At 35.2% G+C, this 576,716-nt stretch overlaps 1 non-coding gene and 1 pseudogene across 1 annotated transcript; one reads left to right on the forward strand and one right to left on the reverse strand.

Annotated features, from left to right (window-relative positions):
* Positions 1-66,595: 66,595 nt before the first annotated feature.
* On the reverse strand, positions 66,596-66,706 carry LOC137766844 (U6 spliceosomal RNA). Its single transcript, XR_011074380.1, has one exon. It is a non-coding gene; the product is annotated as a U6 spliceosomal RNA (small nuclear RNA).
* A 359,559-nt stretch (positions 66,707-426,265) lies between these two features.
* On the forward strand, positions 426,266-427,687 carry LOC137766021 (ribosomal protein S6 kinase beta-1-like; annotated as a pseudogene).
* The last annotated feature ends 149,029 nt before the right edge of the window (positions 427,688-576,716 follow it).

A 576,716-nucleotide genomic window follows, 5' to 3' on the forward strand; every position in this document is an offset into this window, starting at 1 on the left:
AAGTCTGTTCCTGTCTGAATCTCGATTGTGCACTGAGATCAGTCTTTCAACCATAATACACTTTAGCCATATGCAAATTAAGGAATATAGCTAGATGTCTTAACATCTTGAAGCATACTAAAGAGTTAATACACATTTATTTATAATATTTCATGACACCTAGGGAGTCATGAAATATCTTCATAGAATACACAGAGAACCTTAGAGGGGGCTATATTCTCTATCAAATACCAAAATTAAAACTTGTAAAAAGGCCTAGTAAAAAGGAAAGAACCTGTGTTAATAGGAAATTCATTATATATATATATATATATATATATATATATATATATATATATATATATATATATATATATATATATATATATATGGAACAAAAGGCAAAGGGAACGTGAAGAGGAAATTCAAAAAGTATAAGGAAGGTGTTAAAAGCCAATATTTTCTCTCTTTCTCTCTCTCCACCCACGTACCCACACACCCACGTACCCACCCACACACACACACATACACACACACATCTTTATCAGTATTTCCCCTTAGTGAGTTTGTGTTTGTGTGCATGTATTCTGCAGATAAACTTTCTTCTCCTCTTCCATGTACATGTTCAGTTTACAACTCATATGTTCAAAATCTTCTATTAAAGGGACCACCCAGGGCAAGGCTAGCATTTGTCATTATAAATTCCAAATTCCCAGGAGAAAGGATCTGACTGTGCTTGACTCGTGATCAACACAGACTGACTTTTGTAAACAGTGAGCACAGCTTCATAACTTATAAATATAGCTACTAGGGACTCAATTTTATGAATTAGAGCTTGATGATATTAAAAAAAAAGAGAGGTGGTATCATGACTTATAAAAATACTCTAAATATCTTTTTCGCAGTTAGGAAACATCTCAGATAAACCCCTAATATTAGTCCCCTGGCCCTTCCCCCATCCAATTAATATGATCTTGGTAATGTAGAGTTATTGATGGGTGAAGTATTTTAAATAAATCTGTATTTGCTTTAGGGACAGTAGAGAAACATGTTTGTCACAAGGATTTGAAGCCAGGCCCATCTCAACATAATTATTTGTTGTTTTATGTAATTGCTCCATGACGATGATGAAATTATTTGTTGTTCATTTAAGTTTCCTAAATAGCAAGAATATAGTTAATAACATTTGTTACATCATAGATTTCTGAGTGGATAGCAAAGAAGATAAAAAATACAACTTGCTTTGCACGATGCTTGCACATAGAGAATGCCTGACATATATTGATTTTTTGGTGGTATTGGCAGATGTAGAAGGGCTGGTAGAAAAGCAGCTATAGAAATATTAATCCATTGGGCAAATGAAAGGCACTGGCAGCTTTAAATAAGCAATTAGCACATGATTTAAACATTCAACTCATAGCAGAATGCGTGTTAACTATGTTGAGTGAGATACATAACACAAGGAGTAGAAAGAAGAATTAGGACAGTAGGAATATCAGAAAATAGGTGATGAATTAGTTTTCTATTGCTACCGTAATAAATTACCGTTAACTTAGTGGCTTAAAAACACAAATTTATCTTCTTACAATATGGAAGTTATAAGTCTGAAATGGGCTAAAATCAAGCAGGGCTCTAGGGAAGAATCTGTTTCCTGCCATTTCATAGCTTCTAGGCTCTGCACATTCTTTGGCTCATGGAATGTCTTTCCAGACTTTCCTGACTTCCTCTTTCACTTTTAAGGACTTCTGTGATTATGTTGGTCGCACCTGGATAATCCAGCCTAATCTCTCCATCTCAAGGTCAACTGATTAGCAACCTTAATGCACCCTTACCATGTAACATAAGATATTCACAGGTTTCAGCAATAAGGATGTGAACGTCCTTAGGTAGCCATTACTCTGCCTACCACAGGTAAGTAAAAGAGTTTGAAAGTATTTAAAAGTTAGAATATACAGGCTTTGTGCTTAGGTCAAGACAGGGTACAAAAATATATATGAATAAGTAAATTACTCTGCTAGGCAAAATAACTGATTGGCTTTTCTTCTCAAGATATAAATTTATGACAGGCACATTCCTACCCATTAATAAGAAATTAACCATCTGCAACAGAATCCTTTCAAACACTTGTGTCATTTATAATCATGTATAATAATCGGGATATTGGACCATACTAAAAGACAGATTGAATGGATAACTAGATGGACTAGATGACTATAACAGAAGCAAGGTTAAACATTACTTTAAATTTTTAAATGATTAAGAACAAATGTGTGTCTGAAAGTTGTGAAGACTTCAAATAAATATTTTTATCTAGAAAAGTAACTATCCCATTAAATATCTCACTATGAATTTTCAATAACAAGCTTGCCTTTTTTGTTTCTGAAAATGTAAAAGCTATTTAATTTTGCCATCTGTTCTCAGAACCATTAAGTATAAATTAATTGTGAACAATAATTTTTAGAATGCATTGAATGCCAAGATATTCTAAATGTTGATGATGATGTTTCTGGAATTTTATCTAAATCTCTGATAATGTTAATATGTTTTTGTTTAAATAGAAGCTCACTTACAACTCTTGCCTACTCCCAAATTTGCCACCTTTTAGGAATACTTGTTAACATTGAAATGGAAAATCCTAGCTCTTCTAAAACTAGGCAGAAAAGAGAAAAATAGTGTTGCAATATTAAAATAGAAGGCAAATCATTCAGGTTTGCAGGTGGGTATTTTTAAAGAAATGTAAATAGCTGAAGGAGACAACTGAATTACTTCAAATGAAGAAACAAACCAAAAGTGAACAATAACAAAAAATTCAACTAAAATGTAAGCAATTTATTACATGCTAGGAATTCTTCTGTGATTAAACAGAACAAATGAGGTTCTAGTTCCAATAAACATAAATTCCAGTATGTGGAAATAGGCAATAAAAATAAAAAATAATATGATATTGATAGATGATATATAAAGAATTTTAATGCAATATATTTTAGTAGGTCAGGGAGTTCACTTTAGATTGGATGGTTTAGTGTCAAGAACCAAACTTGGGTCTGGTCATCTGAGCCCAGTACAGCCAATCTACTGACACCGGATTGTGGTGAAGGAAAGTACAGCATTTATTGTGCCCAATGTGGGGCCAAGCAAGGAGAATGGACATTTCATGCTCAAAAGACCCAAACTCCCTAACGGCTTTCAGGGAGGGGTTTTCAAAGACAGGGTGAGAGAGAGGGTCGCAGGGTACATGATCATCTCATCTACATCCTTCTGATTGGTTGGTAGTGAGGTAATCAGCAGTCAACATCATCCACCTTCTGGTTCCAGCCAGTCTGGGGTCTAGTGGTTGTGGTCAGCACTCAGTTAACTTCTTCCACCTGGTGAGGGTTTTGGTATCTGCAAAACAACTCAAGGATATGGCTCAGAATATTATCTATAGCCCTTGAGGTGGAACTAAAGGCCCTCGACTTTGATTTATGGCTAAATTGTTATTATTTTGTCTTGCTTGACTGTTTTCCTTTGTTTCTGCATTTTCTCACTTCTCTGATTAAATTTGCTCTTTGGGCTTCAGGGAAGGCCTAGGAGGCTAAAGCTTTTCTACAAATAAGAGGAGAGGGTTATGTGGGTCTGTTCCCAGGAAGACCCTGCTGGGTCCTGCTTGGTTTCAATAGTAAAGTTGCTCTAGAGAGCTGATAAATCAGCTGATCTCTAAATGACAAGGAATCAAACAAAAAGATCCTGAAAAACTGGTAGTATCCTTCACACTACATAATCTTTACTCTCTTATAAGATTTCCCACTCTTTTATTTTCTTTTTTGTTTTTTTTTTGTAAAACTCATGAATTAATATCTTCTTTCCTTAATTCACCCCTAATGCTGATCTTTTTGTTAACACAGCATTGGACATCTAATTACCTTAATTTAAAAATTTATTATGAATGTTTAATAGTTTAATTTTTAAATTATTCATCTTTTTGAAATTTTCTCATAAATATTATCTTCTAGTTCTTTGCTGAGTTTTAAAAATGCTCTTTTTCTTTCTAAATATCACAAACTCTTACTTATTCTTTTTGGGTTTTTTTCATATTATCTGGTTCTTTTCTCAGTTTTACACCATCTTAAATTTTGGAAGATATATACAATTTCTTTGAAGTATTATTTTGTTCAATACTATAATTCATATACACTCCTGTATGTATATATGTATATGTATATGTGTGTGTATAGATGGCTGTGTTTTCACTTCTATATTTTGAATTGGAGTCGTTCCTCAAATTTATTATGATCATTGTATGAATACTAGTGAGAAACTGAAAATCTGTTTTAAAGATTTCTATTCAGTGGAAATAAATATTGGTCCTGGTGGGCATCACTGCAGAATAATTAATTGGGCTTTTTAGTAGGGTTCCTCTAATGGTCTTTTCTATGAGTGAAGTCAAGTTCTAAAGTTCTTTATGATCCTCTTATGTTCTATTTGAACAGTACGGATCTGACTTTAGGTGTCGTGGAACTGGGCCAGAAAAGGAGGCTATGGATTTCAGTTTTCTCTGTTTAGACTTTCATAGGATCCCCCTGTTTTCAATACAGTCATGTGAACCACCCAGCCTTTCCTTGACTATTATTTCTGAGACCAGAACCCCTGGAATTCAATTTCTGAAAATAAATGAACTGTTGCCCTACGGAAGCTTTATGGAAGCGAGATGCCACATTGCAAGGTTTTGAATGGGGTCTTAGGGAATGTGGAGGACCAGCTGTTTATACCCATTATTGAACTTTCACCTGTATTGAGCATCCCACCTTCTGCAGCATCATGTGCATGCCTTTGCAGGGAACACACTCTCTTCTTGGTTCTTTCATGCTTCTCACACTCTTCCCTATATCTGCCCATCCCCAGTGTCCACACCTCTTTTAGCAGATAATTTATTTCAACTTCCGATGATAAATTATAAGTTACAGAACAAGAACTATCTAAATTTGCTAACATCAGATCTCCAAGTTTGCCCACATCTGCACTTGTTCTTTACTTTTTACTCTATTGTAATGAAGCATTGTCCCTTCTCCTACCTGAGACCAATTCTTGCACTTGGGCCCCTTCCACCTTCTTAGAACCTCCCACCTTCATATTGTCTCTCCTTTTATTTTCAGAATTGTCCAACCTACTCTCTATTTCACATCACAACACCTCAGTGTCACCATATTTTAAAATTTAAAAATCCCTTGGTCCTACAGCTGCTTCTAGGTATCATCTCATGTCCTTCATAAAAGTTTTTTTTTTTTTCTCCTAAAGTGTAATCTATATTTTGTCTTTGATTTTTTACCTCTCAGACTTTCATTGACCACAGAACTTCTCAACATGGGTGTAGTCTTCACCATTCTTCATCAGAGTCTTCTCGCAGCAGACATCTTTGGAGTACCTTCCTTTCTCATCTTCAAAAACTTGATGCAATTGAATATGTCCTTATCAGGAGCTCAGCTCAGCTGGAGAGGGCTGAGCTGCCAGATGCTAGAGTAGCTCATTAAGACAACAAGACAACAAGCCAAATCAAAAAATAGTCAATCCTCTCGTCACTTACTACAGTAGTTTTAGCAAGAGTCTCAATATCACTGGCTCCTCTCTTTCATTTTAACCCCAAGGAAAGTCATGTTGAGGGTCAAGTGGATCCGGACAGACATGAGTGTCATCTCACTGCCAAGGCTTGCAAGTTCTTGAACCCAGGGATGGGGCGAGGTCAATGGGGAGGGCTAGGAATAGAGAAGTACTAGATACTGAGTCAGAGTGGGGGACAGTGTCTTTAAGATCCTTCCTTCCCTCTGGTAAGAAGATTTCAGTAGAGGCACCTGAGGAAGGCCTTGACTGAAGGCCCCCACTAAAAAGACCTTTGAATGAAGGCACCTGGGCTGGGAATGTGGCTATGCGTAAAAACATGGCGGGTCAAGTGGGCTGAGTGCCTGACTGCAACTCCTTTCAGAAACTGCAGTGCCCTGCTGGGCACCAAGTCTGGTATGCAGAGGGCAACTTTCCCTGTGAGGGTTCCCAGATAATGCCCTTGTAATTTTCTGTGACCAGAACTGAAAAATCACATATGGTTTTTTAACCAGGAGCCAGACTCCTCAGACTTATTTGTGAAACATTAGCTTCCTATGGTTTTCATTCTTACAATAGTTTTGAGAGATTTTGCTGTGTATTCTAATAATTAAGAGCAAGAACTGTGATGTGTAACCTCTTGGGTACAAAGACCAGCTCCACCTTTCATTAGATTTTGACTCTGGGAAAATTGTATATTTCTCTGTACCTTGGTTTTGTCGTCTGTAACTTGGGAAAAAATAGTGGAGTAAGAATTAATTTAATGTAAAGCCTTTTAGATGTATTGTTTAACTTATTATGTTCATCTTAACACTCTATTCACATTTTCAAACTCCTAAGCTTATACTTTCAATGTTAATAGAGTATAAAAGGAATGGTTAAGGGCCTTTTCAGGCATTCCTTATTTGGTTTTTTAAACATTTGCTCTGTTATTTAAGGAATAATTTAGTTGGCATCATAAAAATTAGCTGAGAAATTAATTGGAGCCTACAGCTATGTTATTTCTTTATTTAATATTTCATCATGAATTTTAATAATTTTCATTTTGAAATTTAATTAAGGGATAATCTTCATGACTGTGAGTTTGTAAGAGAGAGATTTTGAGAGATACGGGTGAGTAATGAAAGGTGAGTTAGTAAATAGGATATTCTGGTTTAAATGGTAAATTTAGGCTTTCATTAGTTTTTCTCCATGAAGAATGTCCAGACATCTCTTTTAATGCTAATACTGTGGGATTGGGGGAGCATTAAGAAGCAAATGATATCTTAAACTATTTCCCCATTTGTAGTTTTTCTATCCTTACCTCTCTGTGTATGTCATTCCCTCACTTCTGAAACAGTAAGGAGAACAAATAGAAAAATAATGGTGAAAGAAAGACAGCTGACCAACCTATATGGAGTGAATGTGGATTCTTTGGTTTGATTTATATACTTACATGTTGTAACATTAATTTCTTACATTTTAGTAGACCTTAACTCCTAAAAGAACTTTTACATAAAATATCTGATTGCTATATCCATGCTTCCTCATATCCATGGCTCTACGAACTTCTTAGAACAAGTAAAATTATTTGTGCAATATTGTTGGAAGACAGAGGAGGAAGTGAAATACTCCTAATGCCTTTTAAATAGGCAGTAGTGTATTCTTACAGAAGGTTTTCATATTAATTATGTTATTTGATCATGTAAAAAAATTACTAAATTATATAGGTGTATAAAAATTCTGATAAAGAATTTTTGTGACTAGCCATGATAGCAGCCTAGTTGGAAGTGTTATATTAAGAACTCTTGTCGAGTTAAATGTGAATGGATCCCTAACTTGCAGGACTATAAACTCTTCTTTCAAATAATAGCCTTAAAATGAGTTTGTTCTCACCAAATTTATTCTACATAAGCATCAGAATACTGGAGAGAGGATAAGTTCTTAACAGCTTAGACTCAGTATTTAAGAGATTGAAAGAATTTGAATAAAATGATGTGAGTTAATGTGATTGGGGAAAAAAAAACAACAAAAAAACCTCTGTGTTGAAAACTAGTTCAATTGTTTTTCATCTGTATTGTACCCTGATTAGAAAAACTTGCATAGGCAGCTGAGTAAAGAGACTAGGGGTTTACTTGGAGACAATATTATTCTCGAAATATGTTTGAACAAAACCTATAGGAAGGAAAAAACGTAAAGGATATAAAAAATGTATTGCTATAAAATGTAATTTTAGATTTTTATTTGTTCTTCCCTTTTGAAGAAAGTTTATTTTGTTAATGCAAAATATGGATTTTTTAAATAACTTAATTTGACAAATTTATCAGCTTGTCATTTGTAGCAGATGTTCTTTTAAAACGGACATTTTCAGTAAGTATTTTAATATAATTACAGGCAGACATACAGGCAGAAGCACACACACACACACACACCAAATCTACAATCTTTTAACACATTATGACAGTTTCCATTCCGTATTGATTAATATAAATGAATTTTGACTGAGCAGATCTCTTAGGCATATAACCTTTACTGACTTTCATTTGAGTTCTGTACACATGAAATGTGCATGGTAATGTTAATAAAATATTTTTTTTGCATAGCAACTTTGAGCTTAAAGGATACCAAATGCTTTCATAAGCACAGTTTCATTTGTTCTAATGTAGAGAGCAAATATTATCACAAAGGGGGAAACTGAGGGAAGATCAGGTGAGCTGCTCAAGTTTATTTCAAGATTTATTTCAAGGATTTCTGAATATTCTTGCTTAATTTATGTCATTAATTGCTCTAATGAAAATAGAATTAGAGTATGTTTTAGAATCTAAGTACATTGTCACAGAATAAAATGGAATAAAATTTTATAAAACATATTGGACTTAAATTGCTGAACTCTGTTGGAAGTGAAGTTACTGAAGAAAAATATAAGGTATTTAAATAGAGTATTTTCTTCATGAAACATTGCATGGCATGCTTCAAAATGAGAATAAAATGTGAAATGAATTTTCTGTGTTTAGTTTTATTGTCTAAGGAAATTTAATTGTTTAGGCAGATTAATATCGACAATTGAGGATATTTAAGAACATCTCAAATATTTTTATGACATTTATATACCTAGATTAAAAAACAGTGAAATAGTAGTCTGTCACTTAAACTTTCTTTTTAAACCCTAAAACCACCAGGAAGTAAGGATGAAAAACTAAAATTTTAAAGCCAGTTGATAATATGTTACTAGATATCAAATGTTAACCTTGTTCTTTATTCCATTTGTTTGGCTACACTGTCAATCTAAGATACATATAAGGTTGTGATGATGTCACTTTCAATAACATGCTTGACAGGAACAATTTTTATACATTGACATGGCATCCAGTTTAAGTACTGTCTGATTTTCCAGACTATCACTAGAAGAATTTCCCATTTCATGTATTACAGCATTTACCATAGTAATGCTCTAGTTAAAAAGTTACCTTCTATATACTGTTTATTGCATAATTTTGTAAGTGCTAATGTTTTGTCACCTGTGTTTCTGTGCACACAGGATTTCATAAGGCTACATATAAAAAATTGGTGACCACACAGTAGAGAAGTAGAACAGTAACAGTTAAAATGAAGTGTCAATAATAGAGTTCTTGTATTCCTGGTAAAGAAATTAATGTAAATTGGTGAGAAAAGATGAGGAGCTGAATCAACTAAAACTATGATATTGCTAGACAATCCATTATTATATAAAATAGTGTATTATCATTCATAACTGAAAATTGTTCCTCTTTTTGATTTCTTGCTTTTATTTTCTCAGTTACAATTTACCTTTCTGGGTCTCTTTACACTTTGAGTATTCTCTTTTTTTTCACTTGATTTTTTTTTTTTTTTTTGTTCTGTACAGAACTATAGACTTTTCCTGTTGAAATGTGCTATATGAATTCTGGAGATAAAAATTAGTGTTAGGTTTTCAAGGTGATTTTGTTGCAACATATTTCACATACTGGGAAATATCCAAACTTGCATATTTAATTGTGACTTAAATTATTTTGTATACTACTTAATGAAATTACATTTCAATATGCATTAAAATGGAAAATAGAGAACCTGCAACGTCCTCTATTACGAGTCATGTAGAATATTCAAAAATCAATTACATGATTGAATATAGAAAGTTTATTTTGCTTTGCATGAAATACATCATATCTGTAAAAACAAGCAAGGTCTAAAATTGAACCATTTGACTTAATATCATGATACAATAACCTGGCAAGGTCTAATGACATTTATAATGTGTGAATGTATTCAACAGTTATCACTTTTGAAAATGGAAGTGTAATGTCGATTTATCTTTTTCCCCTTCGATTATCCTTTTTTTCCCTGTTACTTTATAGTACAATGACCTAAATTAAATATCAATATCTATTTCCACATTGCTTCCTTCTCAACTATATTAAGCATCAGTCATTTAGACTAAGCATGGTAATAACTATGGGTGGTGTCTATTGCCTACTTACCTACATCTTCTTACTTGAAAAGTTCACAGGTTTGGTGAAGATTTACATAGACAGAAAGGCGTGAAGTTGTGGGGTATTCCCCCCTATATTAAACATTTATACATTCCAAAGCAATTTGTCCTGTCTTTATATATTTGGACATTTTTTTTAAACAGTGAATTCCTGAAGAGGACTTCTTTTTTTTTTAAATTTTTTAATTTATTTTTTAAAATTAATTAATTAATTTATGGGTGTGTTGGGTCTTCGTTTCTGTGCGAGGGCTTTCTCTAGTTGCGGCAAGCAGGGGCCACTCTTCATTGCGGTGCGCGGGCCTCTCACTATTGCGGCCTCTCTTGTTGCGGAGCACAGGCTCCAGACGCTCAGGCTCAGTAATTGTGGCTCACGGGCCCAGTTGCTCTGCGGCATGTGGGATCTTCCCAGACCAGGGCTCGAACCCGTGTCCCCTGCATTGGCAGGCAGATTCTCAACCACTGCGCCACCAGGGAAGCCCGAGGACTTCTGATTTATACTGTAGGTTAGTAGTCTGAGTTAAAATATCTTCTGTTTTCAAAGAAGATATTCTTTTTTTTTTTTTTTTTTCCAAGAAGAAAATACAAGATTTTATTAATTTTATAGTTTGGTTAGTTATGTGTGCTGCTAATTTTTTTCAGACATAGTCATAAAAGAGAGTGCATAACTAAACAGAAAATAATCACAAAGTAGGATCATAGATATAAACCTATATTGTATTAAATATAAAAGACAATCCAGGTAAAAGACAATCATATTCATGCCAGAATAAAAAAGCAAATGCTATTTATAAAGGATCCACATAAAGCATAAGATACAAAAAGGTTGAGATTCAAATTCTACATGTCAGACAAAATAGATTGTATAGAATAAAATACGCTGATGATTGAGATAATTACTTTATCATGATGAGTTTCAAATGACCAAGAAGATATAAGCATTTAATATGTATGCCTTTAAAAACACAACCTCAATTTATAGAACAAATTTACTGACTTAAAAACAATAAACAAATTTGAAAAAGTTAAAACTAAAAAAATTTTAAATATCATTCAAGTGTGGCAGAATTTTTCTGTGATTGACTGAATGAGAAATTGAAATGTGTCACCTATATTTCAAATCAAAACATGTGACCCAGAGATTGAACTTATTATCAAAGCCTAATGAATTCCCTCTAAACTCATTTTTGACTAATCAAAAAAAAAAAAAAAAAGAAGATAGTAATTACATCACAACTTAGCAATATGTTGCCTTTGTCATTAAAAATCATCTGTAAAACAGAAAAGAAAAATGCATAGCCTTCGATGACTTGAAATTTTCTTCATCCTTGATTATGAATTTCATGTATATTGATAATCTAAATCTAGGTGTGCTGCTTTACATTAATAAATGGACTCAGTTTTAGTTACAACATTGACTGCTGGGGAAAAGCTGAAGGCTGCTGATTCTGGGTATCTATGCTTCTTCAACATTTAGAGTCAGTATAACAAATAAACATGGACAATCCTACTCTTTATCATGACCAAAGTACCTGCTGAACCAGCTAGCCCAACGGGCCTGATGATTAAGCAGAGATGGTCAATGATGGCATGGCAGACTTTTCACTTAGAATCATGTACTTTTTCAAAGTGTTCCTTTCATTATCTGTCCTAAAGCTCATCTATTTTTAACTGCTCAGATTTATTATAAATGGAGTAGCAAAGCTTATAAGGTCATGCAACCCTTGATTACAACTGCAGAAAATCAACCCAGATTCATTTTAATGAGATACGTAATTTCTTTTTTTTTTTTTTTTTTAAACATCTTTATTGAAGTATAATTGCCTTACAATAGTGTGTTAGCTTCTGCTTTATAACAAAGTGAATCAGTTATACATATACAATATGTTCCCATTTCTCTTCCCTCTTGCATCTCCCTCCCTCCGACCCCCCCCATCCCACCCCTCTAGGTGGTCACAAAGCACCGAGCTGATCTCCCTGTGCTATGCGGCTGCTTCCCACTAGTTATCTATTTTACATTTGGTAGTGTATATATGTCCATGACACTCTCTTACCCTGTCACATCTCACCCCACCCCCTCCCCATATCCTCAAGTCCATTCTCTAGTAGGTCTGTGTCTTTATTACCGTCTTGCCACTAGGTTCTTCATGGCCTTTTTTTTTTTTTCCTTAGATTCCGTATATATGTGTTAGCATACTGTATTTGTTTTTCTCTTTCTGACTTACTTCACTCTGTATGACAGACTCTAACTCCATCCACCTCATTACAAATACCTCCATTTCATTTCTTTTTATGGCTGAGTAATATTCCATTGTATATATGTGCCACATCTTCTTTATCCATTCATCTGTCGATGGACATTTAGGTTGCTTCCATGTCCTGGCTATTGTAAATAGAGCTGCAATGAACATTTTGGTACATGACTCTTTTTGACCTATGGTTTTCTCAGGGTATATGCCCAGTAGTGGGATTGCTGGGTCGTATGGTAGTTCTATTTGTAGTTTTTTCAGGAACCTCCATACTGTTCTCCATAGTGGCTGTATCAATTTACATTCCCACCAACAGTGCAAGAGTGTTCCCTTTCCTCCACACCCTCTCCAGCATTTATTGTTTCTAGATTTTTTGATGATGGCCATTCTGACCGGTGTGAGATGATATCTCATTGTAGTTTTGATTTGCATTTCTCTAATGATTAATGATGTTGAGCATTCTTTCATGTGTCTGTAGGCCATCTGTATATCTTCTTTGGAGAAATGTCTATTTAGGTCTTCTGCCCATTTTTGGATTGGGTTGTTGGTTTTTTTGTTATTGAGCTGCATGAGCTGCTTGTAAATCTTGGAGATTAATCCTTTGTCAGTTGCTTCATTTGCAAATATTTTCTCCCATTCTGAGGGTTGTCTTTTGGTCTTGTTTATGGTTTCCTTTGCTGTGCAAAAGCTTTTAAGTTTCATTAGGTCCCATTTGTTTATTTGTGTTCTTATTTCCATTTCTCTGGGAGCTGGGTCAAAAAGAATCTTGCTGTGATGTATGTCATAGAGTGTTCTGCCTATGTTTTCTTCTAAGAGTTTGATAGTGTCTGCCCTTACACTTAGGTCTTTAATCCATTTTGAGTTTATTTTTGTGCATGGTGTAAGGGAGTGTTCTAATTTCATACTTTTACATGTACCTGTCCAATTTTCCCAGCACCACTTATTGAAGAGGCTGTCTTTTCTCCACTGTATATTCTTGCCTCCTTTATCAAAGATAAGGTGACCATATGTGTGTGGGTTTATCTCTGGGCTTTCTATCCTGTTCCATTGATCTATATTTCTGTTTTTGTGCCAGTACCAAACTGTCTTGATTACTGAAGCTTTGTAATATAGTCTGAAGTCAGGAAGCCCGATTCCCCCAGCTCCATTTTTCGTTCTCAAGATTGCTTTGGCTATTCGGGGTCTTTTGTGTTTCCATACAAATTGTGAAATTTTTTGTTCTAGTTCTGTGAAAAATGCCAGTGGTAGTTTGATAGGGATTGCATTGAATCTGTAGATTGCTTTGGGTAGTAGAGTCATTTTCACAATGTTGATTCTTCCAATCCAGGAACATGGTATATCTCTCCATCTATTTGTATCATCTTTAATTTCTTTCATCAGTGTCTTATAATTTTCTGCATACAGGTCTTTTGTCTCCTTAGGTAGGTTTATTCCTAGATATTTTATTCTTTTTGTTGCAATGGTAAATGGGAGTGTTTTCTTAATTTCACTTTCAGATTTTTCGTAAAGAAGATATTCTTGAAATATCTTTCTGTAATATCTTTCTGTTCTCATTTCGAGTGGCTATTAAACAATTTAGAATGTAGCATGAGGTCACAGTCAAAACAATATCTGTACCATACATTTCCAAATTGTCAAGCAGAGCTTTCAAAGTGAGCTACTAGATGTGCAAGAACCTTGCGCAATACCAAGTGTAATTTGTGCTAAACATATGATGTTGTTTTTTTTTTTTTCTTTTGCTCTTCCTGTATGTTTTTTTGTATCCCAAATGATTAGATAATAATTTAAAATTGTTAAATTATAGAATCCCTTTCTTAGTCTAAAAGTTCTAGTAATCTGATAATTTTACTGGGGCAGGTGACAAAAAGAGAGGTAGATTAAATGTTTCCTTTGCTTCAGGTTACTTTTAAAATATTTTTGTATGTATAATTTGGTTTTGATGGCTGGTTCCTTTCTGTTAAGAGAGCCTTAACGACATTAAACAAATTCCCCTTGTTCCCTTTAATTTTTTTTTTTTTTTTCCTGATCTTCTTTGAGACTTTCCCCACTACTTATTTTCCAAGTGTCCTGATTTGGTCATCATCCACTTCTCTGAATAATTATTCAATTTAGATGTGTGTCTCCTATATGAACTTTGTAGAAAGAAATGTCAGAGATAACATTTATTTCTGGCTTAATAGTCTTATAACTCAATGATCTGAAAAGTGAGAGAAAAACTCAGAAAGCTATTATTGAAAGCTATGTAATATTTCATTGTTAACATGTCACTCCTCTTAAGCCCTTTCTAGAAGGGATGTGCTGGAATAAGCAAGTCATGTCTTGAAATGTTCAGGAAAGAGACAGAGCTACTGGATGTGCCAGTCTGAGTAAGGAAATTGGTGAGGTTAAATTGGGGCAGCCTTTGTTTGTATTTACACTGATTCTGTATTTGCATTCTTTTTAGGTTTGGTTCATCTTAAAAATCATAAGTGATTTTATATATTTTTTCTATTGTGGAAATAAAGACCAACAAATGAGAACAGGTGAAGACTATTTTTCAGAGCTTGCTCTTGCAAGGGAGTCATCATTATCACTTGTGCTTTGGCAGAAACTCAGATGCAGGCAGTAGAACGGGAAAGCTTTCTAGTGGAAAACAGGAGGAACTTCAGGAATGTTCTAACTGGAGGCTCTTAGCACAGGGAAGCTGCAAGCAGGCTAAGCAGAATCAGGGCATCCAGTGTGATTGGTTAGATATTTATATTTGGCTTTCTCTGGTTGGTTCTATGTTGGAAGCAGGGACAAAAATCAGGGAAGCTGAGAATTATTATCCAGGTTCTGGCCATCTTAGGCTGCTTGTTACAGGAGTTGCTGTTTGGCTTCCTGGAATGTTTGCTAGAGATAGTGAGTGGTCTGACTTTCTACGTGTTTGTCTTGTGGATAATAGGTTGGATTCCTGAGCTGGTTACTCTAAATCATGCGTTGGTCTTCTGGGCTGCCTGCTGCAGATTCTGAGTCAGAGTTCTGTCTTTATATATGGTCTGGTCATTGCCCATTTGTATATTCGGTCTCTCACTTTTAAGAGACAAACTTCAGATGTTATTGTTTAAAAGGTTATATTTAGATATAGTTTTATTTAGATTGATGAGCGAAAGAGTAGTTTCAAAAACTAGAACTTTAAGAAAATATTACCTAAAATACATTTGATAAATATTTACATTATGTATTATATCATATATTATGTGAATATTTGTTACCACTTGAATATCTTTCTTCACATTCCCCTATTATCCAGGATAAGCTTTCTTAAGAATAGAACTAACTCATTTTTATTGGATTTGTAAGAAGTATTGACCTTAAATGGGAAAATTTCTAGTCACATCAGCTGATTATTTATAAAAGGAAGGTAGTATTCATTGATGAATAACCATATATATTTATTTTAGGTTGATAGTCATCTCTTATTTCTGAGGGAGACTTTAAAACTGCTCCAAATTCTGAAGAGAGTAAAATGAGCCTGTAAGAATAATTTCTGCCATTTATTGAATTTATTCTGTACATTAGACAGTTTGCTCCCCTTTACATATGTTTTTTAAGTGACACTCTCTGAGGAGTAGTATAGTTACATTTATTTATTCACATGAGGAAAGTGAGACCCAGGGAATGTTTAAATTCTAATAGGCTGTGGAAAGAGAATTCAGAGTCTAATTCCATTATGTTCACAGCCCCTCAAATGATGTAGCGTTGTCTTGTCTACAAATTGTTTATCTACAAACTGTATGTCTCCTAAAGTGAAACTATAAATTAAACACAACATCCAATGTGAGAGCAACAGAAATTACACTGATCTGGAATTAAGCCTGATCCTGATCCTTTCTTTTTTTTTTTTTTTAATTTTATTTATTTATTTATTTATGACGGTGTTGGGTCTTCGTTTCTGGGCGAGGGCTTTCTCTAGTTGTGGCAAGCTGGGGCCACTCTTCATCGCGGTGCACGGGCCTCTCACTATCGTGGCCTCTCTTGTTGCAGAGCACAGGCTCCAGACGCTCAGGCTCAGTAGTTGTGGCTCACGGGCCCAGTTGCTCCGCGGCATGTGGGATCTTCCCAGACCAGGGCTCGAACCCATGTCCCCTGGATTAGCAGGCAGATTCTCAACCACTGCGCCACGAGGGAAGCCCCTGATCCTTTCTTTTATCACTGAACCACTTATGCACAACTGCGAGGTAATGTAGAATAATTCAGCAGATTTACTTGGACTTCTAAATAGTATAGAAAAATATAATTAAAGAAACAAAAAGGGAAGCGGAAAATATGGGAGCATTTCTAATTTTTGCAAACCCATTGTAGTAATTTAATATAATTTAAACACATTTTTAGTAACAGAGAAATATCAGAAATATCCTAAATATGCAGTAGGAGAATAGTTAGATAAAAAGTTATACATCTATACATTGAGCAATTATGTATTAATTGAACATAGTCCATTAAGTCTAGTGACGATGTCCACTAAGGGTTTTGTTAAATAAGATCTATCAGTATTTTTGATAAACAAGGGGAGTAATTTCTAATTTCATTCGTGTATTTAAATATTGACTATATGTGCGTATTACCTAAAATGTTGTGACAATATTTTAACATGATTTTCAGTGGCAAATATAAATAATTTCAGATTTTTTCCACAAAATATTCTAAATTAAATGAATCTTTTTTTTTCAGCATTGTAGTGATTCAGAATTTTTAATTGTTTAGATTTAATTGAATCATTGTTTTTAGGCAGTAAGCCACTGTCAGTGGTCCAAGAAACAAGTAGAGCCTGTTAGGCTCTTTGTGGCTTTCATCACTCTTGTGCAGCAGATGAGTGCTCAACAAAAACTCAGCCTGTTAGCCTGACAAATGGCATCCACTTCTATATAGAAACATTTTATTTCATCACCATCATTTTATAGAAAATGTACATAGTAACATTGCCATTTAAAATGTCTTCAAGTTTAACATAATAGTATGTTCATGTGTGTTCTTTTTTGTTTTCTTTTGAGCTCAAAATACATATGGTTCTTTTTTCTTGGTTACTCTCATACAGGGCATTATAAATAACATTGTAAATTTTAACAGAATCCTTCAGATTTTGTGTCAAGGTGCATTTCAACATTCACCTTCTGTCTCTGGACCCTACTAATAAAAATATTTTAGTTCCATGTATGATATTCCTCTATTATAATCCACAATTAAAACATTTAAAGTTTATTATACAACCTTTTAGACAAAAAAAAAAAAATACAGTTGTTCAGAACTTTTAATGTTATGTTACTAATCCAGAGTACTGATTTATAGGGTTTGACCAACAGAATCCCCAAATCCTCCAGATTGGAGTCAAGTTGGTCAAAACCACAACATATCAATCGTTGAGTTAGTGCTTATTTGGTTTCTGCTTTCTTTTAAAGTGGGTTTACTAGAGGGCAGGAGAGAGAAGACGGCAAAGACGTATGATTATCTGTTCAAGCTGCTGATGATCGGCGACTCGGGGGTGGGCAAGACCTGCCTCCTATTCACTTTTCCTAAGACGCCTTCAACACCACCTTCATCTCCACCATCATGGTCGTTGGAGCAGGGCTGGGGGCCTCCTAGAGGCAGGCCACCAGCATCCGAGAGGAAAAAGTGGCAGCGTGACACCGTGGCAGTGACATTCATTATGTGACTTCGGGCAAATCAGTAGCAAGCCTCCCAGGGTTCCATTTTTCTTCATAAGCAAACAGGGAATGTTGTACTAGATACACTCTAAAGTCCCTTCCAAGGACTTCCCTGGTGGTGCAGTGCTTAAGAAACTGCCTGCCAGTGCAGGGCACACGGGTTCGATCCCTGGTCCAGGAAGATCCCACATGCCGCGGGACAACTAAGCCTGTGTGCCACAACTACTGAGCCCACGCGCCACAGCTACTGAAGCCCATGGGCTCTAGGGCCCGTGTGCCGCAACTACTGAGCCTGCATGCTGCAACTAATGAACACTGTGCACCTAGAGCCCGTGCTCTGCAACAAGAGAAGCCACCGCAATGAGAAGCCTGTGCACCGCAATGAAGAGTAGCCCCCGCTTGCTGCAACTAGAGAAAGCCCGCACGTAGCAATGAAGACCCAACACAGCCAAAAAAAATTTAAAAAGTCCCTTCCAAAACTCCAAAAAAATAAAGTGGATTTACTACTTTAGATTATAATCTACATTTGAAGAAAATACAATGACTACATTACCACACATAAACAAGGGAAAGATTCCCAAGAGTATTTTGTGTTTTACTTTATTTTCATGCGAAGAAGAAGCCTGGTTGAGCTCTCCTGTCACCTTGTACTCTACAGTTTAGATGTTTGAAGGACACTCAATTTCGTGTATTCTCTTTAGAAAATGAGTTCAGAAAAGATGATTACTAAAATTGTGACATGTAACAAATACTGTCTTGTAATTTAGCTGTTTATGCCTTATCACCCATTAGAATAAGTGTCTCGAAGACAGTGTCCATGTCCTATGCATCTTTTTTATTCACTCTGTATTAAGGACTGGCACAGAGACCTATAAGGACTAAATAGGTTTTTATTGAATATCTAGATATAACTAGATATCTGATCTCCTGATCTAATTGTGTTGTAGGATAACATTCCATTATGCCACAGTCACTTGGTCTTTCTCCTACTTTGAGGCCTGCTTTGTCTCAGCATTCTTACAGTACCTCTTTGCCTATTACAATTCTAAATGTTGATGCCTCCCAGGGTTCTGTCCTCAATGGTCTCTGTATTTGATGGCTCTGCCCCCCAGAAAGAGCTGCCCCTGGGATGGGCAGGCAGGAAAGTGCCTTTCCTCAGAGGCTGCAATGTTTGCTGGGGGCATAGGCGTGCTGCACCCAGGGCCGGAGCCTGGGCTTCTCCTGCCTGCCTGTCCCCCTTCCCCCTCCCCACCCATCGGAATTGGGTGAGCCTGGTGGTCGTACTTGTGAGGGCTTAGGATGCAGCTACCTCACTGCATGTACCCCTCGTATATTTTCAGTCCCAGTGTACCCATAATAATCTCCTGGTAATTATATATTTATCCACACATACGTATAGATATGAACACATATTGATGTGCATGTGTATATATATATATATATACACACAAGCATATATTCATATATATGTGTGTATACATATATAATACAAATATATAATACACAAGTACATATTCTCTCCTTTGGGTTTTTATAGGCATCTCATTGATTCAGTCATCCTTTTATTCACACATAGTGATTGAGCACCTGCCTCGAGACAGCATGACAATCATCGCTATGTTATTGTGGCCAGAACAAAACAAAGTCTTTGATTTTCCCCACCTACAACAAATCTTCTCCATCCAAGTAAATTATTTCATGATTCATACCTTGAACACATAATTTTTGAGATACGCTTAGGCCCTAATCCCTCTAGTTTTAGTAGTTCTTATTCTCTCTGGTGCTATAATCCCATTCTAAGCTATGATCACTTCTTCTCGAGAAAACTCCAACTTTGCCTCCAAACTGATCTCTCTACTTCTACTCTTGTTCACCTCCAGTCTGCTTTCCATAGTAAAGTTTTTAAAACATGAGTGCCAAATTCCCCATAATGGCTTACAAATTTGGCTCCTGTATCTCTTCTGGCTATGCATGTCTGTACTTTCTCCCGGAGAGACAGTGCCTAGTCATAATGGCTTGCTTTCTGTCCCTGAAAAATACAAAGTAGTTTTCTCTTCCAGGGCATTTTCAGTTTATTTGTAATTTAGGGGTTTTGTCTGTTCTGCAGTTTGCAAGTCTTCTCTCAAATGTCCACATGCTTGACACTTTCTCTTCCTTTACGTGCCATTTCAAATGTCATGTCTTCAGGATGATCCTAGGCAAAGGATTCACCCAGTCACTTTCTTCTTTTGCATGACCATGTTACATCCTCTTCCTTGATTTTATCACTATATGGGGTTATCCTATTTGTTTCTTTTTTATATTAGATTAGAGATAGCAGATTACTTTATGGCAAATTTAAGTCGTGAAATACACCCCACCACCTCAAGTCTCCTGTGTCACAAAGCCAAGCAGGAAAATAAGAGTTCCCTCACCTCCTACTAATTACCCCTGATCCCACCCTAGGGGACTAGGGATTTTATAGTGACTTCAGAATTCAGATGTGAAGAGCAAAGGTTGTGTAAGCTTGTTATCCTGGGATGATAATGGAACCCACATCATAGATATTAAAACAGATAGTTATTAACCACCAAAGGCTCTCTGGGATTCCACATGACTATAGAATTCGGGGTGAATAAACGCCAGCAAGTGTGAGCCTAGAAAAGTGGGTCACCATGATGTAAAAGGGAAAGATACAGAGGTGGCATCCTGAATTGACTGAGTTACCAAACGGGGGAAAATCTATAAGTGACTGAGATATATTTGATGTATTTGAATTGATAGTACAGGAAGTCCCCTACATACAAATGAGTTCTATTCTGAGAGCACATTCATAAATCCAATTTGTTCATAAGTCCAACAATGTTAGCCTACGTACCCAACTAACACAATGGGCTATATAGTACTGTATTGTAATAGGTTTATAATACTTCTCACACAAATAATCCATAAATAACAAACGCAAAAAATAAAACATTTTTAATCTTACAGTACAGTACCTTGAAAAGTACAGTACCTTGAAAAGTACAGTAGTACACTACAACAGCTGTCATACAGGGGCTGGCATTGAGTGAACAGGCAAGAAGAGTTACTGACTAGAGGAGGGGAGAGAAGGTGGGAGATGGTAGAGCTGAAGGATTGTCAGCAATAGGAGACTGAGGGCAACATGCAATTTCACTCATGCCTGACATTGGTGGCACAGGTTCTGGTTCCTTGCTGGGTTCAATTCTATCTACCCTCTTAAAAAAAGATCCAGTGATGTCTGGGTAGTAGATCTTTTTTTCTCACCATAGATGACACAGTAGCACTGGATTGCATTCTGAATGGCTGCTGCAACCTTTGCGTACCGTTCTACGTTCCTGTCCTGTGCCTCAAAAACTAACGGTGCCTCCTCAAATAAAATCCCCTTGCCATTTCCTGCGTCGTGAATTTCTTCGGTTCTTCAGTTACTTCTTCTTCTTGTTGCTCCACTCTCTCAATCATTTTCACTTTTGTTTCCGTCGTTATCACTTGGTGCTTCTTAGCAGTACCAGCTACATCACCGCTGCTTTTACACTTGCTTCTGGCCATTCTGGGCTTGAAATAAAGACACTGTACTACTGTACTCTATACAGTACTGTACAGTAGAGTACACAAAAGCACAACCACTTGTAGAGGATGCACACACGTGACAATGTATGCCAGACACTTGAACTTACTTACATAATTCGACTGCAAATGCATGTTTGCATCTTTGAAAGTTCGCAACTTGAAGGTTCTATGTAGGAAACTTACTGTATAAATATATCCAATATAGAAAAAAACTTGAGGTTCCAGAACTAAGTTTAAATTCATTGTAGGCAAATAAACAGTAAAATAATGAAAATACATGCCTTCTACAACTAAGAACACATGTACTTCTGAAAACAACAGAGACTATCGGATCTTGCTCTAGGTGATGTTAAAGCACAGTCATCACACAGGAGCAACTTCTAATAGAACAAGACTAAATGCAAATACTTTTTAATAAGCACAAGATTCATAAACAATCAACTTGAATTGTTCATCCTACTAGGGTTTGTTTTATCCATAGGAGATAGTTACAAATCAGGACATATCAGGGACTACTAATGAAAAAAGTCTTCTCTTACATTAAAACATAAGCGAAAACCTTTTCCAAACAAATGGTACACTAAGATATTTTGTATTAAATATTTTCTTTGCTCTTTAGAATTTAATTCATATGGAAGGGTTATTTCCAATATGCAATTGGTAATAGAAAAATATGCAGGAATTATATCAAATGGTATAAGTTTCAATCCTATACATAGTACTAAAGTGCTATGGAATAATGTGAGTACTTATGAGTAAAGATAGGATATATATAAGGAAGGTTTAAATAACATTAGCGGAAGGGAAGAAAAACTGAAACTATTTTGAAGGAGAGATAAGTTCTTGGCCTTTAGTCTTTCTCTTTTTTCCTTGCTTTCTGAGGACATTGCAGACAAATGGGAGGCTTAGAATGTAGATAAACATGTTGATGTTTGTCTCAGCTGAAGCAGAGTTAAGGTAGATCGAGAGGAGGAGTTAACGAGGGGGGTATCCCAATATGAGCCTTGCCATTAACTTAAATGAATAGTCCACAACCTTTATCACACTCATGATTCACTTTCGTATGGGATATATTTAGTTGTCTCTCCTGGAGAAATGCTGTTGCACCATACAAGATTAATATAGCTTGGGCTCTGGTGGCCATTATGTTGCCACAGGTTTATGGTTTTACTACAGCATTTTGATTTATGATACCCTTCCTTTTAATAGAGGTTCATTATTTGTACACTAAGGTTGTAACTTACTCCATCATATGGGGACTTCTATTAATCAGGGCGCCTCTATAGTTCAGTCTGACAGTCTGACTGTCCTTTTTGATAGGCTTGCTCAAGCAGAACAATTTGTTAAATGCGCGAGCTCTCGGTGGCTGAAGATTCATTTCAGCAGCAAGAAGAACATTTTCATTTTGATGCAAAATGACGCTTATGTGTCATTTCATATGTCATTTAATCTAGGTGATTGGCTCTTCAAATTAAGTAACTCAGTACTATTTGCTTTGATTTGCTTTTATAGGGCTTTGCTTTAAAAAAAAAAAAAAGTACAAAACTACACTCTCTCCTAGTCTTACCATGTCTCTTGATAGACTAGTGAGGATACAAAAACTGAACACTCTGTAGGCTTCTGCCTTTGGTTAATAATGCTGATATCTTTTTCACAGATGTATGGGGTGGAGGGAGAGAGAGAGAGAGATTATTTTTATCTGAGATAAAGAGACAGGATTAAGACCAGATTCAATATTTATGAGCATTTTAAATTCTGAAATTCCGCAGAATTCTAATCCACTGCAGGTTTGTGAAAACTACATTTCTCTGTGACTTTACATTTTGCTCCAGAACGCCACACTTCAAAAGGAAATGATCAATTCTAATGAGGTTTATTTGCTAAGGAATATTAATAATGAAACGTTGGAGAAATAATACCACCGAGCAAACCCTTCTTAGTGGTTTGAGATTTAGGGAGACTTTGAATTTTGAATTTACATAGTCAATTCAGGGAGTAAAATGCTTCATGTCAACATATGAAGAATAAAATGATAATAAGATGGCTATTAACAATACATAAATATATAAACCTAAGTCCTCATGAGATTAGGTATGTAGAAGTTTCCAGAGGTCATACAGGTAAATACAGGTTAAAGCCAGAGCATTCAGAGCAACCCAAGGTATAGGGAAATTGGAAAGTTGACTTTTCTTATGCCTTGTTAAGTTTACAGGTTCCTCATTAAAGTACCATTTACTTAAAAATTGAGCACACGTATGCCATTCAAAAGTCTTGGTTTTATTACTTTATTCATATTTGAAAAATGGAATTTATATGAGTTGGATACCTTTATTTGAAGATGAAGAATGATTCTAGTTGGAGTCATTTTGTTACCACACAATTACGTGTTTATTATCTACCAATGTATTATTTTTTATCGTTATTATATTTCTGCTTCCCTTTGCACATTAACTAGATTTAGATAAAACATATATTTTCATGTTTTGATTTTTTTCATAACAAGAAAAGTTTTCAGTAACTACCACATACCAAGATGGAGGGGAGGAGGGAGGGAGACAGAGAGACAGACGGAGAGAGAGAGAGAGAGAGAGACAGTGAGAGAGAGACACACACACAGACACAGAGAAAGAGATGCTCACACACAGGGACACACACACACAGAGAGACACAAAGACAGACACAGAGACAGAGAATGAGAGAGAAGACAATGATTAGTAGTTAAAAAAAAAAAAAGGATAAAGGGGCTTTCCTACGAATAAGTGATAAAAGAGATACATTGTAACAGAGATACTGTGTTCTTAGAATCATGTTGATGGTACAGCTGGACTGAGATGTGCACCGTTGCCAGTTTACTTAAGGGTTGTAAAGGCAGTTGTTAATACTGTGTGAGAAACTTCCTCAAACTTAGTGGCTTAAAGACACACACACACACATATTTATATATCACCATTTCTGTAGGTCAAAATTCCAGCTACAGCTTAAGTAGGCTCTGTGTTCAGGGTCTCCCTTGTCTGCAGTCCTGTTGGTTGGGACTGCAGCCTCATCAGCGGCTGGACTGGGGAAAGATACACTCCCATGCCTCTGCAGGATGTTGGCAGTATTCATTTCCTTGCCGCTGTAGGGCTAAGGCTTCATTTTCTTGCCACCCATGGTGCTTGGCTTCCCCAACATGACTACTTACTTCAAAGCCAGCAACATAGAATTTCTAACTTAAGGAAGGGCTTAGTTCCTTTGATTAATTCAAGCCCACTGAGGATAATTGCTCTTTTAATTAACACAAAATCAATCGATTTGGTCCTTAATTACATCTGCAAATAGCTTTCATTTTATGAAGAGGGATATTTCATAATTATAAGATGGTTATTTCATCATGAAGATATGTTTCCTAATTGTGTATGTGTTTAATAATAGACCTTTAAATGTGCAAATCCAAATCTTATAGACATTAAAGGAGGAGTGGTGAGGTTTAGTGTTCTGAAATCTCTAACTATAGCAAAAGCAGATGGTTACAAAGTAACTGCACCCTTACACATTGCTGAGGGGAATGCAAGATAATACACCCACTTTGAAAAGCAATATAGTTGTTTCCTATAAAGGTAAACACTTAGCATTTCACTAAGCAATTTCCCCACTAGGTATCAACCCAATAAAAAATGACAATCTATGCCCACACAAATGTTTTTATATGAAATGTTCAAAACATCATTATTCATGATAACCCCAAAGGTAATTACGAAAAGACCTTTAATTGGAAAATGGCTAAACAAATCATGACAATACTATACAATGGAATACTACTAAACAAATTACTCATATGTACCAACACAGATGAATTAAAAACCCTTATACTAAGTTAAAGAAGCTGGACACAAACCAAACCAAAACAAAACCCTGCATCTATATGGTTCTCTTTGTATGACATTCTGTAAAAGTCAAAATTATAAAGATAGGAGTCATAGTAGTTGCCACTGGCTACAGGTGTCAGGAGGGGTGTGGACTGATTTCAAAGGGCACAAGAGAATGCTTCGGGCTGAGAGTCTATATTTCAGTTGTGGTTATGGTTACCTGACTATGTTCATGTATCAGCATTCATTGGAATGTCTCCTCGGAAAAAGTTCATTTTACTCTATGTAAATTATATCTCAATAAATCTGGTATAAAAATTAAATAAACAAAATACTCTTAGAAGACTAATTATTTTTTCATCACTGTGATTTTTGACATGTACTTATAGTAGTCCTTGCTTTAAGCACACCCTATAAGTTAAAATGTGAAATATAAGAAAAATTAGAGGATAATCCTTTGTCTTTATAGATATCACTATGTAATTCATAAGTATCAAACTTCATGCATTCAATACTTTTAAATATGTTTCTTACTATTGAATTATAGTTTTTTCTATCTTTTGTTTAACATGAGGCCTTTCTGTTTATTTAAATGTTATATTAAATGTGGAGTGCTTAAAAAAAGAGAAATAGTATTCTAACATTTGCTATGAATATATTAACATTTTGACAAACTAATCAAAATGTATTTCTTGCTATTGGGTTATACTATGTAAAATCAATCATCTGATTCGCCTTTTTATGTTTTATAGTTGAGGAAATTCAGAAAGGGACATTGTCATTTGCACTAGAGCTTGGTGTGAGTCTTGGAGACTGAAAAATATGTATCAATACCCAGCTCACATGTTTTCATGATATGGGCTTTCTCTCCAAATTGCAGTTCTTGTAATGCCTCTGTGCCTTAGTTTCTTCATCTATGTTCTAGCACTTTGATCATATTTCATCCCTACTCAAAATCTTCCATTGCTATCATATAAAGACTAAACCCCATAGCTCACAATTTTGAGCAGTGTACAGTTAGACCTCAACTCTCATTCCAAACCTGTCAATTCCTCCAACCCCTACCTTAGCCAATCTCCTATTTACTATACCCACAAACACACTGTGTGATTTTCTTCATTATTTCTGCCATCCCCTTTTCTATTTTCCAACCAGTTATTTTCGTCAAATCTGACTCATGCTTTAAGAAACATTGAAATTCTATCTTCTTTGAGAACCATTGGTCTGTGTTGTTGTGCTTCTGTTCAAAAGATTGGCATAATAACCAGAGGTAAATTTACCATGAGTTGGAACTCAGTGATAAGTAGCAATCATTTGCATTAGGGTTAGGAAATGTGTCACAGTAGTGGATTTGTTTGCGATAGTCCTGAAGGAGGCATAAGACTGTAATGGTCATAGAACTTGGAATGGGTGGACCCAATAAAAGAAACAGCCAAATTTCATTAAGTCATGTGGTATTTTTCTGAAGTGTTACAGCACACTGACTGTAGATCAGAGGATAAAACCTTGAGGGTTAATAGGGATGAAGAAGCAGAGATGAGTGGCAACTTTGAGGATAAGGGGTTAGTCAAAGAAAATGGACAGAAAGTGATTACAAATTTGGCCAACAAAGTCAGTTATTAAGTGGTGGGCCATTTTTAAGGGCTCTTACAAAATGTATGAAGGCAAGCATGAAGAAGAAAAACAGTTGTCAACATTGGTCCACATTGTTATGGACTGAATTGTGCTCCCCTTAAAATTCGTAAGTTAAAGCCCTGACCCCCATTGTTACCATATTTGGAAATAGGGCCTATGAAAAGGTAATTACAGTTAAATATGGTCCTAAGGGTAGGGCCCTAATCCAATAAGATTAGTGTCATCATAGGAAGAGGAAGAAACACCAAGAGCACATGCACACAGAGGAAAGACCATGTGAGGACACAGCAAGAAGGTGGCCATCTGCAAGGCAAGGAGAGAGACCTCTCCCAAAACTAGCCCTGCCAACACCTTGATCTTTGACTTTCGGCCTCTGGAACTGGGAGAAAATTAACTTCTATTGTTTAAGCCGCTCAGTCTATGGTATTCTGTTACAGCACTAGCTGACCAATACACACACATATTGTGACCATGATTTTTTTCTTTCTCTGTACATTCTATAATTCTGTTTTATGTTTTTAAGATACACCAATCTACTGCAAGCTACAATATGGCTTTTACAATTCTATACATTTCATTGGCATCCTAGGTAGGAATAGGGCAGGAGGAAGGAGAATAAAGAATGGCAAGGGAAAAATTCCAGCTGAGCCTTTTCTTATTTTAATGAAGAGAAAATACATCTCTTGGAATCCACCCCACCCCCCCACCGCCCATTTAACTAACCCCGTCTTACTAAGCAGTATTCCATTCAGACAATACAAGCTAAAAGAGAGCCTAAAGAGGTCACATGAGTTCCATGAAGGCAGGGCCTTTGATTTGTTTACTACAGTGTCCTGATGCCCAGGACACTGTCTGGCGGTAGTAGGCATGCAATAAATCTATGTAGATGAATGAACAAATGAGATATCTCACCTCCTGGACAAAACAAATGGGCTCCTAATAGGCAAGAACAAGGAAGAATGAAATTTGTGTGTCATTAGCAGTATGCCACATGTATTTCTGTACCTCCCTTTCATTTTAAACAGTGCTATTTCTATGTTTCTGACCATCATGTATGCCTAGGTATTTGTGGTGGAAGGTAACGAGAAGACTGCTTATTGCCAATCTCTCACTCATTTGATGGAAGATAAGGTCCACAGAAATGATTTGTTCACAGAAACACAACTAGCTAATGGCAGCCCTGGGAGAGGACTCACACTGGAGTGTGCAGACCCCATATCATTCTGTAAAGAATAGGAAAAATGTGTATGTCACTCTAATTCAAATAGCAGTATGCCTCTCATTTCTTCTCGTCTACTTAACTGGAAAATTGAATTTTCCTATCTTTAGCTTGCCAAGTGTCCTTGATTCCCTCCCTAGGTTCCCAGTGCATTGCTGTGTTGTAGTCAGGTGAGAATGATGCTTCACATTTGCAACCTTCTTGAGCTACATGATATATATCTTTTTTGTATACAGCCCTTGTTTTTTCAGTTTTGAGCTGTCAGCAATGTTAAGGAAACCTCAGAGATATCATTGGTAATTACTTGCTGATGTTGACGTGTTCCCTTCAGCCCTAGTATTTTTTAAAATATCTGAATAGAATTGTGATTTCTATATTATCCCACAGGAAATGTCACTAACTAGATTTATGATACTGTTCATTTCCTCTGTTATTACTTATGTCAAGCCTGGTGTAAAGACCTGTTGGGTGACTTTTGGCAGGCAATTTCTAATTACAATTTGGATTGTAGCAAAAGCATCAGTTACACTTAGAAAACAGATGTTTTAAAAAATGTTGAACAACCAAATAAAATTTCCTATACTTAAGGTGATTAGCAAATATAGTGTGAATTTGCAGTCATTTTATTCCAAAATTATAAATTTACCAGTAGTATTGATAGGGATTTTTTTTTAATAGCAGTTTTTTTTAAAAAAAATTAATTAATTAATTTATTTATTTATTTTTATGGCTGTGTTGGGTCTTTGTTTCTGTGCGAGGGCTTTCTCTAGTTGTGGCAAGTGGGGGCCACTCTTCATCGCGGTGCGCGGGCCTCTCATTATCGCGGCCTCTCTTGCTGCAGAGCACAGGCTCCAGACGCGCAGGCTCAGTAATTGTGGCTCACGGGCCCAGCTGCTCCGCGGCATGTGGGATCCTCCCAGACCAGGGCTCGAACCCGTGTGCTCTGCATTGGCAGGCAGATTCTCAACCACTGCGCCACCAGGGAAGCCCCGATAGGGATTTTTAGACTTCCCTCCAAAGAGAAATTATCTTTACGTAAGACTTTTGAGATATTCAGGAGCCTCTTTAGTGAAGGCAGGAAAAACAGGTAAATTTTCTAACCTACTTTTCTCCTTTGCTCTGCCATTGGTGGATACAAATTTGAGCAAACAAGTTTCATCTGATGCATTGTCCCAACCTCACTCCCACACGCCATCATGTACAATATCACAAATAAATTCAGTGTTTAATGGATAAAAAAAGGATGCCAAGGAGGTTATGGTATTAAAAAGCCTTTCAGTATTATTCCAAAAAGATACATGATCCTACAAGTTGACACACTGTAGGCCAGCAAAGATAGGGCTCATGTCACCTTTCTAATCAAATCAGGGAGTACCAAACCCCAGAGTAAAATGGCTTTCTCCCTGTAAATAATGTTCATTAAGGTAAGTGAATAGCTTTCAGAGCATTTCTCATAGAACTATATTCATATGTAGACATCATAGAGAAGAAACCACCACATATGTTGCACCCTATACCAAGTAGCATGGGAAAGAAAAGGGGAAAAAAGTGGAAAAGCATAGCAAAGGTTAAAAAAATGCCTCTGGATTTTATGGAAAGTAATGCTGTGCCTTGGTTCAGCAAATAGAGCACCTGGAAGTAGTGTAGGAAGACTTAAACTTCAGTTAGGTGGGAATGAATAAGTAATATTATGCCAGGAATTAGGAACTGGACTCTTGATTTACTAAGGGAATTTAGTATTTTCAAAGATAGGAAGTGAACATAGAGGAGGAGATATGCACCCTCCCTTTGGGAAACAGAAAGTCATGTTCCTTATATATTTCAGAGAGAAATTCAAGGAAAATATCAGTACAGGGGTAAATGAGTTTAATATTCTTTTTCACAGATCATAATTTTAGTAGAACACACAATTCTTCTGTGTCTGATCCTAATTCCAGAAGCCTAATGCCAATAAGTATTTACCCCAGGGATTGTTTACTTTACTTCTCAGGTACAACCTCTCATCTCCTCATGACCAATCTTCTCAAGTACTGTGACCCTAGAAATTGATGCTGGAGAAGTCTTGAGATTATGATGTTTGTATGTCTAAGTAATATAAGTTTTAAATTCATATCTTCGATGCTTTGAGCTACAAGCCTCGAAATGCTGTGTGTGCAAAGTGTGTGTGTGTGTGTGTGTGTGTGTATGTGTAGTGCCCATAAGCAGTCGAGTGAGCATAGATGTTAAAGTCACACAATGCTGAAACTAGAAGTAGAAAGATCAGTTGAAAGCTCCAAAATAAATCATACAACAGAAAGCTGGTTGAAAGCATTAAAAAATTATGATCTGAAATCTATGTAAATATACATCACTGAGAAAAAACTAAGCTTTTGTTTGGGCTCTAATATCAAATCATTTTCATTATTAAAATCTGTGCATTATTTTCTATACATACTTGCTCATAAACAATAAACAAAATAGAATATAACAGGGTTTGATTTACCAGTCTTTATTTTATTTTTTTAAAAATATTTATTTATTTGCCTGAGCCGGGTCTTCATTGCGGCACGTGAGATCTTCGTTGCCGCCTGAGGGATCTTTAGTTGCGGCATGCAGGATCTTTTAGCTGTGACATTCAGGCTCTTAGGTGCAGCATGCACATCTAGCTCCCCAACCAGGGATGGAACCCTGGGCCCCCTGCATTGGGAGCACAGAGTCTTATCCTCTGGACAACCAGGGAAGTCCCTGATTTACCAGTCTTTAAAAAAGCAATAGTATTTCTACATGTTTATTAGAAAATAGTCCTAAATTGTGAGACTTTACACAGTATTTAAAATGTAGTAATCAGGGAGAAACATTATTGTTTTAAGGTATGAAAAATTTAGTAGATGATATTTTTAAACGATGGCTTTCAGCAGAAATAATTTGTTTTAAAACTGTATCAGAAATCTCAATATATTTTTTCTTATATGTTAAAAAGACTTGAAAATAAATTTCTATTAAAATTTCTTTTGATTGTGCTTCAGCATGGAAGTAAAAAATAATAAAAATAAATCACATATTTTAGAAGTTAGTGATACATAGACTTCCAGAGTCAAAGAGACCAGTGAAACAGATTTTATTATCATTTTCACTGCTTCTATCGGCTCTATTTCCAAACTATGGTAGAAATATTAAAAACTGTAATATGATATAGACCTCTAGGATAGACAGTCTTCTAATACTTTGGGTCATGTGTTCATGATATCTAAGGGAAAAGAAGTAATAGGCACTGAATGGGATAGGGTGGCTGCTTATTTTCCTAGGGCTACCATAACAAAGGACTACAGACTGGGTGTCATAAATTTCTATTGTTTATCTTCTCACAATTCTGGAGGCTTAAAGACCAAGATCAAGATGTTGGCAGTGCTGGTTTCTTCTGAGGCATCTTTATTTGGCTTGTAGATGACCATTTTCTCTCTGTGTCTTCACATCATCTTCTCTCTGCATGTATCTGTCCTAGTTTCCTCTTATAAGGATACCAGTCAACACCACTCATATTGAATTAGGATCCACCCAATAATCTCATTTAACCTTAATTACCTCTTTTAAGATCCTTTCTCCAAATGAAGTCACATTCTGAAGTTCTGGAAGTTAGACTTCAATACATAATTTTGCAGGGGACACAATTTAGCCCATTTGAGGAGTGACTGTCAGGTACAATTTGACCAAGAAACCTATGAGAACAGAAAGACTTATGTGGATTTATCAGTGTGCTATGGTTGTGAACAATCCTTTTGCCCTCAAACATTTTAGTAAAGCCCATAAAAATCAGAAATGCTTGGTGGGATTGGATTTTTTATTTGTGATTCATGCCATTTTATATTCAGGTTGAATATATGCCACTTAAAATGACCAGCTCCTGAGTTTGCAGGAATAACTAACATACTAGTTAACACAAAATTTGGTAAATAAATTCTGAGTTTCGTGATTTATTGACGTAATGTTAGGAAGTCTACCATTACACTTATTTATCTTTCCTCTTTTGGCTACATTTTCACTGTAATAATTTCATCCCTAAAAAAAGGCTCGCACTCTGTACACATTTTCCCTCAATATTAAAATAAAAAACTTAATATTTTAATCCTCAAAAAATAAATATATTAAAGTATTAAAATATTGTACAATATTTTTATCAAGGTAATATGCATGCATTTAAGTATCATATATTAGGTCATTTTATGTAGTAGATAATATTCAGAGATAGAAAAGTCATATTTCCCATATACACATTACTGTATATCAAATAGATAACTAATAACGACCTACTGTATAGCATGGGGAACTCTACTCAATACTCTGTAATGGCCTATATGGGAAAAGAATCTAAAAAAAGAGTGGATATATGTATATGTATAACGGATTCACTTTGCTGTGCACATGAAACTAACACAACATTGTAAATCAACTGTAGTCCAATAAAAATTAAAAAAAGAAAGAAAAGTCATATTTCCTAAACACATATACCTGTAAGCAAGGACTACAACAAATTTATTTGCTACCAATATTTTTATTATTAATAAATACTACCTAATCTAACCACACATAATAGTTTTATAGAATAACTGGATTAATAAAGATATATAAAAGGAAATATCAAATTAATTTATGTAGGGGATAAAAAGAGTGGCTGGCCTTAGTTAAATAACACTATGGTCTTGTTGATGCCCTCTCCTGATAACTTGCATTCATTGAATCATGGCTCACTATTCTTTTAATCTTCAATTCATATAGCAATTATAATTTTAATGACTTGAGGAGAAGCACACATATTTTAGTATATAATATGTAATTTTAAATGAGAATATTAGTGTTTATTAAGATTGCCATGAAGTCTTGGGACTTTTTAAAACAATTATGCCATAGGAGATTTTGACTTCTATATAAACAACTGTTCTCTGCACCATGAGGTGATGATGAAATGTTTGAGAGGATGAAAATGATAAGAGAATGTTTTTCTATTCATTAAACTGCATGTTGTAATAATAAAGGCCATATATGACAAACCCACAGCCAACATTGTCCTCAATGGTGAAAAACTGAAACCATTTCCACTAAGATCAGGAACAAGACAAGGTTGCCCACTCTCACCACTATTATTCAACATAGTTTTGGAAGTGTTAGCCACAGCAATCAGAGAAGACAAAGAAATAAAAGGAATCCAAATCGGAAAAGAAGAAGTAAAGCTGTCACTATTTGCAGATGACATGATACTATACATAGAGAATCCTAAAGATGCTACCAGAAAACTCCTAGAGCTAATCAATGAATTTGGTAAAGTAGCAGGATACAAAATAAATGCACAGAAATCTCTTGCATTTCTATACACTAATGACGAAAAATCTGAAAGTGAAATTAAGAAAACACTCCCATTTACCATTGCAACAAAAAGAATAAAATATCTAGGAATAAACCTACCTAAGGAGACAAAAGACCTGTATGCAGAAAATTATAAGACACTCATGAAAGAAATTAAAGATGATACAAATAGATGGAGAGATATACCATGTTCCTGGATTGGAAGAATCAACATAGTGAAAATGACTCTACTACCCAAAGCAATCTACAGATTCAATGCAATCCCTATCAAACTACCACTGGCATTTTTCACAGAACTAGAACAAAAAATTTCACAATTTGTATGGAAACACAAAAGACCCCGAATAGCCAAAGCGATCTTGAGAACGAAAAATGGAGCTGGGGGAATCAGGCTCCCTGACTTCAGACTCTATTACAAAGCTTCAGTAATCAAGACAGTTTGGTACTGGCACAAAAACAGAAATATAGATCAATGGAACAGGATAGAAAGCCCGGAGATAAACCCACACACATATGGTCATCTTATCTTTGATAAAGGTGGCAAGAATATACAGTGGAGAAAAGACAGCCTCTTCAATAAGTGGTGCTGGGAAAATTGGACAGGTACATGTAAAAGTATGAAATTAGAACACTCCCTTACACCATGCACAAAAATAAACTCAAAATGGATTAAAGACCTAAGTGTAAGGGCAGACACTATCAAACTCTTAGAGGAAAACATAGGCAGAACACTCTATGACATACATCACAGCAAGATTCTTTTTGACCCAGCTCCCAGAGAAATGGAAATAAGAACACAAATAAACAAATGGGACCTAATGAAACTTAAAAGCTTTTGCACAGCAAAGGAAACCATAAACAAGACCAAAAGACAACCATCAGAATGGGAGAAAATATTTGCAAATGAAGCAACTGACAAAGGATTAATCTCCAAGATTTACAAGCAGCTCATGCAGCTCAATAACAAAAAAACCAACAACCCAATCCAAAAATGGGCAGAAGACCTAAATAGACATTTCTCCAAAGAAGATATACAGATGGCCTACAGACACATGAAAGAATGCTCAACATCATTAATCATTAGAGAAATGCAAATCAAAACTACAATGAGATATCATCTCACACCGGTCAGAATGGCCATCATCAAAAAATCTACAAACAATAAATGCTGGAGAGGGTGTGGAGGAAAGGGAACACTCTTGCACTGCTGGTGGGAATGCAAATTGATACAGCCACTATGGAGAACAGTATGGAGGTTCCTGAAAAAACTACAAATAGAACTACCATACGACCCAGCAATCCCACTACTGGGCATATACCCTGAGAAAACCATAGGTCAAAAAGAGTCATGTACCAAAATGTTCATTGCAGCTCTATTTACAATAGCCAGGACATGGAAGCAACCTAAATGTCCATCGACAGATGAATGGATAAAGAAGATGTGGCACATATATACAATGGAATATTACTCAGCCATAAAAAGAAATGAAATGGAGGTATTTGTAATGAGGTGGATGGAGTTAGAGTCTGTCATACAGAGTGAAGTAAGTCAGAAAGAGAAAAACAAATACAGTATGCTAACACATATATACGGAATCTAAGGGAAAAAAAAAAAAAAAAGGCCATGAAGAACCTAGTGGCAAGACGGGAATAAAGACACAGACATACTAGAGAATGGACTTGAGGATATGGGGAGGGGGTGGGGTGAGATGTGACAGGGTAAGAGAGTGTCATGGACATATATACACTACCAAATGTAAAATAGATAACTAGTGGGAAGCAGCCGCATAGCACAGGGAGATCAGCTCGGTGCTTTGTGACCACCTAGAGGGGTGGGATGAGGAGGGTGGGAGGGAGGGAGATGCAAGAGGGAAGAGAAATGGGAACATATTGTATATGTATAACTGATTCACTTTGTTATAAAGCAGAATTTAACACACCATTGTAAGGCAATTATACTTCAATAAAGATGTTTAAAAAAAAAAAAAAAAACTGCATGTTGTAAAACTGTTTTCCATGAACCTTTTACATTAACTGCTGAAGGATAAAAGAATATTAAATTTTCTCAGATGAATTATAAATTTTGCACTTGTTCATTTTAAGTGGACATCAGAATATAAGATATTTTACCCTGTATAGCCTAAAAATGCTAACTTTACTTCATCCTTGGCAATGAAATGTAGAAGAAAAGTGAGTGCAATCAAGGGTAAATTCATCCTAAGGGTTGCGATTAAAACTGGAATGGCTGAAATTTAATAGAGTAGCAATGAGACTGTCTTGTGGATGTATGTAAAATAACAAACCATGCCATATTTAAATATTGGATTCTAGCTTCTTTTTCAAAAGATTTTGGATAAAACAAACACAATAATCCAAAAATCTCTAAGTAGAATGGCACGAGATTTATGGCTATATTCACAGCAATCCAACTTTGGTTCTTAGTCCATAGATTGTGAAATTAATATTATGATTGAAAACTTGGCTGAGGTGCATTTAATTTAATTTCACTGTCACACTAATTTATATTATTAGTATTATACATCATGGGAGAAAATATGGACTTTTTAAAAGCAGTTTATACCCAAGATAATTTGAAGTTTTAGAAATTGTTTATTGGGATTACCCCTAGCCCCAGGAGTTGAAGAACAATTATGTATAGAAATATTGTTAGGCTAGGGTGAATTTCAAAAAATTATATCTGGACTGGTTTACCCTTCTGACTTGAACAACTAGGAGGCCAGACAACATATCAATACTTGAGACAAAGGCTTTTCAATGGTGGATAACAAGCAGTTCAGGTCAGTAATCCTTGAGAAAAGAGGATAAAACAGGGCAAGCCCAATGAATATCCCAGTTTACTTCCTGGAAAGAATATCCAGGTCTCAGCAAAGGGAGAGGGAACATAGAGGCCAGAATTCTTACTGAGTTGAGAAGCCAAGCATCACAGATCTAGAGCCTCTAGACCAGAGACTAGAAACTTCAGGGCAAAACAAATGAGAGAAGGTAGCTGAATCAAGAGGAAGCTGAATAGAGAGGAGATCCAGAGATCTGCAGAAAGATTCCTCATCAATCTAATTAGCAGACAAGAGTGTTAAACCAGTGGCTGTAAATATCACCCAAATGTTTCTGTAGGTAGAAAAAAAAAAAAGCACAAACTGGCATATAAAAAAAGCAATGGAAAACATGAAACAAAAATCCAAATCATATTCCTAGAAAAGAAAATATCATGAAATAAAAATATGCTAAATAAGAATAACAGCAAATTAAATACTGTGGCAAAATGAGTTCAGTGAATTGGAAGACAGCTATAGTAATTATGGTTAAAACACTGTAAAATATGGAAGAAGAAGAAAAAAATCACAGAACCTCAGTGACTTCTGGGAAATCTTATTCTGCTTAACATATGTGTAATTGGCATGTTAGGAAGAGAAGAGAAAGAGGAAAAAAATAGAAAAAAAAAATTAAAGTCATAATGGCTAAAAATTTTCCAAATAATGAAGAAAAATATAAACCCATGTAGACAAGATCAATTAACCCCAAGTAGAATAGTATGGAAAAAACCACACAACTTCCTTCAGGATGTAATTGTACAAAACAAATACTTTTAAAAAATGTTAAATACAGCCAGAAAAAAAATTAAAACCCACATAGTATTAATGGCACAACAATGATTTTACAGCACACTTCTTATCAGAATCCATACCAGCCAGAATACGATGGAGTAAAATAAAGTGAGGGAGACACCATAAAAGTACTGAAAGAAAAACAAAAAACTTTCAGATCACCAAAATATATTTCAAAAATGAAGAGACATAAAGTCTTTTTCAGAGAAAAAAATACCTGAGACAATTTATCACTAGTATACTTGCACTATAAGAAATGTTGAAAAACAGGATGTTCTTTAGTATAAGGAACATGGTTTGAAATAAAAGTATCTATGGAGAAATAGGAATTAAAATCATCAGAAATGGCAAATATGTGGTTAAGTATAAAATATTTTTTCTCATTAAATTATTAAAAAGATAATTTATAATTTAAAGCAAAATTAACAGTGTATTATGGAGATTATATGTAGAATTAAATCATAGGATAGCAATACAACAGGACAAGGGAGATTTTGAGGAATGTTATAAATTTTAAAATATACATGAAATGGTATAATAATATTTGAAAGTAGATTGTGAGAACTTAAAGATGTATACAGTAAACCTTAGAGTGTTCTCTAAAACGGATACTTAAGAGATATTGCTAAATTGCCAACAAAAGAGTTAAATTGAAATCATGAAGAGTACTACAATTAATCTAAAAATCAGCAGGAATAGGGGAAAGAAGGAAAAACAAAGAGCTGGGCAATTAGAAATCGAACAGAAAGTTGATAGATGATTCCAAATTACATTGAAGAGAAATGATCTAAACCTGTGTTGTTCAGTTTATTGCTAGTAGACATTTGTGACTATTGAGCACTTGAATATTGCCTCACCCAAATAGAGATGTGCTGCAAGTGTAAAATATACACTGAATTTTGAAGATTTCATATTAAAAGCAGAATGAGAATTATTCATAAATTAATATTGATTGCATGTTGAGATGATTATATTTGAATGTATTGGATTAAATAAAATATATTATTAAAATTAATTTCATGTATTTGTTTTTACTTTTTTAATGAGGCCACTAGTACATTTTTTTTGCTTTTATTTATTCATTTAATTTATATTGAATTATATTTCATTTATAATATTAGTTTCAGGTGTACAACTTAGTGATTCAAAAATTTTACAGATTATACTCCATTTAAAGTTATAACATACTGGCTATATTCCCTGTGCTGTATAATATATCCTCATAGCTTCTTTATTTTATACATAGTGGTTTGTAACTCTTAATCTCCAACCCCTATCTTTCCCTTCCTGCCTTCCCTTTCACCATTGGTAACCACTAGTTCTCTACATCTGTGAGTCTGTTTCTGTTTTTTTATATTCATTTGTTTGTTTTGATTTTTTTGATTCCACATATAACTGATAACAAAGAGTATTTATCTTTCTCTATCTGACTTATTTCACTAGCATAATACCCTCAAGGTCAATCCATGTTGTTGCAAATGGCCAAATTTCATTCCTTTTTATGGCTAGGTAGTATTCCATTGTGTGTTTGTGTGTGAGTGTGTCTACATATATATCTATATCTATATATCTATATATAAATCAATTACATCTTCTTTATTCATCCCTCTGTTGATGGACACTTAGCACTTAGGTTGCTTCCATATCTTTGCAATTGTAAATAATGCTGCTATGAACACTGGGGTGCATACATCATTTTGAATTAGTGTTTTTATTTTCCTTGGGTATATACCCTGCAGTGGGATTGCTGGATCATACGGTAGTTCTATTTTTAGTCTTTTGAGGAACCTCCATACTGTTTTCCATAGTGGCTGCAGCAATTTAACATTCCCACCAACTGTGTGCAAGTGTTCCCTTTTCTCCACATCTCAGTCAACATTTGTTATTTGTGGTCTTCTTGAATATAGCCATTCTGACAAGTGTGAGGCGATATCTCATTGTGGATTTGATTTGCATTTCCCTGATTATGAGCAACGCTGAGCATCTTTTCATGTGCCTATTAGCCATCTGCCTGTCCTCTTTGGAAAAATGTCTGTTGAAATCTTCTGCCCATTTATTTAATCAGTTTTTTTTTTTTTTTTTGGATAGCGTTGTATGTACCATTTATATTTTTCAGATACTCACCCCTTAGCAGACCTATCATTTGCAAATATTTTCTTCCATTTTGTAGCTTGTGTTTTTGTTTTGTCGATAGTTTCCTTTGCTGTGCAAAAGCTTTTAAGTCTAATTAGGTTCCATATGTTTATTTTTTCTTTTGTTTCCTTTGCCTCAGGAGACAGATCCAAAAAAATATTGCTACGATTTATGTCAAAGTGTGTTGTGCCTATATTTTCTTCTAGGAATTTTATGGTTTCCAGTCTTACATTTAAGTCTTTAATCCATTTTGAGTTTATTTTTATATATGGTATGAAAAAATGTTCCAATTTTATTCTTTTGCATGTAGATGTCCAATTTTCCCAGTACCAACTATTGAAGAGACTATTTTTTCCCTATTGTATATTCTTGCCTTCTTTGTCATAGACTAATTTAGCATAACTGCATGGGTTTACTTCTGGGCTCTCTGTTCTGTTCCATTGATCTATGTGTCTATTTTTATGCCAGTACCATACTGTTTTGATTACCGTAGCTTTGTAGTATAGTCTGAGGTCAGGGAGCATGATACTTCCAGCTCTGTTTTCTTAAGATTGTTTTGGCTATTCAGGATCTTTTGTGTTTCTGTATAAGTTTCAGAATTATTTGTTCTAGTTCTGTGAAAAATGCCTCTGGTATTTTGATAGGGATTGCATTGAATCTGTAGATTGCCTTGTGTATTGTTTATTTTACTTTTTTTAATGTGACTGCTAGTACATTTTAAAATTATATAAGGAGCTCATATTCAATTCCTATTAGACCCAGCTAGTTTAATAGTTTAAACACCCCAATCAAAAGGCATCATATGTTCAAGACCTGTACACTGAAGACTAAAAACATTGTTGAAAGAAATTAGTAGAGTTGTTATATACAGAGCAATATGCTGTGATAATGGGTCAGAGGACTCAATACAGTTAAGATCTCAAATCTCTCCAAGTTTATCCACAGATGTATGGCCATCCCTGTGAATATCCTAGCAGAGCTTTCTGTAGAATTTGACAAACTCATTCTACAGTATGTATAAGAATGCAAAAGACCAAAACAGTTTTGAAAAACAATGTCTCTTGACACGGACTAGATTAAAATCTTTAATTATATTGTCACAGAACTCTAGACTTACTATCACTGGTCTTATCACATATTAAATTATATATTCATTTGTGTGGCTATTTGATTTCTGGTATTCTCCAGAAATCAGTTATGACAGAAAGTTAAATCAGAAATGACAGTTCTCCAAGCCAAATGAAAGCAAAGCTATTGTTATATGTTTATTTTTTCTACCAAGTTCATAGGACACTCCTATAACACTGCCTGAGACACAGTAGGCACTTAGAAATTTTTCTACAGTGAATGAATTAAGGCTTTCTTTTTTTTTAATCAAATCACATTTAAAATAGTAAGAAATATTATGTTTCCAATTTTTCTTTAATTACCAGAGGTATTTTATTAAAGGGCAACTTAAGACCAAGTTGTACTAATACTTTACAAACAGACCTCATTTTATTAAGCGTACTGTGAGGAAAAAACAAGTTTCACTTTTCACTGCATATAATAGTGTCCCTTGAATTGCAATTTGAAGCTCTTCCATCAAGGATCACAGTCTGTTTCCTCATTCTTTGAGTATGGACTTACATTGGGTTTTCCTACGACCAATAGACTAACATGGAAGTGATGGCATGCCATTTGTAAGCCTTGGCCTTAAGCATGTAGGTCCCTACATGCTTCCTTTCACTCCACCAGAACCCTGAAACCAGCCAATGGATAAGCTGAGCTAGCTTGCTGCAAGACGTGACCATGTGGAACAGCCATGAGTCTTCCCAGCTGTGGCTATCCTAGACATCTTCCCCTGGTTGATCTAACAGCTGACCACTGACCCACAAACCCAGTCAAAGTCAGTCCTACTCATTGATCAGCACGATTGTCTAGTCCTACCCTAGGCTTGTCAGAATTAATAAAGGTTTATTGATTTATGTCACTGTGTTTTGGGGATTTACAAAACAAATAGTACTAAGAAAGATAAGATACCAAGAGTGATAATTATAAAGAAATATATCTTGAATAAATACAAGTAAACCTAAAGATAATTAATTCCAATTATATTCTGGTTTCAAAGCAGTATTTCATTTGATGACAACCAATTTAAATTTGAAAATAATTAAAAGCAAGAAAATGTTTAATGTATGTTTTGTAAGCAATGTAAAAGGGAGTGTAGTACATTGTTAGTGTTTAGTAAAGCATTTTAAAAATCATGGGAACTAGTACAAATGTATCATCTTGATGCTGTTCACTTCCTTTCCCTTTCCCGCACATTTTGCTTCTCATCTAACCACAACCTGTTTCCCAAAGTCTGTCAAAACTGCCTAAAAACTTTGCCTGACCAATAAATATATACAGTTGGCAATAAGCTACCCGTGAATAGAAAATAACTCCATTTCTTTGGTTTTATGTCCTCAAGAAATCTTCACAAAAGTAATAGCATGCCTTTTTAAATATGTATTTTTTTAAAAAAAAATCCTTCCTTTTATAAAAATACAAGGCACAGGAACATGGGTTATATATTGAGATGACTGGTGAGTTTCAGTCTTGCTAGTGATACTAAAGATTGCTTTAGATTTAAAAAGAAACCTGCAAAATCTTACAAAACAATGAGAATTTTCTCATTCTTTGCCAACATAATTTCCTGGGGCTTTTTTTTTCTAACAAACACAAGTATATTTTTGAACAGTTCTATTTAAGATGTATTACTTATATGACCATAACTGCACACAATTGTGGAATATGTCAGATTGACCTTAACTGACACTGGGGAGTTGTTATTAACTTTTCCATTGACTAAAACATTTAACCTAATATATTCTTAATGCTCAGTGCAAAGGTCTTGACAGAATGACCAGAGTACATACACACACAAATCAGCTTCGGTTCATCAGCTAGGTAAGGAATACAATCTATTCAATTGTACAGGTTGTCTTGGTTCATAAACACCGAGATGCAGTTATGAATCATTTCCAAAAAGTATTCATTCAATTTTATGAACTACCATGCTTATGAACAGTTCATGAACTTTAGGAGTACACTTTTATGTTTAAAAGCATGTCTTTCTGCAAAGCATGTTGATAAACGATGCACTAAAAAAGGAGAGATCAGAATGCTGGAAAGGACCAGTACCAGAGCCGTATAAGACCAGTTAGACTGTTTCTGAGAAAAATCATGCACCTGAGGCAATAAGAAATATTTCTAACATATTTGTCCTGTTGAAAATGCCCTGTCAACATGATAGGCTCATGCCCTTCACGATTTCAATGACATATGTTTTCATTGTCACAACAGCAAGAGGAAAACAATAAACTTATCTAAATATTTGTGACTGTTATGCTTAAAATGTCAGTAATTTCATTAATAATTTCAGGTACGTATTTCTGAAATAGCTTTAATGCTAGGGTCCCATTTCTTTACCTAATATATAATGTAGACATAATTGAAGAAACAAGAATGGCAACAGATGTTAGGTAAAAAAAAGTATTTTTAGATTTATAAAAATTTATAAACAATACTTCTACAAAGATAAAGTTCTGCTTCTTTGCTTAAATTCTGGACCTCTTATTGGGGTAGCATTAAAGCACAAGATTCTAAGCTGATAAAATAACCTCTAATGATATAAAAAATAACCAAAATAGAATCAATAATAGCTAAAATACTGTGGCTTACTGCATGCCTTTCACTTAGGTTAAATGTTTTAATCTTCATAATAATAGGGATAATTCAGTACCTACCTATTTTCAGAAAAGAAAGTGTAGGGACAGCTAGGAGTCCAGAAACAAACAAAAACCCCACTATTAAAAATTATAACCTTACCCTTAAATGAGTACTTTTATTTCAAGTTTAGAAAATTGATTTGACCCTTTAACATTTGTGATCCTCTATTTATCAGGTGTAAAATGGAAATAGGAAAACAATCCACCACTTGGACATATTATAAAGATTAAACAAAATTTAAAGTGATCAGCATGATATCTTGGCATTCCATAAAGTAGAACTTTTTAATATTAGTAGCATTGTATCATTTTTGATGTAGGACTTTTTGATCATGAAACTTTAAAAGATTAAGTAGTCAAATTTCCTGGGTTTTCTTAATTTTCAGGAAGCTCAAAGGGACAATATATTTCAATTTCAGTTGCGTTTTTTTATATTAAGGGTTTCTTGTATAAATAACTGCAACCATCACTGCTATTTTGTTATTGTTGTTTATTATTTATTTTTACTTTTATGATGTCGTGCTTTTATTATTTCTGTGTCTCATCATAGGGTAGCTTCATATTGCTTATGGAAATAAGCTTATATATCAGTAAGAATTTTGTTCTGGCTGCTAAAATTAAAGACCCATTTGTAGTGGGTTAAAAACAAAACAACATACAAACCAACCCCAGGAATTTGTTCTCTCTTTCTTAACCAAAATGACTATCTAGGGCTATCATATCATGAGGACACAGGCTCCTTCATCCTGTCTGTCTCATCATTGTTAGCCTGTGACTTCTATCCGGAAGGTTAAATAGTATATAATGGAGTAGCTGACTTCTATCCTGAAGGTCAAGTGGTTGTGAATGGAGCAGGGAGATAGAGAGGATCAAGGGGAAAGGGGGCATTATCTATGTGCTGAGTCAGCCCCCTTTCCAGAGGTTTCCTGGGAATTACCTCAAAGCACCTTTCTCCTATTTTTTTCAATGGTCATATATAGTTGAAAAGTTTGAAAAATGAAATACTTTTGCTGAATACACTGACACCTCATATAAATTCATGGTTATGTTACTAAGAAAAAAAGCAAAAGTGAATAGCAGTTAGGCCACTAGATGTTCTATGAAAGTATAGAAGAAGCGACAGAGGGAGGATCTTTGCATAGAAGCAAAACGTGTGCAATACAGACAGCTTTTCTATAAAAAGGCTCATGAAACTGTTCTGTTCAGGAGAATTCCATAAAAATTGGAAGAGAGATGCTTCTCACACCAAGCCTGCTTTAATTTATTCCTTTGGTGATTTTCACAACCCGTGGCAGGCAGAAATTTAAGAAGTGACATTGTGCATCTATGCATCTCTGAGTAATGGTGACCATTTAGGTAGTGGTGCTATTTTGAGTTTAAGCAATCAGCTAGAAATTTCTTTTTGTGTGTGTTTTGGATATATATCTTCAGTTTTACTCTATGAGTTCTGGATTTGTTCAACTATGTAAGACTTTTGCATTTTAAATGGAGCCATATTGCAGGATGTGTGCTGGTAGCTCAGGTGCTCTGTGACCCTTCGTCCATACATTCTGATTAACTGCTGCTCATATAGATACCCTACATTAGGTTGTGATGGAAGAATGTTCTAGCACTTTTAGAATTCATTTTATTTTGTTTTGTCCATCAATGACTTGCTATTCTTAACAGGTTTGAAATATGGAAAATTCTAAACAGTCTCCTTATCAAGAAAATTTGTACTTTTGTAAATTTCAATTAAACTCTGTCTCAGAAGTATTCTCACATAACTTTCTCAGCAAACATTCTTTGCAGTCTTCAAACCCATGCCAATTGATCTATTCATTGATCTATCAGCAGACAATAATTTTTCATTTGTTGTTATAGTGAATATGACAGTAATGACTGACCTATTATTTAAGAGCTATTATAGTTGTTACTGGAAAAATGAAATTACTCTTTACTTCCTGCCTTCCTAAAAAGAGGAGTATGAGAATGGCTATACTATAGGCTAAGCATTTTCTCTATCTGCTGCTCATTCATTCACTCAGTCATCATTTAATGACTCTAACGTGCCAGGTGATCTTCTATATTGTGAGGATATGGCAGCGAATAAGAGAAACAAGTTCCCTGCTCTCTGAGGCTTATATTCTAGCTGTGGGAAGAGTACAGTGTAAGTAAGCAAATATTTGGGCAAGACTGTTTGGATGAATGACAAGTGCCATGAGAAAATAACACAAAATTGACATGGAATTCTTTAGGAGTTCAGGAAAGACCTCATAAGAGTTTTACATTTGAGATGACATCTAATGAAAAAAACAGAAGCTAAACTTGTAACGGTTAGAAAGAGGAGTGCTCCAGGCAGAGGAAATAGGAATGCAAAGGCCCTAAAGGCTGGAAGGAATTTGACAGTTTCAGTGTGTAAAAACAAGGCCAGGACAGCTACAGGTTCAAGAGTAAGCTGGAGAAAAATCCAAGGTTAAAACAGAACAATGGCTTGTTAAGGCATCCAAGTGAAAATGGAAGTTATTGAAAAATGTTAGCAAGAGGTCAGTATGAACTGATTTATAGTTTGGCCACTTATGATTAGTAAATTTAAACATTAGGCGCCCCTTTAAGTAATGAACAGAGCAGATGCACAGCTCAGCCAATGGCTAGATTGAGGGCTCAAGGTCATGGATGAACTCTAGAGGGAGGAGCTTATAGCCTGAGCTAAATAAGATCATCCTTCTGGACAGGAAGTAGATTTTCCGAAGTTGAATAGAGACATAACTGTTTTTAAATAGAGGAAAGGGTGTCACAGAGAGCATGGCTCTGGAAAAAGGGGAGTGGCATTAGGAATTGGGAATAGCTTTGAGAAGAACCTCAACACCCACAAAGGTTTACCTTTCTGAGTATTTTCCTTTGTACTTTTTATATATATACATATAAAAATGATTTCACATGATTTAACAATATTTCCTTAGAGTGATTTTAATTTAATCACAAATTTACCAAAGCTTGATATGTCTTTTTCATAATAGTAAGAGATAGAAGAAAAGCTATAAAAAAGAAGTATGGCTCTCCTTAGGTTTCTTAACCACCCTTGGGAAAAGAATAGCATCCCATTATATAATGTATCCATAAGTTAAAGTGAGCGACAATGAGGGTAGTCAGAAGTGTCACATGAAAGTCCTGGACAGGAACAAGAGGAACACTTGAGTTTGAGGCAAATTCTGGATGGAATCTCAAGGAGGACATTGATAAAAAAAAAACAAAAAACTCTTGTTTCCCTAGACTGGTTTTAAAAGAATGGAGCCAGTACGAGCACATGGAATTATTCTAGTGTACAGTAGTAGTGTCATTTAGTCAGTGCTTATCATTCCATTCAACATCCATTCAAATAATAGAACTTGAGGGTTTATTTTATTCCAGGCAGTGGGATAGATACTGGGGTAGAGAGATGCACAGGATTAAGATTCTGAACTAATAGGGCTCATGTGCTCCTGGGAAACTAAACTAAAAAGTTAACTTTTGGGCTTCCCTGGTGGTGCAGTGGTTAAGAATCCGCCTGCCACTGCAGGAGACACAGGTTCGAGCCCTGGTCCAGGAAGATCCCACATGCCGTGGAGCAACTAAGCCCATGCGCCACAACTACTGAGCCCACATACCACAACTACTGAAGCCAACGCACCTAGAGCCCATGCTCTGCAACAAGAGAAGCCACCACAATGAGAAGCCCACGCACCACAATGAAAAATAGCCTCCACTCGCCGCAACTAGAGAAAGCCTGTGCATAGCAACAAAGACCCAACGCAGTCAAAAATAAATAAATAAAATAAAATAAAATAAATTTTTTAAAAAATTAACTTTTACAGCCATGTGTGATACACATACTAATTTCATTAGATGAAATTCTCTAGTGAGAGCCTAGAGGAAAACATTTACCTTGGCTGAGTTAGAACAAAGAAAACTTCATGAGATGTGTTTTGATGATTGAGTAGAGAATTACCAGATAAAGGATGGCAGGAAAGACATTACAGCTATAGGGAACAGCATGTGCAAAGGGACTGGCCACCATAGCACACACAATGTGTGAAGAAGCTAAGAAAAATTGCCATGACCAGGATATAGGGTGATTTTCAGGGAGTGTTAATATGTGATGATGAAAAGGTTAGTGAAGAATAACTAATGAATCATCTGGAATTCTAGAGTAAAGAGTCAGATTTTAGTCCAAATATTCTTGACAAAGGGGAAATATTTTAGCAGAGAGCCAATATCTGAAAGATCACTTTCAGAGAAATGTGCTAAGCATTAGAGCCTTAAGTCTGAAAAAACATGGGTCATTCTCCATTAAAACTCATTCAGTGGAATAAGCATTCAAGGTCATATGATCTTGTCCAGTTGTTGTTTCTTCTCTTTTACCTTCCATGTCCTCACTGTCTTTCCTGGCAATTGTGAAGGAAAAATTAAATAAAACCAGTGCATATCACATAAGTGACCAATAAGTGTTTGTAGACGTGTTCTACTCTAAATTTCCTTACCTCCTCTGTAAGATATTTTTTTTGGGCAGTCATCCATGTCTCTCTCTCTAAATATATATATATATATACATATATATATACATATATATATATATATATATATATATATATATATACATGCTTATTTTTTAGCTCCCTCAAGTCATTGTCTGGTAATTAGGTTTTCCCCATATTTTTACTTATTTCACCAATAAAATAAACTTAAATTTTTTTTTTCTGAAGGTACAGATCTTTACCTTACTATCCCTTCAATTTTTCCGTCCTACAAGACTTGAAAACAAAGCATAAAAAACAAAACTTGTTCCTTAATTCTCTTTAAATCTACTTTCTGGAAACATAGTTGTTGTGTTGCTTAACTCCCACCCCCACCCCTACCCCCATTCTGCTTTTGAATTCTCAGCTCTATCAGTTCCTGGTAAGTTTTGTGCGGATTACAACATGCAGTTCTCCTGGGTGCATAAGAGTCAAATAAAGAAGCTCAGCCATGTCAATTCCTCTGCTTTTTACAACAGAGCATCTTTCCTGGTTAGCAGATGTCAGGTTGATTCAACTCCCTTGTCACTGCCAAGCTCTGTACCTTGGCTACCAAAAAGCTATTCTTAGATGGGTGTCTGATTACTTCCTTTCACTATTTCTATATTATAAATAATAGTTTCCTTTAATCTGATCAATTTCCTCCATTGACATCTAATTATTTATATTTCATTACATTTTTGTCCTGAGAGATGATGTATAGCAAATCTGTTTTTAGTTTATGCGTTTTTGAATATATACTTTGTAAGGGTAACTAGGTAATATTTTTAAAGGAAAATGTTTTGTCTTTTCCTGACTTCTCCACCTCCTCCATATAGTAATCACATATTCATTGTTTTTCTGCTTAGTGTGAGATAGCCATTGCACTGGAAGTGCATTTTATGTCAGGAAGGCTCTGTTATGAGCAGAGAGGCTCTTCACCAATCCAAAATTCAGACTTTGGAACAGGTCACTGTTCAGGGTGATTTGGTACCAAGATTTTTGTTCATGATGGATTAAGAGAGTAAATAAGCATGGTCAGGCAGCCAGCTTTTCTGGTTTGTACCCTTCAGTTTCTTTATGGTGTGTGTTAAGCTGAAAATTTATGGACCTGACTTGTAATTCTGTGTGTCTGAGCTGTTGTTTCTGGGGAGAGGACCTTCTAGACCAAGAGCTGAAGTGGGGAGATTGCCTTGTGATAACATGATTTATAATAAGAAATATAGATTTGGTCTTTGTTCCCATTTCTGGACACAGGTCCCCAAACCCTTGCAATTTCCTAAGAGATGAGAGCAATAAACTTAACCTAAGGATGCGGGTTGGTTGCCAGGGGAGCTAACCATGTGATTAGAGGATTGGAACATTTAGTCCCACCCCCCTGAACTTGGGGAAGGGGAAATGGGCTGAAGGTTGAACCAATGGCTAATGATTCTCATGAATCATGCCTATGTAACGATGCCTCCTTAAAAGCCCCAAAGTGCATGGTTTTTTTTTCTTTGTTTTTTTTAAATGTGGCTAGAGGCAGATTTTTTTTTTAATTAATTAATTTATTTATTTATTTTTGGCTGTGTTGGGTCTTCGTTTCTGTGCGAGGGCTTTCTCTAGTTGCGGCAAGCGGGGGCCACTCTTCATCGCGGTGTGCGGGCCTCTCACTATCGTGGTCTCTCTTGTTGCGGAGCACAGGCTCCAGACGCGCAGGCTCAGTAGTTGTGGCTCACGGGCCCAGTTGCTCCGCGACATGTGGGATCTTCCCAGACCAGGGCTCGAACCCGCGTCTCCTGCATTGGCAGGCAGATTCTCAACCACTGCGCCACCAGGGAAGCCCCCAAAGTGCAGGTTTAAGAGAGCTTCTGGGTTGGTGAAGAGGTGGAGATTTGGGGAGAGTAACAAGCTTGGAGAGTGCAGGAAAGCTCCATGCCCTTTCTCCATACCTTGTCCTATGCACCTCTCCCATCTGGCTGTTCCTGAGTTAAATCCTTTTCTAATAAACTGGTGATCCAGTATCTCTGAGTTCCGTGAGCTGCTCTAGCAAATGAATCATACCCAAGAAGCGGGCTGTTGGAACCTCCAATTTATAGCAGGTGAGTCAGAAGCACAGGTGACAACCTGGGCTTGCAACTGGCATTGGAAGTGGGGAGGCAGTCCTGTGGGACTGAGCCCTTACCCTGTGGAATGTGACGTTATCTCCAGGTAGATAGTGCCAGAATTGAGTTGAATTATAGGACACCCAACTGATGTCAGAGAACTGGGTGGGAAAATCCTTTTACCCCTACGCTGGAAATGGTGCTAGAGTTATGACTCTCACCATTGGTGGGTGTCTGTGCCAATGAGAGGCAATAAGAAACTGAGCCATCTGACAGCAGCCTGTCAGCCCTGACTGAGCTAAGAAGGTGGAGACTGCGAGTTCACCAGCCAAGGGTATTTGCAGCACTTGCCAGCAAAGTTCCACTCGGTTGACAATGTTGAACTTTACCAGAATCCTTTGATTCTCCCCCAAAGAGCAACAGTCAGGAAATTACCCCAGCTTTTCTGTGCTCCCCAAAATGACTGACTGCAAAAATCCACCCTTCCCTGTATAGTTAGGCAAGACCCAGGAGTATCCCCCATTTTACTAAGACAAGGCCTGGCCAATGCTCTCTAAATTCCCATTCTTTGACTCTTAAATGGTGAGCTGAACTGTTTATCCCCACTGAGCAATCTGGATGAAATGCTTGCTAACTTGAACAGACTTTAATCAGACACCTCTCCTTCCCCAGGCCCCTAAGCCTTCACCCATTTTTGACCATCCCAACGCTGTACAACTCCTCTTTTGCAGCCACTCCTCAGAATGTTAGCTGACCTCAGGGGAAAATATTCCCCCATCAGCTGTCCTACACACCATCACTCATCCCATTTTCCCATATCCATTTTTTTCTAGTCTTGTTTACTCCTCCCTGAAAAAGAAAAGTCCATTTCTCATGCCATTTGATACACTTGCAGATCTCCTGGCATATTTTCCACATCATATTATTTCAATAACCCCCCTGCCCCTATTGCAAGAGCGCCCCTGCCCCATCACAACAGTCTTCCTCCCCTTATTGCAATGATCTTTTTGAATCAGTTCCTCCTTGCTGAAGTTCAGATTTGTTTTTATTTGACAGTATCCATCCAAGAACTAGCCAAGGGAATAAGGTGAGAGGTTTTTCTTCCTCCTAATGCCTCAAAGTCATAGAAGTCCTTTCCTCACATCTCTAATGCCACCTGTGACAGGAGTGAGGGGAAAAATGGAGAAACTTTAAGAATGAATTACCTCAAAGACACTGACTTCAACCTCAAGATCCAGTTTAAATTAATGGATTGGACCAAGTTTTTAACTGATTTTTGCTAAAATTAGTTTCCTTTATTCCTTCTATACCCAGAAGATTATGAGAAGGATGTAAATAAAAGAGAAATTTTAGAGAATAAAATAAAATACATATTCTGAATGTATATCTAAATAATATATGAAAAAATTTTTGAACGGCTACTGAAGGGGAACAGAATATGCCATCCAAAAATGTGCCACTTTGGCATGTGGATTATTTTGAGTGGAAGGCAATCAAGACCCTCCAGACTCAGGAAAAGCTTTTACCTCTTCCGTAACTGCCTGAAAGGATTTAGATTGGGGGTCTGGCCCAGAAAGAGAACTATTACCAGAGATAACTCTTTATCTGAACCACAGAGCTGCATGGCAGGGCAAACATCTGCTCTTCTTATTGTCCCATGAATTACCCTCTTCCTCTTTGAAGCCCCCATCCCAGTCCTCAGCTCAGGATAGCATAGAAACTTCAATTGCTTGACGGCCTTTTGGGTCTCATATCTTTGGGGCTCCTGTACATATGATATCAATTTTTTTTCTTGTTAATCTGTCTTATGTCAATTTAATTACTAGACCAGCCAAAGAACCTAGAAGGGTAGAAGGGAAATTTGTTTTCTGCCCCTACAGTGTACATAAAAATCTTTGAACTTGAAAATTACTTTTTTTTTTTTTTTTCCCCTGAGCCTATTTCTTATTTTACAAATCTTTTCCTGGATCCTTCAATGTAACATTTTATATATTTTATTTATTATACTGATTTGTTTTCAAAAAAAATTCTGTAGGTTTAAATGCCATCTGCTGCTGAAACAACTGCCCAAGAAAAATGGGAAACATTTTGGAAAAAATGTTTTGGAAAAATGGGAAAAATGATGTCCCCTGTGAAAATAATTTTATTCATTTAAGGAAAAAGAGATAATGGAGCCTGGTCCATGTTGCTCCACTTCCAGCATCTCTCTCTTAAGATCTTATGTCCCACTTTTAATATAATCTGGCCACATTACTTTTGTAGATAGCGATTTAATTTTGTGTATCTGGTTTTTTGTTTTTGTTTTTTTTTTTTGCTTATTTTCTTTTAGCAATGAGGCTGCTATATACTTCCTAGTAATGAAATTATTTCTAACTCTAAGTATTTTTACACAAACAAGAATCAGGGCAATTTTTTAGTTCACTGATTGGAAGATTTTTAGAACTGTATATGACATTTCCTAGAATTTCTTAGAATTGCTAGAATTCAATTTTCCAAAAAAATAAAAGTGCATAAGCTGACTGTTTAATATATTCAAAACACTATTTACTCACCTAAGTTCTTTCTAAACCCTATAGAGTGTCCTTGGTCTACAGAAGTGCTCTTCATGCTTATTTTTGAATAATATGTATAAAGTAAGATGCAATGGCAGTGCTAAGCAACCTATTTACAGTAGGTTAAACTCTACTGAGAATATATATTTAAAAGTCCAATCCTGACAGGCATATATTATAGAGGTACAAATGTCAGGCATGAGATAATTCATGCTGGTAATTATATTAAAAGAGCAGGAAATAGAACATTGTTGTTACAGAGATTGTCAGGGGAAGCTTGATTTTTAACAGATTACATAGAAATACGAAACGACTTAGAATATTTAAAAATCTTCACAGGCAAAGGAAACAAAGTGGGTGGTGAAAAAGAAGACTGGTTCTGATCGTAGAGGCTGGGAGTCATCACGTTGAGACAAGGTGCAGTGTAGACCAATCCTTCTTCAGAAGCACTTGAAAATGTGCCTGCGAGGGTATAGAAATGACTCAATGAAAAGTAAAAGAGGACGATAGTAGAAGAGGAAGATATGTCCTTACCAGCAAAATGAAAGCATCTGGGGAATATTTGCACAAAGTAGAAGACATACTGTGTGTATCACACTAAATTGCAAATTTCACTGTCAGACATGGTTATGTTTGTCAATTGATTTTATGCAATGGATAGTTTGAAGAAAAAAAAAAAACTTTTTCATGCATGGCCCACTATTACTGAGGGGATATATAAAACCATGAAGCCCAAACAGCACAGCTCAAACTCTGATCTTTTCTGAAGATGATTTTTCCTCTACCTATTAATCTTTCTTAGAAATATCCACCTGGAGAGGAAAAATGCTTTTTCTTCTATCACAAAAGAGGCCAGCCTTTGAAATCCCATCTTTGTTCTACACAATGTGGGCTTGTGTAATGTACAAAGAGTTCTCTCTGAAGTTCATAAACAAAAGAATGCCTTGCAGTACACAAGTTATCTGTTTAACTAAGAGAGATTTCTTCACCTCCTCTGTCCTGATTTAGAGTGTTTCAACATGCCACAAAACTAAGATCTAATCACTGCAACAATTGACTGAGGATTCCTGCAGAGAGTTTAGGAAAGGAAATGAGAATCACACAATTTTATATTAATGGGCCCCCAAAGCACATTGGAAATTGTTTAAAGATTACTTGTTTATTTTTTCTCTTTAAAAATACCAAAAATAAATTAGATTTTCAGTGAATGATATGCACCATTGTCAGAGATAATCTGTTTATGAGTTATTTGTTGCTATAAATATTTTTAAATGATGTAGAAAATGCATATTCCTCCAGGTAGTTGTACTACATAAACTAAAAACACTGATCAAAAGTAATTCTCTATATCAAAGGTATACATTTTTTTTCTCTAACTATGGACAGAAATTTTAACTTCTGAGAAAGATATACTTTTACCATTATCCTAAAGTAAAAATATTGCATCTCTCCAGTTTAAAGCATTTTGTCCTCTGTAAACATTACCCTTTCCTGAGTTTTTTTTTTTTAACTTGACCTTTGTCCTTTGGGAGATATCCTTCATTATTTATGAACATTCACTTCTTCCCTTGACTGCAGTACTTATTCAGAATTGCGGATGTCCTAGGAAAGTCTTCCCCCACCCCCCTCCTCTTTAAAGAAAGTTAAGGAAAAATAATCTCCCAGAAGTATATGGGATCTTCAGAAAATGTGAGCAAAAATAAAGTGTCCAACATAGAAAGGACCCGCTCTGAAGTGTTATCTCTATTTCAGAATACTGCATCTGGCACAGCAGCTATATGTATAGGGAAATAAATGAGTAAGGTGCTAGGTTGCTTCTGGTGACTTGAGTTCAGTTACCATCACCTTCTGCTATTTTTTGGGGGGAAGCTGCATGCAGAGTGAAGTATGCATTGGGGAGGGGTTTGAGACACCCAAGTTTCAGATATTCATTAAAAGCCACATGACCTTGATTTTTCTCTCTAGAACATAGTTTTTAATATTTATAAAACAAAGCAGTTGAATCAGATGATACTACTGTTTTTGTCTTTTTAAAAAATTTCTATGACTCTGTCATTCAACAAGAAAATTAGATACCCCTGAAAAGAGGAATGAGGACAGAGTAACACAAAAAGCCCCACAATTGGTCTGGGCCCCAAATAAATGTATAGATACTTAACGTACAGAAGGAATTTTCTGCAAATGTGTTACATAATAGTCACATAAAGGTAGTCATTACATACTTGGTTGCTGCTGTTGTTGTTGTTTTAATCTCTGCCATTTCGATGGTTACTACTGGCCTAAAAAGTATTTTTTCAAAAATTGTAATGTGACCTACTGTCGCACCTTTACAAATTTTTGACTTTTCACAGTGATTGCAGGAGAAAATATTTCAACATCTTTTCTCAGTAGAGTTGGATAATTATATCCGTCACTAAGGCAAAAATAAAAAAAGGGATATGAAATATTAAGTTATTTCAAAAGAGTCCTCATGAAAATATAAAGCTCTGTTGTTGCAGGAAAATGGGGTGCGAGAGGATGGTCATGTCCCAGGTCTCAGGTGAGTCCCTGGGACAGGTTGCCAAGTGAGGGTCTGTAGCTTCAGAAAGAAAAGAATTCAAAAGTGAGCCATAGTAAATTGAAAACAGGTTTATTCAGAGAGATACAAATTCTATAGGCAGAATGGGGTCCCTCTCAATAGGCGAGAGCAGCCCCAGGGAATGGGGTCATCTTGGAAAGTGAGATCAGCGCTGGGAGAAACACACTCCACAGACAGAATGTAGGCCATCTGGGAAAGTGATAGACGCCCTGAATTATGGGGTGGTTAGTTATTCTGGGCCAGGTAATTTCACAGGCTAATAAATGAGAGGATTGTTCCAACTATTTTGGGGACGGGGTGGGAATTTCCAGGAGTTGGGCCACCACTCACTTTTTGGCCTTTTATGGTTGACCTTGGAACTGTCATGGCACCTGTGGGTGTGTCATTTAGCTTGCTAATGTATCACAATAAGTGTATAACAAGGCTCAAGGTCTACTGGAAGTCGAATCTTCCACCATCTTGGGTCTAATCGGTTGCAACCAGTTTTTATCGTATCCTCAAAGGCTATGTCATTCTTTTAAAGGTTGTGCCCTGCCCCATTTGTTCCTGTCTCACTATGAAATGTATATCCAAAGATTAACTTATAAATGGTGTTTAACATATAGTTTACTTAATTTATGTCAGGCAAATTCTTAAATGTATTTAATAATATGCCACCAAAATTTTCTTTGTTGGTTTAAAGTTTAAGTCAGTTCAACATACAATTTAAATGAACAATAAATTTCAGTATGCTTTAAAATGTTTTAGCAATATGAAATTTTTTTTTAAACATCTTTATTGGAGTATAATTCCTTTACAATGTTGTGTTAGTTTCTGCTGTATAACAAAGTGAATCAGGTATATGTATACATATATCCCCATATCCCCTCCCTATTGCTTCTCCCTCCCACCCTCCCTATCCCACCTCTCTAGGTGGTCACAGAGCACCGAGATGATCTCCCTGTGCTATGCAACTGCTTCCCACTAGCTATCTATTTTACATTTGGTAGTGTATATATGTCAATGCCACTCTCTCACTTCGTCCCAGCTTGACCTTCCCCCTCCCTGTGCCCTCAAGTCCATTCTCTACATCTGTGTCTTTATTCCTGTCCTGCCCCTAGGTTCTTCAGAACCATTTTTTTTTAGATTCCATATATATGTGTTAGCATACGGTATTTGTTTTTCTCTTTCTGACTTACTTCACTCTGTATGACAGACTCTAGGTCCATCCACCTCACTACAAAGAACTCAATTTTGTTTCTTTTTATGGCTGAGTAATATTCCATTGTATATGTGTGCCACATCTTCTTTATCTATTCATCTGTCGATGGACACTTAGGTTGCTTCCATGTCCTGGATATTGTAAATAGAGCTGCAATGAACACTGTGGTACATGACCCTTTTTGAATTATGGTTTTCTCAGGGTATATGCCCCATAGTGGGATTGCTGGGTCATATGGTAGTTCTATTTTTAGTTTTTTAAGGAACCTCCATACTGTTCTCCATAGTGGCTGTACCTATTTACATTCCCACCAACAGTGCAAGAGGGTTCCCTTTTCTTCATATCCTCTCCAGCGTTTATTGTTTGTAGATTTTTGGATGATGGCCATTCTGACCAGTTTGAGGTGATACCCCACTGTAGTTTTGATTTGCATTTCTCTAATGATTAGTGATGTTGAGCATCCTTTCATGTGTTTGTTAGCAATCTGTATATCTTCTTTGGAGAAATGTCTATTTAGGTCTTCTGCCCATTTTTGGATTGGGTTGTTTGTTTTTTTGAAATTGAGCTCCATGAGCTGCTTGTAAATTTTGGAGATTAATCCTTTGTCAGTTGCTTCATTTGCAAATATTTTCACCCATTCTGAGAGTTGTCTTTTCATCTTGTTTATGCTTTCTTTTGTTGCGCAAAAGCTTTTAAGTTTCATTAGATCCCATCTGTTTATTTTCATTTTTATTTCCATTTCTCTAGGAGGTGGGTCAAAAAGGATCTTGCTGTGATTTATGTCATAGAGTGTTCTGCCTATGTTTTCCTCTAAGAGTTTTATAGTGTCTGGCCTTACATTTAGGTCTTTAATCCATTTTGAGTTTATTTTTGTGTATGGTGTTAGGGAGTATTCTAATTTCATTCTTCTACATGTAGCTGTCCAGTTTTCCCAGCACCACTTATTGAAGAGGCTGTCTTTTCTTCATTGTATATTCTTGCCTCCTTTATCAAAAATAAGGTGACCATATGTGTGTGGGTTTATCTCTGGGAGCAATATGAAATTAATGCGATGAATTATGATTAAGGAAGTAGTAGTTTTGGAATGGAAGAGTGAGTAATGCAGTGAACCTTACTCCCAACAAAACAACCTTTTAACTGGAGAAAATTATAAAACAAAACAAAACAATAATTTAAAGTCTCTGGAAATTGTTTTAAGGCCATAAAGCAAAGGGAACAACACTTGTTCAAGAAAGTCTAAATCTCAACAATAGCAGGAGACTATGGCATTTATGCCATGACCTATTCCTTTTTCCCCCTCCCAGCTCCATGTATAGAAACTCTACCCCTGTCCTCTACCCCAGGAGGGTACAGACATTAAGATGGGAACTCCTTCCTTCAGTTTCATTTGAGAGCTATGGTTTCACCTCAGAAGAGGTAGGTAGTAGGAATTTCTCATCTCAAGTCCTGTTTTGCTGAAGCTCTATTCAAAACAGGCATAACTCAGAAGATTGAGGCCCCCTGTCCCTACTCAGGCCCTAATTGTAGCATGCAAGCTCCACTCTAGATATGATAAACTAAAAAAACTGGGCACAGTTTTCTCAGCTCCAGCTTGCTTATAGGGCAGAGTTTCCATGCAGGGAAGGGCAAGCCAAGAAGGTCAGGTGTTACTAACTGCCTGCAGTATCAGCTGTTCGAGCTGGGATGTCGCTCTAGAAGTGGGCCATTGGCTCACCTCCAACTCCTGTGCAGACCTGCAAAGATTCTGAGCAAGGGAAGAGGAAGGCCATAATAATTTAGAGATCCACAGCTCTGCCTGAAGGGGCTGACTTTATTTTTAACAGAGCTCAGAGAATTCCATTACTAAGGTTGTTGTCAAAAACCATGAAGACCTTAGAGGGAAGCAATTAAGATAGGACCCTGATACTAGTAGCAACAAGTGACATGGAAGAGGAACCAGAAATTTAAAAGAACCCAGGGACAATATTGTCTTTACCAGACTTCTTTGGAGTAACAGTTAACCATGGGGGTTGGGAGTGTTGTGTGCATGTGCTAGGCTGCACCAGATCATCAGAAGCAATCAGAACTGGACATGGGGTAGATTTGAAAAGCACTTCCCAAGCCACACAAAGATCCATCAACAAAAGGCAGAAGCCTCATTGGCACAAGAGACGTCAGTGCAATTCTGACAAAACACTGGCTGAATAATAAGCTACTCTGACTCATGGACATATCTTAGGAAACCAGGGTTAAAAATAAAATCACACACATTCCTGGCAGAGTGAAAGTCTATGTGCATGCCTTAGGCTGTGTCCTCTTAGGAATGATCAGAGAGGAAAAATCTAAATGATTAGTTACTAGATGAACATGGGACAAGATCATAAACTCCTTAAATTGTGATAGCATCCTCTATGCCAGACACATATCTAACAGTAAAAACTGTAAAGGATAAAAATCTAACTGGCTAAGGATGTTTAAACATGATCTTTGACCAAACAAGTGGCTTAACTGACTTAGATGTGACCACTAGGTATCTAAAAGACCACTAGACTAAAAGATAAAAACAAGAAAAAAAAAATTACATGAGCCATCAGATGCTGTATATTATGGGGAAAATAGACGCTACAGAGATAGTTTAGTCAAGTTACTAAACAAACACATGACCAAGGAAGCAACAGCAACACCATATCAAACCACCCAAGGAGGGGGATGGTCAATGAAAAATTGAGACATATAAAGAACAGCAAACAGGAAAGTGTGAATCATACACAAAAAGAAAGAAGAAAAATATAGGCAATAGAAACTCTTTGAAGAAGCCCAGATGTTGGACTTATCAGATAAAGTTTTTAAAAGCAGCCACTATAAATATGTTCAAAGAATTAAAGATAAGAATGCCCCATCAAATAAAAAATATCAGTAAAGAGATAGAAATTATAAGTAAGAACCGAGTTGAAAGCCTGGAGTTGAAAATTATAGTAATTAGAATTAAAAAATTACTAGAGGGGCTCAACAGTAAATTTGAGCTGGCAGAAAAAAGAATCAGGCACACCAAAGATAGATTAATAAAGATTATGCAATATGGTGAAGAGAAAAAAGAAAGAACGAAAGTAAACAGAGCCTGAGAGAAGTGTTTAAAATCATTAAGCACATCAACGTATGTATAATGGGAGTACCAGCATTGGAGAGAAAGAAAGGGACATGAAAAATATTTATGACATAATATTCAAAGACATAATCGCTGAAAAATTTTCCCAAATCTGATGAAAAATGTCAATCTACAAATCCAAAAATCTCAACACACTGCAAGTGTTGATGTAAAAAGATTCACATTCAGACACATCATAGTTAAATTGTTGAAAATCAGGAACAAAGAAAAAAATCTTGAAACCAGGAAGAGAAAATGGCTTGTAACAAGAAAACCCCAATATGAGTAACAGCTGACTTCTCATAAAAAACAAAGAACCCCACAAGGCAGTAGAATGACATATTCAAAGTGCTACAGAAGAAAAAGAAACTGAAAAAATAATTAAATAGCCCTCTATATTAATATAAAATGAGCATATACACATCATAATATTAATATTTTTCATAAATAAATAGAATAGGCCACAAGGGAGATATGCACCAGAAGATGATAGAAGCAAAGTGAGAAATAGTAATGATGAAGTAGATGAGAACAGAAAACATAATCCCTCCTACACTCTGCCACACATGTGGCACCACCAAATACAGCTGTTGATTCCTCTCCCACATGAGAAGAGAAAGAGAAGTTACTTATGAGTGGTTGCATAGAGTCCACCTTAAAAATCACAATGGCTTTGAGCATGACAGAAGCCCTTCAATGACATGATCCCTGATTTATACATCTGTACATCTGTAAAGAGGATAAGTGGTAGGTAAAGAGTTTACTACCCTAGGAGAAAGCACATATTCTCACACACACACAAACACACACACACATTTTTACTTTGTTTTTTGCTTTGTTTTGCATAGCTTTAAGGATATCACAGAGTTCCCCCAAACCAATTATTAAACCCAGGGAGATCCATGTAACCCACCTTTAGAATCCCTGCTTTGCATACTGGAGAGGTAGGAAAACCTAACGATCCACAGGCATAGAAGGGTTGTGTTTCCATGTTTTCAGTTGGCAAGTTTAAGTGGCTTTGGGGGGTAATATTATCTATAAGGAAGTGGCAATATGAAGTAAAGAACTAGGTGGGCATTGTAGATGAACACACTGGAAAGTGGACCATGGGCTGGGAGCTGCAGCCTAGTAGAGTAGAAAGAACAGAGTCGATCTAGATTAGATCCTGTTGACCATTTATTACTTAGTAGTTGTTAATCACAGTTAATTTAACTTCTCCAGAAAACGTGAGAAAATATTATCTACGCCATATTTTTGCTATGAGTGGTAAATGAAATTATATATGTATAGCAGGTACTACAGTGTCTGGTGCTAGTCTGTCTACAGTTTATGATTGTTTTGTGGGAAAAAAAGAAATTATATGTAAGAGTAGAAGCGTAAATACAAGAGCTTGAGGTCCAGCCGTAGAATTACAAACGACAATTAGAGGCTATTTCTGAGATTACATAAAGGGAGAAAACACAGCCATTTCTTGATGAAAAATTAACCAGTCGATCTAAGAAAGAAATGGAAAATTTTATTCAAGCCAAATTTGAGGATTATAACCCAGGGAAAGCATCTCAGAAAGCTCTGAGAACTGTTCCACCCATTAGAAGTCAAGGCACAGTTATATAAGTTTATTTTGAGACAAAGAGCTGTACATCAAATGATGTATTATTGACAGTTTACATAATCCAGATATAAAAGCACTATGTGACCCCTTAAGAGATCAAGAAGGAATGTTATCTTTAAGGACTTGTCTTACTGATGCTAGGAGAATGTTGTTTTTTATGGTTGAGCAGGTATTTCTACCATTGGGGAGGTTTGGTCGGTGCAAAATGCAGATACACAAAGCACAGTGCGGGGAGAGAGGAGGCCAAAAGGCAGAGAAAATTTTTTGTTTAAATTTTTCTTGTCTTGCCATAAAATAATTTTATTTCACACATCCAAAGAGAAGTTGGAGTAATAGGTCTTAGGGTACTAATAGCAAGATTGTCTTTATTAGGACTGATCTGAGACATTGACTCCTTTCATGTGTCATGGAAGGGTGAGGGCTTGGATTTACCTGAAGCTGAAGCTGAGTTCATTGGTGAGGGTACTTTTCACCCCACACCTACCAAGAGCTGGGCTGCACAGAATTGAAACCATGTAATTTCTGATCATCACTGATGGACAGGCTGTGGTTTCCTAAATCGAGGATAAGAATGAATCTATTACCTGGAACTTGTGGCTCAGATGACAGCAGATTTGTTTCTTTATGCTTTATTTACCTTAATATCGATACATACAGGGATTTGGAAAGAGTTTTGAAGAGAGCAGAAGTGATTAATGGAATCAACCCACTGAATTACAAAAAAAAAAAAAAAATTGCAGGAACGGAAAATGTACTGTTTAGTTAAGCATCAGTTGTCTAGAGGTATAGTAGTCTCAAGTACTTGAAAGGTGAAAATAATATGCCGTCCTTTATATGCAAATCTGCAACTACTGGCCCATCACTAGTAGAACTACTGGCCCATCACTAGTAGAACTTAAAATTCTTTTTCTCAGCAGTGAGAATAGCTTTTAACAATTTTAAACACTCTCCTTTATTCAATCCCTCTTATGATCAATAGGACTCACGTAATGGGCCAGGATTAGTGATGTGCTTATAGATAGAAAAAAAGCTAAACTGTCCAACTTTAATAGAAACTTAAGACTTGATTTTATACTATTGAAGGGTTTTTTTTCCCCCATACCAACCACTTCTCTGATTCTCTGACACACCAACAGGGTGTCCAACAATTCAATTCAAATCTGACACAATCTACCTGGATTTAGCATCAGATCCCACAGGTTAAAGGGGTTCAAGTCCCACACTTCAGACACCAGTAACAAGCCCTGGGCCATCCTTACTTCTGACTTAATGGCTATAAATCAGGAGGTTCCCACAACCCCCTCCTTAGATGAGGGGAAGTACTTGCTAGACTAATACTGCTGCCTACACTCTAGACCAGCACAGTGGCCAACCCTAATACCCTTCCAAAGATGTAAATGTTTGGGCATAAATGGAAAAAGGAAAGAAGAGTAGCCAAGGATAAGGGAATGAGATGGTTCTGTCGCTGACTCCGGGCTCTTTCTTCAGTCTTGAGGCTGGGCAGGTACAGGGCTTGCAGGCCTGCCAGGGGCAACCCATCATTTAGTAAAAACTGAAACACTGTGGCAAGCAGCAAGCAATGCAGCCCACTGAACTGATGTTTTACCTTTTTCAGTCAAAGTGATGGCCTTCTAAACAGGATGCTGTCCGTTCACTTTTGGGCTACCATCCATAAACCAGGCACCTCTTTGTTGGTCAGTTGATTGCTGTTTATAGGACGCTGTCCAAGTGACAATAGAATCCAGCAGCTCTTCACGCAGTTACAAATTCAGTCCTGGGGAAAGAGCTCCCTACTCACGGAGGATGGGTTCCAGGACACCCACAGATATCAAAATCTGAGGATGCTCAAGTCTCATATAAAATGGTGTAGTATTTACGTATAACTTATGCATATCCTTCTGTATACTTTAAGTCATCTCTAGATTACTTGTAATACCTAATACAACGTAAATGCTTTGTATATAGTTGCCATATGGCAAATTCAAATTTTGCTTTTTAGAACATTCTGGATTCTTTTTCTAATATTTTCCATCCATGCTTGGTTGAATCTGTGGATGTGGAATCTAAAGCTATGGAGGGCCAACTGTAAATCATTTCCATTTCATTATGAAACTCTTCTGGACACTGTCCTCCCCATTAGAACATTTATCCAACATTACCCAAGACATGGGTGTTTCAGGTTTCAAGATTATTTTATGTCCTTCAATCATAGGGACAGTTATAACTAATTTCTGATACCAACTGGTAACTGCCCCTCAAATGAACATTTCTGACGTCCCAGTAGTCATTGCAGGGAGGCACTCACAGGTTTTGCTATAAGCCCTAGTATACACTCAATACAGGGGTATCTCAGAGAATTTGTCCATACCAGCAATCCAGTTTCTATTCTGTGCTTTTTGGGCTCAGCCAATCTTACTGGTTCCCATTTAGCATGTCCAATTAATATTGCTTGAAGGGTTGATTTACATGGCTTGTGTTTTACAATACTAGATAAGGGAAATATTCCCAGTCAGATATGATGTCTGTCCTAATAATGCATTCGTGTGAAAGAGCTGCAACCATTTCAAATAAAGCCTATTCAAATTTACCAACTCTTCTCCCAAATTTCACCTTAATCCCATTAACCCTTACATTTGTAACTGTAGCCTTCGTCAGGCCTTCATTAACAGTTTTTGGTTTTATAATACTAGGTAAATGAGGCATTCCGCAGTCAGACATAATATCCATAGACATCCATTCTCATAAAACATTCAGGTAAAGGAGATACAACCTCTTCACACAGAAACTGTTTAAACATTCTAATTTTCTTCCAGACCTCCACCTTAATCCTACTAGCTCTTATATTTCTATATTTGCTAAATCTAATTGAAGTCCATGTTAGTGTTTCACCAGTGGGTTTTGGTACCACAGTGCAAATGGTTCCTATGTCAAGAAATCCCAGAAACTTCTTCCTACCCCTTGACCATTATAACCACGTAAGTACAAAAGGATTTGTTGTCTCCAGCAGGGTTTCTAGCTGAGGGACCAGAGTCCTTTTGTCAATCATTATCTTGATTAATCGGCCCAATTATGGCATCAAGTATTTCCAGGGCCAGTTTCTCATTGAAATATTTGCCTTCTCATTTTTTTAATTCCTCCAAACGAGGGCACATAGAGTAGACTTATTTGGGGCCTTTTAATGTTGGGAGATCAGAAGGGACTTTCTTTGGTCCACTTAACTTTCAATAGTGGTGTATTAAGACCTTTGTTTCAATAACATCAATGTTCATTTTATTCATCCCATTTTTAAATAACCATCTAAATATTCCCACCCTTCTGCAAGAGGCTTCTTGACGCTCTCCTTTCTCTTCCTCACCGTCAATGTTTCCTTTATTCACTCCATTTCTTAGTAACCCTTTAAAAATTTCCACCCTGCTAGGACAAGTCCCTTGACTCTCACCAAGAGAAATCTGTGCTTGGTCTAGCATCAAGGTCCAACTTAGCATTTTCATTCATTTTAGCTATTACAGATAATAATAACCAACAATGGATTATATGTTTGGCATGCTTCTTATTATTTTACATTTCCTTAGTTATCCAGTGACTGAAGTCCTCGGAAGTCAGGTCTGCAACCATTTCTAAATACCACCAGTAACTTTTACCTTTAGTAAGTGATCGCAATGCAGCTGAAGTTTCATACCTTGGGTGAGTAAGTAGCCATCCAGGGATTAAAGATTCCTCATCCTCTACTCTTTTGTTCTTTCTCTTCACAAACCACATGTTTCTCTGAGCCAGGGCTGTTCTAGAAAATTCCATTTTTTTCTAACACCAAAAGAGTGTTTCTTGTTCTTGACACCAAATACATGGTATCTTTTCCAACACCACTTATTTAATTTTCCAGACACTGACTGTGTGTTCAACAATTGAGATCAATTCTGACACTATCTACCTGGAGTTGGCATCAGATCTCACAAGCTAAGGAGCTCAGTCCCACAAGACAGCTCCAGTTCCAGATGCCAGTCACAAGTCTCAGGCCATTCATACTTCTGACCCACCAACTGTAAATCAGGTTCAACCTCTTCAGGTTCACAGAACTCAGGAAAACACTTTACTTACATTTTCCAGTCTGTTATTAAGGCTAAACCTCAGAAATGGCCAAAGTGACAGGGATGCAGAGGGCAAAGTAGGGGAAGAGGGATCATGGAGCTTCTGTGCCCTCTCCAGGTGTGCCGTCCTCTCAGCCCCTCCATGTGTTCATGAACCTGGAAGATTTCCAACCCCATCATTTAGATATTTTTACGGAGATTTCGTTGGCTATCGGTGATTGACTCAATCTTTAGTTTCTTCTCCCCAAGCTTCCAATCAAGGCATGATCTTTCTGGCAACCAGCCCCCATCCTGAAGCTATCTAGGGTCCCATTCACCAAGAGTTGCCTCCTTTTAACAAAAGGCCTTTATCATCCTTATCACTTAGGAAATTCCAAGCTTTTTAGGAGCTTGGTTTTAGGAGACAGGAAGGGGACAAACATCAAATATCTTTATCTAATACCACAGCTACATACCAAACCATCAAAATAGCTTATCACAAACAAAGTGAAACACTGAGCCACCAATAAATGTACTTACACACACACACACACACACACACACACACACACACACACACATAATATACTGTTATAGCTCCTGACCAAGTATTCAAAATTGTGTATTTCTTCTCCTCTGCTTTGTCTTGACCAAACTTTATTCAGGCTTCTCTTTCCCCACAGTTCCCTGAACTTTAGCTTGTCCCCATCCCTGAGTCAAAGGCTAAGATGCAGAATATGTACTCCCCCCCAATCCCCAAATCAGCAGGCCCAGCAGACACATTTCCTGTCAGACCTTTCAACCAAAAAAATTGCACAACCTGGCCCTAGATAGTTAAGGTGCATATCAAAAGGATGATTTCAATGAGCCCAGTCAGACGCTTGGATCTTCCCATACGTAGAAGAGCACTAAATTTATTAACTTGAGATGTCTGGTTTTCTTTAACAGTAATCTTCTGATTAAAAAGATTAAAAGAAACTACCTGTTTTTGTTTTGTTTTGTTTTTTGTTTTCTTTGAGTGTGCAAAAACTCCTACATATTCTGGCTCTTCCCTTACCTCTTTGGAACAGTCCCTCAGAGCTATCTGAGAAGCTGTATCCCAGGCTTAAGTCCTCAGTATGTCCACCAAATAAAACATAATTCTCAGTTTTTAGTTTGTGCATTTTTTTCAGTCAACAGATTACATCTATTATGCTATTTACACACTCCTTGTTTGTCCAACTTCCTCCTAAAAGTTTCTTTTAAGCTCTGCTTACCTCTCTCTGTGAAAGAAAAGCCTTTTTATGTTTGATTTTGAGGCACTTGCAGATTTCTGAGCTCCAAGGTTTCCCCCTATTGTATTAGTCTTTTTGAATAAGGTCTCTCCTTATCTACGCCTGGATTTGTTTTTATTTGAAGCAAAGTGTTAATAATACTACAATTACATCAGTTGTCAATATCCGCATCAAGTTTACCTAGACAAAAAGAAAAGAAGAAGTAAACAATTCTGTCATGAACTTGGGCAATGCAAAGCAGGTAATCTGGATAATTTTATGAATTTATAAAAGTGCTTTTTTAAAGCTGCTTTTTATAAACTAAGTTATAAAGGGAAAGAAAGGTAAAAACACATCATTTAAAAATTAACATTTGGCTGCATACCATGGAAAGTTTTCTTAAAATTATGTTACTTCATTTTTGTGAGCTCTTAAGTAAAATTATATTATTTTTATTTCATTTGTGTCTCATTTGTTTAAACCTAACTAAGCATCATACAGCTCAATCTTTAAAAATGAAAAAACAAAACTCAGCTACTTTAATTTTCATTAGAGAATAAAGATAGGAACGCTTCACAAATTTGTCTGTCATCTTTGATCAGGGTCCATGTTAGTCTCCTCTAGTGTTTTCATTCCAATTTTACAATATGTACTCCCAAAACAAGCATCTGATCTTTTTTTTTTAATAGGAGGCTGTCTGGAATCAATATACCCCATGTTTCAAGGGCTATGTATATGAGAGGGCTATAGACTAAGGAGGGCTAGAGATTCTCCTCTTAAAAATAATAATGCTAAGCATTACCCCCATACAGCCATCATATTACAAAAAAAAAGCATTACTTATTTCATAAAAGATGAGATTTTGCCACTGAAGGTTTGTGTGATGAAACAATATGGTGGAAGAGGATACTGACATTTTAGATGGATTTTAGTTGTGTAAATAGATTTAGCTACTTCATATGAGGTAATAGTTCTTTGCTAACTAAATTAATATTAGTAAGTTGATTATTTAAAAATTAAATATGTCAACTAAACAAGTATATTTTCTGATAATAAGTGTTTATTGAAGGACAACAGGAAATTTTAGACAAAATTTAAAGGACAAAGGCAATAAAAAGCTGTTACTTTTTTTCTATTGTTTTGCTTTTATTAGTTTTTTCTTTAAAATAATTTTGTCCAAGCAAAAATGTTCCACTAGATGAGAACTCTATATTGTCACTTTCTGACTTAGTAAAACCATTGTGTATTATTTGTATCAAACCAATGATTTCATAACACCAGAAAAACTTGAATGCTCATTGCTGATGAACAAATAATTATAAAAACATTATATTCATTCATGTGTCTTTGATTCCATTGCATAGCTAAATAGGAAGCATAAACAATGAACAGAAAAGAAAGTTATATAAACTTTACAAATGATCAGTTAATAAATTCAAGCATAAAACAAATACACCAAAAATCAACCTAATTACATAAATATTTCTCATATGACAAGGCCAGTAATTTTCTCACTTTTTCTAAATGGACTTTATGTCATGTGGAACTTTTCCAGCTCATTTACATTCATGACCTCACCACTGCCAGTAATTCACATATTATTGCTAAATCAAATATTTATTTTATTTTAAAATTATAACCAGAAATAATTTAAGGAATAATATTTGTCTTGTGTTTTCCTTTCTTGTTTTTCAAAACAACACTAGACATGTGAAAAACCACTGAAGCTTCTTAAATGAAAGTTAAATATGAAGTTAAGCTCTCCAAAAATGTATTAGTGAGTCTGTGAAACGTTTATAGAAATCACACACCTTGGTTTGACCTTCATTCTAAATTTCTAACTTCGTTTAACAATAGGATCGACTCTTCTGCATGTGAAGTTATACTGTTATAAACCACCTGTATTTCTATAAATTGTAAAATATGTAAAGATATATGCACACATTATCGTTGCAGCATTATTTACAATAGCCAAGATATGAAAGCAAACCAAGTGTCTGTTGATGTGCTTTTATGTATTTCTAGTTGTCTGCAGTGAACATGTATTCCTTGTAAAATTAGAAAGAAAACGATAAATGTCATTGAAAATGAAAAAAATATATATATAAAGAAGTTGGGAGCCTATGAAAAGCCCCAAGAGAGACCCCTGGTGAATGAGGCAGGAAGTCTCCCAACTTCACTGCACATTCTCTGACAGTGAGAAGGATACTGACTATTTTTAAGAGCTGGAGGAGGTAACTTTAATAATTCTACTAATTACACCCACCAGTACAATTTATAAGCACCTTCTGTATACCAGATGAGTACTCATATTGACTCTAATTCACTAAATGAACCTGCGAATTAGGTGATCTTCTTCTTCTTTTTCTTCTTCTTCTTATTACTGAATGTTATAGATAAGAAAAATACAAACAGACTCAAATTGATCTTTTTACATATTTAACTTTGATTGGAGAAAAAATACAGATAGTTAAGTAATAATGGAAAAAACAAAGGCTTTCAAACAGACAAACATGGGGTCAAATTCTATAACTATACAGCTTTCAGTATTCATTCCAAAATATTTATATGAGATAAGATGCAAATTGAAATGTGCTAGGATAACTAAGTATTTCCAGATTTGGTGATATGTCTCTAAAGCTTAGTCTGAAGTAGTATTCATGTAAATGAATCTTCAAAAAATATGTAAAGTGAAGGAATTTGCTTGTAGATATAGATATATTACACTGTCACTTTTAAACTAAATTAAATGGTGCCTGTTTTGTTCAGTTAATTCACTGGGTTATGTGGATCAATCAGTTATCCCCAGTTAATTCAAGGAGTCCTACAGAAAGGTACCGTCTGCCCTTCACTTTGCAGAGAAAACTTGAGCTTAAGCTGGCCCTCTGATTAGGAGATAGTAAAAGTGTATAAATAAAAGATAAACGTTTTTTCATTTAACCTTAATTCTGGACTCAACAGTGTTCTCTCATAATGCCATAATGTCAGGATTAGCAATGAACTTGGTTTAACTAGGAATTGTTTTCAAGTGTAAGTTAGACCCATAGTACTCAAAAAATAGTCCCTCAAGAACATCAGCAACAGCTGGAACAGAATTAAAACCTCAAAATTTCACATTAAAACTTATTAAAATTCCTCCTCCCAAAATTACAGACTTGGAATTCACATTTTAACAAGATCCTCATGTCATTCACATACACACTGAAGTTTGAGAAGCACCAGATTATGTGACCCTCATACGTATGCTTTTAATGGGATCCTCTCATCAAATATGTAATTTGAAAAGAAAGTGCTTTAAAGTCTTTCCCAGTCCTAGACTCAATAGGATTCTCTGAAACGGTAAAGGAAACAAGTCTTAAAGTTCCACCTCTCTTATTTGAGGGAAAAAATTGTGTAACTCACTTGTTTTTCTTTATTGGCATTTTGTCTAAAAAAATCAAATTAAAACGTATAAAAGGAATTCTTCATTTTCTGTCATCTCCAAAGTGTAAATCAAATCTTGGGGACAGGCAACAAAAACCACTTAAATAACAGACAATCAGTTTAGTCAGATACACTTTGCCTTTAATATCAAAAATATAAATCAACCAACTTCTCTACCATGCAGTGAATTTCAAAATCAATGAATTTTTGTCAACATTGGCTCACAGTGAACACTCTCATACCCCTTCCTGTTTCTCCATTCCCTATGCTATTATCCTGCTTCAAACCACAATCATTTATCACCTGAATTTCCACAATACTGTACTTCATAACTAGTTGCTGAATTTTCACATTTGTTCCCTGGGATCCGTTGTGGATATTGTAGCCATCGTAAAATTTCTGAAGTAGAGAACAGATTGTTATCACTTTGCTTAAAACCTTTCCAGTGTTTTCATTTTTAGGAAGAAGTTCAAACTTTTTAATAGTCTACAGTGACTATCCCTAGTGATCAAAACCCTGTTCTACTTTCTCCTCCTTTCTGCATCCATCTCCTCGTGTTCCACACGCCACCCTCCAAGCATATTGAATTCTTGTCACTTTCCCAAGTATCTTCTCAGCTTTGGTTTTGAGTATTTAACACTTTCCTTTCCTCAGTCTGTATATAGCACATAGTTTCATTTCTTCTCATCCTAAGTGCCACTTCAACTGGGGAGCCAGCCCATCCTAATATCACCAAAATACCTCTCCTGTGGATTCCCATAGTGCCCTGTACTTCTCTAACTTTGCACATATTATATTAAATAACTCAATTACTTATAGCAGTTTTTAAAGTATCATTTTAAACTTCTTACAGCAAATTACCTCTAAGAAATAAAACTGACATTTTTTGCTAAAAACTCATTTGATATAGGTGATTATATAAGGCAAAAAAAAAAAGAAATCAGCTAAACTACATTGATAGGAAATGAACAGGAATTTGGAGGCTGGATTAAACACCAAAAGAGGGCAAAATATAAAAATGAAAATAGCCTAAGAATCATTGTCTGGAGCTAGACTTTGTGTGGATATTTTCAGGGTGATCAAAATAATTGATATAGAACAATTCTTAATAAAGAGTAAAGTTCTTGCTAAGTAATAATAAAAAGCTTTAAATATTCACTTGTAAGTTTTGTGGAGCAAAAGGCTTTTTTTGTTTCAAAACTTCTAATGTATGCTACATCCACTGATGAGAACTGTATTTTACAGTTGCATTTGTGAGAGGCTAAGAGGAAACAGTTGTAAAAGTGAGATGTATAACTCAGCAGAAGGAACTTGGAAGCAGAAATGGGAACAAGAATTTAAGAAAGAGACAACTCATACAGTACCTGGAAAAGAAGAACAGAGTGTTAAGACATATCTTAGGAAACACATACAAATTTCATTAAATCTCAGGAAAACAGTATAATCTCAGCTGATAATCTGATTCAATCATAGCTGTATTCCCTAATAGGTTTGTTTTCAGACGTAATTTTAGTTGACATTTAGTACCTTTTTTTTTTTTGGATTCTGAAAACTGTACAACAAATACTGTAAAATAAATAGATGAGTAGCTTCACATTTAAAGAGAATTTGATTTTTAAGAGAATGATTTATCCACAAACCCTATCATTCCTAAGATTAGTGACATCAAAATTTCCTTCCAGCTCAAAAAAAAAAAAAAACCTCAAAATTTTGCCCATGAAAAATGAAAATGTTTATCGTATTTAGAAAAGAAAAGGTATCTAAGTTATTAATGGGCTTTGTTCTTGTAGTTCTGATATTATATGTGTCAGAGTTACCTAAAAGGTATAAATGACCACTAGAATTTAAGCTCCCACAGGGAAAAGATTTTGTAGCTTCCTCACTGCTATATCCTCTGCTAGGTGAATGCTAGGCGAAGTATAGTGATTTAATAAAAATTATTAAATGAATGTGTAAAGAATTAACCTTCCTAGCCCAACAAGTTGTAGGGTTTTCATTAGATGATCACTAGGAGAAGTGGGAAAAAAATTTGAGAAAACCTTCTAAAAGAACTGGGAAGGTTTCAGATAGAAGAAAAATAAAAATATAAAAATACAATGGAGAATATCCCTCACTTTCCCTTTCTTTACATATGGATTATACCACAGTAGCTGACTTTGAGGTCTTTGAGGAAGCATAGGCACAAAGGAGATACTTGGAACGTGAGTCCTGGCACTGCTATGGGTAAAATTTTCAGTCAAAAACCAAATACATTGTGAAACCTAGATTTTTGGTGAGGATACCTTGCCTTTGGGACCTAGAGCAGCTAAATTTAAAAAATCCATTAAATGTATGTAATGTTAATGAACATTTGCAAGGCTGTGATTTTCTAGAATTCTCAATATCTATGTGTAATAAATAGAATTAATTGGGTTTTGATGTATTTAATTTTAATTAATGTTGAAAGAGTAAGGAGGAGAGTGCCAGCTATCTATATTTCGATAGGTGGGAACTAGACCAACTACATAATTTGTCGGACCAAGTACAAGATGTAAGTGCAGGCTTCTTGTTCAAAAATTATTAGGTATTTCAACATATCAACAGCAGAGCATGAAACCAAGTATGGGGCCCTTCTACATGCAGCCTGTGACACTGGTCCTTGTTGGGAGTAATGCTGAGTGCAATGGGATATGCTAAAGTAGTGATCTATGCTTTTGTAAGTATCTTTGACACAAAGGCTATTTACACAAGAATCTAGCTGAATAGTAGTTTAATATTATAATATTTTTTCTTCACATTAACTTCCTTTAATACTGAATCAACTGCATCTTTTCTCTTTGGAAATGAGAAAAATAGAGATACTTTAAACAGTATTAGATGACTTAACCTCTGATTGAAGTTTCCTTGAAGACCAAAACAATGAAGCAAAGATAATTAACATTTACTAACCAATGCTGCAGCTACATAGACAAATTAATCCTAAAGTGAAATCTTCATTATCGTCATAAATTCATGTGTAATTAATGAAATAATTAACAAAATGAAGTAACTTGTCAAAGGATCCAATAATCAGTAGGTGACTAATTAAGAATCAACACTCAAGATTTGTTTAATATGAGGAAAGAGAAGCTTCTCTGATTCTTCCTATAACAGATTACTCTAGCCTTCTCTCTCTTAAAACTTAATCCTTATCCACGAAGAGTTTGAAGTCAGGTATAGGAAGGAGAAAGCAAACCCCCAATTAAAAGTAAATTTGAGGGCTTCCCTGGTGGCGCAGTGGTTGAGAGTCTGCCTGACAATGCAGAAGACACGGGTTCGAGCCCTGGTCTGGGAAGATCCCACGTGCCGCGGAGCAGCTGGGCCCGTGAGCCACAATTACTGAGCCTGCGCGTCTGGAGCCTGTGCTCCGCAACGAGAGAGGCCGTGATAGTGAGAAGGCCCACGCACCGCGATGAAGAGTGGCCCCTGCTCGCTGCAACTAGAGAAAGCCCTCGCACAGAAACGAAGACCCAACACAACCATAAATAAATAAATTAAAAAAAAAAAAAAAAAGTAAATTTGAAAACGTATGCAATTGAGGAATACACAAATTGCCGTGGAATCACAGAGATTTCTGTAAAGGTGGGTTTCCTGAGCTAACGTTGTTTTTACCTTCCTCAACTTTAAAAATCCAATATATTAACCTGTTTTGTCCATTTTTCCTATGTCCTGAATCCTCTGGACTTTATTTCATTGTCTTACCTTCCTTGAGGATGTGGATTGTGTAGTATTTAAGAGCATGAGCTCGGGAGCCAGATTGCCAGACCTCAAATCATACCTCGATCACTCAACAGATATTTTATTTTGGGAAGGTCATTTGAATTCTCTGATTTGAATTTCCTCATTACTAAAATATGGCTAAAAAGAATACCTACTCCAAAAGTTAAGTGTAAAGAAAGTGCATCATTTAAGCATCCACCAAAATAACTGGCATATAGTAAGAGTTCAATTAGTATTAATTATTTTCTATTATTGCTGCAGCTTTTTATTTCTTGTTTCATACTCTCATATCCCACCCCTATTTATCTTTTACTCATCAAGTGGACTTGTTTTGATAAAATATAAATATGTTCATTTTATTTATCTACTTCAGTTCTTCAGGAACTCCCATTTGCTTTCAAGATGAAATCCTAATGTTTTTGGAGAGCATACTAGGCCTTTCATCGTGAGGACCTAGTTTATATCTCTATTTTCATAATTTTCCACTAATGTACCATTTTCCAGTCATTGCCTTTTCTCTCTACCTTTCAGATCCACTCGTGGTATTCCAGATTCTGGGCAGAATGAACTAACTTACATTCAGTTCTTTACATTTGCTGTCATTCTTTAAATTACCAGTGCTGTCTCTCTCTATTCTGAGCCTCATACTTGCTGAATTCACACCGCTGCTTCCATTCTGTCTCCACTCAACTCCCTCCTTTCCCCTGGCAAACTCAATGTTATCTCCTCCAGTCAGCTGTCCCAATCCAACCCCTCAACTGCGCCATTTCCTTCTCTGTGTGCCTCTTGTGTGAAGCCCGGACTGCCCCAAGTCATAGCATAAAACCACAGTCTATTAGTATTTCCAGTTCCCTTGTCTGATGCCTCAATTCACCATGTGTTATTTAAAGTCAGAGCTAGAGTCATTTCATTATTATGTGGTAGACTGAATATATCTATTAAGTCCTTAAAATTAATTTAGTTTATGTTTAATGTGGTGAAGTTGTGTTTTCCTTGAGTCCTGAAAAAACATACTCCTGGTAAAAACATAAAACAAAACAAAACTCAGGAGAGCCAATCAGTCAGAAGTTTAAGCCTGTGAAAATACATGGGTCACCCCCCCCCCCAACAAAAATAGTGTTTCATATTCAGAAACCACAGTAGATAGGCACACATTACTATTCTTCTATGTGCTCATTTTGCAAAATCAAGCCCTACAATTGAATTTTGGTAAGATATGTATTAAAATTATATGACTGTGTGGAGGGGGAACATGGCATATTGGGAAAATTAAGTTTGCACTGCAAATGTGATGTACTTGTTTGGAGTTCTTGACATACAATGGACTGCCTACATAACCTTGAGCTACTTGGTTTATCTGATTACTGGTTTTCTCAGTTGCACTTTGAGAGAAGTGGCATTGTAAACTCCCAGCTCTCATAATGCCCAAATTACTGTCTTTTATGGGCTGAATTGCCTCTCCCCAAAATTCACATGTTGAAGCCCTAATCCTCAATACCTCAGAATGTGACTGTATTTGGAGGTAGGTCTTCAAAGAGGTGATTAAGTTAGAATGAGGACTTTAGGGTGGACCCTAATCTAACTTGAGTAGTGTCCTTCTAAGGAACAGAAATTTGGTCACACAAAGAGATACCAGGGCTGCATGTACACAGAGAAAAGACCATGTAAAGACACAGCAAGAAGGTGACCATCTGCTAGCCAAGTAGAGAGGCCTCAGAAGAAATCAAATCTGCTGACACCTGTATTTTGGACTTGTAGCCTATAGAACTGTGAGGAAAATACATTTTGGTTGTTTAAGCCACTAGTCTGTGGTATTTTGTTATGTCAGCCTTACCAAACAAATGCACTGGGTAAAGTAATCAATGTCAAGAGTCATGGCAGGCAGCATAAGGACCCCCTGCAATAGATGTCCATACTCTACCCTTGGAACCTAATGAATATGTTGCCTCACATGGCAAAAGAGACTTCGTAGGTGTGATTAAGGGGAAGGTCCTGGTTGGCCCAATCTTACTTCAGGAATCTTTAAAATTAGAGGACCTTTCCTGGCTTTGTCAGAGATGAGAGGAAAGAAGGGGAGATTTGATTCATGAGAGGGACTCAGCATGTTGTTACTGGCTTTGAAGATGGAAGAAGACAGCCATGAGTCAAGGATCAAAGGCAGCCTCTTGAAGCTGAGAGGCGACAGCTGACAGCCAGCCAGGAAAAGCTGATGTCAGGGAGGAAGAAAACTTTCCTCTACCTTTCTTGGTTCTTCTGGCTGGTCTACGAATTATATTGTCGTGAGACAGATTAACAGGAGAAAATCAAATTTAAATTCATACTTACAGGAATCCCACATACATAAGAGGGTCAAAGACAGAAAAATTAAAATGGAATATACATGCCATCCAGAGATAAGGAATGGGATAGGGACCTGGGGCTTTCAAGGACAGGAAGGTCATTCACAGGACAATAAGAGGAAGAACAGATGTTTGGTAATTAGATGTTTGCCCTGCCATACATATGGGGCCACCTAGATAAAATGTATCTCTGGGAATAACTTTTTTCTGGGAAAAAGCCCCAATTTAAATTCTTCTAGTTAATTAAGGAAGTAGCAGTTTCTCTTGAGCTTGCATGGTCTTCATTGCCTTTAGCTCAAAATAACCCACATGCCACAAGTGGCACATCCTGGGGAAACCTGTTCTGAACCCCTACACTGATCTCAGACCTACAACCACAAGAAACTGAATCCAAATAAGGAGAAAGTGAACTCTCCCCTAGAGCCTCCAGAAAGGACCTCAGCCCTGACCACATCTTGATTTTAGTCCAGTGAGACCTATGTCAGACTTCTGACCTTCAGAACTGTAGGATAGTAAATGTATCTTATATTAAGCTACTATTTATGGTAAATTTGTCACAGAGGCAATAGAAAACCAATAAATTGTTCTATTTCATCCAAAATCTTCGAAACAGGACTTCAGTGTATTTATTTAATGGACATGTCCTGAAAGCTATGCACTTCCTTGAGTTTTTCCTTTTCAAATAACAACTTTAACTGGCATTTTTTACAGACTACTCCATGTGCTTGTCACACAGCCTTTCATCCACAAATAGGCTATATAATTCACCATTATCTTGTTGACAAGGCTATGATTCCTTTCACACATCATTGTTCATTAAAATAATATGTACCTGTACCTTGGTCCCATCCCACTTCAGAGTCCAACTGCTAACAAATTTATGGTCAATTAATTTCAGTGGATGAAGAGCTGTTGAAAACTATACACGCTTTTCACCTTTGTAATTCTTTTATTTTGTGAAATTTAGCAACTATAGACCAAGTACAATACACTATTTTAAAGCTCTATTTTCTAAAATTTACTTACAACAAAATTTAGACTTATGTGAAGACAGAAAGGCATTATTTTTAAAGATGAGAATTGTTTTTCAATTTACATATTTCAAATCTATAATTCATTCTTTTTACTTTAGTATTTCATTTTAAATACAAAGCACTTATATTACATGTTGACCTAATTTCTCCCTATTTTCAGTAATTTTCCAAACATATTTTCTGTTTTTAAGAGGAAAAATTTTCTGAAAGTCATATAAAAAATATTGGTGTTATCTATAAAATTACTGTGCTGCTTATCTACTATTATCCAGAAATATTGGTTATAATTTTATTTGATAAAGGAAGACATCATATTTATATGATTTTGATCAGAGTTTACTGACACTCTTTCTATTTAAGTTAAAGCAGAACAAAAGCAATATTGATCCCTGTTAAGAGGTGGAGCCACTATGCACACAGCACAGGTTTCAGTGCTATAAAATTTTGAACTTGAAATGCAACACTCAATAACACTGTTTAACAGTGTTCTCCAGGGGAATTTTAACTACCTCGACAGCTGGTGGGTGACAAATATTGCTTAAAATAGACCAAAAAGGTTTCCTGGTTTCTGAGAGGTCAATTACATTGTCTAAACTAGAGATTTCAACAAGAAGAAATTATTCTAAATGTATGTTTCACAACCATGCAAGAATTGCTTGAAAGCGGGAAAGAATCAAAGAAATGAGATCATAGGTAAAAAAGATTTTAAATTCCATGGGTTTATGAAGTATAAAGCCATGTATTACATTTCAAGGAAATGCCTTTGGGGGAATAAAAAAAAGATAGGCAAAAGAAGACTAGGGAGGAAGTATTCACTGTAGTTTGAATAAAAGGCGAGATATCATAGGATATCAGCATATCAAAAGAGTAGGAAGAATTTTTATTTAAAAGTAAAAACAAAGTTTAAAACCATACTTGAAATGAAGAGCAGAAATTTGCAACTAAAAAGGAAAGTGCTTCAGAATGAACTATTAAATCCTAGCAGGTGTCCATCTGTCCTTAGGAAGTTTCAATTTATGAAGTAGTCAGAAGTTTTTGAAGAAAAATAGTTTTTTACTTAGAATTTCCCCCTACTCCTAATTCCTTAAAATATAAAATGTCTAATAAAGAGAAGCTTTTTATTTTTTAGCTTACAATCTTGGTTTTTCTCTTTTTGGAATAAGCACAGTACTGATCTTTAGAGATCTCAGTAGCTTTATGGATATAAAATATTTCCTAAAAATCTGTAAATGTGAAAGATATAATATGTTTATGGACATATGCATATCATGTCATATTAAATCAATGTCAAAAGTTTAGAAATTACAGAGGTAAAACCAATGAATCACTGTGGTAGTAATTAGTAAAAGTTTGTCATGAACACACACACAGAAAAACAGTTTGCAAGCCAGGAGCACTCAAACCGAAACATGAATGGAGCTCAGTGGTATATTGTTTTATAGCAGCTTATATAGTGGGAAGGCAATGACTAAGTTACTCTTTGTAATGATTGGTTATAATATTAGGATTTTCTTAAATGATAGGGAATTGGTTACTGGTTACCTCATTTCAATTTTGGAAAACAGTTTTGAAACAGGAGGGAAGGGGGCAGGTCACAACCTTTAAAAGAATGACATAGCTGGAGAACATGACATAAACTGATTAGAACCAAGTAGGTCCAAGATGGCAGACAAGCTGAATTCCACTAGACCCTGAGCCTCAGTATATGCTCATTGCAACACATCAGCAAGCTAAACGACACACCCACAGATGCCATGACAGTTCCAAGGCCGATCATAAAGGTCAAAAAGTGGGTGGGGCTTCCCTGGTGGCACAGTGGTTGAGAGTCTGCCTGCCAATGCGGGGGACGCGGGTTCGAGCCTTGGTCTGGGAGGATCCCACATGCCGCGGAGCAACTAGGCCCGTGAGCCACAATTACTGAGCCTGCGCGTCTGGAGCCTGTGCTCCGCAACAGGAGAGGCCGCGCTAGTGAGAGGCCCGCGCACCGCGATGAGGAGTGGCCCCCGCTTGCCACAACTAGAGAAAGCCCTTGCACAGAAACGAAGACCCAACTCAGCCAAAAATAAATAAATAAATAATAAAAAGAAAGGAATTCCTTTAAAAAAAAAAAAAAAAGTGGGTGGTGACTCAGTTCCTAGAAATCCCCACCCTTTCCCCCAAAAGAGCTGGAATACTCCTCCCACTCATTAGCCTACGAAATTACCCACCCCTATAAAAACTGACAACCCTATACCTTGGTTCCACTTTCACCTTCTGAAATGGCCCACACTCTGTCTGTGGTGTGTGTTTCTCTCTAAATGAATCCACTTCTTATTTATCACTTCATCTCTCACTGAATTCTTTCTGCGATGAGACATCAAGAACCTGAGCTTCATTAAGTCCTGAGACCAGGTGTGTGATCTCAGTTAAAAGAACGTGTGTTCAAGTCCCAATCTGGGTTTTGGCTGTGTTTGAGTCCTGGTGCATGGGTTCAAGTCCCAGTCTGAGTTGCGCGGTTTCCGTTTGAGTTTTGCTTATGATTTCCAGAGACATAAGCAAGAAACCACCCAGGTCAAATTAGTTTTTCAAAATAAGCTAAATTAAACTTTGTTTGTGTGACTAACCTGATTTTGTCTGCTCAGAGAATTTTCAAGGCCAGTCTCCGCTTTTTTGTTTTAACTTTAACACTAACAATAGAACAATAGACGTGTATGTATACTTATATTTGTATGTGTGTATGTATATTATTGTAAAACAAACAATGTTCCTCACCAACCAATTCTACAAGGATTAAGTCATTGGTCACTGCAGTTGCTGGCCAACAGTGTACCCTGAGGGGAATTCAATATGGAAAACAGATGAGCCACTTGTGCTTTGGAAAAACAGGTCCCACAGATTGTTTGATGTATATCTAAGGAAGAATTTTAATGAACCCAGATTCTTACATCTTCCCATATACATAAAAAAACACTAAAATCATTAATTGAGATAACTGTCTCTTGTGACCAGCAGTAACCATTTACCAACATGTACTCTTGTTACTGAAAGCAAGTTTGTGTGCCTGATGCACAGTGAGGCCAAACAAACCAAAACATCAGAGTTTGGAGCAGAGAAAGGTTTATAGCAGGACCAAGCAAGGAGAGTGGGTGGCTCGTGCTCAAAAAATCCAAACTCCTGGATGGTTTTGGGGGAGAAGTTTTTAACAGGCAAAATTTGGGGTGAGGGCTGCAGGGTGTGGGATTTTCTTCTGATTGGTTGGTAGTGAGGTAACAGGGCAGTGCTCCAGGAATCTGGTGCTCAGCCTGAAGTTACCATCCCCAAGCTGGGTGAGGGCCTTAGTTCCTGCAGAAGAACTCAAAGATGTTGTTATGTATATCCCTTGAGGAGGAACCAGGACCCTGCCCCAAGGCTGCATTATTGTTTCTTCATTGCTCCTCCCTTGTTTGTTCATTCCCTCCCTTACCTGATTAGCAACTGTTTGAATCTGCCCTTTAGAACTCAGGAAAGATCTAGGAGGCTGAATGAAGCCTATTTCCTACAAACCAGAAACAGGCAATAAGGAAGGGATTTGTACCAGCCAGGGCCCCACAGGGTCCTGCTTCATTTCATGCTTGACTACATGTATTCCCTAGCCAAAATCATATGCAGACTGGCTTCTCCCCTACCTTCTCAGAGCAGTTCTCTCAGAGCTACTGAGAGACTGTTTCCTGGGCTACAGTCTTCAGTAAGACCCTGAATAAAACTTAACCTCACAGTTTTTATGTTGTGTGTTTTTCTTTAAGTTGACATTATGGTGTTAGAACAAATTCTGCAGTGACCATCCATGTCACCTGATGTAATTACTGTTAAATACACAGTTACTGTGACCTAAAACATTTGGTGTAAAGCTGTTTGAACGAGGGCTTATTTTGACTCTGAGGAGCATGCATTAAATTCCTTCTTCCTACAATTTTTCTACAAATCATCAGCCAGACTTCAACATTTTTGACTAAAATATTAATTAATTTCATAAAAGAATATATCTTATTCTACTTTACTTTTTCATTTAAATCATACCTTTTAGTTTGTAGAAATACTGTACTTTTCTCCAGAGCCCTACTGCCTGGAGTAGAGTACCAGTTGCACCACTGAGATAAGAGGGAAGGGGGCAGGGCACAACCCTTAAAGAATGACACAACCTTTGAGAAAAACTGGATGGGACAAAACTGGTTAGAACCAATTAGGTCCAAGATGGCAGAAGATTCAATTTCCTTATTATACGCTCATTGTAATACATTAGAATGCTAAGTGACACACCCACAGGTGGCATGACAGATCTGAGGATGACTATAAAAGGCCAAAAAGTGGGTGATGCCCCAATTCCTGGAAATTTCCTCCCCTTCCCCAAAATAGTTGGAATAATTCTCCCGCTCATTAGGCTATGAAATTACTCAGCCCATAAAAACTAACCACCCCATATTTTGGGGCCACTTGTGGGGGAGAAAAATTGTTTTCCTTCTACCTTTCTAGGTTCTTGGCTGAGACACCCCCTTTAATACACTAACAGGAGAAAAACAGAAAGTTTAATAATATGTATATCTCCTGTATATGTGGGAGAGACCCAGGAAAACAGAATAACTCCCTAAAATGGCCCAAGGTACCACGTTAAATAACATCTCCAGGTAAAGACAAAAAGAAGATATTGTGAGGGGTGGGAAAGGCAGTTATCGTAAGTTACCAGGAAAAGCACAGGCTACAAGGGTAATTTTATTACCGAAATTTAGGTCATTGCCTTCTTTATTGATAAGACTTTCTAGAGATTTAAATTCATCCTTCTCTTCCTAGTACAGAGAGGGAGACCCCCTTACAAATGGGGAGTTCTCTTATAAATGTAAATGTTTCTTACAAAATAGAAACTTCTACTCAGTTTTCAGATTTCCCCCGACCCCCGTGTCTTCAGTTTCTTTAAAATAAACAGCATAATTTAATCCTCATGACAAAAAGACACATTTGGGGGGTGGCATATTTTGCTTTTCCTACAATGTAAATCCTTTCCCATCACCCTCAGCTCTTGGCAACCACTGATCTTCTGTCACTCTAGTTTTGCCTTTTCAAGACTTTAATATATATTCTTTCTTGTCAGTGGAAAAAGAAAATTAACCCCTCTATTTTATTTTTTTAAGTTATGCGAATCATACTAAGGCTTATCTTTAATGAAAATTTTATCTACAGTCTGCAGATATCAGTATATTCACTAACAATTGTTGTTTTGAGAAATTAAAAATTTTTATGAAAGTTACATTATAAAAGGGAAAATAGTTTTTTTTTTAATGTGATTTATTACTAATTTTTAAAAGGTATTGTGACTGTCAAAGAACAAAATTATTCTTAAGTGTTACATGTTTCTTATTAAAATGAGACAGAATAAAATCTCAGATAGCTGAATTTTTGTTACATTGCACTTGAACTACCTAAACATCTTTGTGGACTCGAAGAAAAAAATGCACAACCTTAGATCTGTGAGTTGAGTTTATTCAGTGTCTGGAACACAGCCTGTCAGCTTGGAGGAACTGTTCCAAAGAGCTGGGGGGCAGGCAGTATATGTGTGCTTTTGGGTAAAGCGGTACGTGTAATCAAGCATACTTCTCTGTAGAAGGTCACTTCTAGTCATGAGGAACAGATATCTCAGTTAATGATTTTAGTGCTTTTCTAAGTATGGGAAGATGCAAGAATTCCAGTTCATAAAAATTTCCTCTGAAGATGTCTATCTGCCTGTTTTCCCAGAGCACAGAGTGCCTCATTCCTGACCTTCCCCCTTGAATTCCTTTCAGGGTGGCTGTAGGTCTGAAACTGCACTGGCTAATGATTCAATCCCTGTAGAACTGGATGAGGAGAACATTCTTTACTTTGTACCTTTTACTATGCTGAAAGCAGAACGTCTGATAAATTCTTGATTTAATACAATGGCATTTTATCTCTCAGAATTTTGTGGAAATATACAGGGAAGTGCTTCTCAAGTCTTCATTGTGACTCTTAGGGAAATGACTGATAAAATGGCAAGGACAGAAATATTAGAGTGAAAGCATGGAGTAATGAGCAAAGGTCAATTCTAAATATTTTTTTATGGTGAAGTAGGGGAACTTCACCCTAGAATCATAAGAGTGTATTTTTTTTTAAAAGTCAGATATAAGGTTGGTTTTGAAAGAAATAAACAGCATTTCCAAAATTGAGTCTTAAAAACTAAATTTTTATTCTGCATTAGATGGACAATTTTAATGAAAGAGGATTTATGTAAAAATAATGTGTTTAATAGAATGCTCACAGATACTGGGAATAATATATCAAAATTAAACATAATAAATACATGTAATATGTATTGAATTTTTACCCTGTTTCAGATAATTTTTAAAGCACTTTCCAGATATTAATATATATGAACATCACACAAAAAAATGCTAAGCGGTAGATATCAGTAACAGCCCCAATTTGCATAAGGTGATAATGAGGTACAAATAGTTTAAACAAGTCGTCCATGATCAGATTAGTAAATTGGACATCCAGTGTTCGAAACCAGAGCCCTCACTCTTAACAACTGAGAAACAATATGAGAAGTCTTCATTGCATACTGTATTATCAAGGAAAATAAAAGATTATTTATACCAGAAGTAGAGGACAAGTCCTCTTTTGAGGACTTATTTTCTGTGTATTATTTATTGCGATAAAGAGGCCAGTTGCTTTTTATTAATATTCCCTTACCCTTTTCCGTCTCAGAATGAATTACACCTGTAAGATGCATATCGTCTCTGAAGAAGCATAGGCTCATATGAAAAATACTTTGTAATCATTTACTTTTTGATAGATGTTTGGAAAATAGCTTCAGAAATCTCCTTGCGGGCATAATGCTGAAACTTTAGTTATAAGTAGATTTGTACTTCTTAGAAAATGTCAATAAATATTTCTGATTTATGCATAGATGATTTACCGGCCTGAAATGTTTGCTATGTCTAGGGAAATAATTTGTTCAGCATTAAAATGGCAATTCACACGTTTCTCAAGTTATCCCACTAAAGTAAATCTAAAATGAGAAGAGAGTGAAGCTATCCTTCTGAATGGCTGTGAACGTCCTCTAATGGGCTTACTATAATGTGGTAATTCCTTACAAATATCTTCCTTTCATAAGAATTCTTATTAATAAGTATAGGATATCTGTGTGCCTGCAATACAGTTTAAAATAAGTTTGAGATTAGCAATTAATTATTTTAAATTACCATTTTGAAATGTCAATTTTGTTCAACTGTCTGGGCCCTCTGCACTCTTTACCACACCCCATACTACTTCTATTCTAGGATATGACTGTATTTACATTTGAGAAGTGTGGACTTAGAGTAAAATGTTGAAGGCATGGCTTTCTGGTTTATTAAATAATTTTTTTAAATTAAGAGGTAACAAATTACTTGCATGCAAAATCTGCACTCAGATTATTGAATATCCATGCAGGAGCTCCAAATCAGCAATATTAAATTTGATATATCACTTTAAATAACTTTTTGTGATACAGTCTACCTATAGTGAACTGCATCCATTTAAAATGTACAAGTAAATAAATTTTAAATGATGTACACATTTGTGCAGTCTCAATCACATTTAAGATGTAAAACATTTCAATCATTTCTATGTTTCCTCATTCATGGCCTCATTTCCTAATTCCTCCTTTCTCCATCATTCCAATGTGTCCTCTTTTGTGTCTGGCTTCTTTTCCTTAACGTAATGATTTTGAGATTAATCCATTATGATGTTTGTATCATTAGTGTATTCCTTTTTATTGCTGAGTAGTATTCCATTGGGTGGATATGGCATATTTGCTTACCCTTTCATCTTCTGAACGTGTGGGCTGTTGCCAAGTTTTAACCAATATGAATAGAAGTATATGAGATTTTATGTGGATATGTGTTGTCATTTGCCTTCAGTAAATTTCCAGGATTGAAATGGCTGGGTCATATGGTAAGTGTATATTCATTTTAAGGAAATTTCCAAACTATTTTTCAAAATAATTATACCATTTTAGATTCCCACCAGGAAGTATGAGAGTTTCAGTTGCTCTACATTCTCACCAACACTTGCTATGGACAGTATTTTTTTGTTTTTTAGTATTATCTAGTGTTTATAATTGTTATTTTTGTTGGGATTCTGTGTATGATTCCTCAAGTGTTAGTAGAAATAGTCCTTCATTTATAACATTTGAATATATGTTCAAATAATAAGTTATATAATGTGAAAACAAGTAGATGTGGTTTGAGATGAGTACAGCTGGAAAGACTTCAAAAACTTTTGTTATTCTAGGCCCTGTAAGACACAGTAGAAAAATAAGGACCTATTAATAGAACAATAATTTAACAGGAAGTAAGATATTTCCATTCTAGCTGTTGGTACAATTTTGTTCAGTTTTCAGTATTATAATATGATGTTATTTAACTCACAAATGTTAGGAAGAGGCATATTTTAATTAAAAAATGTAGAATGTTCATAATGCAATTGGTTTTCTCGAGTAAATAATCCTGAAAATAAACAGAAAGGTGAGTCTGAATGAATCATTTGTTAATAATGTTATAAAAGAATTTAAGGGGAGAAGGATATGGGTGGAGATAGATGAGATGAAAAGATCTCCGATGTCCTTTCCATGTCTTTTATTTAATCTGTGTTTTGAAATCTATTTTAGATTCTGTTAGGAATAATTCACACACTCACACACATACACACACACGCATAGATTTTTAAGAAAGCAACTTAAGTACTTATGATGGATTTTAACATAATTATCTTATACATTGTAGAAATAATAAAGTTGTTTTATAAAGTAAATTCAGTTCCACATTAACAATTAGTGAAAGGAATTGGGGAGTATGCAAAGGCAGATGTGGCACAGGGGGGAAACTTGGAGACAGCAGCATAATAGATGAAACAGGAAAACAGTGTCATACATGTAGAAAAAGGTAGAGTTGTATAAAGAGGCAGAGAGATGAGTATATAAAGAAAAAAAAATCAGAAAATGAATTATATTACAGTATAATATGCTTAGTATAGTCAAGTGAACACAGCATTGGTTTCAAAGGCTGAGAAATTTGGGATTGAATCAGTTTTGCCATTTACTAAATGTGTATATATTTCAAATCTCTGGACTTAGTTAAATCATTTGTCAAATTATGCTTACCTAATATATATATATTTTTTCTGGGTATTAAAGCTAAAATATAAGTAATGCAGTTAGTAGAAAGGGCACTCTGATTTAACGTGCAATGCTAATTTAACATATTTCTTTGGAAAAAATTTCCAGTATGTACTCAAAATGTGACACAATGTGTGGACAACTTTATATAAATAAAGTTTGAAATATACATTAAAGGCAATTTATTTTCAATCAATAATTTAGATTTTCTAAATCTTGATCTGGAACCTCTACAAAATGTTAATTAAACAACAACAGCAAATCCAATTGCAGAAAAGAAAATTAATACAGTCTTCACTCTTAAACTTCTAATAAAAATATGCAAAGGACTTTTTTCTTTTTCCTCCCTTCCTTCTTTCCTACCTTCCTCAACACTGACTTAAATAGAAATGTTCAGTAATTAAAGATTTATTGCAATGTTTTATAAGTTAAAATTTTTGCTTAATATAAACTTATTTTAACCATGTGTTTGCCTTAAAAATACAATATAAAATTGAATCAGCATAATTTGGAAGAACGTACAGAAATTTTTGGTATCATAAATTGTTTCATCTATGATGAACACATGCTAAAATGGCATAGTTTATTTTGAGATGTGAGAAAATATCTTGAAACTCAGAAAAATCTCCAGGAAATAAGTCATACTGAAACCTGAAATGTGGACAAATGTGTACTTTTTCAAGGATATAGTGACTCGTATACAGTTTTCTCCTCTGTATCATAGACTTTCTAATATTTGCTTTATGAATAATATGACTTTTTACTTTCCAACATAAATATTTTAAATGCTCTTGACAAATGACCAAGTAAAAACTTGATAAAAAAGTTTAAAAATGATCATCATCTACCTCTAGTTGTTATGATGATGGATGACTCCTTGTTCAAAATCATAGCCTTATAAAACTAATCTTGACTTAAGCTATACTAGTTATATATTTAATATCTTTTTAGATACTAGTCTAGATATTAAAAGACTAGATATTAGTTTTTATAAAATAATAAGTTGATCATTAGTATATAGAATGATTAGAATCCATTTTTAAATAGATATTTATGATGATCTAAATTTTGGGCAAAATAATTTATATTAAATAAATGTTATCATATAAAACAAATAAGAACAATGCTATCATTAAAATTAAAAATCAAAATTAGTTGTCTAATTTATGCATTTTTCTCATAGTTTATTATGTTTACATATATGCACACATTATATTTCCTATATATGAGTGTGTGTGTGTATATATATAAACATAATCTACATACCCCCATGTATACATGTATTATAAATCACATTTTAATAGGTAAATATATAAATATATAAACACTACATAGGGTTTATATATGTGCTGTAAACACTACATATATACTATTATACAGAATTCAAAGTTTTGGATATTGCAGTACAATATTAAAGCACTCATGTTAAAGGAGAAACTGTCTGTTTTTAGGTGAAAATCTTATTTGCAGCTTACCAAATTACAGTGAAACATTACAAAATATGGCTAAATAGTTGGATGAATAATTATGTCAAATATTCAAGTTTTTTTAACTTATATAAATTCAAGTAACTAGATGCCTATAAATATCCTGAGCATTCACAGTAATTTTTAGTGTTAACATCAACGATGCAAAATTTCCTGCAATAGTTCCTTATTTTGAATCTATCAAAAGGAGAGTGTGGTTATTATAACAGGCCCTAGCTTCACGGTGCCCCACTTCTGCCAGTCATTTGCATATAACCTTGGGTGCACTTATTAATTTTTCTAATACTCAGTCTCTTCAATTGTAAGACGAGGATGAGTACCTACATCCCACAGTTCTGGATGAAGCAGAAATGTGCAAATGTGCATGAAGCACTTTGAGCAGTGCCCGGTACAGGGTAAGCTGGCAGGAAATGACAGTTTCTACTAGATATTAACTGTATATCTGTGTTCTCGGGAATGTTTCCATAGCCTGCTTCCAACCTTGACACTGTTAGGAACAAGAGAAAAGACAATAAGGTATACGGGTAATTAAACTATTCCTAAAATTTACCAAAGGAAAATCATAGAACAAAAAAATAATAATAGTGATTTAGGCAAACTTTTTTCCAAGTATCAAATTTTTATGTGTTTTTTCCTTGCTTTTTGTTCATAAGGTATTTTAGGAAGTTGTCAAGTGTTTGAGCAAAATTGTATATGCAAGATACCTTTCTGAAGGAAAAAAAAAAAGTAGTCCCTTAGCATCTGTATCATTGGCTCATTATAGAAATGCGCTGACTGATGCACAGAGGGAGGCCCCACCCACTCCCTTTGGCCTCCAGAAATGCTGACATTCTTTTCAATCTTTCCTTTTCTTCTTTTTGTTAAAGTAAGCATGCTCTCTCTCCCTATTGCCATGAGCAACATACCAAATATTATGAAGACAATGCTAAATATGATTAAAAGTAGAGGTAGGGGCAAGTGCCAGCAAAAGAGAATGGGTAACTTTAAAGCACAATATGTCATTAACTCATCATATGGGCCTGTAGATTAGCTCCTCCCAAAGAATGAATTGATTTGCAATTACAGTGGACTCTTGAACAGCACAGATGTGAACTGCCCAGGTCTACTGCAGATTTTTTTCACTAAATAGTACTTTGAAACTACAGGATCCTTGGTTGATTGAATCCTCAGATGTGGAACCATGTATATGGAGGGCTGACTGTAAAGTTATTTCCAGATTTTCAACTGTGCAGTCAGCGCCCATAACCCTGGTGTTGTTCAAGAGTCAACTGTAAATCATATTTGGGGATTAAAGACAAAAATGTAAAAGCCAATTAATCACCATTAGCATTATATTTTACTACGTTGGAAGTTATTCAATTTAAAAAAATCACAAATGAGTGAATACCAAGAGGAAATATTACATAACAGTTGTTATATAAAATACAGAAATGAAAGATCACATCTTTCTGCTTGGAATACCCACTACCACTTTAAAATTCTGCTAACTTAATCTTAGAAAACAATGAGGTTTAGTTCAGTTTTCTGGTGGCATAGGGTTTAGTTGATATTTGGTTTTGACTTCATAGTGACAATAAGTGACAAGGTATCATTATTTTTTTAGAAGAATCTGCCAGAACAGAGGTTCCTACTATCTTGGTAGAATTTTTCTTACTCCCAGGAAGTGCCCTAGGTTTCATCTTTTCACCAGATTCCTTCCTGGAGTCTTAAGAATGATGAAAGAAAATCTAAACCTGCCTTAAAAAAACCCCAAAACCAAAGACTTAACACGTCTTCAATGGCGTCTCAAGTATTGTTTGTCTCTAAGTGTATCTGTATGTATTTATTGTTTCAGGATATTATATTGACATTTACAAATGCCAAATATATTCAGACACATTTCAGTCAGAACTGTGTTCCTAGTGATAGGGAGATTAGGGAAAGGGGAAATGGGAATTGATGATCATCTCTTTTCTTCACCAGCAGCTCAGAAAAACAGCTGAGACCCTGTTTAAAGGGCAAGCGTTCCACCTGCCTATCCCATAATGAGCTAATTGCCTACCTGTCAATTCATCCTTCTGTTTCCCTTCACTCATAAATGGCTTTAAAAAATGTGAAAATCTTCATATCTCTGAATGCAAGGAGGAGGGCAGTATTTGAAGAAACCACTGGCCTTAGAGTGCTATTTACAGTTTCATCTTTTTAAAATACAGAATGCCACCAAAGCAGGCATCACCTCGTTCTGCATGTTGTTTAAAGAGAGGCACTTATGGTAAGATTTTAGATACCAATATTGCTGTATTTGAAATTCATGAACAGGATTAACTTGGCTAAGCACACTTACTTAAACTCAGATAATTTTATGGATTTTTGATAACTCTCTCAGTATGTAGAATCTCTAAAATATAGGCCCAACATTTTAAACACTAACGATTGGTATAATTAAGAGTTCAGGTTTTTTTTGGGGGGGGCCTATTTCTTATTAGAATGTAACTTTATATCTAAATAGATTACACAAGAGATCCTCAGTAAAAGTGAGATAGTTTAAAATCCAGGTTAAGAGAAAAAATTTTCCTGTATATATGGAAAGCCCCAAATTTCATCATATTAACTCATCATTGCCAGCTGGCCAATCAGGGATAAATCTTCACTGTGCGTCTTTAATCTTCTTCTTAGGATCCAAGGAATCTGGAGGTATATGCAGCCCTGTAGTAACCTTTGCCATCTGCCGTTCTGGCTTCTCCAGCAATACAGAGGACTCTGTAATGGTGTATATCTGGTGTGTCTGTGGGAGGAGGTGAGCTCAGGGTCTTTCTATGCTACCATCTTCTAAAGTTCTCAAGGAAATCTTATTTCTAATTGTTCTGAATATTGCTTCACAATCTTGGGAGCTTCCCAGGTATAATCTAAAACTGGTCCCCTTATGTGGAGGGCAGGGAGAGTGAAGAAAGAAGCAGACCACTCCAGATTGGTAGGTGACAGGTTTAATAAGTAAGGAAACTTACTCACAAGGCTTGTCTTGGGTGGCTCAAAACAAGTACGTCTCTGCACCCATCACCAGAATTTTAAAGTTTATATAGAGGCCTTTACTGGGATGAGCCATGTACACCCTTCAGATGATCTCAGCATCACATTACAGTCTCAAGGTTATGACTTTGGGGCAGCTACTTGCATGGGGAAGGCAAGTGGAATACACATCCAAGGTCAGGGAAAGAGGTGAGGAATCTCTGATACCTCATGTCCAGCTTGAGGGTCAACTAGCTGTCACATCCTCTCCATGACCTCCTCCTTCACTGAGGCATATGAAGACAAATCAACTCAATAATCCCTCATAAAGTTTACAGTCCAAAGGGGAGATATACCTGTAAGAAGCAGACTTGTCTTTAATGTCTACGTCCTCCTTACTTGTTGTTGTTTGAAAAATTATCTGAAGAGAAAAATGCATGAATAAATGTAATAAGGAAAGTGATATAATTCTATACAAATATGTGTTCTAAAATACTGTGATAGTTTGTTAGTAATGATTGTTGGAAGAGGTCCTGGGCAGAAATAACTCCAGGAGCACCAATTATCCTGAGACAATGAAGCTCTTTCATGACAGGCATGACAAAAATGGTGCTCCCTGGGTAGTGTGGGCATTGAGAGAAAAGGTAGACATTTGTTTCCTACCTAAACATGTTGAAAATATCCAGTGAGAAGTACTGTCATGTATCTAGATGAGTATTCTCCTTAGAAATATTTTAAATAGTTTTGCATGTATAGAACGTAATATAACTCATGAAAGTGTTTCAAAATACTTATTAGATATTTTGAAAAACAGTTTCTTCACAAGTGTTTGGAAAGGCAAGATTTTCTCCATTGTCATTCACTGTCATGTAATAGAAAATTAATCCGAGTCCAACTTGTAGGCACTACTTTTGTTTCTTCAGCAATTATGAAGTTACCAAAGGAGAGTTCAGAATGGAATGAATAAGCAAATTTTGAGAAAGCATTTGAAGCAGAAAAGTATCCCAGCAGGAAAAAGAAAATGAAGATTATTACATGTCACATATAAAATGAAGAATGTTGTAGAATGCAACATGTTTAGGGCAAGGCAACAGAAGAATATAAAAAATTTTATGGAGATGAAGGAGGATTTTTCCACTTAAAAGAGAAGTAATTATCTGGTGAAAATGATATTTAAAGTAAAGAGAAGGTGACTTTTTCAAATATTTCAAAGCTCTGGAAACATTAATAAATTGATTCTTATGTGAGAAGTCAGTGAATCTTTCATCAAGAGGTTTAAAATCAAGAGACCATTCAGAACTAAGCTGTGTCTTAAATGGCAAATGTCTTTGAGAGAAAGAGGAGGAAATGATTACAGTAATTGACCCAGCATTGTTCTTCAAGTTGTTCTTGGCAGTTCCTGGAATGACTCAACAGATAAAAGATAAGTTATAAAATGTTACCTAGCTCTGTGTTGAGAATGGTACTCATGTATTAGGAAAAAGAAAAACTGGCAAAAAATGATAAGCGATAAAAGTACTCACATTCATAGGAAAATTAACCTGTTTGGCATTTCGCCCATATGGTGAATTAGCAGCAGTGGAGCCACAGTAAATCAGATGTGGGTGACGAGGAAAGATTATAGATCAACCATTCATTGAAGTTACCCACAATATTCAAATACATGACATATACTCTTTACGCTTAAACGACCTTGAAAGTTTATAATTAAATAAAAAATCAATTATTCTTAAGTAATGGATTCATAGAACAGTGGGGGTGGCAGAGTGCTTTGAATACAAGCAGTAGCTTCAGATGATCTTGCCAATTTCCACTGCTCTTTATTTCCTAGCACAGGTCTGTGTTCATTCAGTATTGCACTGCATTGCCACATTCTACCAGGACCATCATTCATAGGAACTTCTAACTTTAAAGAAATACAGGACTTTAAAGATCATAAAATCAGTGAGAAAGTAGGAAGGTATAGATTTGAGGAAAATTATATAAATTTAAATATGGCAATACCTTAATTAACATCCCCTGCTGGAAAACAAAAGAGCTTTGGAAAAAGATTTAGAATGTGTTAATACTTTCTAAATGGGGCAGCAGTGATTTCATAACCACCAAATCTTATTTTCTTCCTCCTTACACTCATTGCACTGTACAATATTATTGTCAACTTCTTTCTTCTTGAAAGTCTATTTTTACAGGCAATACACATTTTTGTTTTCCATCTATCACTCATCCTTTTTATTCTATTATTCACCAGTTTTCACTATTCACTCTCTCCTAAAATATGGTTCCTAAGTGGACTCATTCCTCTCATTCCACACTAGTTCCTTTCTTAACATCCTCTACTGATGTACTTTCAAAAAATCACTTCTATATTGACAACCCTCAAATTGTCCTTTCCAGTTCAGATACACTCCTCTTCTTCTAGATACTTATTTTCAGATGTCAGCTTGTAACTCCATCTTAGTACAATGCTTGCGCTTGGCAGCCTGTCAAGCAAAAAATTATTCATCTTCCCCTCTTTGATAACATCACCAACTTCTGAATCTGTCCTGTGTTCTACTAAAAATCTTAGCACATTTTTTTTTGTCCCTTCTCTTTTATCCCTCATCAAATATTGTCACACAAAAATATCTCCTTACTTTAATCATTCTGGCACTGGCCCATTTCAGGAATATACACTCAAATTTTTGTGATGCGTTCCTAAACCTTCTCTCTGTCTCAGATTTTGTGATACGTTCCTAAATGTTCTCTCTGTCTCATGTTCAATCTATTCTTTAACTGATACTAGATTTTTTTTTTTTCTCCAATCCAAAGATTTAGCCATCATACACCATGTAAATGCCTTTGTCTCCAGCCTCATGGCCTGTGGAAGACGTGCCTAACTTTTATTTTATAGTATTTGAGACATTCCACATTATATCTCCAACTTTCCTTTCCAGACTTAATATCCTTAATCCTAATTCAAACCAAGCAGAATGCTTTGATGTTTTCTGAGAGCATCCTTCCCATGTTCAAACTGTTCCTTGATCCTGAAACAGAGTCACACAACCAAATTGGTCTACAACTTAAAACCACTCTCATAGGTCCTTTGACTAATGTAATCATTTCCTCTCCAGTGCACCAACTGCAGAATATTTAAACTCATCTAACAGCATTTATCAACTTCTGTTTTGCATTAAGGCGATCCATGTGGCAAGGCCTAAATCCATGTGGTCAGAAAACCATGGGGACAAACCTGTAATCTAAGTCAGAGCTATTGACTTGATGTGGCAAGTGTAACATTCCAGAGGAGGACCTTTTGTAAAGTTTGGCATCCTATGGAATGATTTTGAGAAGGGTCTAAGGAAAGTAGGGGTTAGTTTTGGATGTCACTTTTCCTAAGGCAAGATAGGAGAAGTGGGGATTAATTAGGCATTGGAGATTCTCAATAAAGTGAAGTTAGCTTAGTAATTGTGTATCTCTAGTTATAAATGAAGATAGCAAAGAAAGTGATTGGTAAGAAAGCAGTAGTCACTCAAAAAGGAGATCATTATGGCATTTTGTAGCTGCTCTATGACATTGGGAGATACAATAATTCCTGTTAACTTAGTAGCTGTCATTTTCTGTGTCTACCCAGCCCCTCTCCCTGGCCTAATTAATGAGAGAGATTTTTTGTTCGTTTCAGTCTAGGCTGACTTTTATTTTCATTTACAGATAGTCTTTAACATTGTCCCATAGGTATATAATATTGTCTCTGCTACTTGAGGAGAGAGACAGTATTTGTTCATCCTTTTCCGGGGAAATTATATAACTGATGAGTCAAGAAGCAGTTCTGGAATTGCCTGGTTCCAGTCCTATTTCCCCTACTTTGTAGCTTTTTTATAATTTCATCTGCTTGGGCTGTTTCACCAGAAATAAAATGGGAATAATAGTATAATATCTCATAATCTTGTAATGAATAATGAAGTAATAATTCTTTTAAATTGTGTTACATAGTGATTGGCCTTTATGACTCCTCAAAAAGCATTACATTATATTCTATAATTTCTCTACAGTTCCTAGTACAAATATCTATATATAACAAACTTTTATAATCACAGAAAAATAAAATTAAGAGAAAAATACATCCCATTATGAAAACTCAAAGACCACAACTCTTTTATTGTGATATAGTAACTTCTTGTTTCCAGTTTTCTGCTTTGTAAAATCCAGTTATAAGTATTTATACTTAAAATGTGTTTTTATATTTTTTTCATATTTAGGGTCATTTCTTTAGGAGAGATTTTATAAAGTAGAATGGTTGTTCTGGAATCATGTGTCTATATGTTTAAGTCACATAAAAATGTATTATTGAGGATTATATTTCTTTTTTATGAGCATAGTCAAAATTTATGAGAGAAGTGAACACACTAGGAGAAATATACAATGGAAAATATCAGCTTTAATGTCATTACATAAATAATCATTACCTTTAGAATAGCCCCAAGTAGGTATGAGTGTGTTTCTTACACTTGAACTCTGCCAGGAATATGAATTGGTACACAGTAGGTGCTCAATATTATTGAGTTAAGTAATTGAAGAAAATTTTACCACCCCATTCTTTCAAAACACAGTGAAATGTAACAGACTCTCAAGAGCTGGTAAGTAGTGGACTCTGTACCAAGGGCTGGAGAACAGAGATAAAAATCATTCAGCGTATCTTCAAGAAGTTCATAATCTGGTTGATAAACCAAAGTATAAGATATAGTTTTATCACCTCTGATTGCTTTAAAACCTTTCAAATGACTCAAATTAAATCTTCTCCCTGCTCCCCACAAAAGGAAAAGCAAAGAGAGACAGCCAGACAGACAGAGACAGAGAAAGAGCGACAGAGGAGGGAGAGAGAGTTATTGGAAGGATGAGGAAAGAAAGGGAAAAGAAAAAATACATTATCATTTTGGCAGCAACTAAGTGGAGGGCTACGTATTTTTGACTGAGATTCTTTTTCAAACATATCTTACTCGTAAACCATTTATTTTGTCTGATTTGTTAATTACATTAAAGCAAGACATATCCCAGGAGACAAGATTTAGTCCTCTCTTGTATTCATGTATCACAAAGAAATATAAAATAAGTTGCAATGATCTTCCCGTCTATTACTATTTGTTTGGATATTTCAGAAAAGTTGTTTATTTATGCTGAAAGATTAAAAGTCATTTACTTATTAAATCAAAATTTCAGGAGATATGGGGAACTGAAAATAAACAGAATCAATCAACTTGGAAAACATACAAAACTGCCCTTTCTAGATACTGTTTTGTGTTATGTTGAAATTGTTTTATTATTTAAGTGAAGTAATGCTTCAGATTAAGAGTTTTGGAGCAGGGCTGCCTGGATTTGAATACTTACCACCATGTTTACTTATTTTATCAAAAATAGGACATCTTTTTTTAGCGTATCATTACTTTATACATCATCTCCTAGACACACACAGGCAACCTCTACAAATAACTTGTAGGATACCAATTATTTCAAGATGCATCTTGATTTCAAAGATGTTACAATATGAAAAGAATGTTCATCTTAGAGTTGATGAAATATGGCAGTAGCAGAGTGAACATGTACAAATTACGTCATCTAAATAAAACTAAGATGCTTTATTCTAAGAAGGGTAATAATAAAAGTACCCACCTATTTAAACTGTTTTGATGATTAAATTATATAAAGTTCATATAAAGTTCTTAGAAGATTGCATGACATGTATTAAACTTATTAGCTGGAAGAAAAGGCTAACTTTATTACATTTTTTAAAAGCAATATTATAATGTAAAAAAAAAAAAAAGAAACAAAGAAGCATATTTCTTTCACATGGCAGTTTTCCTGGAAGGCAGGAGCAAACAGCCTGTGATAATCTGCACTTTGCACAGTGGTTCTGTGAGTCTGGTTCCATCAAGCAGGGAAAGAGGAAAAGAATATATGGGAAAGACCACAGTCTTACAGACTCAGGCCCCAAACTGGCACAATGCTGTTCACTGCCTGGGGAACATTTAATTTCATAGACTCTGTCCATATATAAGCTGAGGAATGAATTCTCAGGCCTAGGAACAATGCTCTTCTTAGGTAAGAGCAGGAGAATGGATTCATTGGAGAGCTAAAAAACTCCTGCCACCAGTACATGCATGTACAATAAACATCAACTATTATTTTATTATTAGCCAATACTAAAAAGGTTTATGAAAAAGGAAAATGCTGCATGAGCTTAATACAATCATAACACAGGAAGGATTGCTTCTTCCTAAAACATAGAAAACTCAAAGGTTTATTTATTTGTGGTGTTTTAAGTGTAATGTGTTCTCAGTATTTTCTCACCACATCCTTATTTTAATAAAGGCACAAGTGCAGCTGGATCTTATTTTTCACTACTTGGTGATAAGATCAAGGTATTTTTCCTTGCATTTATTGGTCATTTTCATAGCCATCTAGAAATGGGAAGCTATGCCTCTTAAATTTTCCATAAAATTACTTGAAAATAAATAAGAAAAATTATAATGATGTTTTGTTGTGGTTAAAAGCATACTATTGTGTACAAATAGTATGGTCACAGTAATACAGTAATAATGGAATTGTGTCATGCCATTATTAAGTCAACTAATGTTATCTTAGCAAAAATTCTCACTGCTGCAAGTAGAAGGTGGTTTCTTTCTTTCAGACATCCCTGAAAATATGAAGCAGCTGCTTCACCATGTTTTTGTAAAATAATCTTTGATATGGGTAAAGAACTCCTTCCTTGGAATGCATGACATTATCAGGAAAGCCTTTTCGTAATCCTCTGTGTTTCCCTGCATTTGGTTTACATTTTTATTAATATGTGGTACCTATCACTTAATTGGCCTGCTTCTTACCATTTGCTAAGCTTTGGTCTCACTGTCAATTCTAAGTAATTACTTTTCTAAATATCATCAGTTGCAAGTCTCAAGCAGGCTCTGCTGGTAAATTTTGTCAGCCACAATAAATTATCTTGAATAAAACAAGTTGTATAAAAACAGATACACAAAAAGTAAAACACTATTTGTGATAAAAAGCATGTTAAATGTATCATATTTATCAAAGAAGAGAAAAACCACTGCTCTCTTGAAAATTCCCACTCTTTTAATCACTCTTTCTTAAAAATACAAGACATGTTAGTTAAACATATTCTGAATTTCCTAACACTGTACCAGACCACAACTCTCTAATGATAGAATCAAGCCTACTAAAACATTCTCTACACTCAGCAGGGTTTAAAACATAGCTTGTTTCTCATAGCTCATTACCTCACTGAATGAATTTGTCCAAATCGTGAAGGCAAATGGGTTTAACCTTCTAGGGTGCATTTTTTCTTCTTCTCATGTAATTTACACCTTCATCACTAGCTCTCAGATCAGAGTCTTTTCACTAAGGACAGTATTTTGAAGCATTGCTACAGTAAGATATAATGGGAACATACAGTGAGAGTCAGTTAAAGAAATACAGGCGCAGAATAAGAAATTGCATGCTGAGAAAAAGAGTTACACAAGCACTTAACCCAGGAGCTCTCTCTGGGCTTCGTGGTTTTGCTATCTTATTTGTGAAAAAGGATGTGAAGAGATAAAGAATCATACCAGTGTCTAAGTTTGTCTTTTAGTGAAGGAACATCCACATATTTCTATGGTTTAGAATCATAAAATTATTTTTGTATGGTTTTGTTAGACTGCTGTGCATAGAATCAATTTACAGCAGGAACCAAAGATCAGGGAGTTTAAATAATTCTTTAAGAATGATTCCTAGAACATGGAGCTTGGGGAGGTGGCTACTAATGATAAAAAAAAAAAAAAAAAAAAATGGAGAGCACTAACAGAACAAATATACAAAGATATAGGTTTTTCTAAATAGACTCCTTAAAGCTAAAAGTTATATGAACCTGGCTATTTCCCTCTTTCAAAATTTGTATGTATGTATGAAAGTATGATTATGTAGTAACTTATTCCAATTTGTATACACATGGAATGAATTCTGTATAATTTCATTTATATATGCATATAAATTATATAGCTACTTACAGGAGAAGTGTGTTATGGCTAAAAATATAAAAATAGAATTTACTTGAGGTCAAATCAACATATTGGTCAAGCTGTAATGCGAGTAGTTGAAATGGAGGAGTTATTTAAAATAAAACGTTTAGTAGATAAAAAATCCAAGCAATTTACAGCAAGCTCCAAATTATATCAAAATATATAGAAAAATTTGAATTCTAAATAAAGGACTGTTGACTATGATTCTTATAAATGATGAGTCAATTCTTGAGGGATATGACAGGCCTAATTTTGAACATCAATATGAAGGGTGATTGTATATACAGTTAAGCCACAGCTAGAGAATGAACAAATAATGAACCACAAAATTGCCCCAAAGTATAGGTCAGAAAATTGATTTAATTTCTGTTGTACAAAACAGCATTTTTCATATAATAAATCTGAAGGAAATGAGACAGATACTATACTTTTTTCTAAATGGGATTGAAAAACTGCCTTGGTAGAAAGACTCCACATTCAACTATTTATCACGATATTTATGTTTATCTATGGGAAGATGTGCACTCATACTCTGCTGGTTCTCTGATTTACTTCAAACCAGTTGGGTTGCTAATCACTATTTTCTCATAAAAATTTGTTTCATGAGGCCTTTCGTAATCAATCATTAAGTATTATTTTTGCTTAAGTGAATGATTTACTAGATTAAACTCATACAACTAAATCAAACACTACATTTTTAAAGGGAACAAAAGGTACATATTAAATATCAGTATTTTTCTGATTTTTGAGTAGAATCTGTTTGACTTTACGGTTGCTGGAATACTGTGCTTATTGTGGGAATACTACTTTGCATAATCTTTCATCAAGGAATTTTTTATTTCTCCAGATTTTTAAATCAAGTCTCCATCTATTTCCATAAAATTTAGAAGTCAGTTTTCTGAATAAACTAGAGGGATTTTAAAATTGAGCTTACTCTGCAACTGGCAATTAAACTCAGAATCTGAGACGGGATTAAGGTCAATATGAATCTTTTAGTTTCCTTGCTACTTAATTTCCTGTTTGTGTTTACAGTTTTATTTCCTTTGCTTAAATTAATAATATTCATGTATGATTGAACAGTTGTGCTCTGTGGCACTAATTAATTTTGAATTTTAAAGTAAGAGTAAATGAGCACCTTTTAGTACACTATAATTATATTTTTATTAAAAAAATCCACTTGATCTTTACTAGTAGAATTTAGACCACTATGTTTTTGATCAATGCAGAAGAATTAGATTGCCAGTCAAGCTAGAAGTCAACTGTTTTAAAATAAACTCAAATATTTGAAAGAAATTTGGAAACTTTGTTTTTTGCAGCGTGTACATCTATATCCTATGGGATACTGTACATGTTTTATTGGCTTACAAGTACAAAAATTTCTCTGTTGCCAAGAAAAGAGTAAATGAATGAATGAATGATGTCTGATATAGACATAATCTGGTTTTGAATATATGATAACTTCTGAAATATTTGAAGAACTGTAATGGTTCCAAGGAAAGTGTAATCGTTGATCGTATACTCTCCTTACACTGCTATTTATAATTTTTTTTTTACTTCAAGTTAAATAAAGAACATACAGGGACTTTTAATAGTGAAAAAAATACACCAAAGATTATTTTATTTTATCAGACAAGCACTGTTTTGATTTGAATGTTTTAACATTGTTCTTTCATGTCTCAATCTTTATGTGATATCCATTGTGATTTACCCTATAAATTCTTCTAAACTAAAGGATCATTATCATGAGAAGCAATATATATATAAAATTATATGAAACAAATGATCTACAATTTTTTGAACTTTTGTTGGAAATATTTTCATGAAAATCTGTAGTAAAAGTTACTCAAGTACAAGAAACTGGCTTTTTACAATTTATGTTAACATTTTTAAACTTTAGTACAAAATTTACTTTATCATGGATAACCTTAAGTAAACTTTCTTATGATCTTCAGAAAACTCAGAATACCATTTCCTAAATTATTTTAAAAGACTTGAAGTTTTTTTTGTTTGTTTGTTTGTTTTTATTTTAAACATACTTAGAAGAGTCCTTCCCAGAAAAACAGTTCAATCTATTCAGTTTTATCTTAGCATCCCAAATGTTACATATTCCAAATTGAGGAAACGTGGGATGGGGAATGTAAAACTTGATTTTAATGTTCTAATTCTCATTTGGTTATTCTCTTTTTGACCAAGGAGAGCTATACAACATAAAGTAAAGTGACAGTAAAGGGAAGACAACTGGGTCATTTAACTCAAAGGAAACACAAATATATTATATCTCACTGTTGGGAACATGGAAGGTTCTAGTCCCTAAGGACAGGCTACAAAGCAGTCATGTATAAGACAGCACTATACTACGTTGATTTTAAATGATGATAGAATTAACATTCATTTAATATATTCCATACAAAAATGTTCATCTTCACTCTCATCTTTGGACAGGTACATTCTATCTACCCCACTCTCAGCAACATTTATGATGCTGAAGGAATGTATAATATGTGTAAGGACGGGTACTAGCAACAGAGGCAGGCAGGACCTCACTATGGCTGAGATTGGACAGAATGTGCTCCCAGCTACATCTCTTTGCTATGTTACAAGTATACCAATGAGCACACTAAAATTCTTAGATATATCACCTGACCTATAACATAATTAATAGATTACACAGCAAATTGTGGTATTTTCTTATTCATCCATATTTTCATTCAGTCATTCATCCATTTAACAAATATTAAGCACTTTCTCTTTGTCTGGCATTGTACCCCAGAGGTACAAGGTTGAACAAAAAAGAAATCATACCGACCATCATAGAGCTTACAACTTAGGGAGGAGAAAAGATAAGTTCAAAAATGGCAAAAATAAATATGTAACTCTAAAATGGAAAAGGAAAGATATTCAATACTAAGAAATGATGGAAGAGGGGTGCTTGGCCTACTCTGAGGAAGAAAGGAAAGTTTTCTCCAATAATATCTGAAGAATGATTATAAAGAATGAATAGATTAACTAGGGACAAAGTGGAAGGACATTTAGGTAAAGGCAACCCCATATGCTAGAGATAGGAAAGAGTGCAGCGTGGTTATGGAAATGAAAGCAGGCCAGTGTGGATGAAACACAGAGAATGACGAGAGAGTGGAGGGAGAGAAGGATGGAGAGGTTAGCTGAGCACAGATCATCATGAACCATTCTAACGGCATGGAGTTTAGTACCATTTATTCATTTGCAGTTTCCATTAAAGGAATTTATATTACGCTTTCTTAATGACATCACAATTCTTTGTCCAGATTTATTGCCTAGTCTTCACTCAGCAACTACCTACTGAGTGATTATTTGGGAATCAACTTTTTCAGCAAACCTGAATTTTGTCACCCCACGAAAGCAGATGATTTAGACTAGAGGAACTAGAGTTGCTTTTCTGCCGAGGGTATTGAATATCTCATAGTATTTATAATGCATCCAAAAGGCAATGATTCGTAAAATATCAATAATAATTGAGGAATATGCCAAAGTGAAGATTTATTCCATCTTAATTTCAAGTATTTGAAGGGACTGAGAGATCATTTATAGTGCTTCTCTGTGGTGACATTATTTTAATGATGTCATTTAAATCCATTTTCAGTGCAATACAGTAATTCATAAATGATAAATTACATTATTTAATATTTCAATTGAGAAATTGGTTAGATTTAGGGGTCCAGTTGTTTTAATGAAGAGTTTAAAGCTTTGCTTGCATCTTAAAAGAATCCTGCATTTAATTAATAATTTTAAACTGACTGTTTCTTTCGATGTGTCAGAAACATCATATATTGATTGTGAAACAAGTGTTATATGTTGTTTTTTAGATTCACTTAACTTTCTATTTTGAACAACCCTACAAAGAATGCACTGCATGAAAAGAAAAGGTGAAAAATGATGAGTTCACTTACATAGCTGTACTCTTAGTCCCAAACCAATAAGTCTTTTGCCCTTTTTCTCATTTATCATATATTTGTAAGAGAGACTTACCTTAGGGGGGGAAATGTTAAATAGGGAAGTTAATATTTGAAAAACTTACTTCATCTTTCTCTTGCCACTTTTCTTTTTACAAACAAAATAAAATGGTAGCTGGAAGTAAATCATTTTGAGCAAACAGAACATAAGTACACACTAAATGTCTTGACCTTTTATTTATATTATGTGTGTTATTGTTCCTCTGAGTGCGTTGTGATCCAAGTGAAAGATGGACAAAGAACATTCTTGTTCAAGTACCATATGTTAAAGGACTCCGAACTGTCATTAGTTGGAGCTCTGTTTAAGGAACCAGAGTTGGGGACACAGTGATTTCTGTGTGTATCCAGATTAATGTGTTCTGGATCTCATGTGAAAAAGGACAGATGGTCAAGCAGAAACATCATGTTTGCTGGAACAGCATTTATTGTTAACGCTTGCAGAGATGAAAATCAATGACAAGCATGCAGTCCCCATGGCCCTGTTGCATTCTGGGACAACTGATTGATATCTGAAGTGAGCTCACAGGACCTGAAGCGAGACTTAGGGAAATAGACTGCAGCCCTCGGGTTGTGGGGCTTTTGGAAAGAACCAGAGAGCTTCTCCTTTGGTGATAGCAGGGGTCACATACAAAATAACATGGTGGTTCAGAACCGTGAATCCAGGGAGCCCTATTGCCAGCTCAGTGTAGGTGGGAACTGAGGTTTGGAGGGGAAAACTCCCTTTCCTGGGAGGATATGTTTGAGGTTTGGGGCACAAGACATGCAACTGCAGTTGTATTATGTGGCAAACTCCTTGTGACATTGTTGTTCTTGGGTGAATTGGGACTGGGGTCCAAGCTTTGAGGTTGACCTTAATTTTTTGCATTAAGCAGTGGATTTGGGGGTGACTAACACCCTCTTAGGAGTCTCTCTTGCAGGGGTGTAGCATTGGACAAGTTAACCCTTACTTCTTACTTGCATGCATCAGGAGTAATTTTACACAATTTGAAGACTCAGAAGGACAGGTATTAAAGACCAATAATTATCGCTATAGTCAATCACCCCCTTTAGATTCTGTTTGTGTGTCTGTGTGGCAACTCGTTCACATTCCCCAGGAAGATGCTCACTTCTATCTCTTAAGAATCATTTCCATTTTGAAACATTGCCATACAGGTGTAGTGGGAGTCATGAACTGGGATAGAATGGAGTAGTTTTTAAGTAGTGACATGAGCACATATGTCTTGATCTTGTAGAGTAATTAATACAATGAACTTTTCATTCTTTTTTGTAGGTAAACACTTTTTTTTGCTCAAAAGCATGTTAAACCTATTTTATTAGTTTCAATTTTTTTTTTCTGTTTCATGTAAGGACAACAAATTGTGTCAACTAATACATGTATAAATATATATATATACATATATGATTATGTGAATTAATATGTACACACAAATATTTTTATAAACAACATTAAGCCACAGTCAATTGCTTTGGTTGTAAGTGAGAATTTTTATAAAGGTTTCTAGTATACAGGATTATTTTCCCTTGCATTCAGCTGCTATCTGAACATTTTACAATAGCAAAAATATAAAAGCTGCTCTTTTTAACACACTGTTTTCACCTTAAGACATTTTTGTCATTTTCATAATTGGTTTACTATATTCGCATTGTCAACAGAACTTTGTGCTTTTCAACATTTAACACCTGTGAAGAGCTATGACTTTACTGCAAGCCATAGACATAGTTGGTTGCAAAAGAACTTTAACTCACTAGCAAATATGTAGAACTTACAACAAAAGTTTTTTGGTTCAGAGAACTCAGAATTTCTTTTACAGTTTTATTTACAGGGGTTTTTGTTGTTGTTGTCCCAAATTTCTATTTTAATATATTTACTTTCAAATTCCTGGTGATCTCTGGTGACCTTTGTATACAATTTATTTAGCTGTCCACAGTATTCTCTATAATTTTATTTCCCTGTATATTGTTTTCTATAAAATTATAGAGAATATAGAGTGTGTTTCTTTCCTCAGTCAGTAAAGATATTGTATGTTTATTCAGTCCTCAGTCTTTCTTTGAAAACAGAATCTCACACTTCTTGTGTAAGTGTGCATATCTTTATTGTATAAGAAAACACAACAGCATATAAAACAATAACAAATGTTAATGAGTGTTTAGTAGCCAAATTTAGTGCTCTTAACATAAAAATGACCCAGGATTATGAAAATCTTGGCGAGGGTGGGAAGGTGGGTAGGAGTGTAGGTCAAGTTTAAGTTGGTGAGGGAGATTGGGGACTGACTCACAGGGGTCAGGCCAGCATGCGGGCACTGTGGCCCTCCAGAGGAGTGGGAGGTGAGTGCATACACAAAAGTAAATGAAATTTGTGGGTTAGCCTAGGAAAAGAGCTGGAATTTATTTTCTTTCCTTTCCTTTTTTTTTTTTGTCCCTTGAACCACATAACTTTTTCTTTTCTTTTACAGTCCTACAGATTGTCAATGCAAATAATCAATAAACAATCTATAATAAGAATAGAAGAGAGTTTTATTACAGCCAAACTGAGGACTATAGCCCTGGAAACAGCCTCGCAGTAGCTCTGAGGGCACTGTTTCTAAGAGGTAGGGGAGGAACCAGCTTATATATGAATATTTTGGCTGGGAAATACGTGTAGTCAAGTATCAGTACATCTTGGTAAGAGATTATTGCTAATCACGAAGAACAGACACCACAAATTAATGACTTTAGTGACTTTCTATTTGGGAAGATACAAGAATCTGGGTCATTAAAATTCTTCCTGAGGTGTGCATCTTAACTGTCTATGGGCTGTGTATTCAAGTCACAGAATGCCTTATCCTGTTTTATTTATTTTTTTCCCCTCAATTCCCCTCAGGGCACATGGTCAGTGGGTGACTGCAGTGGGTTGCAACTTAACCCTCTGTATAATTGGATGGTGGGCAACACCAGTTTTACTTTAGTGGTTAAACAGATATACAATTTATGTTGACAGGCCACAAGGCAGGCTGTTTAGTTAGCATGAAGTTCAAACCAAATTAGGTATAAGCCAGAATGACTTCCTCATCCTTCACTATGTGAAAACGTCTTCCATTAGGAGTGAGTAGGAAAAGACTAGTAGTGGTGTAACATCATATACTGGCATGCTGTAGATTAAATGAGCAGCTGTAGATTGGCAGGTGACCAGATTATGTTCTAAAGTTCTGTAATAGCTTGCATTCCAAAATCAAGTATTTCCCCATAGATGTAAGTTTTCTATTAAAATTATTTTTAGTACCAAACTGATTTGAAAATAAACTTTTGATTCATAAATTATCCCTTACCCAAGTTACTGTGTAAAAATTAAGGCATTTGAAGGCAGTCATATCCAACCACAGTCTTCATCACTGCCATCCTCTTTCACCACATTTCTCTTTTTTTTAAAAAATAATTTTTATTGGGGTATAGTTGATTTACAATGTGGTGTTAGTTTCAGGTGTACAGCAAAGTGAATCTTTTATACATATACATATATCTACTCTTTTTTAGATTCTTTTCCCATGTAGACCATTACAGAGTATTGAGTAGAGCTCCCTGTGCTATACAGTAGGTTCTTACTAATAATCTGTTTTATATATAGTAGTGTGTATATGTCAATCCCAATCTTCCAATTTTTCCCTCCCCCCCTTACCCCCCCAATAACCATAAGTTTATTTTCTACATCTGTAACTCTATTTCTGTTTTGAGATAATTTCACCACATCTCTTTATTTTTCTCTCCTCCCATCTACACATATATTTCCCACCTACTGCTTTCTTTGCCCTTGCACAAGTGGTCCTCAGTCAAGCCTGAAGGCTGAGCCTACCAAAGAATGTTCCCTGATGAATCAAGTTTCCCCTCACCCAATTCAGAGTAGACAATTCAGAAAGTTTGGGAGATTATTCTTTCTTTTTATTTATTTATTTATTTATTTTTGCAATACTTAAGGGCTTCCAAGGAACCAGATGTTATTTGGTTGCTGTGTCCAAGTGGGTGTGTGTATATGTGTCTGTGTGTCCTGTATGTTTTTGGCTAGGGTTAGGCAGCAGAGGATAAAAATCACTTGTGAGGATGGCAGAAAGAGATTTTTATGCTGGGCAAAATCTTTACTACCTGAAGGTGATATGACCCAAATTTTTAAAAATTCATGGGAAATTTTGGGGATCTGCAAAACCATATCACCATCTGGAAACACAGAGTGTTATCTCCTAAGGTACATAAACATCCCTCAAAAGGCTCATTTATTATGTTTCTAATGAAAATATTCTGTATGGCTGTTGGTATTCTTTCATCAGTCATATCATTGTCTCTTTGTGAAATCACGTATTTCTGGAGTCTCCAAATACTCACTCACCTTCCAATCTTTTATATTGTGATATTCTGGAATTTATTATGTGAGCCATTCTTTGCAATTCCTCTGTGAAATCCTTGCCCTCACTTACTTGCAGCAAACATCTTCTTCTACAAGTTGTAGTAGCCAAGGAGGAGCTTTGCTCCAAGAAAGGACTAGCATTCATCTGAAGGAGGCAGTGTCTTCATGATTTCCCTCAGTAGTTGAACCAAGGCCACACTCTTCCAGGGCAGCCTTCCATCAGTGACCAAGCGTGGTGGGTATACTACAGCCTGGTCATGTTTGCTCAAATATGGACTACTCTGACGTGGCTCTAGAGCTTCCTGTTGTGTTGGCTGAGACACTGAAAGGTATGTGATGTGTTTTGAGGCTCTCTGTCCAGTCCTGCTTCCTGCCCCATTTATCTTTTACAGGCATTATCCCCCAAGAAATCACTTCCACTCCTAACTCTGTCTCAGTGTTTGCTTCCTACCGACATATTGCATCACCAAGAAAAGCAAGGCCTGCAGGCATGTTTTCCTACTCTCTATCCATAGACCATCGTGCATTTCCATCAGTTTCCATCACCATTTCTCCATTGTTAGGTGTCAAGTTGATTCTTTCTCTAGAGCAAAGAAAAAATCCTCTACCTTGACCTTGACCTCGTCTCATTTCTTCTCCTCATGATGTCCTCTTTCTCTCTCACTTCTACATCAACCTTTCCTTCTCTACTGCTTCAAAGCATCCCTTGGCTACCAGTTCATATTTAAGAATCACAAGAACACATTCTGCTCTGGGAGTATGGGATGCGTAGTGTGTTGAATTGTGGGTCCCAGAAATAAATGTTCACATCATAACCTCTAGAACCCGTGAATGCAATCTTATTTGGAAAAAGGCTTTTTGCACATGTAATTAAGGATCTCAAGGTGAGATCATTCCTGAATTAGGGTGGGCCCTAAATTCAATGACATGTGTCTTTATAAGAGAAGAAAAGGAAAGAAGACAGACAAACAAGGAAGAAGGTCATGTAAAGATGGGGCAGAGATTTCTATGCTGGAGGAATGCCTGGAGCTACAAGAAGCTGGAAGAGGCAAGAAAGGATTCTCCTCAAAAGCTTTCAAGGGAATGTGGCCCTGTCAACTCCTGGATTACAGACTTCTCCCCCCTGACCGTGCCCTGAATTTTGAGAGAGTACATTTCTGTTGTTTTAACCCACCAGATTTGTAGTAACTTGTTACAGCATCCCCAGGAAATTAATATCGGGTGAGAAGGGGAATGGGCAGGGTGGATTCTAGCTGATCAATTTACTCTAAAGTTATTAAAAAATGAATAGGCTTTTCTGATGGGCAAATACTTCCTCTGTGGCTTACTAGTTTTTCCAGGAATTAATTCCCAGCTCCAGTGGTGGGACAGGGTTTGTATACATGTCAGAGAGCATACGAGAAACACCCCAGGAATATTCTGGAAAGACATAGGGGGTCATAAGATACAGAGTGAAGACTTTTACTTATGCTCCTCTTTTCTATCCATTTCCCCACCTTACCCACACCTGTGCCAGATATCCTGGAGTCTGGAGCATTATGGTTCAATATTTTTAGAGAATAAACTTCTGATTCTTTTAGGGTCCTGAGGGAGGTAAAGATATAGCTGTTCATCCAGTCCTTCTAATTTCAGCCCCTAGCCCTCCATCTGCCCCTCATAGTCCCTAAAATCCTTGAATACTTAAAATATTCAAGCAAATTGGACTAGTTTTATCCCTGTTATTATCCCTCTTCTCACTTAGAGTCCATCTTTCTCTGCTCTGCTAAAATGTTCATCCCTTCCCCTTAAATTTTGCAGTGACATTGTTTCTTCAATTTTTTTTTTTTCTCTCTCCATTGTTTGGTTCTTATGGACCTATATGCCTCTTGCCATTTTAGTGGTGTTTTGAAATGCAACAAAGATAAACTTGTTCAGTCTGAAAGTTATAAGGTAATTCTCCTCTTCCTTTTTATTTTATCTTGTGTGCTGACAACACTGTTCATAAATTTACCAGGGCTACAAAACTGAAAGTAAATTCAGATTTGTTTCCTTTCTCTCATCTCCCCTACAGCTCTGTCACAAAGGCAGGAATATTTGCTTCATAATTTTTTTATGGTAAATACACTCACTAATCACTATCCCTAATAATACTGCCTTAATTAGGCTTCTCATCATCTCTCAATTAAGTACTGTGACCTGGTCTCCCTGCCTTTAATAGTGCATCCTCAAATCCACCATCCGTACACCTACGGAGTGATCTGTCTCACATGCATAGCTGGCTGTGTCCTTTTCTTTTTAAACCCTTCAACAACTGCTCTTATGGCACTGGGTCAAAGTGTAACTCTTTAGCATGGAACACAGGGCCTTCCTGGTATGACCTCTTGACATCATCTCATCCATACATTTTCACTGCACCCAGACTACACTCCTAGAATCACCTACCTCTCTGTAGCTTTGTTATTTTCTCTAAGTAAATTGACTTTCTCATTTCGTCTTTTCTTTTCAATCTCCTACTGATCTTCTTAAATAAATCAGGCATTTTTTTTCTTCTCTACTGTGAAGACTTCCTTGCCCGCTCCCTCCCTCAATGCCGCCCCTGCATTCTGCTCTACCAGGCTGGTTTAGTTACTGATTTTTTTTTTTTTTTTTTAGTTACTGACTATTTTCTTTGCTCTTGGACACTACCTCTGTTATTATCTTTATCACATTTATGATAATTATCTTTAATGCTTTCTTTTCCTCCTCTGAGATGTGGGTGTTTTGAAGTAGGCATAATCTCTTCCTTATAGAATAGTAATGGGCACACAATTGAGCTTATTCAAGATATGAATAAATTGATGAATATTTGTCCTTAATAAGAAGGGCAGACAGAGAGGGAAAAAGTGTTACTCTGACTCCCAAGTCAGCAGTTATGTGTCTTCTAAGTGATTTTTTTCTTTGTTTCTAGTCAGAATAAACTTCCATGGCTCAATGCTTTTATTTATGTTTGTCTTTCTGCCTGGAATGGCCTTTTATACATTCTCCTGACTGAATATCCCAGCCCAGATCAGACACCATGATTTTTTTTTAAGCTCTCCATATAGGAAAGTCTTATTTTGATATGAACCATCAGAAATAATGGCATTCAGAACTTATTTCTCCTCTGTACTCTACAGGTCAATTTCCCTACATCTATTAGAGCATCCCTCACTCTAAGCAGTAAAGCAAGATAACTCTAAGAACTTAAGAATGGAATTATGGTAAAATCAATTTGCAGTAGTTGACCTAGCCTTGGGTAAAGTATAATACTTCCAAGCAATAATGCACAAATGGGTGATTGAACAGTTTCCTCCAATAAAGAGGTCAGGATCTTGCTACAGAAAAAGACTACCTATATTGGCAGGTTCAAGTCTGTAGCAGAATCAATGTCTAAGATGAAGAATGTTTCAATCAGGGACGAATGTTGAGAAAAACACATGAGATTGAGACTAGGGTGAATCTGTAAGCTTTCAACATTGATTTTCCAAAGAAATAAATGGACTGAGGATATAGTCTTCCCATCAAACTTTGGAATATTGCCCCCGCTTTCTCTCTCTCTCAGATATGTAGGCATCACTGATGAATTTGGGTTCTGTTTTCATAGCTCCTTTTCTCACTAGCCTGAGAAGATAGGCTTAATCCTTCCATCTAGATATTCAAACACATATTACATGCTCAAGAGTTTTATTGAGTGAGTGCATGTACAATATTTTTGACACAAACATATGTTGGTAGATTGATTATAAATCTCAGCTGCACAGATTTATTCAATAGACTATTAGATCAGTTCAGTTCTCAAGTTGTGATTTTATAAGACTTATGAGAAAATCTGTTGATAGTGAGATTGCTTGCCATTTTCTTTTATATTTTGCTCCTTTCTCACTTTCACTGTGATTGTGCAGTCCAAGGTAACCCTTAAGTAGAAGCAGAGCCTGGAATAATGACATTAGTAGTCTTCTCTTTTTCCAAGTTGAAGTGCACTGAACCAATCCCTCATATTTCAAACAAAAAGAAATAAGTCCTCTGGAGCTTTGGGGGCACCTTGTTATTCTTACCTCCTTTGTTTTGTTTGATTTTTGGTGTGTAATAATCCTTGACATGTTATATTTTATTATTTTAACACATGATGCATCAAACATGTCATGTCCCAGGAGGTCATGATTTAACGTAGAGCAGAGTAATGTTCTCAGAAAATGAAATGAAAACCATATCTAGCAATTGCTAGGGAATTGAAGGTGTCCACACAATTACCCAGTGTAACAAAAATAAACTGTGTATATATTTTTCCTACCTTTTTTCTCTTCACTGTGTGGAGGGGAGTTTCATTTTCTTTGGGGGTTATCATTTTCATGAGCATGTTATGTGCCAAGTGTGAATATATCTAGTAGATGCAGTAGAAGATGATGACATTCTGAATATATTCCCTGCTCAGCCTAAGAATTCAATCCTATAGCACTATATTCCATTATATTTGCACTGTTGTAAGTAGAGAAAAAATGAAATGGCCAGGATCAAAAGTATAAATTGTTGAAACTACCCCCCAAAAAATGTGTTCAAAGATGATAAGAATATTTCCTTTGGGTTTCAGTGACAAATGTTGAATGGTATTTCTTATAGTTTATTCCAGTAAAAGAATAAAAGAGACACAGAAATACTGATATTTAGTTATTTAAAATTGGAAATTTATAGACCTATATCATTGTAAAAAGAATTATAAGCAATACTCTTTGCAACTTATGAATTAGCACTGAGAAAGAGCCATTTCACATCACTGGACAAGTGCCATTCAAGGAGGACAAAAGAACAAACCCAGTAACAGAGATCATAACTAAAAGTAAACAAACAAAACAAAATCTTGCACTGCTTCTTAAACTTTTATTTACAAAAATTCCTTCACTTACCTTCGATATGCCCTGGCCTCCTGTTTTCCCATCCTGTTTATCTTTATTCTTCTTGTACATTCTTCAAGTTCATTTTTCTCTGTTCCTTTCTACACAGTTTTTAATTCTATTTATGAATTGCAAGGGATAGGATTACTAAAATTAAAAATATATATATATACACACACACACATATATATATATATATATGAAAAGATAGAGATATTCGGGATAAGATGAAAAATAGGCTTGAATATGGGAAGACTTTTCCCATTAGAGAAAATAAAATAAATTAAAAAAAAAAACAAAAACTTCAATTCCAGATCACACTCCAGTCATCTTTCTCTTCTCTTGCATAGTTAAACCTCTTGGAAGCCTTGTCTGACATTCATGATTCCAAATCTTTACCACACATGTTGGTTAAGCTATTGCAGCCTGGCTTTTGCCACCACCAATAAATTTTGTTCTTGTCCAGGGCATCAGTGCTAATGTTTTTGTGAAAGGTACATTTTTACGCCTTAGGTGTCTTGACTTTTCAGTATTACGTGTATTCATTGAGACTCATTTTTCTTAAATGGCTTTCTTCCTTCCCCAGTGTTCACTTTCACTTTGCTGGAATCTAACCCTTTGCCGACCCACTGAATTTGTTGTTTTATCAGGATTCTGTCCGAGACTTTCTTCTCTTTTTACTTGAACACTTGTACTAAATGATCTTTATTCTCATGACTTCAGGTACCAGCTCTAGTGTCGATATCTCCCAAATATATCACAAGCCCAGATCACCTTAATTAACTCCAAGTCCATATATCTACCAGGCTTCTGAAGATTCCAGAACACCATAAAATTCAACTAAGTTCTTTATATGTTTCTTCTAATTTGCTTTTACTGGTATATTCTTGTCTTAGCTAAGGTTCCCTGAAAACAGACTCTGGCATGAAAATTTGCCTGCAATAAATTTCTAGGGAAGTATCTGGAGAATATCTCCTGTAGTAGAGTAAAGAAATGGGGTTGGCAGAGAGAGGAGTTGAACTGTAACACAACTGTAATATAGGTTTTAGCCAGTAACACAGTGAGCTCTGGACTAGAATGGCCCTTCAGTGTCGTCCTAAATTGAGGCAAGGGAATTGAACCTTTGTACTGTGGCATTCACCAGTAACTAGACGTGGGCTCACACTTGAAGAAGAGTTAGTAACTTCAGGAGATGAGTCTCCTTTGGTCAAGAGCAATTCCTTACGAAAGGCTTAGTTGTGAGCCAGCAACTGACAACATTCCTGGTAGCTGGATGAATGACAGCCTCATTTCTGAAGGGTGATCTGGGCAACTCAAGAAAAAATCCATTACTGACCATAAATTTGCAACACATGATCCAACTCCAGCTAGGTATAGTTTCCCTAAGATTCTAATTGGCCTTTTTTTCTGGAGTAATTTAGAAGAGGAAGGTAAAAGGGAACAAATGAAGTTCCCACTGGTGCTATAATTCTCATGGCAACACTTAACATTTCTGCCATAATTCTCATGGCAACACTTAACATTTCTGTCTCCTACTACCCAGTCTAGATTCCCCACACTGTTTTAGTATCTCTGTTAGCCTAAGGAGATTGTAGAATGGGGTGATTCAGAAATTCATCCCCAAAGTATCTGGGCTGGTCTATTTTCAACATGGCCCGCTCAGACCTTGGCTGCTGCATTTGTCCACTTGCAATCAAAATTGGACAGGAGAGTAGCAAGAGAGACCCCAAATGATTGCCAAGTGAATCCTTCCTTGTCCCCACTATGTAACATCAACTTTACCTCCTTCCCTGCTAGTATGATGACACTATTCTGTGACATAAAGAGATACCATCACCAGGTGGCAGCCATAAATTAAAGTTCACTGGTACTCTTACTCTTTTCCCAGGTGGAAGTGTTCTTCTCAAGCAACCAGGGACTCTAGACCCACAGAGCCTAATGCTGTGAAGACAAGAAACATGAATTCCCCATTTGGTGAATGACAGTAAGTGGAACACTTCTTCTCTTTTCATTCTTTGACTCCTGTATCAACATTTTTTACCTACTGGGGACCCAGCACCATAAAACGATAATTTAGGATGTTCGCTGCATCCTGGAGTATGGAAGCATGAAACCCCATCACTTCAGAGTATCATTTTCAAAATGGCATCTCACCTTCAGAATCTGTTTTTTTTTTTGCTCATCAGGATAGCAGCTTCTGGGTGGTCTGGTGTGCAGTATAACCCATAGATCCCATGGTCATGAGCTCACTGGCATACTTCTTTGCTAGAAAGGGGGCTGGGCTCCATGGTCTGAAGCAATCTTATGTGGGATTACATGTCTGCAAGTCTCTAAATTATCTGCTGTCCAAAGCCCTAGAGGCAGGAAAGACAAACCCTTAGCTGAAATGCATATCACTGTCCTTTCAGGTTGGAAGTAGTCCTACATAATAAATGTGACAACAGGTTCTGGGGGTTCAGCACTGTTTTACTGGATATTTGCACATCAGGCTTGGGGAGTAGGAACCCATGCTGTTGTGGCCATGCATAGCCATGATCTCTGCCACCCTGGCCACTCTGTTATGAATCACTGTGCCTACAATCAATGATAGAAGTTTTCTGATGTCAAATGACTATGCTATTCTGTTTACTGGGTGGGCTAAAGCCTCTTCTATAGAGTATGCTCTCCAGTGGCTAATTTGCATTTCAAAGATCTTCATACGTTGTGCCCACTGCCATAGTTCCATCCACATTCTATTTCTTGAAACTTCTTAATCCTTGATCTTTTTCCCCCACTCTTTTTGAAAATTTATCTCCAGGTCCCTGAACCAAAAAAAAAAAAAAAAAAAAAAAAAAAAGCCAATCATTATCACTGCTGATGTCAGAGAACTAGAGAATTAAATGTTTGTGTCACATAAATAATAGCTAATTCTGATCCTTACTCCTGCCAGGGATAGAAAAGAATGTATTAACATTGTGTTTAAACATAGCCATCTGACCTCTATTATTTTGAGATTCTATCATCCCTATTGTTCCCTATTGCTATTAAGGAGATTGATTCTGTAACAGTATACCACGTAGTTACTCATGTTCTAGAGAAGACGGCCACCATTGAGCTTCTCAACAAGATTGTTGTTACCTTCACTAATAATAGAATACCTCACACGCTCTCCTGTAAGGCATAGTCAGCTGCTGAGTTTTCTGGCCTTACATCTGATGTTCACTCTACCATGGCTATTTTCTAACAACGTATCTCCCTCCCTTGACACAGAGCTCTCAGCATCCAGTGCCTACATACTCTGCTGGCTGCTCCCAGTATATGTTGACTTCATCCTTTTGGTCTTTGTTATAGTCTGGTGGTTAGGATGAGAAGACTGGATGGATCCTTAGGAAGGGGTGAGTTGCATTGTCAAGGAGGAGGTCCCTACATCATTCTACAGGCAAGGCTAAGCATCAGAGTTATATTAAAGGATTGAGCCAATTCTCCAGGCCCAGGGAGCTCTGGAAGATTTGGGTTTCATGGCTCTCAAGCACATTGACTCAGAGGTCCCTACTCCAACTCCTACAGAGTTCCTTGCTTTTCCATCTGACCCCAGAAGAGCAGAATTGCCAACCTCTCCTGGAATTACTCTACATTTATAACTGAGTCCTGGGTCTGAATATTAAGTTTCTCTCCTTTGACTACAGAAAATAAATGTCTTTTTAAAAGTGGCCTTCTGACTTTCACAGCTACTTAAATTGGTGATTAACAATCTCAGCCTTTCCTTGTTTTTCTTTGACTTACTGGTAGCACTTAGTTTTAGCCAGCTGATTCCACAGTCCTTATGGTCATCAATTCCCACCACGGCTTGCAAATCTCTGAGCTACTGTGCTATTCAGTTCATTTCTTTCCATTAGTATCCCATCAGTAGTCACACTGTACCAATACTGTATCCAGGGGCTATCAATGTTATTACACATACCACTAATATGCTGGTCCTCGTTGCCAATTAGCCATGAAGTGAATGATCCTGGTCCAAAAATCTTATTTTAAAACCTGCTCCCTAGGATAACTTCTGACTTAACTATATTAAGCCAATTGGAAATGTAAAATAGAGAAACATGTACAGGGGGGAGGTTTACTAAACAGTGTCTAAGGAACAACACCTACACAAGAGTGAGGGAAGCAGAATTGGGTAATGGGAGCAGTTGAATTTAAGAATGATAGAGTTGGAATATAAGCCATAGCGGATACTCTGGGGTCTCTGAAGCTTCCCTAGCCTTTCAGCATTTCCTTCTTTGAGGGGAAGCAGCCTAAGTTTGATACCACTGCAGTAACCAGTCACTGGATATGGGCTACTCCCTAGCAAAAAGGATGCCTTTGAGAAAGGATGCTCCTTCAGCTGAAGGCAGTTCCTGGAAGCAACATCAGCTATCAATCCTCCCAGGATCTAAGGTAATAAGTGCCTCCATCCTGAAAGGGAGGTTAGTTGCACATGTCAGCATTTTACAGTCCTCTACTCAGTGAATGGCATCTCCATCAAACCAGTGTTCCACCTCTTGGTAGTGAGTGGCATCCTTGGCTCTTTCCACAATATTCACACACAGTCAATGAAATCCTCACAATTCTCCCTCTCACATATCCCTTGAGGCACTTCACTTCCTTTGCCATCCTCACTCTATTCTAATTAAGACTATCCTCATTTCTTACCTGGAAACCTGCACATCGTCCTCCTACATATCATTCCAAATTCAGTCATGTCTCCTGCCAATTCATTAAGGATTGCAGGTACGGTGACATTTAAAAATCATTACTCCACTGATGAAAGCAATGCAAAGCTTTTACAAATACTTCACAGTAAAGCCCAGAGTCTGTGAAATAGCTTCAAAATTCCTTACGGTATGCCTAACATATTTTTAACCTTGTTGCAATATGCTAGAGCTGCTGTAACAAAGGGCCACAGACTATGTGTTTAATTTCTTTAAACAACAGAAATTTACTTTCTCACAGTTCTGGAGGCTGGAAGTCCAAGACCAAGGTGTTAGCACAGTTGATGTCTCCTAGGACCTCTCTTCTTGGTTTTTAAATGGCCTCCTTCCACCTGTGTTTTCACATGGTCTTTTCTCTTGTAGTGTCTATGTCCCGATCTCCTTTTCTTATAAGGACACTGGCTGTATAAGATTAGGACCCACCCCAATGAACTCATTAAACCTTAATTATCTCTGCAAACACACTTTCTCCACATTCAATCACATTCTGAGTTACTGGGGGTTAGGACTTCAGGATACAGATTTGGAGGGGACACAGTTCAGTCCAGAACACATGCCACCTTTAAAATCTCGTGAAACACATTACTTCTCCAAATGTGCCTTGCTTTTACTTAATTTAAGCTTGTCTCCATATTATTTCCTGGTTTTCACTCTTTCATCCTTCTCTATTTCTTCAGGTTTGGGATCGAATGTCATTCTCACTTAGGACCCTTTCCTTGTATCCACACAGTTGAATTAAGTGGCTTTTCCTTGAATTCCCATTGTACTCTTTTCATTAACACCATAACACTTATCAGATGTTATTTTAATTGTGTACTTACTCCTTTATTTCTCCCCATTAGACTATAAACTCCAAAAAGAAAGAAATACTGTCTTATTCACTGTCATGCCCCCAGGCCCTAGCGTAATACCTAACATGGATTAGAATCACAATAAATAATTTTAATCTTATCTCTTTCCTTGCATTATTAATTACTTGAAGGCAGAGTGTGTTTTACTCAACGTTGTTCTATGGCAACATCCAGAAAACTAGTTTACCTGATAGTAAGTGTATAATAATTGCTGACTCAAATATATTTAAACATTTAAAAAATACTTTATCAATTTTTGAAATGCCTATAGAAATATAATTGCTTTAGAAATTACATAATGTATAGACATTAACTCATGTTCCTGTATACGTTTGATATATTATGACTATGACTAACATCTCAGTAATATTGCTTTCAGAAGTGGATCCTAAATGGAGGTCAGTGAAATATCTGGATTTCATATAAAATTTTTTAGTGTCAATCTTTTAATAACAATTATTTTCTCCAACATGTGCAATGAATACCTGCAGTCTGGGCTGTTTTTTTCCATTAAATTTAAATGAAATTAAAAGACACATTTAAGAATTTTATGGAAAAAGAGTGGCATAGTTCAACTGAAGAGTTATTTATAATGAGATAAAATGAGATGTCTAGGAAGCCTGCAAGAAAGGAAGTACCTAGAAATATGGAAGCAAATATCTTTGGACATTATTCTGAGAAATGAACCACAGAAATTAAGAGGTTGAAAGGAATTTAGAGGAACATCTAAACTAATGTATTAATTTCAGAGATGAAGATTTGACATAGAAAGATTTAAATGTCCTCTAACCACAGTTTAGTAACAGCAGCAAAATAAGATCCTCACACATTTTATATAATACTGTGTTTTCAAACAAAATAAATCTTGCACTAAATACGTACACTCCACATCTGCACTTATGAGATGATGCAAATCCATATTACTTTTTAAAAAATGGTTTGTTCACTGCCTTGTATTGAATACTTTTTTTTTTTGATGTGTGTGGATTCTATAAAAATGAGATTTAAACCTAAGTGCAGTCGAGATTTAACAGAAACATAAATTGCATGGCTCAAAGAAAAAGTGTTAGTAAAGAGTTTCCAATGCTCATTACCTCACAGAAATCATATCTTTATATTTTGACATAGAGTAAAAGCATCTGAATAAAAAGAAGTGAAAGCCAAACCAAAAAGCATAGCAAATGGTTGTTTGAGTTAGTTAACAAAGAGAGGAGATGCGTGGAATGTCAGTTATTCATAACAAAAAGCATACTGGTTTACGTTTGTACAAACCTTTACCAATTTTAAGACACTTCTGACATGTTTTCTTCTATATGAGCCACAGGCAAATAAGGTACATGGGTCACTTAATTTTTCCGTTATACATCCAGACACAGAAGTGCAGAGATTTTGTGATTTGTCCAAGTTTACCTAAATAGAATACCTCTGGTCAAAATCACCAAAGACCTCCACATTGCTAAAGCCATTGGTCAGTTCACAGTCTTCATTTCACTTGACCCAGCAGCCATATTGACCACAGCTCATGCTTTACTCCCATGTCTTTGAAACACTGCCTTTATTTGGCTTTTGGCCTTTTTTTTTTTCTTTTGGCCTTTTTTTTCTTCTTCACTTGCTGCAACCCCTTTTCATTCCATTTGTTGCTTCTTCCTTCCTCTTCTTTTTTCTTTTTCTTTTTTTCTTTTTTTTTTTATGCCACGCTGTGCATCATGCGGGATCTTAGTTCCCCAACCAGGGATTGAACCTGCGCCCCATGCATTGGAAGCGCAGAGTCTTAGCCACTGGGCCACCAAGGAGGTCCCCCACCTTCTTCCTCTTCTTTCTGACTTCTTAACATCAAATGTCCCCTTTGATTCTTTAGATACACTCACTCCCTTATTGATCTCATTTTACCTCTTTGCTAACAGTACCAGCAATATCTCTTCAAAGTTTATTTCTCTAGCTTGAATTTCCTCCTATACTGTGGATTCATATATTTGACTATCTGTACAATATATCCATCTAGGTGGCCTGTAGGTATCTCAGGTTAGACATGGAAACTGAATTCCTGGTTGCCTTCCTCCAACCTTTTGTATCCATGGACTTCTCCACTACTGTGTATGGATAATCTACCTTTAATCAGGGAGCATATCCTGTGAGATGGAAAACGAGATTTGACCATTGTCTTTACAATGTTCATGTCATTGCTGAATTTGAAGAGGCAGTTTACTTATGTAAATGTGTATGAGTTACAAAATCACCGAGTTTTCGTAAGTGGATGTATAAAGATATGTTAAAGTGCTGCTAAACCTCACTACCTGTACTCCTCACACCGTGGTCAAAACCACAATCATCTCTCACCTGGATTATTGCAATAAACTCTCTCTTTTTAATTTAATAGTATTGCTTCCACTTTGTCCCCCCCCCCCCACCACCAGACTACCTGCAACACAGCAGCTCTTGTAATCTTGCGTTAGATAATCTCACTCTTCTTGGCAAAACCCTCCAGGTGTCTGATCTTACTCAGACTAAAGGGAAAAGGCCTTACTATGGTCTAGAAATGATCCAGGATCCCACACCACCTTGTAACTCTGTGCTGTCATCTCCTGCAGCTCTTCCTTGCTCACTTTCTTGCAGTCACACTGACCTCTTTGCTATCCTAGAAACACATCAGGCAACACCCATCTCAGGACATTTACACTGACTACTTCTCTCTCCAGAAACCTCATCTCTGGTTATCATTTTATGATAACTCCCTCTCCTCTTTTGTTTAAATAGTACCATTATCAATGAACTCTGCTTTGAAATTCTCATCTACATTTCCTTTTTGATTTTTTGATCATTGATCAAAAAATGATCTTTTTTTTTTTGATCATTGTCTAACAAACTGGAGTATTTATTTATTTATTTTTCAGGATAATATATCCTGACTCTTATGGGAAACTTGGCAGGGATTTAGCCCACCTCTATCAAGGTCGATAAAATGGTTTAAAGAAAGCAACGTTCCTATTAAAAGAATGTGAAGCAGAAGAGGAGTTTGGAACTTAGGCACATGTTGTTTTATCTCCAGATATATTCATTTATCTCTCCATTTTAAGTCTATAATATAAAAAGTATGTACTAGGTTTCAAATATAAAAGTGGACTAAGAAGAACTGAAATGGATGTCTCTAAGTTATTTCTGTTTTTCAGAAGCCATCCTAGATAATTTCCTTAACCTTAACATTAATATCCCTAGAGTAGTGGGTTGAATAACGTACCTCAAAAATTCATGCTCCAGGAATCTCAGAATGTGAGATTGGAAATTATTTGGAAATGGGATCTTTGCAGATATAATTTGTTAAGATGAGGTCATATGGAATTGAGACAGGTCCTAAATCCAATGACTGGTGTCCTTATAAGAAGAGAACACATACACGCGGGAAAAAATGACATATGAAGACAGCAGAGATGGAATTATGTTGCTACAATCAAAGAACAAGGAATATCAAGAGCCATCAGAAGCTGGCAGAGGCAAGAACGGATTTTCCCCTAGAGCCTTCAGAGGAACGATAGCCTTGATTTCAGACGCCAGACCTCTACAATTGTGAGAGAATTAAATTCTGTTGTTTAAAGCCATCCAGTTTCTGGGAATTTGTTATAGCAGCCTTAGGAAACTAATATACACATTATAAATAAAATGAAGATATACAATAAGTAGAATCTACCATCTGTAACAATTATTTCACCAAAGGAATAATTCGTAAATAGATCATTGAAGATATTAAGAAACACCATTTTCTAATTGATGTGATCTAGAAGCATAACGTAATAAATAAGTTCATACCCAAGCAATTACATTGTCCTCTGTCTGAAGAAAGAACAATATAAAAGAAGGGGATATTCAATAGCATTTAGCAAGACAGGGATCAAAGAGCAAATTTTTGTCAGGAAATTCTCTGTAGCTTCAACGATAGAAGATATACTGACTAGCTAATTTAAACATATATTTAACATGTAATTGAGAAGCTGTCAGAAACATGCCATACTAGAGAGTTATATTTTCATGGTAAACAAATTAAAACCTACTTAAACACAAATGCATTGTAAATATGATTAATGTAAAATTGTAATAGTTTCTGCATACATTTAACAACTTCAAACTAGAAAGTGAGGAGTGGAACAAGGACACAGTGACTGTGTCATGATATATCCCATTAACTTAGTTAGTTATTCAGGCATTCAAGTATTTATGAAGCAGCTTTTTTATTAAGCAATGAAATAAGTATTTTAGCAATATTTCTCTGCTTTCCCTAATCATCTTCCCAGAAATTATCTCCATTATTACTCTGTCAAATTGCAACAAACACAGTCATTATAATTACATCCAGTTCTTCTTTCCTCCTCCTTTATTTTATTCTCCTGTATCAGTTCATATCCAATCAGGAGACAGAAACTACAATTTAATTTGAACAGGAGAAGTTTAATATAAATAATTGTTAACAATAAGCAAAGGCATGATCAAAATATAAACAGAATTTTAAAGTACATGAGGAAGAAAGGACAAATTTGGACAAGTGTGCCCCCGCCCCAAGGCTAAGCTCCAAGTCTCCTTGGCAGAAGTTGTGGATGCAGCCCATTGGATAGCGGAAAAGCTCACTGGGCTGCCCCAGCCAGAGAGGATGGAAAGACTCCATCCACTGTGCAGGTGGGTCGAGAGGAAGGCGTGCAGAGTTGTTTGGGACATCAGAAGCCTAGGGTGCTCTTGGTAGGGTTGCATAAACTACCCTCTTATCCTCGAGGGTGCAGGCCGAGAGAGGCTAGTATCAACTGAAAAAAAATGCACAACCTAAAAGTTGAGAGTTATGTTTTATTTGGCAGACAAAACTGAGGACTTAACCCCGGGACACAGCATCTCAGATAGCTCTGTGAGACTGCTCTGAAGAGACAAGGTGGGGAGCCAGGAGATATAGGAGTTTTTGCAACAAAGACCAGGTGGTCGGAATATCAAAAGATTACTGTTAATTAAAGAAAACCAGGACTTTCCCGGTGGTGCAATGGTTAACAATCCGCCTGCCAATGCAGGGGACACGGGTTCGAGCCCTGGTCCGGGAAGATCCCACATGCCGCAGAGAAACTAGGCCCGTGAGCCACAACTACTGAGCCTGCACTCTAGAGCCCATGTGCCACAACAACTGAGCCTGCTCCCTAGAGCCCGCAAGCCACAGCTACTGAGGCCACGCGCCTAGAGCCCGTGCTCTGCAACAAGAGAAGTCACCACAATGAGAAGCCTGTGCACCACAATGAAGAGTAGCCCCTGCTCGCCACAACTAGAGAAAGCCCACGTGCAGCAAAGAAGACCCAACGCAGTCAAGAATTAATTAATTAATTTAAAAAATAATAAAAATAAAATAATGTTCTGAAAATAAATAAATAAATATCACCCTTTAAAAATAAATAAATGAAGAAATAAAGAAAACCAGATATCTCAAGTTAAAGAATTTAGCGCTTTTCTATGTATGGGAAGATGCAACGTCTGGGCTCATTGAAATCATTCCTTTGCTATACACCTCAGCCATCTGGGGCCAGTATCCTGTGCTTCTCATCCTGAGTCTACTCTGGGTGCACAGTCGGGGGTGCCTGCAGCAGCTGACTGCTAGTTGGGGGGGGCGGGCCACCCTGCCTCCCTCCTGAGTTCCCTCAGGGCTCACCATAAAGTGATGGCTTGATGGCTGCAGCATCCTTTGTTTACTGATAGGGCAAGCAATATTTTACATTCACACTAGCAAGCAAGGGTAGAAAGGGAGTCGCAGGTTTGTGAACCTGTTCTGCCAGGGCAGCTTGAAGTCTTGAGTGTCTGTTTCAGAAGGGCAGCAGAAAGGTGGTCACCAGACCTGGGCAGGGACTGCAAGCTTGCTGAGAAACTACATGCTCTGGGCTCAAGCAGAATCCTTGTACAGCTGCACAGTCGCAGCAATAAGAAAGAAAAATGGCAACAAAATAGACCTGGGAAGAGAAGCTCCTTACTACTGTAATGCCCCTCCAGTGCTCGCTACTGACAAAGCTTACTATTGTGCTTGCCAGAAATCTCCTTTATTGCAGAGCAGGTAAACTGCATTTGGAGCCAAGAGCAATCCATTGACAACCAGAGCATTCTTCTCTGGTTGTCTAATTCAAATATTTCTACAACCACCATCTCACATATCCACGGGGCTAAACTTTGTCTCATTTTCCATTGCCACTGATATTTTGATGTAGCCCTTATTCTGCGAACGAAGGTGTCTTCAGAGCCACCATTTGGCCCAGCTGTAGGGGGTATAACTTATATTGGAGCCTATGTGAATGACACACACCACTTTGGGCTGTGGAGTGAACATGCACAGAGATCTTAAATATCTGTATATCTTATATTTTAGGTCATATAATTTAATTCCTTAAGAATAAAGTTCAAACTCCTTAATATTTTATGTCAGGTTCTCTCTGATCAATATTCCAGTGATATTTCAAGCTTCTACTTTCACTACCTACTTTATGTGACAGATATTCTAAATTCTTGTGCCATTTGGCCTTTGGGCTTTGATATACTCTCCCCAAACTAGATTGTTCTTAATATTTTGTGTTTCTGCTTATGGATATTCTTCTATATAGTCTCATGATTAGGCTCAAGTGGCATCTCCTTCATCGATCTTCTGAAATAGAAACATTCACTCCTGATGAGAACCACAGCCATGTGCATTTACTGTACCTTCCTTTGACATACTTTTGAGTAACTGTGTGATATTAACATTAAGACATCTGTGTCCACATTTATTCTTCAAGATCAGGGACTGTGTGCCTCAGTTACACAGTATTTTGGACAAAAAGGATGTCAATTTATTTATTTTAATTTGATAATAAATTAATTTTTAATAAACCTGAAAAGCAAATTTTAAAAATATCACAGTTTTTCATTTCTTTTTTAATGAAAAAGAAAGTGAGAAAATATATTATGCATTTAAGCAAAAATCCTCAAATTTTAGATAGCTAGATAGAGATAAAGATACTATGTGACTATTTATTGACATAATCCACCCATTTAGTGTTGGGTTGGCAGAATGCCCCTCCCCTCCAAAAAAAAAAAAAAAGCTTCTCAGCCACTTTTACTATAAAAAATAATTTCTGAGAAGACATCTCTTTTTAAAGTGTAGGCTCAGGATCAGCCTACAAGCATTTCAATTCTGACTGTAGATCTTTCTAGCTATGTGACCTTGAAAACTTAATGTCATACTGGGCCTTGTTTTCTTTATGCATCAAATGTGGATGATAAGATTGCATCAGTCTGAATATGTGTATCAAATTACAAATGCACATATGCAAACAATATTCTTTGTTTATCTATAACTGGGATATAATTAAATTTCTCATTCTGCTGGCTGACAAATAAAGTCTCACTTAAATCATGTTCCTTTCATCATTTCTTGAGCCAGCACTTAAATTCTAAATCAGAGTAGTTGGAAAAATCAGACCCTCTCATGGCTACTGTGTGTGTTTATGTGCAGGGGGCACGTTACCTCGGGTCCAGTTGTCACCCACACATGTTGCCATCTGCTGAGGGCACCTTCCACATTTCAGGCTGAGACTCTGACTTTGGGGCCAAGCAGTTCACTGCCATGACATTCTCTTCAGGCTTACTCTCCCTCAGTCCAAGCTTCCTGTGGCCCTTGACACAAGAGAAAATCTATTGCATACTGAGTTCTCTTTGGCCTGTGGATTTAAGTACCTCAGTTAACTTGAGACTCTTGAGCCCTGGTAGACTGAGGAGAACTCTGGAATCTGAACACTTGGATATCAGGGGTAGATGTTTCCTCCGCAGTTTGGACCCCGTCTCTATCAGGATCCTCTCCCTCACTGATGGCCACCCAGGACAGTGTGGGCTGCAACACTGGGTACCTTCTCAAAGGTTCCTCCATGTAGAAGTTTTATTTTTGTTTTTATTTCCCTCTTCATCATGCTATCATTCTCAAAATCAAATGAATCAAGTGTGTGTGTGTGTGTGTGTGTGTGTGTGTAGTGTAGGGAGGTATGAGGAAATGAGGGGGAGTGATAGAAAAACCTTTCTTTGATAAATAGCATCTTCCAAATTTAGTGATTACACCCTACTCTTAAGCTTTTAGCACAAAAGGTAAAAGACTGTGATTCTTCTTTGGTTAGCACTTTGCTGAGTCAATGAATGGAGAAAGTCTAACTCCTCAAAATGAGGGTAAGAGAGGGATAAGAAATGTTGAAGTGGTTGGAAGTAGAGAGCGATGGTTAATTTATGAACATGTTTCCAACTCAATAAAAAATAAAATAGAAAATATGTATAAAGCACTAAAAACAGTGTCCAAAGCATTGAAGTTGCTTAATAAGTATTAATTATTAGAATTGTGATCTAAGCCTCATAGAGCAAGGAACGGGCTTCAAATTGTAACAGAACAGGCTAGAAAAATAGACCTTTTTCCACACTGTTTTATCTTCATTTTTTAGAATCAAATTTCAAAATGTCAGAAACACCTATATGCCCCAGCTTATCTAAGAGTTACATATTGCATAATTAAAATTCATTGTGGTAAAATTGAAACATCAAATAACATGCTATGAAACAATAGAATAATACAGAAAAATATAGATGTAGTTTAAAAAGAAACTTAAAAGAAATGTATTTGCTAAAAAATTATTCAAAAAATGAGAATTTAATACATTGGATGAGATGTAAGGACCTAAACCATAAGATAAAAAAGCACAAATTAAAACTGAAATTAAAAAACAGATAAAAATAAAGCCCATAGTAGGAATTGGGAAATTTTTTTGATTAGAGAGTTTCTCTGTTTATAAAATTAGAGGAGTAGAAAAAGAATCAGATTTATCAGATATTAAAATTGCAAAAAATTCATAGTGTACTATTTCAGTATTTAGTTGGATATAGTTACCTGCTTTTTACTTTGCTAATAATAGATTTCACACATTATGTAACTTTATTTATTATAGCTATTGCAGATCGAAGCATTTTTGTTCATTTTCAGTAAAATAAGAGACAGAGTGTTTTTAACTGGAAGCAGTTAACTTTAATGTTTTTCTATCAGTTAACAATCCCTGTTTTTCTTCCATTTTCTATTTTTGTCAATTAAATATTTCCCAGAACAATGAAAAAACCTTTTTGCATGTGCACGGGTGTGTGTGAATTTGAACACAGGAGACTCAAACTCCTCAAGCTAAGCATTCATGCTTTTAAAAGGATTTAATTATATTATTACTTATCCTGCATTCTGCCTGATAGGACTACATTTTATCAGATTGAAAGAGTTCAGAAATTTATCTTATAGCTTAATCCAAATATTAAATAATATGTAAAATATTAGATACCAGTTAAATAGGTCAATTGTATAAAAATTGAGGTATAATAGATGATTTTAGCAAGCAAATTATTTGCAGGTTTTACAAATGGAAAATAATAGCCAATCAAAATATCCAAATACTCCTGGAAAGATTTTAAAGGCATTCATAAACTGGCAGATGTCCTAGTTATCGTTATAATGTCTCTTTCTTGTCAGTATAGGCAAGAACATTCACTTCTTCTGTTTTTACAATCCTAAAATGATGTTAACTGGCATTAACCAGTGAAAGAAACTCTAGAGGTGGGAGAATATATTCCCATCTCTTACAGAGGCAATGGATAGAAGGCTTTATCATTGCCCCACCTTTTTTTTTTCTGATTTCCTTTTTCTTTTCTTCTTTTCTTAGTAAATTTTATTTTTTAGAGCTGTTTTAGGTTCACAACAAAATTGAGTGGAATGTACATGGAATTCTCATATACCCCTGCCTCCACACATGTATAGCATCTACCATTACTAACATCTCCCCAGTGGTACATTTGTTACAATTGATAAACCTACATTGACACATCATCATCTAATATACTATTACTTTCCTTTGGTTATATATTTTTCAGTGTAGTTAGGATCATGGTGGTCATGTTATCATGCAGCATTTCAATTTTTTCTTTCTCCTTAATATAGAATGACCATTCTCTCATATCACTAAGTGTGCTTTGTCAAATAATAGGGTCTCTGTTTTGTCCTACTGGCCTCTGCATGTATTATTATGTCTCTGCTTCAGGATTTTAATTATTACATATTTAAAATGAGCCTTAATATATGGTTGGACAGGGTCAAATTGTTCATCTTCCAACTAATTCAGGTGGTCTTTAAATTACTTCAGTAAAGCTTTATAATATTTTTTATTGAGTTTTTGAACATCCTTTTTAGATTTATTCGAAGATACACTATATATTGTTGCTATTGCAGATGGTATCTACTAATTATGATTTCTTAATATTTGCCACTGAGAAAGAAGAATTCAGTTGATTTTTAAAAATATTACATATATCAACATGGTTGCACACATTAGTTCTAAAAATTTTCTGTAGATACTATGTACGTAATGATATTTTTTGCTTAACCTCTTCTAATCCTTACACATGTTTTTTAGAATTTACTTTCCTTACCTGGCTTTTTAACTTTATTTTGAATGTTGAAATCATTAACTAATAGAGGCTTTCTTTTTTCCTAATAATGTTTTTTACAATAACATAAATTTTGTCTGATATATATCATTGCTGGATTTCATTTACCAGTTCTATTTTTTGTCAGCATCATACCTTTTCTTCTCTTTTATGCGTGTCCTTGGTAAATATCACTAGTTTTTTAATATAATCTGATAATTTCTGTATTCTAACAAAAAATTTAATCCATTTAAAATTACTGTGATTAACAAAACACTTGTATATGTATGTGTATATATACACACACATATATACACACATAAATTTAATCAATTTAATACATTTTTCATATCTAGATATCTAGATATATCTCCATTCTCAAATTGTGTGCTCTATTTTTCCTGCCTTTTATTTATTCCTCTTTTTATTTATTCTTCTCCTTTTGTATTGATTGCTTTTATTAAGCATATATTTCCTCTCTACTACTTGGAAAGATAGACAGTGAATTTCAATATTTTAATTCTAACACTGAAAATTTAACATCCATGCTTAAATTAATACAGTCTTATTTTTAGTTGTATATATGTCTTTATTGCCCAGTATAGGTCTGATTCTCATATTTTTGGCTGCTGCTTAATCTCCTTCCTGGCAGTGGTCTTCCCCTCATGACTTGAGAGATTATGTATACATATATATATATATCTATATCTATATCTAAAGATATAGATATATATCTTATTTTCCCTCAGGTTTTTAACAATTTTATGATTTCTACCAAAAATCCTGTTCATATGTCTCTAGTATTACTACTCTAAATTTTGTTGTATCCTACATATTCTGAAATTAATGGCTTCCATTGCAACTTTTTCTTGGCCAAAGGCAATGTATTTTCAGCCCTCAGGAGAAGCCTCAGTATTTCTGATACATCAAAATACCATTTCTATTTTCTGAGCCTAGCCCTACAGTCCTTTAGCATATCATGTAGTTTCTTGCATGTCTTGCCTGGCATTGAATGTTGGATAGAGAGAGACTGCTTTTGCTTCCTTTTTGCTCTAATCTGTCTTTTGGGCTCCTCCAAACAATATGCTTTTTCATATATTAACTAGGTTGTTCATGTTATTCAATCCAATGGAAGCTTCTCTGGCTGTGATGGACACGTTTTCTCATTTCCTAAGCATTTTTTTCTTTCCTAAGCATGTTTCTCTTTTGGTGCCAGTGATAGAAAGTTTTGATAGTTTGTTTTCACCTCCTGTTAAGATGCTGCCATTTCTGAGGGCCAGCAATTCATTTGCCATGCGAGTTCTGAGCCATTCCCTCTGGCCATTTCAACAGCGTGGGTTGACCAGTGAAATCACGGAATTTCTGCCTTCTTGCTCACCTGATACATTTAGATGAAACACCATAGCACAAGCAGGGGGATCTGGGATCCCAGAAGGGATGCCCAGTCACTAGGTAGTGCATTTTAGAGTGGATGTGAGGTATTTCCCTGTGGGATCAACTCTGATCAATAGGAAACAGTAGGTAAAAAAGAAATTGGCACATAATTCCTTTCCTACTTTTCTTTGATTGACCACTCTGAGACCTGAGTTTACCTTGCAGCCTGTCCAGAGATGTTCTTCCTGTAGGCCAAGCAGCACAGTACTGATGCCGTATAGTCTACCTGGTACTATACTTGTGGAGCCACCTGCCAAAGGTATGCATCAGTAAACATTTGTTTGCATCTTTCTTTACCTCACTTTGTATTGTTTCTCACCATGATGCCCTAGATCCTCACTCTCTAAGTATGTCATCAGCATTTGATTTGCTACAGTCTCTGTTTTCTAAAGGATGAGGGGTAAGAGCCTGTCTTTTTGTAGATCATAGTATAGCAAGATTCTAGATATGGTGTCTGACACATAACAAATACTGTATTAACTTTTGTTCAATGACTGAATATGTATTTAGGGGTCAGAGGCATAGTTTAAAAGGTAAAAAAGAGCATCTATCATGCCCAAGGAATGTTTCTATGTACCGGCCCCTAGCACGTTAAAATATTGTTTTACTTAATCTTCATAACAACACTATAGATGTGATTTTTTTTTAATCTCCATTTTACAGATGAAAGTTTGGTAGCTTCGAGAGGTTAACATGACCTATATAAGGTTACGCAACTCATGATTGATAGAGTTGGGAATTGTGCATAAGAAATTTCATGTTCTTCTGCAATTCAGCGCTATTTTAGAGGCTTATCTTTGTTCCTTATGACTCTGGGTTGAAAATACATGGCTGAATATTTTTCAAAGAGAGTGACACAAAATACTCCCACGGCTTAGAAAAAGTGATTTCTGCCCCTCTGCTGTTCTATAATAGTTAATGTGATATATGAAGAGTCTTTGGAGAAATGGAGATATTGTTTGCCATTTACTTACTGTGTGACCTTGGGCAAGTAACCGAGACATCCTGGGCTACTGTTTTCTTAAATCTAACAAGAAACGTGTAAAAACTACCTCAGGAATTGGTTGCCAAAATTTTAATAACTATTATAAATCTTCAGTAAATGCTTCTACCCTGCTCCTTTATAATGCATTTCTTGGCTCTTCTGAAATAAACTAAAATGTATTTTCTTCTCAATGTGAAATAGAGTTGGAGCAAGTTAGAGTGTAACTTAGAGCAGTGAATCTTGCAAAAGCTGTCTATAAATGGCTTTGGGATTCACCACATGATATTTTAGCCCCAAAATGTATCTTCCTAGTGAGGTTTTAATTATTTAAAATGTCTTTGATTCCCCTAAATGCATGCATTCATTAGCTACTCAAATTAGGAAATTTAAAAACCACAGTGCTAAGAACTGATGGTTCTAAGTTGAATAATGTAATCCTTACTTTTTGAAAAGCTCAGAGACATGTGCTAAGTAGCTCTGCTGTAAAGTGAAGTGTATCAGATCAGATGTAAGTGGGAAGAGCTGGGGGAGCACAAAATGAATTTTAAATTAAGTGGTGACTCTAACCCTCTCAGGAACACCTTCCTACCTTTCTGTACCTTGCCTTATTCTATCTTTCTGTACTGGCTTAAAATCCACTGACTCTGAAATGTCCCTGCCACTTGAGGCACAATATGCAATGCTTTTTACTCCCATGGATCTTCTGGAGTAATAATTATGTATTATTTCTCCCTCTGTCCTGTCTTATTTTGGATATATTTTTAATGTGTTGCCTTGCTCCTTCATTGTTAAGAATTGATGTCTTTTGTGATGTGTGCACCAAAAAAGATTGTAATTTAATTGTGCTTACAAAATATGTATCCCATTCTTTATATTATCTATATTTTAATCCACTTACATGTGGTCAAAAATGTATCTGATGAAGAAATGATTGAATGCACAATTTTCTAGTTGCATTATTTGTGTGTACATTTTTTTCTTTTCTTCTTACATTGAAATGATACTGAAATAATACTGAAAAAATATTTGGCGATGTGTAGAACACACTGGGGTCGGGGGTGGGGTCTTTCCAACAAAAATTGGGCACTGATAACCCTAAATACCTTGTTGACTTTTTGTGTAAGTGTTGCGGTAGACTTTGTAATGCATTAGGATTTGGGATTAGGGTCTGACTGCTATCCAAGAGCATACACATAGTTCTTATCATGAAGTCTGGAAACTGTGGCCTTTATAGCTGATACGGGTTGCTTCTGTGATGCTATGCACATTTACTCCCATTCTCTGGTCCACCTGATCCAAATTTTTTTCAGTTCTGTATGACCTGATATTTATCAGTTTGACTTGAATTATAGTGTTACCACCAAGTGTGGTCTCTCTTGTCCTCTTCTCCTTCTTTCCAATCTTACAAATCATTTAAAGGCCAGTCCTAATCTATCCTCCACTATGAGGAGTCTTAAATTTTTAATGATTGTGCTGTCTCAAAAAAACTCTGTTTCTGCTGTACTCACGCTCTATTTATACCACTTCTGACACCAAATGTATGGGTTTTTTCCCCCCATTAAGCAGTTCTCTTCTATACCAGCTGGGTGTCCTACAACTCAATTCAATTCTGACATTAGCACAGACCCCACAGGTTAAGAGCTTAGCCCCGCAAGACTGACCCCACCCCTCAGAAGCCAGTTGAAAGTCTAGGTTGCCACCTGTGCTTTTGACCAAGTAGTTGTAAGTCAGAAGTTCCCATGCCTCTCCTGCTTGGGTTCTATCATTTTTAAGAACAGCTCACAGTCAGGGAAACACTTACTTATTCTTACTACTTTCTTATAGAATAAAATATATGATAAAAGATATAAACAACCAGCCAGATGAAGAGATACATAGTGCAAGTTCTGGAAGGGTCCCAAGCACAGAAGCTTCTGACCCCTTGGAGTTAGGGTTTGTCACCCTCCTGGCACGTGAATGTGTTCATCAACCCAAAAGCTCTCTGAACCCTATACTTTTAGAATTTTTATGGAGTCTTCATCCTGTAGGCATGATCAATCATTAACTCCATTTCTAGCCCTTCTCCCCTTCCCATAGAGTGAGGGGGTGGGGCTGAAAGTTCCAAGCTTCTAATAATGGCTTGGTCTTTCTACTGACCAGCCCCCCTTAAGGAGCCCACCAAGAGTCACCTCACTGGAACAAAAGATGCTGTTATTACCCAAGAAATTCCAAGGGGTTTTAGGACCTCTGTCTGAGAAACCCGGATCAAAGACCAGATATTAGAAAAAGATGCTCCTAGAATTCTTATAACTTAGAAAGTTACAACGGTTTTAGGAGCTCTGTGCTTGGAACCAAGGGCAGAGACCAATATATATCAATATATTTTCTGTTATTTCACATATCAATTTTAAATTTTTTCCCATAAATCCATTTATCCAATCATATACAATGCATTTACTATATTCTAAATGCTGTGCATGGCCCTGGAGATACAGCAGTCAACAAACCAGTCAAAAATATTTGCCCTGAAGGACATTACGTTCTAGTGAGACAAAATAAGTTGTAAAATATATAGTAGGTAAAATGGTAGTTTGTGCTATGAGCAAAAATACAGTCAGAAAGGGTCAATAGGGAGTTCCAAGTTTGGGGAGATATAATTTTAGATAGGATCAGGGAAAGCTTCATAAAATCCATATTGTTTTCTTTCTGTACAATTCACTATTGTGCTTAATTTTTTTAATATATTTTCTCTAGCTATTGCATGAGTTAACTTTAAACAAATTTCGTTAATCTGGCAGACATGTATTTTCAAAAGTTAACCATAAGCAGGTGACTTGGAAATGTAATCCTTTTTTTTGGGGGGGGGTGTTGGTGATTTTTATTTTTAATAAATAGACTTTATTTCTTAGAGTGCATTTAGATTTATTGAAATATTAAACAGAAAGTACAAAGAGTTCCAAAATACTGCTTCCTTCCCTGTCTTCGGTTTTCCCTATTATTAACATCTTTCATTCTTGAGATACATTTGTTACAACTGATGAACCAATACTGATATATCATTATTAACTAAATTCCATGGTTTACGTAGGTTTCACTTTTTCTGTTGTGCAGTACTATGCATAATGTCATGTGTCCACCATCATAATGTCATACAGAATAGATTCACTGCCCTAAGAATCACCTGTGCTGCACCTATTCATCCCTTCCCCCTCATCCCCAACTCCTGGGAACTGCTGATCATTTTACTTTCTCTATAGTTGGGTCTTTTGCAAAATGTCATATAGTTAGAATCAAACAGATTTTCAGACTGGTTTGCTTCACTTAGCAGTATACATTTAAGGTCCCCCCATGTCTTTTCGTGGCTGGATAGCTCACTTTGTTTTATCACTGAATAATATTCTATTGTATGGATGTAACACAGTGTTTATCCATTCACCTACGGGAAAACATCTTACTTCCAGTTTTTGGCAATTATGATAAAAATTGATTGTAAACATTTGTTTGCATATTTTTGCATGGACTTAAGTTTTCAACTCCTTTGAGCAAATACCTAGGAGTGGATTATATGCTAAAACTATATTTAGCTTTGTAAGAAACTGTCTTCCAAAGTAGCCGTACCATTTATGCATTGCTCCTAGCAAAGAATGAGAGTTGCTGTTGGTCAACACCCTCAGTAGAATTTATTGTCAGTGTGTTTGAATTTAGCCATCCTAGGGTGATAAGTGAGTAGTGGTATCTCATTGTTTTAATTTGCAGTTCCCTAATGAGGTATAATGTTGAACATCTTTTCATAGGCTTGTTTGCCATTGATATACCTTCTTTGGTTAGGTGTCTGTTCAGATTGTTGCCCACTTTTCAATCAGGTTGTTTGTGTTCTTACTATTGAGTTTTAATAGGTTTTTAAAAATATGTATTTCAGATACAAACTCTTTATCGTATATATGCTTTTCAAATACAGTCTCCCAATCTGTGGCTTCTGTTTTGATTCTCTTAATTTGTCTTTTTTACAGAGCAGAAGTGTCTATTTTAATGGAGTCTAACTTATCAATTCATTCTCTCATGGGTCATGCTTTTGATCTTTTGGTGTTTTTATTGACAAACTCATTGCTAAACCCAGGGTCACCTAAATTTTCTCCTATGTTATCTTCCAGAAGTTTTATAGTTTTATGTTTTATGTATAGGTCTGTGAGTTAATTTTCGAGTTAATTTTTGTAAGACATGTAAGGTCATCTCTAGATTTTTTTTTTCTTCTTTTGCATATAGCTTTCTAATTGTCCTAGTGTCATTTGTTACAATTTCTCCAATCAATGGCCTTTGCTCCTTTGTCAGTTATCAGTTGACTCTATTTGTGTGGGTCTATTTCTGGGCTCTCTATTCTATTCTATTGATCTATTTTACTACTCTTTCACTAATATTACACTGCCCTGATGGTTGCTTTCTAGTGAGACTTGAAGTTGGGTCATGTCAGGTCTCCAACTCTGTCCTTCAATATCATATTGACTATTTTGGCTTCTTTTCTTTCCTTTGAAGCTTTAGAATCAGTTTGTTTATATCACAAAGTAACTTGTTGGGCCTTTGTTTGGGATTACATTGAATTTATAGATAAAATTGAGAAGAACTGATACGTTAACAATATCAATTCTTCCTACCCATGAACATGGAATATACCTACATTTGTTTAGATATTATTTGATTTCTTTCACAATTTTATAGTTTTTCTCATGTATATCTTGCACATATTTTGTTATATTTATACCTAGGTATTTCACAATATTTTGGTGCTAATATAAAAGGCATTGTGCTTTTAATTTCAACTTCCAATTGTTTATTGCTTAAACAATTGACTTTTGAATATTAACCTCATATTCTACAGCCTTGCTATAATCACTAGTTAGTTCCAGGAGATTTTTGTTTGATTCTTTGTGATTTTCTGCATTTTGATTCATGTCATTTTTAAATGAAGAGATATTTATTTTTTCCTTTCAATCTGCATACCTTTTAAATTCCTTTTCATTTCTTATTGCATTAGCTAGAACTTCCAGTATAATGTTGAATGGTATTGGTGGGAGGGAAAATGTTTGCCTATTCCTGATCTTAGCAGGAAGCTTCTCATTTCTCATCACTAAATATGATGTTGGCTATAGGATTTTGGTAGATGTTCTTTATCACGCTGAGGAAGTTCCCCTCTATTTGTAGTTTTCTAACAGTTTTTATCCTGTATGAGAGTTGGATTGTGTCAAATGCCCTTTCTGCATCTGTCTATATGATAATATAATCTTTTTTCTTTAGCTGTTGTTGATGTTATAGATTACATTAATTGATGTTTGAATGTAGAGCCAATCTTTCATTCTTGGAATAAGTTCAAGTTGGTCATGGTAATAATAGTTTTCATACACATTTTGATTTGATTGTTCAATATTTTCTTAAGGATTTTTCAGCCATTTTCATGAGAGGTATTGGTCTGTAGTTTTCCTTTCTTGTAATATCTTTGTCTGGTTTTGGTATTTGTGTATCACTGGCCTCATACAATGAGTTTAGAAAGTGTTCCCTCTGCTTCCATTTTCTCAAAGAGATTGCTGAGAATTGAAATGATTTGCTCGTCTGTTGTTTGGTAGAATTCACCAGTGAAACCATCTGGGCCTGGTGCTCTCTATTTTTGATGTTATTTCATATATGCATGTATGTGTGTGTGTGTGTGTGTGTGTGTGTGCGTGTGCATATAATTATTTGTTTCTCCATATTTAATTAGTTTCGGTAGATTGGGGCTTTCAAGAAATTGGTCCATTTCATCTAAGTTATCAGATTTGTGGGCATAGAATTGTTTATGACATTTCTTTATTTTCCTTATAACATCCATGGGATTGATAGTGAGTGCCCTCCTTCATTTCTTTTGTTTTTTAATTTTTATTGAAGTATAGTTGATTTACAATGTTGTGCTAGTTTCAAGAGTACAGCAAGGTGAATCAGTTATACATATATATATATCCATTCTTTTTTTGATTCTTTTCCTATATAGGTCATTACAGAGTACTGAGTAGAGTTCCCTGTGCTATACAGCCTCCATTATTTCTTATACTAGTATTTGTGTGTTTTTATTTTTTATCAGTTAGACTGGTTGTGAGTTTATCAATTTTGTCTGCCTTTTCAAAGAACCACCTTTTGGTTTCTTTGTTTTTCTCTGTTGTTTTCCTGTTGTCAATTTCTTTGATACATGCTCCGATTTTTATTACTTCTTTTCTCCTGCTTAATTTGGATTTAATTCCTTTTCTAATATCTTAAGGCTGATGCTGAAATTATTAATTTTAGATCTTTCTTCTTTTCTAGCACATGTATTCTGTGCTAATTTTCTTCTAAACACTGCTTTTGCCGCATCCTACAAATGTTGGTAGCTTATATTTTTATTTCCATTTAGTTCAAAATATTTTAAAATATCTCTTGAGGACGGAGACCTTCAAGATGGCAGAGGAGTACGTGGAGATCACCTTCCTCCCCACAAATACACCAAAAATGCATCTACATGTGGAACAACTCCTACAGAACACCTACTGAATGCCGGCAAAAGACCTCAGACTTCCCAAAAGGCAAGAAAATCCCCACATACCTGGATAGGGCACAATAAAAAAGATAAAACAGAGACAAAAGAATAGGAACATGACCTGCACCTCTGGGAGGGAGCTGTGAACGAGGAAAAGTTTCCACACACTAGGAAGCCCCTTCACTGGTGGAGACGAGGAGTGGCTGGGGGGGAAGCTTCAGAGCCATGGAGGAGAGCACAGCAACAGGGGTGCAAGGACAAAGTGGAGAGATTCCTGCACAGAGGATTGGTGTCGACCAACACTCACCAGCCTGAGAAGCTTGTCTGCTCACCCGCCAGGGCAAGTCGGGGCTGGGTGCTGAGGCTTGGGCTTTGGAGATCAGATCCCAGGGAGAGGACTGGGGTTGGTGGCATGAACACAGCCTGAAGGGGGCCAATGCACCACAGCTAACCTGGAGGGCATCCAGGAAAATAACTGGACCTGCCTAAGAGGTAAGTGACCATTGTTTCAGGGTGCACAAGGAGAGGGGATTCAGAGCACCACCTAAACGAGCTCCAGAGATGGACGTGAGCCACAGCTATCAGCACAGACACCAGAGATGGGCATGAAACGCTAAGGCTGCTGCTGCAGCCACCAAGAAGCCTGTGTGTAAGCACAGGTCACTATCCACACCTCTCTCCTGGGAGCTTGTGCAGCCCACCACTGCCAGGGTCCAGTGATCCAGGGACAACTTTCCCAGAGAACACACGGCATGCCTCAGGCTGGTGCAATGTCACACTGTCCTCTGCCGCCGCAGGCTCGCCCGATTCTGTACCCTTCCCTCCTCCTGGCCTGAGTGAGCCAGGGCCCCCTAATCAGCCACTAATTTAATCCCCTCGTCTGGGCAAATAACAGATGTCAGAGGGCAACCTACATGCAGAGGCAGGGCCAAATCCAAAGGTGAACCATAGGAGATGTGTGAAGAAAGAAGAGAAAGGGAGATTTCTCCATGGAGCCTCTGGAGCAGCAGATTAACTCTCCACAATCAACTTGATGTACCCTAAATCTGTGGAATACCTGAAGAGACAATGAATCATCCCAAAATTGAGGCAGTGGACTTTGGGAGGAATGTAGACTTGGGGTTTGCTTTCTGCATCTAATTTGTTTCTGGTTTTATGTTTATCTTAGTTTAGTATTTAGAGCTTATTATCATTGGTAGATTTGTTTATTGATTTGGTTGCTCTCTTCCTTTTTTTCATATATATATATTTTCTTTTTTCCTTTTTCTCTTTTTGTGAGTGTGTATGTATGTGTATTCTTCTTTGTGTGATTTTTGTCTGTATACATTTGCTTTTACCATTTGTCCTAGGGTTCTGTCTGTCCAGTTTTCTTTCTTTTTCTTTTTCTTTTTTAGTATAGTTTTTAGCACTTGTTATCATTGGTGGATTTGTTTATTGGTTTGGTTGCTCTCTTCTTTCTTTTTTTTTTTTTTTGGTATTCCTTTTTAAGTTTTTTCATTTTAATAACAGTTTTGATTTTTTATTTTAATAACTGTATTTATTTTATTTCATTTTAGTTTCTTCATTCTTTCTTTTTATCTTTTTCTCCCTTTTCTTCTAAGCCCTGTGGCTGACAGGGTCTTGGTGCTCCGGCCAGGTGTCAGGCCTGAGCCTCTGAGGAGGGAGAGCCGAGTTCAGGACACTGGTCCACCAGAGACCTCCTGGCCCCACGTAATATCAATCAGCAAAAGATCTCCCAGAGATCTCCATCTCAACGCTAAGACCCAGCTCCATTCAACGACCAGCAAGCTCGAGTGCTGGGCACCCCATGCCAAACAACTAGCAAGACAGGAACACAACTCCACCTATTAGCAAAGAGGCTGCCTAAAATCATAATAAGTTCACAGACACCCCAGAACATACCACCAGACACGGTCCTGTGCACCAGAAAGACAAGACCCACCCTCATCCACCAGACCACAAGCCACAGTCCCCTCCAACAGGAAGCCTACAAAACCCACTGAACCAACCTCAGCCACTGGGGGCAGGCACCAAAAACAATGGGAACTATGAACCTGCAGCCTGTGAAAAGGAGACCCCAAACACAGTAAGTTAAGCAAAATGAGAAGACAGAGAAATACACAGCAGATGATGGAGCAAGGAAAAACCCACCAGGCCAAACAAATGAAGAGGAAATAGGCAGTCTACCTGAAAAAGAATTCAGAGTAATGATAGTAAAGATGATCCAAAATCTTAAAAATAGAATGGAGAAAATACAAGAAAGGTTTAATAAGGACCTAGAAGAACAAAAGAGCCAAGAAACAATGATGAACAGCACAATAAATGAAATTAAAAATTCGCTAGAAGGAATCAATAGCAGAATAACTGAGGTAGAAGAACGTATAAGTGACCTGGAAGATAAAATAGTGGAAATAACTACCACAGAGCAGAATAAAGAAAAAATAATGAAAACAATTGAGGACAGTCTCAGAGACCTCTGGGACAACATTAAATGCACCAACATTTAAATTATAGGGGTCCCAGAAGAAGAAGAGAAAAAGAAAAGGACTGGGAAAATATTTGAAGAGATCATAGTTGACAACTTCCCTAACATGGGAAAGGAAATAGTCAATTAAGTCCAGGAAGCACAGAGAGTCCCATACAGGATAAATCCAAGGAGAAACACTTATTAATCAAATTATTACTACATACATATTAATCAAACTTTCAAAAATTAAATACAAAGAAAAAATATTAAAAGCACCAAGGGAAAAGCAACAAATAACATACAAGGGAATCCCCATAAGGTTAACAGCTGATTTTTCAGCAGAAACTCTGCAAGCCAGAAGGGGGTGGCAGGACATATTTAAAGTAATGAAAGGGTAAAACCTACAACCACGATTGCTCTACCCACCAAGGATCTCATTCAGATTCGATGGAGAGATTAAAACCTTTACAGACAAGCAAAAGCTAAGAGAACTCAGCACCACCAAACCAGCTTTACAACAAATGCTAAAGGAACTTCTCTAGGCAGGAAACACAAGAGAAGGAAAAGACCTACAATAACAAACCCAAAACAATTAAGAAAATACTAATAGGAACAAACATATCAATAATTACCTTAAATGTAAATGGATTAAATGCTCCAACCAAAAGACATAGACTGGCAGAATGGATACAAAAACAAGACACGTATATATGCTGTCTACAAGAGACCAACTTCAGACCTAGGGCCACATACAGACTGACAGTGAGAGGAAGGAAAAAAGATATTCCATGTAGATGGAAATCAAAGGAAGCTGGAGTAGCAATTCTCATATCAGACAAAATAGACTTTAAAATAAAGACTATTACAAGAGCCAAAGACGGACACTACATAATGATCAAGGGATCAATCCAAGAAGAAGATTTAACAATTGTAATATTTATTCAACCAACATAGGAGCACTGCAATACATAAGGCAAATGCTAACAGCCATAAAAGGGGAAATCTATAGTAACACAATAATAGTAGGGGACGTTAACACCCCACTTTCACCAATGGACTGATCATCCAAAATGAAAATAAATAAGGAAACACAAGCTTTAAGTGATACATTATACAAGATGGACTTAATTGATATTTATAGGACATTCCATCCAAAACCAACAGAATACACTTTCTTCTCAAGTGCTCGTGAAACATTCTTCAGGATAGACCATATCTTGGGTCACAAATCAAGTCTTGGTAAATTTAAGAAAATTGAAATCGTATCAAGTATCTTTTCTGACCACAATGCTATGAAACTAGATATCAATTACAGGGAAAAAAACTGTAAAAAAAGAAACAAACACATGGAGGCTAAACAATACACTACTAAATAACCAAGAGATCACTGAAGAAATCAAAGAGGAAATCAAAAAATATCTAGAAAAAAATGACAATGAAAACACGAAGACCCAAAACCTATGGGATGCAGCAAAAGCAGTTCTAAGAAGGAAGTTTATAGCAATACAATCCTACCTCAAGAAACAAGAAAAATCTCAAATAAAAAACCTAACCTTACACCTAAAGCAATTAGAGAAAGAATAACAAAACCCCCCACAAAGTTAGCAGAAGGAACGAAATCATAAAGATAAGATCAGAAATAAATGAAAAAGAAATGAAGGAAGCGATAGCAAAGATCAATAAAATTTAAAGCTTGTTCTTTGAGAAGATAAACAAAATTGATAAACCATTAGCCAGACTCTTCCAGAAAGAAAAGAAGACTCAAGTCAACAGAATTAGAAATGAAAAAGGAGAAGTAACAACTGACACTGCAGAAATGCAAAGGATCATAGAGATTACTACAAGCAACTATATGCCAATAAAATGGACAACCTGGAAAAACTGACAAATTCCTAGAATAACACAACCTTCCAAGACTGAACCAGGAAGAAATAGAAAATATAAACAGCCCAATCACAAGCACTGAAATGGAAACTGTGATTAAAAATCTTCCAACAAACAAAAGCCCAGGACCAGATGGCTTCACAGGCGAATTCTATCAAATATTTAGAGAAGAGCTAACACCTTTCCTTCTCTAATTCTTCCAAAATATAGCTAAGGGTGGAACACTCCCAAACTCATTCTCCGAGGCCACCATCACCCTGATACCAAAACCAGGCAAAGATGTCACAAGGATAGAAAATTACAGACCAACAGATTATGATGAACATACATGCAAAAATCCTCAACAAAATACTAGCAAACAGAATCCAACAGCACATTAAAAGGATCATACACCATGATCCAGTGGGGTTTATGCCAGGAATGCAAGGATTCTTCAATATATGCAAATCAATCAATGTGATACACCATATTAACAAATTGAAAGATAAAAACCATATGACAATCTCAGTAGATGCAGAAAAAGCTTTTGACAAAATTTAATAACCATTTATGGTAAAAAACTCTCCAGAAAGTAGGCCTGGAGGTCACCTACCTCAACATAATTAAGGCCATCCATATATGACAAATCCACAGCCAACATTGTTCTCAATGGTGAAAAGCTGAAACCATTTCCTCTAAGATCAGGAACAAGACAAGGTTGCCCACTCTCACCACTATTATTCAACATAGTTTTGGAAGTTTTAGCCACAACAATCAGAGAAGAAAAAGACATAAGAGGAATCCAAATCAGGAGAGACGAAGTAAAACTGTCACTGTTTGCAGATGATATGATACTATATGTAGAGAATCCTAAAGATGCCACCAGAAAACTACTAGGACTAATCAATGAATTTGGTAAAATAGCATGATACAAAATTAATGCACAGAAATCTCTTGCATTCCTATACATTAATGATGGAAAGTCTGAAAGAGAAGTTAAGGAAACACGCCCTTTTACAATTGCAATGAAAAGAATAAAATACCTAGGAATAAACCTACCTAAGGATACAAAAGACCTGTATGCAGAAAACTATAAGACACTGATGAAAGAAATTAAAGATGATACAAACAGTGGAGAGATATACCATGTTTCTGGATTGGAAGAATCAACATTGTGAAAATGACTACACAACCCAAAGCAATCTACAGATTTAGTGTAATCCCTATCAAACTACCAATGACATTTTTCACAGAACTAGAACAAAAAATTACACAATTTGTACGGAAACACAAAATACCCCAAATAGCCAAAGCAATCTTGAGAAAGAACAACAGAGCTGGAGGAATCAGGCTCCCAGTCTTCTGACTATACTACAAAGCTACAGTAATCAAGACGGTATGGTACTGGAACAAAAACAGAAAAATAGATCAATGGAACAGGATAGAAAGCCCAGAGATAAACCCACGCACATATGGTCACCTTATCTTTGATAAAGGAGGCAAGAATATACAATGGGGAAAAGACAGCATCTTCAATAAGTGATGCTGGGAAAACTGGACAGATACATATGAAAGAATGAAATTAGAACACTCCCTAACACCGTACACAAAAATAAACTCAAAATAGATTAAAGACCTAAATGTGAGGGAAGACACTATAAAACTCTTAGAGGAAAACATAGGCAGAACACTCCATGACATAAATCACAGCAAGATCCTTTTGACCCACCTCCTAGAGAAATGGAAATAAAAATAAAAATAAACAAATGGGACCTAATGAAACTTAAAATATTTTGCATAGCAAAGGAAACCATAGACAAAACAAAAAGACAACCCTCAGAATGGGAGAAAATATTTGCAAATGAAGCAATTGACAACGATTAATCTCCAAAATGTACACACAGCTCATGCAGCTCAATATCAGAAAAACAAACAACCGAATCCAAAAATGGGCAGAAGACCTAAATAGACATTTCTCCAAAGAAGATATAGTAATTGCCAACAAACTCATGAAAAGCTGCTCAACATCACTAATCATTAGAGAAATGCAAATCAAAATGCTGGAGAGGGTGTGGAGAAAAGGGAACCCTCTTGCACTGTTGGTGGGAATGTAAATTGATAGAGCTGCTATGGAGAACAGTATGGAGGTTCCTTAAATAACTAAAAATAGAACTAGCATATGACCCAGCAATCCCACTACTGGGCATATACCCTGTGAAAAGCGTAATTCAAAATAGTCATGTACCACAATGTTCATTGCAGCTCTATTTACAATAGCCAGGACATGGAAGCAACCTAAGTGTCTATTGACAGATGAATGGATAAAGAAGATGTGGCACATATATACAATGGAATATTACTTAGCCATAAAAGGAAACAAAATTGAGTTATTTGTAGTGAGGTGGATGGACCTAAAGACTGTCCTACAGAGTGAAGTAAGTCAGAAAGAGAAAAACAAATACCATATGCTAACACATATATATGGAATCTAAAAAAAAAAAAAAAAAAGGTTCTGCACCTAGGGGCAGGACAGGAATAAAGACGCAGATGTAGAGAATGGACTTGAGGTGACAGGGAGGGGGAAGAGTAACCTGGGAAGAAGTTAGAGAGTGACATGGACATATATACACCACCAAATGTAAAATAGATAGCTAGTGGGAAGCAGGGGCATAGCACAGGGAGATCAGATTGGTGCTTTGTGTCAACCCAGAGAGGTGGGATAGGGATGGGAGGGAGACACAGGTGGAGGGGATATGGGGATATATGTATATGTATAGTTGATTCAGTTTGTTATACAGCAGAAACTAACACACCATTGTAAAGCAATTATACTCCAATAAAGGTGTTAAAAAATAATAACTAATAAGGACCTACACAGGGAATTCTACTCAGTACACCGTAACGACCTATATGGGAAAAGAATCTAAAAAAGAGTGGTTGTATGTATATGTATCACTGATTCACTTTGCTGTACAGCAGAAACTATCACAACATTGTAAATCAATTATATCCCAATAAAAATTTTAAAAAAATCTCTTGCAATTTCCTTATTTAGGAGTGTATTGTTTAATCTCCAAATTTGGGGGGATTTTTCACCTATCTTTCTGTCATTGATCTCTGGTTTAATTCCATAGTAGTAGTGAAAGCATACTTTCTATGATGTCTATTATTTAAAATTTGTTAAGGAGAATGTGGCTCAAATGTTGCCTATTTTCATGAATTTTCTAATGTGAATGTAATTATTTTGAGCACTGTAAAACATGTAGAGTGTCTAAGAAGGTCTTAAAACCCATCGTTGTAAGTGGCACACCACTGAGTTCCTAGTAGTGCCGATAAACCTTGTTGAATTAAAATGAATTAATTCAAAACTAATAGGTTTGTGAACCTGGTGAATTAGTCTATATAAAATAATTAACATATTATGTAGAGAAATAACTTACTGTATTCATGTGTTTCCTGTGGCTACCCATCACAGCTCAGGCTTATGTATAGTGGTGAAGAACAAGGTCCTCAATCCCACAGAAAAATGATGGAAACAATGCAAAAGACACACCTCAAAATTATCCTGTTTATCCTGTGGTAAATATAGCTAGAATATGTTTATATGAAATATGAAAAGTCATTGTTTCAGGGCTGCTCACAGCATTCATTCCTTGGCACTTCAGGCTGGCAGTTAATCTTTCAGCAGTTCCTTCAGGCATTTGGAAGTTGCACACTGAGACATCTATGAGTTACATATGGGACAAGGATAGCATCTACCATCTGCCACGGAGTGAATCATCAACATGGTTGTTTGTGCTAAAGTGAGGCAGCTACCCAAACTCTAGTTAACTAACATACCAAATAGGAACTGGAATGATGAAGTGGTTTACAAGCTACATGAGGTTGTGACTACAATTTTTTTTTAACTAAAATATATGTAGGCTCCCCCTTGACCTACATAACGACACACTTTCTTTCATAATGGTCCATTTCCTTTCCAGTTCTATTGTTTTATGTTTTCCTCTATATATTCCCTTCTACACTTCAAACTTATGTTTAACAATGTTGATTTAATACTGGATAATTAAAACAAGAATGAATGAAACTCCTTCAAAAAATAAATGAATCTCAGTATCACATTTTGTTTTACTTAAGTTTATTGCATCTCATTTTTGAGAATCATAGTTATATTTTAGTATGAAAAAGGAAAAATAAATGTTTTAATTTTTATATTATAATTTTAATATAAAAGGCTCTACAATAAAATTATATATTTGCAAAAAATTTTTGAAATTCTCTTAAAATTATATTGAAGCAATTTAAATTATTTAATTTTTTGAAACCAATGTTGTATGTGGTGTTTAAACAAATATTTGGTAAAACAGTTATTAAATATGATATCTTGTAAAGAAATATTTTCAATTGCTGCTTAAATAATGAAAACTATTATGATTATCCCCCTATCGTCACTATTTTAAAATATTTTTATTATTCTATAAGTGAATATTGCTATAAAATATTAAATACAGCTATTTTCATTTCAGAGTTTATTTCATACTTTTATACAATGATATGTTTATAATTTTAGATGAATTATTAAGATTTCTATAAAGCTCTGTAAGATTAGAGCATGTAAAATTTTATTTAGCAAATATCTCACCAAGCAATTTATTTTGAAAGATGTTTTAAATGCATTATATATTTTTATCAGATATAGTTTAAGCTTTTGTAATATTCTCACGCAATAAAATGTGTGAATCTTTAACCTTTTATTTATCAATTAAAAAGTCAGCATTAGAATACTTTGAAATAAGCAGTTATGCTGATTCAGTTCCTTTTGATTGCAAATTTTTGGAAATTCTGTTATGACATTGCATTAAAAATATCTATTACATATATGTTTTCCACCCGGTTAAAACGAACTTTGGCCAATTAGATTGTTTTGCTAAATAACAAAATATTCTCAACATAATTATTATTACGATGTTCTTTCCAGAAGCTCTTCAAAATCTTAGGCAAAGCATATTTATGATGGTGAACTTTTAAGATGTCAGTGTTTTTTATTTAACTAAAACTGTTCAATTATCAACACAGCCTGGACACACAGTTTTACTAAAGAAATTTACTTTGATCTTTCAAATGGCTTATAGTAACTGATTTAATCCAAATATTCCTTTGGTCATAAACATTTTTATTTTTTAAAATTAATTAATTAATTAATTAATTAATTTTGGTTGCATTAGCTCTTCGTTGCTGCATGTGGGCTTTCTCTAGCTGCGGCGAGCGGGGGCCACTCTTCCTTGCAGTGCACAGGCTTCTCTTGTTGTGAAGCATGGGCTCTAGGCACGCGAGCTTCAGTAGTTGTGGCACGCGGACTCAGTAGTTGTGGGCTTGCAGGCTCTAGAGCGCAAGCTCAATAGCTGTGGCACATGGGCTTAGTTGCTCCACAGCATGTGGGATCTTCCCGGACCAGGGCTCGAACCCGTGTCCCCTGCATTGACAGGAAGATTCTTAACCACTGTGTCACCAGGGAAGTCCAACATTCTTATTAAAATACAGACAGCTAGAGGATTCACAAAAAGTGCTGTGGAAAACAGAAAACGAATTCTTAGAAAAGAAGGGTTCCTTAATTTAAATATACTATACACTTGTAGTAAAAACTCTGTCTCTGTGAGTCACTGTGAAAAATCAACCATAAAAATGAATTTTCCTTTTTGCTTAAGACATGTTTATACAAAGTATTCTTTCAGTGGGGAAAAATGAATATTTTTGTAGCTTTACTGATATACTCTGAAATATCATAAAATGCAAAAGAAAAAGCTAAGACTTTTAATCACAACTGTAAAATGAAAAATGCTTTAATAAAGCAAACTGAATTATTATTTACCAATGAATTTTGTCAGGTAAATTCATCAACCTCTCCACCCACATATGACAGAAAGACTGCCTTTTAAAAACTGACAAAACTATTTTGAATAGTCTGACAGCATCTGGGTTAGTTCAACAAAGAAAGATTAAATAATGTATTACCAGAGCTCCTATTGAGGATAATTAGTATTTTCATTAAAAAGCAGAAGTAACAAAAAAAGTGAATTTCCAAGATTTTTTCTATTACGTTCCCGCAGGGAAATAAAAGTTTTTTCAGCTGGTGATTTTGCTTATACATATATGTATGCCATTGCTTTGTGTCCATCAACTATGAAAAAATGAAATGAAGGATTTTCTAGTGATATTTTACAGCAAATATCCAGAACAGTCCTCCCTTCCTCGAAGTGGAGATAATTTCACCAACAACCTACAATTGAAAATAATAAGAAATGAATTATTTTTCTCACCAATTTCTTTCCTAAAAACAGAAAACTAGTGACTAGTGTTTCTTGTTTTTCTCCTAGCCAAACTGGAACTGAATGTTGATGATCTAAAATATTCTCCTTCGAAATATGTACAGACTCATTGCTATTACTTGCAAGACAGCTACTCTTTTCTTCCCTAATTTTCAAAATAATTAAAGAACATTTAGATTATTATCACTTTTCAAGAATTTTAACATTAAGTCCAACCTACGTACTGTTTCAAGTTGTGCACTGCACAAAGGCACTCTTTGAGTGGCACATAGGAGCTGAAATTTAGTTTGTGGTCCTCACCAAATCAGGAGAATAAGAACGGGGATATTTGCACCCAGAGGAAGAGAAATATTTTTAAATTTACACAAGTTTGTATATGGGTTAATCATATCCCTGTACAATATCATATATGTTTTTAAAACTGAGGATGCAAGTCATATTAAAATATCTTTTTTTATACTTTATGTTGAAGTTTAAGAAATAGTACTACTTGAAATGTTTGTATCTTCATTTTGACTTTTGATCATAAGTTTCAATTTCTAGTTCGTTCACTTGTAGAAAATATTTAAAATAAGGTGAACATTCAGCTGATACTATACCAGCTTTAAAAGTGTGAAATACTCTGTGTGCCTTGGGAAAGAGCCACTGCCCTGAGCTTCTCAATTATCTTCCCTACTGATCTGGGCACCTGGCCTCTCTCTAAGACATCATGGACTTTTTAAGTAGTCTGAATATTAAAGGGTTAATTCATGGCTCAGTCGGGAGCCTGGAGGATCTTACTCTAGAGCTAAGGCTGGTGTCCATTCTGATTATGTTATTCTGAATGACATCCTGGTTAAGAGATTGAAAAAAATACAGAGAAACATGGATAAAATGATAAATGTTTTTAAAAATTTCCTCACCTTTATTTACCGTACACCATCCACACCAGCATTCTGCTTTGATCATGCTCAGTTTTCTCAGGTCTCATGGGCTAAGTTCTAACTTTTCCTTCATCCTAGAATTAAACCAGCTCTCTCCTCACCCATCATCCAGCTCTGTCCAAAGGTAGCTTTCTGTAAGAAAGTCTCTACTTTTGGATGTTTGACTTCTGCCAGGTGCCTCACCCTTTCTCTTTCCTCTTTGGCTCCATATCTGGACAAGCTGATAAGAAAGCCCAGGAAAGCTCTTTGACACCTATAGGAGTTTCAAACTACTACAAGCCCCTTTCTGTGCTCTGGGACACTTACTATGGCCCCACTCATTACCCCATGCAAGTCTCCTTTCCTTACTTTCTCAAGCCATTTTTTGGATCAACTTAAGAGACCTGCTGTGCTCTCAGGGAGCCTCATTGTGTTAGTGATAAAACATTTCATACCCTTTCAGTGTGTGTAGCCTCATCGGTCTTGACATCTGAACCAAATTTTGAGTAAGAGTCCATCCTATTCCTAAAGAGTGGATACAGCACCTCTCCGTTTTCTAGTCTCAGCCAAAATATCTTCTCTTCTGAAAAGTATTTTGTGAACAACCTATGGGGTATCTCCCACTATCAGACTACACAGTTCTAAAACTTATTCTCTATAAAATATCCTCCTTTTTTTCCCTTCAAAACTCGTATACAAATTTGTAATTGCCTTGTTTATTTATGTCCTTATAGCCTGTCAAAAAATCTGAAGGAAGATAGATATGGACTATATTTCTGTTATTTACCATTGTGTACTCATAGCCAAAAATAATCCCTGCCATACAGTATTGAATCAATATTTGTTTATTGAATAGAATATTTAGTAAATGAAATTGCACCTCAAGGCAATTTATAAAAATGATAATGCTTTGAACAAATAAAGATAGATTTACAATTTTCTCAAAACAATAGAGTTTATGTAAGGCTATAGTTATGAACATTCACCACCCATGGGGAAGATGTCTAATGGAGTGATTAACTCATTGAATGAGACCACACTTTGTGGAGTAATTCATGCTTCATGGAGTAAGTCTCTCTCATCTCCTCCTCCTCCTCTTCCACTTCCTTCTCCTCCTTTTCCTCCTCCTTCCTCTTCTTCTTTCTCTCTCTCTTTTTCTCTCTTCCTTCTTATGTATATTCAGGAACTCAGTATTTCACTGCCTTCAATTCTGCTTCATAAATGTTCTTCAAATGGGGGTATCTTCTATACCCTCTTAAAGTAAGATCTAGATTACTTCCCTTCTGGATTACTTACATAGTTACCTAATTGATCTAACTTACTACAGTCACAGCTCTCTGACCAACCGTTCATAGCCTTGCTAAACTTCCTATTATAAATCCTATCATGTCTTCTATCTAAAATTCTTTAATGACTCATCATATTTATACTTCATTCTACTTCACTTGCTCCATCTTTGACTATATCTTACTCTTATGTTATGACCAGCCAAGTGAAAGTACTTGTACCTCTCATAATAAAACACAAGATTACATTTTTCCTCAATAATGTCAAATTATCATGGAAAATGCCTTTTAGTGTTATTTCTTCTTAAAAGGCTCCCATTTTTCCCAAGCTGATTTAGATGGCTTCCCACTTTTTCCCCAGTAATTAACTCTATCAAAATCCAAATCTTATCTAATGAAAATGTTGTTTTGCTATCCTTATTCTGAACTTTTAGACAACACAGTATTTTATTTTATACACTTTTATAAGTAACATATAACAATAATAAATAAAACATTATTAAATAATCTGAAAACAATAAAACAATATATAACAAAACATAGTCACTGTCATATAGCGGATAAATAATTGTGGAATGCATAAATAAGTGGGACTATGCCAATATTGATAGGTCAGAGCCAGTCAAAATACTTATCAAGAAATAGGGTGACACATAGGAGAAGAAAGAATAGCCAATATAGATAATGTAATAAGACAAGTAGTGTGTTTGATAAGTAATGTGCAAGGACCAGAGAGTTAAAACACAATGCTATTAGGTCAAAAAGACATAAAGAAAGAAAGAAAAAAATAACTCCAGAAAAATTCAAGTATTCTGATGATGAATGAAGGTACAACATTTGTCTAATGTGGCCTGTTGTCTTCTGTAGCTTATTTGGTCCAGCTCTATTGCTTTCTGCTGGTGAGATATCTAGTAGAGCTGAACAAGTTCATTTTATTGCTTTAAGGTAACACTTTCATTATCTGAAAAGGCAGAAATAAGGAATTGGTGTTTGCTATTTATATTAGGTAATATGATGTTTCCTAAGTGCCAAATTGGCTCTACCTTAACTTAACTTTGATTCTGAGATTTCCTAAGCAATATTTACTTCTGAAAGATGGGAGAAATTAAAATGTGTCATCTAAAAGCTTATAAAATAAAATAAATATATTTTCTTCGGAAAAAGTTTAGATAAGTTGTTGAGAAAAAAAGAGAGTTAAGAACATGTGTATAAAATGTTAGAAATGAAAAGCAATAAGGTTTGCATCAAATAGAGAACAAGTATTATGGCAGTGCTAAAGCAACAACAACAAAAAATGTAAGGGTAAATGGAATTCTGAATTCTATAAAATATGAGTCTATAAAGTATGTTTCTGTGCATAACTTTATCACAGACACATGAAAAAACGTCAAATTCACTTGGCCGCACCTCTTATTACAATCATTGCTGTGTCTACCAGTTCTGGCAGACTTGACAATCTGAGAGCACTTTGCTTCTGGTTCACTCAGTGTGCATTTCGCTTCCTGTTCCTGGGATTCTTTGATGCTTTGGGATGATATGTACACTAGAAAGGAACTAACAATCTTTCTAAAGCTAGAGAGAGTTAAAACAAGTTCAATGTGGCTGCGTTGTAAGAGGTAGAGGGATGTGATGTAACACAGAAAACAAAAAGGTAAAAGCCAGGTTATGGAAGACATGGACACTGCTGTTAAAATATTTAATTAAAACTTCTTTTAAGGATTTTAGGAAGTCACTGGAAAGTTTAAGAAAGCATGGTATGCTGAACTTTGCATTTATGAAAATCATTGTAGCTGCAGGACGATCCTACTAGAGATAGAAGGGTCATTAGAAAGCTATTAACATAGCTCAGATGGGTGAAGATAATGAAGTGGAGAATAGTGATAGCAGTAGAGATGAAATTATGTAGACAAGTTTAAAAGATATTTAGGAAAATCAAGGAATAGTGACTAGAGAATAATGGAAGCAAAATGACTTTCTAAAATTGGGGCTGAAAGGGATGTGTGAACTTTTTCAGCATTATTGAAACATTCCCTAATGATTTGGGCAGGAATATGGGGTAAAACCTGTGGTTCCAGTAATCATGTGGGATAAAAGATTTGATGATTGTTATTCAAGCATTAAAAATTGTTTTTTTAAGAATTAGAAATTGCAGGACATCTTTGATACTCCCTCAAACATGGACACATGAAATGTTTATTTTTACCCAAAGAAGCAAACAAACAAAACCAAGTAGCTTTTTAGTATGCATTCTTTTCAGTGTTTTTTCTTTTTCATCTTTACACTTAGCAACATGACAAGAACAACTTTTTATATGAATAAGTGTATATCTTTAGCCTTATATGGTAATTAATGACTGGGTGGTGTTCCACTGGACAATTAGATTGTTGCTTATGCTAAATGTCTAATTATTTCCTAAGGATAAATTTCTAGGAGTAGCATTTTTAAGTAAAAATCCATATCTACATTGAAACTTTTAATATGTATTTTTAAATTCACATTGACATTACATTCAACTCAAAAAAAAATAAACTTATTTTGGCTAGCATAGTTTTTTTTTTTTTTTTTTTTAGAAAAAAAGGAAATTAAAAGATAAATGAAAACCTAGGTGAGAATTCTACCTCTCATTTATTAGATGTATGCCTTGGCATTTCTAAGAAAAACCTTTTAGAACTTTGTGTTTCTCATTTGGTTGTTATAAAGATTAAATGAGACAGGCATGAATTGTGCAAATCAGACACCATAATGTTCCTAATGGATTTTCTGTAAACATTAATGTTATTGTGGACAGTATAAGTTTCCTACCTCCCCTGACCAAAATAATAATAATAATAATAATAATAATAATAATAATAATAATAATAATAATAATAAATATTTACCTTCAAAATCTGGCTGTGAAATCAGCAACCCTTACCAGATAAGATTAAAAGAAATTTCCAACAGTCCAATTTTTTCCTCATTGTTACCATGGTATTTCAACTGAATTGTATATTAACAACAACTGATAAAAATAGCAGATACAGTAGTAGCAGTAGGTTGTTACTACAGTCTTTGCTATATATACCATAGGAATTTACGTACCCAGTGTCCTGCTTTCACATGAAACTCTTAAGATGATATATGTGAATATTAATTTATATTCTCCACAGACTAACCTTACTTTTTTTAAGCCTAAACTTTACTGTATTATTATTCTATTCTAATCTTTCTAGTGTCATCCCACATAGCTTGCCATAGAATGCACTCTATGATCTTTTCCATGGCCTTCAGGGCTTTAAATAATCAGGACCCTGAAAATTTTGATATATGAGGAATTGGATATCACTCTCCCAAGCAGATGCTGAAAACATTGAAAATATAACAAGGTTCTTCCAAATTATGTAATTAGAGGTTGAGAATAAATGAAGAGAATTTTGGTTTTGATTCTATTATAATTTGTTGTAAATTTCACAGACTTCTGAAAAATGTATATAATATATAGGGGGCAGAGTCAAGATGGCATACTAGAAGGACACGGAATTAGTGTCTCCTCACAACTAGGGCACCTAACAGACACCAGTGGGGGACCACGGACACCTAAGGGGACAGGAGGAGCCCCCAGCGACTGGGTAGGACATGGGGGGAGTGAAGGGGGAGGAGAAGTGGAGGTGGGACAGGACTGGCACTGAGGGACAGCTGGGGGAGGGGAAGGGTTCCCACACCCAAAGGGGGAAATTGGGGAACCATTGGGAAGGCAGAGGATTAAAAGGGAGTGTGGCCAGGTTTCCTCTGCCCACTTGGGCCCTCAGAAACCTGCTGAGATCCTGGGCCTGATCCTCTGCCTACCAAGGCCCCCTCCAGCCGTGTGGGTCCTGAGGGAGTGGGAGGGAGGGAGGGGCGAGCAAAAGTAAAGGCCAGACCACTGGGACCTGCACCCCTGATGGGTGACTGGGGGAGGGGAGGAGTTCCTACACCCAGCGGGACCCACCCACAGTTAGGGGTCCAGCAGTGACAGGGGAGACCCTGGGGGAGATGATTGGGGAAAGGTACAAAGGAACAGAAGGGACCAGAGCCAGCACTTTCCCTGTACTTTTAGGCACCAGGGAGCCTGTTGGGCTCCCAGGCCTAATCCTCTGCCCTCAGAGCCTCCCTCCTGCTGTGCAGAGCCCAAGCCCCGCCCCTACACCCCCACCCAGGGCCCTATCTCTATACTCAGAGACCCCCTCCAATGCACTGGGCCTAAACCCCACCCCCACACACCCTCACTCAGGGCCCTACCTCCAAACTCCGGATCTCCACACTCCAGAGACCCTCCCTTCCAAGTGCTGCCTCTCCCCTTCCATGCAGGTCCTAAGCAGAGCCTCGCCACAAGCTTGAACACCGCCCTGCCTGGGGCCCACCCCCAGGGCCTTTTCTGGCTAAATGGGTCCTGCGCCTAGGCCCCGCTCCACCTTTAACCTCGCCCCTACCTAAGTTCCACCCTTGCCTAAATTCCACCCCCATAGCCAAGGTTTTTTTTTTTTTTCTTTTTTCTTTTTTACTCTTTTAGATTGGGGTTCTGTTTTGCCTTGTTGGTTCCTTGTTGTTGATTCTTTTATAGTTTTATTTTTCCTAAAAAATCTTTTATTTTTCTAATTTTATTTTATTCTTTACACTTTGTTATTGTGTACCTTTGTTGTTCTCTCCTTTTGGCTTGTTCCCCCCCGCCCTTTTTTTTTTTTTTCTTTTTTCTGTTCTGGTTTTATTTTGCCTTATTGCAGTTGTTTCAATTATAGTTTCACTTTTCCTAATATATTTTTTACCTTTCTAATTTTATTTTGCTTTTTATTCTTTGATATTGTACTGTCCCTGTTTTTTGTTCTTTATTTTTTTCTCTTTTTTTTTTAACCACACCATGAAGCTTGCGAGATCTTGGTTCCCAGGCCAGAGGTCAGGCCAGAGCTCCTGTGGTGGGAGCTCCTAGTCCAAACTGCTGGACTAACAGAGAACCTCAGATACCAGGGAATATTAACTGGAGTGAGGCCTCCCAGAGGTCCTCATCTCAGCACCAAGACCCGGCTCTATCCAATGGCCTGCAAACTCCAGTGCTGGATGTCTCAGGCCAAACAACCAGTAAGACAGGAATACAGTACCACACATCAAAAAAAAAAAAAAAAAAAGTAAAACAAAAAAATGTTACAGACAAAGAAGCAAGGTAAAAACCTAAAAAACCAAATAAATGAAGATGAAATAGGCAACCTACCTGTAAAAGAATTCAGAATAATGATAGTAAAGATGATCCAAAATCTTGGAAACAGAATGGAAAAATACAAGAAACATTTAACAAGGATCTAGAAGAACTAAAGAGCAAACAAACAATGATGAACAGCACAATTACTGAAATTAAAAATACTCTAGAAGGAATCAATAGCAGAATAACTGAGGCAGAAGAACAGAGAAGTGAGCTGGAATATAAAATGGTGGAAATAACTGCCAGGGAGCATAATAAAGAAAAAAGAACAAAAAGAATTGAGGACAGTCTCAGAGACCTCTGGGACAACATTAAATGCACCAACATTCGAATTATCAGAGTCCCAGAAGAAGAAGAGAAAAAAAAAGGGTCTGAGAAAATATTTGAAGAGATTATAGTCGAAAACTTCCCTAACATGGGAAAGGAAATCGTCAATCAAGTCCATGAAGTGCAGAGAGTACCATATCTCTTTTGGATAAACCCAAAGAGAAACATGCCAAGACACATACTAATCAAACAAACAAAAATTAAGTACAAAGAAAAAATATTAAAAGCAGCAAGGGAAAAGCAACAAATAACATACAAGGGAATCCCCATAAGGTTAACAGCTGATTTTTCAGCAGAAATCCTGCAAGCCAGAAGGGAGTGGCAGGACATATTTAAAATGATGAAAGGGAAAAACCTACAACCAAGATTGCTCTACCCAGCAAGGATCTCATTCAGATTTGATGGAGAAATTAAAACCTTTACAGATAAGCAAAAGTTAAGAGAATTCAGCAGCACCAAACCAGCTTTACACCAAATGCTGAAGGAACTTCTCTAGGCAGGAAACACAAGAGAAGGAAAAGGCCTACAAAAACAAACCCAAAACAATTAAGAAAATGGTAATAGGAACATACATATCGATAATTACCTTGAATGTAAATGGTTTAAATGCTCCAACCAAAAGACATAGACTGGCTGAATCGATACAAAAACAAGACCCATACATATGTTGTCTACAAGAGACCCACATCAGATCTAGGGACACATGCAGACTGAAAGTGAGGGGACAGAAAAAGATACTCCATGCAAATGGAAATCAAAAGAAAGCTGGAGTAGCAATTTTCATATCAGACAAAATAGACTTTAAAATAAAGACTATTACAAGAGACAAAGAAGGACACTACATAATGATCAAGGGATCAATCCAAGAAGAAGATTTAACAATTGTAAATATTTATGCATCCAACATAGGGGCACCTCAATACATAAGGCAAATGCTAACGGCCATAAAAGGGGAAATCTATAGTAACACAGTAATAGTATGGGACTTTAACACCCCACTTTCATCAATGGACTGATCATCCAAAATGAAAATAAATAAGGAAACACAAGCTTTAAATGATACATTATACAAGATGGACTTAACTGATATTTATAGGACATTCCATCCAAAAACAACAGAATAAACTTTCTTCTCAAGTGCTCATGAAATATTCTTCAGGATAGACCATATCTTGGGTCACTAATCAAGCCTTGGTAAATTTAAGAAAATTGAAATTGTATCAAGTATCTTTTCTGACCACAATGCTATGAGACTAGATATCAATTACAGGGAAAAAAACTGTAAAAAAAAAACAAACGCATGGAGGCTAAACAATACACTACTAAATAACCAAGAGATCACTGAAGAAATCAAAGGGAAAATCAAAAAATACCTAGAAACAAATGACAATGAAAACATGATGACCCAAAACCTATGGGATGCAGCAAAAGCAGTTCTAAAAGGGAAGTTTATAGCAATAAAATCCTACCTCAAGAAACAAGAATAATCTCAAATAAAAAACCTAACCTTACACCTATAGCAATTAGAGAAAGAAGAACAAAAAACCCCACAAAGTTAGCAGGAGGAAAGAAATCATAAAGATCAGATCAGAAATAAATGAAAAAGAAATGAAGGAAACAATAGCAAAGATCAATAAAATTAAAAGCTGGTTCTTTGAGGAGATAAAAAAAAATTGATAAACCATTAGTCAGACTCATCAACAAAAAAAAGGGAGAAGACTCAAATCAACAGGAGAAGAAATGAAAAAGGGGAGGTAACAACTGACCCTGCAGAAATACAAAGGATCATGAGAGATTACTACAAGCAACTATATGCCAGTAAAATGGACAACCTGGAAGAAATGGACAAATTCTTAGAAAAGCACAACATTCCGAGACTGAACCAGGAAGAAATAGAAAATATAAACAGAACAATCAGAAGCACTGAAATTGAAACTGTGATTAAAAACCTTCCAACAAACAAAAGCCAAGGACCAGATGGCTTTACAGGTGAATTCTGTCAAACATTTAGAGAAGGGCTAACACCCTTCCTTCTCAAACTCTTCCAAAATATAGCAAAGGGAGGAAAACTCCCAAACTCATTCTACAAGGCCACCATCACCCTGATACCAAAACCAGACAAAGATGTCACAAAGGTAGAAAACTACAGGCAAATATCTCTGATGAACATAGATGCAAAAATCCTCAACAAAATACTAGCAAACAGATCCAACAGCACATTAAAAGGATCATACACCATGATCAAGTGGGGTTTATCCCAGGATTGCAAGAATTCTTCAATATGCACAAATCAATCAGTGTGATATACCATATTAAAAAATTTAGGGATAAAAACCATATGATAATCTCAATAGATGCAGAAAAAGTGTTTGACAAAATTCAACACCCATTTATGATAAAAACTCTCCAGAAAGTAGGCATAGAGGGCACCTACTTCAACATATTTAAGGCCATCCATATATGACAAACCCACAGTCAACATCATTCTCAATGGTGAAAAACTGAAACCATTTCCTCTAAGATCAGGAACAAGACTAGGTTGCCCACTCTCACCACTATTATTCAACATAGTTTTGGAAGTTTTAGCCACAGCAATCAGAGAAGGAAAAGAAATAAAAGGAATGCAAATCAGAAAAGAAGAATTAAAACTGTCATTGTTTGCAGATGACGTGATACTATACATAGAGAATCCTAAAGGTGCTACCAGAAAACTACTAGAGCTAATCAGTGAATTTGGTAGAGTAGCAGGATACAAAATTAATGCTCAGAATTCTCTTGCATTCCTATACACTAATGGTGAAAAATCTAAAAGAGAAATTAAGGAAACACTCCCATTTACCATTGCAATGAAAAGAATAAAATACCTAAGAATAAACCTACCTAAGCAGACAAAAGACCATTATACAGAAAACTGTAAGATGCTGATGAAAGAAATTAAAGATGATACAAACAGATGGAGAGATATACCATGTTCTTGGATTGGAAGAATCGACATTGTGAAAATGACAATACTACCCAAAGCAATCTACAGATTCAGTGCAATCCCTATGAAACTACCAATGGCATTTTTCACAGAACCAGAATAAAAAATTTCATGGAAACACAAAAGTCCCTAAGCAATCTTGAGAAAGAACAACGGAGCTGGAGGAATCAGGCTCCCTGACTTCAGACTGTTCTACAAAGCTGCAGTAATCAAGACAGTATGGTACTGAAACAAAAACAGAAAAATACATCAATGGAACAGGATAGAAAGACCAGAGATAAACCCATACAAATATGGTCACCTTAGTTTGATAAAGGAGGCAAGAATATATAATGGTGAAAAGACAGCCTCTTCAATAAGTAGTGCTGGGAAACCTGGACAGCTACATATAAAAGAATGAAATTAGAACACTTCCTAACACCATACACAAAAATAAACTCAAAATAGATTAAACACCTAAATGTAAGGCCAGACACTATAAAACTCTTAGAGGAAACCATAGGCAGAACACTATATTACATAAATCACATTAAGATCCATTTTGACCCACCTCCTAGAGAAATGGAAATAAAAACAAAAATAAACAAATGGGACCAAATGAGACTTAAAAGCTTTTGCACAGCAAGGGAAACCATAAACAAGACAAAAAAACAACCCTCAGAATGTGAGAAAATATTTGCAAACGAAGCAACGGACAAAGGATTAATCTCCAAAATATACAAGCAGCTCATGCAGCTCAATATCAAAAAAACAAACAACCCAATCCAAAAATGGGCAGAAGACCTAAATAGACATTTCTCCGAAGAAGATACACAGATTGCCAACAAACACATGAAAACATGCTCAACATCACTAATCATTAGAGAAATGCAAATCAAAACTACAATGAGGTATCACCTCACACCACTCAGATGGCCATCATCAAAAAATCTACAAACAATAAATGCTGGAGAGGGTGTGGAGAAAAGGGAACCCTCTTGCACTGCTGGTGGGAATGTAAATTGACACAGCCACTATGGAGAACAGTATGGAGGTTCCTTTAAAAATTAAAAATGGAACTACTGTATGACCCAGCAATCCCACTACTGGGCATCTACCCTGAGAAAACCATAATTCAAAAAGAGTCATGTACCAAAATGTTCATTGCAGCTCTATTTACAATAGCCAGGACATGGAGGCAACCTAAGTGTCCATCAACAGATGAATGGATAAAGAAGATGTGACACATAAATACAATGGAATATTACTCAGCCATAAAAAGAAACGAAATTGAGTTATTTGTAGTGAGGTGGATAGAACTAGAGACTGTCATTCAGAGTGAAGTAAGTCAGAAAGAGAAAAACAAATACCATATGCTAACACATATATATGGAATCTTAAAAAAAAAGTTTCCGATGAACCTAGGGGCAGGACAGGAATAAAGACACAGATGTAGAGAGTGGACCTGGGGACACGGGAAGTGGGTGGGGTGGGCTGGGTTAAAGTGAGAGAGTAACACTGACATATATACACTACAAAATGTAAGGTGGATGGCTGGTGGGAAGCAGCTGCATAGCACAGGGAGATCAGCTTGGTGCTTTGCGACCACCTAGAGGTGTGGGATAAGGAGGGTGGGAGGGAGGCGCAACAGGGGGGGGATATGGGGATGTACTTATGACTATGGCTGATTCACTTTGTTATACAGCAGAAACTAACACAACATTGCAAAGCAATTATGCTCCAATAAATTTGTTAAAATATATAATGTATAATATATATTTTAAGTATTTCTTTCAGTAAGAAAAATAGTCTACATTTGGAATTATGAGACTAGTGTGCCAATTCTTAGGTCAAAGCCACTAAATCATGGTCCTGTTCATAATGTAGGAAGCCCAAAGATTAGGTAACAAAGTATCCCCAAGGGATACATGACTATGAATTTCTGCGTTAGAAAAGAGAGTATTGTGATATTCTTGTTAATAGTTAGTTTTACCTTTAATTTATTATTATTATTGCCATCATATCACATAACTAAGAAAAGTTAAATGGAATAAAAGTTTCTCTGCTTTCTTGATGTTAGTTTAAAAACCATTAGACTTCGTTTTCTAATCAAATTTACAAATGTGTACAAGCATCTTCATTAATATCCTTTCATTTATGATACATGACCTTCAATTTATTGATGTGATAAATGGTGATAAAAATATTTAGGGTACCATTTTGGCTGCTGAAAAACTGTCTCACTAAAAAGTGTCTTAAATAGCTTGGAAGTTTATTTCTCTATTAGTTAACATTCCAAGCATTTATAACTAAGATCTAGAATAATACCTCTATGGCATTAAGGATCCAGGGTCCTTCTTTTGCTTTTTGCTTATCTTTGGTATCCATCCATAGATTTTATCTTTTTTTTTCATTATCCAAAAAGGCTCATCACCATATGTGTATTTCTGCTGGCAGGAACGGGATAAGAAGAGAAAAAAAAATGATTTTTTTCTTTTAAGGGTAGAACAATATAATTGCCTACACTATCTCCACTTCATCCCACTGGCCAGATCCTAGCCACATGATCTAGTTGCAAGACAATCTTAACTTGGATATTCTTGTGCCCAGCCCCAGCTAACATTTCTATTGCCATAGAAGAATAGGCAAAGAAATGTCATAGAATAACTTGCCATCTCTGCTAAGGTGACAAACACAATTCAAAAATCTAGGGTTGCTCTGAGTCTATCACTATCTGTTAGTGTTGACAATTTTACTAGTCTCAGTAAAAATGGAATGTATGTATGTGTTTTTATAAATCCAAAATTGTTTCATGCTTATGAGTTGAAGCAAAGATGAATTTTACAGTAAATTTCCTTTACTTAAGATGTTTTAACTCAAATAAATACATGTATATATATGTGTTTATGTATGGCATGTGATGTATTAAACACACAGATGTATATGAAAGATGCATCTATGGCATGCATAATAAATGGACTAAATTTAAACAAATTGCACATGAGGTTGCCTAGTATCAGAAAAAGTAATACAAAATAAGCAGAATACTTAGAAAAATAAAACTGCTCAATCAGTATTCTCTATCACCAAATATTGTATCATGTTAAGTGATAGTAAAAACTAGCTCTTCTTGTATTGGTTTTCGGCCATTCCACAATTCTAATAGATTATATATTTTTAAAGTTTACTTTTTGTACTATTTCCTGACATTCCAATGCCTCTTTTCCAAAAGATGTATTGTTCTTATAATCAAACGTGTTGCTTTAGGAAGGATGCTCAAAAAAATATAAGGGAGCAAAAGGACCTCCCAGGGAGAACTGCTAAAATCTGTCAGGTAACCTTTGGATTAATGCATAGCTGTTAGATTCTCTAGTATCCCATAGACATGGGTTCAGTAACAAACAAATGATGAAGCATGTCAAGTAGGAGAAAGAAATGATACTAGGAGAATAATAAGTGATAAACTCTAGCTGTATTTTCACAGATCCTAATATTTACAAATGAAACTATATAAGAAGACATTACTAAGAATTAAAATAGTGTACACTGAGGTAACTAGAATAAGTACAGATGTTTCATTGCATTTCATTCTTCTTAATTTTGCTTCTGACTGATTTGCATCAAATGCTAAGTGATTAGCTACATGTTTAGATGGTTGGAAAAAGCTATCCTTTAAAAGCGTTCTTCACAAGAATGCTGATCATTTTAAATGGAGAAAATAGTAGCAAATGTAACACATATACTCATTCAATGGGTTTTCTTGTATGTTCATAGAGTCTATGAGAGCAGGAGCACATACTAAAGAAACAGAGAAGATGTTGCCAGACTTTCCACTTATATTACTCTCATCTATGCTTTTATATAAATCAGGAAGCTTGGCTATAAAGAAACAAAATACCTCTCAGGCCGTCTTAAGTATAGGCAATTTTTTTGAGGATACTAATGAATCTCGGGAATCTTAATTGCTCAAATTATAGCTGGGCTACTTAACAAATGAAACATCAGACAGCTGTTCTCTTTTTCTCTTTACTTTGGGGCCCCGTGGTCTTTTTCCTTTTTGCTCTCTTTTCACTCTTATCTCCGTATACCACATTCCTCTGCAAAATTCTTACTTTCTGCACTGGTTACTGTGTTGGCATGTGCCTTAGAGAAGTGACCTCATTGCCTTAAATGTCCCCTACTATCTCCCTATGTTTCTTAACTCCAAATGTCCATATTGTTTGGTTAGATACTATGAATTGGCTCATTCAGAATAAAGTATCAATTCTTTTCTCAATTTCCTTTCTCTACTATAAAGACTGAAAAGTCAAGAACATAATTTCTCATTTCCTTTTTTATTAACATGTATATACTGCAATTTTATTTCAATTGCACAAACGAAGTTAGCGTGTAGGAAATTTAAATGAAACGGTACAGTAAAACTAGCAGAGAACCAAAAATTCTAAAAAGGAAGTATACCTAAAGGATGAGAATTCAACATTCATTGGTGTTTCATCCTCAGTTTTGACTGACACTTGATGCTTGCAAATTTTGAAGCAAACTTTGAGATTATGATGACTATTCTGAGAGATTTCAGCACCAGCACTAAGATTTGTACATTCAGTTGGTTTTTTTTTTTTTTTTTTCATTCAGTTGGTTTTAAGTGTCATCACGTAACATATTTCTGCCCAATGAAACACAAATTAAAGTTTAATAGGAATTTATTGAAAAAAACTTTGCTTTTGGAAAGGCATCAGTACTTCCTCTTCTTGACTGAAATGCAGACATAATGCTAGAGGGAGGGTGGCTGCAGACATTTCTAAGGGATATTTCCTCTCAGTTTGAAACAAGAGTTTATCCATAACTCAGTTATTTATGGCTGGAGAATTGGGCTCACATACTACATAGGGTTTCTTAATTCAGTCTCTGGGCAGAAAAGAAATGGACATGAGTAGAAAACAAATGATAGCTATGACTAATAAAGTGCAAAGCCCATGATCATTTTTCCTTGATCCCTGCAGGTATTTTGATTGCTTACTGGTTTGTGAATAACAGAAAATGATATTCTACCAACCATGAGAGATTGCAAATATTATTTTATTAGAAAAAAGATGTTTTTAAAGAGAAAGTTTGACAAAATACAAATAAGAAAGAGATTGTTAGTGACAAAATTAAATATTTTGGTTTTTTTATATTTCAGTGTAAACCTTGATTATTACAAAGCATTGATCCCATAGGTGCAAAAAGAAAGTCACCACAATGATTAATATATTGGAAATTTTCTTGGAAAAATATAATTTATTAGATTCTAAAAAAACATAATTCATTCATATATTTAATACTGAGAACTGACAATAATCCATTCACTATGCATTTAACTTGGTCCCTGTCTTAAAATAGTTCAATTTATTAAAGGAAACAAAACTATATTACTACTAATAATATAAATATTATACTAATAATATGTTTGATCGCTATAAAGTCATTCTATCTGCATCTCAAAATAATTTCTGCAGAAATGATATGTTTCAATTGATTTCCTAAGATGTTGAGAATCATGGGATAAAGTGCTGGGGTCAGGGGGAGGGCCAGGAAAAACATTCTATGCAAAAGCCATAACATAAACAAGGTTTAGTGACCTGAAGTTACTCTATGTGATAAATAACTCGTATTTCATTTATTTACCTCTACGTTAGACTGAAAGATAAGGTGTGGCAGAAGACCAGCCTGGACAATTAGACTGAGGCTAGACTGCAAAAGTACTTGATGGTCTTGCTGAGTAGGGTTATTTAACTCCTTTACTGTAAGCAGTGGGGAGCATTCAATACTTTAAAAAATTGCAAGAGACATAGATAGATCCAAGCTTTTAGAAGACTGTGTTAGTGATTTGCTCTCAGTTCCATTTACTGCTCTGCCCCTCCTCCTTGGCATAACAGTCAGGGGCTCTACGCTTTTCCCAGGATCCTTTGCTTACTGACTTCAGGCTAGGTTCAGTCAATGGGAGACACTAGAAAGAGATTTGGGGAAGGAAGGAAATTCAAAGAGCAGGTGTTTCTCACACATTTTTTTCCTTGGACAGCATCTCTGGCAGAAGCATCTCTTCTCTAGGTCTTCAGCTCCCACCACACTATGCTTCCAGGGTCCTCACTCCTAACAAGCACATCTGCTTTGATCTCATCATTGACTAGGAGCTCTAACTCCTTGAAGCTGGTACCACCACCACCTCCTTGTCTTTCTTCAGTCCTAAGAGTGGTAGGAACCTCCTGTAGTTAAGAGGGAGATGTCTTCATTCTCCCCTAGTTGCCCTTTTCCTCTTATAAAATGTTGGAATTAAGTTTTCATGTTAAATTCCTTCTGTTAAATTACCTGGTGTGAGTTTGTTTACCTGGATGTTCCCTGATAAATAAAAAATTCAGATAGCTCTGAAAAGAAATAGATTTAAAATTATTTGCCATCCCTTTAAAATACTTTCAAATTAGTAGTATAATAAGCAACTTCTTACTTGAAATTGCCATCATGGGAATAACCCCAAAGTCAAATTGGGGCATTTAATCATTGGAAGTTAAAACAATGATTTATTTACCTTCTTGCCAATTCCTCCATTAAAATCTCTAAGCCTAACTTATTATTTTAAGTTACTCAGAAAATGTCAATACAAACAACAAAATAAATTATCTTATTTTCCTGTTTTCTTCTTTGTATGTATTTCTTTTCCAAGTCAATCCACTTTTTACAGGGATCCAAAATAAGCTTGAGAAAGTTGTTTATAATTTAAAACCTTAAAGTCATTAAAAATTTAATGGTTCAGTGGTTGAAACAGACAAGTGCTTCAAGCTCAACTGGCTTTATTTTCAAGACAAAAACGTTTGTCCCAGTTTCAATGCAGGTGTAATATAAACACATCAGTAGTGACAACATATTTTATTCTTATCTTTGAAGTCATTGTTGTCACAACTGTATTTACAAAGTGGATTTAGAAACTTTCCTACAGAGAAGGCAGGTGAAGTTGATAGACAATAGGAAGAAAGTAATTTGTGCAAAGTTAGGTAACACAGTCTATTTTAAAATAGAATTTGTATTAATCATTTTATTTATATTAACGTTTACTAATTTGATTATGTACAAGCTCATTTATAAACATTTCAGGTATATAGAAGCATTTATATTAATCCTCATTTTTGAAAAAAATATATTTGACTTTTCTGAAATTCAGTTCTTTTTTCTTAAAAATACCTGTAAATTCTTTAGAAAATGATATGGCTCCCCTCTGATAATAACACATCTTTCTTAATATTATGTAAATAAAGTGGTTTAAATGTGAGATCAACATAGAGTTTGAATGGAGTGATAAATAATTTCTTTTCATAAAATTTTATGTAATTGTTTATTGTGAAATATTTTAATTTTTAAAATTTTATTGAAGTATAGTTGATTTATAATGTGTTAATTTCTGCTCTACAGCAAAGTGACTCAGTTATACATATATAGATATTCTTTTTCATATTCTTTTCCATTCTGGTTTATCACAGGATATTGAGTATAGCTCCCTGTGCTATACAGTAGGACCTTGTTGTTTATCTATCCTATATTTACTAGTTTGTATCTGCTAATTGCAAGCTCCCAATCTTTCCCTCCCCCACCTCCCCTCCCCACTGGCAACCACAAGTCTGTACTCTATGTCTGTGAGTCTGTTTCTGTTTCACAGATAAGTCCATTTGTGTCGTATTTTAGATTCCACATATAAGTGATATCGTATGGTATCTGTTTTTCTCTTTCTGACTTACTTCACTTAGTATGATAATCTCTAGGTCCATCCATGTTGCTGCAAATGACATTATTTCATTCTTTTTTATAGCTGAGTAAGATTCCATTGTGTGTGTATATATATATATATACACACACACACCACATCTTCTTTCTCCATTCATCTGATGATGGACGTTTAGGTTTTTTCCATGTCTTGGCTATTGTAAATAGTGCTGCTATGAACGAACATAGGGGTGCATGTATCTTTTCAAATTATAGTTTTGTCTGGATATATGCCCAGGAGTGGGATTGCTGGATCATATGGCAACTATATTTTTAGTTTTTTAAGGAACCTCCATACTGTTCTCCATAGTGGTTGTACCAGTTTACATTCCGACCAACAGTGCAGGAGGGTTCCCTTTTCTCCACACCCTCTCCAACACTGAAATAAAATTTTAAAAGTATCCCAGTGATTAATTTCATTTCCTAAAATAATATTAATCCCAGAACACACAATAGAATATTATAAGTTTTTATCAGATGTCCTTTAGATTTCTGGGTCTGTCAGTTAAGCTTCAAGGCTGCCTTTTAAAAAAATGCTTAAATGTTCCAAATATTTCCAAACATTTCCTTGATACCCACCAAAAATGACTGTGATGCTTGGTTGAAAAATGTCTCAAACATACAATTTCTCATTTGGACTCTGACATTTGTTTGTGATGATGATAGTATTGACAACCCTGAGAGTATTTTCATTTTTAATTTTACGTTTTCAAAATCAATAATGAAATAATGGCGATTTTTCACATATAATAATCATATTCCAAGTTTTATGGCTTAGCAAAATATGTGAACAGAGAAAGAGGTAAAGTTTTGGGTAAAGTTTTGGTCAGAGCTTGATTATAAAGTCAGATGGGTATTCCTGCCTTCAGGGAGTAATTCTGGTGAATTGTACACCAATAAAAAGAGAAAAGCTTAACTGACATACTACACATCCTGAAAATATGCTCTATAAGCATAAAAACTCATCTTAAATTGTTATACAAACTCATATATCTGTATCTGTTTTGTGTGTGTGCTGGGGGAGTGTGTGTGTATGTGTATGTGTACAATTTATGGTCTCTTCAGCTTTTCTTTCCATATCACTCTTTAAATTTTAAATCCAAAGTATATGCAGTAAGTCCTTTAACCTTACATGCAGATTTTAAAGACACGGTACACGCCTTTTATGCTGTCTATAACAGTCAATCCTACTTAGAACTAAGACGTATCAGTATTAATTCAGTAATTAATATTTCACTAACAGTGATGTTAACAGACTATTTCAATGATAGAAGACAGCTGCCTTGGAATTTCCTTTTCTCAACTGATTTAAAAATGACAGCCATGGTTTTTAAATCACAAAATATTTCAAGCCAGTGGATATTTCTGTTTAAATATAATGATTTTTTAAATAGTCATTAGAGGAATCTTAGCAGATCCATGCAGGTATGTACAAAAGCCATCAGCTGTTTGAACACTGTAATTGATGAGGCACCTTAAGTTGTTACTCCCCAAAGACAGCAGACCATGGTTATCTTCTTCACTGCTACATACTTGCAATTAACATATAATTGCCTAATATAACATAGATGCTTAATCCCTGTTTTTTGAATTGATGGGTAACATACCTCCTCCAATTTGTGTCCCATAGGAGAACTTATGACTGACATGAGTCAACATAGGAGGGATCATGGAGCCATAACTCTGCTCCATTTGCACACGCACAGAACAGTGAAAACTCCGAGTGGCCTGACGCTCACATTCCCAGCTCAGGTCAAGCAAGGTGATTCTCTGCCTTCTTGTTTCAGTTCTGACACTGTAAATATGTCCTTTCTGCGTTATAAGTAGTGCCACATTTTTCTGTCTTTTGTTGTTGGTGGCGGTAGTGATTCTAGCTGTTTAAATGGCTCTTAAGCATAGTGCTGTAGTGCTGTGTAGTTTCCCTAAGTGCAGGAAGGCTATGATGTACCTTACAGAGAAAACAAGTGTGTTCAGGTAAGCTTTGTTCTGGCATAACTTAACAGGTTGGTTGTGAGGTCAATGTTAATGAATCAGCAATATATATTACATAAGGTGTCTTTGAAAAGAAACACACATAAACAAGGTTATGTATTGATGAGTTGATAAAGTGTTTTGACTAGAGGTTTCCAGGAACCCAACGCTGTATTTCCCCTAAGAATAATGACTCAGTATTCACTAATTCAGCATTCACGGTGACTTTATAGAACATAACTACTGCAAATAATGAGAATCAGTTGTATATTTCTTTCTTCATCTTGTGACAAATAGCTTTGAGCTCTTGACTCACTTGCATAAACTCACGCAGAAACATAAATGCATACACATACATTTACTCTAAGAACACAAGTTTATTCTGTATTTTTACTACAACTGTAAGATTAATAGTTACATCTGGGTAATTATAGCTCATTGCCTCTGCTAAGGTTGTTACCTGTCATAGTTATACTTCAGCATTTTATGGGCCACATCTAGTCGATTCCAAATGATTAAAGTTAGGAATGAATTACTGCATTCTTATGTATTGAAGAGAACTATTGATGCTTCCAATAAACTAAGCTACAGGAGATCTTAGAACAAGCCTAACAAGAGGGGAAAAAAAGAGGAAATTCCCAACCACGAAAGCAATTGTATAGTTATCCAGTGAATCTGGACTTTGCTTTCAATTAATCACCATAGTTCATCAAGCATAATAATACCCCAAATATAGAATCTATTTTATCCAAATGAGCTGCTTTATAGATCTGCCTCATTCTGTTGTGCACTTAGTCAACTGCCTAATTTCATATTTGCACAACCATATTCTTTAAACCAAACTGATGAAAACAGCAAATTTAGTAACAGATCTTTGATAGAAATTCCATGACTCATATGTATATAATTATTTTGAATTTTTTTACTTGACATAAATTAATATATAGAATAGTGTCCTGTAAACATAGCCTTTGAAAGAGTTCTAAGGCCACTTTAGATTTAATTCATATGCACACATTAACAGTCTCAAATTCCATATTCTGTTACTAATCACTACTTAGCATTTTGCGTTCAGTACCTTTGGATTTAAGCTCATAAACCCTTTTGAATCTCTCCTGAAACTCATTGTTTTGATGTATTGATGTCAGCCCATTACCTAGTTCATCAAACTGACATTACATTTTAATAGAGTACCAAAGTATTAATGCCTTTTTTCATGTAGAGATAAAAATCCAGATAGCATTCTAGTTAAGAAAAAAAAAATTACAGCTTGAAGCTTCCTGTGTAACGTTTCCATGCCTGTCAGTCTGTTATTTTCTAAAAGCACTTCATAGTAAATGAAATTCAATAAGGGCAGACAAAAATGTTATCAAAGCTATGCGACTCCATTGTACACAATTAAATATAGCCAACAAAGGTATACAAATACTGATGAACCGTTTAGCCATTGCACTTGCCTTTTGCTTGAGAGGGTTTTTTTAAACAGTTTTTTTTTGGCCACACCGCAACACAGGGATCTTAGTTCCCCTACCAGGGATCAAACCCGTGCCCCCTGCAGTGGAAGCATGAAGTCTTAACCGCTGGACCACCAGGGAAGTCCCTGTTTGAGAGTTTTTAAAATCATATGCAAAATGATCTCCTCACTTATGAAATTTATTATTCAATTTTCAATATAGGAAGATTACCAAATATACCTAATTCTTACATCTGTACCGAAACATTTCTGAAAAGCATCAGTAGTTGGTAAATATTTCCTTCTGCTTCTTAATAATAGAGCTCTTGTCTGAAGAATATTTGAGGAAATGAAATTGCAAATTCCACTGTGAACCTGCTTTCCATATAAAATTTATGATCAACAACTGCTCTCTACCTGCACGGTGAGTACCCTGGCTATAGCCATCTCCATCTCCTGCCTGGAAAATTGCAGAATTCTCTTGTTATCCAAGATTCCACTGTAGTTCACCATCAACTAGATGACAGAGACAAAAATGATCCATATAATATAAACCAAAGTGAATAACATCCTTGCTTAACATTCTAATGGTTTCTCGTTGCCTTTAAATAAAACTCCAACCTCTTTATGAGATGGTACTGCTTGAGTTGTCTCTTGGTACAGCTCAAGTCTTGGTTTGTAGCACCTTCTCTTTCCATTCTTACCTTATTAGGATCTGGACACACTGACCTTTTTGTTAACTTAACAGCCAAGCACATCCAAGCCCTAGGTGTTTTTCCACCCTCATTTATTATTATTTTTTTTGGCATGCAGTTCTCTCCACACTACTCATCTTTGATCACCACCTCTCCACACATGCGTTGCTGCAACAACCTCAGTATACAACTATTCCATCCTCAGTCACTCACTTCACTCTGCTTATTGATGCTTAGATTCCTAAGAAATAAGGTATGTTTATTTATTTGCTTAATTCTTTTTTTTGCCTCTCTCCTCCTATTAAAATAGAGGCTTCATGAAGTCAGGAGTCCTGCATTTATTTTTTTAACCCCTTGAAATATTTCAAGAAGACCACTTATAATGAATGTACCTTTTCAATGAATGCACATATTCACTGTGTTAGGAAAGACAAAACTAGCTGCTCTAAAAAACAACCCCCTAAATTTCGATGGCTTAAAAATTTATTATTCCTGTGACTGTCTTATTTCACTTAGCATAATGTTCTCAAGGTTCTTCCATGTTGTTGCATTTGGCAGGAGTACCTTCTTTTTGTAAAGCTGAATAATATCCCATTGTATTTATGACCACAAGTTCTTTATTCATACTGCACTAAACACTGAAAAAGTTAAGAGGGTAGGTCATGTTAAGTGTTCTCACCATCGTTATGAAAAAAAAAGTTTTTTCCTCACTCACCTAATCATCCAGTGCTTGAATCAATAAATGGATTTCTTTCCACCTTCCATTTCTTCTACTGAAAGGACCTGTTGTTCTTTCATCTTGTAGCTTAGCCAATAAGTAACTATGCTGCCCAATGGAAGCAAGAATTCAGTAGACAACATACAGTTTCTAATGTAAACTCTCACACCTCATTTAGATTTCCTGTTTACATTAGCCATAATAAGAATTTTATTTTTAAAGCAGTAATGTTTTACAAATCTTTGTCTAGCAAGAGACTTCAGCTTTTGCCTCTCAGACCTCCCTTCAATAACAGGATCAGATTTAATGTTCCTATGATCTCACGGAGATTAATGGAAAGTTAATTCACTCTAATGTGTTGCCATGTGTCTGTCTCTTCTTCAGTGCTTTCAGCCAACAAATAAAACCCTATTTTAGAGATCCATTATGTTCTAAAACCAACATAGGTCAATAATCAGAGGAAAATAAATACAATTTTGTAAAAAGTAAAGGCAAATATATTTCTATTTTTTCAGGTTCTGCTTTTCAGAGAGCCTACATAATCTCAGTATATATGTGTCAAATACAGATATAATGCCAAAGATTGTTCTAATGATTGGAAGAGTATCCCGTACAGAGTAGGTGTTTAATCCTTTTGAGGTCCTATGCAAAGAGCATGAGGTCCTCTTGAATAGCCACCCCTAACTTTACATTAGACAAGGTATGTGAAACAGGCATTAGTAATTTTCACTGAGACTTGCTCAACTACTAGAGTAAAAACAGAAATTAAAAGAGAAACAAACAATTGTAAACAAAGAAAGTATGCTTCTCCTATATATTCCTCCTGTGAAGGTGATATATCAGACATTTTAAGCGTGCGAGTAACTTCATTTGCTGTTTTTGTGCTAACTGAACTTGTGGTTTTAGTTCAGTTTTCTGTACTTCTCCCTGGAAGTGAGAACAGTCATTTATTAGTGACCCTGAATAACCTCCAGTCCTCATAGCTATTGAAGTTCTCATTGTGGAAATACGTACTTCTGAATTATTAAATATACATTGTTGTTTTAGGTTTATTTATTTACTTATTTATTTATCTATTTTGGTGTGTGTGTGTGTAAGACAGCACTCCAGGAATGCTCATCTCAGGAACAGTGGAAAGATTGAGGTTCTGAATGCACAAAAGAGAAGGTTAGATTCTGTTGATTTCCCCTTCTCCTTTTTTCCTTTACCAGCCATCACCTGTCTTCTTCAGGAAGCACAAGACCCTGCTCTTTGCTATTTTTTAAACCTTTAGATTAAGGAAATGATAACACTCTTGTTTTTACAGGAAGGAAAAAAAGACTACAATTTAATACCAGGCTTTTAAGATATATTTGATCACATGGCTTCTTTTGTGTGATGGGTAGGGCAAGATGATCTGCCCAAAGAGGGTATGGATTCAAAGATTTATGGAGAACAGTCAGTTTGAATACTTTCTGTGAAGAATGAGGAATAATTGCCAGCAAGTAGAGCCAAACAAGAGAAAACTAGGGAGTTTGGCAGCAGGTTTTAGCAACCATTGAATTTGCTAACCATGAGAGCACAGTAGCTCATTTATGTATTCATTTTTTTTTTCTTTCTTCTTATAACACACTTCAATCTTGAGAAAAGCCCAGTAATGGCTGGTTGTTAGATACAGTTAGATTGAGGTTGTTTTGCAGAAGAGCATCTATGGGTGATGAAGTATGGCGTTGAAAATACCAACAAGAAAGAGAAACACAGTGAAAGGGAAACATAAGAAAGTAAAGTATATAATACTTTCACCTTTTTATTACCATCATCTCACACAGAATGTGATATATTTTAAGTACCTAATTAATGAACACTTAACCTATAAAAAATCTTTGACCCAATATTTTCATGTTAGAATTTTATAATATAGAAGTTCTTACACAAATATATAAACATATAACTACATAGGTATATATAAAAGCATTATTTGTAATAGTAAAAAACCAAAAAAATAATTAAATGTGTAACACTATTTAGATTATTATGCAGCCATTAAATGAACATGCATCTACAAGTTACAGAAAATTATAGTTTTATGATCCCAATTTTAAAAAAATCATATTTTTATAACATGCTTAGTATCTAAGAAAGAATATACAACCAATTGTTAATAGTAATTTTCTCAGGGTGGATTACAGAGAATTTCCACTTTTTATTTTAAATAAGTCATCATATATAAATTTGTTTATTAAAACATATATGTTGCTTTTCTAAAAGAAGCAGCAAGAATTTAAAGGAATCTGGGACTTTGGATCATTTACTCCAATTAACCAACTCTCTTTAGACACTGGGCATGCCTAGACAGATGTACCTAAAGGTGGCCAGAGGAAAGGTCATGTATTTCTCAGCATCCATTACAATTTTAGAGTTTTTCGAAGAGAATTTCATATCAAACTATGCTTTGTATCATATGGACTTAGATGTTCAGACAATAATTTATACCTGAGACCCAGGAGTCCTCGCGCTTAAAGAGTAGACCACGAAACAGTAAGATGCTCTGCCCATAAGGAACACTTTAAACTGTATGGTGACTGGCTGGCTGGTTCAACCAGATCTCTCCTTTTGACAGTCTGGACATGGAACATTTGGAAAGTTAGTAGAGAGTAGAGTGGTCAAAATTGGAGAGGCATAGAAAACTGAGTGAGTAAGCAGAAGTGAAGTGTTATCAGTCGAGAGCCAAGGGATGTCAGAAAGTAGAGAGAACAGCTACTTGGCATCACAGTAAGGTGGTAAGAGGAATAGAGAACAGGGCAAATAGACAATGTGGCTGCAAATAGGACTAGTGGAATAATTGTTTAGAGCTATCATTGCTGCAGTATGATAGAACTACATCACATCCTGGTGGCGATTATTCTATTGCAATTTCCTGTGAGATTTAGTTTTGTGGCAACTATTTTCTGTCCTTCTTACTTCATTATATACATAGGATGAATCTCCATTAGTGAAAGTAACCAGAGTGGGTCCCTGTTATGGAAATTGTACAAGGAATGTCTAACATAGTTGCAAACCTGACTACTTAACAGAATGACACTTTCTAAAAACTAGGCTCTTTTTCTTCCCTTCCGATTTTACTATTTCATCCTTCTCTTCCTATTACCTATTTCACAGTTCTTTGATCTTAACTTTGTCTTGTATTTTGAATATCATTTTCTGAAAGATTTTCAGTCTTCAGTGACATTCTTCCCTAATCTGCAGTCTCTTCAGATAGGCCGGGCACACAGTTAGATGAAAATATTCTAAAGCAATTGCAATTTTTATGCATCATAATTGGTTTCATTGAGACCAGATCTAGAGCTTGGCATTTCTTCTTTAAGGATATTTGGCTATTTCTGATATATACATTTAATCATTAAAATCTTTTGCTGTATTTCCTTTTCACAAGCTGTGCTGACATAGTTCATATTCACATATTGATTACATTGGTGCTAAAGCAAAAAGCAGAAGAAATAGATACTTAAGGTATATAAATTAAGAGAAGGTTTTTTTGTTGTTGTTTTTTGTTTTTGTTTTTGTTTTTAATGAAGGCAAAGCGTAAAATTTTCTAGGACTTCTAATCATATAAATAATTTCTCAAATTTTATGTAATGCCTGTGACACATTTCAATATAAAAGACTGAACACCAGAAAAAGGCACCTTTCATTCTTAGGAATGTAGTATACACTTACTAAAAGTTTTCCATATAAGCAAAAGAAAGTTATTCTTAAAATTTTACTAATATTACAGATAATACATTAGATTTAACTTTCTCACTTCAAAACATATGAAACTTAAGTTCTGAAAATATACAATTTAAAGTCAGTGGCAGCCTTGAAAATTTTAGTACCCTTTAGCCTCACATAGCTAATCCACCTCAATGATACCCTGGTACCAGATTTTAAAATAAGATCTCTTACTATTATCCAATATCAAGCTATTAGTCTTGATGTTGTGAAATGAATTTTGCTCTTAATTTTCTTGTAGTAAATTTGTGTCAGTAAGACTTGGGATAAAGACAGTCATACTTTTAATCTTCTCACTGTGTTGCTCTATTCTACCATGCAAGCACTGATAGAGTATAATCATGGGATGCATTTACTGATCCTAGCTGTTCCAGGGAAAAAGCCTTGGGATTTTCAAAAGGGCAGGAATAGCAAACAGTAGCCATCATAAATGCACGTAGCCACTGCAGTTGTCCTGAGGGCCAGAATCATTGCCATCATTAGTAACACTTCAATTTGTTGAGAGACAAGAAATCAATCAGTAAAAGGAGGGTATATATTGCCGTTTTCCAAAAGGCTGCTAGTGATAAGCATAATCACATTGCAAGCTTGACATTGCAAAGATTCATTTTTATAGTTATACAAAACAACTAAGACAGAAGAACTGGTCAGATGTGGAACTGATTATTTTCCATGCCCACTTATAAAAAGCAGGTGAAAACAATAAACTTTCTTTACTACCCATTCTCCAGAAACTGGTGGAAAAAATTGTAAGAAGGGTAAATTTGTTCACTTTATTCTTAAAAATATTTTATTGCCAAACCTCAATAATAGTAACTGAATGTAGAAAGGAAAACAGTACTTAAAATTTTATGAAATGGGAACAAATAGTACGTATTCTTTCTTTAGCTCATTTAAACAACTCTACATTAAATTAATTTTTTGAGTACTGTGGAAAAGATAAATCTAGTTTAAAAAATTTTTTAATTTATATAACCTTTGTAACATATTTTTGAATGAGTCTACTATAAGCATGTTTCATTGATAATGAATATTATGTAATTATATATAGCTATCCTTAAATTCAGTAAGCAGTTTGTAACAAGTCAGAAAATTGCATTTTAATTTGCAGTTTCTTCTTGATCTACTACTGATGAAAGTTTTGCTGAATTATCTGCTTAAAGGTTAAAATGCTAATTAGGAGTTTCTCATCAGTGATAATTCAGATACGTGGAAAAATGATGACATTAGCTTTTTATCTTCTTGAGTTACCTTATTTTGTACTCCATTGTCTTCTCAAGGTTCTGATTACAATGAAGCCAGTTTATAACATTTAATACTTCGCATTTCAATGCAACACATCCATTCTTGCTTAACAGAACACATTATATGAATTTCATCACAATTTTCTCTTTTCCAAATGTGACTCTGTAATACACACCTTTAATAAGCTAAATTTTACAGATCACATTTTAAACTATAACTAGAATATAACACTTTACATCTACAAAAGTTTTTTACATCTACAAAAATTTCTATTTTTAGAAAGTGTGTTACATTTGAAATTCTTGGTCTTACAATTTGAAATTTCTAGATCCAGGGAGAATTAATAATTTCACCTTATCTATTTGTAAGCAGCTCTTTTTCCCCTTTCCTGCTTGCCTATTTCTGTTCTCCTTAAACCTTAATTATAAAAATGAGATCACTAAGTAACATTTAACCTAACTCCTGACTTTAGCTCTACCAAATGCACACAATGCCTTGCATAACCTGTTGATTCTTTTCCTGGTTTAAAAGAAGTAGGAATGAAGAATTAAGTAGTTAAACGACTAGCTCTCTACTCCCAGCAGGCCCCCTAGTAATTCTGCAGGCAGACTCTGCAGGCAAGATAACATCTGAAGAAAGATCATGAGGAGTCAGCCAGTCTGCATGCAATGGAAAATGACACAGAACCCAACCTCCTCCCTTGATGATTCACTGAGATTCTTTCCCCCTGTTCCCTTTAAAAACTGTCATGGCTGAGCAGAATCTTCAGAGTTGGTTCTGGGACATGAGTCCACCTTCTCCCCAAATTGCTGGCCTCCTGAATAAAGCAAACTTCCATTCCTACCAGCACTTGTCTCTCGAGTATTGGCTTTTCGAGTGGTGAGCAGCTGTACCTGAATTCAGTAACATATTCTATTAGATGTGCAATACGATTTCAGAATTCATAGCATATAACATAATACTTTGTTTGTGAGAAAGCTTGTGGAACATGGAAATCTATTAATTCAAATGAACGTCCCTCTCTATATACAAACATAACTGTGCCCTGCAAAATGAAAGTATGCATTAAAGAATACTGGTCATCTGACTTAAGTCACAAATATGTTAAGTGTATTTACCAATAGTAGAGACTCTGTGTGTATGTAATCAAATTCACATTGCTTTAAAATAACAGTATACCTGAAAACACATACACAATGATATGGTCATGGCATTGAAGTGATGGCACATTCCAAAGGCACAACTTAAGAAAGTTTAATTGAGGGCCAATTTCAAAGGCTCTGGCAGACTTAAGAGGGATCAATGAAGAATAGTGGATAGTGTTGCCAGTTGTAAACCTGAAGGAAAAAAACTCAGCAAAAGTTGTAGTTGTGGAAGAAGGCTGCCCAATAGGGGCTGTGCCTTTGGTAAAGAAACTCACCCTTCCTCATTTTCTGTTGTTTGATCTCCCATAGTTGCTATCTTTGGCCCAAGACAATTGGAATCCAGAGGATAAGGAAGGCCTTGATACAGTCCATAGAGGTCAGTGTCCTGGATTACCAAGCAGGATAGAGAAGGGAAAATAAAATAGAACTGGAGGAGGAAATGGAAGGACACCTAGTTTTTATTTTCAGCATATATATGTTCATGAAGCTGAAGACTCAACATGGTAAAGATGTCAGTTTTTCTCAATCTGTCTTTAGAATAAATGCAAACCAAGTGATATTCCCAGAAAAATGTTTGTAGAAAACTACGATCTGAATTCAAAAATTGATAAGAAAAGGCAAACTAAAATAGCATAAACAACTCTGAAAAAAGAAAAAAAGTTGAAGCAGTCACACTATCTTATTTCAAGACTTACTATAAAGCCACATAAATCAAGGTAGTATCAATATTAGTTAAAAGGTGATGGAATAGAACAGAGGACACAGAATAGACCCACATGTGTAACTCCATCTTGGTAAAAAGCTGAAGAGTCCTTTGGGTGTTAAAAAATTGATGTGCAATAGCACAGAAGTGATCAAAACTAAATGAATATTTTTAATATTTATCTTTATTAAATATTAAAAGACAATATTTTATTGAAAGTACAGCTTTTAATGGTATGAGAAAAGCTTTAGTTTTACCAGTCGGCACACGTATCCATGGGCACAAATTATTTATTATCAGAATGAGATATGATTCCAGTATTAATTCTACCCCCGACGCTTTTATTCTTAACAAATAGAAGCACCACAAAGTTATGTCTCCATAAATACATAGAATGGACTAGAACAAAGTTTTTTATAGTGGTGTAACTCACTTCTTTAAGGTTTTTCTAAATTATATCCAAATCTTACTCTGATTTATCATAAAAATGTTTAAATATCTATAAGTGGATAACTAGATTAAGTTCTCCTTCAATTTTGTTAAAATAATGATTCGAGAATAACCTAAATTGAAAAGTGCTTTGTTACTAGGCATTTGATTCATTTAATCCTTCCTTGTAAATATATTATTGACAAGAATGATCACATTCCAAGGATTTTGCACTGCAAGGCATAAAAATAAAATATGACCTGAGTAAAATATGATATTCCTTGGAAAGTCAGGAGAAAAGTCCCTTGTGAAGGACACATGAGAAAGGGTATACTCTTGGGTCATAGATCTTTTCTGCAGATCAACTTCAGGAAATGACACTTTTAGGACACTTGGACCATAAAGATGTGGCCTGTTGTTTTCTTTGAACATCTGAATGATATAGATGTCCCAATGGGAAGACCATCATTCTGTGTAATACAGGAGGGGAAATGCTCTCTCCATGCAGTGTGTAATGCATTGACTCCCCCTACTTATAAAATATCTTCAGGAGAACCTATTCGTTAGTCACATATCTGCTGAAGCTCCTGAATTTCTTTAGTGCTTAAGTACATTCACATTTATAATTGAAAACAAATTATGAAATCAAGATTATTACAAAACTCTACCTTGAAAAACATACAATGAATACAGAAAAGAAAATCTTTTTCAATTTTCCAAGAACCATTAAGTATTAAATGCAATAGTTCTTCTAATATTGTAATTTTAATTTGAGAATATTGGTGAAAAAGAACATGAAAAAGTTATTACATTTTTCTCTTCCCTTCTTTACTTGCTTTTTTTTACCAAAAGGAAAAAAAATCAATATGTGGGAATAAGTGTTTTGTGTAGATACACACAGACATACATACACACACAAGTACATATATACTTTTATAACTACAAAGACACACAGAAGCACACATAGACACAAACACACAGATGCATAAACTCAAGTTAAATTAGGCCAAAGCAGCGTTAGTGTAGAAAAAAATGAGGAAGGAAAAAACAAAAAGAACATATATATTGAGGAGATATTTCTGTCCGAGAGACTCATGGCCTTTCCCCTCTTTCTGTTTCTTCACTCACTGCTATATATTGGAGGGTCATAGAAATGAAAGTGCCAGATATTATGCTTACAGTTCTGTTGCTGCTCTTGTTGTTTTATGGCCTTTCCTCCTTTTGTTTAAACATTTGTTTATCTGTAAGTATCAGCTTGGAGTGCATCCTAATTTTTCTTGATTGTATCTTGGTTCCCTTCTACTATATCCAGGAGGATTCTATCGGTAGCAGACCTAAGCCATAGATTCAAGTGAAAGTGATGGATTAAGGAAGTACCCCCCTGCATACTCTCAAACCAGTGAGAGTATGCAGGAAGCAAGATAGAAGATAGTAAGAAGCCAAGCCATCATCAGATGGTCCCATTCTTATATAAAGGGATGAAAAACACTCATTGGAGTGGTTGCAAATGAAATATTCTAGATAAGCGAATGTTCTGGTTAGTTATTAAATTTCGAAGGACTTGTAAAAATAAACTGATAGTATAAAATATTAGAAAGCGCTACAGAGTTATGTTTACTATTGTTATACTGTTTTTGCTAAAAAAGGAGTACCAAAGAATACTTTTCTCATATTTAGAAGAGCGGGGAATCAGGTGAACCTTAAATATATCGGCATTTTTTTTTTTAAAGAGTTGCTTCACTAGTATGATAATATATTATCAAAGAAATATTACTCTTGACATGGTGCGGTTTTGCACGTTAAAAAGTAGACTGTAGTAACAAAATTTATAAGCTCAACATGACAATGAACTCAAGATAGAAACAAAGCTTAAACAATGATCTCATCTGACCGTCACATAAATAATGTAGGCAATGGAGCTAGATCTTAGTGTTTCAAACACCGCACTGCCCCTTATTAGTTAATTGTGTGACCATAGACAAGTTAATTAACCTCTATATGTTTCAGTCCTATTGTCTTTAAGATTGAGATAACCTCTGGTTCTTAAATATTAGTTGTGCATATTAAATAATTTAATAAATGTATGGTGATTAGAACAGCATCTTCCCTATAGTACAGTTTTCAGTTATTATTGGTATTATTATTAATGAAAGTTACTAGAGAACAAACTAAAATTCAGACTTATTAGTTCAGCAAACTTTTACTGTACAGGCCAAACAGTAAATAAACGTTGGCTTTGTAGGCCATTGGGCTTTATCACCATTATTTTGTTTGACCTTGTAGCCCCCAAACAGCCGAAGACAATACGCAAATGAAGGGGTGTGGCAGTGACTTAATAAAATGTTATATACAAAAGCAGGCAGCAGGCCAGATTTGGCCCATGAGCTGTAGTTTGTTGAAAGAAATAGCTTGAAATTCCTTTCTTTCTACCAGAAACAAAGTTAAAGGGATTCTGTCTCTTTTCATAAATATAATAAATATTTTATGAATATGCCCAAAGCAATCTACTTGATGAATGTCAATTCTATCAGTTTACTCATCACAGTCAAGGCACATCAATTTGAGATTTGACTCCGGGGGAGAAATGAATTTCAAACCTCAAAGAGAAGATACTGACCCTGGTTCAGGAGCAGCGAAGATATGAAATATCAGGGACACCAAACACTGAATATTTTTATTAATCTGGCGCATAGTCCATGGACAATATGCCAAAAGCAGCCAACAATAAAACAATCTTTTCCCAATTACAATATGGAATTGACCTTACACTACTTGGCTTAATTGAAAGTCCAATACGATGAGGAATATTACTTTCTTGGATGTTGTTATTACAATAGATGAATGATCCAATTTCTAAGATTTCTAAAATAGCAGAGAAAGAAATTCAAATAGCCTAAAGATATTGGAAAGAAAGGACTAAGAAAATCGGCTACATTGGACGTTGTATATAATAATTTGGTACATAGTGTATCATGTGAAAAACCAAACAGAAATAAGGTGTTTTTAGAGACATTTTTCTGTAATTATTTAAAATCATCTAATAAAAATGTATACTTACGGGAATTCCCGGCGGTCAGTGGTTAAGACTCCGCTTCCACTGTAGGCGACACGGGTTGGATCCCTGGTGGGGGAAGTAAGATCCCGCATGCCCGGCAGTGCAGCCAAAAAAAAAAGGATACTTACAACTGTCAGCCTAAATAAGGAGTTAAACTGAGACAAGTTCAAATTACCAAAAATTGAGTTTATTCGGGAATAGCAGAGGGATAGCAATTCAGGAAACGCATGCTGGCACCAGCTATAGGCGAGTCCAGTGAGGGTTAGGAGTGGACTGGATTTATAGGCACGGAGTGCAAATAGGGGGAAGCCCAGCCAGAGTCCAAACAGTAAGTTCATTGGCTTGAGGATGGGGAAAGATTCTTGGTGGGAGTTCAATAGTCAGGAGATAAGTCTTGGACTTTTATACATCAGGCATTTAATGGACATCAGTCTTTCAGTTCATAAGTTCCATTCTTCTGAGAGCTCATGTGTGAATTAAATGAGGTTCCATTTTAGATTGAAATCCTTTCACACAACTATACTTGTATGGTCTATTTTTGTGACACTCTATATTAAAGGTGCAAATGCACACACACAAATACACACACTTTGGACCACAAAGATTCAAAACTGTACACCTGAAAGTGAAATATATTCAGTCTATATTCCATATCATATATGCAACAAAATCCAAAGGACATAAGGTTAACTCTGAAAACAATGTCATTTTCTACTCACTGTAGAATAATTAAACCTCTTATTCAGAAGTGGCAAACCAAAATGCCTTCCTAAATGATATTTTTATCTTTCATTTTCTTTTTCTGAATATATTTGACTCCTCAAAATGAGCTTTTAAAGAGTATGGGATTTGTACTGAAATTGTAGCAAATTCTTGGTTGCTGTCTCTCTAGAAGTTTTTAAAATTCAGTTTTTAAAATTATAGATGTTATTAACTTTATTTCTATAATCCAACCTACTGGTGTTTCAGACAAAAAATAAAAGATTGGAAGAGATTTGGTCAAAGATGAGTCTTAGGAGATTTATTCTCCAACACACAAAACTGCAAAACAATTTTGTAACTGCCTCTTAACTCAGGAACGGTTCATCTTTTTCTTTCAGAACTGTGCTATGTCACATTTCTGTGTTTCTGCTGTGATTGCTCTTGATCCAGTTTCCCTGCTCTGTTGAGTTTAGGGGGATCAATCTTTGTATCCCCAGGCCTGAGCACAGTGCCTGGCATATACTAGGCACTTAATACATTTTTGCTGAATAAGGGAGTGTGTGTCAGTGTCAGTATGTCCACTGTTTTTCAATCTCATAGGAAAATTCACCTCTGTAGTTCTCTTCAGTTTCACCTTGTCTGGTCATGGAGCAGGTTTTTACTGTCCATCAAGCCCCATCACCATATCTGGTGTTCAGCATGAGATTTAAACTAAACAATGCTCATAACTTGGGCAACCTAAATGTCCATTGACAGACAAATGGATAAAGAAGATGTGGTACATATATACCATGGAATATTAGCCATAAAAAGGAACAAAATTGGGTCATTTGTAGAGATGTGGATGGATCTAGAGACTGTCATACAGAGTGAAGTAAGTCAGAAAGAGAAAAATAAATATCATATATTAATGCATATATGTGGAATCTAGAAAAATGGTACAGATGAACCGGTTTGCAAGGCAGAAATAGAGACACAGATATAGAGAAGACGCGTATGACACCAAGGGGGGGAAGCGGGGGAGGGGGGTGGTCGTGGGGTGAATTGGGAGATTGGGAAGACATATATACACTAATAATGTGTAAAATAGATAACTAATGAGAACCTGCTATATTTAAAAAAAAATAAAATTCAAAAAAAAATTAAAAAAAAGAAGAAGATAAAAAAGAACTTAGGCAGACAGAGGTAGAGAGTAGAATGGAGGGGTGTCAAGATCCCACACTCAAGGACAGGTGGATACTGAGTACCATACACAACCTACTCAAGTCTAAAGAAAGTAACTCTCCTGTTAAACCCCTCATAACCTCTTTTACTTATATCTCTGGTGTTTTCTTTGAAGACTCAATGATCTTTGGGAGCAGACAACTTGCTCTATTAGCAGGCATTTGGATCTTTCATCTTTGCAGTTTTGATGTTAATTCTTCATTACATGTCTGGGAGAATTATTGAGTGAACCATCTATTCCTGTTTATTTCTTTTTTGTGGTCTTTTTAAATGCAAGTTTAATTTCTTTAGTTGTTTTAAACTTTCAGATTATCTGTTTTATCATGGTTGAATTATAGTAGTTCATGGCCTTTGAGAAACTGGTTCATTTCTTCCAGGTTGTTGAATTGAGCATACAGGTGTTTGTAGTGTTACCTTATTACTCTTTTCAAGGCTACAGGATATGTAGCGAAATCCTTTTTCATTCCTGATAATGATAATGCGGGTCTTCTATTATTTTACCTTTATTAGTTTTTGCTAGTAGTTTCTCAATTTCATTTTTTTTTAAACAGTTTTTTGTTTTGATTTTTTTATTGTTCCTCACAGTGTTTTGAGCCATTTTTTGGACAGTGACTAAGTCAGGTAAAATTATATGTCTATAGACTATTATCATTTGCATTGATATCAGTTATGTACAACTTATAGATATGTAAATTTGCATACAAAAAATGAAAGGCAGAAACACTGATAATTGAGTCCATTTCAAAGTCCTTTGGAAATTTTTGCTGCAGTTTCCTCCAGAAGCTCTATCTTCTGTTTGCTCTTCCTTTCTCTTTTTGCTCAGTACTTGTGATGGAGAGCTAAGCCTCTTTGTCCACTCCATGTTTACCACAACTAAATACAATGTGTCTTTAGATTTGCCATTCTTAGAAGTGGTGGCCTAAACTCTGCCTGTGGATCAGTAAGAGTTCAGTGGTCATGTCTAGCATCCTGATAAAGATGCAGAAGGAAGCTACACAATAGCTCATGATGGTCATGCTCTCCCAATATCAAGAGAGAAAAGATTTAGCTTAACTAGTCAGGCCATCTTCAAATCTTTGCTGAAGAAAATGACCAGACACACTCTTACATGATCTTATTCTAAGGGGGAAAATCATGTAATATCTTTTTCTGTTAGAATATTATAATGCCAGTAGAATCTGAAATTTCACTTGAACCCACATGCCTACCTGTTTCAACTTCTGCTTAATTGTAGAACGCAGATGTATATGTTAGAGCTGGGAGCAGAGGGAAACCTACCCAAATCAAACTGCCATCTTCCCGTGTGTTCTGCCTGGCAATAGTGATTGCAGCAGAGGTGATCTTGGATATAATGGGTTTTGTGCTCCCCATAAATCTTATTTTTGAGATCTTATTTGGATGCTAGTGGTTTTCAAAAAGACAAATCTAGTAGGTGAATTAGGCAGTGGAACAATCTTTGAAAAGATTCTTAGATATAATTTCAGAGTGTAACTCCATAAATAGTGTCGTATTTAGTTAACGAGTTCTTAAGTCATACATAAAGTTTATAATATGGTAGTTAGAATAATTTGCATAACATCGACTATTTTCTCTGACTTCTGTTAAAATCTAATAGATGAAGCAAGACTATTTTCATTACAAGTGGGAAAAGCAAACGTGCTTCTTTGACATTTCATTAACATAATGATTGTTCTCACTCTTTCATTACTTTTCAATCCAAAGTATAATAAATAGCAAATACTATCCATGTGTATAGTGATGGTTGTCATCAAGCACGCATGAACAATACGGTTTTTCTTTTATTTTCCCTAAGTTAAAAGAATACTATTTATGTTTTTAAACATACAGTTCACAATATTTAAGATTCTATAGACTTCGAGGGTACAAGACTCTCACATAGTTTTTAAAGAAATAAAATACAACCCTATTTAAGGAAAAAAAAATACTTCCAACATTTTTTTCATTTTTTTCAAAAACAGGCTTCAACCTTCCTTTAATACTCCCATTTTGAAGTTGGACATTTGACAAATGTGTCCATCTGCCCACTGAATCATTGATTTTGGAGGTGATTTCTAACTCTGCAAGGGGTCTCCTCTTGAGTTTGACAGCTTGTGATGAAAATATGAAATTAGAGAAGAATACCCTGAGCTGAGAAAGATGATCAGCTTTATCCCAGGCACTGAAGATAAGTACCTCCATCTTGTTCTCAGCTTGATGATTTACTTATCGAAATGCACTGGGTAAAGTGAAGACTATAACAAGTGATTGAGGAGTTGAGTATAAAGGATAAAAGGGTAATAAATAGAGTTTAACTTGGACACTGTACTCCCAAAATATCCACTGATACTTGAAAAAGATGGAGAAGAAGGAAAATGTTAAAACACACACATCCACACACACCTACAACAATGCAATATGAGGCAAGTGATGAAGAAAAAAGAGTATTTAATATTCGGTAAAATTGTAAAGTAGATAATAAGCCAAGTGACATGAAATTTGTTTAAAATAAAATAGTGGTATTCTGTTAGCAGCAAAATTGGGAGCTTACACTGCAGCAGAAATTATCTAGGTCATGTTTCAGTTAACTTTCAACTTTAAGTTACAAAAGTTATAGCTCAAAATCTTTAGGAACTCACTAAAAGGTTGGCATACTTTTATTCTATATCTTAAATAAGAAAACTGGATGATATTTCACAATTTATCTATGTGTGTTTCTGTTTCTCTGGACTGTAAAAGGGAATGGCGTTATGGAAAGAGGAACGCTTAACAAGCATTACTTAGAATATCCCTTGCTTATTATGCTTTTTCTTTAAAAGGGAGTGGTTGGGAAGGCAGTGATTATAAAGGGACTTCAGACTGGATAAGAAAAGGACTAAATTTTTGAGGCCTATGTTAATTGTTTGTTTTGATTTTTTTAGCTTGGTATTTCTTTGTAAAGAAAAATTCCCTTTATCTCAGAATGGCTTTTATTTTATAGAGGAAACTGATACTTTACATCAGTTTTTTATTCTACTTTACATATAAGCTATAGTTTTTCCATTGGAAAATTGGGGAAATGAATTAAAAAATACAATACTTCAGCATAGCTTATCATTTCAGATTTTAATTTACGGCACATTTTGGACACAATTACAAGTATGCAAAATATCCCTTGAAGACAGCCAGAAAAATTGACATCTATATTAATGGAACTTTGAAGCTGATTTGAGTGTGGTTCTTAGATTTTTACGGAACTTTGGAATTCCAATATCATTTGTTCCAAAATACAGAAGAAATTCTAGATCACCTCTCATCATATTAGACAAAGCAATACAAATCTAAAGATGCACAGTATTTTAAGAGTGACGTAGCTAATAAAAACCAACTACCAGAGTAAAATAATTGAAATAATAAAAATGTCAAAAACAATTTTGTATAACAATGTATTCACTTAAGAAAAAAATTCTATGGCCATAATCAAGATTTTATTTTAAAGAGATTGAGATTCCAGAAAGTTAGTGAACTATATCACTGAAGATAGCCATAAATGGGTTCTGTTAATGTGTGAAGCAAAATAAATACCTACCAACAACAAACATCTTGTTTATTGTGAAAACCATTAAAATAAATTCCAGGCTAAAGCAGCAGAAGAAATGATAATGGTATAGATATATGCATAGGATAGATAGATACAAACATAGATGATAGATAGATAGATAGATAGATAGATAGATAGATAGATAGATAGATAGATAGATAGATAGATTTAGATTTGGGGGTGAGAGAGAGAAAGAAAGAGAGATAGAGAGAGAGGGAGATTATGCCAATGAACTAGGGTTAATGGTGTGTGCAGATTGTTTTATGACTTTGAGGCATCTCATATTTTTATTAAATCCTATAAAGACACACTTGAAAGTTATATAATGTATCAGGGCTCTCTAGAGAGACAGACTGATATGAAAGAGAGAGAGAGAGTGCTTTATTATAGGAATTGGCTCATCATGAGGTTGTGGAGGTTGAGAAGCCCTACAGTATGCTGTCTATAAACTGGAGAACCAAGAAAGCTGGTGGTGTAATTCAGTCTGAGTCTGAGGGTCTGGAGAGCTCATGGTATAATTCCCAGTCCAAGGCTGGCAGCCTGAGAACCGGGGGGCTGCTAGTGTGACTCTCAGCATCCAAAGGCCCAAGAACCAGGAGGTCTGATGCCCAAGAGCAGGAAAAGGTGGACTTCCTGGCTCAAGAAGAAACAGGGAATTCACCTTTTTTTGCCTTTCTGTTTTATTTGGGTCCTCAGTGGATTGGCTGATGCCCACCCACTTTAGTGGGGGTGGAAGTTTACTCAGTTTACAGAATCAAATGCTAATCTCTTCCAAAACATCTTCAGAGATGGACCCAGAAATAACATTTTACCAGCTATCTGGACATCCCTTAGCCTAGTCAGACTGACACATAAAATTAACCATGGCTTATAACTAGTTAACAGTCAAATAAATGCAAGAATTCCCTTTCACAACCCTTGAACATCATTTAGAATAATGTTCTATCTACATGAAAAACTCTTCTGATAGAACGTGACTATCTAAGAAGCATTTAAAAATTTTTAGTAACTACAAATGGAAAAACACTCCTGCACCAAAAAATGCAGGAAGCCTCTGAAGTAAATGGCAATTATTCTTGTTTTCTGAAATGTAAAGGTGCTTTACAATATCCTCTGTGGAGAGAATTCTAACAGTATTTACCAAAGGCCCAAAACTTGCTCATATCTTTTGTCCCAGTGATTACATATCTTAAAGTACATACAAAAATGTATAATGTAGTGTTTTAGAAACAATCAGAACCTAAATGTTCAACAATAGGCATTCATTGAATGAGACAATCACAAAATAAAGCATCATGATAGAGCCATCATAATGATGTTATTTATATGTATTTGTTAATATGGGAAGTCATTCATAATTTGTGGTTAAGCCATAAAACAAAACAACCAACTAATAAAATAGTATACACAAGATCGTCCCATATTTTCATAAGGAAAATGACTAGAAAATTTTCATTTTGCACAAATGTCTTATCTGATTTCTATTCTTGCCACTTTTTACATTTAATCTACTGAATCTAATATACTGACTTCTTGCCCACAATATTTTCTATGTGCTGGGGGAATACAAAAGGAGTTAGAACAAATGTGATGTCCCTGCTTTCATGATGCTTACCAATCAGTAACAATACAAGTGTTAAACAAACCAAAAGATAGAAATATGTGGACTGCTAGGAAGGCAAAAGACAGGATAGTCTCTGAATTTATAATAGCAATCCTTGGAAGCTGAAACCCTAGGGTTAATTTTTACAAGAAAAATAATAAAATAAAAATAGGAAACACTTCTGTATACTGTCATGAACAATGAAAAAGGACTCAAAGACCTGCTTTCTAGACCCAACACTGCCATTCTGTATACATTGGTGACCTTGGAAATGCCATATAACGTTTCCAAATTTTTCCGTTTTCTTTTTTCTTAAATCAAAAGCTATTTGGGTCTAGTTTTCTTACTCCATATTGATTGATACTTATTTTGGGTTGTTTTTGTTGTTGTTCTAAACATGAATCTCAGAATTGCATAAAAAGTCTGCTACATGACAAGCCTACTCATATTTGATGATAATATGTCTAGTCCTGTCTTTCTTTTTTGGCTTTACCCTTTGATTGTTGTGTCTTTTTAAATCCTTTTTTAAAAAAAATGTTGAATATAACATATACAGATAACAGCACATAAAGAAAAGTTCTATAGCTTATCAAGTTACAATAAAATGAAAAAGCATGTAGGTGCCACCTAGATCAAAATATCAAAAATCGTCCACACCCACACTACTATCTTGACATTTTAAAATAATAATTCCTAGTTTGTCCTTATAATTTTACCATCCTTCTGTTTGTTTTGACTCTTTTATGCAAAAACATTTTTTACTTCATATTTACTTGCTATCACCTTCAGTGTTGTTCACTGTTTTACTGTTTAGTGGTATGGTAAGTGGTTGTGACATACCTTTGTAAATATTACCACATCCTGATAGTAATTAGTAATTTTATTATCTTCCTGGATAATTCAAGGAACAAGTCAGTTCTTTTTATCTGTGCCCTATTATATATTTTAACTCTCCCTATATTTAAAATCCTACAAGAAATTATTTTTATTATTTTATAAAAGTAATGTTTATTTAGATTTATCATTTGCTTATGCTTTTCTTGCTTTTCTGTCCTTCATGCATCCCCAAACTTTCATTTATAATCTCTTATAATGAAAGAAAAAGTTTCTTTTGTTGCAGGTATGTAGATGACTAATCTCTCACTATAGTTTTTCTGGAATTGTCTTGATTTCACCTTCAATTTATGCAGCATTGTTTTCTGAAACCTATTTTCTCCCAGCACTTTGATATTATCATTTCATATTGGTAACAATATTGGCTACTTTTAAGATGTTTTTCTTTAGATCTGTTTTTCAAAAGTTTCAATCTGACGTATTTGGGTGTATATTTCTTGTATTGATCCACCTTACTGTTTATAAATTTATTCAATTTAAAGTTAGATTTCTTTCACAAGTTTTGCAAAGTTGTCAGCCATTATGTCTTCTTACACTCTCTCTTCTCTCCTCTGAGAACTCCAATAACCCATATGTTAGGTATTCTCGCTCTGTATTCCCTGTCACTTCCTTTGTCTTCCATATATGTCTTTCTTTTTTTGTTTATATGCCTCACTCTGTGTAAGTGCTTCTTGATATCATTTCCAGGTCAGAAATTTTCTCTCTAGCTGTTAACTCATTCACTGGTCACTTAATTTTAGTTTTAATGTTTTTCAGTATATTGGTTTTTGTTTCTTCTCTGAAATTCTCACTTTTGTCTTTTTCTCCTTGAATATAATGCATCTTAATTATCAGTCCACTAATGAAAATTACTGCTAATTCTCAACATTTTTATTAACCCAAAGATAGTTTGCATAAAATTAGTTCTATATGCTTTTCAGTTGTTAGTGGATATGGTCCCTTACGGTTTGTTGTTGTTGCTGTTGGTAATCCATGTAAAGAGTTATAAAGCACCAGGTGAGTCCTTTAAAAAACTATGCACAGTCTTATAGATCTGTATTTATTCGTCTCATTAGTTTTAATTCATTCTTCTTCCTTATTGATACTTTTTAAAACTTTATTTTGTCATTCAAAATGTTTCTACCTTTATTGCTTTTAAGTTTTTTTTCCCTCTTAACTATGTGTATTCTATCATTTTAAATTTAAAACTAATTATTTTGGATAGATAGGAACAAAATACAGTCAAGTAATCCTCTATATCTGTCCTTTATTAAAAATACAACTCACACCACAACAATATTTTTTTAATGCTCTGAACTATGCCAAACTAACTGTTTTTCCCTTCACTTTCCTCAAAGGTCGCAGTTAACTGAATATACTTACATTCTCTGCTTCTCCCTTGAATCCCTTATATGTTCCTCTTAGTCAATCTTCAATTTATAATATTATGTCCTTCATGGTTAGATAAGTTTAAGGATCCAAGTGAAACATGTAAAGTGTTAAGTTAGAATACATAAAACAATAGAGCAGCAGTTAAAATTGCATGTACCATATAAAAACTATGAGCCTTAAAGAATCACCCCATTAGAAAAGACCAGTTAAGAACCGTGGTTCAGGTTTCCCTGGTGGCACAGTGGTTAAGAGTCCGCCTGCCAATGCAGCAGACACAGGTTCGAGCCCTAACCCAGGGAAGATCCCACATGCTGCGGAGCAACTGAACACATGCACCACAACTACTGAGCCTGCGCTCTAGAGCCTGTGAACCACAACTACTGAGCCCGCCTGCCACAACTACTGAAGCCTGCACACCTCGAGCCCGTACTCTGCAGCAAGAGAAGCCACTGCAATGAGAAGCCCATGCACTGCAACAAAGAGTAACCCCCACTCGCCACAACTAGAGAAAGCCCGTACGCAGCAACAAAGGCCCAATGGAGTCAAAAATAAATAAATAAGTAAATAAAAGGAGATGTGGTACATATATATACAATGGAATATTACTCAGCCATAAAAAGGAACAAAATTGGGTCATTTGTAGAGACGTGGATGAATCTAGAGACTGTCATACAGAGTGAAGTAAGTCAGAAAGAGAAAAACAAATATCGTATATTAACACATATATGTGGAACCTAGAAAAATGGTACAGATGAACTGGTTTCCAGGGCAGAAATTGAGACACAGATGTAGAGAACAAACGTTTGGACACCAAGGGGGCGAGAGCGGTGGGGGAGTGGTGGTGGGAGGGATGAATTGGGAGATTGGGATTGGCATGTATACACTAATATGTATTAAATGGATAACTAATAAGAACCTGCTGTATAAAAAAAAATAAAATTCAAAAATTCAAAAATAAATAAATAGAAAATAAATAAATAAATAAATTTATATTTAAAAAAACAAAAACAAAAAATTGGCTCTTTCATTTTTCCTTGACAGTCATAGACCAAAGGTTTAACAGATTGAAAATTTGGTCTGAATTACCTATACACTATTGACTGTTTTAAAAATAAACTTAATTCTTTCTCTGACACCACAGAGTTCCAAACTAATTTTTTTTACATATCATTTAAATTTTTATAATTATATAATCAGATATTAAACAAAAATCAAAAAGAGAACATATTGCCCTATGAAAGCCTCCTTAAAATTAGCTTTGTAGTAGCTTCCCAGGCTACTTGCTCTTGTCATTGCCACAAAGCTCACCATCAGTTTTCCCAGATCCATAGATATCTTCTTCCCAGGTTAGATCCCGTCAGACTGTTATGACTGCTTTCAGAAACAAGTCCGCTTCTAGTTTTGGAAACATGCTCTGTGTGTTTGATGAAGGATGTTTATATTGCCTAGGTTAATGTATAGAGACTGAACAATTTTCACATAAGAATGGGAGAAAGAGTAACTCATTGAGGGCAGAATTGGAATCTATAAATAAAGATAGCTGCTCCTATTTAGGAGATAACAAGAAAGGGGTGGGGACAAAAAGAAAGGAATAAAGTAGGAGTTAAAATTCAACTTTTTTCTCCAAATACAATCCGTAGGGAGAATGAAAATAAAGATGACCGAAACATCAATTTTTTTCCAAATCTCTCCAGTATTGCCTAAATCCCACTGCTTATCTAGACTCTAGAGTCTAGAGAATGGCATTGACTGTCAGCAAAGGTTCTCAGAATATGAATGCTTAACTGTAATCTTTTTAGAAACCCTGTATAATAAGTTGATGCAATAGATGTTTAGCATATATATCACATCACAACCCTCTCACAATGTCTTTATAAATTGTTTTTACCATAACTGGTTCTGTCCTCCACTTTATAAAATCCCAGTGGTTGTTGCTTTCCTAGGTTTCCAGGAAAACCAAGATGAGCTGGCTTTAAGAATCTCAAGAAAATTATTTCACTTAGAATTTCCACCTAGAGTGCAAATCAAAAATGTTTATGCTACCAAGATTCATATCATTTAAACTCTAGTAAGGTTATGATTGTGTTTATCACCATTCCTGATTTAGTCCTATCAACTTAGTTTAACATCCCCCATCCTTTTAATAAGCATTTGCTATATGGGCAGGTATGTCTAGGTCATGTTCCCCAGTAGCAAAGTCTGAGACATAAATACTTATATAAGTGATTTTTGAGAGTCTTTTCAGTAGAAAACTGTAAAGAAGCGAGAGAAACATAAGTAAGGAAGAGGTAGAGACTAAGCTAAGATGTGATTCAGGTGAAGGCTAACCTCTTCTGATCCCATGCGAAGCTCTGGAACATAAGCCCTAGTCAAATATAATGGGATTGAGTTCAGCCATTGATCAGAAGTAGCCTAAAAGGGAGGGAGAGAGAGAGAGAGAGAGAGAGAGAGATCATAGCCTCCCAAGCACTGCCCATTGTGGGCGATTCTGGGTGATGGATGCAAGTATGAGCCATTAGCTTTCAAGACCTACAGCAGCTAGTAATGGGAATACTAGCCTGGTAAAGAAAATCTGGGTGAGATATCAACAATACCTGCTACAAGAATGCTACAAGAAAGAACAGAAGCAGTGAGCAGTAAATAAAGTTGAAAAAGATTTCAGAGTTATTTTCCTTAAAAGTCATGATAAGTCTAGTGAGCAATTTGCATCTTTGGATATATGGCAGCAATCATTTGCCACCATAAACATCTGCAGATAGATGATGCCAGGCATTCCCAGAAATCTTGTTTCAAATGACATCAGTTATATTCATTCATCACTTCCTCTAAATTCCACATCACAATCGTGTACTTTCTCTATGCAACTAGGGGAAAGATGAAGGGCCCCAAGCTTAGTTATCTACCTATACCTTAATCACAAAACAGGAAAAACATTGCTAGACAAAAGGCAGTGCCAATGGCCCACTGAGGAAAAGAAAAAAAGATGAAAGAGAAATGTAGTCAAGTTGAGTTTGAAATATCTTCTGATATCAGACATCAGCCCCTTAAGTTGGGGACAAAGTCATGCCAATGATATATTAAATATTCTTCTTTAATCTTACATGATAATCTGTATATCTTAAGTATGCATTAATTCAGTCTTCCAAAGAAACCAATTATCCAATAATTGCCTCTGATCAAATTTTACTAATAACTTGGAAAAGATACCATATGTCTACCCTACTCAATACAGTGAAAATTACACAAAACCAATACTCAGTGCAAACAATATACTCAACTACTCAATTTAGTCAAAATACTCAAAAGAGACAATAGAGTATGAGAAGGAGCAATGGAATAACAGTTCTTTGATGTTAAATATAAGTTCTTCTTGGGGAAAATTAGATTATTTTGAGCATGAATCAACTATAAACTTCATATTTCATTTGAATATATATGTGTATATATAGAGTATATGCATACATATACTTTTAAAAGCTGAATTTTCATCATGCCTCTTTTATTTAGGGAGTGGAATAAACAGACTGTGTACAGAATGTGTTCATTGTATACTCTAGTGCTTTAAGGCTGGTTTATCTTACTATGTTACTATGACTCATTCTTTAATGGGCAATTTAATGAGATGTTTAAAAAAAATTGAAGATAGTAAAGGTTCTGCACATAGACTCTACCCAGTTTCTAAACACAGAGCTATTTAGCATAGGTGTTTCTGTAACTGTGATAACAGTGCCAGGTTTGATTTTGTTTATAGTGCCATAGGGATGCACTGCAGCTTGTGTCTTCAGACAAAGCAGCATCTGGTACCGTGTGATGATGGGAGGGAGGAATTCTACTTGTAGACTACTAAAATGTTTGCTAGCACAAACCTGCTCAGGCTTTCCTTTTCTCCCTCCCCCTCTGCACTTTTGTCTCTGTCCATTTATTCACAATGTAAGTGAATCAAAAGACCCATTTATTGAAGAACCATAAACATCAAAGAGAGATATAATTTACAGCAATTAGTGCCTCCCTTACCAAAACAAGATGGTTTCCCTTAAAGTAATTTTATTTATTTTTATTCATTCAATTAAGCATTATTAAGCACTCAGTGATCCTTTAATTATACTAAACATTTTAAGAATCAAATAGTTCCATGATATTTTTCAGAAATCACATTTAAAAGCTATGTCTATTTTGGGCTTCGCTGGTGGTGCAGTGGTTGAGAGTCTGCCTGCCAATGCAGGGGACACGGGTTCGAGCCCTGGTTTGGGAAGATCCCACATGCCGCGGAGCAACTCGGCCCGTGAGCCACAATTACTGAGCCTGCGCGCAACAAGTGAAGCCGCGGTGGTGAGAGGCCCGCGCACCGCGATGAAGAGTGGCCCCCGCTTACCACAACTAGAGAAAGCCCTCGCACAGAAACGAGGACTCAACACAGCCATAAATAAATAAATTAAATAAATTTAAAGCTATGTCTTTTTCTCCTTTTTTTAAGAAGTAAATGACATCCCTTGAACCCTGTTCTTGCTAGTTCCTTCAAGCATCTACACAAATATACAAAAGAAGTAATAAGCTGCTCATGATAATAAGCTGTACCACAAATTTTTACTGGAGTGAAATAGAAAATCAGATATCTTTGAGTCTGATTCCATTGAACAACATGGTTATTATATTTGTTCCTATTTCCATTCTGCTCCAGTTGGAGCTACCATTTATTTCTGCAATTTCACACACTCAGCACTTCCATCTATAAATTATCTACAATGACTTACATTTGATATTCTGAATATTTGTAAATAAACACCAATTCAGCCTCCTCTAAGCAAATGCTATTTTCTAGTCATATAAACCTAAGTTGAATAAAAGTAAAGTAGAAGCATTGCAGAGCCAGGCCAGTGCCACAGCCTCCTGAGTGGCCTCAAGAGGCATTTTCTTCTTTACCGTCACTTTGTGGCTTCAGTTTTTGGCGTTGACTCAATAAAAGAGATGCAACTGCCAGGATAAGGAACATATCTATTCTACAGATATGTTTGGTTTTTATAGTGTTTAAAAAAAGTTACAACTAACATTTACAAGTTGGAAGATTTCACATAAATGTACGAAAATACGACTCTTGAAAAACTGTAAATGCCGGTGGCAATGAGCGCTAACTTGAACCTGCCAGCACTTGGCTGCAGTTGAGTTACGACTGCTTTCCTTAGTTGGCGGTGCCCACCATGGTATCTAGTTGCCTAGCAAATGCATCTGAACTTAAACCTAGCTTATTTTACCCACTTAAATATCCAACAAGATCCCTGTGGAGATTTGAGTTTGGGAATGCTTCCCACACAGATTTTGTTACTGTTGCTATTTTAAATTTTTAATTATTATTATTTTTTTTTTTGCTTTTGCTTCTACGTTGTCTAAGATAACTATTCTGCAGTTCTAACAAGTGGCAACAGGTATCAGGAAACACCACGGTCAAGCCTCTTGAAAAGGCGGGAGAAAATTTTATTCAAAAATATCAAAATTAACTAAAATTAACTCTATTTTGCCTTTAATTTTATATAGTTTTTTTCTTGAACAATACTTTATTAATAAAAATAAAATAGAACAAAGAAATTAAAAATTTAAAAATACATTGGCATCAACAAGAAACATTTTGATGTAGTATATTCCAGATCATTTTATATGATAAGAGATTTAAAATGTATTTTAAAAGGTCAGTAATGCAATGTGCTGGTGACATCATATATGTACTATATATATATATGCAATATATATAAATGCATATATGGAAACACATATGCAACATATGAAAATATAAACATATTAGGTGCCAAAATAATATATGTCTACACTATCATTTTAATGGCTATTTAATATTCTATTTTATGGACATTAAAGACTGGTCTTTCTGGGACTTCCCTGGTGGCACAGTGGTTAAGAATCTGCCTGCCAATGCAGGGGACACGAGTTCGAGCCCTGGTCCGGGAAGATCCCACATGCTGCGGAACAACTGAGCCTGTGTGCCACAACTACTGAAGCCCGTGCAACTAGAGAAAGCCTGCGTGCAGCAACGGAGACACAATGCAGCCAAAAAAAAAAAAAAAAAGACTGGTCTTTCATTATTGGGTATTCAGATTTTTGTAAAGGTTTTGCTGTCCACTGGACACCATTAAAGCAAAAATTTCCCCACCTATGCTTAATTATTACATGAAGATAAATTCTTAAAGAGGATTAGTTGTACACAAGTATCCATATTTTTAAAACTGTAATGCTTATTATTACTCTCAGAAATATCATAACGATTCATACTCCTACCAACAGTATATGAGGAGACCTATTTCCCCTCATCATATAGCGATAATAGTTTTCCATTAAGAGAGGTTTATCCCTTTAATGAGTTTGTTGAAATACAGAAAACTAATCTGTTGAAATACAGAAAACTAAATAGTGTCTATGTTATTTCAGTCCAGAGATGTGCCCATGAAAAGTCAATGGTCTCCAATTATTCACTTAATGTCACTACTACAGCAGGGTGATCAATGCCTAGTGGCTGAGGATGAATTCTGGAGAAAGTCTACTCAGGTTTTAAGTCTAATGCTACTTAGCAATGCTATTTCAGACTACTTATTTTGTCACTCTATGCTTCATTTGGAAAATGGAGAATATTTTGGAATCAGTAGTAAATAAATTGGAGGACAGTTTTATAATTTAATATAATATACTCATGACAGATGTTGCTAAACTTTCTATGAAGTAGGTATATGCAAAGACCAGTTTGCACATCTGAAGCAATGTGTTTCAGAGTTATACTTAGCATACAACAGAGTTGGATTCAAACCAAGGTCTCCATGCTTCTGAAGTCAGTTATATTTTCTGCCTCTATGTGTTGATGTTTCTCCGTGAAATAGGACTCCAACTTTAGTTGCATACACAATTTCAACAAAACCTAAAGATAGTTTCAAAATGAGATTTATAACAGATATTAAAAGATCAGTCATATGCTGGTAACATCTCCTACTTAATCGTAACCAACAATTGGTGAATTATTTACAATTAGTTGATAACAAATGTAAAAATACTTTAGGCTTTGTAAAACAATTGTTTTCTTTAAAAAACTGTCCTACTAAGATCTATCTTTTTTTAGAAGGAAACATAGGGGGTAAGTTCTTTGACATTGGTTTTGGCAGTGATTTTTTAAATTTGACACCAAAATCAAAGGCAAAAAAGCAAAAAATAAACAAATGAGACTACATTAAACTAAAGCTTCTGCACAACAAAGGAAACAATCAACAAAATTAAAAGGCAACTTATGGAACAAGAGAAACTATTTGCAAACCACATATCTGATAAGGGACTAATAGCCAAAATATACAAAGAACTCATCCTCTGCTCAAATAATAGAAAAAATCCTTTAACTTAATCTTTATTTTGCCCAATTAAAGAATGGGCAAAACAAACACATGAAAGGACGCTCAACATCACTAATGATTAGAGGAATGCAAATCAAAACTACAGTGAGGTATCACCTCATACCGGTCAGAATGGCCATCATTAAAAAATCTACAAAAAATAAATGCTGGAAAGGGTGTGGAGAAAAGGGTACCCTTTTGAACTGTTGGTGGGAATGTAAGTTGATACAGCCACTATGGAGAACAGTATGGATGTTCCTTAAAAAACTAAAAATAGAACTACCATATGACCCAGCAATCCCACTACTGGGCATATACCCTGAGAAAACCGTAATTCAAAAAGAGTCATGTACCACAATGTTCATTGCAGCACTATTTACAATAGCCAGGACATGGAAGCAACCTAAGTGTCCATCAACAGATGAATGGATAAAGAAGATGTGGCACATATATACAATGGAATATTACTTAGCCATAAAAAGAAACAAAATTGAGTTATTTGTAGTGAGGTGGATGGACCTAGAGTCTGTCATACAGAGTGAAGTAAGTCAGAAAGAGAAAAATGAATACCATATGCTAACACACATATATGGAATCTAAAAAAAAAAAAAAAAAAAGGTTCTGATGAACCTAGGGGCAGGACAGGAATAAAGATGCAGACACACAGACGTAGAGAATGGACTTGAGGACACCGGGAGGGGGAAGGATAAGCTGGGACGAAGTGTGAGAGTGGCATTGACATATATACACTACCAAATGTAAAATAGATAGCCAGTGGGAAGCAGCTACAAAACACAGGGAGATCAGCTTGGTGCTTTGTGACCACCTAGAGGGGTGGGATAAGGAGGGTGGGAGGGAGACGCAAGTGGGAGGGGATATGGAGATATACGCATACATATAGCTGATTCACTTTGTTATATAGCAGAAACTAACACAACATTGTAAAGCAATTATACTCCAATAATGATGTTAAAAAAAAAAAAAAAAGAACGGGCAAAAGATCTGAATAGACATACAGATGGCCAACAAGTACAAGAAAAGATGTTCAATATCACTAAGCAACACGGAAATGCAAATCAAAACCACAGTGAAATATCACCTCACACCTGTTAGAATGGCTATTATCAAAAAGCCAAAAAAATGACAAGTCTTGATGAGGATGTGGAGAAAAGGAAACCCTTGTGCACTGTTGGTGGGAATACATATTGGTGCTACCACTATGGAAAACAGTATGGAGTTTCCTCGAAAAATTAATAGAACTACCAAATGATCCAGCAATTCCACTTCTAGATATTTATCCAAAGAAAACAAAAACACTTATTCACAAAGATATATACACAAACATGTTTATAGCAACATTGTTTACAGTAGAAAAGATATGGAAACAACTTAAGTGCCCATTAATGGATGAATGGATAAAGAAGATGTGTTGTGTATATATATATATATCTCCCCTATATATATATATATAGTGAGATATTAGTCATAAAAAAGGGTGAAATCTTGCCATTTGTGACAATAAGAATGCACCTCGAGTTATTATGCCAAGTGAAATAAGGTAGACAGAGAAAGACAAAAAGCATATGATCTCTTTTTTTATGTGGAATCTAAAAAACAAACAAGCTAATAGATGCTGTGAATGAAAGATGTCACCTGCCTTATCAGTAACAAAGAATATTACAGCCATCAAGCCATCAGCCACGGCAGCTGCCTGGAGTTTTAACTACACACATTGTATTTAATGTGATATACTTAAGCCCAGGATAAGGCACCTGGAAAAATACATTAGAGATCAAATTCAGATATTAATCAAATTTTTAAAAGAAGATGAATATATATTACCCCAAAGAGATATTTCTTTGTTCTGTCTTTAACATCTCCATAAATGGCGATGCATAATTTAACTTGAGAGTGTGTTTTGTGATTGTGCAACTCCAGCATTCAAGATGGTACGATATCTAAAAATCCAACCTTAATGTAATTTCACTTTAATTTTCTTATTTCTCTTGAGGTCTTACTTAGTTGCATAGAACTGAATTGAGCATCAACCCATGCAAGGTTTTTTGCTTTTTATTTCTGTGTTTTGAATTTGTTTTATATTGATATGTCATTCCTTTCACCCTCCATTCCCAATTTCATATGCTGAATTTTCTGAACATTCGTTTATATATGTCTTTTAAAATATAAATAAATAATATAAGAAATATAAAACATTTATTTTATTATATTATATGTGAAATATAAGTAAAATATAAGAAAAAATATGTATTATATGCAAGAAATATAAGTAAAGTATAAGTATATATATATATATTATATAAGAAATATAAGTAAAATAAAAGAAAATATAAGAAAAATACGTTGTGGGCAAATAATAAAGTACTATGCTTCAGTTAGCAGCATTGAAATTGGATGCATGTCCATCCCAATTGATAGAGCTCATTCTTTTTGTGTTGTGAGAATCATAGAACAAATTCAGTTAGTCTCTGTGTTAGTTCTCTGTTGCTGCTGAAAGACATTACCACAAATTCAGTAGCTTAAAATAACACATATTTATTATATTGCAGTTCTATAGGTTGGAATTTTGACGCTGGACTCAGTGGGCTAAAATCAAGGTGTCAATAGTGCTGCATTCCTTCTAGAGGCTCTAGAGGAGAATCTGTTTCCTTTTTCATTCAAGTTGTTAGAAGAATTCAGTTGCTTGTGGTTGTCAGCTGTGGCCATTCCCAGCTGCCAGAGACGACCCACATCCCTTGGCTCAGGATTCCTTTCTTCCATAATTAAAGTCAACAATGGCAAGTTGAGTCCCTCTTATGATTGAATCTCTCTTGCCTCTAATTCCATGGTATTTCTCTGACTCAAGACAGGGACTATTCTCCAGTTTTTAAGAGTTTATGTGATTATTTTGGAATCCCCTGGATAATCCAGGGTAATCACCCTATCTCAAGTTCCCTAACCTTAATCACATATGTAGAGTCCCTCTTGCAACGTAAGGTAACATATTCACAGGTTCCAGGGTTAAGAGTATTGACATTTTTGGAAAGTACGGGGGTCATTATTTGACCTATCACAGCTCCTTCTCCTTTTCCTTTCCTCCTCCTTCTGCTTTTAATTAACACACCTTACTTTTTTAGAGCAGTTTTAAGTTTTTAATTTTATTTATTTTTCCTATTTTTATTTTCTTTAAATCTTTATTGGAGTACAATTGCTTTACATTATTGTGTTATTTCTGCTGTATAACAAAGTGAATCAGCTATATGTATACATATAACCCCATATCCATCCCTCCCACCCTCCCTATCCCACGCCTCTAGGTGGTCACAGAGCACTGAGCTGGTCTCCCTGTGCTATGCGGCTGCTTCCCACTAGCTATCTATTTTACATTTGGTAGTGTATATATGACAAAGCCACTCTCACACTTCGTCCCAGCTTACCCTTCCCCCTCCCCATGTCCTCAAGTCCATTCTCTTCGTCTGTGTCTTTATTCCTCTCCTGGCCATAGGTTCTTCAGAACCTTTTTTTAAAAAATTCTGTATATGTGTGTTAGCATACAGTATTTGTTTATCTCTTTCTGACTTACTTCACTCTGTATGACAGATTCTAGGTCCATCCACCTCACTACAAATAACTCAATTTTGTTTCTTTTTATGGCTGAGTAATATTCCATTGTATATATGTGCCACATCTTCTTTATCCATTCATGTGTCGATGGACACTTAGGTCGCTTCCATGTCCTGGCTATTGTAAATAGAGCTGCAATGAACATTGAGGTACATGACTCTTTTTGAATTATGGTTTTCTCAGGGTATATGCCCAGTAGTGGGGTTGCTGGGTCATACGGTAGTTCTACTTTTAGTTTTTAAGGAACCTCCATACTGTTTTCCATAGTGGCTATATCAGTGTACATTCCCACCAAGAGTGCAAGAGGGTTCCCTTTTCTCCACACCCTCTCCAGCATTTATTGTTTGTAGATTTTTTGATGATCACCATTCCAATCGGTATGAGGTGATGCCTCATTGTAGTTTTGATTTGCATTTCTCTAATGATTAGTGATGTTGAGCATCCTTTCACGTATTTGTCGGCAATCTGTATATCTTCTTTGGAGAAATGTCTATTTAGGTCTTCTGCCCATTTTTGGATTGGGTTGTTTGTTTTTCTGAAATTGAGCTGCATGAGCTGCTTGTATATTTTGAGATTAATCTTTTGTCAGTTGCTTCGTTTGCAAATATATTCTCCCATTCTGAGGGTTGTCTTTTCGCCTTGTTTATGGTTTCCTTTGCTGTGCAGAACCTTTTAAGTTTCATTAGGTCCCATTTGCTTATATTTTTTTAATTTCCATTCCTCATTTGGCTTAAGGGCAAATGTTGATTCACTCATGAGGGTGGAGCCCTCATGAATGGGACTAGTGTCCTTATAAAAGGGACCCCAGAGAGCTCCCCTGTCCTCCTGCCGTGAGATTACAGTGGAAAGACAGTTATCTATGAACCAGGAAGTAGGTTCTCAGCAGACAACAAATATACTGGCACCTTGACCTTGGATTTCCCAGCCTCCAAAACAGTGAGAAGTAAATTTGTTTTTATAAGCCACCCAGTTCGTGGTATTCAGCTATAAGAGCCTAGACCAACCAAGGCAAGCCAGTACTGAGAAGAGTATATTGGCAATATCTATTGAAGTTAAACAAGGCACAAATCCTATTTCCACTGTTGGTCTGATCTCCTGAGATATAAATCAAACGATAGTGCAAAGATACATGAACAGCATTGCAAGTATATACATATATGTGCATCTATGCATATCTTACCACATGTATGAACCACTGACCATGGTGTATTTTTAAAACAAAAAAAAAAATTCAAGGAGCATGTGTGGTAAGAGCCTACATTTATTTAAAATTCACAAATGTGTATTTTTATTTGTTAACAAAGAGTATATATACTTACGTATACCAAGGTATGTATACTTATGTTTACTTCTAGATGGATACTGGTATCAGCATACATCTTACTTTCTTTTGTATATATTTTATTGGGTGCTTTTGAATTGCATATTCTATTTACAATCAGAAAAAGTAAAGATATATGCAAGGTAAAATTATGCTTGTTCAATATACTCAGCAGGGTACTAGAAGTAACTTACCAAAGGGAGAAAAACATATTCTTCCTTCACTTGAAATAATATTTCAGAAATTTTAACTTGCCCTTTTCTGCTTTTAATACTCTCATCTTCTGGACAATTAAAGTAAATGAGCTATCCAAATATAGTCAGAGAACACTGAAAATACATTTTGATAAACTGTGCTACCTTCTATTTAAAAACAAAACACATTTTAAATTGCTTTTCATTTTTAGACTCACAATTTTAAATATTCATGCTCTATTAGGTAGGAAAAGCAATCTTTAAGTAGTTATACAAAGTAAAATTTTACACAATTGCTATATGATAGATCTCTTTATTTTTCAGAAGTAATCATGTAATGAACATGAGGTAATCTTCACTCGAAGTTCTAAACTTAAAAGTTGGAAGATAGAGAAAAATAGACTCTGAGGCCCAAAAATTGTAGTTTGAAAAGTATAGAAAAAAAATAGATCTAGATATCTTCTGTTATTTTTTTGCTTTTAATTTTTTTATATTATGTCTTTTATCCTATCATTAGGGAATTTTCTTCTTTCCCATCTCAAATGGTATATACATCTCTCTTTTTGTCTAGACCCCACATGTCTAATCCTTTCATTGTTTGTACTGTACTCTTGTTGTTTAACTTGAATGAAACTTTTACTATAAATTTGATATCATGTGGCACTTTCAAGCACTTCTCCACTGAAAAGCAGCCTTGGCGAAAAAAAAAAAAAAATTAGGTAATTCTCTCTTGTTTTTCATCTGTTTTTTGTTTGTTCATTAGTTTGTGTACTTTTTATAGGTAATACTTTCACCTGTTTCAAAGTCAACTCTAGAAAGAATATACAGTTAATATTTTCCTGCTTATATCTGTTCTCCAAACCACTCAGATTCCCCAGTTTTCTGCCTTCTTGGGTCATCCAAATTATTGTATTTTAAGTAAACTTCCAGAGATATTCCATGCAAAACAAAGAAATAAGCATATATATTTTTCTCCTCTTTTAAAGGAAATAATATTATTCACACTGCTCTGTACCTTGGTTTTTAACTTAATATTCCTGGAAATCATTTCATATCAGTAGCCAGAGATTTCCCTTTTTTTTGTTTTCCCCATAAGTACACATTATTCTATGTGATTATGTAGGAAGTCTGTCTGACGGGATCTCTCAATGTGACACTTAGTCTGCTTCTTATTTTAGCCATTAAAAATGATGCTACAATAATTAGCCTTATAAATAGTTATTTCCTACATGTCTGATAATATTTGTAAGATGAACTCCAGGAAGTGAAGTTACTGGGTCAAGGGTAAATTCGTGTGGTTTTGAAGTCTGGATCATCTTAAAAGACAAATAGTAATAAAACTATTCTTTTAAATAAAAATGCAATCATAATTATTTATTTACCAGCCTATCACTTTTATCAAATCACTGATACAAGATAAATTGAGGCATGTGTATATCTCATTCTGAGTCTCTCAGTTTTACTCTTGTTTTGCCTATTTGCTTCTTCAAAAACTGACTCTTGGAGTGGATTTTGAAGCTCTTTTACACATGTGCAAATAACAATATCTGATAATGGCTTAAATTTTAGAAGGCAGTCAAGAGAGAGGCATATTTTAACAAGTCAAAATTTTAAATTAAATAAATAGATAAATTGGGTTTATAGAGTGTATAATATATTGCCAAATGATGAGAAACAGTTTGTTTTGGAGGGGAGAAAGGAGCCAAAGCGAAATCTTCCTGGAACACCTGAAGGCCCAAGGGGTACATTCAGTACTTTGTTGCTATACAAGGCCGTAGAAACCAATTCTCCTGTGGTAAAGACCTTTACAACAATCTCCTGTGAAACATGGAAACACAGGGTTTATAAAATTTAGGCAGGTTCCCCTTTCCACTCTTTCAATTATATTTGTATAATATGTAAGTGAGGCATATACAATCTTTTTTAATCTTATTTTTCATTCATAAGAATTTTATAAAATATCTAATTATTGTTAGCACTTGGTTCCCAATGTTTTACTGATGAAAAGAATTCCATGTCCAGTTTTCATGAATATTCTGTTTGCTTAGCAATTTTATTTCTTCTCCAAAGTGCCCATGTTGTTTAAAACAAAGCCTCCTAGTAAATAATCATTCACTAGACGGAATTATTTGGTTATTTATATATTAACCAATCTCAGATTTGTATTGGTAAAATGATTTTCTTCCAGAATGCACTGGTAATAGAGTCAAGCTGTGGCTTAAATAACTTTCCTCACAGGGGTTTCTATAGAATGGAGAAAGATTTTTTAAAATTTACTTTGTGAAATGCCTAATGTACATGCATTGTATATGTTGGTCTTTCCATGAAAACTAAAAGGAATGCCAATAAATTCCTAAATTCTTTATTAAACTGTTCCGATTTTTTTCTAAAGCCGTATAACGAAAAATACCCGGCGAGTGTCCTTCATTCTAAACTCAACTCATCTTCTCACACATGGCACTGCTGACACACAGCAGCCCCAGGCTCACACCAGACACTTCCCTGCAGAACCACAGAAGCAGTTCTGTACAGAGAGAACAGCTTCCCATCGACGTCTGCGTGTGCATTTCCTTCTTGGTCCTGTGTAAGGGGGCAGCGTGATTGCCAGTGCTGCAGATAATGAGGTCTAATTCCAACATCCCCTATTCCCATTACATGTATAATGACTCTGTTTTCCTGAGTGAACCCTAAACGATACTAAGATTAAGATTCTACAGTAATTTAGGCGGTTAATGTTTGGCATGGTTAGAAATATAACTGTAATACCTTGAGATAGATCAGGATGTTGAAGTAAATTTCTAGACCCCAAATGGAGCCACTCCTGCCCAGGGTGCCATATCAGGGAAACAAAACTTAGATAACTTTTACGTCCCTGTAAATGCTCCACTTGACAAAGAAACACAGTATATCCCGTCAGCCAATCCCCAAATGCCAAGCCAGCTCTGGACCTTCTCACTGCAAAGTTAACAAGTGTCCCCAGCCAATTAGATATTTTCTATTTGTTTCTTCCTTGGTCTTTATTCTTTATCCTATTAAAGCTCCCTGCCTCTGCCCCATTTTGCAGTTCTCCAAAAGGAGACTGTTTGCTTCATGAAATGTTAAGTAAAGTTTAATTGTATTGCCTAAGTTTTCTTCTTTAATCATTTTTAACAGTTTTCGGCAATGAGGAATGGGATCCTAAGCTGCCTGCTAACAGCATGTAGGATGAGACGTGCAGATAAGGCTCCTGTTGAACTCTTCTGGGTCACTGTTCTTCTCATCATGACCGAGGCCGTGGGTAAGTCACTCTTGGATTTGAGTTCCATTCTCTTGCATACAGCTCTCCAATCTAAACTTTATTTTAAAAATATGAATATATATATATATATATATATATATATATATATATATATATTCCAGAAAGGTTCTGGGGTCTGGGAAATTTCCAGGGTAGTTATGCTGGGAGTCTAGGTGGCAGTCCTTAGGGAACTCAAAAAGCCTTAAGGTAAGTTCACAGCATAAATTGCTGGGGGATTTGGAGAAATAAGGAGAGAAATTCAGACTGTTTTGACCAATGGCACATCAAAACCTAAGTAGGCACACCTGGACTATTAAAAGTCATTAAAAGTCATCTACCACCAAAAAGAAATCTTCTCATGAAAGGAATAATAGATCTATTGCTAATCTTGGAAGCCAAAACCACAAAGTTGGTGGGCAGGGATCAAGCACTTACAAGCCGTTAGAGCACTCACCATCTAATGCTAAGTCTCCCCTGCTAAGGTAAGTTGGTCACAGAACATGTTAGATTGACATTAGGTCACCCGCCAACCTCAAGAAAATTTCCGTGCAAAGAGGTACACTGTAAAACACCCCAAAATCCCCAATGCAGTGGCACATCCCTCTTAGGTGTTAATTTGGCTCTGACAGACCCACGGCTTAGCTAAAGAAATGGGATCCTTGAGTTTCAAGGAATTGAGTCCACCACCTTCCAGCCCACCTGTTCATTTTATGTCTAAAAAACTGTGGTCCCAGAAGCTGAATATTTACAAAAATGGCAAAATCTTACTAAGACAACCTAAAATTACAATGGCCATTATGGGTAGTGTTCCAATTAGACAAGATTTTTTTATTTAATAAGTGAACTGGAAAGCAAGGGTTCCCAAATCAACGTACAGAATGGGATACTTATTTGAATTGGCATGCAGAAGCCTCCAAAATGCTTCAAGATTCCCAGGTAGCTTAACAGAAAGATTCATTGCAAAAAGCTAATGAAATTAAAGACACAAGAGATACCTAAAGCAAAGATTACAAGATTATAATTAAAACTACTAGAAATAATAAGGGAAACACGTGTATACAAGGATGTAGAATACATTTGGGCTAAGAAAAAGTATGAGGTATGGAAATGGCAACTGAAAAAAACTGCACAGCCTAAAAGTTGAGAGTTATGTTTTATTTGGTGAACAAATCTGAGGACTTAAGCCTGGGAGACAGCATCTCAGATAACTCTGAGGAACTGTTCTGAAGAGTCAGGCAGGGAAGCCAGGATACATAATAATTTTTGCAGCAAAAGACCGGGTAATCAGAACATCAAAAGATTACGGTTAATTAGAGAAAAGCAGATATCTCAAGTTGAGGAATTTAGCACTTTTCTAAGTATGGGAAGATGCGAGAGTCTCGGCTCACTGAAATCATTCCTTTGATATGCACTTCAGCTATCTGGGGCCAGTATCCTGTGTTTTCTCATCCTGAGTCTCGTCAGGGTACACTGTCTGAGGGGAGGTGGGTGCTGCAGCAATTGACTACTAGATGGCAGGCATGCTTTGTTTCTATCCTGCGTTCCCTCAGGCATCACCATCGGGTCAGCTGTAATATGGTGTCTTGATGGCTGCAACATCCTTTGTTTACTGATATGGCAGGCAACATTCTTAGTTCACAGAGATGTGCTTTTGGTAACAGGGAAAAAGGGAAGTAATTTTGTCCTAAATTAAAATGGCTGTTCCAGAATGAGAAAGAAGGGGAAGACATAGGACAAAGTCTAAATTGATTTAAAAGTTGTAAAAAGATGTGTGGAAAAGAAATCTTGGGAAAGGAATTTTATGTGTGGTCAACTGGCAAAGATTGGAATTGATTTTTTTCTTGTGAGTTTTATATCAAGGGTATGCTGGTACAAAATTAAAATTTGATTTCATTTCTGTTAAAAGGACAAAGTTTTCTTAGACTATTGTCCTCTCTTAATAAGAAATTGTGAGCAAAGGTTTTTCTTTACCTTTTAGTTAATCAGCCTGGAAAGCAAAGATTTTGTGTCTTACCAAAATAATTTACTGTGCTTGATGTTGTCTTTATTAAATCTTCGAATATTTCGGAAAACCCTGTCTTCTCAATATTAAAAGAACTATGGTGGTTTTACAATATGTGACTCTCTGTATTTGCCTTCAAAGTCTTTGTCACTTTGGTTAAATGGATATTTTTGACAAACTTTCCCAAAATCAAATTTTAAATGAAGTTATTTTTTATAAATTCTGGATTTGCAAGAGGGTTCTTGGAACATCTCAAAAGATTTGTTCTCTCTACTTATAAAAATAAAAGTGTTAAACTAAATAGGCTTATTTGATATGTTAAATGACATAGGGAGCATTGTTAAATAAGTAGTGATGTTTAACCTTCTGAGGTCATATTTGTATGGATATATGTTATCAATATAAATATTCCAGGAATTGTACAAAGTTCCTAAAAATCTGATATCTCCTGGTATAATGCTATCAGTCACAATTTCGGTTATCATCTTAAAATGTTGTGGGTCACAGAAATAAGCAAAATTCCTTGTCAATTCCAGTAAAACAAACTCTCATTAGATCTTTAACAATGGGAATTTTAAAGTCTGTCATCATTTACAGACAGTTAACATTTTCCTCTGATGGTTTTGTAAAAGCAAGATTCATGGAAAGGACTCTTCCAAGTACTTTGGCCCATTGACACCACTGACACATTACGAGGTGTCAAACCTTGTGTGTATATTTCACAACTGAAGAAAGTTCCACCTAACATCTGGTTCTGAGTAAATGCCATAGACCTCAAAATCAAACTGACTAGGAAGAGAAGTTGTCGACATTGAGGCAGACTGCTTCCTCTCAAGATGTCAAGATGTCAGGTCAAGAACTTTTCTTTCTATTCTTCCTTTCCTCTCTGACCATTCTTTTCCTAATTCTTACCCAATGGAAGTCTTTATGATTCTTTGTTCACCTTTTGCCTTGCTCTAGCCTGGAAAGATAATACCATTGTTCACATATCTCAGGCTACTACAAAGGAGGATAATCCAACCTCTAACAGACTGTTGGATTTGTTATGATGCTAGTGATTCTGTAGCTATTTCTGTCACAAACTTCTCCCTGATTTCAAAGACTCAGTTTCTCTGGAATAAACTCACTGAATAAAAACTTCTGGAGAACTGGAGACACAGTTACACAAAATTCATGAGCAAAACAAGTTCCTTAAAGAAGTATCGCCCTCTTTAGCAACATTTCTTTTTTTTTTAATTTTAATTTTATTGGAGTATAGTTGATTTACAATGTTGTGTTAGTTTCAGGTGTACAACAAAGTGATACAGTTATACATATACATATATCTATTCTTTTTCAGATTCTTTTCTCATATAGGTTATAACAGACTATTGGGTAGAGTTCCCTGTGCTATACAATAGGTCCTTATTAGTTATCTATTTTATATATAGTAGTGTGTGTGTGTTCATCCCAAGCTCCTGATTTATCCCTCCCCTCCACTTTTCCCCTTTGGTAACCATAAGTTTGTTTCTGGTATCTATAAGTCTGCTTCTGTTTTGTAAGTAAGTTCATTTTTATCTTTTCCCTTAATTATATTCCACATATGAGTGATATCATATGATATTTGTCTTTCTCTGTCTGACTTACTTCACTTAGCATGGTAATCTCTAGGTCCATCCATGTTGCTGCAAATGACATTATTTCATTCTTTTTTTATGGCTGAGTAATATTTCATTGTATGTATGTGCCACATCTTCTTTACCCATTCAACTGTCGATGGAGATTTAGGTTGCTTCCATGTCTTGGCCATTGTAAATAGTGCTGCTATTAATATTGGGGTGCATGTATCCTTTTGGATTATGATTTTCTCTGGATATATGCCCAGGAGTAGGATTGCCAGATCATATGGTAGTTCTGTGTTAAGTTTTCTAAGGAACCTCCATACTGCTCTCCATAGCGTTTATACCAATTTACATTCCCACCAACAGTGTAGGAGGGTTCCCTTTTCTCCACACCCTCTCTAGGGCTTATTGTTTGTAGACTTTTTGAAGATGGCCATTCTGACTGGTGTGAGGTGCTACCTCATTGTAGATTTCATTTGCATTTCTCTGATAATTGGTGATGTTGAGAATCTTTTCATGTGCTTTTTGGGCATCTGTATATAGGATCATTTCTTGACTTATTTGATTTCAGCTAGTTTGAGTTATGGAGACCATGGATCAGGAGTGCTCTGCAAATCATGAGCATTGTTTTATTACTAATAATTTTTATTGTCTCCCTAATATGCTATGTTCTCTCAAAAGTTTTAAATTCAGTACATTTGGGCAGCCATTCACCACCCAACAGATGTTCTCTCTTCAACTAAAACGACAAGAAAAAAACCGGGTATCATAAGCAGCTCCAAGAATAGGAGCCTGAAATCACCTCTTGTGAATATTACACTAAAAGACCTGAAAGTCAGTGGTAACTGAGAGTCAAGCTAAGATATTTTTGATCAAACCTCTTGAATGGTTAAGAAGATGATCAAAAGGGGGGGACTGTTGAAATAAATTTCTAGGCCCAAAAAGAGCCACTCCTGCCCAGGGTGCCACATCAGCAAACCAAAACCTAGATAACTTTCATATCTCTATAAATACTCTGCTTGACCAGAAACATAGTATATCCAGTCAGCTAATCTTCAAATGCCAAGCCAGCTCTGGACCTTCTCACCCAAACAAGGTTGACTGTGTGGCCCCAGCCAGTGAGATATTTTCTATTTGTCTCTTCCTTGTTCTTTATTCTTATCCTATAAAAGCTTCTTGCCTTCTGCTCCATTTTACAGTTCTCCAAAAGGAATTGTCCACTTCATGAAGTGTTTGATAAAGTTAGTTTGTATCACCTAAATTGTCTTCTTTAATAATTTTTTAACAAGTAGGATCCTGTGACAATATCAGTTGACAGTCTGTAGTACTTATAAGACTCTGTAGAGAACAGGGAGAATTGCAGCCATATGTAAGCTATTTTCAAAGTCATATTTTAAAGCTCCAATTTCTATAATAATCATACTACAGAAGTGCGTGATCTTACTTTTCATCTGTTGTCAACCAACACAAATTTTACCTCACTAAACTGAATCATCAGCAGTACACACACACACACACACACACACACACAAACACACTTTCACACCTAAGGTAGGATCAATGTCGATTGCCTGTGTTAAGTCATTTGATGTTAGGTAATTTCCTTTGGCAGAATTTATTTTAATGAGAAAAAAATCCCAGTTGATGGTGAAAACAGCAGTTCAATATCAATTGCCCCCTTTTCTGCCATTTTACTTCTATTTTAAGGAATATTTTATGATAAAGAGGAGTGTTTGTCAAAGAAAGAGAAGGGAAAAATATAAGGAGGAGGAAAAAGGCAGAGAAGAGGAAGGAAGAAGATGAAAGAATAGGTGATAATATAGACAAAATTTCTGAGATATGGGAAATTTTCTACAACCCCAGAAAGTAGGAAATAAGTTTTTAGGGGTGAGAGGAATCGCATCATTTAAAAAAGCTTAATGTAAAAGAAAAAAAAAAATGAACACTGGTGCTATAATTTTAGAAATAATTAAGAAAATATGGATTTTATAAAATAGTAAAAAATACAATAGTAATAATCCTGTATGCAGAAGACTAAAAGGGACATGGGGGAAAGGTAGGCATTGAAAGAAAAGCAATGAAATTAAGGAAACTGTACAGAGATTATTTAAAAACATAGTACATATAAAATCCCTATATATTAGGGATTTTAATAGTGGAGTGGAGGGTACAACATATATAACAAACATTAAAACAGAAGAGAGGACATCTCTCAGAGAAGAAAAGATTAGAGATAAAATCATAGAGGAGAAAGTGATATGAGCTAAGACTGAGAATAAAATGCTTCTTGTTATTGAAAAAGATGTCAAACAAAGAGGAAAGTAAAATGTTTGTGATGAAGAAAGACTTATTGTGATAAATGAGTGACTTGTGTAAACTCAATCAAGATTAATGTCAAGAGAAGCACTTCAATTAATTTGGGTAAAATGAATACATTTAAATAATTCTGCCCAAATCCAGAATTTCCAAGAAAGCTAATCAGTTTATATTGAAAGAAGGAAAAATGTGTTGGGTTTATCCTCTGTCATATAAGATGCCAAGCAACATAAAGGAAATTGCTATATTATTTTGAGAGGAAAAGTTTATAAGAATTCAAAACACAACTGCATTGTTATTCATGTGTGAAGTTAATCAAAAGATACACTTTAGACATGCAAAATCTCAGAAAATAAATCATCCACATAAACTTCATGAAAAAAACATCTTTTCGTTATATATTCCAGTCAACTGAGATTAAAAATAACATGAAGACATAGTATAAAAAGTCTGTCAGATAATATAGAAAACAGTTATATATATGTATATATATACACACATATATAGCATATAATGCATATAAATATATATCATATAAATATATATGTTTACAAATGGAAGCCAAAAATACCAGATGTGAACAAAACTTTGAAGGTAATAAATAGGGAAATATGAAAAAATATACTATCTTTGTGAACTTACATAAAGGATAGGAAATTATGGTTTTATTTTATCATGTAAATAATTGAAGAACCACAGATTTAAGTACATATTTCGGATTTCTTTATAGAACATTTTTATTTCCAAAAATAACACATGATCAAGCAACAATTCAAATATGCCCAGGTGAATAATGACATGGTTATTAATCTTGTCCTCCATACTCATGTAATTTGAAACACAAAATGTAATCAATGCACATCTGTCTTTATATTTTTTTCTCATAAATGTGTATAAAATAATAAAAGTGGAAATCTCAAGAATAATCTATTGGTACTTTATGTTCAAAGAAAATAGCAAAAGATGTATTTTATCAACATTAGTATATTGGTAAGAATTTCACCACAAAAGAGTAATGTCCAGGAATTTCTACTCAGTAAAGTGATATTGCATCAAGTTTGAAGAATTAAATATGGCCCTATTGCTGCTTTCTCTTCATGAGAAAGCCAGATGTTCCAAGATACATTAAAATATAGAGTAAATTAAATAAAAAGAAAAATGTAACTTATCAAAATTTGTGGGATGCAGCAAAGACAGTGTTTAGAGAGATACTTATAGCACTGAATGAATATATTAGAAAAGAAGAAAGATCAAAATTCAATAATCTAAGCTTCTATCTTGGAAAATGTAGAAAGAAGAGAAACTTAAGCTTGAAGCATGCTGAAGAGATAAAAAAACAAAAAAAAAACAACAGAAATAAGGACTTCCCTGGTGGCGCAGTGGTTAAGAATCTGTCTACCAATGCAGGGAACATGGGTTCGAGCCCTGGTCCAGGAAGATCCCACATGCCACAGAGCAACTAAGCCCATGCACCACAACTACTGAGCCTGTGCTCTAGAGCCCACGAGCCACAACTACTGAAGCCAGTTAACCTAGAGCCAGTGCTCCACAACAAGAGAAGCCACCACAATGAGAAGCCCATGCACTGCAACAAAGAGTAGCCCCTGGCTCGCCACAACTAGAGAAAGCCCATGCACAGCAACAAAGACCCAATGCAGCCAAAAATAAATAAATAATAAAAAATAACACTATTCGCAATAGATATTAAAAAAAACCAACAGAAATAAATGAACTTGAAAACAAGAAAACCAAAAGCTGATTCTTAGAAAAGATAAAAAACAAAACAAAACAACAACAAAAACAAACAAAAAAAAACTAGCCAGGCTAATCAAGACAAAAGAGAGCAAAGACAAAAATGAATGTTCTTCATTTGACTCTTGCCTAGTGCAATAAGACAAGAAAATGAAATAAAAAGTATACAGATTTGAATCAAAGAAATAAAATTGCCTTTATTTGAAGGTAACATGACTATCTATGTAAAAAATCACAAAGAGATGCAAAATATTCCTGGAATGAATAAATTAATATAGCAGGTCACTGTAAACAATATTAATATATCAAAGTCAATTACTTTCCTATATACTAGAATGAACAATTAAAATTTGAAATTAAAAACTAAACAAAACAAAATACCATTAAGAATAGTCCTCCAAGAGACTCTTAAAGTCACTGAAAACAAAATAAAAATAAATTGTTGGATGCATAACAAGCCTAAAAGGAAGCAGAAACTGGAACTTCCTTCTCAGTTCAGGAAATTCATTTTAGAAAAATGGCTACTAGAAAGCACCACAGGAACTATATAAATCTTCAAACTGCCTGATTAATAGCTGACAAAAGGATGCTTAAACTAATCAGGCATAGATATTGGAAAACAAGGAAACTCTCTCCACCCTATCAGTCAGAAAATATTTGGTGTCTACAGACCTTTCTTTGTTAAAGGGGAAATAATCACACAAAATAAATACCAACATAAGGCCTGGATAAGAGCCATCTTGTTGAATAACATTTCCCAAATTCTATGCCTCAGAATTTATTCTGAAGCTACTAATAGGTAATGTAAGAGGCAAAGGCCTTATTATAAAATATATTTTTAAAAATCTGAAAGAGGGGCTTCCCTGGTGGTGCAGCGGTTGAGAATCTGCCTGCCAATGCAGGGAACACGGGTTCGAGCCCTGGTCCGGGAAGATCCCACATGCTGCGGAGCAGCTGGGCCCGTGAGCCACAATTACTGAGCCTGCGCGTCTAGAACCTGTGCTCTGCAACGGGAGAGACCGCGACAGTGAGAGGCCCGCGCGCCGCGATGAAGAATGGCCCCCGCTTGCCGCAACTGGAGAAAGCCCTCGCACAGAAACGAAGACCCAACACAGCCATAAGTAAAAAAAAAAAAAAAAATCTGAAGGAAAAAATAACCCCCACCCCCGAAAAGAAAACACTTAGGTGTAAATCTAACAAAATTTGTCCAGGACTTGTATGTGGAAAACTATAAAACTCTGGTGAAGAAAAATCAAAGCTCTAACTATGTGGAGAAAATTTTCCTGCGTTAACATGAGGTATATGTTAACATTTCTAAAAGTAATATATATGTATATTTCCATACATATGGAAATGAACATTTAAGTAAATAATGTCAGATGGTACAAACCAGGATTCTCACTGTTGGTGTAGGAGGTTACAGATTAGCAAGTGGAGGGAGCTAGAATGATCTAATGATCCATGTGGTAATGGATTAGATTTGGAGAAATTATTGTGAACCTATGTTCAGCTTAATATAGACCCAGATGATTACATATATAAATATCTATAGATATGTGCATATACATAGCTTAATACACATATATATGTTTCCTTGCTCTGTCAGCTGACAGGGCCTAGAAACAATGACATCCCAATAGCAATGAGCATACCTAGCACTCAGATCTTGGTTTGTAATACAACTCTCTAATAAATGGAACCAGGGCTCTTTGGAGAAATGGCTGATTCCAGGACTCAGGAAAGAAACATGTATGATGAGCCTGAAGAATCTTGTAATGCCAGAATGTAAGAAAGTGTTCAAAACAAACAAATAAAAACACAAATTTTTGAGCCATTTGAAATACTACTATCAACATGGTTTTAGTTAGCATTTTTATTTATTTTTTTAGCCTTCAATGGCCAAAGCTGGAAAAATTTGAGTGATAAGATAAAATAGAATATAGAATTATAATCCAAAGTGTGTGTGTATGTAAATCCTTGTTGATATTTATAAATGATTGAATTAATAAATAAATGGGGTAGAATAGACAGATAAATCTGTGCAGAAGAATTCCAAAGACTTTGTGTAGATACACTACCCTCAAGGAGGGAGAGCATAACTCCCCACTTATGTGTAGGCTGTGCATAATGACTTCCTTCCAAAGAGTACACCATAAAAGGGAGGAGGGTTGTGAATCTTCATGGTGGACAAATCTGAAAACCACTACATCAGCCAGATTCTCAAATTTAAATTCATTAGGGTTAAATCATGCTGATAATATGTGCCCTTGTTATGGTTAAAATAACACTTAACATCTGGAGTCTTCCACCCCAAATATATACAACTCCAATCTAACCATGAGAGCATTAGACAAATCTCAGTTGAGAATGTCACTACCAAAAACCTAACCATGAGAGCATTAGACAAATCTCAGTTGAGAATGTCACTACCAAAAACCTAACCAGTATTCCCTAAAACTGTCAGTGGTTGTAGTAAGTTGAATAATGACCATGAAGATGTCCACATTCTTATTCTCAGGACATGAGAATATGTTACACTGCATGGTAAAAGGAACTTTATCAATGGATTGATTGAATTATTCTGGATTATTCAAGTGTCCCATGGTAATAACAAGGTCCTCAGAAGAGACAGGTAAGACAGTCAAAGTGAGAAATAGAAGATGGGATGATGGAAGCCAGAAGTTGGAATGATGTGAGGAAGTCATGAGTTAAGGAAAGCAGGCAGCTTTTAGAAGCTGAAAAAACAAAGAAAGGGAACCTCCAAGAGGAAGCAGCCCTACTGAAACCTTGACTCTACACCAGAGATACTGATTTCCACAACTGTAAGATACTATATTTGCCACTAAGTTAGTGGTAGTTTGTTACAACAGCAGTAGGAACATAATACAGTCCTAATAAAATGAGGAAATTCTGAAACACTGCTCAGCCAAGAGAAAACCAAGGAGATAGGCCTACTAAATTTAATGTGGTATGCTGGATGCAATCCTGGAACAGAAAAATAAAAAAAAGGACGTTAGATAAAACTAAAGAAATCTGAACAAATTATGGGCTTTAATTATTAATAATAATCAATATTGATTTTTTAAAATTCTAATAAAATTATGATATAATTTAATATATTAATGACAGTAAATTGGATGTGGAGTATATGGGAACTCTCAGTACTATCTTCATGGTTTTCTATGAATTTAAAATTATTTTAAAATAAAATGTTTATAAAAAATAAATGGAGTGATACTAAAACAATAGACTGATGAATAGGTCTAACATAAAGAACATAACATGATAAGCAGAATCAAAAACTGAACTAAAACTAAAATTAAAACTCCAAGTTGGGTATTAGCAATGTCGTTGTCAAAACTGAGAAACTGTCAACATGCAGAAAAACATGAGTTTTTAAAAATTATGGGACCAAAGTTAAGATATGATGATTTTAAAATGGAGAACTCTTTCAATTAAAGAAAAACAATAAAAATATCATTTGTGTTCACAAGCAAAGACATTAAATGAATGAAAGGAAATGTTCCAGTGCTTGGAATTTATTGGAGGGTGAAAAATTAAAATACAATAAAACATGTTTAGAAAACAAGAATAATCATAACATTAAATATCAGAAGTATACCTCACACATAATTTTGATTTTTATTGTTTTAATTTTTTTTGAATTTTATTTATTTTTTTATACAGTAGGGTCTCATTAGTTATCTATTTTATACATATTAGTGTGTCTATGTCAATCCCAATCTCCCAATTTATCACACCACCCCCCCCTCCCCCACAAGTTTTATTTTTTTTGTGGTAAGAACATTTAACATGAGATCTATCCTTTAATAAATGTTTAATAAGTGTGCAATGCAGTATTGTTGACTATAGATACAATGTTGTATACCCAATATCCAGAACTTATTCATCTTATGAACTGAAGCTTTATGCCCATCTATTAGTTACTCCTCATTTCTACCTCCCCCAGACCCTGGAAACTACCATTCCATTCTTTGATTCTATAAATTTGACTATTTTAGATATCTCGTATAAGTGAAATCATCCAGTATTTGTTTTTCTATAACTGGCTTATTTACTTTAGCCTTATGTCCTCAAGCTTCATCCATGTTGTGACATTGCAGAATTTTGTTTTTAAGGCTGAATAGTAATCCATTATATGTACATACCACATTTTCTTTATCCAAAACAATCTTATGTATATCTCTTAATTAAAAATTAAGATAAAATACATCATAAAAAAAAATAGAGATACCTAATATTTACTGAAAAATTAGGCAAATACCCATAGATTGAATTTTTTTAATCTGGCAGAGAATAACCTCAAAAAAGTTTTCACCCTCAGATGCCTTTATGGGGAAAGTTATTTCAAACGTTCGTGGAATAGATACATTGTAGAAATTGTCCCAGAACAAATATGGAAAATTTCTAAGTTCACCTTGAGGCCAGAAAAATGCTGACAATCAAACCTAAAAGAGATGAGCTCTGAAAAATAAAAATCAACAGACTACTGAACTATTTTCTCTTATGAGGGTGGATACTATATTTGTGATAGGTAGAATTTTAAGATGGCTCCCAAATATTCGCCCTACCTGATATACATACAATGCATAATCCCCAAGACTGTTATTATGATAAATTGTACTCTCATGATTATGTTCTGTTGTATGGCACAGCAGACTTTGAAAAGGAAAATAATCAGGTGGATCTGACCAAATCACAGGACCTTTTTAAAGCCGGTATTAGAAAAAGAAGTCAGAGATTTGAAGTATGAGAAGGATTTGACAGATTGAAAGTGGCAGTGTGCACATGGTAATGAATTCAAGTGGCCTCTAGAAGCTAAGAGAAGCTACCAGCTTACAGTCAGCCAAGAAACAGGTATCTCAGTCTTACAACTGCAAGAAAATGAATTCAGCCAACAAAAAGAATAAACTTGGAAGAGAAATTTCCCCCAGATCCCCCAGATGATAGCTGAATTCATCCAACATCTTGATGTCATCCTCGTGCTACCCTGAATAGAGAAAACAGCTAGTTTGGGACTCCGATCTCCCAAACTGTGAGCTAACCTATGGATGATCCTTTAAGCCAGGGGTCCCTAACCCCCTGTTAGGAACCGGGCCGCACAGCAGGAGGTGAGCGGCGGGGCGAACCAACGAAACTTCACCTGCGGCTTCCCATCGCTCCCATTACCGCCTGAATCATCACTCCCATTACCGCCTGAACCGCCCCCCCAACCCCATCCCCGTCTGTGGAAAAATTGTCTTCCACAAAACCGTCGCTGGTGCCAAAAAGTTGGGAACTGTTGCTTTAAGCCGCTAAATTTGTGGTATTTTGGTACAATGTGATAGAAAGCTAATATTAAAATCGATGTATTCTTTCTGTTTACAAATCCATCTTCATAAAGGACATACTCTGTTCTCAGTTATTTAGAGATTATACTGACAAAATTATCAAGAACAAAGCGGTTAAGCACCATAATTAATAAGCTTTAAATAATGAACATTGATATAAAACAAAGGGTATTTGCAAAAATTAACCTTATGTTAGCCATACAGTAAATCATCAACAAATGTCACAGAATGTGTCATATAGATCAAGTCCTTTGGTTGCAATGTAATTAATAAGAATACAACAAAATATTGGTAAGTAAAATTTTCACACAAAGGCAAAATTGAAAAAAGATTCTAAATAACTCATGAGATAAATAATGAAATATTAGGAGGAATTTTAGCATGTAAAAGTTAGGATAAGAAGAAGCATTGAGTAATTAATGGTTGTAAGTGGAAATGAGGTAGGAAGAAAACTTGGGTGTCATGGAACCCAAGTGAGAAAGTGTGATATTTCACTGTGTAATGTCACCAACAGTCTTACATACTTTTTTGGCACCTGAAAAAAATATTAATTTACATTGTGAGTGTTTTCATTCAAATAGGTCCTTAGTCATCTTGTTTTTTGTTTTTTTCTTGTATTAACACATTTGTAATGGGAAATCTGGAGCCCTCAGTTGTAAATTGCTGTTTCCGGCTTATGAGCTGACATATACATACTGTACATATGTATAGAATATATGATCTATTCTCTCTGAAGAACTATGCTCCTAGGAATCTTTAGGATCAATTCAGAAAGGTTATTTGGACCCAAGAAAATGTATTATGATTCTAAGCAATCTCAGGTATTTACTTGCAGTCCTGTAATATCACATTCCCATGTCTAACTCATTGAATTTCATATCTTTTTGAGCCAGAATTAACCTAATATTTACCATCATGAATGTTTCTTTAAGCTTGAATTCCATTTATGCCCAGAGCTTTGTTCACAGCTGTTTCTTTTCAGTCAGATGAGAGGCTTTGATATTCTGAGATATTTAATTTTCATAATATAAAATCTATATGAAAAATTTATTTTTCTTTTTTAATTACATGAAATAATTTTTTAAAATCTACTACTCTTCCAAATCTTTACTTCATTTGTTTTTGATTTCAAGGAAAATAATCAGAAGGTGACAATTTAAAGAGGTATACTTTTGCCTACAACAAGCTTACTAATAAGTGCCTATTTTTCTTATTTTCACTTTCTTAAAAGTGCTTTTATGTCCTTCAAATGATTTTTAAAACTTGTCCCTAAATCATTCTTGGAATAACAGTTTCTGACAATTCACTAAAATGTGTCTTATACACCTCATACCAGCAGGTTTCCCAAACAATCTCTGACCCTTAAAACCAGGTCAGTTGCTTCATATGCTGCCCAGAATGACCCAATAAAGGGACAAAAGATTGAGAATGGTTCTAGGTTAATGCCTCTAACTCCACTTTCCTCTCTCCTTTATCTTCTACTTACTTGAAGAGTCTCTCTTTTCCTGGACTTCGTCGTCAAGCATTACCTCTGATCTCTATTTTGTTTGCTTTTAGCCCTAATGAACACTCTCGTCATTTTAAACCTCAGCAACTCTGCATAATTTCAGTTTTGATCGCCGCGTTCGGTCATCCAAGTATTTACCAAGCACTACAATGTATTAGGAATTATAAAAAAGCACGACCTCAATCTTATGTTTTGTGAAGAAAAGACTTGTATCACTATATCAACCCACAGTGCATGTAGACAGACAGACAGACAGACACACACACACACACACACACACACACATACTTTCTGTAGTGAAGGAAGAAGGAACCATAAAAACTTAAAGCACAGTTGTGCATCAGTATCTGCAGAGGAATGGTTTCATGACCCACAGCAGATACCAAAATCCATGGCAGATATCAAGTCCCGTAGTTGGTCCTCCAGACCCGTGGTCTGTGAATTCAACCAACTGCAGATAATGTAGTACGTACTTATTGAAAAAAACTTGTGTATAAGTGACCCACACAGTTGAAACCCATGTTGTTCAAGGGTCAACTGTAATATGTAGTTTCTAAGCAATATTGCTGGCCAGAAGTTCTATGTGTCAATGGAAATAATTAATAAACAGTCTATGATAAGAATAGAAAAGAGTTTTATTTGAGCCAAACTGAGGACAATAGCTCAAGAGACACAGATTCAAGAAGCACTTAAACTGTGTTCTGCCGGAGTACCAAATGGGGGCTTATAAAGGTGAATCTGCAAAATTACATAAGTTGTGTGACAAGAATTCTAATTGGAGCTGGCAAGAAGTAAGGGTGCTTGTTAAGCAAGAATTCATTGGGGTCCAAAAGGGTTGCATAGTTACAAGGGGAGACCTTGAGACCATAAGGTTACAGCTGGTGACTGCTAGCAGATACTGTTTGGAGAACAGGTGGTAGTGTCCTTGAGTCTGATACAGTTCAGAAAATTTAAGTTCTCAGTATTACAGGAACGTGTATAAAACCACATCCACAATGGCCACCCAGCTTCATTTTGGATGCCTGAAACGCAGTCACTCCATTCTGATTTTTAAATGTATTTTTTTTTAATGGTTAAAGCCAATGTACAATCCATGTTTAATAGGCCACAAACAGGCTGTTTTGTTTGGTTGGTCTAAGTTCAAGTTCAATCATGTATAAGTCAGAATGACTTCCCCATATCTCAATATGTGAAAATTTCTTTCATCATATGCTGCAGAGAAATATACTGTAAGATGTACAGAAATAGCTCAGGGAGCTCCTGGTCCAGTATTTTCCTTCCATTTCTTTGGAATCTATGATCCGTATTAGAAAATCTTTGAGTTAAAATTAATGATTCTAACTATCTGGCTGGTGGAAATTTGCTAAGACTTACTTTCAGAGCATTTTATTGACTTAGATCAACATTAAGTGTCAGGAATAGTACGAATTTACTATCCTTGCACAATTTTAATTATAGAAATATATGAACTTCTCTATGAAACTTATGAGAAAGCAGAGTAAAATGATACTACATAGCTCCTGCAATCCTCTAAGCTTACCTTACTGGAGCTAACTACTTTCAAACCAGGATTTCAAAAATTATTCTCCTTCTGGTTAACTATACTTCATTCTCTGCATTCATTATGAAAGTCAAGGAGGTAATTTGCCGGGGGTTGAAAACATCACCACATTGCTCTTTATACAAGCTATGGTCATATAATTTGAAATAAATTTTAGTAAAACGCTGAGGTAAAAATCTCTTCTGAAAATCAATGCCTGCCTAGAATTCCAGATATTTTCAAGAATAAGAAATCCATTGTATACCCTAGCCAAGCTAAACTCCAACTGTAGACAAAATAGCCTGGTTATATAGGCTAATGGATAAAGACCACTAAAATATGCCCCCTTAATAATAAAAATATTCTAATGACAGATATTTTTGATCCATTTCAAAGTAAACTAAATAAAACAAAATTGAAACATAAACATAGGTCTTTTCCTTTTCTAGGTCACATGTTTGTCACCTACACTTCCTAGTTTTTCTTTCTTGTTTATTTAGTAAGGAACATTGCTTCATCTGTGGATTCTGCAACAGGTGAAAACACCTGCAAATATAAGTTTCCTGTATTTCTCCTCTTGAAGTCCCAGTCTTTCAGTCTGATAGTCTGAAACTTAGTCATATATTATTATTTTTATCTTGGAACTTTGAGGTTTCTTCACAAAAAAAGTTCAGTCCTCATTTCCAAGGACCATGACCTAGGCTAGTCCAACATCCACACTGTCAGTTTTCAAAAGATATGAATTCTTATTTTCAGTCACAAAAGGAAAAGCTCATTTTCTCTCATTCAGTGATTATTTTGGAACATGCATCACAATAGGGAAATGTTTTTCCTAGAATATTTCAGGATGATTTCATCCAATATCTTAACCTTTTTAGCCCTCTTATCATTATCCATTTATAAATGAGGTAAATTTTAGAAACAACATATGCTAGTGTCATACAAGAAATTCAATAACAATAGTGGGAAAGAGTCATAGACTCTGAGCAAAAAACAATTCAATAACGACCATTTTTTTCTGATACCATTTCTAATTTCTGATAAGACCAACATATACATATACACTAATATACACATATACATACAGATATACACATACGTATACATACACATATAAAATTCATATGTGAACAGACTCCTTAAATGCAGTGGAAAGATTCTCACCATGTACTGTTTTCTTAGTGACCATCTCTTCCATCAAGTAGGATTTGCACTGCTGTTTTTTCACACCTGAATAGAGAAAATAGAAGTAGAATAAGTTTAAAGGAACACTCACAGCAATCAAGGCAACAAAATTGCTGATTAAAAATAATTATTTTTTCTTTTATTCTCTTTTCCAAAGTTGTAGAGGACATTTTAGACTAAACAGATTTATTCACTTTCCCCTTAAGCATATTCTACTGCCAAATGCCAATGCACCCAAATGAATTCACACACAAAGCAAGAAATATGAATTTATAGGGTAAATAATGGTAATAGAAAACAAGGAAGATTTATTCCCCAAATCAATACATATTCTGAGGCCTAAAATTTTAGAGTTGTTTACTAAAACTGTCCTTTCTATGAAGTATGGCTTAAACGAAAGCCAACAGAATGTTGAAACCAACATTGACTGCCAAATTTATTTTGGACAAACACGAGATTGAGCAATCAGTTTCCTTGCTCCTTACAAAATGTCAGGAAAGAAAAAAAAAAATAGTAAGATACTAATACCTTAAATAAAACTCATATCTTCAAACACATAATTTTTTATATTTTAATTTTTCATCTTGTTTTGAAGTTTAACATCCCTATTGAAAAGTACACGGGTCATCAATTTTTAGCTCATTCTTTTTTATGTAAAAAAATTTTTTTCCCCCACGGGTTGTTTGAGCTTTAAAACATCTGAAAAGTAATTTTATACCCTTTATTTTATAAGTGAAGGAAGGTATAATTAGAAAGGATACAAGGTGTATCCACAGTCACTAGATATCTGATACATAAACTTATCAACATTGCAACAATTTTATAATTGTATTGATTGGAAATATTATATTAGTTTTCTGTTGTTGCTATGACAAATTATAAAGCAAACTCATCCATATAACGAGCACCCATATAAGGAAACAGAATATTATCAGCAACTTAGAAGACCTCTCAAACCCCTTCTCAAATGCTACAGCCCCTGAAAAATACCTACTAACCTGTCTTCCAAAATTTTAGGTTGGTTTTGCTTATTTTTAAACTATATAAATGAATTAAAGTCGTTTTTCTTTTGTTTCTTGCTTCTTTCACTAAAGGTTAAGTTTTCAAATCTGTATGTTTCTAATCATGTAGCAGTGACTCATTCATTGTTATTAATGCGTATTAATTTTTATGAATTAATATGTAAATTTGCCACAATTCACTTGATTATTCCATTAATGATGGATATTTAATATCTTTCAGTGAACATTCATACATAGAAGTGGAATTTCTGAGTCTTAGAGTATGATTTTGATGGAATTGACAGTTTTCTAAAGTTGTTTTAACAAATTCATTCTCCAATCAACAGTGTATGAAAGTTTCAGTAGCTCCATATCATTAACTTTTAGTGTTTTCTGTCACTTTTATTTTAGTCATCCTGTGGGGTGGCTAATGAATTTGGCTACCTTTTAATGTGTGTATTTGTCACTTTGATATCGTCTTCTAAAAATGGTTCATTAAGTCTTTCTCTGTTCTTCTAATGGATTGCCTGTAATTCTCTCAATGATTATAGGTATTCTTTTTATCGTCTGGGTATTGGGGCTTTGTAAGTAATAATGTGTTGTAAACATGTCCTCCCACTTGGTGGCTTTCCTTTCACTCAGTGGTATCCTTTAATAATCAGTTCTTAATCTTAATGAAGCCCAATATATCTATTTGTACTTTTATGGAGAGCAGTTTTGTGTCTAGTTTTAAAAATTATTGCCTATCCCAAAGCCAGGAAAATATTATATTTTTCTTTAAAAGCTTGCTTTATTTACCTTTTACCTTAAGATCAATAACCCACTTAGGACTGTTATTTCTTTATGTGAGCTAGAGTACAAGTTTCATTTTTCACATGTGGCTTTCCAATTGACCTAGCACTATTTACCATCCTTTTCACACTGCTCTACAGTGCCATCTTTTCCATAAATCAATTTGTAAAATATGTGTGGGTCTATGTCTGGGTCCTATCCTGCTTCATTAACCTATTTATATACCTGCCAATACCAGAGTCTCTTAATTTTTTACCTTTTAAAACTTGATGTCTGATACGTTCCGACCTCAAGTTTTCTTTCTTAATGTTTCTTCCTTAATATTTCTTTCTTACTCTTAGATTAATTATTCTTGGTGATTTATATTTCCATATACATTTTATAACAATGTTACCAATTTTCATACAAACCTACTGGGGTTTTATTTAGGATTTCTTTGAAAATATGAATCAGTTTTTGATGAATGGACATTATAACAATGTATGCAATGTAGTCTATGATTAGTTATTCTGCAATTTCTGTAAATATATTACTTCATCAAATTCTTAAGAGGAAGTCTTCTTAAGTTTAAACTTCAAAGTACTTTACCCAAGTTAGAGATATTTAAAAATATATTTCAATGAATGTACATGAAAGATTGGGCTTTCAAGTATCAGACTATCGTGTAAGTAGAAGGGTACTGCATCCCATTTCATAGTTTAAGTTGGGAAAAAATTGGAAGCTCATATAAGCATGTGAAATTCAATAAATTCTTCCAATTCCATGGTTTATCCTTATTCTATCTTGGATATAAATAAGTATATGAAATGTCAAAAAAAAAAGAAAAAAAAAAAGCAACCCACCAGAACTCAAAAGAGGCTTCTTGAGAAGACAGAAGAGAGAGAAAAACTGGTTAGATGCTTTCTATTGTAGTAGGTCCTGCTACTTAACTGAATCCTATATGGGGATAAGTGTGAAATTAGTTCTATCAGGATATACAGCTCATATAACTGAATATCCAAAACACCAAAAAATCCAATTAAAAAATTGACAGAGGACCTGAATAGACATTTTTCCAAAGAAGATGTACAGATGGCCAACAAGCACAAGAAAAGATGCTCAGCATCACTAATTCTCAGGGAAATGCAAATCACAACCACAATGAGATATCACCTCACACCTGTCAGAATGGCTATCATCAAAAAGACAAGAAGTAACAAGTATTGGTGAGGATGTGGAGAAAAGGGAACCCAAGTATACGGTTGGTTGGAATGTAAATTGGTGCAGCCACCATGGAAAATAGTATGGAGGTTCCACAAAAAAAGAAAAAATAGAGCTACCATATGATCCAACAATTCCACTCCTGGGTATTTATCTGAAAACACTAATTTGAAAAGATATATGCACCTCAATATTTATAGTAGCACTATTATAATAGTCAAGATATGGAAGCAACCTAACTGCCCATTGACAAATGAATGGATAAAAAAAAAAAAAGATGTGGTATATATACACAATGGAATATTACTCAGCCATAAAAAATTAAATAATCTTACCATTTGCAAAAACATGGTTGGACCTAGAGGGTATTATGCTTAGTGAAATAAGTCATAGAGAGAAAGACAGATACTCATGTTGTTGCTTATATGTGGCTTTAAAAAACAAAACAGGGTTTCCCTGGTGGTGCAGTGGTTAAGAATCCACCTGCCAATGCATGGGACACAGGTTCGAGCACTGGTCCGGGAAGCTCCCACATGCCACAGAGCAACAAAGCCCGTGTGACACAACTACTGAGCCCATGCGCCACAACTACTGAAGCCCACGTGCCTAGAGCCCATGCTCCGCAACAAGAGAAGCCACCGCAATGAGAAGCCCGCGCACCGAAACGAAGAGTAGCCCCCACTCGCCGCAACTAGAGGAAGTAGCCCCTGCGCACAGCAACAAAGACCCAACACGGTAAAAAATAAAATAAATAAATTTTAAAAAATTAAAAATTAAAAACAAAACAAACATAAATATAGCAAAACAGAAAAAGACTTAACAGATACAGAGAACAAGCTAGTTAACACGGGGAGGATGGCTGAGGGGAGAGACGAAACAGGTGAAGGGGATTAAGTGGTATAAAATATAAGTTATAAAATAAGTTACAGGGGTGTGACATACAGCACAGGGAGTATAATCAATAACTGAATGATGTGTAATCTATAAAAATGTTAAATCACTATGTTGCACACCTGAAATAATATAATATTGTAAGTTACTCTCCAATTAAAAAAAGGAAAAAAATGGAAACAGTAAAATATAGAGTACTCTTTAATATAGTACGTTTGGAAAAAGTAGGAAAAAAGTGTAAAAAATAAGAAAAGAAACCCCTCTGTTCAGTCCAGATCAGAGTCCTAAGAGTTCGAGTCAATATTTCATCTCAACAAATTACACAACCAGATCCCTGATACAATGGACTATAAGAAGCAGCCAAACGTTATGAATAACTAGATCATTTCTGAGAACTACTCTATTCTCTTTCATCTCTTTGAGAATATGTTTAAAATAACATTTTTATCATTTTCACTTATTTCTTGACAACTCCTGATAATATAAATATAAATCATCTGTAATGCAAATTGTGTAATCTAACTCAACATACTAACCAAAATTGCATCATTTTATTTTGCTAGGATAAGAGGACAAAAAGGAACATTTTTCAGGTCAAATTTCTACTAGAAAGATAATAAAATGAATTTCTCAATTATATCTAACATTTTATTACATACTTTGCCTAATTCTTTAGATAAAGTAGGTGTTTTCAGGCCATCTAGAGCCAACTAGAAGGACATTTCTCTCTTTCCTGATGACATTGTTATTTTATCTTAACCATGAGTATTAATTGAAAACAATACAACCTACTATTATCAGAAGAAATATTTTAAGATAGAATGCAATAAAATGAGCATTGTTGAATTTAGATGACATTCTCAAACAGGTAAATGAATGATACCTAACTGTGATATTCAATATCTGAGATTACTGAGATAGTTAAGGTAGCACTTTATATTTCTCTACTGTAATGAGCTTATCAAAAAGGAAGGTCTATTCAAAATTATGTCTTGAATTAAAAATACACTAAAGAATTATTTTTTATTAATGTAGTTTCTTTAACTAAAATATGTCCTAAAACTTTTTAGTCAAAATATGTCTCTTCCCTGCCTTTTGGAACAAAATCTTGGCTCTCAATGTTATACCTATCAAAGTGCTTAGATTAAAATCTATTTAAAGGGAAAACAAAATATGTGTTCTATACTCATAGGCATCCTTGATGTCCTTATGTCTACGTGTTTGCTCTACATATGGCTAAGAATAAATCTAAGGCTTCTAAATCTTCAAAAGTTAGTTTTCTGTCCAACTTATATCTGCAGTGCATTTGATACTTTGAGCACTTGTTCTCAGGCATCAAAACATGAACTTATAGCTATGACACTATAGAATAGTAGAAAAAGCAATGAAAGGTGAGCCAGAGGTCAATCGTTTTGGTCAGGAGTTGTCATTTGCAACAGTGGATCTTGGGCAAGAAGCTTAACTTCCTCAAAGAGGCCATCTTTGAGAAGGCTTGACCGACAAGAGGGAGACAACTAAGATCTGTGTAAAAAGCTCATGTTCAACATCCTCTGTTTTAACTTGCTACAGACATGACATTTATAGGAGATATAATCTCTACGTTTTGTGGAATTTTTAATATGTTATTGTTTCTTAAATGTATCCCTTTCCTCCTCAGCAATCATGATGTTATGATGAGCACACAATATTGGGGTCAGATGTGGACGCTTAGAGTTAATCATCGTATTAAAAAGTAATATTTCAAGTTTTTGTCTTTCTTTACGCTGTAGAAAATGCCAATATGACCGTGCCATGTTGCAACTTTTTTTTTCACTTTAAATGAAATGTGTGCACTAGCCACCTAGTGATTAAGGAAAATCCCGATTCTTATAACTCAGAAATCCTGTAACAAATCTTATCCTTGTCCCAGCATCATAACGTATTATGAATTGTTTAACCAAAGCTTTATATGTTTCTCTATTCTTGTTAATGTATACTTCTCTGAATAGCCACCAAAATATGACATTGTAACATTTTACAACTGTCTTTAAACTTGCTATCACCTTCAGGGCAGAAATTTTTGAGAAATAATAGCTCATTTACTGAAAGGAAACGCTCCTTCTACTCATCTGACATGTACATTAGATAACTATTAGAAAAAGTCAATATGAGAAGACAAGTAAAGAGATAATATTTTATTTTATTTAGTGCACTTTTTAAGCTCTCTCAATTTTTAGAAACTAATTAGAAGATTAAAATAACTTAAATATCTTAAAATATAGGTTCCCTTGCATATAGAAAGAAAGAATAATGCTATTTCATGTTTCCAAAATACTAATTAAAATGTATATTAAGAATTTTTTTTTCCACTTGAATCTGATGAGCCAATCTAGCTTTGCTTTGCAGGGAACTAATAATTTTTCCTTTTTGTATAGTTAGTAGATCATTGTAGAAAACACATTTATACCATTTTGTAATGACATATCACAACTTATATAGTTTAATATTGTTTTCATTTAATAAAAGAAATTGCTATCCTGTATTCAGTATAGTGGAAATGTATACTATTCAAGTTATAATTTTTTCTACACGTTAGAATGTAAAATAATCACATTCACCAAGACATAAAAGATGCTTCGATAACATTTCAACAATTCAAAATTTCACATTATATTACCTGTATTGAAAGTTCTCTCAAATCACAAAGCAGAAATTACATAATTGACAGACTAACTTTTATTCCTCAAGTATATTTCAGGTGGTGTCAGACAGTGGTGAAAAGCCTTTTTTAAAACACCTTTATTGGAGCATCGTTGCTTTACAATGTTGTGTTAATTTCTGCTGTACAGCAAAGTGAATCAGCTATACATGTACATATATCCCCTCTTTTTTGGATTTCCTTACCATTTAGGTCACCACAGAGCACTGAGTAGAGTTCCCTGTGCTATACAGTAGGTTCTCATTAGTTATCTATTTTATACATAGTAGTGTATACATGTCAATCCCAATCTCCCAATTCATCCCACCCCTTCTTCCCCCCTTGGTATCCATATGTTTGTTCTTTATGTCTGTGTCTCTATTTCTGCTTTGCAGATAAGTTCATCTGTATCATTTTTCTAGATTCTACATATAAACGATATTATACGATATTTGTTTTTCTCTTTCTGGCTTACTTCACTCTGAATGACAGTCTCTAGGTTCATCCATGTTTCTGCAAATGGCACAATTTCATTCCTTTTTATGGCTGAGTAATATTCCATTGTATATATGTGCCACATCTTCTTTATCCATTCCTCTGTTGATGGACATTTAGGTTGCTTCCATGTCCTGGCTGTTGTAAACAGTGCTGCAATGAACATTGGGGTACATGTATCTTTTGGAATTGTGGTTTTCTCCAGGTATATGCACAGTAGCGGGATTGCTGGGTCATATGGTAATTCTATTTTTAGTTTTTTTAAGGAACCTCCATACTGTTCTCCATAGTCGCTGTACCAATTTACATTCCCACCAACAGTGTAAGAAGGTTCCCTTTTCTCCATACCCTCTCCAGCATTTACTGTTTGTAGATTTTTGATGATGGCCATTCTGACTGGCGTGAGGTGATACCTCATTGTAGTTTTCATTTGCATTTCTCTAATAATTAGTTAAGTTCAGCATCTTTTCATGTGCTTTTTGGCCATCTGTATGTCTGTTTTGGAGCAGTGTCTATTTAGGTCTTCCACCCATTTTTTATTGGGTTGTTTGTTTTATTGATATTGAGCTGCATGAGCTGTTTGTATATTTTGAAGATTAATCCCTTGTCAGTTGCTTCATTTGCAAATATGTTCTCCCGTTCTGAGGGTTGTCTTTTCATCTTGTTTATGGTTTCCTTTGCTGTGCAAAAGCTTTTAAGTTTAATTAGGTCCTATTTGTTAATTTTTGTTTTTATTTTCATTACTCTAGGAAGTGGGTCAGAAAAGATCTTGCTGTGATTTATGTCAAAGATGTCCAATAGTGTTCTGCCTATCTTTTGCTCTAAGAATTTTATAGTGTTCGGCCTTACGTTTAGGTCTTTAATCCATTTTGAGTTTATTTTTGTGTATGGTGTTAGGGAGTGTTCTAATTTCATTCTTTTACATGTAGCTGTCCAGTTTTCCCAGCACTACTTATTGAAGAAACTGTCTTTTCTCCACTGTATATCCTTGCCTCCTTTGTCATCGATTAGGTGACCATAGGGGCATGGGTTTATCTCTGGGCTTGAAAAGCCTTTTTTGAAAGAGGATAACCCATTCCATGATTCTTTAAGAAGCCCCTCTTGTGTCTCATACATGGTGATAAAACAGGAATAAAGAAGGGAATAATACGAAAACTTTTGCTCTCAAAAGGAAACAAAAACAATAATCAAAAACTGGACCTCTCTCTAAGGTTATAATCAGCTGTTTTCCACGATTTCCTCCTTTTGGACTTCTGTTCTGAATATTTCTTACCAATGGATTAGCCTTTTGCCAGAAAACCATTGAGACTTAGTACCTAAATACTTCATATAGCCCAACCACGCTATAATCAATTTTAGTAAATCATTTACATACTTTCAATGCTTATGTTTGAATTGAAATATGTCAGTGCTGTTTGTTTGCTACATTAGAAAAAAAAGTACGCATAAATACAAAAGAACTTGACTATATTATTAATTTAGTGGAATTTGATATAATGCAGATATGTCTCAGACTATTCAAAAAGTGTTAGAACTGACTTAATAAAGCTCTTTGTTATTACATATTATACTACCTTCATATATATTAAAGTGTAATGTGAGATCCCCTTGGAAATGCAATTTTGTTTCAATTGTGCACATGTTTTAAACACATTTTGGAAAGTAATTGCACACAGTGATGTCATTTCAATCATTTTTATATGAAATTCTATTTATTTTTAAAATCAAGAATGTGTACTGTATCTTGAGTAGATAAATATTCACTGTCTGAGAAAATTAAATTAAAAATGGTTACATTATGGACCCAAATAAAGAAGCTTAATGTAGAAGAGATGTTTTACCTCCATTTTGATAACACAACATGAGGCAAAAACTCAACGCTATGGCAGAGCTCACTGTTTTGCTTTTTCCTTCAATGTAACAAGATGGAAAAAAAAAAAGTTGGAGTGATGAGAGCAAGAGTGGGAAAATCAACCTTTAGTCCAATAGGATTTGGTCAAGCATGTAAAATATTTTAGTTGTTAATGGCAGATAAAACTCAAATATTTGAATCTAGGGGTTATAGGTAAAATCAACAAAGTTAGAGAGTATGACAGAAAAATGCAAATCCATTTGCAAACCTCACTCATCTCCGGTCTAGAACTTTCCAAGCATTGTAATATTCAAAAGACATGACTCCAACAGTAATGTTGTGCTGTTGACCCCTTCAACTCTTACAGTGGTCAGTGGAGCTTGGGGCTCTCAGGATTCATAGGATTATTGTTATTTACAATAATAAATGGAAGAGTTTGCATCTTCCATTTATCTAACACACTATTATTTTCTTAGTGTTCTGTGATACCAAAAACACTAGGGAGAAATGTTCTCAGTTGCTAAAGAAGACAAAGAAAAATCCCAACCTTGCACTGAGACACCAAAAATAGTTGAGCTTCAAGAATATATTGTCATGTCTTAAAAGGTCCTGAAATATTCTACCTCTCTGCATACCAATTAAAGAAAAATCTCTCTTTATCTGCCCATCTCTATTTTGCACCATCTCCTTATTTTTATCTTCCATAGCCGATCAAAACCGGACACTTCTCTGTTTCTGTTCTTAAATAACGCTTAATTCTAACACTCCGGTGTACTGCAGTTAAAATTACAAGTATGATGTTCAATATTTGCATTATTTAAAGGGAGAGAAATATTCGGGCAGTGGAGACAAAGCAAGAATGTCTGATTCTAAAATAAAGACTTCTGAACTTGACAGTAGAACCTAACCTAAACACCTTCAGATTGGGGCACATCCCTAATCATGAACAGGATTTTAGCTGCGGTTTCGCATGTTCACAATTCTGTCCCCCTATGGCCTCTGCCCTTTATTCCCAACAAAAATTACAAAATAATAAAGCAGATATAGCATTAATATAGAATGTAGTAGATCAGAATATAATGTGGTTGTGGCCATTGTTAGCCTAAGACTAGAGGAAGTAGAATGCTAGGACAGAGATGGTTCGGGCACTTTGGGTACCGTAGGAAAGCCTGCTCCTTTAGCCTCCTGTTTTGCTTTGATTTGATTACACTAGCCTTCTTGCTGTTCTTTGTGTACACCAGGCAGGGTCACAATTTAGAGGCCATTGTTTTTGTTTTGTCTTTCCTGTTACACCCTAAACACCTAGGACAGAGACTTGTATATTAATAGATGATCAATAAGATTTGGCAATTGAAAAAGTAACAATTACCTAATACACGAGAGTTTATGTCACTCTATTAGGTGCTGTACTCAACTTGGCATAAATATGGTTACAGTAAAATAGTCACAAATCTGACTTTGAAATTGTTTTAAAGTTTATTGACCTTAAGTTCAAGGAAAAAGTGCAATGCAATTCACAAATCTAGTTTTAACTTTTTTTTAATATGTAAATGCATGAGCCATCTTTTTACCACCTATTTATTTTGCAGTTCTTTTTTTAAATTCCTTCCTAGTTTATCTCACTACAACATATTAATTCCATATCTGAGTCAACACTAGAGGGCTTTATCATGAACAGTAGTAACAGGAATGCTTTCCTTTGAGATCTAATCATAGGTGCTGTTTTCAGAATCCAGGCTCTTCACTTCTGGGTTTATAACACATGTTGCCAAGTAGCATTTGAGGTGCTGTTGTTTCACAACCTCCTGGGGAGATTCCTGGGTGTAACCTGAAACCAGCTCCGCTAAGCAGAGGGCGGGGAGAGACAGAAGAAAACAAACAGAGCACTCCGGATCGGTAGGTAGCAGATGTAAGAAGCAAGGGAATTCACTTCACAGGCTTGTCTTGAGTGGCCACAAGATGAGTCAATTTTCACATCTGACTGCCAGAATCTTAAAAATGTATCTAGGGACCTTAACTGGGTTCAGTCACATGCCCAGTTTAGATAGTAGTCTCAATACCACATTTTTATTTTAAGACTTGGAGCAGTTTCTGGGAGCAGGAAAAGCAAGAGGACTGCACATCCCAAGACAAGGGAGGGGGTGGAGAGCCTCCAATTGCCCAGGTACAGCGGGAGCGTCAACGGGTGGTCACGTCACGTCTTCTTGATGACTTCCTCCTACAGATGCAGGCACTCACTCCCAGCCTCTCTGCACCATGGATGTTGCTTACTTACTTACTGCAACATTCCAATACTGTCCATGTGAATTTAAGAATAAAAATAAAATGGCTTATATCCTATATGGAAATGCATTGGCTTTTAAAGACTCCAGCATTCATCACAAGCATTGAATAGGGAAAAACGCAGAATGGAAAAACAAAACCCAAAAATGGAGTTATCCATTATAAAGCAAATATGCAGAAGACAAAAAGAAGCAGACTATGAAACAAAGTAAACTGATGGGAAAGGTTTGTGATAGCAACCAAAACAAACACCTGTAGTATACCTGAAATTTCCAACGAGAAATGCAAGATGAGTAACACTGGAATCTGCACTGTCTTTTCCACATATACTGGTTGATATTACAGTTCACCCCATCTTTTTCTGTGCATCCCTCTTTATAAGCCTCTACAACAGTAAAGCTCTAAATGCTTTCATGATATAGTTAGTCTATGATATCTACGAAATCCAGTTGTGAGTGAGCTAGCAATGTGTTGATGCCCTGGACTTTCAAAATATTTAAAAAAAATCATTTTTCAACAGTATTTTTGAAGTTTTAAAAGAGTGCTAGAAAATAACTGTGCTTTTCTTTATGTGTCGCTCTTGGATTTTTTTTCTTATTAGACAAAAGCCACTAGTAGGAAGAAAATTTCCATAGCTCACATCATGTTTTCATGTATAGATAAAAGTCACTATATTTGCCAAAAATTATACATCTACCTTGCATTTTCATGATTTATAAAAACCTCATGGATTTTTTGACTAGAGCTATGTCACAGATATTAAAATTGGCAGTCTTATTGGGATTTCTTTTATTTCACAAAACATATTGTGTTCAAGGTTAATAATACATTTCAGCAACATACATAGTGCCCTTGGCAGATGTGTGCTCAATTTCATCATTTTGATAGGCAGATCCTATTCTCTTCCTCTTCATACTAAGTAAAATCCTGCCAAAAGCCAACATTCCGAATTGCTTTAAAATTCTTTTTAAATGTAAATTTGGATAGAGTATTTTTTTTTTTTTTTCTCTTGCTACAAGACTAGCTAACCAGTCTCTGCAAGAAAACTGGCTGGCTGGAAAGGAAGTTGGTGATTTTAATAGAAAACTTATTACAAAACAATGAATGGGATAAAAAATAAAAAACAACAGTGAATGGGATAGAGTTGCACTACATGTTTGGTGGGAAAAAAATGAAGGGTATTATTTTAAGGGAAGAGAGAAGGGGCTCTTGAGACTGTCATGTCTAAAACAGAATTCCAAGCTATCTTTTATCAGTAAAAACATACTATTAAATTTGCAATCTTTCAAGGATATTTAACACTGACTCAGTCTTAGTACCGAAAGTCTGGAAGGACATTACAGAAAAGTCACAGCTTTTCAAAACTTAGCTATTTCAGGACAATCATACTGTGCTTTGTTATTGAGATTGATCACACATATACTCTGTAAAACAATCTTTATATCAGTCCACAGATGAAACAATTAATGTTGACACTTAACAATTTTCTCCTAATTAAAGAAAAATCTCATATTGTCCTACTTCACAAAGATTATAAGAGACTTATTTTGTTTGAAAAAATACTGCAAAAAATCACCTGCCATAAGTTAACAAATATTTATTGAGCTGTTGCCATTTTCCAGCTTCAAGTATGTTTTCTGCTATTAAGGGTCTTATAGTCTATCTGGAGAATAAATAAATGAAACTGGAATAGTGTAATTTTTTCTATGATAGCTTTGTGTAAGTTTGGGGGTATGGGCATAAAGGGAACTATCTACATGGTACTGAAATTTTCAGAGTTGTTTTCCAGAGGCAGTGTCTCTGGAAGTAATTTCTAAACAATGAGTAGGGATCATCCATACTATATGAAAGAGAGAGGAAGGGTTTTTTGTTTTTTTGTTTGTTTAGAATAGACTTGAAACAGTATGTGCCCTTTGTGTTATTACAATTAGTTTCATAAACCTAGAGAAAATGCTACATATATGGGAGATATTGGTAATAAGGCTGGGGAGGTAAGCATTAATTAAATCATGAAATAACTTGTCTGCAAATCTGTTGTGCAAATTGTTATAAATGCTATAGAGAATCATTAAAGTATTATAAGCTCAATACACTGTGGTCCTTCTTGATGGACCAGTTTCTACAATGTGAACATGGAGAGTAGACCAACTTAAATGGTCACACAGTAGAGAAAACACACCTCGATAGAACCAACTGAAAATTTCCTTGGAATAGTTTTCAACCTCTTTCTCTCTCTCACACACGCACACATACACTAGTGACAGTTGCCTGAGCCATTCATTTTTAAAATAAAGAACACAAACATCTTATTATTTTCCTTTAATAAATATCAGAAATCACGAAGATAATCAAGGACATTGTAAGAAATTAGTTTTTAGCCTTAAAACTGACATGTTTTTAGTTTCACAATAACTACTGTTCCCTCCTATTTAACTAAAGATGTTATAAATTGATAAAATAATAAAACAATTATAAAATACTTGAAAAGGCAAGTATTTATACACACTCAAATACAGAACGCTGAGTAAGAACCAAGAGATCATGCAGAAACTGATCTGTTCTGGCCTTAAATCTATGTATGTTCTTTTAGAAGGAGTTAAACTTTCTTTTGTAAATCCTGGACAAGATAACTCTACTTTCACAGTGTTGTATGCAGATTAGAATATTCCACCAAGCCTCAAGTTATTGGGTCGCAACCTCCCAGGGAAATTGAGCCTGTCACTTTCAACTTGTCCAAACAGTCTAGTGAAGTCTATGCAATGAGAAACCTCAGACTGGCTAACAGGACACCTCTGTGGCTGAATGAGTTAATGCAGCTTCATAAAGAGCTTACACTCTGTCTCTCACTGGAAAACCTGGTTCATTGCACATCCAGAATGTGCAAAGCAATTTCAGTCTGCAGACAACAGGCAGATAGACTGCCTTGAAGGCAGAAGTCCCTTGTTTACAGAGAAAACAAGTACAGAAATGCAGCCTAAGGCCAAATGCTCACAAACTGCCTGGGCAAGCTTTAGGGAGTTAAATCCCCAAACTAACCTGATGTCCCAAGAGGGCAGATTTTGGTCTTAGAATTTATTAAAGTGTTCATGATAATTAATTGTGTTCAATTGAAACAACAATTTATTTAGCATGGATTACGAAGGCCTTTATAGGCGTAAGCCATGAGGGAAAGAATTAACTTTGATATAACCAATAAGCATTAATATTGAACTGAAGATCATACTACATTGTAATGCTATACAGAAAATATTGGAAAGGCCCAGAGTAACTTGGTGCAAAGAGTTTCTGTTTATATTAATATATTCTGGGGGTTATACCACATGGAGAAGCAAAATATATGAATACAAAAATACAAAGGACAGGCACAAGTGGAATTACACTACTGTGAGGTTTGTATATTGTTGTTGAAATACTATAATAATATTTGATGACTCGATATGATAAATTAAATATTTGTCCTATAAGCTCAAGAATAACACTGTCCAATAGAACTTTCAGTGATGATGAAATATTCTATTAATCTATGCTGCCTAATCCTGTAACCACTAGCTACATTTGATTAGTAAGCATCTAAAGGTGGTTAGTGCAGCTACAGAACTGAGTTTTCAATGATATTTAATTTTAATTAATTTAAATTTTGATTTAAAGGACCACATGTGGCTAGTGGCTAGCTATTGGACAGTCCAGCTCTGGAGCAGTCACTAAAATAAAAAAGAAAAGAATTATAGTCCAAATGTTAATAGAGCAGATAAAAAGAAATAATAAAGGATACTTAATTATTCCAAAAGATAGGGGAGGAATAAGGAGAAAAAGGAACAAAGAATTGCTATAACCAAACCCAACAATTATAAAGATTTTAGACTTAAACACATCAATAATTTGATCATGTAAATAAATACTGCAATTAAAAGATAAACACTTTTAGACTAGAGAAGAAAGCAAGACTCCAAGGGTGGAAAAAAGAAAAAAGCATAGAAACACAAATTTTAAATATAAATACACAAAGAAATTGCAAAATAAATATCAGGAAAGTACATACCAAACATAAGAATGCTGGTACAGCTGTATTTAATAAGAAAAAAGTACTCTTTAAAAACTCACCAGTAATAAAGTAGAGCATTTCCTCACGATAAATGTGTCAATTCATCAAGAAGACATAACAAAACTAAATTAGCATGTACCTAATGGCAAAGATTCAAATATATGAATCAAAAAATGACAAATCCACAGCCATAATAAGAGATTTAAAACTCTCCACTCTCAGTAACTGATAGATAAGCAGACAAATAATTAGGAAGAAGAAAGGAGTTCATTGATCTAATTGACATTGATAGACTACTACGTCCCAAAACTGCACAGTCACTTTTCTTTCAGTAAGAATTGAATAACTCACCCACACAGATGACATGCTGAGCCATACTGTCTCAACAAATTTCAAAAGATTGTTGTTATTCAAAGTTTGTGTTCTGAATACAATAGAATTAAAGTAGAAGTCAATAACTCTAAGACATGTATAAAATTGTCAAGTATTTGGCAATGTAGCCATATATTTCTACGTAAAATATATGTCAAAAATTGACTACATGAGACTATGGAAAAACTTTCAAACCGAATATATGGAGGAAGAAGATAAAATATTATCATGAAAGATATCAGAAGAAAAAATAGTTAAACGTAAAGTAAACCCCCCAAAGGGTGTAATTATTTCTATTATATAGCTTTTTTTGAATTATCAGGGCAGTGAAATATTACAAGGAATTTAAAGAAAAATTAAAATAGAGCTAGGAAGTATAGACTAATTTTTCAAAGAGCATTTTAGTTATGTGTTAGTGGATAGAATAAACATAGTATAATAGCTCAAGGAAAATATATGAGCTCAAGGAAAAACTATGTTTGAAATATGTAACATTTTTAGAATTTAAGGTGTCTGAGTGATTTTGTATGTAGATATAGGGATAAAAACCATTTGGAGAATGATTGATTGGATATATACAAATCTTGAAGTGGTAAAGACTGTTTAAATGAATGATTCCAGAACGTGAGGTTGTTTAGAATGAAGACCATGTGTAGAAGAGTTAGCTTACCTAGAGTTCAAATAATATTTGGCTTTATGATAGCAGAGGAGATAAAGACAGATAAGAATAAGCATACATTTGGAAGTAGAATAGAAGTTGGAGAGGTTTGAGCCTAGTTTCTTAAGAGATATGTGCTCGTCAGCTGAGATGTTTTGAGCAGTGGATGAAGGAGAGCAACTTAATGTAACAAGAGGGATTCAGATTTAACAGCACCACTGTGACATGGGAGCAGTAGCTGTTTAAAATCATACAATGGGGGTTATACAGACAGAGTGAATCCTCTGGCTGTAGGACAAAGCTAGATTATCCTATAGAAATTCTCCCAAAATTAAGGAAAAATGTACATAAAAGTATCATACAAACAATCATGTCAAAAATTTTGTTTTGGGGACTTCCCTGGTGGCGCAGTGGTTAAGAATCCGCCTGCCAATGCAGGGGACACAGGTTCAAGCCCTGGTCCAGGAAGATCCCACATGCCGCAGAGCAACTAAGCCTGTGCACCACAGCTCCTGAGCCCGTGTGCCACAACTCCTGAAGCCTGCGCACATAGAGCCTGTGCTCCACAACAAGAGAAGCCACCGCAATGAGAAGCCCATGCACTGCAATGGAGTAGCCCCTGCTCGCCGCAACCAGAGAAAGCCTGTGGACAGCAACAAAGACCCAACGCAGCCAAAAATAAATAAATAAATAAATTTTAAAAAAAGTTGTTTTGATCTTGTAAAGAAGTATCAATCTTCCTTAGAAAGATTATAAAATGGACAGCGTTCACCACATATTTATTTCCTATCCCTTCATCACTGTATTTTACAAAGGTAACCAGTTTCAGGTCCTTGAGGATAATTTAGCCTAAGATGGATTTTGTTTTAGTCCAAAGAACATTGGCATAAATGTGGGTCTTGGTGGTTTATTTATATATAAAAAATATACATACATACACACACACACACACATATATATGTTTTTAGTTTTCAATGCTTAGTTATTGTGATATTTAACATAAAATTCCAATTTTCAGCTTTTCTCAACAAATTCTGAAGGCCTGCAAACACGATCTCTAAAATACTCTTAATTTTCATAGGGGCGATTGTTTGGACAAGAACAGGAACTACTGCTTTTAGATGGAGCTTGTGTTCTACTGTTTAACACAATTCTCACCACTCACTATTCTGCCTAAGTGTCAGTTACTTCTCACAGCTCTTGAAGTATTGCTTGTATCATTATAGATTTAGGAAAGAGGAAAATACGTCTTGATTCACTGAGTTGTAAAGGACATGTGTAAGATAAGATTTAATTTTTATTAACAGGAAAAAAGTAGATCTGTAAAAATGCTAATATACACACATATTGTATATATGTACATACATATATATGTGTGTTCATGCATACATCATATATATACACACACACACCACTTTGGTCAACAAATCCCTTCATTCATTCATGTTACTTGCATGGCGCCATTGTTACAATTCTTACTTTAAATCTATGTTTAGAAAAAACACATATAACTTTACACAGAGATAAAAGTAAGTTTGCCAAAGACAACAATCAATAAGATGACGGCTATTTATCTTTTCTGTCCTCTGTGGACACTGGAATGTTGCCTGCAATAGTCAGGCTACATTCTTCCCACATATCAGATTAATGCAAGTATAGAAGAATTTGAATTTAGAACATTAAGATGGCAATAATCTGATTAAGAAGCCTTAAACCAAAGACTTTTACAGTTTGCACCCAAATCTAAGTATTGCTAATTAACGCTCATTTCTCAGATGTAATATAATTGGAATTTGTTAGGGATGAAGACCTAAGATCTTTACATACTTCCAGTGTAAAAAAGAAAGTCCCTAAGCATAAAATATCCTCAAATAGTAGTAGTAGTACTAGTACTACTAGTACTACTACTACTAAATATCTAATATTCAAAAAATGTTTATGTCACTAGAGATGTTCAAAGGCTTTCTATAGAGTAAACCACTGAATATTCAAAAAATTCTTTGAAGCAATTACAATTGATCTGTATTTCAAGTAAAAGAAAATGGAGAATAAATAGGTTAAGAGGTGTACTCAAGTCAAACAGAAAATAAGGAGTAAATTCCAGGTTTTGAACTGAGACACCCCATTGGGAGAGCCAAATACAGGCTCTCTCTTTGAGTCATGAGTCTTTGCCCAGACTTTCTATGAAACCAGCCTATTGGATGGAGGAGCCCTATCTACTAGTGTTTTGGGCAGATAAAATTTCCCAGATTTATTCATGCCTCACTGAATGTTTAACATCCCATTATATTCCAGGATCACCATCTTATTCACTCTGAAAAAGATCTAAAAAAATTTCCAAATTCTCCCCTTTTGGTGATATTGCCACAAATAGAAAATAATTCCAGATGTTTCTATAGCCCACACCCTTCTGCCCCCAAGTATGGCCCTCAAGGCAGAGGAAGGAACAAGGTCCCTGAGCTTGATCTTTTTAATTTGCCCTCCTCTTTTTCCCATGTTTACTTTTCCATATTCCTATACCCCATCTTCATATCCCCTCTTTTTCTTTGTTGAGGTGGTTTTCCTACTTTCCCCAAGAATATGATTACAGAGCATAACAGAGGAAAAAATGACCAACAAAAAATATTTTAAAATACCCATGTGTATGTAGGCTGGTCAAATCATTGGTCATCAAGGTAAAAGATAATCTCCCCATAAGAGTCTGGAAACATATATGCCTCAATTCAATTCCTCATCATGACATGTTAGACCAAGTATAGTTAAAATCACAAATGCTAAAAATGTGTAAGGCGGAGATGTTCTGCACACTCTGTGACATGCTGCCTGCTTTTCACATTACTCTATGGATTACTCTATTTTGAGCCCTAGCTGTTCTTGCTAGCTGCCTTTTAAAAATCTGTTCTTGTAGTTCTCTGCTGTATTATGGTAATAGTGAAGGTTTTAAACTAGGGAACTAATAGAATGACTGGGGACAAAACTATGACATTTTCTACAAGGAGCATGAAAATAGAAGTCCTGGTTTCCTGTGCAATCCAATTTCACACCCTTTCATCCTATACACATATGGACACCCCTACAGCACATACAAATGGACACACTCTCCTTTTGGCTAAAGACAATCAGTGTTAATATCAATTCCACCAGTCAAATGTGGGCTACCAAAGCATTTTTGTGTGTCTTTTTAGTTACTCACTCTACTGTTTCTATTAGATTTTGTTTTGAGTATTAATGCTGCATAAATAAACACCAAAAAATGTAGTTGTAAAAAACAACAACCGTTTTCACGTGCTCAGAATTTTGTGCGTCAGAATTTAGGCATCACAACAGAGGACTCATCTCTGCTCCACAGAGGTTGAGCTTTGGTAGTTCAAACAGTTGGAGATGGCTGTGATGGATAAAATGGGGCCACATGTCTAAGGTCTTAGTTGTGGCTGTTGGCTGATCCCAAATGTCTTATTCACTCACCTGTCTGACACTTGAGCTGTGGGCTGGAGTGGCTGGACCAGCTGAGGTTACCTGAGCAGCACATCTCTCATCTCCCCTCTTTCTTCTCTCTTCTCTCTCTCTCCACTCTGACAGTCTCAAGGTTGTTGAATTTTTTAGAGTGGATGGCTTCCCCTAGTGGTAGCATTCCAAGAAATCTGCATAGAAGCAGCAAGACTTCTTGCGAAATAGCTTTGGAAATTCCAGAATATACCTTTCGACTCATTTAATTGATGAAGTAAACAATTAATGCAAGCCCAGATTAAAGAGGAGTAGAATTAGACTCTACCTCTTAATGGGAGAAGCAGCAAGAATTTATGGTCACTTTTTTTTTTTTTTTTTTAACCGTAACAGCAAGCAGTGTTAACTGTAGTCATCATGTCATAATGTTGCACGTTACATCCCCATTACTCATTTATCTGGGGGTGCAGATATCTCTTCAACATAGTGTTTTCATTTCCTGTGGATGTATTCCCAGAAGTAGAATTGCTGATCATGTATGATAGTTATATTTTTAATATTTTGAGAAACCTCCATACTTTTTTCCATAGTGACTGTATTGATTTACATTCCTACCAACAGTGCAGAAGGGTTCCCTTTTCTCCACATCCTCTACAGCATTTACTGTGTCTTGTCTTTTTATGATAGCCATCCTAACGGATGTGAGGTGATATCTCATTGTCGTTTTGATTTGAATTTCCCTGATGATTAGTGATACTGGGCACCTTTTCATGTACCTGTTGGTCTTTCATATATCTTCTTTGGAAAAAATGTCTCTTCAGGTGTTTTGCCCATTTTTTAAGTGGACTTGTTTGTTTGTTTATTTTGTTTTGTTTTTTGTTTTGTTTTCTTTTCTGTTGAGTAGTATGAGTTCTTTATATTTTGGATATTAACCCCTTATAAGATAAAGGATATGCAAATATTTTTCCCATTCCATAGGTTGTCTTTTCAGATTGTTGGATGTGTCTTTTGCTGTGCAGAGCTTTTAGTTTTTTTATGTAGTCCCGCTAGTTTATTTTTATTTTGTTGCTTGTGCTTCTGGTGTTACATCCAAAATGTGGCCATCATTAGTACATGACAGACTTGGTTGTGTGTAAGTAGCTCAGAACCCACACTGTTGAAGAAAAGTATAATAAATTGATTACACAGTTGTTGCAGTTTAATCCATGACAATTATACCGAAATACTTCCACAGGTTGACTGCTTGGCCTTTTTCTATTCCCTGCTTCTACTGTTGGTTTTGCATTATTATTGTAAACACATGACCCCACAATTAAGGATTTCCTACCCTCCTCCCACACTCTACAATGAAACAAGCTTTATCTCTTTTGAAACTGTCAGTCAAATCTAGTCCATTTTACTGTAACTTAATACCCAGAGTTCTGTAGACACCAGGTCTTTGGAACTATTTAGCAGAAGTAGGTTATTCCACTAAACATGCAAAAATGTTCTCCTTATACCATATCCTTTTTATCTTAATAAAATGCCAGAGTCACAGAAGGTCTCAATAAGGATGACAAAATTTAGTGAGCTATAGGAAAATAAAAAGCAAAAAAAAAAAAAAAAAAACAGCATGAGAAAAAGAGTGAAACAAATAATATAGTAATGTTGGATGTTACTGTCTGCTATTACATGTCAACTTAGCTAAAATAACATTAGCTCAAAAAGGACTATTATAATATCAACTAATTTAACACATTTTTTGCACATTTCTCAGTTGTTTTCATTTTAGAAATACATGAAAGCAAAATTTTTGTAGGAAGAATATTTTAACAGATTTCAAAAAGCAGGCTCTTTCAAAGATTGTCATGCAATTTCTTGCTTTTTAGAGTTACACAATTTCTTAGTTTAAATTCCTCTGGGTGGAGTATTAATATCCAATTGATGGAAGGAGAATGAAATAGAGCAAAGGAAGTACAACATATTCCCAATTCAATTTAATAATATTTTTATTCACAGTTATTATCAAGATAATACTCCAGAGATTTGTTAAACTATTTTGGCAAAACATTTTAAGTAGCACAAGAACTGTATGCATGATACTGCAAAACAAATTATATGACTTTCCAATTGATAAAATATTAATAGAATTAGAGACTTTAAACTCTAGACCTATGGGGATAAAAGGAGAAAAATAAATATTATTATAATAGTATTCATTCTCAAAGTCTTTATTATCTCATTTTTATAGAGCTCAAAATGGGTAAATATAACCTAAACTTTAAATTATGGGTGTTCTTCACTTTACCAATTAATAACAGTCAAAATTACAGAATTCAATTATTAGCTGTTATGTTAAGTGTTCTAGTAGTTTTTCTTAAGTCATTCAGTATTGTTGTGCCATTAGCCCATTTATTTTAACCAGAAAATGACATGCTCACCATGTGAGAGTGAAAAATTAGAGAATAGATGGAAAACAATAAAAATTGTTTAAATTGTCCTTCTCACTAGTAGAGCAAAATGCATTTGATTCATAGACATGAAAAAGAATAGACACAGAGATGCAGGAACACATACACACACATATATATTTAACCCACAGTTAAATAACTTGACAAAATAGTTATATGTCTCACAACTGAGAGTCGATTAGAAAAATTCTATAATAATGGGTACATCAGTTAAGAGATTCTTGTTTGGTTTTTCTACTATGAAATAAAAATCAGAAATATTTTTCAGCATAATACAACTCTTCCATTTCTTTAACAGTTTTCAGCTATTAGAAACAGATGGTGTTTTGGTGGTAAACATAATTAATTCCGTTTTATAGAATTCACTTAATTAGAATTGGGCTCCATGTCTCACATGCATTGGATTGTCTTACATATTGTTTTTAATTCTGCCAGCTGTCATAAATGCATACTTATTTTTTTAATTCTTAAAAATATCATTTCTAAAGAGGAGATAATCTATTCATTTTCCTGAATAAGTTGGAAATGAAATACATTATTGCAAAATTGAATTTTATAGAATGCTATAAGCAGACAAATTATTGTTTCAAAGTGCATGGAGAATTCAGAGTATATACAAGTTCTAGAACATATTACCACTTTACATCCCTTCAATTATGTTAATGTTTTTATTTTTCATTTGTAAAGTATTAACTGAAATATTTTATACTTCTAAGATTTAAAAAATACTAATCGTGACAAAACACATGCTTAATAGACCATGAAATCTTTCTCAATTTATTCACTTTTTATTTTTAAAAATGTTGCCAAAGTAGATTGAATACAAGAACCAAATAAACTGATGAAAAGTGAAAACACTGCCCGTTTCCAATATATTGGTTCTACATAAAGCTTCTCAATGAAATGATTAATATTTCAAACTTTGTGTGTGTGTGCACTTGTGTGTGTGTGCGTCTACCTACTGCTGATCACCTTCAGTATTCAAATATTATCTTGCTGGATTAAAAATAATAACATAAGATGTATTAACTCAAATTGTTTATATTTTATAAACTGTACTTTTACCATTTGATATTTTGTTCATATTCCAAAGAACAAAACTTTGTCATGGCTATAAGGTCTACTTTACCTGTCATGGATCATCAACAGAGGGTTATTGAATACGTTGAGCATACTATTCTTTTACTCTGGAAAGTACACTTAATAGTTTTTCTTTAGTAATTCCCTATAGTAGTGGTTTCTAATAAGTACAAAAGCTATGGTTAAAAGTTATGTATTTTGTATCCTAACTAGAATTAGAAAGACTAAAGAATATTTTAAATTTGTTTAAAATAGCTTAAGCTTAATATTTTCTTTCTTGTTTTGCTTTCTGCATGCTTTAAAAAATTTTATTGAAATATAGTTGATTTACAATGTTATGTTACTTTCAGATGTACAACAAAGGGATTGAGTTATACAGACATATATAACTATTTTTTCAAATTCTTTTCCCTTATAGGTTACTAAAAAATATTGAGTATAGTTCTCTGTGCTATACAGTAGGTACTTGTTGGTTATCTATTTTATATATAGTAGTGTGTATATGTTAATCCCAAACTCCTAATTTTTCTCTCTCCCCACCCCCGCTATCACCTTTGGTAAGCATAACTTTGTTTTCTATGTCTGTGGGTCTATTTCTGTTTTGTATGTAAGTTCATTTGTATCATTCTTTTAGATCCCACATATAAGCAATATCATATGATATTTGTTTTTCTCTATCTGGCTTACTTCACTTTGTATGATAATCTCTAGGTCCATCCATGTTGCTGCAAGTGGTATTATTTCATTGTTTTTTATGGCTGAGTAATATTCCATTGTACAAATATACCACATCTTATTTATCCATTCATCTGTTGATGGACATTTAGGTTGCGTCCACATCTTGACTATTGTAAATAGTGCTGCAATGAACATTGGGGTGCATTTGTCTTTTCCAATTATGGTTTTCTCCAGATATATGCCCAGGAATAGGGTTGCAGGATCATAAGTTAGCTCTATTTTTTAGTTTTTTATGGAACCTCCATACTGTTCTCCATAGTGGCTGTACCAATTTACATTCCCACCAACATTGTGGGAGGGTTCTTTTTTCTCCACACCCTCTCTAGCATTTATTATTGTAGACATTTTGATGATGGTTATTCTGACCAGCGTGAGGTGACACCTCATTGTAGTTTTGATTTGCATATCTCTAATAATTAGCAATGCTGAGCATCTTTTCATGTGCATTTTGGCCATCTGTATGTCTTCTTTGGAAAAATGTTTATTTAGATCTTCTGCTCATTTTTTGATTGGGTTGTTTGTTTTTTTGATATTGAGCTGTATGAGTTGTTTGTATATTTTGGAGATTAATCGCTTGTCGGTCACATCATTTGCAAATATTTTCTTCCATTCTGTAGGTTGTCTTTTTGTTTTGTTTATGGTTTCTTTGCTGTGCAAAAGCTTTTACATTTAGTTAAGTCCTGTTTGTTTGTTTTTGTTTTCATTTTCATTACTCTAGGAGATGGATCCAAAAGGATCTTGCTGGGATTTATGTCTAAGAGTGTCCTGCCTATGATTTCTTCTAGGAGTTTTATAGTATCTGGTCTTACATTTAGGTCTGTAATCCATTTTGAGTTTATTTTTGTGCCTGATGTTCTAGAATGTTCTGATTTCATTCTTTTACATGTAGCTGTCCAGTTTTCCCAGCACCACTTATTGAAGAGACTGTCTTTTCTCACTGTATATTCTTTCCCCCTTTGCCATAGATTAATTGACCATAGGTGCATGGGTTTATTTCTGGGCTTTCTATCCTGTTCTATTGATCTATATTTTTGTTTTGTACCAATGCCCTACTCTTTTGATTACTGTAGCTTTGTAGTATAGTCTGAAGTCAGGGAGCCTGATTCCTCCAGTTCTGTTTTTCTTTCTCTAGATCACTTTGGCTATTCAGGGTCTTTTGTGTTTCCATACAAATTAAAACATTTTTTCTTCTAGTTCTGTGAAAAATGACACAGGTAATTTGATAGGGGGATTGCATTGAATCTGTGATTGCCTTGGGTAATATGGTCATTTTTACAATATTGATTCTTCCATTCCAAGAACACAGTATATCTTTCCATCTGTTTGTGTCATCTTCAATTTCTTTCATCAACATCTTATAGTTTTCAGAGTACAGGTCTTTTGCCCCCTTAGGTAGGTTTATTCCTAGGTATTTTATTCTTAAGCTTAATATTTTCTTAGAAACAGTTCTTCACAAGTTGTGGGGATTAGATTTAGGTTATATTTCCACTTAACTTATGTACTGTCAAAAAAACCCAAATTAAAGATCATCATTATTAAAAATAATGGCCAAATATTACAAATAATAATTTAAGCCCCAAAGGTAATATTCAAATTGTTCTGACAAATTCCCTTGATAATAATACGTTATAATCAATAGACATATTTTACATCCCTTTAGCACATGATTTAATGAAACATCAAAAAAGCATCAGTAAAAGTTACATTATTCGTATTGGTGATTATTTACTTGACTCTGGTATATCAATATTTCAGGCATAAGATAAACTTTAATTTTTTCACCTTCATTTAAAGTAAAGCATTTTTATCATCATAAAAGTTATGGCAGCTCATATTTCCACTGAATATTAGTAAAGCTATCAAGAGAATATCTGTAAGGTAACAGCTATGAACTTCTAAAACAATCACATCATGAAGTATTTTTAGATGTATACGAAAGAATGTTTTTACATTATTTCAATATTCAGCTTCAGCTCCCCTCTTGCTCCATCATTGATTATTTAAATAAACATTTTTCTTCTCAGATTCATTTATCTATTCCAAAATCACAAAACAGTCAAACTATATGACCATAAGTAATTTTGAGAAGCCCCACTACATTCCTATTGATCTAAAAGGCTGAAAGCATGTACCAGACTACACACATGCCAGAAAGACATAGAGAAAGAGAAAGCACAAGTCACTGACTTCTGGCTGCAAAAATAAGGCTGTCTTGTAAACTGTCTGCAGTTCAAATGTGCACCTTCTTACACAGATCCTCTTGTTAAAGGGTGGAAATCGTACAGTCAAAGCATTTAAAGAAATGTGATCAGTCACTGACTACCTACTAAATTATACTAGCAGACGTTAACCTCAGGAAGCAGGCTGAAAATAAAAACCAGTCCAAAAAAAAAGAAAGAAAAGAAAAGAAAAAAAGCAGAGAACCCAATAACCACATGCTACAGGGAATAAAGTATCTACAAATTATTCCAGGAAAGTTGCTAAATGATAGTCAGCAACAGGGACAAAAATAACCTTTGGGGTAGAAGAACCTGATACCAGAATTGTTACAATATATTATGTAAAATCTACAATGCAATTTTTAACAATAAATTACATAGCATGTAAAGAAATAGAAAAGTTTGCACAGAAAAAATGAAAGGAGATAGAAAGTTTCCCTGAGGAGGTCCAGATTTTGGACCTAGTAAACAAAGAATTTATATTGTTAGCATTATAACAGATGACATGATACTATATATAAAAAATCCAAAAGATGCCACTAAAAAACAACTAGAACTCATCAATGAATTTCATAAAGTCGCAGTTACAAAATTAATATACAGAAATTGGTTCCATTTCTACACACTAACAATGAACTATCAGAAAGAGAAATTAAGAAAACAATCCCATTTACAATCACATCAAAAGAATAAAATAACTAGGAATAAATCTAAGGAGATAAAACACAAACAGATGAAAAGATATACCATGCTCATGAAAGAATCAATATTGTCAAAATGACCATACTACCCAAGGCATTCTACATATTCAATGCAGTTCCTATCAAAATACCAATGATATTTTTCACAGAACTAGAACAAATAATTCTAAAATTTGTATGAAAACAATAAAAACCTCAAAAATCCAAAATAATCTTGAGAAAGAATAAAGCTGCAGATATTGTGCTTACCTGACTTCAAACTATACTACAAAGCTACGGTAATCAAAACAATTTTGTTCTGGCACAAAAACAGACACATAAATCCATGAAACAGAATAGAGAGCCCAGGAATGCACACACATTTATAAGGGCAATTAATCAATAACAAAGGAGGCAAGAATATACAATGAGGAAAAGACAGTCTTTTCAATAAATGGTGTTGAGTAAACTGGACAGCTACATACAAAAGAATCAAACTGGACTACTTTTTCACACCATGTACAAAAATAAACTCGCAATGGATGAAAGACTTAAATGTAAAACCTGAAACCATAAATTTCATAGAAGAAAACATGGGCAGTAAGCTGTTTGACATCTGTCTTAGCAATATTTCTTGGATATGTCTCCTCAGGCAAGGGAAACAAAAGCAAATATAAACAAATGAGACTTCATCAAACTAAAAAAAAAATTGCACAGCAAAGAAAACTATCAAGAAATCAAAAAGGCCACCTCTGAATGGGGGAAGATATTTGCAAATGATATATCTGATAAGGGGTTAATATCCAAAATGTACCAAGAACTCATACAGCTCAACATCAAAAAAATAAACAGTCAGATTAAAAAATGAACAGAGGCATTTTTTTCAAAGAAGACATACAGGTAGCCAAGGGAAACATGAAAGGATGCTCACCATCACTAATCATCAGGGAAATGCAAATCAAATCCACTTCACACCTGTCAGAATGGCTATTATCAAAAAGACAACAAATAACAAGCATTGGCCAGGATGTGGAGAAAAGTGAATCCTCGTGCACTGTTGGGGGGAATGTAGACTGGTGCAGCTAATGTGGAAAACAGTATGGAACTTCCTCAAATTAAAAATAGAACTACAGTATGATCCAGAAATTCCACTCCTTGGTATTTATCTGAAGAAAATGAAAACACTAATTTGAAAAGATATATATACACCCCTATGTTCATTGCAGCATTATTTACAATAGCCAAGATATGCAAGCGAAGTGCCCATCGATAAATGAATGGATAATGATGTGGTATATATAAACAATGGAATATTAATCAGCCATAAAAAAGAATGAAATCTGGACATTTGCAGCATGGAGGGACCTAAAGGTGAAATAAATCAGACAGAGAACAACAAAGACTGCATGATTTTACTTACGTGTGGAATCTAGACACAAAATAAACACAACAAAATAGAAACAGAGTCATAGATACAGAGAACAAACAGGCGGTTGCCAGAAGGGAAGGGTTGGGGGATAAGAGAAATAGGTGAGGGAGATTAAGAGGTACAAACCTCCTGTTACAAAATAAATGAGTCATGGGTATGAATGCATAGCACAGGGAGTATAGTCAATAATTATGTAATATCTTTGTATGGTGACAGATGGTTTCTAGACTTATCTTGGTGATCATTTTAAAATGTATAGAAATATCAAATGACTATGTAGTGTACCAGGAGCTAACATAGTGTTGTAGGTCAATTACACTTCAAAACAAAAAAAACAAATGAACTCACCGAGAAAGAGATCAGATTTGTGGTTACCAGGAGTTGGGGGTGGGAGAAGGGGAAACTGGATAAAGGCAGTCAAAAGGAACAAACTTCTAGTTATAAGATAAATAAGTATTAGGGATATAATGTACAGTATGATTAATATAATTAACACTACTGTGTGTTATATATGAAAATTGATAAGAAAGTAAATCCTAAGAGTTCTCATCACAAGGAATAATATTTTTCTTTCTATTTATTTTGTAACTAGATGAGGTGATGAGGTGATGTTTAACTAAACCTATTGTGATAATCATTTCATGATATATGTAAGTCAAATATTTATGCTCTACACCTTAAACTTATACAGGCCTGCATGTTGATTATATCTCAATAAATCTGGGAGAAATAAAAGTTAACATTATAAATATCTTCAAAGAAGGAAACTGTGTATGAAGAATTAAAGAAAAATATGATGGTGTTTTATGACATTGGTGTCTCACCAAATAGAGAATGCCAATAAATAGAAATTATGAAAAGGAGCCAAGTAAAATTTGGGAGTTGAAAAGTACAATAATTGAATTTTTTAGAAAAGTTCACTAATAACTAAAGGGATCAATAAGAGCTAGAATCAGCAAACATGAATACAGGTCATCAGAGATTATCCAGGCTGAGGAGTAGAAAGAAAGAAAATGAAGAAAAATGAGCAGAGCCTCACAGAATTGTAGAACACTATCAAGTGTACCAACATGTGCATAATAGAAGGCCCAAAATGAGAAGAGAAAGGAGCACAAAAATACTTAAAAAATTGTGGTGGGAAACTTTCTAAATTTGATGGAAAATATTAAATCTACATATTCAAGAAGCTCAATGAGGTACAAGCAGGATAAACACAAATAGGTCCACCAGACAACATCATATTGAAAAATGTTTAAAGACCAAGACAGAAAGAAGACTTTGAAAGCAGCAAGAGTAAAATGGCTCATCATATACACAGGAACCCCAGTTAGTTGACTTCTCATCAGAAATTACAGAGGCCAAAAGGCAGTGAGACGACATTTTTAAAGTGTTGAAAGAAAAATGTATGCCATCTCAAAATTCAGTATCTTACTCAATGCTCCTTCAAAATTGACGGAGAAATTTTTTAGTTAAACAAAAACAGAGAGAATTCATTGCTAGCAGACCTACCCCATAAGGAATACTAAAGGAAGGTCAAAATGAAAGGAAACCAGACAGTAACTCAAGGCCATGCAAAGAAATATAGAGCACCAGTAAAGCTGACAACATAGTTATTAAAAAAGGTAGTATAACCATATTTTTGTGTCTAATTCTTTTCTTCTATCAATTTTAAAAACAACTGCATAAATAATTATTATAAATCTCTGTTGATGGGCTTAAAATGTTTAAGGATGTATTTTGTTTGAGGGTAGTAGTACAATAGAGGGAAAACAAGGCACAAAACCACATCAGAATACACATTCTTCTCAAGTGCACATGCAACATTACATGGATAGACCATAAATTAGACTATTATTATATAATAAGCTATTATCATATTATATTACTATAAACTTATTATTTTATAATATAAAATAAATTCTAAAAGATTGAAATCATACAAAGTATGTTCTCTGATTACACTGCAATTATATTAGAAAATAATGTAAGGAAATTTAGAAAATTCAAATTCAGAAATAAGTAAAAATTTAAAAAATAAACTTCTAAATAACCAATGTGTCAAACAAAAAAATCACAAGAAATATTGGAAAATATCCTGAGATGAATAAAAATGCATACACAGCATACAAAAACGAATAGAATTCAGCTAAAGCCATGCTTAGAGAGAAATTTATAGCAGTAAAAGCCAATATTAAAAAAGAGGAAATATCTCAAATCAATAACCAAAATTTCCATCTTAAGAGATTAGAAAAAGATGTGCCAACACTTCTAGGATATTGGTTCTATCTAAAATGTTCATAAAACTTTTGTTCCAAACCAGAAGGTCCTTGATATTTGGTTCTATCCAAAGTGTTCTTAAGATATTTGGTTAAAGCCAAAAGTTTCTAAATATTTGCAGGACCATTTGATCCTGTCCAAAACATCCATAAGACATTTGGTCCACGTTAAAAGGTCCTTGATATTTGGTCATATTTGTTCTTGTCCAAAATCATTTGGCATGAACCAAATATGCTCACGGATGTTTTGCATAGAGGGGCCAAATTTCAAAGACATTTTGGTATGGGACAAATGTCTTTTGGACATTTTGGATAGGACCAAACGTCTGCTAGCCATAAAGATACTCAAAAAGAAATAGAAAATCTGAAAAGACTTTTAAAAAGTAATTAAATTAATAATAATTTAAAAAAAAACTTCCCACAGAGAAAAGCCCAGAAACAGGTGGATTCACTGGTTATTTCTAGTACACATTTCAACAGAATTAATAGCAAACATTCTCAAACTTTTCCAAGTAAACTGAAAAGGAAGGAAAACTTCCCAACTCTATGAGACCAGTATTACTTTGATACCCAAAACAAAATACATTGAAAAAGAGAAGAAAACTATAGACTGATATTCCTTATTGTTATATAAATAAGCCAAAGACGGTTTCTGTGTTTCTGTATTTTGGCCCTGTGTTGCTTACTTCTTCATAGCAAGCTAGGGCTATTAGTTCAAAAGCCTGTTGGCAACAAACTCTATTTTTTACATACCCAATTGTTTTAAATATAGCTCAAATAAGCAGGTTTTTAGCCATTTAGAGCCTGCCTACTTTGCATACTCCACAATCTGCACCTCAAATCTTCTATCCATAGATAAGTAAAGCCCTGGGGATATGAAAGACCACAAGCCACTGCTGCCCTTAAGAGTTCTTTGACCGAGGGACACACAGCATGCTCCTAAGCAACATCCCCGAGACACATAAGGACCCTCTCCAACTCTCCTTTTTCCCAGGAGGTCCCCTTCCCTCTTCTCCTTCTGGCTGGTGGCCCTTTACTGTCATCTCTAAAAGGTCTCATGCTGTCAGGGGCTTATTCTCATATGCAAACCTGTGCAAGTGCCACTAAAGTAAAACCCCTATGCTACTGTCACTGGAATGGTCTTTTTCTTTGATTAACCCTGAAATTCCCAAACTTACTATAGTTAAATATATAGATTTCACAATGCTCAACAAAATATTAGCAGACCAGCAACGTGTAAGAGGTAATATACACCAACACGTGGGATTTATTCCCAGAATGCAAAGGGGATTCAATATTAAAAAAAACCCACAATTTATTTTATACACCACGTCAGTAGAATAAAGGACAGAAATCACATTAGCATTTCAATAGAAGTAGAAATAGCATTTGGCAAAACTTAACACATTTTTATAATAAAAACCCTCAAGACACTAGGAATAGAATGGAACTTCCTTAATCTGGCAAAGGCCATATATAAAAATCCGACACCTAACATCATAATCAATGGTGAAAGACTGAAAACTTTCCCCCTAAAATCAGGGACACTATCAGAATGACCACTCTTGCCACTCTATGCAACATTGTACTTGTGGTTCTTGCCGTGGAAGTTAGATAAGAAAAATAAACAAAATTCACCAATGTGTGAATGGAATATGTAAAACTATATTTGCAGATGGCTTGATTTTGTATCTGGAATAATTCTAAGGAATCCACAAAACAATTAGCATTCATAAACAAGTTTGCCAGGTATACCATAGAATAAATATCAATATACAAAATCACTTGGACTTCATTCAAATTTAAAGCCATTATGTTTCAAAAGATACAATCAAGAAAGTGAAAAGACACCCCAAATAATAGGAGAGCATTTTTGCAAATGGTATCCTGATAATGTTCTATTGATACTATCCAGATTACATTTAAAAAACTCCTACAAGTTAACAATAGAAATGACAAATAACAGAAGTTTAAACAGGTCAAAAAATGTGAATGGACATTTCTCCAAAGAGTATGTAATAATGACCAACAAATACACGAAACATTTTCAACATCATTTATCCTTAGAAATATTCAAATCAAAATTCCAGTAAGATACCACTTCCCACACACTAGGATCCCTATACTCAGAAAAAACAAAAACCAAAAAACAGTAATAAGTATTAAGCATATGGAGAAATTTGAACCCAAACATTGCTAGTAGAGATATAAAATGGTGCAGTCACCTTAGAAGGCAGTTCCTCAAAAAATTAAACATAGAATCACCATATGATCCTGCAATTTTACTCCTAGGTAAATATTTAAGACAATTGAAAATATATGTTCACTCAAAAACTTGTACGCAAATGCTCCTAGCAGCACTATTTGTAACAGCTCCAAAGTGAAAACAATCCAAATGTGTGTTAACAGATGAATGACTAAACAAAATGTTGTATATCTATACATTAGAATATTTTCTGGCAATAAAAAATAATGAAGCATAAAAAACATATCACGACACTGGTGAACCTTGGAAATATTATTCTGAGTCAAAGAAGCATACCTAAAAAACTAAATTTTGTGTGAATCTCTTTAGGTGAAATGTTCTGAACTGGCAAATCCAAAGAGACGGAAAGTAGATTAGTGGATCTTGTGACTGGAGTTGGGGGAGGTGGTAACAGGAATGGCCACTGTTTGCTAATGGCTATGCAACTTTTTTTCTGAGAGTTGAAAATATTTCAAAATTAGATTATAGTGATGGTTGTACAACATGTGAATATTCTAAAATACATTGAATGGTATAATTTAAATTGGTGAATTGAATTGTATCTGAATTAAATTTTGACAAAACTGTAAAAATAAATCCCTTTGTTTAAAATAAAAAGATCCCCTCCAACATTTAAGGTGTATGATTTTGAGCACTCCTTTCAAATAATTTAGTCTTCTTAAAGAACATACATAAAAATAAAAAAAATAAAGAAGAAACCAAATAAATCACATATATATTTCCATGCTTAAAAGTTTACCTTTTTCATACTACTTCAATGATCTTTGTAGACAAATTGCTTAGAATTGTATCCTAGCTCATTATCTACCTGCTCTGTTTAACTTGGTTAATTTTGTTAACCTTCCTGTGCCTCACTTTCCAACCTTTCAATTCAGAAAGTTCTTATAAAGACTAAATAACTCAGTATATAAAGTGAAAATAACAATATCTGCCAAGAAATAAGGTCTGTGTAACTGTAGATGTTATATACTATTATCACACACGATTATATTTATACATATAATTGTTATGTAATTGTGATAACCACTTTAATAGAAGCATAATCTAATTAAAATTTATAAAGTTGGTAGCTTTGAACTTTTTTCACTTGAATGTATACCAAAACTAAGCTTATTTCAATTTATATAACAAAGTCATTGCTAGTTAAGGTTCTAGTAAATAAAATCATACAGAAAAAATAGAAGGATATAAACAAAGAATTTGTGTAAGATTGAAAACCAAAAGTGTAGGCTAATAGATCAGTGGGAAAGAGATGTATGTGAAATGTTCAATAACATTTTTAACATTTTAAAAAACATTTTTGTAAGAAATATTTTATTTAAAAAATGTTTGTATAAATAAATGCTTATGTTTAAATGAATAACCATTTGTAATCTTACTGATCTTATTTTCTATAAGCCTACATTTTCAGAGAAATAGAGAAAAAATTTTAAAACTAAGGCACTTTATTTAACAGGGTAGTGTCAGTTACACTTGGGTTGAATATATCTTTCTAAATCTTTAATACATTTAATATAAAAAGTATGAGAATACTGGCCCAAGGAAGAATGAACAAACTTCTGTAGCCATTTACACATTTTTCTTTTTTTTTATCATATGTCTGCGAAACTGAGGAGTGAGAGATAAGAAGGGATAGTAAAAGACTGAAACAGAAAAAGAAAAAAAGGAAATTAAGCCACCATTAGAACTTTGAATATATAGCAGTCAACTAACTAAAAGTGAAATTCCTATGGCGTTAGTCTAATTCACTGTTTTTATACGTATCAAATAAAATACAGAGTTCTTTGCATGTATTGATGTGTTCGGGTTGTGTATGTCTGTGTGTCTGTGTGAACAAACAAGAAAAAAATCCTCTGAGTTATAGGTCATTACAACCATATGATTTTGTACTTGTGAAATATTTTCAGATTCTTATTGATTCTGTCACTGAAGAGGCCACTGAACCTATCACATGGGTAGAAACTGCTTCTGAGTGAAAAAGATTTATCTGGGCAATTACTACATTGACTAAGAAACAAGGAGGTGAGTCTCCTCTTAACACAATTGTTGTTTCATTGACTAATGTTAAGTGAGAGACAGAGCCTAAGGACACAGGAACAAATATCCTCTCATGGGAGCGAAGCATGATGCTCTGTAAAGACTTGAATTCTAGAATAAATCATTGGAATAGTGTTGGCAGCAGTATGGATCCACTGTTTGAAAATAAATTTATCCCTAGTGGTTCCCGTGTTGAATGAAATAAATGCCCAGCAATATACAGAGCCAACCAGCATTCCTCAATGGAAATTATTTTAGTCACTGTTAGTGTGTTTTCATTTAAACTACATCCAAGAGATTGTTAATTGATGCCTGGGAATATATTAATGTCCCAGACAGCAAGTAGTTAATTTTATAGCTTTACATAATTTTTTTTTTCTCTCTAGGAATAACTGATTTTAAATCTAATATACCAAGGCCCACCAAAAAAAATCTTACATAATTCTCAAGTCTGAATTTTATAAGCCCAATTTTTCAAAACAAGTGATCATTATTAGAAGTTATATTATCTGCAGCAGCTAGTCTCAATGAGAAAACACATATACTCTGGTGTTTATTTTTTCAGTGTCAGTATGCTGTTCATTTATTCTTATTACATGATGAATACTAAGAGAAACATAAACCTAGTAGAAGAAATCAAGGTCACTTATCCATTCTTCTGCCCCAGTTATTCTGATAAGTGATGCTGGGAAAACAGCTACATGTAAAAGAATGAAATTAGAACACTCCTTAACATCGTACACAAAAATAAACTCAAAATAGAGTAGAGATCTAAATGTAAGACCAGACACTATAAAACTCTTAGAGGAAAGCATATGAACACTCTTTGACATAAATCACAGCAAGATCTTTTTTGATCCACCTCCTAGAGTAATGGAAATAAAAACAAAAATAAATAAATGGGACCTAATGAAACTTCAAAGCTTTTGCAAAGCAAAGGAAACTACAAACAAGACAAAAAGACAACCCTCAGAATGGGAGAAAATATTTGCAAATGAATCAACAGACAAAAGATTAATCTCCAAAATATATAAACAGCACATGCAGCTCAATAGTAAAAAAACAAACAACCCAATCCAAAAATGGGCAGAAGACCTAAATAGACATTTCTCCAAAGAAGACATACAGATGGTCAAGAAGCACATGAAAAGCTGCTCAACATCACTACTTACTAGAGAAGTGCAAATCAAAACAACAATGAAGTATCACCTCACACCAGTTAGAATGGGCATCATCAGAGAATCTACAAACAACAAATGCTGGAGAGGGTGTGGAGAAAAGGGAACCCTCTTGCACTGTTGGTAGGAAAGTAAATTGATACAGCCACTATGGAGAACAGTATGGAAGCGCCTTAAAAAACTAAAAATAGAATTACCATATGACCCAGCAATTCCACTACTGAGCATATACCCAGAGAAAACCATAATTCAAAACGACACATGCACCCCAATATTCATTGCAACACCATTTACAATAACCAGGTCATGGCAGCAACCTAAATGCCCATCAACAGATGAATGGATAAAGAATGACGTGGTACGTATATTCCATTGTATATATGTAGTACATATATACAATGGAATATTACTCAGCCATAAAAAGGAACGAAATTGGGTCATTTGTAGAGACGTGGATGGATCTAGAGACTGTCATACAGAGTGAAGTAAGTCAGAAAGAGAAAAACAAATATTGTATATTAACGCATATATGTGGAACCTAGAAAAATGGTACAGATGAACCGGTTTGCAGGGCAGAAATAGAGACACAGATGCAGAGAACAAACGTATGAACACCAAGGGGGGAAAGCGGCGGAGGTGGTGGTGGTGCTGTGATGATTTGGGAGATTGGGATTGACACATATACACTAATATGTATAAAATAGATAACTTATAAGAACCTGCTGTATAAAAAAAATAAATTAAATAAAATTCAAAAATTAAAAAAAAAGTTATTACAGAAGTGTGTCAGGCAGTTACAGATTTTGTGATGTTGGTCAGCTGTTAAAATTCATAACTTGTGATTTCTTTCCTTGGTTGAAATAAATATATATTTTTATACCTGAAAGAAAAGGAAATCAAGATTTTCTGTGAATTAAAAGCTACAAAATTAGTTTTGTGTTCGCATATACTTCACCTTCCCAGACACAATGTTTATGACCTTCTCTTTTCTTTATTCCACAGCCATGATTTTAACCCTTTGCCCCGAATCTTGAGACAGAACCATTCAGTTTCCCAGTGTCCTCCACTATAGAACTGTCTCAAAATCTGGTCCCTAAAGTCACCCCTTTTATATAGCGGCTTAATGCTAAAACCATAGAAAATATAAAAGCTCAATTTTCACTTATTTATTATTCTTTTCATCAAACAAGTGTTTATCATGCATCTATATGTGCTGAGAGCTGAACATACAGTGACGAGTGCATCATCTCAAAAAAGAGTTTCAAAGTACGTGCATCAACCATTTCTTTCCCAAACATTCGTACTCTTATTTTAATTTGACTGCAGTGTAAACTAAAATGCACGTGTCTTCCTCTCTCTCTCTCTCTCTCTCACTCTCTCTTGTACACGCACACACACACACACACACAATAATTTTAAGAATGGTCAGTATTTTAATCTGAAAATGTTATAATACTATTAACACATACAAACACACACACAATTACATTTCTGCATGTAATTGTCAACATTTGTATAATGTTTGCTCTATGATAGGCATTGTCATAAGCACTTTAACTATGAGCATAATCTAATTCAGATTTATAAAGTTGATGGTTTTGAACTTTTTTCACTTAAATGTATAGCTTTAATATACACTACTAGTTTTAAAAGCAGGAATAGCTTAAAATGTTGACAATTGTCCTGGCAGCTGGTTTACTTGCAATTAAGGTGTAAATCTGACAATGCATTCAAAGTGAAATAATGATTTTAGCATGTGATCTCAAAGAAGTAAACAAACATGAATACAGAAAGGGAGAGGATATATTTTTCCTGATAAATCTCTACTTACTTGGTGTTTTAATCTATGAACAGATTTTGACTTAAAGTGCTAAAGTTTAAATATTAATATTTAGTATTTCTAGAATATAACAACATTCCTTGTGAAATATACAAGAAAATATATCAGATATATCTATATTTAAAGCTACTCTGTCTTTATTTTAATTATATTCTCAATTTTTAACAAATATTTGGGAGCTTTTGATTCAGACTGTTTTGTTTCAAATTATAGCTCCGCCATGTATTTGTCTCAGAATCATGTGCAAATTAGTCAGATGTGTAAACCTCAGTTACATAATCTGTAAAATAGAGATAATAATATGAAACTGATAGAATTATTATGAAGCTTGAGATAATACAAAGTAATTAGCACAGTGTCTAGCACACAATAATACCTCACTAAGTGATAGATATCATTTGAGAGCATATTAGAAATAGACCAATATTTCATCCTACAAGTGAAGTACATTCCAGTGAGAAAAGTATGGAAATGTAATTCCCAATACCACATTTCTGAGCCTTATGGAGCTATGAGTCTATACTTTCATAAGACTAACAGCAAATTTGGAAAATTCTTGACCATAAGTTATATTTGAGAGTGGAGGGATATAAAATATCCTTAGAATTCGAAAATATTTACTTGAGTTCAAGATTTTTCTCAACTATGAGATATTATTTACTTACTAATTTTCTTAGAGTATGGAGTCTTGCTATTCACTTCTTGACAGTAATACATTTTTGTTTCTATACTAATAAATATGACCTTTTATATTTAACACAGCTTTCACTATCCGAAATGTTTACATATTTTAAGTTTTTATATCCCCCCAAATATGTGATTAACTCCTATTTTCAGAAAAACATTGCTTTATCAATTATATAGATAGGTGTGATTTTCTTTATTAAACTGTATTTTATTCAAAACTATAACTGGACTTACTTTTTGTATTAGAGTTTTTCCTGTCATTAAAATAAAATATTTGCTCAAAGATGGAATAGCCTGTGTACTGTTAGTGAAAATAAACTTGGAGGTGTAGGAAAGAAAAATGTTCCTTGGGTCTCTTAGAGTCCCTGGCTGGGTCTGAAAATTAAACTGACAAAGACAAATTAACAAAAGAAATGCATAATGTTTTTTAATATAAGTTTCATGTGACATGGGAGCCTTCATAAGGTAATGAAACCCCAAGAAACAGTTAAATCTGAGTATTTTTATGCTAGATCTAATGAAGAGTGAACAGTCATGGAGAAATACTGTAAGTCAAAGAGTGTGAGGTAAACTGGGGAAACTCAGCAAGGCCTGCTTCTTAGGATTCTTCGCACCTTGCTCTGTCTTGGGAAGTAAGGGTGCTCCTTCTCTTCAGTTACAGGGAAGGCACCTCTTACCTGAGAGTTTTCCGACTTTTTTCAATGGAGAAAGGTCAGGGGAAGGTCAGCGTGACCTTCCTGCCTCTGCTGTGTTTTCAAGCTCCTTCAGCTTAAAATATTCAGTATGCCAGTAAAATATTTGGGCTACTGTGTCCTGAACCTTGTCAGAGGAGTGTGAACCGTTCACAGTCAATTATTAATTATTGAAAACGAAGTTTCAGAAAAAGTGGCAATGTTAATAGTAAATGTATCATGACAAATTTTTATTGTGATTAGGGATACATTAAGCTAACAATTATAGCCCTGTTATTAAAACAATTAATATCAGATGCAAAGTTAATTTTAAATGAGTTTTAAAGAAAGGTTAAAGTAAGATGTTAATAGATGTTTAAGATGAAAGTATTTTGTAATAAGAATGATAAACAATCAAACTTGTCACTTGGAATTTACAAGTTGATTTATTGTAATCCTGCAAAGAACTCATCAAAATTATTTAATACACCATGGAAAATAACTGATAAATAACAAAATTATTTAATCCACCATTCCTTTGAGAACAATTATACCCAGAAAGCAGAAGAAGAGCACATTTTAAGAAAAAGATATTAGGCAAGTAGGGAATATCATGAAGACCATCTCTATTTTGTCAAAAATAAAATACCATCAGAATTGGGACTCCTTGGTGATATATGATGGAACTGTAATTGAACTAAATCTAGAGTACATCCAGAGTTGATCACTGTGAATGAAATACAGTTCAATATGAAAGAACTATACTGGAGCATTGCTGTGAGCATGTACACATGTCATATCAATGAAAGGTACCATATGATAAATAATCAGGGTTATCTGTTCACTGAGGATTCGTTCTAAGCCGTTCTCTCTAAGGGTGAGTTGGAGAGAGTTTTGTGTGTAAAAAAACCCATTCATTAATTCTATGTTATGTGAATAACATTATTTTTATGTTATGAAATAACCACTAATCCTTGATAGTATGATTGATATTGCCCAGAGATCATATTGACAGTCATAATCATTTTTCTAGAAAAAAAAATCTGAAAAAATTGTCTTGCTCTCTTGCTTTTGACTTTGAAACAGAGTAGAAGGAATATTGTGTTATAACTAACAAGGTGAATTAACAGTGGGTTTCCCCTTAGGTAAAATCATTTATCTATTCACTTTCAGTAAGTAGGTGTAATGATATACTAGGAAAATGTACATATAATACATGGTTGTAATTAAGTATTTTATTTACTGACAAATTTATTTTCAAAGATTTACTTTCAAATATATGTAGAAAAAATGGCATCTATTTCTATATCTATAGACTTATTTATAAATTAATTATTATGTATGGTAGGTGGACTCCATGGGACCATGGGGTATTTTTTATATGACATACGTTTGATTCATTTTTATAAGACACATGGTGATAAGCCAAAAAGAAAAGAAATGCAAACATTTGAACGACCTGCAGGGGAAACAGTCAAATTACCTCACCTTCCCTTTATAGTTAGAAGACTGTGGATATAAAATTGTCAGGTACATATAGAAGTGAGTACAGGAAGATTTTTTTAATGCTATGGGGTCAATTAATTGGAACTGAATACTTATTGAACATTTATTGATCTTGTACTAGAAACATATGATATGAAAAATGACACAGTTATATTCCTTAAAACACATAGTTATGTAAGGCAAACAGCAAAGTGAATAGGCAATTACAATGGAAAGGGATAAATGTTATGGCAGAGAAAGTCCTATAGGAGCTTTAAGAAAATACTAACAATACAACCTTTGCAAAATTGGAAAAAGAAAAGAACTTTAAATTAATACACACACACACACACACACACACACACACACACCCCTATAGTTTGAGACTATGTTTCAAGATAAAAATTATGGCAGAACAGGAATCAAGAAACATTTGTATCATCATGATTTTGCTGTATTTGACAAATTCCTTTATTACTCCAGTTGTCCTCAGGTTTTAGAAGTTATTAGATTAGGAACATACCATTTAAATATAAGTTTTTAAGTAAAGTGAAAAAGAAAAAGTTGATGTGAATGAAGGTTTTTCCCATGAATATAATACTCATTTTTACTGCACCAAAGCTGCTCTGCCATTAATATCATCTTCTGTACTTATTAGCCAAAAGTAATGTTTTCAACTGTCATACCTAATGATAAATTTTAAAAGCTTACATTTGTTGAACACTTTTTTGTGTGCAAGGCAATTTTCTGAAATCATTACATGTAAGAACTGACCAAACACTCACAAAATGCTTTGAGGTTGGATTTGCTATCATTCCCATTTTACAAGTAAGGAAACTGAGTACAGAGAAAAACTTCCCAAAGGTTCTGTGACAATTAATGGGAAAAACAAGATTCACGCTAAGTTTAGGAACAAGTTGTCCTAAACTACAAGCTAATAAGTACACTAAGGTATTATATTTTAAAGTTTTCACTAGGGCTCTTAGACCAGACAACACATATTCACACTGGTTCGATTAAATCAATGTTCCAAGCACAAGACCTTACTTATAGGTAGCCAGTATTACATTGTAGAATAAAATTATTTTAACTAAAGACCATTATAATGATTCTTCCAAAGAGACGTTGCAGGATTTTCAGGCTATAATATGATTATACAGATGAACAAGCAAAAAAGAAGAAAATAACTTTCATATAACCACACTAGTATTAGTGTGGTAGATGCAGTTATTAAACGTATAATGAAATATGTGAAAAAGTTTTAAAAACAGATTATTATCCTTTAAAAAATATCTAAAGCCATTATTCTTATTGGAGAAATAAAAAGTGTATTATTCAGCAAAGGAAACCATCAACAAAATGAAAAGACAACCTACAGAATGGGAGAAAATATTTGCAAATGATGTGACTGACAAGAGCTTAATATCCAAAATATACAAACAGGCCATACAACTCAGTATCAAAAAAAACCAAACAATCCAATCAAAAAATGGGCAAAAGATTTGAATAGACATTTTTCCAAGGAAGGCATACAGATGGCTAATAGGCACATGAAAAGATGCTCAACATCACTAATTACTAGAGAAATGCAAATCAAAACCACAATGAGGTATCACCTCACACCTGTCAGAATGGCTATCATCAAAAGGTCTACAAAAATAACAAATGTTGGATAAGATGTGGAGAAAAGGGAACCCTCAAATGTAAATTAATGCAGCCACTGTGGAAAACAGTATGCAGGTTCCTCAAAAAAACTAAAAATAAAACTACCATATGATCCAGCAATCCCACTCCTGGGTATACATCTGGAAAAAAGAAAACACTAATCCAAAAAGATACATGCACCCTAATGTTTATAGCAGCGCTATCTACAATAGCTGAGATATGGAAGCAACACAAATACCCATCAACAGACAATTGTCTTAAGAAGATGTGGTATATATATACAATAGAATATTATGCAGTTATAAAAAGAATGAGATTCTGCCATTTGCAACAATGTGGATGTACCTAGAGATTATTATGTGTAGTGAAGTAAGTCAGACAGAGAAAGACAAATACTTATCTAGAATCTAAAAAATAATACAAATGAATATATACAGGACAGAAACAGACTCACAGACATAGAAAACAAACTTGTGGTTACCAAGGGGAGAGGAGGGGGAGGAGACAAATTAGGGGTATGGGATTAACAGATGCAAACTACTATACATAAAATAGAAAAGCAATAAGAATTTACTGTATAACACAGGGAATTATGTCCAATATCTTATAATAACCTATAATGGAATATAATCCTCAAAAATACTGAATCACTGTGCTGTACACCTGAAACTAACACAATACTGTAAATCAACTATACTTCAATAAAAATTAATTTATCTAATTAAAAATGTACATTATTATTCAATGCCTCTTTAAAAAGGCCAAAGAAAACACCTGTAATTTCACATATGATATTTCATTAAGAAAAAAGAATGTTATTTTACCACTTAAAATTATGTACAACCTAGTTTCAGTACTGCTTCTGTTGTTAAAAAACTGTGAGACCTGGGACATCATTTAACTTCTCTGAGACTTTGTGTGCTGATCTGTAATGGGGGCCTAGGAATCGCAAATTGACCTCTGAGGTTCCCTCAGGCTATGATAAGCTATGATTATATAAAATTAGCAGAGTTTGAATAGAATGAAATCAATAGAGATAAACATGACAATTAGTGCATTCTAATTCAATATTGAAGGAAAAGAAGAAAGGTGGAGTACTGATACTACTACCTGACTTCAACACTTACCATAAAGCTACAGTAATCAAGACAGAGTGGTATCCATGAAAGAATAGACACTTGACAAAGGATCAAAGACAATACAATGGAGCAAATATAGTCTTCAATGAAAGGTCCTGGGACAATGGACATCTACATACAAAATAATGAATCTAGACACAGAACTTAAACCCTTCACAAAAATTAACTCAATATGGACCACAGACCTAAGTGTAAAATGCAAATCTATAAAATATATTCCTATAAGATAACATTGAAGAAAACTTAGATAACATTGGGTATAACCTTGACTTGTTTTTCCTTTCCATTTTTTAAAAAATTTTATTTGAGTGTAGTTGATTTAAAATGTTGCATTAATTTCAGGTGTACAGCAAAGTGATTCAGTTATACATATACATCTATTTGTTCTTTTTCAGACTCTTTACCCATATAGGTTATTACAGAACATTGAGTAGAATTCGCTGTGCTATACGGTAGGTTTTTGTTTGTTAGCTATTTTATATATAGTAGTGTGTGTATGTTAATCCCAAGCTTCTAATTTATCCCTCCACCGCCATGTTTCCCCATGTAACCATAGGTTTGTTTTCAAAATCTGTGAGTCTGTTTCTGTTTTGTAAATAAGTTTATTTGTATCATTTTTTTAAAATTAGATTCCATATATGAGTGATATCATATTATATTTGTCTTTCTCTGACTTAATGTCATTTAGTATGATAATCTCTAGGCCCATCCATGTTGCTGCAAATAGGTCTTGACTTTTTATATACAACACGAAGGCATGATCCATAGAAGAAATCATTGATAAGCTGAGCATCGTTAAAATTAAAAAACAACACAAAACTTCTGCTGTGTGAAAGATAGTGTCAAGAGAATGACAGAAAACCCACTGACTAGGAGAAAATATTTTCAAAAGACACATCTGATAAAGTACTGCTATTCAAAATGTACAGTGAACTCTTAAAACTAAAAAATAAGGAAACAAACACTCCAATTAAAAAAAAAAATGGGCCAAAGACCTTAACTGACACTTCACCGAAGAAAATATACAGATGCCAGATAAGCATATGAAAAGTTGCTCCACATCACATGTCATCAGGGAAATGCAAATAAAAACAATGAGATACCACTGCACACCTATTAGAATAGCCACAATTCAGAACACTGACAACCCCAAATGCTGGTAAGAATGTAGAACAACAGGAACTCTCATTCATTGCTGGTGGGAATGCAAAATAGTACAGACACTTTGCAAGACATTTTGGTGGTTTCTTACAAAGCTAAACATACTCTTACCATACAATCATCAATCATGTTTCTTGGTATTACTGAAAAGAGTTGAAAATTTATATCCACACAGAGCCTGAACACAGATGTTTATAGCAACTCTACTCATAATTGTCAAAACTTGAAAGAAACCAAGATTCCTCAGTGAGTGAATGAAGAAATAAACTGCAGGACATCCAGACAATGGAATATTATTCAGTGCTGAAAACAAATGAGCCAGCAGACCATGAAAAGACATAGAGTAACCTTAAATGCATATTATTAAGTGAAAGAAGCCAATCTGAAAAGGCTACACACTGTGTGCTTCCAACTATATGGATTCTAAAAAAGACATAATTATTGTGTATTTAGCAAGACTTCTACACTAAAACCTATGATCATCTCAATAGATGCAGAAAAAGCTTTTGACAAAATTCAACACCGATTTATTATAAAAACTCCCAGAAAGTGGGCACAGAGGGAATCTACCTCAACATAGTACAGGCCATATATGACAAACCTACAGCAAACATCATTCTCAATGGTGAAAAACTGAAAGCATTTCCTCTAAGATCAAGAACAAGAAAAGAATGTCCACTCTCACCACTATTATTCAGCATAGTTTTGGAAGTCCTAGCCACAGCAATCAGAGAAGAAAAAGAAATAAAATGAATACAAATTGGAAAAGAAGTAAAACTGTCACTGTTTGCAGATGACATGATATTATACATAGAAAATTCTAAAGATGCCACCAGAAAACCACTAGAGCTAATCAATGAATTTGGTAAAGTTGCAGGATACAAAACTAATGCACAGAAATCTCTTGCATTCCTATACACCAACAACGAAAGATGAGAAAGAGAAATTAAGGAAACGTTCCCATTCACCATTGCAACAAAAAGAATAAAAAACCTAGGAATAAACGCACCTGAGGTAAAAGACCTGTACTCTGAAAACTATAAGACACTGCTGAAAGAAGTCAAAGATGACACAAACAGTTGGAGAGATATATCATGTTCTTGGATTGGAAGAATCAATGTTGTGAAAGTGACTGTACTACCCAAAACAATCTACAGATTCAATGCAATCCCTACCAAATTACCAGTGGCATTTTTCACAGAATTAGAACAAAAAAATTTACAATTTGTATGGAAACACAAAGGATCCCGAATAGCTAAAGCAATCTTGAGAAAGAAAAACAGAGCTGGAGGAATTAGGCTCCCTGACCTCAGACTATACTACAGAGTTACAGTAATAAAGACTAAAAATAGAACTACCATATGACCCAGCAATCCCACTACTGGGCATATACCCTGAGAAAACCGTAATTCAAAAGGACACATGCACCCCAATGTTCATTGCAGCACTATTTACAATAAGCAGGACATGGAAGTGGCCTAAATGTCCATTGACAGATGAATGGATAAAGAAGATGTGGTACATACATATACAATGGGATATTACTCAACCATAAAAAGGAACGAAATTGTGTCATTTGTAGAGATGTGGATGGACCTAGAGTCTGTCATAGAGAGTAAAGTAAGTCAGAAAGAGAAAAACAAATATCATACATTAACGCATATATGTGGAATCTAGAAAAATGGTACAGATGAACCTACTTGCAAGGCAAGAATAGAGATGCAGACGTAGAGAACAGACATGTGGACATGGGGGTGGGGAGGAGAGGGTGGGACAAACTGGGAGATTGGGATTGACATAAATACACTACCATGTGTAAAACAGATAGCTAGTGGGAACATGCTGTATAGCGCAGGGAGCTCAGCTCGGTGCTCTGGGGTGACCTAGATGTGTGGGATGGGGGTGGGTGGGAGGGAAGACCAAGAGGGAGGGGATATATGTATACATATAGCCGATTCACTTCATTGTACAGCAGAAACTAACCAACATTGTAAAGCAAATATATCCCAATTAAAAAAAAAATAGTCAAAGGGCACAGGGCTGGGGAGTCTGTCCCTGGGAAGGCCCACAAAGTCCTGCTCTGTTTCAAAATGTGGAAACTGTACTCCTATATTGCCCATTTTCTCCTCCACTTTTAATGCTATTACTTGTACACATGTCTATATTTGAAATAAATCCATTGTTATAATTATTACTTTATATTATCTTATGTATTTTAAAGAAACTGAGAGAAGAAAGGAAAGCATATATAAAATTTGTTTTAAAATAACATTTTTATTTACCATTTTTTGCTCTGTTCATTTCTTGTGGCTTTTTTGGCTAATGGGTGTCATTTGTTTATACCAATACAGCTTTTTCCCCACCCACCTGTTCTGTGTTATTTTGTTATTGTCAAATATATTACATTTCTATATGTTATGGGTCCAGCAGTACAATTACATAATAATTGTTTTAGACAACTGCTTTTTAAATTAGTCATGAGAAGAAAGGAGAAGCAATGTGCAATTATAGTCTTTTGTAGTTACCTATATAATTATCTTTAACGGAACTCATTATTTTGAATTTCATTCTGATGTCACTTGCTTTCACCTTGAAGAACTTCCTTTAGAATTTCTTGTTACATGTGTCTTTAAGCAATGAATTCTCTCTACTTTCATTTACCTGGAAATGTCTTTAACATAATTTTGGTAAATTAGTTATAATTAGTATAAGACAGATAACAGAATCTTGATTGACAGTTTTTTGTTTTATTTTTTACTTTCATCACTTTGAATATTTTGTCCCACTACTTCCTGGAATCTCTTGTTTCTGATAATAAGTCAGCTCATTTCTTACTGGGATCCCCATATATATAATGACTTGTTTTTCTTTTGCTGCTTTCAAGATTTTCTCTTTGCCTTTGACTTTTTAATACATTAACAATAGTGTGTCTGAGGGTATATCTTTTTGCTTTCATCTTGTTTGGAGTTTGTTGAGCTTCTTAAGTGAGCAAATTAATCTCTTCATCAATCTGGAAAGATTTCAGTCATTATTTCCTCAAATATATATTTTTTCTTTTTATCTTTCTTTTTCTCTCTCTTCTCCAGCCCAGCTACACATAGCTTCTCTGGTTAATGGTGTCCAACGTTTCCTTCAAGCATTATTAATTTTTCTTCAGTCTTTCTTCTATGGGTTCTTCAAATTACATAATCTCTATTGATCATTCTTCAGTTGTGCTTATTCTTTTTTCTTCCAGTTCAAAACTCTTGTTGAACTCTTCTTGTGAATGTCTTATTTTGGTTACCGTATTTTTCAACCGCAGACTTTTCATTTTGTTATTTGTAATAATGTCCGTGCCTTTGTTGATGCTCTATCTGATGATACATTGTATTCATATGTTTCTTTATTTTTGAAGCATAGTTTTCTTTAGTTTTCAAACATATTTGTGAGACCTGCTTTAAAACTGTTGTATGCTGATTCCACCCTCTGGTCCCCTTCATAGGCAATTTCTACTGCCACTTTTTTCCCCCCTGTATTTGTGTCATGCTTTTATTTTGTTGTTTATTTGCATGAATTGTAGTTTTTAGGTGGAAAAAAAGAGGACATTTTAGAATGTAGTGTAGTGTCTCTGCATATTGACTCTCCCTTTCCAGAGGTTGATTTGTTGTTGTTTTCTTAGTCATTTTGTGTTGAATGATTTTGCTGAACTAAATTTGTGAAATCACTTTTCCCTGCATTTTGAAGCTACTGATGTCCCTGTTCAGGTGATATTTCCCTTTTATCTTTTAGGCAGGCTACCTATGGGTCATTCCTGAATTGGTGTTAGCTGCATTTTACAAAAGTTTTATTTAAGCTTTCTTGGCCTTTTCGATTTTACCATTTGCTGTTAGATGTGTGGCTTATTTTGTCCCCAGTTTCAAAGACCGTTAGCTTGGAGGTACCCTCTCAGATCATTCCTAAGAGGGTTTAGCCTTGGGTATGCATTCAGTCTTCCAAACTGCCAGGAATGAGAGTGATTTTGTTTTTAATTCTGAATTTTTGAATTCAGCTATAGGAGCAGTTTATAATTCAGTCAGTGTTTAGCCAGAGGTTTTCTTTAAACCCCTTGTGTCAGTGGCTCTTCCACTATGTGTTGTTAAGTCTGTTTGTAACTTGAAGATGCTTTCAAGTCTGCACAACATCCTGCTCTCTTCCTGAGAGAGTTCAACCAAGTGCATGTACACAAGTTTCCCATTTTCCAGGGTTGACTGTGATCCCTGAAGGCCAGTTCTTAACTTTCTCTTCCCTTCATTCTCTATTAAACTTCTGGCTGTTCTACCACTTTGCTTGTGTCATAGACCTACCAGCTTCCTCTTATTTTCTCTCCAAGATCTTTATTTTTTTTGACAACACCCTTAGGCATGGAAGTCTCTATTCTCGGATGCAAATAAAGTCAGCCCCCTCAGACAGATTTTTTTCTGGAATGACACCGTCTCTCTATGAGTTGACATTGGGTAGTTGTGGCAACCACTTTCTCAGCTTGCTTCCTCTCTCCCCAGCATGGAACTTCTGCCCTAAGAACGAGTGAGTGGGGTCCCAGTATTCTTGGTTTGACATGCCTGGGTAAGAATTTCCACCATATAAGTGGGGACTGGGTGGGGGAATGGAGACCTTGTTGTATCAGATATACACCTGCATGGATTAGAGCCTCCGCAACATGGTGCTGGGGCAGTAAGTGAGAAACTCAAGCAGGCTGCCCCTTCCAGGATGAAACCACAACCCCAGAATGAAAACTGGGAGGAGCCCATCCTCTTGGTATTACCTGCTTGCAGTAGGGTGTTCTGTGTAGAGCTTCTGTAACTTGTTGCTAGAGAGTCGTGGTAAGGGATGAGATCACGGTTCAAAGGCACAGACTCTTGCCATTCTTTGAAGGAATTTATTATATGACCTTGAATAAATGTTCCTTTATTTACAATATTTCTTTAGAACAATTTCAGAATACTTTCTAATTATCATAGTTAGATCAAATAAAATTTATTTTAAAAATATATAGTACTTTTTAGTTTAAATTTTATTTCTCACAAATCTGATTTCTTTTAACTTTCACAACCTGCTAAGATTCTGTTATTGTATTTTAAGAGGGAGAAACTGAGGATCAAAGAGGCTGAACACTTTGAAATAATTGGACAGAATTAAGAGTCAGAGGTAAAAGCAGCATTATGCACAATGGCCAAGATATGGAAACAACCTAAGTGTCCATCAATGGATGAATGGATGAAAAAGATGTGGTATATATATATATATATATATATATATATATATATATATATATATATACAATGGAATATTATTTAGCCATTAGAAAGAAAGTAATCTTGTCATTTGCAACAACATGGATGGACCCTGAGGGCATTATGCTAAGTGAAATAAGGCAGACAGAGAAAGACAAATACTGCACAGTATCACTTATATGTGGAAGTGGAATCTAAAAAAAAAAAAAAAGAAAAGTGCTTGCTGGGGCCTGGGGTTTCCAGAGAAATAGGGAGGGGGTAGTGAAAGGGTACAAACTTTCAGCTATAAGATAAATAAGGTCTGTATGACATAGTGACTATAGTTGATAACACTGTATTGTATAATTGAAATTTGCTAAGAGAGTAGAACTTAAATGTGCCCACCAAGAAAGAAAAAAAGATAAATATGTGGGGTGATGGATATGTAATTGACAGATGAGGGAAATCCTTCCACAATGTATATATACGTAAAATTACCATGATGTTCACTTTAAATATCTTACAATTTTATTTGTCAGGTATACCTCAATAAAGCTGAAATTTAAAAAAAAAAAAAGAGAGGTAAATTTGAAACCAGGTTTTATGCCTTTTCCTTGCACTCTACAGCTAGGCCACTCTCTTATATTTTGTTCTGAATTATCTGCTTCACACCTCTATCAATAATCTTGAATTCTAGTCTTTTAAAATATTTCTGCCTTCACCCAACTCTCCTGAGTAAGAACTAGTGTGTAAATTAAAATGTCTCTTCCAAAGAAAGCCTGTAACAACTAAATTGTTTAGAAATTGGGGAAATGTCTACTCTCTTGCCTACAAGATCGTATTCCATTTATCAATTGCAATTGTTTAGATCAAAGTTGAGGGACACATGAAATTCACTGTGAAGTCTGCAAACTGCACAGCATGTGGCATTTATTTCTTCAGTTTGTTTCAGCACAAAACCTTGAAATTTGCCCTTGTGTTCTGAACAGATTTCTAACTGGCACTATTGTTTTCAATGTGTGTTTAATGTCAAAAAATAAACAGAGACAATTTCCTTGAATAAATATTCTGATTGTTTGGAAAAGATCAAAAACATTAACAATTCTTGTAATGAGTAGAAAATTGTGCATTGTTCTTTTGAACACAAACATTTTCTGACATAGAACTATGCCAGATCTCTGTTAGGAATACTGTGTCTATATTTTCTCTAAGTCAGTATTGTGCATATGAAGTCTTTATTATTGTACATGAATTATTTTATATCTAACTGAAAGTCCAAAAAATAGCCAATTATATCAAAGGATCAGAATAGAAAATATTTTTCCATTTCCTGGGAATTTTATTTTCCCCAAACCTCATCTTTGCAGAGTCTACAAATTCTTCTTCCCCAGATTAAATTTGTTTTCAGACATCAACTCCAAAATGATAATTGGAGAATTATTGACCTAACTGGAACTCTAAAGTGCATATAATTTATTTTTCTGTTGTGGTAAAATTAGTCCTGATCCACAGCAGGCGTCTGTCAAAAAAATGAAGGAGAACGAGTGGCATGATCTAACTTTCTTTGATGTTTATTTCCATTTAGTGATCAGGAGCTCATTCTGGTTGCATGCTTCGTATATTTCTAGAATAAAGCACATTCATCTCCCTAACTCTTTGTACTTTCAAATGCCATTTTATCCTCAAACTTCTTGACCATATCCACAAAAGTAAACTCTGTAAACTTAACGGTATTATTGAAAGTTGAGTGACCTAAAGAGCCCATGAACAGGCTGACATTATATCCAAAAATAACCCTGTTATTTATGGAACAGTTTTGGGGGGCTCTTTAACCTGACAACTAACTTAATAAAATATTTTACCACCATAGCAGAATGTTAAATTGTCGAAACAAAATGGTCAAAAACACGCCATGAATATATTGTCATAAATTTATTCTGACAGAAAATTGTCATCTTTGACACATTAGATTTTGGAGAAAATTTATACATAATCCATAAATCTGTGTATCTGACTAGTAGTATAAAAAGTCCTGTCAAAAATTAAAGGTAGTAAATAGATATATTAATAATTACAAATAATAGTTAATAATAAATACTTGTAAATTAAACGTTATTATTTAAAGGTGAAAGCAAATTAGCAAACACTCACAGGCCTATTAATACAAGTGAGGTGGGGTGTGTGTGTGTGTGTTTGAAACTACTGAATAGTATATGATAATCAATTTACATCATAATGCATTATATAAGTTCTAATTATAGCCTCTATAACCTTTTTGCAAATGTATTTTCTAAGTGATAAAAATGTCATTATATTCCTTAGGGTAAATGTCATTAATCTTTACTAACTTATATTTTAAACTAATTTATAATCCATGTTATTACATACTCTTTATAAACTTTATAAACTATTATATGGTTAAATATTGCTTTTTACTTTGAAGATAAAATAAACAGAATTCTATTTTAAAAAGAAGAAATGAAGCAAATTACCTTTGTGTAGGCATCAGTCCTTCAAACATTTGTGGAAACTAAAAAATAATAGATTTTCCCAAAAGTACATTTTTAAGTTATATAATACTACTTATATATTACACTGATTGCATATGGAAGTCAACAGTAATCTTAAATATTTTAAATATAATTATTACACTTAAATAGAACATGACTATGTTAAATAACATGTCTAAAAGATTGCATATTTGGGAATTAAACTGAGTTTTGAAGCAAGACCTTCTTTCAAAACATTAACATTTGTGTTTATCTAAACCAAAAGAGAGTAATAAATGTTCATTAAGAAAATAAAATGCCTAGAATACATAAAGTGAAAAGTAACAGATTCCCTAATTTTAACCTTCCCTATACTTATCTTTGTTTATGACATTTACTGCCTCAAGTTAAACATAGATATTTGTAAGAAAAGTTATGTCCTGTATACCTAAGTATCTCTGAGGTGTTTGTGTATATTTGTGTGTTTGTGAATGTGTATATATGAATGTATACACATATGTGTTAGAGACAGGGTTATGTAAGATGATTACTCCATATGAGAATATGAAGCTCAGTCTTTTTCTTTTCACTAGTTATGTAATATTTTATTGTTTGAAGTCCCATGAAGTAAAATAACTTATTTTATCTTCAAAAACTATATAGTGTTAACTAATAATATATGATTTAAAAATAAATCACAAAGAGAAAAAATATGCAAGGGACAGTACGGCAAAGCAAATGTGCTAAAGTGTTTTTACTATATTTCAAGTGGCTATTAGATGAATTACAGCAAACTCTCTTTTGAATTCACTCTTATGCTGAAAATAATTTAGGGAACATCGTTCAGGAATTAAAAAACCAATACATAAACAGTTGAAACTGAGCAGGGAGCTCTCAGGTTATATAAATTCATCATTGATGGAGTTTGGGGAGCAAATGCTAATGCTGTTGTGTAATGCAGGTCTTTGAGCCTGTGTAATACTCCAAAGTGTTGGAAGTAAACCTGAGAGACCCTCATTAACTCACGATTCGATAAGGGACAAAACTCAACTGCTCAACCGTGGTAACTTTATTTCTCCCTCACGTAATATTCCAGAGGTGAATGTTAAAACGTTGGCAGAGTTTCTCTGCTCCGTAAAATTATCCAGGAACATGACGTGTCAGATTAGCATTAAACTCAGCCGTAAGGCTGTGATTTCCTTCACTAGGGTCTATAATCTAACACGATGAGAGCCACTTTCTTTTCTATGTGATTGGTAAAGGTTATAAATAGGTTATCAGTAGAAGTATACCTTTATACAAATCGAGTGCATTTAAATTGACAACATGTATCAATATTTGATATTGCAGAGAGTGCTTTGATAAAGTGATTCCACTTAAAAAATTTCATGTAGAGGAAAATCATACAGATGTATTCACCTGTGAACAATAACGTGGTATAGCAGTGGTTATAATAATAAATATATATTTAAATTTTTAGGTGTTGGTAGTGATTTAAAACAGCTTTATTTTTTACACTACTGCCAATAAACTTGAAAGAATGCAGAAGGAGAGATTTCTGAAAAGTAATTGTAAGAAACAGACAATTTAGAACGTTTAAAAAATTCTAATGGAAATAAATGTTATTTTTATATCTTTTTTTCAGATGTTAAAAAGCCAAAACCCAGAAGTATTTTAAAATGCATAATATTTCATAGCATGCCTGTATATATATTATTTATGTGTCTCTATATATGTATATTTATAACAATCATATTTACTAGAAATCTGAGCAAATGAGAAGAATAATGAGTAGTGTTAGAGAAAGGGCATGACTTATAGAAACACTTATCTCTATTTGAATCCCACCTCTGACCTCTACCATCTGTGTGATTTTCAGCATGTAATTGATTTCCCTCATTTTCAATTCAATCACAAGAAAAATCAGCTTAGTGAAGACTACACTTGTGTAACCATGGGTATTAAATAAGGCAATAGTTCTGAAGTACTCAAGACAATGTTAAAAATTAAGTGTTCAATGATGGTAGCTTTATTGTCTGTTTTCTATTGTTATTATAATTATTATTTTCATATATTTATTAAAGGGATATTTGAAGTCTTTTAACCCAATGACTGTGCACACGTCCCTTTTACTGAGATTAACTAGGCTCTGCTAGAACAATTTTAGAGACAGAAACACTACGTTTTAAAAAGTTGCCTTATCTATAAATGTTATAATTTTATATAATTGTTGCTATGCTAAATATATACATCGGTAAATATATTAAAAAACTATGTTTTTAGCATTTATTCAAAATTCTTATGCTTGCCTAACAATTTATGAGCAGTAATTCATACATTGAAACTATTTTATTATTTAGAATAAATTCAAAGATAATTATAATACAATGTAATCAGTTTGATGGGAAAGTGTACAGTTATGGATTTCCTTTGGAAACCGATTAAATAAGATACACATATTGGAAATAGGAAGCTTATACGTTACAGAATAAGGCTGATATTTTGTGCCATTCTTGAGAAATAATGTTTAATAATTGAGAAAATGGCAGGGCTGCGCCACACCATATTTCCATTAAATAACCTATTTTTTTTTTTAAGGAATTCCTTTATTTTTATTATTTATTTATTATTTATTTTTGGCTGTGTTGGGTCTCCGTTTCTGTGCGAGGGCTTTCTCTAGTTGTGGCAAGCGGGGGCCACTCTTCATCGCGGTGCGCGGGCCTCTCACTGTCGCGGCCTCTCTTGTTGCGGAGCACAAGCTCCAGACGCGCAGGCTCAGTGGTTGTGGCTCACGGGCCTAGTCGCTCCGCGGCATGCTGGATCCTCCCAGACCAGGGCTCAAACCCGTGTCCCCTGCATTGGCAGGCAGATTCTCAACCACTGCGCCACCAGGGAAGCCCCTAAATAACCTATTTTTAAAATGAGATTTTTGCTTATTAACATGTTAAATCTCAATTTTGGGGGTGAGGGATTAATAAGCTTTGGCAGTAGCTACCCAACTATCTTTAAGGAAAGCATCCATATAGAGGAAGACTTGATTTTAGTTTTCTTAAATACAGATCTGCTAGATTGCTTCCTTTTTGCATATAGCTAGAATATAATTAAAATAGATAATTAGAGAAAGTAATTACTGAGTTCTTCTTTCAGCCCTTGCACATTCATTAAGGATTATATATAAATCTAAATTAGCCTAAAAAGTACAGTAGTTGACAGCTCAAAATCTATCTTGAGTTAAAATATTAAGAACAGTCATCTTTTCTCATAAATATCTGTGTTTAATTTGGGACCATGCAAAGTTATATTAATTTCTATAATCAAGGTTTTTACATACTGCAAAGTAATAAACCATGAACTAGAGGAACAATCTGAGTTTATATTTTATATTTACTTTAAATGGGGAAACAGAGACAGCTTTGTTTCCTTTTTTCCATCTTACTTGTATTTTCAAATCTCAAATGTTGTGTTAAGCCATTATTTCCATAACAGAAACTATATGCAAAATGATACCTTTTCTACCTTGGTCTGTTCAAACTATGTAAGCTGTGGGCAGTTTCTCTTTATTAAATGGAGAGACAAACAGTGAAACAATGTGAAGTATTACTACATTATAGCCACTGACTTTCTGTGGGTAAACTCAAAATAGGATAATTTCATAGGATTTCAACCCAGATCACCAATCATAAAAGTCTCTAGCATTAGTAGATATTTACAGCCCTGAGCTTGATTACAGAGTAAATTGCATGGTTTTATTTTAATGATCATAGTCTTTCTAGTCTTCACCCTTTATTCTCATCATTGATGCCTGCCTAAGTATGTAATGCCCACCAATAAATGAATAGTTTTTAATTGAAAGATTATCTTGGTGGAAAAATGGAATATTGAAATGGAATAAGAAGTTATGTTAAAATTAGGATTTAGTTTTTTCAGTCATAGTTTATTATATTAGAAAATTCGGCTATTGGTTTCATATTGTAAGGAAGGCAGATATATGTCAAAATCTACAAATCTACAAATTAAGGTATACAGAAATATGTTTTAAAATTTGCCCTATTGACTTAAATTTCAGGTTTCCATCTGTTTGACCAAATATTAATTCACAGTAACCTTTGGGTTAATCACTCAAGAAGATGGAACAAACAAAAGTTTTGAAAGACACTTGCTATACGTAATATCAAGGCATTGTACAGCCATGGTAACCAAGACAGTGTGCACAGGGATGAACAAAGAGACCAAAAAAACAGAAAAGAAAGTGGTCAAAAAGGCTGCTATGTATGAATTTCTGATGTATGGTGAAAATAACATTTCATATCCCTGAGGAAATCAAATATAATTCATTAAGTGGACTCAGAAAATAAGTTTAACTACCAGATTGGAAAAAAAAAATAGTGTCATAATCTAATTGTTGATGAGGTGTGGAACAATGGACGTATGCACACGCTGCTGAGGACAAATTGGTACTGCCATTTAGAAAACAGTTTGGCATTTCATTACCTTATAAAGCGGAACTTGTACATACGTTCCTTATTATTCAGCAAGTGTGCTTCCAGGATATATAGTCTTGTATACCAGAAGCCATGCACAGTATGTACTGTTCATAATACAACAATAACAACACACACACACAAACTGAATATCTGTAAAACAGATATTGACTTACGTGTAGTCATACAATGCAAAATTAAACAATATATTATTGGGCATATTTACCTATGAGACAAATAAGTAATGTTAAGCAAGGCATTAAATAACACAAAATTCAGAGCAGTAGATTCTACTAAAAGGAAAACAGAGCACAAATGTGAATCAAGATTCACTTATTTCTTCCTTTCTTGAGGAATTTGGTCAGGACACAGGCATTTCTTTCTTCAGATTGTGCAGTTATATATTACATTAAGTTTTTGGCGTGCATGAAAGCAAATAGAAATTAAAATACCATGAAAACTGGAGCAGCAACTGTTTTTAAAGCTAAAAAAATGAAAAGATCAAATAGAATTTTTTAGTTTCAGATAATGGATAAAAGGAGGAAATCTAAATTATTTTATGTGGAAAATATTATTATTTTGATGACTTGATTCCAGTGGAGCAAATTTTTATTTCTGAAATGAATACTTGAGGTATATGTTCACAGTTTCACATGATTATTGTCCTAATTATGTCTAAGAACTAAAAAAAACCCTCAGCATCCTACATTAATATACAAAAGAAAGGGAAAAAATAGAAGCCCTAGTTACTGTGAATCATTCTTTTTTTGCAACAAGTCAATAAAGAAGTACCCTCTCAATTAGGAGGACAATCTCAGTTTACCATCCTCATGGTGGGCCCCTCCCGTTGACTTCATTCCAAGATGGAGGAGAATACAGAGGCTCATTTGTGACAGACTGTCCTTTCTTAATCTACAAAAGTTATTGGTTAATTTATTTATTAGAAATAAATTATAAATACAGGTTTATCTAGAGTTTACTACCACATTTCAGTGAAAATATTCTAACACATATTTACCAAAAATATGATGATATGCACTAGATATAGTGACAATTTTTCTACTGAAGTAAAATTAAAGGCAAATCTGGTATGACTGCTACATATTAATAGATCACTATAACAACGAAAATTCTAAGATTAAGAAAAGGATTTCTATTGGGGCATAATTCATTGATGCTTGTCCATCATTCCCTACTCACAAAATATATATGTAATTTTAGAGATGAAATGGGTTGAAGTAAATTATTGTTAATTGTATTTTCTTATATTTATATTTATTGGCACTGAAAAAGTAATAGCCTAATTTTCTTCAGGTACCACTAGTTAATATTTTTATATTATCATAATGGAAATATTGAGTTTTATTATTCATTTAATAATTCTAAGAGTACACAATAGTTCAGGTAGCAATATGAAAAATGAGTAATATTAAGCTCTAACAAAGATAACATTGGTTATACAAAAACTCATTTAAAAATTAATCAAATAAGAGTGTTAATAGAAATTTATCAAGTAGCCTATAATATAAACCCAAACTAATTTATAAAGAAACAAGGAGAAATATATTTTAAAAGATTAATCAGAGAGATACTTTCTTCTTTACCTGAAGGAAGATTAGAACAGGTACTTAATGCCCCTTGAAGTTTAAGATTTTTTTTCCTTTAATACTTGAATGTCATAAAAATGAACTGGATTTCATACTATTTTTCTTAGAATAGAGGCTTAAAAAGTGGCATTTCACCAGAAAACCTCTTTATAGAATCCAAAGAGTAATGCATCATCGACAGAGAAAGATTCAAATAAGATTAGCATCTCCCTTTCTTTTCAGTTCACATTGTAATAACGTCAACTCCTAGTCTATTCTTCCAACATCAGTGACTCCCTTCTCTGAATTCTTTTGCTGGTAATCTCTGTAACCTCCTTTAGAATTCTTCTGCTCCTTCATTTTACAGGATTATAATTATTTCAGTTTTCTTAGATTACATTCTTTAGCTAGATTTTAAGCCCCTGGAGAAGCATCCTCTGAGTTAAAAGGATGATCTTCACCCAACCTCATGGTGAGCCCCACCTCTTGACTTCCTTTCTAGATGGAGGAGAGAGCGGTGGCTTATTTGTGACAGATTGTCTTATCTGAAGCTATAAATATCGACTGATTTATTTATTAGGAGTAATACTTGTTATCTGGAGGTTCCTTTCCACATTAGTTAATGTAGTGTTGCAGATACTTACCTTTGAATATGGTGAAATGCATTTGAATATAGAAGCAATTTTCCCACTGAAGTAAAATTTAAAGAATAATTTGGTATTAGCAGAACATTGTGCAGGAAGAAGTTTAATTTTAAGCAACTGATTTATTTTGAAGCATAATGCATTGCTTTCCTTTCAGTTTTCCCTAATCACAATAACATATATATTTGTAGGGGTGGAATGGGTTGAACTGTGTATTAGTCACTATTAAATTCAGAGGACAAAGAAAATAGGCTATGTCTGGTTAGACCTGAACTTGAAATCAGCCTTAAAAAATGAAGAGAATATTCAGTATTAGAAGAGAAGGAAGAGACTGCTGAAAATGAAATCAAAGATACAGGAGGCAGTAGTAAATTCAAGGGAGGGAAACAAGGTAAAGGTGGCCACTGAAGTAAAATCAAGAGTTTATGTTATTCATTCAGACTAAAAATATTTTTAGAGCACCACCTTTTGGGAGACAATTTTCTGTGGGTCCCTTATGTTTCTGAACATCTTGCAAGCAAAAGCACTGACAGATTTTGTTCCAGACTGTATTTTCAAAGCAGCCTGTAGAGTGAACCACCCTAAAAGATAGAGATGGTGTCTTTCTCTAGAGCAGAGAGATTTGTCTGCTGGCCACAATAATAAATTTAATGTCTCTCTCTGGGTCAAAGGTTGGGCAGGTTTGATTGCATCACTGGTAAAGATTGGCATTTTCTGAAATTGGAGTTCTTTGGATGTGAGCAAAAACACTGCATGTGTTACACCGAGCTAGGCCCCTCTGAATCACTGCTGTGAGACCTGGGACGCACAGGGAACCAGAGCAAACATGGAGCTCACGATGTCTGTTTTGTTATGCGTAAAAAAAAAAACAAAAACCAAAAAAAAACAAACCTTTATCTTTAATGCAGGGGTCTTCCGTAACTTAAAAGGAGAATAAAATCTCAGTCCCTTCACAGTTCTTGACACCTACTATGTTCTTGACATTTTTTAGGCCTTGGGGAACATAAGCAAATAAAATAGACCATAATTTCTGCTCTATCAGAGCTTGTATTCTAAGGATGCAAAATTTTAAATTCTAGGGATTCAAAATTTTAAAAATAATAACTAAAATAAATAAGATATAGAGCATGTAAATAGAATTTCTCTAAAATAAAATTTTATTTAAAATTTTAAAGAAGTGAGGGTAAATTTTACATAAAGTAGTGCCCTGTGAAAATGTTGTGATGGTCGTATACTGAAAGATATTTAACAGAGGACAGGGGTAAGTGTGGTGGGACTAGAGCCTAAAATTAATAGATTACCGCATATTTTATAGGCAACTAGGAACTCCTTAGTGGCTTATATCTTAAAATTAGTAATCACAGTGAAGATATAGACAAAGTTACGTAATCACTTGTGTTTCATGGAAAGTGGTCTAACTACAGTTGTAAAAAGGGGTTAATATAAAATTAGACAAATAATTGTGATACTGAATTTGACAGAATCATGAAAAATGATGAAAAGCCTTGAAGTTAAAACTGTGGTATTGAAAATTATTAATCTGCAAATTGATAACATAAATGAGAGAGGGCAAGATATCAAGAGGAGACTTAACTTTTGTTTTAGGAACCTTGAGTGTGGGATGATAGTAAGACTTCCAAGTGAAAAGGTTCATGAAACAGTGAAAAGTCTGGCCCTAGAATTTAGAAAGAAATTTGAATGCCAGATAAGCTTTAGGATCATCCCTAGAGAATTGATTTCTAAAGCTGTGAGAATAGATAAGCTCTCAAGGATGGTTACAAAACTGAAAGAACAGATGGACAAAAACCTAATGCTGAATCACCCGCATTTTCAGAGCATTGTCAAAAGTAATCCAAAAGAGAAATAGAATTGGAGAAAGAGAAACAGAAGAAGGATGAGGGGATTCAAGGTAACACAGGGCCCTAAATACCAACACAGACAAGAGTATCAACAAGGAGAGAGCTGGGGAGGGTGGGAGGGAGGGAGATGCAAGAGGGAAGAGAAATGGGAACATATTGTATATGTATAACTGATTCACTTTGTTATAAAGCAGAAGCTAACACACCATTGTAAGGCAATTATACTTCAATAAAGATGTTTTAAAAAAAAAAAAAAAAAAAAAAAAAAAAACAAGGAGAGAGCAACTGTGTTGTACAGAGTGACCAAAGAATATCAAAACTAGAGAAGAAATTATAGATGACCTTCAATTTTGTAAGGGTAGAGGCCATAGAATTCATAGAGATTAAAAACAAGATAGTTTTAAAACAATTTTTGTAATGTTATGTATAATTGTTATTTTTATTGAAGTATAGTTGATGTACAATATTATATGTTACAGGTAAACAGTATAGTGATTCACAATTTTTAAAGGTTATACTCCATTTATAGTTATTATAAAATACTGGCTCTATTCCCTGTATTGTACACTATATCCTTGTAGCTTGTTTTGTACATAATAGTTCATATCTCTTAACCTGCTATCCCTATATTGCCCCTCCCCCTCCCACTCCTTATTGGTAACCACTAGTTTGTTCTCTATATCTGTGAGTCTGCTTCTTTTTTGTTTATTCACTAGTTTGTTGTATTTTTTAGATTACACATATAAGTGATATCATACAGCATTTGACTTTCTCTGTCTGACTTATTTCACTTAACATAATACCCTACAAGTCCATCCATGTTGTTGTAAATGGCAAATTTTTATTCTTTTTTATGGCTGAGTGGTACTCCATTGTATGTATATACCACTTCTTCTTTACTCATTCATCTGTTGATGGACACTTAGGTTGCTTCCATATCTTGGCAATTGTAAATAATGCTGCTTGAACATTGGGATGCATGTATCTTAAGACCAGAAACCATAAAACTAGAGGAAAATGCAGGCAGAATTCTCTTTGACATAAATTGCAGCAATATTTTTTTGGATCTGTCTCTTAAAGCAAAGGAAATAAAAGCAAAGATGAACAAATGGGACCTAATTAAACTTAAAAGCTTTTGCACAGCAAAGAAAACCATCTACAAAATGAAAAGACATTCTACTGAATGGAAGAAAAACATTTGCAAATGATATGACCAATAAAGGATTACTGCCCAAAATATATAAACAGCTCATACAGCTCAATATAAAAAAAACAACTTGAGTAAAAAATAGGCAGAAGACCTGAATAGATATTTTTCCAATGAGGAAATGAAGATGGTCAACAAACACGTGAAAAGATGATCAACACCGTTAATCATCAGGGAAATGCCAATCAAAACCACAGTGAGATATCATCTCACACCTGTCAGAATGGCTATTATCAAAAAGACTACAAATAACAAATGTTGACGAGGATGTAGAAAAAAGGAACCCTTGTACACTGACTGTGGGAACATAAGTTGGTGCAGCCACTGTGGAAAACTGTATGGAGGTTCTCAGAAAACTAAAAATAAGACTACCATATGACCTGGCCATTCCAATCCTGGGTATATATTGGAAAAAAGCAAAAGCACGAATTCAAAAAAATACGTGTTATGCATAATTCTTAAATTAATTTGTAAAAATATTATGTTGACAAGTTATCTCTAATTTTTTGCCTAAAATAATTTCATTACATATGAAATGCTTGATACATAAAATGTCATTGAAGTAAATCTTACTCTTTTGTGTGTATAATGTATTTCAACATTAAAATTAATAATAATAATGCCTAACTATAATTTAATTTCTTTTCATTAAGTCTTTTCAGTGCTGAGTCCTGAGGGATGTTTACGAGTTTCTTTAATTCACTCAGTTATGTTAAGTGGTTAATACTATGAAATGATTCAGTATGAGCAAAAGGGTAGAACTAGAGCAATAAAAATTCTCCAATACTTTTTCTTCATTTTTTATATTTCATTAACTTGCTGTGTGTCTTTGGGAAATAAAAGGTATTTCCACCTCAATTTTTCAGTTTGTGATATAGGAATAATAATAATACCAACTTCAAACTTATCTAGAAGGGTACAGTTGATTTTGAAGCAAATGGAGAAAAAAAAAAGAGTGAAGCAGAAAATGATTTGAAGTTTCATTTCAGGAGTGTTAAATAGTTTGGAGTATTTTTTGTTGTATTAGTTGGTTTAGTTTCACCATTTCATTACATTAAATGGTAATATGAAAAATACATATTTCTCTAAAATACATGTGGGATCCTAAGCCTTCCTCTGTCTACCCTAATTCTGTCTAGGTTTATGAATAACCACTGAGTTCATTAGACACTACTGATGTGTGCAAAATAATTCGATAGTTCACAACTTCATATATTTAACTTTGTGAAAAAAATCTTTTAAATGCTGTTAGAGTTAATGTCACTTTTATGTGCCTACCATCTTTTGCATCAACTCAAATAAAAATTAAAGTACAATGCTTTGTTTGAATACTGACTTCCTGGTAAGATTTCTGTAGAGTATTATGCACTCAATGTTAAAGAAAGGAAAACAAAATAATGTTATAGATTATTTACTGTGATTTATGCCACCACTGTGGTATCATAAGCACATTAAAAACTTAGCCATATCACTTTCATTTATTTATTTCATGTATTTGATTTCTGAACGAAAAAGTAATTAAAAGAGATAGTCATAAAATGAAGATTTTTTTGACAATGCAGTGAAAGTTGTGAGAAATTAAATCTGTGGATTAATATTTTATAATTTTGAATCACAATATGAATGTGGAGAATCACTCTTTCCCATCAAGTTTGGAGTCAGTTGAGAAGCAACAAAGAAAGAATTAGCAGACGTAGAACTATCATATGCTTTTGTTTTGTTTAACTGATAAAGATCTAGCTTATATGAGATTTTAAAAAAAAATGGTTTTCATACTTATTATTCTTGAAATAGCCCATGCAAAGGAATGTTTACAATTGTAGAATAGACATTATTTACCCATGTTTATACTCTCTACTACTTTGGGGTGTGTATATGTGTGTGTGTGTGTGTGTGTGTGTGTGTGTGTGTGTGTGTGTGTGTGGCGGGGTGGTGGAGTGGGAGTGTCCCTAACTTCAGCTAGTTGAGAAATCCGGATGAAGACTCTGACCCATACCGGTTAACATATCCTACTCCTAAAGAAATACTAAGAGTGGTGGGTGGTAGAAGCAGCCACGAGGATATAGCAAAATCCTTTCTCATAGATAACAGAATACTTGAGAAATGGATAATCCAATTCACTTTTAGGTGTGTTTTTTTTTTTTTTGGTTTTTCAAAATTCATTCCAAAATATACAACACCTAAAGTCTAACTTTCCTTTTGGAATGCCAAAGAGTGACAACTGTAAATCCTCCCGGTTAGCATATTTAGAAGGTGATGTAAGTTTTATCTTCCCATTTTGTCAATAATATACTCCATGTATAGAAGACCAGAATATATAACTGGCAAATATAAATTAGCTTCTACTTGAACTGAGACACCCCAAACTACAATAAACAATCTCGTTTTCATTTCATTAAGATAATATTAATAATAATCAAAAAGATAAGCTTGGTCAGTTCTGAAATATCCCATCAGCCAGTTCACAGTGATTTCTCTAGCCTTTAAATCAAAACTCATCTTTTCTGCATGACCACTGCCACAAATACTCATATACTGAATAATGAAAGTTTTATACTATGAAATTATTATGACTTTATTATCTACTTGTTTCATATTCCCAAATTAAAAAATTTTTATGACCCATATAATAGTACCTTGAGAATAATAGATAATTAATAAATATTTGGTAATTTGAGTTCTAAATATTTTTTTTTTGTTTTATAACTAACTAGTGGAATAGTGTAGCCTCTGCTTGAACTGAGGATATCAAGAGTTGAATGATAGGGAATTTGAAATACCTCTAAGTTTCTTCACTTTCTGTGTATAAATTGCTATTCCTTTTGCATTTCAACCTATTACATAATTTCTTTATGACACTGCCCCATCACCTTCCAAAGGGCTGATAATGACATTTGGCAATTATTGATATAACGTCAATACTTATCTCTAAATAAAGTTAAATGAAACATATATTGTGTACAAAAGGATTGAGGTAAATACTTTTGTTGACACTGCTTTATTTTTAAGATTGTTGCATTTTATTTTAGGTTCTGAGTCAAATTTTGATCCTGTTCTTGGACACAATCTAGTTTCCATTATATAAATAGTCAAACACTGTAAATTTAATAGTGAAAATACTATTAACCCATCTCTTCCTTTTTTTCCTCTCTCAGGCTAATTTCCAAAATATCTCAGGACTTCTATTCATAGGGTATAGGTATATTATTGTTACATCATGCAATCAATTGGTTTTTCTATTTGTACATTTCCTACTATATAATTGCAGTGACCAAATAATTCCTTATTTATTTCAGAGGACTACGCATGTTAGTTTACTGACATACATCTCTTTTGGATTCCAGCTCTGTTTGAGTATGACTCACTAAGGAGCAAAGGGAACCTACAGAAGGAAAACTAAATAAAGGAGAATAAATGAAAATATTAGGGAAAGTATACAAAACACAAAGGGTTGCCAAGAAATCAGAAGAAGAAAGGAGAGAAAAGGAAGATATGTGTGTAAGAAACTAGCAAAGAGGAAATCTTCACAAAGGGGAAGGAAGAAAGATGAAATCAGAGAAATTATATATTTTTGTAAAACCTTTAGGGCCCTTGATGTTGCTGCTACTAAGTGATCTCTTTTACATATTCCCCCAAGTACAACTCCAAATTTACATCACTCCATTTTAAACCGATCTTTGATAATGATTGTTCGTTTCAACCAGATTTTCTCAAAGTTCTTTGTTCAGAAGTTTGTCTGTATCCTCTGCTGATTGACAGTGAATCTGTACCAGGTATGACTCGAGTCAGCTGACAACTACTTACAATCCAAGGTGCCATCAAAGTAAAGTTCTGTTTAGTTAAAAAAAAGAAAAGTAGTCTAACTCCAGACATCCTTCTCTTTCTTTCTTAGTAACAAGCAGTCGAGGGGCAGAATGCCAGCCTAATGTAAGCCAACTGTGAACTACTGGGAATGTGTCAGTATCTATCCTTAGCAATCACCATTTCAGATTTGAAAAAGGGAGCCTGTTTTAATATTTTAAGTACAGAAATTCACGTGTGAAAAGGTGAGTTGAAAGAGGATATTCTTTTTCCACAATATTAAAGACAATATGGGGATTTACATTAATGATTTTTATGTAAAACCTGAATCTTTTGGCCTTTGAATTCCAAATGAGAGCTAAAGTTTGGCAGTTTGCATTTTTTATGATGCTATCAAAAATGTAATAGCATCTGAGTTACAACACCTAATGCATTTAATTTCAATCAAACTCATTATAGATGGATCTAGAGATAGGAGGTAAATCTAAGTGCTTGTTTGAGTTGGCCTTAAAGAAACTACAGGAGAACATACACAGCAAGTACAAACTTAAGAATGCAAACGTGTACAAAAATACAACTCTAAATTTCTTCTCCTGAACTTAATGCTAACACGAGCGTCAACTGTAACCAGTATGTTAATTCAATGTAAGAACAATCTAATAAGAGTTTTCTCAGTTAACCTAGCTTTCCCTCTTCCCTTTCTTCACAGGGTAGATAAAAATTATGAAAAAGTGGACACATGGTCAGCACATTGACAGAGGAGCTGCTGATATTTGTTCAATATATTTCCTTACTTTCATCCAAAGAGACATATATGGTTGGGACATCATGTCATCTGGTTCTAACATTGTTTTCTCAATGCATTGTATTAGCTGAGATGTTCTTGATCTGCTGTTATCTTATATATATATATATATATATATATATATACATATATATATATATATATATACATATATATATGTATATATGTATATATATGTATATATATATACACATACATATATGTATTAATTTTTATTGGAGTATAATTGATTTACAATGTTGTGATAGTTTCAGGTGTACAGCAAAGTGAATCAGTTATATACATAGATCCACTCTTTTTAAGATTCTTTTCCCGTATAGGTCATTACAGAGTATTGAGTAGAGTTCCCTGTGCTATACATACTGTTGGGTCTTTATTTGTTATCTATTTTATGTATAGTAGTATGTATATGTCAATCCCAATCTCCCAATTTATCTTTCCCCACCCCTTACCCCCTGGTAACCATAAGTTTGTCTTCTATATCTGTAACTCTATTTCTGTTTTTCTTCTATTTGCTACAACTTTCCTCCCTCAAACTATGAAGCCTCTCCAAGCCCCACTCTTTTCTCATCTTTATCCCCAGGTTAAAGGTCTTTCAGTGTCAGGTAACAGAATACCTGTTGAAAAGCAAGTTAAATAATAAGGTTTTGATTTTAAAATGTAATAAGATTTTCATTTCTCTAATAACTAACGATGTTGAGCATTTTTTCATGTGCCTCTTGGTCATCTGTATGTCTTCTTTGAAGAAATGTCTATGTAAAAAATAGAATAGAATAGAATAGAATAGAATAGAATAAAAAATAAAATAAAATAAGAAGTGTAGGAGTAATTGGTCCTATAATTAATTCATCAGAATGAAAATGTCAGTACTGTGGATGACTTTAATTTACTGTTCTGGTCCTTCCCGTTTATACACAGGTTGGATGTTACAGTTCCAAATATTATCTAATCTTATAATACCAGCAACCGAGGGACATGTACCATAAGGACATTGATGAGACACCAAAAGTTGTGCTTAATGACCATAACTTAGCCTGGCTTCATCTGTCATACACCACCAAACACGTATCATTTAACTTATTGCTCTAAAATATTAAATTAGTTATCAGGGAACTGCAAATTATAATCACATTGAGAGAGCTCTTTTTTTAAAACTAATTAATTTATTTTATTCATTTTTGGCTGCATGGGGTCTTTGTTGCTGCACGTGGGCTTTCTCTAGTTGTGGCGAGCGGGGGGTACTCTGTTGTGGTGCACGGGCTTCTCACTGCGGTGGCTTCTTTTGTTGTGGAGCATGGGCTCTAGGTGCACGGGCTTCAGTAGATGCAGCACGTGGGTTCATTAGTTGTGGCACACAGGATCTAGAGTGCAGGCTCAGTAGTTGTGGCGCACAGGCCTAGTTGCTCCGCGGCATGTGGCATCTTCCTGGACCAGGGCTCGAACCTGAGTCCCCTGCACAGGCAGGCAGATTCTTAACCACTGTGCCAACAGGGAAGTCCCGGGAGAGCTCTTAACCCCTATGAAAGTGGTCTAAATTGGAAATGATGACATCCCCAAGAGAAATGAATATGTGTATAAAATAAATATAGTCTTATACAGAAAGATTTATAGAAAAGAATATTTTTCATAATAGCCCAAGCTGGAAACAATCCAAATATTCAGCAAGGAGAAGGGATAAGCGATAAATGGATTGTGATATAACAATACCATGGAACCCTACTGAATCATCAAAAGGGGAAAAACAAAACCATATTTGCAACAACATAGGTGATCCTAACAACATGCTGAGCAGAAGAAGCAGAGAGAACAGAATACTCGCTGCATGATTTCATCTACATGAAGTGCAGACAGGATGATAGTTCAAATAATAGTTGAGGAATTGTGAAGGTGAGGGCTGACTGGGAAGGGACATGATAGATTTTTTCATCTAAGATGATGTAAATTGCCTATATCTTTGTACCAGGGTAAGTTATTCAGGTGTGTGCAAATATAAAAACTCATAACACTGTATGCCATATATAAATTTTACCTCAATTACCAAAAAAAAGTGACATACTGATACAAAACTATAGTTTCTGAAAGATGCTCTGGTTTTTCTTTACATTGGACATGCATTGGGTAACAGGACCCTGAACTTCCTAAAGTGAAAGAGAAAGTTTTGATATAAGTCATAAAAGAATAATGATGATACAAAACTTTCTCTTCTAAACTAAATTAAAAAATGCTTCTTTGAACTTCAGTGATACTCCAGAGCCTATCAGGAGATAATATGGGAACACCATCTCAGTTAATAAATAACACCTCATTAAAGCTAACAAAAGCTGTCATAGATAAAATTCGCTAATAAATATTTTGTTAATTCATTTTATTATTTGGATTTTATTGTCTATAAATAAAATCTGACTCATTGGACATTTTGCCTTATTGCATATTACAGGTCTGAATCTGTAAATAGGATAGGAAAGCATTTGAGAGAGCCCTGTGATTAAATTCAAAGAAGTATAAGACTATAACTTGAAAATTATTTTATTTTGATAAGCAGAATTTTCTATGTAGTATTAATCTGTATCTTTTTATAATTATTAAGTAATTTTTTTTTAAAATGGGAATTAACTCCAAAAACATAATCAAATGCAAGATTATATTAGAAGTATCTACAGAAACATGTTTTTATATGTATGATATTTATGTATCTATCAACAAAAAAGTCTCGTGTTTGACTGAAACACAATATTTTGAAATGACTTGAGAAAACAGAAAAGGGATCCATTTATTATTATTATTATTGTTATTATTATTATTATTACTAAATTGAATTCTTAGATTTTTCTACCTGTAACTTGTATACTCTTTCTCATATGACAGCTTGCCTTTTAATTTGATAACGATGCATACACTTATTGAAAAGTACATATTCTTCCCACATAAATAACACTTTTTAAAGTCTACATTTCCTCCACTGTCATCAAGTTTATCTTCCTCCCCTCACCTCAGTATTTCCACATTTTTCTCTATTTTTCTTTCAGCTGCAAACAATAAGTCTGTATGAAGATTAAATGTAGAAACACGATGTAGGATTACAGAAGGAAACATAAAATAAATTTAACGATGGCAAATTCACAGTGTTTAATAATGCACTTTATTAAATATATGATATTTCAATTTTACCTTCTCATTTTAAGAGAGTAAAAATAAACATGTTCTCAGATTATCAAAAAAATGTAATCCAGAAAATTTGTTCTTGCTTTATTAATCATTCTCCTTTAAACAAGTATAACATTTAATTTACCCATATGTAGAAGTAAACTTAACTATTTACCAACTGGTGTGATAAACGAATCGTTCATCTTCTTTGAAATTCCTCCACAGAGAGGTGATCCTACGTGATACGTAACATATTTAACAGATCAGTCATTACACTGTATTCAACTCAACTGTTTACTTGCATACTTTTCTTACTAAATCACAAATTTCCTAAATCCAGGACCTAAATTCAGGGAGCACTCTTAAATTACAAACTTTTATTATTCATTTATGTATCACTATTACCTATTTTGATATGTGGGATATAGTTAATAGTCAATAAATATTTTTAACTAAGAAATATTTCTTACCCAAACTGTTTTCTAACCATCAAATTCTATTTTTTTTACTTTGATTATCTTAGCTCAAATATTGTCAATTATATATAAATATATATATATGTATATATATATATATATTTTTTAATTGGATCGATGTCTTTTTTTAAATTAATTAATTTATTTGTTTATTTTTATTTTTGGCTGTGTTGGGTCTTCGTTTCTGTGCGAGGGCTTTCTCCAGTTGCGGCGAGCGGGGTCCACTCTTCATCACGGTGCGCGGGCCTCTCACTGTCGCGGTCTCTCCCGTCGCAGAGCACAGGTTCTAGACGCGCAGGCTCAGTAGTTGTGGCTCACGGGCCTAGTTGCTCCGCAGCATGTGGGATCTTCCCGGACCAGGGCATGAACCCGTGTCCTCTGCATTGGCAGGCGGATTCTTAACCACTGCGCCACCAGGGAAGCCCCTGTCAATTATCTTTTGATTTAAGTTAACAAGATTTCCAATTAAAAAAAAAATTTTATTGAATGAAAGATTCTTTAAATTCTATAGTGCTTTACAGTTTTCAAAAGTTTCACACAGATGATTTCATATAATTCGATAATAACCCCCTTTGTTTTCTCCTAGCCCTATATTGCCTCTCCCCTCTTCCCTCTCCCCACTGGTAACCACTAGTTTGTTCTCTTTATCTGTGAGTCTGCTTCTCTTTTTGTTTTATTCACTAGCTTGTATTTTTTAGATTCCACATATAAGTGATATCATACAGTATTTGTCTTTTTCTGTCTGACTTATGTCACTTAACATAATGCTCTCCAAGTCCATCCATGTTGCTGCAAACGGCAAAATTTCATTATTTTTTTTTATGTCTGAGTAGTATTCCATTGTATATATATGTACACCACATCTTCTTTATCCATTCCTCTGTTGATAGACACTTAGGTTGCTTCCATATCTTGGCAAATGTAAGTAATGCTGCTATGAACATTGGGGTTCATGTATCTTTTCGAATTACTGTTTTTGTTTTTGTTTTGTTTTCTCAGATATATATATCCAGGAGTGGAATTGCTGGATCATATGGTAGTTCTAGTTTTAGTTTTTTGAGACACTTCCATATTGTTTTCCACAGTGGCTGCACCAATTTACATTCCCCCCAACAGTGTACAAAGGTTCCCTTTTCTCCACATCCTGGCCAACATTTGTTATTTGTGTTCTTTTTGATGATAGCCATTCTGACCAGTGTGAGGTGATATTTCATTGTGGTTTTGATTTGCATTTCCCTGGTGATTAGTAATGTTGAGCATCTTTTCATGTGCCTGTTGGCCGTCTGCATTTCCTCTTTGGAAAAATATCTATTCAGTTCTTCCACGTATGTTTTAATCGGGTTGTTTGTTTTTTTGATGTTGAGTTGTATGTCCAATCCATGTGTCTAATTTTTAACATAAATAATATGGGAATTTAAAGGTCTGTCAGTTTTTATACAGCTTAGTTTAGTTATCTGTTTTCCTTCTAACATCTTGAGTTAAATAGAAGAAAACGGGCATCTTAATAAAGTGTATGATAATGGAAAAAAAGAAAAGTGAAGTTTTCAAGCATGTGTGAATTTGGGCAATGGGTGGATTTTTAAAATTATTTAATTATTTAATTTATTTATTTTTGACTGCACTGGGTCTTTGTTGCTGTGCGTGGGCTTTTCTCTAGTTGCGGTGAGCAGGGGCTACTCTCCGTTGCAGTGCATGGGCTTCTCATTGTGGTGGCTTCTTTTGTTGAGGAGCACAGGCTCTAGTCATGTGGGCTTCAGTAGTTGTGACACGTGGGCTCAGGAGTTGTGGCACACAGGCTTAGTTGCTCCGTGGCATGTGGGATCTCTCCAGACCAGGGATCGAACCAGTGTCCCCTACATTGGCAGGCAGATTCTTAACCACTGCACCACCAAGGAAGTTCCAATGAGTGTAGCGCTATTTTATTAAGTCAAAAAGAAATTTGAAGACAGAAAGTAACTAGACGAAATGTAAGTCTGTAAAGGAGACATAGGAGACCACAAAAAACAAGCAGCTACTATTTGACATTTTTGCCTGGAATTATGTGGTTGTTCTCACTCCCCTCTGCCCCGTCTACCTCCTGACTCACTATTTACTACCACATGTAGATTTGTCTTCCTCTGTCTGTTTTTCTTTTTTTCCAGTGAAGCCCAGCCCAAATTCTAGCCACAATACATACTTCAGTGTTCTAAAGAAAATAAATAAATACAAATGCTCACAAGGGTTGTTAAAAGTATGTTTTTTTCTATACCACATTTTCAAATATAGTGTTATATTTCTTCTAGGGTTTCCCTGAAGTAGTGTTTTTCAAATATGGCTGCTTATTTCAATAACCAAGGGAGATTTTAAAATGCAATGAGATCCACACATCAGTATATTTTTTAAAGCACTCCTGGTAATTCAAATGCACAGCTATCGCTGAGAGCTATTGCCAAAAATCAACTAAAACAGATGAGTCATTTAGTGGGCATTTCATACATAACTGATGTCATCTTCAAAATCAGGCAAGAAAATGATTTGTTAGAATGGTTTCCATATATGAACTGAGATAAAAGCATTTACCATGTTTACTTGAAAAGAAGAATAAAATATCAATTTCCAAAACAAATATCTCAGGAAGGCACCTTAGGAAATGCAGGGAATTTGCTGCTTATTAAAAAAAAGTCTACTTTTTAAAATCAAGGGTATTCCATTTGTCCTCTTCTCCCCCTGTTTCTCTTTGCCCCAAAATAGCACAGGAGGTACAAGGCAGCAACCTATTTTTACCTTACTACTTGTGGAATTCTTAAAAAGAAAACATGACTTATAAGATAAGTGGTACTTAATGTTGCAAAGCATTTTTGTAAAAATGTGATATTTGTATTTGAATAACTTTAATTTGGAAAATAACTTTTATTTTTAAATGCCTTAAAAAGGAAATTAATTTGATAAATTCAAGTTATGAAAAACAGAAATTGATAAGAAAAGTGGTTATAAGAAGTGAGTGCAATACAAAAATGCTTTTTAATACACTTTTTTTTCTTTTTCTTAACACAGATTTTCCAAGGGCGAAGGTTCTGCTTTCCCCAGAGCTAAGAGGATTTGATATATCAATTTGGCCTGGAGAGCTAAAGTTTTTTATTCTATATTTTAGGAAACTTCCAGGTCAGAGAATCTTACTCCAGAAATAAGTACTGTATGTATCTTCTTAGCGAGATATCTAAGATGACCTCATTTTGTGCTGGTTCACAATGTGATACATGATTCCTTGTACTTTGCCACAAATTGTTTAGTTTCTCTTCTAAGACTCATTCAGTCCCAAGAGTTTGGTTTTATTTTGTATGAAGGAATCCTGGATGCCAGAGAAATTCAGGATTTAAAGATACTTCTTTTTTTCTATTCTTATATCAAGACCACATGCTTAACTCAGAGGCTATTGATATTTAAGACAAATAGATTCACTTAGTCTGCTAGTTACTGTTTCCCTGACTTTGCATCTCCCTGAGGAGAGTCTTTACTCTCAATTCCTCCTGATGTGTGGAAGTGAAGGAAAAGGCCTTATTTAATTGATTTGCTGAGACCTCCACATTTTGGTGAATTAGCCAGGCACCGTGAGAAATAGATAAGGAATAACTTTAGGGGAACAGTGTTACATATTAAGATTAAGGATCCTTGTTTATCACAAGAGCTGGTTCTAAACGTGTACCAAATGAATTTGAGCTTAGTGGTTTATGGTTAGTTTCTACTGACTACTTTTTTTACACGAGTGCTTGACTAGTTTTAATTGCTGAGCAAACAATATCTAAGTGAGCAAGGACCAACTGTTTTGGCAAGAATTTGTGAATCTGATTTTGACAAGCCCTAGCCAGGTACTATTGAAATAGGGATTCAATTATAAGGAAGAGAGAATTTTTATATATCTAGACCCCTTAGATATCTACGGACTTGGTTTCTTAGCTGAGTGCAAAAAGCCATGTTCAGTTTGGAGTTTTACAATACTGGCCAGTGCTGTCAGACAAGCAGCCTCAAACTTACTTAATTGCTATGTTGTCTTTGACTGTTCACAGGGCCAAAGGAAGGAACTGTGAATAAGCTAACCTCTTGGATCCATGTGGCTTTTTTTAATAGGCAAAAATTTCCAGCACTCACATGGCCTCTAGTTAACTAGCTGCATAAACTCTGAATATGGCTTTAGGTAGTAGACATCAAAACTTTCATCATCCACAGAAAGGAAAAGTAGTACCTTTTATAAACAGAAAAAACAATGTTAAGCAGTGGGGCCCATCTAGAATATGTGATATTCTTTGATGGAAATTGATAAACAACTTGTTGAAATTATTACAAATCAAATACTTAAAAGGAAAATTTTAATACATATCTATAATAATCTTGAAATCATTTTGCTCCAGAAATCAAGAAAGAATGGGAGTGATTTGAATTTAAAATGTCATTACTAGTATCAGAATGAAAATGAAGAGAGAATAAAATAAAAATAAAATACTAAAAAAAAATACTGTTTTATACTTATTTACTTGTTTTAAATTTAAAAATCTGAGAATACAAGAGTTGGAGTGACTGTGGATAAAAGAGTTTTCTTGATGTTGAATGTATAAACTACTCTGAAAAAAACCCCTTGGATTTATATCATTAAGTTGAACAGTTATATATACATTATGATATTGTAGTTTCATCCTTATATATACCCAAGAAAAGCTTTAATATCTGGGTGCCTGGAGACATCTAAAATATAGGATCACTGAATAACATTGTATTCGAGTGATGTACTGGAACCAACCCAGACTCTGATCCAGTGGGTAACCATATTATAGAAAATTCACACAGTTAAATAATTACACAGCAGTGAAAATGAAGGGGTCACCTAAGTGAATATTAGTAATAAATATTGTGTTGAGAAAGCAAGTCCCCAAAGACTATTAATAGAAGACAATTTTATATAAAGTTCAAATATAAGTAAAATAGTATATTTTACATATATATTGATTAAAAAATAAAGCTGGCTATGATAAATCTCAAATTCAAAATAAGGATTACTTTTAGGAATGATAGAATAGAAGAGGGACTGGCAAATAGACAAGCACTGTTGACAGTAATTAATGCTCATCTTTGGCAATGTGTCTGTGGCTGTTCATCCCATCATAAAAATGTCATGTTTGGCAAATGATTCAAGGAAACTGCAGGGAATTCAGTATAGCTGGGGTAGGAAGCTGGAGAGATCGGAAGTGACAGATTGGCTCTTCTTGGGTCTTGAGCCTGCCAGCTTTTGGAGTAGAACTTACACCATCAGCTCTTCTGGTTCTCACAGCCTTCAGACTTAAACTACAACTGTACCACCTGCTCTGCTGGGTCCCCATTCAGCTTGTTGACTGCAGACCTTGAGACTTCTCAGCCTCCATAATCATCTTTATTGGGATATAATTGACATAAAACATTGTGGAGAGAGCAGTTCCCAGCTCCCAGCCAGCCGGAAACAGGACCTCGGAGCCATAGCCACAAGAAACTGGATTCTGCCAACAAACTGAATGAGTTTAGAAGCAGGTTCTTCTCAAGAGCTTCCAGTTCCCCGACCGGGGATCAAACCGGCGCCCTCGGGACTGAAAGCTCAGAGTCTTAACCATTGGACTGTCAGGGAATTCCCCAGAATACCCAACTTCTTACCACCTCTGACACCCTCGTCCAAGCCACCATCATCTCAGGCTTATTCGTTGAGAGGGACTGAGGGTGGAAACATCCCAAAGCAAGGAGCCCACTTAGCAACCGGATCTTAGATTCTGAGTGCCAAGAAATCTGGCAGAGACCATCTTCATCAAATGACTCAAGTAAACAAAGTTAACATCACAAGGAATGCAACAAATTGAAATTGTGCACCCCCCGATAGGATGCAGTAGGAAGAACACAGCATCACTTGCGTGATATTCCTGCCAAAGTGCATCACTTGGGACCTGTGACTTATGCTAGTGGCACCTCCAGTAGAATCCTGTAGGACATAATTCATTTTCCACATGGATAGGAATTATCAAAGCAAAAACTGCACTAGATAGAGTTATAGAGCCATGTGGCTGACAGGGTCTTGGTGCTCTGGCCGGGTGTCAGGTCTGAGCCTCTGAGGTGGGAGAGCCGAGTTCAGGACATTGGTCCAGCAGAGACCTCCCAGTCCCGTGTAATATAAATCGGTGAGAGCTCTCCCAAAGATCTCTGTCTCAACGCTAAGACCTAGCTCCACTCAACAACCAGCAAGCTCCAGTGCTGAACACCCCATGCCAAACAACGAACAACACAGGAACACAACCCCACCCATTAGCAGAGAGGCTGCCTAAAATCATAATAAGTTCACAGACACGCCAAAACACACCACTGGATGCAATCCTGCCCACCAGAAACACAAGATCCAGCCTCATTCACCAGAATAGAGGCACCAGTCCCCTCCACCAGGAAGCCTACACAAACCACTGAATCAACCCTACCCACCAGGGGCAGACACCAAAAACAACAGGAACCACAAACCTGCAGGCTGAGAAAAGGAGACCCCAACCACAGTAAGTTAAGCAAAATGAGAAGACAGAGAAATACACAGCAGATGAAGGAGTAAGCTAAAAACCCACCAGAACAAACAAATGAATAGGAAATAGGTAGTCTACCTGAAAAAGAATTCCGAGTAATGATAGTAAAGATGATACTAAATCTTGGAAATAGAATGGAGAAAATACAAGAAATGATTAACAAGGACCTAGAAGAACTAAAGAGCAAACAATGATGAAGAACACAATAAATGAAATTAAAAATTCTCTAGAAGTAATCAATAGCAGAATAACTAAGGCAGAAGAGCAGATAAGTGACTCTGAAGATAAAAGAGTGGAAATAACTACCGCAAAGCAGAATAAAGAAAAAAGAAGGAAAAGAATTGAAGAGAGTCTCAGAGACTTCTAGGGCAACATTAAATGCACCAACATTGGAATTAAAGGGGTCCCAGAAGAAAAGAAAAAAAGAAAGGGACTGAGAAAATATTTGAAGAGATTATAGTTGAAAACTTCCCTAAAGTGGAAAAGGAACTAGTCAATAAAGTCCATGAAGTGCAGAGAGTCCCATACAGGAAAAATCCAAGGAGAAACCCACCAAGATATATATTTATCAAACTATTAAAAATTAAATACAAAGAAAAATATTAAAAGCAGCAAGGGAAAGCAACAACTACTATACAAGGGAATCTCCATAAGGTTAACAGCTGATCTTTCAGCAGAAACTCTGCAAGCCAGAAGGGAGCAGCAGGATATATTTAAAGTAATGAAAGGGAAGAACCTACAACCAAGATTACTCTACCCAGCAAGGACCCCATTCAGCTTCGATGGAGAAATTAAAACCTTTACAGACAAGCAAAAGCTAAGAGAATTCAGCACCACCAAACCAGCTTTACAACAAATGCTAAAGGAATTTCTCTAGGCAGGAAACACAAGACAAGGAAAAGACCTACAATAGCAAACCCAAATCAATTAAGAAAATGGTAATAGGAACATACATATTGATAATTACCTTAAATGTAAATGGATTAAATGCTCCAACCAAAAGACATAGACTGGTTGAATGGTTACAAAAACAAGACCAATACATATGCTGTCTACAAGAGACCCACTTCAGACCTAGGGACACATACAGACTGAAAGTGAGAGGATGGCAAAAGATATTCCATGCAAATGGAAATCAAAAGAAAGCTGGAGTAGCAATTCTCATATCAGACAAAATAGACTTTAAAATAAAGACTATTACAAGAGACAAAGAAGAACACTACATAATGATCAAAGGATCAATCCAAGAAGAAGATATAATAATGGTAAATATTTATGCACCCAAAAAAGGAGCACATCAATACATAAGGCAAATGCTAACAGCCATAAAAGGGGAAATCGACAGTAACACAATCATAGTAGGGGACTTTAACACCCCACTTTCACCAATGGACAGACCATACAAAATGAAAATAAATAAGGAAACAAAAGATTTAAATGACACATTAAATAAGATGGACTTGATATTTATAAGACATTCCAAACAAAAACAACAGAACACACTTTCTTCTCAAGTGCTCATGGAACATTCTCCAGGATAGATCATATCTTGGGTCACAAATCAAGCCTTGATAAATTTAAGAAAATTGAAATGGTATCAGGTATCTTTTCTGACCACAACTCTATGAGACTAGATATCAATTACAAGAAAAAAACTGTAAAAATTACAAACACATAGAGACTAAACAATACACTACTAAATATCCAAGAGATCACTGAAGAAATCAAAGAGGGAATCAAAAAATACTTAGAACAAATGACAGTGAAAACACAACAACCCAAAACCTATGGGATGCAGCAAAAGGAGTTCTAAGAGGAAAGTTTATAACAGTACATTCCTACTTCAAGAAACAAGAAAAATCTCAAATAAACAACCTAACCTTACATCTAAAGCAGTTAGAGAAAGAAGAACAAAAAAACCCCCCAAAGTTAGCAGAAGGAAAGGAATCATAAAGATCAGCTCAGAAATAAATGAAAAAGAAATGAAGGAAACGATAGCAAAAATCAATAAAAGTAAAAGCTGGTTCTTTGAGAAGATAAACAAAATTGATAAACCATTAGCCAGACTCATCAAATAAAAAAGGGAGAAAACTCAAATCAATAGAATTAGAAATGAAAGAGGAGAAGTAACAACTGACACTGCAGAAATACAAAGGATCATGAGAGATTACTGTAAGCAACTATATGCCAAAAAAATGGACAACTGGGAGAAATGGACAAATTCTTAGAAAGCACAACCTTCCAAGACTGAACCAAGAAGAAATAGAAAATATGAACAGACCAATCACAAGCACTGAAATTGAAACTGTGATTAAAAATCTTCCAACAAACAGAAGCCCAGGACCAGATGGCTTCATAGGTGAATTCTATCAAACATTTAGAGAAGAGCTAACACCTATTCTTCTCAAAGTCTTCCAAAATATAGCACAGGGAGGAACACTCCCAAACTCATTCTCCGAGGCCACCATCACCCTGATACCAAAACCAGACAAAGATGTCACAAAAAAAGAAAACTATAGACTAATATCACTGCTGAACGTAGATGAAAAAATCCTCAACAAAATACTAGCAAACAGAATCCAACAGCACATTAAAAGGATCATACACCATGATCAAGTGGGATTCATCCCAGGGATGCAAGGATTCTTCCAGATACACAAATCAATCAATGTGATAAACCACATTAACAAATTGAAGGATAAAAACCATATGATCATCTTAATAGGTGCAGAAAAAGCTTTTGACGAAATTCAACACCGATTTACGATAAAAACCCTCCAGAAAGTAGGCATAGAGGAACTTACCTCAACATAATAAAGGCCATATATGACAAACCCACAGCCAACATTGTTCTCAATGCCAAAAAACTGAAACCATTTCCACTAAGATCAGGAACAAGACAAGGTTGCCCACTCTCACCACTATTTTTCAACATAGTTTTGGAAGTTTTAGCCACAGTCATAAAAGAAAAAGAAGTAAAAGGAATCCAAAGCGGAAGAGAAGAAGTAAAACTGTCACTGTTTGCAGATGACATGATACTATACAAGAGAATCCTAAAGATGCTACCAGAAAACTACTAGAGCTAATCAATGAATTTGGTAAAGTAGAAGGATACAAGTTAATGCACATAAATCTCTTGCATTCTTATACACTCATGATGAAAATTCTGAAAGAGAATTTAAAGAAACACTCCCATTTACCATTACAACAAAAATAATAAAATACCTAAGAATAAACCTACCAAAGGAGACAAAAGATCTGTATGCAGAAAACTGTAAGACACTGATGAAAGAAATTAAAGATGATAGAAACAGATGGAGAGATATACATGTTCTTGGATTGGAAGAATCAACATTGTGAAAATGACTATACTACCCAAAGCAATCTACAGATTCAATGCAATCCCTATCAAACTACCAATAGCATTTTTCACAGAACTAGAACAAAAAATTTCACAATATGTATGGAACCACAAAGGACCGTGAATAGCCAAAGCATTCTTGAGAAAGAAAAACGGAGCTGGAGGAATCAGGCTCCCTGACTTCAGACTATACTACAAAGCTACAGTAATCAAGACAGTTTTGTACTGGCACAAAAACAGAAATATAGATCAATGGAAAAGGATAGAAAGCCCAGAGGTAAACCCACACACATATGGTCACCTTATTTTTGATAAAGGAGTCAGGAATATACAATGGAGAAAAGACAGCCTCTTCAATAACTGGTGCTGGGGAAACTGGATGGCTACATGTAAAAGAATGAGATTAGAACACTCCCTAACACCATACACAAAAGTAAACTCATAATGGATTAAAGACCTAAATGTAAGGCCAGACACTATAAAACTCTTAAAGGAAAACATAAGCAGAACCCTCTGTGACATAAATCACAGCAAGATCCTTTTTGACCCACCTCCTAGAGAAAGGGAAATAAAAACAAAAATAAACAAATGGGATCTAATGAAACTCAAAAGCTTTTGCACAGCAAAGGAAACCAGAAACAAGATGAAAAGACTACCCTCAGAATGGGAGAAAATATTTGCAAATGAAGCAACTGACAAAGGATTAATCTCCAAAATATACAAGCAGCTCATGCAGCTCAATATCAAAAAAACAAACAACCCAATCCAAAAATGGGCAGAAGACCTAAATAGACATTTCTCCAAAGAAGATACACAGATTGCCAACAAACACATGAAAGAATGCTCAACATCACTAATCATTAGAGAAATGCAATCAAAACTACAATGAGGTATCACCTCACACCTGTCAGAATGGCCATCATCAAAAAACCTACAAACAATAAATGCTGAAGAGGGTGTGGAGAAAAGGGAACCCTCTTGCACTGTTGGTGAGAATGTAAACTGATACAGCCACTATGGAGAACAATATGGAGGTTCCTTAAAAAACTAAAAATAGAACTACCATAAGACCCAGCAATCCCACTACTGGGCATATACCCTGAGAAAACCATAATTCAAAAAGAGTCATGTACCACAATGTTCATTGCAGCACTATTTACACTAGCCAGGATATGGAATTAACCTAAGTGTCTATTGACAGATTGAATGGATAAAGAAGATGTGGCACATATATAGAATGGAATATTACTCAGCCATAAAAAGAAATGAAATTGAGTTATTTGTAGTGAGGTGGATGGAGCTAGAGTCTGTCATACAGAGTGAAGTAAGTCAGAAAGAGAAAAACAAATGCCATATGAGAAAAACAAATGCCATATGATAAATGCCATATGATAATACATATATATGGAATCTAAAAAAAAAAAAAATTTGTTCTGAAGAACCTAGGGGTAGGGCAAGAATAAAGAAGCAGATGTAGAGAATGGACTTGAGGATACGGGGAGGGGGAAGGGTAAGCTGGGACGAAGTGAGATAGTGGCATGGACATATATACACTACCAAATGTAAAACAGATAGCTAGTGGGAAGCAGCTGCATAGCACAGGGAGATCAGGTCTGTGCTTTGTGTCCACCTAGAGGGGTGGGGTAGGGAGGGTGGGAGGGAGATGCAAGAGGGAGGGGATATGGGGATATATGTATACATATAGCTGATTCACTTTGTTATAGAGCAGAAACTAACACACCATTGTTAAGAAATTATACTCCAATAAAGATGTTACCAAAAAAAAAAACAATAACCCCCCAAAACAAGCAAAGAGTCATTTTTTAGAAAATAATTAATAGTAAAGGTCCATTGTCTGTAGCAATGAAGTTAATATGTAATAAATATTTTGATCAGTCCAGTTTTATGCAAAAGACAAAAGGGGTTGGGCAAACATATAAACAAAAGAAACAAAAAAAAAAAAAAGGAAAAAGTTCAAATTAACCAGACAGAGTTTTGAAGATTAAATAATAAATGAGCAGTGTTCCAGATAGAGAGAACAATATTTGATTACAAAATAAAGGGAAACACTTAACACAGTTTCTGTGTATCAGATACTGTGCTACATGGTTACATGCATATTAACTTACATGCATTACAGCAACTCCACACCCCTACCCCCATTTTACTGAAGGAAGCATGGGCATAGAAAGTTCACATAACTAGGAGGTGGGAGAGTTTGTGCACTTCACCAGTCCACCATCACAAGACAACAACTGCTAGATTGTGTTATGAAAAAAAAAATTCTTGTCAGAAAACAAAGATAAAGTAGAAAGAAAGAATACCAATGTCCAGTAAATTGTGCCAGTTTTTCATAGAGAGATAACTGAGAAGCAGTTAAGAATCTAAAATCTTAATCAAACCCTGTTAGAATGATTAGGAGAGTAAGAAGAGAAGGGAGATAAGAGCATGTCCCTTAACTTCAGATAGACATTGCTGTCATAGGAGAATATATACTCAGTGATTCAAAATCCAAAAACCAGGAGTGACCAGGCTTTTGGAAAGGACCCATGCAAAGGTATTGAAGCTCCCTCTCCATGGAGCTAGGGTAACTGTGAGCCCTGAAGTCAGTTTAATTAATGTGGTCCTCTAGCTTTTTTAGGGCCTTTTTAGGGGAAGTACTAAACTGCCCACAAGTGGGAGATTATCACATCCTGATGGATGGGTCATGGACTTGTTGGTTAAACCCAGTGTATTAAAAGAGGAAAATATTGGAGTTAAAAAGAGGGATCTCCATTTCCATGTCTTCAGGTTTTCATGTGGAAGTATTCTTGTCACTATGATTCATGACTTGTCTCCTCCTTATTTACTTCTCCTTATTTACTCCTTATTTACTTCTCTCCCTGAAGGATAACCTCCTTGGCTCTAGTTCCGCTATATCAGGAAGCTGAAAGTATTGTTACTCTAACTAAAGCAGTACCTAACCTTTCTGTACCTAAAGCAGTAGCGTTGTAAGTCATAATCACACCGAATATTGTAGCTTTTAAGTTAATGTTTTAACATCAGTTTTCAAACAACACAATATTTAAATTACATTTTGATCCAGCAATTCCACTTCTGGGTATGTACCCAACAGAACTGAAAGCGGGGACATAGGGACATAAATAGATTTTTTTACAACCGTGTTCATAGCAGCATTATTCACATTAGCCAAAAGGTGGAAGCAACCTAAGTATCCATCAGTGGATAAATGGATAAACAAAATGTGGTATATATAAACACAATAGACTATTATTCAGCCTTTAAAAGGAAGGAAATTTTGACATATGCTAAAGCATGGATGAATCTTTAAGACATTATGCTAAATGAAATAAGCAAGTCACAAAAGGACAAACACTGTATGACTCTATTCATGTGAGGTACGTAGACTTGTCAAATTCATGGAGACAGAAGTAAAATGGTGGTTTCCAGGAGCTGGGAGAAGTAAGGAATAAAGAATTGTTATTTAAAGGGCACACAGTTTCAATCTGGGAAGATGAAAAAAATTTCTGGAGGTTGATGGTGGTGATGGTAGCACAAAATGTGAATGTACTTAATACCACTGAACTGTACACTTAATCATGGCTAAAATGGAAAATTTTATGTTATGCATATTTTACCACAAAACTTAATTAGTTAACTAATTTAAAAAATCTTATTAGATGAAGCAATAAATGGACTTTCTAGCACATTAGTATTATGTGAAGGCTCTGAAATCATTAGTTTGTATCTTTTGTTGCAAACATTGTAAGTTCATCCTTCTCAGAGCTTTCACCCAAAAAAAGCCTTTCAAAAAGACCTTTGTGGGGCTGGAACTGCATTGTCTTTTTTTTTTTTTTTTTTTTTTTTAACCACAGTTACTTGAAAAGGAAAAAAAAGCAGCACTACCATATAACTTGTTTGTTTATTTCTAAAAGTAAATAATTAACATATTCAAATAATTCTGCCAAGTTAATTTGAAAGCATTTTCCAGTAAAAGTTTAGATGATTCACACCTAAGTGTAAAAGTAATAGATTAGCTCTTTGGAATTTTTCTCATGTTCTACCACTCATACAAGTTTTACTTCAAAACGCTCATATGTTTCTCTGACCAGAATTAGATTTCAAACATGCAGTACAGCCAGACGTAACTCCAAGTAGAATTTTTCAAAACAGAGCCACAGGTTATGTATCTACTAAAGGATTAGTTTGATGGGAACAAAATTAAACTAAGAACTTATCAAATCAATTATAAATAAGAGTAGTAAATGATATTTAGTTTTGTTTTTTCTACCTCATGAAAGCATTGAATTAAACAGGGGAGATGTTTGACAATATATTAAATGTGACACACTCCAAAACTACATTATAATTTATAAGCACTATTTTTGTGTCTGTATGTATTTATGTGTGAGGTTATGCATGTGTGTGTGTGTATGTGTGTTTCTCCAAAATTTAATCCAAAGTTATCTTTAACTCTATCAAATAGCATGAAAGAGACATGCTATTTTTTTCCCTACTATTTATATATCCGAATAAAATGCAGATAAAAGCTGAAGAGATCAATCTTTTTAAAAAATGGAAAGTAACCCTTTCTGCCTCCAAATAAAATTGAATTACAACATTCTTCTTATCTTTCTAGGTGTCCATGTTGCTTAAAGATTGTAAGTTAAATTTAAAAAGTAGGCAGAAGTTTGTATCTAGAAAATGACATTTTCACTGTAATAGTCATCATTATTGTAATGCTTGTAAAGTCCAATTAATGATAAATGTCAAAATCATAAGTGGATATACTGTGTACTGTAGGAGGGCTAAGATTCACAGAGAGAAATCTACTTTGGAGAGGTAAAAAAAAAGGAAAATTATGATGGCTTTTTTTCTAGGGAACATTCTCTAAAGATATATGACAAAGGTGTGCATTAAAGGACCAAATTTAAAAAGAGTAGAATGAAGTGGGATATTTTAATCTATTTTCTACTTTTTCAACCAGTGTTTCCCTAAGACTAATAGTACCTTTTAAAATTATTGTAAGACTGTATATAAGGATATGTGGCAGTGGGAATACTTGAATTAGAGGAAAGTAAAATAAAATAAAATGAAATTGAATGTTAAGCAAATAATCAAAGTGAGAGTCTACACATGTCAAAAACTTTAAATATAGTATCATATTTAATATTCACATTGTATTCTAGTACAGGTATTATTAACTCCCTTTTCAAATGAACTGCAGCAGCAAAAAATTAAAAGAGATTAAGTAATTTGCAAAAGGTATATAACTTGTAATATAACTAATACCAAGTGCTTGCTTATTCACTGACTCTCTGCAGCCCCCCCTCCTGGATAAAGGAGGCAAAGCACATTGTAGATTATGTATTTGATGAAGTAGCATTTTTTTTTTTTTTTCTGTGAAACTGAATTCAGTTTTCAGAGAAAAAATGTGCAATATAAACTAAGAGATTTTAGAATGCCAGCCAAAGGTATCTGGGTTTGTTGAATATTTAGTCTTGGCTAAATAGTGGCTGAGTAAGCGCCAGGGCATGGGAGTTCAGTTGAGGTTAAAAAGGACAATATGGGGCACAATCAGGGGAGCTTAAAGGCTCAATTCCTCTGAGAACCTGTGTGACTAAGAACTTGGATTCATAGAGTTAATGCACAAGCAGAACTTTAAATAATGTGTTGGGAAAAGTACTGTCAGGTCACTTTGGGGTTGTGAAGTTACAGAAAGCAAAGACACTGTTCCAGGACCTGCCATCTGTAGGTCACGTTGACCTTCCTGCTCGGAGGCCCTCATTAAGGGTCTGCACTGTGAACACATCTTAAGCCTTCTGCTGGGGAAGGGTTTGAGGAAAAGGAGCACCTCTTGATCTTTACTGAGTCATTAGAGAGACTGCGTGGTTACAGAATATGATGGAAGAAATAACTCTAACAAAACTCAGATGTTTTAAACTTATAAGATTCCAAAGAAATAGAGGAGAATCAAGGTTATTGCCCAGGATACAAGATGACGTAGACACAGAGATGCAGGGCCCAGATGCCCCTTTAAGGAAGGACTTGCTGTCAACTCCAGGAAGTCAGTCACTAGACAGACTCCAGCTGTCAGCTCCTTTAGGACCTTGTCTCCACCTCAGTTACCTTTCCAAGGGCCACATCCTTCCAAGAAACCTGCATTCAGTGGTTTTTAAAGTAGGCAGTATAAATGATTGGAAATATCAGCTCCATGTGGGCTTTCTGACCAGTAGTCTTCACCCCAGAGCTTCCTGTGGGATTGGCTCAGACTTTTCAGGCCTGTGAATGCAACTTGATTCCTTCTCCTGCCAAATCTGGATTCTGACTCCTTCTTTTCACAAGTGTGGATCCTTGTTAAATATTAGGCAGGCTCCATCTCAAAATCGGCCTCTGGAAGACCCAACTTGTAAAATCAAGGCTCATAGATCAAAGAATATGTTTCCTAAAAGTTAAAAAAAGAGAAGCATTTAACCATTATTGATATGCAGTGTTTTCAGAAGAAGGTTAATCTTGGAAAAAATAGCAATCCAAGCTCCAGTTTATGAATCCAATCCAAGCTCTCAGGTTATAAAAATCTGAGAAAAATATCTGGTCCTCTTCAGTGGTAGAAACATTGAGACCAGAAAGAGAAGACCAGAAGTCAATTTCAAATCTATCATTTGTTTAATTGCTTGATCTTGGGCAAGTCATTTATCTCATTAAGCTCCAGTTTCTTTCTTGGTGAAATGCCCATTATATAGGTAATCAGAGTACATCTTTTTTTTTTTTTTTTTTAACTTTGAAACATTTGGTATTCTACCTTCTCTGTTCTGGTAGCCTTTGTTAATTATACCAGAATGTTCCAGCAACTAGAGAAATGGATTGTTACTCAATAAATGATTGAGATGAATTGTACACAAGATATGACATTAAACCAACTGATTATTAACACTTCTGCTATATTTCAGAAAATAAAGCTTCTCCCCAAATTCCCCAACTCTACCTGAAGTAATTTTGACATTTTTGTCAAAGAACTTAGTGTATAAATGAACTATTTTCTTCTGATTAAATTTAGGTCATTGGAACAGAGTGGAATTCATTTATAAGAAAGCCACAGAAAATATTATTTCCCTCTACGCAAAAGTGTTGAAAATCCCACGAGACTTCTTCTTTTAAAGTATCTGGGAAGTATCACCCACATTATGATGACTCTTTCAAGCTTCCTGAATAAATTGACAGTTTTTTTCCTTTGTCCATCCAGGGTACATGTGTCTATTTCTTGCAGGATACCTGAGATGCATTGTATTTCATTGCTTTAATATCTATTTCCCTCTGCTAGACTATAGGATCTTGAAAGCAATGGCTACATGAGCTCTGTATCCCCAGCACATTCCAAGTGACTGACACATATAATAGACTAAAAAGATGAGTAATGGTAAATTGGTTATGAGTGAGTTGGGTATATCCTATAATCAAATATGCGGCTTTCAAATTGCTCTCAGCTGAGTTCCTTAAATGTCCTTAGTTCATAGTTGGAGAGGGAGAAGATGGAGGACCACTCCCTTTCCTTACTCCAATCACAAAAGAATTATAAACATTTTAAACCAATGAGAGCGTAGGGTCACTGCACGTTCATGCACATATTCTGCCTCTACTGCTTCCCAACAGTGTGACCCCATGAAAACTTTCTGAATCTCAGGAAATTTATCTTTACAGTGGGTTTAGTAATCTCTGTCTCACAAAGTGGTTTTGAAGAGCAAGTGAAATTACACATGCAAGCCCTAACATGGTACCTAGCACACAGTATGCCCTGGCAGTTATTTCTCTTCCCATCAAAAACAATGAATAAAAAAACTGCATCTTGTGGTGAGTTTCCTCCAAATCACTAGGAGGTGATATAGCTACCAAGATCATTTTAGCAACAGAATATTGGATTCTAGATAGTCTCTCCTATGTAAGTTTATTCTGGCTCTCAGAATCTTAGGCAATTTATTAATGCTATAATGTTTGTCACATCATGTGATCTAGGACACGGACTTCTCCCACACAGCTCAAACTGAGATTTTCTGATCAAAACTTATAAAATAAAAAGCACTTCTCTCAATGCACTATTTCACAACCTCTACTCATTTTTAACTCCCTCCCAACAAAATGATTAATAAGCCTGCCACTACACAGTTACACACTAATTCAGAAATGATTGTTTTAAAAATGTCTTATTTTCTCACTGTGCACTTTTTGTATTGCCTGTCAATAATGATGCATCTCTAAAATTATCATAATAAGACTGACTTCATAGGAATTTGAGAAGTTAATGAGACAATGGGTTCAAGGATCTTAATAATGCAATACTTTAGTACATTTCATCTGTATGCTTGAATACTACAGTACTGTTACTAGGAACCTTACTAATGATTTTATTTAGCTACCCTTCCCAAATCCATGAAGTAAACAAATATTGAATTACAGATATTCTACATACTGGATTAGGGAAAACCAATTGTACAATAGTAACAGGGACTCTTATTTTTAAAAATCTAGATTTATGTTGCCTCCTTCTTTGAGACACTTCCATGTTATCTTCTTCTCTCTTTGTTCTCAACTATTTATTAGGATGAGTATAATGAAATGCATAATGATACAATATGGCTTTACCTCCTAATATATACAACTTAACCAAAAAAATCCAGAACATATCTCCCAGTAGTGATCTAAATACTTTGTGAAACAAGGGCTTCTAGGAGTTTTATGGTTTCAGATCTCACATTTAGGTCTTTATCCATTTTGAGCTTAATTTTGTATGTGATGTAAGGAAATGTTCTAATCTCATTCTTTTACAAGTAGCTGTCCAGTATTTCTAGCACCACTTATTGAAGAGGCTGTCTTTTCTCCACTGTAAATTATTGACTCCTCTGTCATATATTAATTGGCCGTAGGTGTGTGTGTTTATTTCTGGGCTATCTATTCTGTTCCATTGATTTGTGTCTGCATTAGTGCCAGTACCATACTTTTTGATACTGTAGCTTTGTAGTATAGTCTGAAGTCTGGGAGGGTGATACCTCCAGCCTTTTTCCTTCTTTTCTCTCAAGACTGCTGTGGCAATTCAGGGTCTTTTGTGGTTACACATAAATTCTAGGATTATTTGTTCTAGTTCTGCAAAAAATATCATGGGTATTTTGATAGTGATTACATTAAATCTATAGATTGCTTTGGGTAGTATGGTCCTTTTAGCAATATTTATTTTTCCAATTCATGAACACAGGATAGTTTCCATTTCTTTGTATCATATTCAATTTCCTTTATCAAAGTTTTATAGTTTTCAGAGTATAGGCCTTTCACCTTCTTGGTTAAGTTTATTCCTAGGTATTTTATTCTCTTCGATGTTATTTTGAATGGGATTGATTTTTTGCTTTTTCTTTTTGATTGTTCATTATTATATAGAAAGGCAACAGATTTCTGTATATTAATCTGTATCCTGAAACTTTACAGAATTCACTTATTAGTTCTAATATCTTTTGGGGGGAGACTTTATGGTTTTCTATATACAGTATTATGTCATCTTCAAATAGTGACAGTTTTACTTCTTCCCTTTCAGTTTGGATGTCCTTTTCTTTGTCTGATTGCTGTGGCTAGAACATCAAATACTATGTTAAATTGAAGTGGCGAGAGTAGGCATCCTTTTCATACTCCTGAAATTAGAGGAAAAGCTGAAAGCTTTTCACCACTGAGTATGTTAGCTATGGGTTTAACATAAATGGCCTTTATTATGTTGAGATATGTTCCCTGTATGCTTACTTTGATGAGAGTTTTATGAAGGATGGATGTTGAATTTTGTCAAATGCCTTTTCTGTGTCTATTGAGATGATCATGTGATTTTTATCTTTCCTTCCATTAATATGGTTTATCACAATGACTGACTTACAAATATTGAACCATACTTGCATCCCTGGAATAAACCCCACTTGATCATGGTGTATGATCCTTTTTACATATTGTTGGATTTGCTTTGCTAATATTTTGTTGAGGATTTTCACATCTATATTCATCAAAGGTATTGACCTCTAATTTTCTTTTTTTGTGGTGTCTCTGGTTTTGGTATCAGGGGAATAGTGGCCTCCTAGAATGAATTTGGGAGTTTTCCATCCTCTTCAATTTTCTGGAATAGTTTGAGAAGGATAGGTGTTATCTTTTCTTTATATATTTGGTAGAATTCCCCTGTGAGCCATCTGGTCCTGGACTTTTGTTTACTGGGAGTTTTTTTTTTTATTACATTCAATTTTAGTACTAGTGATTTGTTTGTTCAGATTGTCAGTTTTTTCCTGATTCAATCTTGACAGGTTGCATGTTTCTAGAAATTTGTCCATTTCTTCTAGGATGTCCAATTTGTTGGCATATAACTGCTCAGAGTATTCTTATGATTTTTGTGCCTCTGTGATATCAGTTGTTATTTCTTCCCTTTCATTTTTTATTTTGTATATTTGGGTCCTCACTCTTATCTTCTGGATAAGCCTGGCTCAATTTTGTTTATCTTTTCAAAAGGCCAGCTCTTGGTTTCATTGATCTTTTCTATTGTCTTTTTGGTCTCTATTTTCTTTATTTCCTCTCTGATCTTTATTATTTCCTCCCTCTGCTGACTTTGGGCTTTATTTGTTCTTTTTCTAATTCCTTTAGATGGTAGGTTAGGTTGTTTCTTTGATATTTTTCTTATTTCTTGAGCTAGACCTGTATTGCTATTCCCTCTTAGAACTGCTTTTGCTGATTCCCATAGATTTTGGAGAGTTGTGTATCCATATTCATTTTTCTTGAGTCATTTTCTGATTTCTTCATTGACCCACTGTTTTTTCAGTAGCTCGTTTTTAATCTCCACATGTTTTTACTTTTCCCATTTTTCTTTCTGTAATTGATTTCTAGTTTCATACCATTGTGGTCAGAAAACATTCTTGATATAATTTCTATCCTCTTAATTTTGTTAAGACTTGTTTTGTGGCCTAGCATATGATCTATCCTGGAGAATGTTCCATGTGCACTTGAAAAGAATGTGTATTCTGCTATTTTGGGAAGAAATGTCCTAGAGATATATGTTAAATCCCACTGGTTTATTATGTCAATTAAGACCACTGTTGCCTCATTGATTTTCTGTCTGAATGATATATCCATTGATGTAAGTGGGGTGTTAAAAACCCCTTGTATTATTGTATCATTGTCAGTTTTTCCTGTAAGCTCTGCTAATATTTGCTTTAATTATTTAGGTGCTTCTCTGTTGGGTTCATATATGTAAATGAGCATTATATATTCATTCCTTTTTCATTATATATGTTCTTTTTGTCTTTCTATTATAGACTTTGTTTTAAAGCCTATTTTGTCTGATATGAGTGTTGCTACCCCCATTTTCTTGTCATTTCCATTTGCATGAAATATCTTTTTCCATTTGCTCATTTTCAGTCTGTGTGAGTCTTTAGCTCTGAAGTGAGTCATTTGTAAGCAGGACATAGATGGGTCTTGTTTGTATTTTTTGTTTGTTTGTTTGTTTTTTAATCCAATCAGCCACCCTATGTCTGTTGATCTTTTGATTGGGGCATTTAGTCCATTGACATATAAAGTGATTATTGATAGTTATTCACTTACTGCCATTTTATTAATTGTTTTCTGGTTGTTTTTGTAATTCTTCCCTGTTCATTTCTTCTTCTCTTTGTTTCTTCACTGGTGGTTTGATGATTTTCCTTAGTAGTATGCTTGTGTTCCGTTCTTTCTAGTTTTTGTGTGTCTATTGTAGGTTTTTGATTTGTGGTTACCATAGGGCTCATATGTTGACCTATAACTATAGCTGTTTTAAACTGGTAGTCATTTAAGTTAAAACACTTTCTAAAAGAAAGAAACACTTTTTTACTCCTCTCTCCTACATTTTGTCTTTTTGATGTCACATTTCACATTTTCATGTTTATTCCTTCACTGCTTATTATAGTTATAGTTATTTTTGCAATTTTTTGTCTTTTGTTCTGAGTACTATCTTATTTAAGTTGATTGAGTGTCAGCTCTTACTATATATTTGCCTTTCCTAGTGTGATTTTTTTCCTTTCCTATAGATTCTTAATTCTTGTGATAGCCTTTTCTTTTCCACTTAGAAAAGAATGTTTAACATTTCTTTTAGGATAAGGTTAGTATTGATGAACCCTTAATTTTTGCTTGTAGGAGAAATTCTTTATCTCTCCTTCTATTCTAAATTATTATCTTGCTGGGTAGAATATCCTAGGTTGCAGGTTTTTCCCTTTTAGCACTTTGAATAGACCATGCCACTCCATCTGGCCTGCAAAGTTTGTGCAGAAAAATCAGCTTATAGTCTTATGGGGGTTCCCTTTTGTATGCCTGTTTTTCTCTTGGTGCCTTTAGAATCCTCTCTTTAACTTTTGCCATTTTAATTATGATATGGTATGAGTTTTGGGGGGTTCATCTTGCTTAGGACCTTCTGAGCTTCCTGTACTTGGGTATTTCTTTCTTTCTTCAGATTTAAGATGTTTTCAGCCATAATTTCATCAAATACATTTTTGACCCCATTCTCTTTCTCTTCTCCTTCTTGTAGCCCTATAATACAAGTGTTGGTATGTTTGATGTCATCCCAGAGATCTCTTTAACTGTTCCCATTTTTAAAATTTGTTTTTCTTTTTACTGTTCTGATTAAGTGATTTCTATTATTCTGTCTTCCAGATCACTTATGTGTTCTTCTCTATCACATGGTCAGCTGTTCATTCCTTCTAGTGTGTTTTTTTTTCAGTTATTGTATTCTTTAGTTCTGACTGATATTCTTTTTCTTTTTTTTTTTTTTTAATATTTTCTAGTTCCTTGTTAAAATTCTCATTGTTCATTTATTCTGTTCCCTAATTCAGTCAGCATTCTTACTACTAATGGTTTGAATTCTTTATCTGGTAAATTGTTTATTGCTGTTTTATTATTTATTTTTTCAGGGTTTTTCTCTTGATCTTTCAATTGAGACCAGCTTCTCTGTCTTTTCATTTTGCTTAACCTTCTCTGTCTACATGAATTTAGGTGAAACAGTTACTTACTGATGTCTTGAGGGGGTGTCCTTGTATGGGGTCATCCCTATATAGTCTGTGTGTGGTCAGTGCCTTTGGTGGGAGACCTGGATTTGATGTGAGCAGAAGTCACATCTTTACTCAGCTTATGCTGGCAGCTATCACCTCTGTAGGAGGTGGGGCTGGAGATGGTAGGGCTAGGACAGGAGCCAGGTGTGATGCAGGGCTTCCCCTGTGCTTTGTTACCATCACTGCCCTATGGAGTGCTAGTACAGATCCCAAGTTGATGGAGCAGAAGCCCTGAGTGTTGGGTTTGAACTGGCTCTTTTCCCTTCAAGTGTGTGCTTATCTTCTCTCAGCACCAGGAATCCCACCCCAGAGGGGAATGGCACTGGAACAAGTGGGTCCTATGTAGGGTCTCAGCTCATGACATGACACAGGCTGTGGTGAGCTGGCCACAGACAGTGGTCCAGGCTGTCTCTGATATACCACCTATGTGAGCACCAGCCATGGCAGCACCCTTTGAGTCCAAGTCTCCTTGTGCTTCATAGCCAATTGATGAGTCCTCCCACCCTCTGCTGACCTTGTCTTGTGGAGCCACACTGCAGGGTAGGCAGAGCACACATGGGTTTCTTGGGGGTTATCAGGACGTGGGCCATAGGAGTCCAGCCATAACCACTTATTTTAATTTAAATAGAATAAATGACTCTTCAGAAGCACTCTTTATTATTTTATTGAATTATTCATTTGAATTAAATTATCAATTACAACAATATAGCAATGGAAATTGTTAATTAATCCTAATAGTTACTTTAACGTAGCCTGGTTGAGAAGCTTTGACAGCAAATAGATATTACCATGTATAACACCTACATTGGAAATGTATTAATATAATACTTATCTCTACACAAGAAGTAGTTTCCTTTCCTTTTATATTTTTAATAGATGTGAGTCACACAGCTTTATTTTTATATAATGAACTCTGAGTTCATGGTTGTGATGGTTCTCCCATAATAAAATAAGGCTTCAGAGAGGAGACATTTTTCTATAGTAGTAAATAAAATGTTTTAAAAATAATGAAAAACTTGCCTGAAAGTTTTTTCTTCAAGAAGATATAGAACATTTATTTATACTTTCATTTAATATGCCACCTAGTAGCCACTATCTCTATAAATAGATGAGAAACTTGAAGGCTTATTTACTCAAAAAATCTCAAAATAACTTGCAGAAAGATTATTCTTATAAACTGAGTGAATATTTTGAGTAACTCTGTTGAAAATAATGACATTAAATTTCCTTTTTAGGTCCATGGCCTCTACTCTTCAGATGTTCTTTCCCACATTCAATCCTCTCTGCCCTTTATCTCTGAATGGCAAATGTCCTTATAATGTGCCATTTGTCAGCACCAACTCTCCTGAGCTTCCTTTAATCTCTGCAGCATTAACATTAGCTAAATCACATGTGCTAGGGTTAGATTAAAATTGTGTCTTTATTCATCCAATCCAAACTGATTGTTTTCCAGAAATGATTAAGTCATTTTCAGGTATTATTTACATTTTTAATTTCCTCTAAATTGCATATTTAAGACACTTTATAAAGAAATTCAAATTTATAACTTCAAAAATAAAAAATTGTTAATAAAATCTACTTTTTATACAGTTTAATATGCATAAAAATAGATTTAAAAATACATTTTCAGAGTAAGAGAATAGATCACTTGAATGTACAAGTGAACAGCCTTAAAAGATGGAGTAGTTTACCAAGAAGAACATAAGATTGATTATGAAACTTTTTGGATTCTGTTCCTAGCTCTGCTGTTGCTTGACTTTGGCAAGATCTAAAATATAGTCAACTTTTCACTTGCTTCATGCATGTGAACTAAATTAAATGATTCCCCTCCCACCCATATGGTGGACTTTCTGCACAGATGCAGTTAGTATTACATGCTGTGCAAAATCCCAGCTGTAAATGAAAACGGTGCTTTCATTTATTTTCTATTGTTTTTAGTTTTTTTGAAAATAAGCTTAAGAAGCAAATGAAAAACAAAAAACAGAACCAGTGTATTGGCTCATTCTACAATTAAGTGATGAAAGGTAGAAAGGGCTGGAAACAAAAAGGAAAAACACAGATACATTTAAATGAAAAGAATGATGAAAATGGTAAAACTCACAATATTTGCAAGCTTCTTAAAATGTATGTTCTTCAAAAGAAATGTCCTCCAAAAGCAATATTCAGAAGCCCCAATTTCCTCCAAAATTCTATGGAGGATAATGTGTTCTGAGGGAAAATACTGTGCTCTGTTTACTTCCAAAGAGTATAAAAATCTGAAAGCAAGGTAGGGAATTTGTAGTACCTCAAATATATAGGAATTAGTATTTGATTAAAGCCATAGGTAATTATCAGCTTTAATATTAATTTCTAAAAGAGGTGGGTTTAAAATAAAACTAACCTTTTACAGTAACTTAAGTCTTCAGGTGTTTTTATGAGGAGTTTCTGGTCAGAATTTTCTTTGGTTCCAAACTCCTATGTTTCTCAGTAGAAAACCAGTTATACAGATTCTTTAGGCTAAAAGCCAATCTGGAAGTATTCACCATAGATATGTGTGTGTACAAAACAGCCAGAGACAGAGAGATGTGCCTGAATACAGATGTGAATTTTAGAAAATAATGCACACAAAAACTCCATTGTTCACAATCATTTTTTAGATAAAGTCTTTTCTGTAGCTAGGAAATCAGTTCTATCACTGGCACAGCCTGTCTATCTCTAGCTCTGTCTCTGTCTTTACGTTTATAACTCTGTCATTTCTATTCCTATCACTTAGTTGAAACCTCTTGAGTCGGTCTCCCAAAGTAATTTGTGTAGTTGCAAAGTGTCTGGTCTGTAGTCCTTTAGGAAATTTTATCTTCCTCAAGATATTTCAACAGCATGTAATAATGAAACTTTGATGAAATGAATACATTTCATTTGAAAATAAATTTTTTAAAAGTTCATATTTCTCCCAAGTTCAGCCTCCTACCTTTACCATAATAATACATAATAAGGATTAGGCAAAATTAACAAAAAAAGGTATGAACTTTGTTGTCTGTTCTCTTGACTCTCCTATGTAATTCACTGTACCTAAAGTGGATATTTGATATCATGTGATATATATTGCCAATTCCTTCCTAGAGAAATCTTAACTATATTCAAATTGCCTACATTTCAGAGTGAAGAATCTTACATACCCTTGCAAATGTTCAGCATCCTTATATTAAATAATAGACAAACACTAAATGTACATACATTATATATTTAAAAATTTGTTTAAAAAATTCTGGGCTAGACCTCAGTCACAAGCAGAGACTGAAAAAAAATCTAAGGAATTAGATTAATTAATTAGTTAATGAAAGGAATGCTGTATGCCACTGAATTGCGCTAATCATGCATAAAGTAATGTCAAACGTTGTAAACGTTAGTGTTCTGGTTATCTATTGCTGTTTATACAACTACCTCAAAATTTAGTGGCTTAAAAAAATCATTATTTACTTTGATCACAGACCTGCAATTCTGGCAGTGCTGGAGTGGGATGGCTCCTCTTTACGCCACAGAGTGTCACTGAAGTGGCTAAACTGTGGCTGGAGAATCTATTTCCAGGATGATTTGGTCATATGGCTGTGAGCTGAGCCATAGCTGCCAGCCATGGATCTTGTCTTCTTTCCTAATGGGCATCTCCTTGAAGCTATCTGGGGCTCTTCCTAGGATATGGCTGGGTTTTAAGAAAGATTATTGCAAAAGACAAGAAGTGGGAATTGCCACTTTTCTAAGGCCTGAGCTTACAACCTGTCACAGCATTATTTCTGACATTTTCTGTCTGTCAAAGTAGTCATAGAAGTCTCCCATATTCAGGTAGAAAGCATATCAACTCCACCTCTGGGTGGAAAAATATCAAAGAATTTGTAGTCAGCTTTAATACTTACTTAATACTTTAATACATACTTAATATATCCCTTTTGCTTTAATAAAATCAAAAGAAAATCCAATTTAAAATACAATTACTGTGTAGCTCTCACTCAGCAATACTCAAAGCTAATCATGCCATTGCTTGTAAAATTTAAAGTGTATGTTTCCTTAAGTTGTTTATAAAATTGAACGTAATAAATTTTCAAACTGATGTCTGACTATCAAAAATACTGTGGTAGGCCATAATCAAGGCCACATTAGTACCAAATGGGCCAGAAGGAAACATTCCACTGAAGTATGAAAGCAAAGACTTGTTTTTTTAATAGAGATAGAATCCCTATGTTAGCTGAAAGTAACAAAGGACAGCAAGTCCATTGTTTGTTTTTTCTAACCTGTTCAATTTTTCATTCTACATGGGATTTATTCAGCAATGAACTTTACCTCAGTCTCCTTTAGGAGGGCACTTATGAGGCACCAGGAACTATTTGCCCCACGTGCATCCTCATGTTGTTCATCCTTTGTATTATATTCCTTATTTACCAGGACAGCGGTAAACTGAAGTGACAGAGAGTTTAGCTAAGTCTGAGTTATCATTCTTGCAGTTTTTGAACCCTGATTAGGCTTTGTAGTCTAGCTCACAAACTGACAGAGCTGTCAAAGGCAAATATTCCAGCCTCATGAAAGAATTTGATGCTGCAAAAAACAAGAGCCCTTTGGAGATCATATTTTAATAATCAAAGGGCAAATATTATCTCCTCTAGTCTCAAGACCATCTCTGAAATATATTTCTCCAGTACATACAAAAAATAATATACTTATTTGAATTATAGACTCAAATCTTTAAAGCAGAAGAGATATTCAATACTAGTGATTATTAAACCTATACTTTGCAAATGAGGAAAATACTGAGCATTGTAGGAGCTTGTTTCAGCTACACAGCTCATTAGAAGCAGAGTAAGAGTTGAGGCCTAGGCTTCTGGGTCTCCAGTTTAGAGCTTTCTTTATGGTTATTATACATCAGGGTTTTCTACTAAAATAAGCCATCAGTATAAATCATGTGGCAGACTATTTAAAATCTTCATTTTAGTAGCAATTGTATAAGGAAATCTCTTTTGTTGATTACCAGAATTACACTGAAAAAAGCAATTATACATTAATAAAGAAAGCATGGAGCAGATATCTGGCTAAGACTATAGAATGTTATGTTTCTGCTACTGAGATATACAAATGCTGAATATAATATGTAAAAATATGTATAAAGTGTAAATATATATCAATATGTACTTATAAATATATAATTTGCAATATATATGTGTGTGTGTGTATATATATATATATATATATATATATATATATATATATATATATACAATTTATAAGAGAGAGAGGGAGAGAATCAAGCTTGAAGTTAACAAAGGGAAATGTTCAGATGCCTTGGCAACAGGTGATGTGGCAGCTGTTTGGCTTGTGTTTAAGGTAACCTAGTTTGCCTGGGATATTCCAGTATATCCTTATTATCTGGATTAAATAATATCACCCTCTTATACTCCCAGATGTTTTCTGGTTTGGGTGCAAAGTTACATTGTCACTACACATATAGGGTTGTGGAATACAAACATGCTGGGTTTGTTTCAATACCCATAAAGTGATGATGGATACAAGGCCATGGACCATGATGAAACCAAAATGATCCTAACCATGAGTGGGCAAAGACACTGTCAACTCTGACCAGGAAGCAACTGAAGTGAAAGATGATGAGTTAAAAAGAGTGTCACCTGTGGCTAAACAGAAGCCTAAGTCTGAACCCCAAAATTTCTGGTGATAAATCCTCTATTTAAAGAACTAACATAAAAATCATTCAGACATAAAGGGTTCCTATAGCGACATGTCAGTCTTGATTCCATCATGAAAACAAAGTCATTTTAATGAAATAATTGGTTTAATAAATGCATTGAGATTAGATGATTGTGGGAGAGCTGGAGCAGCTACAGTTCAAGGAATTGTCACCAAGTATAAAACCATTGCTGCTGGGAGGTAAGAGAAACAAACCTCCAAGTCTTCATCTTAAGCATTAGATTGGGTGGTTCTCATGGGCTGGACTGAATGATTGGAAGCTCCTATCAAATGCCTCAGTCAGCAGCAGGGAAATAGTTCTTTGCACTTGCTGGCTGAGAAGCTACAGTGATTCTTCAGTCTGACCACGAGTAAGGAAGAAAATACCTTTTAAATATTACATGAGTTCTCTTACTGGTAAACTGTAGCCCAGAGTTTTAGAGGAAATGGGGTTCTGTAAAGGAAGTTCCCTGCTTCTCCTCTGTCATGCAGAGAAAACCAGAAAAGGGGGATGAGGTGGATGCTAAATTGACATTGGACAACCCAGCACAGGCCCCACAGAGATGAATGCACTCCCATCCCCCATGAAGACTTCTACAGCCCAGAGAACACCTGACACTCCTTCTGAAGACAATTCCTTTGGAGAAAGGCTCACACAGAAAACTGAAAAGCATGTACATGAATCTTTTTCTCTGAAATTGAACTTGCAGAATTAAAGTGAAAATTCAGATCCAGAATCTAGAGATTCAAAATGATCTGAAAATTTATTTTACAATAAACATAGTTAAATTATTCAAAGAGATAAAAGATGAAATAGAGTTCATAATGGGCCTAGAACATTTTTAATATATAAATCCCAGAAATAAATCATATCTGCATTTAAATTTAAAAGTGATAGAGAGATAATTAGTTATTCATTATTGTTATTAGTTAATTATTTGGTCAACAGATCTTAGGAAAACACTAAGGACACATCACAGTGAGTTTAAAGATGATGACTGAAAGAAAAAGAAGAAAAAGATGATGATTGAGCCAAGCAGACAGAATAAGAACCTGTATATATGTCTAAAGGAACACCAGAGGGTGAAGAAAAGTGATAGGGAAGAGAATCTATATTTAAGTAGAAGGTGATTTCATTTTTATCTAGAAATATAGAAATTTTTATCTAGAAATATAGAAAATGTGTTCTCACATTGAAATAGTACAGTGACATCTGAGTAGGAAAAGTAAAGCAATCTTCACTTTCAGAACATCAAGAGTAAAGACATACTTTTTACACTCACACACACACACATATATATCCATACATATATGTGTGTGTGTGTGTGTGTTATGGTAATAATTGAACAATTTTAAGATAAATGGTAACATCTAAATTCATTTACAACTTTACAACTTTAACAACTAGCCATTTGACCTTAAAAAAAATCACATAAGCTTTTCAACCTTAATTTACTCATCTGAAAAGTAAATCAATAACACCGTTGATTCTACTCAATAAAAAAGAAGCCATACTATTTTAAAGTTACTTAAGAAACTGTAGAGGAATATGAGCTACTTGTTAGCTCCATCAGTGATTTGAAAACTTAAGGCGCCATTCTATATCTTTCATCCATTTAATCATTGTTTCAAATATTAAAATGACCATCGATATGAAAAAATAGAATAAGAAAATTATTGGAATGTGTTGGGAAGGAAGTTGTAAAAGTGGGTGAATGACAGTTTTTTTAAAAGTCTCCTCATTTCCATTAAAGCATTCTAAATGTATTTAAATGATGCTATTATATGGAATAAAATTCTGTAATAGAGTACAAGTTCAAGATCAAATACTGCTTTCAAGTATAAGAATTACCTATGATGAAGACTGATGGTTTCAGGTTGTTCTGACCTTCTTAGAATTAGATCTAAACAAAGAAGTCTTTCAGCTTTGGAGACACCATATAAAATTGTCACTTTTCAAGATTTAACTGAGTTATATGGAGGTGGACATGCAGAATATTACCTGTATTAAACTAAGCATATACTAATGGTTTTATTTTAAGAAAGAATGATGATTTGGAAAATTAAGGCTAAACACAAATCTTCCTGCTCTGTTAAAGATAGTTGTATAAGTCACCTTAAATCTTCAGGACATGGCAGTTATCAGTAAATCAATAAATGAAATAAATAATTGCAAACTCGAAATTTTAGAATGGAAAAGGGAAAGAAAAAAAATGTTTTTGGTTTTGTTTTGCTTTTTTACAATGCATATTCCAAAGTGAAACCTCAAGTATTTTATAAAATATAGTATATAGTATTTATAGAAAATGTTTCAGTCAGAAAAAAAATCAATGTATAAAATACGATGAATCCTCAAAGAACAGATCCTTTTAAAACCAAATTATTTTATTCAAGCATAGAAAGAAGCTTCATAATGAAAACAGCAATATGAGTAATTTTTTATGGAAAGGCTCCAGAACCTTTTCCCCCAAAGAGGTTAAAATAAATTGGGACCATCTTAATCAAGGTTATAACTTCCTTGAGGCTTATCTTCTGACAGAATCATTTACTTTTCTGTTAGCAATTATTGTCTGGGGCTTTTCTACTTCCTCACAGTCCCCAGTCTATAAGTCAAAGAATGATCTGATATTCAATTATTTGCACTTTAAAAAAATAGTCTAAGCTCAGAATTGAGTCACAATTAGGTATAAACTAATATAGCTTTAATATTTCTGGTTTATGAGTGGTCTTCTAATTAGAGAGTGAGCTTTTACAATGCTACCTTACTTCCATTGGAAAGCAGTGAGAATGGGGTATCATAGAGGAGAGAGGAAGCCAAGCCCTTGGGCTGGTATCTCGAAGAATGGAGATTTCCCAATGACCGGACTTCTCACCCAGCAGCTGGGCTCACTTGACTATACTTTCAATGAAAATAGCAGAATGTATTCAATATTTCCTTGTTCCCCAAGATTTTGTTCAATCATAAGCAATACTGAATGTTGATTTGCTATGTATTACCAAAACAAGTTGATGAGATAAACCTGAATTCATTTCTTGCCATGGTAACAGAGAACACTACCTCAGGAGAGGGGGAAGAGATATTCATTGAGATTTTAAAGCCTGGTTTAAGGTGGGTCCTTTAATGTGAAGACTTGGTTAGGATTGGGTAAGAAACATAAAAAAATTGTTTAGGATTGTGGACACAGTAAGGAGAGAATTTTGAGGCAAGTAGGACAAAGGGTCTTGACATGTACCTTTCAGTAAGTTACTGGAATGAAAAATAAAATTATTTGTAATTTTATCATCTCAGGCAAGAGTTGCCTGTGATACTAATGTGAAGTTGATGACGTCAGTGGAGGAGTAAAGGCAAGAGTTGGGCAAGAGTTGGGCAAGAGTTGGGCAAGAGTTGCCTGTGATACTAATGTGAAGTTGATGAAGTCAGTGGAGGAGTAAAGGCATGTTAATGTAGACAGTAAACTGTGCGATGGAGTCTCAGCTCTCAGCAGGGAATTTCCACAGAACAATATCAAGACTGATGAAGCAAGACAGGAAAGCAGACTCCAGAACAGAGAAATAACAGACTCAATGAAGAGCAACATTTAAGCACAAAGAAAAACAAAATGATATGATTGGATCTTAAAGGAAGTATGGCTTTAAACATACACATACAAATAGAGTAACACCAGAGAATAAAAATAGCGTTTTTTTTGAAATTAAAAGAAACTTCAGTATGTAGGCTAAATAGCAAGATGGATATGGCTGAAAAGTAAACTAACAAGTAGGTGTATTTAAGTGAGGATTGCTTCCAAAGGGAAAAGGGATTGTGAAGTATGAAAAAAGATGTAAGAGACTTGGGAAAATCATATTAAGTTCCAACATCCAAAAAGCTGGAATGCCAGAAAAAGAAAACCAAGAGAATACTGAGGAATCAATGATTCAAAAATCAGTTTCTAATGCTCAGTATGGTGAATATAGACAATGATATTGTATTAAAATCATCAAACTTGATAAGACTAGATCTTAATTATGCACTCCTCAAAAAAGAAATGAAGATTATGTGATGTGAAAGAGATGCTAAGTATTGTTACAATGGCTATCATATTACAACATACAGATGTGTCAAATCAAACTATTGTACACCTTAATTGTATACAATGCTATACGTCTACATATTTCAAATAAAATACAAATAAAAATTTAAGAATGGGGTTCACCTGAGGATGTTTTAAAACAGACTTAATTATGCATTTTTATCCTAACCAACTATTTTGTTTTTAACCTCGAATAAAAAACATTTATGGGGGGGACCTTCAAGATGGTGGAAGAGTAAGACGTGGAGATCACCTTCCTTCACATAAATACACCAAAAATACATCTACATGTGGAACAACTTCTACAGAACAACTATTGAACGCTGGCAGAAGAACTCAGACTTCCCAAAAGGCAAGAAACTCCCCACGTACCTGGGTAGGGCAAAAGAAAAAAGAAAAAACAGAGACAAAAGAGTAGGAATGGGACCTGCACCTCTGGGAAGGAGCTGTGAAGGAGGAAAAGTTTCCACGTACTAGGAAGCTCCTTCACTGGCAGAGACTGGGGGTGGGTGGGGGGAAGCTTCACAGCCATGGAGGAGAGCGCAGCAACAGGGTTGCAGAGGGCAAGGTGGAGAGATTCCCACACAGAGGATCCATGCTGACCAGGACTCACCAGCCTGAGATGCTTGTCTGCTCACCCACCAGGACGGGTGGAGGCTGGGAGCTGAGGCTTGGGCTTTGGAGTCAGATCCCAGGGAGAGGACTGGGGTTGGCTGTGTGAAGACAGGCTGAGGGGGCTAGTGCACCACAGCTAACCAGGAGGGAGTCTGGGATAAGGTCTGGACCTGCCTAAGAGGCAGGAAACCATTGTTTCAGGGTGCGTGAGGGGACGGGATTCCTTCCTTGTCTGCCCACAGATGGCAGAGCACCACCTAAGCCAACTCCAGAGATGGGTGCAAGCCACTGCTATCAGCTCGAACCACAGAGACGGGCATGAAATGCTAACGCTGCTGCTGCCACCACCAAGAATCCTGTGTGCAAGCACAGGTCACTATCCACACCTTACCAGAGAGCCTGTGCAGCCTGCCACTGCCAGGGTCCCAACATCCAGGGACAACTTACCAGGAGAACACACTGCACGCCTCAGCCTGTTGCAACATCACAGTGGCCTCTGCCGCTGCAGGCTTGCCCCATCCCAATTTTGACTACTGTACCCTTCCCTCACCCTGGCCTGAGTGAGCAAGAGTGCCCTAACCAGCTTCTGCTTTAACCCCCACCTGTCTGGGCAGGGAACAGACGCCTGAGGGTGACCTACACACAGGGGTGGGACCAAAACCAAAGCTGAACCCCAAGAGCTGTGCGAACAAAGAAGAGAAAGAGAAATTTCACCATGCAGCCTCAGGAGCAGCAGATTAAATCCCCACAATCAACTTGAAGTACCCTGCACCTGTGGAATATTGAATAGACAACGAGTCATCCCAAAATTCAGGTGGTGGACTTTGGGAGCAACAGTAGACTTGGGGTTTGCTGTCTGCGACTGATTTGTTTCTGATTTTCATGTTTATCTTAGTTTAGTTTTTAGCATTTGTTATCATTGGTGGATTTATTTATTGGTTTGATTGCTCTCTTCCTTTTTTTAAATTATTTTTTATATTTTAATAATTTTATTTTACTTAAAAAATTTTTTTTCTTTCTTTTTTTTCTTCCTTCTCTTCTGAGCTGTGGGGCTGACAGGGTCTTAGTGCTTCGGCCTGGTGTCAGGCCTGAGCCTCTGAGGTGGGAGAGCAAAGTTCAGGACATTGGACTACCAAAGACCTCCAGGCACCAGGTAATATCAATCAGTGAGAGCTCTCCCGGAGACCTCCGCCTCAATGTTAAGACCCAGCTCCACCCAACGGTCAGCAAGCTCCAGTGCTGGATGCCCCAAGCCAAACAACTAGCAAGACAGGAACAGAACCCTACCCATTAGCAGGGAGGCTGCTTCAAATCATAATAAGTTCACAGACACCCCAAAACACACCACCAGATGTGGCCCTGCCAACCAGAAAGACAAGACCCAGCCCCACCTACCAAAACACAGGCACCAGTCCCCTCCACCAGGAAGCCTACACAAGCTACTGAACCAACATCAAACACTGGGGGCAGACATCAAAAACAACAGGCACTACGAACGTGTAGCCTGCAAAAAGGAGACCTAAAACACAGTAAGTTAAACAAAATAAGAAGACCGAGAAATATGCAGCAGATGAAGGAGCAAGCTAAAAACCCACCAGACCAAACAAATGAAGGGGAAATAAGCAGTCTACCTGAAAAAGCATTTAAAGTAATGATAGCAAAAATGATCCAAAATCTTGGCACTAGAATGGAGAAAACACAAGAAACGTTTAACAAGGACCAAGAAGACTTAAAGAGCAAACAAACAATGATGAACAACACAATAAATAAAATAAAAAATTCTCTAGAATTAATCAATAGCAGAATAATTGAGGCAGAAGAATGGATACGTGACCTGGAAGATAAAATATTGGAAATAACTACTGCAGAGTAGAATAAAGAAAAAAGAATGAAAAGGATTGAGGATGGTCTCAGAGACCTCTGGGACAACATTAAATGCACCAACATTCAAATTTTAGGGGTCCCAGAAGAAGAAGAGAAAAAGAAAGGGTCTGAGAAAATATTTCAAGAGATTATATTTGAAAACATCCCTAACGTGGGAAAGGAAACAATCAATAAAGTCCAGGAAGCACAGAGAGTCCCATACAGGATAAATTCAAGGAGAAACACGCCAAGACACATATTAATCAAACTTTCAAAAATTAAATACAAAGAAAAAATATTAAAAGCAGCAAGGGAAAAGAAAAAATAACATACAAGGGAATCCCCATAAGGTTAACAGCTGATCTTTCAGCAGAAACTCTGCAAGACAGAAGGGACTGGCAAGAAATATTCAAAGTGATGAAAGGGAAAAACCTAAAACCAAGATTGCTCTACCCAGCAAGGATCTCATTCAGATTTGACGGAGAAAGTAAAACCTTTACAGACAAAAAGGCTTAGACAAAAGCTAAGAGAATTCAGCACCACCAAACCAGCTTTACAACAAATGCTAAAGGAACTTCTCTAGGCAGGAAACACAAGACAAGGAAAAGACCTACAATAACAAACTCAAAATAATTAAGAAAATGGTAATAGAACATACACATCAATAATTACCTTAAATGTAAAAAATGTTCCATCCAAAAGACATAGACTGGCTGAATGGATGCAAAAACAAGACCCATACATATGTTATCTACAAGAGACCCACTTCAGACCTAGGGACACATACAGACTGAAAGTGAGGGGATGGAAAAAGATATTCCATGCAAATGGAAACCAAAAGAAAGCTGGAGTAGCAATTCTCATATCAGACAAAATAGACTTTAAAATAAAGACTATGAAAAGAAACAAAGAAGGACACTACATAATGATCAAGGGATCAATCCAAGAAGAAGATATAACAATTGTAAATATTTATGCACCCAACAGGGGGCACCTCAATACATAAGGCAAATGCTAACACCCATAAAAGGGGAAATCAACAGTAACACAATCAGAGTAGGGGACTTTAACACCCCACTTTCACCAATGGACAGATCATCCAAAATGAAAATAAATAAGGAAACACAAGCTTTAAATAATACATTAAACCAGATGGACTTAATTGATAATTATAGGACATTCCATCCAAAAACAGCAGAATAAACTTTCTTCTCAAGTGCTCATGTAACATTCTCCAGGATAGATTATATCTGTGTCACAAATCAAGCCTTGGTAAATTTATGAAAATTGAAATCATATCAAGTATCTTTTCTGACCACAATGCTATGAGACTAGATATCAATTACAGGAAAAAACTGTAAAAAATACAGATACATTGAGGCTAAACAATAAACTACTAAATAACCAAGAGATCACTGAAGAAATCAAAGAGGAAATTAAAAAATACCTAGAAAAAAATGACAATGAAAACACGGCGACCCAAAACCTATGGGATGCAGCAAAAGCAGTGCTAAGAGGGAAGTTTATAGCAATACAAGCCTACCTCAAGAAACATCTCAAATAAACAACCTAACCTTACACCTAAAGCAATTAGAGAAAGAAGAACAAAAAACCCCCAAAGTTAGCAGAAGAAAAGAAATCATAAAGATCAGATCAGAAATAAATGAAAATGAAATGAAGGAAACAATAGCAAACATCCATAAAATCAAAAGCTTGTTCTTTGAGAAGATAAACAAAATTGATAAACCATTAGCCAGAGTCATCAAAAAAGAAGGGAGAAAACTCAAATCAACAGAATTATTAGAAATGAAAAAGGAGAAGTAACAACTGACACTGCAGAAATACAAAGGATCATGAGAGATTACTACAAGCAACTATATGCCAATAAAATAGACAACCTAGAAGAAATGAACAAATTCTTAGAAAAGCACAACCCTCTGAGACTGAACCAGGAAGAAATACAAAATATAAACAGACCAATCACAAGCACTGAAATTGAAACTGTGATTAAAAATCTTCCAACAAACAAAAGCCAGGACCAGATGGCTTCAAAGGAGAATTCTATCAAACATTTAGAGAAGAGCTAACACCTATTCTTCTCAAAGTCTTCCAAAATATAGCATAGGGAGGAATGCTCCCAAACTCATTCTACAAGGCCACCATCACCCTGATACCAAAACCAGCCAAACATGTCACAAAAAAAGAAAACTACAGGCCAATATCACTGATGAATATAGATGCAAAAATCCTCAACAAAATACTAGCAAATAGAATCCAACAGCACTTAAGGTTGGATCATATACCATGATCACGTGGGGTTTATCCCAGGAATGCAAGGATTCTTCAATATATGCAAATCAATCAATGTGATACACTATATTAACAAATTAAAAGATAAAAACCCTATGATAATCTCAGATGCAGAAAAAGCTTCGGACAAAATTCAACACCCATTTATGATAAAATCTTTCCAGAAAGTAGGCATTGAGGGAACCTACCTCAACATAATAAAGACCATATATGACAAACCCACAGCCACAGGTCTCAATGGTGAAAAACTGAAACCATTTCCTCTAAGATCAGGAATAAGACAAGCTTGCTCACTCTCATCACTATTATTCAATATAGTTTTGGAAGTTTTAGCCATAGCAATCAGAGAAGAAAAAGAAATAAAAGGAATCCAAATCAGAAAAGAAGAAGTAAAACTGTCACTGTTTGCAGATGACATCATACTATATATAGAGAATCCTAAAGATGCTACCAGAAAACTACTAGAGCTAATCAATGAATTTGGTAAAGTAGCAGGATACAAAATGAATGCACAGAAATCTCTTGCATTCCGATACAACAACGATGAAAAATATGAAAAAGAAATTAAGGAAACACTCCTGTTTACCATTGCAAGAAAAAGAATAAAATACCTAGGAATAAACCTACCTAAGGAGACAAAAGACCTGTATGCAGAAAACTACAAGACACTGATGAAAGAAATTAAAGATGATACAAACAATTGGAGAGATATCCCATGTTCTTGGATTGGAAGAATCAACAATGTGAAAATGACTATACTACCCAAAGCAATCTACAGATTCAATGCAATCCCTATCAAACTACCAATGGCATTTTTCACAGAAACAGAACAAAAAATTTCACAATTTGTATGGAAAAACAAAAGACCCCAAATAGCCAAAGCAATCTTGGGGGAAAAAAACAGAGCTGGACGAATCAGGCTCCCTGACTTCAGTCTATACTGCAAAGCTACAGTTATGAAGACACTGTGGTACTGGCACAAAAACAGAAATATAGATCAATGAAACAGGATAGAAAGCCCAGAGATAAACCCACACACATATGGTCACCTTATCTTTGATAAAGGAGGCAAGAATATACAATGGAGAAAAGACAGCCTCTTCAATAAGTGGTGCTGGGAAAACAGGACAGCTACATATAAAAGAATGAAATTAGAACACTTCCTAACACCATACACAAAAATAAACTCAAAATGGATTAAAGACCTAAATGTAAGGCCAGACACTATAAATCTCATAGAGGAAAATGTAGGCAGAACACTCCATGACATAAATCACACCAAGATCCTTTTTGTCCCACCTCCTAGAGAAATTGAAATAAAAACAAAAATAAACAAATGGGACCTAATGAAACTTAAAAACTTTTGCACAGCAAAGGAAACCGTAAACAAGACAAAAGGACAACCTTCTGAATGGGAGAAAATATTTGCAAACAAAGCAACTGACAAAGGATTAATCTCCAAACTATACAAGCAACTCATGCAGCTAAATATCAACAAAACAAACAATCTAATCCAAAAATAGCCCAAAAATCTAAATAGACTTTTCTCCAAAGAAGATATACAGATTGCCAATAAACACATGAAAGGATGCTCAACATCACTAATCATTAGAGAAATGCAAATCAAAACCACAGTGAGGTATCAACTCAAACCGGTCAGAATGGCCATCATCAAAAAATCTACAAACAATAAATGCTGGAGAGAGTGTGGAGAAAAGGGAACCCTCTTGCACTATTGGTGGGAATGTAAATTGATACAGCCACTATGGAGGTTCCTTAAAAAACTAAAAATAGAACTACCATACAACCCAGCAAACCCACTACTGGGCATATACCCTGAGAAAACCATAATTCAAAAAGGATCATGTACCACAGTGTTCACTGCAGCACTATTTACAATAGCCAGGACATGGAACCAACCTAAATGTCCAACGATAGATGAATGGATAAAGAAGATGTGGCACATATATACAATGGAATATTACTCAGCCATAGAAAGAAAAGAAATTCAGTTATTTGTAGTGAGGTGGATGGACCTAGAGCCTGTCATACAGAGTGAAGTAAGTCAGAAAGAGAAAAACAAATGCCATATGATAACACATATATATGGAATCTGAAAAAAAAAAAAAAAAGGTTTTGATGAACCTAGCAGCAGGACAGGAATAAAGACGCAGACATAGAGAATGGACTTGAGGACATGTGGACAGGGAAGTGTAAGCTGGGACGAAGTGAGAGAGTGGCATGGACATATATACACTACCAAATGTAAAATAGATAGTTCGTGGGAAGCAGCTGCATAGCACAGGGAGATCAGGTCAGTGGTTTGTGACCACCTAGAAGGTGGGATAGGGAGTGTGGGAGGGAGATGCAAGAGGGAGGGGATATGGGGATATATGTATACATATAGCCGATTCACTTTGTTATACAGCAGAAACTAGCACAACATTGTAAAGCAATTATACTCCAATAAAGGTGTTTAAAAAAAAAACCCAAAACATTTATGCTTCACCAAGCAATGTTTTGCTATTTGTAAAAGCAAAAAAAATAGTTGAACTGCTGAGATGCCCCTGAAATCATAGTCTCTGACAGTTCTAGGAAATGTCCCTTACTTATGCAATGTGCAATATCTTGTATCAAAGATGGTCCAGTCCAGGACAGAAGTCTCTTCTTCAACATTTCCTTGAGGCCATGAGTACTGGGATGCTCTCCATGTCTGAGTGACCAGAAAATTTTAGGATATAAAAGCCTATATATCCTGGCATGTATAAGTTCTTCCATTGTCTGGAATTCTCTCTCCTATGGGTGTACAAAGTAGACTGATGGCAGATCACTTGTCTGGAAACTTTATCTAACTTTTTTGATGGAATCTTTATCCAGTTAAAGATTTTTTTCTGAGTAGTTTGGTGGAGTGATCTCAGTTAATTTTAATAATGTTTTCCTAACAACATCCATGTTGCCCGTTACCGCAAGATCCATTGTTCCATACCTTTTATTTCTACATCTGGATGTAAAGTCCCTTGAAAAGGGTGCTATCAAAACGAATCCATTTTACTAAGAAAGGTATGCATGTTCCTTCAAAGTGGTTATTCAGAAAAATAAGTACCACTTGTCAAGTGCTCATCACCAATGACACAAGCTAGCTATATTGTTATTGTGGGGCAGGAACCACAATTCTGTCTTTGAGCAGGTAAAGAAAATCTTACTAAAATGACCTTTTATTACCAGCTTTGTCCTCTCTTTAGGTTTGTAAAGATTGTTAGCTATATTCACAGAAGAAAGAAGCATCCTGCCTGGTTCTGGCACCCACCGTTACAGCCAGGCTTAGATAACATCTGCTAATTTTGATCTGAATAAAATCATCTCATTTTATTCATTTTCTTTTTTAGCACTAACATAATACCTCTCTTCATACACTTTATCATAGAGGTTACATACTAAATGGAAAGAAGGTGGTGCATTTTCATTTTTTTCTTCATCATTGTCAAACCAAAACAAATCTGGATTTACTAAGGAGAAATTGTATTTGGAAGGATTATTGCAAGGGTGAAAAGGACTATTGTAACAGGGGACGGGAAGTATTATAATAGGAAGAACACTCTGATCATAAGGTTTTCGAGCATCTCAAGGGTTAGGCAAAAAGAGTTTTCTTTTATAGAGAGAAATGAACAAGGTTAAAAGGAAATGCCTGACAGGGAGTGAGATGAAAAGGTGGCCTGATCGGATAGGAGATCAGAGAATGTTTTACTCTGAGGCCGGCCTATTCTCAGGAAGGGCTGTTAAAGAAAAGTTGCATGCTGCCCAAAGATAGGGACCTGGGGAAGGTGAGAAGCTTAACCAAAGTTGTTTTGTTTTGTTTTGTTTTAACAAGCATTTTGTTCTGATTGATCAGTGGGGACAAGCAGTTCGGCTTCTAATTTATGAAGCAAAGAATGAGAATTTGGAAGGTGTGGATCTGGTTTTGTTATAGGAAAACGAGGGGAACATCCATGATTCTTATCTAAGTCATGTTAGGAAGGGCGGGTGATCAGAGTAGACCTTTTCGTGGAACACAAAAGGGTGGGGGGTTTCTTAACCTTTGCTGTTTTTCAGAAACACAGGGCTCAGGTAAAATTCAATATTATCATCATAAAGAACATTTTAGATAGGCACCAGAGATGCTCAAACTATGTCTTGAAATTTCAAAGCACAATTCTATAAAATCACTTACAGTCATCCTGTGAGGTTAGAAGTCAATATTTAGAGGTTCTTCTTTGAATAAAAGCCTGAATCTGGGTTACATCTATTGTTTGTTCTAAGTGGCATATTTATACATACAACAAAATAAGAATGGCATCCGTTAGTATTTAAACACCTGAAAACTGTAATAATTCTATATCTAAAACTGGTAGTGTTTTTATGGATTACATATGAGTTTTGTCAACACAGAAAAACCTAGAATAAGCAGCCAGGGCTTCTATTTTCTCACTCAAAATGTAGCAAATGAGTAGATAATTACTCCAAAGTTACATATAGACTATAACTCTTAAAATAACTGTAGAATATAGAATATTATGTAGACTATAGAATATTATTCTATAACAAAATTTCCAAAGCTCCAAGCTATATATTTTGAGTGTGGCCAGCCTTCCAATGCTGATTCTGCAGTTTGTTGCAGAATCAATAGTTTTGTCACCTTGGTAAGTTATTAAGTCCTTTGTGCCTTATTTTCTACATCTGTAAATTGATTACACCAGTGCTCACTAAATTAAATGAGAATGGGAATGTAAAGTCCATTCATTGCATGTGGATTAAAGTCCCAGTAAAACAAAACAGCAAAAAAAAAAAAGGGAGAATTTTTGAATTAATAAATTCCTTTATGAATGAATTCTGGTAATATGAATAGTCAATACATGATACCTAAATAAGAACTGGCAGTTGATCAAGAAAAGATGCTACAATTCTGAATCTACTCACCTACTCAACTCTGTTCCTTACTCTTATAATTTTTTTCCTAGAATAAAATCCAAAGGCATTCCATCCTCATATTTTTTAAACTTTATGAAATATTTGTTCTATTAGAACTAAAAAATATGACAGATACATGCAGTTTTAAAAGCAAATCATTTTCTTGTCATACCCCTAGAGTTTCTTCGACTAACATAATAATAACTGAGTCATTATTCCTCTGAGAACTGAAAATGAATGTTCATAAATAATTGAGTTTCTAAAAGCCATAATATCAAGGACTTTAAATGTCACATTTACTTACCTTTCTTTTCTGCCATGTAATTTTAATATATCGTTATATGTACTCTGCATGATCTCTTTCTGTAGCATTATCTGGAAAATGTTGAATTTTTCTGTAACTGAGCCTGGAAGAAAAATCTAGAGGAATCTTTGAGACTAATAATTGTGTAAGAGGTGCTATGATTCAATGCTGGGGAATTTTTTGTGTTTATGAGCATCCTTGATAATATTATTACACTGTTTAATAAGAGTGTCAGGGAGCAATGGGGCGAACATATAATCCTTTAAGAGCAATTAACAAGAAAGTTTTGATGGCTTACTTCTTCCTTGTATGTATGTTTCTGTCAGGGAGATTTCACTACTAGAGTATAGCACATCTTTTTTGGCAGCAATGATATGAGTCTGTTAAAAATTAAATTGGGCAATAACAGCAAGAGAAAATGGGACTATTCAAGAGCTGTGCTCAATTATCTGAGGGCTCTAAGAACAAAGTGAAGCAGCTGCTGCTAAGGAAAGAATCAGCAGTAGTTGCCAACACGCAGCGAAAAATCAACCCAATCATGTGGGCAAACATTTTAACACAGTATCCACTGTGGAACCTCAGCTTACCCTGTATTTAACCCTGGACAAAAGCCGTAAAATCCAACAGACGAAAATCTCTGTTAACATTGTATATGGCAAAGCAACAAACTTGTGATCTACAGCCCTTGATATCTGTTGTTTTGGCTATTGTGTCATTTTCTACCTGGTCTACTAATTAGGGGGTGAGGGCATTAAAGAAAAAAGTAAAAGAAAATGCACGAGAATTAGTTTCCCCAACGTCATTTTTCTCTACCACGTGCCTAAAATGAACTAAAGAAGCCTCAGCTGAAAGTGGAGTGGGAACAGGCCTGTAGGGGGAGCTCTCACACCCCACCACGCATCGTCAGTTGCTCCAAATAGGAAGAGACTTAAGCCTGCATCTCTGACAGGAAGGTGCCTCTACTCTACTACCAAGCAGAAAGAAAGAAACTTCTTTCCACCCCATGACGGCCCAGTTAGAGACTAGCAGCCCAACCAATGAGAAGTCTCCATATTTTTGGACTCCCAGCTTCCTCCAATGAACTCTGTTTATCACAGCCCCTCTCAACTCCCCTCTTTACCCTATAAAAGCAGGTTCCCCCTTCTTGATCTCTGGATTTGCCTTTGGTCTGCCATAGCTTGCGTCTCCCAAATTGCAATTCCTTTGGCTATTCGTGCATAAACTCACTTTTACTGGTAAAATAACGGGCTATTATATTATTAAAGTTGACACTTGTATAGACAACGGATACCTACCCATCCGTCACCACTTAAGGTGTCCATAGTAGGTTTGTTTATAATCTGCTTTGTGGGTTGGAACAATGAAAGAATGAAATCCAAACCCTTAGAGGTTAAGCCTAAGTACATTTATCAGATCCATAGCATTAAATTATTGTTATAGTTCATAAAGTCAATGTCAAGTGCTTAAAACTTGCAAATACACAAACACACAAAGTGGAATTTTTTCGTCTTGAATGCTGGCATTTCTATGTCCTCAACAATAACATTTCAACATTGTCGTTTTTCAGATTAGTATACCAAGATTCAAAGAGGGTAAGTGAATTTCTAGAGTTGCAACAATTAAAAGTACCTACCTCAAAGGGTTGCAGTACAAATTAACTAAATAGGTATGACTTAGAAATACTTTATGATGGTGTTCAGCACATAGAATGTGCTTAGAAGTGTTTGCTCTTATTATGACCCCTGTTTTCAAAAGATTGATTTTTTTGCCTTGCATTGCAAAGCTTGAAACGCCAGCTATGACTAAAGCATCAACTGCCCTTTTAGAAGAAATGGAAACACTCCAGGACTCACTTTCAGCCAGGTGCTCTGCACTTCCTGGAGTGATGCTGGCCACAAAAGCAATGCTCCTAGAAGATAATGCAGCACCACATGATTGCAAAGTCAAGGAGGTCTAACCCCCAGAAACACTCAAAGGATCTTGATTTAGATTTGACCTGTGCTTGACAGCATTATTGGTATGAAGCAGGCAAAGTTCCAACCAATGGGCAGCCCAGACAATGGAGGGGAGATCCTGGGGATGTGAGGATGGCCCCACAGAACACCCTTACTCAGCTGTGTCATTCCTGACATCTGGACACAAAAGCTGGCTTCAGGACTTGAGTCCAAGCTTACAAATGCCTTAAGTTACAAGTGATGGAAGAGAGGCAACTGAAGCCATGCTACATTTTTATTCTTATAACAACTTCGTGTTGTCTTTTGATGTTTACAAAACATTTTTTTCCAAAATATTATCTCAGTAATTCCCTATAAAAAGAAGGGGCAAATATCTTTATTAAATAATCATAATGTAAAAAATAGTATTAAGAGGAAGGTACAAAGTCACATATCTCCTCTGCAAAGTCATTTCCAATCCTACTCCTCTTAAAAATAATAGAGTAGCAATGCTAAAACCACCAGTCTCAGGCTGGATAGCCAGGCAGTCTGATTATAGAGATATTTGTTAATATTATGGGCTTCACGGTTTGAAAATGCCGCTTCCAACAGGGGTCAAACAAGTATCACCAGCAGAAGCTTGTGTTGGGTTGAGTGAGTGAGGAGTTGAAGGGTGCTTGCCCTTCTAAAGGGGTCAGCTTCTCCCAAGATCAAATGCTGGGCTGATACCCTAATGGGATTTCAAGATCTTCTGAAATTCTTCCAAAGCTAGAAATTCCAATTTCAATGTGAATTCTCCCTATTTTAAAATTAGATGACTAATTCAATTTTGTAAAAACACTACTTCAAACACAGAAATCCACGAGTGAGATTCTGCTATGTCCAAACCCTTTATCCCAACAAGTGGGAACTTTAAATCAGAAAGCAGTCTTAGAAAGAGAAGTGGGTAAGTTTTATAGCAGCACTAGGTGGTAGTGGTGGGCAGTATAAATGCTGTTTAAGCACTGAGGGTACGGTGTTGCTACCAAGGGGTAGCTTAGTCATGTGTGGTGACATTTGTCTCCCACAGTCTTTAACTCTGCCAGTAAAACCACCTCTAATTTTAAATATATATATATATATATATATATATATATGTATATGCCAACTATTTTATAGGAACATTTTGAAAGATACTACATTTTCAAAACTGGTTTAAATTTTGGAAAGATTTTAGAGGCTATTAAAAACTAATACAATTAGATTTAAGTGAAAAATACTGAAAAACTTGCCATTTTTACGGTTACATTCACCATAATTGAAAAAAGAGTTTCCTTGGTCTGAGAAGGAGGCAAGGAGAGAATTCGTGGAGAGGGGAAATGCGGACCATATACTGTGATGTCAATTTTGTTGGGATGGTTGATTCAGATTTAACTTATACATTGCTTTTTTAATAACTAATTTTTTAAAAAAACTAAAAGCTAAAGTAGATAAAACATGGACAAGTGATTGAGAATGCTATGAAACTAAGTTACGATTAATTCAGTTCTGTGCAACTGAGGAAAAAAATATAAATGTCACAAAAGCATAAAGGCAGTGGGATAGTCATGCAAACACAATTTCAGCAGATATCCCTGACCTCTACTCCCAACTAGTCCCTAATTCCTTCCTCTATGAGACTCTGGTGCCAATAAAGAGACTAGGAAAGTGGAAATACATCCATAGTTCACGTTCTGTCTGCATTTTGTAGTTTGCAAGAACACATTTCTTGGAACACAAGGAAAGGACTATATTTCCCTCTTGGAATGAACAGATAAAAATTACTTTTATTTCCCCCTATGCTGAATCACATTAGTCTATCCCTAAACCAAAGCACATACCTCTCCTCCAAAACAGAGTTCTTAAGACCCAACTTACCTATAAAAAAATGCTTCTACTAATAAAAGTCAAGATAACCATCTGGGGATACGTAGAGCTTAGCCTTTGGATTGGATATAATTGTTTGAAATCCAGCTACGATTTATATCAGCCCTGTGACTTTCAACAAGTCACTGTATCTTTCTGTGCTTCACTTACATTAAGGCAGGTAATAACAGTGCCCTGCTGGACTCTGTCCCTGATAGGGTTTTATTATACCTGGGTACATTTGAAATCCTGGTAGGGTAGCATGAAGGGAAGCTGATTTGCAAGTGGCTGTTTAACTTTGGTTTTAGCAGGTGAAGGGGCAGTACAGAGGCATGAAAATGGGGAAGATTTGTTGAATCTACCCAACACCAAGCCCAAAGTGTGAGTGATAGACCCTACAGAGATATTAGTTTCAGCACAAACTGCCAAGACCCAGATTGGCAGGGCTTGAGCATTCATTCACCTCTTTCCAGAAAAACAGGATACGCTGGAATTCTGTAGCTCTATGAGTGATACGTCAGCAGACAGCAGCAGAACAGTGGTGGAGACCATGCTGTTTAGCGGATAATACCAGATGCAGGTTGGACACATGCTTGGCCTGTTGTCCAAAGAAGATGCCCAGTAAGAGATGGAAGATTCCCAATGAAAGAGGTACTGGAATAGTGTCTCTTAGCAAGGTCAGAATTCTAACGTGAATACATGTAAGGGTACCACTAGGAATGCTAAGAAGTGTGCATTTTGACATTGCTCTTTTAATTTGAGCAATTTAGGCTGTATTTCTAACCATCTCAATTTTAAAGCAGTGCACTAATCATTGACAGCTAAACATGTTCAGCAAATCAAAAAGTTCTCTGTTAAAAAACAATATTTTAAGGCCTTAGAAGATAATTTTTTATCTCCTGATATTGGTGTTCTCTTTTGATACAATCTATTCCTATGGTATAAACCTTCTAGACCAAGTGGCTGTTGATAACTTGATGTTTTTAATGAGTGGTAATGCAGGTGACATGTAGCAATGAAGCCATTTGGTACTTTTTATTATTGCCAAGAAATCTTGATTATTAACTTTGTCCCCTAATTACTTTCAGGAACCATTAGCTTTCAATCCAAGCACATTTTTCCTCAAAAATACCAACCATGACAGGAGCAAACCTCCTCCCTTAAAACATGTTACTCTTGCTTTCTTTAAATATGCCAAAGATGAAAGTCAGAAGCTCAGATAATGAGTGAAAAGTTGGCTTAAAAACCTAGTTATTTTGTAAAATTAGCAATAATGAAATCAGGTAGTGTCACAGAAATGTCAAGCATCCAGAAATCTACAATGAAATTTTCTGTGTCACTCTCAGAAATAGTTCTTCTGACTGGTGGAAACACATTCACAAACTGAAATCTTCCCCAAGCAAATGGAGCAAAATCAAATTCATTAGTGTTTTATATAATTACATAGAACAGTTGTCAGGGACGTGCTACGGTGTGTGGCACACAGCTCATGCCCTTTAAAAATAATGGATATATGAATGGATAGATAAATAAATGAATGAATAAACGCTATAATCAGTCAAAATATTTTGCTGCAAATAAGATTAATGGACTCCAGCTAACTTAAGTGGAAAACAAAATCATTGGAAAGATAATAGAAAGATCACAGAATGGATGGAAATCTTAGTGAAACTAAGAGATGAAAGCTAATGGGGAGAGTGACTCAGCACTCAGCAGTAAGAAGCAAATCTAAGGACACATCATGGAAACAACTGGCTGAGATGTTATGTGATGTAGCTGTAGATCAGCTGGTTTTACCATCAATGACCTCATGGTGCTCCCATCTCTGATATGAGCATCCAATATATAGACTATTGGCCACACTCCCAAGTCATCTGGGCATTGTCTGGCCCTTTGGGATTCTATAGTAGAAAGGCAAGACCCATACTCTCAAGGAGACTCATACAGGAAATACTGCTACAGTAGAAAGTGAGTTTAAAGGCAGTAAGAAAATAGCAAAATTCACTACAATATTGTAGAGTATGATATCATCTTTGTTTTTGATATCTCTATATCTATACATATGGTAACTGATTAATTCTGATTAAAGGGCCATGAATGAGTTTATTTGCTTGTTTTCAGTTTGTCTGTATTTGTATTTATTAAAAACAAATAATTGGATTAAACTATCAAAGAAAATATAGAGAATTTTCTACTTTAGTTTACTAATTCACACATTCTTTTACTCAATGATTAATTCAATAAATGTTTATTGAATGACTATTATATTTTAAGGGCCATGTCAGAAACTAAATATTGCAATGAACAATATTCCTAACCCTTATAAAGTATACAGTAAATTAGAAGAGAACACATTACACAAATCCATAAAGAACTACACATTTGATATGGAAAGAGACCATAATTAGCAATATAAAGTCTAACTGAGGAAGTGACATAAAAGGTGATGCCTAAAGAATATAAGAGTTTGCTAAGAAAATTGGAGGTAGACCAATCTAGGCCAAGGGCACACTTTTCTGTAAAGAGCCATATAGTAAATATTTTCAGCTTTGCAGGCCATATGGCCCCCCTTGAAATTGCTTAAGTCTGCCTTTGCAGAAGGAATGCAGCCACAGACAATACACAATAACCAAATGAGCACACCTGCTTTCCAGTAAAACGGCGCACTCTTGGCCCATGGGCAGTAGTTAGCTGACCCTCTAGCTGAGCAAAGAGCACATTAGGCATGTATGAAACCCTGAAGGCACAAAACCTAAATAGATAGTTTATCAAAACACAGGACATTCACTGAGAACTGTGCCTGAAATAGGAAATGCATGTTAAATACCTGCAACTGTATTCATATATCATATTGACTTAGAATTACAGTTTTAAACTAAGGTTTTTCAGACTTTGGTTTTAAAAGTTTTGGGTTTTGCGAAATAAATGGGAATTCTTGCTGTTTTATCCCATGGCATAAAAATACTATAAATGAACTTGAAATATTAGGTTATATGAAAAGTAGAAAAAATATGTCAATCCATCCTACTCTGTTGTTTTGATTTATTTATTCTAATTATCAAGATGTAAACTTTATAATTTATTAGAAAGCTTTCCATTTTTTATTGGTTTTCAAATCCATTGCAGCAGAGATGCATGTGCTACTTGGGATACGCAAATATGTGCAATATTCCCTCTGTTTATGATAATATCTCCTGTCTCATTTATTATCTTGTGTATTTCCTATCCCCCCAACATACATGCACACACATGTTTTTCATTAAGCTTATGACAGACTTTTTGAATTTACTTTTTCCCCAGAACTAGATTTTATTTTTTATCTTTATTCAAAAATGTATTCCATTTCATTAATTTCAGGTCTTATCTTTAATTCACTCTTACCTCAGTCTTAATTTCCAAGTGGTTAAGATAGTTTTGTGACCTTTTAAAATTTATTTTTAACTTTATTGGATTATATTCAAAGATTATTACCTATAAAACTTTTACCTTTCTGAATTTATGAAGCTTTTTGTGTGGTAAATACAAGTTTCAAGGACATAGAGAGATTTTTGAAAGATGTACTTTTTATAGATATTCATTAAATCATGATTAAGATTAATTAACTTCTTTTTTTAATGTTAGCATTGCTTAATTTTCAGAGTGGTTTATAAAAATCTCATAATCAAATTGATTTTGTCAAGTTCTTCTTGGATTTTTAATAATTACATTAAGTATTTAGCTGATTTCTTATTATTTTATGTATTTATGATGATCATATTTTTCCACAGTGTGCCTTTTTTATATAAAATGTTTCATTTTATTTTAATTAGTAAGTCTTACTTTAAATTCCACTTTGACATATTAATACTGCCATTGTTTTTTCTTTTTAACTTGCACTAACCTAATATCTTTTACTATCTCTATTCTATCATTTTTTTAGATATTTTAAGTGTATTTATTGAAAAAATTAACATTTTTATTTTTAAACTTGTATATTAAACCTCTGTCTTTTAAAAAGATAATTTATTCCATTTTCAATCATTTGTAATTAATTAATATACCTGATTCTTGTCGTAAGCTAGGAGTTATTTCACATTGCTCCTCTTCTTTTTTCGTTTAGCTCATGTGTTTTCTGGTTTAAGAAAAAAACACTTTGTTATTTCCCTTTGATCATTAAGAAAATGTGTTGTTTTTATTTTATTAATGGTTACTATTTTTCCTTACCCTGCTCTCCTCTTCAGAGATTTCTTTTTTTTTGTATGAAAAGAAAATAAAAAGTAAAGTAAATAAGATAACCCAATAAAAATTTTCCCAACCCAAAACCCCTAATTCCTCCTTACATAAACTTCCATCCAAAATTTAAAATGCATGGTTTGCCTTACTCTTCCTTATATTTTCATTCCATTGCTCTTCCCTCATACTACTATGAGAACTTGGACAGGAATAAAGACGCAGATGTAGAGAAAGGACTTGAGGACATGGGGATGGGGAAGGGTAAGCTGGGACGAAGTGAGAGAGTAGCATTGACATATATACACTACCAAATGTAAAATAGATAGCTAGTGGGAAGCAGTTGCATAGCACAGGGAGATCAGCTCAGTGCTTTGCGACCACCTAGAGGGGTGGGATAGGGAGGGTGGGAGGGAGGCGCAGGAGGGAGGGCATATGGGGATATATGTATACATATAGCTGATTCACTGTTATACAGCAGAAACTAAAACAACGTTGTAAAGCAATTATACTCCAATAAAGATGTTAAGAAAAAAAAAAGCTTTATTTACTCTCACTCCCCATCTCCAACTCAACCCCTATTTTCTGGGTTTTGTTGAAGTCATTTAATGTTTTTATTTGTAATTATTATTATAATTACCCAAAGAATGTCCTTTTGGTTTCAAGACTCTAGAAATTTAACACTTAATATTCATTTAGTATAATTCTCACCACTGACTCTTCATTTTTCCTAATTTTGAGTGTTCTTGTTCTTTGATGGAGTAGTTGAATAATTTTTCATGTGTTTTTTGACAGATTACAGAAGCTATGCTGTTTAAATCCTTGCTTAACTTCAAATATCTTGACTTAACTCATGAGTTAGCTCTGATAGTTAACTGCTATTTTGGTGGGCATACAGACCTTGGAGTATAGTCCTTTTCACTCAGTACTCTTTAGAAGCTATTCCCACTGATTTCTAGCTTCCAATGAAGTAAATGTGAATTCTGTTCCCTGAACTTTTTTTTCTCCTTTTTGATAAGTTTTTCTGTATGGGCAAGTTATTATTTCATCAAGTCATTTAATGTTGCAATTGAGTAACTGCATTGCTATTTTGTTTATGTCATGATCCACTTTTTCTAAGAAGCTCCATTTTGCTGTGTATATTATTTGTTTCTGCAGGTTGAACTGTCTCTAATACAAGGTCCTCTGGGATGGGTAGTCAATTTATATATATATATATATATATATATGGCCACTAGGTTCAAGTCTTGTCAATGGATTGCCTTCAACTTCACACACAGCTAGGTGGTGGTCATGTTTTCAACTCCATAACCATGGTAGAACAGGAAACCAGGTCATTCTGCTCCTTGAAGAGGAATATAAAAGAAGGAGCCTTACTCACCATGTTTCTATTTCCAGATCTTCCTGTGCAAGTAGAACATGGCCAAGTCTTCAGCGACTTCTTACAGTAGAGGAAATAACACCGTGATAGTTAAGTTTATATCACTCTGACTGGTCAGTGAGTTGCCCAGACATCTGATTAAACATTATTCTGGCTGTGTCTGTGAGGGTGTTTTCTAAATGAGATTAACATTCAAATCAGCAGGCTGAGTAAAGCAAAGAGCCCTCTCCAATTAGGGTGGACCTCATGCAATCACTTGACAGCTTGAGTAGAACAAAAGGTAGAATAAGGGAGAATATTTTTTCTCTGCCTAATTATCTTTTAGCTGGGACACTTGTCTTCTCCTGTGTTCAGGCTCAAACTGAACTTATGCCATTCTCCAGCTTTCAACAGCAGATCTCGGGATTTCTAAGCATCCATAATCAATTATGTGAGTTAATTCCTTATAATAAGCATATCAAGTATAAGCATAATAAGTATACTTATGTGTACATGTTTGTTTGTTTGTTAATATATTCTTATATCCTATTGGTTCTGTTTCATTGGATTACTCAAAAACAACTTCCTTACCTTCAAATATCTCTTATGATCAAACTCTCTGCTGGCTAGACCTACCAATATCTAGGCCTTATCCTGGGAACTTCAGTGTCACTATCTAGGCCTTCGTCTGGCCCTTAGACACTAAGGCTGCACATGTTTTCCTTCCATCCTCTTAGGATGATGAAATGAATACATGTCATGCAGATAAATGCATGTCCCTGCATCTGTATTCGGGAAAAGAATATAACTCAAAGGTAGGAAGGAAGGACAATGGAAGTGAATTTAGGTCTTTCTTGATACCTCCTCTAAGAAAGACTGAATTGAACATCTAAAATAAGATTGTGGTACTTTAAATATTCATAATACTTTGATTAAGGTATGCCTCTAGCTCTTTGAGATATTCAATCCTGAAAATATCTGGGATGGAGATACCATAGTATATGTAATGATAACATCTAATAATAGTGTGATGACTAACATTTATTGAGCCCTTTTATAATGATAGGTAATTTATATTTATTATTTATTTTAATATTCACAACACCACCATGAGGTTGGCTCTACCACTTTCCCTCATTTTACAGCTGGAAAAAAAGCTGAGCTTTAGAGAATTTAATAATATATCAGACAATAAGTAAATGAGCAAGGACGAACTGATGCCTTATTCCAGTTTTTCTGCTCATAATCACAATACTATATTCTAAGTAATGTAATTCAAAGAGAATGAGAAAGAAATACCCCGTCTAAAACATTTCAGCTTTTATACTCATTAATGCTACTTTCTGACTCTTCTTACTTTGAAATTTCCTTATCAAGGATATTTGAGTAAAGAAACTATGCACTAAATTTCAAAAGGCAATATTATTATTTAATTAGCAAAAACTTCTGTGACTTCACTAGCACAGGATACGATTAATTACAGGTAGCTAAAAGAACAAGTTTAACTTCAAAAGCCTTATATACCTTGTATATCTCATAAGAAATTCTATCTGTTTACAGTTGCAATATGATGTACTAAAGCAAGTTTATACTTCTTGAACAAAATTTTCTAATCATTTATTATAGAAAACAATGCAATGATTTCTATGACAATTCAATCAGGCATATTAGTACAATATATTAAAACCAAGAGTTTTTTCTCCATATGTACTTTAATTGAACACTGTTTGGATTTTATAGGAGGAATTTTTACATATTTGATGTAGTCAAGGTATAGAAGGCACCAGTTACTGAAATTTGACTCTATAAATATAAACTATGTTGCTTAAACTTATCAGTGCACTTAGAAGCAATAAAGCAATGGTTCTTTAGAGCTTTTCTTTTTCTAAGAGAAATGTGTAACTAAATATGCTACCCATTTTTTTAGTATTTTAATGTCTTTAAATGGCAGAGTGATTTTTATATTCTTATGAGCTTTCTTTTCCATTTCTTTTGGAGAATCATAAACATGCAACATTTATGGTGACATGTAATTCTTAGCTTGCATTTTATTATCTTTCTTGTGATTAAAAACTATGTTTCCAGGAATATCCCATTTTTATGGCTCATTTCTAAAATTATATTAGATAATTTAATTACAAAATGGCATATGATTGCTTCTTTCAAGTGACTTCATAGAGATATTACTATGATTCTTTTTTTGGTTTTCTTAGAGGAAAGGAAGTAGTAAAGAAGAATATGTTAGGTGTCTGTCGATAAAATAAAAATCATCCAATGTTTTAAGGCCAAATAATTGAAACCAAGTACACAACAGACTGATACCTTGAAGCATATAAAATAAAATTTGAGATATAATTTTTTTTTAACATCTTTATTGAAGTATAATTGCTTTACAATGGTGTGTTAGTTTCTGCTTTAAAACAAAGTGAATCAGTTATACATATACATATGTTCCCATATCTCTTCCCTCTTGCATCTCCCTCCCTCCCACCCTCCCTATCCCACCCCTCTAGGTGGTCACAAAGCACCGAGCTGATCTCCCTGTGCTATGCGGCTGCTTCCCACTAGCTATCTATTTTACATTTGGTAGTGTATATATGTCCATGACACTCTCTCACCCTGTCACATCTCACCCCTCCCCCTCCCCATATTACTTTAAAAACTAAGAGATATGTATAATCTGAAGAGATTAGTTGCTTTGGGAATAGAAAATAGACAGTTGCTCTCAACAGTAGTTCAGGTGCAGAATCACAGAAAGTGTTATGGAGAATGATAGATAAGGAGTAGCAATCTCAACCTTAAGCTTTATAGTTTTGATATTTGAGTGACTGCACCAGTTGGAAATATAGGGACAGTAAAATGATGAATAATTTCTGGATGAGAGAAAATAAGTTCAGTTTTATATTTTACCAATTCAGTGTGACTTTTGACCATTCATAGAGAGATATCAGGTAAATATTTCAAAATGTGAATGTGGAACTCAAAAATATTTTTTTTCAATATCAAATGTTCAAGTGTTCAGATGGGATAGCATAAGAAATAAGTAACCGGTTTCAATGAGTTATATGCGGATTTTAAGAAAAACAGCTAGAGGCAAGAGGAGAATGCTTCTGGCTGAAGTTTGGTAGTGAAGGAAAGAGAAAGGCAATACCTAATTTTAAAGGTATAAGATATAAAGATAGTAAGGATAGAACAATGTCCCCCAGAGAGGGAGAGGGGAAGAGTTGAGTCATAAGATTAAGAGGAAAAGCTAAGAAGTTAATCCAAAAAAATAAAATAAAATAAAATAAACAAATGAACAAGAAGAAGGTCTTAGTGGTAAACTTCTATTTAAGAATATGAGATATTATGTTGATTTCCAATTACTAGATTAGTAGATATTAAGTTATTTATAAACTACAAGGGGCATGTTAGTAGTATACTTTAGGAAGGTGAAAATAGTTTAAAAACTGCCTTGAAAAGAAAGCAAGCAAATTTTAAAAGAAACAGATAGATTGACCAACAGTATTAATGACTCATCTAATAAATTCCCAGTGCATATAATCCTGCTGTGTAGCTTTATCCAGCACATTTCCAACTGGGAAGAGCTGTGCTCTTACCTTAAAATCAATCCATGTGGAGGAAGGAAGTGGAGGATGTAACTCCACAAAACCATAAAGCTCCTAGCGGATAATTTAATGGAAAATTTTCATGACCTTGGGATAAAGTATGGTTTCTTGAACATGGTAAAAAGTTCTAACCATGAAGAAATTAAACAATATTTAAATTAGGAAATTGTATTAATCAGTAGCTCGCATTAACATGTGAAGTTCAGAACACGGAGTTAGGATACATTGTCTGCCTATTTAATCATCAAAAATCTAATCTCGGAATATATAGAATTATTCCATAAATAATAAAAATATACGAGTCAAACTTAAAAAGGGACAAAAGCCCTTGAACAGGCATTTCACCAAAGAGGATATTTACGTATCCCATAAATGGATGAACAAGTCCAAAATCTTACTAGTCTCTTGAGAAAATCAAATTAAAACTATGAGATAGCACTACACACCTACCTGCACATCTGAAAATTTAAAAACCTGATTAATACTGAATGTTGCTGAAGATGAACAGCAGTTGAAACTCTCATACCTGCCAGCAGGATCACACATTAGTACAAACACTTTGGAAACCTCCTTGGCATTAACTGCGAAACCTGAACATAGATACACCAGATCATATAGTAATATTATTCCTAGGAGTATGCCCAACAGAAATGTGTACAAAATCATGAGCTTAAATACTAATAGCAGCATAACTCATAATAGCCAAATTGTGCAGATTCATTTCCATCAATAGCAAAATGTATAAGCAGTGGTATAAATAGTATTACACAATGGATTGCATTACAGCAACGAAATGAACAGACTATAGACAATGAAGGAACACATTGTTCCTTCACAAACATAATGAGTGAAAAAGCCAGTAAGAAAAGGGACCTTAACGTGTGATTTTATTTATATAAACTAATCTATGGTCATAAACTGAAATTCTGGCAAAACTATGAAGACAGAGAAAAGATCAGTGGTTACCAGGGTTTAGAGGTGGGGGAAGGATGAAAAGGTGGAGCAGAGGGGATTTTTAGGGAAGTGAAATTATGTATGATACTGTTATGGTGAACACATGACATGCATTTGTTAAAAACCATAGAACTATATAAAACAGGGAACCCTTATGTTAACTATGGACTTTAGTTAATAATAATGTATCAATATTGGTTCATCAGTTGTAACAAATGTACCACACCAATGAAAGATCTTAATAATTGAAGAAACTGTAGGCTTGGGGAGAGGGAGTACATGGGAGCCCTCTGAACTTGCTGTTCCATTTTTCTGTAAACTTAAACTGCTTTAAGAAACAAAGTCCATTAATTAAAGGCAAAAAAAAAAACCAAAAAACACAGAAGGACAAATATGTTTCCAGGGCCCCATCAATCACTTCCTTAGCTGCCAGATTCCTTGACAGAGGCAAAAGATTCTCTCAAAACAAACACTGAACTAAGAAGGAGCCATGGATTTGAGCCTTTCTTCCACCAATTAGATGAGTGTGACTTTAGGACTTTCATCAAAAATTCTTCAGCCTTCAATTTTTCAAACTATAAGACATGATTAGTTATATAAATAGTCTGTTTCTTGATCTAGCTATGTTATTGTTTATTGCAATTTTATTTGACTAATGGAATGTTTATAGCTTGGGAGCAGCAAGATTAGTTTACTGAAACATAAACAGTAAATTCATCTTTTCAAAGGAGTACAAAGACAGTGCTTTTGTTACCAGGGCTGGTTGTTTTGAAATGTGTGTGTGTGTGTGTGTGTGTATGAAAGAGAGAGATAATTTTCCAATTTGAGCAGTGAATGAAGAAGTAATAGTTTTAACAATATGGGGCTTTGAAAAAATTTTAAATATGATGAAATGTGTTATCAAAACTGTAATTACTAGAAATGTAAAGAAATAAAAGCCTATTATTTGTTACTAGAAAACTACTTTGGTAGTGTGAAGAGTTATATTTTTCTTTATTATTAATTGAATTGTATTATCTGCTTTTAAATCATTTATTTGTCCTAAAAATAATAGTTGAGATTCAGTATAAAAAGGAACAATACTCAATTATAAGACTGACTTATACATGTTTATAATTTGCATCAAGATCAATACATATGCAGATCACAAGTTAAGTATAAGTGTCTCCTCTTTTTGTCCATTTCAGTGTGTGGTTAAAATTACTTTTTAAAGTTCTGAATTAATGCATCTAAAATACTCAAAAAAGACACAGGGTACTTGTAAACATATTTTCAGATGCAAATTATCTGCTACTTCCACTAAGAATAGATTTTTCTAACCTTTGAGGATCTTTATAGATCATTCTTTAGACTTCCTCATAAGTAAATTTAAGGCTGCATCTTTAACTAAAAACATGTAAGCACGTATTTCAATTACCATTGTGTCGTTAGGTACATATGTTTTTCTTCCAGTTTCAGTCATTACATGGCTTGCTACTCATGCTGTTGTTAAGCTTATGAAAAGAGATTAATGAAATGACTGTCTGTGCTTTCTCTTAAGTTAGAATGTGCTTCATTCTCCTCCCTGTGTTTGATTGAAAAATAGCAAGATGACAATCTAGTGCAGTATTCATAAAAGAGCAGATTTGGAGCCACTTGCTCTGTGGATCAGGACCCATTCAAGAGGTTCAGGCTCGGCTGGTTTCAGATGTAGCCCAGGAATCTCCTTTTTGAAAACTCCTCAGTGACTGTTATGCATACTAAAATTTGAGAGCTCTAATGAATAGGAGGAAAAAAAATATCTATTTTTCTCTTTCCAAATTACATTGCGAAACAAGTACCTTATTGGAAAATCCAATTTCTAGTTATTCAAGACATATTTAATAGAGCTTCCTATATATATAAAAAACTGCTGTATAAACATAAACAAGGATTGAATAAGTATTACAAGAATACTTATGGAAAGGTCACAGACCAATAAATTCTACAGGAAAAGACCAATTAACAGAACTAATTCATGGCCAAATTTCCTTTGCAAAAAAAAAAAAAAAGATACTTTTTTGATGCAGATTTCAAGAGGTCCTGTAATTAACCCTTGGGGAGGATTTTTAGCAAGTAAACCAAGTAAACCAAAATTCTAAGAAAGATAATATTTACACTAATGTTAGCCACAGCAACAATTGCAAACATTTTAAGAATGTTTCATGTACTGTGCATAATGTAGATCATCTGTTATTGAATTCAGTGAGGTATGTATTATTAGTTTTTCTTTCATTTTATAAGTGATATATTAGCGAGATTAAATAATCTTCTCAACGTCATATAGTTTGTGAAGCCATTAGTTGAGCAGTCATCAGATGCCCTTGTCTATGTGCTATTCTGTCTCCCACTAAATAGGCAGAAAATTTCTTCCAAACAGAAGAGAAAAACTTCTCAAAACTTCTAAATTGTTGTTATGTACTTCTAAGCTACATAATGGCAGGAATCTTTAGGATCTTCCTGGAATTGTGAAAGAATATCAGAGAGAAGGTTGAAATACCAAACCATGCTCTGCTTAAAGAGAAATCTTGAGGTAAATATAGATATCTCAGTCTTAACACTGCCCCCTTCAACCCACCAAACCATTTCAAAAGAATGAGCTGTGTTTTGTGAGGCCTTCATTATGTGAAACTTCTTTATACTATGCAGTCTCACAAAGGTCTGATCAGAGAAGGTTGTCACACCTTTGAAAGCAACTGAACACATTTTGAGGGAGTATAGAAAAGTCATTGTTAATGGATTTAGTCATTAGTTAAATGTATATAAGTATTTCTTCATTAATGAATTATATTTTGTGCCAGCAAGGTGAAAGGTATAGTGTAAACAGTGTTTTGAGTAAAATAGAGGCAGTACCCTGAAGGAAATTGTCTAGTTAGTATAATAAACAAAATTAGATAAATAAACAAAATAAATAAAGACTCTGAAATAACCAACTAGATGATTCAATAAAGTCACATGGTCAAGGAAAACCAGTCTGGGAGATTAATTTACCATGATTAATATGTTAAAAGACTTACTAGTGGGGCTTCCCTGGTGGCGCAGTGGTTAAGAATCTGCCTGCCAATGCAGGGGACTCGGGTTCGAGCCCTGGTCTGGGAAGATCCCACATGCCGCGGAGCAACTAAGCCCGTGAGCCACAACTACTGAGCCTGCGCGTCTGGAGCCTGTGCTCCGCAACGGGAGAGGCCACCACAGTGAGAGGCCCGCGCACCGCGATGAAGAGTGGCCCCCACTTGCCGCAACTAGAGAAAGCCCTCACACAGAAACGAAGACCCAACACAGCCAAAAATAAATAACTAAATAAATTAATTAATTAAAAAAAAAAAAAAAGACCTGGTAGATAACATATATAAGAGATGAATATTTAAGCAAAAAGGGAAATTTATAAGAAAGGATCAAATTGAAATTTTAGAAGTAAAATCTTGATAGCAGCAGTGAAGAATTTCTTCAACCATCTCTAAAGTAGGCTGGAAAATATGTCAGTGGAAATTATCTAAACTGAAACACAAAGCGAAAAAATATTGGAAAAATTATTTAAAAAATCTATGGGACAATATCAAACAGTCTAACATAATATAATTAGAGTCCAAAAAGGAGAAGAGAATTAGTGATAGAACAATTGGACAGAAAATTAGTGAAGATACAGAAGTTCTGACAGCACTGCTAAAAAGAAGAGAAAGGGAACAAAGAACAAATAAGACTATAAGTAAACAACTAAAATACAATAAATTTAAATACTATAGTATTAACAATCACATTAAATGTAATGGTTTAACCTTCCATTTAAAAAGCAGTATTAGCCACATTGGATTAAAAAGCATACCCCAAATATATGCCACATATTAAAAAAACCCCACATTAGAGTACAGGGGGCGACATGCCCCAAAATAGAAAAATAAACTCAAAACTCCACCCCTCCATAAAAGCAATGAAAAAACTGAACAAAAGGGATCAGAATCAATTTTTTTGAAGTACAGATATTAACTAAAGACTTGCAGCAAAGTAGAGAGTGCTTATTCAAGAAAAGCAGCTACACTGCCAGTAAGCACAGTGAGCTGTGTGGTATTTTAACTTAGGCCAGTTTGATCTTCCTTCTCTAGTTTAGCCATAGTCCCTGAAAATAACAGCTTGTATTCCCAGTACTGAAGTGGACACTACAGACCTCATTTGCAAATTATTGTACTCATTACTTTTTAAAATCTGCCTAGTCATTCCCTGGAAGACCAGCTCAAAAGTTTTGCCTTTATTTCACCTGACTCTGAACTGACCCAGTGCTAAATCTGCTTGCACGGGTCGTTTGTCAAAAACATTTACAGGACAATGTTTTAGACACAGCTGCCAGTGGTGATAGATAACAACTGGGGCAAACAAACGACTAGCTAAAAGACGTGGGAGAACTGAATGGTCAATGAGATGTTCATAAGGGCTTTGAAAAGCTCCAACATATTCCTGGGAAGCCAGAAGTCCACACTCATGCCCAGAGCTGTGCACGTGCTCAGGAATGACCTGAACAGGTCCTCAGTGCTCAACTGTCTAACCTTGAGCCCATGTGGAAGCAGGACGTGAAGGCCAAGGCAAAGTTGTAAACTACCTGACTGAGTGCTGAAGGGGCACGCAAATATACACAGAGCCACTCAGCAAACACTGGAAGGGTTTTTTGGTTCCAGATATTTAAGGAAATTGTCTCCAATCATTAGCTGACTACTAAGCTAATGGAACAGAGATGCCAATAGCCAAACACAACAAAAAATACAGACTTTACAGAATTATTTTACAAGTCATTAAATAAACCAAAAAAAAAAAAAAAAAACACAAAAAAACCCAAAATTACATTGAGAGCAGCAACAAAACAACATGACAAAGAAGTGTATCCAGTTTCCAAAGCTGTCACAATATAATATGTAAAATGTCCAGTTTTCAACAAAAAAAAAAATTGAGGAGTACAAAGTAACAAAAAAGTATGACCCATACACAGAAAAAATGCCATTAATAAAAACTGTACTTGAAGAAGCACAAACATTTGAATTTCTAGAGAGATACTTTAAAGCCAGCTATTCTAAATATTTTCAACAATGAATGAATACCATGTCTAAAAAACTAGAGTATGAGAATGGTATTTCACCAAGTACAGAATATCAATAAAGATACAGAAATTATAAATGGAACCAAATTGAAATTTTGAAGTTGACAAGTATAATAATTGAAATGAAAAATTCAGTAAGGGGTTCAATAGTAGATTTGAGCAGAAAGAATCAGCAACTGAAGATATGAGATTATCCAGTCTTAGACAGAAAATATAATGAAGAAAAATGAACAGAACCTGAGACCTGTGAGACACTATGGAACATATCAACATATGCATAATGAGAGTCCCAGAAGGAAAGGAGACAGCAAAAAGGGAACTCTGAAGGAATATTTGAAGAAATGGTCAAAAACTTCCTAAGTTTGATTAATAATATTAATATTGCTCATTCATCTGGCAAACCAAAACAGGGAGCACACAGAGGGATTACATACTGTAGCCATACTGGATTTATGGCAGGAATGCAAGGTATTTCAATATATGAAAATCAATCCATGTAATACACCATATTAATAGAATAAAGAGAAAAGAATCATTTTGATAGATGTAGAAAAAGCATTTGATAAAATTCAACATGTATTCATGATAAAAACACTCAACAAACAAGGATTAGAAGAAAACTTCTTCAATCAGAGGAAGGGCATCTGCAAAAAACACATGGCTGACATTTTAGCTAATGGTGAAATATTGAAGGCTTTCCACTTAAGATCAGGAACAAGATAAAGATGTCTGCATTTACCACTTCTGTTCAGTATTGTACTAGAGATTCTAGCCAGGGCAATTAGGCAAGAAAATGAAATTAAAAAGAGATTGGAATAGGAAGAAGCAAAACTATTTCTCTTTGCAGTTGACATGACACACACACACAGAACTATTAGAGCTAATAAATTATTTCAGCAAAGTTGAAGAATACAGGGTCAACATACAGAATCAGTTGTATTTCTATACCCTAGCAATGAACAATGTGAAAATGAAATTGAGAGAACAATTCCATTTACAATGCCATCAAAGAACATAACATACTTAAGAGTAAATTTAATCAAACTTGTAAGACTTATATACTGAGAGCTATAGAATATATTTTAGTAAAGAAATATCCTAATGGCAAGTAAACACATGATTAAATGTACAATGTAATTAGTGAGATGCAAATTAAAGTCCCAATAGGATACCACTACAGAACTATTACAATTAATTTAAAAAATACTGACAGCATCAAGTACTGACAAGAATTCAGAACAACTAGAATGCTCATACATTACTGATAGGAATGCAAAATGGCACATCCAGTTTGGAAAACATTGGCAGTTTCTTAAATGGTTAAAACATATACTAACTATATGACCCAACAGTCCCATTCTTAGGTATTCATTCAAGAGAACTAAATACACATATCCACACAAAAATCTATAGTTGAATGTTCAGAGCAGTTGTATTCATGATCACCCAACACTGAAAACAGCACAAATGTCCGCCAAATTTTGAATGAGTAAACAAAATATTGTTCATCTACACAATCTTACTCGGCACTAAGAAGGAGTGAATGATTGATACACACATTAATGAATCAATGCAGTACACTGAGTAAAAGAAAGCACTCAATGTGTTATATAGTTCATGATTCTATTTATGTAACATCTGTAAAATATAAAATTCAAGAGACAGGAAAAAGTTTAGAGGTTGTCAGAGAATGGAGTTGGGGGGAGAAAACTGACCACAAAGAAACACAAAGAATCTTTTTAAAATGATGGAAATCCTCTATACATTGACTACAGTGGTAGTTACACAACTATATACATTTTTCAAAATTAACAGAACTATATACCTAAACGGAGTAAATCTTATTGTATATAAATTGTGCCTCAATAAAGCTGACTAAAAATAAGTACCAATGAATAATTAATATCACCTGCAAAAAACAATAGGTCTTTGTTTTGTGCTCACATTCTGTACAGGTAAGATATGCTTTTTCAAATTGGAAGGCTTTCAAAATTTATCTCCAGGTCAGATGGTATTTTTGAGACTCTCACACATGTATTCAATTACATAATTGTTATTTTCACTGATATGTTCAAGTGATTCAAACTCATCATATTTAAAACAAGTCATAATCTCTGTCATCTCTGCCTCAAACTTGCTTTACATTTACTGTTTCTTATCTCAGGTAGTAGGGTCAATTATTCAAGCCAGAATTCCTGATACTATGCTTGTTTCCTTTTTCTCCCTTTCGCTACATTTGGTCAGATGCAATCTGTATCTAGCAGATAGTAGAAATGCAAAATATATTTTTGAATGAATGAATAAATTAAAGAATTCTGCTCCTGGGAATAAAATCAATATTTGAATGATACTAAGGAAGCCTGTGCTTCCAGATAAGCAACATGAAACATTAGCTCTGCTTTTAGAAGCAAAACAATGCAATTAAGGGCAGAGTATGTGAGGAGGGGTCAAAATTAAACTGCTGCTGAGATGCACAAGTTAAATATCTTTAGAGAAATGAGAATAGATTGACTGAGGCAAAACTGTCATAAACTCTTCCATGTTTATCTCCTTAAGTTTTATGTTCTACATCCTGGGTCTTATTTATACTTCTTATATCTGCCTCTACTTATAAATTCATAACTGCCTTGTTCTCTCATAGGCACTCCATTTCTCTATATTTTATGCCTGACTTTGCTAAATCAATTAGGTTCAATTGAATTTAGCTAAATAAGTCACAAAACTAAAACCAGAAGACCACATTAACAGAGACAGACTGCTGCATTCACTCCCGATGAATATTTAGTAGTATCCATATTTCCTCAATCTGTAAGCTTATTTGATTTATTATGTAAGCCTGTAAATAGAATAAAATTGATTGGTCTTAAAACAATAGGCACTCTTGTCTAATGGGAAGAAAAATGTAGTAAACTGAAAATAGTGGTGTTTGTGAGACTTATCTTGGTCATTCAAAAATAAAATTTAAATAGGAGTCCTAGAGGGATGTGACAAGCCTTCCCTGCCTCTCCTTCCTCATCCCATTTCTATAGAGATCAGCCTGCACTTATAAATTGAACTGGAGCTGCTTATGACTTGTTCTCACAAACCCATGATGGCTAACGGCTAATGGGTAGTACCGTGGCTGCAAAACACTGTCTTTGAACAAGATAGTTGTGGGACTTGAGGATACCTTTTGCTTCAAAAATACACCAAGTTTCCCAGAAGAACTGGGCAACAAAACTGAAAGATCAGGGAAGGTCAAGCACAAAAGAACTAATAGGATCTCAGGGGAAGAACGTTGCAGCTGGAGGTTATTACCACTCATGACTAGTCCAGGAGATATGTTAAAAAAAAAAAATCAGAACTTTTTCAGCAGGTAGAATAAAGAAACTTACTCTAGACCATGTTGATCTTTCTTTTCCTTCAGATAATCAAGACTGCATCATTTTCTTCCTTCACATTGCTTTAGTCATACCTTTAATTTTTCCAAATGCTCCCTCAGAGTAGGGTACTTGCAATTTGGGTCATTGACAGATTTTTAAAAACCCTAAAGTTGGCACTTCCCTGGCTGTCCAGTGGTCAAGAATCTGCGCTTCCACGGCAGGGGGCATGGGTTCGATCCCTGGTCAGGGACCTATGATACCGAATGCTGCACGACACAGCAAGAAATCCTAAAGTTTCTTTAAACCTAAGCACTGGATAAAACAAGGAATACTTTAAAATAATGTATAGCATCAGATTATTATGTATGGTCTATGTCCATAGTTTTCTATTGACACTAAATAATAACATATTTTAGGAAACTCTGTTAGGCCATTTTTCATGGATTAATTAATTTAATCGTCTTTCTTGAGTATGTATTATTACTATTTTTCATGAAAAAATAAGATACTAAGAAAAATTAAGAAAATGCTGATTCATCTGACACAATTCCTTCTTATCACTTAGAGGTGTTTAGACAAATTAGACACAGATTTTATTAATCAGCCATTACCACTGTACATATGTAAGTAAAAATATAAGTTAAATTAATTAGTTCAGGTATTCCTAAAATGTATTAACATTGAGAATCCAATTATTAATCACTTTTTCACCCAGATTTATCACTGATAACATTATCCTTTGTGTCAGTAAGAGTTTGCAACATTTCTCTGAAAAATTTATAAACTATCCAGAAGTCACTGTCAGTGTGCTGTTAAACTAACTTCATAAAAACACCACTCTGAGATTATTGCTCTACATGTTTGATTTGCCAACTCCCTGAAACCTGCCCCAGACTAAGTCAATCCTGAGGACAAAAAGAACGTCCCAAGGGTGTCATTCAGATTATCATCCGTGCCGCTGCTATCCATTCTACAAATTTTCAAGTTGGATATTTTTTACAGGCAGTGACAATTATACCATGACTATTCTCCAGCTGACATCAATTTTAAGACAATGTCAATTATAAGATGCATAGTGACAACAAAGACGTTAAACTCAGTGCAAACGCATATCATGCCCAAAGATACACAGCTAGTAAATGGTCAAGCCAGGATTCAAATAAAGGCCTTTAGACACAAGAACCTACACTGTTAAAGACTTTTAATTAGACCTATTTCACATATGCATTTGCATATTAAATATTATGGATGGAAAATAGAAATTTCAAATAAAATTGCTGTAATCTACTTAATTTCCCAGATTAATTTCTGATGTACTTCTCTAAAACTGCTATCCTATTACCTTTAGCTATACAGCACCTAACTATTCCAGCTGTGTCAAACTACTCATCTATTCTTCAGTCCACAAATTCTTTCTTTGTGCACAAATGTATTAGTTAGGATATTGATTGCTACTGTAACAAATAAGCCCCCAAAATAAAATTGTTTCGTAAAGAGTTGTATATACCAATTTTGGTTGAGAGTTTAGGTAAGTCTTCAGGGGTCACAAGTTGATGGAAGAAATCTTCAAGCCATGGTTTCCAAGATTATTTCATCCTAAAAGCCAGAACAAAGAATTATACATTGCAGGTGCACAATACTTTGGAATGTATGAATAAGTGACTGGATTTTATGTTCATTTATCTTGAATAAAATATGAAATTTTTATTCTTGATGGAACAACCCCTCCTGAGAAGTCACACTGAAAGTATATTGAAAGCGTATGCTTTTCAATGAATAATTCCTGCTGATCCAGTTAAACCAGAGTAAAATTGGAAATCAATTGTCACTTTTATTTTTACTAAAGAATATTTTCTCATAGGACAGAAAGGGCTTAGTAGATTGGAGAGGATGAAAATGATGGTGAACTGTGAATGACTACCTAGTAGAAATGAGAGCAAAAAAGATTTCTAAAGACATAAAAGTGTATGTCATTCAAGGATATTGTAGATCATATAACAGATCATGTAGATGAACTGCAGAAAAATGGTGATTCCCAATATATTGGTCTTACCCAAATCAATTAACACTCTTAAAAGTTTTACCAAAAAAAAAAAAAAAAAAAGCAAAAGTTTTTCTAGAGGTATTATAAGACTGTACAATTATTGTTTTCAAGGTCTGACAACAGATAAAAATTCTGTCTAACAATAATTAAAACAAGAGAAATGTATGCTTTTCAGTGTACATTAACATATGTTATCCCACCATAGATTTTCACTTGATTCTTTAAGTTAGGACAAAAGTTATAATGGTTTTACAAATAAGAAACCAGGACTCAAGTTAAACCATAACTGACAAGTTCAAGAATTCAACTTTGTGGTCTTCCTTTACATCATTTCCATCATTACCTTTAAGAAAACAAGTCATAAGTGAGGTCATTTACTTACTTCTGGTAGCCCGCTGTGGTGTAAGAAGGCTACATGTATCCCTATTAATCTGATTCCTCAAACCAAAGATGGCCAAAGCCGTTTCACATATTTCACTCACCCAGATGTAAATAAACTGCATTATATGTTCCCTCTCTCATTGTGGTCTATTTGAAGTAATCTGCAGTGTGCAGCCATGGCTTGCCAGACTTGGCCAGAACTAAGCCCTTGCTGTTTTTGTCTACTTTTAACAGCCTTTTGACTATTTATCTCTGACATTGTTTCACATTTGCTTCAATTCAAATATTTTGAATATTCAAACTATTTGCCCTAATCCTTCTGTTTATTTATTGGATATTCATTGCCTCTGAGTTTTCAAACCATAGAAGCAACATAAGAGCTTAAAATTTCATCTTGGTCCATAACTTCCCAAGGAAAGAGTCATGTCTTTAAAGGACCGGCTTACTCTAGTTGTTCTGAATAAACTTCCAAGGAAGGAGGCTATCCTATTTTGAATTTTTTCACTGAAAAAGTTGGCTTGGTTTAAATGCCTCCTTTCAGTCATTTTGTGGTGATATGAATAGAATTGTCCAAAAATATCCATGGAAGTTCACTCTGAATTTCCTGGTCAATGAACCAGTTGAGATAGTTGGGAGTTCTGCCATCCCAGCCCCACCTTCTCTCACCAGATGGGGTTATGCCCAATTGCAGCTCCCCATGGCACAAGTTGTTGCTGTTCCTTGACAAGAGAGGATGTAACATCCCATGGGCACCAAGCTCTCCAGGTGCTGTGCAGCTGGTATTCCCAGACCACTTCTGTCAGTAGCCGGCGTCAAAATTCCAGACTGCATGAGACCGAGCTCCCTTTGTTCTTCCAATTTACAAGCTACTTTCTCACACTTGCTCCAAATAATGAAGAATAAGGGAAGTCAGTGTCCCTCCACTAGAACATAAACACCCTGTATGCCCAAGCACCCAGGCCCTGATAAAATTCTCTCTGTTGGGGGACCTCAGCTTTCTCTTCATTTGCTGACCTGGCCTTGCAAATAGGACTTTGTTGAATTCAGGAGAATCTCCATAAAGGAAAGGTTAGAGACTCAGAAGAAGCCCACTTTGCACAGCACAATACTTTGCAAACTGTCCTGAGCCCTAACTAAATAATCAGAAAAACATCCAGGCACAGAATGAGTGACTCAGAAGCAATTTGCACTAAGCATTATGTCTCTCACCTTCTAACCAGTATTATAAAAACTAGCATAACTCCTCATTTCTCTTTAAGCTACCAATTTCTTTTGTTTCCCCAGATCCTCTATAACACAGGCTTAATTAACCTGAAATAATTATTTTAACTTAAGCAGAACTTCCAGCTGTTTTTGAAAAATTTCTACTTCAAATCTTATAGCGTTCTCTTTTCATTGGGCTATTTAAGGATTCATTGATAAATATTTTTTACTAGTTCTGTTTATAAAAATTTATGCCACCATTTCCACCCAAAAAGATGCTTCCTTTATTTAAAAATACATATTTAAACTCAAAGTTGTATCATTATTACCATTACTATAATAACTTGATTGTGTAAATGTATACATTTTACTGCCTTGGTGTTTTTCTGTTACAGACATCTTATTTTCTATATTATAGACATCTTATTTTTCTGTTACAGACATCTTATTTTCTATATTATATCCTAATTTCTGAAACAAAGAATATTACCCGAAGTAGAAAGAACAGAGAACTATAACTGAATATAAAGATAAAATTTTATCTTTATATAAATATATATAAATATATTAATGATACCATATTTTTGTATTCTTAAGTTCACCATTAAGTTTTCATTGTTATTTTAATTTTAATATGTAATTGATCTTTATATGTGTTTTGTATTGTCTAATTACAAAAAAAGGAAAATGTAACTGGTTATCTCTGAGTAGAGGGATTACAGGTGACTTTCAATTTTATCCATGGTCTACAGTTTCTAATTATTTTAGATAACTATATATTATATTATATATTAAACTATATATATAACTATAGTTATATAGTTAGATATAACTATATATATAACTATATAACTATTATATAACTATAACTATATATATATATAACTATTTTATATATTATATAACTATACATTATTTAAGAACATTAAAAACGTCTTAGAAATTCAAAGGTGACATCTGAATAGTTTTGAAAAGGCTTTTTCACTAGGTACTATTAACTATTTATAGGAAAAATATTGTCCAACTCAGAGTCTCTGGGAGAAGTATATAGAATGTTTAAGAAGAAAGACATACCAGATTGCTTATACTTTTTAAAAAATCTTAATGAGAGGAATCAGTCATCTTCCAGGGTCTTAATTTCCACATTTAGGTACTCACCAAGTACATTCACTAACTTTATCACTTTTTAATATCATAATTCTATTATTACCTTGGCCTTTTCACTTGGTAAGATTACCTTTTTGATACCCATCATGATAATTAGGCCTTTGTAAACTAGCATATGTATGATTGCGACTCATTGTTTTCTATGTGCTGGGAACAGTATTTCTATTGTTCTCAAGTGCAACAAAAGTTAAATTTAATTAGCCCAGTTTTAAAGTAAAACAAATTAAGACATGTGTCATTGCAAGAATTCCCAGGGTCACCTACAAGTTAGCAACAGAATCAAAATTTAGATCCCATTCTTTTTCCAGGGAGCCTTGCCCAGGTCCAGGGAGCACCTTGGTAGTCGAAAGGAAAGGCACTTACTTTCCATCATACACCACAGGTCTCTGCTCTGGCTGTAGAGCTGCTGTCAATTCCTTCTTTATATACCAGGCTGCCTCCCAATTCCTGACAGCCAAATGTGGTGAATGGTTTGGCCTTGGAGCATACAGCTAAGTCTACAAATGATCACACTATGTCTTCCCTCTGAGAATTCATAAATGAACAGACAGCTGCTTTATCGTGGTATGAGAGAGGAAGCTACTAATGTAAGATTGCACTGTCATTACTCTTTTTTTTTTTTAAATCCTACTCCCGAGTAAAGTTTTTTTTTTGTTTTTTTTTTTTTTAATTTATTTATTTTTGGCTGTGTTGGGTCTTCGTTTCTGTGCGAGGGCTTTCTCTAGTTGCAGCGAGCGGGGGCCACTCTTCATCGCGGTGCGCGGGCCTCTCGCCATCGCGGCCTCTCTTGTTGCGGAGCACAGGCTCCAGACGCACAGGCTCAGTAGTTGTGGCTCACGGGCCTAGTTGCTCCGCGGCATGTGGGATCTTCCCAGACCAGGGCTCGAACCCGTGTCCCCTGCATCGGCAGGCAGACTGTCAACCACTGCGCCACCAGGGAAGCCCTCATCACTCTAAGTCAGAAAAATAACATAAAAATGAGAAAGTTGACTTGTCTGTGGATTCATTTTTATACAATTTTATTTGAGAAGAGCCACAGTCAATGAAAGTTCTAACATTCATATTTTGCCAGCCACTGATGGATATTAAGGTTGCCTCACCTTTGCTGACTTTGTTATGTGAGAGGCTAACTTCCCTGACTTCAAATCATCACTGGTAATTCACCATGATGGTGGGGCTGTACATCCTGGCCCAAGGGAAATTTGCTTTCTGTTTGATAAACTGAGATTTCTCAACACTCCTGTAACAGCTGAGTGACCTCCCTTGTTCTGGAGAGAAGCTGCCCTTGTTTAATCTCCTCAGGCGATTCTCCTATTGGCCTAAATGAGAGTCTAGTTGCTCCTTCAGACAACACCAAGAGATACAGTGGTGGTGAAAACGAGGGAGGAAAAGAAAAATAAATGGCATAATTTGCTTTCAAATAAAGCCTCAGGTAAAAACACTAACTGCCTTGTGCTTATTTTTACAGAAAAAACAAACAAACAAACAATTGTTTCAGGCAATTGCACGAGATGAAAACCGGGGGAAAAAAGCATATACAGCAGCTTAATACTACTCTTACTCTTTCCTGAACTACTGTGTTTCAGTCCAAGAATTTTACCTCCAAAGAAGATATTCTAAACATTGCTATCTTTTTATCCTGATGTGTTAAACATAATGGAATCACATTGGACTAAGAATTTAATGACATTAATTAATTCTAAGGGATTTTAATAGCTCTTGTGTATTCCTTTTTTTTATATTCAAAGTATTTTTTTTTCATTTAAGTCATTGTAGAAATAATACAAACAGCCATATCAGTAAAATGAGAGTTAAACATTGTTTGAAAAAATAAACCTTTTCTCACAACTAATTATTTTCATAGAACAGAATTTATTCATATTTACTGTGGCAGTGGGCTTGTCTAGAATCAGGATAGAATATATTATCTGGAACAAAAATATTCGTGAGTATAAGGAAGAAAGTACCCACGTTGACCGTGTTAGATTCCATGGGAAAAGCAAAAGGGATTAGACTAAATTTCAGTGCACTTAACATCTAGCAATTTTAAATATACTAGACAAATTTGGATGGGGAAAGGTGCTGGTATTGAACAAAAGATCTTGCTTCACTGAAACCACTGATAACACCATTGGTGTCCCTCTGAGTCAGAAGTCTCTGTCTCTCGTGTGTTCTTCTCATGCCTCTCCCTCCTGCCCAAAGGATCATCCTAGACTTCAGTGTAATACACATACCAGACCATCTTGAGATTTCCCATAACAAAAGTTAACTATATACAAGCTTTTTTTTTTTTTTTTTTCCTGTTGAGGTCCCCTCACTTTGACAACTTGTCTACTTGGAAAAGGTCAAAATATGTCTAGATGAGTTCTACCATGGCCACTTCACTCAGAAAAGTGCTCATTTTGGCTGAATCAAACTTTGGAAAGAAGGGTGGCTCTCACTACAGCCTAGAAAAGAGATTTTACTATCATCACAAACAGCTCCAAGCTGCCTCTCATCTTTAGATTTATCCAGGAGTCAGGCTCCGTTCCAAGAGTTCAAGTTGTCCCCTCCCCAAATTCTTATTATGGTCTGCTCTTGTTTCATAGAAACACTAGACCTACCCTTGTCAATGAATATCAGGCATCCTTTTTCCTGAGATACACTAATACTTCACAAGTCTCATAATTCAGTCCCACTATACACTTGTGGCTTGAAGTTACAGAAAGGATAAATGCACAGCAATGGCTAGTACTATCTTTAAAGAAATCATCCGCCTCTCACAAATCTCTTTTCTGCTCGCGTATATTGGCTAAATGTGGTTGCTGGATAAGAATCAGAGAACCTGTTGTCGATCATTGCTGAGCAAGTCCTGCTAATATGCTTTTAGAACCTCCCTTTAGAATGTCACGGACACTCCCTCACTTTGGGGCTTCAGCCAATATTTTGCACTGTTATTAAAAAGTTTGGCATTTTGTTTTGCTTTAGAGAAGGACTAAATCTCTTTGAAAAGGAATTCGTTTTAGAAAACATACTAGGAGGTTTGCAAATGAACCTATCCAGAAAGATTTATAACTCACAATTCAGGAAAAACAGAGAGGTTAGGTACAATCTTTTCCATCAAAGACATTATAATTGAAAACTAACAGAGGAAGGCAGGCACCCCGTAAGTCAAAGGAAACAAACCAATCTTTTCATTGATTTATGTACAAAATTCTTATTGAACCCCTAAAGTAAAGATCATGACTGAAGTGAGTACAGAGTCTACAGATAAGACTCAACTCATTTACCTTATATCGTTCATACATATGGGATGTTTTATATTATAAATATACCTATAATATACCTGTTAGGTACATATATATATATATATATGATAGGTGTATATATATATATATATATATATATATGATAGGTGTATATATATATATAGAGAGAGAGAGAGTCATCAGTCCATCCGTGTGTGGGAAGGATTGGTTTTCCAGGACCAATACCAAAATCAACAGATGCTCAAGTCCCATAGTAGGCCTTTCATATGTACAGACTCCGCATCCACAGATTCAACCAACCACAGATCCTAAAAATAGTACATGATCCACAGTTGGTTGAATTTGTGGATGTGGAACTCATTGATACGGAAGGCCAACTGTGTATTTATTGAAAAAAAAATGTATAAGTGGACCTGTGCAGTTCAAACCCAGGTTGTTCAAGGGTCGAATATATATATAGTGTTTTGGTGTCAGCTGTGTATAGTGTTTATATACATATATAAACACCCCAGGTTCGGTTGTTATTTACTAGAAGGACTCAGCATATAGTCATACTCAAGGCTATAATTTATTATAGTAAAAGGATAAAGCAAAATTAACAAAGGAATAAGTGTATGGGACATGCTATAGACTGAATATTTGTATTCTCCTCAAATTATATGTTGATGCCCTAACTGCCAATGTGATGGTGTCTGGAATTAGGGGTTTCGGGAGGTGATTAAGATTAGATGAGGTCATGAGAGTAGAATCCTGGTCTGATGGAATTAACGCCCTTATAAGAAGAAATACCAGACAGCTCTCTATGTCTCTATCTATCTGTATCTATATCTATATATCTATATATCTCTCTCCATCTCTATCTCTCTATATATTTATATATCTCTCCCCCATGTGAGGGTATAATGAGAAGGTGGCCAACTACAAGTCAGGAAGAGAGTTCTCACCGGAACCCAACGATGCTGGCACCCATTTCTGAGATTTCCAACCTTCAGAACTGTAGTAATTTTCTGTTGTTTAAGCTACTCTGTCTATGGTACTTTGTCATGGCAGCACAAGCTAACCAATGAAGTGCCTTTTCAGAGGAAACTAGGTACAAGCTTCAAAGAATCCTCTTCCAATTGAGTCACATAGTATGTGCTTATTTCCTCCAGCAATGAGCTGTGACAACATGTGTAAAATGCTGCCTACTAGAGAAACTCATTAGGGTCTTAGTATCCAGGATTTTATGGAAGCTGGTCCTGTAGGCACCCTCTGCCTTGCATGTTCCAAAATTCCAGATTCCCAGAAGAAAAGCAGGTGTTCAGTATAAACCATATTGTCTGTACAAATAGGCTAGTCATACTAAGCCATTCTATTTAGTTTTGAGAATGGTAGGAACCCGCCCTAAATCTCAGATGCCAGCCAAGGGCTGATCTAGCAAATGGGTATTTTGAAGAAGAGCAGTCTCAAGCCTGCTATGTTAACTCTTTTCTGCATGTAGCCCAATCTGGGTTGCACCAGGTAGAGAAAACTAAGGAATTCTACAGAGGAAGAAAAATAAATGTTGAAAGATGAAGCTTTGAATGGGGCACTGAATATAAGAAAGAAACATTGCAGCATCAAATTTCTGAGAGCTTGAGGAACACTGACAGTTAATGTAGGTTTTTGGGGGCTACCCTTGAGAAGATGCCTGCGGTGAAAGCCAAGACTGCAACATTACTGGAACTTGACTGGTAACTGGCATTCGATGAAGAGTTTGACAGGAGAGAAATTGCCAGTGAGACATATGTGGAGTGTGAGACCATCTGGCATAAGAAGTTGAAAAGAATTTTAGTTTTGTAATAATATGAAAATATTATTTTCAAAAGTCAGTGCAGAGGGAGACCAAGGAAGGAGACTCAGAAAGCCAGGCAATAAACAAGGACATGTAGTTGGGACTCACCTTACTTGGTGAATAAATCTGGATTATTTTAGCCTCAACCCAGGACTTTCAAGGAGCCTGACATCTTCCCTCCAACCAAGATTCTCCATCATTGTTAGAATAATTCAGGTGGAAAAGGAGAAAGTCTTAACACACAAACACCTACCCTACCTACCTACCTACACACAAACACACACACACACACACACACACACACCTGTTTGTAGCATGAGTTTAAGATGGTGTCTCATTAAACTGGGTAAAGCAGACAGCCACAGAGCAAAGCAGATTGTTATGTTGGTGGCCACATTAAAGCAAGTAGAAATTGGAACACTGCTAACTTCACCTTCTACAATCATCACAGATGCATGTAGAAAATTGGCCCAGAACACAGTGAGGAGGTTGAAAGTTGCAACATAAAAAAGACAGGCAATAAAAATTCCATTCCTTATAAACTTTTATATTCTGATCACCCTGGTCTTGGAATGGCATAATTTTCATGAATTAATAGATTCATTAAGTTAGTACAATGCCCTAAGGGAGGGAACTCTAGCCTCAGGGATATTTCATGATGAAGGCTGTGAATGAAGACTGTGGACAGTGGAGAAAAAAGATGTGTTCTAGTATTGGATTCTCTATTCTAATGCTTTCCAAACAAAGGATTAATACTGAAATCTGATTTAGGGAACACATAAGCTGCAGAGGACATCTAAAAAAATGCAAATCTCAGGAGAGTTTTGCAGCCTTTCATACCTAGAGAATGTTCTTTCTAGGGCACCATGGTATAAAAACCTACGTATTTGGTCTTTCTCCTTTTTTCCTGACACAGAGCTCCTAAAACCCTCAGAATTCCCTGAGTGATAGGAGCATCTAATGTTATTGATAAAGAGCCCTTTATAACACCTGAGTTTATGCCATATGGATTAACTCATGGTGGGACCCCTAGATAACTCCAGGAATTGGGTTGGTCACCAGGAAGACCAATCACATGATTGGAGGGTTGGAACTTTCAGCCCCACCCTCTGACCTCTGGAGAGCGTAGGGGGACTAGATACTGGATTATAAAAACTTTTGACCAATGAGATTTGGAGAGCTTCTGAGTTGGTGAACACATCAATGTGCCGGGAAGGTGTATTACTAGGTGAAACTCTGCACCCCCCATACTCCATACTTTGTCCTATGGAACTCTTCCATTTGGCTGTTCCTGAGTTGTATCCTTTATATTAAACCAATAATTGTAAATAGAGCACCTTTCTGAGTTCTGTAAGTTGTTCTAGAGAATTGTCAAACCTGAGGAAGAGGTCATGGAAATCCTCAAATCTATGGTTGGTCAGATAGTAGTATGAGTCGCCTGGGACACTCATTTACACCTGGTGTCTGAAGTGGGGGCAGTCTTTTAGGACTGAGCCCTTAGCCTGTGGGATCTGGGTTCCATACATATATCATAACCATGTGGAACATGTAAAACATATATGTTAGATAGATAGGTAGATAGATAGATGAATAGATAGATAGAGACAGATGATAATCATATTGCCATAAAGTTATCTAAAATATACCCCCTCTTAGTATTGTATTTGAGGTCTTGTTGCGCCACATCCTCACTGATACTTGTTACTATCTATATTTTTCAATTTAGCCATTTAGTTGAATAGTAGTATCAACGTGTGGCTTGAATGTATACTTCCCTGATGACTAATAAGTTTGAACCATATTTCTAATGTTCATTGGCCTTTTGAATCTTCTCTTTTGCAAAGTGTTTAAGTCTTTTGCCCATTAAAATAATTTGGTTACCTGGTTTTCTGTGATTTGCAGAAATTATTATTTTGGCAATGAGATCTTTACTAGCTATATGAATTATGAATATCATTTTCTACCTTGTAGTTTAATTTTCACTCTTATTGGTGCCTTTTGATAAACCAGAGTTCTTAATTTTAGTGTAGCTTGATTTGTCTTTTTTGCAAGTTTTACATCCTTTTTAAAAAATTATTGTCTGCTCCAAGATCAAAAAGTTGTTGACATGTATTCAGATCACAGTCATTTTCACACTTCACTGAAGTATCACCACTGTTATAAATTAGGAGACATCATATGATTTGTTGTACTTCCAGAACCTATATCCTATCCATATTGGTTTTTCTTTTATTCTTTCATCTGAACACAATGTGTTAAGTATAGCTTTATAGCTTATTGTAGAATTACATTTGCTACTATAATATCCGTAGGTTGTTCTTCTACTAGAAGATTACTTTGTCTTTTTTGACACTTTGCATATCCGTATGAATTTGTAATATGTTTACTAACTTCTGAGAAAAAGCCTATGAATATTTTGATTGGTATTGCCAATATATAAATAAATTTGACATATTTACAATATTGAGACTTCATAAACAAACGTTTATTTTAGGCATCAGTAATTTTTAAAATATTTTATAGATTTTAGTATGAAGTCCTTACAAACTTCTGTTTGATTTATTCTTAGATATGTGATTTTTTTGTTGTCTTGTAAGTGATATCACTTCTTAAATTTCCAATTGTGTTGTTCTTTTTCTGTAGAAATACAATTTTTTGATATTGATCTTGGATCCGATAGCACATTCATTAATTTAGTGTAACAATTCATAGAATATTTTAGAGTTTTTAGTTGTCATGTTATCTTCAAGACAAAAGTTTTAGTTCTTTACTTTCAGGTTTTATCATCGTATGCCTCTCTCTTTTTTCCATGCTTATGTTCAGACTCCCTATTAAAATATAAAAGTAGAAATAGTGAGTGTTCTTTTCCTCTTCCCCCTCTACAAGTTTTCAACTTTTTAAAAAAGATCACTGAATATATATACCCTCTATGTTTTCTGTAGATATTTCTTGTCGTTTTAAAAATTTCTCTTTTTGTCCTAGTTTACTAAAAGATTTTTCATGAAAGAGTGTTGAATTTTAGTCAAATGCTTCTTTTTGACTTCTGTTGAGATATATATATATATATATATATATATATATATATATAATTTTTTCTTTCTCGAGTGTTCTTGACAGGATATAGAATTCATGGTTTGGTCAGCCTCATAAAAGTAGATAGGAAAGGTCACCTTCAATGTTTTTCTGTTTTTCAGAGACTTTGTGCAAGATTAGAGTTATTTATTTTTAAATATTTGGATAAATTTACTATTAAAGCCATCTGGTTCTAGAGTTTCCTGTGGGAACTTTTTAAAATAACAAATTTAATTTCTTTAGCAGGTGCTTCACTACTAAGATTTTATATTTCACCTCTTCAGTAAATTGTAATTTGTGGAGGCACTTATTCATTTTAACTAAATAATAAATTCCTTTGCTAGAAGTTGTTCATAGTGTTCTTTTGTTATTTATACTATAGATCTATATTTATGCCATCTTTTCCATTTTTATTTTTGTTATTCTGTTTTTTTTTCTCTTTTTTGCCTTGATCAATCTTGTTAAGGATTAACAAATTGGTTAATATGTTCAATCTTTTCAAAGTTCTAACTTTTCACTTTATTTTTTCTATTCTACAGTATTTCTCGAATTTCCTTCATTTCTGTTTTCATTTTTATTATTCTTTTCTTTTTTCCATGCTCCTCCTTCTTGAGATACAAAGTTAAATTGTTGATTTTCACCCATTCTTCCTTCTCATATATGCATGTTAGGCTATAAGTTTTTCCTTAAATATTATTTTATGTCTCACAAGTTTTGATCTGTTACATTTTATTACAATTCAATTCAATAATTTTCTGATTTCTATGCTGATTCATTCCTTGATCCATGAGTTGTTTAGGAATGTATTAGTTAATTTTCAGGTAGTACATCTTTTTCTAGTATAGTTTTATTGCTGATTTCCATCTTAATCCCATAATTAGAGAACATACTTTGAATTATTTCAAATATTTTAAAATTTCAACATATTTCAGTATTTTAAATTTTGTTGAAGCTTTGTTATAGTTCACCACGTGGTTGATTTTGATGAACCTTACTTATGCACTTGAGAAGAAAATAAATTCTATTGTTGTTGGGTGAGGGTTCTGCATATATATGTCAGTTAGTTCATGTGTTAATTGTGATGTTCAGAAACTTTTTTGTCTTTCCTTATTTTTGAATGATTTTCTATCAATTGTGAAAAGATACTCCAGATAATTGAAGTCAAAAAATTCCAGATAGATATCATTTAAATGAATTTTTAATATTGTTTCACGTTATTCTAAATTGTATCCATCTTTGGGAGGATTCAGTTGAGCAACCTATGTTTTGGTCATTGAAGTAATCCTTGAATGGATGACAGTAATCCATTTATAGCATAAGTTTATACTAAACACACATATTGGGCAGCTTTCCAGAATACCCCATTAACCCTTTTTTTTTTTTTTTTTGATAATAAAGTATTTCCAGTAAATGCAATCAAGTGAAAACACGTTTCTTTCATAGATAAATATTATTTTTTAATCTAACACTATAGCATTTTGTAGATGTATATGCTTAAGTGGTAAGGGAGTATGATATTTTGATAAGATCTATCTTTATATTTCAACATTTTGAAAAAACCCTTTAAATATTCTTTCTTGCTAGTTATCCTATGAATCACAGGATGATTTTCTTATTTTTAATTATTTTCCTAACCAAATATTCTTAGATTATATTTGGGGTTAGCAACTCGTCAAAAAAAGAGAGAACAAATTATTTTTAAAAATGTAATCCCTAAATTAGACAGGGGGATCTGGTAGCCTAAGGGCAAAATTTAGCCCTTAGACATTTTTTGTTTGATCCATGGAATTTTTTTAAAAGTCAATATTTTTAAATTGAGAGATGTTATATAAAAATAGTAATGTTAATTCTTTTGAAATTTTAGAAATTTGACAAAATCAATGCCATAATTTTCTCAGCACCCTACAGCCTCCAGTTTTGGAACAAGCATCTTTATCCTAGTAGCTTCACTCTCTTAAGTTTCCTGCCTGGAAAATGTGGAGGGATATTTGTGAGTCCTGCCATAAATAAAATTCTGTGATCTTAAGCATCCTGATAGTCATCATTCAGTCCATATCTTGTCAACTGGAGTGTGTTTGGGGTGCTGACTGGGTGGAGAATATTGTAGGTCAATTTATGGGGTTGGCCAAAAAGTTCGTTCGGGTTTTCATCTCATCATATGGGAAAACCCGAATGAACTTTTTGGCCAATCCAATATAATAGAAGTTGTGGAGAGCAATTGGCAAATACTATGCAAAGGAATATGCATCAGATTTGTAAAATCATATGCTTGGAGGTTATTCTAACAAAGTTGTTTACTGAAATTTTAATTAGGCTAAAGTTGTATCTGAGAGTTTTGAATTAAAAAAATATTAAATACAGATGAATAACACAACCCTAGTAGTGGTGACATGGCATCAGAAATAGTAGTAACGATAGACAACAAACCTAGACAGAAAGACTGGGATCTAATTATTGCCTTTAAGGAGTCTTCCTCTTGTCGCCAATCTCCAGATCTTTGAAGCAGAGGAACAAGAGAGAATTCCCCACAATGAGCAATATATGTACATGTTATGTGAGTTACCCACAGTGACCAGGAAGTTCAGTGCTCAAAATCCAGGGTCTATGCCACATAACGCCATTTAATGTTAACAGAACTTAATGGTAGTTTCTGGAATAATGACAATCATAAAAAAGTGCCATTTTCTGGAATCAGAATATTAGTTTAGAGGGAACCTGAAGGAAAACTGACTTGATCATAAGTTTCTAAGCCATGTGAAATCAGAGGTTATGACATCATTCTGCCTGGAAATATTGTTAATCCAACTGTTTAAGATAGGGATGTATTTTCAGAGAGGAAGGGGTTAAGCTTCCCAGCAGCTGTGGCAGATTAAATAGCTATTGACATTCATTTTTAAGGTGAGAAATAATTCACTGTGGAAGCTATTTGCTTCTTTAGGTACAGAGACACATCTAGGACAATTGAATTTGAATGTATACTAAAACTGAAAGAAAATTAGTTGCCTGATTTCTCTGAATCCATGTACATTCTGGGATGTGCTTTGACTGAACAAAATCGAGTAGCAATATTTTAAATACCAGCAGCTCTCTCTTCCACTAAGAGACCAAGTCATGGTTTAAATATAAGATGGAAAGAAACAATTGAAAAGAGTGTAAAGTTTAGATAACTAGACAGAAAGCTGAAACATAGAAGAGGGTTTCTTTTTTTGGACCTTATGGGTAAATATCTTTCTTAAACCAATGTGATTAAATTTATCTGCCAGGAAAGAAAAGAATAAAAAATGCCTAGTACCACAACTTTTGAACAACACTATAGTGATCTTTGGATAACAGTACTGATGTAGCTTAAAAATTCACTGGAATACATAGTTTCTTCCACCTTGATTTCATATAATTCACCAATATATATACATAGGAAAAGTTTTTATGATTTAGCAGGACTGTATTTGCTCACCCAAAGATTCTCTGGATGAACTATTGAAGGTTTCCACAGATGCCTGCATCTTATTCTTCACCTACCTTGAACTTCCAAATTATTCCCTGTGAAGAAATACTATGAAAACATACACAGATGGCCTTGAAACTTAAATATATAATTTGAATCCCCCCCATCTAGAAAAAGAAATAGTTCTGGTTGAAGCCTAGGATGGCTAGTTATCCAGGATCTACTTTATAGCTTTATTTAGAGCCCATTCAATTCAATATAGACAGAATTTTAAAACTAATACCAAATAAAGGCAAATGACATAATTTTAAGCATTTAAGAGAACTCATCAAACAGTTTCTACTGTCATACTCAAGCACATTCTCATTCTAGGACAATTATTCTTTAGGTCTTCCTGTTTTTAGTTTTGTTATAGTTAAACAAATCTAAAAACAGGAAGACAAATACTGAAGGAATACAAATACTAAAGGCAATTGCAAAATGAGTAAGTATTCCTCTAACCTAACTCTAAGGAAAATAATTTATTGGGATACAACTTCATTTTCATATGAGAAGTTTTCATTAATTTTTTTGGGCCTTTGACATATGAACATTTTGGGAAAAGGATGTGGAGCCTGGGGGAATATGTCTACAATAGTGCAAGGGCGCCTTATTATAATATTTTTCTGGAGTTTCCCATAGCGTCTTCCCTTCTAGTCTTTAATCAACATTCTATTTGTATCATACTAACATTATTATCCCTTGACATGATGAAATTTGATGGCTGCTCTTTTAATCAACATTTCAAGATTTTTTGGAACTTAATGCTTTATCATGTATAGCTTTGAAAATCTACACATGCCCACAGTTGACTTTTAAGACATTTTAGTAGGAATAAATGTATTCATTCAACCAACATTTATTGAGATCTTATAATGTGTCATGAACAAAGGTAAAAAGAACTGGAAGAGCTAGAAAAATAATCAAACAACAAATACAAAAATTAAATATACAATTGGTATGATACAGGTAAGAAGTAGTATTCATTCACCTCATTTTTTACAGTTGAGCAGAAATTAACATGGGAAAGAGGTGGAGGGACTGTTCCTGGAGATAAAGATACAGAGGCGTTAGGAGAATGGAGCAACCTTAGAGAATACCAAATCAACTGCTATGGCTGGAGCAAGGGTGTGGGTGGTGGATTGCTGAGATACGGGTTAACCAGGTCATCTGAGACCAGATCTCGAAATACCAGGTGAAAAGCTGTATACAGAAGCTATTGAATAATTTAAATGAGAGTAACCAAATAAGCGTGTTTTGTTTTTGTTGTTTTGTTTGTTTTTTGGCTGCAACACGTGGCATGCAGGATCTTAGTCCCCGACCAGGGATCGAACCCGTTGCCCCCCAGCAGTGCAAGCGCAGAGCCTTAACCACTGGACTGCCAAGGAATTCCCAAGATTGTATTTTAGAAAAATTATTCCAGCAGCTGTCATAAGCATGGATGAATCGAGGAGGGAGAAACAACAGGTAGAGAGAAATGAGGCAGTGATAAAGGGGATCAGGAGAAAGTAAGAAGTATATTATAGGGATAACAAGTAGAATAGAAAGGATTTGGATGTGCAGAAGAAAGAGAAATATAAAAGATTTCTTGTGCAGATAAGCTCACTGGGTTTAGCTGAATCTCTCTGAAACAGAATACAAAGGAGGAGGACTACATTTTGGATGGAAGATAAGGATACCGGCTTTAGATAAATTGATTGAGATTTCAGTATGATTCCCTAAATTGATAATTAATCAGTTGTGATAGTCAAAATATTTAATAACCGATACAGCAAAGGCTACAGTTAATCAGGGTAGATGTTGGCGAATTCCCTGGAGTAGGGTTCTAGAGTCTCCCTGACACGCTGGACACTGCGGAAGGGAAAAGGGGCTTAACTGTGGATGGTAAGAAGGTCTATCATACCAAGGTTGGAGCAAGGATCCCCAGTCCAAACAGACGATAATTAAGGGTATGGGACAGCAGCTTTAAGTAGCTCATATAGTGTATTTCACATGTCTGCAGCCATACCAGTGCACCAGGATGAATATCAGTCCCAGATATGTGGACTTGCAGATTAGGAGAACAATCTGTATTAGAGGCAGATGTTCGGGAGCCTTTTCCCTTTGCACTAGTGACCAAAGTCCTTTATATGAATAGAATTTCTACTCTTTCTATTGTATTATTCAATAATGCTTTTACTCAATTTCTCACAGGCTTATTTCCCAAAGAACAGGGGATATTCCTTTCTCCATGCCTTGCACTAAATTAATTAAATGGTTCTTTTATATAAAAGTGTCAAAGAAAGAATAATAACAAAACCCCCCCAAAGACAGACTTATTCATAGGGAGTTTTAAGCAAGTTTCTTTTAATTTTCTACTTGGTTTAATCATTAGACTAGATATCATCTATTTTGGCTTAATAATTTCTTTTCTTTTTCTTCCATTTTTAAGAAGAAGAGCTGGGATATCTGTACTCACAGCATGTCTCAGAGTGTCAAGTAGTGAGGAGTCTTAGATTTTACCCTCCTTGCAAGCTAACAAGTGAGGCTGCCGCTGTTTTATGGATGCTAGCAGAAGGCATGACACTCCTGGGTCAAATAATTTTATTAATCACAACAATTCCAGTGGCCAGAATATCAGCATTTTTCTTGAGCAAGTTCCTCAAGCTGCAGTTCCCACAGGGCATGGCAAAGACGGCCAGGTGAAGCCTGCACATGAGTGAATTTTTTAATAGGAGAGAAACTCTGAGCTTAGGAAACCTAATCTTTTATCATAGGTATTAAGCATGATTTCTCTTTGTTCTAGACATAGACACTATTTTACTGTATTGGACAATTAACAAATCTGCTGTTTGTGTTGAAGGGAGATATTCTTTCTATCTTTCAAGGCTCTTTGCTGTGTGAACATCATTGAAAGTAATCATGCCCAAGATATGCAGGAAAATAAGAGATCCATAGAGGATTGTCTCCCAAAAATACCTGCCCCTCATTTTTTACAATCTTGACTTCTGGGAAATTTTCTCATAAGAACACCTCTCCATTGACTCTTTTGGTTAACTTGACAGTCAGTGGCTGGGACAAAATCTGTTCCATTTTTCTCCTTCCCCATTTAACTTAGGCTGTTATCAACATGACTCCAAGCAGCAGGACGAGGCCTGCCTGTGGATTTCAAAGATGCCCTGGCATCCTGGTCTCGACTGGCTGAACAAATCCCATAAAGCATCAGTGTCTACGTTAGAAAGCCATGTGCTATTCTTAGGTTTCTAAATTTGCCATTCCACATGACCTGAGACATGGATCCAGTACCCCAGGATTTATTACCTATTACACAGACTCCACCCTTGCATGCAAAAAAGAATTCTAGGGCATATCTAAATTCAAAACAGACCACTGAGTTGAGGATGACCTGAAAGTCTTCCAGGGCCAGAGGAGTATTTTCTTAAATACTTGAAGGTCACTTATAACCATATCTAATGAGCAAGTCACAATGTTTTTGAAAAGGAGGCAGGTGAATACCTGGTTTCCACTCAAGAACTATAGTCAGAAGTCCCTAGTTGAGTCTGAATAATTGGGTTAGTACATGAAAGACAAGGACATTTTTATTGAACTTGCAAAGATCTACAGTGTTCCCCACTTTGGCCTGAGTGGTCCATGGTAGTATATTCAACCAAGTGGTCATTATTTTTTATGATCTAGGACTATGCTGATTTAACATGAAAATCTAGGTAATTTACCTGGAAATAAGTGCGAATTCCCTAGGCTCCCTTTTGTCCGGGCTGTCCCTCAGAGTATATACCAGAGGCTGACCTGAGGTTGCCTTTAGGGGAAAGAATGAAGCACCATACACAAGAATGGGAAGGATGGGAACCTGAAAATGGGTGCATATATCCCCAACTTGTTCATCCTGATCGTTACCCAGGAAGCGACTGAGAGTAGATTATCCCATTCTGATTACAGTCTCACTCAGTGACAAAACTTCCTTACTAAGATACGTGAACAAAAAGGAGCTAACGTGGTAGTCAGAAAACGTTTTACATCAATTTTGGAAGAGACGTTTCTAATATGCAAACATACCAGTTGTCTGTAAATTGTAAAGAGTATGGAAGATCCTTTGAATATCTTGAAAATCATTTATTGTTAAGTGGTTTTTGTGACAAAAGCTTACCATTATCAGATTTCAAATTGTTCAGGGACTGAAAACAGGACACATATTATTTTCAAGGGCTGAGTTGGTATGGCAGAGTCAGCAGATTGGACTAGAGCAGCAGCCCTCTAACCTAAAAAAGTGTCAACAGCAGTAATACATGACATTTCTAGCTCCTGGGGTCTCCTACACTATGTGAGTTGGGTCTTCCAAGTACAAAGGCAAATGGAGGCTGGCAGCTATTACATAAAGAACTCCCATGACCTTGACTTCTCTCATTCTAGTACATTCATAATTTCAGCCTCCATCATGTTCTTTCCTATTTAGCATGCATATTAATTTGCTAGGGCCCTGTAACACAATACCACAGACTGGATGGCTTAAAGAACAGAAATTTACTTTCCCACAGTTCTAAAGGCTAGAGATTCAAGATCAAGGTGCCTCCAGGTTTAATTTCTTCTGAGGCCTCTCTCCTTGGTTTCAGATGGCTGCCTTCTTGCTGTCTCTTCAAATGTTAGTCCTCTGTGCACATGCCCCTTTGGTGTGCCCTTGTGTGTCCAAATTTCCTCTTCTTAGATGAACCCTAGTCAGATTGGATTAGGGCCCACCTACATGACTTCATTTCACCTTAATTACCTCTTTGAAACCCTTATCTCCAAATACAGTCATATCCTGGGGTACTTAAGGGTAGGGCTTTTGAATTTTGGAAGGATGTGATTCAGCCTATAACAGCATGTTTCCTTAAATATTAGTGTTCTAAAATGTCCATCTCATCAGGGTTACTACCTCTCATGTGTTAGTTGTCAGCAAAATTTCCCTAACTTCCATGGAATGGACTCAGGAAAAGGAGAATTTTAGAAGCCAAGATTCAGCAAAGGAAGAAAAGGTATGCTTTGCCCAATTTATCATCCCTCAGAGGACATGTGAGGGACAGTTTTGGGCACACAAGATGGGTTTGCAATCCAGTAAAGAGACCTTCTTAGAGTAAGCAATCTGATCCTTGGGGAAACACACACAAGTTACAGATTTGGGTGCCAGGCTGCCTGGATTGGCTTCTGGCTGCTTTCAAGAGTTGTCTTAAAATAGAGATATCTTTGAAATTGAATCTCTCTCACTTCCCCAGGAGAGTGAGAGATGACCCTGAGGTAGAGTCTCATAAGCCTCCTGTCATCTCTTGTTCAGAGGGGATCAGGAAACAGTCTTCTAAGACTCAAACAACAGTGTTTCAATCTTTGCCCCCATGGCCTATGGAGATACGTATAACGTTGTCAGGGCACCACAGTAGCGCCATTCTCCTCCAGATGCCCTTGGATCATTGCCCATGCGGCCCATGGTAAAGATTCAGGGTCATTTTCAGAAAATCCTACTTTTTGTAACAGATATAGTACTTTGTGATAATCAACATCCGTCTGATTCTTATGCAAGAGGAATGATTTCTGGGTATCAGTTTGATTGCAAGATGGAACTTGTATATTCTGTAGACATAATTTGATCCCAGAGTAGTAAAATAACTCATTTTAAGAAAAAAAAATTAAGTTTAAGCTTGAAGACAGAGATGCATTAATGGGGATTGCCTGTTATTTCTGTCTTTGATCTTACTGACCTTAAACATTCCTGACAGGTATTTGGTCATTCTATGAGAGGTTACTCGGGTCCTTTGTGAAAAAAAAGTTCTAGCAGATGTTTTAAATTTCAAAACACCACAGTGCTTTTTAAGTCATTTTGCACTTAAATTATTCAATGTGGGCAGATAGTTGGAGCCATCTCACTAATGGCGTATCTATGAGTTGTTTTCCCTCTTTCATGTAAATTATGGCCATTGTAATGATGGTTTAGGTCACTTTAGGTGTCTGGAGGCCAGAAACTTTGAAAGAAACCCAGGACATTTTAAAAATGGAAAAGCTCTCTTCTCCATTTCACTCTAATACGAAAAAATATGAGATTGGCATCATCATACTGAGATTAAAATAGACTCATTCAAAAAAATGTCTTTTTTAGTTGTGACATGTATATTATCTGATTTTTCAAAATGTGAGAAGCATAATCTTATTTCCTGCCATAACAGCATGTGATTTTTAAAAATATATATATTCACACGGATAAATTAATGTCATTAGCCAAATGATCATATAATTTTAGTTCATCACCTTTGCAAGTTGAGAAAGAAAATACATTGCATCATAATACCTTTCACTGAAACACTGCAAAAATAGACAGTTTTAATAAGCAGTAGTGCTCAAGAGACGTGAAAATAGAGTACTAAGAGTCAGCTTGGGAATACACAATGAAGATTAGTCACATTGCTTATTCAGTATCATACTCCGTAGCATCTAACTAAATCTGTACTATATTTGGCATTAACAGCCCACAGTAGAAAAAGAAGAGAATCATTTAACAATGGGAGGTGATCTGTCTTGTGTATCTAATACAGCAGTTTCTAATGTGGGGAGCAAGGTTGGAGGGGGTCTACAATTTGGTCCAGTGAGGTGCTCAAGGAAGGTGTTTGACATTCCATTCACACTTATTCTATCTCTTTCACTTTATTTGCATTTTGGATCTTTTAATTATGTTTGTTTATTAGCACTACATGAATATAAGTTATATAGTCACACATGCATATATAATTTAAAGAAATATAAATATGTTAACTGTGTGTAATTATTTTTGCTCATGCAGATGAGAAAACAAATAAATTTAAGAACAAAAGGGATAATATATTCCTCTTTTACGCAAATCATTAGGTTATTCTTCACTTTATGCCTAGAGTAAAAAAGGCAAAAAATATCACGCGACTTATATTACTGACAATTGAATATTCAAAAATATTTCAGTGACACAAGATATTGATAACAACCAACAAGCTCAAAAACCAATTGTTTAAAACAAACTCAATGACTCTGCAAAAAATCGTATTTCAGAATAATATGTGTTTGTGTCTTATTGCCACTGTAACAAATTACCATAAATTTAGTGGCTTTAAACAACACATATTCATTCTGGAAGTTACAAGTCTAAAAAGGGTCAGCAGGACTGTGTTCTCTGAAGCTCTAGGGGAGATTCCATTTCCTTGCCATTTCCAGCTTCCAGAGGCCAACTACAGTCTTTGGCTCATGGCCCTCTTCCCCCAATTTCAAAGCTGGAAGTGTAGCATCTGCAAATCTCACTTTCTGTCCCTCTGCTTCAGTAGTTGTATTGCCTTCTATCAGACTCGAACTCCTCCCATGGCCCTTCTATATGGACCGTTGTGATTACAGTGGGACCACTTATATAATCCAGGATAATTTTCCCATCTCAGAATCTTCAACCTGATCACATCTGCAAAGTCTCTTTTCCTACTTAAGGTAACAGTGACAGATTCTGGGGATTAGGACCTGGACATCTCAGGAAGCCATTATTCAACTTACCACACATATAAAACATTTTTAGCTTCCTAAGCTCTTTCTAGTCAAAAAAAGTTTCACTTAGTACTGATACCCACTCAAAAATATGTCTTTACTCTCTTCATACTATTAATTTCTTGAAGAAGAAGGAGGAGGAACAGGAAGAGAAGGAGAACAAGAAATTGTATGCAAAGTCAGGTAGGGCTTAGGTTTACCCCAGATGTGGAGTCCCGCTACAATACTTATAAGATTCCATCTAACCAGATTTATTAGACTGGGATTCAAATCAGGTAAGAGAAGTCTAGATAAGACATTTTTTATCATAATTCTCTCAATCTTGAATTACTAATCTTGATCATCTCTTTGCTTTCGTCTAGTATCTATCTTCAAGTAATTTTTCAGTGTCTGTGATTTCTGTATTCTTATATATGAAAATAATTTTGTAGCCTTCACATATGAAAGACAATTTCACTAGTTATAAAATTATCAAGGGAGCAGATCATTTCCTTTTTAATTCTGAATACATTACTTCATCATATTCTGAAAAATTCTATGGTCAATATAATTTTTCTCCCATGTGTAAACTTTCCTTTATTTTTTAATTTTATTTTATCTTAAACTCTATCAGCCAGGAACTTTCAGAACTACTTTACATTAGCGTATTTATTCCTTGCAAAAATCCAGAACTGTGTGAAATCATTAGCCATTTTTAAGATTAAAAAAAACTGTGTCATAGCAGAATAACTTTCTTACTTTCTTACTTTCTCACTCAGCATTTAAGTGCCTTATTATTCAAGATGGCTACATTATGTTGCAGTTAACAACTCCAGGAATCCACAAAAGGTTATTTTTTAATAAAAGCCTGGTGCAGAATCAGGCAACTTTTCAAGGCAGCTGTGCTCCTTGTGTTGGCTCAGAATTCAGCTGCTTGATCTGATGTCCCAACTTGTGTTTCTATACCCAAAACTGTCGAGGAAGAAAGCACAGAACAGTCTTCACTGGCAATTAAATGACTCAAAGTGACATACACTGGCCAGACCTATATGCCAGAACCAGTCACAAGGCCCTGTCTAACTGAAAATATGGTGATAGGAGATAATCCTGTCATGTGATCTGGAGGGGACGATAATTAATTATCATTAGTTGTAAGTCGTCTTCACAGGTGTCTTCCACAATGGCAGAACAGCATTTCAAGCCCGGACGGTCTAGCTCCAGAGTACTCTCAACCCATAAGTTAAACTGCTTGGCAGCATGTGTAATTTTTCTTTATTTTTATAATTTAACCTGTATCAGGATTTATTCAATTAATTGAAAATTTTTATTTGTATCTACTAAGTGCCTGGCAATGTTCTTGGAGCTGTGAATACTGCAGTAAACAAAGTCACTGGCTTCATGGAGCTTAAATTCTAGGCACTGGTCTTTTCTCACTGTGAAGATTCCTTTCAATCTGTCTCCAGATTGAAAATACAGTCTTTTTGATTTTACTTCTTTCCTTCTTTTTTTATATACTTTTTTTCTTCTCTTAACCAGTTTTATCAATTCTATATCCCCATCAGGGATGCAACATACCATTATTTTATATTTTACTATGAAAGTAAAAGTCCTGTCAATTAAGCTGTGAGATTTGCTGTAAGCCTCTTCCTTATTTTAAAAACATTAACATGTAGAAAAATAGGATATTAGAATTTAAGTACAGTATCTCTTGAATTATTACTTCATTCTAATTTTTCTTTTTTCTGACTAAAATAGCTATAATTCTTACTTTGGCTCTCGGTTTTTTTTTGACTTAATATTTATGAATGTCTATCTTTCCTTCATGTCTTTTGACTTCCCTTAAATTTGGTCAGAGGGAATCAGTGTGTCCTATAATTTAAAGTTCTTGGCCAATTCTCTTTTTAAATTGATTTACTTAGAAAGTTTTTGCCATTCTATCTTATTTTACCCATCTTCCTTTTTATCTTGTCTGATTTTTGTTTTACTCCTGTTTCAAATGCATTTTTAGGTACCTGCCCAATTTTCAAATACCTTCTTTCCTAAAATTATAGGCCTCTGTGGTAGACACCGATTAGATCATACTGCAAGAAGAACATACTGTTCATCTTCAGGGAAGAGAGTTATCATTCAGCCGCCAGCTGTCAACTCCAGGGTCAACCTCGGCTGTCTTGTTTCAGGTCATGATTTTTCTGGGACAAGCCACCTCTGGTGACAGAGTGTAGCTGGAGTGTAAATGACTGGCCAGATCAGCCCAAAGGCAGACAAATTTCATGAACAATATTTGCTCAAATTTGCCAGAGCTTTGGTGAGCCTGCATTTCTGTTCAATTTATCCCTTTTCACAATTCTGCTTCATCTCCTTTCCTTTCAAAAATATTGATCCCTAATGAATATCTTGCACTCTAAATTGTATATCAGTGTGTGTAATCCAGAAGAATCATCCTGCCACACAAACAATATACATTTAGAGTTTGGCCCCAGGGTTATATTAACTTTCACACCGCTGTCACCTCTGTCATAATATTGTCTGAGGAAACCTAGACCATTAGAAAGTCTTGCAGAATATCACATTGATCCATTATATTGATAAGATCATGCTTATTGGGCTGAGTGAGCTAATACACTGGTGGGCTTGGTAGGACATATGTGAATATTCAGCGACCTACCATGTCAGTAAAACTTTTAAAAGTATAGTGGTCAAGGGCATCCCCTCCAGTGTAAAAGGTAAATAATTACATCTTGTAATTCCTACCATCAAGAAGGAAGTATAATGACTGTTATGGCTTTTGGGTACTAGAGGCAACACATTCCACACCTGTGAATATTTTTATAGTTCATACACTTTTGATGTGAAAGGTTGCCAACTTTAAGTGGGGTTCAGAGAGGGAAAAGGGTCTGAAGGTTATCTAGGCTTCAGAGGAAGCAGTACTGCCATGTGGCCCGTATGATCCACCAGATCCTATAATTTAGGAGATATCCATGGAAATGTGGAGTCTGTGTTAAGACTCAGTGAGGAAATCATAATGCAGGTTCTAGGAATTCTGGAAAAAAAATAATGTTAACAGAAGCAGACATTCTAAATCTTGTGAAAAACAAATCCTAGACTTGTACTAGACTCAGGTAAAGAAAGAATACCGTGGAATACCTTGTTACCATGAGACCAGAGCAGCCCATTATTAAACAGGTCCTAGCAGATTCACCAAGTCATAAAGCCAGGTGGATCCATCCCCATCCATTTTTAAACAAGGAAATAGTACATTTGGGATTGAGCTTGAGCATGACTATAAGGCAGAAGCAAGATGCACAAGCAGGTAAACCACAATTCCATGGTTTCCAAAGTTGTTGCGCTAGTGTTCTTTCTTCAACTTATGCCCAGAAACAGGTCATTCTCATTGAACCACTTTAAGAAAACAGAAATTGGTTTATAGATGGCCTGGCTTGCTAGGTGAAAAATGGATAGTGGCTGCATTATGCTTCTTTCAGGGGTGATCTTGAAAGATAGAGTTTAGTAAAAATGCTCTCAATGGGCAGAGTTTCAGGAAAATTATCTACCTTATGTGGAACACACGGAGCCCAGGGATATCAAATATATGGTCTTACAGGCAGTTGCAAATGGCCTGGCCAGTTGGTCCTGGCCTGGAAAGAAAATTAGTGGAAGAATCAAGGAATTCAGGGGGAGAGGCAGGAGGATGGACATATTGGAGTGGCACAAAGGGAGGATCTTTCCATCACCTGTTAGCAAACACCAAAGGACATTCCATCACAGATGTTGAATTACACAACCAAGAGAACAAAATTACTGGGTAGGATGACATCTACCAGCCTCTGCCATTGACCATCCCAGCACCAGTACAATAGGCACAGAAAAGTACTGTTCACTATGGAAATGGTAGAGACTACGCATGGACCCAGCAGACTGGACCCTCACAGCTACTGTTATTGTGAAATGTCCAGCCTGCTAGAAATAAAGAACAATGCTGAGGTCCCAGTATGGCACTATTCCTCTAGGAGACAATCCAGCCACTCACTGGCAAAATTTTGCCAGCCACTCACTGGCAAAATTTCTGCATTAATCTCTTTCCATATTGGAAAGGTCAGCAGTTTGATCTCACAAAAACAGGTGCATATTCTGGATATGAGTTTGTCTTTCTTGACCTCAGACCCTCAACAAGCACCACTATTTGAATGTTTGCAGATTGTTTATTCCAATGGCCTGAATCCTACTGAATGTCACCTGGGACCAAGGGATCCACTTTCCAGCATATAAGTAGGCCCATGACCATGGGATCCACTGGTCAGATCACACAGTATGTCACTCAGGATCTGATGACCTGATGTACCACTGAAGCAATGGTTAATGCATACCTGAGTCAGCAGTCTGGATGCAACATTCCTTGAAAATGGGATGCCATCCCCCAGGAGGCAGTATACATATTGAATCAAAGACCTTTATATGGCTTCATGTCCCAATATAAAGAATACATGGCTCCATCATACAGTAAGCTCTATCTGCTTACTCAGTTATGTTCTTTTTTCATAAAGGCTACTTTTGTCTATGAAAAAGATATTCATAATTTTCTTTGGGTTTCTGCAGTGGATAATTTTCAGACATTTGCTTTCCTCTTGCATTTTTGTGGTAATACTACCTTTACTTCACTTTCTATAAAATTTCATAAGAATTTTTGCTTTTTTCTTCAATTTTTTTATTACAGATTAAGCAAGAAAAATTTATTCAGACTCATTATTTTTCATTAATCAAAGTGTGGGAATGTCCCTTACCTGGGCACACATTTTGCATAAGCATTGGCTATATCTCCTCTTCATATCTGGACTTGAAAGTTGGTTTATAGAATGCAGTGTTCTGTCCTATTCCTATAAGCCACTGCATTCATAGAACACAGGTTTCCTATACTGAGCTCCAAATAAGACCATTGCTTGGTTTTCTGATAATCTAAAATAAAGGACAACAGAATGCTGAGAATGCATTATTTCCAAGAATATTCTCATATCCACCCTGCTGAAAGTGCTTTATTTAAGATGAAAATGCTTCTAGGTTGCAATGCTGTATGCTTCTATACCCCTTTCCATATTTCTGCTGCATTGATTTCCTAGAATTGCAATTCCCAAATGACTATAAAACTGTGGGCAAGAGTACAAAAACCACTTCAGAATGTATCAACTGTCAAGCATAATGGTAACTAGCCAGTTTTCCAGTTAGTAGAGACATGGGTCTCTGGGTCATATTTTAAAGTTAGAAATAAATGAAGTGTCTATGTTTCTATTCATGAGTAAGCTCAATTTCTTGAGTAAAGTGTAAGTCAGTCTATAATTACCTTTCTTAATCAGGTTCAATTATCCCTGTAGTTAGTGGAAATACTTCCAAACCTTAGTATCAATTATCTCAGGGTTTCACTCTGCCGATTTTGTATTTTATTTTATCTCATTTCATTCATTCATTCACTTGTTTACTTATTTATTTTCAGCTAGCTTCTGGTCTGAGTCTAACTATTTTGAAATCATAAATTACTTTGTATTTGTTTAATCCATACTTGATTTTCTCTTCCATTCTCTCCACTCTTGATCAAGCACTATCAATTAATATAGCAGCCTTCATAGTCACCTGTTTTCTTGTGCTACTGTGTCTCTGCTTCACACTTTGCTTTCTATATTCAGGCTTATTTTGCTAAGGCTGGTGCTCTACAAACCATCTTACTCAATCAGCTAACTGGCTGGCACCTATGACTTATGAAGCCATGTAGGTGAATTTTAATTATGATATGTTGATTGAGAAAGAAACCAGACAAAAAAACTACATGCATACTGTGTCATCCCATTTATAGGAAATGCTAATGCCAGGCAAAATCAATTTAAAGTGACAGAAATCAGAACAGCTTTTGTCTGTGGTGTGTGTGGGCTGGAAGAGGGCTCAAAAAATTTCCTTAGATGATTCTATCTCTATTGATTACACTTGTCAAAACTTATCAAATTGTACACTTAATATTTGCACATTTGTACATTCAACTGTGTGTAGGTTTGAACTCAATTTAAAAAATATATTATCCAGGGCTAAGAAAAAAGCTAAATCACAGATAACAAAGAAACCCCAAAACCAAAATCAGCAAAACCAAAAATGCAGCAAAACACTAGCGTGAAAATGAAACCTATGCTTCTAAAATTCAAAATAATGGTTACATTTCAAACAGGCAGATAGTGACCTAAATGGAACATTATAGAAGCTTCTGGAATGCTGGGAATATTTGTATTCTTGATATGGATTCTGGTTCTGTAGGTATGTTCAATTTACGAAAGTTAATTGAGCTGTGCATATTATATGTATAACATATCTATATAAATACATCAATAAAATATTAAAAACGGCCTGCAAGAATTTTTTTAAAAGTCAATGACTTAGCATTGAAATATTTCTTGAGAGAATTATCATAACTAAGACAGAACATAGTCATTCACAGATTTGATTATTATCAGCAAAGAAATATAATAAATGAAAAAAGAAAAAGCACAGCAGAGAAGAAACGAAAGGGGTGATGATGAAACAGATGAAACAAAGGCCACTTTGTAAGAGGCAAAGTTTTGAGTCTTATGGAGTAGTGGAGTTTGTTTCATGCATCATGTGATGTGAGCAATAAATTTCAGCTCTGCCCTCCGGGCTGACAGCTGTTCTCAGAATAAGAAAAGTGAGAAATTAGAATGATTTCTACTTGAGGAAAACAGATGGTTACTTAAGTGTGTTAATTTCTGCCATTTAAGATTAAAAGCAGAAAGAAACACATTTTGTACATAGTCTTTATTTTTAGACTTTTATCGAAACTGTTTGCCCATTAGCTGCATTGTTCATTGCCATTTTCAGTTGTCACTAATGTTGCCAATTTTAAAGTGAGAAATAAATATTATGGTCACTAAAACTGTTGCTTGTTTGACGTGCATGTATGTACTGTCTGTTCAATATACATATCTTTTGTTATATGTTTATTTTCTAATTTTACACATCTGTCTGTATGCATTTTCTTTCCATATGTATATTAATAGATGCATTATCAAACTATTATGGCATAAATATTAATAATTTCAAATCTCCTGTACATCCACAGTCATCCAATTTTCTACATGAGAGAAATGCTTTTACACCAGAGTAGTAACTGAGCTACACTGGTATAAAGCTATAAGCACTCAAGTTATTGCAAAGGTGTTTTAATGATATAACAATATTTTTTGTGATCTTTACTGAAGAGAAACCAAAAATATTGTCTGTTATTCTATTATAAATCTGTCATCCTAACTTTCTAGATGTCTAGTCTAATCCCTTTCTCAGGAGCTTTCCTAAATTGTACACTGGTACAGAAGACTTCACCTGGTGTAGGTCCTTGTTGGACCAGGTTCCTTTCATCCCTAAAAAAAATAAAAATAAAAAAAAAACCATGGAAAACGTTCTCTCTGAGTATTTCTAATAAGATGGGAAATATTTCAGAGAGGAGCCTATTTAAATGAACTACAGGAAGGGTCACACTGTACATTTCAATATCTGGGTCCCTACCCCTCATATTACCTGGGTAGTGACGACAATGCAAAGTCATTGAGAGAACAGTTATATGTCAATCTTCTGGTTGAGCGAGAAAGATGAGAGCTTCTTCTAGGAAGGTTGGTAAATCTGAGAGAGATTTAAAAATAATTTAATATCAAAGTAATGCCCTTCATTTGCATCCACAGATAGAGATGATTCCCCAATCTGTACAGAATTATGGCTCCAACTCTATCATTATTAAGCCTTACCTGTTGAGAGTTCTGTTTAGGCTGACTTATATTCCAGGAGATATGTCCAGTCACACTGCAAAGAATCAAAGAAATAAAGTCAACATAGAAAAGAATGCAATAAACTACATTGATGTCACCTTATCTATAAAATTTGGAATGTAGCAAGAACAACACAGAAGCCATTGTTACCTCATTGTTAAAACAAAACAACAAATAAACAAACAGGTACTCTCATTTCAATTTGGGAACTTATAGATTATTTCTTGGTCTTAAAAATAAAAGATATTTTCAGCAATTTTCTGTTGTATTATCCCTGAATACTGAGGCATAGTTAGGATAGCGATCTATTGAATACATATAGAGTATATATACATATATAAAGTATATAGAGATACATACACTTAGGTTTACATATATATGTACTTAGCTTTTTATATATATACTTAGTTTTATATGTATATATGTGTATATATACATATATATGTATATGTAGAGAGAGAGAGACAGAGAGAATGTGCATGCACATAAGTACAGATATCTATGTGCCTAAATACTTATCTGGCTGGATATTTCTATTTTTTATAATTATATAAATATAATTATAAATAATTATAATTATATTATAAATATAATTTTTTATATTATATTTCTGGCTGGATGTTTCTATTTTTTAAAACATAATTATTACTATAAATCTAGATAACCTCTAGCAAGAACAAAAACTAGAAGCAATATAAAGATCTCACATCCAGTGTAGACTTGAGGCTCTGTTAGCCAAGAAAATATGTCAACTCTTTATTTTGAATAGCAACATTAATCATTGCATGAAAGTTTGCATGAAAACAGTTAGATTAATTTCTTTCTGAAACAGAATGTTTTCTATATTAGAGCATTAATACCTGTGCATACCCTAGTCACTTTTATAAGCTCTATTACATTTTTATACCATGGAAAACAATAGAAGAAATATAGAAAATGGGTTTTTCTCAAAATTACTTTTTATGAGAAAAGGCTATTAATAGGTAATAGTTGAAAATACCTAACTAACATTTATTCATTACTTAATATGTACTGTATAGTTTTCTCAGTGATTTATATTTAATAACTCATTAAATCTACATTACATTAACGTGAAGTAGCTGATTATATAAATGAGTAACCCAGGGCAGAGAGAGGTAAAATAACTTACTTGAGTTTATAGCTTACTCAAGTTTTGTGCTTGGAATGCCAGGCATTTGAACCCTGACATCCCAGCTAAATTAATCATATGCTTTACCTTTATATACTTTCTTTACTTTTCTTATAACTGATCATGTATCCCTAGATTTATAGACTTAAATCTATATTAAACTAATTCCCTGAATTTTCAGTTAATATGATATTAAACTACAAAAAGAGAAGTTTTTAAAATCATGTGTAATTTTATGTTACTTCTAAATTAGAGTGTTAATAAATATGTAAAATGGATAGAAACAGACTTATAATTCAAATGACCTCACTACTGTAGATATGGATAAAACTTTTTTTTTAAATCTTCAAGATAAACACATTAAAGGAAAAAAGGAAGTGATAAATGCCCTATTATCTAAATCCTGAAAAATGCAAAAACAATGATAATACAGTGTGCAGAGAGTACCCAACTTTTCTTCTGCTTTCAATGACTGGTGATGTATAGACTGAGATAGAAAAGTTTACCCATACTGGTCTCTGACACTATCCTGTGACTTTTGAGACATTCCCAGTATAGATCATGCTTTTAAGCAACTTTGTAAAATGTAAATATAATTTACATTTATAATGTAAATAATAAGTACAGTGTAAACACTTGTATGATTTGCATGCTCCCAGAATAATAACTACAGGGAAAAATCCAGATGAATCGGGACCTTAGTTATCCTCCCTGGAAGCTTCCTAGAAAGGATACGTAAGGTTGTTAGACCCTTAATCTCACCCTCTCCCACCTTGTGCTTGAAGTCTCAATACATTTCAAGTGATATATGAGACTAGAGAGGAGACACCGATAAAATGATGTTCAACTCTCAATTCCTAATGGGGATTTTGTTGTTCTTCTTTGGATCTTATAAATGGCATTTCCTTCTCACTCTTCCCTCAGTGATGGCTCTAAATCTTTTGAAAGACCCCCTACCAATCACTCTTGTCATACCTAGCATTGAAGAGCTGTGTGCTGCCAAGGAAGGAGGAAACCAAATGTTTTAGTGGCATCGACCTAGAGGCATATGTCAAAATAGTTATGTACAAAATCACAAGATTTATTTCAGTTACTGTCAAGTTTCTGCCCCTGAAAACGTACAATTAGCCACATGCGAATATAGGTAAAGTCATTCTTCAAACCCCTTTGACTCATTACCCCATAGTGCTCTTTCTCTTCTCTCTCTTCTCTCTCTCTCTCTCCCCTCTCTCTCTCTCACACTCTCTCTCCTGCAGAGAAAAACATGTCAGAATTTAGACGCGATGCAACAATTATCTTTGCATGGGAAGCGACTGATAATTCAACACTGATATTGCCCCAAGTGAAGTCTATAATTTCTTCAAAAAAATACAGATTTCATGTAAGCACAGTATATCACCAGCCTTAATTCTTACTTCAAAGATCAAGAGTTCACAGAAAAATCAAGCATGCAATTCCTCCAGAAAATGGTGGAAAAACCCACTTTTTTCCTATTGAGGGGCTTTAATTTTATGGTTATATATTTATTTTTAACTTGTCTAAAAATGAAAATAATCAACATTTTCAACAATGAAGTAAGTGAGTTTCCTGCATACATATATACCCAATTTCTTTATTCCTGAATTTTTTACCTCTTGAATATCTAATAATTAGGTCCAGTTAAAATACAGAGACCTTGCAGTATTGTTTCAATCTTCCCTGCTGATTACGAATTACCCATTCAGCAAAATTTGTCTCCAAAGCATTAATTTTTGCTTGTCCTCACCTTCATCACCATCAGTATCCTATAAAATTTCTCATCATCTTTCTCTTGGACCATCACATAATTTTTCTTTCTCCATGTGACCCCCTTAAATCAATTTCCATAAGGTCTCAAGAATGATACACCTGAAAGAAAGTGTGGCTATGCCATAACCCTGAATTAAACTCCTCACTGTCAGCCTGGCACACATTGTGGTGGTTCTCAAATGGAAAAGCTTAGCAAGAGAGAAATTTTAACAATTGCCCTCTCAGTCTACCCCATTCCTTTTCCCATTATTATATGGCATAATATTAAAAATTATTTATTTCAAAATTCTCCTAGGTGATTCTGCTTCAAACATCGTCACTTACTTTTTACCTATCCTTCCTCACTCTGATTGATTGGCAAAAGTCCAAACTGCTTGAAGTAACACAACAAATAAAACTTATCCTGTTCTTCCTTCTCTGTGAAACTCGTCTCATTACTTCTTAAACTTCCACAATAATTACCATTAATAGCCAACTATTTTTAGATCCCTCTGCAAACCATATTTATCTACTCATATATACTAGTATCTTTGCCTAAAACAGGACTCAGAGTTTTATCTGTTTTTGCAGTTTTATTGGAACATAGACAAACACATTCCCTATGTATCATCTATGTCTGCTTTTGCACTACTATGGCAGAGTTGAGTGGCTGCAGTAGAGGCTGTCTGACCTTCAGATTCTAAGATATTTACTATCCATCCCTTCCTTTATAGAAAATTTCGGCCAATCCTTGACCTAAAATATCCTTTTACTTTTTCAACTGTCTAATCCCTACTTATATTCAAGATTCAGATGTGTATTAGTTTTATAAGAAATATGAGAAATGTGCATGCTGTATGTTGAAATTGGGTTATTGTCACTAGTCTGAGCAAGGCTTTCTTCTGAACAACCATATTCCTTTAGCACATGTCTATCTATTAAAGTTTGCTATAGATTTGCTTGTCTTCTTCACTCTGCTTTGTAAGAGACACTTTCGCCTTTGACTTCTGTATCACCAAAAGCCTAGAACACAGCAAGCAGACAATATTATTTGGGGATTTGAATTGAATTAATATATGCCAGCAACTGTGCTGGGAAGTGGGGAGACCAAGATAACAAAGGTGCTGTAACTTCAGTCAAATAGATTACATCGTGAGAGCAAAAATTTTGTAATTAGTAATTATTAGACTACAATACGATAATGATGCAAGTTGTGATAATAAGCAAAGAGAAATGGAGGTTCATAAAGACAAAAAATTAATTGCCAGAAGGGAAGTATGTCAAGAAAATCTGTACCAAAAAAGAGATTAAGAAAAAGAATTTGAGCACGAACCATGTGTCAAATGTGTCTAGCTAGTATAGAATTAATGATACAATTTTCTTACATAACTAAAACTCTAAGAAAGAAAAATAATATGACTAAGTCACAAAATTAGGGAAGAGATAAGTATTGAGTTTTTTCACTTTCTGAAGCTCAGGCCCTTCACTAGATGAGACCAAGTTTCCCCCTTGTCCCTCTTCCCAAGGTGGTGATTAAAGCCTGGATGAAAATACCAATCTCAACCTTGACTCAAATTCCATCTCCTGCCCTCCCCCCAGGGCTATGCATGCTTGTACTTGGAGTGTGGAGTGGATAAGAAAATGTAGTCAGATTTTCACCAGGCATGTAACTCCAAACTCTTTGAATGGGAGATAGGGGCAGGATTTGATTCTAGGAAAACCTCTCCTCTCTTAATTTCTAATATCCAGTTTTCTCTCTTTTTTAATAATAGCATTTTAAGCATTGTTAATTAGTCTCTATCCTAGATCTCTGCTTCTTCGTCCAGAGAAAAAGAATATATACACATAATATATCCATCATAGGTATAAAACTCAAAAAATATATTATTCAATAAAAATTCAACAAATATATTTAATAAATGCACTATTGGAATATAGGAATATATCTGGACTGTATTTGTTGACAATATACTTAGAATATATTAACTGAATAATTTTTAATAAGCTCAGAAAAAGATGTATGTGAAGAATACATTCACAAAAATACTTTGAAATATTCTTGCATATTTTCTATAAGAAAATGTTTATAAACAACAATACATCCACAAGGAAAGTATTCTTGAGTATTTTCTTAAATAAGAAAATTCGCAGAGACTTCCCAAGATCCTCTACTTCTTCCTCTTATAGACTGTTAACAACTCAAAGTTTGATGATGATCCCTTCTCACACTGATGGTTTGGGCTGCTTAAACCAACATTTCATGCACAAATATCATCTCCAGCAAAAAGCAGTCACCAGGCTCTGTGGTCATAGTCATGACCGAAACAGGTGATACATATCAAGCTCTCCTACGGACACTCTCTCCATAATCTCCCCAGCTTGGTTAAACTGCTAATTCCCCAGTTTATCAAACTTCTTGCCAGGGATCAAGGTTTTACTTCCCCTGTTTGTAGACACCTCAGTATGAAGGGATGATTATCTCAAGATTTGGCTGGGGTGTGGGAAAGGAACTATCTCGTAACATGATTCTCCATTTCCTTCTTTCCTGCAGTCTATGTAGACAAAGAAAGATGAGTGGGAAGCTGGGGTGATGGTTTTGGAGTAACAGACCTAGTATGATCATCTTTCAATAACTTCTCAGAAATATTTATGACTAATTGTTATAATGGTTTGATGACACTTTCCTTGGAAGATGGAGTATTTAATGTCTCTTTTTCTATCCTTGAATCCTAGTTGCCAAATCTAAGGCAACTATAAAAGGTACCTTCAAGATTACATTTCATAGTTATTAAAAGTTGAATTATCAGAGAGGAGAGGCCAACTGGAAACAGAGCATTCGAGTCACAGGAATCAGTATAGTAAAATATACAGAGACATTAATGGACATTGCATGTTGAACAACACTAAATGCTCAGAATTTTGGAATGTAAGGAGTAAAGAAAGATGGAAGAAGATGAAGAGAGAAAGGGGACTGGGAAACAGATAAGGAAGTGTCTTACATGAATATTGAAAATGTTAAAGAATATCTATGTTTTAAATTTGCTTGATTAAAACATACTCTGATGACATATAGAAATTTTCACAATAAATATCTTAAAATATTTTTATTTAAACAAGTTCTACCAAAATCAAGTCCTTTGTCTTTATCCAGAGGATTCAATGAGCTTCATACGCATAAAGGGTAGAAAATATGTAAAAATATTTTTTTCTTACTTTTTAGAAAATGTTACTTTACACAGAAAACATTCTTAACATGATTTATATATATATATATATTTAAATGTTAGCACCAGAATCTGAATAAAGGTGTTGAGTGCAGTTTATTTTACAGCTCTGTGGGAAACTCTTGAAAACTAGACCAGTGAAACAAATACCTACTCAGGAATATATTAACAATGGCTTAACAACAGCAGTTGATGTTACACTGCTGGAAATCAGTTACACACACACACACACACACACATGTAAGTGTACTGGGTGTTTCTGAAGCTATAAATTACCCTGAGCTACTCACCTATCAAAATAATATGATCTACGTGGGTTTTTAAATGGATATTAAAGGAAGTCTCATTATGCAAAAAGCAGATTTTTATAGCTCTGGAAAGAATATGCCAAATAGTATAAAAATCTGGATGCATAGTTGAATAAAATTATCAGTTTCAAAGGTAAAATAGGAAATTCTAAGAATAAAAGTGTTGTCCATTTTTATGCTGCAAACTCCAGTAAAAATAGCCAGTGTTTCAACTGATGACAATAAGTAGAGGCTGGGAAGTCCAGCTTTATTCCGTAAATAAACTATATTACATTTTCAAAACCAAGAATACATATTCAAAGAAAACGGAGAAATATGTATAAACATGAAATGGAATCTCCTTAATGACTCAAATTTTGAAATCTGAATAGACTAAGCATAAATGTGATTCATTTTAATGATACATGTTCTCAGATGAGAAAAGCCTATTGCCATTTGTGGACATTTTAGAAAGCTGTTTTCATTCCTAATTAAATAAACATTATATACATATAAATTTTAAAATATTAAGCTAAAAAATATTTTGCGGGCTTCAATGTTACTTCCAGAAAGGATGCTAAGACCAGGCTATTGGCAGGAAAATGATCAGGGTTCATTAGGGGTTAAGTAAAAGATAAGAAATTTTAATTTGCAAATAAGTATTTCAGGAAAGGTGAATTAATCTAAATATGTATATTGATAAAATCTCCTACTATGATTAAATACATTTGATTTTCAGATTTTAATATAAAAACCTTTTTTACTTAGGAAGAAGATATGTTGAGGCAAGGACTACAAAACATAAAAATCAGTTCTCAAAAAGTTGACAGAAAGCTAGCCCTTACAGAAACGCTACCACTGAAGTATGATTTCCCAGTGTCTTATACTTCAGTTGAGATTAAGAACATTGTTTCTTGGTAGAAATTAACAAAAGTGGATAGAGAAAGGTCAGTATTTTAAGTGAAAAAGAAAAGGCAAAGTCAAGTCTCATGGCCACTGCGTCACTCAGAAATCATACTCTACGTATCACATAATCCCTAGTAATGACACATATCACTTTTTGAAAAGTTTTTTAAAATTTTTTATTGGAGTATAATCACATATCCCTTTTTATATCACAAACTTATATGTCTCTGCTTTGTGTCTGTGTTGTGTTGATATAAAACATTCCTATTGGGCTTTACACATCGAATGTCAACAATCTCTAATCATCAAAACTCACAACTACTTGTGAGCCTCTGCTAATATTTAGGTCTTCACTAGCTCTAAACACTTATGGTAAGTCATATAAAACTACTTCATTAATAAGTTGCATATGTAATAATGGGAAAAGTTTCCAATTATGACAAAAATATCTGTAATTGCTCTAATTCTCCATTTTTATTTCCTAGTGGACTTCTGAATTCATAAATTGCCAGTTCAATGTGTGCTCTAAACCTAACATAGGGTGGAGACATTTTCAATGATTTATTCTCCACGGATACTCACTTTACTTAATTTTAGTTATGGTTCAAAGTAACTATCTTTATTGAATCATCTAGAAGGTTGATGTAGAATTTGTTTATATAATTTATCATCTTTTGAGACTCATATAAGAGAGACATGTGCAAGACATGAAGATTCCAAAATTAACATAAAAACTAGAGTTACTATTCACAGTCTTCTAGGGAAGACAAACACTTATCAGATCCTTTTAATAACATGTGAAAAGTACAATAATAGAGATATTCATATAGCATTGTGGGTTCACAATGAAAATACTTTACTCAGACTTGGGAAATAAGAAGTGGTTTTCTAGGTAAGGTGCCCAACAAGCTGGGGTCTAAATGCAGGAACAGGGAGGATAATCTAGTGTTGAGCTGGGAAAATGGGGAAAACCACATGAACAAAAAGGAAAGCTAGCACAGTGTAGGGTGTTCAATGAATCAAAAGTAGAAATAGAAGAATAAATTCTAGAGGCAGAAGATTAAGATAATAAAAGAGGAAAAGTCCAGGTCATGGAGATTCCTCTCAACTAATGTTGTTTGGGAAACTGAAGGAAGGACATGAACTGGGATCTAGGAATATAGGAATATGGGAGAGTGAAGTGGCAAACATTAACCCAGGATTTGCCCATTGGATCCCTGGTGGCTCAAAGAGGCACCAGAAGGTATAGCAATACAGGAGAAGGGTAATACTGATGTAGTTTTCCAGTTAGAGACACAGCGCTATACGCAATAGAAGGCAATCCTGGTTATCTTAAGCAGAAAGGAAATGTATTGAAAGGTGTGGTAGATAGCGTCTAAGCTGCCCCCATGAGATGATCTCTCTCCCCTCTGGTTAACACCTTTGCATAATCTCCTCCCCTTGAGTGTGGGCTGGATTTGTTGATTCACTTGTAATAAATAGAATAAGGCAGAAATGGTGAAAGGTCATCTCAGCGATTAGGCTGTAAAGACTGTGTCTTCCACCCTAGATACTCTATCTTGCTCCCTCTTGGATGATGATCAGTTTCTCCCTGGTGAAAACTAATTGCCATGTTATGAGAAAACCCTGTGGAGACTCCTATGGAGCAAGCTTGGAAACAGACATTCTGAGGTCCATCAACCGCCACGTACATGATCTGGATTTACCTGTCCTAGTTGAGCCTGGTGATGACTATGACTGCCCCACCCCCAAGAGTATTATTTGGAATAGGAGACGTGCAAATTGGATAGAAATCAGGGAAAGAACTGGGGCTGACAGAACTACTCAATCATGCAAGAAAGAAGACACCATTTACATAAACAGACTCTGGGTTTTCAGTCCCAGTATCACAACTTTCAAAATCAAAGAGAGAGAATCCAGTTGTCTAGTATTTAAGCCATGTGCTCACCCTTAGACCACACAGGATGGTAAAAGAAAGCATCTAGCAGAGAGCCTTTTATATTCTCCAAAAATTCCTTTGACTTCTGTAGTGAGAGAGCAGAATCCCTGGACTGACAAGAACTCACTCAAATGAGAATGAGGTATTTCTCCAAAATAAAACTGATATGCTGTCAAGAAGGGAAAATTGATGTTGGGTAGTCAAGATACAATGAATGTCCACTGTCTGAGAAAAGAGAAATTCAGTATTGAGCATAGTAAAATTTTTATGATATCCAAGTGAAGATGTGCATGCAGTTTAATAAGTGAATCTGAAGCTTGAATGAGAGAAGTCAGAGACTTAGTTGAGAGGCATCAAAACTTAGTATTTGAGTTCAGGTAATTTTATTTGGTCACCCATGGAGAACGGGATGAACAGGAGCCTTTAACTGAGGGAAGAATGCTATGAAATATTAACATGGGAACGAAATATTGCAATGAAATATCAACATTGCAAAGAAAAAGAAGAGCCCATAAAGGTGAATAAGAAATATTGGTGAAAGAAATTTGAGGAGAAAGTAGAACCCTGGGTACCAAAATTAAGAGATAAGAGCATTTCAAAGAGAAAATGACTGACAATGTCAATTGTATTATAATATTTCAGTAAAATATGAATGCAAAATGGTCCTCACATTTGGAAATCAATGTTTATAGATTCCTTTTTTTGAAAACAAATCATTTCAGTAGCCAAATCCTGTTCATAAGAGTTGGTGGCTCTCCTTTGCACTTAGAATCAAGTTCAAAATTCTAGGCCTAACTTTTGACATTCTCCCATAATCTGTCTACCCAATTTACTATTTATAAATATGGCTTATGTCCCCAACAAGACTATATTTTCCTTGAAGACAGAGACTATATCTTACTTTTATATTATATTATCTAGTGTATATTATAGTAATATATAGTAATATATAATATATAATAATATAGTAGGTTATCACTAAATCTATTTTAGATAAAAGGGGTTTTTATTGCTCACTCATTCTATCCATCTATCTACACCTGTTTATCTGTGTATGTATGTATCTACTTATCTATCATCTATGTACCTATTTTTACAAAACCTAGACTGTTAATAAGCTAGCTTAAATATAGTTTAAATTATAAAGCTGACACTTACAGTCTCTCTCTTTCTCTCTCTCTCCTGCATATCATGTTTAGTCAATAGAACAGAATTTCCTATATCTTCACTCTTTTCCCCCTTTTTCTACTAATTAACAAAGGGAACAGATGAGGTCTAGATACTGAGTTATGGTTTTATCCATATTTTCTTGGCAATTTATCTTTTTTATTATAGAAAATAAACAAACAAAAATAAAAACAACTAATTTCCACTGTATGTTTTCTTCCCTAAACTAATATTTCTTAAACTATAGCCAGCACCTTCTTCAAAAAGACAGCTACACTAACATAAATACAAGAGTTTTTGCGTAGGTCCCATTAATTAATATGTTTGAAAATAAGCTTTAATATTCAAAAAAAGAGAAAGGAAGAAGGAAGCCTGAAATAAAAGTTTATGTGTTATCTACACCATTCCTTTTTTTAATTTAGGAGCATTTTCATGTCAACATTTGCCAGTCTCTGGTTACAGGGAAGTAAAGTGTAGCATAAGTTCCTGGAAAACACAAAAGCTTCCTGCTTTTCTCTACTGTTTGAGTCACCTTCCTAATTATCATACAAACTTCAGGAAAATATTTCATAAACCTGGTTTTAAAACTAAAACTTTTTTCAGGTTTTGTTTTATTAAGTTTGGATATATATTTGGAAGATCTTTTCCCAGGTTCACAGTAATCCTGATTTTTTTCAATGTCTCCCAGTGTTAATATTTTACAAGGCTTACATGAGATTTGTGACATGACTTATTTAAAGTTAGCAGGAGAGCAGTCATCCCCCTTTGGCAATTCCAGTTCGCATACTAAATGCAGGTTTTCTCATGCAGTACAACACCTGCATAAATTTGAAAAACTGAGAATCATGAAAATGGTATCTCAATAGCAATCAGTTCAGCAAAGGGACAAAATGTACCATGCAATATGACACCATGAGCAAGGTTAATGCCCTGTGGAAACTACATTTCCCTGAAGATTTGTTGTTGTTGATGATGATTTTAAATAAATACATACATAATCCTCCTATTACACATACTTTTCTGTCAGATGGGTATCCAAATACTGCTAAGATATGTCTATATCATGTGAAGAAAAACCTTTAGCTACAGCAAAAATAATGCACAAGACACCCATAAACAAACAAACAAAAACACCCAAACACAGCTGAGTGGGAGCAGATCAGCAACTCTTTTTAAATAATGTGCATCTGATGTAATTTTATTGTATTGAAGGAATAAATGTTTGTTAATTTTTAAATTTCCCTTATCCATTTCTAAATTCAAAGGTAATGACAATTCTGAAAAAACAGAAAATTGTAATATACTTACCTGAATTACACAGCAAATTATCTTTTTTTTTCTTTCATTCTAACCAAAGAAAACAGTCTCATTTTAGCAAACCCACCACCCACACACACAGAAAGTGAGAGAGAATACAAAAAATCTGTCCCCTGCTATCAAGTTATCAATTGTTATGATTATGAAGAATTTGGTATAGTCAGAAGTTTCTGAAACGTGGAAGCCTAATTGAACTGAAAATGTGTAATAAATAAAAACGTATGTCCACTATAAATGAATCCTGAACCAAGCCCAGGGTATCACATTCATTCTCTCAGTCTCTGTCTCTGTCTCTGTCTCTTGTCTCTCTCGCTCTCTCTCTCTCACACACACACACACAGAATATTTTTCCACAAGTAATCAAAGCTAATTACTGGAATTTCCAAGACCTCATTGTTTTGTAGCACAGAAAGTAACAAATATTGACAGAAAATCTTATAGAGAAACCCTAGGACAACAGAATAACTTATTCAATAAAGATTTGTAAAGTTTCTATTTTTGTTTGTTTCATGAAGGTGTTCATATGGTGTAGCTAGCCTGCAAGTTTAAATTCACATATATACAAAATTACAATCTAAAAAGTAATTAATGTGATATTCTTCAATTCTTATTTTTTTAATACATCTTTATTGGAATATAATTGCTTCACAATACTGTGTTAGTTTCTGTTGTACAACAAAGTGAAATCATCCATACACATACATATATCCCCATATCCCCTCCCTCTTGAGCCTCCCTCCCACCCTCCCTATCCCACGTCTCTAGGTCATTGTAAGGCACCCAGCTAATCTCCTTGTGCTATGCTGCTGCTTCCCAGTAGCTAACTATTTTACATTTGGTAGTGTATAATTAGTTTTCAAGACACGGATTAAAAAATCAGCTCAAAGTGTCAATGTTCAAAAGAAAAGTCAATATTCTTTAGGAGGATATAACACTACAGTTTCCCAGTAATTGATGGTAACATCTCTCTCTTCAGCTCCGGAACTACCAGAAAGATGACTAAAGAAAAGTCCGGGCAGGCTTTCTGCCTCTCTTAGACTCAATTCGATTAGATAATTATTTGAATCTCCAGAAGTACCTTTGGAAATATTTTAGGAAATTATAGTTGACCTTCAAATCTCTTCACTGTTCAAATATTTATCCTTGATTATATATATATACACATATGTATATATGTTTATAAGTTTCCTGTGGAATCTCACTTAAGGAATTTTTGTCATAATTTTCAGATAATAAAACGGCGTTAGATTTTCTTTTAAAAAATTCTATTTGAATACTGTGGTCTGAATAGTAAGAGAAGATGGTAACACATTTCTCACATTCAACCAACTAATAAAGTCATGCCATCTGTGACATGCAAAGAGCTAAATGCATTATTGCTATAAAAGTGTCTTGTACTTCTCTATATAACTTCTTATTCTAGTGATGTATAAATAATATAAAATAAAAACTTAAAATTATAAGTTGATAGGTGGTGGAGAGATAATATTTTGGCTTAACAGCACTAAGAGGTGTGAAAGTCAACAGGAACCTTCTTAGAGAATCACTTCCTGTGTCAGATTCTGGGAATAGAAAAATCATCAACACATTTATTTTTTACCTCAAGAAATTCCGTCTTAGTTTCATGTTCCCTGTTTTCCTGTCCTTCCATTACAAACATATTTCCCCTACTTGCCAACACTTTTACTCCCTTTCCTGGTAATGTGTGCACACTTATCCAAGTGACATTGTAGGATGCCTCTAGAGCAATGTCGATTGTACCAAGCATGTCAAAGTCAATACTTCCTTTAAATTCTAAGTTATCTAGGTAATTCATTTATAAGAATGAGGAAGTAATAACATACAATGAAAAAAGGTTAGAAAATCAGTATAAGAAATTAAAAGACAGAGAGGAGGGTATGCCAATCCTTTCTGTAGTGTTGCAAGAAAGCTTCTATGAGATCAAAATTTGAGTTGATTATTTTAGGTTAAGGCTTATGTTACCAGATGGTACCTGGAACTGGGGATGGAGGAGGAGGAGCCACTTCTACTAGAGAATATATCATATGACAAAGTGCGGAAGAGAGAGAGGAGTAAAATTTGGTAGTTTTGAAGTATAAATGTAAAACGAGGTCAGATAAGGAAAAGACGTGTGTTAACAGTAAGATATTTAAATCTTTGATAATTGGGAAGTATTGAAAAAATGAAGTAGAGAATTGTCATCCTTAATTTTAATTTCATATTTAAAATTTTAAGTACTTGAATGAACATTTTTAATTTCATGTCTTTAGTTTCATTCCTTATACCTTGAGGAACAACATTTAGACTCTAACAAGATCAGTGTTCCTACTGTGTGTTCGCATAATATACTGATTTAGGTCTGCCTTATAATTTGTCACACTTAATTGTGGTTTAATGCTTATAGTCCTATAGCATTCATGCTTTAAGGATAAAGACCATATTTCTGATTCACCTAGGTGGCCTCTAACATGTCAAATAAAGTAAAATTGTAACAATTATTCAGTGAATAAGTGAATGGATGATTCACCCTTCCTCTATCCCTGCTCCTGGGAAATATTTGCTCCTTACGCATTATGTTCTATCTCAGTAAATGTCACCACAGTCCATATAATTAGTCAGGACATTTGCCTGGAAATTTTCTTTACTCCACTCTCATACAACCAACATTAATCCATGAGAAAATCCTCTCAGTTCTTTAAATTACAACATGAATTTGACAACTTTTCACATACTCAACCATTCTCTGAACTATTGCAGTATCCTGCTGACTTATTTCTTCAGTTTCTGCTTGACATTCTCCATAAAACGACAGGAGTTATCTTTTAACAAAGATAAATCAGAACCTGTCACTACTATGCTCAAAAAAATTTTCTGGTTCAACATATGGAATTTTGGAAAGAGCACCACCCCCACTTACACAACAATAAAATCCAGATACGGTGTTAGGGAGTGTTCTAACTTCATTCTTTTACATGTAGCTGTCCAGTTTTCCCAGCACCACTTATTGAAGAGCCTGTCTTTTCTCCATTGTATATTCTTGCCTCCTTTATGACAGATAAGGTGACCATATGCACGTCGGTTTATCTCTGGGCTTTCTATCCTGTTCCATTGATCTATATTTCTGTTTTTGTGCCTTGTACCATACTGTCTTTATTACTGTAGCTTTGTAGTAGTGTCTGAAGTCAGGGAGCCTGATTCCTCCAGCTCCAGTTTTCGTTCTCAAGATTGCTTTGGGTATTCGGGGTCTTTTGTGTTTCCATACAAATTGTGTAATTTTTTGTTCTAGTTCTGTGAAAAATGCCATTGGTAGGTTGATAAGGATTGCATTGAATCTGTAGATTGTTTTGGGTGGTATAGTCATTTTCACAATGTTGATTCTTCCAATCCAAAAACATGGTATATCTCTCCATCTGTTTGTATCATCATTAATTTCTTTCATCAGTGTCTTATAGTTTTCTGCATACAGGTCTTTTGTCTCCTTAGGTAGGTTTATTCCTAAGTATTTTATTCTTTTTCTTGCAATGGTAAATGGGATTGTTTCCTTAATTTCTCTTTCAGATTTTTCATCATTAGTGTATAGGAATGTAAGAGATTTCTTTGCATTAATTTTGTATCCTGCTACTTTACCAAATTCATTGATTAGCTCTAGTAGTTTTCTGGTAGCATCTTTAGGATTCTCTATGTATAATATTATGTCACCTGCAAACAGTGACAGCTTTACTTCTTTTCGGATTTAGATTCCTTTTATTTCTTTTTCTTCTCTGATTGCTGTGGCTAAAACTTCCAAAACTATGTTGAATAATAGCGGTGAAAGTGGGCAACCCTGTCTTGTTCCTGATCTTAGTGGAAATGTTTTCAGTTTTTCTCCATTGAGAACGATGTTGGCTGTATGTTTGTCATATATGGCCTTTATTATTTTGAGGTAAGTTCACTCTATGCCTACTTTCTGGAGAGTTTTTATCATAAATGGGTGTTGAACTTTGTCAAAAGCTTTTTCTTCATCTATTGATATCATATGGTTTGTATCCTACAATTTGTTAATATGGTGTATCATGTTGATTGATTTGCATGTGGATTAAAGACCTAAATGTAAAGCCAGACACTATAAAGCTCTTAGAGGAAAACATAGGCAGAACACTCTATGACATAAATCACAGCAAGATCCTTCCGACCCACCTCCTAGAGAAATGGAAATAAAAACAAAAATAAACAAGTGGGCCCTAATGAAACTTAAAAGCTTTTGCACGGCAAAGGAAACCATAAACAAGACAAAAAGACAACCGTCAGAATGTGAGAAAATATTTGCAAACGAAGCAACTGACAAAGGATTAATCTCCAAAATATACAAGCGGCTCAGGCAGCTCAATATCAAAAAACAAACAGCCCAATCCAAAAATGGGCAGAAAACCTAAATAGACATTTCTCCAAACAAGATATACAGATTGCCAACAAACACATGAAAGGATGCTCAGCATCACTAATCATTATAGAAATGCAAATCACAACTACAATGAGGTATCACTTCACACTGGTCAGAATGGCCATCATCAAAAAATCTACAAACAGTAAATGCTGGAGAGGGTGTGGAGAAAAGGGAACCCTCTTGCACTGTTGGTGGGAATGTAAATTGATACAGCCACTATGGATAACAGTATGGAGGTTCCTTAAAAAACTAAAAATAGAGCTACCATATGACCCAGAAATCCCACTCCTGGGCATATACCCTGAGAAAACCATAATTCAAAAAGAGTCATGTACCACAATGTTCATTGAAGCACTATTTACAATAGCCAGGACATGGAAGCAACCTAAGTGTCCACTGACAGATCAATGGATAAAGAAGATGTGGCACATATATACAACGGAATATTACTTAGCCATAAAAAGAAAAGAAATTGAGTTATTTGTAGTGAGGTGGATGGACCTAGAGTCTGTCATACAGAGTGAAGTAAGCCAGAAAGAGAAAAACAAATACTGTATGCTAACACATATATATATGGAACCTAAAAAAAAAAAACAAAAAAAAAACAGGTTCTGGAGAACCTAGGGGCAGGACAGGAATAAAGACACAGACATAGAGAATGGACTTAAGGACATGGGGAAGGGGAAGCTGAGACGAAGTGAGAGAGTGTCATGGACATATATACAGTACCAAATGTAAAATGGACAGCTAGTGGGAAGCGGCCACATAGCACAGGGAGGTCAGCTTGGTGCTTTGTGACCACCTAGGGGGGTGGGATAAGGAGGGAGGGAGGGAGATTCAAGAGGGAGGGGATATGGGGATCTAAGTATATGTATAGCTGATTCACTTTGTTATACAGCAGAAACTAACACAACAATGTAAAACAATTATACTCTATTTTAGGTGTTAAAAAAAAATCCAGATAAACTACAAAATTAAAGCTGTCCTTGAACCTGACACTCAGTTCCACTGTTCAACATGAAACGTTCAAAGATTCAATCACAAAATATAAAACTCTTGAAAGAAATAAGGGGAAAAATTGTATTACCAAAAGACAAAGCAATCAACAGGACCAGACTCAGAGATGACCCCTATGTAGGAATGCACAGGGAGCTAATTTGTAACAACTGTGATTAATATGGTAAACTGCCTAGTGGAGTGTGGAAAATAGATGGGGAATTTCAACAGAGGCAGAAAAGGTGAAATGGAAATGCTGCTGGGGCAGGCGGTGGGGGAGCGGGAAGAAACACAACAACACTACTGAAGATAGCACTGAGGGACAAGAATACACAGTCTAACACATTTTATTATAGTAATTAAAAAATTTACCTATTTTTGTCTCATACTGAAATATGAAATTCATGATTGCAAAGTTAAATGTAGTCTATCTGTGCCTATTTTCTTCACCACATTTTTTTCTAGTCACTGGAACAATAACATGCAAATAGCAGACAAATAAAAAGTCTTTACTAACTGGAACCACCATATGAATAATTTTTATTATTTTACTTTTCTTAAGAATATCAAGAATCTTAGATTTCTTAGACTTCTGTAAGTTTGCACTGGATGTTTACATTTATTTATTTATTTATTTATTTATTTATTTATTTATTTATTTATTTATATGTGGACTCTTCTGGAGGTTGTATGACACCTTTAGCTTCTTTCACAGGGCCTTTTAAAATCCTTAAAGTAAAATATTAGAATAAAAAGAAACACAAATATGTTGAAATAAAGTTATACAATAATTTTAAAATTGTATGGTATAGTAATATGAGTGCATCATTATTAAATACATTAGTATGTTTTAGCAGGAAGGAATCTAATAATTATGATTACAAAATGGTGATGAATGTAAAACATATATACAGTACAGTATCTCTAATGGGATAGGAAAAGAAAAACATGTACGATTTCTATGGGTAACAAAGTACTGCAAATACTGCAGTGATTTATTATCCACATTTCTAATTGAAAAAATAAATAAATAAAGGCTAAATATCAGTAGGGGACAAATATGGAATTTTTTTTCTATCTCAGTTCATGGATTTCTTATATCCATGAAGCTCTGGAATGACTGAAGACACCAATTTAAAAACCTCAGCTTCACAGAAATACATATATTTAAATGCTACTCATTTTTAACAGTAGAGAATGTTGTATTTAAAGTTTAGTCATCAACAATGAATTGATAACCTGACTCTGTGTCTCTGTCTCTGACTCTCTGTCTTTCTCTGTCTCTCTATGTCTCTCTCTGTCTCTCTCTCTCTATATATACACACACACACATATATCTCACCCCATAGAAATTTTGCAAAAGAATACAAATTAATAAAAATAAAACGTTATAGAAAGACTTCTTATTGTGAGTGAATCAAAGAGAGTTTCCTGCCTTTACAAAATGGTGCTTGCTTTTCAAATAGGTATCTTGGGATTCTTAGCTATTTCACAGAAAAAATGATCTGAAACAGTCTAGTGTTCAGGTTTGGAGAGTCGGCTGCAGAATAGTTCTCTTGAAAGCATCTGATAGAATCCAGAGATAAAGAGCCAAAGGTAACAGGGAGGTCTGCGGGAAGACTCTATAGAATTGAAAGTATTTGCACAGAAGTGCCCCTCAGGTAATTGATAAAAAGTAGAGGTATAGTCCACTGAGATAAGAAACTACCAAACATAAGAGAATAAAAATTTCTTCTGGGAAATACTGAGGTAATCCATCAACTTTATTTTTTTAGTCCTTTTCTATTTCACTTTCCTTCAACAAAGTCTTTATTTTGACAATGTAGAAAGGTTTACACAAACAGCTTGTAATGGAAAAAGTATAATAATCCCTAAATTCACTTGCTAGGGCAAGTTTACTTGCAACAAAAGAAGGTAGAAGGCTGGCAATTTTTAGCACATTTGGACTAACCGTAAGCAAACAGGGCTTTACAAAAAAAAAAATGTGGAAATTTAGTTTGGTTAGTTGAATGCAACTCTGGCTTTTAGTGGAAGAAAAAATAGAGGTTACATTAAGCAACCAAAATTCATTTCTGCTTCTCACCCAGAAATATGGCTCTTTAAAATACAAAAACTCCTGTTTTAATAAAAATTGGTACTCTAAAACCATTTTCCTACTTTTACCTGATGAGTTATAGAATTGTCAGGGAAGAGACCAATACTTGATGATAATGATATTTACCAGAGATTTTACTTGGTGTAAACAAATGTGCCCTAAAATATATTGGCTGAAGGATCATAGGAAAGGCATTTTAGCAGTTTGTCTCCAATTTCTTGGATCACAAGACATCACCCACCAAAAATAAAAGCCTTAAGCTATAATTCTGCTTGTGACTCTAGGAATCCCCAAACTAGAAGTGTCTCACAAAATTCTAAATTACTGCCTGGTGGCCTATAGGTCTCTGACCTAGTTTTCCCTTACCATGTCTTTGCCTTTTTGTCTGTGTCCCTTGTTTTCTGCATCAATCCACCTGCCATAGGCTGCTATGTGAACAGTGCTTTCCTTGAGCAGTGTTGTTACTTGACCTCTGACAACCTTGGGGAAATTATTCCCTTTGTAGTCACTACTCTGAGTTCATCATCATCTCCGACTGCTTCTGTAGTTTTTACTTCTCTCTTAGGAAGATAGGAAAATATATTCCCTTTTGGATGCTTGACTCTTGTGAAAAAAACATTACAAAGCATTACATTACAAAGCAATTGTTTGCGCCCCCAGTGATTCAGTCCTGTTATTGTAGTCTTCTCCTTTCCAATATCCCCAAGATGAGAATGCTGAGAGGTTAATGAACAGCTGTACAAAATGGCTGGTCCACTGTACCATGTGGGCCCTGCTCAGTCTGAGCCCCCAGACCAGGGTCTTTTCTCATTAATACGCATATTTTTCTCTAAAGTATCTTATTGTCTTTTTCTGTGTAAATGTAAATGCCATAAATCTATGTTTTATGGCATTCTATTCCCACCATCAGTCTGCCAGATGGGTTTGAGTCTCTCTCTTCTATATCCCATGGGGATCTGTGACTGTAAATCTGGGGAAATAGTTAGATACAAGCTTAGAAAAATAGTAAGCATTTGATAACGATTAATATTATCAGAGTTATGTTTGCCCAGAAATCCATTTGGTAATCTTCAGGAGGCAGTCTAATCACATAGGCCAGCCTAGCCAGCATGTCCCAAACTCAACTAAGGCTCAGAAAGGGCAACATATGACACAGCCCCTCACACGTGTATCATCTCCCCAGTTCTCACTATAACTCAGTGATGCTGTTTAGAATTACTATTTTATAAATTGTAATAAAAGAAATCAGGGTAACTTGAAGTCAAATAAGAAGTGGCAGAGCTGGAGAAAAACAAAGTGTATCTAAACCCCCAAATGGGTATATCATATTCAAAATGTCATTAGAGTTATCATAACCATTGATTAACTACTAGGAATAATCCAGTGCAACAATCCTTTTTCCTTTGTAACCTCAGTACCTGGAAAAACACTATCAAATGAACTCAAGTCCGAGAGTGTTCTTTCCTAGATGAAAATCAACATAACAGCTCTTAATTTTGGAATCTCCGGAAACAATATAACCTTCCTTATCCCTCCTGCTTCTTAACCAAACTGTTCAGACTCTCTCCAATATTTTGTGGGAGGCAAGCTACGTAGTGGTTAGACCCATGTTCTCTGGAATCCACAATCAACCCCTCTACAAATCCCACATCTACTACTGACTGACTTGTAATCTGAGATAAAGTATTTAATATCTTTGCTTTCATTTTCTTATCTGAAAAAGGGAATAATTGTAGTACATTACAGAATCATTTTGAAAGTTAAATGAGATATCACTTGTAAAGAATGTAATGCATTGCTTAGCCCTCAGCAGGCACTTAACGAATAATAGTTATTTTAAATTTGAAAAAAATACAATGCATAAATCAAATCAGAAAATAAAGGAAGAAGCTGAGGAGTGTTTTAACTTTCACATTTAGGTGTCCCAAACATATTTATTAAGTCATTGTGGAAACAGTGATTGTGGACTATGGTTAATATCTACTTTCAAGGCACTAACACTATTTTTTCTACTACTGTGATAACTTATAAACTATAGTAGATGTTTGAGGACAGAGGAGAAGGTATATAATAGTTGCTTTCGAGTGGGAGGTTAGATGGACTAAGAAAATATGGCAGGATTGCAGGGTAGCATTAAGGGGTCACATGTGGTTAGCAGTCCTGAGTTTAAAGTCAGGCCAGTTAGCAAAGCAGATTCTTCTTTTTCAGCCATATTCAGCTTCATGCTTTTAGTTATAATAGATAATAAAATTTAACCAAGATAGCCCTTTAGCTATAAGGGTGCAAAGAATGGAGAGACCAGGTGTATCAGTTAAAAGAACCTAGGTTATGCTGCAGAAAATAAGATAAATAATACTCAGCAGCTTAAAACAATCCAAGTTTATGTCTTGCTCATGTTACATCTCCATCACATCAGCAGCAGTGGAAGGTTGTTGGTGGTATCAGGCTCTGGAGAATCTCCATTTGACTAAACGCTTCAGCTTCAAGGGCCAATTAAATCACTTCTCCTCAGAACTCATTGAGCTGGGCAAATGGCCACACCCAACAACAAGGGGACTAGAAAGTGCAGTCCTACCTGAACAGAAGACAATCAGGGTATTTGGTAACAGCAGTGATGTCACACACAAGTGAAAGGATCATCTATATATATACTGATATCAAGAAAACATGTGGGGGCTTCCCTGGTGGCGCAGTGGTTGAGAGTCTGCCTGCCAATGCAGGGGACACGGGTTCGAGCCTTGGTCTGGGAAGATCCCACATGCTGTGGAGCAACTGGGCCCGTGAGCCACAACTACTGAGCCTGCGCGTCTGGAGCCTGTGCTCCGCAACAAGAGAGGCCGCGACAGTGAGAGGCCCGCACACCGCGATGAAGAGTGGCCCCCGCTCGCCACAACTAGAGAAAGCCCTCACACAGAAACGAAGACCCAACACAGCCAAATAAATAAATTAATTAATTAAAAAAAAAAAGAAAACGTGATAGGGTCAATGTAGGAGTGAGATTCAGTGAGTGAAGAGGTAAAATCATAAAGAAATGAAGGGCGAATGATCACAAAATCTTTAAATAAGTGAAAAAAAGAATGAAGAACAAGTAGTAAAATCAGATAAGTATTTCAAAGCAGAAATGAGGGGGTGGGTTCAGCCTGAGGAAATGAGGAGCAAGACAGGTAATTGTCCTCCGTCAGGTTTGGTTTTATGAGAGCTGCACGTAAAACAGTGATTTCATGTGAAAGCCAAGTATCATTTGAAGCAAAAAGGTAAAAAAAAAAAAAAAAAAAAAAATGATGAGAGGTGAGTTTTGGGTTAATTTTTTTTTTCTTTTTTTACTTATAATGAATCCTGTGATTTTAGAGGACACAATGGAAGGATTTCAGAAGTTGGGGACAATGGCAGATGGGGTCAGATTAAACAATATACAGGTCCATATAAAGATGTATTTTCAAGGAATGAGGCATGACTTAGGCTTTCTGGGTATCTTATGATTACTGATGCACAAAGACAAAGGGCAAAATGAAATTTGTGTCCATGCTCTCCAAGGCTTATTGTAGTGGTGACATTGTGGAGAGAGAGAAGAAAGAGACTTGCCCGGAGCACAGAGAACTCATTGGCTCCATCTAATCTGTACCATTTTTCACCATCGTGAGTGTTTAAGTCAAAAGAGTGTATGGAGTTGTAGGATAGTATTGATAATTGTTTAACAGATTTGCACTACAGTAGCAACACATTCAGATAATAAAATCTTGGAATGCATTTAGTGTCCCATGTAGGGTAGTCTTTCAGTTTACTCCAAAATCTGACCAGAGTTCATTTGCTGTATGGATGAAGAACTTAATAAAAGTCCTAATTAACTTGACACTCACTTCTGGGAAATAAGTAATGGGTATGTACATGATTAGATGTTGGACTACAGACATAGCTGGAATTTTGCATATGATTCCATTGCTAAAGATTTGTTATAGTGATGAGGATTTTGCCTTTGTGTTTTATCTAGCTGAATTGTTGAGTAGGTAATTACTTTAAAAAAATAGATCTATTCAACTAAGGTATTAGGATGAAAAGCTATTAAAGAAGATAGTGATACAATTGGTTTCTGACCCAGTAAGTGGTAACTTGAGGAAATAAAATTTTTATATCACTTAATTTATCACATATGTGTTTCTTAGTTTCCTGTAATTTAAAAGCATCATTGCCCCCATCTTTACTTGTAATGAACTCCCTACCGATTAGATCACCTGAATGCTTTCTCTAAATTTGAATTAGCAGAGGTTTATACAATAAACATATCTATTGTACATTTCATATGACCACTTAAAAATGTCTAATTTAGAAATAAAAGTTTTTGAATTAAGCAACTCATTAAAAAAGCCCCAATATTTTGTGGTAGCCTTGCAAAAGAAGTAGTGGGTTATCTTAAAATTAAAGGTTTAAAACTTCCTCTATAAATAATATAAAAGGGATATATTTTATTAATATGAAGAAATAAATTTCAAGGAAGTATTTCTAAAACTAATAGTAAAAGAACAAAACACTGAATAACAGTCATCCTGGCTTTGTAGATAACTTACTTTCAAGTTACATTCTATTTACCTCTAAAAATCAACCCACAGTGAGGTTTCGGTTGGCAATAAGGGATCACTGGGCAACCTCTTTTGTACTTCCAAGGCCAAGGTGAGGTTATTTAACAGACATTCCTTAAAGAAATCTAATCTGTGTTATCCCTATGTTCTACTTGTTTCCTGTTTTTAAGAGGTGTGTTTTGCCTGATGAACTAGTTTTTCTTGTGAGGTAGGTCTTAACCACCTTCAAGTAAATAATATAAAATTTGGGGCCTCCATTCATAAACAGCTCATATAGTCAAAAGTGTCTGTGTACCAGCTTCCACTATATTCTATATTATGGAAGTCTGTGTTCTGTGTTTGTAAATCATATTCACTACTAGATGTGTGGAAGGAATTTAAAAAGCAAGAGATATTTTGACATCCATGCTCTTAAAAATCATTTTAGGGAAAATTTTAAGATGATTATGGAAATTTTATTTATTTTAATATAGGTGTGGAAAATATTACTGAGGTGGTATTTCAGATGAATTTATTAGTTAATAAATTACACGCTTCAGCTGTGGTTGACATGGTTGCAATTTCTTTCTTCTGGGACAAGAGCTATCAACCCAATGAACTTGTAACTGCAGAGGAAAAACTACTTCGCTGAGCTTGTTTAAGAGATTAGCTGTCTTTAACCCTAGACTTGATTATGCTGTAGATAGGTTCAGACTGTACTAATTCTCCATGGCTAAAATGCCTTCAACTCAGGAAAATCATGGTTTCAAGCACTGCTGAGCAATTTGTTGATAATAATGTCACAATTTCAAAGTGAGTGGCTGATTTAGATGAGAAAAGCTCCTTGGGATATGTGTGAGTTATGAAGTTTCTCTCCTATATGTGTGCATCAGATTCAAGTACAGCTGATTAAAATTTTGTCTCATAACTGATGGCGTATCCTTAAGGTTTGGGGGACAAGTTTATGAATTCAAGAATTTATTTGGAAAATTTTGTAAACAACCGTAGTCAAATTTTGGGTCCTTTGGCTCTGATTGACCATTCATCATATAAATATGTCACACTTACTTTACTGACTTAAAATTTCTCAAATTTTTACATACTCAGATTCTTGAATAAAGATTACACATATATCTTTATTCTCATTGGCTTAACAACACAAAAAAATCTATCAGTAATTAGGACCAGGCCTAAAACTATATCATCACATATCACCGCTAAAAAGATCTGCATTTTGAAGAATAAAGACTATATGTATTTAACACTGCTTCCCACATGGTTGATTTTTAGTTCCAAAACATGGCATTCCAAGTCCATCACAGTCTACATCTTTCCTTGCTTTCCAAACTTACTTATTTTATATCGCGCTTTATTCTTTATTTTCTAGTAATTAAAATTGCTTATAGTTCCCAGAATCTATTATGATATTTTACACTCCTTTTTCTTTATGTTATAAAATTTCCTCTTCCTTGGAATACCTATTCTGTTTCTGCTACAGAACTTTTACTCATCTTTCAAAATACACCTTAGGAATAAATTTCTCAAGTAAATTTTCTCTTGCGGCCCCAGGCAGGTAACTTTAGGACAGATCTCCTGGGTCCTACATATTATTTGTAATACTTCAGTTCCATATTTAACAAACTATCTTAACATTTATATGTTGTGTTATAAAGCTCCTTTTCTAGATAATTAAACCATGAAAGGTAAGTACTCCTTTTATCCATATATGATCAAAATATTTCCTGCATAAGTTATGTAAATAATAATTTATTGAATCAATAAGGAAATGTTCACGAACAATAACAAGTCATGTGTGACAAATTCACATACATAGGAATTGGAATACTATATGTCATTGAAAAAATCTGCAAAACTTCCCAAACTCTGAAACTTCAGGAGTTCTAGAAGATTCCCAGGGGCAGTAGAACTGCTCAGAGAATCTTCTAGGACTCATAATCTCTCTAATAGACTTTTCTCCAGCTCAAGGCTTTTCTGTAATTCCAAACTAATGTTCTCTTGTAATAGAAATGCATACAGTTGACATCAAGGGTAAAATTTTGGGAGGATACAGGAAATATTTTATGTTTTCTTTCCCTGAATTGTCACAGATATTTTACTTGCTATTTACATTTTTCAAGCAATTTACTGAATATAGTTTACATCCCTTAATACAAAAATAGACTACTTTTAGTTGTAAGTTTTCTTTTTAAAATATACATATAGGGCTTATGAAAAGGATGGATTAGCTTTTATTTCACCTCTATCCCTATGGAACTGATAAGTATACAAGTGATTCTAATACAGTAAGAATCAAAACATTTGAGAAAGAGTTGTCTACCCCACATATAAGTAGAAATCCTGCAGGGGGATTAAACTCATCCATAAACATGGATGGGCTGATATGGCCTCATAATCAATATCATATCCTCAGAAATATACTAAAAGTTGTGGAAGATAAAAAATTAGCATCAAATTGTTTATAATCTATTTGGAAAGTCAGTATTTACTAACCTGAAACAAAAGTTTATATTAAAAAAGAATATAAAATTTCAGAGTATAAAGAAATAAAATTAAAGGGATCAGTAACAGAATAGATTGTTGTCCAACTATTTATTCTCCCTCATAACCGCTTTATAGATCCCCATTCATTATCAGGAGTTACTCAGGAGCTCCGTTGATAGAAATTATGTCCTTATTTCATTTTGAACTTGACCATGAAGTACGCTTTGACCAATGGAATGTGAGTAAAATGTGATATTTATTATGTCAAAACCAAAACTTTAATATGATTGCATGGTCTGGCTCAGTCTCTCTTTTATTTCGGTGCTATTTGTTCCAGGAAAGATTACCATGCCCCAGACAGAGGTTGCTTTATTCAGTCCCAGACTGAGAAAACATGGGGAGGAGAGCAGAGCAGGGCAACTGCCAACTTGTCCTTATTGTAACATAAGCAAAACATAAATGTTGTAAAGAACTGATATTTTGACACTGTTGTTATTCCAGGACTTATAAAGAAATTCATACTAGAGTCAGAGTACTGCTGTAACATATATAAAACTAAAATAGGGTGCTACGGACTTTGAGCCAAGTGTCAGGCAGTGTGGACATTATTAATAAAGTTTAGATAAATGACAATCCAATGTTATTTCTGCCAGATTGTTTGGTAAAACGATTGCCTATTTTAAAATTAGGTAGTATACTTAATGAATTTGTGCCCACTACACTGGCTATTAGCTGTGTTTTGCATGGTACCACAGAAAAGAGATGAGTTTAAGAAAAAATTAGGCTGTTGGCCATCAGAGATGAAACAAAGCATTCCCAAAATTCAGGACTTGCAGGTTTGAAAGATGCACTCAACTACAGTAGTCAAATATAAACTTGAGAAAAGCCCTGAGCCACAAAAGCCAATGAAGACAAAGTCTTAAAGGAAAACACCAAATCAAGGCACAGTGAGAGAGGTGATCATCAAACTCTTTGTTAAGACCGCTCACTGACTTATGAGCAGAGAAAAGAGACCAAATGTGTGGTCCCCCAAAAGCCTGGTGAGATCAAAATAGTTATCAAGACATCTAGACAAGAGATACATCTCAAAAAGAAGTGTGGGTGTGACTGCTGGCACAAGCGGCTGACTGAAGTCAAAGAGCTAAATGCCAACAAGGTTTTGAAAGTTGTATCTCCAAAAGTGCCACCAGCTTGGTTTGAGACTAAAATACAAAACAAGCCTTAGGCTCTCGATTTTCTAACGGCAGAAACAGGAAGTTACTCAGCTTCTGTGCTGCTCAGATTCTCCCATGTGCCTTTCCGATGTGACTGAGCAGGGTGATGAAGAAAGAAGAGTCTCCAGGAGAGCAAAGTCTAAGTTACAAGAAACAAGGATTGGTGATCAGTAACCAACACAAGAGTGGGTTAAATTGGGGATTAATCAGGGAATATTCCCTAAATTCTGTGATGGCAGACCTTTACTACTGTGACACAGGGATTAATTGTCATGCAGCAGTGACTCTGAGGGTCTCTTCTTTTTCTCTATCTGAATGAGTATGTTTATTTGGTTAGAGTATCCCTGTTTCACCATAAAATATTGGGTGTGGATGAGGAATATGCCTGTATTATTTGTTCATTTGTTTCCAGATCAAAAGGAGCTGCATTTGGACCTGATTGAGATCACGGGATGTAGGACTTTGCATTTTATGCCTTAATTAAATGTATTTGCTTTATTCCTAAGGGAAGTATTGAATGCATTTTTTCATGCAGGAGGAAAGTCAATTATATGCCATCAAGAGTTCAGATTGGAATAATTGATGTTATTGTTTGAATATCTGCTCTCTCCTGTCTAAGAGTATTATATAGTCCTATCTCCCAGAAAGTGGAATATAATTTCCTCCTCCAATGTAAGGCATGTGTAAGTGATTTGTTTTAGACAATGAAATGAGAGTAGACATGATACAGAAGACAACAGTTCATACCGAATCTTTAGGTACATCTATGTAATTTATTTCAAACTCTTCCTTAAGAACAACATATCCCAGATGTTGGTTAATCCTTCACAGTGTGTTCTGGAACTAGATGATGCATGGAGCTAATCTGAGTCCAGTCAAGTACAGCCAAACTCAGCAGAGCTCAATTAACACAAAGCTGACCTATAACCTACATTCTGCCAACCCATAGAGTCGATTTTACTGTAGTAAAAATGAATGTTTCCTATTGCAATAAAGAAAAGTAATCAGGGAAAAACTTTATATATACAGGTGGGATTTTGCCATATTGTGGAGATTTGGCATCTGGATAACAAAAGGATGAAGCAAAATATTTTTGAAGCAAAGGTAAGTGCAATTGCAAAGGTGGGGAAGCAAGAATACAGTCGGCTTGTTTGAGAAAGAGTAAAGACGTAATTCTGATTACATAAAAACTGCATGATGAGGAATAGTAAGAAATGGCCTAAAACTCTGAGCAAACTGTTAAGATTCACAATCTCTGGGACTTTATGAATGGCGTAGTGGATTAACACAGACAGCCTATGTTATGGTCACATGTTTCTAGCTTCTGTTGTCTTATGGCTTGTGTATATGTTTAGAAAGTTTTCCTCTCAGAGTGCTCCTAATTGCACAAGATAGGATCTGGAAAAGCAAGTATATTTTCCAGGTTCTCAATTTCATATTATGATTTGTTGGAACATATTTAAATCTTAATTTGTTAACGTAAAATCTTTTAAGCTTTCATTGACTCTGAATTCAAATCCTTAGGAATTGGTCACAATACTAATCTGAATGTAGAAAAAAGTAATAAGATGGCACAAAGCATCATTTCAGTTATCTCTATTGTTTAACTGGATTTTTACTGCAAAAAACATGTTATATATGTATAACAGTAGTAGTAATAGTATCTTACTCAGTAAGAGAATAACACTGTCAGCTACTGAGAAAGGTTATCTTTGAACTATGTGATCTAATGCCCTGTGGTTCAGAGTGTAGAGCCTTCAGTGACATTTCCTTCAATCTTAATGTCATCAGAGGCAACGTTTAGGAGACATGAGTTTATTTCAAAATGACAGGTAAGTCTTGTAGCAATTTTTCTTGTTCCCTTTCTGAAAAATGATGATTTTCAGTTTAATTCATTTTTTAAAAATCTTTGATGGATGGTAGGTGGTCTGCAATAGTGAAATATGTGTCTGTTTTTATTTAACCTATGAACTCCCTGTGTTACTAGGTGATTGAACTCATCTTCCAAAAAAGTGGAATTTTATTTATTGCCATAAAGAAGAGTTTTAACATTAGCAGATACTAAAGGATTTGACAATGTGGTTCAATTCAGTAACCCAGTGATCTATTGATTCGATTTAGTTATTTTATATTTTAGTCCCGAGTGGCATCAGTTCCTTTAAGATGTTACTCTACAAAAAAATAAGCCATTCATATTTTATTTCTCTGTACACTGTAAATGAGATCGGCTTATTAGCAAGCCACATTTGAAAACCAATCTTACTACTTGAACATTAAATATCATATTTACATAATTATTCATTAAAAGTAATTTTTAGAATGTTTATCTAGACATTGAAAGTTGAAAATATAACCTAATTGAGTTAATTGACTTAGTACTATAATTTAAGATTTGCATTCCATAATAGCCCAACAGACAAAATGACATTAAAGTTTTCAAAAGACCTCCTACAGATGCCTGCCCCTGGCTCAAAACAGATATGTTTCTGGAAAATTAGCCATGTGACTAAGATAATTCCTCTCTGCATCTCCCTAACACCTGTTCGCTCCTCTTCCCTTTGGCCTGGAAGGAAGTATATGGAACTCCAAGTATTATTATTTCTATTTAGTGTCTGGATGCTTGTAAATTTTTAAGTTATAGCCTCATTAAAACATATGGCAGATACTTCAGTACTTTTCAAGTGCTATTTTTAGACCCTTTAAAGTTTTTCCTTGGTTGTAGGATACATTATAGGCTCCATATAACCTCAAAGTTCTTTTAAAGGTTTTCTTGGGTCACTCTCCAGATGAAATCCACACCACAAATCTACATCCAGTCCCTCATCTTATTTTGGTTCCTTGAACTTTTCACACATCACAGAGCTCCCAAGTGCTGGAACACTATTCCTCCATCCCTCTTTGCCCAGAAATGTCACCTGAATCTTCATTTCTCAAGACTTAAATCATTTTTTCCATGAAACTTTTTCTGAAGTCTCAGACAAGCTTAGATGCCCCTGTTACATACTAGCTCAAAAAGAGTATATGTTCCTTTCAAATATTTATATTCAAATCTTAATTTATGCATTTATCTTTAAAACTAGAATATGGGAGAGCATATTATGTTTACCAGTTCCTTCTTATTTATTTAAATCTGGGAAGAATAGCATCCATAATTAATTCCTCTGATAGTAGTTATCTAAGTTGGAGAAAAGGTGTCTATGGTTGAAAGGAAAAGAAAGCTAAATTCCAGAATTACAACAACTGACATGACTCAGAAAAGAAAAGAAACACGTAAAAAAGAAATGTGATTAGCTCTCCCAAGTGTTTTCAGAATTATGTAAATGTCTTACTCCACTTGAGGATGATATTTTCATTGAATGCAAGCTCTTTATTTGTTCACTTTAATTGCCTATCTAGGCAGATATTTGGTAATTGCAATGTATAGGTCAAATAAACTCCCCAGTATGTTTTTCAGCATTTTCAGCAGCCTTCCTGTAAGTTAAATGAAAGTATCAAGTAAGAAATTGCAGTATCAGTTTCTTTCTCCCTAATTAGAACAGAACTTTTTTATTACCATTTTGAGTGTTGCTGTTTCATCTGTGATCCTGAAGTAGCTACTGCCTAATGACTCTGGTAGAGAAAAAAAGGTCATGGCTAACATTGCATTGGCATTTTGCCTTTGTCTAGTCACAGCAGGAGCCATTGCTCTATAGAATGTTTAAAGGAAATAAATCTGTGGCTTTTATGATGATTGAGAAACTGTACAATACCTGGGTAGGGGGTTAATTAGAAATGAAAGGGCTTAAAATTTCTCTCAAAGCAGATCTCTTTGGGGAAGTCATTTTCAGAAAGCATCTCATTTATGCATCTCTGAAGTGCTTTTTAAAAAGCATATTCTTTTAAAAAAACAGAGAACCAGAGAAAAGTCATGAGGATCAGAACTAGAAGGGATACATTAATGAATAAGAAGTAATTGTAAAAATCCATTAGGAAACCTAGTAATTTCTGTCTGTTTAAATAGTGCTATTTGCATATATTTTACCATCGATATGATAAAATCATGCTAATTTTTTATAGTAGGCATTTTGTAATTGATTGTTTCAGTCATTTTTCTGTTTACATTAGAGGACAGATGTTATTCTTACATTTGTATTTGTGATAAAATTGTGTTCAGAGTAAGAGGGAATTATATAAATTGTCTGCAGGGAAGAACCAGTTAATTTTGTCCTACTTACATCACAAAACGTGGGCAAGATATTGTAGAGACCGTGAAAGAAAATCTGCTCTTTCATTGAATATTCAAATGACTATAGGGCCTTATACTAGCCACAGAGAAAAGAAAAAGAAAATATTAACTTACATAGGAAATATTTTTTACTTTCTAGGAGCTTATAGTCTAGTAGAAGATATGTAGAAGATTCAAAAATTAGTATTAGATGTGGTGTCACTTGTCAAGTCCCTGAAAATGCCATCACCATGCTAACTTGTGGATAAAGTAAAGCCAAGTTTATTATTTCAGTAGGGGGAGCCCCTGTATTGAGTCTGAGTAGGGTCTCAGAATGGAGACATCAATGGCAACATATTCAGAAAGATTTGGAGATCTCAGTTTTCTCCTTTTTCTTTGAGCATTTACTTTAGAAAATTTGTAATTTTAAGTACTTTCTCCTCTCTTTGAAATGCATATAAATCCTTTGAAAACTAGATTGGTATTTTATTAGTTTATGACCTAGGAATGTCTTTCTCAAGGACTTAGAGACTATTTATTTGAAATGTAATCATCAAGAGAGATAGCACTCCTTACTCCCAGTCTCTGTGGGAGGGTAGGAGCCTATTTCTGTGGGCACTTTGCTCCAAGGTGCAAAACTACTTCCTATTATCATAAAGATACGAGAAGTTTGTTTTTCCTCTGGATAATGCCAATGAACTCACACAGAAGGACACCCCCATAATAAGGCAAAGTTAAGATGAACTATGTGTGATAAATGGTGCTGTTAAGTCCTCTGACTTGAGGACTAGTTATCACTTACCTTGAAAACATGTAATGGGTCGTATCTGCATGACTGTGTAAAAGAGTGAGATTTATTTTTGTTTTTGAAATATCTTAGCAGATTTCTTGTAATGCACATCACACTCTGGTTTAATTAATGTTTATTCAATAATGAAAGTGTTCTCTTTCTCTACTACCTTTGTGGAAAGAATTTCTGGGTTGGGAGACTTTGTTTTTGATTCTATTTCCCCAAATTTCCATCGCAGGGGACCTGTTTGGGACTGGGCAAAGTTTGTGCTGTAATAGTTTAGGACTGGTGGGCACAGTGAGAGAAGGGTTTTAAGTGAGTCTTGAAGAGTAAAGATTTGTTTGTTCAGCTAAATCGAGCATTATTATTCTGAGAAGGAGCTATGGGTAAGTAGACTATTCTATTGTTCAGATAAACAGGTATTCGATAAGTTCCTAAAACAATGAATGAAGTTATCATAACTTCGTCTCCCTGGGTAAAAATTTTCTGAAGTATTACATTCATGTTAATTGCAGGCAATAGAATATAAAATTTGTGTTAGTGTATGCAACAAGCTGTGGGTCTGTAAGTGGTTTCAATTCTCATGTGGAAAATTGCCATTCAAATGACATAAGCCAAGAGTTGTTGGTGTTCAGGGTAAAGAGGCTTCATATTTCAGTTGTGATAAGAGAAAGCATGTTCATAACTCCGTTGGAATTCATGACTGTTCTTGAAGACAAGAAAGAATTTCAGTAAAAAGGCATGAGTAGGAAAGATGTTCCAGCTAGGATTGATTCAACAGCATATGAGGCTGTAATCTTGGGGAAAGGAAGGGAATTTGAATATGTAGCTCCACTGATAAATAGCCAGAGATGAGGCTGAAAGAAAAATAGGGGAGGGATTCTAAGGAATTTTGAGTGTTGACCCTTAGGACTTTGGTGTTTACTTGGTAGGAACTGGGGAAAGAAAATCAAATCGACAACTGATTTAATAAAGACATGTTGATTCAGTGAAATGGCTAGAGAAAATATATCAGCTAGAATGTTTTAGGAGCAGGATCTATTATTATTGATTTTAGTTATTCAGTATTAAAAGATGTCTGGAGCAAGTGGTTCAAGGTTTATATAACTCAGCTTCTCAACCATGCCTGGATTCTAGGTCATCTTTATACTGTTCTCTTATTCACAAGAAGGTGGTCCTATAGATCCAGCATCACATACCTATGTGACCAGGTCCAATCTGGGATATACAAAGGTGGCTTTCTGTCTGTTCATCACCTTTTTTTTCTTTCTTGTTAATCAGGAAGGCATACCTTTCCAGAAATCCTCCAGAAGACTTTACTTCAGATCAGAGAGTGGACAAGATTAGGACACATCTTCACACTCTTGTTGCAAGGGAGGGAATATGAAAGCAAGTGAAAAGGAAAAAAATTATTCCCCTATAGTTATCAATTTATATTATATAAAGCTTCAAAAATGAAGAAAATTCTATTTTGCCTCGACAACTGACAGATTGAATTGATAGACAACTTAATGGTACAGTCAAGATAAGATAGAAACAAATGATAACGATTACATAAAATGTCAGAGGGCTTGTGATAATAGGTTAACAACTTAGAAAACAATCAAGGTATACTCGAGTCTCATGTTATATTACAGCATAAATACCAGAAGTTTAAAGTAATTAATTGCAAAAAATGAAACTATATACTAGACATGAGTATATATTTTTGATTTTGAGATCAGATTATATCAAAGCATAAAAGTGATATCACAGAGGAAAAGAGAGATCACAAAGAAAAAAATATATAGTATAAACTACATGACCAAAATAAAGCATCAGAAAAAGTTGTGGAAGAAAATGCTTTTAAAATATTTGTGATTTACTTTATGAATGCTTATATGACTACTAATTTAAAAAGCTTTTGCAGAATGATTTTTAAAACATATATAAATGACCCCTAAATGGAAAAAAAGCAGAAAGAGAAAAAATATAAAGAAAAAAATTATGAAAAGAAAGTTACTACTAATCAAGAATTGCATATTTGAGCACAATAACATTTCATACCATATGTCAAAGAAGAATAAAAATGAGTATATAAGAGATGTTAAGAATGTTGGAAAATTGGTCTTTCACATCTCAGTCGATGAAGCAAAATATGAAAACATGCCTCACTTCTAGGAGATGATTTGATAATATATATCAAAATATTAAAATGTGTTTTTTACTTAGTATTATAGCCCATAGATATTGAGTAATACTATGGTGAAAGTACTATACATATTTTATATATAATAACCTACGTCAAGCCTATGGAGCAGGAATCATTTCTAATCTATTTTACAGATGAGAAAACTGCAGCACTGTGGGGTGAAATACACTCAGGGACACAGCTGATAAGTCTTAGGGCCAGATTTCAGAACTATGGTGTCTGTCTCAACAGGTCACACACATACATATCATGTTACCTTGCTTCTCTACTTTAAGTAATCTTACTTAAAGAAATAGAGGAATTATAAAGATGTATGTTAAAGATATTTGCATAAACAATTTTTAAAGTAGTTAAAACTTTCGTATGAAGTAAGTATCCAAACAGGAGAATTTTGCTTAAAAAGTTTACATTTCTCAAAATTGGCAGTGATTATTTTTTGCTTCTGGCTGGCAATTAAACACACTCATATTCTTTACTTTAGAGATTTTAGGTAAATGACAAAATTCGTGCTCTGAAAATGTCTGATCTGTAGTCTTTTTTTTTTAACTTGAACAACAGTTTGACAAATTCTTGACAGTATCTAGAGAAGCATGGATTTCTGGGACAGAGGAAGTAAGCTTCAGGTAGCATGGAGTGTTCAAATTGTAGGATTGCTTGCTGAATGTCCTACTTTCCACCTTCCTCCTATCGCCCCTAGAGAGCCAAAATATTCAACTGCAAACTTCTATTTCTGTGTTGTTTTCTATTCAGAAAGTATGTTGCCATGTAGTCATTTCAGATAGGGATCATGGACTGAGCTTGTTTTGCTGCCTAGTGTCTGCATTAACTTAACCTCCTCTTAGACAACAGATAGATGATAGATAGGTAGATAGATAGCCCCAGCAGCTGGAGATGGCTGCAGCAATGGAGGGTCCAGGCCCTTGAGGCGATAAAGGAGGCAAGATGGCTTTTATCCAGCACCAGACTTCTAAGACAGGGAAGCTGAGGACATGGCAGGAGTGTTTGAAATAGTCTGGACCAGCCAGAGGATACAGGCTCTGAGGATGAGCTGGAGGAGAGAGCGGTCAGTTAAATGAAAGCATGGGCCCTGGGGGAGTTGGGCCTTATGCCCTTGGCATGGAGCATTGTGAGAAACTTGGAATCTCAGAAACTACTGTGAGCAGAGGGCCAGAAAAAGTCAGGCTAGAATGTTTCAAGCTACTTTGGGTACTTGGTAAAGGGGTCTGTGGGAAGATTTTACAAGTAAGAAAAGTAACAGGAGCAAAAACTCAGAAAATATTTGCCATGAAGGTGCTTAAAAAGACAATGATAGTAAAAAGTGCTAAAGACACAGCTCATATAAAAAGCAGGATGGACTATTCTGGAGAAAGTAAAGCATCTTTTCATTGTGGATTTAATTTATGCTTTTCAGACCGATGGAAAATTCTACTTCATCCTTGAGTATCTCAGCAGAGGAGAATTACTTATGCAGTTAGAAAAAGAGGAAATATTTATGGAAGACACAACCTGCTTTTACTGGCAGAAATCTCCATGGCTTTGGGACATTTATATCAAAAGGGGATTATCTACATATACCTGATGTCAGAGAAAGTCATGCTTAATCACCAAGTTCATGGAAACTAACAGATTTTGGACTATTCAAAGAATCTATTCATGATGCAACAGTCACACACACATTTTGTGAAACAATAGAATACATGGCCCCTGAAAACAGTTGATGAAATCCTCAAGTGTAAACTCAATTTGCCTCCCTACCTCACACAAGAAGCCAGAGATCTGCTTAAAAAGCTGCTGAAAAGAAATGCTGCTTCTCATCTTGGAGCTGGTCCTGGGGACGCTGGAGAAGTTCCAGCTCATCCGTTCTTCAGATGTATTAACTTGGAAGAACTGCTAACTGGGAAGGGAGAGCCCCCTCTTTAAACCTCTTTTGCAACCTAAAGAGGATGTGAGTCTGATTTGAAGTTTACACAGCAGACATCTATCTACCTGTTGACAGCTCAGATGACTCAGCTCTCAGCAAAATTGCCAACCAGGTCCTTCTGGGTTCTGCATATGTGGCTCCATCTGTACTTGAAAACGTGAAAGGAAAGTTTTCCTTTGAACCAAAACTCTGGGCAACTTGAAGATGTATTGGCAGCCCATGAACACCTGTCAGCCAGGTCAAATTTTCTCCTGAACATTTCCGGGGAAGAGTTGCTTCAGCCAGCATGGCAAATCCTCAGACACCTGTGCAATATGTGGTGGAAACAAGTGGCAGGAATAGACCGGATGGATGTGACCATGACTGGGGAAACTTCAGTGCCACTTCCATTCTGACCTCCAAACAGCTGGCCATACAAAAGCAAGCTCTTCCCATGATCTCCAAACAACCAGAGCACCTGCATATGAATCTGTGACAGAGCAATGCTTTTTAAGAATTTAAGGCAGAAAGGTGGGGAGGGAATGGGTGAGCATCCTTCAAGGTGAAAAAAGAAGACTACATAACAGTCTTGAAGAGTCAGTGTCATTCCATAGAACACTTTGGACAGAGGAAAAATAAACATGGATTTTCAAAAATCAATCAGTGGTGCAACGGAACTTAAGCAAAGTCGAATTTTGAAACTCTTAGGCACTAGGCACATCAATTAATTGATTCCTAGCGACATCTTCTCAAACTTATCAGGGATTTTCATGTTGATGGCTTGAAGCTGATGGTATTAAGGGTAAGGTATTGCTTCTGAATCACTGCTGAGTTCTGATTGTATTGAAAAAGAGTTATCCTTTCATTAGGCAAAGTATGAAGTTGTCTGTAATGCTTGCAGCTAAGGATAAATTAGCACGAAACTTGGTCAAACTTTCTCCAGCAATACGGAATCAAAGACAAAAGAAACTTATCAATTGATGTTTTATGTGCAAACAACCTAAAATTTGCAAGTTATGTTTTATTCAGGGCACTTACTGAGCCCAGGAGACAGCCTCTCAGCTTCTAGGTGGTGATGAAGACCCCTAATTTCTTCCCGCATGAATATTTTAATTAAAAAATAAAAATCATATTTAATAATATAAAAAGAGAAAGAAAAAGAAAATTTATGGGCTTGTTTTTTAAAATGATGTTTTTAAGAGTATTTAATGCTATGAGAAACATTCGTGGTACTTAAGCTTTAAAAACAATTTAAATCCTGTGTATTTAATATTTCCCATTTAATACAATTTAATGTATATATGCGTATATAAACATTGTGTATTTGGAAATTTTCTTACACTAAAATCTAATTTGTAGAAACAAATTTGTTAACTCATTTGGTTTTGTTAAGGAGCTGACCTGCGAGGTAACAGAAACACAAAAATACAGGAATGAATAAATAAATGAATGAATGAATAAATAAATAAATAATGGAATGAATAATTAAATAGATCAAGAGATTTTAAGCATACCTGTTTTAAAACTAGGTTAGGGTAATAATTAAAAGCATAGGTAATTCTTATTATTTTTAAGTAAAAACAATTAGCCACTTGGATTTCTGTCATTCTTTTCAGCACATCTATGTGATGGGTTTTGGGGTATGTGGGAGAGCCTGTATCACCTTAAATACTGGCAGTGAATTCTGACTCTTCATTTTCTAAGCAGTGGTATGCTGGTAAATGTTTAAAAATAAACTCCCTGAAAAATAAGTGAATGAATGAATGCATGCCTGCCCTGATTTGTGGCACTTGTCAATTTCCACGGTATAAATACTCCAATGACCGCTTTTCAAACTACCAATGTATCGGAAAAAGCTGTGAATAATTGGTCCTAGGAAGTGGTAGGAGCCTGTTTCGTACTCCATTTTTTCTGAGGCATGGTTCTGTGGACATGGCTCCTAGAGCTTCGATTCCTTGCATGCTGGTGTAACATATTCTGTTCTCTCTATGCTTCCTCAGGACCCATATATTAGGTCTCACCTGTGTCTGGTTGAAGCTCTAGAACAGGGGTTGGCAAACTTTTTCTTAAAGGGACAGACAATAAATATTTTTAGACTTGTGGGCATTTGGTCTCTATTGCAACAAACTCAACTCATCTATTGAAGCTCAAAAACAGCCTTAGACAATGTGCAAAATGACAGACATGTCTGTGTTGCAATAAACCTTTCTCTTATAAAAACAGGCAGTAGGGCTCTAGACCTTACTTTGTTGTTCCTGCCCATGAACTCCTGACTCTCTGCTGCACCCTGCATCCAGCTCTGTGCCTCAGGCTATGATACTGAGCCTCCCTGCAGGACTGCCGTGAATAGTATCACATCCATGTACACAGTTGTACCGTATAGCCACAGTCCCTGCGCTTTCATCCCCAGCTCAACTTACTAACATCAAACCAAGAGATGGAAGGACAGAAATAACAATTTTGGTCACTTACTTTCCCTCCATTTTCTTCAATTTTTCCTTCTCTTAATTCACACTAAAAGGGAAAGGCATTATTTTTGCCATGTCGCGTAATCCGTTACTGAAGAACAAACATCACTTAGCCAAATGGGCTGGTGTAGGCTTCACTCCACGTTGGAATTCTCTGCTCTGAATCCTTCAGACTGGCTCTTTAGGAATGTGAAATATCTGTTTTTTCATCTAAACCTGGATTTCAAACCTACTGCCTTGCTAAAGCAGTCAACTACCCTAAATGTTCTGGATAATATCCTCGTGATTCGGTATATGATGTAAAAGGGAAATTAAGGTGCATTTCAATCATTTCTATTATATGGATGTATAAATAGTGGACAAAATCAAGATAACAACAATAATTTGTGAGTATTAAGTAACTTTTTAAAATTACACAAAATTATTTTAAATCAGAATAATAAAAATCTTAAAATATTTCAAAATGAGGACACTGTGGAGAACTTATAGAAATATTCTACAAGTTGCAAAATATTATTTTCATAAGGATTAAGTGGAAATTTAGACAATAGACTAATTGGCAAATGAGGAAGGGAAGAGTCTGGTACAGCAAATGTAATAGACTCCCATGCCAAAGTTTGCTTAAGCATTTCAGCTGCAGACAAGGGGGAATAGCTGTGTAATAGGAATGTCATGCCAGATGTTCCAATTTCCCTGAACCTAAACTAATCACTGCTCTTGCTTTGGTCTATGACAAAAAAAAAATTTTCATTTGAAAGCATTAGGATTTGTGTTACATAAAATACCAGTTCTAATTCTTATTCTTAGTCCTATCACCAAAAGTCAGAAGAGATTAGAAATATGCCATTTGAATTTTTACAGTTAAATGTTACTTTATACAATTAGACCAATACATTTCTCCATTTTATGGGACTTGATATCCACATTTGAAATGGACTCCAAGGGGTATTGAAGAGGATAAAGATGTGGAAGAAAATCTCCCAAATAGACTTCTGCAGCATAATTTTATATTGAAGGACTTCCAGAATCTAGTTTTATTTGTCTGTGTTTTAGTTGCAAAGTGACATTATATTTTGTCCATGTGGAACACATTTTAAAACAATATGCTTCTTTAATACTGTAAGAGATACATAGTATTGCATGCCTCATTGATATATGAACGTGATTAAGGAAATGAAATTGCCCATGCCTAAATAATTCTTTAAAAGTGTGCCATTAGAAAAATCAGAGCATGACAAGTTGTAATTATTAACTTTTATAAAATATCACTATATTTAGAAAAATAAATATACTGTGGTGCAATAGCCATTAGTTTCACAGACAAGAAAGTAAAGCTAATGCTAATAAAATATATGCTTACAGATTTTTTAACTAGATATTTTCTTAATTATCTTTATTAATGACAAGTTTGGATTAGTACAACTAATCTTTTTACTTCATATGATTTTTTTTTTTGATTCATGTTATTTTTTAAGGCTAGAGATAAAGTGGCTTCCTTTGAAATATCCAAATCAATAAATAATGTCACCACTTATTAACAACAAATTAAATGAAAGAAGAAATAGATAAATGCAACATAAAAAATTCAAAGATGGCACACAGCTCATCTATGCACATTTTCTCGACTTATAGTTAAGAAAACTCAGACATTTATCTGCTCTCAACTGACAAAAACTAACAAAGATAGATACAGTTCATGAGTTTAGAATACACAGATGAGGGAGCTGAGGCGTAGAAGAAAGAAAACGATGAATGTCAGGGGTAATATAAAGCCAGGAATACTTATCAACTCACATTGGTCAAACAGAAGTTAGAATGGTGGTTGCCAGTGCTGAGGGGCGGTGGAAACAGGGGGATGATGGTTAAAGAATACAAACTTTCAGTTATGAGGTGAATAAGATACAGCATGGTGACTATAGTTAATAATACTGTATTCTATACTCAAAAGTTGCTGTGACGGTAGACCTTTAATGTTCCATTGTAACAGCAACAACAACGAAATGGTAATTATGTGTGGTGAAGAACCTGTTAATTAACCTCACTGTAGTAAACATTTTGCAATATATGTGTATCAAATCATCACCTTGTATGCCTTACTTACACAATGTTATATGTCAATTATATCTTAATAAAGCTGACAGGGTGGTGAGAGCAAGCTAACGGGATAGAGGTTTCAAGTTTATCTCATTACGTTCTTGGTGGCAAAATCAAAAGAGTAAATATGTTTTATATTGAGATTCTTAATTGTTTAAGCTAAAAAGAAACCACTTGTATAGGAGGAGTAAATTTTGTTTATTTGCATGCTTGTTTGTTTTTCTGATACTAATATCTGAATGAAATGCCTTTAAGGAGTTTCTTGTGATGTAGAGACATAGGCCCTCAAAATACCCTAGTGACATCTAATTACCTCTCTTTATTACTTTCCTCAATGAAAGACAGATTTCCAAGGGACCAAATCACTTATCAGCACTCTAACTGTCTGATTTGATTTGAGTAAAATTAAGACTACCTGGAGAAGTGATTATTTGATAAAAACCACACAGCTATTTCAGGACTAACCCAGATCTCTGGAGTTATAAGTAATAATATCTCCAGTATTAAGTTTTATATATAATTGGTAATTTCCTGGACAACTGAGTGGATTCAATCTGGTTTTTCTCTCAGTTTTCTGTATACATTTATTTTTCAACATAGTCTCTGATAGGTTTTTAACTTTGGAATATTTATTCTTTGTTATTCTCCAAAAACTGCTTATAGATTTCCCAAGCTACAGGTGAGGAAATAAGATGCTATCTGAAAAATAATTTGACTGACTATTCAATTCCGTCAAATAACTGCATATAGACAAAGCTTGAAAAGAATCCATTTGCAGAGAATAAGTGTACAAGTTCTTTGCAAGTTCACACATGGCTCAAACACACCTTGGTTGTAATTTTACAACCTCACTTAATCATGCTTTTGGGTAGAGATTATTTCTTTTGTAACCTTTTGTGATTTACAGTATTTCAAATAATGTGTAACACATAATACACATTTAATGGATTTTTAATTTTTTTTTTTTTTTTTTTTGGCTGTGCCCCATGGAATGCAGAACTTCCCTGACCAGGGACTGAACCCATGCCCCCTACTTTGGGAGCGTGGAGTCTTAACAACTGGACCACCAGGGAAGTCCAGTTCATGGATTTTATATGAACATATAAGTGATAAATAAGTCTTAATTGCTCTGTTTTACCCTGTCTATAATTTGATTCATCAATTAGTTAATTATTAATAAGCCATTCATATAAGATTTCAGCAATGAGAATAATAAGTTTGCTCAATAGGTATGTTTTTATCAGTGAAGATGATTTCAGGTATAAGTTACCAAAAAGAAGAAGAACAACAACAAAAAATTGGATAAAAAAGTAAAAATATTTATTATTTCAAGTAGCTAGAATGGTCCAGGGAAGGGTGGCTTTTCTATTGGTTAATTTACTGGATCAATGATATCATTAAAGACCTGAGTCCATGTCCTCTTTCTGCTCTGTTATTCTTCATGTATTTCTGGAATACCTAATGGATACAAGAGGGCTGCACACCTGCAGGCAGTCCATTCTAATACTTAGAATGCCATGGCATATACAATACTGGCTGAATCAAAGAATAGTAAGATGACAACCTTTTTGCTGGGAAAATTATTAAAAGAGTCGGTTGCATACCTACATTGTATTGAGTTAGGGAGTTATTTTAATTTTCATCGAATGATAAGCATGAGAACAATTGATTATGTTTATTGTAACAGAACAACATGCCTTTTGAAATGGATCCATGGTTCTAATGCTAATTCTCTATAAGCATTTGGTTTGGGGTTGCCTAAAATTTATATTTGAGTGTTTCCAAAAAAATTAGAAAAAAATGCTCAGTTTTTTTACCGAGTTGTAGGTTTATAGGTTATGGAGACCAATTCCTAGCTTTCCTTAATTAAGCACATTAATGTGATTTTCCTATCAACTTTTCACAATAATGTATGGTCTTAAAGGAAAAGCTTTAATAAATGAGAAAGAAAGAGAAATAGAAAAGAAGAAAGAAAGAAAGAAGAAAGAAAGAAAGAAAGAAAGAAAGAAAGAAAGAAAGAAAGAAAGAAAGAAAAAGAAAGAAAGAAAGAAAGATAGAAAGAAAGAAAAAGAAAGAAAGAAAGAAAGAAAGAAAGAAAGAAAGAAAGAAAGAAAAAGAAAAAGAAAGAAAGAAAGAAAGAAAGAAAGAAAGAAAGAAAGAAAGAAAGAAAGAAAGAAAGAAAAGAAGGAGGGGAGAAAGGGAGAAAGAAACAAAGAAAGAGGGAGGGAGGAGGTGAGACAGAAAGGAAGGGGGCAGGACACAACCATTAAAAGAATAGCACAACCATTAACAGAAACAGGATACCACAAAAACTGGTTAGAACCTACTAGGCCCAAGATGGCAGAAGATTTGACTTCCAGGAGAACTTAAACCTCATTATATGCTCATCGTAATACATTAGCATGCTAAATGGCACACCCACAAGTGCCATGGAAGTTCAGAGGCCATCCATAAAAGGCCAAAGTGTAGACAGTGCCCCAGCTCCTGGAAATTCCCACCCCTTCTCCAAGACAGAATATTCCTCTCCTTGTTAGCCTATGAAATTAGCCAGCCCATAAAAACTAACCATCCCCACACCTCCGGTCCTACTCCTGCCTTTTGAGACTGTCTGAATTCTGTGTATGGAATGTGTATCTCCCAGGGCTGCTCTCACTTTCCTGGAGGAACCCATGCCCTGTGGCCTCTCTCACCCTCTGAGATGACCCATATTGTGCCTATGGAGTGTGTATCTCTCTCAGTTAACCTGTTTTCACTTTGCCATGGCTCGCTCTTGAATTCTTTCCTGCACGAAGCCAAGGACCCTCACTTGGCGGCCCATCCCAGGGACTCACCTGAGACCTGGGACATGACTCTACTCTGGTGTCCCATTTTTTCCTGCAACAGAAGGCAGGCAGGCAGGCAGGCAGGCAGGCAGGAAGGAAGGAAGGAAGGAAGGAAGGAAGGAAGGAAGGAAGGAAGGGAAAAAAGAGAGGAAGAAAGAGAAAAAGGAAGAAAAGAATATATAATTGCAGGAATTTTAATTTTTGCTAAGAAAAATGATATTTAAAACCAAAAGTTCAAACTATTACAGAAACCATGTGAACATTTTATTTACCTAGTCATTCAGTACCCATGACCCAGTGCCGTGTGCTTACCATGTGCCAAGCTAGTGTATTAGCTAAAAGATGACTAAGATATACTTTCTTCCCAAATTCCTTAGACATTTTAATATTTATTTCAGTAGAAGATATATTTTATTTAATGAAGATGGCTATTATTTGTCCATGAGAGGGGTATTCTTGAAGACTTTTTTGGCTATTGCTCTCAATACCTAGGGGAAAATGATTGATAAAGAGAACACGCAAATTGCTTTGAGCAGAATCCACAAGCTATGCATTATCTAAAAAAGAAATGAGATATGAATTTAGAATACCTATGTTCTGTTTAAGTAGAATTCAAGGATATTGTCTCCTTGCCAGCAGAAGTAACTTGTAAGTGGAACAGTTAAAAATCAAAACCCTGATACTAGCCAAGTGTTTATCTTTGTTAACATCAAAAACACCCTCAGGGATCCTCATTAGTTTCCTCCTCCATTTACTCCACCCACAATGGAATATAATGATCTTAGGTATAAGAGCAAGAGCATTCATTAATGCAAATCTAAATTTATATGAAGAAGTGACATTTTATTGTGGTAAATAAAAATAACAAAGATACTGACATAGCACAGAATAATTGCTTACAGCGTGACTGAAATTAGGGAATGTGGTAGACAGTTGAGGCTAGATGGGTTTCCATTAGAATTAGGAGAAAGACTGAATTACGTACTGCCTTTTGTCAGTGAGCATTAGAAGAATCATTGATGTGTGCAACGCAGATTACTTCAAAGAGACTTGGAGTAGAAATTAGAAAACTGTTTTGAATCCTGGTGCCTATATTCATTCATTTATTTCCTACTCATCTTTTATCAATTTATTTATTAATTGTAATTAGGCAATGATTTTAATACATTTTTATGATGGAATACGTTTAATCTAATTTTGAGGTATTATTTTTTTGCAGCTCGGATTTTTCTTTTTGTTATTTATTTATCTTTAACAATAATATATTCAGATGATAGCAAAACTCTGAGGGTACAAAAGAATAATCTTTAAGTCTCCTTTGGGAACCTTGTTGGGAGCTTCATTTCTTAACCACAATGCCTCTTCCTTGAATGGAGGATGTTGCTGATTTTGAGTGACTGTCACTCACAGAAAGAATGCAGGGCTCTGGATTACTGATTATCCACCACTGACCCTGGGGCTTGAGTTGCATGTGTAAGTTTAGGTGATATTTTTGCTCATTCGTGTTCCAACTGAAATGCTGCCTTTGACTAGAGCACCCAAGGGTGGCTAAGGAGGCAGCAGACATCCTTTACCCTGTGCATTCCCAACACTGTCGCTGAGGACAGCTCAGCCATTCCCACCACAGGCTCTCTGACCCCTGTCAAGCAGTCCTTGTCGCTCTGCAACAACAATGGGCTCTTCCAAACAATGTCATCTATCTTGCCTCTGATCAATATGATGTCATGCTTTCCCAGGTAAGTCACAAGCTGAGCCAGAGAAGGGATGGACATTACTTGGGTGAATGGGACCATTTTTCTAGTCATCTAGGCCCCTCATCTGGTCTTCATCCCCTCCTCCATGATTTGTAGACAAGTGTTGTGCAATGTCAGCATTGAAAGAGGTTATAGTTTACAAATGCGGCTTTTGCCTAAAGTGTCCAAGAGAATAGTTAATACATTTACACTATGAACTCTCAATGGTAAACATAACATGACCAGAAAACTATTTATCATTCAAATTTTCCTACCTACTCTGAATAAAATTACATCACAACTTTTGAGAGAGTCATTTGAAGTCAGTATCCATTATGGAACAATGGGTGATGCAGCATTAAATAAATGGTATTAAGGAACCATAAAGCCAAAAAGGTCCACATTGTTTCAATTCAGACAGGCTGAGGAAAGGCATGTCACTGTGTGAAATAGCAATATAGCTACCTTTTTTTTCTCATGATGGGAATAAATAAGATTAGCAAGAAATGGCACATTTGATGATTAAGAAAAAATCATCAAATTTTTCAAGGAGGGTCCTTGGGCCTGAATAAGAAAAGATAGTTTAGTACACTACAAAGACTCTTCCTACCCATTATTTTAAATCTTCATTAATAAATCACTCTACCCCACATGGGTCCATGCACTTTTAACATATTTAAAAAAAAAATCCAATTGCTTATATGTACATAGGGTCCCCACCAAAGATATTTGCTTACAGCTCCACGTACTCTTGGGTAAGCCCTGCCCAGAAATATGCTAACTGTGAAGTGTGGTCAATACAATTACACAATCTGAAATCTGCTTTCTAATTTCCACTCCATGGTCCATTGCTATGAGATTTTGGAAAAAAGTAATGTCTTTGTACTTCTTTTTCCTCTCTTCCAAATGGAGATATAAGAGTAATTACATCACTAGTATGGTGTGAATACTAATTACCCATATAGAATGCCTAGTAATTGTTTTTATTATTATTACTACTAGCCTAGTACTCCATAAATATTGACTGTTAACAGTAGTAGTTGTAATAGTAGTACTCATGAGAGGTTGTGGCTTGAATCAAAAAGATGATCAGGGAAAATTTCTTGGAGGCAGAAATGTTTGAGGGAATTTAAGAACACATTCTTAAATATTTAACATTAGATTGTTGCTTTGCCAAACTCTTGTGAAATTCTTCAACTGCTCTGCATATACAGTAAAGTCTGGCATATACACAACCTTGAGTCCATGGTCCCTGGAAGGAGATGACTTCTGGAAAATGATATTATATGGAGAGAACTGACTTCTGCAGAGTGACATCAGGTAGAAAACAGACTGTAGGTACAGGAGGAAAAAATCCAGAAGAGAGAGAGAAAAACAGAAGTAGGAATTTAGAGCTTGAGACCCTTAGGAGAAAAGTGTAGGCAACCCTTCCTTCAAATCCTCAGGAATCTCTAGGGACATTGGAAATGAAGTATTTTTCCCCACCCCCACCATATATCGTTAGTTGATTTAAGCCAATTTTACCTAAATAATGAAGGAAAAGGTGACACAAGCAATTTGAACTTGGGAACATACAGCAAGTTAGCATGTTGGTTACACATCGAGTTATTCCAGGTGTTGTAATAGTAAACAAGTCTGCTTAACCCAAGTCTCCACTTGGAAAACAAATGAAGCACATATGTAATACTCAATGGGAAGACATTTTGATAATGTTGAAAGCTGAGTCATGAGTTCAGTTAAGTTTTGAAATAATTAAATCTGATATTGACCACATCTTTGTTTCATTAGTGTTAATTTGGTTCTACAATAAAATCTCCCTGGACATTATTTTGTTGCTGCCATATCCCATGAGGCACCTCTGTGGCAGGAAATCTTCAGCATTTCAAGGTTTTGAAAGAATTCCTCTCTAAAGAAGACCCTCATTATAGATCCTACATGTCAAAACTTTGGGCCCAGCTTCAACCTGTCTTCTGACACCAGCATTGTCACACTTTTCAGTGGTCTATTGACTGTCTCACAATCTGCCATCTGCATTTCCATGACTGGTCCCTCACCATGACAGTCTGTCCATTTGGAATGTCTTCTGTCCTCCTCTGCACTTCCCCATACTCCTTCCATGTTTAAAGACCACTTCCAGTCATTGTCAGAGAACATTTCTGATGATTTCTGTGTGCTCATTCATTATAAACTCACAGCACTTATTTTCTTTTTTTTTTTTTTTAATTAATTAATTTATTTATTTTTGGCTGTGTTGGGTCTTCGCTTCTGTGCGAGGGCTTTCTCTACTTGTGGCAAATGGGGGCCACTCTTCATCCTCTTCATCGCGGTGCGCGGGCCTCTCACTATCGCAGCCTCTCTTGTTGCGGAGCACAGGCTCCAGACGCGCAGGCTCAGTAGTTGTGGCTCACGGGCCCAGTTGCTCCGCGGCATGTGGGATCTTCCCACACCAGGGCTCGAACCCGTGTTCCCTGCATTGGCAGGCGGATTCTCAACCACTGCGCCACCAGGGAAGCCCCAGCACTTATTTTCTAAAATGCGACTGGAACTCATAATCAGATATTTCCTAAGGAGATCCTATACTGCTGACTTGCATCACTGTTCTTTTTTTCTGTACCTAAATCTATTGTGCTCCTTCCTAGATTCTGACCTCAGAGAAGGATTAGGTCCTTGTGTTATAAACTCCTTCGCATAGCATGGTACTCAGCATATAATAGCAATAATGGAGGACCGATTTGAAGTTTTCCAAATAAATTAATCATATCATGCATATTTAGGATCGAGATAAGCTCTAGTTGGGTCACTGAAGAAATTTTAGTGATATATAATTTAGATCTAATTTTCAGAAAATAAATATAAATTAGAAGATGTGACACAGCACAAAGCATATTTTAGATTAACTGTAAGTTCCTTAATAATTAAAAACTGTATAAACATTCTCCAGATATCTCACAGGTGAGATGGTAAATGCCTGGCTAAGTCAATTTATAAATAAACAAGCTAATAAAATGCTGATAAACAAGTATCAGTCAATGGAATAAAGGTTGGAAAAATACTGGTAGTCACTTGACTGTGAAAGAATGCAGTTTTGAACCTGGAATCTGGGGCTGTTGGTGAGGATGCATTTATGAGATGTGTCAGATGTAGATATGAGTAACACTGTTTTTTGGAAAAAGTAAAATTTTTTTCATATATGCTGACTCTTACTATGATGACAAAGGGCTCTCACAAGTATAAGTAGCAATTTTATTTTAAAATGATTTCTTCAATATATAAATAATGCTTTAAACATAAGTGAAGAATATCTCAGAGCCTTATGCTATAGAGAGGTTATTTTGAAAGTAGAATTTGAAATTTTTTCATTATATGTATTTCATTATTGAAAATGATGTGTGTGGTAAATGTATCATTTATTAAAATTCTCTTTTATGAAAAGTAAACATTTAAAAATCATATTTTATAGTCTGCTGAAAATTCTAGTGTCTTAAGAGTTTCAATGTGTTTTGCATGTAGTTATAAAATATGCAAAACTACAGATGTGAAATATGAATATGAAATAGTAAAATAATTGATACTATTAGCTATTAAGAATAGCTGGACATTAAGAAAGATGAAAATTTCATAGTTAAATTACAACTAAAACCTTTATTCAACTTTTCATGGTTAAAAAATAAATGTCTTGCTTTACCATGGACAGCCAGCAGTTTAAACTATTACAAGCCTTCAGACAAAGTACCCAGATAACATGGTTTTTTACTCTCTGCATTACAATTTCTTAAACCAGCTTTTTAAAATCTACTGGTTATAAAGCATACTTAAATATATTGTTCTCAGAAAAACAGATTATCATCCATTCATTAATTGGCAAATTAATAATTAATAAGTTAGTAACATATTTAGAATAACAAGCTGATTTTAACACATTAATAAAGTCAAATATTTTGAAGCAAGTACATTCATCAGGAACTGATCCTTTTACATTTTTATTTTATTATCTTTTATATGTACGTGAGTATATAATAATATATACATACATGTATAAACACACAATGAACTACAAAATTTTTTATTAATCATCCATATTCTGAAAATATGTTTAACATATTTTATCTTAGTCTATAAGATAATTTAATATCTACAATATATTTTTTTATATAACTAGATAAACAAATCTGAAGAAAACAACTCCTTGCATGTCATTTTACTCCAATTTTGGCTCAGTCTGACGTGCTTGCTTTCCCCAGAGTCTTGAGGATTTCCACAGAAAGTCCAGGGACCCCACTGACACATTTTTTCCAATTGCATTTTTTAAAAAACCTGTTTATATTATTACTGGCAACAATAAAAGGAGCTAAACCATGATAAGTGTGATCTTGAAAGAAGCAGTTTCATTATTTCTAACCTATATATCTTAAGGAAAAATCTAACATTTAGAGATACAACTGAATGGGAAGAATTTTTAATAATTTGACCTTTTCTTTCACTCACTTGTCTTTGACAATGATGACCTAACTCTGTTGGGTCCCATTGTCCTTAGGATTTGACAGAAGTATACTATCTGAATTATGTGGTATTGATTCCAAGATACTAGGAGGTGATTTTAAGAAATAAAGATGTAATGCCTTGGCAAAATAAGAGGATTTTTTTTCAAATGTCTCAGATGATATATAAATAGACCCACAATCCCTGCAAGTGCCTAGTTGGCAACACAAATAATTCAGTCACCATGGTAAAATCATTATATCCTCAGCTATAGAGAAAAAAGAACTCAAAACAAAAATATAGTTGATCACTGATTGAATATTCATGTCAGCAAAACTGAGAGTTAAATCATTCATGATACCCTAGTTTAAATAATATTGGTTTATCTTAAATCATCTATGATACCTTAATTTAAATAATATTGGCTTATCATTTAATATACTTTTAACTGCAAGTAACATAAAACTCAACTGAAATTGTGTCTTAATGAAAAGGTGTATCATCAGAACAAGAAACACAGTTCATGGTGCAGTGAAACCCATAGGGTATGCATGGTCATGGGCAAATATTTTTGGCAAGGACCCTGTCAATATGAACAATTTGATTTTTTAAAAATATGTTAAAATATCATGGCCAAGGTGTTGTACAGTGATTTATTGATGAATGTTTGTACTAAGAGTAGAGACGAGGGACATAGATATTTGTTCATTGTCTAAAGAGAGCACTTGAAGATTTGTTTTAGTGACCAGGCACTATCTCTTCCTGTGCAAGGCCAGGGACCATCCCTTCATGGACTTTATTGTCATTTTGCTGTTCCTGAGTGTGTTAGTTTTCTATTGCTGCAAAATTGCCACAAACTTAGCAACTTGAAACCACTCAAATTTATTCTCTCTGAGTTTCCAAATGTCAGAGGTCAAGACACAGTATGACTGGATTCTCTGCTGAAGGTCTGGGTGGGCTGAAATAAAGGTGAGGGCAGGAACTGTGGTTCTCATCTGGACCCAGGTCCTCTTCCAAACTCACTGGATGATGATGGCAGAATCATTTCTTTGTGGTTGTACGACCGAGATCCCTCCTTTCTGCCAACTTTTGGCTACAAACCGCTCTTAGCCCTTGGAGACCACCTGGATGGAGTTCATTGCCATATGGCTGCCATATACAACTTACAAAATAGATGTTTGCTTTCTTCCTGGGCAGCCAAAACACTGCTTTCTGACGTTCTCTTCTTCAACCAGCCGGATAAAACATGCAGTTTTTAAAGGTCTCACCTGTTGTATCAAGCCTTCCCAGGACAATTACATTTTTCTGTATAATGTAACGTCATCACAGAATTGATATCTCCTTATTTTCCAGATTCCAACCACACTCAAAAGGAAAGGGATGATACAAGGGCAAGAGAATCCTGCCTAGCACACTGCCTAACTTTCTATCCACCACAACTAGAAAAAGGTAGTGAGAAAATGTGACAGCACTACTACTACCCACATTCCTGTGACTCTTTAGAAGGGATTTGTATTGAAGCAATATAGATCTTCTTACACCTGCAGTTCCTTAAAACCATTTACTTAATGTTGGCTTCATCATTACACATGACACTGCATCACCTGTTGTGCCATGCACGAACACTGGCTCCGAATGACTCCTTCAAAAGTTGTTACAGGCTTTGAGGATGACCACAAAGAGAAGTCTTACTGACATTGCGTAGGAAAATGCAAATGATAGTTTATTTCAGGGTCATGTTACATATTCCATTCTGGATTTTATAACAGTGAAGCTAAACAGCACATTTTTCATCTGCATCTCCTCTTGAACCCTTTAGGCTGTAGTCAATGTATTTCTTGAATTTGATCTCTCAATATTCACCACATATCTATCTTCTACCTGCTACCCGCAGTGGGGAGGACAGGACAGGAAAGGTTGTCTGACCCTTATCCACATCTATCACATTATAGGTCCCCTTTGCATTGGAGCAATGGTCTCAGAAACTCAGAGGACATAGATGCAGTCACCCGTGGAAGACTTGTGGATATGTGGCCCAGAGCTTGCAGCTGTAGCGGGGTGACTGCCTAGGTGCCCACGGAGGGTGGCACGCAGGGCAAGGTATGCCTGCTACTATCCCTGCAACTCTCCAGCGCTGTAGACCAGGGGCAGTGTTGAGGTGAACATGGGCCCTCACTCTCTCACTCTCATCTCAAGCCAAATCTCAGGAGTTGAAAGTCAGTGGTCCAGAACCCTGCATTCTGAGAGTCACCTACATGATTAGAGTCACCCATTCTGGGTGACCTAACCTCTAGTGATCCTGTGGAAAAATACAGTTCTGGTCAGTGAGTGATTGACAAACTGTGCCACCCTCCTGGAACCTAGCCATGCACAAGACTCCACGTGATCTCATAGAGCTCAGCCCTGGAGCTCCTCTGGGCATCTGGTTGACCCCATTGAGGAAGTTGGGAAAGTGTCAGAAAGGCTATTAAGGGAAGAAAAGGACTCTAGACCTATAGAGAGCCTTCTCAGGGCTCATGGTGCTGCGCGGAGACAACTGCACACCCTGTCAGGTCTTGAGCACTGGCGGGAAGTTGTGGGGGGAGGTTACACCATTTCAAGGAAGGGGCAAGGCTGAGGACAGGGCTGGGGCAGAGCACCCATGTGTCCTGGTCCTGGGGCTGTAAATCGTTCTGAGTTACTTTTCTCCTCCACCCCTCCCTTATTTTTTGCTCATTTGCAGCCTACTCCACAAACTTCTTCCTGGCAATCTGTATACTTTCTTGGTCCCTGGCCCATCAGGGAACATTCTGTGTGTTAGCTTTCGACAATTAAAGTGGACCAACAAAACATTTTACTTAACAAAGACTGTCTTTATCCATAAGAGGAATCTCTCATCAGTTCCTATTTTTATCTCCCAGCTACATAAACTTGAACTTTCCTCTCAATATTTCATAAGTATTATAAGAACGTAAAACTCTTGTTCTGTGTATGGTAGAGACTCACTGTATTAACATGGAGTGGACAATAATTTCCTTTCATTTTCCTTGTTAGAAAATATCTCAAAATCAAATTTTTTCTCTAGGTGGATTTTATAATGAGGTGTGACTTTTAAATCTGATTTTATCATAGCCTCCAAAATAAATCTGAAACCCACAGGGCTAACAAATTCCATTTGTATTCATCAGGTCTATTAATTTTTTCTTTAGTCCTAATCTCACCCAAACCATCACCTGTATTATAGATAGGAATGTATTTCCTGTTTCTAAAGTTCTCCAGTTCTATAAACTCCTTTAGGAACTTGTTCAGATATTTAACAACCTCTCCTGTAAAGAGGTTCCTTTTTCTATCTTTCACTTTGTCAAACCTGTTATTTGCTCCTTAAAAAATCGCTACTACCCTTTGCCTTAGCCTTATTTTTAACCCTTTAGTTGAAGTACACATATATTGAACATAGTTGAATAGAAGAAAATATCAATGTTAAGTTCCTTGAGATTTGATTTAATGATACTACCTTGAATGAAAATGAACAGATAAGTTCAGAATATATGATAAGATATTAGGAGAGTTTCTGCCCTTCGTTAATTATCTTTCCTGTTGAAAACTAATATCAAATTAAATAGCTGCAATAATTTTAAATTAAAGTTGCATCGCACTTTTATATCAGATAATTATTAGGCAATAACAATTATAAGACTGTATATATTTAAGGTAAGTTTAAATGTATAATTAACTTACTATGCAGGCAAAAACTTCGTCTCCAACTTTATGTTGATGTTCTAAAATAATAACATTTTCTAATTTTTTCTTGATTAAAATTGACACAATCTGTTGCAAATAAATAAAAAGATTAAGTGAATGCATGTGGCTGCTTAGGTTTACCTCCTAGTAAAGCTAAGTCAGAAGGAAGTTTCTAAGTCCAATAGTCTCAGTTTCTGGAAAAACCAAATTAAAATCCTGATATATGATTTACCCACTTAAATTTAGGTGCAATTCAAATGAGGCAATAAACTAAATGGTTAATACTTCTGTGCTGACACAATAAATCCAATTATTTTACTGAATATGTGCATAGATGGTGCATAAAGATATATGTTGATTAAAATATGGATTAATTTATCATTTTCTGATATATTGACAAAAATGAACATTCTTGGTATTAATGGAAAAAGAATGACATTTCCAGTTCCCCAAGATTATTTACCTGTCTAACTATAATGACCATGTCATTCTTGTCTCATTCCTAAAATAATAGGTACTAGGTAGGTATATTTGGGTGAGGGATAGGAAATTTTTGTCTCTAGGGATAGAACACAGGGAGGGTTATGAGTGAGGCAAAGGAACCATGACAGTGGGAACCGTGTCTGCATTGCAGCCACATCTACTCCCCACAGCATTACCCAGCCTGCTGACTTCAATGTACCCTGAGGAAGATTGGAAATAAATGCAGCTTCGAAACTTGGACCTGTAGGTTATCAAATCACTAAGAATAATTATTAAGAATGCCACAAATTGATTATGGCTTTTCCTGACACAAAGAAAAGAAGGTCTTTCCTTATAACAACTAAGAGCTAAGAATAAGCATTTTATGTTACTATTGTTACTTCTCATTTGGCCCTGGTCCCTACCCCTAATTTTAGCACCACCATCTATGCATATAAGGAGAAGACAGGGAAGTGAAAACAAAACAAATCCTTAAAGCTTTTGGGAAACTAGAGCATCATATGTGTGCTCTCAATTTCCTGGAACAAGATAATTACACAAACAGGAATTGCCAATTTTGCTCTAGAAAGCACTTGAGGGTTAGCTCTGAGAGGAAAGATATGTAGTTTAAAACAAGATTTGACTGGAAGCTCTGACTCAAGCTGCCAGAGGCCTTGCGTAGTCTCATGGAGGTGGGGACTAGTTAAGCCTGAGTTGGACCAAGTTCAGTGTGCTTCCTTAGTCACTGTGATGGTGGACTGTCTTTTATTGTTCCTACTGTTAAGGTGTTTTTTTTTTTTTTTGGTCTACATAATGTTCTTCTCTCTTCACTTGACTGTGAAGGTCTGGAGAACGAGAAAGCAGAGGGAGAACGTAAGTAGAAAGTAGAGTGTTTACAGAGGAGTGGGAATAGAGTTAGCTGGAGAGGTGGTTAGAAACATGTCTACAAGAATTTATAAGGATCTGATTAAACAAATAAAAGTGTTTGAAGTTATTATATGAAGTGACCTGTGATGCCACAACTACAACAATGGCATATAATAATACAATGAATAAATAAAGCAATAAACATTAAAAAAAGAAGATAAAACCTGGACTCTCCCTCCAAAGAATTGTCTTACTGGGGAGAAAGAAAAAAATATGTGTGGGTGGGGAAGTGCAGGGACATTGTCAAGTCGGCTACATCAGTGATGTGACCTGTTGGGAGTTTGAGCAAGAGAGCAAGGCATGTGCAAATCAAGCAGGAGTTCCTTTTTAGCAGAGAGAGAAAGTTAGGCAATTATTGAGGGAACTGTCGCCCCATAGAGAGCATGATCATATAATTCATCGTTCCAGCTAGGACACTTTTGAGAGTAAAGCTGTGCTATATGCTGAGATAAGAAGAATAAAACAACTGTCTGTGCAAACTGGTACCTTATCAGATGAGCAAAACATCAGGGCCTCAGCAGTCATGCTAAAAATAACAGTTACACTAGCCGTAGTATCATCATTACATCCTCATCTTCATCGTTATTATCATATCTTGAGTTTCTTTAATTCAGTGATGGAGTAATTTGTTTCATTTGTCATACAGTTTAATCTTTATTACTACCCTATGAATTAGGCATTATTATTATTACTATTACTATTATTCTCATTTAACAGGGAAGACAGTAGTGACTTAGAGAGATTAAACGAATGGACAAATGCCATATAGCCAGGAACTGGTATAGTTCAGAATCCAGGTTTCTCTTACCCCCGAAGCTCTAGTCAACACTGTCATACAACCCGACTCCATCAAGGGAGTCAGCTGAAACTTATTTACAAATTCCATGTCACAGAGAATAGAGGCAGGTGGGAAAACTGCTCTGGAGTGGGAGACATGAAATAGACAACAGACACATCCAGCGTATGAACCTGGATTGGATTCTTAGGAGGACAGGGTAGGAAAAACAGAAAGGGTAGGAAAAACATTTCGAAGAAAACTGAGGAAAATTAGACATGGACTCTGTGTGATACGACTTTTTAAGTGTGATACTACTGTTCTGTTCTAAAAAGAAACTATCCTGGTACTTGGGAAAATTCTACTGAAGTATTTAGGGAGGAAGTATATTGATGACTACATCCCATATGTTACATATATAAATCTGTATCTATATTCCTCTCTCTTTATCAAGGAGAGAGAATAATAAAATGTTAATAGTTGATGAGTCAAGGTGAGGGGTAAACAGGTACTTTTCAACCTGCTGTATTAACATTAATGTATACTTAATTTTCAAAAAAGTAATTGATTTAAATTTGATCTTACTGCTAAGCCACAGCAACAGCTAAAAATAAATAAATAGAATCTATTTATAAGGCAGAGAGTCTGGTGTTCTAGGAGCAATTGGGAACTCAATTATATTAATTGTTTCCAAAGCAAAGACACTCTAACAGGTAGACTTGTGCTATGGGGGTGGGGCAGGTGGGACAAAGAGAGTGGGATCCAACTGCTTGGAGACGCAGGGTAGGTGAGGATGCCATCCTCTCTCACTCTTTTCTGACCTCAGATACCATTTCACATCAACAGGGTGATGGAACAAGTCTGTTCCATGTGGTCATTGAGGAACTCAGGATTCTTCCATCTTGTGTGTTTTTCCCCCTCTTCTTAGAGTCCTTGAATTTCTTTCCACCTAAACCGTTTAGTTTGTAGTGAGAATAAGGATTGGGTGAGAGAGGTTTTGTGATCTAGACTGAAAGCATCAGACTTCATATTCCATTCTCCACTCCTAATTCACGTGAGGCTAACACAAGTAAATTAGTTCCGCACCTGTTTCAACCCCTGTTTTCAGTCAGATATTTTTTCTCATCTGAACCACTTCAGTAGCCTTCACCCCATCCTCCTCCACTCTTGCCCTCTGCAATAGCTTCTCTGCAGAGTAATCATGATAAGAATCCTTAATGCTGGCCTGTGATGCCCTCTATGTCCTCTCCCTTTTCATCTCTCCTTTTATAACACTTCCCCTGCTCTCCATTCCCTAGGATACTGTCTCCTCTCTCCTATGCTCTCTCCTACCCAAGTCCTTCTTTTTATTACTTAACCCATAATAATCTACAAATCACAACACCTAATAATTATAGCACTGAGATTATTAGTAATAGTAGTGCTTAGAGTGTCTACTGCATGACAATCCTAAGTAATTTACAGACACTGACTCCTTTGATCCTCACTATAACACATTGGCCAACACTGTCATTCTCTGCATTGATGAACGAGAGACCTGAGGATCAATGAGATTAAGCAACTACCCAGGTCACTTTGCCCATATGTAGCAAAGTCATGATTTGAACCCAGGCAGCCTGGCCCCTGATTCCACACTTGCAGTGGTTATGCTATACTGCCCAAAGGACATTTCCTCATGGAAGTCTCTTGATGCCCTGGTCCTGGTCAGATTCCCAGGTTACATGCCCTCATAGTGCTATGCACTTTTCATTTATTGCACTAGGGCAAGTCAAAATTTTACATTTATGTGTTTGCCTATTTGTTCATTGTCTGTCTCTCCTCCTGGATAGTAATCTCCAAGAAAGCTAAACCATTAACACTTTGGCTCACTGGTATTTTCCTGACACCCTAGACCAGTGGTTGACACTGCTCAATAAATCTGCCTGAGAAAACTGTAGCTCCATTTCCCCAGGTTCCATATGGCTTTGGTTTCACTGATTCCCAAAGTCCAGAGGGGATATTTACATAACGTCAGTAAATCAGCAGGCAAACATCCAAGGATCACTTGAAAGCCACGTCTGTTAAACTTTGGGAAACACGCCTAAGCATATTTTGGTTAAGAACACAAGAGCTAATTTTATTGATAGCTCTAATGGTGTGACAGGCACTTTGTTACATGGATTTGTCTTATTTAATTTTTTTGAGAAACTATGATATAGACTCATTCACTTATTAACTCCTTTTTACTCATGAGGAAATAGTTTGGGTAATTAAATTACCCCAATTCACATAGACACTAAGGTATGACAGGCAACTCAAGCCATACAATCAATTAGCTAAATCAATTAGCTCTTTTCATCACATCAGCCCTTACTACGCAAAGGTCCTGGGAGAGAAGACAGGGACTTTGGAGACAATAAGACATAAAGAGGGATTGTGAGTGAAAGGCTGCGAGAAGCGTTTAGAGAGATAGAACCCATGCTGTCTAGAGCATAAGCTGAACCTTGTCTTCACCCATGAAGGCTGTTTCTCACCAGCATCCCCACTCCCTGCCTGTGGAGCACCCTTACGGAGGAGAAGGTAGGCATTTGTCTTTGGCAGTTCTGGGATAAGAGCAGATTCCCCCTCTATGGGACTTGAGAGGCTCTCTTAAATTTCCTATCAGTTACTCTTTTTACACTTTCCACTCATGGTCAAATTCAAGGCAAAACAAGGAGCTTGCTTCCACTCCTAGTAGAAAGTGCAGGGAAAACATAAAGATTTCTCACCCTCTGAACAACGTCTATTTGTTGAGTACTCGATTCTCACTCAAAGTCTGTGTAGAAGGACCTCTCTGGAGAGACTAACAGCTCAGAGATACTATCCACGCTGGACATACTGATCACCCAGACATGCTTACAACATACATCGACCACCTGGGAGAGACAGACCCGTCCCAGGAGGAAGGGTCTCTCCTGAAGCCTGGCTGTTTCCTGATACTCTGAATGTCCTGATTCTCTTATATACACGAGGACAACTTCATACATAACACCATCCCAGATGTACCAACATCTCCGCCACATTGCGTTCTTCCTCAGTCTCAGCAGTCTACGCGGTGGGGGAGATGGAGGAAATGTCACGTGGGTAACTTACAAATGTTGAATTAGCTACTGTCCTCATTATGAGATGAATTACATATAAAGTTTGGTCCATTTACAATGTCTAATACTGCGTGAGCAGCAGCAGTTTTAGATTATTTACATTTCTTTCTGACTAAAGAGCCATGGAGACTGGCTATTAAAAATTAGACTGACCAAATCTGTAGCACATATCTGCACATTTTATGCAGATTCAGTTTACACATCAAAAAAACCGAAACAACAATGGCAAAACCCACCAAAACCTACGATCTCTAACTTGGATTTTTTTCACTTAATTTTGTATTTAATATCTCTTAATATATACCTTATCCTTTTATAAGGATATTTAAGGTTTTTTGGTTTGTTTTATTTTTCCTTCCAATCCAGAGAGTTAGAAATTTTGGCTACTGACAGATGTATAGTCAATGTACCCCATCAGAAAAATCTTTAAACACCATACTGCACGAATGTTAGTTCAGTGAAAACTCACAGTCTCACATTTTTCAGATTTTTAAATGACACATTGAACATAGAAAAATATTTTATTTCCTTTAAATACAGATTTAACAATTCATATTCCTTTTACAATAAGCTCATTTCTTAAAATGTCTAGATATTTTAGACACTGGATGTACAGCTAATAGCTAACATGAATTATAGGAAAAACTGAAATTGCATGGATTTGCCTAATCTTTAAAACATACTCCCTGGACAGCTATGAGAAATTTATAATATTTCAGTTCAAACTTACACCAGTTCTAGGCCTTTCCTTTAATAAGAATTCTAAATCTAACTACTTAAATATATAAATTTATTGAAAATTAACATCAAATATAAGAACAGCAGTTAATTTAATGTTAAAATATTTAAAATGCTAAAATTATGCCTACTCGAGAACTAATTTTAAAAGTTTACAGAAAAAGACAGCAACCATTTTTTCTCTCCGGGATCTCTCCCTGGGTGGTAGAAATCCAAGAGGCTTTCATTGGATAATGTTCAGTGTGTTTGAACACACTGATCCTGGCGAAAGTCTCCTTTTTTTTTTTCTGATTTTCAAAATTAAGAACTGAAGAAGCACAAATAAAGGTATACTTTTCAGTTCATCAGAAATAATAATTTTCACTAAACTCTACAATGAGTTTTTTGCCAAAATAAGGAAGACTCATGAAACTTTTTCTTAAAAAAAAAAAAAAAAAGAGATAGTTCAGGTAATCGCGGGACATTATTTGGGGCAAAGGCCCAGCATATCTGCAAAGAGTGTTGCCTTGAAATTTTATCCTCTCTCAATCACAGAGATCTCACGTATCACAGTTATATTACTGTGCAACTATTGATTTTCCCAAATACTTCTTAAATGCTTCTTTCTAGTCAAGGTAGTCTATCAAAGCCTTCCCAAACATTTCTATTCATTTTATTCTTCCATATTATTGTTTACAATATTTCATCTGCCTGAAATACTATCTCTCTCAAAACCCCTGCCTTCCTTCCTTCCCTTCATTTTCTATTTAATGTCTGTGTCCTCCCTCATAGGCCTTTTCTGAATATTTTTATGCTTATATGACCTAACAATTCTCTTAAGTATGATTATAATTGTAACCTCACACATCCTTGTTGCATTCCTTATACTTTTTTCCAATTTAAATCTCCAGTTTGAATTTTTAATATTTGCTTAAACGTGTTGTTTAAATTTTTGCAACACTGGAAATACTTTCCCCATCTTTGTGCTCCCCATCCTCATTCCCACCAAACCCAAACAAATAGTGCACATAGTAGTCACTCAATAAATAATTGTTTTTTCTAACTTATGAATTAAAATGACAGTTCCTATCTATTATTTATTTTCTGAAGTTTTCTTTTACTTCCTCTTATTACTTTACTATATTTACTTTTTTTCTGATAAAGGCCATATTTAAGCAACACAAAGGAACTAGGGACTCTTTACAGCAAGAGTACTAACGATTAACGTGAAAGTTCCAGAAGCAGTGGAATGAAAGGAGTACATTACCCTCATGGAACAGGGCTGGATTTACAAGTAACAATTCCCAACTCGTCTTGGTCACATTCACATTTGCATTACACGACCCTGGAAATCTGGTAGGAATAAGTTCCTATTCATTGCCTTCCCTTCATTTATGGGTCCATTCAATAAAATGCATAAATCTCGATTAAGCTTTGCTTTTGGAACCAACAATGCCCCATGCAAAAGCTCGAGTGGACAGATATTCTGAACAAACACTTTTTCATGAAAAGATCAATGGCATATTTTGCTGTACAGAGACGAAGGATCTGAGTACATTCTGGTCTTTTAACAAGCAACAGGAAAATTACAAACTGAATCAATATGTCCAACAGAATGCCTGTTCATTGCTACTGACTCAGGCTATTCCTGGAGATTCTCGTGCAGCTGTCTTTTTTCTACATTTTGTGTTCAGAACTGACACATGGAAACTTGAGGACTGAAATAATAAGACTTTAAAGCTCCCACTCTGTGTGGGAAGCCTCTTTCCCTGGTATCAGGGATGACACAATCACTTTCATCATTGGGTTGAATAATCAGCCTTCCTCCAGGGGCCAACTCATGGGAGGAAACTCCCTGCACCCATTATGTCAGACTGCAATTTAGCAACTTGAGAGATTGTGGCCCACTTGCACATAAGGCATTCATATTTTTCTCAGGCTTTTGTCCAACTTATAATCTTAGGGTATATTTTGAGGTATTTCTTTAAATGTCATTTAAATTTCTGTTCTGGATACTTTACAAACACTCTGAGTCCTACAAAATGATATAATTGTTTTAGTGCTAAATTATTACTTTTATTATAGGTTTTCCTACAGAGAATATAACAGCCATAGAAGAAACAAAACTGTATCCCAAGAATTTAAAATTGAAAGAAAAGCTTAAAATTTTGTTTTTAGTTTAATAAAATAGAAAAAAATAATAGAATACTGCTTTTAAACACTTAATGTACCTCACAAATGACAATTAGGGTAATAAGAGGATTTTCTAGATGTTGCATTGTATTCATAATTTTGGATTACACAAATATAGGTATTGCTTTTAAACAGCTACTTCCAAATATGTTATTAGCAAAACATCTCAATAATGTAGCCTTTTATGGATGTTATGGTAAATGCTTTCATTTAAACCTTTTTCAATCTGTCTGTAGCATTAAAATCTTTTGCACAAGACTAAATCACTAAGAGAATGGTTTCTGTTACTTTGTTGCCACATAAGCCTGCTGCCTTCAAACTCATTATATCTTTGATACAGGATTGAATATATAACCTAGAATTACAACATACAGTCAGTCTCTTCATGATGGCATGATAGAGGCACAGTCCTCTTTACACAAGTCTTTTTTAAAGTCCCTTCTTACGGATTCATTGGTTGGATTTTCCAGCGTAGTAGAAAGTCCCCAGTGGCTATGGAAGGTACTGGGGCTTTTTCTCTGCAACAAATGCAAGAATTCTCTATGAAGGGATGAGCGGACTGCCTATTATTTACATGACATAGAAACATTTGCTATATTAAGGAATTTCCATTTGAAAAACCAGAACACCATTTCAGAACCCTGTTAAAACGGAGAACCTTAAAGAAACAGTAACTATAGTAAAATTATACGTGGAAATGAAGAAACCACTTACGCTCTAGGATGAATGGATGGGTATTTTTGATAATACAAAGTTTAAAAAGGTTAAAATAAGAATAATTTACACATTTTGGGGTATTGAAGCTGACTTAAATGTGACATAATTGGGGTTTAGTTGATGCTTAGATAGAATTTGTGGCTGCCATGTGCTGTGGTAATAATAATAATAATAACAATAATAATATCATAGCAATAATAAAAATAACAATTCAAAAATTCCCTTTTCCATCTGTATTACCATTACCAAAATCATCATTATCATCACCACAACCAAACTGAAGAAATTTTCCACAAGCAGATGAAGCCATTTATTCAATAAATATAAGAAAATCTTAATATTCAAATATTCTTAATGTCTCATAATTAAGTTCACTCAGAGTGAACATCAGACTCTAAATTGTTAAGTACTCAGTGGCTGGTAGTGATTGGAGTGAGCTAGCTAAGTGCATGATATGACAACAAAGGGAGGAACCATGAAGACTTTAAAATTTTGCCTGGAATTTTAGCTTAAAATTTAGATCTGATATCTGCGTCTTCTCCTTTGTAGTTACCTTGTCTTACCTTGCAGGCTTCCAATGCACCTGATCTGAATGCTTTTAGATTAGGCAAACTTTCGTGCGACTGTTGTAATTAAAGGTTTTATACCTATACACATAAGTATATGCATATACTGTACACGTTAATCATGAAATGATAGAAATACTGAAATAAAAATACTTTGAAGGTTCTTTTCCATTTATATAAATCTCTTTGAAATCAAACTGTATGAAGATACAAATTGCCAAATGTGATGCAATTAAAGGTCTGTTGAGGTAATTGCTTCATGGTACATCTAGTTATATCGTCCATATTATCAACAGATATGAAGCTGGTTTTACAGTCTATAGTCTTTTATCAACTGCTGTATGCCCAGCACACTAGAACACCACCTGATGTGTAATAGGCTCTTAGTGTATAGCTGTTTAATGAATAACAAACTCATTCATTTTCTTTTTATTTTAACAAACACTTGTGTAGTATTTCCGGTATAGCTCTAAACACTTTATTACTATATTCCTATTTGAGTCTTATAACAACCTTGTGGAGTAAATGCTGATATGCACCAACCTTGCCAATACCTTGCTTTCAGACCTCTGGTCTCATGAATTGTGAGAGAATGAATTCCTTTTGTTTTAGGTCACCCCTTTTGTGGTAGTTTGTTATGGGCAGCCCTAGGACACTAATACAGTATGCAAGCAAGGCTTACTTTAAAAATAACAAATCTAAGAACTTATTTAAATATAAACAAATAAATTTAAAAATTAAAATTGTTAATTAATTTATTAATTTTAAAAATACAACTGCTCACAGTACTCAACAAAATCCATGACTCAGTAATGTAGCAAAGTTTCCTTTGTTGTTTGTTTTCTCTTTTAACACTGACCATTTGGAGTATATTCCTTAATTAAGATTTATCAGTGCAAGAATAACAGGTTATTCTAAACATAAATCACGGTATTTGGTGCTAGTTACATTTTCATAGGCATTGAATTTTGTAGTTAGTAAGGAACTTCATAGCTTATCTACACCAGACCCCTAATTTTGGAGAAATTCAATGGCCTGTTTATAGTAGGTGTTTGTAGTATCTGGTTAAGAATCCATTTCCCCCAATTTCCAGGTCCATAATCTCACCATCAATTAAAATAAACTTGGAGTATTAGTAAAGTCTAGTTAGTCACTGAAGACTCTGGTTCTATTTGTACACTAGAAAAAAAATATTTTTTTCCCTACTTTTGGAAAAATAAGTTCCCTGGGAGTTTTGTTTTTAGTGTTATGTTGCTTTTCCTTCTTTCTCTCTCTTGCCCTCTTTCTCCTTCTCATTTTAGCTTTTTCTCCCTACTTTGTGGGCACAATATTTCCCATATTTTCAAGACTATTAAGACTATGATATTAATTTGCCTGATAAGTAGCCCTTCAATCTCAGGGATCTGGGCAGAAGAAGCAAACAGCAGGAAGCCCTCAAGGGCAAGGGTATCAGCTGCCTGCTGGATGGTGACCAGTGAGCTGAAAGCCTTAACTAACATTCATGTTTTTGGAGCCCTATAGATAGTACTCTGAAGAGATACAACATCTGAATTCTGTAGACATTACCACAGATTTCCATTGTCATTCAAATTGAAAATATGTATATATTTGCTTTCTAGCTAATAGGTTATTAAAATGGCTATTCAAATATACACTCTGCTAATTAAGTTTAACTGGCGCCGACTAAGGATGACCCTTTCCTCCTCCTCCAGCCCCATCAATAAAGAAAAAGATATTTACAAACTGGACTGATAAGGAATTTTTAAACCTACGAAAATATGTATTTTTCCTATTGTAATTCTTTTAATTTATATGCTAAATAAATATATAAAGCTACATTTGGCATAACTTCTATAAAGGTTCTATATCAAACATAGAGGCAAAGTTAGTGAAATCATTTAATTTTAAGGTTTTTCTAGTCATCATATTTATGGATATTTTTCTCTTCTTAGCTCCATCTGAAAGATGCTTTATAGCTTTTTCCTTCATCACATTGTGCAGAAATTACATTGACTGCTCTTTTGAATCAATCACTACCATTTTAGAAAACAGATTGCTATGTACGAACAGTATTCAAATTTAACATTTTAGATAAGCCTAGTGTCATCTAAAAGCTGATAACTAGGAAAGTTATAATTAGAATATTAGGGGAAAAAACTGTCTTATAATTAAGGTTGAGCTGTCCTTTAAATTCATCTCCACAATATTCACATATATTCATTAACTTCAGATGTAATTGGAAGGCACATAATTAATGCAACGGTTCTGAATGTTTATCAAATTACCACCAGTCATCATAGTTTCTTGATGATGCTCAGCAACCTGGTGCGTGGACATCAATAAAATACTAATTATGCTTTCCTAATTGTGATGACTCCACAAGGCCTAAAAACCAGCAGCGCTGTTTAAATTGTTAGTTTTATTGACTTAGTTATTGAAGGATGAGCTGTTTCAAGCTGTAAAACTTTCAACTGACATTTTTTTTTAATTAATTAATTATTTATTTATTTATTTTTTTTTTGGCTCTGTTGGGTCTTCGTTTCTGTGCGAGGGCTTTCTCTAGTTGCGGCAAGCGGGGGCCACTCTTCATCGCGGTGCGCGGGCCTCTCACTGTCACGGCCTCTCTTGTTGCGGAGCACAGGCTCCAGACGCGCAGGCTCAGTAATTGTGGCTCACGGGCCTAGTTGCTCCACAGCATGTGGGATCTTCCCAGACCAGGGCTCGAACCCGTGTCCCCTGCATTGGCAGGCAGATTCTCAACCACTGCGCCACCAGGGAAGCCCTGAACTGACATTTTAAATTCCTTCTACTGTTATAATTAATGCCAATTCTTCTGAAAGTGGGAACCAAAAACAAAAGATGCTAAGGATAATAGGTTACACAAATTAACACATGCTTACTTACTAGATGCCATAAAGAGAGAGGACTGTTAAAGCATATGCATACATTTTTATTTTAGCTGTTCATTTAAAACAAAGTTAAAAAGCACATTGAAATGTAGAAGCCATGATCTTCCAAGAAATTCTAAGCAAAACTTTCTTACATTCTGTAAATATAAATGTATCTAAAATGTATAAACACAACAGCAAAGACCACCACTGATTTTCTATTGGTATTGCGTACAACAGTTACAATCAATCTGCTTCTCTCCAAGCTTGAAGTCCCCTGCTGTGCATCAGCAAGGTGATCATTTTCTAATGCCTTTTCATATTATAAGCTCTAGAAGAGTAATCTTTTAATCAATTAAATTGCGTATTTAAGGAAATATTCAAACTTAATTTCAGAACTCATCAGATTGAAACCTGGATCAGAAACACAGGTGAACCCAAATTGTTTCCAACTTCAAAACATTACTTTAATTTAGAAACACATGTTAATGACTTACATACACAAAATTATTATCTTAATATCTTAATATCTTTTTGCACAATCACACTGACAAGTGGAGTACATTTGTAAATGAAAACTTTGTGTTAAAGGGCACTTCTGTCAATATTCATATTTTCAGCTTTCTTTGGGGTTGGTTAATGCAGGGGAACCCCAGCTGTGAAACCTTGCAAGACTGGCAGAAACCCAAAAGCAAAACAAAACAAAACAACTTCAGTACTGATAACCCCTCCTGATTTTACTGTTGGTAGTTTTACTGCTATCAAATATAAGTAAATGTTTTCTAGAACTTGTGAAACTAAAAGAGGTCTGCTAGTGTATTTGAAAGGTGCCAGTGCGCTTCTTCATCATCTACATGACTCTTAAATTATAACAAAAGCTGCATTATCTACTGCCTGTTTGTGTTCTTAGTGATGAAATTAGTCTAAGAATAATAGTGTCTTACAATTCAGACTGTTGTCCTAAAAGTGAATCCATTTGAATTCAATGTTGTAATCTGGGTGATTTCTTAAAGCTTCATTGCAAATTTTTAAGGCAACTATTTTATCCATAATTGATGCCAGCTGGTATCACCTTTCAACGAATGAAATGCTCCAACTTCTCAAATAGTATAATCCTTTTTGCCCTATTTTGTAGTTTGTTACCCTCTTTTTTATTGGATCAGTAGCTTAGGGAAGGAAGTTTTAACCCAATAAATATTCCATGGACAGTTGGTACCATCATCCCCCTTCTTATTTTCCTCCCTGATTCAAGGAAGACAAATGGGTATAACTGCACCTTAAACATCACAGCTCCAAAGCCCCCAAGCAAACATTGGCTGTTGTGGTTCTCTCAACATGTACATTCTGCCCCAGCCCTTGAGTTGATAAGCTTCTGGCTATTGTTTCTTCTGTTTTTTTTTTTTTTTTTTCCTGTTGTTGTTGTTGTTGTTTTACAACTAAAGTGGTTTTTGTTTAACTGGATATAATGGCATTCACTTGAATGCTAGTTTTATGAAAACATTACCTTGATGTGAGAGATAAAATCTTTCAAATCCATCACTTCACCAGTTAGTCCATTATGCCTAGGAAACCCAATAATAGCTCTATTGACTAATCCAAGAAAACCATGGAATTGGCATTTATTTTCAAGGGCACTAACTGCTATAAGCTTTCAGAATATCTCACAGTATATAGAAAAAAGTAGTGTTTCTGAAGTCACTGCTGTAGAGATTCTGGAAGAGTACTTTCTGGGGAATCCTAGATACACCTTTAATTTGTTCTAGAAAGGCTTTGCTGCTCTCTCTGAGGATAGTTTAGGATGAATGACACTGACAAAGATGCCCTTAATATTCCCCTCAGCTTGAATAAAATTTAAACAGGCTCCTTCCTGCCTCCAGACCCCCTCCCTGAACCTTACAGAATCCAGGTAGCCTAATCACAAAGAAAAATATTCCCTGCCAGTTGGCCCTAATCACTAACAGCATAAACAACTCAATGCACTTGATACAACCCATTGAGCAAACGCCCCCCCCCCCACACACACACACCCTTCTTTTCCACTAGCTCATCCCAGCTCTTAAAAATTCTGGCGTTCTTTGTGTCAGCAGAGTTGAGTTCAGACTTAATAATGGCCTCTCTCCCTTATTGCAATAGTCTTGAATAAAGTTATCCTTTTCTGTTTAACATTGGTGCAGTTACCTTTGACAAATCTGAATAAAGGCAATGATGTTATTGTATTTGTTGCATGCAGTGCCTGAGCCAGGACGTATGATTTGAGCGCTTTTTTTTTTTAACTTTATTGGAGTATAATTGTTTTACAATGGTGTGTTAGTTTCTACTTTATAACAAAATGAATCAGCTATAAATGTACATATATCCCCATATCTCCTCCCCCTCGAGTGGAGAGTTTGAGTGACATCTTGTCTTTGGTCGATTCAATAACTTGAATAATGGTGACTTCATTGGGAGAGTGCTAATTCAATCTAACACGTGGTCAGAAGTTTTATTCATTGTTGATATTAAAAGACTTAGACTGACAAATACAATAAAGATATTGGGAAAGGGCCAGAAAGTAATACATATGTCAATGAATAGAAATTATCTGCAATAAATTCTCATAGGACATTTGAAAACTGATGAAATATGAGCTGTAACAATGGACATGTACATCAAATAGAATGGCCTGTCTCTAACTGACTAACTGATTCCTTCAGGTAATATAAATTACTGCACAACATCAACATTTCCCTGAACAATATTGTTGACAATAGGGCACCCATATTCTATTTGCTTTTGAAATTAGAGACTTATTCAGTTCTTCCTTACGACATAGTAGCCTGTCCTATGTGTATCTGCTCCCCCTGCCCTACCCTACAATGTTTATAAAATAGGGTCACATCTAAGATCGTTTCCTCTTTCCAAATATAGGATAGACTGTATTCTGATGTTAATACTAGTGAAGAATTTGGTTCCATTCACTCTGTAAATGTCATAGAGATAACTGGCGGAAGAATCTTCAATGCATATACGTAGTGTTGAGAGCATATGTTTGTTCGTTTTATTTTCAGTGGCATCCATGTTTGTTAGAATAATTACAACATCAAATTATAATTTACTCCTAAGTACTACAAAAATATGTTTCTCCTAACTATATTATGTCCTTGGATCTATAAATTTATATTTCGAGAATAACACTATTCCTTTTACTATTATACTGAACAGCAACATGATTTTAAGCCTATGGCAAGTCAATGGACATTTCCTTTAGAAATCAGCATGTGATTATTTTTTCTAAGGTAAGTATAAAATATCTCCCACAGAAACCCAGCAAAGAATTAGGATAAAACATTAATGATAAAACCTTAAGGAAAGGACACACTAAAATATTTCAATAGAGGAGACCTTAAAGATGGAGGAAGAGTAAAACGTGGAGATCACCTTCCTCCCCACAAATACATCAGAAACACATCAACATGTGGAACAATTCCTACAGAACACCTACTGAACGCTGGCAGAAGACCTCAGACTCCCCAAAAGGCAAGAAACTACCCACGTACCTGGGTAGGGCAAAAGAAAAAAGAAAAAACAGAGACAAAAGAATAGGGATGGGACCTGCACCAGTGGGAGGGAGCTGTGAAGGAAGAAAAGTCTCCTCACACTAGGAACCCCTTCACTGGCAGAGATGGGGGTGAGGGGGGAAGCTTCAGAACCATGGAGGAGAACACAGCAACAGGGGTGCAGAGGGCAAAGCAGAGAGATTCCCACACAGAGGATCGGTGCCGAGCAGCACTCATCAGCCCAAGAGGCTTGTCTGCTCAACCGCCGGGGCAGGCGGGGGCAGGGAGCTGAGGCTCAGGCTTCAGAGGTCAGATCTCAGGGAGAGGACTGGGGTTGGCTGCGTGAACACAGCATGAAGGGGGCTAGTGCACCACAGCTACCTGGGAGGGAGTCCGGGAAAAAGTCTGGAGCTGCCTAAGAGGAAAGAGACCATTTTTTCTGGGTGAACGAGGAGAGGGGATTCAGAGCACCTCCTAAACGAGTTCCAGAGATGGGCGTGGGCTGCAGCTATCAGCGAGGACACCAGAGACGGGCATGAAATTCTAAGGCTGCTGCTGCAGCCATCAAGAAGCCTGTGTGCAAGCACAGGTCACTCACCACACCTCCCCTCCCAGGAGCCTGTGCAGCCCGCCACTGCCAGGGTCCCGTGATCCAGGGACAACTTCCCCTGAAGAACACACGGAGTGCTTCAGGCTGTTGCAACATCATGCCAGCCTCTGCCGCCGCCGCAGGCTCACCCCACACACCATACCATACCACTCCCTCCCCCCAGCCTGAGTGAGCCAGAGCCCTCTAATCAGCTGCTACTTTAACCCTGTCCTGCCTGAGCAAAGAACAGACGCCCTCAGGTGACCTACACGCAAAGGTGGGTCCAAATCCAAAGCTGAACCCCAGAAGCTGTGAGAACAAAGAAGAGAAAGGGAAATCTCTCCCAGCAACTTCAGGAGCAGTGGATTAAATCTCCACGATCAACTTGGTGTACCCTGCATCTCTGGAATACCTGAATAGACAATGAATCATCCCAAAATTGAGGTGGTGGAGTTTGGGAGTAAGGATATATATATATTTTTTTTCCTGTTTCTCTTTCCTTGTGGATGACAGGGTCTTGGTGCTCTGGCTGGGTGTCAGGCCTGTGCCTCTGAGGTGGGAGAGCAGAGTTCAGGACACTGGTCCACCAGAAACCTCCCATCTCCACATAATATCAAAATGGCAAAAATCTCCCAGAGATCTCCATCTCAATGCTAAGATCCAGCTCCACTCAATGACCTGCAAGCTACAGTGCTGGACGTTCTATGCCAAACAACTAGCAAGACAGGAACACAACCCCACCCACTAGCAGAAAGGCTGCCTAAAATCATAAGAAAGGCACAGACACCCCAAAACACACCACTGGATGTGGATCTGCCCAGCAGAAAGACAAGATCCAGCCTCATCCACGAGAACACAGGCACTACTCCAATCCACCAGGAAGCCGACACAACAAACTGAACCAACCTTAGCCACTGGGGGCAGACAACAAAAACAATGGGAACTATGAACCTGCAGCCTGAGAAAAGGAGACCCCAAACACAGTAAGTTAAGCAAATGAGAAGACAGAGAAAAACACAGCAGATAAAGTAGCAAGGCAAAAACCCACCAGACCAAACAAATGAAGAGGAAATAGGCAGTCTACCTGAAAAAGAATTCAGAGTAATGACAATAAAGATGATCCAAAATCTTGGAAGTAGAATGGAGAAAATACAAGAAACGTTTAACAAGGACCTAGAAGAACTAAAGAGCAAACAAACAATGATGAACAACACAATAAATGAAATTGAAAATTCTCTAGAAGGAATCAAAAGCAGAATAACTGAGGCAGAAAAACTGATAAGTGACCTGGAAGATAAAATAGTGGAAATAACTATTGCAGAGCAGAATAAAGAAAAAAGAATGAAAAGAATTGAGAACAGTCTCAGAGACCTCTGGGACAACATTAAATGCACCAACATTCGAATTATAGGGGTCCCAGAAGAAGAGAAAAAGAAAGGGACTGAGAAAATATTTGAAGAGATTATATTTGAAAATGTCCCTAATATGGGAAAGGAAATAGTTAATCAAGTCCAGAAAGCGCAGAGAGTCCCATATAGGATAAATCCAATGAGAAACACACCAAAACACATATTAATCAAACTATCAAGAATTAAATACAAAGAAAAATATATTAAAAGCAGCAAGGGAAAAGCAACAAAAAACATACAAGGGAATCCCCATAAGGTTAACAGCTGATCTTTCAGCAGAAACTCTGCAAGCCAGAAGGGACTGGCAGGACATATTCAAAGTGATGAAAAGGAAAAACCTACAACCAAGATTACTATACCCAGCAAGGATCTTATTAAGATTTGACGGAGAAATTAAAATCCTTAAAGACAAGCAAAAGCTAAGAGAATTCAGCACCACCAAACCAGCTTTACATCAAATGCTAAAGGAATTTCTCTAGGCAGGAAACACAAGAGAAGGAAAAGACCTACAACAACAAACTGAAAACAAATAAGAAAATGGTAATAGGAACACACATATCAATAATTACCTTAAAGGCAAATGCATTAAATGCTCCATCCAAAAGACAGACTGGCTGAATGGATACAAAAACAAGACCCATATATATGCTGTCTACAAGAGACTCACTTCAAACCTAGGGACACATACAGACTGAAAGTGAGGAGATGGAAAAGATATTCCATGCAAATGGAAATCAAAAGAAAGCCAGAGTAGCAATTCTCATATCAGACAAAATAGACTGTAAAATAAACACTGTTACAAGAGACAAAGAAGGACACTACATAATGATCAAGGGATCAATGCAAGAAGAAGATGTAATAATTGTAAATATTTATGCACCCAATATAGGAGCACCTCAATACATAAGGCAAATGCTAACAGCCATAAAAGGGGAAATCAACAGTAACACAATCATAGTAGGGGACTTTAACACCCCACTTTCACCAATGGACAGATCATCCAAAAGGAAAACAAATAAGGAAACACAAGCTTTAAATGATACATTAGACAAGATGGACTTAATTGATATTTATAGGACATTCCATCCAAAAACAACAGAATACACTTTCTTCTCAAGTGCTCATGGAACATTCTCCAGGATAGATCATATCTGGGGTCACAAATCAAGCCTTGGTAAATTTAAGAAAATTGAAATTGTCTGAAGTATCTTTTCCGATCACAATGCTATGAGTATTTCCGATCACAATGCTATCAATTACAGGAAAACATCTGTAAAAAATACAAACACGTGGGGGCTAAACAGTACCCTACTTAAAAACCAAGAGATCACTGAAGAAAACAAAGAGAAAATCAAAAAATACCTAGAAAGAAATGACAATGAAAACACAACAACCCTAAACCTATGGGAGGCAGCAAAAGCAGTTCTAAAAGGGACGTTTATAGCAATAGAATCCTACCTTAAGAAACAAGAAACATCTCAAATAAACAACCTAATGTTACACCTAAAGCAATTAGAGAAAGAAGAACAAAAAAACCCCAAAGTCAGCAGAAGGAAAGAAACCATAAATATCAGATCAGAAATAAATGAAAAAGGAATGAAGGAAGCAATAGCAAATATCAATAAAACTAAATGATGGTTCTTTGTGAAGATACAAAAAATTTATAAACCATTAGCCAGACTCATCAAGAAAAAAAGGGAGAAGACTCAAATCAATAGAATTAGAAATGAAAAAGGAAAAGTAACAATTGACACTGCAGAAATACAAAGGATCATGAGAGATTACAACAAGCAACTATATTCCAATAAACTGGACAACCTGGAAGAAATGTACAAATTCTTAGAAAAGGACAACCTTCTGAGGCTGAACCAGGAAGAAATAGAAAATGTAAACAGACAAATCACAAGCACTGAAATTGAAACTGTGATTAAAAATCTTCCAACAAACAAAAGCCCAGGACCAGATGGCTTCACAGGCGAATTCTATCAAACATTTAGAGAAGAGTTAAAACCCATCCTTCTCAAATTCTTCCAAAATATAGCAGAGGGAGGAACACTCCCAAACTCATTCTACAAGGCCACAATCACCCTGATACCAAAACCAGACAAAGATGTCACAAAGAAAGAAACCTACAGGCCAATATCACTGGTGAACACAGATGCAAAAATCCTCAACAAAAGACTAGCAAACAGAATCCAACAGCACATTAAAAGGATCATACCCCATGTTCAAGTGGAGTTTATCCAAGGAAGGCAAGGATTCTTCAATATATGCAAATCAATCAATGTGATACACCATAATAACAAATTGAAGATCAAAAACCATATGATCATCTCAATAGATTCAGAAAAAGCTTTTGACAAAATTCAACACCTATTTATGTTAAAAACCCTCCAGAAAGCAGACATAGAGGGAACTTACCTCAGCATAATTAAGGCCATATATGACAAAACTACAGCCAACATCATTCTCAATGGTGAAAAATTGAAAACATTTCCATAAGATCAGGAACAAGACAAGGTTGCCTACTCTCTCCACTATTATTCAACATAGTTTTGGAAGTTTTAGCCACAGCAATCAGAGAAGAAAAAAAAATAAAAGGAATCCAAATCGGAAAAGAAGTAAAGCTGTCACTGTTTGCAGATGACATGATACTATACATAGAGAATCCTAAAGATGCTACCAGAAAACTACTAGAGCTAATCAATGAATTTGGTAAAGTAGCAGGATACAAAATTAATGCACAGAAATCTCTGCATTCCTACACACTAATGATGAAATATCTGAAAGAGACATTAAGGAAACACTCCCGTTTACCATTGCAACAAAAAGGATAAAATACCTAGGAATAAACCTACCTAAGGAGACAAAACACCTGTATGCAGAAAACTATAAGACACTGATGAAAGAAATTAAAGATGATACCAACAGATGGAGAGATATACCATGTTCTTGGATTGGAAGAATCAATACTGTGAAAATGACTAAACTACCGAAAGCAATCTACAGATTCAATGCAATCCCTATCAAACTACCAATGGCAATTTTCACAGAAATAGAACAAAAACTTTCACAATCTGTATGGAAACACAAAAGACCCCGAAAAGGAAAAGCAATCTTGAGAAAGAAAAACAGAGCTGGAGGAATCAGGCTCCCAGACTTCAGAATATACTACAAAGCTACAGTAATCAAGACACTATGGTACTGGCACAAAAAGAGAAATATAGGTCAATGGAACAGGATAGAAATCCCAGAGATAAACCCACGGACATATGGTCACCTTATTTTTGATAAAGGGGGCAAGAATATACAATGGAGAAAAGACAGGCTCTTCAATATGTGGTGCTGGGAAAACTGGACAGGTACTTGTAAAAGAATGAAATTAGAACACTCCCTAACACCATACACAAAAATAAACTCAAAATGGATTAAAGACCTAAATGTAAGGCCAGACACTATAAAACTCTTAGAGGAAAACATAGGCAGAACACTCTATGACATGAATCACAGCAAGATCATTTTTGACCGACCTCCTAGAGAAATGGATATAAAAACAAAAATAAACAAGTGGGACCTAATGAAACTTAAAAGCTTTTGCACAGCAAAGGAAACTCTAAACGAGACAAAAAGACAACTCCCAGAATGAGTGAAAATATTTGCCAATGAAGCAACTGACAAAGGATTAATCTCTAAAATTTACAAGCAGCTCATGCAGCTCAATATCATAAAAACAAACAACCCAATCCAAAAATGGGCAGAAGATCTAAATAGACATTTCTCCAAGAAGATACACAGATTGCCAGCAAACACATGAAAGAATGCTCAACATCATTAATCATTAGAGAAATACAAATCAAAACTATAATGAGGTATCACCTCACACCAGTCAGAATGGCCATCATCAGAAAATCTACAAACAATAAATGCTGGAGAGGGTGTGGAGAAAAGGGAACCCTCTTGCACTGTTGGTGGGAATGTAAGTTGATACAGCCACTATGGAGAACAGTATGGACGTTCCTAAAAAAACTAAATATAGCACTGCCATATGACCCAACAATCCCACTACTGGGCATATACCCTGAAAAAACCATAATTCAAAAAGAGTCATGTACCACAATGTTCATTGCAGCTCTATTTACAATAGCCAGGACATGGAAGCAACCTAAGTGTCCATCAACAGATGAATGGATAAAGAAGATGTGGCACATATATATACAATGGAATATTACTCAGCCATATAAAGAAACGAAACTGAGTAATTTGTAGTGAGGTGGATGGACCTAGAGTCTGTCATACAGAGTGGAGTAAGTCAGAAAGAGAAAAACAAATACTGTATGCTAACACATATAAATGGAATCTAAAAAAAAAAAAAAAAAGGTCATGAAGAAACTAGGGGCAGGACGGGAATAAAGATGCAGGCCTAGTAGAGAATGGACTTGAGGACAAAGGGAGGGGGAAGGGTAAGCTGTGACAAAGTGACAGAGTCTCATGGACATATATACACTACCAAATGTAAAATAGATAGCTAGTGGGAAGCAGCCGCATAGCACAGGGAGATTAGCTTGGTGCTTTGTGACCACCTAGAGGGGTGGAATAAGGAGGGTGGGAGGGAGGGAGATGCAAGAGGGAAGAGATATGGGGATATATGTATATGTATAGCTGATTCACTTTGTTATAAAGCAGAAACTAACACACCATTGTAAAACAATTATACTCCAATAAAGATGTTAAAAATATATAAAATTTTTTTAAAAAATTTCAATAAATAAATATTATAATGAAAATATCAAACTGGACTGACTCCAGAGCCCTTGCTCTTAACTATTTTATTCAGGTCTATTTACATTTTAGTGATAACAACAATAGTAACATCAAGACTAATAGTTGTGGAAATAGTAATAGCTAACATTTGTTGAAAGCTTACTGTCTATTGGGCCTTTTTCTGAACACTTTACCTAAAACCTTTAACTTAATTTTTGTTTAATTCTTAATAAAACTTTATGAAATATACATATGATAAAATGGAGAAAAGATATGTAATTTGCCCAAAGTCACAGTTGTAACAGCATGACAAAGGCATTTAGTAGATTTTGCTGTTTGTTTTTTTTTTTTTTTTTTTTTTGACAGAATATAGATCTCAGCTGGGGAGATATCTACCTTTATTACATTTTTACCCAGGAATTCACATTTTGGTGTACAACAAACTTTACATGTATATTTGGAATAATAGCATATTTCCTCTAGTGAGGAAAAACAAGAATTCAGCACTCACTGAATTCTATGGAAAAAGGCTTTTGCCAAAAGTTTGAGGAAATTGTTCCAAATAATCTTCCCACTCAAAGGCATGCACACACACACACACACACACACACACTATGTCACTCCTTCACTCCTTGTGATGGTTAATTTTATGTGTAAACTTGACTGGTGACAGGATGCCCAGATTAAACATTATTTCTAGGTTTGTGTCTGAGAATCTCTCAGGATTAGATTTGCATTTGAATCAGTGGACTCAGTAAAGTAGATGGCCAGTCCCAAAATGGGTGGGTATCATCCAATCCACTGAGGGCCTGAATAGAAAAAAAGGCTGAGGAAGGAGGGATTGCTCCTTTTCTTCCTGCTTCACTGCTTGAGGTGGGACATCTCATTTGATCTTCTCTGCCCTCAGAGTGAAATTTACACAATTGGCTCCTCCTGGATCTTGGTCCTTCAGACTCAGACTGAATTATATCACTGGCTTTTTATACACAGAAAATATCCTGTCCTAGATACACACTACTATATATAAAATAGCTTTAAACAACAAGGACCTACTGTATAGCACAGGGAACTATATTCAATATCTTCTAATAACCCATACTGGAAAAGAAACTGAAAAAGAATATATATATCAAATCACCTTGCTGTACACCTGAAACATCGTCTATCAACTATACTCAATATAAATAAGTAAATAAATAGAAAATATCCTATCCTATCTGGAGGATCCTGATTAATACATTCACTCGCACACACAGACACATCACAACAACACACACATACACATATTTGGGATTCTTATGTTTCCATACTTAATGAATGATCTATTCTTTTTATTTTAATAATAGTTTTTAATGGCTTTTAATGTGTGGCACCTAACAAAGTGGCACTCAATAAATATTCTAGATTGAAAATTGCAACTGAAGAGCAAGCATAATTCAATCAGACTAGAATATCTTCAGTGACCCAATGGATTGTGTGTTTGTGGCACTCATCACATACTGTTTCCTCTTAATATTTTGGATTGACTCTTAAAATATACAGATAGCATATGCTATATTAACTTCTTCAATGGAAAAGTTTTTAACTTGATCCAACATAGTTCCTGTTTTAGTTTTAGTTGTTGCTGTCTTGTATAATTTTTCATTTCGCAAATGACACCGGCAATGTGTGCTTCTTTCACACACGTTTTCCCACCTATGGAATTTTAGTAAAAGCCATGATATTTGCTAATCTAATAACTGAAAAAAATGCTGTTTTACTTCAGTTTTGGTTTTTAATAATTCCATTAAGGTTGAGGTTAAGCTATTTTTTTAAAAGAAGTCTGAGTCATTTTACTTGCTTTTCTATGAACTATCTGTTCACATACTTGCCAATTGTAAAAATCACACTGTTGGTCTGTTCTTTATTAATTTTTACAATCTCATCACATATTGAAGAAATAAAGTATTTGCTATATAAGAGGAATTAATGAGATTCATTTAAGTATTTTGACTTTCATATGTTTTATCATATGCAGAAAAGTAGGATGGGTTTTCAGGATGATTGGTTCATGGATATTATTAAGCTCAGGATAGAAGTTGTCAAAATTTGCACCGTAGAAAGTCTTATCAATTTAAATTATCTCCAACAACTTGCATGCATTTTTTAATATACCACAATATTTTCCATGCCCTAACTTTTAATATTATAAATAGTTGGCAATTTAACAGTGTACTATTATAATAAAGTACTAAGAGTAGGAATAAAGCATAAAGATCATTGGAGAACAATTCAATGCAACAGAAGCAAATAGGATGAATAGAGTGTTGTGACCTGAAGAAGCCTTAGAAGTCCCTGTGAAACCTGTAAAAATGTAACCATAACTTGGGAGGAATACATTTAAATTGTCAGGTAAAAGTAATTAGGGAATTTCTGGTTCTAGAAATGGATAAGCAAAACCGTGACTGTAGGGATAAATATGTTGAGATTGTGGATCAATGAGGAGACAAGTCTGACATCTCTTAAATATATTGATGAATAACATTGAATTCTGATGACATTGAATATATTAATGTTTTAAGCAAGAGGAGGTCATTGGGGATTCTTGGATCAGCAATGAGAAAGGTGATTAAAGACATATTTCCAAAATTATGTATGTAATTTGCATTGGAAGAGAGTGAAAAAGAAACAGAGACCCCAGACAATGATCAATAAAGTGTGACAATGTAATGATTCTTTCTGCTTGAAGGAACCATTAAGGTTCAAGTGGCCTCATAATAAACATACAAAACAATAAGATGGATTCCTATTGAGACCAAGTCTTAGAGCCATCAAAAAAGATCACATCTTTAGATTATCACTGTATAATTATATTTTCCAATAAAAAGCAAGGGTTACTCTAATGGTACACTTATAGAAGAGAAAGTATTAAATATATATTTTCAGCCTTTGATTATTTCAATATTTAATTTTAAGTGAAAGAAACTTGTTAAAATTTAATACCCAAACTTAGATTTTGTACCTTTATGCTGGTTTGTTTTTGTGGATGAAGAATTTTTTTTGCAAAACTTTACAATGCAGATTTTGAGAAGTATTATTTTCCAATCTAATTTTGTCTCTACAACATCCGATCATCAGTGAGATTTTAGGACAATTTTAGAAACCTCTTTTTCTTTAAAAGATGAAATATTCAGTCACCTAGAACATTAAGGGAAATCACAGTGCTCTCTCTTTAATGAGAAGCCGAAATTCAACCACATTGGTCAGAAATAGCTAAATGAACAGGTTCCCTTCTCTTTACTAAAGAAGCTGTGACTTACACTAACTCCTCTTGCCTTAATACAAAATCATGGAGCTGTGATTTCCAGGGATTCTCAATTTGCTGTCTCATTAATTCTCATTTTTCTTTGATGGGTTCCTAGGCACTAGTGCCTTTGCTCCTTTCAACAATACTACTCTCTCTTTGGTTTGCCAGTAATATTAGCCACTCAAAGCTTTATGCCACATGAGCATTGATGAATGCTCATGGAAATAAATCAATTCATCAGACCTGTAGCAACTGGATACTCAACATCAATTTTCTCTTTGTGGGAAAAATAATGGGTTTGGTAACGAAGTGGCTGAGAAGCAATGGAACAAGATTTGCAGTTTATTTTTCTCATTCAACCCAGTGATTTCCCTTAAAGTATGTGTCACAGTATTGAGAGATAGTGTTTAATATAAAATTGACTTTATCATAACATTGTATGTGTACTCAGAGTCAAAGTTCTATTGATAATGTAACAATTTTTTTTTGATGTGAACTGTACATTTGAGGAAAAAAGTAATAAGATTTCCTTATTTCTAGATAATAACACTTCATAAACTTGAATCAAGAAATACTACAGATTCATCATATATTATTTAAAATTGAGCAGTTGTACGCAATACGTTTGATATCAAATAAGATTAAAGAACTTTTATAAAATCCTGGTGTGGTAGATTGCTTGCTAACCATAAAACACATTTTCTCTTCATTCTCTTGCAGTTAAGAGGAATAATATGGTTAAGTTCTGACCAATAAAATGACATGGGAAGTGATACACAGCAATAAACTTCCCACAGACTCCCATCCATGTTCCCCACCCCTTCCATCATGACCTTGGGAGCCAGGGTTTAAAGATGGTGGATCCAAAAATACAGTAGGAACTCAAGTCTTTAATCACCACTTGGAGTCGACCTGCCTACCAATGAAGAGCATTCATTTTGAACTTTCCATAAGCAAAAGTTTACACTGTCTTGAAACACTGAAGTTTTGCAATTTATACGTTAAGACAGTGAGTTCAATCTAAATTAAAATACTTAGGAAGGGGAGTTGGAAAACACCTAAGAAAGGAGAAAAACTTCAGTAATTACTAAGATTACATTTTCCATCAACCTAGAAAATAGGTGACTCTCAAAATGGAAGTTGAGTTTTAGAAATAAAATAAAGTGTTATTTATTGCACATATGAGTTTAAGTACACAGATTTATTGAATTCCATTTTCTAGAGCATGTACTTCTTTACTATTGAGAGTTTTCCTCTGTGGCCAATATCTAAGAATGAAGCAAAGAAAGGGAAGAGAGAAAAAAGAATGTAGGAAGGAAGGAGAGAAGGTAGGAAGGAAGAAAGGGGAAGAAGGAAGAAGGGAGGTGGTAAGGAGGAAGAAAAATTGTGGTGAAATTGAGGAAAAATAAAGCTTCATATTTCTCTTCCATTCTTTTTATTGTGATTTATCAGACACCTATATAGGAAGATAAATTAATTAAGGGATTTATCCCTTAATTTATTAAATAAATTTTTAATACAAAATTTACAATTTATATTTTCATGCCTCTATATATGATATCAGAACTTGAGAGTTTCAGTTGAAGTGAGAAGCAGCAAACCCTTCATTACATTAGACATGTAAACACCAAAGAGTCAGGTAAAGATGGCAGAGTAGACAAATATAACTGTTCTCAAATTCTTTGGGATCCCAAGAAAAAAGAGTTTGTAGGGATCTACATTTTTTAAGGCATGATGTTACAAGGACATGAAACATTTGAAAGGGAAAAAAAAATAAAACCCAAGAGGATTTGAACTTAGAAAACAGAGGAAAGCTTAGTAAATGCAAGGCCAGCTTTGTGAGCGGACAACCAGTGCAATCACAAAAGTCCCCACACATAGATGTGTCCTGCAGTCAGTTTAATGGGCTGCTGTCACTATCTTGACATTTGTAATGATTTTCGGACAAGGATTCCCACTTCATTTTGTATTGTGACCTGAAAATTGTGAAACTGGACTTGAGCATATGATTTGGCAAATCTAAGAAAATTGAATCATAAGCCAAGAGTATGGGAAAATATGAACCAAATAAATTTATGTTGCAAACCCTCAAGTGGCTGAGGTATTAGGATCAACAGAGCTAAAAGGTTGGTGGTTTGGGGAGTTCTAAAATAATGAAATATGTAGGAAATCTGTTAAAGAAGCAGCCAGAACTATCTCCCACTCAATGCAGACAGCCACTCCAGTAGATACTCCTTCCTAACCTAGCAAATGACTGTAGTTTTATTTTCTGGAGAGTAAGGAAACAGAAGGTCTCTGGACTAAGAAAATTAGCAAGAAGGTAGACAGAAGTTAAAAGTATGAAAACTGAAAGTGTGTGCCAGTTTATAATTCATTGCCTTCAGTGCTGAATCCATACCTCATGATCTGTGATAATGGAACTGAACTCTATTAATATTTATCCTTTGCCGCAGGCACAATTTTAGACTTATCAGCAGGAGGACATTGCAGGGACACTGGAGGAGAAAGGACTTATTTTTTGGTCCTGATATGCTTCCATTTGCTTCATTTTTTCTTTTACAATACAATTGTCAGCGGCTTTCATCAGGCAGACACCCAGTGATGCTCATGGGTAATCAAGTTTCAGCAGCACCACTGTGAATAGCTTTCCAGTAAGTTTCTGCAGTGTCCCCTCAGGTGGATTCCAGCTGAGTTCATTGTAGTGGTGCCCAGAGGCCATTTTCACTACTTCACCCTTCTGTACCTTAGAGGGGTGTTTCCTCTTTGACTCTCCAGGCCTCAGTTTCTTGCTCATCTGTACCCAGAAGAGATGTAAACTAACATACCAGTCCTGACTGTAGTTCCCTTGCCCACCAGCCTCAGCACCTACATCCCAGAGGTGTGTTTTCTGTTTGCCCAGCAACTGTGAACTAGCTTTGGCCTAGACCAAACCAAAGACACCATTATCCTGTAGGGTTGTAAGCACATCTTCTCCAATGAGATCTGAACTTCAGTCTTGACAATGGGGCCTCCCTTCCACGGATGTTCCTTTCTTTGGGATTCTCTCTCTTCCAGAGGATATTCTTTAGAATTTTCTTTACCCTTTACAGTTAATTCTTTGTATATCACATTCTCTGTTCAAATTACTATGTGATTTCTGTCTCCTAATTAGACTCTTATTGACACAGCAGGATGAAGTATCTAATTAAGTATTTTATTTTCTGAGCTATCCAGAGTTCTACACGATTCCCCAATTGCTAGGAAACATATCTTTTCTCTACAGATAGGAAATTGCCAGATTCTCCATAGGGATATCTAATTAGCCCAAGAGACACAAAAAGCTTAATAGCTAAGTTTCCCCAAATAAATAGGACAACCACATCACAGGAGACAAGTTACAGCCAAGAGCCCAAAGTTTAAAGTTAGCTTTTCAGTCTCCACTTTAAATACAGGCAGACAATAAAGGATTACCAGACATCTGAGGGAAACCTCTAATAGGAAGAGAATAAATCAAGGAAAAACCAATTTGAATGAAGTAAAAATTATGTAAAGAGTAGAAAAGCTTAAAGAAACTAGCACTAATAATATTAGGGAGTTAAAAGATATTATATTGCAACCATGAAACAAAAGTAATATAAAAGACAAAAAGACACTCTGGTAATTGAGCTATAGGAAATTAAGGCAAGGATGGCAAAATTAATAAATGCAATAAGTATATTGGAATATAAAATTGTAGAAATCTCCTTGAAAGAGAGCAAAAGGACAAAAATAAGAAAAATAAAGAGAAATGATATGATAATCAGAGGTCTGTTTCAGGAAACCTAATATCTGAAAAAGAGAATAGAGAAAACAGCATAATATGACACATAAAACAAAACAAAATGTCCCCATATATTATACAAGAACATAATTTGACTTGCCTAGCACAATGTTTAGAAGTATTACCACATCAAGTCACATGAAATTCCAGAGCATTGTGGACAATGAAAAAATTCAATAAAATTTGAGGGAAAAAATATTAGTCATATAAAAGTAAGGAAATACAATGACTTCAGATTTCCCAATGTTAACATTGGAAGCCAAAAGCAATGGGGCAATACCTTCAAATGTTAATCAAAATTATTTTCAACCTTGAATATTATTCAAAACTAAACACTCAGTCAAGAGTCAGGAAACAATAAATAATTTTTATTTAATATTCTGAGATATTTTTCTTCCATTTGCAATTTTTTAGATGGTTCTGGCAAATGTTTTCCACTAAAACAAAGGCACTAAAGAGGGAAGGATACATACCTTAGGATACATAAAGTAGAGATCTGGTGGGAATCCCCAGGAAATTGTTGATAGAAATCTCAAGATGACAACTGCAACTAACGAAGAGGGCAACCAGTCCAGACCAGGTGGCCCCAATTCTAGGAGACAACTTTGGAAAGATGAAACTGATGGAATACCTAATGGACCTCCATGTTTTTAGACGAGATTTAGACATGAATGAGTATAGTAGAAAGTGTACGGGAGGAGAGAAGATGGCGGAAGAGTAAGACGCGGAGATCACCTTCCTTCCCACAGATACAGTAGAAATACATCTACACGTGGAACAGCTCCTACAGAACACCCACTGAACGCTGGCAGAAAACGTCCGACCTCCAAAAAGGCAAGAAACTCCCCCCGTACTTGGGTAGGGCAAAAGAAAAAAGAAATAACAGAGACAAAAGAATAGGGACGGCATCTGCACCAGTGGGAGGGAGCTGTGAAGGAGGAAAGATTTCCACGCACTAGGAAGCCCCTTCGCGGGCGGAGAATGTGGGTGGCAGAGGGGGGAAGCTTCGGAGCCACGGAGGAGAGCGCAGCCACAGGGGTGCGGAGGGCAAAGCGGAGAGGCTCCCGCACGGAGGAGCGGTGCTGACCAGCAATCACCAGCCCGAGAGGCTTGTCTGCTCCCCCGCCGGGGCGGGCGGGGGCTGGGAGCTGAGGCTCGGGCTTTGGTCGGATCGCAGGGAGAGGACTGGGATTGGCGGCGTGAACACAGCCTGAAGGGGTTAGCGCACCACAGCTAGCCGGGAGGGAGTCCGAGGAAAAGTCTGCAGCTGCCGAAGAGGCAAGAAACTTTTTCTTGCCTCTTTGTTTCGCTGCGCGCAAGGAGAGGGGATTCAGAGCGCCGCCTAAACGAACTCCAGAGAAGGGCGCGAGCCGCGGCGATCAGCGCGGACCCCAGAGACGGGCGTGAGACGCTGGGGCTGCTGCTGCCGCCTCCAAAAAGCCTGTGTGTGAGCACAGGTCACTCTCCACACCGCCCTCCCGGGAGCCGGTGCAGCCCGCCACTACCAGGGTCCCGTGATCCCCGGACAAATTCCCCGGGAGAACGCACTGCGCGCCTCAGGCTGGTGCAACGTCACGCCGGCCTCTGCTGCCGCAGGCTCGCCCCGCCTCCTCCGTACCCCTCCCTCCCCACGGCCTGAGTGAGCCAGTGCCCCCGAAGCAGCGGCTCCTTTAACCCCGTTCTGTCTGGGCGGGGAATAGACGCCCTCAGGCGACCTACACGCAGAGGCGGGTCCAAATCCAAAGCTGAACCCCAGGAGCTGTGTGAACAGGGAAGAGAAGGGGAAATCTCTCCCAGCAGCCTCAGAAGCAGCGGATTAAAACTCCACAAACAACTTGATGTGCCTGCATCTGTTGAATACCTGAATAGACAACGAATCATCCCAGATTCAGGAGGTGGACTTTGGGAGCAGGATATATTAATTTTTCCCCTGTTCCTTTTTTTTTGTGAGTGTATATGTATATGCTTCTGGGTGAGATTTTGTCTGTATAGCTTTGCTTTACAATAGCTTTATTTTACTTCACTATATTATAGCCTCTTTCTTTCTTTCTTTCTTTCTTTCTTTCTATTTTTTCTCCCTTTTACTCTGAGCCGTGTGGACGAAAGGCTCTTGGTGCTCCAGCCAGGCATCAGGGCCGTGCCTCTGAGGTGGGAGAGCCAACTTCAGGACACTGGTCCACAAGAGACCTCCCAGCTCCACGTAATACCAAACGGTAAAAATCCCTCAGAGATCTCCATCTCAACATCAAGACCCAGCATCACTCAACGACCAGCAAGCTACAGTGCTGAACACCCTATGCCAAACAACTAGCAAGACAGGAACACAGCCCCATCCATTAGCAGAGAGGCTGCCTAAAATCATAATAAGGCCACAGACACCCCAAAATACACCACCAGACGTGGACGTGCCCACCAGAAAGACAAGATCCAGCCTCATCCACCAGAGCTCAGGCACTAGTTCCCTACACCAGGAAGCCTACACAATCCACTGAACCAACCTTAGCCACTGGGGACAGATACCAAAAACAACGGGAACTACAAACCTGCAGTCTGTGAAAAGGAGACCCCAAACACAGTAAGATAAGCAAAATGAGACGACAGAAAAACACACAGCAGATGAAGGAGCAGGGTCAAAACACACCAGACTTAACAAATGAAGAGGAAATAGGTAGTCTACCTGAAAAAGAATTCAGAATAATGATAGTAAGGATGATCCAAAATCTTGGAAACAGAATAGACAAAATGCAAGAAACATTTAACAAGGACGTAGAAGAACTAAAGAGGAACCAAGCAATGATGAAAAACACAATAAATGAAATTAAAAATACTCTAGATGGGATCAATAGCAGAATAACTGAGGCAGAAGAAAGGATAAGTGACCTGGAAGATAAAATGGTGGAAATAACTACTACAGAGCAGGATAAAGAAAAAAGAATGAAAAGAACTGAGGACAGTCTCAGAGACCTCTGGGACAACATTAAACACACCAACATTCGAATTATAGGGGTCCCAGAAGAAGAAGAGAAAAAGAAAGAGACTGAAAAAATATTTGAAGAGATTATAGTTGAAAACTTCCCTAATATGGGAAAGGAAATAGTTAATCAAGTCCTGGAAGCACAGAGAGTCCCATACAGGATAAACCCAAGGAGAAACACGCCAAGACACATATTAATCAAACTGTCAAAAATTAAATATAAGGAAAACATATTAAAGGCAGCAAGGGAAAAACAACAAATAACACACAAGGGAATCCCCATAAGGTTAACATCTGATCTTTCAGCAGAAACTCTGCAAGCCAGAAGGGAGTGGCAGGATATACTTAAAGTGATGAAGGAGAAAAACCTACAACCAAGATTACTCTACCCAGCAAGGATCTCATTCAGATTCGATGGAGAAATTAAAACCTTTACAGACAAGCAAAAGCTGAGAGAGTTCAGCACCACCAAACCAGCTTTACAACAAATGCTAAAGGAACTTCTCTAGGCAAGAAACACAAGAGAAGGAAAACACCTACAATAACAAACCCAAAACATTTAAGAAAATGGGAATAGGAACATACATATCGATAATTACCTTGAATGTAAATGGATTAAATGCTCCCACCAAAAGACACAGGCTGGCTGAATGGATACAAAAACAAGACCCATATATATGCTGTCTACAAGAGACCCACTTCAGACCTAGAGACACATACAGACTGAAAGTGAGGGGATGGAAAAAGATATTCCATGCAAATGGAAATCAAAAGAAAGCTGGAGTAGCAATTCTCATATCAGACAAAATAGACTTTAAAATAAAGACTATTACAAGAGACAAAGAAGGACACTATATAATGATCAAGGGATCGATCCAAGAGGAAGCTATAACAATTGTAAATATTTATGCACCCAACATAGGAGCACCTCAATACATAAGGCAAATACTAACAGCCATAAAAGGGGAAATCGACAGCAACACAATCATAGTAGGGGACTTTAACACCCCACTTTCACCAATGGACAGATCATCCAAAATGAAAATAAATAAGGAAACACAAGCTTTAAATGATACATTAAACAAGATGGACTTAATTGATATTTATAGGACATTCTACCCAAAAACAACAGAATACACATTTTTCTCAAGTGCTCATGGAACATTCTCCAGGATAGATCATATCTTGGGTCATAAATCAAGCCTTGGTAAATTTAAGAAAATTGAAATCGTATCAAGTATCTTTTCCGACCACAACGCTATGAGACTAGATATCAATTACAGGAAAAGATCTGTAAAAAATACAAGCACATGGAGGCTACACAATACACTACTTAATAACGAAGTGATTACTGAAGAAATCAAAGGGGAAATCAAAAAATACCTAGAAACAAATGACAATGGAGATACGACGACCCAAAACCTATGGGACGCAGCAAAAGCAGTGCTAAGAGGGAAGTTTATAGCAATACAAGCCTACCTCAAGAAACAGGAAACATCTCGAATAAACAACCTAACCTTGCACCTGAAGCAATTAGAGAAAGAAGAACAAAAAAACCCCAAAGCCAGCAGAAGGAAAGAAATTATAAAGATCAGGTCAGAAATAAATGAAAAAGAAATGAAGGAAACAATAGCAGAAATCAATGAAACTAAAAGCTGGTTCTTTGAGAAGATAAACAAAATTGATAAACCATTAGCCAGACTCATCAAGAGAAAAAGGTAGAAGACTCAGATCAATAGAATTAGAAAGGAAAAAGGAGAAGTAACCACTGACACTGCAGAAATACAAAAGATCATGAGAGATTACTACAAGCAACTCTATGCCAATAAAATGGACAACCTGGAAGAAATGGACAGATTCTTAGAAATGCACAACCTGCCGAGACTGAACCAGGAAGAAATAGAAAATATGAACAGACCAATCACAAGCACTGAAATTGAAACTGTGATTAAAAACCTTCCAACAAACAAAAGCCCAGGACCAGATGGCTTCACCGGTGAATTCTATCAAACATTTAGAGACGAGCTAACACCTATCCTTCTCAAACTCTTCCAAAATATTGCAGAGGGAGGAACACTCCCTAACTCATTCTACGAGGCCACCATCACCCTGATACCAAAACCAGACAAAGATGTCACAAAGAAAGAAAACTACAGGCCAATATCACTCATGAACATAGATGCAAAAATCCTCAACAAAATACTAGCAAACAGAATCCAACAGCACATTAAAAGGATCATACACCATGATCAAGTGGGGTTTATCCCAGGAATGCAAGGATTCTTCAATATACGCAAATCAGTCAATATGATACACCATATTAACAAATTGAAGGAGAAAAACCATATCATCATCAATAGATGCAGAGAAAGCTTTCGACAAAATTCAACACCCATTTATGATAAAAGCCCTGCAGAAAGTAGGCATAGAGGGAACTTTCCTCAACATAATAAAGGCCATATATGACAAACCCACAGCCAACATTGTCCTCAATGGTGAAAAACTGAAATCATTTCCACTAAGATCAGGAACAAGACAAGGTTGCCCACTCTCACCACTATTATTCAACATAGTTTTGGAAGTGTTAGCCACAGCAATCAGAGAAGACAAAGAAATAAAAGGAATCCAAATCGGAAAAGAAGAAGTAAAGCTGTCACTATTTGCAGATGACATGATACTATACATAGAGAATCCTAAAGATGCTACCAGAAAACTCCTAGAGCTAATCAATGAATTTGGTAAAGTAGCAGGATACAAAATAAATGCACAGAAATCTCTTGCATTTCTATACACTAATGACGAAAAATCTGAAATTGAAATTAAGAAAACACTCCCATTACCATTGCAACAAAAAGAATAAAATATCTAGGAATAAACCTACCTAAGGAGACAAAAGACCTGTATGCAGAAAATTATAAGACACTGATGAAAGAAATTAAAGATGATACAAATAGATGGAGAGATATACCATGTTCCTGGATTGGAAGAATCAACATTGTGAAAATGACTCTACTACCCAAAGCAATCTACAGATTCAATGCAATCCCTATCAAACTACCACTGGCATTTTTCACAGAACTAGAACAAAAAATTTCACAATTTGTATGGAAACACAAGAGACCCCGAATAGCCAAAGCAATCTTGAGAACGAAAAATGGAGCTGGGGGAATCAGGCTCCCTGACTTCAGACTATATTACAAAGCTACAGTAATCAAGACAGTTTGGTACTGGCACAAAAACAGAAATATAGATCAATGGAACAGGATAGAAAGCCCAGAGATAAACCCACACACATATGGTCACCTTATCTTTGATAAAGGAGGCAAGAATATACAGTGGAGAAAAGACAGCCTCTTCAATAAGTGGTGCTGGGAAAATTGGACAGCTACATGTAAAAGTATGAAATTAGAACACTCCCTGACACCATGCACAAAAATAAACTCAAAATGGATTAAAGACCTAAGTGTAAGGGCAGACACTGTCAAACTCTTAGAGGAAAACATAGGCAGAACACTCTATGACATACATCACAGCAAGATTCTTTTTGACCCAGCTCCCAGAGAAATGGAAATAAGAACATAAATAAACAAATGGGACCTAATGAAACTTAAAAGCTTTTGCACAGCAAAGGAAACCATAAACAAGACCAAAAGACAACCATCAGAATGGGAGAAAATATTTACAAATGAAGCAACTGACAAAGGATTAATCTCCAAGATTTAGAAGCAGCTCATGCAGCTCAATAACAAAAAAACCAACAACCCAATCCAAAAATGGGCAGAAGACCTAAATAGACATTTCTCCAAAGAAGATATACAGATGGCCTACAGACACATGAAAGAATGCTCAACATCATTAATCATTAGAGAAATGCAAATCAAAACTACAATGAGATATCATCTCACACCGGTCAGAATGGCCATCATCAAAAAATCTAGAAACAATAAATGCTGGAGAGGGTGTGGAGGAAAGGGAACACTCTTGCACTGTTGGTGGGAATGTAAATTGATACAGCCACTATGGAGAACAGTATGGAGGTTCCTGAAAAAACTACAAATAGAACTACCATACGACCCAGCAATCCCACTACTGGGCATATACCCTGAGAAAACCATAGGTCAAAAAGAGTCATGTACCAAAATGTTCATTGCAGCTCTATTTACAATAGCCAGGACATGGAAGCAACCTAAATGTCCATCGACAGATGAATGGATAAAGAAGATGTGGCACATATATACAATGGAATATTACTCAGCCATAAAAAGAAATGAAATGGAGGTATTTGTAATGAGGTGGATGGAGTTAGAATCTGTCATACAGAGTGAAGTAAGTCAGAAAGAGAAAAACAAATACAGTATGCTAACACATATATACGGAATCTAAGGAAAAAAAAAAAAAAGGCCATGAAGAACCTAGTGGCAAGACGGGAATAAAGACACAGACCTACTAGAGAATGGACTTGAGGATATGGGGAGGGGGTGGGGTGAGATGTGACAGGGTAAGAGAGTGTCATGGACATATATACACTACCAAATGTAAAATAGATAACTAGTGGGAAGCAGCCGCATAGCACAGGGAGATCAGCTCGGTGCTTTGTGACCACCTAGAGGGGTGGGATGGGGAGGGTGGGAGGGAGGGAGATGCAAGAGGGAAGAGAAATGGGAACATATTGTACATGTATAACTGATTCACTTTGTTATAAAGCAGAAGCTAACACACCATTGTAAGGCAATTATACTTCAATAAAGATGTTTAAAAAAAAAAAGAAAGTGTACATTGAAAACTCAGCAAATAAACCAACACCAGCAACAAAAAAAGCAACTAAGAGTTATAGGACTAAGAAGAAAAAAATTAGTAAAAATTAAAAGTAATCACATTTTACCTCATAGTTAGGTATGCATCACATTTGTATTATTTTCATAGAGTAAACATTGATCTAAGCAAAATGACCATGTAGCTGAATTGGGACGATGAGAGCATTTAAGTAGGTGATGAGAAGGGAAACAAAGACAGTTAATTCTTCATCTTCTATGTTTGGAAATCAGTAATGTTTAACCCTAAAAAGTCAAAATATAATCACATAATTTAGCCTTAAAGAGGTAAATTAAAAAATAGTGAGCTAACTGAAAGGAAACTTTACAAGAGAGAAAAATAAGGAGTGGGTAGCAGAAACCGCTATTTTTCATAAGAAATCTCATGGAATTATTTTTCTCTTTAAATTGTATGCATACATAACTGCCATTAAAGACAGTTTAAAAATATTAATGTCACTATTTCAGTGGGTTAAATTTGAAATACATTATCCAAACCACCTTTTAGTTTGTTTCACTTTTTTCATAAATTATGTAGCAGCAGTTTGGAGAAATGAAAGTGATTATGCTGATGAACTAACTTGAAATATCATATAAAATCATAAGAGAAAAATACAATGTGTGGTATAGGAACACTTTTGCTATTTAGTCTAAACACATCTTCTCTGCAATTCAAATACAGGTTGGCTATCATTCAGCCAGAACATTAGATTCCTTAAAATGTTACCTGTAATGATAGGAAAATACCTCTTTACCTATTCCTCCCTATAACATATTCACCTTTAAAAGAGTTTTACTTTTTGTAACAAACATGTCCTTCATTTTATTATTAGTGAACTCTAACATCTCGATAAAACCACATGCTGTCTTCAAGGGGTATTCTTTTCAATTAGGATTGCATTTCTTAAGTGCTTTAGTTTGAATCAAATGTGGATGGTATTTCATAAACTGGAGCCATAAAGATTCCTTAAGAGTTAAGCTTAATGTGTTTTCATCCCCATTATACAACTTAGTAAATAATAATTCTGTGGCAGATTAATGGGCATGGTAGATACACCGGCACACCATTTAGTGAATCTCTGAAATCACTGATCTAGTGTTCTATTTAGACATTGTCTCTAACCTCTCACTATCCATGTCTTAGAGTTTTTATGTTGTCTGTTATGAATTAGTAGAATCTAGTTAAAACATGTATTTTTATTTTTTATTTTCTGGGAGGAGACAATTACCAGAGGTGATACTATAAACATTAGGGACGTAAGTGCTGAACTTGGTAAGATAATATTTGATGCTGTTTTTCATCTATTTTACTTTTCTTTAAAAAATAACAACAAAAGCTCTCTTAACATGTCACTCCAAATTTAAATTTGATTGTCGACTAAAATAAAAGTTGGGGAGTTTTTAGCTAATGTAAATAGTGTCCTCACCCTCATTTCCCAGAAAAAGAAAAAAGAGAGGCAGTTTTACTGCTTTCACTTTAACATGTGTTACACTTAATCTGTGAAATGAACCTAATTAAAGATGCCTGTAGGAAAACAAGAGACGCAGTCGTTGCAAGTTGTTCTCTTCATAGCATTTCCTGAACCTAAACTTCTTTTTGTCTACTCCCACGGTAATCTCTTTTACATCCCATTCCTGACTGCCAGTGCCTGCTTTCAAATTCAAACTCAAGCAGGTGTGCACTTCTAGCTCCACTCATAGTTCTACATTTTGGTCCTGTCCCTAAACTCTGGACATGTCTATTGTTTTGAAGTCCAATAAGGATATCTTTTTATATTCTCATTTTAATGTTTTCTGTCAATCTGTCTATTTATAGCACAATTATATAGGTCCAAAGCATGAGCTTACTTAGCTGTCTACACACAAATTTGATGTATTTTAATGAAATTAACATATAATAAATAAAAAATGTCCTTCAGAAAAGCGTACTGATTTATCCGCCAGCAGTTTATGAGTGCTCATTTCCTACACTCACAAGACACTGACAGTTATCCTATTTTAAAATATTTCCAACATGACTGAGCAGACAACTGAACCTCAACATTGTTCCAACTGGTAAAATTACACATTGAACCATTATATTATTAGCTTTGATTCAATAGAGGCTAATATAATATAAAGTAGGGGTAGGGAAACTAAATCCCAGAAGCAGAACATCAAGTACTACTGGTCTGGAAAGGTTTCTGAGGAAGATATTAGAATGTACACATTATGAAAGATGAAGATACGCCCACCTTTGGGACTTTATTTTTTAAAAAATAGCTACTTTTGAAATGGTCCTTCTGAGAAAGTTGTTAGGAATGTGGCTAGAAAAGATGCAATGCTGGAGTGTAGGGAACAGCCTACCATTCCCTGGAAACAACTGTTTATTTCTTTACTGGTTCCACTATCAGGACTACAAATATGCTTATATTATCATTTGGGAGATGTGTTCGCTTCATAACCTGCCTGAAAATGTCATGACTTGCTTTTTTTTATGACGAAGAAAATATGTGAGTTGTTCCCTCAAGTCATGTTTGTCTATTTTTTTTTTAATTCAAAAGAACAGGTCTCTCACCTTTGGTATTTAAAGCCTCTCTCCTTTATCAGTCCATGGTTTATTTTCTTCTCATACCACACATCTTTTTGTTTTTCTATAATGTTTCATTCAGGTTTTTTTTTTTTCTTTCCTATTTTACTCATTTTCTTCTCCTTCAACCCTCTTATTGATCCTCAGACGTTCTCAAAGGTAAATCATCTGAAATATAAAACTTCTTGGCAGCAGAGACAGCATTTTTAAAATCTACAAGAACAGCACTTTAAATTTTAGAAGACTTTCCTCCCTTTCTTTCTGAGTAACAGTAAATCTGGTTGACGTCAGTTTTAGACTGCTAGCGTTAAAGGGACTTGTAAGACTGCATTCATTAAGTAACTTTTGATGAGAATGGAGTTTTCTTAAATCCATTTACACAATTGATAACTTGAAATGTACTCAAACAGCAGAAAGTAAGTATTATTCTCTAGAGGAAATAAATTACTTAAGGTGGAAGAACATGTAAAAATATTGGAGCAAAATTAGTTAAAAAAAAGAGGACGGGTGGGGAGAGAGAGATACATTCAGATCACAGACTGAGTCTACGATAGATTTTGATTCTCGGAAATTCTCTCTAATTCTTTAAGCTTTAAAATTTCAATCTATAGAACTAAGGAGTCAGAGTTGTTAATTAGCAAAATTTCCTCCAATTCAAGAAATCTATAATTTCAAGAACTACTTATAGCAAAACTTGTGTAGATATTGACTCATTACTTGGAGTGATGGAAACTGCTAACTCTCTTTTCTTACAGAAATGCATTATGTTAGTGTTAAAAATAAAATAAAACCAAAAAAAAAAACATTTAAATTTATCTTTAATACTGCAGGTTCTCGGTTAACTTACATGCGCATTCAGGCAAACATGGGAGCCCCCCAAGAATTCATTAGTAAAAAGAAAAGACAGAGTACACCTCAAGGTACTAATATCTTTTGCAACAATACTGAATACCATAAAGTCTAAAGGATATTTGTTTGATTTATGTTTCAGGTGCTTATTGTCAAAAAACTCATTAAATGTTTGGAAACCACTTTTAGTTGAAAAAATGATAGTGGGATAATTTAAGAAGATAAGTACTTCTAGTCCCTTGAAAAATGCCTGAATGTAAAAATGAATCTAATATGAAACGGATGCCAAATGTTAATTTTATAGACTGGTATGGAACTGAAGAACAAATGCTGATTTCTGTATATAATTTACGACATTTATAATTCAAAATATTTCATGTTAATTTGGACTCTTAAAACATTGAGAAGTCTCACAGGAAATGCAAACTTGTTGTTTTACACCCAAACTTCATAGACCTACAGCTCTCACTTAAGCAACATTCCTTAAGCCAACCTTACTTAAACTGATACTCCATTAGTATTATATTGTGCTTCTGTTTTAAAGTGTGATATTTGCTGAATTAAACTGTAGACATTATCTCTGAGATACAAATGTGACCTCTGAAATCTTAAGCAACTTGCTTGAGGTCATGCAGCTAGTACATCATCCAAGGAAGAATGTAAAGACAGCCATCTTTCCCCAGAATCCAAGCTCTTAACCACTGCACAGCACTGCCTCTGACGCATCCATGGAAGAAATGAAGCTTCAAAATTTTCTGCATGTATAACTCAATAGCAAAGTTTCGTTTGATCATGGCTGTTTTATAAAAACTAAATATGCATTAGGTGAAAGATAATTCATTTTATGATAGAAAACTCAAAAGCTCAGAAAATATGGCAGGCACGCTAAGGATCATCTAAACCAGAAAAAAATAATCAAGTATATTTGCTCTTTTCTTTTTTCAGGTAAAGTTTAAAATGAAACAAATATTATATTAAATGTAAGAATGAGTCCAGATAAGTGATATTCATAATGGTCCAGTGTTTACCCCATGGCTGAAGACTTAACTCTGACTCCTACAAATGGTGTTGTCGTTGTGTCCCTTGAGAAACAGAGATCCAAAGGGTAATTTTGTTCTTCAGTTTAGAGTAGGAAGGCAGTGGAATGAGGGATTCAAAATATAAGAGATGAAAAGAATAATTGGTGGCAGAATTTCCCAGAGCACACATTAGCATCCAGAACCCAGGTTTCTGGATTATGTTTTTAAAGGACTACCACCAGGGAAGGAGAGAAGAAAGAGTGAGAAGTGGTAAGTTAAAGGGGGGCGATTCTGAACTGTGGGCACTTGATGTGGGTGACTATGTTTGATTAGTTAAAGTGATGTCTTTCATTCTGTGAAATTGTCATGACAGTGTATTGAGTAATCCTTTATAAATGAAGAAAACCCTTTCAATGAATATTTAATATTTCTCTTAAAAAATGCAAAATCCTTCTGATGTACACTGTTATGATTAAACCAAAAAGTAAGAACCAACAAAAAAAGAAACATCAAATTTCCCTTTGATGGTTGCTTTAAAAAATTTGAGGGTGTGAGCTATCAAATAATAGATCTGCTGACACAGGTGTCACTTTGTTTCCATAATTATACTAAGAAGGTTAAGTTCTTCACTTTATTTGATAATTACCGGCAGTAGACATGACACAGTTATTAAAAAGTCAGAAAGGTTATGCATTAAATCTGACAGCCTTCTGGAATACTAAGAGTATTTTCACCTTATTTTTAAAGTTCATTTTATCTTGTATAAAAAGTTTTAAAAATACACTGCTTAATCACATCTTAAATGACAATAATGCATGTTCTACAACAGAATAAAATCTTTCTCATTTTCCTTTGATCTAAGTATGAGAATATTTATGTACTGTAAATCAATGGCACGGTGTAAAGCAGTAAAGATCTGAGCAGAGTGAAGTAAGTGTGCTTTCATCCTTGGTGCCTGCTATGTAATGGGCACAGGAGACACATATGATGTCACCCTTGGATAGTGGCCTTCATTAGAGGTCTAATAGAACTAGAATCTTGAAAATAAGCCTCTCGACTGCCAAAGCCACAATTGATTGTCCTGAGGACAGGCACAAGCCAGAGGTGACAAGCTATGGCCTAAGCACCATCATATCAGTGTTCTCTCAGGTTGTTGCTGGGAGAATATGGAGCTCATAATAAAGAGCACCAGAAAAAAGTCGCTGGAGATTCTTTGTGTAAAGAACATAGGTAAGGCGAGATGGTGTGGTCTGTCAGTGAACACAGTGCTAAAGAGCTTCCCTGGAGATTTGTGAAGTCTCTTCTCGTTCTGTACTTTGAGACTGGGAACTGTGTTGATGGTACCACTAGAGCCATGCATCTTCTTCTACATTCCATCTCTGCTTCCTTGCACTAAATCCAAATAAGTTATACTAATGTGCCTATTCCCCTTGACCCTGAAAAATCTAACCAATTATACCAAAACTGTTTAAAATGCTAAATTAGCAGTCAGAAGATCGAACGTATAGCCTTTTCCTCTACTATTGTGTAAGGAGGTAATATGAAGCATATCATTAAATCCCCTTTGCCTCAATGTTTTTATGTATAAAATGGGACTAACAGTAAGTACATTCCTTACCTAACTCATAGATATGATGCAAATAAAATGCTATATGCAAAAGTTTTTTTTTTAATTGAGCATATTATAAAGATGTTAGTGGAACTATTTTATGGACCTAGAAAGATCTAGAATTTCAAAGATCACAAATCAAGTGGTCTTCGTTGTATAGACAGGAGGGTAGGTAGCGATCTTGTTTTCTACGTATAATGTGTGTGATTTGTTTACATGGCTATCTTTGCTTTTGAAAGACAAAACATGGTATAAATTTTAAGAAAGAAAAAGTTCTCAATATAATTTCTAACCAGCTATATTTTTAAGCAAAATAATAAGAAACTACACATAGAACTTAGTCTTATAGTTTGGAATTAGGAACCCAAGAATATAAGTTATGGGTTTCATCAATAAATTTAGACTTTTGGTCATGTGCGGCCCTACAACTCTTAACAATGGCATCCTACTATCTCAGAGGGAAACTATCTCCATTCAGATGAAAAGTGGGCATAATACAATTTGTATCAAAGTTTTTCCAATCTTAGAAGCTCTAGGGGTACTGGAACTTGTAGAACAGTATCTGTTCCTCCATGAAATCATTGACATGTTTATTGAGAAACCGTTATGGAATATGTTAATAATAATAGCTTATTTAAAACAAAGTTGTGATTTAGAGACATACAGTATATAATAGATAATAAGAGCGAACACATTGACTCTTTGTGTGACAGAATCTTCTAAATGCTTTATGTGTATTAACTCAATCTTCAGAGAAACCCTGAGAGATAATGCATTAGTTTCCTGTTGCTGCTCTAACAAATTACCATGATCTTAATGGCCTAAAACCACACAAATTTATTCTCTTGTAGTACTAGAGGTGAGAAACTTTAAGTGAGTCATATGAGGTTAAAATCAAGATTTCAGCAAGGCCAGCTCCTTCTGGAGGCTCCAGGAGAGAATCCCTTCCTTGTATCTCCCAACTTCTAGAGGGCACTGGCATTCTTTGGCTTCTAACCACATCACCCTAATATCTGACTCCACTGTCACATCACCTTTTCCTCTTCTGTAGTCAAATCTTCCTCTTATAAGAATGCTTACGATTGCACTGGACCTACCCAAATAATCCAGTATAATCTCCCATCTCAAGACTCTTAATCACATCTGCAAAGTCTCTTTTACCATTTAAGTAACATATTCAGAGGCTCTGGGAATTAAGCCGTCAACATATTTGATGGAACATTATTCTGTCAACCACAGATAACTATAATTCTCCTCATTTTATAAATAAATGAGAAAACAGGTTTAGAAAGGGATCAAGTAACTTATGTAAGTTAATTTAGCTAGGGAAATGGTACAGCCTGAAATCAAATATAGTTAAGTCTCAAGCTCTTGACCACTTTGCCATTCTGCCTGTGAGCTAACTGAAGGGGAATAAAGCCCTAAATGTGAATCCTTGGCTGACCCATTGTAATCTCATTCCTAGACAGGGATTCTATGTCACAATACTGGGTCCAGCCTGAAATGGGCTCTCTGAGAATAGATGAGTTAGCTTAAATTTTCTCTCCATCCTCATTAATGTGTACATCAATAGTCCCCAGACTCCTTTGGTGACTCAAATATCTCCCAAACTCAGGTGTCCTTGATAATATGGAGCAACCAAGCCAGACTTCTTGTGATGTTTTTACTACAGAGAGTCTATTTTTTCTGTCCCTGTAATAGCAGAGCTGCATGTTCCCTGTTCTCCATGGTAGTGTTTCTACATCTTTCATGTGTGCTCAAATCACCTGGGGATTTAGTATAAAAGTAACTGCCTGACCCACAGCAGACCTGTGCGATCAGACTCTCCCAATGTGGAGCCCAGCTAGGGATATTTGAACAAGTTTTTTCTGATTATTCTGACACACACCTAATTATGAATGTCAGTCTAGGATTATGTCTTGATTCATAATCTAAAAGCATTTGTTCACCATTTTCTTTCCCAAAAGACATTTGCCAACATTTTTGGAGACATTTTCTGTTGCACAAATGAGGAGGTGCTACCGACATCTAGTGGGTGGAGGCCACGGGGTATCACTAAACATCGTACAATGTGCCGAACAGCACCCTGGCAACAAATAATTACCCAACCCAAAAGAAACCTGTTCCAAAAGGATGTGAGGAGATGGTATCTCAATTTCTTTTAGGCTAAATCCAGTCTTCCTCTGTTCAATTATGTTTCTTCACATCAATAACTGCATTTGGCTTTGACTTTGAAGGAACAAAACAGGGAGAATAAAGGTTGAGAAACTTTCTACATGTTTAAGGCTGGGAGATAGTAAAATTTCGACATCAGTATTTTCAACACATTTTGTAAAGAGTAATCCAATATCCACTGTCCCCCCCAAAAGCAAAAAAAAACTCTAAGAAATTCTTGGACAATCCATGCTTCTCTAATCGTGGTTCACTGGCATTGGGTAAATGGTTTCTGGTCTCTGTTATGATTAGTATCAGATTGAGTGAGCATTTACCAACTTTTATAGCCATTGGTCATTGACAGAATAGTTCATCTTGATTTTCAGTCTTGGTTCTATCTATACCTTACAAGCTGTGTGTCCATGGGCAAATTAATTAATCTCCCCAATCCTCAGTTCCCTCATCTATAAAATGAGCACCAATTTCATGAACTCCAATATCACACAGATTCTTCTATCTCTACATGACAAAAGAGACTGATGTGTGTATGGAACTCCATTTCATGGGAAATTATTTTTATTGAGAACTTACTATGCACCCAAGCAATGTGTTTAACATTTTATATACAGTCTCCCCGCATATCACACACTTTTTTTAAACAACAAATCTAAAGGAAGACAATGTGTTTTTTTAATTCTAAAAAGGACTACACATTCTCTTGCCTTCTAAGAGGTGGGAGGACAAACCATAACCATGAGAAAATAAATCTCTGAGCTGCTGACTTTCTGGTGATAGAAGGACAGGAGAAGACGTCCTTTGCCAGTTATACTGTTAAAAGTTGAAAAACTCTGTAATGATTATTTTTATTTTGAACAGCAGAAAGTTTTAATAAGAAGAGTACATGTGTTAATTATATCATGCAACAAAAATTGTATTATTGATTTACAGAGTTTGGGACACTGGCAATACGACAGCCAACAGAACAGAAAAAGCCCATGCTTTCTGAGTGTTAATGTTCTTGTGGCAAAAGACAGATTTTTTTGGAACAGAAGATAGGAGTCACTTCATAGTCTGGGAATATGTGAAAACCCTGGGAAGGGCCTTGGACTTCACACTGAATATGGATTAGGCTGATTGAGACAATTTCTTCCAAATTACAAAGGTCTGGATTGCATAAATGTTTTGGGTTAGCTTTGAACTGCCCATATACTACAAATGAAGAAATTGAGATTTGGTGATTGTGGATTAAGAAATTTGCCCATAGACACACAGTTATTGTTAGATCAAAGAATGCAATTTAATTTTGCCTGATCCTCAAACAGGAATTTTAATCACCTTTCTGTACCATATTCAGTTGTGATAAGGAGTAGAGTGGAAGATAAATTGATTGCCTCAGTAGTATTTTGCTTATCAAAAGGTGGGCTGTGCTTAAAAAAACTTAGCATGGTCGATAATTAGAAATGTCATATTAATTGAATAATATCTTTCATTGTGGGCTCCACTTACATGTTACTATCTTCTTAGTTGGTCTTATTCTTGTATTGTGTTTTAAATAAAAGAAAACCAAATGAATAATTTGCAAAAGTAATCATAATGCCCAGAGTTAAGTAGCATTTACCAAGTTGCAGGTCCTATTGTAGAAATTGCATATATATTTTTATGAATTTTCACAGGAACCCTGCAAGGCAGTATTACTAGTTTATTTTTTTCATCTGAGATAAATGGTATTTTCTCCAAATTTCTACAAATAGTAGCAGAATTAATATCCAAATCTAGGTCTATAGGTTGTGAAAGATAAGAACAGAAAGTTTTAGATTTTGAAATAGAAGTGTTTTATAATATTTTGTATATTTTAGTCAGTGTCACTATCTTCAAATCTTAGGCCTACAAACAAATAATGATAATAAAAATAGAATTTTGTTATTAAAATTTACTAAAGAAAATGAATATTCAAGAAACTTAAATATCAACTTTTCTTTTTTCAGGTTATGGTGGTTATACTTCTAAAGTTATTAAAGCTTAAACCTGCCCTGAGACTTTTAGGACAACTATGTTACTATGTTACTGCCTCTCCTTATTGTCCAAAGTAATCAACTGATGTTCAAGCATTGCTCATGACAGAAGTAAAATTCAAAAAGGGTAAAAGAAAAGTGGTAGAATGTGCCTAGGTGTAGCCAAGCAACCTGGGCACTTAACTTACCCAAAGATTACACCCTGCATGTGACCTTATTTTGATATTCTGCTCAAAATCATTTTATTTTTAGGCATAGCATTGGCTGTTTTTGCTTTAACGGAGGTAATAATAAGTTACTGTTATGACTCTTATTTTTAATTACTTTAGTCGTATAGAAAATCTAGGTACCTGCAATATCTAACTTTTAAAAAAAAAATTAGGCAGCAGCGCAATTCATTCTTTGCAAAAAGATGCCACAGGCAAAGCTATTAAAAATCCCTGTAACTCTGCACACTACACCTGTTTATAAGGTAGACCATTAAAAGGCAATTTGCTACATGAGGGTTGAATTGCACGACAAATAATATTTACAAATATGAGCAATTAAATTGAAAACTGCTTATTTTTGTTATATTACTCTGCCATATGACATTCAATCTATAAATATAAAACAAATTTTTAGGGTAAAGGGACAATTCCCTGGAATGCAATTGAAAGCAAAATTTATGAATAGGAAAACAGACTTGTGGAAAATCATTACTTAAGAAAAATACTTTGCAATTTAAAGTGGAAATTGTATTTATAATTTGCAGTGGACTTCAGTGAATTTCAAATACTCCCAGCATAAACATTTACATTTACATAAACATTTACGTAAACATTTAGGAGTCATGTCTCTATGTTTTACACACTAGGATGTAAAGAAGCAAATAAAATAAAAATCACAGGAAATTTTTAAATGCATAGTTTTACTAACAAACATTCTTTGAGTCTGGCATATCCTCTTCAAAGTAAAAGACATATTTATCTCTTTATACTGACACTATCATAATTATGATACATTGAACAAGTAAAATATTTTTGAGGAGAATAACGCTTCCTGTTAAAAACTTTATCCCATTCTCCCCACCCCCGTCCGCCATCAAAGTAGTTTTTGGTTCACTTTTTTAAAAAATACAAAATAATCCTCTTACTTATGATGGCTATTTGTATGATCAAAACATGTTGTGAGGATGGAAACTGAGAGATCCTGGGGGTCGAATAGGAACATCTGGTCCCCAAAATGGCCATGACCTCATTTACACAGTATTCTCCACACATGTCAATCTACATGCAACCCCCTCTTTGCTCTGTCTTCTGCACAGACATTTCCTTAATATGTTGCAATAGCTGAGGTGTGTATTTCTCTATCTCCTCTTTGCAATTCAAGACAATCTCAAAATTATCCGCTTTAAAAATCCTACCCCTTCCACTTTCTCCCACATGAGACCTGGTTAAGTGTCTCTTACTGGAAATTTTGTAATGCCCAGTATGATAGCTGTTATTACACTGAGTTATAAACATTTTTAATGTTCTGAATTAAAATTAAATGCCTTCTAAAATTAAAAAGAAAATTCTTTGAAGTTGAAGATTATTTATTTTATATCAGAAACACTAGTAGCCTGTCACAATAGTTGACATTTTGAAGAAGCTTAGAAGTTTAGGATTAATAACATTTTTTTTCTGCCATGAATGTTGTTGCATGGCCCATGCATTTGATAATATACAAATAGGTATACGTATAGACAGATACCTATTGTATATTATCAATTGCATAGGTAATATATACGTATATATAAACACATATCCATATATAGTTATATTCATATACATGTATATGCATGCATATGTGTTTGTGTATAAAATCATATGTGAATATATTTCTTCCAACTAGAATATTTACTTGTTCTTGTTAAATCAGGTTACCTAGCGTATCCTTGGTCTTTGTATGGCTTGCAACTGACAGAAGAAATCAATGATATGGTTGAAACTCATTTTTAAAATGTTAAATAAATTTTTTAAATGCACCCTGACTGCACATAAAACTTGAGTACTCACCTAGATGAGCATTATATGAATTATCATTTTTGTGCTAATGAACAAATATACTCAATAGGGTGAAATATGTGAGAAATTACCATTCACTATAAAATTAATGAAACAGAAAAAATTTCCCTTTGCAATCTGAAGTTTTTTTTAACTCAATGTAGATATTGAGATTCAAGTTTTCAAGTGCAGCTCGCTCAATCAAGTTTCAGCATGCTTACATCACTTTTGCCCACCAGAAACTGAAAATTTTGTTTCCTACAAATTTCATGTGAACATGAAAATGGAAAGAATGAATATGAGGGTTGATACAGTACCTCCGGAGGGTCCAAGCTTATCATTCTCACGGGCAATTATTTTCAGATGCCTCAGGAAGGTTAAATGTTTTCCAAAACTTCATTACAATTTGGATTTCAGAAAGCCTATCCCGGAAATAAATGTGTAAATCAGATCTTCATAAACCCCATGGTAAAGCAGATCTCTGTTACTGCGCTGTGCCTCATGATTGTGGAAATTAAAGTTGTCTTACAGGTAGACTCAGAGGAGAAAATTATTATCAGATATATTTAGTGAAGATTTTCCTATGCAAAAGAAAATAGTTAAGGTTTATTTGTTGTATTCTTTTTGTGTGTGTGTGTGTGTGTGTGTGCGTGTTCATGTGTGTGTAAATGTGTGTCTCCTTGGGCCTCATTTTTGGGATTAATATTTTAGAAAAGACTGCATTTCATCTTCTGTTGGACACAAAATTAAAGCATAAGGGTAAAGGCCAGATTAGTTTACTATATGCAAACATTTGGATACTTGCACTAAAATGGCAATGAATATTATTGAGTATATAAGGTAGACTGAAGGCTAACCTGGTGTCAAAAAAAAAAAAAAATCTAGTTGCTGATAAAAATGGGTTGGTATTTCAGCATCGCTCCACAAATTCAATCAAGGGTTAGGCTTGTTGCTTCTTCATCACATAGGTCATTATCCCCTTCTGCATCACTGAGAATGAATCCGGTCATGTTCTCATGCCAGCCCACAGCAAGGCTACCTAATTCATATTCTGTGCCCATTTTCAATGTGAGGATTTTTTCCCCTACATAATCAAGCAATTCTCAGACACCAGCTGAGTGTCTCACAATTCAACTCAATCCTCCTCCTACTGTCTACCTGGCCATAGCATCAGATCCCACAGGACTGTCCCCACCCCCTCAGAAACAATCACAAATCCAGGATGTCACCTGTGCTTCTGACCAGCTGGCTATAGACTGCAGATTTCTACAACCCCCTCCATGGGTTTGATTAATTTGCTAGAGCGGCTCACAGAACTGAGAGAAACATTTCACTTACTACATTATTGGTTTATTATAAAAGGATATAACTCAGAAGAGCCACGTGGAAGAGATGCATAGGGCAAAAGGAAGGATGTCTTTAAGCAAGCCACTCCCCCAGCACCTCCAGCTGCTCACCAACCCCAAAGCTCTCCAAACCTCATCCTTTTGGGTTTTTATGGAGACTCCATTACATAGGCACGACTGATTAAATCATTGGCCACTGGTCATTGATTCAACCTCCAGCCTCTCTCTTTTCCCTAGAGGTTCAGGAAGATGGGGCTAAAAGTTCCAACTCCCTGATCCCTTGGTTGGTTCTCCTGGCAGCCAGCCCCCATCCCTGGGTGGGCTCAGAAGTCATCTCATTAACATAACAAGAGACACTTTTATTGCTCTCCTCACTTAGGAAATTCTAAGGGCTTTAGGAGCTCTGTGCCAGGAAAGGGGACAAAGACCAAACACATATTTCTTATTATAAATCACAGTATCATACTCATACATGATATTTTAATGCCAAGGCCTGGAAGTGAACATGTCATTTCTGTCCACCCCCAATTGGCCTGAATTCATTTATGTGACTGCTCATAACTGCAAGGAAAATTGTGAAATGCAGGCTCTGGCTATGTGCTGAGTTTAAACTCTGGTGGGAGACTGATCAGTTAAAAGGAAGAAATAGAGAATGGTTGCCGAGAGATAGGTAGGTGTATCTGTCTCTCTGATGTCTGGCAAAGGTTTTAAAATTCTCTGAATTTTTTTTTTTTTAACTTTTAGTCTGTTCCCACTCAGAATTACTTAGAAGAGAGTAAAGAATATTACTATAAGTTGAATTCAAAATGTTATCATTTGCTTGTGCTATAGTCAGTAGTCTAAAACACTATGCTTCCCACTATGCTTATGTTGTCTTTTGTGAATTAAATCTTAGAGAGCAGCCACAGTTAATTGTCTTTGTAAGAGTTACCAATTACAATGTTAGGCATATTTTCAAAAATGATCTTGTACTTCCTATTGTTGACCTGAAATAAATGGGTTGCCAGATATTTCTTCAGCAAAGATGGGTTTATTCAGGATCAGTTGAGAATTGCAGTTCAGAGTCAACAACGATGGTGAGCCATGGGCAAGTTCCCACACAGCAAAGGAAGGAAAACGTTTTTACAGAATGGCAAAAAAAAAACCAACATGGGAGGGCTACAGTAAACAAAGAGTCCAAGGCTTTTCATTGGCTGAGTATTTGACAGGAAATAAGAGGAGTCTTTCTTCTTCCTGCTGGTTTCTGCTGTTGTGACAGGGCATAGGAACTCCCCCTTCTGGTCTTCCAAATCTATTTAATTGAGGTTTCTGTTTATTGATTTTATATTTCCTCCAGTTGATCAAGATCTTTCTCTGAAACCATCTCTGATCAAGAGTCAGGTTTTCTAGTTTCAGTATCTTTTTGACCCTCAGTGCCAGGAAGGAACTTTGTTGGGTGTAATGTCCCATGTTGGAGGGAAAATGCACAAATTGGAAACCTGTTAAGGTCACATTCCAGTAACAAAGAGGGGTAGGAAGAAGAGCTCTCAGACACTTTTTGTCTGAAGTCCATATGTTATCAAGATCATAGACACTGGAGATCATCTGAAGCATTATGTCATCATCAAATGTTTAATGACAAACTTCCAACAGGCCTGGTCTGGATATCTTAAGAAAGCTGTCTCATCAGATGTCATCTGCTTTAATTCCGGAAAATCTTTATTTTCAGGTCACCGGATGTTATGTAGGTCCAGTCAGGGTTCCACACTTTCTTTAGGTGTGTCACATGAATCCAAGAGTTTATTCCTTGGAACTTGGCAGAGCAAGTGTTGGTTAGCAGTACTTGAATGGGGCCTTTTCAGTGAAGTTTCAGAGAGTCTTTCTGGAGGTGTTTTTTCCAGTAGACGAAATATCCAGATTACAAGGTGTGATGCTTAAGATCTTTGTCTCCCAAGAGCTCCTGGTGAAAAGATTGCTCCACCAAAGCACAGTTATTTATTTATTTATTTATTTAAACTAACACTTTTTTTTTTTTTAATTTATTTTTGGCAGTGTTGGGTCTTTGTTTCTGTACGAGGGCTTTCTCTAGTTGCGGCAAGTGGGGGCCACTCTTCATCGCGGTGCGTGGGCCTCTCACTGTCACGGCCTCTCTTGTTGCAGAGCACAGGCTCCAGACACGCAGGCTCAGTAGTTGTGGCACACGTGCTTAGTTGCTCCGCGGCATGTGGGATCTTCCCAGGCCAGGGCTCGAACCCGTGTTCCCTGCATTGGCAGGCAGATTCTCAACCACTGCGCCACCAGGGAAGCCCAGCACAGTTATTTTTAATAGAAGCAATTAGGCCTTTGCAATATTGGAGCACTTCTCCCTTTATTAGTTGTGGATCAAAAAAAGCAGGAGCCAAGTGCACTGGGCATCCAGCAACTATCTCGAAGAGTGAGTTTATGAATTCCAAAAGGGATGGTTCTGAGATTTAGAAGGATCAATGACACTGCTTTTGGCCTAGGTATTTGGAAGGCTTCTACAAATTTTACCAATTGAGTCTTAAAAATGTCCTTAGTACATGTGACTAAACCAGAGAATTGAGGGTGGTAAGTACAGTGAAAGTGTTATAAAACCAGCCAAATGGCACAAACTTAAAGCACCTGGTCGGTAAAGTGGGTTCCTCGATCACTGTGATGTTCACGAGGACTTCCCCAGGCAGGGATAACCTTTTCCTAAAGGACTTTTGTCACAGAAGAGGCAATAGCTTGTCTTCCAGGGAAGGCTTTTGTCCAGTGTGAAAACATACAGACCATGACTAAAATATATTTATATCCATTAGACAGAAGAAGTTATGTGAAATCCAACTGCCTGAACTTGAAAGGTCCATTAGGCAGTTTAAAATGTCCAGGAGCATTACAAACAGACTTCCTGGGTTGTATTCGGACAAGTGGGACAAGTGAGGTAGGCACTTTTTGTGGCCCTGTTAATGTTTCCCCACCAATATTGATTAATGAAGGCAATCATTTTGTCGGTAGACCAATGGTTTAATGCACGTACAGTGGTAAGGAGTCGGAATTTTAGAGTCTCCGGACACATTGATTAGGACACTAAATGCTATTTTGTCCAAACCAGAGCTCATTTTTTTTCATCAAACCAATAACTGATGAATTTCCAATCTCAATTTTCCTTTTCTGAGGCCAATTGTTGGAGTTCTCTAGCCAGTTTTCCTAAGTTATTGTTTGGGGAAATGTCCCTTTTGACTATGACAAAGGTTTGACTGCTGTTCGTTCTTTTAAGGGCAGTATTCCTTGCAAAAATATCATCAAGATGATTTCCCTTAGCATCCAGAGTCAAGTTTAGAATGCCGCAGAGTCTTAATGTAGCTAAATCAAAAGGTTGCCTCCAATAATTCCTGAATAGAGGGGCCATTTTAAATTTTATTTCAGCTGGAAGTAAGGAAGCCACGTTGCTTCCCTAACATTCCAAAATCGTGAGCTGCTCTGAAAGCATATCTACTATCACTATCAAATTGGCAGTTTTGTACTTGGCTAAAGTACGAACCCCTGTAAAAGTGTATAATTCATCTCTTGGGCTGAAGTCACCATAGGTGAAGGTATGACCTCGACAACATCAAAAGGGAGTCATAATAGCATACCCTGCACCATATTTACCACCATCACCTTTTAAATATGAACCATCAGTGAACCATGAGACATCACCTTACCCAATGGAATTTTCTGTAGATCATCACAAGGAGTCAGATATTAAGCAGTCACAAGGGACTTTGTGGGTGATGGAGGGGAGAAAGTAGGGGAGAAAAGTAGAATGTAAAAGAGTTATGGGAGGGCTTCCCTGGTGGTGCAGTGGTTAAGAATCTGCCTGCCAATGCAGGGGACACATGTTCAAGCCCTGGTCCGGGAAGATCCCACATGCCATGGAGGAACTAAGCCCGTGCGCCACAACTACTGAGCCTGTGCTCTAGAGCCCGCAGGCCACAACTACTGAGCCTGTGTGCCACAACTGCTGAGGCCCGTGCACCTGGAGCCCATGCTCTGCAACGGGAGAAGCCACGGCAATGAGAAACCCATGCACTACAAGGAGGAGTGGCCCCCACTCGCTGCAACTAAAGAAGAGCCTGCACGCACCAACGAAGACCCAATGCAGCCAAAAATAAAAATAAATGAAAAAATAAATTTTTAAAAAATTTAAAAAAAAGAGTTATAAGAGGAGCAGTTAACAAAAGAAATTTGTATGAGGTTAGGCTACTGGCTGAGAAATGTTGAGTGTGATGGAAATTCAGGAGAGCTTCTACTGCATGAGGTATAAAAATGGTTAAAGGGGACCCCATAATGACTTTCTCAGTGGTCTTAACTAAAAGGGCCATGGCTGCAATGGCTCTAAGTCAAGGGCGGTATCCTTGTGCCACAGTATCCAGTTGCGGGCTATAACACCCTATGGGTTGATATCGGTCCTCCTGTTTTTGGTGAGTACCCCAAGGACATTCCTTTCCTGATAACAAAATAATAGCACCTGCTAAAAGTTTTACATGACAGAAGACACTGCGCAAAGGTGGATAATGAGAAAGGATTTTCCTAAAACCCCCAGAAAATACCTTTACAAACACCCCATCACAAATTGGACCATAGGTCAGTTCCTGAACCAAGCATGACAAACGATGACCTTCCATCTCAGTTTTCCCCCAAAGTGTTGTTAGCTGTTATTCTGTCATAATTAGATAGTGCCCCCTTTCAATCTTAAAATTGTCACAGTTTGGATAATAAATTGTATTTCTATTCTATCCAAAGTCAATCTGGTCAAATCCTGAAATTTAGAATGGGATCAGCTTTTGTTGGAGCATATGTGCATGATGAACAAAGGGGGAATTTCTGAATGAAATAAGGTTCTTTATGAAAGATAAAGAAAATGAATATCTGTAAGAAATCACCAATGTCCTTCAAAGGATCTTTTCCTGATGCTGTGGGCTGAATTTTTCCCCTCTAAATTGATATGTTGGCGCTCTAACCCTCAATGTGACTTGGAGGTAATAGTAGTTAAGTGAGGTCATGAGGAAGGGACCTTAATCCAATAAGACTGGTGTCATAAGAAAAGGAAGAGACAACAGAAATCCCTCTCTTTCTGTGCACACAGAGAATAAGTCATGTGAGCATTCAATGAGAAGGTGTCTGTCTACAAACCAGGAGAAGAACTCCCACCAGAAACTAACCCTGAAGCCATCTTGATCTTAAACTTCCACCCTCCAGAACCATAAGAAAGTAACTTTGTGTTGTTTAGGCCACCCAGTGTGTAGCATTTTTTTATGGCAGCCTGAGCAGATGAATATACCTGTTATATATGTTTTTCTTTTGTAAGGATATGGGAGCTTACCTCTGATGCTGGGTGCTTTCAATTGTGGGTGCTTAAGGGGAACATGGGCTCTGATTTTCTATTTTTTTCCACTCCATCTGCCTCTGCATTTAGGACTTCCCTAATTATGGAATTAAACCCTCAACTCTTTGGATGAAGAGTCTTAATGTACAACTACCCCACAGTCCCCAAGCTTTTAAAATGCCATATGCTATGTGTATATTCTTGGATAATTGTGACCCATTTCAGTAGAGTTCCCCTATGCCCCACTTATGTGTTGACTGATGTGTGGTAACTTGGATGGGCTCAATATAAATGCCGTCCAGCTTGTACAAGAAAAAACAGAGAAGCTTTTAATATGAGATGAAAGAATATTAAGGAGAGCTTAAAAGAGAAGGATTTAGTCAGAATTGTAGTGAAATTCATGCTCTAAATTTGAGAAAAGGATGATTTTCAAAACTAACCTCAACTTGGAACTTCTTAATATTTGTCCTAATGTTCTTATTCCTACTCACTTTTTTCCCCCCTACTTGAAAAGCCTTTTTGATGGAGAACATCACTTCCCATATGCTGTATTGGTCCTTAAATAGAGAACCTCAGGTTAAATTCCCTTATGGCTCTATTAGATTTTGCTTTTCCTCAAGATTGTTATTAAGGTACATTTACCAAGAGAGTAACTACCTAATAGAGGCATTCATTTTAAATTTAATATACAAGTTCTGCAAAATTCAGGGCAGGAGTGGGTGGAAGGCCTATGCTGGATATACACAATTAGGCTGGGCTGGGACTGTCATCACCTAATTGTTAAGGGCTGCAGTTCATTGGTTTCTAAAGATTTTGTTTACATGTCACTATTGAGGATACAAAAAAGGATGTTTTAACATGTCCAGGAGGATCTGGAAAAGCAACCTGCAATAAAATACACTAGGACTTCTGCAGTAAAACATGCATATTCTCACTAAGTATGATAAAGATTATAAGGTCAGTTCAGGTCCGCTTTTGCTTCTGAAAGAGCTTAGACCACCTTGAATTTGCACCCATCTGAGTTATCCTTTTTTTTAACTTGTTTTGTTCCTTTAAACTGTTATTTTTTAAAGAGTTTTGGATTTCAGAATTGGGTAAGGGGTTATAAACCTGCAATATGGTCACCGTCCAAATTTATGAGGAAGAAGCTGAGACAAAGTGAGTAAAGAAACCCGTTCAGTTTTCCACAGCTGCTACCTGATGAAGGCATGATTCATATTCCTGCAGTGCAGATTTACTAGGCCATCTCAGTGAAATGAATAACAGAGCAGGAAAATTCCACTTTGTTTAATGAGGTAAGGAAGGTGTCTTGGAATAAGTGGCCTTTGAGTTTTGCACTGTTGGATTTTTATAAATGTGTTACTTTATGCTTTTCCTCACCAAGTAAATTAAACCCAGTTAGTGAAGGAAAGAGATTCAAACACGACTTTTGGAGGAGTTTGGCTGGGACAGACATTTGGAAATGAACCAGAAAGGCAGGAAGGGCCAGATCGTAGACTCTAAACATTGCATTAAGGCTTGGAAATGCAGACACTAACCGGGAAGTAAAAGGAAAAAAGGTTAAATGATGAAATCATAGGTTAGAGTTGCAGGGGATAATGAGTTAACAATATATGAATAGCAAGTAAGGTAGGGACCTGTATATATGCATATATGTGAACATTTTTATATGTGTAACTTCTATAACTAAACAAAAATAATTACTTGTGGTCCCCATCAAACCCTGCCTTCTAAATCTTTGCATAAATTCACATGGACTCTTGCTCCTACTTTTAACAGATCTAATTTGTACTAGGTCCATGATTATTAAAATATGACATGGCTCTGTCCTTATCAATTAGGGTACAATCTATGATTCAAATTGTGGTACAAACATAGCATGTACTTGAAATTTATGAGTTTAAAACTACTTTGAAAGAGATTTTTAATAGAATTCTAGTCAACTTTTGGTATTTAGTTAGTACTTTGATTAGTTTAAGGATTCACTATTAAAAATGTTAGAAATGATACTATTATGGAGAAATGTCAGAGATAGCTGGTTATCTCACAAGCTTCCAAGTTGTAATAATGTGACATAAACACAACTGATTGGATTGATTTGAGGATCCTATCTGAAGACCTCACTCACTGAGTAAAAACAGAATGCACTGAGTTAACTAAAAATGCAATGTTTCTATGGGGAAAGACGGAAAGAGGGAGTATATAAATTAAATAGAATATATTTCTTCTCAGTGTATGGAAATAAATCAAGATTGATAACAGAAAGAGGGTCAGGCAAAATAAGGTGTCAAAATCTGTAATAAAATATCAAAATTGTAGAAGGAGTTAATAAAAACTTCTTAGCTGCAGGTTACAGATCATCATGGCTTTTATCGTTATATGAGAGAATTAACTATAGTAGCTCTCAAATAACACCAAGGTAATTAAAGTTCTGTCAGGTTCCCTATTATAAAGCCCAGCCTTTCACGATCAGCCATTGGCTCAAGGATGAAATTTAGGGCACAGCTGAAGGCTAAGCTATCTTAGTATCTAAGTGGGGTATCTTGGATAAAAATGTACACACTGTGTATATACCTGTGTGTATCTACCTATATATATATGTATTTCTCTGTGTGTGTGTGTATATACATATTCTAAAAAATGAAGTAAAAGGATTAGCTTTAACATACAGTTTTCAAAAGTTAAATGTCAAAAGTGAAAACTTCAGGGAGTTTACTCAATTAATCAGTAGTCATCCATTTGTCTATGAGCTACCGATTCTAGTTTTTTGTTTTTTACCAGAGCCTTTTGTGTGTGTGTGTGTGTGTGTGTGTGTGTGTGTGTGACATCATTTCTCTTAAAAATTAAGCTCATTTACATAAATTCATCTTACATAGTTTATAGTCATGCTTTATCAAGTTTTCCATTTATCTTTTACTTTTCTCGCACTTTCGCACTAACTCTGAAGGATGTTTTTGAGTTTAAACATTAAATTGTCAGTGCTGTTCAATATTTTAAAGGTGCAGACAACGTGCTAATCATCCCCAAAAGCTGATAGACCTTTGAGAGTTCCCAGACGGACCCATTCTTGCAGCCATGCTTATGTGTAATTCATTAAAGGACGTTTTCTTAATCCCAAATTCATTTTCATGTTTCTACTTTTGATTATTGTTCTTTATTTTACCGATTAAAAGCACAAGAAATGACTGGGACATAAAAAATGTAAACTTTGTGATAAAAAATTGATATGGGCAAATAAGAAAAAGGAAGATAACCATGCTAAGCAGTTTTTCCTGGATACTTTCATGTTTGTCTTATGTTCCAGCCCCTACAAGATGGTGTCTGAGAAGAGTGAGACATTTTTCTACGCAACATTCTAAGAGAAGTCATGTGTTTTGCAAAGCTAAGCTTCTTGATTATGTTGAAATTCAAATACAAGCTAAATATAATTCCCAGATGAGCATACTTATGCATATCATCCATTATTAACTTCTGTACAATATTAAATAGAAAACATTTCCAGGCATCCTGGCATGAATTAAAAATATGGATGCCACCATACTATTGATTATTGTTCTACATCGTTACACTTTAATACGCATAGTAATGCAAAATAAATATGCTAAGAATATTTCAATGATACACTCCATTCTTCTGAAAATACTAAGATACATTTTGCACAAAATTCATACACTATATCCACTATTCCATGAAAAAAATTGATCTATTTCAAATATAATTCTCTATCACACAATGTATTTAGAATTTCTCTGTGGAGTAGTCTCAGGCTTTTTACATATGTTGGAATAGTAACAAGATTTCTATAATGCAGAATGCATCACATTATTATTATTAATAATAGACTACTATAAATCACATCACTGTGTGAACATTTAGCACGTGCCACCTCTAATTTTCACAGAAGAGTCCTGTTTGCTAAACAACCTCAGTAATTTCAATCATGATACTATTGTTGAAAATCTGTCAATATTCAAGACACTGTGCCAGGTGCAGGAGAAACCAAGTGATAGAAAACCATTTCAGAGCTCTCTGACCTCAAACAGCCTATCATCTAACTAGAGATATTGATTACAAACAAAAAGGATGTCTACCAATTCAAGGCTTCTCTCGTTATGATGTCTTAAATATTTTACTGGCCTCCTAGCTAATCATTTCATTTTTATACGCCAAAAAATGCATATACATGATATGTGTGTGTATGTGTAGAAATTTTTACACAAACTTAAAAAATAATTACTTTTATTAATTTTAATAGAATCAATACATGGAACTATATTAGTTAAAGTGAAAAATGAGAACTCAATCAAACTTAATATCAAAGTTTAAAATTTCTGTACAATTTTCTTAGAGAAAACAAGGCACCAGCATTTAGAGTCTGAAATTAGCGTTGTTAAGATAAAGAATCGCTATTGGGAAGGAATCATTTCTAAATACAACAAACCTTATTTCCAGTCAGAAAGTAATCACTATTTCTAAGCCACATTGGGCTGAATTTCCTGCTAACAAATGATAATATAGAACTCTATGAAAATTAATGTTCCACTGAGAGCTCCAAAAATGATCTCCTCTAAAGATAATATTGGTGCATTAAAAAAGGAATTACACATTAAGTTTCAAGTTAAAACTCTATAGCATTAATGCAAAAATAGGCTGTGATGTATCTACTTTATTTTTTAAAACACTTTTTAAACTGTTGGAAAATGTTTAGAGAAATTAATCTATACCAAGGTTAAGATCACAGTGAGGCTCATTTCTCAGAAATTTTCAGAGGTATTTCAAACAAATAAAACAAAGCTTTATTTTTTAATTTCGTTATTATTTCAAAGAATTTCAGAAATAGTATTTAATTCCCATTATTGATAGAAGGCAACCATTTTCACTGCTATTCATTATTTCATACATCTTTTTTGATTTGCACTTCCATGTCATTATGTACTCAGTTTGATTATACCTCTTTTTTTTTTTTACATCTTCTTTCCTTTTATTGAAAAAACATTTAGAAAATGGTAGTCTCTATCAATGGACACAACAAATCAACAAGAATATACAAGTGGAAAACAGACAAGATAAAACCAAAAATGCCACTGGTTTCTTTACTTAGTTAAGAGCACAAAATGTTAGTAACTTACTTTTCTTTGACTTAGACACCATTGTTTCATTCTTCTCTTCTTTTTTTTTTTTTTTCTTTTGCTTTTATTTCTACTTTAAAGTCTTATTAGATTCTGTTAGGAATGTTCTTTGCAGTTTGGAAATGACCCAGAAAGGTACAAGCACTGAAAAAGAGGTATCTTTCCACACTCCTCACTATACCACTTTCAACTTGTATACACAAACTTCTGTTCAGGTGGTTCTTACCATTAGATTATTCTCTCACTAAGAAGAAAAGTAAAATGCACCCCTACGTTCATAGAAGCACTATTCATAATAGCCAAGACATGGAAACAGCCTAAATATTCATCAACAGATGAATGGATAAAGAAGATGTGGTACATATATACAATGGGATACTACTCAGCCATAAAAAAAGAATGAAATTATGTCATTTGCAGCAACATTGATGGACCTAGAGAATATCATACTAAGTGAAGTAAGTCAGAAAGAGAAAGAGAAATACCATATGATATCACTTATATGTGGAATCTAAAATATGACACAAATGAACTTATCTATGAAAAAGAAATAGACTCATAGACATAGAGAACAGATTTCTGGTTGTCAAGGGTGAAGAGGGGTGGCAGAGGGATGGAGTGGGAGTTTGGGACTAGCAGATGCAAACTACTACATATAGAATGGATAAACAACAAGGCCCTAATGTATAGCAGAGGGAACGCTATTCAATATCCTGTGATAAAACATAATGAAAAAGAATACAGAAAAGAATGTGTAAATATAGAAAAGAATGTGTGTGTTTATATATACATATATATATTTACACATATATATAACTGAATTTATACATATATATATAACTGAATCACTTTGCTGTACAGCAGAAATTAACAGAACACTGTAAATCAACTATACTTCATTAAAATAAATTTTTAAAAAGAAGAAAAGCATAAAATAGGGAATGCCCCATGTTAAAGACACCAGTTTTAGTTTATTATACAAGTATCTACAAGAGGGGTAGGAAGAGGACTAGCTTTGCTGGTGCATAATCTACAGCATCGTGAGCTACTGAGATGTGGTACGGTTTCTGCTGAAGGATCTGTATGTATTCTCCATGCACTAGCTTGGCTGTGCTCAGAGACCAGTGCCTATTCTGACTGATTCATGTCTCACTTTGATTGGTTGATACCCAGCTGTACAAGTTGTTAAATATTTTTAATATCACCCCTCCTCTGCTGAGTGACTTTGAGCAAACTAATCCTCTCTCAGTTTCAGTAGTGAAACAAGAAATTTGAACTGCATAGTCTCCCAAGTCCCTTTCAGCCATTACATTCTATCACTTGGGATTTAGCTATACACACAATGAGTAGGAGTCAAGATGGAGAGTGAGAATGCCAGAGAGTGAATTTTTGAGAAACTCACAACTCAACTACTGGGTTAGAAGATACAGTATCAATGGTTTAAATGGAAGTTGAGAACAGACACTGCAGAATTTTATGCAGTTAATTTCCTGTATTAGACTACTTGGGACTATGTAGAGATGGGAGCCAGCTGGTTTTGTAACACCAGTCTTGCAGAGTACAAAGACTAATGTTAAATAGGTTCTTCTTTTACAAGCTTGCCAAGCAACTCCAGGTTTCTTGAAAAGAACTGCAGAGCTAGAAATTTCCAAAATGTTAAGTCTACTTTTTTTGCTTGTCGTTTATAAGTATTTTTTTTTTAGTAAAAAGGTGAAAATTGAGTCCAGCTGGTGAATATGAAAACACGTTAGTAATGTAAGCAGACTAAGCAAATATTAATAATTTATTATTTTTTATCATAGACTATCATTCTTCAGTTCATAAATGCATGGGATACAGCATCTACTATATCACAGGCATTGGGTTACCTCTTGGGAACACAAATAAGCTACTCACACTCAAATCTTTTTCTCAGGGTCTGCCTTTGGGAAAATCTAGCTTAAATTAGTGTGTGTGTGTGCACACGCACATGCACACACATACACATGTGCCCATGTTAAAGTGTTGGGGGCAGGGTGGGAGGTGGCATGTAGGGCATTCCAGGCAGCTGGAACATCATATACGAAAGCATGGAGGTGGGAAGTAAAGAGAATTCTAGAAACACCTAATAATGTACAGAATGACTAGAGGATGCAACATACATAGAGAGGAGTAAGAGAACATCCTCTGGTGGATGTTGGAAGCAAGAAAATAAATAGTCTTCTATGGCCCATTAAAAAGAATTTGTACTTGTTCATGAAGACCATTAGAAACACATTGAGAAAAGGATATTCCAATCAGAGGGAATTGCTTGGGTACACATGCTATTGCTTGAAGAAGTTTTGCATACTCCTTTAAAATGATAGAGAAGTCTAAGTGTGCTAATGGGAAGATGATAAAGGAGTAAGATATAGATAACAGTTATTAGAGCTGTTTAAAATTGATTCGTTTTATTTGATCAACATATTTTGGTTGCCAATAGAAGGAAAAAAAAAAAAAAAACGGAACTCCTACTCTTCCGTCATATTAACAATAGGATAACATGGTTTCCACTGCCTTGTATTTGAATTAACTGATCCTTTCTTCTGCTTACTCTAGTCTGCTGTTGAACTCCTCATTGACTTTTTCAGTTCAGTTCTTGTATTCTTCAGCTCTATGATTTTTTGTCTGATGCTTTTTTATATTTTCTGTCTTTTTGTTGAAATTCTCAGTTGTTCACGCATTGCTCTCCTGGCCTCAGTGGGCATCTTTACGACCTTTATTTTGAACTCTTTATTGAGTAAATCACTTATCTCCATTTCATTAGGGTAGGTTTCTAGATAGTTATCTTGTTCTTTTGTTTGGAACATATCCCCTTGTTTATTCTCCTTGACTCTCTGTGTTGGTTTCTGTGCATTAGATAAAACAGTCACCTCTTGGACTTCTCTGGCGGTCCAGCGGTTAGGACTCTGCGCTTCCAATGCAGGGGGCATGGGTTCGATCCCTGGTAGGGGAAATAAGATCCCACATATGTCATACGGTGTGGCCATTAAAAAAAACAAAAACACAAAAAGAGCCACCTCTTGTAGTATTGACAGAGTGGCCTTGTGCAGGAGACAAATCTTATTGATCAGTTGGCCTGAGCTCCTGGTTGCCACTCAAACCTCTGTAGTTGTCCAAGCCACCATCTTTGTTCTTAGTTCGGGGTGTGCCAGACACATCAGCGTCCCGAAAGCATGGGCAATGCTCATACACCTGTTTAGGATCCAGCGGACTACGAAATGCCTGCTCCTACAGCTCCCTAATGCAGGTTAGCTGGAAGTCCGACCTTAGGCAGCAGCTGGCAAAGTCAGGACGTTGGATATCCAGTCTAGGCCCTGTCAGGGAGAAAATGGAACTGGGTGTTTGCTTACTCAGTCTGTGCTGAGCCAGGGGGAATTGTTGCTGGAAATGTGTGCGGGACCAAATATAATCAGCTCTTTATTTTGTGTGATACTTGGGGACTAGTGGTTACCACGCCCATCAGTACCAAGGGCGAGGTGACTAGAGAGCTAGTCCCTCTGGTGGCAGCCACAAAAATAGGGATACTACATACATGGACAAGCTCCTTCCAGAAAGAAGCTGGAGACTTGGTTTTACTGTCAGGAAAATCAGGGGGGAGACAGCAAAGAACAGGCCCATCAGCTTCTTCCAGCTCCCTGGAAGGTCCCATTTAAGTTTCCCATTCAGGCTGATTAGCAACTGGGACTTCTGGCAGCAGCTGGGAAAGTATGCAGTCAACTTCTTTCCAGAGAGAAACTGGGCAGTGGGCATTTTTGCCTGTGCGCTCTATACTGAGCTCAGGTGGGTAGCTGCAGGGATTGTTCCTGCACCTATTTAAAAACTCCTTCTTTGTTTGCTATTATTCTGTGTGACTTGTGAATGCAAGCCCCGCTGCCTATCAGAGATGGGTAGTTTGGGTGACCATCCTGCAGGTGACAGCTGTAAATGTTGAGGCATCAGAGGTATGGACAAGTTCCTTCTAGGGTGTAGCTGGACATTTGGTTTTACTGTTGGAGCAAGATAGAGGGAGGATGTGGGTTAGAACCTTTTGGCTCTTTTGGGCTCCAGGGAGGATCCCAATCAGCACCTAGACGCAGGCTAATTAGAAGCTGGATTCTCGGCATTAGCCAGTAAGTACATAGTAAAACCCTTCCAGGGAAAAACTGGGAGATGGGTATTTTTGTTGCTGCCTCTGCACTGAGCCTGGGGTGAATAACGTAGGGAGTGTTGATGTGCTCAACAACTGCTTCTTTCTTTTCTATAGTCCTGTGGGACACATGAATGCAAGACCCATTGGCTATCAGAGCTAGGTGATGTGGGGACCCATCTGGGTGGCAGCCTTTGAAATTGGGGTGCTATATGTGTGGTCCAAATCCTTTGCTTCTCAGGGAGGAGCTGGGTGTTGGGGTTTCCCTCCTCATCGTAAGAAAGTGTGCCTGGGGTGGGCGTTATAGGGAGAGTGTGTCTCCGCCATTCTTACTTGTTTCCATGTGAGTATTTTCTCAGTTGTTCAATGTGGAGGAGTCAATCAAATACAGTTTCTGGATTTTTCTCAGAGGGAATTGCTCCACATATAGCTCTATATTTTGTGCCTTCACCGGAGGAGGGAAATTCAGGAGACTCCTATGTCACTATCTTGGTGATAATCACTCTTCTTTTCCCTTTGTTTAAATGCAATTGGAAAAATGTGGAATATCCCTCCTTTATTTAAACAGATTTTCCAAGGAAATATGCAAAAAGGGGAAGAAAATTCTAATCCAACTATGAAGCCCAATACTATTATTAATTCCCGTAATTGCAGTCTTTCAGTCTGTAATATAATTATTGTCTCCATAACTCTCCGCTGCATCACTGTGATAGGTTCATTTCACTTACAGATCCACCTAGTTTGCTATGGCCGTGGGTCAGCCACTATCCTGTGCATTTCACTGCTTTCCCACCAAACTATAAAGTGTAGTAACCTCTTTTTTAAAATGTTGTGTATATTCTGGCTTTTCTCAAGAAACCAAGGAAGAAGATACTGCAACTCAGATCAGCTACACCACACTGTTTGTAAACAACTGCTTGTCTCTTTGAATTCATCAAAGAATATTGGACATTCTTGGATTAAAATGTCTGGCCCAAATTCAGGTATCTATTTATTTCTGAAAAATTACTGGCACAGAGCTGGCACTTAAATTCTCTTGAATAATTCCATTATATCATTAAGATAGTCCTGGACTGAGATTATTTTTTTCTTAAATGAGGCAGTAAGCAAAAATCTTAGTGTACAGTGCAAACATGTATTAAATTTAACATGGCCCTTTGAGCCTATTTTGAATATTGTATCCATTTGTAAATGGATTACTCAGCTGATGAGAGTATAAGAAATGGTCTCCCAGGCATTCAGGCATAGAACCAACAATAAAACTCAGCAATATTGGTTAAAAATACGACACGGTGACATCAAATAATTTCAAAATTCAGTGTGACAAACAATTGTTTTGAAGATTTTGAATCACATATTCTGAGTTAGTCTTTGGAGTTATGTTGAACCCATATTTCAGGTAAGCCTAAAATTAGGATGTAGCAGATATGTTATTACCTGGATTTTCTTCTCCACAGTCTCTCTATCACATCCTTAAACTTTTGAGTCTGACATTTCTGGAGGGAGAATGCATTACAGACTCAGAGCAGCAAGGAGACAGAAGAAAGAGAGCCTACTTTCAGCACAAAACTAATAGACTGGGCACTCTGCTTGCCTATCCTTCTGGTATACTCCATTCCCAAATCCCCTGTTCATAATATCTTCATTCTAAAATAGTTGATACATTAGTTCTCCAATTCACTTCCCACTCACTTCTTAATTATCTATGCACAAAAATTTGACTGAACAACTAAATATAGCTTTAAGGGAAGCATACCACACACACACCCCCAACACCTTTAGGTAGGGTAATTATGCTACTCTATTAGACTGTAAAAGTGAAATGAAAACCTCTATTGGTTTGGTATCCTTTCTCACAGTTTTTTCAGAGTGATTAGTGTATCATTCAAATTTATGGACCAATATTATTTATTAATATGGTATTGGAAATCATACTAAATGTTAGAAATAGAAGGTACCATTCTCAGTGCTGGAATTTTGATATAATATCGTGTCAAATTACCATCAGGGAACTCATGGCATTACATTTTTATTTTTCATTTTCAGAAAGATCTTGGCACATAATAGGTATTCAATAAACACCTGTTACATGAATGAATAAATAGATGCATCCTGTAGCTCCAAATGATCCTAGGGAACAAGCACATCACATAAACTCCTTATTTGATATATGATACTGAGCTCAAGAGGATGCGTGAATTGTTTTAAATTATGTATCGTTTGCAGCCAGGTTTAGGTTAAAATGTAGGTCAGTTAAGTCAGGGCTTGTTGCTATTACACCACACAGCCTGATAACTGGAGTCTGCATAATCCCTGTTAAATTGTGACATTTCTAATTAGATGTGATTTCCATGCAGCCTGGAATAATAATAGTTCTTGTTATTGAAATATTTTTAATGTAGTCTTCTAAAATTGAGTCAATTTTTTTTAGCAATGTACGTCCTTGTTGCCTCATACTTGTGACTAGCAAACACTCCACAATTTTTTAACATCAATTGGAGTTTGTGCATTTTCACACTTCATGTATCCCCATTAAGATGATAGCTGTTGGTTTCAACCCATGTTTCCAGGGTATTGCGATAATTCTAAATCTTCAAGGTGACATCTATGATGTTAAGTAGCAACTTCATTTGTGTGTGCCACAAAAATGCATCTTGCTTAAGGATGCAAAATAAAGTCACAAGGGCTAAATTTGATCCATATAAGCATTTGCATTAGTACAGTTGTTTGTTTGTTTTGTTTTGTTTTGTTTTTTTAATGCCCAGAAAGGTATATTAGTTTTCCAGGACTGCCTTACCAAAACACCAAAAGCGGAATGGCTGAAAACAACAGACATTGTCTTATAGTTCTAGAGGCAACCCTCGCTCTTTTTTGTCTCATAGATATATCACTCTAGTCACATGGTCATCTTCTCCCTGCGTTGCTTCATTTCGTCTTCCATTTGCGTGTGTCTGTCCCCATGTCCAAATTTCTCTTTTTTATAAGGGTACCAGACATACTGGACTGGACGCACACAGAAGACATCATTTTAACTTAATTACCTCTGTAAAGAACCTATTGTCAAATAAGGTCACATTTTGAGGTACTAGTGGTATGGACTTTAACATGTTTTTGAAAGTGGGACACAATTCAGCCCATAATAGAAAGCTTTTAATTTGCGTCCTCTACTCACGGTTGTAGATACATACTATGCCATTCATAATATTATACAGACTGTGTCTTACATTTAATGCATACATATCAATCTTAAATGCATATATATCCAAATATATGTGCATATATATATAAAACACATGACACGTGTTTTATATATGAGCATGTTTATGTGTGTGCATGATAGTAAAATTTCTAGTCTCCATACATTTTTCTTCTGCTTTGCCAAAAGCCATTGGTTACTAATTTAAAGCAGTTATTCAGCAGATAGTATTTGACCTGATCAACTTATTTTTTGAAATTGGTTTACATGACTTCATTTCATGCACAATGGTATCACAACACCTCATGCTTCTTTTCAATCTTGTAGCGGATTTTAAAATGGAGTAAAAAGAGGAATCCAGTATCATAACAATGCTGGAGTACTGAAATGACAGAATGTCTAGTAATATATTTATAGATATAATAATGTCCAAGAGAAACACAAATATCCTTTCAATGACTCTGAGGTTGAGAGAAAATAGTCATACATGAATGTGACTGAATCCATATATTTTCCAGTTAAAGTAATTTTCTTGTTTCCCTTATTTAGAAAGTAATATTAAAAAAAAAAACCCAGAGGTCATCACCTTGCATATTTTTCTCAGTTAAAATTATAGAATTAGGTATTCAGTTAAGACCTTTCTGTTTTACCGTGATGCACATGAGAAAACAGAGCAAAATAGAGCATCAAAACCTAATTGTTTTTTATTGAAGTATAGTTGCTGTATGATATTATATGTTACAGATTTACTATATAGTGATTCACAATATTTAAAGGTTATACTCCTTTTATAGTTATTATAAAATATTTGCTATTCCCCAGTGTTATACAATATATCCTTGTAGCTTATTTTATATCTAGTAGTCTGTACCTCTTACTCCCCTACCCCTATATTGCCCCTCCCCCCTCCCCACTGGTGACCACTAGTTTGTTCTCTATACCTGTGTCTTCTTTTTAAAGAAAAATAATACATTTGTCTAACAAATCTGTGGAAAGTATTTTAAATAACATGTGGGTTACCATGAGATTTGTTGCAATAGGATAAAATGTACTAATATATCATGGAGATCTCAGTTGCTAAAATCTTAGGCTAAATTCTAGACCTATTTTCTGACCTCGTGATCCATAAAAATCAAAGTGCCAATCTGTTACTTCGCTTTTGGAAGATGTTTCCTATTCACATTGTTCAAGGGCAGCACCTACTGGGTACAAAGCCCACCACTAACTTTCTGTTGGTTGTATTTCTGCTGTTTTGTATGTTCGAAATGTCATTCCAGAGTGTGGTTTTCAGTGAGAGGGTTGGATAATGTGGGGAGAAACAGTAGATAGTCAAAAGGGCTTAGATGCAGATTGCTTTAATAGTTCTAGTTTAATTTCAAACCTAGATAAAAATGAGATCTTTCCATTCTAGGTTTCTGTTAGTCTCATTGCTTTTGTCACATGTAGCAACCAGCCTGTGGGTGATTGCACATTAGAAAATTACTATGACCCTGGTCTCAGGGAGATAGCTGTTTTGTTTATAAATATGAAACATAGCTGTACACGGATGGAGTAACGGGTTCTATAGAAATGATTAAAAAGAAAAAACATTCTATCATATACATTAGTATTTAGAGGATACACTTTATAATTAAAGGTTGTCATCTCAGGAAGAGTACAAGATTTGGAGAATTACCTTCATTCTATTTCATATTGTTTTCAAATACTAACTTTGAATTCCAAAGATAAACTCTAACTATTTTCTTAAAATATAAATGATGCTTTTGATATAGTATCTCTCAGTGTTAGTAATAGCAGTACAGACCTCTAATCTGGATTCCGTGTGAACACTCTCTCATAAACAATTGCTTTTTTAATTGGGATATTCACCTTGCTGCATTAGAACATTTTGGCTCAATAATATTTTTCTATAATGAACTTATTTCTGTTAGGGAAGCTGAATTGAACTTGAAGAATATTGTAGCCTTAAGAATTTTTATTTAAGGAAGATAAATTTAAGCATTCAATGCTCTTGAAAGATTTCCTTCCTACCAGGGTGTAATATTCATTTCACATGCAGATACGGTTTTTCTTTTCTAGTTCTATCAAGTTATCATCTGGTTAGTTATTTCTGATGGTTTGAAGAAAGAGTTACAGCAGTAGATTCACTCTTCATTTGAATACTAGGAATATATATTACTGGATAAATTATTTGATTTCTCAAGTGATTACTTGCTTCATTATTTCTGTATTTTTATTTAGCAAATTTTTACATGGTATGTGTTTGAGGCCAGGAGCTGTCCTAAGTGATTAAAACATTAATTAATTTAATCATCTAACAACCCTAGAAGGCTCTGAGATAATTTGGATTAATTTTGCCCAGCAAATATGCATTTCCTCCTACACCCATTGTGGGTGAGTTTATTACTCTGCACAGTTGAGGCTGGGATGGGACTCGAGACTTACTTGGGCCTATTTGCTTACAAAATATAAGAATATTTGATGGGAGTGGAGATCTTTAATGCGCTTGCATGTTTTGGCTCGCCTCCTTTGCCCTTATAGTATATTAGGTATTGTCTCTTTAGGTTGGACTCCAGCATGAACTTATTAAAAGAACACCTGAACCTATCTTCCAACTTCAGAGACTGACCAAGCAGAATCTCCTGGACAAGCCCATCTTAGGTTAACTGAACCTTTTTTTAGGGTTTCACTAACTCTAATGTTGCTGTTTGGACTTTTGGCCTCCACTTGACAGTAAACCAGCAAGCACCATCCTTACAGGGGCAGTTGACTCTGATTTTCATGGTAGTGTGGGTAATTGCTACACAATAGGAACAGGAAGGAGTATGGCTGGACCCGAGTTGATAGTTCGGGTCACTTCTTGGCACATCTACGTTGGGTAATAATCATAAGTAACCGTAGTTTGAAAAGAGCATGGTAGCCAGAGTCTCAGCCTTTTATGATGAAGGTCTAGGTTATCCCGTAAGGGGGAGCAACCTAGACCTGACCAAATGGTAGAGGAGGAATATGATGACTATTATTTGTAGTCTCAGTATCAATTGCAGCAGTGGCTCATATAGATTATTCCACTACGTTCCTTTTTTTTTTTCTTCAGAAATTATTCCTTGCCACCATCATGAAGAAGCATTGTCAGCACAGAGAAAATTTATTGTGAGACACAAGTGGATGTGAATAGTACAAGGGATGAACTTGTACAGACACTGTCAACACCCTTCCATTAGTGTGGTACATTTATTACAATGGGAGAAGCAATATTGACACACTGTTAAGTAAAGACCATAGTTCACATTATATGTTGTAGTGTATATTCAATGGGTTTTGACAAATGTATATTCATTGTGTTGTACGTTTTATGGGTTTTGACAAATGTATAATGACACGTATCAGCCATTACAGTATCATACCAAAGTTTCAATGCCCTAAAAATCCTCTCTGCTCTATCTATTCATCCCTTCCTTCTCTCTCCTACCCCATCCCCAGGACACTTGTCTGCATCTAATCTTTGTACTGCCTCTATAGTTTTGCTTTTTCCAGAATGTTGTGCAGCTAAATCCTATCCCCCCTTTTTTAACTTCTGTGAATCCTATCACAGAAGCTCAGAGATTTCAAGAGTGCTGCAATTTATCCTGGGCTGTAAAGTTAGCCCCTCAGGCTGAGCCTTTGGAGTCTTGGTATGAACCATTGTAGACAACTACAACTGGTCGGAGAACCTTTCTTTTACCTCCAGTAAATTCACAACTATTCAATTGTTCGTACTTACCTTCAAGAGATAGTTCAATTAAGATTGGGATTGACATATGTACCTTAATATGTGTAAAGTAGATAACTAATAAGAACCTGCTGTATAAAAAATAAATTAATTAAATTAAATTTTTTAAAAAAAGAGATACTTCAACTGCAGTTGAAAACACGAGCAGCTTGCCCCAAGGAGAACAAAAATTGAAAAAACAAAACTATATAGCCATAAATCTACTCAAAATTATAGATGGAAAAATCATAACCAAGAGCCAGGGTTAGGGTTAGGGATAAGAGCCACTGCATGTAAACAAATCAGGTTTTAGACTTGCTTTCACATTCATCCTTTTCATAAATATGTAAGTTAAGTATTACGATCAGCCATAATATTTTTCTTAAAATGTATGCTCCATTCATCTTTTCTGGAGATGTTCTCCAATATACTCTGGAGCCACCCACTTGAATTGGCCACAGTTATTCTGCTTTGTGAGGCACTTTAATTTTTTAAAGTGTTATATTTTATGCTACTTTAAAATGATTACTATTTTTATTACACTATCTTTGCATTTGGAAAAAAATAACTAACAAACTGCCTACCTCTGTCCAGCTTTTTTCTGTTGGTATTACAAGCACAAGCAAAGCAAACAGGTGTTTATGACATGAAAATATTCTGAAAATATGGTAGACCAGGAAAAGCAACAATAAACACAACATGCAGTTAGCACCATTTTCTCTAATCCACTAAGGGCGATTATCCCAAAAGGGACCTGTTTATTCTACTCCTATATTCCTAGGGCAGTGGCTGACTGATTACTTACCATCTAGAAAAACTGCTTCTCTCTGTTGTGCTGAAGACCCATAAAGCACCAGTTTTATATCAAAGACCGACCTTGATACTCCCAGCTAATATGGAATAATGTGTAATTTGGAATTCAGTTACTCAAAACATTATCATCACTTATTCGCTCAAGAAAAAGATATGTATATTACATTTGATATCACATAATTTCTGAAATTAGTTGAGACTAAAATAATTCTGAACATAGATTTCTGGAAAAAAAAAAAGTAGAAATAGCCACAAAAATGAACAATTTTATACACTCTAATTTTATTAGAGGGATAATTATTGACTATCTCATTTAGATTGCCTTTGGACAATAATTGTTTGTTAGCATACAAGGTCTAAGGTGTAAAGTTCGTAAGGTCTAAGTTACTGGTAAAATAAATATTGTGAAGTAATCATTTGAATAAATATTTAAAGTATGAAAATGAGTCACTTTGATAGAATATGTATTTCACTTTTTAAATGAAATCCAAGGCTATCATATGCAATGTTTACACAATGTGCCAGCCAGCGATCTGCTGATAAATACTGTCTCTTTTTAGGCTTATCACTAATTTTCTGAAAACTCTACCCTTTTAAGATAATAAATGTAATTATCTCCAAGTTTATATTATTAAATACACTCTGTTTTCTTATGATAAATTCTTCATAGAATTTATGTAGAATTATGTGGAATTATGGGCCAACATTTGAATGTATATTTAAATATATGATTCAGATGGTGAAAACTCCCTCCAGAATGTACATAGCATATGGCACCCCTTCTACAGGTCTAAAAGAGTTCCTGGTGCCTCCACAAACATACTGATATTCAGCATTATTATCCCTAGATTCTATGCCAATTTAAGAAGTAAACACATGTTTTACATTAGTTTAAATCATATTTTCTGAGACTAGTAATGGTGTCAGTGTATTTATCATATTCTATGCATCTATCCATGTACATATGTATGTATGTGCGCATCTATCCATCAATCTATCATTTCCATTGCAAATTGCATGATCACAACCCCTTTCCATTTATATATTTGAGTAATCATTTTTTGCTATTGATTTAATTAACTACTTTATTAAAGATTAAAGCTTTGTATGTCATAAATGTTGCCTATGTTTCCCCAATTTTTACTTACTTTTCAATTCTGCCTATTCATCAGTATTTAATGCCCAGAAGTTAAAATGTTTATAAGGTCCAATCAGTCAATCTTTTCTTTTATGGTTTCTGTATTTGGTGGCAAAGAGTGGTTTTGAAGCAAGAGTTTTCTCTTTCAATAAACTTTTATTGAGCACTTGTCCTTGCTTAGGGGCAGAGAGAGTCAATTAAGTGCTTGTCCTACACGAAATTTCAATCCAGTTGTGGAGACAGAAAAATAAATGTACATTCACACAACATTAAGAAATGTCTTACCAACAGCAATCTACAAATAAATGCAAACTGATACAGTGCAAATTGAGAACATATGTGCTAAGAATAAAGGAATGGGTAATTGAAAGGAACGTTTCAAGGGAGGGAAATTGGGGATAATGAAATACACAAGGCGTTCAAAATTCTCATGACATCTTTTTCTCAGTGGTTCTATGCATCTATGAATTATTCCACTTTGCATATATTGGAACAAGCTGGACTTTGCTAAACAATCTTTATGTACTTTCTTCTGGGACACGAGAAGTTGATATGCTATAAACACTTAAGTATAAATGCTATTTTAAGCATCTTTCTATGAGAAATTGAGAGTGAGAGTTGGATATGGACAGGAAAGAAAAATGAATTACTTCCCTTGCCAGCCATGAATACGCTCCATTCCTCCTTATCTAGTTTTGCCTTCCCACCCATCTGCCACTCTCCACTTCAAAAGTTTAGTTTCAGAGGTAAAGGTACTATAGGAGAAAAAATTGTGGAAGTGGTGATAGTAATATTATGAAGTCATCAAAGGAATAAAAGCCATAAAATAAAATAACAGAACTGCTTATTTTTACTTCCAAAAATATACATAATAATCTAGTTGTCATTTTTCATGTCTGATGCTCATTTTGAATGGGAGAAAAAAACCCTTCAATTTTGGTGAATTATGTTAGTAAAATGTTCTTGATTCTTTCTGGTTTAACTTCATTTCATTTTAATGACTTAGAACAATTTCCTGGGCTCTGTCTCTGCTCTCTCTCTCTTCAGTAGTCCCCAACACTCATTACTGATGCCAAATGAAACAGGAAGAGGCAGTGACACTGTGATAGCAGCATATTTTCAGTTCCTGTGTCTCCTATACACTGCACTTTCTAATTTTCCTACACTTGGGTTCTGAATGATCCAATTCAAAACCATAATTTTTATTCTTACTTGGAGTTTCTGTTATGAATACTTAACTTCCATAATACTAAAAGGTGAGCAGGACAGGCCAACTGAGGGTAAAAAATCAGGATGGCACATGTTTAATGTTACTTCCTTAAGCCTAAGAAATTAAAATGATCTTTCTCCTCCTCGGGAGCTAATCAAATCACCTAATACTAAAGTGCCCACTAAGCAGACTTTTTCAAGATAAAAAAATCTCCAAAATCCATAGAACTGACTTTCTTTTGGAAAAAAAAAAAAAATGTTTTTCTCTCTCAACGTCCACTATCTGCAGTTTTGTGACATTCCCCCCCTAAACACAGAAGGGCAAACAACTTGCAAAAGGAAATCTGTTTTTCCTTCTAACCACAGTAAGGTGTTTTGGTTCCCAACGGTAACTGCCTGTTTCTAAGATATATACTTATCGTGTCATAGTTTAAGCTTTTTGACTATCCTGTGAAAGTTTCTTATGTTTCTCCATTTATTCCTGCTTCATATGATATTTATGCCCTTATGACCCCCAGTAAAGGGGAAACATGAAACAGCCAAAATCTCTTATAATCAGATAAGGTAACAACTCCTTTCAAGAAGCACCATATTATAAAACATTCTCATTGTCTAGTGTGTTCAATTACAAGTGTGTCTTACTTTAGAATGTAAAGAATGCCTGTGTATGTGTGTGTGTGGTATTGTAAAATAATTTTTCCACTTCCTATTGTGTGTCAGATTATAATAAAAGTAACTTTTAATTTAGCTGTATGTATTATAAGATATTATTCACTTATTTTGATTCAGAGGATTTCTTCTGAAAAATGTTTCCCACTTTGATGTTATCATTGAGATAGATCGGTTCTCTCATGGAACATAATGTCTTACTGCATTGTAATGGGATAAAAGTGAAGGAAGAACAAAATGTCATAATCTGGACCAAATATTTCATATGTTTATTACTTACGAGAAAAAATATCAAAGCCTCAATTTTTGAGTCATCTACTAAAACCATCTTGAATCTATAACCAGGGTCACAACTTTTTATTCTTAAAATTCTTCTGGGCTGTCCTGCCTGTTGTACCCACGCAATGGGACTACAAATGGGGTTAAAAAAAAGATCAGAAACTCAAAATAATTGCTTGGCAAATAAAAAACAAAATTTCTTGTTAAGAGTCTTAGAGGTATTTGAAAGAGGAAGAAATATGCAATATCCTATAGAGGTGATAAAACCATCAGGCTACAATTTATTGAAGAACTACTAAGTTATTATCACTTCCAACATTTCTGCTTTATTGTGATTAATATGTACCATTCCCTCATTACCTGTAAACATTGGTCTCATCTTGAATTTTAGTCTCTTGTAAGATAGTATGTAATAATAAAAATTTATTCTCAGTCAAGGAGACAGAAGTCTGACTTCAAGAAATAAGTATGAATCAATTTTATGAAAGTAGTTCCAAATCTTCAAATTAATGTTAGTGCAGGATATGTGTTGCATGGAATTATGGTATCAATTGTACTGGAATTGTTGCGTAAAATTTATACAAACATAGCCTTAAGGAAAATGTAAACATTCTTAATACTTGACTCTTCATGATTAAACCTTATTTCCCTCTTTGGTCTTATTACTGGTAACTATATTCTTGAAATCAAAGTTCCATTTAAATTGAACTCCCTTCTGTTCTTGGAAAAACTCTCTACCTGCCCCACCTTTTGCCTATGCTGTGTTTCCTACTCAGAAAACTTTCTTTCATTCCCACCAACTATTTAGTTCCTACTTAACCTGGTTATTTCAGGACCAGTGTCTCATCTCCCAAATCCAGGTCAGTTGCCATTCCCGCTGCACCCTCTGGTGGTCATTTCCATATCCACCTAAGTTGACTAAGCCAATTCTGGTCAATCCATACTCTTTAAACGAGTGACAGCTTCAGAAAAAGGCATGTGATCCAATTCTAGACAGTAGAGCCAAAAGCAAATTCTGATGAAAGACTTCTAATACAGGGTTCCTCACTCACAAAATAGAGACACAGGAAAACATAGTGGCTCTTCTGTTTTAAAACGCATTTTTATTATTGTGGTTGCTGCTGTGGTCTTCGTTGATGTTAATTTTTTATATGATTCCTGGGACTACTCTTACTATATTTTTAACAGCTGAAAGTTGAAATCAACCAAAGATGGAAGAATGAAGACCTGAGAAGAAATCAAGTATCTGTCCACATTGTTCGGCCTATGAATTTGCCAACGTTGAGGTCGATGTTAGCAGTCATTTAGCATTTCGCAGTCATTTAGCATTTCTCTTGCCCATCTTATATGTTTGCAGAATCTTCTACCTTTTGAAGAAGAGACTGAAACTCACTACCAAATCTGAAAAAGCCTCATATTCTCTTTTCTAGCCTTCCTTGTGTTGAGAGACATTTTTCTATGGATTTTTTGCATTCCTGCACAGCTGGAATCCTTGAGCAAAAGCATTTGCAGCCAATTTTTGTGTACGGAGACATTTCAGGATATTTAAGTTGTTTTTTTTTTTTTTTCCTTTTTTTGGAGGGGATCTGTGTATATCCCAGTGTAATAAACATAGAGGGGGCTTCCCTTTCACCCACAGAGATATTTGCTTACATTTCAGAGTAAAGATAACATTCTTGTTGCTGTCTGGAGGAAAGGATAGACAGGTCATGAGCAGCACGACATAAGATCAGAGTTTCTTAATTTTGAGCTTTCTCTCCTGTAATGTACCCCACTGCACGTGCAGGTAACTTCTAGTTCCCACTGTGTTGCCTTGTGGGAATTGATGTATAGGGAACCAGTACAACAGTGATAAAAGTCTTCATCTCTGACCAAGGAGGCATATGTCTTTTATTAGCCTTGGAAGGTATGCATTCAACACAGGAGCTACTGTTTCAACACTCAACAGAATGAACTCATCATGGCAGCTTGGTCTTGACTTTCTATGGCAGACTAACTTGTTCGTTTGCAAGTAGAGTAAAAGCACAGAATCTTCACAATTTTAGACTTGGCATCCTATTAGCTAGAGGATAGTCACATGACTGAATCCAACAGGTGGTTACACTTGCCGACATTTTCAACTGAAAATGTCGATATGAAAAACTCTGGTACCATGCTGAATTTCTAGACACCATGGTTCTATCCTTCATCATCCATTGTAGTTGTGTCAGCAGTGCAAGCTGCCTGAACTGTACCTATTGCTGTTGTCAGCCTTGGGATTTTACTAAAACAAATCAGTCGTGTCTCTCCCAAGCTTTCTCCTCCTGCCAGAAGATGTATTATTCTCCATAACACTTACCATAGTCTGACTTCTTCATTGTTTGTTTTCTATTTCTCCCCTCTGGAATGTAATCTACACGAGGGAAGGGATTGCATATGTTATTTCCTCTGTTTGCACATGATAAACTCTCAAAAATATTTCTGAGGGAATGAATATCAGGGATTTGGAAAAAACATTACTGACTTTCACTATTTTTTTCTCTTGAGGAAATTATCCATTGTGTGGAGTGAGAAGTGTTCTTTTTTTTATTTAAACATCTGTGAATTAAACTTTTTTTCTTAAATATCTGGAGAACAGTGGAAATGCGACCATGGAGAATACAATATACAGATACATACAGTTTGGAAAAATTTTTAGTACTCAATTGCCAATATGATTAGCCATTGTATTAGTTATCTAGCTGTACAATAAGTTATCCAAAAACTTAACGTCATAAAATAATAAACATTAACTCGCTTAGTTTCTGTGGTTGAGGAATCATGGAGAGGCTTAGCTGAATGGTTCTCTATCTGAGTTTTTCACGCAGTTGCTGTTAAGATTACGGCTGCGCCTGCAGTCATCTGAAGGCTTGGCAACGGCTGGAGCAACTGTTTTCACACTGAGCTTACTCCCCAAACTGGCAAACTGATCTGGCTGTCAGCAGGAGTCCTCAGATTTTCACTACGTGGACCTATCCTTAGGGGTGTTGGAGACGATTTATAGCATAGAAACTGGGTTCTTTCGAAGAGAGTGATCCAATAGATGTCACATGTATTTTATGATCTAGCCTTGAAGCCACATTCTGTAATTTCAGCCAGTGTTCTATTGGTTGTACCAGTCAGCTTGATGCCGTTTTGGAAAGGACCTTATCAGGGTCTGAACACCATAAGGTGAGAATCCTGGGGGGCATGCATGAAGGTGGGTTACCACAGCAGTAATAAAGTCTCATGAATCTTATCTTCTTGCAAGGAAAGTGTAGCTCTTTAAGGCATTTTTAATACCTGTAAAGCATTTTTATTAATTGACAAAGGAAATGACTGGGCAGGCCAAATAAAAGAAAGTGTATAGTTTTGTGATATTATCTGAGACCCAGTTGTGGTAGTCAAATTAGACATATTTTGAAAGATTTGACAATTCCAGCATAGTAGTAGTGCGTATTAATTATAGTATTATTTTCCTCATCAGGAACATCTCTTCTCATCCAAAGAATGTCCAATGGAGTTAGTTTAACCCATATAGAAATTGAATTGGTGGTATATTCCTGCTGCACTTTTTGGATGCTGGCAGGTTACATAGCAAACTGACAGAAACCCAAGACTTTCTCACCCACAATGAGCGCTCGTGTTCTTATTTACTAATTTTAAACCCTACCAGATGTTTTCATTAAAGGAATTGTAAGCTCTAGTGGAGACTAAATATATGCCCGTTTATTAGCTGGCAACCATCTTGTATTTACACTTTGATCAATGTCCAAAGAATTACATAGACTTGTAAAACATGTTGACGAGAGATCTTAAAGTGCACTGTGTAATGTATGGTATATTATAGAAATATTTTTCTTCTCAATATATAGAGGGACTCTCTGAAGAAAGAATATGTTGGGTAGAGAAGCATTCGTTTTGGCCAACCTTTTATCTTACCAATACTATCTGCCATTTTGATCTCTTTTACATACTGTTTTAAATACTTAGGCTTAATTTTTCCTACTCTACCCAGTGCCAACTGAGTCTGTTACAAAAAAACTCTTAGGTATTTCCTTTTGGTTCTCAGTTGCCAAACTTCTTAAAATTTTGAGTTGTTACTGTCATTCTGAAATTTTAATAAGAATAGTGCTCTACATAGTTAATCAAAATTTAAATTTGTACCCGAAAGTATGTCAAATATGGTAAATATTATTCACAAAGCTACTCTTATGTCTAAAGTGCTTGAGAGTGAATGTTCTGAAATCTTCTAAACATTTTTGATGCTAATTGAATGTCCTAAATTTTACTACTGTTAAAAATGCAGTTCTGTTTCAAATAAAAATATTTCAAGCCATGTTAAAATAAAACAGTTAATTTGAACTTTGTGTGTCCTTTTTTTCTCAATTTGAAGGGGTATCTTCATTTGAGTCAAAGGCCTATATGAATGACTAGCTTTTAAAATAAGATATTTGTGACTTACCTTTCTTAGCTCTAAACAAATTCATGGAGTTGAACTTCAAATTTTACATGCTTCAAAGTAAATGTGAATAGAAAATTCAAAACATGAGGGTTTAAGGCTTTATTATTTTTTTTAACTTTCACATTATGCCTAAAGTCTAATTCACTATCTGTGACTATTAGGTATCTTCTGGCACTATAATATTGCAGGTTGTTCCCTCCCACTGAAAATCTGTTCTCATATTATTTTCCCAAGATAGCGACTATATTGCATTTTTCAAAGTTTAATCTTGTTGGAGTTTTTTGTCACAAATATTTTTTAATAAAATTTACTGATATAAAACTGCTGAACACTTTACCTCTATTCTCATAGTCAACATTTTATAATGTCAATCTTATACACCTATAAGATTAATTAAAATGTGATAAGAATGACCCTCAAATAAACCTATTCAAATTATGTGACTGGAAGCAACAAGAAAGATACCAAATGTTTGTATTTTCTCAGAAGCAAATGCAAGATAAGAAGTTTATATCACTCCCTATGTACTCATAAAACACTACCATGTACAACTAATTATGCATTTCACACCATGCTCTTCCTTTGTACATTGAATCCATATTCTTGAAGATTAAATTGGTCAAGCATTCAAAGATGTTAGGAGAAACATGTTATTAAGCTACAATTGTCCACACAAACAAAGCAATTCATGAAACCAAACAAACATATCTACTTTATAAAACTCGTTGCTAAATCAGGACCTTCTTAGTTTTAAATAGACTAAGATATGTATTTGTTTTCAAATTTAAGCTGACTGAAGTTTTTGATATCCGGAGTATAATTCTGGTTTTAAGCTTATGCATACAAAGAGCCTTCATCTATCTTTTAATGAGGCTAAATATGTCTCATATGATATCCTTAGATTCCATACTCTATCATTACATTTATAAAATATACTGCAATTGTCTCTTTTTTTGTCTATTCAGCTAAATGTTCAGCTCCGCGATTGTGAGGTATCTATCTATTCATTTAGTATCTCTATATTAAAAATGCAAAAATAGTTACTATTTGGGAGCATTTAAGTATTCTAAACTTTCTAGAAAGTGATTTCCAAGCAATTATGGTCACTGAAGGATAGTAGTTACTCAGGACTGGAAAGGGAGTATGAGCTCCAGCGAAATTTCTTACTTTTACAATTGAGGCCAATTTTATCAAACATTTCCTGAGGTCATACAGCTTATTAGTAAAAGGTAAGATGAAAATGCAGCTCATTCATTCAGCAAATGTGTCTTAAGTACTATGCAACAAGTATATTAAATTGGTAGTACTCACCAGGTGTAATCATAAAATTAACTTTATATTTTCCTCTATTTTTTAATATAGAGGATAGTCCTCCACTTAACCCTGCTTGAAAAGTTGCAATGACTCCATGACATTTTATCACTATTAAATAGTAGAAAATTCAACATTCACTTTATAATGAAAATACAGCGTCAGATCAGTGATTAAGAACATCCTGTATACTAACACTGCAATGATCATTCAGTTATAAGATTACTTTTTTCCCAGCTACAGCCAGCTGTAATGGCTTGTAAGCTGCCTTGAGGTAGAGTTATGGCCCTTCGACTTCCAGTTGTCACTCACCAATTCCCTTTATTTTTCTGCTATTTTACCTCTTTTAGGAACAAAGAGGTTAGAGAGATAAGAGGCGAGGAAATCAAAGAGTTAACTGACTGGTACTATGTAAGATGGCTTTGCATTCTCTTGAGTAGTATATGTTTAAAGCTCATTCTTTCACAGATAGTTTTGCAAGTCCTCTGCTGGGTCCCTCTATTGTCCTGATATGGACTTGGATTTTCTTTTGATCAGCCACTCTAGATTTGCCGCATATCCTCCCTGTGGAACAGACCACAGCCTCCAACTGTTGGGTCCTGTAACACTGGCAGATTGTCTCTTGGGCTAGCTCCCCTGTGAAGGTTACCTTATCTGGTTCCAAGAAGCATGCATCTCTGGCCCTCCGTTAGTTGTTAGTTACTTCCAAGTTTTAGCCCTCCTTCCCGTTGCCAATCATCACTACTTTTCTCAAATATGAGTCAGAATCTCATTTTCTCTGCCCTTCCAACTATATAAAATACACAGTAAGCTCCAGGAATGACCTAGAAAGCTAACTAAACATGAGGTTAGAGGAAGAACCCCATCTTCATATCACTACTTCTTTTGGTGGTGAATGGGTTAAGACTCAAAATACTTCCTAAAAATATGGCTCAAATGTATTCCTTCAGTATCCATCCCCCTCAAACATTTTACATCACAGACATGAGTAAGAGAACCACTTACCAGTCATCAGTTTTAAAACTCCATATGGGCCAGCAAATCTTTTCAGATACAACAAATGTTGTACTTTCATCACTTAGCTGAAAGCCTGAGTTTAACTTTTGATTATAGCTGTTATATATTAGGCATTGCCATGGAGATGCAATAGTGAACAAAAAGAGTTATGGCCCCTGTCCTCATGGAGCATAATATCTAGAAGGATAGTTACACATTTTTCAAATGGTAACAATAACAATAATAATAATAAAGTGTAAAAATACAACTATGGTAAGTGCTTGTAAGGGGAGTTAAATGTTGCCTTGAGGCATATTTTAAATATGGTTGGACCAGTAAAGAGGTTGGTGGAGGTTTCTCTGGGTAGGTGACCATTTAGTTGAGATCTGAAAGTTGATTACAAATGAACTTCATGAAAGAAGAGTGGAATTTGGGGAGAGTTAGAAAAAACATCTTGGACAGAGAGAACTTCTCATACAATGGGTTAGTGATGCAACAAACAAAAACAGGACAATGGGACTGATTTTTAGGGAGCAAGGGGTTCCTGGGAGCAAAATGTGAGGCTACAGATTCTTAAAGGAAACAGAACACGCAGGACCTGATAGGCCATGTTTAAGATTTAATTTTTAATCTTAAATGCAGTCTTAATCCATTACAGGGTTCTAAAATGAGGGTACAGTAGAAGATAAAACTAATATTTTAAAGAGAATACTTTGGCTGCAGTTTGGAAAAAAGAATCTTCTGTGGACAAGTGTACAAAAGTAGAAAGCAAATTAAGGAGGCAATTGCAATAGTTTGTGTGAGATTTGTTTCAACTAGGTGTGTTAGAAAGATCTTTCAACTTTACTATATTAGCTTGTAACCTTACTTTTCTAGCTTTAGTCTTCAGGCTGCCTGATAGGCTGGATGCTAGACCAGTTACAGTTTTGACCAGGTTCAGAAGGGCACATTTTATAAAATAATAGGATGCAAATGTAGCCCACCAGTGAAAGCCTGCCTAATGACAGATGCAGAAAGTTCCGCTGATTCTATCTGTAGTGTTCAGGTTCAAGTATTGTCTATCATACTTTACTAAATTCAATATAATTTAAAAATTGAAGTGAGTTCACATTAGATAACTAATTAAAAGCAAGTTAGGGCTTCCCTGGTGGCGCAGTGGTTGAGAATCTGCCTGCTAATGCAGGGGACACGGGTTCGAGCCCTGGTCTGGGAAGATCCCACATGCCACGGAGCAGCTGGGCCCGTGAGCCACAACTACTGAGCATGCGCATCTGGAGCCTGTGCCCCGCAACGGGAGGGGCCGCGATAGTGAAAGGCCCGCGCACCGCGATGAAGAGCGGTCCCCGCACCGCGATGAACAGTGGTCCCCGCTTGCCGCAACTAGAGAAAGCCCTCGCACGAACCGAGGACCCAACACAGCCAAAAATAAATAAATAAATAAATAAAGTAGCTATAAAATTTAAAAAAAAAAAAAAAAGCAAGTTAAATGGTTTCTAACTGTATCTTTATGTCTTTATTACTAAATGCTTTCATGACTTACAGTAAGGCAATAGCATGCATAGAACATCTCCTTTGTACAAAACACTGTATCTGTAGTGATACTTTGGAGAGCTTCCACCAGCCACTCTTAATCCTTGCAGACAAGGGATTCCATGACATGGATGCTTTCTGTCACTGAAAAAGGCTGTAATCTTCCACTAGTTCCTGTATCACAGTTTATTCTCCAGTTCTGATATTCTACTTTTGATTCCCAGACCCACCAATTTATTTCACGTCTCTGCAGCTTCGCCAGTCCCTTGGTCTGAAGAAAAGATTTTTCCCTTCTCATTGTCTTGGATTCATTCTTCAGCATTTAGCTCAGATATCACCATAACCAGGGAGCCTCCATATTTCTTGTCACTATCCCAACTCCAGTCCTCAAGGCAGGGTTAACTATCCTGCTCTTTTCTTCCATAAAGGCTTTGAAAATTTTATCATTGCACTTATCACATGTAATTAGAATTTACTTTTTGAATATCTAATTTTCCTACTGTAGACTTTTGATGAGCTTGCTTTTAATTCACTTGTGCTTGACTAGAACTTAGTGCATTGTGTACATGATAGATTCTCAGGAAATATTTGTTGGATTAAACTGAGCAGGAGTTCCATAAAATGTTTTCAGAAGTTCTCACAATGAAAGCATTCCTTTGAAAAATGTATCTCATTACGTATATCTTGGCTCTAATAGCTGTTGAATGCAATCTTTCATTCAGGACAAGCACCTTGCCTTTGACACTAATTAGATTGAATCAGTTAATAAGATAGCCATGGCATATTTATGATATAATAGTGGAAATAAGTTATTACCCCAGTAGAGATATTTCAAATCAATCTTATATTCTCTTTAGTTTGTTCATCCTTAGATAGGCCAAATAAGGCAATTGAGTATTCACGTTTTTCAGAATGCATTTTAGGAGCAATTTTGAAGTGTGAAGTGCTTAAATAATATGCATTTATCTTTTTCCTCTTATCTCAGAGCTCAAAATGATAATTCACCATATTGAGTTCTTGGGAGCTAGTACTATGGAAATGCATACAAAATAAAGAGCATAAAACTTTTTCTAATGATTTGCTCTTTGGCAAACAACGTTTAAATTATCTTTAAATTCTGAAAGTATATTTTGACCAACAAACTTCATAATATTAATATCTTAAGTCAGTATGCATTTTGCAATCGGCAAAGTCCCTTCAAATATAATATTATTTCATTCAGAATAATATGTTGAGTATTTTTCAATCTTGCCCTGTGCTGTGCTACAAACTAGGTTACAAAGGTGAATGTGGCACAGTCTCTACTCCCCTGGGGCTTTCACTCTAACCAGAAAGATGTGTAAGGGATGATTAGAATTAAGGGCAGCACACTGCTTGTATTGGGATAAAAGAGTTAACACTGAGGTTTCCTTAAAAAATTTAAGGTTAGGTAAACAACATTACCTTTTGAGTGATAAATGAATTCACAAAGAAACAATGGTCCCGGAGCCTGAAGATATAAGTGACAATTTACTGAATTTAAGCATCAGATCTAAGGAAGAAAGGGGTTACTTGGCAGAGAGGTCGGCCAATGGAAAAAAATAAGATACAAGGGAATCATAGGATCAAATGTATACAGTTTTAATCAAAAAGCAATCCATGAGAGTGGGGACCTTAGCCAAATTGTTTTGATTATTCTACTTCTGCTGCTAAATTTAATTATATCATTAAGAGTTATGCAAGGAGTTAAAGGCAAATAACTGCCAAGAATCCAATGCAGTATTCAAGACCACACCCTTTAGGGATATGGAAGCCATTAAACATTTTATTCCTTTAATTTTTTTCATTACTATTTCAGGCTGACCAAATACATTTTAATTATAATGTGGTTTCCCTAATAGGTCTCCTACAGGATAAAAAAAGTGGTGCTAGTTAGACCTAGATAAACATTTCCATGTCTGTGGGAATTACACCTCTTTTTTGTTAAGAAATGAACTTTCTAAGGTGAACTCATTTAATATAAATGAATGGGTCCAAAATGTTCTAAAGAAATCAAGTCCCAGTACTGGCCAGACTGACGACTATGGCAAATTTGACAACATAGGAGAGATTTGGTAGAGATTCAGGTAAAATTTGGGAGGGAATGCCTGCCTTCATGTCTTGGATTAACTGCTTAATCTCTGTGTAACCTTAGAAAATTTACTTTCTGTACCTCAGTTTCTTCATCTACATAATGGAAACAATTGTTATTTACCTGATAGAACTATTGTGAAGATGTTCAGCTATTTTAAGCAGAATGGGGTTTAAGATACAGAATGGTGCTTACATAGTCACTGGTAACCCCAGAGCAGCATGTTCTAAGATCCAGTTAAGACTTCCAGAAACCTGCTTCTCTGTACCACAGTCAGGAAGTTGGGGAATCAATAAGCCATTGCTGCGGCTGTTTTTTTCCAGAAACACACCATTACCACTTCTGCCCATGGATCAGGAACTCACTGCCTCCATATCTCATTCTAGATCCACACCCCCTCTGCTGGATCATTCATTGCAAAAGATGGCTCATGTAGTACAAAGTGGTAATATTCTCTGTTTTCATAAATGGGCTTCAAATTCAGATATTTTTGAGATTGTGTCTGATTGACAGAATCTCAAAATGTCCATAACTTCAGTCACAAGGGAGGCTGGGAAAGGAGATTTAGCTTCCCAGACTCTGTAACACAGGAGGCAAGACATAGCTTGCTATAAGGATTGAGTACAGCAATCAACTGTAGTAGATGATGCCCCTCTATCTTCTTTTCATCTTTAAAATTTATACTGATTGGGTAATCAAAAGAGGCCTCCTAACGGTGGATGCATACAAACTTAATTTTTAAAAACACATGAACAAACAAACAAAAACCCTGACTGGAGTTAACAGGGCAAAGAAAAAGCCATAGGGGACACCAGACAGAGAGAAAAGCAGGAGTTAAGTCATTGAATGGAAAGCTTATGGTTACACTTATTTATTTCCAAGCTAGCTCTGTTTGTATGGCTAGAGAGCAAAATATGGAACATGAAATGATGAAATAAGCTTGGGATTGTGAGAAGAAACCAAGTCATAAAGAGCATTATACATTTCATCCTGTAGTCATTAGAGAGCTATGGGCATTATTTTAAGCAGAGAAAAACTAACAATATTTGCATTTGTGGAAGAAGACTCTGCCACTGCATGAAATATGGTTTGGGGTTGGAGTAGCGGCTCCAGGCAGAAGGTGGGCAATTCAAGGGGCAGGGAGATGAGAGGGGAGTTTGTAAATCACTAAATAAAAAGTAATGAGAATAGGAGGAAAGTTTATAGCAATGTTAATGGAGAGAAGAGAGTTTATCTATTTAAGGGTTATAATTATGTATCTATAGTTAGATGGAGAGAGTATTGATGATTTTAGGTTTAGAAATTTTTTTTTTGGATTGTGGAACTATTCATAGCTATGGGGACAGGCTTGGCAAGAACGTGATGGGTTCACCTCCACATCTTTAAATATATGACCTTCCTGAAGGTCTTTCATTGGGAAATATTTCACATACCATTAATTATATGGACAACAAGTGGTGCCTCAGGGAAAGACCAGCTTCAGACACAGGTATTTGTGAGTCTTTACGTAGAAGAGATAAATAATGCCATGGCTGTAGGTAAGGTCTTACATATCAAGCTGTAATGAGCAAACCAGGAGATAAGATTTTCTAGAAAAGCAGCTTTTCAATCTCGTAAAAAGAAGCCTCCAAAAAAACTGAGAAGATGAGACCAAATCTGTGGGGAAAAAATATAAGAAAAAGCACTAGTCAAGTGGCTGAGAACCCTAAATAAAGGTTATAGAGAGGTCAAAGCAGGTAATATTGACAAAATATTCGTGGGGATAATCCTTAACTCATTGGAAACTTTGGCAAGCATAGTTAGAATAAAATATCAAGGGAAGAAACCTGAATTCATGGAATTGGCCTAATTGATAAGAGAAAAGGAAGAGCGAAAATAGACCACTTCCCCAAAAAGCTTGACAATAAAGCAAAAGATACTTTTGGTGACGGCAGGTTAAAGTCCAGAATCATAGAAGCAAAAATATAAGGGCTGATTTTGTGTGTGTGTGTGTGTGTGTATGTGTGCGTGTTCTTTGTTTGCTTGTTTGTTGATTTGTTTGTTATTCTGGGAGAGAATGAGTATACTTACTCAATTGGGACAAAAATATTAAGGTATGTTTGCCATAGTGTGTTTTGATGGTTTGATGCTGCTTTGCTTCTGAATTCATGTTTGGGATCATGGGTTGAGAACTAAGACTATAACTTAGTCCAGAAAAACCTGTTCTGTTCTGTTCATTCTTTCCTTGCACTTTGAAAAATAAAATAAAATTTTACGTATTTATCAAAACTCCTAAGTTCTACTCCAAACCTTCCCTTTTCAGGAACAACAATTTATTGAAAGAGTAAAAGCAAAGAGCTTGAGTAGAGCAACTTTGAAACTGTTTATAAAGTAATTTCCTGTGAGGCAAAGAAGTTGTTCAGAGAACATTCACAGAATAAAGAAATATTGTTTACTTATTTAAACACATGTAGGGTGCTTACTACACAATGATCTCTGTTCTCCTGACTTTTCAAGCATTGTTTCGTTTACTCTTTCTGTATCTGTATTTATTCTTTCTTTTACAAGGGGAGAGATTCAACCTTGTACTTAAAACAAAGATAATTTAATCCAGGGAACCTGTTACAGATGAAGAGTTCAGCCACTAAACAAAAGAAGGTAGATAGCTAGTGGGAAGCAGCCGCATAGCGCAGGGAGATCAGCTCAGAGCTCTGTGACCACCTAGAGGGGTGGGATAGGGAGGGTGGGAGGGAGGGAGATGCAAGAGGGAAGAGATATGGGAACATATGTATATGTATAACAGATTCACTTTGTTATAAAGCAGAAACTAACACACCATTGTAAAGCAATTATACTCCAATAAAGATGTTAAAAAAATAAAATAAAATAAAATAAAATAAAAAATAAATAAAACATTTCCCCCCACCAAAAAAAAAAAAAAAGGGGATGCTTATTGCATCCCAGTTAGCAATAAAAGAAACCTGCTCCCATTTCCCAATGGAGACAAAAAAGAGAGGAACAGGGCTTGCCCAGGTGACCCACAGGAAAAGCTGGAGGAACAGAGGATCTATCCAGTAGTAGCTAGAGATCTTGTCCTTGGGGAACTGCAGACACATTCCAGGGGAAGATGAAGCCATCATCTCATCAGAGAGAGTGTTACAGGCTGAACTGTGTCCCCTACCAAAATTCGTATGTCAGAGCCCTGATCCCCAGTATACCCCAATGTGATTGCATTTGGAGACAGGGCCTTGAAAAGGGTGATTATGAGGTTATATACGTGGGCCCTAATGCAATCTGACTGGTGTCCCTATAAGAAGAGGAAATTTGGACACACAAAATACACACCAAAGATGCATGCACACAGAGGGAAGGTCATATGAGAAAACAGTAGGAAGGCAGTCAAGTGCAAGCTGCGGAGAAAGACCTCAGAGAAAATTAACCTGTTGACACCCAGATCTTCAACTTCTAACATGCAGAACTGTGAGAAAACAAAATTCTGTTGTTTAAGCCAGACACTCTTGTGGTATTGTGTTATGGCAGCTCGAGCAAACTAATACAGAGAGGCTAGGGATATACTCTGGCTTCTCCTTTCCTCCAGCCCCAAAAGCCCCCATCTTCGCCTCCCACTGGCGAATACTGTCGTTAACTTGGAGACTGTAAGTGTAGCCTGCAGGAGTACAGCCCCATGTGATATAAAACAGAACAGCTGAAAGCACAGGAGCAGCAGGTATCATGACAGCCCTACCTATCATGCTATCTTCTTATCCCTATTGTAACGAGAAGACAACTAGGGGGCTCAGATAAGCTGAGCTGCTCATGTGAGGTCACAGCTAGTTATGGCTCCCAAGTCCCTGCCGTAAACAACAGCTATGCAGACTCTTGGTTTAAAAGCTCCAGGATTGCTGAAAGCTGGTGGGGTAACAACCTTCCTTTGCTACGCCTTTAAATATTTTCAGTGAAAACTTGGGCTGTGACAAGGAATATGGTAATCGCAGGACAATAATGGTAACATAGAGCATCGTGGTTTCAGCGGACTGTTGGGGGGGTGATGTGAACCCTCCAGAATGTATGTGCTGTTGGTCCTCTGTATCTGTGGGTTCCATATTCATAGATTCAACCAACCTCAGATCTGAAATATCCCAGAAAAGAAATTCCAGAAAGTTCCAAAAAACAAAACTTGAATTTGCTGCACACCTGCAATTATTTACATAGCTTTTACATCATGTTAGGTATTATAAGTAATCTAGAGATGATTTAAAGTATGTGGGAGAATGTACATAGGTTATATGCAAATACTACACCATTTTATTTAAGAGACTTGAGCATCAGCTTTGGTACCCTCTGGGGTCCTGGAACCAATACCTTGCAGATACCAATGGACTATATTTCCAAACTGATTCAATTAAGTCAAGTGTTTCCAAGTGTTTCAAACAGCATGACCACATGTAACATTGTGCTTTGTTTCTTTCTAATCCTATATTTTGTAAGTGCTATGGTTACTACTATGCATTTATACAAATTGAAACTGCTTTGTGTTTGTGTGTTTAACAGCAGCGCGTAATAGATTATTGAAATTAGACATCCTGTGGGGTAAAAATTATCTTCTTTAAATGTGCCAAAAACGTTTTGTCATTCCTTTCATTAGCTAACCAGATTATCTACTCTCTTGATTCTGTAGACATATCTGACTGAAATTCATCAGCCTTAGTTTTGCCAAAATAATTGGTTATTAAGGAAAAAAAAAACTAATAAATTGGTGAGGATTATGTGAAGAAAGCAACTAGCTGATACCCAGCTTTCCCACATCTGCTCCAAGAGTTTGGGTTGCGTACCAACAGGTCACCAGTTTTAAGTGTTAAATCCACAATCTTGCCCATAACAGACCATCTGAATCTACTCTTCTGTGATTTCTCACAATCAATCAGATTCTTCTATTCATGCTTGAGTGGTAGGTATATTACTAATAAATCCAATAATTTGACTTTAAAGCATTAAGTGAGACATCTAGGAAATACAATGAATTCTGTCAAACAAGTAAATATAAACTCTTATTGGGTGATATGTTGTACATATTAATGAAAATGTCTTCAAAGTACATGCTCTAACCAGTGACATCACTGCTGTAGTCAGGTTATTACTTTGTAAATTGTGGTTTTGAACCAATGAGTGACCTACTAAGTAAATGATTTTGATTACTTCATCAAAAATTGTTATTTTCTGTAGGATTTTTCTACTACCAGCATATAATTTGCAATATATCCTCACTATCCTACTCCCATTTAAAACTTTCAAACTCTGAGGATTTCTGATAACTTTGTAATAACCTTGAGAGCAAAGCTCAGATGGTCTTTCATGTCTTAGGATCCTGAAGATATATCACCTTTTTAGTAGGATCTCTTGGTTGTTTTGCATAATTCATGGCTCACAGAAGAATTTAACAAGGAAAAATACAGTTTATATGATGTTTTGCTGGCATTCTGCATATTTATTATATTTTATGTCTTGATTGCAATATTTTTCTGAAATAATTCACTTTTAAGTGGTAAAACAATAATATCAAGAGTGACTCAGAAATCTACATGCTAGAGGTTTTTTCATACTTGCATAGTCTAATCCTTTTTCATTTCAGATTACAAAGGGAAGGCATTTCTAGTTGCTATATGATTATAAGACTTTAAGCAAGTCTCTTTTTCAAAAGAAATTCATGATCTTCTTTCAGTAATACCAGAAAACCAACACTTTTACTAAATCTTACTCCAGACCCTCCCTGAAATATAAACATCATTTAAAAACAAAGCTCATGCTTAGTAAACTATTGCTACCTCCCCTCAAATTTTAACTGTAGTATGATGCAAATAAATAATCATGCAATAAAAGTCAAGATAGAGCAACAATATTTTCTTTGATAGTTTAAACATGTCTCACTTATTTTTAATTTATGGAGAAAACCAATAAAGCAATCAGCCTAAGAATATAAGTACAATCATTTTTAAAGTAATTGATTCTTTAAAAATAAACTTTGTCTTCAATAATCTTTTTTTTTTTTAACATCTGTATTGGAGTATAATTGCTTTACATTTTTGTGTTAGTTTCTGCTGTATAACAAAGTGAATCAGCTATATGTATCCATATATCCCCACACCACCTTCCTCTTGAGCCTCCCTCCCACCCTCCCTATCCCACCCCTCTAGGTGGTCACAAAGCACCGAGCTGATCTCCCTGTGCTATGCGGCTGCTTCCCACTTGCTATCGATTTTATATTTGGTAGTGTATATATGTCAAAGCTACTCTCTCACTTCGTCCCATCTTCCCCTCTCCCCACCCCTCTGTGTCCTCAAGTCCATTCTCTACATCTGCATCTTTATTCCTGTCCTGCCCCTAGGTTCTTCAGAGCCATTTTTTTTTTTTTCAGATTCCATATATATGCGTTAGCATATGGCATGTTTTTCTCTTTCTGACTTACTTCACTCTGTATGACAGACTCTAGGACCATCCACCTCATTACAAATAACTCAATTTCATTCCTTTTTATCGTTGAGTAATATTTCATTGTATATATGTGCCACATCTTCTTTATCCATTCATCTGTTGATGGACATTTAGGTTGCTTCCATGCCCTGGCTATTGTAAACAGTGTTGCAATGAACACTGTGGTACATGACTCTTTTTGAATTATGGTTTTCTCATGGTATATGTCCAGTAGTGGGATTTCTGGGTCATACGGTAGTTCTATTTTTAGCTTTTTAAGGAACTTCCATACTGTTCTCCATAGTGGCTGTATCAATTTACATTCCCACCAACAGTGCAAGAGGGTTCCCTTTTCTCCACACCCTCTCCAGCATTTATTGTTTGTAGACTTTTTGATGATGGCCATTCTGACCAGTGGGAGGTGATACCTCACTGTGGTTTTGATTTGAATTTCTCTAATGATTAATGATGTTGAGCATCCTTTCATGTGTTTGTTGGCAATCTGTATATCTTCTTTGGAGAAATGTCTATTTATGTCCTCTGCCCATTTTTGGATTGGGTTGTTTGTTTTTTTGATATTGAGCTGCATGAGCTGCTTGTATATTTTGGAGATTAACCCTTTGTCAGTTGCTTTGTTTGCAAATATTTTCTCCCATTCTGAGAGTTGTCTTTTCGTCTTGTTTATGGTTTCCTTTGTTGTGCAAAAGCTTTTAAGTTTCATTAGGTTCCATTTGTTTATTTTTGTTTTTATTTCCATTTCTCTAGGAGATGGGTCAAAAGGATCTTGCTGTGATTCATGTCATAGAGTGTTCTGTCTATGTTTTCCTCTAAGATTTTTATAGTGTCTGGCCTTACATTTAGGTCTTTAATCCATTTTGAGTTTATTTTTGTGTATGGTGTTAGGAAGTGTTCTAATTTCATTCTTTTACATGTAGCTGTCCAGTTTTCCCAGCACCGCTTATTGAAGAGGCTGTCTTTTCTCCATTGTATATTCTTGCCTCCTTTGTCAAAAATAAGGTGACCATATGTGCATGGATTTACCTCTGGGCTTTCTATTTTGGTCCATTTATCTATATTTCTGTTTTTGTGCCAGTACCATACTGTCCTGATTACTGTAGCTTTGTAGTATAGTCTGAGGCACATGGAGGCTAAACAATATGCTATTAAATAACCAAGAGATCACTGAAGAAATCAAAGAGGAAACCAAAACATGCCTAGAAACAAATGACAATGTAAACACAACAACCCAAAACCTATGGGATGCAGCCAAAGCAGTTCTAAGAAGGAATTTTATAGGAATACAATCCTACCTCAAGAAACAAGAAAAATCTCAAATAAAAAACCTAACCTTAAGTCTTCTATAATTTAATTTTACTAGTTCAGTAAGTTAAGCTCACTAGTCTCTTGTTGAAGCAACTATTCTTTCTTAATCATTTTCTTAGTTTCCATTAATGGACAATGTATAGAAATATCGTTAAATCCATAATCATCTGTCCTGCTCTAACCCACATTTTCCCGTGTGGATATATGTGTTTTTGAGTTTTTGGAATTCAGTTTTTAGATGAATTTATCTGGAATGACAGAAAATAGGGAGATTTTAAATAAAGCCTAATTATAAAGATTTTTTTAAAGAAAATAAAAACATAACTCTCTTTGTAGATGTATGTAATTCAACCATCGCTGAACTATGTCTAACCACATTTTCTAAGTTTAACAATTGAATGGAATCCATCCAAATGAGCAGTTAATTCATCCTTTATTTACAACTTAAGTACAGCAGTGTAACTGCTTCACCCTTTGAAAGTAAGGACAATCATAATCATAAAAGATCCAGGGAATCTGTGCAAGTAGAGAGTAAAAAACAGTCAGTGAAAATATTTATGGTTCATCTTTTACGCAGCTCTTTGATTTTTTTCTTGGTTCAGATGGTTGTATTGTTAAGTAGAGACAGCCTAAAATGACATGATGATGTTAATATGTTTGAGAAGTGAACAAATATTTGACTCCAAAGAAAATGCTGCCTTTGTTCTCCTGTTTTGGTGAATAAGAAGAGCACATTTTGACCTCAGTGCAATTCGTGATATTAGTACAATGACCATGGAAGTAATATTGGAGTTTAATATGCCAAGGCACAACTCAAGGCCACATCATTTTCTTTTTAAATTTAACATAAAAAAATCAACACATTCATTGTATCAGGGAGGTTTGTTATTATAGCAATAAAATAGAATCTCTATTTGGTTTTTCTACTTTGCTTTGTCTGGGTAGCTTTCTAGATCATTGCATGAAAACTCACAGAGTTCCTTTGGGAAATATAAAGGGAAATTCAATGTGAAAATCTGTTATATTTGTTTTAAATTTGTTTTAAAGCAGTAGTTTTCCAGCAGGGCTGATTTTTTCTTCCAGGGGACACTTTGCCCTGTCTGGAAACTTTTTTCAGTTTTCACAACTGGAAAGGTGTTACTGTCATTTAATGAATAGCATCCAGGGATGCTGATCAACATCCTTCAGTGCACAGAACAGTCTTCCCATAATTACTCAACCCGGGAGGTTGAGAAACCCTGTTTAAAGGAATGAAAAATGAAGACGCTTCCTACCTTTTCAGAAAGAAAAGTTGCTGAATGGAATATGAAAACTTGTCTCCTCTCAAAAACCTTATTTTCACTGGGATCAGATATCTAAATAACTTTTAAATCAAAACTGTATCTCTATCTCAAATCTCTATGGACCTGTGCTGAGAAAACAAATGATTATATGACTCTGAGACCAAATTATGATTTAGTGGTAAGGTTGAAAAATTCTGAAATATTGCTGTAAGCCAAACATAAAGAAAGTTTAAAGAGGCCACTGTTTATGATTAGATAAGGTTGGGTGGGTAAGTGGGAGAAGGAACAAAAGTAGATAAAACAATACATTTGAGAGATACATCCTTAATATTTTGAAATAGATGATAGTGATGGCAAGCATGCTCTGGTTGGAAATACTGTGAAGATTAAAAAAAAAAAAAAAAAGCTGATGGTGCCATAATCCAACATCTTAAGCCTTAATGTTATAGATAGTAAAAAGGTTTGAAGCGACTAGCTAATATAAATATGTTTTGGGATGTGAGGGGGAATGAATACATTAGTTATTTCTAACTCTCAGTATCCTAAAAACACCTCAGTAGAGCACTATTGTAAATGATGCCAAAGGGTGTCCTTAATGGTCTGTTGGAGATGCTCTAACCTTGATGGACCAGATAAAATAATGAAGCAAGCATCTGTTTGTTTATTAGGTAATTTTTAGGCTAAATACTTTTTTATGAGTTTTCCTCTCCTTAAAAGTAGAAGGAAAGCTCACAGTAATGCTTTTAGTTTTCAAAATGTTTCAGCCCTTTTTTAAATCAAAAAAGAGTATATAACTGGTCAAGTTGACCCAATGAGCAGAATGCTTTAAATTTACAAAGTTGTCTCTCTAAAAACACTACCACGGAATTAAAGAAAATTAGGTATTCAACCATCTGATCGGGTCTTCATAAAATTAACTCATTACAATTTAATCTTCTACTGCTGATGGGGCATCAGGGCCCAGTTTATGGGTGTGCAACTAAGGCAGTCAGATGGGATTCTGAGCTTGGTTTATACTCTGCTATTGCTATCTTGAAATTCGTACTGATTTTTGAACGATGGGCCCTGCATTTTCACTTGCCATCGGCCCTGCCAATTTATGTATCCAGTCCTGGAGGGCATGCTTGGGAGAAAAGAACCAGTGAAAGCTGGCTTTGCTCTAAGGGACAGACGCTAGCAGAGAAGCATCCTTAAGGAGATGTCTGAGTCCTTGTGGCAGAGAAGGGTTGCCGTAGTTAGTGTAATATCCGTTCCATTGAAACAGCTTTCTTAACCTCAGCACAATTGACAATTTAGGGCAGATAATTCCTTGCTGAGGGGGCTGTTCGGAGCACTGTAGGATTTTTAGATATGTTCCTTGTCTTTTCCCACTTGATGCAAGTAACAGCAGCTTCCCCCTCACTCCCAATTTTTGACAATTAAAAAAAAAATCTCCAGAAATTGCCAAATGTCCTTTGAGAAGGAAATTTGCCGTCAGTTGTGAAGTATTGTCTTAGAATGATACAATGAGACCCTCTGTTCCTCTTCCCATCCCCGGGCAGGAAAAACGCCAAGGTACACAACAGGCCCCTAACAGCCTCTGCATGGAGGTCAGTTTCATCACAATTTATTATCCAAAACAAACCACTCTTAGAGTTTAAATGGATGCTATTAATAATTATGTTGGGAAAACAGATTTAAACAATACTGTACTGACAAACAGGGAAAATTGGTCACATTACCTATAAGCCGCATACAACTAGGAGAGAGCCTCTTACCCTGGGACAGAGTGCCAAAGTGCAGCCTGAGAGAAGGAGTAATTTACAACATGTTCTTTATGCCTATACATTCAATAAATGGGTTCAGTTTCAATTTCAAAGTGTTAGAAAGCTTACTTTATTGTAATGCCTTGGAGAGTTAGAGAAGGACAGGAAGTAATCTTCAAATTCTTGGCATTAGCTTGTAGAAGTCATTCTCCTACAGTGAGTCTGAGGTTCTCACAAGACATAACCAGAATGCACTCAATTCCCGGGTTCACACCCACAGGCAACATGTTGTCCCGCCAATACATCTGCCTTGAATTATCTTAGATCATCTGGAAAGCTAGTCGCAACTCTGGACATAGTGTTTTCTTGTAAGTCTCTTTACCCTACCTATTGGCAAATGTATCTGTTGTTGCTTTTTCCCGAAAGCCCTAATTTCTAGGGCTTAATCATCACTTTTCCCACCTCCCGTATCTTCTAGGGCTAGATAGCACTGCCAGTAGAATGTGAGATATATTTTGCAAGAAAGTGTAATTGATTTCCAAAATAGGCGATGTACAAAAAATGTATTTAGTATTTGATACAGAAGAAATCTTCATAGACAGAGAGCAATTATAAGGCAGTGAACATGTTATCAAATGTATGATACTAGACATGAGTTTACATTTATTACATATCTTCTCTTCCTCAACAATTTAAAGCATAAAAGAAATTATTTTCCATTCAAGCAATTCTTTATGCTGATCAGTAAAGAACAACTTCAGATTTTTCACTAGTTAGAAGAAACAGTGAGACATTGTTCTTTTTGGTAATATTATCTTAATATTTTATATTTATAGCAATGAAACATTTCTTAAAGGATTGTTATTATTTTATTACAAAGAGAAGTTTCTTTGTATTTTTATCACAGTAATAATTTTTCTTTTAGTCTACTATAATTTTAACTTATTTTTGTTCTGTTTTATGTTGTCTCATGCTATGGTTTATATTAAAAATATAATTTGTTCTAATTACTATTTGTTTTTCAGGAAGATGGGGTCTTTAAGTTTTGAAGGCTTAACAAAAATTGTCTTGAAAATAATAGTTTTTATTTTGCTGTTCTTTATCTAACTATAAATGATAATTATCAAATGGTCTAAAACTTTAGACTTTGTTTCATTTTATAGTTAAAACATGATTTCTTTTACAGGAAATATTATGCAATTGTTTGACTCAATCACTGGACTTGAGAAAAATGTACTTTAGCGCAAACCAGGCTTACAGATCTCATTTCCAGTTAATAGTCATAAAACTCAAGTGGGCCTTTCCTATCACCCAGCAATCCCATTTTATTTGCTCTTGTTCATTCAAATGCCTACTCTTTAAGTGAAAGTTCCATATCTCTACCAAGTTCTACTTCAGTATTTTCGAATTCACCTCTACCTAAGGCCAAATCCTCTACCTTCCTTCCTGTTTTTGATTTTGCTGTTATTGTTGTTTCACTTGTGGGAATATTTGGCTGTTCTACACCCTCAAACTTTTTGTAGTACCTTTATATGGATGATGTGACAATTCCTTTTCAAAAATTCATGTTTCAATTGCTTGGATTTTACTTGTCCTCTTATTTGTAGGATCTTGGAAAAATGGAGTTAGAAGGGACTAGATAGACTTCAAGATTTGCAAATTAATGTTTCCCTCTCTGTTGCTACTCTGTTCTACAGTTTCAATAAATTAAGATAACTCTGTGCAGTCCCACTTCCTCTCTCTCTCCACACCTCATTTGGTTAAGGATGGCTTCTAAGTCTAGCCCTGAGTTACCCATGACCTCACTGGCTACTGACTCCAAAGCATGGACCATGCCTATCTTTAAGGATGGATAAATTGGCTAGTATATTCTGGGATTTTCCTCCTTCAGGGTACCTGAGTACTTTATGAGCCTTTTCTCTCTACCTTTACCAATATTCTTACTCTGGTTGATCTTGACCCTATTCACAGCAGTTCCCCCTTTGGGTGAGGCACTTTCCTTCTGGTAATATGTTTTTTCTGGCTCTTTCTGAAATATGCCACTGCGAAGGTTCCTGACCCTCTTCTTCTTCCTTTCTGCTTTGGTCACTACTTCTGTCTTTTCACAGGGCTCTGCTACTCTGAGCTGCTGTGTCATGACTTACACGTAATGTTTATTATGAGGATAATCTCTGCTTTCTAGTTTCGCTGAAAATGCAGCTCAGTTTATAAGGCTTTGGTTTTCCATTTCTTCAAATTATTCTGTATGGTTTAAAGGAGGAGAAACAGGAAGAATCATATACAAATTGCCTCTGTATTCACACCAAAAGTCTTTTCATTGACTTTGTTGAGTCAATCATATAATTCAATTTTATATGAAATGTAAAGACCATATTCATTAAGAGAGTGATAGTTCTCTCTCTCTCTCTCTCTCTCTCTCCCCCCCCACCCCCCTTTCTCAAGGATGGCATGTACATTGCAAAGAATGAAAAGGGTATAAATACTGAGACAATAAATATTGAAGGTTTGGATATACTGACAAAAAACCTGGTAAACTAAAAATGCAATGGATTTAAATGTCATTGGATTGAGCTATATGGATCTAAACATTTATATTTTAGCCATGGAAAAAAGAATCTTTTAAATATTCGCTATTTAATAGGCTTTATAAAATTATTTTTATTGTGTGTAACTTTTAAAATGTTTTCTAATTTGGTTTTAATTTAAACTGTCATTTAAATTTACTTCTCAAACATGTACTTTCAAGTCAATGTGCAAAGCACTGAGATAGGTACACTAAATATTAACAAACTGTGCCAACCCTCAAAATGAATTACCAATATGAGAACACATACAAGATGTAGAAGATATTATATGGATTATTTTTTCTCCCTGTATATTTTCTCTGCTCTACGGAAACATACCTTAGATAATCTGAATTATTTAGAAGAATGCTTTTATTGTTAGAATTCTTATTAAACTATTGAATCTGAAAAATTCTTTTGTAGTTTCTATAGAGGAAGTTCAAACCTGCCATGCAGGTATTATTTCAGTTCAATTTATTGCAGATTTTTATTTGCTTTATTTTTTTATCAATTGCTTGCATATATACTGTTTTGAGAAAGCATGGCAAAAGGTATGCACTCAATAAAAATTACAGATTTTCAGTCCCTTACTTGAAATCTTTGGGGCCAGATGTGTTTCAGAATTCATATTTTAATATTTTAGAAAGATAGATTGGCACATGTAAGGTGTATCACTTAACACTTCACTATGGTCCTGGCAGTACACAGTAATATTGCTGAAATAAAATGGATGAAACACACACACATTAATTACAACTGAAAAAAGTAACAACAGCACAAAGAAACCTAAATAGTATCATGATCGTTGCAACCATATTTTGTCATTCAAAGGAGTTATTAAAAAAAATTCCAATTGCAATGTTTCTGGATTTCAGAGCAGAAGGTAAAAGTTTAGACCTGATCTGGAGACATCTCTGCACTGTGCTAAATAGTTCAAGACACCTTTTCACACAGACCAGAGAGTTCTTGAAGAACTTGAAGTGCCACACACATGTCAGGAAAAGGTACATAGCTATAGGAGATATGATGAGAATTACATAATTCTATATATGAGATTTGGGCTGACTTGGTCCTGCCATTGATTTAGGAAGTATAATAGCTTTTGTTTCATTTGCAAGACTTCTGAACAATCAAATTATGTACTGAGTGAAAAATGGTGGTACATCCCTTGCAATTAGGTTTATTTTCCCTTTTAGGGAAGGATATACGGCTCATAGAAATAAAACAATGCATACCAGCATGAAGCTGTATATATTTGAAGAGTCAAATGAGTGATAAAGGCAATGAACTCTAGGAGAGTTTAGAGATTTGGAAATTAAAATAACACCAGTCCTCCCAGTTAGCTCCCCCAGGGTCTCCAAGAAATGCTTCAGTCTGAGGGAGGGAGGCATTTGGATGTGGCAATTGTTCTCAAAGTTCTGCAATCAAAGCAATATTTGTTCTATTGAGGATTGTATAAGATTGTGTATGGAGGTGAGTGGGTTTGCACGCACGTGTATATGAGAGAAAGAAAGAGATAGAGAAGATAAATTAATAAGCCTTTTGTATATCTTCCAAGGGATTTGAGAAGTAATGCTGTAGCAAATGATCGTAGTATATATTATGGACATATTAAATATTTTTCTTTTGTTCATTCATTCATTCAACACATTTATTCACTTATTTAGTTGCTTAAATGTGTGTCAGATATGGTGCTAAGCACACAATAAATAATGGGAAAAATGAACTGAAACTTTTTGTAATGTCTCACATGCCTTTTATATCAAACTGCCGTGTAGCAACAAATAGCATTTGATTAGTATACCAGAAAGAGTCAAATTAAGTTCAATTTATGGCAGAAGGAATAGTCAATACAAGACAGTTATTTGTCATTTTTATGCTTTCCAATTTTCTCATAAGACATAACTTCAAGAAGTCTATGTCCATTAATATTGTAATTCCTCATAATCGATTCTTTTTGCCAGAAAAAGAACAAAGGTTTTCTTATGGACTCTATCTGACAGTTAGCAAGTTAGGTGTTTACATTGAAAAAACAGCAACAGTTTATTTTTCCAAAAGAAAGCTATAGATAAACTTCCATTAGTTGCAGACACCCATGTAAATTTTACTCTTATACAATATTTCCATTATGATGTGTTATACACTGTGCTTATATGTTATGCGTGTTATTATGTACATTATGACTTAAAGAATAAGTTTAGCTAAAAACGTTCTTCTTAATGTAGAAATACTTCCCACACAATTTTTGCTTCAAAAAGGTATATATTATATTCTAGGATTTTCTGTATCTCGAGCCAAATATTAACAACATATGTAAGCATGTATATGGAGGCACATTGCCAGGGCTTTATTACAGCCTATGGTCTTTCACAAAAGGTATACAAAACTCAGAGTTCAAATCAATATTCCTCCACAGTTTGGGTTGAAGAGAGGACTCTACCAGTTGGGCATATTCACTTACAAAAATTTCTAAAAACTGTGAATATAATAATGTATAATCCCTTAAAAACAATTATTGCTGTATCTTTTAAATACAGTTTTTTTTTTCTTATTTCTACCTACTGTTTTAAATTGGGACAATATATCATGAATATTTATCATTTTTTTGCAAATACCTAGTAAAATAGTGATTTTCCACTTCCACATAGTTCAATAATCCTTCAGAGGTGCCAGAGGGCAACTTTAGAATGCTTGCGGAAAATGAAATGGCTAGTTCTGCATTCTCCATTCCCAGCTTTCAGTTAGCTCCATTTCAATATTATAAGCACACACACACGTGCATATATGTACTCAAATATACAAATATTCTGTTTTGCATAAAAACTAATATGAAAAATATTACAACACTAATAAAGGTTTGAATATATTACAATGCAATTTCAAATTAATGAGTAATATGTCACTACTATTTTAATTGATATTTTAAATGATCTTTTTCAAACCAATCCAGAATGACTGGAGATTTAGTTGGTGTTCCAGCTTGTATCATAATAAATAAAGCTACTATGAATCTGAGACCTAAATTCGTAACTACATTTGTGAGTACAACTTTAAAGCGGAATTGGTAAACATTAATAATTTTTATGTACATATATAATGCTAGCTAATCTTCCTGTAACATGGTGCAAAAATCACAATTACAGATAACTGAAAAGAATAGAATGTACAACACAAAGAGTGAACTCTAATGTAAACTATGGACTGTGGGTAGTAATGATGTGTCCTGATGCGAGATGATACCGAGAGAGACTATGTGTACGTAGAGGCAGGGGTTATATGGGAAATCTGTACCTTCTGTTCAATTTTGCTATGAATCTAAAAGTGCTCTAAAAATCTATTTTAAAAAAATAGCGAAAGTGAAAATATTACCAATCAAAAATTAGAGGTGTAACCGAATCTGCGTCAAAAGGAAAACTCTTATCCTTAAAGTATTTCATCATTAAAAAAATTTTAAAAGGATATAATGTAGGCACTTATCTCAAGAAAGTAAAACAAATAATAAATTCAATAGTAGAGAAGCAATAGTTAGTATGCAATTTTTAAAATGCATCAATTAATTAAGTTGCAACCAGAAAAATTGAAGAATGACAGTATCTATAAGTTCTTGAACTGTCCTTGGTGTCACACTTCCTGCTCAGTGTTCTGAATGTCTTACTGCACAACAGTCCTATAAGGCTGATGCTTAACTCCATTTTACAGAAGGAACTAGACTTAGAGATAGGAAGGAAATGCCAAGGTCAAACAGAAAGTTAATAGTGGAGGTAGCATTTAAGCTGGTTCGACTTGAGCAGTGCTCTTAATAAATAAATTATAATGTCTATAACATACAAATCTAATGCAAATTATTTAAAGATATCCGTGAAAATAGAAAAGTTTCTGGATAGATTTTGATCTAAAATCTTGCTGCCATCCCCAACCCCCTTATATATGCTTTATCTCTTCTTTTACCATCAGAAATAAAGAAATATTTAGGTATTTCTGAAAAAGCAGGGGGAGAGAATTATGGAAGAAATCTAGGGGAGGGTGAATTTAAAGCAGCAGATTATGGAGAGGTCATGACCTGCAAAGATCTGTAACATAGGCATAAGTGTATGTATCTTAGAGGAATGAGGGAATTAGGGATAGTTGATTCCTCTCTACCTCATCTGCTGGAGAACTGGAGCTTTTGCCAGCCCTGGCAGTTGTGCAAATAGGTTGGGGAAGAGATCCTGAAAATGCAGCTGCCTGCTAAACCAATTATAACAAATTGCTGTGCCTCCCAACAAACTGTGATCTCCCCACCAGCTTGTTCTGAACCTTACTGTGAAGGCAAATGAAATAACATACCCAATAAGAATCCTGGCAAAATTAAGTACCTGCATTGGAAGAGAGTGACAAGGTCCTTGTATTGCTTGAGATGTAATTATGTAAAGTAATTTTATAACTGCTAATAATATCTTATAAAATAAGCAGGGAACCAGCAATCCAGCAGAAAAGGGAAGGGGGAAGGAAATGTGGGAGATGATAAAACTCAGTCATTGCAAAGGAAAGCATGAAAAGAGAAAGTGGGCAAAAATGAGACTGAAAAAGTTGGACAAAGAGAAAACATCTAATTAGATGTTAGAAGTAATCAATATAGGTCAGAATGCACAATATATTACATAGATTAATCTGTAACTAAAAGATTAATATAATGAGGCTGCATAAAGATACAAACTCCAGCTATATGCTATGTATAAAGAAGTCCCTACATTATTAGGAAGTAAATATTGAAACACAAAGGATAGAAAATGCATGCCAGAAAAATAATAAAAGGAGATATACTTTGACTTAATTAATATCACAAAACAATTAACTTTCCTGGGAAAAGATATTATAAGTATAGAGCAGTATAAAAAATAATGAGTGTATTCAATTAGTGGTGATTAATGAATACAAAATTTCTAACGCAAAGGATCACATAACTCCAAAGTACAAAAATGAAAATTTGACATAAATTTGAAAATGGAAAAAATTTTAACAGTTTTTTTCTGATTAAACAGATCAAAAACGAAACTAATAAACGTTTGTGTAATAAGACCAACACAATTAGAAAACAATTAGAAATTCACTAATGAATATATGTAGAATATTATACCCAACAATTTGCGTTCATATTCTTCTCAAACAACATTAGAAACATTATTTTTTTAAAAGACCACGTTCAAGGTTATACTTTAACAGTTTTAAGAGACAATTTAGAATAGAAACAAAATATACAAAGTACATACATATTATTTGTAGGGCAGGAATAGAGACATTGATGTAGAGAACTGACATGTGGACACAGATGGGGAAGGGGAGGGTGGGACGAATTGGGAGATTAGGTTTGCCATAAATACACTACCATGTGTAAAACAGACAGCTAGTGGGAACCTGCTGCATAGCACAGGGAGCTCAGCTTGGTGCTCTGTGATGACCCAGATGGGTGGGGTGGGGAGGGATAAGAGGGAGGCCCAAGAAGGAGGGGATATAGGTATACATATAGCTGATTCACTTCATTGTACAGCAGAAACTAACACAAAATTGTAAAGCAATTTTACTCCAATAAAAAAAAAAAAAAATTAAAAAGGGAACCTCAGTCAATAACAAGATATAGCACATTCTTAAGAATTATAAAACTCAAATTTAATAGAGGTCACATATGGTTCATCATAGTACTCGATAATTTTAACATTTATATGGAACAACAACAACAACAGTAACAAAAGTCCATAAATAGACCAAGTACTCTTAAAGGGGCAAACGTAAAATGGTTAGTTTAGTGTTAAATTTTTTGGTTTATCATGGAAATAGAGATCCAATTTCTTAGAGGCAAATTAGGAAATCCTACATGTCATGTAGGGTTTCACTTTTTCAATCAACACAGGAAACCTAGAAGCTATAAAAGAAAAAGAAATCGTATTCGCCTATATAAAATTTAAAACTTTTGTAAGACAAAAGAAAAAGGTTTGGATAAAAGTTAGGATACAAAAATAAATAGAAAGAATGTTTGAAACTTGGATATCAAATAAAAGATTACTATTTCTACTATAAAAAACGTGTGTAACTTGATTACAAAATTAAACCCAAGCCAGCATATAAACAGAAAAATAATGTATGAAAAAAATTCACAAATAGGAAAACCAAATGACCATTCAACTTATGATGTCAAATGGTGTGTTAATCTTCTTACTGGTCAAGGAAATGAAAACTGAATTCACAATGATATATCACGATGCATCCAGCTTATTACCAAAAAATGAAAAGAACAATACCTTCTACATTTGGTGGAGATGATGGGGGTGGTTCTGGGAACTCTTCCGAATGACTGTAAAACAACACAATTTTTAAAAATAAAGTTTTACTCAAACACTTAAAATTTATATCAAAGTATCATACAAATGCCTAAGTTAAGCATCAAAATATCATAGCATCTGCATCCATAACAACCACCACATGGAACAACAAAGAAAAATAGTTGGAGACAGAGCATAAGAAGAAACACGTTAATATACTCCTATCATTTTAAGTCAAACCAAGTGAGATAAGGGAGAATATACAGACACTTAACACCACATAAATCTAATTCCAATATATTGTACTATATTTTTGGAAAGCAGAGATTTGACATTCTTTTGTACATGGAGCACTTAAATAATGATTATCCTGCACATGGAACATTCGAACAATAATTATCTACTTCCCCACAAAAAAAGCTTCAATAAATTCCAAAAAGAAGAAATAGTACAAAAAATAGTCTATAGTCTCAATAGAATAAAACTAGATATGGATAATAAATCAGAAATTTAAAAAAAAAACACTGCACATGAAAATGAAAAAACAAGACAACAACATCAACAAAACTCTTCTTCAAACAACTCTTGGGTCAAAAGGAATTCAAACTGCAATTTCACCTGGGATACAACTAAAGTTATTATCATAAGCCTAACTGATAATTCTAAATTTTCATATTAAATTAAAAATAAAAATTAACATTTTCAGCATATAACTCAAAAAGTTAGGGAGAGAGCACACAATAAGGAAAGAAGATGGAATAAAAATTAACAAAAATTAATCGATTAGCAGCAAAATAGGATAACACTTGGTTATTGAATCCTAAAGCCAATTCTCTGAATAAAATATTAAAATAAATCACAAGAGTTCTTATTATAAGGACAAGAAAATGTTTTTTTCTGTTCTTTTGTATCTACATGAGATGATGTATATTCACTAAACTTACTGTGGTAATCATTTCATGATGCATGTTAAGTCATATCATCATGCTGTACGTCAACTATACCTCAGTACAGTGCGGTATGTCAACTATAGCTCAATAAAATGAGAAGAAAAAAAATAAAACTTATACAGTGCTGTATGTCAACTATGCCTCAGTAAAATGGGAAAAAAATAAAATAAAATAAGCAGCTGTAGTAATCAGAAATAAGGAAGAATATACAACATACATAACACAATTATAATGGGAAAATAACCATTGGTATATTGGGTGTTTAAAGAAACTTAGGAATAACTTTGCTCAAAACTATAAAAATGAATTTGAGGTCAACTTTGCTCAAAACTACAAAGATAAATTTGAGGTCCTGAATGAAGTAGACAATTTAGTATGAACATACATACTGTAAATACTCTTAGTGCATATAAAAGCACTAAACGAGCAAACAGCTCATTGAAAAAAAGAGAGAAATTTGTCCAAAAACCCTCAAAAACTCCAAAGTCCAGATAGTATACTGGGGAATTTAAATTTTAAGGAACAGAAGTTTCTACACATATTAAAATTGTTCCGGAAAATAAATAGAAAGATTTTTTTTAAAGCTTGCATATCATAATGCCCTAATTCTTCAAAGATGATGCAAAAAAAGAAAAACAATAAACTCATCTAACTGATTAATGCACAAGCAAAAACATCAACTATTAGCTAACATAAATCAGAAACATATTAAAATAATAATAAAAAATGACAAGGAATAATTTTTCCATCCTCAGGAATGCAAAATCTTTTGATATTTCGTGAAGAATATATATTATATAGAGTAATATATACCACTTATATATAATATATATCATAATATAATTATAGATATTAAATAGATAACATCCATTTATAATGACATCAAATCATTAATAAAAAATGAATAGATAAATATTTCCATAATAAAAATTATTAGAAAAAATATGATAGTGGGAAGGCAGACAGGTAAATGTAAAACAAATGGAATGTCCAGAAATGCACCTAAATGTTATAAAATTTTAGTATACTGTAGAAGTCAGGAAGTAGATTTGATAAATCAATGACAGTTATCTGGTGAAAGAAATAAACTTGAATCCGTATTCACTCCAAATGGAAAACAACCTTAAAGATAGAAACTAGATTCATGAAAGTGACAGAAGAAACCATGTGAAGATTGCTTTACCAACATTTAGTGGATGAGACCTTCCTAACTATGACCAAATTATATGAAACTGAAAAAGACATATTTGCTTACATGCAAATTTCTGACCCCGCAAAAATTTTTTAAAATCCTCTAGAAAAGAAAACAAACCACCATTAGAAAGACATTTTGTTTAACAAGGGAAAATATTTTCAGCACATAACTGAGACAACTATATAATTATAAAAATCTATTTCAAAGAAAATAAAAGGCACAATAGAAAAAATAAGCAAAAAGGTAAATAAAGAGTTCATGGAAAAGCAGATACAAGTAGCTTTTACACATAAGAAAAGACGTTAGGCCTTCTGATAACAAATAAATGAAAAAAAAATATCACTGAGGTATGATTTTCCCCCTATCAGATGGGCAAAGATGCCACTGTTGGATGACATTATGTCAGCAAGATGGGGAATAAGAGTAGCTGCCATTTACTGCTGGTGGGATTGCAAAGTGCATTGTGGGCAAAATGCATTGTGGGCAGATATTTTATCTTCTCAAATAGTGTATCTCTTAGAATAACAAATATCTTTTAAATCAGTAAAACCCCATTGTGGTGTGTTTAGTTCAAGTATATGCACAAATTTTGAAGTGACACATGAACACCTCAAGAAAAGTCAAGACAAAGTATATAGAATGGATTTACACATAGACTGCATACAGCCCCAGAAAAGACAGGGAAATGAAGAGAAAATTGGAAGAAATCGTCTCCAAAAATATTGCTAGAGGAAAATGTTAAAATGGATACTACTCTGTATGGTAATCATTTTATACAAAAATACAAATATCTAGCTAGCTAGCTAGCTCCCTTGCATGCACATAAAATATCTCTAAAAAAAAAAAAAAAACACGAAAGGATGATAGGATTTGGTTTGGTAGTGTGGAAAAACTGAGTGGTTAGGATCTGAGGTGGGAACTTCAAATCACCCTTCATTGAGGTGGGAGGAAGTGTTGTCATAATATATCTTTTTTGAACTTTTGAATTTTACTGTGTTTCCTCATTAACATGAGGAAAAGGGACTAAGAAAAGTTGTCAAAAGATTTTATCGATTATTTCCTTTTTTTCTAAATCGATTGCTAATTAAATGTAATACAGATGACCTCCATTAAAGATTATCATTTAATGGTATGTTACGCATTTAATTTTAGCAAAACTATGTTCCTACCATTTCACTTGCTCTATCCCTAGAAATTAACACGCAAATTGGAACACAAGAAAAAAGAGCAACTCAGATGTTGGATTGACTTAAGGAGATCCAGAATCTCTCTGGGACATGGGAGATGGAGTGTAAGCATGCTGACCTCCAGATCTCAGAGCTGATTCACTACACTGAGGGTGCATCCAAGCCTGCTGACCTGTAACCCAGTGAGTTTCATAGTCAGAGACCCTGAGACAAGAGGTAGAGAAGAGCTTAACCTGAAAGCTCAGGAATTCTTTAGGCAGTGGAAGTTTAAGCATAAGAAATTAGAGCTAGAGTCGGAAAAAAAAAAAATCTGAAATTCTCCAGCAACTGACAGACAGTAATAATCAGGTGTAGAAGCTATATTCCTAGAATGCTTTTTGTAGTGAGTGACCATTCATTCATCCTTTGAGCAAACACTTGAGTGCCAAAGACTTTACATCTTGCTATTTCAAGGTAAAATATGATATAAAAAGTATAGCTATTATTTCCCTAAATTGATATTATTCTTTAACACTCAAATGGAAGAAAACTCACTAAATCTTCCTTACATCAAATGACTTTTCTCTCAATGCATGTATTTTATTTTTTACCATTTATTTTTCATTCTTGATGTAAATATATTATTCTACAGTAAGCAATAGGTTGCCAACTTAAGATAGTTGGACTTACTGATTTTTCAACTTTGCCATATGTGAAAGCTATACACATTCAGTAGAAACTATATTTCGAATTTTGAATTTTGATCTTTTCCCAGGCTACCAATCTGTAGTAAGATACTCTCTCTTGATGCTGGGTGGGGTCAGGGAGCCATAGCTCCCAGTCAGTCACAGGATCTCAAGGGTAAACAACCTATATATACGTGTACAACCATCTTGTACCCATATAACTATTCTATTTTTTTTTTTTTACCTTCAGTACAGTATTCAATAAATTACCTGAGATATTCAACACTTTATTATAAAATAGGCTTTGTGTTAGAGGATTAGATGATTTGGCCTACCTGCAAGCTAATGTAAGTGTTCTGAGCACATTTAAGGCAGGCTAGGCTGAGGTTGGATGTTTGGTAGATTAGGTGTATTAAATGCATTTTCGACTTAGGATCTTTTCAACTTATAATGGTTTTTATTGGGACATAACCTCATTGTAAGTCAGGGAAGATGTGTAGTTGTTTTGGGAGATGCATCTTTTGCTTTCCACACCATGTGAATTAATATAAAGTATACCAATCTGGGATGTTACGTGTTAGGAAAATTATATTTATTTTTCACCTAAGAAATATTTTATAAACATGCGCATGTGTGAGCCCAGTATTTTGTATCCTGAGAAGCAAGCATTAATTACTGAAAGGCAGGCAGCTGTGAAAATATTTTCCTCCTATGATCAAGTTCTCCTCACATCACTGATTTATTTGTAGAGTAAAGGTAAAAAGGAACTCAAAATCCGTATCAGATGGGAATCAACTGGATGTGATTAAAGCTAAAAACAAAACATACTTCATAAATACATTGTTTCAAGGGCACGCTTGAAAATAACATAGGTAACTTCCCTAAGATTTACTTCTCTGATTCATTTTAAAAATTGAGTTCTAAGCTTCTTAGCATATATAATGCATCCTTTTCTCAGAAAACAGGGGTTTGTTTTTAACATATGGACTTCTTTTTTATTTAAGCTTGAATATATAAAGTTCTTTCTCAGGGCCTTATATCCATGAGTATACTTCTGTAGCATTAAACATCCAAGGGATAAGAAATTAATTCCTATTTTACTCAGGTTTTCTTTTCTAAATATTGAGCTTCTGTATGAGAAGATAAATATTATGAAAGGAACCAATGTGATGGAAGTCCATAGGTTATGAGTCCAGCTAATTTTGCCAGCTGTATGACTAAGTCTTTATCTGGCCCTCCAAATACAATTTCTCCATCTAAGAGTGGAGATAAAAATACCGTATCAATACACATCAATACACATTATAGATACATGTATATCTATCAATGTCAAAGTACCTAGTGTGTTAGCAATTAAAAATGAAAGTTTTAAAAAATGGAGCCAAATCTATATTTATCTACTTGACAAATATTTATAGAATGCTGGTTATATCCTGGGCACATAAGTATAATGGTCATTGTTTGTGTGTGTAAATTATTATACACATTAGACAAGACACTTTTTTAAAAGTAATATCTGTGAGAATTTCCCTTTGGACAAGCTGGGGGATTTGTTTTGTTGAGAATTCTTACAAACATCAATTATTTTTAAGCAAATAAAACATTCAAGCAATTAAAATTCAAGGTAAAGTACTAGAGGTTTGAGGATTAGTTGAATTACAATCACTCCAGAAAAGATATATTGGAAAGAAAGGGCAAATTGGAAGTATTAAGTGTGGTAATTGTTGAAAAAATAGGCAGCAAATACAGGTTGGACTGAAATATTAAGCACTGGTTATGGGAAACATTGTAGGAGGTAATGCATTTATTTTAGATATAATTTAAAAATAGCTCAGACTAGAGAGGAACACTGGGTAAATTTCAGTATTCCTGGAGTTCCATACAATGGCAGTTTTAATATTTGTGCAGATTTAACAGTAAAATGTTTAGTAAGCTATTAACAACATACACAGATTTTTAGCATGGAAGGACGGGATTCCCCACTGACTGAACCAAGTATGCCCAAAAGAAGATTATGATGTAAAATATCAACCAATTTCTTCACCACAATATAAGTTAAACTTAATAATAGAACACATTTTAAGTAATTTAATCTTAGTATCAGAAAACAAAAAAGGAATAATACAAAAAAATAATAAAAATGTACATGTTGAATGTTTACAAAACATTTTATATAATGAAAATATATAGAAAATTAAAACACTAGTATACTGTGTATGTGTGTATTGTGTGTGTGTAATCAGCTTTCCTCTGTTTCCATCAACAATGAATATTAACAAATATTTTGTGTAATTCACATATCGTAACACAATAACATGATAACACAGTAAGTTTATAAAGATTCCATTTCCTAAAATACAGATAGAAATTATCTTGATATAAATTTGAGTAGAAGATATTCCTTCAGATTAAGCTCTTGGAAGGTTTCCTTCTGTGATTATAATCAATGAAGAATGTTCTCCAATCAAAGAGTGTATAACTGATATCTCTACATGTGATATTAAAAACAACCCAATTTACATTTCTGAATCTTTATGTAAGTCACCACCTTAAATTTCACACTTTAATACCCACTGAGTTATTTTCAAAACTAATTTTGAGGATAGAGATAAAAATGAAATTGTTCTGATACTAACCGTCTTCTGGTACAAGGTCAGGGTTATCACTGCGTGCTATTTTCGCTCTCAAATTCTACAACCTTTTCAAAATTGTCTTTACTTCTCCTAAGATGCTAGTTGCTTTTATTGTGAGATGCTCTTTATGGTAAGCAATTGATGGAATGTCCATGGTCACATTTGCAACATAAATTTTCCTTTCTCTTCTAAAGAATCTATCCAAAAAGAAAAGTTCTTTAAAACAAATATTTCTAATCTGTTTAATTATTATAATAAAATGAACCATAGTGAAATAAACATTTCTAACTCACCCCTAGTTTTGATTATAAAATATATTAACAATATAACAACTTGGCGTCCACTTTGAAGTACAATGCTATATGATTTAGAAATAAACTTTAGTTTTCCAGTTTTCTTAATAGACAGTTCATTTTTTACCTAAAATATCCTCTGAGATCTCTGTGATTCAAAGATGCCAAGTATTAAATTTTAGTTTGAAAGTATTTAAGAGTATGCATGAAAATCTCTTCAAAGAGATTTAGTAAATTCAACAGCCAAAATGAATAAGACTGCAAAATAAAGAGCTTAAATGCACATTTAATGATTAATTTTAGTTACTTCGGCATAGCTACATTTTATACATCATTTTGTGGATCCTCAGCAATTCATTGTAGTGTAGTCATTTATTGGTAATTATCTCAGTTCATTAAAGTGGAAATTCAGATAGGTTCTACAGAGTGCTTCATTTATGGAGAATTTGGCTAAGTCAAAAAGTAGCATTCTTGCAGTATGGTGATTGTAAGCCATATTGTGTCATATGTTTATGGAAAACTGTTTCAAGTTTTATAAACTGGCTAAAGTTTTGTAAATGATTATACTTACATGTGAAATTCTATGCAATATGCAGTGGTATGAACAGAGTATAAGGGGACTTATTATCTGGTCATGGGGACAGGTTTATGAATATTACTCTTTTAATGAGCCTCCACAGATTATCAGGTGTATTTTAACACATTTTCCTGACATATTCCACACAGTAGAAGTATATGGCAGTTTTGCCTTAAGAAATTCAGAAATTTTGATATTTGGGATCTCATTCTTGAGTGTTTTCGAATGGTTAGAATAAGATAACCCTGGGATTATCAAAATAAATTATTTAGTAGTGTAAAATAGGAAGTACAATACCGTTAAAGACTTTTCAAAATGATTTTTCAGGTGTTATTCATTCAGGGAGATATTGTCTTCCTAAAATTCAGTATAATCTGTATTGAACTGCCCCTGAATTCACCATTTGTGAGCAACTCCCCATGTTACTCACCCTCAAAGGTTATGTATCAACATATTGATAGTAATAAACATATTGATAGTAATAAATTACATCCTTTTGAATAAAATAGGAATCCATGAGTCTAAACCAAAGTAAATAGACAAGTTAATTATAAATGGAGAGAGAGGAAAGTTCTTCCTCAAAATCGAATGTAATAAGTGTAGAGGAGTGATTGAAATAGTAAATCTCCATTTGTTAAACATAAGTGAACACTACAACTAGTATGTAAAAGTTAGAGGAGTAATGGAATATTTGCATAGCCTCAAAGTACTTCCCAGCAGAATTTGTATTAATTATAGAGGGGGAAATGTTACACTAGATAAAGCTAGCACACACCCTTAACTAAGTGATCAAAGTCAGTATCCCCAGGAAAGTGATAGATTGACGTGCAATGAGGACACAGCATCCCTTCTGTGATATCCTTGCCAAAAATACATACCGTAATCTGATCATGAGGAAACATCAGACAAACTCAAACTGAGGAACATTTTTCAAAAAGACTGGCCTCTATTCATCAAAAATTTAAGACCAGGAAGATCAAAAGCCCTGAGGAATTATTTCAGAAGGAGGAAGACTAAAGAAACATGGTGATCAATGCAAGGAATGATGGAAGATTAGATTATTGGGACAGTTGGTGAACTTCTATCTCAGTAAAGGATTTCGGGGACTAAAGCTTTGCACTGTCCCTGCAGTATTTTACTAAGTTTGAAATTACATAAAAACAAAGAGAAAAATATTGCACTGATACAGCTACCAATATATAAAGTGACTCCTAGCTTCTTGGAGGATATATTATTAAAATAAATTTATGGTAATGATTAGGGACTGACCGTTATTTATACGTCAATCCTTTATTATGCATACTTCAGTTCTAACATAAAGTAAGTTTCTAATTTCTTGGCTAGATTAACAGACATACTAGCTGGTGAAAAGGAGAATTTTTCTGTGATTAGCACAAAGCCGACAATCCAAAGGAAAGAGTATTTCATTAAACAGTCCTTGGCAGAAATGAATTTGCCATCACATTGCTATCACAATGCTTTCAGATGTATGTCTATTACACATGACACATACTTGATTAAATATTCAAACATCATCGGCCAAATAATTATCTATCATGAAAACAGTCTTTTCAAAAGTATAGATATTATTATATTACATGTGAAGTAGAGTCTGAGACAGATAACCTGATGCTACATAGTGTCTTGTTTTAATTTTGATATTGAGATGAGAGAGATTATCTAACACAAACTTAAAATCATCTTTTACGGTAAATATCTATAACCCTTCCTCACATGTCCAGCAGTTCATCAGTAATCAACTTTAAGGTAAATGTGAAATTATAAGTGATTTGTCATACTGCCGTTTTATGGACTATCTCAGGTATAGGAATCTATAACAACTTAAAAAAGACTCAACAAAATTTAAGTGTGTGTGTTTATTGTATAATAAGCTTCACCCCATGAAATTTCATTCAGATCACAATGAAATGTATTTTATTCACCATTTCAGGAGAAGAATCAACACTGAACAGTTTGAATGTTATGTTCATTCAAATTTGTTATGACTGAAAAGGAAAGGAAAGAGGTTTTCTATGCAGTTGTATTTTTTCAATTTCAGTAAAAACAAATGAGATTATATTAGTTATGTGAAAACACCTGAGTTCTGGTATACAAGTCTTGCTTTTAAGATTAAGTGTAGGTGGAAAGTGATTTAGAGGATATCGTTATCTTGTGGACTCCACCAAAAATAGTGAATAAAGGGAAATGTAACAATTTATCTTTAGTAATCCAAACTGCCCACTTCTTGTTAAAGTCTAAGATTAACATCTGGCAAAGGAATCTCATAATCACAAATTCTAGTTATCACTTCCCTTACTTTTATAAGTACATAGTAAGCAAATGTGAGTTGTTCATTTAGAGAACATCTCAGTTCTTTATAATGATAAAGAGGGTGTACTTTTCTAAAATTCCCTATATAGTCACTGCAGTGGGCTTCCATGATACAGACAATGCTATAACTTGATTGGACCATTTTCATTTTCTCCTGAGTACATGGAAGGACTCCATTTCATCGGTCCTCTATCAACTAGGTGGGACCAAGTGGCGAGTTACAGACAGTGGAATATGGGCAGAAGTGCTGTAGTACACTTTCACTCCTGGCCCTAAAACATATGCTTCCATTTTCAATGGCAGGATGGCAAGTGCCTTAGTGGCCATAAAACCAAGAAAATGAAAGGAATTTTCTTCCCTAATTTAACCCTTGGAGGAGAGTGGCCCAAGACAGTTGTATGACCAAGAACATCCATATTGGGCTGAAAAATAAACCTAAATGATGTTAATGCATTGATATTTGGGACTGTTTGTTATACCAGCTCATCTATCTGACAAATAGAGTTTTCTGTTTGAAACTCTATGTAATCTGGAAACAAGTGGTATGTGAGTATGAGGGTGTGTGTGTGTGTAAAAGTGAGTCAAGTTACATACATTTCCCATTGATGGTGAAACACTGAATAAATGGATTTTCCCTCCCACTTTTGCAGTTCATTTTATAAGAAAGACATGCATTACAAGCAACAAATCCTGATTGTGATTTATTTTTAAAAGGAAGCTGAATTCAACACAGATTTGGCTCAGCTTTCTCACTGTCTATATCCATAGCCCCATGTAATCAATGCTCACTGATGTTCATAATGATGACTCTGATTGGATACAAGCTGCTTCGCCCTTGCGCCAAGATTTTATCTTAGTGCCAAATTATGAAAATGTTAAGTCTAATGGACCAGATATTATTTTCAGATATTAATGCCCACATAAAGTATATAGAGCTTGATATGTGGAGGGTGAGACTTGGCAAGCCTCTCACACACTGATCATTCGGAAAGCAGTTTCAGGTCTCCTGCAACATTAACAGAATAGACACCTAATATTTAGAATGCTTGGCAGTACATAGAGCATTTTACAGGAATCATCTGATTTTTTTTTATTAGTTATCTATTTTATACATATTAGTGTATATATGTCAATTCCAATCTCCCAATTCATCCCACCACCTCCCCACCCCCCCCCGCTTTCCCCCCTTGGTGTCCATACGTTTGTTCTCTACATCTGTGTCTCTATTTCTGCAATTGCAAACCAGTTCATCAGTACCATTTTTCTAGATTCCACATATATGTGTTAATATACAATATTTGTTTTTCTCTTTCTGACTTACTTCACTCTGTATGACAGTCTCTAGATCCATCCACATCTCTACAAATGACCTGATTTTGTTCCTTGTTATGGCTGAGTAATATTCCATTGTATATACGTATCACATCTTCTTTATCCATTGTCTGTCGATGGGCATTTAGGTTGCTTCCATGACCTGGCTATTCTAAATAGTGCTGCAATGAACATTGGGGTGCATGTGTCTTTTTGAACTATGGTTTTCTCTGGATATATGCCCAGTAGTGGGATAGCTGGGTCATATGGTAATTCTATTTTTAGTTTTTTAAGGAACCTCCATACTGTTCTCCATAGTGGCTGTATCAATTTACATTCCCACCAACAGTGCAAGAGGGTTCCCTTTTCTCCACACCCACTCCAGCATTGGTTGTTTGTAGATTTTCTGATGATGCCCATTCTAACCGGTGTGAGGTGATGCCTCATTGTAGTTTTGATTTGCATTTCTCTAACAATAGGAATAATCTGATTGAATCCTCTCAATAAACCTAAGAAATGAGAACTCTGATGATTATCCCCAGTTTACAGATTAAGAAACAGAACCAAGAGGCCACTCCTCTGAGCCTGCCATGGAAGGAGCTTTCCTTTATTCCTCAAGGTGGCCTCAAGTCTTCCCTCTGTTTCTGTTAAACAGTAAACACCTAGAAGGTATTCTTTGAAAGGCTAAATAAATGAAGAGCTAAATAAGCAAGAACTTCTTCCATGTTTTCTGATTCTAAACTCATCCTGTGTGCCAATAGCACTGAGATCGCCAGCTGGGAAACTTCCACGGTATTTTAGTTGTATACCTCTCCTGGGGCTCTCACTTTGCTTTATGTTTGCACTCCCAATAAATAATAACCAAATATATACCCTATAATGACTAAATGAATAACCTATTTCTACTAAATTGAGGAAACTGAAAACCAAATGCACTCTTATGAACCTGTTGTACATTCACACTGGAGGAACCCCAACTCACTGATAAAATAAGCCAGTGCTATGTACTTTAGAAGATGTACCTTGTCTCTGCAAACCCCCTTAATCAAACCCAACCCCTTGAGGCTATGGATTATATTCTAATAGTAAAAGATCAAAGTAAGAAAAATTAAAAGCTGACCTCAGCTGCCAGTTTCAAAATTCAATGTTCACACCCACCCACTCTCAAAATTCTGCTCAGCCAGGCAAAGAGAAATGGTGATCTCAGTGGAACCTTCAAGATTAAAAGAATACTATATTGTGTGAGTTAATCAATAGCTTTCTAAGGAGGTGTAAGTCATTCAGCTGAGTTCTAAGCAGGATTTTTTTTCCCATCAAAGTTTCAAGAAAGGGGTTTGGGGTTTGTAAGTATACATTATGTTTTAAATGTAGCCTTTTAAGGCTTTTGACATCTACGGGCTTCTTTTGCTGATAATTGGCAGGGGAAAAGTAGGATGTTTATACTTCTCAATCTCCTTCACCTATTTCATCCTTCTAGGTATAAAATAAATAAGTCGTGGGGATATAACGTACACATAGCGAATATAGTCAATAATATTTCAACAAATCTGTATGGTGATGGGTGACAATTGGTCTTATTGCAGTGATCATTTCATAATGTATGAAGATATCAAATCGCTATGCTGTGTATCTGAAGCTAACATAACACTGTATATTAATTATTACTCAATAAAAAATAATTTCCAGCTCTATTTGTTTAGGAAAAAAGAAAAGAAGAGGGATGCATCCTCAGTAATCAGGGGACAGTGGAAAGAATTGCTATTTATATTAAACCTAGTAGGTATATCAATGTGACCTGGATATGGGGAATCATGACTTTAAGATCAGGAATTAAATTTTTTGACACTTTAAAATTATTAATTTATGTTCAATTTAGTTTTGAGGATAACTTCATTTTTAATATTGCCATTCTTTTTACAAAATATGAAATGATCTGTAGCCCAATTCTCATCTGGTGAATTCAACATCCAGTTATTTAAAGTGTCTTATTTTCCTTGCATTAGGAGTGGATGGGGGTCTATTCCTATCTAAATGTTAATTTGCACCAGAAGGTGAACTGTTCAATTCAAATAGGACAAAACTTCATTGTCAGTCGGCTTCTACGTGGAGGTAGGATAAAGACAGAACTTAAAATTTATCTTGATTTTGAGAATTTTACAGATGTTATCTAATTTAACACTAATAATGCCCTGCGAGATAGATATTGGTATTCTCTCTCTGTCTCTCTCTCTCTGTCTGTCTCTCTCCTCTCCCCATATTAGTTTAAGTTCAGGAAAGTGAAACTCTAAGACATTAATTATTGAATCAATCACTACTCAAAGTTGTCCGTCTGATTCCAAAGCTACCAGTTTATTTTTCTCTATTTAAAAAATGAGGTTTCATTTTATAAGACCTCTGTCCAGGGAGCTGCTCCTTACAGGATGACATTGAGAGAAATTGTCCAATATGCTTTGAGGGAGTAGCTCCCCTTAAATATAACTGATTAAATTCTCATCTTATGAAAAAAATCAAATGGATTAAATCAAGATGCAGCAGAGAATTATGATAATTGTCTGGATTTTTTTTTTTTTACTTGTCCAATCTTTTGTCAATATGCTGCTATTTGTCATCATGGATATACAATATGTAACAAAGGTGTACCTCCATGAGACATGAATAGTGACTAACTCAACCTTGTCTCCCATCATTTCTTTCAGCAGTATTCAGTGGGTATAATCTGACTTGCTCCTGCATGGAAATTCCTATAGATTCCATGGCTTTTCTGTTCTTTCATAATAGATAAACATGTGGCTTCTCATTACCTTAGCACATCTTAGTTCAGGAAATGGAATGTTCACTCCAAGATAATAATCAATACTATGAACTTGATTTAGTATAAAATCTTTCTCCCTCTGAGACTAGAACTCGATTGATGGCGGGAGACTGCTGAGTGACGCAGGCAAATTTGACATCATTTTACATTCAGCTTCTTTGCATTGATCTTCCTCTCTGTTTCCTCCTTCACAGAAACGAACCGGCTAGTTCACCTGTCATTGACTTCACTTTCTCTGGATCTGGCAAAAGATTTTTAAAAGTTTCCTGCTTTGGATCCTCTGCCCTGCAGGTTTCTCATTTTTTTGTTGTTGTCTTTTGTTTCTTGTTTTCGTGGAGCTGGGGCCTTGACTTCATTGTTTTGTTGTTTTGGTGTTTGTTTGTTGTTTTGTCTTTTGTTTTAAGCTTTGCCAGTGATTCTAATGTGTACCTATTGTTGAGAAATACTAATATGACACAACTCCCTAATTAAAAACAACAACAACAAACAAACTTTGTTTAACAGAAATAAACTATCTCATGCCAGATTTTTATACAGGTATCTCATTTTGGATGGAGACATCTCCACATCTTTAATAAAGGTGGTCGCTTGCTTGCAACAGTTCCTTCGCTCTAGGCATCTGGTAGTTAACTGCAGCTTCCTTTAGCTGAGATTTCCCCACCTATCTGGACACCTTTCTTGGACATGACACAAAGCAGTTGCTCACCAGAATGTTCTTCCCAACACGGCACACATCTGAATCATGGGAAACACATATCCTTTGCTCCAATACTCTGGAGTATCAGGTCAGTCCTAGGGTTTTAGTACTCTATTGGTTCTGCCCTGCAGAAGCCCATGGGCCAGAGTGACCCCCATACAGGTAGAACAGCTAGAGTTCTGGAAAAGCCCTCTGCCCTTTAACCTTGAGCTGAAAAAAGGAGTAGCACTCACTCCTCTTTGAGGAAAGATGGAACAGTACTAATGGCAAGTGAACTAACAGCAAACTAACTGCAAAAATTCTCCTCAAAACACTTAACCCTCTGATTTTTTAAATATTACTTTAATGAGAAAGGGGTGTTCAAGAGTCATGAAATAAGTTTTTAGACATTTTCTTTAAAACTGTGCATGTTGATTTACTCATTTTGTAGTCTCATAACAGATATTGGCTCCTCAGTTAAAACTCAGGCTGGAAGGATTGAATTTAAGCACTGTATTACCAGCATGTGATGATTTTCCCATTTGTAAAGATACCACAGCCAGCCTTAGAAACTTGGGGGCTAAATTGGAAAAGCAGGTGACAAACATATTCATATTAAAGTTAAGGATTATTAGATAATAGATCTCAATATCACATGTAATATTAAAACCATGTAGGTCAGTGAAGAAAGCATACTTTGGCTATATTTAACAGGAGGGAATATAATGCAGGAAATGTTTAATCTACGTAATATTTTAGAAAAGCTGGGGGTCCCAAGATCTGAAAAGCACTCTGGCTTATTATCTCAACTTTCTGTAGAACTAAAATGAATAATCTGCTCATCTGAAGACAGCAAAACCTCACATCTAAAGTGTGCACATTTCCATGTGCCAGTTTGCAGAACCCACAGAAGAACAATGGATTTTCAATGCTTTTCATCAGTAAAATCTAACCTAGAACCTTCCTAAAGGGATTACCCTGGGTCCCCAGGGAAAAGTGTAGAAGAGGTTGGGAAAGGTGCTTACTTAACAACAGACATTCCTACACAGAGATGTCAAATGATTTCCATTGCTAGAACTTACCAAAGATAAAGTAGAAAATATTCTTAGACGTGGTAGTAGTGATGAAAAATTTATAAATCATCTCAGAAATATATGAAATCTCAAATAAATATATGAACAAGCAAAAAACACCTGTAAAGATAATGTCATGTTGTGATATGAAAGAATATAGAATTGAGTTCAAGGAAACTATGTGAAAGTATGGTGTTCAGAAGCATAACTGATGATGATGTTAAGTAATTCTTTTCCAAAAACATGTACACTGATTAACCTATCGTCAAAACCCTTATTTATTTTCTAGTAAAAGTGACCTTTAGAGAAAACACATTATCACACTGATGGCTTTCACATCTGAGATATGATAAAGAAGGGGGCATTGTAACAGACCTTAACTCATCTTCTTCTGACATTTCTTCTACTCATCAAATTCCTCAGAAAGGATCTCAAGTAAGAGGCAATAAAACCCTTAGCAGAAAATGACATGAAAGCTTGTCCCTTCATTCCACAGTGTGTGTGACAGGGTGACTCTCTCTAGACTAACAGCACATAGCAGATATTCTTCATGGAGCACTGAAGTAACAATCAACATAGCAAAGGGACATCTTACAATTTAGTACGGCGCACACTTCATTAACTGGATCGCTAGGGGTGTGCTAAGTAGCTACTCACACACATCAGAGTGCAATTACAAAGTGTTCGTTTTACACACACACACACCCACATGCACACACACACAGCCCACGTGGCATTTAGGAATTGAGACATCCAGATTTTTCAAAGCGATTGCCCTGAAAGCTAGAACATTTGTATTCTGTTAATCACAATATTAAACCAAGAAACTTGAATTCGCAAGTATGAAGCCAAGTGTAACATATTATTTATTGCTCTTTTCAGATTGGTGTAAGGACTTAGATTTCACCCAAGAGTCTAATAGTACCACTTCTTCAAAGAATGTGCAATGAAATTTCAAGGAAAAATATGATTTTTTCTTGGGCTACTGTTACCCTATTTTATTCACCACAGACATAACTGGGATTGAAAAAAATTGATTCTGACAGATCTTAAACGTTTTGGCCAAGAGCTATATTTTGTAACAATGTGTATGCAGAATAACAAATATTATGAGTTAAAATAATATGTATTCTTTGCAACTACACTTTTAACAGTAGAGTAAACGACCAAAAAATGTTTCTAAGTACTGTATGCTCTCTTGTTTTGTCTTCTCATTTTACTAGTTTCTTCTGTTTGGTTTTAGCTTCCACAATTTACCACCAGTTTGTCCTTTCTTTTCTTTGTGGGCCAGTCCTTTGTGAAAGTGTTGGGATTTATCTATGGTTACCCATATAAAAGGCTTGCATTTGTCTGAAAGAACATTGAATATTAAAATCCAAGTTGTCAAGGACAGCCTGCCAGGCTGGCAGCAGATTAAATGTTGTTTGTGAACTCAGGCACCTTGTTCTCCTTTTGGTGGGTAAACTGAGAACTAGCATCATTTATGAGATCAAGTATGATATTGACACAGTCAGCACAACTGAACTCTGCAGCTCTTACAGAAGTCCAAAGATTTTCATTCCCTATGTTCTCTTAAAGTCTGGGAGATAATAAACATTATAATTTTATTCAAAGGAACTGTCCAAAGCTGATATAGAATCCATAATAGTAACGCCTAGGAAAAGATTATTCAATAAATATTCAGTGAGTGCCCATTTTGCTCCAGAAACAATGCTAGGATCTAGATGTAGGGTGACCTAGACAGAGATGGCTTTGAGGAGTTTGGCATCTTGCCACAAATTTTCTCTAACGTAATAAATTTAACTGTATAGACAAAGACCACAACCATCATCGTATTTCCGTTGAGTTGGCAATTCAGCATTAGTCACACAGATATTCATTGTTTTGACAAATACTATCATTTACAATATCAGATTTTAGAATAATCCAAAGTCAACTAGTCTTCTCTTTTTAATGTGGGAGAAGCAGTAAATCACACGCATTTTCTAGGCCTTTGAACTTGATCACTATACTTTCGTCTAACCACTTAAAAGTTACCTGATGCTAAACACCAAGGGCCTTTTCTGTCACAAATACATCATCCAAACCTGGCGCTGAGAGTTCAGTGTCCATCATCTTTCCATCTTGTGACTCAAACCTATTTAACGATACATGAGAAAGTCTGGCCCTGTGCTAAATCAACATTTCCTGACAAGGGAATAAGTAAATTCTGGGGTTGGAAAGCTTTGTCAGCTCCTACCCAACTTGTGCTGTAGCAGGGTCTAGGAGAGCCTTGTCAGCAACTTGTCTGACCTAGCCCACTCCGATGTGACTATACTTCCTCAGTTTATCTACAAAGAGGGAACATTCATACCAGGTAGGATTATATTTACAACCAGGAATTAAATCACCACATATTGCCTAGGACCCAGGAAAGGAGAAATGGCATTCGTGGCCTAGTGGTGTAGTCTAAAACGAAGAGCAGGTCAGCGAAGGCTCCAGGTGACGAGGCGCTCCATTACTACCTTGAAGAGGTGACGTCAGGACTCTTGAAGTTGTCAGCATTGAAAATAAGCCGTGCTCTGGAAGATTTCAGCAGCACAGGAGATGCTTAAAATCAGTTTGTTTGTTTGTTTTTCATAGAAAGAGTTCCAACTAGCATAAACAACTGTCTAAAATGGCTTTTAGGTTATAAATGCCAGTGACTGAAGTGAGAAAAGATTAAGGGCTAATGTATAGACAATTGCTTCCATTACATAATTTCTGTTCCAAGTTACAGGTAAAATGTTGCCCCTGCTTTGTTGTTATATATATTCATATACATATATATATATATATATATATATACACACACATATATGTGCATATATATATTTACACATATATATGGATTCATATGTGGCTACTCCCATATTTTAAGTGTTACCTGCACCAACATCCCAGAATACCACAAAATTGATCTATAATTTACCTAATTCTACATGAACAATTGTCGTTGGATTTCAAATAGAAGACATGTTTTCATAGCAGATGGCATTTTCATTTTATTAAGCACCCCAGTTCAGACTGCTATGAATCTGTACAATGTACCTCGAGTTAAAAATCAAGTTATTTCAGATTTTGTCAAATATATTTCAGGACTCCTCTTCAGTTCCCTTGCTGTTTATTAGGTTTTGTCTTTGTTTTGTTCTAGGTTTCTGGTTGGCTTTCTTATCCAGTTTCATGAAGCCTTCTCTGTGTTTACTCTATAGTGACCTACAGCTGAGCAATGGCAAAAAGAGAAGAAAAAGCATGTTTTCATATATTGATAAAGATACGGACTGAAGAAACAATGCCATGCAGATCAATGTGTGCCTCAGAAATCTGAAATTGGGTTTCTTTTTATTGTTATGAACTCAGAGAATAGAGAGATTTTGAGAGCGCTTTGTTCAATAAAAAGAGATCATGACCCAAATCAAACAATGGCTCATATTTTCAACAAAGCCATTTGGCTTTTGAAACATTAGCATTAACTACATTTATTGGTGTTGTTCAATGATTATATTTTTTGGCTATGCTCTGCATATGGACTTATGTGCACCTAGAGGGAAAAATACTAGAATGTATTCTCAAAAGGATCAGGGCCCTGAACTGTATTGTTCACACTTATTTGACAGATTGATGTAATTGGTCCGGGCATGCTTCCCAGTTATGGCTAATTTTTCAAAGCTCCTCAGATTTTTCTAGTGTAGAGTCAAGTTTGAGAACCATAGGGCTAGAGCAGTGTTTCCAAAAGTATAATGCGCATGTAAATCACCTGGATATCTTGCTAAAATGCAGATTCTGATTTTGTAGGTACAGGTTGACCCTGAAAGTATGTATTTCTATAAAATTCCTAGAGGATGCTGATGTTGATGTTGCATGTACTGCATGCTGTGTAGCCGGTCCAGAAGATATGGCAGCCAAGACTGCAAACTCAGCAAAATGCCACAGTTTTAACCATGACTATAATGTCCAATCTTCTTTTGAACCATGCAAAAAGGAAACATTGCAATCGAAAATTTTCTATTTTCTTTTGCAAATTTTTTGTTGCTGTTTTTCCAAAGGAGGTTTAAGATGCTTTGCCAAATAGGTCCACGATTATGTTATCTGTACTCATTTTTCTAGGATTCAATGGTGAATGAATATGCTTTTGGAATAAAAATGTCCACCTATAAATTTTGGAATGTATTATAAACCCAAAATACTGAATATGCTGTATGGTAATAATATAATGGAAATTGATTGATACATCATAACAAAAGTACCGTCTGTTGCGGGACTGCTAGGGAATACATGCCTTGAATAATCATTACATGGAATCTTTACATGAAACATCAAAAAAATACTACTAACCAGGATGTTGTCTATTGTGTTCTCTTTAAAAAATATTTTCTAAAATACATAACTAGCATTCATTTTGAACTGAATTTAAAATTCTGAAGCATTTGATATAGTTCTATGAACAAATATTGGGCATAGTATTATTTAACCCAGAATTTTTTCTTGTATTGATAGCTTCACGGTCTGAATTTTCAAATACATCAAGGCATTTGCTTTGGTTTCATATTGTGAGAATATCTATTTGTTTTAATACAGGAAATAACAAATGATGTAGTTTACCCTCACCCATTTCTTAAAAGATTTTTTAACCTCAGTTCCGTTTTCCAAGGAGCGAGACCAAAGTTCATATTTGTTGCATTTTGGCAAGTTCTTTTTATTACTTTGTTATAACAAGATGTGTTCATAGAAGTGGTAAAGTTTCATGCTATCTGTGCAGAATTCCTTCTTTGTTAGTGGTGTGTGCAAAGCCATCTGTTCTCTTTAGAGTGGCAGTGATGACTTGCGTGGGGCAGTGAGCACTTGTCAGCGCCTGGAAGATGGTCCTCTGCATAAATCATTATTCCGTTTTCAAGTCTCACAAGCAGTGAACTCTTTTTAGGTTGCATTTCTGGCTGAGGTTGTCATACACTGAGGGAAGAGTATTAGAGTCAAGGAGAGCCGCTTATTAAATTACTCATCTCACTTTTACAGAACAGCTACTAAGCCAAAATGACTAAAATATCTTAGTAGTTACCCACAACATATGTTTGAATACAGATGCTCATTCTAAGCAATTCAAAGAGCCAAGGCTGTGGAGGTTGATAAATGTTCAGCTTTTAGATACAAAGCAGGGGTTAAATGGATATGTCAAGATGCTTAGCCTGCCCTGATACTTTTAGCTGAAGAATAAATGGTGGCAAACTTCCCACTAGGCTATTTTATAACCTTAGCATGGAAAAAAATGTTAATGGAAACATTCATCTATTGCTTTTAATAATGCATCGACTCCATGTTATTTGATTGGTTTTTTAAACAAAAAACACTTTTTAAATATAGTATTCAAATGAAGGCAAATCATAGAATAATGTGTTTATTCATGCAAGAAGATGTGCAGGGGCATAAATTCCTAATATTAATTTTTGTAGGATTTACCTTATTGAGGGCAGACAGTTCACTCCAAAGAACTATTTAGTAAAGTCTGATGCATTAAATTAATAACTGTCCTGAGCACGGGTTTGAGATATGGCCGTCTGCCTTCCAGGACTTGAAATCAGACCACTAGCAAGTTCTCATGAGTCACTTAATATCCATCACATTATAACAACTTTTAGTCTTGACTAGTCTTGATGGTGCTTGGGATAGTGACATAGAGATGAAAGATTTTATAACACGTTGCATGTCCTTAATCAATCAAGTGATTCTGATTTGAGAAAAGAAGCATGCTTTTGGTTTTTGGTCAATTCCTACTTAATTCCTGAGTTGATTTGAGCTACAAAATGAAGAAAACCTAGTTTTCTCTTTGAACTGTTTCTTCCTGCATAAATAATTGGCTCAATTAAAAGCATTATTATTTTTAGCAAATTAAGAAAATATTGATGATTATGCTGACTTAAGCTGTTTTAGTCTGAGTTTGAATTCTATTTCCTGATGGGTCTTTATTCAGATTTCTATTTCCTGATGCCTATTAAATGATAGGCATTTGATAAAAGTTCCTTATTTTTAATACTTATGTGTGCAAAAGTATCCAAAGCTACAGCAATCCCCCAGGCAGATTTAAGCCCATGCATTCTTTAATATATTCCTTGATTAGCTAGATAATTAATCACTTTTATCCATACACTGAGTACCACACTTCTCCCTCAGTCCAAGATATCACTACTAATTTAAACAAAATTCTGCATCTGACATATTTTTCATATGCAGATTCAGTTCAACCTCAATACTTCATAGCAAGAGGAAGGAGAATAAAATAAAGCTCAGGAAAATTGAAAAATAATCCGTGACTGCATTATTCTTCAAAGGAATTGTTAAGCCATCCTTTACACATTGTGAGAAATCCCTTTGTGAATCATATGTGCAGGTTACTGAGATAACAGAATGTGTGGGAATGTGACCCTAATATTAGCAAGAAAGATCAAAGTTGAAAATTAGGGCAACAATTGTCCATTCTTCCATTAAAATATTAAAGACAAGATCACTTTCAAGAAATAGAAATATGGTCTAAATTGTTACAAGGCAGGAAACATGTGCAGTATAAAATGGCTTAAAGCCATGTTAAAGTTTTTTTTTTTTTTCTTAATTTGTGTAATTTGGAAAATGTCATCTAAAAACATGAGGTGTTCAAAAGGCTGCTTCACTTTGTGCATTTTTAGGGCTGTTGAGAGACAGAGTTCAGATGTTTGTGAAGGAAGCACTTTCAAATTTAAAAATAGCTAGAAATTGAAGGAATTTTTCTCACTCGACATCTAACTATTTCCAAATGTTAACAGGCATATTCTCAATAACTAAATGATGGAGTTGGAGACCTATTCTTCCCCTTTTCTTTTCTGAAGACCTGAGAAATGCCCTTGTTGGGTATTGACAATTTGTGTTCAGCCTGTTCTCTGATTTGCTTTTTGTTGTTACTCTTCTCTCAATTTCTAAGGATTGTATAATTTATCCTCTGATGCCTGAAGTTTTATGTTTTATACAGTTATTTATTTCTCCCTTAAATGACACTCACTGATGATTTTAAAACATTTTAAAAATAATAAAAATACAAAATAAAAATATTTCCCTTATATTTTATGCAATTTCTTCATGATTAAAATTCTTAAATCTTTGGATATCCACTATCTCTGTTTCAATGATAATATATGAAGGCAAAAATAATATTTCTAAAATTTGCTATATAATATTTCATTCTACAGGTGTGCCATAGTTTAAGCTATCACTTTTCAGTTGTTGGAGGTTTTTTTCCCTTTTTTTTTTTAACTTTTGCGTTTTAAGATAGTAGAATTATGAACTACTGTCTAAATCTTCATTTGCCTTTCCAAACATTACCTATAAAAGTTCTTTTAAATCAGTTTAGTTTTTCAACATTTCATTGAATCTGTCATTGCAAAGATTACCAATGAATTATTTCAGACAAATTAAATGTCTTTTTTTGAAACCCCAATTTAACTGGCTTCTCTGGAGAAGTGTTTCCACTCAATTCTCCTTTTTGAATCTTCCTACCCTTTTGGTTTCTTTGAGAATACTCAGTGGTTAATATTTGATCTAAGTATGCATAGCTCATTTAAGTATATGTATATGCAATCATGTACCTTTTTTTACCTCTTAAACTCTGAGGCTGCTTCTCTATTATAAAAGGAAGCAAACAATATAATTCTGACTGTAATAAAATATTGCCTCAAAATTTTTTCACCTTAGAACTACTTCTTTCCTAATCATCCATTTCCCCATATTCCTTACATTCTAGTATCTCTACTATGTAGTATCGCTACTATGTAGTATCTCTTATGAATATATAATCACAGTTATCTTATGGCATCTGTTATATTCTTTATCTTCATCTTCTGCCTTGCAGGACTAGCTTATTTCCCATTTTATCTTATTTTTGCTTTCTTAAGGTAAAACATATAGAAAGAAATGTGCATATATCATGCATTTATCATAAACATACAGCTTAATGAATTTTCAGTGAACACACCCATAGCAGACAGAATGTAAGTTGGCTCCGAAGATCCCCCCCTCTAGTGAACAGGTCTTGTGTGAGTGTGAGCAAGACTTGTGAATTTGATGGGATCCACTCCTTTGATTAAGTCACCATAATGTGGCACAGCTGATATTACTAAAACCAAAATAAGTTGACTTTGAATTCATCCAAAAGATTATCTGGGTAGGATTACCTAAACAAGTGACCCTTTGAAGAGGGTCCAGACCTCCCCTGAAGGGAGAGACTTGAAGTCAGAGAGATTTTCCTACTGCTTTAAAAGCCAAATAATCCCCTTGTGACAGGGCCTATGGGGGATCTGTGGGCAGCCTCTAGGAGCTAAGAGGAAGCCCCAGATAACAGCCAACAAGAAGACAGACTCAGTGCTCTTTCTCCAAGGAACTGAATGTCGCCAACATCTACATTACCTGTGAAGGGGACCCCGAGCTCCAGAAAGGAGCACATCCTCTCCAGCACTTAGTCTGTAGCCTTGTGAGACCTTGTTCACCCTGTTAAGCCACGCCTGGACTCCTGACCCACAGATACTGTGATAACAAATCTATCTTGTTCTAAACCAGTAAGTTTGTGGGAACTGATTACACAGAAAGAGAAGACTAATCCAACACCCGTGTAACAATCTGTCACATCAAACAACACAACAGTTCCAGCATTACAATAACCCCTTCCATGTCCCCTTCCAGCCACTACACCCTGACACAGCACGATAATGATCCTGACTAATACTAGACAGGAATTTTGCATATTTTCAAACTTTATACGATCACAGTCATTCACTGTATACTTTTTATGTTAAGCTTCTTTCACTCAACGTTATGTTGAGGAAACTCATTCGTTTCCACGTGGCAAAAGTTCATGCATTCTCACTGCTTTATGATATTTCATTTTATGACTACACCACAGTTTATCCATTTGACAATTGAGGAGAATTTTTGGTTCTCTCCAATATAGGGTTGTTAGGCAATAACATTATTTTATATGTCTTTTTTGGTGAACATGTGTGCATTTCTGGTGTATATCTAGGATTGAAACTGCTGGATCAGAAAATTTACACATTTTTATGTAGCTTTAGTAGGTGACGGCAAACAATTTTCTAAAAGGGAATACTAATTTATACTCTTAAAGCATTTTTTTCTCATTGAATTGTCAGTTCTTTATACATTTTGGATATGCACCCTTTATTGTATATATTTACTGCAAATACTTTCTCTCACAAAGTGGCTTTCATTTTCACTCTTTTAAAGTTGACTTTTGAGAAATAAAAATTCTTAATTTTAATGCAAGCACTTTCCCTGTTTCTTTCAAATTTAGCACTTTTTGTGTCTTATTTAAATGTCCTCTGCCTATTGAATGTCAGAAAAAATATTCTCATACAAGATTTTTTCTACATTCTCAAAAATTTTGTTTACATTTGGATCTAAAATCCAGCAAGTATTTTTAGGAAAAAGGAGATAGTATAGTGGGAAGTAGAGCTCAGAAAAATTTTATTTTCTGTGTAAATATCCAAGATATCATTTTCCCATTTACTGAGACAGCACACCTGACCGACTACACGACAGTGTCACCACTGTCAGTGTCAGATGGATGCTTAGGGCTCTGCTCCTGTGTTCTACTC

The sequence above is a fragment of the Eschrichtius robustus genome, chromosome 6, assembly GCF_028021215.1.
Source record: "Eschrichtius robustus isolate mEscRob2 chromosome 6, mEscRob2.pri, whole genome shotgun sequence".
In the NCBI taxonomy this organism is placed as follows: Eukaryota; Metazoa; Chordata; class Mammalia; order Artiodactyla; family Eschrichtiidae; genus Eschrichtius; species Eschrichtius robustus.